The sequence below is a fragment of the Triturus cristatus genome, chromosome 1_2 (genome assembly GCF_964204655.1).
Source record: "Triturus cristatus chromosome 1_2, aTriCri1.1, whole genome shotgun sequence".
Classification (NCBI taxonomy): Eukaryota; Metazoa; Chordata; class Amphibia; order Caudata; family Salamandridae; genus Triturus; species Triturus cristatus.
In genome coordinates this window covers 858,004,647-858,478,945 of record NC_140580.1, presented here as the reverse complement: position 1 = coordinate 858,478,945, position 474,299 = coordinate 858,004,647, and the positions used below count along the sequence as shown (strand labels likewise).

The 474,299-nt window shown below is 45.8% G+C and overlaps 2 protein-coding genes across 2 annotated transcripts; one reads left to right on the top strand and one right to left on the bottom strand.

Moving 5' to 3' along the window:
• Positions 1-4,635: 4,635 nt before the first annotated feature.
• Positions 4,636-46,370, bottom strand: MRTO4 (MRT4 homolog, ribosome maturation factor). The gene is made up of 8 exons (XM_085609068.1): positions 46,213-46,370; positions 39,998-40,056; positions 39,781-39,884; positions 7,433-7,514; positions 6,577-6,644; positions 5,839-5,990; positions 5,463-5,539; positions 4,636-5,106 (listed from the first exon to the last, which is right to left on the bottom strand). Exons 1-8 carry the CDS (start codon positions 46,238-46,240, stop codon positions 4,963-4,965), a joined length of 714 nt encoding a protein of 237 aa, XP_085465194.1. The 5' UTR covers positions 46,241-46,370; the 3' UTR covers positions 4,636-4,962.
• Positions 46,371-106,059: 59,689 nt separating this feature from the next.
• EMC1 (ER membrane protein complex subunit 1) lies at positions 106,060-387,590 on the top strand. The gene is made up of 23 exons (XM_085609063.1): positions 106,060-106,214; positions 122,042-122,166; positions 132,988-133,053; positions 135,950-136,043; positions 138,466-138,594; positions 141,071-141,197; positions 145,737-145,886; positions 186,602-186,769; positions 207,734-207,805; positions 208,191-208,253; positions 209,562-209,684; positions 222,692-222,788; positions 223,409-223,525; positions 241,842-242,041; positions 244,567-244,716; positions 293,312-293,473; positions 323,468-323,587; positions 329,313-329,450; positions 342,698-342,871; positions 350,855-351,065; positions 363,327-363,411; positions 381,185-381,314; positions 386,285-387,590. Exons 1-23 carry the CDS (start codon positions 106,141-106,143, stop codon positions 386,462-386,464), a joined length of 2,955 nt encoding a protein of 984 aa, XP_085465189.1. The 5' UTR covers positions 106,060-106,140; the 3' UTR covers positions 386,465-387,590.
• The last annotated feature ends 86,709 nt before the right edge of the window (positions 387,591-474,299 follow it).

Genomic DNA, 474,299 nt, shown 5'->3' with positions numbered 1-474,299 from the left:
TGCTTGCAAAATCCCTTATAAATAAAAAATAAGAGAACTTTAAAGGGGCTTAGAGCTTGCACATTCCTTTCCATTGGCTGGCTTCCAATTACTCTTATTCCCTTGCTTCTCATTGGCCAGCACCCCCTCCGTTGCTTTCTCTTCCTGTTTTTCTGTCCTTCTGTGAAGCATGAACCAAGTACAGCATCCGGCCTAAGGCCAGTGTCCTTCCACTGGCCGCAGGCTCCTCCAGGTATTTAAAAAATATATATATATTTTGGAAGAGCACTCTCGAAGAGTAAATGTTTATGCCGTGCATTTCTGCCCTTCTACAGCTCGTTTAGTTTTCCCCACCCCACCTCCTCTCACTATCCATTGTTGATGCTCTCTCCCGCCTCCTTGCCCATCCCTTGAAGCTCCCTGCAGCTCCCCTGTGTTTACCACCAAAACTACTGTCTGTTCTTATTGCGCCCCGTGGCTTGTTTTAGTGGACTGCTTTGAACCATTGAGTAAACTTTGATTTAATAAAGCCGGGCCTTCGAATCACTGGGCATGGGTAAATCCCTGGCGGAGGAGACAAATACAAAGTGTTTAATACATTCCCCCTTGCTAGCTTTTTAATTTTGGACAAGTGCATGTTTAGGCTGGGCATTCACGCCTTCACCGCCCCCCTCCTCCTCCCACCTTCCATTGTCTGTTTCCTCCTTGCCCGTCCCGCACTGCTGTGTAACACTGTAAAAAAATAAATGTAAAAAAAGCATTCACGACAATAGGTCTCGTGTAGGCGAAACTTACTGGCTTTGCCAATGCTTTTTAAGATCTGGCGATACATACTGCCCCATTCCTGGGATTTTCCTCTTTCAACGTATCGTAGGCTGCCTCTCACACAATACTGATTAAACTTACTACTCCGTGTTGTAATTGGAGTACTTCAAGTATGTGTCGAGTATCAACTTCATCTTTACAACCAATTCAGTTTTCATTTTCATATGGTGTAATCAGCCTGTTTTACATATACCTAACTTTAAGGTAAATACACCTTATATGATAAAATGTTTGATGGATGGGTTTACAGGACAGTCTGTAATACACGTATGGAGCTGCAGTTACCAGGATCAAGAGGAAAATAATTTTGGATCACCATTAATAAAGAATCTCTTGTAATGAGTCAGCCACAGCACATAGAAGCAACTCAATAACTTTTTCTGCTCAAAACCCACTGGCACCAAGGGTGTGTTTGACCACATCAGGGAGTGTCGACATACTATCACTTTCCATTCTCCTTGGAAGGAGGATATGGCAGGAGTTCATGCACTTTCCTGACCTACAGAATAAATGGGTCGGCACAAGACTCTTCTCTTGGAGGAATGAGAAGCAGATTTCCCCTTTCAAGGTCTTCACTACCAGATACTCTTTCCTGGAGAATTGCTAAAATGCCTTCAGCGAGTAAGGGGTGGCAATCTAAGTTTTAATTTTCCTCCGAGTTAATGGTCTCTGGCATAATATGAAACTGTTGATCAATTATATTTTTCAAGAAAGGAAAACAGGAGTCTTTTTAAACATTTTAATATAATTGATTTAAAGCAACGACGGTTCAGGATTATATTACATAGGGTATATGTGACGGGGTTTTGTTTGGAGGTAGGCTTGTATTTGGAGAATTTAAATTAATTTTAGTCCAAGGCCACTCAACAAGTACAAAACAAGTAGTTCAAGAAGGAGTTTGTGGTTATGCAAAATAGGTTGTCCGGTTTTAATTCTTCGATAGGACAGGAAGCACCTGTGCTTCCAGAGTGGATGAAGGTCTAGGCCAAGAGGATGTTTGGCAGCATGCTGATTTTCCTGATGATGCTAGAATGGCTTTCCCATGGAGATTCATGTTGTTTTGATTTCTGAGAGACTTTGTGAATTTGTCCTGCAAATAGCACTGTTCAGTAGATCTCAACTAGTTTTTGGTTCAGTTGATGGTCCCACCATTGATAAAGTAGCCTTGCTGCATCCTTGAGAGGGGTGCAGTCGCAGAAAAGTTGCAAGGCAACCACTTGCTCTTGCCCTTCCCTTATTTCTAATTAGTACTACCTGGACACCGATACCAGTACATAATCTTAGTTTGGACGGTCAGTGGTTCAGTAAGAATTGGAATTTATTTGTCATAGTTATCAAGAGGCCATGCATCCAAAATATCGCTTACTGGTGTGAAATCTTTCAAAGATAGAAAGTCAGCAGAGGGAAAAGTATTCATTAGATGAAACGTACATGTAGCACTATAGCATTAATTCTGAAGAGTTCACCCATTGCAAGTCCTTGATATAGACTGGAAAATAAGAGGGATCAACCATATACTGGAATATTTCAAAAGGAAACACTATGAGGCTGGATTTATGCCCCAGAAGGCAACCAGGCACAATATTAGGCGAGCGCATGTGGCGATAGCAGCTGCCCGGCGGTTGGGGGAACCAGCGGCGCTTCTATTGGCCGATATGGACAGGGCGTTTGACTCCCTAAGCTGGGTTCATCTCTTTGCTCTGTTGAGACGACAACTTTGGGCCACGCTTTCTCTCCTACCTCATGCTCCTATACACAGACCTGTCGGTGCGGGTGGCTGGGGCAGCATCCTCTACCTTCTCCATCGGACGGGGCAGGGCTGCCCCCAGTCCCCGTATTTGTTTGTGCTAGCCATGGAGCTGCTTGGGTGCGTATAGAGGCGCAGGTTCGGGGGTTTGAATGGGCCCTGGGCCTGTCTGACAGGATCGCATTGTATGTGGACGATGTCCTCTTCTTCCATACGGCCATAGATAGGACGGGGCCACGACTGCTGCAAATTATGCAGATCTTTGGAGAGACCTCAGGACTTTATATGAACCCCTGCAAATCGACAATATGGCTTCTGGGAGAGCAGACTGGTTTGGGCACGTGGATCCCCTCGGTTCAGCGGGCGGTGGGGGGACCAAAATATTTAGGGGTGTTCTTGTCAGATGTCCCCGCGATCTCCTGGGAGCAAAATTTGGCTCCTGTATGGGCACGGACCCGGGAAGACATTAAGTCCTGGTCTCGTATGTCCCTATCACTGTATGGCAGGTCGGCCATCTTCAAAATGGTGGGGCTCCTTTATCAGCTGCAAAACCATCCACATCAGATCTCGCCCCGATGGATCCGGCAAGTGAATGCAACGCTTGGGCAGTTCTTATGGGAGGGGGGGGTAAGGCTCGCGTAGCTCTGCATTCATGTTTTTTGTCAACATACTGAGGGGGGCTGGCGTCCTCTGATATCGTATCGTATTACCAAGCTTCGCATCTATTGGTCCTTAACGAGTGGTGGTACGGTGATAGAGGAGATCCAGCATACGCTGTCGAGCGATGGCTTATGGGGCACTATTCAGTACACACAATTCTATATTCTGCGCCCTTGAGGCGCTCTCTGCCGGCTGTTACGAGGGTGGTATTCCTGATTTGGAGACAGGCACTGCGACGGATGGGTTGGTGGAATACCTTGACTAGGGAGACCCCCCCCCCCCCCACCTGGAACAATGGGCGACTACCTCAATTGGCGACTTTGCAGGGGTTTCGGGGGTGGGACAATATAGGCATCTCAGTACTGGGGGGATGTCATGAGGGGTCTGACACTCAAATCCTTCCAAGATCTTCAGGCCGAGTTTCATATGCCACGGTCCCAGTACTTTCGCTACCTTTAATTTCGGCATGCCCTATCCCCCGCCCTAGCGGGCTTAGAGTCCCTGCCGGAATTGAGTCCACTGGAAGCAAAGGTTTTCATGGGAGACTTGCCAGACCGGAAAATTTCCCGTATATACCAATCCCTGGTTATACATTGCTCCTCTACACTGCAGAAGCTCTGGGGGGACTGGGAGGAGGACGTGGGTTCATTGGAGGAGGAGGACTGGACGGAGGCCCTGGCTGCACCGCGGGGTGCGGCTATAGCTATGCGACTCCGCCTTGTCCAGTTCAAGTACCGTCACAGGGTCTACTATACACGGGTCCGCTTGTGGAGGGCAGGGTTGATTACCTCCCCCGAGTGTCTTCGCTGCGGGCAGGAAGAGGGCACATTCATTCACACGGTATGGCATTGTCTGTCTTTGGATCGTTTTTGGAGGGGGGTGTTTGACTGCTCTCATGCACACCACAATTGGCCTTGCTGCACGTCATGGAGGGGATAGGTGGTAATATTTACAAGAGACACCTCATGCTGTTGGGTTTCACGCTGGCGAAGAGGGACATCGCCAGGGCATGGAAGGCACCTAGGGCCCAGTCCTTGGCCGCATGGAAGAATGGGCTGGACTTTTGTATGGGGTTGGAACAGCCTATCTTCGTTGCCAGGGGATGCCCACGCAAGCACTATAAGATCTGGAGACGCTGGGCGGACTATCGAGGTCTGATGTTAGAACCCCCACCAGTGGAGGAAACTCAATTATTGTGATAGGTTATGGCTAGGATATGGGGGGTGAGGGTGCAGGGGCGGGGGGACTCGGAGTTCCACTCACCTGGTTTTGCAAGTATGGAGAACACGCAGAAGTTGTTTTGCAAGAATCACATGGGGTGTAGGACAAACTTTGAATGCAAAAGTATCTTCAGATGATGCAGCGCCGCCAAAACCCCAGATCACCCCAAGCACATGACCTGAATTCACAAAAAGAGAACATGATTTTATATATAAAATTTATTGCTGAGCAAGGCCAAACTCCTGCAGGAATTCCTTAATTGCACAAAAGTTCTCTCCACCTCTGAAAGTTTATTCTGCAACTCCTGTGGACACTGCCTGGTACGCACAACGCCGGGAATGAGACTGGTTACTGTGGACATGTAGCAGACTGTTCATTCAGCAGCAGCCCTTCCAGAAATGGAAATAGGCTTTTTTGGGTGTCCGAAACAAACATGTTACGCCTCTGCGACAGAACCACCTCAATGCACCAGCAGTCCGATATCAACAGCATTTATGAAAGTTCTGCAGCTCGGATGTTGCTAGAACTATTCAGTCTTCATCCGCCATGTCCTCTTCATCTGTTGCTGCCTTCTCCTTTGAATCTTCCTCTAACTGCTGAAACTCCCCACTTCCAGAGCTCCACATGCACTTGATGGAGACATTGAACTCTGCCATCTCGTAGCCCAAGAGCTTCTGCACAGAGAAATATAAAATGGTTTTAACACGGTCTTAATCTGACGTCTCCAATTGCAAAACTTGCAGTCCCATTGTCACCAGAGACTCAAACTACCCCAATCAGCTGGCCCACATACAATTCCCCACAGTCCCACTGCTCCTACAGCTTTATTGGCCTTAACACCTTTGCCTCATCTCCACAAAATTACAGCCACATGCCACCTTAGTCCAACTCTGGCCTATGTGCAGATCAGCACTGCCCTCACATTATTTCAGCAACCCAAACGATACAGCACTCCGATGTTGAAAACACAACCCTGCAGATAAGCAGCATATTGGGCAGTGTCTAGTGATGGCACCCCCATACAACTTACCAGAATGCGAGCCTGTTCAGGGGTAAGCACGTCGCCTTCTTTGCATACTTCATAATCTGATAGCAGTGTTATTACACCTGGAAGGCAGATAGAGATTTGCAGTTACTGAGGGAAGATCTAGTCTTGGCGGTTGGTCCCACAAACCCTGCCCATCAATGGTCAACAGCCACCACCTCCTCGAACCACCTGCAGCTTGAGGAGGGTTCTTTAGGGTAGTGAGTGGGTCACCAAGTGCACCAAAGTGCATTTACCTTTAGAGGAAAAAACAAATAAAAAAATCCATACCGCATTTGCACACCAACATTCAATCCTCCATTCCCATCCTGTTCACTATCGGCATGCAACCTGATGCCTCATACTGGCTCCTTGAACTCACCCTTCTTCAAAGCAGTGGGCAGACCTAGCTGCCGTAGCTGTGGCTCCATGGAGTGGGAGAACTGCTCCAGCGGACCTTCATCTAGAGTCACATCAAACATGGCTTTGTTCCCGGCCCGAGCAAAGTCAGTCTCTCTGAATTGATTAAACCATCTGAGAATGAAGAGGAACCATACTTAATCATGTACATTGAGGCAGGATTGGAGGGCGGGGAATGGAGAAGAATGCCACTGGCAACAGAAGAAGGGCTTCTATAACAGTAAAAGCCATAAAGAAAGAAAAAATTACAGAAAAGGCCACGGAGTGGGAAAAATGGTGGTCCTCTGAAGAGGAGGCCACAAATGTGCCCAAGCAACATCCCCAATGGGGAGAAGATAAGGCTCAGGCACAAAAAGCCAAAGGAGAAAAAATATTAGCTTTCGATGGAAGACTAAAGTGGCCGGCGCCAGAAACAACTTTTCCAGACAAATACACAGGAGGAACTTCAGCAAGACAAGGTCACGGCTTGAGTGGTGGTAAGAAAGAGGAACTATGGAGTTTGGTGACCTAAATCGGAAACGAGATGGGAAGTGGAGTAAAATTACCTCACTGACAAACAAGGTCATGGGGGGAACTTTTTTTATTGACAGACAAGACAATTTATAGGGGAAGGTGGACCTCTGTAGCAAACAGGGAAAAAGCAGCTAATGGCCAATTGCTGGAGAAGGCGGCTGAAAGTTGTGGGGTGTGCTGTACTTACTCTTTCACTTCTTCCCTTGTGCGATTCGTGAATAAGAGACCCACTTCCCCTCGCAGGCACTTGCTCAGCTTTAGGAAAGAAAAAACACAAAAATGAAGTCAGAATGCAGTCCAAGCATCAAACACAAGTTGACCTCTAATGGATCCCCCAAGGACGCTGGTTTCCAGAACTGCTAAAATTTTAACTCCATGTTGTCTAGCACATGATCTCTGTACCAATGTAATGCTGTGCTGATGGCCCTCAGTAGTCTGAATATGAAATGTGCTTGAATAAACACTACAATGTTTTACTGAGTTTCCTAGGCATAGCCAATGCAAAGACATCTGCCACAGCTCTGGCAGTCCAAGCTGCAGCAACATTTACAAGAGCAAAGACTGAAAAGCTGGCTTATCAGACGGCCGTACTATACCCCCTGTCCTTAAAATGGTTGTGGGATGCCCAATTACGTCTCCTCGGGCTGTTCAAGCACTAGCCTTTTCCCCCAAATCAGCAGAACATTTGCTTTGAAAGCTTGTAGTTTCTTATATGTATTGCTTCATGTGGTGGCTTTGTGAATAAACTACCCTGCCCCTATAGTTGAGGGTTGTGCAGTAACCTTCCCCGCCACCAAACAGCGAGGATGCAGTGACCAGACACCCATGCACAGGTAAGGGAACTCACTGATCTGAACATACAAACACACACTGTCGCTGCAGAGGTTGGATGAGGTGAAACACTTCTGACCACTTTACTCATTCACACTCTGCAGGAGCACTAGCTGGTGATGCTGGTGAACTAACTCAACCTCCTAGGAAAGGGGGCCACTTGCAGTGTGGAAAACAGCGCTATCACTATGTGGTGGGGATGCAGCACTCACTTTGTGCAGGTTGTCTTTGTACTCGTCCGTCGGACCCTTTCCCAGTGCCACCATCATCACTTTGTTCTTCCCAAAGAAAATGCTAAAAAGGAGAAAAACCACCAGTTATGAAGGCCACCTATGATAAACTTGCATTGTGTTTGTATGTGTGCAGGAGGATGCAAGATGGGGTTAGGCATTAACAGCTAGAGCAAATAAAAATCAGTCCTGTTGACAATGCGATACTGTCCCATTTCTCGGTGTTTGCACGCTCACTATGGCATAGGGATATTTAAAGAATGAAACACAATCTGATGTGATCATAGGTGTGCTGGTATTAAACGAGTACCTTTTTATTCAACTACACACGTGTGTGTTCTGCGATTGCTGCCACTTTCTTAGTGATCCATACTTTTCTTAAAGTTAGAGCCAAACGGGTTTGGAGAAACACACACTCAAATATGGATGATGCCAGATCCTTAATGAACCTCAGGGTATGAACTTGGGAAACAGGCCACGTCGAGTTAATCTTTAATTGTAAAGATCCCAGAACTGGAAACTAGAGTTTGTATGCCTACTTTCAAATGTAGTGGAGCGCAATATTCGCTCCCATCCTTACTAAAGGGCATGTGTGCACCACAAGCAGTTTTCTTTCCCCATCCATTGCCACGGATTGTGTTAAAACCATGACAAATCCATGTTCTGTTAGGTAGTAGAACAGATTTATTCGGCAACACCAGTCTGGTCAAAGGAGCAGCTATTCCCACCTTAGTCAGACAGCTCACGTCAGTTGATAATGACAGTTAACAGCAACATTTTAAACAAATTTGGTTGAGAACTCTGCATGGCCCATAAGGACTTCTGCATCTTTGTTTGTGGGGGCAGGAGCTTTAACAATAGCAAACACAACAATATGATGGAAGGAGTGCTGAAACTTTTCAACCACTCACCCCCAGTCAAGAGATCTTGCTTGCTGTGCCCCCTGGATTCACGTTAGCCTGGCTGATGATGGGTGAAACCCCGAAACCGGTCCCAGAATGCTTGTTTCTGGTCCAGGGAGGGCCTGGTAGTTCGGATTGGACTGTTCCCATGAAAAGCAGGCTCAAGACTGATTTGCATATGGCTGGGTCCAAACTGGGGTGGCATAGTGAACAAAATAACAATGGATTAAACCCAGATATCTTGACTGGGGATGACTGGTTGAAAGGTTTCAGCACTCCGTCCATCATCTTGTTGCGTTTGCTTTGAGAATAGCTTCAACTACATCCAGTTAGGGTCTAATCCCGTCTCAAGATGTGGTGTGGCCAAAGTACTCCACAGACCCCACCTCTTTATGGTGAGTCCTGCCAGCTTGAGCCAACATAAGACCTACCGCAAGTGTGCCTGTGGTCCGTTTAGTTTGCTCCAAATATCAGTCCTAGAAGCAGAGCACTTCATGACTCTTGTAGTACATGTTGCATTTTGGGTTGGAATATTTCCGCCCCGAGGCTAGACCAAACAGCATACATGTAGCAGCAAGTACCCACAGATGTGACAAACGAGGTAAGGTGGCGCGATAAAGGGTGCCGCTCAACCTAGTTGTAGGTAGAGGAAAGATCAAGCACACTGAAGCAGGTTGCATCCATAATCAAAGAAAATATGATATGGATGTGGGGAAGCCGATGAATGTCATCATGGTGTTTAAATCAAGAAGGTCAACAGTCTTATGTCCTTCCCTCACAACTTGGTAATGACCCCCAGTGCAAGCCATTTTGAATTTTCAATAAGTATTATGAACCCTAGTTCTATTAACTTATCAATTTCCTTCTTAAATGGTGCCTGCATGGAATGGGGAATGGGACACATCTTGTGAGTTGTAGATTTGGCATTGGACTTTAGTTTATTACAATGTTGGTAACTCTTCAATAAACAATTTATGTAAAAGAAAATCAAACTTTTTTGGCAAACCTCTCTGCACATCGATGGATTAACCAAGAGGCCAAGATCAAGTGTAATTCGGGTCAGGTTTGATTCCCCAACTCTTTTTGGTGTGTCCACCCTAGAAAATTAGAACCCCTTTTTGTGACAAACGTTTCCAATGGTGGATCTACCCTTGAAAATAATATGCATCTTCCCCATTCCCTTTCAAACAAAACAATGGGATCACTACTTCAACCTTCAGGCTTTATGTCTGGCTGTTTTAACACATTTATCTTCAGTGAACATATCCTTAAAAAGTGTTTAGGGGACGGTGGAAGCTACCTACCTAACAGGTTAGTGCCATCACCAGGCAGAGCAAAATTTGTCAAATGCAGTACATGTCCCACCAAGGGTTATGGCAACAGCAGAATTGTATACGATCCGCAAATCAGTAATGCACATAGCACAGGACCCACATCGTACCAGTCTTTCAGGAAGTATATGCTCTTCATGGGGACTAACCAATAGTAGCACTAAGGGAAGATGCGATCCATCCTCAATGCAGGAATGAGTTTACACGAAGATTGAGCTCTTCATTTCTGCGTCTTCAGAAAGTCTGTTATCTTACCAGGACTACTGTCTGATGAGGGCTTCATCATGGTAGCTACCAGAGTCCAATCTGCCAATTGTCCTCTGGGTCCTACTCAACATTGCATTCGCTCTACATTATTCAATATCCTCCTTTGTTCCACCAGAGGCTCAAGTTCATCTGGGTCATTCTGACACTTGTAGCCTTAAAAGACCTTCACTGCTTTAGAAAGTATAGCCATCAGACAAATCATCATGCATCATGGCTGTTTTGTAAAATCGAGCACCACACAGTGGTGGCTCCTCCACTAAGGCGGAGGAGCATCGCCCCACTACTATTAGCATTGCAATTAGCTTAGGGGAGCCGGTTTGTGCTTCCTGTTCCAGCCAGACCAAGCAGACTATGATGGAGGAAAGTTGGCAGCCTTATAAGGTAAGTGCTATTTAGTTTTTAAAAAACCCCTCGCCCACCACCCTCATTCAGTACCAGTCTTGACTGGCACTACATGCAATGCCTGGAGATTCACTTGGCAAAGCACTGTGACCAGTTACTGGTCAGTCCTTTCTAGCTTATTCCATTGCACCCATCTTCCCTGCCAACCCCATATTGGCGGGGAAATGACCCTAAACATTTTGTGAGGGTCTCTGCCATAGCCCAGGGTCATGCCCACTTGGAATTCCACCAGAACCCATTCATAATCACTTTGCGGGACAAACCTGATCCACTCCTGCCATATGAAGTTCAAGGCAGTCAGGTTAGCCAAAAGAGCATTCCTTCTAGTGGCCAGGTTCTGAACAGAGATAAGAACACACAGACTACACCATAGCTTACCTACTCAAAAAAGGAAGGTACACAGACTCCAGCTCTGCTGTTAAGTTGGAGCTGTGAGACTATGGAACATCAGCTAGTTTTAGTTCTTACTGGTTCTTTAAATTGATGTGGTTCACAACCCAAAAAAAAAAAAATGCATTTCATACATTTTCGCCACGTCCACATTCATGGGAACACCAACCAGTCTAATTAGTGGCTGCCCAATCGTACGGAATCCCCATGGAAAGGTTTGATTTGATGGTTAGGTTCAGATATGCCATCTTTTGTGGTTCTAGGAGATCATTCACATTTTCCAAAGAGAGTAAACTTACTGTCCATGGAGCGAGGGAAGATTCTGCACGGTTTACCATCGCCCAACTTAAGCACCTGGTTCCTGATGGCCTTGATTGTCTTGGCCTCAGCAGCACCTATCGCGAGGTTTTTCACCAGATCACAGTACATAAGTAAGTGGTTGTGATTGCTTAGCCTCTGTGGGATCATTACCCAGTTGCCTCTTAGGTAGATAATACAGTGTCTTTCTCCAGACTTCTGTTGGCATCACAATGTACAACTCGATAATTGCAATGCCCACCTTGTGGCCATCGGCACCTGAAGGAAACAAGCATTGAATATGCAATAGGTCTCGCCTTCAAGTTAAAGCCATTTGCTTTGCTAATGGTATTATATAGCAAAGCAAATGGCTTTAACTTAATAAAATGCCTATTGCATTTTTAATGCTTTATTTGGGGTCATTTTGCAGAGTTCCGCTAAACTCCGTCCAGGCCTAGATGAAACCTCAAAAATGTGCTACACACCTCACATTCACCAGTAATCCCCCCACTGACTATCTGGGGAATCCCCAACACTCAAAGTGCACAATATTGCTTGTGAATTCTTTTTGGAACTTTACGCATCCCAGGGCTCACATGCCTGAGATCATCCTAATGCAATCAGTGCCTGGCAGTGTAAAAGGACGTCAGTGCTGATGACCTAACAGGACAAAGCAGGACCTGTAAAATGGGACAAAGAAGGACCTGTAAAAGCGGTGTTCGCTGGAGGTGGAGATAGAGAGGGACAGAGAGAGAGAGGTGCCGTCCTGTGCTCATTGATCTTTTATTATTTAACTATGAGCCAGTATCCATCAGCAGCTTTTTATTGATTTTGGAATACAAACAGGAAAACATCGAATTCAGCCCTTTTTGTTTGTCGTTTTCAGTAATTTTTGTATTTTTTGACCTCTCTGCAGCCATGATCAGCAGGAATATAATCAGGGGAAGTTGGGCAGCCTTTCACCAATCATGTGAAAGGTCTGAAGTGTTTCTATGAGCAAGTGTAAAAAAAGCACGCCCTTTAAAACATGGCGTATAGTGCGGTTGAGTTAAAAATATTATCCTAACTGTCATCATATAGTCACATGAATCTTAGCACTGTCTTAATAAAAGGAATACAATGAAGCCTTACAAACCCGTACCAATGCAAAATACAGGTGCTCGCTTAAAAAGAACACGACTGAAAGCGTGTGAAAGAAAATCAACTTTGAAAAAGTATTTAAAATCGCATTATCAAAATACAGCGTTTGTAGACATCAAATGTATTGTGTTAATTGTGTTTATGTGTGTGAAACCCTGCGTGTGTGCCGACTTCACATTAAAGGTACTGCGCCTTCTCTGAGACAGTGTACATTTCTATTCACAACACCAGTCATTCGCGACTCTGCAAAAATGATCAGTTAAATCACTCGCTTTACCCGCCAAGTGCTTTCTTTACCGGTGTGAAGTGCGGCATTATTTCGGTATTTGCCACCGATTGCATGATATTGTATAGTTGCACAGATTACACGTCAGCTCCCTGCAGCTGTGGAGTTCGCTGGATGTGCGGACACTGGGCAGAACGGAATAAGACGCAGATTCCGACCAAGCTCACACCGCTAAGGAGCATTATTCTACTCAAAAGGATTTGGGGAAGTTTCATACAACCTTCACCGTCCTCTCCACACACGTCTGAGAGTCGCGCGAGTCCCTCTCCTCACATCAGAGCCTCCGGTACAAAAGCACTTCCTATCAGGGGCCGTCAATTAGACCGTTCTATCCAACACCGCCCCGCCACCACCCGGACTTTAAAAGTGGTCTTTAACTGTTGCGTTAGAATCCCCCCACCCCACCCCCCGCTCCAGCTCTCCCACTCACAAATACAACAAGCGCTTGCCATAGCGCTGTTTATATTTGCATCGTGCTTTCACTTTCAGTGAAAGCGCGATGCAAAAATAAACACGTGGCGCCCGGGCTCCTTTTGGGAGGTCCATCAGGATTGGATCTCAGAGGCTTGTTTACATAACACGCCTCTGAAATAAGAAATTGCTTCACGACAGCCGTGAAGCAGGAGACCCAGTCCTAATGGGCCGTCCCAAAAGGACAAAGGGCGGTAATACAGAAGCCTCATTTTCAATAGAAAGCCACCGTTTACCGTAAATGGTGACGCTACCCAATGAAAATAAGGGGCGGGGCTTCAAGCCCCCTTCTGATATGTCTCGCAGACGTGAGCACCGCATGCGCGCTGCAACTCAGGTCTGCGAGACCTAAAAACTGGAAGAAGGCTTATCCATCACCAATAAGATGTTAAAGAACCAGCTGTTGTAGTTTTTCTTTCACTATCAGCACCCTACTAAGAGCTGAGACTTGCCCTTGTATATCAGTGTAGTCATGATCAAGTCCAGAGCCACATTTCCTTCCTACTTGCCATCGGATCTGCAGGGCACATTACTGGGCTGCATGGCCTATGTGCCAATGAAACACAGTGTTCCAAACGAAGATGGTAGTGTTGCGAACTCAACCCAGCTTTGTTCCCAAAAAGTTAAATGATTTCCATCTAGATGGGTACATTTATCTCCCAGACATCTTCGTATTGTCCAAAGCCCTTTACTTTGCTATCCGATACAGGCTTTTCCAAATCAATCATTTGTTTCTTTTTTGGTAATGAAGCTCGATGAGCTGTAGCAAAGGCTTCATGCCAGATGTATTCAATCGTGCATCTCCCACTGCTACACCCAGGCATGGAAAGGACCCTGCATCAACTGTCTCACACACTACTAGAGCAAAGGCAGCTTTCATGGTTCTACACACTGTGCTTGTTAAAACAGGCCTGTTTCGTAGGATACTCTACAAACATCTGCAGGCATTCTGTTCTTTAGGCTTCCTAGAGAAATTCTGCACAATATGAGAACAGGAATCTAAGGAACCTTTTTGGCCTGAAGCTGGTTTCTCTTTTTCCCTTTTTTTAGGTCTCGCCTGCAAGAGATTTTGTAGGAGAGGACTTTCAGAATAGGGCTTTAAGCCCCACCCCTCATTTCCTTTGGCCGGCGTCACCGTTTAAGGTTAACGGTGGCCTGCCATGGAAATGAGGGTTTTCTATTCACGCCCTTTGTCTCCGAGCCGGACTGGCTCTCCTGCTTTGAATCGGTCGTGAAGACATTTCTTATCAGCTTGTTTATTTAACAAGCGGATAAGAAATGTCTTCACAAGAGCCGTGAAGGAGCATGCACCAGGCGTCCTGCAACCACGCTGGCTTCACGCCTGGAGCATGCGTCAGTCAGCTCTCTCATTGGGTCTGTCAGTGTCCAGCTGCCAGAGGGCCCCACACAAGGAAGTGGGTACGTGTCTCAAAGGAGGATGCTCTGAGAAGGCGGGGCAGAGAACGCCATGGAGTGGAGCTGCGGGTCTTTGCTGAGAGACCCACTTTGTGAAACCCAGCTGCTCTGCAGGGAAAGACGGAACCACCTGCTTGTTTTCCCCATGTAATTGCTTGTTTTATAGTTTGTTGTGATTGTTTTACAGATGCGTGTTTGGGTTCCTACCTCCGCGTCCTTCCCTTACCTCAGGACCCCTCAGACAGCCGCCCCCCCCCCCACAAGTTTAACTGAAAGTTCAATGTATCGGATGTGGGACTCCGAGTGCTCGCCCTCATTTAGTACAAGTCATTACATCCCACAGACTCCCTCCTTCTAGATGTTTCCCTCAATTCGCAAACTGTTGTTGGAAAAGAATGCAACAGCAGTTTACTGACGTGTGACCTGTGAAGTACATGGTTATCCCCGATGGACTCGCTCTCCGGAATGTAGCGACGCAACATGTAAACGTCATATTTGTTAGTGGTGTACGTTACTGCATTGCCCCTGGTGCAAAACTCAGACCCTGCACACATACAAAAATAATAATAATTACAGCAGATCCTTTCTTACGCAAATTTCGTGCAATCTGACATATTGCGTTTTTAAATTGTCTATGTCAAAAAATATTTGCAATCACTAAAGTTTGGTACTTGCCAGTCCTCTCACACAGACGGTTGGACTAACGGGTTCTCGAACATACGAAGCTGGGTGGGCCACGGTCATAATTCTCAAATTACGCTGGTCGCTGCTTGTCGAAACGACCTTCCACCCTTTTCTCCCCCCCCCCCCCCGTGTGCTGGTGTGGACTAACGGGTTCTCGAACATACGAAGCTGGGTGGGCCGCGGTCATAATTCTCAAATTACGCTGGTCGCTGCTTGTCGAAACGACCTTCCACCCTTTTCTCCCCCCCCCCCCCCCCCCCCCCCCGTGTGCTGGTGTGCACCCTTTCTCGGGCATGATAATAATTAGGGAATCAGACTATTTAGGGGCGTGTCCTCGAGCCACCTCATGTTACCTCAGGAATAACCCGGGGTTAGAGTGGTGCCACAGTGCAGGTCCGGCTACACTACGGCGCCCGCGTGCTCCCGGTATCCCTGAATGTATACGTGCAGTTGGACCCGGGTACAGCACTGTGGATGTTTGTACATAGTGAGAGTAGGTATCCATGTGTGAGTGTCTGTGTGTGCGTGTAGTTACAGTACATTAATGTGTGCACAGTGCAAGCAGAACGTGAGCACTGTGCGACAATATGTGTGTGTGTGTGTATGTGCACATACCTGTAACTTCACGGCGTTGAGTGTGTGGGCATGAATAAATATTTAAATATGTATAATATAGGATCTTGGAATTTTGGCGATTGTGGGAGCATGCATTATCTAGTTGTCTTTGCAGATGCGCGTGTCGGGGCCGGTGTGTGTGGTTGTTGGTGTGTTTGGGAGTGCATGTGCATGCTTTAAGATTGTGTTTGAAGTGAAGTATGGGAGAAGCATATCTAAGTATCCTTATTTTAACTTTCAGCATTTGCGTGTGTGTGTGTGTGTATGTGTGAGAGAGAGAGAGAGTGAGAGCGAATGAGTTGACAGGTGCAGGAGTTTGTGTGTAGGGATGTTAATTGTGCCCTATAACGACATCATGTGTTTGTGAGTGCCTTTTGGTAGTAGTTTGTGTTTTTTCTGTTCCATATGTATGTATGTATGTATGTATGTATGTATGTGTGTTCTTATATAGCGCTCGACTTACCCTTGGGCATCTCGGCGCTTGCATTGGGAACCCGTCCTGGCTTTTCCCTGTGAGATAACCCATACTGGGCATCCCCAAGGTGAAAGCCAGGCATCCCGCCGCAGGGGGGGCCGTTGTGGAGATTAAGCAAGCTATTGCCCAGAGTTGCAGAGTGTGAACCCATGATTCGAGTAGGCACCGAAGTGAGAATTATGTCTGTGAGTGTAATGGCATTCATTTTTATTTATTTTGCAGTGACTGTGCGTGCTCAATTATGTAATTGTGAGTGCCTGTATTTGAAAGAGGATTGTCTGTGTTGTGCCTTTTTGTATTTTCAAGTGCATTGTTTGTGTGTATTTGGTTGTGCCCATGTGTTTGTGTTAGGCGTATCTGTGTGTCTTATGTGTATGGATATACACTTGCACGTATGTTTTTTTGGGTATGTGAATGGATCATTTTTTCTAAGCGTGTGTGCTTTTGTTTGCAGGTGTGTGTGCTGCTGTCTACCCGAACGTGGGCTTTTGTTTGAATTTGGTTGTGTCGGAGTCTGCATTTACATGTGGTGTGCAATGTATTTCTAGATGATGTGGATTACTGGCCCATGACACATGCATCTTGGTTTGGGCGCAAGCTTGTTGGTGTCTAGAGCAGGCCTGCGTTTGTGTTTGCTATTTGTTCTTGACTGCACGTGGTGATTTTTTGCATGTTTTCGCGCGCCTTTTTTTGAGTGCCAATGTGTGCGTGAGGGAGCTGGCCTGTTTCATGCGCCTCTGTTTGCGTTTATGTGTGAAGTGTTTTGTCTAGGTGTGTGACTGCAGATGCGCACCCGTGCACTGCTGGGAGTCTGTAGACCCTCACCCACTCTGGCCTGCTCCCCCAGGCTGCGCCCCCTCTCCCTGCAACCCCTTTGTGTCACAAGTGCCTCCTCCACAGTGTCACCCTGCCCCGAGAGAGGCTGCAAAGGGTCCTTGGCTTGTCGCGTGCCCGCGCCCGGTGCCCTCTGGTAAAGCTGGGAGGTTAAAGTGCCGTCTCCGGATAAAGAGCTGCACACGTGGGACCTCACATTCTACGTCCGTGTGTGAGAAAGTGGCTCTGTATATTCTGTTCCCAAATAGGTACAGTGTGTACAGAGTCCACAGTCCCCAGAGGTTTGGCAGAGGTTAAAGTTAGATATAACCTTACTCTCTAAAGTGGTAGCTTGGTCGAGCAGTAAGGCAGTATCAGAGGACAGTGTAAAGCATTTGTTGCACACACTCAGTCAGCAAATGGTCTCACACACTCAAGAACGGAACTCTAGGCCAATGGTTTGTATACAAAATATATGGTTGTTTTATTTTAGAACCAACAATAGGTATCAAAATATACTTTCTCAGAATGAGAGGCTTTAGTTAAATACTTTTGCAATATGCAATTGACTTTTGTAGGTAATAGCTACAGGTTGTTGCAATAGGCAACACAATTTCAAACACAATAATACATTGAGCTCAATGTGAATTTTAAGTTAATTGCAATAGATTACTTTCAGGATTACTTTTCTAATTCCAGGACTGGATCCTAGATTCAGTCCAGGGACAGGTCATGGAAACAAGTGAGTAAATTCGTTTTAGTTACTGTTGTGATTTTTAGGCAATATTTTGCTATTTTAAAAGTTGACACTTAGAAGAAATTTCATAGAAAAACAGTCAATGATTCCCTATGGGAGAAAATTCAAGTTACAGGCAAAGTATGTTCTCGTTACTTTTGTAATCCAGGGCTGGGCTCCTAGGCTCAGTGCTGGGACCTCTATCTAAAACAGGTAAGTAATTAAGTTTTCACAGTTTGTATGATTTTTAAAGAATATTTGTAGTTTGCAAAAATTGACAGAAGAAATTTCACAGAAAAACAGTCAATGATTTCCTATGGAAGAAAATTGGGTTATTGGTAAGTACGGTTGCGAGTACTTTTCAGGGTCAGTGCTGGGCTCAAATATCCAGCACTGGGATCTCTCCTAATAGCAGGTGAGTATTTCCATTTTCGTTACTCGGGTGATTTTAGGTGAATATTTTAAGTTTTAGAAACTCCACACTTAGAAGAAATTTCAGAAGAAACCAGTCAATGTTACCCTATGGAAGAAAATTGGGTTATCGGCTTTTGGGTAAGTACTCGACTGGCAGAGTTAAGGTTCTGGGCACAGACTCAGGGGTCTCCCAGGGTCAGGTTGGTACAGTTGTGACACCCTCAGCGGCACTTGGGCGGCCGGGTGCAGAGTGAGTTAGGCCCAATGTTATCCTGTGGGAGGCAGGCGGGCCTTGGTTGGTGACTGCTGAATAGCAGGCCACACGGCTGTGGGAGCTGGGCTCCTGGTCACTTGCTCAGGGAAAATAGGGAAGTAGGTAGGAGTAGAGGGTACACTGCCAGGGCCACTGGGGTGGCTAGGTGCAGGGTGCTTTTGAGCTTTCAGGCGCTCAATGGATTTTAATGGGAAAGCTCCAGGATGAACAAAGGCTGCAAGCTCGGGGACGAAGAGTCTTCAGGTGCCACCACCACTTCGAGAGGTAAGTTGGGTAATTGGAGGATAGGTAGGTACCAAGGAGTCAGGCACAGTGGGCCGCAGGGCGCCAGGTACAGGGGTGCCTTTTGGTGTCGGGAAATCTTACCGTCTGTTGATCGCGGTTGGGGGGGGGTCCCTGGTTCTGGGGCTGCAGGCATCGTCAGGAGCGTCGAGGTGAGTCCTTGGGTGCCGGTTTCGGGGTCACAGTCGCCGGGGGGACGGACGTCCTCAGGGTCTTTGTTCACTCCGGCACAGGCCAGGCTTGGCGGGTGCAGAGTGTGCAGGGTTCGCGGTTCCGGGCTGGTGCCAGGGGTTAATAACTTGTTTTGAGCAGAGCCACTGCTCATGGGAGTTCCAGATGCTCAGTCACAAGGTAGCCAGGTCCTCCGGGGTTTGTGAGGTTGCTGGCCACAAGAGGTGCCGGTATTTAGCAGGAGCAGGTTCGGGGGTCGACAGGCCGGTAGGGCTGGGGCCAAAGCAGTTGGTGTCTTCCTCTTCTCAGCAGCTGCACGGCAGGTCTTCTTTCTTCTTGCTCTTCATTGCTTTTTCGGAATCTGGAATCTAAAGAAGGAAGGTTCAGTGTGCCCCTAAATACTAGATTTAGGGGAGTTACAGGTAGGGCAAGGGCAGGGACCAATGGGTCCCTGCCCTGTGCCCTGAAGTGGGTACACCCCCTATCCTTCCACTCTCCTGTGGGACGGGGGCAGTAGCCTAGTCGTGATTGGGCAGGGCTTCCCATCTTCAAGATATCTGCTTCACCTCGCCTCCCCCACCTGAGGGGTGGGGTTGGCAGGCTGGCACATCCCCTGTCCTTACTTGGGGTTTCCAGCCAGTCTTCCCGCCAGAGTGGGGGTCAGAACCGGTGGAGGCCAGTTTACTGGGTACAGCAAGTGGCCTGGAGAAGCTCACAAAGGCCCTTGAAGCTTCCCTCTGCCCATCCTGGGGGAGGAGACCTAGCACCTCACCCAGGATGTGCATTGTTGCAGGCCCAGGAGAGCGGGGGCTCTCCACTCAGGGGTCCAGCAACATGTCTGCGGTGTGGCAACCTAGGCAGCCTCCCAGACCAGACGTGGATTGTAGGTTAGGTTTCAGGGGGCATCTCTAAGATGCCCTCTGTAGTGCTTTGTACATTAAATCCCACACTGGCATCAGTGCGGGTTTAATGTGCTGGGAAGTTTGATACCAAACTTCTCATTCTTCAGTGTTGCCATTGTGGTGCTGTGGAGTTCGTGTTTGACGAGCTCTCAGCACCATATACTTTTACATGGCAGCACTGCACTTACAGTGAGCAGGAATGGACCTGTGTACTGTAGGGACACAGGGCTCATGCTCCTGTGCCCACACCATTGGCATAGGGCACCCAGCTAGAGGGGTGGCTGATGTATGCCAGGGCAGTGAAGGTTGTGGCCATGGCACACAGGAATGTGTGCCATGTCGGCTCTTGGTTTTGCTTTGTACCCAGACACTCAGCCTGCAAGGGCAGTGTGGTTGTGTTAGGGTACAGGGCCTCTAAGGATGGCACAATAAGTGCTGCAGCCCTTAGAGGCCTTCCCTGGTCACAAGGCCCTGGTGTACCATTTACCAGGGGCGGACATGTGGCCCTCGGCACCTGATTGGCAGGAGTCCAGGGCACACTCAGTCAAAGTACATACAGCAAAAAGTGGGGGCATGCCATGCAAGAAAGCTGGCACTTTCTCACACCGTGACAGCACACCCCCTCTTCTGTCTGGGGTGCTGACGCCGGAGCAGGCTCATCAACAGAGCGGGAACACGGGTGAGAATATGGAAAGAAATAAGGGGGGGGGGGGGGGAGGGAGGTCCAGGGAGAGGAGTGCTCGCTTTAAGGCCAGTGCTCCGTGGAGTGTGAAATTGCAGCCCATGGTGCTCCATATTGTACCAGAAGCTCTTCCAAAAACCTCCAGAACAGAACAAAAAAAAAAAAGGTATTGTCATTTGTAATGTAAATAGCTCAAACTCGCGTAAATGCGAGACCTATTGCATTGCAAATGCTGGTTTCTTCCTGTGATAGGAATCTAGCCTCACACAGTCGGGATGCAGCATGCCATAACCAGGTTTGTGGGCAAGATGGGACTCAATGCTACTTCCAGCCTCCCATCCCATTCTTCCTTCAAACTTTGGAAGGTCAGTTATGGCTGCTGAGGCTCCAGCCAAGTAAGAGTTCGGCTGGGGTGCCTTATTTTATTTATTTGTAAAGCGCCAGAATTGACACCCGAAGGGGTGTATCTGCGCTCGGACGGGCAACGTGTAGAGAACGGTCTACTGAGAAACAAAAGAGAGAGGTCTTAAGCTGTTTCCTAAAATGGAGATAGTCCGTGCACTGTCTTAGTTGTAAAGGAAGCTTATTTCAGTAGCGGGGGCCCAGACTTCCCACCCTATCTGGTCCTTTTAATTCCAGGTACCACAAGAAGGGATTTGGATCCTGAACAGAGAGACCTCCGAGGTGTGTAAGGGATGAATTTATCAGCGAGGTAAGTGGGGCCAGACTTAAACAAGGCCTTATATATAATACAACAGACCTTGAACTGCACTCGCTCCCGTATGGGGAGCCAGTGGAGCTGAAAAAACAAAGGTCGAGAGGCAATCATGGGGGGGGGCATTAAGAATCAGGCGTGCCGCCGTGTTCTGGACAACCTGTAGTCTGTCGAGGGCAGCCTCGTTGTCGGAAACCAACAGACCATTACAATAATCCAAGCGACTTCGAATAAGTGCTTGGGTCAACGTCTTGCGGGTCGAGTCAGGGAGCAGAGGGAGGATGCGGCGCAGCCGACCCAGCACATGAAAACAGGAGCCGGCTGTCTGGGCATCATGCTCCTTCATAGTGAGAGCCTGTTCAAGACGAACGCCTAGATTTTTGACACAGGTTTTTGGAACGGGGTGGGGGGGGGCCCAAATCAGTTGGCCACCAGTCAGGGGTCCACAACAGTTGGGCCTCACCAAAAAGCGTGATCTCCGTCTTTCCCACGTTGCACTGAAGGAAGTTACTCCTCATCCATTGTGAGATGCTTCTCATTCCTGATGAGAAAGTGGCCTGAACTGGAGTGAACTTTGCAAATGGAAAGAGCAACTGGGTATCGTCAGCGTAGGAGATGGGAGTAAACCCACAACTCCTTAACAGATTGGCCAAGGGAGCCACATAGATGTTAAAGTCGGGCTTAAATAGGAGCCCTGTGGTACTCCCTTTGTCAGTTCTGTTGGAGCAGAACGATGAGGACCGAGGTTAACCGCCTGCAAACGAGAAGATAATAAGCTTGTCAACCACTGAAGAGCCAAATCTCGAAGTCCAATCTCCTGAGCAGTATCTTATGGGGAACCGTATCGAACGCGGCGGATAGGGCCAGCAGCACCAGAATTGTGGAGTGACCTCTATCTAGGGTCATCCTGATGTTATCGGTGACCGCTAGTAGGGCTGATTCTGTGCTGTATTTAGGTCGAAAACCTGATTGAGAATTCCGAGACTACCCGTCTGTTCGACATGGTTGGAGAGGTGTGTGTTTATGTGCTTCTCCAATAGCTTGCTCAGGAAAGGGAGGAGAGAAATAGGACGGAGATTAGAAAGCTCAGTCAGCGGGGCCTTGGTGTTCTTACGGATAGGCATCACCTGTGCTGCTTTCCATTCCAAAGGGACCCTCTTTGAGGGAGAGATTGAGAAGATATACAATGGAGGGGGACAGATGACAAGCAAGGGAAGTGGTGATCTTAGCCGGATGTTATCCAGAGGTAACCCTGATTTTACAGTATGAATCAGTGATTCTACCTCTACCTGCTTAACCAGGGGAAAACTTCCCGACAATTGAGTGGCTGTCTGCACAAGCACTTCGGGAGGCATAGTGGTGGTAGAATGCTTCCCTGACTGAACTATTTCATCAAAGATCTCTATTTTTTGTGTGAAGAAAGTTCCAATGTCATTACACATTTTTTGTGTAGGAGCCACTGGGTTCTCACATGCTTTTGAGTTAGTAAAAGACTTTAGAACACGGTATAGCACACTTTAGGGTAATTTTGAGCCTGATCTAATTGTAGTGCTATAAAGGCTTTCCGTGCAGCCCTAATTTTCCCATGGAAGTCGGCTGTATAAAACCAATCTCTATCTTCCTCATCATGGGTGAGACGCCACCGTTTTTCATGCTTCCTACAAATTCGTTTCTGAGCTCGAAGTAGGGGGGGGGAATACCAGGCATGCTTGGGCGTGCTAGGGAAAGATTTCAGTGGAGCTAACTGATCAATAGCACTAGAAACTGCCAGATTGTACTTGGCAAGCGCCTCCTCTATATTATCTGATTCTGATATCCGTGGCTCTGCAAAAGAGGCTATGAAGCCCTCCGAGGTAACTCTCTTCCATTGTCTGCCAAGATGATGGGTGGCTTGGATAGTGTTGGTTGTCTTACTAGGTGCCTGTATGAAAAATTCAATAGACATATGGTCAGACCATGGCAAAGGCTGGGGGGGATTTACAAGAGACATTAGAAGAGTTTGAGAAAGATGCATCTCTTTAGGAGGATGCTGCAATGGCCTGCCCGCCTCGCACCATTGTGCGTTCGAGCTTTTTGGTCAGCAGTTCACCTGTCAGTATTTCATGCCCCACATTGTTTTCCTCCTTCATTCCCTCTCCGATTGTAGAGACTTGGGATTTGTGTTGCTCTTTTCTTTTATTTCCGCCTCCTGCTGTGGTAATCAAGTGATTAGTTGACTTCCTCCTTCTGACTGTTCTGAGCTTTGCCTTCTTCCGAATTCCTAGCTACTTGAAAGTTTTCCATTAGGAGCAACACAGTAGTCTGGTGAGAACTGATGACGTACTACATACTTAAAACTCTAGCTTTATGCTGGTCTTGTTATTGAGTACTTTTATTGTATATCAGAAGTGCTGGAAGTCCATTTGTGTGACCTTTTGAGAACTGATTAGACTTGAATTGGCATATCCACTCCAGGGTGGCCCAACTGTGAACCCGCAGTGTTGTCTTCACTAGTCCCTATTTTTCAACCCCAGTACGGTGATTTAGTCTTGAGACTCAGACCTGGCACATAGAGAACCAAGATGTAGAAGATTGTTGCTCCTAGTCCCTAAACTGTATATCATTATCAAAACTCTTGCTAATCCCCAAGTCAAAACAAAAACGCCAACTCCCTTTATAACTGCACAACAGGGGAGGGTGCATGACCCCATATGACATACCCATATTCATGGTGCGTCATGCAAACTCAGATTTTAACAGCTACAGTTTCCAATCACACGAATAGGTAGTGTTGTACCTGTATGTTGAGAGTACTGGAGTAACCATGAAGGTGATGTTATTCTTTTTCAATTCATCAACTATCCTCAATGGAAATTTTTATCAAATGATTTGATAGAGTCACAGAATTGTTCTAGCTCCACAGCACACTAGCAAGTAGGGATTGAGGACACAGTAAAGCTAGGTTCCTGTATATATTCACTGGACAAGGCCTGGTGAATACTTTACAATGTACACAGCATTTCCCAGCTGTAGGAGGCTGGCTTAGTATATGGTATACACTTATTTAAGTGAAGCACCCTGCACTAATCCAGATAACCCTTATGTTAGACACCTATAGAAAGTCCAGAAGGAGTGTAAAGCGGTTTGTTTTTAACAGTACTAATCATATAGTGTAGGTTAAGTGAAAAAAGCACACAGTGTAGTTATAAAAATATGTATTATAAACACTCACTAACACGTTGCAATATCTCTTACCTGGAGACATAATCGCAATATACACAAAATAGTTCAACAATAGAACAGGTAAGTAACACCAATACACAGTGGTCTCCAGGTGGTGACTAAACCATATACTAATAAAGTGGAGTGCGAACAGAGTCTGGACCCAGAAGACTTCGAAGATTCAGGAACCCAAGGAACCACTCAAGGTAACTATCCAAGAACCCACGGAGGCCGTGTGCAGAGTGGAAACACGTCCGCGTGCTCAAAACAAGTCAACAGGGAAGTTGCAGTTTTCAAGGAGAAGGACCCTTCCCAGAGGACCCTGAAGACACCCCCTGGAAGATGGAAGGTTGGAGAGTCACCCCACCCGGGGATACCCCAGGAACCAGGATACCTACACGAGGGAAGCCAGGTGCATCGGTGCGAAGGGACCACCGTAGAATACAATGGAGGATTTCAGTGAAGATTCCGCTGGCGATGAAGGTGAAAGTGTCCGGTGGAATCCATGGGTGGATCCTCGAAGGGGGGTACCTTCAAACAGGGGGGACAGAGTCTATGCCACTCGCGAGTGACCCGGAGGCACAGAAGACCAAAGACCACCGATGACGGAAGATGCAGGAGAGTTGACGGTGCCCTTGTTGCTGCAGCTGTGAGGATCAGGTGACACTGTGCAAGATCAGGAGCCGTTGACTAGCTGTCCAACGTCAGAAGTTGAGAGCCAGGGGGTCGGTGTCCGGCAGGAGCACCAACAGGCCTTGGCAGCAGCAGCAGACGAGGAAAGCAAAGAAGGTGCAGTGTCTGGACCCGCAAGGTCCTAGGGACTTACTAAGTACAGGTGAGAGAGAGCAGGCCCGAGCAACCAGGGGACACTAAAGAGGACCCACAGGCCGAAGGCACAGGACAGCCAGAGTATCTCTAGCGGCTCACCAAGAATGCAGGCCCATGGTGCAGAGGATGCAGTGAGGACGAAGATCTTGGTAGCAAGAGATGCTGGAGCTTCCTGTAGCCCGAAGATCTCTGAAGGAGTCAACAAGCCTTGGCAACAGCAAGTCTATGCAGTGCACAGGGGTACTACTCCAGTGGTTCCAATGAGGGATACTGACTTCAAACTTGCTGAGAAGACCGTCCGGGACTCGAGGGAGTTGCAGAACCACCAACTGGGTTGCTGAGCCTCTTGGAGTCCGTGGGACGTCAGGAGCAGCAGACCAGTCAGCTTGGTTGTGGTGCCTGCAGATGCAGGGGAGTGACTCCTTTACTCCCAGGGAGATTCCTTCGGATGTCTTAGATGTCCACAGGCCTGGAGAAGAACCTATATGGAGCACAGGCACAGACGACGCAGAAGACTAGCAGGGCGACGAGACCAGGAGCAGCAGGAGTCTCGGTTCCCAAAGCGAAGTCCAAAGTGCCCAGACGGTTGAAGATGAAGTGGTTTCGGATCTGAATCTTGTCCCACAACGAATCTGAAGTGCCACCCACAGGTAAGCCCTTAAGTACCCCAGGGAAAGGGTTGGGACGATTCAGACGATTCTGGGATCGCTAGCAGAGGAGGGGCTGGACAGAGGGGAGGATACCTCCATGTCCTTTGTCCAGTTTCGTGCCAGAGCTGGAGCCAATGGCACCCTGAACTGGTTTCAACTGGAGTATTCAAGGAGGGCACCAAATGTGCCCTTCAAAGCAGTCTGGTGGCACTGGCAAGCGCCCCCAGCCTAATACATTAAGACCTTTCTGGGAAGTGGTTACACCTCCCTGTGACAGGAAACCTATTGTTCTACCTTCCCCATGCTCGAGCCTGGCTCACCAGCAGCAGGAGGGCAGAATTGTGTCTGTGGTTGACAGCAGCAATAGCTTGCTGTTAGACCCTGAAAGGCTGGTGCCGGGAATACAGGGGGACTCCCTAGGGAACCCTCCCTGTACATGGGATCTTACATCCAACACTGCAATCTGTGTCGGTGGATTCCAACAGGTTTGATACCAAACATGACCGGTTTTGGTGCAGCCAATATATAGTTAGACATCTTGTAATTGAATTGATGTCCACTATATGTCTAAAATGTCTGACAGCACTCACAAGGACACTGGACTCCTAGGTTTGTAGGGTGTGTCCTGCTCATGCACGGCACCCTCACACTTATAAGCCAAGCACCCTGCCTTCAAGACTGAAAGGCCTACCTTAGGGGATGACTTATAGGTTTTAAGTGTAGTGACCTCCGATCTAAGGAAATTTAGATCTGTTGTGAGTGGTGCTAGCACCAGCTCACACAGGCTGCAATAGCAGGCCTGTAGTGACAGTTTGAGTGGTCTCTCATGGGTGACAATACATGCTGAAGCCCATGGGAGACCCCTGGTATACCTATGCCCTGGGTACCATAGTACCATATACTGGAGGCATAGAAGGGTACACCAGTAGCAAATTAGGAAGCTACCAAAAGTACTTACTAAGTCCAATTTAGGAAGAGAGCACATTGACTGGGGTCCTGATTAGCAGGATCCCAGTCAGAAAAACAGAATGACACCAGCAAAAAGTGGCGGTAACCACGAAAGCGGATCCTACTTTCCTACACCAGCAACAAGGCTTTCTACAATTCAATCTCCAGTTCCAGATCCCTCCATCTATAAGAGAGATCCCATCCACTGAACCGTTCCCATCGATTGGTTTTGGAGTGCGCAAGAGTAAGTGATGTCACATTTACCAGTTCCTAAAGGTAATATTTATTTAAGTATGTAACTAGTTGCTGCATAAAATAATTTTGTGGAGTCACCTGAATTATTTGTCTTTCAAAGTCTGGAATATATTCTTTGGTTGACTAAACACAGAACCTTCGAAATGGTTAACCTTGGTATTACGATGATCTGTTGGGTCGGAGCGTCTGGCAACTCAGCTTAGCCTTCTTGGTGCCAACAACCCTCCAGAAACGTTGTCATTACAATCAGCATGGGTTTCAGACTCATCAACAGCAGCTAAGGGGTGGCAATCAGATGAGAAGGATTCTCTGCCATTTTAAGTGTAATCTATAAACATGTATTTGTAGCATGTGTTGTCTGCAGATACACATGCTATGCATACTCCTGCTATCTAGTGTTGGGCCTGGATTCTGCAAGTTGCTTTTCCTCAAGGAAGCTTTATGTTTGTGTCCCCTCTCCTCCCCCTCAAGGCATTGTATATGTGCAACTGCTCCTTTGTTTTTATTCCGCTATCGGGCTTGGACGGACTGTATTGGAGCTCTTGAAGATTCGACACCGATGGTAAAGAAAAAGCAACTGGAGATCCAGTGAACTACATCCAACGGATCAGAGATGGTGGGAAACTAGTATCGGTGAGCGACACACCTACGCCAGTCGAAATTGCCCAACTCTGACAGGCCACCATGTACAAAATGATTTCACTACTGAGACTCCTGGACGTCCTTCAAAATACTTACAACAAGATCCCCGACGTCTTTGTTATGGTAGAGGGAGAAGTCAGGAAGCTGCCCTGGAATGGTGGGCACCCTCAGGTGGCATTAAAGACACTGCAGCGAAACCAATACAAATGGGGGCATAACCCTCCCTAATATTCGGGCTTACTACTGGGTGGCATGCCTAATTGTGGTCAACGAGTTGGGTCATTTGCTTGGGGATCACCCGACTTACTGACTAGAGAGGTCTCAATTCCAACCTGGTTCCTACCTACACTACCTCGGTCGGGGAAAGGGGTTAATGAAACTACTACCTGTGACCCAGATAACTATCGAACTTGGAAAGAGTTGGAGAGAATAAGCAAATGGGATACTAGGATTACTCGGGAAATGCCCCTTTGGGTGGGAACACAGTTGAAGGAACTTGAAAGGCTTTGGGCAGTAGGACACCATTAGGATCTCCAAATTGGGTGACCTTATAGAAGACAGAGCATTGATTTCCTTTAGCTCCCTCCAGCGAGATTACCAAGTACATAACACACAGTACTTCAAGTACCTGCAACTTATACATGATTGGAGAGCCGAGAGGCTTGACATCGCAACTACTCCGGACTATGCGTCATTAGAGGGGAGACTCCTTCAGGGTGAGATAGCTGAAATGGCTGTCTTGTGGACGTACAAGAATATTCTAAACAATATCCCAGATACCCTGGTGAAACTGGGACATAAATGGGAAAAGACATAATGGAGATTGACAACACAGACTGGGAGCCAGCCCTAAAGCATCCAAGAGGCCCCAATCAAATCACGATTGCGACTGATCCAATTTAAGGTCCTCCACAGGGTATATTATGCAGATTCGGCAGGGCAGTCATCCCTAATTGTCTGAGATGCGGGCAGATGATAGGTCCTTGCTACACACAATAAACATGACCTAAAATACACGCCTACTGGAACACCATAGTTGGGGAACTCAATAGCATTCTTGGGGGGGTTGGGGATGGGGGAGGGGGGGGGGGGGGGGGGACTACCAAACCCCAAATTCACACTCCTAGGGATACCAAACTCATCTTCGGTAAGTTAGGTCTCATTGTGGCGAAACATTGGGGAGCCTCGGAACGTCCTACCCTTTGGGTGTGTGAAACGGGAATGGACCTCTATATGGCAGCAGAAGAGATCACCTACAGGGCGAGAAGTTGCCCGAAGAAGTTCTACGAGGTATCAGGGCCCATCCAGAAACACATTTACACCAAAGCATAAGTTGGGACCGAAAGCTACCAGAATTTAACTCCACATAAAGCATCAGATCCAAAGAAACACTTGAATCGAACCAGCCCTCGGCTCAGAGGACAAACACCATGACCACACTTAAGGATAGAAGAGTCAAATATCTGGGGTTGCAAAGTCAAATGCAATATCTGAGGACACTCCACCTGCGCCAAAGAAACAAAAGACACAACTTTGCCAACTGAGGAACAGGGCACAGTTTACAATACATGCAGACAAAATGCAAAGAGATTGTCAAAACACAGGCACAAGAGCCGGATCTGCCTCTGCTGTCACCAATGAAGGTGGCACTAGAGCATTTGGCCACAAGCCCAATGATATTTAGCTCACCAGGACCCCCTCAAACACAACCGCCCTCTCTACATGAAGAGGTGGAGATCCCAGACACAGATTCACAAAGGACAAAAGATACCGACCACACCACAGACCCAAGGGATGACCATGACGTGGTTCTCCCTGGACCCAGATATGGAACCACGAGTACCATCAAAAGCATCACCACCGGATGACAGCACCTCATATCACTGTCATTCAGAGAGCTTCAGAGTACCACAACCTCCCAATGCACACCACTGCGAGCAAACGGATTTCTTAGTTGAGACACTTATCGCGTACTGTGCAAAACCTGCCCATGGTAGGATCTATACTGAATGCATCCAAAGACGTCCCAGTCAAATCCAGGGCCTTAAAACCTTGCATTGAGAGGAAGTACAGGCCATCACCAACTGACCCTATATACATCAGGTGACAAAGGGCTGCAGCACAGTGCATTGGAGAAGCACCTTCTCCAGATAAAGAAAGTAAGAGGATAGATGCTGCAGGCAAAAGGGTGGCGACTGGGCATGCCAACCATTAGAAGATTGCCAACTCGGTGGGGCTACTCTCCCTATATAATGGAGCAACCTGGGATGAGATGCAGAAAATTATACATCTCCCAGACGAATGTAAAAAGTGAGGAGAAGACTTGATAAATGAGGGTAGACAAATACCTAATGCCAGAATTAAATGTGCACTAGATTGAGAAGACATCTGCAAGGGGTATTAGTACCTCCATTATGCAACGCAGAAATGTGTGGGCACGCTTTTGGGCTTCAAACCAGAAGTGTAACGCATTCTCAACATCCCCTTCGATGGGGAAGAAATCTTTGGGCCCGCTGTGGATACGCAGCTGGACAAAATAAAAAAGACAGACACTAATACATCCAATTCAGCGGGTGACTTACAAACACATCAAAAGCAGTAGCCATTTCCGCGATACCAAGTTAGAGGAGCCTCAAAATCTTCTACCAATTACAGCACATATTAACGCCTGCAACAACAGTACCACCAGCAAAACCGTGGCTACTATAGAGGCGGATTCAAGCAGAGGTAAAGGCACACCAATAAGGGAGCCTCTACACCTAAATAGCGACTTGCCCACACTTCACTCCGATTACAAAACAATGGGGAAACCCAGTAAACCGTAGGACCTAGGTAAGTAATGATGCACAACACAATTGGTCCCAACAGAAATATTTAGAGTTAAATATTCAGTAGTACCCAATAATTAATGACGCACACTTGAAATACGTGAATTTATTCAATTTAATTTCAAGTGTGTGTTTTATCAATTCTTGGGTACTATTGAATATTTAACTAAAAATATTTCTGTTGGGACCAATTGTGTTTTGTATCACACTTTACACCGATCACAAAACACCAGTCGGGGGAAGTCTGCAACAAATCCAAAAGTTGTGGCCAGACATAACATCAGACCAATGGGTACTACAAATATTCAGGCTGGGATATTGTCTAGAACTAACTCAACAGTCACCAAATATCCAAATATCCTGCAACAAAAGACACGTACTAAATCCACAGCATCTACATCTGCTGAAAGAAGACGTAAAGGCATTATTGCTAAAAGAGGCCATAGAACTTGTCCAAAGGACATCTCAACAACAAGGAAGTGTACTTCCTTTATTTCCTCATACCAAAAAAAGGATGTCTCCCTGCGATCAATCCTAGATATATGTCCCTCTCAATCAATCCAATCTGTCGGAAAACCTCCATTCAGTGACATTGCAAAACGTAATACCACTCCTACGTGAGGGCAATTTCATAACCGCGGAAGATCTGAAAGACGCATACTTCCACATCCCTATCCACCTAGCACGTCGCAAGTGTCTACTGTTTGTGGCAAGTGGATGTCACTATCAATTCAAAGTGCTACTATTCAGGGTTACAACAGCCCTGAGGATGTTCCTAAAATGTCTAGCTATAGTAGCAGCAAAATTACAAAGAGAAAACATACATGTTTGCCCATATCCAGACGACTGGCTAATCTAGAGTCCAACCAAAGCCAAAATATCTCAAAGACACAAAAAGCACAACAAGCCTTTTACACAAACTGGGCTTCACAATCAATGCAACAAAATCCCATCTCCAACTGCTCCAAACACAACCCTGTCTTTGAAGCAATACTCAATTCAGTATCAGGGAAAACATACTCCAATCCACATAGGGTTCTCAATCTCCAGGACCAACCGGACCTTTTCCAGCCACATTGTCGCCTACCAGTCAAAATAGTAATGAACCTTCTAGGGATGATGTCTTTATGCATAGCAATAGTGCCTCATGCAAGACAGCCCCACAAGAGTGCTTAGCATCCCAATGGTCACAAGCAGGCAGCAACGTGGACGATCTAGTGTTGGTTTCAACCAAGGTCCATCTGGGACTATAATGGTGTTGGAACACCTCAAACATACTGAAAGGAAGAGCCTTCAAGGACCCAATCCCGCAAGTGACCATTAGCAACCGATGCATCACTCATGGGTTGGGGTGTTCATATGAAGGACACAGTTTCAGAGACACTGGAGCACGCAACAGACATTACACATCAACATTCTGGAACGCCGAGGAAGTGTGTGCCGGCCTTTAAACCCTGTGTAATAGTATATCCTTTGAAACGGAAGTATGTAATCATGACAAAGTTGTTTAATTTCAATAAACAGAAGTTTTTAAAAAAAAACATTCTGGAACGGTTAGCCATTTACATGGCTCTCAAAGCTTTCCAGACAAACATATTGGGGGAAAATGTCCCTCTATGAACAGACAATATGACAGGAATGTATTACATTCAGAAACAAGGAGGAACCCATTCCATTAAACTGTCACACCTAGCACAAACAATATGGAAATGGCCAATCAGTCACAAAGTCCACCTCCTAGCACAATACATACCAGGTCAGGACAACTCCATTGCTGACCTGATAAGCAGGACACAGCTACAAGTTCAAGAGTGGGAAATACACGCTCAGTTACTGCGACAGTACTTCTAACGGTGGGGAACCCCAACAATGGATCTCTTCGCCACAGTCAAACTCAAAATGCCAAAGCTTCACATCCAGACACCCACACCCTCAATCCAAGGGGAATGCACTATGGATGAACTGCTCAGGGACATTTGCTTACACTTTTCCACCTTACCCACTCATTCCATACATGGTCAGACTGACTTCATTAACCTTAAAACTCATAGCTCCCACATGGGCTTGACAACCATAGTACACAACGCTACTAGAGCTATCCCTAGTACCTCTCGAGAAGCTACCCAATTATCCAAACCTCCTCACTCTCAGCGGGGGAAGGGTGAGATATCCAAACACTCAACAGCTCAATCTTGCAATCTGGCTCCTGGAGTCAGAGTCTGGTTAATTATATCCAACGCCACTTGCATGTCGATTTTAAAAGAGGACAGAAGACCAACCACAAGAGCATGCTATACTGCTAAATGGAAACATTTTGTTCACTATTGTGCATCAGAAAACATTAATCCATCCTCTCCAACAGAACAACAACTAGTTTATCACATTTGCAAAAAGCGCAGTTAGAGTACACCTCCATATGCCTACATTTAGCAGACATTGCAGGGCATCTACAGAACAGGAAGCATTTATCTCTTTCGCATTGCTGTAATCAAAACAAATCATTTCACCTCAATCTCAGACGATACTTTCGGGTGGCCGGCGAGGCAGTGCACAGATGGCCCAGAGCAGAGTGCCTCCTCCTCGACTTGGAGAAGGCGTTTGATTGCCTGGAGTGGGGATATCTGTCCACGGTGCTGTTGCAGTACGGACTGGATGGGGACTTCCTCCGGATGGTTGATCTACTCTACAGGAACCCCACGGTCCGTGTTCGGTTGGGCCCCCATGTCTCGGAGGCGGTGCCGGTGGGCCGGGGCACCAGACAGGGATGTCCCTTGTCCCCGCTGCTGTTCGCCCTGGCGATGGAGCCCCTGGCGGAGGCTCTGCGGACGACCCTGGGCGATGGTATACAACTGGGAGACGCGGTTCACCAGGTGTCGCTTTACGCGGACGATCTGCTGGTGTACGTTAGAGACGTAGGTAGTATGCCGGAGCGCCTGGCCCCACTACTGCGGTCATTTGCCACTATTTCGGGGCTTCGCGTAAACGCGGGTAAATCTTGTCTATATGCTTTCAGCGAGGAGACTGCGGACCCGGGTTACAGCCTGAATGGCACGCCGGTACAGTGGAGGGGCGGTACCTTCCGATACCTGGGGATACACATTTACCGATGCCCAATTGACTTGTTTGATGGCAACTTGGGGAGGGCGGTCACGGCGCTTGGGTCGCAGGTGGCCTTCTGGAATACGCTTCCGCTAACCACCACGGGCAGGGTGGCGCTCGCCAAAATGGTCATGCTCCCCCGTCTACTGTACTACTTTGTCAACCTGCCACTGTACGTTCCGCCCGCCTTCTTTGGCAGGCTCAACCGGATGCTGCGGGATTTTGTCTGGGGCAACGCCAGGCACAGGTTGGCGCTAGCAAAGCTTTTCCTCCCGACGGACAGGGGTGGGCTGGCGGCGCCCTGCTTTGAGCATTACTACCTGGCGGCGCAGCTGCAATGGATTGCCCGCTGGTTGGCCGACAGGGGCAGGAATGACACAGCCACGGGGGCTGCCCCCTACTCACTAGAGCGCGTGACCGGGCTTTTCCACCCCTTGGCAGTGGTGGCGGGGCCGATGCCGCTCCTCCTGGCAGTGGCGCACAGGTGCTTTAAGAGGGCCTTGTACCTCACGCGTGCGGTGGTGCCATACGCGCCGGCGATACCCCTAGAGGGTTCTCCTGGAGGTGGGGGGGTGCTCGCGGCCCCCGTGCTGACGGACTGGTGGGCAGCGGACGTGCACACGCTGGGGGACGTATACAGGGATGGTGAGCTGATCCCGTATGAGACCTTGGTGTCGGAGGACGGGCTCCCACCCAGCGGATTCCTCTTGCACCGCTCACTACTGGCGAGCCTGACCGCCAAATGGGGGAACATGGCCGCAGAGCCTGCCCAACATCTGACCATGCAATATCTGCATGTCATGGGACGGGGCGGGCACTTGGTCCGCTGGTTTGCCGCCTCGTTGCGAGAGCACACGGCGGTTGATCTGGGCCCACTTCGTGGCAAATGGGAGCTGTACCTGGGACGGCCGCTGACGGACACGGAGTGGGAGAGGGTGCTCAGGAGCCCAGTGCGTATCCCCCGCAATCTGCGGTTTCCCCAAATTCAGCTGTTCATAGTCCACAGGGCCTACCTCACACCAGAGCTGATTAACAGGTACTTTCACCGCGTGGATGCGCTCTGGCCTCGGTGCCGCGAGCTGGGGGCGGGGCTGCTACACATGCTGTGGGGCTGCCCTGTGCTGCACGCCTATTGGAGGGCGGTTAGTGGGCAGCTGCAGGGGAGTGTGGGGCGCAGCGTTCCCTTTGACTGGCCCGAACATATCTTACACCAATTCACCAGATCGCCCAAAGACAAGGTAGTGTCCAGATTTCTGGACCTGGGGCTCGTGGTGGCGAAGCGCCTCATTACCAGGAGATGGAAGGCGCCCGACCCGCCGCACGCGAGGGCCTGGAGTTCATCGTTTCAGGCATGGGCCAGAGCGGAGGGGACGGCCATCCGCAGGGAGGACACACTGGGGCTGCGGAGGGAGCCCATGGCGGACCGCTGAGAACAGTTGCTTGCAGAGTTCCGGCGCTCGGTGGGGGAGGGCACCACAGGCAGCAGGGGTGAGGCCAGGCAGGACGGCAATGGCGCAAGCGGCGGCGTAGTGTAGGCAGCCTCGCTGGCGAACCAGTACAGCCCCCATTGTCATAGGTCCACTGGTGAGGCGGTAGGGAGCGATTGGGGATACCTGCGCCCATTAGGGCTTGGAGGGGTGCCCCTGGGGTTGGAGGGGGGGGGGGGGGTCGGGGGCGGACTGGGGGTGGGAGCACACCAAACACGTCAATATACACGCTGCCTTTGTTATGGGTTCTTTCCTTTGTATTGCATGTAACCTTTTTGATTATATCGACGCCTCAGTTGCATAGGCGAGTTTAGTTTTCCTGTACGGCTCCATGGCTGGTGGGTGGTGGGGTTGGCCACTTCTTACGAGATGACATCTGAACTCCTAAGGATGAAGGGACTGGGCCTCAGGAGGGCGGTGGTGGGCGCGCCAGCAGACACCAGGCTGTCCCCCCCCCCCCCCCGACAGTTGGCATGATTTACCAGTATGTATAAATATCCGACTTGATGTCTGTGAAATGTGATGCCGTATGATATGCTCATGTATTATGATCTAAAAACTTAATAAAATAGATTTGATAAAAAAACAAATCATTTCACCTCCTACACCACCTGTACCAACATGGAACTTAAACATTGTGTTAACAAGACTCATGGGACCACCTTTTGAACCACTACATAACTGTCAAATGCAATTTTTAACATGGAAGGTGGCTTTCCTAATAGCAATAACCTCCTAACAAAGGGTCAGCAAAATACATGCGCTCACAATTGAAGAACTATATTTTCAAGTGTTCCCAGATAAAGTGCATTTACATACAAACTCAAAGTTCTATATCGCCTTTTCATTTATTTCAAATTTGGAGTTGCCAGTCTTCTTCCCAAAACCAGAAACTGTAGCAGAACGTGCATTACATGCACTTGATGTTAAACGTGCACTTCAGTACTATTTATAACACACCAATACATTCAGAAAAACACAACTGTTTGCATCTTTTTCAAACCCACGTAAAGGTAAAGCTATCTCAAAATCAGGAGTAGCAAGATGGATCGTTAAATGTATACAAATTTGATATGCCAAAGCTAAAAGAACATTAACAACCATGCTAAAGGCGCATTCAACAATAAAAACAGGAGCAACAATGGCTTTTCTAGGAAATATCCCTCTCATTGACATTTGCAAAGCAGCAACATGGATAAATCCACACTTTTACAAAACACTATTGTGTGGATGTACAACCCAAACAGGCTCAAGTTTGGCAAACAGTGCTTCAAACAAATGCATCATTTCATACCTAAAGCCATCGAGACAGGGGTAATGCTTTACAGACTATGCATAGCATGTGTATCTGCAGCCAACACATGCTACGAATGGAGTATGCTACTTACCCTGTAAGTATCTTTTCGTAGCGTGTAGTGTTGCAGATTTACATGCACCCTCCCGCCTCCCCAGCGGGTATTAGATGGTGACAAATATACACGCAAATCCAGCATGTTCAACAGCAAAGCTAACTGAGCAGACTATATGGCAAGGGGAAAAAAATATTATCTAACAAAGGAGCTGTTGAACAGGCGCAATGCTTCAAGGGGGAGGAAAGACAATAGCGTCATGAAACATCGCAGGAAAGACTACTGAAAATATGCTTTCTATTTTGGAAAATTCACCTTCTATTGTGCTACTGCAAGAAACATGGTCCTTGGAGACCTTCTCTCAAGAAGAATATTTTGTGTTTATTAAAGCAGCAGAGGCCTCTAGAATATGCCATGCAAAAGGAGGTCTTGCAATCCTATTGAGAGAGGAGATAGACTGGGACGCGGAAGAAATTGAGCTCTCACTCCCAAATGTCCAATGCATTAACATCAAGTGCCGGAAAGAAAGAACGGAGCCTTTTTCAAATCTCTCACTTTTTAATATTTACTTCCCACCAGGAACCTAAAAAGATCATCTTTTGACCCAAGCATTCAAGAAAATTGAATTAATCCTAGAAGTAAGGGGATATCCTATGTTGATAATGGCTGGGGACTTCAATGAAAAGATTTCAAACGCATAATTTAATAACAGGGGGAAATCTCCACAAGAAGTAGCATGTTCAATACCAACTCCCGTCTTTCCCGATAAGATAAAAGCAGAGAAAAGGGGGAAAATGCTCCTGTCATCTATTGAAGCAATTAACGGCGTCATAATAAACGGGAGAATTGATGGTGATACTCCGGCGGCATACACCAGACTGGGTCCAACTAAATCCTCAATTATAGATCATTTCATCTGTAGTTTAGACCTATTCTCGACGGTCCTATCATTTTCCACCCAATATACCCACGAAAGCGACCATGCAATACTTTCTGTGGAAATTTATGTCTTTATACAACATACATCTTCGTGGTCTCTTCGATCTTTCGAAGGACGGTCAGTTATAAATCACAAAACTGGAAGGATCCACTGGAATTCCGAAAAAACAAATCTGTAAAATGAACCATAAAATCTACCAAGTTCTGCTAACAACCGTGAATAGAGTAGGCAATCCTATTAACAGATTTGAAACTACTATTCAGTCGGTAGTTGCCTCTCTCCAAGAAAACACAGCAAGGCATGAAAACGTTAAATTACGTCAAAAAGGAAAACAAGCCGATAATTCTCGACAACTAAATAAATTGGCTAGAATTCAATTTCGTTCTGTGTGGTAAGACAAGATGAATGAGGAAACTGAAAAAACTCCACCAACGGAAAAAGGAGAGAGAAAGGCAAGCTATAAAAGATAGTGTCTGGATCGACATCCAATCTGCAGTGCAACTCAGAAATAAATCATTTTGGAACATAATTTCTGCACAAATGGGGATACGGAAATCTGCTCAAGCCACACCAGTATCATCATCTGACTGGACAAAATATATTCTAAGGCTTTATAAACCTAATTATCAGCATCTGATTTTCCCCAGAGTAAAAGAGTATGTCTATTTCGGCAGTGTTTTCACTTGTATTTTACAAGACACAGCCCACCTCCAACATTTAAATAAGAAGGCAGATTCCCACGTTGGGGCCCCTCAGAGATTGTATCACACCATGGGAAATAGACATTTTATGCCAATGCTGGAGGTTTATGGAATGAAAATCCCCCGGATTCTATCATATGCCATGGAATACACACAAATTAAAACATGGCAATCTATTAAAGGAAAGGAGGGAACCATATTCCGAAAACTGGTAAAAGTATTGCAGTCGGTACTAGTCCAAGCTCTCCGGCTCCAGCTATCTCTAATGGGAATTTTTGCTTGAGTAATTTCCAATATCATAAGGTGGGCATACAACCTCTTACATGCAGCGCCAGACACATTAAGGCATCTGTTAAAACTGGAGACTTTAAGAGAGGAGGCGTCTGGGTATATTTTTAATGGGAATACGTTAAAAAGCCTTTGAGGTATCACAATGCACTGTTGCACTTTTACAGGAGTGGTCTCCAGCGCTCTTGAAATTGTTTTTAAAACATCTGGCCCCAAGAATAAGCTATGAAAAGGATAAATATTATTGCATTCAATTGAAGCATTATAAAGTGTTCGCAGAAAAGATAGAATTAAAAACCTATGCTCCCTATTTACGATTCCAACTAGAGCACGGGGTAAGGCGCTGTATTCTGCTTTTTGCAACATTCTTAGCTAGCCGGGACGGTTCAAATAACTCAAAAGGCATATGTGAATTGTGCCAAGGCGGTCCACAAGATTTGCTTCACGTTTTATTAATCAGTCCTAATGCGAGTGTGGTAGAGGCTAGACGTCGATATATAACCCCAATTCAACTAAAGTATAATGCAATCGTGGCTCATGATTTAATTCTGTTGTGTAACTCTCCAGTCAATGAATTTGTATGCATTAACTTAAGTTTTTTCTTAAGGCTGTTTTAAAGAGAAAGCACACAATCTTAACATCTTTATTCTATTGAATGTTGTATAAGTAGACAATAAATATTTACTTCTCCATTCTATAGTGTGTCTTAAAAGTTTTACCATTTTAATAATTTTAAACTCTATAATAATTTTGTATCTGTATTTGTTGATCTCTGTTGAGGTCTGAATCAAATAAACTATTGATTGGGAGGAGAGAACACACGACGCCGATCATAAAACTTCCGAGAGGAAAAACAACTTGCGGAGTCCGGGCCCAACACTAGATGGCAGGAGTATGCACAGCATGTGAATCTGCAGCACTACATGCTACAAATAGATGCTTAGTGGATAAGTAACATAGTCCTCATGGTGGTTGTGGATATGGAGGACACCATGTCCAATTTACAGGAGATCAATAGTTTCATGTAAAATCTCCGAACTAGTCTCTGGGTGGAGTGGGTGTACATCATACTAGTGGACATTCGGCAGCCTCTGGAATAACTTCAGCAATCTACAAGACATGACTACATAGAGACTGGGGCATTTTCCAAATATCCTTGTCATGTATCAATATCCATTTCATGTACCAAATGGTCCAATACAAATTTGTAAAGTCAAATATACAGAAGTGGCACTCCTCATACTCAGAGCTCCAGTTTCTACTCCCAATTAGAGGAGAGTCCAGAAAAGCTCCTCATTCACTTCCCAAACGTTGCAATTAGCACAGGCCTGTGTTCATTCATAAGTCCATCTTCACCAGTCCTTCCGAACTCACCTTACTTAGCCCCGACTCCACTGCCCCTACAAGAGCCTGGACCATTGGCTAATACCTGCTCCATGTTCAACTCACCGGCTGTGCTTCCATGCATTCCTCACGTCCTTTAATTTGTTGTTTCTCATATTCTCAATGGACAAAATGAAGAGGTACTTGTAGGTATCCACACATTTGCGCAGCTGCAAGTAATAAGATTTTTGTTTCGTTTTTAGAAAACACACACCTGAGGTTAAACAAGACAAAGAAATAAAATCAATCTAGCTTTTCAAAAAGATGCAGCTCCGCTCCTCACCTCCTCGATCAAAGTCTGTTTTACTTGCAAGCCCTTCTTTGTTGTTTTAGTTAGGGACACTGAAGGAAAAAAAGAAATGTTTTGGGGTTAATAGAAGTTCTAAATGCAGTCTATGCACATCAGCTGTTTATTCAGTGCAGGAACATAAGTTAACAGGGCAGAAGAGGAAGACATGCTTATTGAAACATCTGAAGTCAGTGGGTAGAAAAGCAATGGGGCTACACAGCCCAAACTGTGGTTTTTGAGGTGATTCGTCACTGGTGTCTTGAAGTTTCCTACTACAGCTATGCAAGCAGCCAAATACACCCTTTCGTACTTTACATCAAGGGTGGTGATGGGAAGCAGTCAAAGTCTTCTCAGAGAGGTAGTGAAAGCAGCAAACAACCCACAATTACGCATTAACCTGCCCAGTGCTTATCTTAATAAAGAGGAAGTACTTTAATAACAGCAAACTGTATACTATTGAATGAGGCTAGAGTATGGAGTTGGGATTACAACTAAAATCCTGAGGTGTTGACATCCATTGTCTTCACACTTTTCAAATATCGCTGCCCCATGTAAAACAAATGAACAATTCCCTCACCCCCAAGAATTATATATTTTCCCACAATTATTCTATAAAAGTGGCAGCTCTGAACATATTTGGGTTGGTTCTCATTTAAATGTCACTTTCTGCCTTTTGCGAGGTGACTGCTCTCACAGCAGGTAACAATGATGCTCGCTAAAAGCAGGAGCATCCAAAACAAGGGCACCATGGTTGAGATATCTGCACCTGACTGACTACTTCCCTGCAGAGGTAAACAGGGACAGACAAAGGGACGGATCCTGCCTGGAAACTCCTCACTTTGAACAACAGAAACTGTAGTTGCAACTCCCACCCCTACAATCTACCAAATGGCAGTGTTCAGAAAGAACTCATCAGTAGCCCCTTGTTAACGAAATCTTCATGGAATGTCTAAAGATAGCCTTGTCTACATCCTCCTCCTTTCAGAAGCGGATCACCACCCTTCAACCACAGAAACAGTTAACACTTCCACTGTGTGAGGAAGCTATATCAACCTCCATTATGTGCCATGCTAAAACAGGGGCCATCACTACTAGTCCCAGTACTCAGACTCTCCACCCATCGAGTCCTACTACCTTCATGTGCTATACACCGACTGCTCAAACCCAAACTAGACATGTACATGGAATGTCAGTGCATGATTCTAAGGTTCACATAACAGTGGAACTTTACACGAGAGGAGGCAGTATATTCTCTTTTTCCTGACACAAAGAAAAGGGTCTGGTCACATCACTTTTACACAAAAACTTCCATCACTGCATTATTTGTCAAGGGCATGAACGGTAGTCATCCATTAAACTATAAGGACATGCTTGTGCACCCATCCAGGTTACAGAAAAGGTTCTGGACCTCACACTATTACCAGAGATAGGCCTAGTCCTCAGGGCACACAGTAGATCAGCCTGATGCCAGGGCCTAATAAAAGTTTAGGATATCAGTTTCACGTGCAGCCAGGCACTCGAGGAAGGGAAACAAGCCCATTTTGTATGCAGAGTACATTCCCATTTCCCATCAAAACAAAGGGGCAGAAGAGATCAGTGCGGAGAGTTGGTTGAACAATGTACAGAACTCAGGTGGTTAACCAGTCTAAGTCCCTACATTCAAGCATGTGGTGCCTGACCTGATTAGGAAAAACATGCTCTAAAGGCATTAAAATCAATAATGTTTGGAAGAAAGTGTGTGTTTTATCTATTTCAACAAAACAGTTAACAGTCTAATGTGTGCGAATGGTAGTCTTTATTAATCAGACTGTATCATCAGCCAAGTAGTCTTTAAAACTTAACTAAAATTGCTGACCAAATATTTAAAGACAAAGGTGAAACTCAAACTGGTAAAAGTTTTTGGAATGATTATGTATCTTGGTATAGATACCCAAATAGGGTTTCTGATGGTTAGCTTCGCAATGTTCATCCTCTGGATAGCTTGGGTTTTAAAAGTTACCAACAGGGCTAAATAATCCCTAGGAGGGGAGCAGCGTTTCTCATTAAAGGGACTACTTAAATTTGTTTTTGGGAACTATTTCATTTCTATAAGATGTCTCAATTAGAATATATGAAGTGGGGTGGTGGGGAGGAGGTGCTGTTTTACATGATATGAGCACTCAGATGTGTCGTGCACAAGGGGCAAAGATGTTGCCAGAGGACTACCATGGTTCAAGAAAAGTGATTGTACACATCTTATGTGTAACTCCTTTATGAAGTGCTACAATTACAGCTGTGTGCATTCCACTATTCATAAATAAGGACTATAAAAGACTTTCCAAGCACTACAACCCTAACCCACACTCATCCAACCAGAGAACAAAGTGCAAGCATTCTATCCTTTGCTCCTCTTAACTCTATTAAACACTTAGGGACCGCAATGGATGTCATGATAAATTCACCTCTCTGGTCATCAAGTTTGTCACCAAATTTCCTACATAGGCCAAACTGCAATGTAATCCTCTTACAAGCAAGTACTTCTCTATATTTGAGCATGCAAACCATCCACACATTCATTTTAATGCCCGGTCCATGCACGGTTGTGGAACATGGTGAGCAAGTGTTAGGTGGAGACTCAGAATTAGTGATAGCTCAATACCTAAAGGCTCGCAAATCCTCCATACTGGTAGCTTATATAACATTATCAATGCATGCCATTAGTTCGAGAGTGCCGGAAATATCAAAAGCTTGAGTGGTTCATTAGGACAAACTTTTTTAAAGTGGTACAAGTGGAAGAAGGACCCACGGAACTGAAGTACCGGGCAGTAGTCCGTGATAGTGCTGTCCAGCCCTAATGTCAAGACAATTTACTGCACCGGGAAAACAGGCCACATGAAAGAATGCCAAGCACAGAATGTTCACCTGTAGAAAAATCAATTACGTTGAAAAAGTACATAGGGAAAAAAGGGGGCAGACTGACAGATAACAGCTACCAGCAAAAACTATGACAAAACACTGAGATGCTACACAGTCCTTCTAGATCACAGAAAAAGATTTGCAACAGATCCATAACAAAGAAATCTGAAGATCGTATTCCTCTGTGTGATGGGTAAAGGACCCGAGAGAACAAGAAAACACTGAGTTGAAGTTGAAGCCCTACTCAACACTGAAGCAGCTGTAAATATCATGATAGACAATCAGTTCAAACCCTGCTCCCTTAGCCAACCTACAGGACGTGCAAACACGGACATGGTAATCAGTTTTTATTCCCCACCTGCTGAAAGATGTCTCCATAGGACAAGTTGCTTTCAGCCAAATAGAAAGAGAAGCAAAGGTCACTTCGCCAATGTGGAATTAACTAAATGAGACTTAGAGATGAAGCATGTTGTTTCGCCTGCATTCTGTTTTTGTGTACTACTTATTACCTCTGCCCCAACATGCCCACCTCACTGTATTGCTTGTATGCTTCAACTGAAAATTCAATGCCCCTGCTTTGGTCAAAGGTTTCGATAAAGTTGGATTTTTATAGAGAAATAGACTTTCCTGAATCTTCTTTGGAAACAAACAACCAACCTTGCGTCCAAATTACCGATCTAACAGACTTCCAAAGTCACATGTGGCAGTGAGGATAAAGCATGTTTTAAATTTGTCATGAATGTGATCACGAGTATCTCTCTTTAGTAGTGCACACCTTGTCCACGCCGCATTCGGGGCTTGGCCTTGTTCTTTGACTATTGGTACATGCTCGGCAACAGCTGCTGAGGTGTTGCACACTGACCGTTTTATTTCTGACTAGATGAGATCATAATTCACAAACAGGAGTACACAATCTACTCACTAGTGAGAATAAGCAGCCACATATTTTTTTACAGTGTGGCAGTGGAACACAGCTGAGATGCCAATTTGTGGAATAACTACTACTTCAGTCTGCAATCAGCTTCAGCTTTCATACGTCAAAGACATTCTCACCAAGTTGTAGATTCCATGATCAATAAGAAACTAAAATTGCACATTGACACCACCATGCATCTGGCTGCTTCCCAACACTTATGTTTCCCTTCCCATATCAGGAACCTGGTACAGCAAGAACTGCAGAACTTGGAGAACATGGTGATTATCGAGAAAAATATGGGGTCTTAACCACCCTAGGTTTCCCTGATCCTCATCAAAAGGCCTCAACACATAGGAGTCTGCGGCCAGTTCAGCAACTTTAATAGAAAAGACTCGCCTTGTAATGGGAGAAGTGTCACTTTTCAAGCAGAGTAACTTTAGTTATGTGTTCTCGATAGCTGGGATAACAGACTAGAGGGGGGGGGGCAAGCCATTGAAAGCTTTAGTCATCCCTGGCACAGCTGAATATAAGCCGAGCTTTCATCTGGCTTTTGCCTGCCACCCATAGGGCTGGGCCAGCTCAGCCGTAAATCTAGGGTTAGGAATTTGGTAGGGAGGAAGGGGTATTTAAAGGTGGGCACAAGGCCCTCTTTCTCCTGGGAATTTTGTCAGGAGAAGACCCGCCGACCCACCAGCTTAGGAACAAGATTGGGGAGGTGGACAAGGGGGGGGGACATTTGTCGCAGAGGCATAGCGGACTTGCAAAAGGTCCTTTGGTATCGGAAGCGAAGGACAGCAACGGATCCGAGACGAATAAAACAGGTTGTGAAGTGGGCACAGACCGCAAGCGGGGCAGTCAGGACCCAGGGGTCACTGGCAAGCTCCCCAAGGCCCTTTGTTCAGGTGAACAGGAAGTAAACAATTAATTACACAACTGAGGGCAGAGCCTGTGGCATGGAGGAAGTTGGGTACCGGTTATCGGGTCACCTTCGCAGAGATGGGTGGGGGAACAGTCAACCAGGTTTGGCCGGCGGGAAGCACATCGGCTTGCCCAGGTAACAAAGAGGGTACACACCGGAAGTGAAGAGGCACCTGGTTGGGGTGGGAAGAAACGCTTACCCGGAAGGAAATGTGTGGACACCGGAAGTGAAAGGTTACCCAGCCGGGTGGGAACGGGCTGGTTACCCGGGAGTGTGTGGACACCGGAAGCGAAAGGGTCATACGGTTGGGTTGGAAGCAGACGCTCACCCAAGGAGTGTGTGGCAACCGGAAGTAAAAGGTTGCCTCGGTCCCTTGCTCACTTTGCCACTGGATTCAAGCAAGCCTGGCTGAAGACGGCTGAAATGCCAGAAACCGGTCCTAGGAAGCTTGTTTCCGGTCCAGGGAAGGCATGGCTTGGCAGTTCGGGCTGGACTGTTCCCATGAGGCACAGGGTCAGACTGATTTGCATATGGCCCTGTCTGAACTGGGGTGGCAGAGTGGGCTAAAGAATGGTGATGGATCAAACCCAGATCTGTTGACTGGGTGTGGGTGTTTGATTGGTTCTGATGCTCCGTCCATCACTACCCCCTTTTGTGCCTGGAAGCAGAAGCTTGCCCGGAGTGAAAGGGAAAGGTTGCGTCCCCAGGGGATAGGTCACCAGGGCAAAGAGAGCTGCACTGAATGTAAGGCACAGTGCAGAGCTTATGGAGTAAGGACACAGGCTCGCCGGACAAAATAATGGTGTGTAAAGGATCGCTTCTAAGTTTGAAATGACTAATAAACTGCGGCCTCGATTATTCCATAAAACACAAATTTGTTGTGGTCTGAATTTATTGGGATTCGGGTGGGGCGACCATGTGGGGGTGCCTCTGCTGTGGAATGCCTTCGAACAAAGCACATGTCTCAGGATCACCTACTGGGGTCAGTTAAACATTTGGATCAAATTGTGTGTAGAAAGTGACTTAATCATAATCCTTTACGCTAGGACTGCCATCACTAAGTCTGAATAATAAAAAATACTACCTACGAAGAACATTTAACCACTGCCCACAACTTGAATTAGAGCGCTGCCCAGATTATTGTGGTGTACACCTGTTCGAGTACACAGTACCTAGCAACGGACAATGGGCTGCGTATTTCATTAGAAGGTCGAATGACTGGTGCTCACAGTTTTTGAGGCTGTGATATCAATGAGGGTTCACTAGTCGCGGGTGGTGGTGGGTTACCTGTATGGTATTCAAGGAATTGCAATGTGGAAACAAGGAATAGGGACTGTGTGAGCTGCTACTGGGTTAACTGTTAGCATGGGTGGGTTGAGTGAGAGGTGCTACGGGGTAGTACGTATTAGGAGCAATTGTGATTGTAAAGCTCTTGCTGCGCCGATTAAGCGTAAGGTTTTTCTCCAGCTCTCTATTCACCTTTTTTGTCCCGCTTTGACTTTGGCATGATGCGACTCTGGAACCAGCAGCAAGGCTAAGAAAACTTAGATCACCTCTTCTAACTGTCAGCAAGTTCTCACAGCTTCAGATCACACTGAACCAACACACGCTGCCTCCGGGGTCAGGACCCCATACGCAAGGGATGCCGGGAAATCATAGTTGCCTCGACGGCGCCTGTAAGCAGACTGCTGAACTCTGCCGAAGGAACTAGAGCGTAATCGCGCTGCACACATAAGACATAGAGACCTTCTGTGGGCGCCATGTTGCTAGTCCTGGTCCTGTGCCACAACAGCTTACCCTATGGTGGAGTTCATTTATACAGGGGGCAAGTCCTAAACAAGCATTTGCAATGCAATAGGTCTCGCATTAGTGACAGTTTGAGCTATTGGCGTTGCAAATGAAAAAATGTATTAGATTATTTCTTTTTTCCCAAAAATATCCCATCAGTAGCATAAGTAATCAAATAAATTCCAGGAAGGAAAGGATGCAGTATCACAGGCTCTTACTAGATGTACCTGTGAAGTTGTAAAATGACCTTTATAGCCACAGAAAGTACTGCACCCTTATTGCAATTATAAAGAGAAAGATTAAAGCTGAGCATACATTTCCATTGTTTTTTATTGGAAGAGAGATTTTTGCTAGCTTGTATTTTAAAATGTGCCATTGTTGTTTTTTTTAGCTTTATTTCACAAGCTAAGCTAAATGAACAACAATGGTGCAGTTTTAAAAAGCAAGCTAACAAAAATCTCACTTCCAACACAAACAAATGGAAACGTATGCTCAGCTGCAATCCTTTTGATGTTCAAAAGTTTTTATTGGTTACTTTCTTGTACAAATGAATACACAACACACTTAAAAATAAATACAATACTACAAAGTGTACTAAATATCAAGAAGAAAAAAATATATAAAAAAGAATACAAAGCATATACTATCAAGTCAAGTCAAAAGCTTTATTCGGTATGTAAAATACAACCATATAAGCAAGACAGGTAATAAATAAAAACTTAAAATACATAGCGGGCCAAAATGTCTTATACAATAAGCACTATACATTTATATATATAAATTCAACCGTTGCCATACCAAACTGGTAGTCCATTAGAATTATTTTGGCAAGTGCAAAAATCAGCAAGGAATAACAAGTATATTGTAACTATGCACAAAATACTATGTGCAAAAAGGCAATATTAAAGTGCGATATGCATCCGTAGGCAACTCAAAATTAAAGAAGCGTAAGAGGGTTACTAACAATACTTCATTAGAATTAATTAACAAAGTGCAAATTCTGCATAAAGTGACGAGTACATTATAACTGTACAAAAAGTGCTGAATGAAGAGGCAATTTTAAAGTGCATTAAGCATCCATGGACAACTCAGAGTTTAAAATGCATAAAAAGGTGCAAGCAGTACATACTAAATGTGCAAATTACGCAAAACAATGGAAGCTAAGCAGAACAAATTATAGACTTCCTTATGTTTATACACTTTAACACATATGATGCAACAAAAAAGCAAATATCAGGGCTTTCCAAAGTCATTAAAAGCTTCATTGCTAATTTTGTGGATCTAACATTGTAGTTTAAAAAGATAGGTTTGAGATAAAACTTCCTAAAATAACAGTAAAATTTGCAGAACAATAAAAAGTGACAGAAACTTTGCTTTGAAATATTATCACAAGGGCACAGTGTATTTGATTTAATTTTCATGTGCGGGAATGAAACTGAGTGATGGACAATCCCGAGCCTTAAACGGGTTAGGACAAATCGATGGGAATTACGTGTCACAGTCGTAAGGTAAGCCTGAAAACCTTTCCTCAAATTCAAATCATTATAAGATGCTACGGTTATTAAATTACTAGACTGTCTCTCTCTAGCCGCATTCTTGTATGCTAGAAACCTCAGTTTTAGATCTTTCTTTGATATCAATGCAGCTGCTTCTGGGTTCCAACGAATGTTACAATCATATAGGAGATTAAACCAGTAGTAAATATTGCTCAACCATGGTATACGTGATAAATTGTCAAGCCTCAAGCAATCTTTAATGATTGATTGTGTGAATATTGTCTTAGTTTTAGACCAGATGGAACGCCAGACCAATAGTGGGCGTAATGCGGCTAAATCCATAATGAAGTCAATACCGACTTCCATGTGAGTTAACAAAGTCGAAGCTGAGGGGGGGGGGCACATAATAACTTTTTCAAAAACTTGTTTTCATCATTCTGTAAACAGTTAACATGATGGTGGCCCCACACGCCCGCCCCATACAGTGCCGATGAGACTCACCTCGCTTTATAAATGGCCAACATTTCTTTTATCCTCCTTTGCCCCAATTTAGCTGCAAATCTAAAAATACTACTGGTATTTCTGTTCATCTTCAATTTCACATTCTCGTCCTCGTGTGTCCATTTCCCATCTCCAGAGAATGTTATCCCCAGATAGCAAAATCTATTGACCGTTTGCATCTTATCTTTATCAATGTAGAAGGTAGATTTTGATTTTACCTTCCTACCGCAACTCATAGCAAATGTCTTAGTTTTATTGGCTACCAGTTTCCTATCTTTAATAAATAACACAAATCTGTCTATAAGGCGTTGTAAACCAATCTGTGTTCGTGATAAAAGTACAGCGTCATCTGCATATAATAAAATTGGGATGGGACTTCCATCAATCATAGGGGCATCTGAAGATAATTTACTTAAAATCGAATCAATTTGGTTAATAAATAATGAAAATAAAAATGGCGCCAAGACACAGCCCTGTCGGATACCTCTAGCAACTTTAAACAAGCATTTACAATGCAACGGTCTCGGCATTGTTAAAGTTAGAGCTATTGGCATTGCTCATGACAATGCCGTTTCTTTAAATGTTTTAAACTCAAAAACATAAACAAAAATAATGTCATGAGCAATGCCAATAGCTCTAATTTTACCAATGCCGAGACCATTGCATTGTAAATGCTTGTTCCTCCAGCTGACGGATCCGGTGAGTTTGCAGAGAGGGGAAAGCCGAGCGGAATCCTGGCTCACACACGCACACAGCCCTCCCTGCCTCCCTCCCGCATCCCTCTCCCCCCACCCCTCCTCTACACCCTCCCCTCCGTCCCCCAACATCAGCAGAGAAGTAAATCCCACACTTGGGAAGCCTGACACCAGCTCTGAGATGCATGCTCAGGTCTTAGCTCCAGAGTGTGGAATAAAATAAATGAACGCACACATAAATATATGCATTTGTAAGTGCAGGTATGCGTGCGTCCATACCCTGCATGTCCGCGCGCGTGGACATGATTATATTGCTGCTGTGTGTGTGTGCGTGCTCACACACGCTGACGTAAAGCTACGTGTCTGTGTCTGTAGGCGTTAGATTGTATACAATAAGTATACATATATGCATTGTACACTACTCTGAAGGTAAGTGGGCAGATATGCAGGCTGGTAGCTAGAGATGACGACAGGAAGGTAGATGAGACTTGGTCAGAAAGGCAGTCAGGCCGGTAGGTGGGTAGATGGGTAGGCAGGGTGGCTGGTAGGGAGGCACATACTGATGGGAAGGTAGGTAGGTGAAGACAAACAGCTAGTGCGGGCGGGCAGGCAGGTGGGTAGATAGAAAGGGGGAGGCTGGCAGGCAGGGCACTAGGTAGGTAGAGGTAGGTGTATACGTAGGCAGATAGTGATGCCTGCAGGATTCTATGGGGAGACAGGCAGGGAGGTCTGCAAGTGGGCAGTCAGGTAGATGGATATGTACACAGAGGCAGGTAGACGGGTAGGGAGGCATGTTGGCAGCTAGGGGATCAGGCAGACTGTAGGTGGCCTACCGGGGGAACTGATGGAAAAAAGAAACAACTAAGCATGTGCAATAAGAACAACAAAATGCATGGCTAAGAATACCCAGTCAGCGTCCACATGAGTTGGTAACCAGTTTTCACACGAATCAGCTCTTCTGAGTAAATAACTTACCTGGAATGAGATATTAATTAAAAACAGAATATTTTCCATCTTTCCACCCAGAACTGGACTTTAGTAGTGCAGCAGGCGGTATATAGTATAGGCATACACTATCATTTTACGAGGCCCAAGTGACATTTCCTGTTTGCTGTGTAATTCTGTGTTACGCTTGTTATGTAACATCCTCGAAATTACTCTATATGCCACATCGCATATTTAGCGAGATTGCACAGGAACAACGTGGACAATCAGAATGCACGCGCCTGCTGTTTGGAGCAGTTGTATTTATTTTGTATTTATTTTTGCGCGCGAAATATCCTTGTCACGTCTAAAACGGATGCGATGTCGCGTTTTATGCTACGCAGGGTTTGTGTTTCAGTAATCACACAGAATATTTTGCCTGAAATTATGCAAAAACAAAGTATGCTAATTTCGCACTTCCACTACATTTTACTTTAGAACAGCGAAATCCTTCAAGGAAGGATGAAAACTTCACCTAGAGGGCTTGTTAGCAACAATAATATGCAAAGCTTAATTTTTAAAGATTTGTAAATATATAAAAGGTTCCTTTGTGAGAGATTTGCAGTGGTGCCTAATGATCCACCGACTTGTGAATGTTTATAGACGCTAAATATTGATAGATCGGCACATATTATACGCGTGCTGCAGGCGCGTCAGTGTTTTCTTGAATGTGTGTAGGAAGCCTTTGTAAATACAGTATATATGCACGCATTTACATATACATTATATAGCTATATGTCAATGCACCTGAATACACAGAAACCTGTATGCATGTCTATATAAAGATTGCCTTGAAGTATACGTGGAGGAGACGACGAGTTCTGTTTTCCCAAGACAGTATTCAGTGCATAATCGATATGGCCACTTCCTGATTTTTGGGCAACCTTCCAGAGTGAGGGGGGGGGGGAGCTGAGGTTATGTGAAAAGGAAGGATAAAAAGAATGAACGAAGCAAATGGCCCGCATGGGAAGCGAAGGTTCGGAGAGAGAGAGGAGAGAGGAGAGAAAGGCCAAGGCAGAGAGAGCACGAAATAGCTAATAGGTAGGTAGGTAGGTAGGTAGGTTTAGGAAACGAGCGACTGGGTATGCAGAGAGAAAAAACAGGCACAGAGGCGAGAGAGATAAATTGTCAACCACAGTGGTGGGAAAGACATTGAGACAGAGGGATGGGGAAGTAAATGTGACTGGAAGGCAGAGGGAGAGTGAATGAGATAAGGAATGAGAAAGAAAAGGAACCAGATGAGCGGAAGAGATATATAGAAGGGAAAGAAAGCTAGCTAAAAGCTTGGAAACAGGGCGAGAGCGGCCTATAGATGCGGCGAGAAAGAGTACACACAGAAAGAGGTGGGTCGAGAAAAGGAGAGGGTTAAATAGGAAAGACGGGGGGAGAGATAGAACGAGGCAGGGCTTGTGTGGCTTGGATCATTTTGTCTTCCCACTTATCTCTGAGCCGGAGAGCCGTCCCTCTCCCGCTCTGTCTCCACGGTTCTGTTTTTTAATCATCCACAGCGAAACAGGAGACAAGAAGGGTCGGAGAAAAGCGACGAAGCTCATTGGTAGCTCAATGAAGTCACCCTCCCTGTAACCGAGGCACTGGACGCCTAAAATCCAAGGTCTGATGCTGCGCATGTGACTCAATACGTCGCATCAGCTGCCACACATTTCCTTCCCCCTTCCTTTCCATTTCGTGCCGCAGCTTTGTTTTACCGCTGTGCTTGCCTGATCCTAACGTGGACGCCCGTTTACATCCTAGAGAGGAAATGCGGACCCTACGTGTGCCGTCACGTGCTGTCTGTATGTTGTTTCTGTGTATTTTTTCTACCCAGCGAATATCATTTATGTCACAAGCTTGGAATACTAATTTAATAACGTCATCGTGTCTTGGCACTGTCCGCCTGCCAACTAGATCTTGCTGAAGCCCAGAGCTGCTTTGTCTTGTAAAAGGCGGACATTCCACGCGCACTTAGCTGTCGAGCTGCTGTTTTCACGATGCAAACTAAATATGTTTACTTTCATTACTATTTTTGTTTTTGTGTATACAGCAGGGGGAGAGGACGCCAGGAACACCGCCGCCTTTCTCCGAGGCAGAGCAAAAATGCCTCGGAGAAACAGCGTCCTTTTCGGATTCGGGGGGGCGTGTTTGTCTTTCCTCTCCTCCAGCCATTGGCTGGAGGAGAGAATGAGACTTTCTTTAAAAAACACGCCCCCCGATCCGAAAAGGACGGGGCATGATTGGAGTGACGGGACCTCTTCTCCAATGGCTGGCCAGCATTTACTAGGCCAGCCAATGGAGAACAGGGAAGAAGAGGGGCGGGTGCAAGCCCCTCTTCTCAAAGACATTAAATCTCCGGACTTCCGGTCTGCCGACCGGATGGTCCCGAGACCTAAAAAGGGTGTACATTCCCCCAAAGGACCATAACGAACTTTACATGATAATCCAGAATAGAGCCGTGCCAAAAAATATACGCACTCCTTTGGGGCACCAAGCTCTAGCAGGATATCCCATAGGATTTTATGATCTACAAGATCAAAGGCACTACTCAAGTCTGCGAAACAGAGGAACAGGTTACCTTCCTTAGCGACAGTGTATTTATGGATAAGGAGGTCAAGATTAACGCACTGCTCCAATGTCCCCAGACCTTTTCTGAAGCCATATTGTGCCTTTGATAAAATCGAATTATCCGTAGCCCAGGTTTCAAGTCTTTTTAAAATTATTCTACTCATAATTTTTATAGAGGAATCCAGTAGGGAAATGGGGCAGTAATTGCTTGCCTCAGATTTGGAGCCTTTTTTTAAAAGGGGAATAATCAAAGACTGGCCCCAAGAAATAGGTAACTGGCCCTCCGCAGTTGCATTAAAAAATCTAGTCAAAATAGGGGCCCACAAATGTAATTCGGATTTGTATAAATCCAACGGGACCCCGTCCGGTCCGGGTGCTTTACCGCCTTTACTGTTACTTAGACCCTCGTAGACCTCATCAAGACTTATAACTAAGGGTAATCTTGGCCATGTATGATCATTGTCCTGTGAAAAATCTAAAACTAACCTATCATGATTAAAAATATTTAAAAAGTGTTGCATCCATGAATTGCAATCTACGTGCGAGGTTATTTCAGGCACACTATCATTTTTCAAAAAGGGGCTATTTATAGTTTCCCAATACAATTTGCTATCGTTTGTGTCTACCGCTAGGTTGAGGTTGTTCCAGGCCTCTTCTTGTAGTGCTCTTTTCCTCTTAAGGAGGGATGTTTTATATTTGGCACGACAGTTTTTAATGCAAGTGGGGTTTCGTGGTTTAGTACTCAAAGCTTGTTTTAAGTCATGCAAGGCATGAGTACAACTTTTGTCGAACCATCCCGTGTTAATTTCTTTTTTCCCCTTGTATGTTTTAGTAAGTAGACTATCTATTGTTTCATTAATTGTACGTAAATTATTAAGTATATTATGCGAATTCACCTCCTCGCCAAGACAATAATCTATCTCCTTGTTACATTTTCTTAACACCTCCTGCAATAATTTATGTGGAACAATCCTTGACCACCTAATCCTCATTCCATTTGGTCTTACGGCTTCAACATGATTAATATGGTTATTAACGTCCATTTGTTTATTACCCCAACAATGCAATGATATGGAGATACTATTATGATCACTTAGTGTTTGCTCATTAACCCATAGATTGGAATAAGCAGTGTTATTAGAAAGTAAAATGTGATCAATGTAAGAATTAGCACCTCTTCCTGTAAAAGTTGGGCAGTTAGTGTTTTCCCTGTTTTTCATACAACTTAACATGTCCAAGTCAAACTTGGCTAACATCTTGTTTAAAGCCATACCATATGTACAGTGTGGAAAGTGTAAATAGTCTACTTCCTCCGTGTTTCCGCACTCCCTTCTTAACCCACACAAATTGCTCATGGCATAAAGACATGGGCTTATGTTGAAGTCGCCCAACCAAAGGATAATCGACTGGCAGCCTGATAGTACCTGAGTCCTCTCAATTTCTTTTTCCAACTGAATCAGAATTTTACCTCTATCAGCAGTAAAAACATTATTATAAAAATTAATCAATACTAAAATCTTTGCCTTTATCAAACTCTAAACGTAAAACCTGAGAGTAAACATCCACTGAAACGCAGCTCTTAATTTTACAGGAGTTGAGTTTGGTGGATAGCAGACGCAAAAGACCTCCCTTAGCCCTTCCAGCAATTGAGCTGACCGCATTCAAACAGTATGAGGAATATCCCTCAACAAAAATAGGCTCCTCACACCAGGTTTCTTGAAGGCATATTATATCGTAGCATATATTGATGAAGTCCTTCCAAAAAGGGGTGTCCAGTTTGCTTTTTAAGCCTGCAATATTCCATGTGACAACACTGTAGCCTGAATTAAAGTCACAGTTAGCTACTGTACAGCCATTTGACACAACCTCAGTAGGTTCTGAGTTTAAAAGAGTATCTGCCGTAGATAGCTTTGCTATGGTCCAGATAGAATTGGATCCCTCAGCTACACGATCGACTTCTGCTGTATTAAGTTCAGATATAAGGGGTACTTGAGCAGCTACTATATTAGGTAGATAACAGGTATCCTGATTACCGTGGGTCATTTCTCCCTTCCGTTCATTAGATTCGACACTTAATATAGGCCTTGTAGGCTAATTGACCTGTACTGGGTTTTTTGACAAAATATGTCAGTCAATGTCCTCCAGGGATTCAAAGATCTTAAATCTGTTATATGTTGGGATACAAAAATTATGACGGGGTCTCAGGGTTTTTACAAAACCGGTGTTACTTGGGTAGCTGGGTTCCAATAAATGCCTATAAAAGTAGCCTAATGGTAATAAGGTAGTATTAAATTCCCAGGCTGATGGTAATGGCGCATTTATAAGCGTGTTTTTGGCCCATAGACAAGTTTTGAAATTTATTATGACGCAGTCACCCTCAAAGTTTTTTCTAAGGGGACCTACCCATCCCACTCTCTGCGCTAATATGATCTGGCTGGCCCCTTCCATGGGGAAGTTACAATTATTAGACAACCAATGAAGGATTTTATTCTTCAGTTGATCGTGGTTCTCTACTTGCCCATTTTTTAATTTAGGGATATTAACCAGCACTGCTACGTACGCGCTACATTCCGGTGGTAGGTTAATACAAGGAGGGGTCTTACTGATGTTTGATGAAATCGTGTGTACTTTCTTATCCTTACGTGTTTGTTCTATTGGTAAGGTTTTTATATTAGGTTGCCCTCCCTGTTTCTCACTTGCTATTGTATTCCCTTCTGCAGGTAACTGCGAACTTATGACTGGGTCGCCCCGAAGCTGACTATTGGGGAGTTTACTTTTGGGCACATTGGTTATACCAGCATTCCCAACAGCAGTATCCTCTGATATAATTAGTCCTTCTGCGCCTATTGTCTTTAAATCTCGCATCCCAATTTTATCAATGGATCCTTTCAATTTGTGGACCTCCCTGGCCAAATTATCCACTTTATCATGCAGTGGCCTAATGAGCTCGACTAATTTATCAAAAATTGCTTCAGTGCTAGGGGTTTCCACCGTATTTTGTTTAGCCCTTGTACGTGTGGTAACCTTGTTCTCTATTAAAGGTAATTTTTTTCCCTTTTTCTTTTGCATGGTACTCTGCCCTATAATTTTTTTCCGCGCCCCTTTTTGGTTTACCAGAGGAGATATTAATGGGGCAGGGCTATCTTCTATGGCAGATAATCTGGGAGTATTCGAAAGTATCGACTGAGTACTAACATTTACATCCTCTCTTTCTGAAGTAATCGAGGCTAAAGGTGTTTCGACGCTGTGGGCGATAGTATCGCTAAGGTTACCTTGGTTAATTGGTAGTAGTGCGCTTGAACTCATAGATAGTCTTTTTTCAGTCCGATCTATTTCTTGAGTAAGAGCACTAACTGCTTTTACTAGGTAGGTGTCGATGGTATTACATGCTGAATCAGCTAAAACTTTGGCTCCCCGCCTAACCATGACCAGAGAAGGTATAGGGGAACTCCTTTAAGAACAGTGTCACGAATAACATGATGCACTAATTATAACTTGCGACTGGAATTATCTCAATACTTTACATGTCCAGTAGACACAAACTACCAGTCCAAGAGGGTTGGCCCGACCCGACCTCCTTCGTCCTCAGACGGCCCACCCTTTGCCCGGGCTTAGCCCGGCGCTGCCCGCACGCGGACCCGCGAGGCGGTGGCTCTCGATGCTTTTGAGCGCCTCCAGGCGCGAAAGTACAGTGGGCGGGTTCAGGTTCCGCTTCCCGTCCGCTGCAGAGGATCCTGGGAAGGGTAGTCCCCCTCCGCACAGCAGCCGCGTTTAGAATGGCGGCAGCGGGAGGGAGACTGACGATGACCTCAAGACAGCACCCAGGGACACGAGCAGGTAGGATTGGATTTCGCCTCCACAACAGGGTCAGGATATCGCCCGCTCTCCCAGTGGCTCTCGATGCTTTTGAGCGCCTCCAGGCGCGAAAGTACAGTGGGCGGGTTCAGGTTCCGCTTCCCGTCCGCTGCAGAGGATCCTGGGAAGGGTAGTCCCCCTCCGCACAGCGGCCGCGTTTAGAATGGCGGCAGCGGGAGGGAGACTGACGATGACCTCAAGACAGCACCCAGGGACACGAGCAGGTAGGATTGGATTTCGCCTCCACAACAGGGTCAGGATATCGCCCGCTCTCCCAGTGGCTCTCGATGCTTTTGAGCGCCCCCAGGCGCGAAAGTACAGTGGGCGGGTTCAGGCTCCGCTTCCCGTCCGCTGCAGAGGATCCTGGGAAGGGTAGTCCCCCTCCGCATAGCGGCCGCGTTTAGAATGGCGGCAGCGGGAGGGAGACTGACGATGACCTCAAGACAGCACCCAGGGACACGAGCAGGTAGGATTGGATTTCGCCTCCACAACAGGGTCAGGATATCGCATATACTATCAACGAGCATCTACTTATGTACTGCAGCGACTTAGTACGGATTATAATCTATTGGCAAAATTAGGTAGAGAACCGGTAAAGGCCAAGCTTGAGCAGACTATGAGCTACTCCTCAGTAAGTTTATATTTCTTGGCGGTTTGTGTGATTCAAAATATATATCAAGACTATCCCACATATGCCTGAGAGGAGATTTCCAAGGAGAGTTTTGGAGGGCAATTGAGTCAGCGCCTCTGAGATGGGAAACCCAGTTTAACCAGCATTTGAACGACGCTTTGTTTGTATCCTTCCAGTTGTTTAGTATTACTTTATCTGCTGCTATCAGGGGAAGGTCCAGAAAGGCTCTATCATTCTCGTTGAGAACTTCCAAATTAAAGGAGGCAAATTCCAATGGGGGAAATCCCTTCTAAGGGAGCATGAGAGGAGTTTTGAGACAAAATCAGATATACTGTCCCAAAAATGTTTAACGCATTTGCAGTAGAATATCAGGTGTGCTACGTCTCCTGTAACCTCCTTACAGTTCCAACACTTGGAATCCTCTCTAATCTTGAGTAGGTGTAGGCAATTTGGTGTCCAATATGCTTTGTGTAAGAGCCAAAATTTAGTCTGTGATAGGGCTGGAGAGATTTTATTTCTAGAGACTGAGTTCCACGTTTTGGACCAGATCTCTTCGGAGATCGGGGAAGAAGATAGTGACTCCCAATAGGACGTGAGCTTTTTGTTGAGGTTTAAATGTTTAGGGCGAAGTGATTTATAGATCCAGGATACTTGGTGGGCCAGTTTATTTATTTTCACTATGTATTGTGGGAGGGAAGGGGAAGAAGACGAAAGGTTAGCTTTCGTGATTGCTGCCTTAATTTTTAGGAAGCTGTAGAATTCCCTATGATCTAGATAAAATTTTGTCTGAAGGTTTTTAAAGGAGATGGGCTCTACTGGCTCTACCAGTTGGTGAGGAAAGGAGATACCCTTATTGATCCATGTATTGTAATGTATGGTGTTCCCCCTATATTGTATTTTATGGTTGTCCCACAGTGATTCTAAGTGTGAATGCCTTATACTGACATCTTCCCTATAAAGGTCATACTAAGTCACTCTGCCACTTGGGGGGTCTCACATGCCAAGCCGATCCAGTGTAACACTCAATAGGGGGTGACACCTAAGAAAATTCGAACAGGTGCTACTGTGTTATATGCTGATCAGTTGTCTCATACTCAGTGCTCATAATCCGTGTTGTTTTTTGGGTGTCACGTATAGTTCTTATCTTTTGCCTACTTCTACTCACCTATTTGCAGGAGCGACAGACGCCAACCAACTTCAACCTTACACAGGCCTCAAGTTTGGATGCAAGATGGTGGATAAAGAACATAGAGGTCTAAATAAAAAATCAAAGGCTGAGCCAGTGATCTCAGACTCCACGATCAAAGCTAAATCGGATATGCACAGCACAATGGACATGAGCTTAAAGAAATTAGCCGAGGTTCATGACCTGGTAAAATCCACTAAACAAAACACAGACTCCATGCAGCTGGAACTCACCGCCATTAGAGCAGATATGCACGCGATTAACTCAAAGCTCACAGATGCTGAGCAGAGAATAAGTGACGTGGAGAATGTAACATCCCAGGCCGGTAAGGAAATAAAATACCTCAGAGACATTATGGGCGAGCTCAAAAGACAAGTAGCCAAATTGGAAGACCGCAACAGAAGGGGCAACATACGCATTTTCGGTATTCCGGGAGGCTCAGCAGATTCATGTGGAGCATTTTTGGAATCCTGGATTACTATGATAACAGGCATTAAATTCCCTCGGGCTTTAGAATTGGACAGGGCTCACAGGACTCCTACGTTCAACTCCTCACACAGAAAAACGACCAATAATATGCAAACCCTTACGCTTTCATCATACTGAGGCTATACTCAATTTTGCAAGGAAGAATCATGAAGTCACCTGGGAAGGCCATCAGATCAACTTCTCACAGGATTACTCCAAGCAGACGGTGGACACAAGGAAGGGGTTTCTTCAACTGAGAGAGAAACTGAGAGACAAAAATATTCAATTCTCCTTTGCTGGCCCGGCAAAATGTAGAATTTTTTAACATGGTAAACCACATTTCTTTACGAACCCTAAAGACCTGTTAAGACATTTGGAGGCTTCCCCGGTGCAGGAAATGGATGTCGCTACTGGTCCTTCATTCATACGGAAAACATGAAATCCAGAGACACAGCACAACTTGGTCTAAAATAGCCCGGTTACACCACGTTGTTAGTCACAAGTGCATGTGACCTGCCCGAGATACATATCTCTGTTATTGGGTTTCTTTGCTGTGTTGATTGACGTTGTTGTCACACGATATATTTAGGTTATTGTTCTTCTTTCATGTATTACAAACCAAATGCTCTTAGGTAATCTATGACTTAGTGGGTCAGGTTCTTTCTGTTCCTAACATCCAGTGTGAACAATGCAATAAGTCAGGGTAGTGGGCTGTTCCACTCTAATACAGGTGCAACACCTCTCTTGAACAGGTGTTGTAGGTGTCTATTTTATAAGTATAAGAATGTTACACTTTGTTTAAGGTGTTCCGACAGTGGCCTGAGTTTGTCACTATGACTTACTCACTTTCTTCTTACAGGTAATTATTAAGAACTTGACAGTTCCTGTTTAAAATCCATCCAGATTAGATGTAACCTAGTTATATCCTCCCGGCTGCTTGTTGACGGATCTGCCGTCGCAGCTCCTAATCTCAAATTTTTCAGGTGGGGAGGGGGGGATGGAGGGGAGGAGGGACAGGGTTAGGGGGGAAAAAGTGGTTGTCTTTTTTGTATATTATGTATTGTATGTGTTTTGTTATTTTTTTTTGCTTTTTTGAAATTGCTGCAATGACAAACATGCTCCATTTTATATACAGACTCATGGCTTGGGCCCAGATGGCCCACAAGGGTAGAAACCGTCACCGTCCTTTTGTTCCTATGATGCTAAGTGTACTCATGGGGGGCTTTCAGAGGGAAATAGTTGCAACCCTTAAAAGTTTACCAACCAGGCTACCAACAATAAGATAGAGGATGGCTCAAAATAAAAAAAATATCAGAGGATATCAATATTGTATTCCTAAATGTGAAGGGGCTTAACCACCCTGACAAACGTCGGAAAGTCTTCGGCTACCTGGCCAAAACAATGGGAGATATTATTCTTCTCCAGGAAACAAAGCTCTCAGAAGAGGATATTAGTTTTATTAAACACAACTGGATCTCCCATATCTCCTGTTCGCCAGCCGACCATAAGAAGAAAGGGGTTATCACTCTCATAGCCAGAAAATCAAACATATCTACTATATCACACACTCATGATGATGAAGGGAGACTGTTAATTACGCATTTGAAGAGAGGGGAGGATGCAATCCACGTTATCAATATTTATGGCCCTAACTCTGATGAGCCAAGCTTCTGGGAAAAGATATCAGATAAGATAAGTAGCCTTCCCCAAGATGAACTCGTCATAGTAGGAGGGGATTTCAATCTACCACTTGACCCCCTAATTGATCGACAATCTAAATGTAGGTATCAAGCAACCCGATCGCATAAGATTCTCCATAATATCTGTTCCAAATTAAATCTCAAGGACACATGGCACCTTCAGCACCCAGACACATGCGATTATACCTTTTACTCAGCCCCACACAACTTCTACACTAGGATTGACTATATTTTAATATCAGGCTCCTTTACCCATCTTATTGACCAAACAGACATTGCCCCCATACTACTGTCAGACCGTTCTTGTATCAGTACAAAACTAGCAGGCACTCATCCCACACTTCCCCCTAAACGATGGCAATTTAATGAGGAGGTACTCTCCGACCCAGCCGATAAAAAGCAGATATAGAGAGCGCTATACATGAATACATCACACACAATGATCTCCCAGACACGGACACGTTCACCTTATGGGATGCTCTAAAAGCAACAATCAGGGGGATTCTCATTGAAATCAAAGCACAAATTAATAAGAAACTCAATTCTGAATTGAATAATATAGAAAAAGAAATTAAACTCTTGGAATGATCTCATGCCAATGTGATAGATAATAGAGACATACTTGACCAACTAGTGAAGAAAAAATATCGTTATAACAAAATAGTAAGCAAAATGGGGGGGTGTGGAATAACAAACTTAAGGCACTGAAACTTTGTGAAGGAAACAGAGCAGGGAAACTACTAGCCTCCTACCCTAAACATAAGTCGAGACATTTCACCATCTCCTCAATAAAAGACTCTTCTAAGCCATCCAAAATAAGCAAATAGAGATCCTGAACGCATTTAAATCTTTCTACGAGGATCTTTATAAAAATGAGCAAACTGTAGACTCGGTGGAATGAGCCAGATATCTTGATTCCCTAAAACTTCCACCCTTATCAAAGGCAGATGGCGACTCTCTGGGCAAAACCATCACAGAAATAGAATTACTTAACTCTATTAGATCCTTGAAAGGTAATAAAGCTCCGGGTCCGGATGGATTCTCGGACTCTTTTTATAAAACATTTGGCGAATCGCTCGAACCAACCCTGTTAAAAGTCTTTAACACCATGGCCCAGGAAGACCGTATTCCCAAATCAATGAAAGAAGCCACTATCATTGTAATTCCCAAAGAAGGGAAAGATCCACTTTTGCCTAAAAACTATAGACCAATTTCACTGATTAATGTGGATTGCAAAATCTACGCCAAAATCCTAGCAGTAAGATTGAATGCGGTACTCACTAAAATAATTAGTAACTCCCAAGTTGGTTTTCTCAAAAACCGAATGTCTAACGACAACACCCGCTTGCTATGCCACATTCTAGAGCAAAAAAAACAAAAACCTGACCCGTCTAGTGCCACTACCCTAGATGCGGAAAAGGCGTATGACAGAGTCTCATGGTCATTCTTGAGACACTGTATGCTTTCTTTCAATCTAGGTAGCTCGTTCATCAACATGGCTATGGCAATGTATTCAGAACCAACTGCACGCATTGCGATAAATGGAACGCTATCTGATACCTTTATACTCAAACAAGGCACCAGACAAGGTTGCCCTCTTTCCCCTTCCCTCTTTCTCCTAGCCCTCGAACCATTACTTCAAGATATTAAACAAAACCATGAAATAAAAGGGGTACGTTTTAAAGAGCTCCGGGTGAAACTGGCCGCTTACGCAGATGACATTCTCATAGTCACGGAGCACCATGTTCTTCCATTGCAGCCCTGATGCAAACCATAGAAGTCTACTCGTCCCACTCCGGATACAAATTGAACAGAGACAAGTCGGAAGTCAAACCCCTCAATATTTATTGCACTAGAGAGATACTAGGTGATTTGGGCCTCGCCTGGTAGCCGGGATTCATTAAATACCTAGGGATGGAATTTGACAGTACTATCCTAGAATCTCTACAACGAAATGAAATCCCCACTCTGGAGAAAATTAAAAAACTTCTAGACACATGGTTCCCAAGGTTTATGATGTGGTGGGGGAGAATCGAAACCATCAAGATGATGATTACGCCACTAGTGAATTACCTAATAACCATGCTCCCTCTTACACTGATCGAAGAGTTCCATCGGAAGCTAGATATCCTCATTTCCAAGTTCCTATGGCAAGGGAAAAAAGCTAGAATTAGCCTAAAAAAACTCAGGTTGGATAAATCTCCAGGGGGGTCAATCTGGCTGACTTTAAAGTCTACCAAATCGCATTCTTAGCAAAACAGGGATATTATTAGTTTGTTCCTCCCGTGGGATATACTCCAGTCTGGCTAGAGATTGAGAAATCGTTGCTCAGCAATTTGGTCCCAGCTGCCCTACTTACCTCCAATCTTACAAGTATCAGCTGCTCAAAATCCATATTTAAAAACATAAATCACGCCCTTCAGCTGCAATCTTTTTTAAATTTATTTTAAATTTTATTTTACAGAGTTTTTATATAGTGCGAACTTGACCTGAACCGGGTATCAGAGCACTTTCCATAGCACATTCATTTTTGTTAGGCATGGGAAGATTACGTGATTTGCCCAGAATCACAGGTTGTTCAGCGTCATTGCCAAGACTCAAACCCAGTTCCCCAGATTTGGGGTCAACCGTCCTAGCCATTAGGCCAACTCTGCTCCCAACTCCTCTCCCATCTTTCATGTTATAGTTTCACTAAGGGGGCAGTATCTTCTGTGGCTAATAGAGGTCCCTTTACAGCTCCACAGGGACACCTAGTAACAGCCTGTGGCACTGTACCCTTTACTTGCTTCATGGATTTGTGTCCGCTATTGATTAAGCTGAAGCGCGGCATGCCACGCTGCTGAAAAAATCTTTTAGTATTGTAAAAAATATTTTTAGGCGAGCCCCATGAAATAAAAGAAAGGTGCAGGCCGCCATTAGTAAAGATTAATGCAAAAACAACAATTGATGGACAGAGTGCAGAACAATGTCATACATTCACCCCAGTACAGAGATCTGGGCCTAAATCCATCGGGTTTTTGCTCACCATGCCATTCCAGTTTTAACCCAGCCATATGCAAATCAGTCTTGACCCTGTGCCTCATGGGAACAGTCCAGCCCGAACTGCCAAGCCAGGTCCTCCCTGAACTGGAAGCAAGCATCCTAGGACCGGTTTCGGGGTTTCACCCCTCTTCAGCCAGGATAGCTTGATTCCAGTGGCATGGAGAGCATGGGACCCACGTCTGGGCATACCCGTCCCACTCGGGGTGACAAATGCAAAAACAACAACTGGGGTGGCATAGTGAGCAAAAGAATGATGGATTTAACCCAGATCTCTTGACTGGGGGTGAATGTTTTGATTGTTTCTGCATTCCGTCCATCAATTGTGTGTCTTTTGCTTTCTCGCCCTAAGTGCGCCGGGTATGCCCTGACGTGGGTCCCGGGCTCACTGCGCCACTGGATTCAACCTATCCTGGCTGAAGAGGGGTGAAACCCTGAAACCGGTCCTAGGATGCTTGTTTCCGGTCCAGGGAGGACCTGGCTTGGCAGTTCGGGCTGGACTGTTCCCATGAGGCACAGGGCCAAGACTGATTTGCATATGGCTGGGTCTAAACTGGGGTGTCATGGTGAGCAAAAGAATGATGGATTTAACCCAGATCTCTTGACTGGGGGTGAATGTTTTGATTGGTTCCATCCATCAATTGTGTGTCTATTATTAAAGATTAAGCATGCACAAAACTGAAGCACCAAATAACTGCAAATGAATCCTATCTGATTAGCTACTGTCTAAAGAGGCATCTGTGTCCCAGTGTGCTGGCGATATGTCCTTGGTGGTATGTGCAGTGCTGAGACCCTGCATGCTTTGTGCTTGCTTGCAGGCAGCGCAGCCGCTAATATTTCAGATTAAGCATGCAGCACGCTGTGCTGGTTAGCCATTGATAAAGAAGAAGGGTGACTTGCCGCGCTTCTAAAGCAAGCTTGTAATATTAAAAAAATGTAGTTAAGTGAGCCGCATGAAATAAAAGAAAGGTGCTTGGCCGCCATTATTAAAGATTAAGCGTGCCACACACCATGCTGATTAGCCATTGATGAAGATGAAACGCGGTGTGTCGCGCTTCGGATAAAAGCATTTAATATTTATAAAGTGTAGTTGTGTGAGCCAAGACCTAAAAATTAAGTGGGGGGACTCACCAAGTTAGACAGAAAGGGTGTGACATCACCAAGCGTGATTTCACAGTAAGTGACATCACCTTGTGTGACAATACAGGAAGTGACATTATGGCACGTGACATCGCATGTGGCATCACAACTCATGACGTCACGGGAAGTGACATCAGATCTTGAGACCTCACATATGTTTAGTAGGTCTATCCTGAGTACATTTTGAGCTCATTACAACATTTAACAAATGAGATTTTAATAGGGTTGTGCCAAAATATTGACGCAACCCCTACACAAAATCTGGCCTCAACTTCTACAGTTATGTTTTTTAAACCCCTGCCACAAAGAAATTGTCAGCAAGGAGAAATGTGGCAGTAAATATAAAATGTTCTAGCTTACGCAATAAGACTTTTCAATTCTATTCTATTAAGTACACAGAGGCGAGAATTATGCTTCACTCTCTTTACTGTAAAATTCACAGCAGCCAATTAGAACAATACAAAAGAAAGAACTACATAACCAATGAACCATAAGTAATCACATGCATCAATCACTGGTAACCTAGTCCTTGGTCGAGAGAGAAGCATAATCAGAGCCTCCGGTCCTGTCATGGAATCTGTCCTGATTAATTGATGACAAAGTCTGTATTTTAAAATATATTATGGGGTTAAGGCACCTGCTGCAGAGATCTTTGCGTGCCAGCTAAATCTCAGGGAATAATAATAATGATAAAATACCTGGATGATAATGTACTTACTGGAGAGATCTGTGTTTTGTCTAGTCCCAGTTTTGAATCATAGTAGCAAAGAGGGTTAATATGTCTGCTGCAAAGCTCATTATGTAACACGCAGATGACAGATTTTATGTAAATGGGCAAGTGGGTTACTACTTTTAAGAAAGAGATCTTTTTGTTAATTGCAGTTCATAAATTGTTATCCTTCTAATATAGTACAGTGAGGTATGAAGGACGTGTCTACACCTTGTAACCCTCACTGTCCCATGTAACACATCCTTTATATTGATGTACACACATATGATTTATTGTCAATGTATAATCTTATGTGTGATGTAAAGCGCTCTGACACCCTGCGTTGGGATGAGTAGTGCTAAAGCGCTCTAAAAGAAAGAAAACAAAATAGTGGTATTCAAATTATTTGTGTAAATACTGTGGCAGATCAACACATCTGCAATTCTTACAGTGTTTTCATATCTCTTATATACAAGGACTGAACAAAGTCAAAAATATTTTTCTTTTAAGTTCCTGTGAACTGATCAGATGAGAGCCTTTGTTTCCCCTCCATTGCATCTAGGTGTGAGGTTATATAGCTCCTAGCCAGGGTACTCCAACAAAAGGAGGACTGATGGCACCTTAACTTTGGCCTTTGTTAGGGCCCAGCTGGAATCCGATAAGCCCTCTCCCTGCCTGCATGTTGCTGCTCAGAACAAAAGCAGACAACATGCAGGCGCTGCTGAAAGTGTCCCGGTGTCAGAAAATTACACTGGGCGAGTTCAGCGTATTTCTGTGGGGCCCAACCGATTGGCAGGGTAGACAGAGTCTACCCTCTGAAAATAGTGGCTAGATGGCGTCTACCTGCGTCTACCCTCCACTCGAGCCCTGAGCTTATAGGAGCTCAGGCTAAGCCAAATGGCATTTAAAGGTATGACGTTTTTGTTAATGCACAGTCAAACTTTTGTTAGTGAAATGAAAATGGCATTTTTATATTCTGTTGTGGAATTTTCAGATGAGTTATTCTAAATAATAAATTCTATGTCAGGACTGGAGGCTTCGGATTATACTTTCTCTTACTATACTGCAAAACACAGCAGCCAAAACAAAACAACCATCTTACAATGAAAAACGTAATTTCCCATGAACGCTTCTTCTGACACCACAATATCATATACCAATCAGACCCCAGAGAGCCCTACAAGACGTTTTGAACCTTTAGTCCTTAATTTTTCTTTGCTGCTCAGCAGCCATGAGATAGTCTTTTCTCTCTCACATTTGATTATTGAATCTATAGTATGTTGTTTAATTAATATATTGTCACCGCGCCCTCGGCTACATTTCCAAGATTATGGGTAGGGCTCCTGGTTTTATGGTATTTATGTTTTTTGCCATTTCCATCTGTATTTATCCTTATTTATTTTTTGTTAATTTTATCTGTATTTATCCATATTTATGTTGGGTTTTGTGGAAATATTAAGCTGAAATTATTATATTTCCACATTTATTTAACTGATAAATATGCACTCATACTTGAATGTCTGCCAGGTTTCAGTGATGTAAACACCCGCAGAAGATAAATCAGTGCACTTATATGAAAATATGCAAATTTTAGTATCAACCTTGTGCATATCTACTCCTGTTAAAGCCTCTTTACTAAAATTCCTTTCTTTTTCAATTGCTTATCTATCAATCCATACTTCTATTGGCCCGGCTGTCATGGCAGACAGTATTTAGAATTACTCAAAAAGCAACCCAATTTCCGTTTTTATTCACATTTAAAAATAAATACAGACAAGAAAATGAATGTTCTCTGTCTGTATTTATCTGTAAAAATCAGTAAAAACGGAAAACAGTAAGCCTTAATTATGGACAAGTGGCCTGTATGCTCTCTTCGCTTGCCTAATTGGTCCAACAGCAGCCGGCTTAGTAGATTTTCTTGGGCCGTGCCCACATTTAGTTTTTTAGGTCGAGCCTAAAGTCAGCACGCATGCGCTGCTCTGCGAGGCATGCTGTATTCCGTCTGTGAATAATGGCCACGCCCACCACCTTTCATACGTACCTTCCTGTGCCTTTCGAGCTGACTTTCTTTGGTGTGGTGCATTGGTGCCATTTGTCCTCCTTATGGTGAGTTTGTTACACCCATGGCAACTGGCCCTGTTACATGGGTCATTTCGCTTCAAGGCATTTCTGTTAGTGTGGGCTCTCTTTTTTAAAGCTTTTCATTTTGGCCGGGACACTAGCACTTGTGTTTAAAGTCACTGCGTGGTTCACACGTGCGACCTTGTTTTTGTGTGCCTTAAAGTGCTGCTGGTCTCTCTCGTCCCAGGTGCTATCTCTGTGTGGGATGGGTGAGGTTTTATACTTTCCCTGTAACCTTAATTGGACAACTTAAAGTGGGTGCAGCCGTGTTGCTGGCTACATGCGTGCATGTGCGATTGATCACAGCAAGCTTAATCGGCTGTCAGTATATTGTCGACACGCACAACAAATGTGCAGGTAACAACAAAAGAAACAAAGGTTTCTTTTTAAATATTAAAGGGCATGTGGATTCCAAATTTTGACTGCTAATAAAAAGTCTGCCAAAGTTTATTATTGGGAAAATTATGACAAGTAGAACACTACTCCGTGATGCGATCTGAAGGACCAAAAGGATGTTGGTTGCCTATACAATAACTCAGCAGGCAAAGGGCCTCGACACTTAACGTTGTGGTGTTACAATTACTATATGGAGGATACCGTTCTGTTCCAGTGTATTTGGGGAGAAAGTACAATTGTGGACACTGGAACATCCTTCTAGCTTTCTGGAGGGAAGAGATATAGGATTTTCTCATGGATAATATTAAGACAGGGTGGCCAAGATTACGGTGGTTGAGTTAAAAGACCACCATACAGCAGTAAACTTCTCAGGCTGAGCATTATCACAAACAAGCATTTGCAATGCAGTAGGACTAGCAATTGCGAGATTTTGAGATATTGGCATTATAAATGACAATGCCTTTGATTGATCTGTTTAAAAAAACCTGCAAAAATAAAAGGCATTGTCATTTACAAAACCAATAGGTGAAAGTTTCTAAAATGTGAGACCTATTGCATTGCAAATCCTTGTCTTTAATGTGACTGGCCCTGTTTTTTTAGGTCTCGCCTATGCACGCGCATGCGCTGCATAGGACACCTTTAGCTGTCGTTCGGCTGTTTTTCAAAGCACATACTCGTTCTTGTGGCGGCATACACCTTGCGGGAGCGTGCAGGGCGTGCCACAAGCACAAGTATGTGCTTCAAAAAACAGCAGACTGCGTGCGCACCACTCCCGGGCTCACCTCTTGCTCTCCCCTCTCTCTCGTAGATTGCTGCTTTCAGTGCATGCTGTCGCAGTGCTCCCAGTGCCTTTCTCTACCTTGAGTGATGTGTTCATGGAATAGGTTCAGCGTTTGCTGTGACACACTTGGCGTAGAATTTTGTGTTTGTCATGCCCAGCCTGCATGCATATTCTTTCAGTGAATCACAATGCCAGACTTCCTCTTCGGCCACCATACTTTGTTTTTTCTCGCTCATAAACATAGCTTTTCTCTTACTGTGTCCTCCATTCTCCCCCCTTTAATTAGCCTGCTTACTGCATGGAACAGTTTTACAGCTTCTAAATGGGAACCAGCCTGCTCGTATCAAGTGCAGTGCATGCTGGAAACACTTTGTTTTGCAGTCTGTGGTTGCATTTTTTAACCATTTGGTCCCAGACCAGTTCCTCTGTTTCCCTTGTTTGAAATTGCTTCCAGTTGGGATGTTAGAAACGAGTTATGGTTGCGCTCCGTACTGTTGCTTTAACTCGCTTTACAGAATCTCAAAAATATCATTTTGCTAGTAAACCACTTTTCTCAGGACGTCAATTTTAGAGAAGCATATCCCAGATTTTGACAACTGTAGGAGTGCGTTGGTCTATTGTTTATGTAATTTCATGTTTTATGACTCTTTATAGGCTGTACTTTGTACACCTATAGTTCAGGGGCATGCCTCGCCGTGTAAGAAATATTGAGATATAGTCACAATCCTGTTAGTTTTGGATAGAGTGGTCTGCTTAACACGGACGTACAAACATGTAATGTTCAAAGGCTCGCACAACACTTGTTAGTCTTAGAAATAACGGCTGGTTTTAGAAAGTGGATTGCATTTTGTCGTGTGTGTGCATATGAATCAGATTGTATCTGGTAATGTGAAGAAACAGCAAACATTGTCAAAGCCAATAGGACTAGCTTATGCAAGAGCTGTTGGCTTTGTCGATTTTTTGCCATGTTGTACAGCAGTGCAGTTGCTTTGCAGTTTGCCTGAACGTTAAAGAAAAAAAAAAGTGCAAAGACATGGCCAACGTTTTTTTAAACATTTTTTTATTACTACTTTCAACAATGCTGCACAGCAGCTGCACTGCTGTACAACATAGCAAAAAACATGGAAAAGCCAAACAGCTCTACCATTCTGCTTTGTCAGTTATTTTTCTTTCTCTTGACAAAGCAAAATGGCAGAGCTATTTCTCTTTACTGCACGGCCGCTGTGCATCATGGTTTAAAGTAAAAAAAAAAAAAGAATTGGCATAGCCAATAGGTCTCGCCTATGGGACCTTAGAAGTGTTTAGCCATGCAACAGTTGTTGTTGCACCAAGCATATTGTGCTGCATAACCAAATACTTATAAGGTCACAAAAGCGAGACCTATTGGCTATGCCAATGCTTATTTTCTTTGTGCAGTGTTGAAGCACTGATCACCCACTAGAGCGAGAGCTGGGAGCCACGAGAGCTGGGATCCAGGGACGTGGCACTGAACAAGGGCACGCGCAGGACTTTTTCTGTTTCCTATACTTGCGCCTCATCACACATGCTTGTCAGCACATAATTGGCACTGAAAGTTTTGTTAATTGCAACACAGAGTCTTAATACCTTCGCTCCCTTACGCCCTTACGGGGGGCTGCTTACAATTACATGAGAGCTCTGCTCTAGGGGTCTGCAGGCTGCTACCTCCAGATTCAATCCTCTGCATATTTCTTGAAGGCAACTTTTTCTTGACTCGTGGTGTAGCCTGCCTGGGGTTGCCTCCTCCACATTTGGGCGATTTAGATTCTTGTAATGCACTTACAGCAATACTTGCAACTGCAAGTCTTCTTCAAGATGAGTATGTTAGTATGTGGTTTTCTATGAGTATGATGAGCCTTCTGAGTATCAGCTGGCGGAGCAACTTGTAAAAGCCATTGATAACTCCATCCAGGAGTCTGTCAATAAAGCAATCGCTGTGGCTCTGCATAAGTTCCAACGGCCTTTAAAGAGCTATGCGCCACATGAAATGCATCATGGAGCATCAGACACCTCTTCTCCTCTATCTATTGCTAATACTTCTCAACCTCCTTGGACTCATAAGGAGACAATGCACCATATGGCCAATGGCGCTCTAATCAATCACGGTTATGGGGCTCTTGACCCTCCCGGTGCGTTTACTGCAAAAGTGATTTCTTAAGCAGACCCAGGTGAGGCTTCCTCCACTTCTTCTAAATCCAACACTTCGCAAGATGAGGCTTCGCCGGCCAGTTGGAACCGCAGGTGCATGATGCATTACGTGGAACCACAGCACCAACCAGATAAGTTGCTGGTCTTCGTCACAGACAAGATAATTCATCCTCGTTCATCCGAATGGTGTCCTTCTTCAGAGGTGGCTGACTATGTGCAATCAAGTTTTTGCAAGAGCTTCAAAAAGGAAGTAAGGGCGAAATTACGCTCATAATGTCCACGACCTTCTTTGACTGGTAAAGTGGCTGAGACACCAGAGATAGACCAGCATCACGGTCTACATGCGTGAATATCTCAAGGATCCTAAAAAGTGTATCAACTGCAGTCCAGTCTAAAGAGTCGAGTTCCATGCTTGATCCGGATGTCCTGATAGAATGGGCCCGATGGGTTATTTGCTTGCCGGGGAATGCCAAGTGTGCAATTTCCTCTGAGAGACGACGATAACTGCTCCTGTGACTAAATCCAAAATTGGCTGAGCTGGCAACTTCTGAAACAGGTCCATTGGCTAATAGGCAACTCTTTGGTGGCAGATTCCTAAAGGACCTAGGCAAATATGTGCCCACTTTTTCCACCTTAGACAACGCTCAAACTTCGCTTAATAGGGTGTTTCACCCCCCCCCCCCCCACCTTTTTAACATTGCCGGGTGCTGCATGAGTCAGCTTCAGGCCAAGAATTTGCCCACACCTCTTTCAGAGGCTACCAACCTAGAGGCAGAAGTTACAATGACGCCTCGAACCAAGGAAGCTTCTACCCTCCAAGCAGAGACAAGGACGTGGATGCTCCCACAGATTCAGCTCCCACGAGACTCATATTATTCCTCCATTAGGGGTGATTCTAGGGGGCAGAGTAAGACACTCCTACCCTATTGGTAGTGCTTATCAAACAACCCTTTGGTTTTGGGTTCGGTGCAGGGGTTCAAAATATAATTCTACGGGACTCCATTCTCCCCTATCTTTTTCCAACAAGAGAAAGCTTTTATCAACCTAGAGATCTCAGAGTTGTTGGGCAAAGAAGCAATCATGCAGATGTTTCCCCATCCCAGGGGGTGTCCATCAGAACAACTTTTCAGGTGCAAAAGATGGGAGGAGTTGCACGCCTGTTCCTCAACCTAAAGAAATTCAACTTTTGGGTGGTTTACCACAACTTTAAGATGGAGGGCATTCGATTGCTAAGATATCTGCTGCAAGAGAATGATTGGTTTGTCAGACTTGATCTGAAAGACTCTTATTTGACAATTCCTATTTTTTCTCCTCACTGACATTTTCTTCAATTTCAGTTTGATCACAAATGGTACGAATTTGCAGTCCTCCCCTTCGGCCTTTCCTCAGCACCTTGATATGTCACCAAGCTAATGAGACCAGGGGTAGAGTCCCTCATGCTAAGAGGTGTTCAGCTGTTTATTTATCTGGACTATCTCATAATTATGGCCCAAGATCACGAAGTGGTGCTCCAACACGTTCAATGGACAATTCAGTTGTTACAGGACTTGGGGGTTCATCATCAAAGTTCCCAAGTCCTGTCTGATCTCATCTCAGCCGATGGATTTCTTGGGGATTCAAATAGATTCTGTTCAAGCTCTACTTCAGCTTCCTACCAAAAAGATTTGATCGATCAAGAAGCAACTGAGACAAACCCTATTGTCTTCGATCGTATCTTTGAGATCACTGGCCAGGATTGTAGGTTTATTAGCGTCCTCTAGTCAGGCGATTTTCCAGGCCCCCTTCACTGTCGTGCCCTTTCAGCAATTGAAGATTCACCATCTTCAGAAAGGGTTGTCATACTTTTAGGTGTCTAGAACTGTAAGTAGAATCGTTTGCGATCAAGACCTTGTCCCCTCGCAGGTCACAATGCTGTATCGACAATTTGTCAGCGGTCCGGTATATCAACAGACTAGGGAACCAGGTTTTCTCCCATGGCGGAGATTGCTAAAGATTTCTGGAATTTTTGGCTCCAGACAAGATTTCAGTCATTGCAATGTACATTTCGGGAAGGAAAAATGTAATAGCGGACTGGAACTTTTGATTCCTCAGGGATTCGAGTGATTGGAAACTACATCCACAGATTTTTCACCAACTCAAACTGATTTGGGGCCCCTGCTTAGTGGAACTTTTTGTGTCACGCCCGAATGCTCAAGTTCCGACATTCTTCAGATGGAGATCAGATCCCCTTGTGGCGAGCTTGGATGCTTTTCTGTAGCCCTGGCAGGGGAATCTCCATTACGCATGCCCTCCTTTCATCACGATTTCCAGAGTGGTATCACAAGTGAGACGGCAGATGGCGGAATTGATTCTCATCTCCTCTCTATGGATGTAAAACTAATCCTTCTTTTCCAGATAACCACAAAACTTGGTTGTGCAATGTTAAAAAACATCAGAGGATTGTACCAGGGAATTGCACCAGTCTTCTGGCAGTCAAGTTCTTAAAGCACTCCAGAACCTTTTTGGTCCTATAAAATTCGCTACCTTGACGAGGTGGGTTAGGTGGTTGCTATCTGAAGCAGGAATTGATATCCCTCTCTTTGGAGCACATTCAGTTGGGGGTGAGAGGCATGGCGTCTAAGACATTTTCCCTTGGTTCACGACTGGCAGATATCATGGCAGTGGCCAATTGGTCTTCTGATTCTACATTTAAAGTGTTTTATCATAAACTGATTGTTGATCTTGCGTTTGTGGTTGTGGGTCTACTTTAAACAAACATAATCCGAAGCTTCCCGTCATGACATAGAATATAGAAATTTCTAGCTATCGTGTCAAGGAATTTTCAATGCTATTAAGGACAAGGACGCAAGAATTATCCCACCCACATAAATGCTATATTTACTTAAGCATAATACTATTCTGCCATATGTTTTTATGTAACGCTGTTATGCAAGTTTATGTTGATTTATATAATATGGCTCACCCTTGGTTTTAGTTGCACAATTTGTTTTGGTTTTTCTTACATGGTGTACTTTATTTACAGGAACTGAAGGAAAGAAGGGTTGAACACTGTGCTTCATCAAGAAGTTACGGTTAAAGTTAGAGATTGCTTGGATCTGGTTTCGTTACAGATGGCGATTGAAGATACTTTGCTGTGTCGCAGATAATGTCTTTGGCTGGGGATGTCCACAGTTCTGTTGGAGTTGTTCTGAAAAGTTCTAAATGGTTCATGTTTGACTCTTGCAAAGAAAGAGGAAGGACTATGGGGTCAACACATTTTATAGAGCTCTCTGGGGCCTCATTGGTATATGATATTGTGATGTCATAAGAAGTGTTCATGGGGAATTAAGTTTTTCATTGTGAGATGTTTGTTTATAATTGGCTGCTGTGTTTTGCAGTAATGTAAGAGAGAGCATAATTCCCACCTCCGTGTCCTTAATAGGACTGAAAGCTCTTTGATGTGATTGCTAAAAAAATGTATATTGATGGAAGCAAGTTAAGGCCTCAAAACCCATAATGCTATAGCTTTATACATAAATATCTAGCTCTGGAATCATTGTCCAAGGTGATGAAGAGCGAGGTGGCAAACAAGGGTCATTGGTACTTTGGCTGGAGCAGCAAGGCAAACGTCAGGGAGAGTTTCCATAAGTTATAGGGAAAACACACAAAAAAACAGACATGTGGGGTAATATGATTATTTAGGAATAATATATTGTTAGGGGGTATCACTGTTTACCTTTATTTCTTGGACTTCAGTGTATATGTGTTAAGTTGTTAAAATGAATGCGTATATAGGACATTATTTGTTCAATAGGCACCTATAAACCCCTAGTAGACATGCCAACAGACCGGATTCGGTCAGGAGACTCCTGATTTTTTTAAACCAAAAATTGCTTTATTTTAGCTGTCCCCTGCCTAAAACTGCCTTTGCTTCAATAGAAGTCAATGACAAATATACATTCCCCACAATTATTGTTTTCAAAATCTTCCACTTTACAGGTTTACAATGTAGGCATGTATGCCCTAGCCCTCTATAGATGGGAGCTTCCATTTCTTTTACATCTTACTTGATTTTTTAACCTGATGACACCTTTCTTAATGTTCGTGTTTTGAACAGTCAGTTCAGTCTGCTAGGAATTTCCCATGTCTTAATATACACATATCTTAAAGAGAACAGGCAGTAGCAACACTTTCAACAGCTAAACATAACAACCAAAGTTGGAGCAACTTGGGGGGCGCTAGGTGGCGCCAAACCAAGATGGCCGCGCATTAGCAAGGCTCTCGCCCGACCGGGCACTCTTCCGATCCTTACAGACATCCTGACCACTCTATCCTGCATGCAGACGCCTTGGCTGGACGTCGGAATACCTGTGGATTGCAGCGGTGCTCGTGGAACGCGGATGCCCTGCCGAACGGCGGAGATATCGACGGCGATTCTTCCCGGGCGGAGCTACTGGCTGTTTCGAGACCGGTGAGGGGGAGGAGTCGCCTGCCAGGAAACTCCGCGGCTTCTGGGGCCCTTGCGCTGCTGCAGGGACGCCCCCCCGGGGGAGAGCGGTACGCCGGTGGACTCGAGGGACCGTTGTGGGGACGCCGGAGCCTGCTGCGCCCCTGTCGTGGGGAGACTTCCTGGTGTTGGAGCGGAGGAGACGACGTGACTAATGGCGGCGCGGGCGGCCCCTTCTCAACGATTCTGGTAGGACATTGCGGGGGCCTGGCGACGATCCCGCCTGTCCGTTGGCGCTGTGGTTCCCTGTGCGGGTGGCTTGGCAGAGTGCGGCCCCCAGAGGGCGGAAGAACTGGCCTAGTCTGTCCCCGGCGGAGTGCATAGCTGCGGGCTGCGGGCCGTGTGGGGGAGGGGAGGAGCTCCCCACGCGGTGCGGCCTGTCCGAGTTCGGCGCGGGACGCGCAGTCGGCCCATACCTACCACGAACGCCTCAGTGGATCGGTGGCACTGGCGGGCGGCGTCCCGTGGATAAACGGTATATCGGGGTCACGACCTCTTCCTTGGCTTGCAGACCGGCCTCCCCCCCCCCCCCCCCTGCCTCTGGTCCTCTCCCTGTCGGCGGGGTGTAGTGGAGGCCGGCGCTGGACGCGGGGCGGTGCGGGGGCTGTGGAGCGGCTGGGACGGAGTGAGAGCCGGCCGGAGGAGGTGAGGAGCCCACTTGCTGAGGGCCTCGACCCGTGGCTCGTGACTGCAGCGCTCGCCCTGGTGTTGGCCCGCTGTGTGCTGCCTGATTCTGCCTGCTTGCAATCATTCAGTTGGAGGGAGTTGCGCTGGGACGCCCCTTGCGCCGCCGTTTGGGGACCGTGCCCGCGGACTGATCGGCTGCTGCCCCGGCTGGGAGGGCTCCTCCGATCGACCGGTCTGCCGGAGGGAGCCGGACTTTGGAGGGGGACGGCCCTGGACATGGGTCGCAAGGATGCCAAACAGTCCACGCTGCCGTTCGAGGCTGCGAAGAAATCCGCGACGGCGTCGGGGAGCGAGCCGCCCGCCGCGTGGGCACCCGACGAAGACTGGAAATCCCTACTAGTGAGTATGAGGCACAGTCTGACATCAATAGACTCCAAAGTGGATAGCATCAATACCAGGTTGGACAGTGTTGTCACTAAGCTGGAGCACCATGATACTCGCATCAAGGAAACAGAGGAAAGGATCTCTACCCTGGAGGACGGGGCCTCTTCTGCTGCCAGGCAAACGACTCAGATGGATCGGCTCCTCAAAATCATTGCGGACAAGAATGAGGATTTAGAGGCGAGGTCCCGTCGCAACAACATCCGCGTTCTGGGACTGGCCGAGTCCACCAATACGGGGAAAATGGAAATTTTCATGGAGAACCTGGTAGTTGAACTGTTTGGGAAAGACTCCTTCTCCTCATCTCTCATTGTGGAACGAGCCCATAGATCCTTAGCTGCCAAGCCTCCACCGGGAGCCCCGCCGCGACCCGTTGTGGCGCGCTTCCTTAACTACAGAGACAGGGACGCGGTGCTGAGGCGAGCGCGTGAGATTGGCACGGTAGTGTATGGTAATGCCACGTTATCCTTTTTTCCTGACTTCACTGCCTCGGTACAGGAAGCTAGACGCAAATTCACCGGGGTGAAAAAGAAACTACCATCCCTGGAGCTGCCCTACGCCATGCTTTACCCAGCGAAGCTAAAAATTTCTTACCAAGGCCGACAGCATTTATTTCAAACTCCACAACAGCCGAAGACTTCCTCAAATCCTATAAAAAAGACATGGCCACAGAGGCAACGGGAGGGAGGCGCTCGAGGGCGCCGTCGCCAATGGCGCAGCAGGACTGATCGTGCTGGGGCGCCACGCCGGCCGCGAGAGGCCACTGCTGCTGAATATTCTCGGACTATCAGACGTACATTCTGGTGAGGCATTTCCGATGAACAGGTCAGGTGTCAGCTGAACTGAACTATTTCATTACTTGTGCCCGGTCACCCGCCTCTGTCCCGCATTGTGATACCAGGAACATACCTGGTTCCCAGCGGGTGAAAGTAGAGAGAGGGAGGGCAGGTTTGGGGCCCCTAGGCATCGTCCCCTAATGGGCGAACCCCTATACTCCCCCTTCCGTAGTGTGGGGAGGGCGTCAGTTGTTTCCCTCATGTTCTTGGGGATGGTTTTGTTCGTGGAGGGAGGGACGGGGAGGGAGCTAGGTACCCGGCTAGTGGGGTTTGCCGGTGTGGGAGGGAACCGACTCCGGCTAGTTGTTGAGATCTTAGATGTCGCATTGCCAGTTACCTGGAGTCGGGGGGAGGGGGCAGTTGTTATGGGAGTTTATCATGTTGGGGAATTTGAGTGCTGCACGACTTCATATGCTATGACTCTCAACCATGGATGTTTGGGTCTGGGTGAATGGGTGACGTAGCTGATTCGCGGCCCTCTATACAATTGCAGCTTATATCCTGGAATGTACGAGGGTTGAACAACCCGAGGAAGAAGAGACAGGTCCTGGGGTATTTGGACAGGCAGGGGGTTTCCATTGCCATGCTTCAGGAGACGCATCTCTTACAGGGTGGGTCCCCCTTATTTGCATCCCGTTGGGCTACCTGTAGGGTGTTTTCATCCTACTCTAACTACGCTAGAGGGGTTACGATTCTGGTGCGACGGGGAGTGGGGTTTATACCTGAGGGGACTGAGGCGGACTCGGGTGGTAGGTACTGTCTGGTCTGGGGGACACTGCACTCACACACAATACTCTTTGCCTGTTACTATGGCCCCAACACGGACGACCCGGCCCCGTTTCTCACACTGTGGGGGAAGATACAAACACTGGGAGTGGCACATGTCGTAATAGGAGGCGATTTTAACACTGCGCTTCGGCCCACAGCGGACAGATCACACCCTCAAGCGTCGCACTACACGCAGACCCAGCGCACATTATTAAACATTGTCGACGAACACCACTTGATAGACGCGTGGCGGTACTCACACCCCTCGCTCGGGCAGGGTACACATTACTCGGCAGTGCACTCCACGTGGGCACGCATAGATTATATATTTCTTTCGGCGGGTCTCTCTTCATGGGTAGGCCGTACACTGCATCTCGCCCGCACACTTTCTGATCACTCCCCGGTCCTCCTTTCGCTGCGCATACCCGTTGCAGTTTCCCCCTTTCTTAGTTGGCGCCTCAACCCGGCGCATCTCCTGGACTCGGTCTTTAGGGCGGAACTGGAGCAAGACATACCGGAGTTTTTTGACCGCAATGGGGATTCCGTGTCCAGTATTGCCACGGTCTGGGAGGCCTTCAAAGTTACTGTGAGAGGCTGGTGCATAGCTAAGGGAGGTGGGGTCCTTAGGTCCTTGCGCGGGGATCTGCACAGACTCGAGTCCGAGATGCGTCGCTTAGAGGGCGAGCTGACGCGGCTCCCGCGGGGGGCTGCGGTGGCCGCACAACTCCGAGAAAAGATGAATGAATACACGGAGGCGGCGGATAGGGAAAGTAGGTTTCTGGGGAAACCGTTCGTGGCGCGGATATACGGAGAGGGAGACAGGCCCGGTAGGGCGTTGGCCTCGGCTGTTCGCCCCCCTAGGTACCGCAATTTCGTGGCCTCCCTGCTCGACGAGCGGGAGATCCCGCAGCGCAATCTCCCGGATCAGCTTCGGGTCCTCACCGACCATTATACCAGACTCTACACCACGCACAGGTCGACGCCGATTAATCTACACGATTATCTCGACGACACGGCCATAGCCTGGCTGGGCCCTACACAGCAGGAATTTCTTCATCACGAAATCGAATTAGATGAAATAAAAGATGCCATAATGTCCATGTCATCGGGCAAGGAGCCGGGCTCGGACGGCATACCGATCGAGTTCTACAAAACTTTCATTCACGCACTGGCCCCGGTGCTGAAACATGTATACTATACTGCGCTGGAGGAGGGTTCTCTGCCGGCTACGATGCGCGAAGCCCTTATCACGTCCTTGTTGAAGCCTGGGAATCCGCCGGACCAATGTGATTCGTACAGGCCTCTATCGCTACTGAACGTGGACATTAAAATATTGGCGAAGGTACTGGCTACCCGCCTTAATCTACTGATGGAACGCCTGGTCCTTCCGGATCAGGCCGGATTTGTCCCTAACCGCGCGACTGCCCATAATCTGCGCACGTTGCAGGCTGTGCTGCAGGATATTAACCCACAGTGCGAGGCTGCTGCAATTTTCCTTGACGCCACTAAGGCGTTTGATTCCCTGGAGTGGGACTACCTTTTAGCGCTGCTGGAGCGAATGGGCATTCCCTTCAGCTTTCTGAATTGGATCAAGTTGTTGTACACCCGGCCCCAGGCCGCGGTCCTGCTCAATGGTGCCCGATCTGCCCCCTTTGCCATCCGCAGAGGTACCAGACAGGGGTGCCCCCTCTCTCCAGTGCTGTTCGCCATCGCGATCGAACCCCTTGCGGCTAAACTCAGGCAGCACCATAATCACCGCTCTCTTATCTATCCAGAGCGTCAACTGCTGGTCGCATTATATGCGGATGACATCACCCTCTACGTGCATAAGCCACAGGAAAACCTGAATCCTTTGTTACGTGAAATCACTAAATTCGGAGCTATATCTGGGATTCAGATCAACTGGGCGAAATCAGCCCTATTCCCCTTGACGGACAGTACTCTACCGTTCCCCCTGGACTACCCATTGCTGTGGGAGTCGGAGGAGGTTAAATACCTGGGCATCAGGGTGACCAGAGACCGGGAGGCCCTAATCCGGGCTAATTACGGGACGGCGCTCGACAAAATTACCGAGAATGTCACTAAATGGATCCATCTTCCGCTGTCTATGGCAGGGCGTATTTCCCTGATTAAGATGGTGGTTCTTCCCAAATTGTTATACCTTTTCACTAACATCCCCTATAGCCCGGGTCCCCACTTCTTCCGAGCTCTTAACTCCCAGATGTCTCGTCTGGTTTGGGGCGGGAAGCAGGCCAGAATAGGGCTGCGCACCCTCATGTTGCCTTACCACCAAGGAGGGTTTGAGGTGCCTAATTTTCAGCGCTACTATGACTGTGCCCAAGGGCACTTTGCTGCCTACTGGCTGCACCCCCCACCCTTTATGGCGCACCTGGCGGTGGAGGATGGGTACATGAGACCTGAGCGACCTTCCGGTTATCTATATTCGGAGGTCCGCTTGGGAGATCGCGACCCCACTACGGTTGACTGCACAGTCCGGGCCTGGAAGCGCATAGCGGCACGAATGGGGGCCACATTCCTATACTCTCCCCGTATGGTCCTAGCACACGATCCTAGACTGAGTGTTGCACGTGAGGAACTCGGTCGCAAAATGCTTACAAAGCTCGCGATCTACACGTGGGGTGACCTATATCATGAGGGGAGTTTCCGCTCGGCGGCGCACTTCTTTGGCGAGATGTCCCCGTCGGTGATGGATACGTTCCTTTATGTCCGACTGCGACAAAACATAAAGGCGGTTACGCCTAATTTCCCGGACGAACCTGAGGTCTTGGCGCCTCTTCATGCTATGTTGCAAACGGACACCCCGAAACATGTGGTCTCCATGTTGTATACCCACGTACAGTCGGCTTCGTCCCCCCCTCCCTCAGGGCGCGGGCGGACTGGGATAGTGACCTGGGGAACCCGATGTCGGACGAACAATGGGAGGAGAGTTGCTCTCATACCACCGCGGTCACGGGTAATGCGCGACTTAGATTAGTCCACTTTAAATATTTGCACCGCCTCTACTATACCCCTGCCAAACTGTGCCGAATCAGGCTGCGAGGGGATGACCGCTGTGTGAGATGCAGGAGGTTGGGCGCTGGCTTTCTCCATCTGGCCTGGACGTGCCCAGCTGTTGCCGCTTATTGGGAGGAGGTCTTCTCGGCCCTGTCCGAGATGGTCGGGGTGCCCACCGCGCCTTGCCCTGAGCTCGCCCTGTTGGGCCGGTCGCACCCGGTGCTCAAGACGCATCGGAAATTCTTTGCACTGGGACTCCTGCTGGCCAAGCGCCATGTGGCGTGTAGATGGGGACGAGGACGGGCGCCTAAATTCAAGGACTGGCTGAGTACTATGTCTACATGGCAGGAAAGGCTTCAGCAGTATGCTGATCTCTTGCCCCCCAAGTCGCGGCCTAAGGACCTCTGGGGACCCCTCGTCGCTTACCTCCTGCGGGCCGATGAGGGGGGAGATTCCGAGGAGGGCGGGACTGGGAACGTTGGGAGAGCCGACTCCTCGGCCGCGCCTTGTGCAGTCTCTACCCCATTGACCGCTACGACGGATTGATTGCCTTGACCCCTTTTTCGTCTTCCTGGTCCCCCCCCCCCCCCCCCCCCAGGATGGGTGTACGGAACGCTCCCCGTTTGCTCGGACCGAGTACATGCTTGCTGGTATGATAGCATTTTTCTGCGCCTGCTGCATGGGTGGGAGGGGGCGGGTTGCCATTTCCCCGGATTTGAGATGCCATCAAGCTTTCCCCGCCGCAGCGCAGGTTGAGTGGTTGTGTCGTGTGTAGCACCGGTTCATGTTCACTACATTGCATCAAGGATATCTCCCCCCAGGTCACTGGCTAGGCCAGTTACGGGCAGAGCAACATAACCCTACAGTTGATTTGTACCCAGCCATGGGTACTCCTCATGCCACGGCTCTGCACTGAACAGTTCCTTACGCCACATACTAAGTATGGTGGACACGCACTGGGGGTGTACAGTTCTCATGGAAGTTAAAAGTTGGTTCTGACAAAATGAAAAACGAAACCTCACAGGGTAATTGGTTGTGTGCTTCTTGCTGTTATCATTGCCACTATGTACCTGCATCAGCAGCCTTAATGTACTACCCAGCGGCCGGTCCACATGGGTTGTAGGCGACATGCTGTGAGCCTGACTTACTCCTGTCTAGCAAGTGTTCTATGCCTATTGCACTGCATGTTGTTGCTGCCGGCCAGGTGACATGGTTGTAGGCAAGAAGCTGTGTATGCTCTGTTCTTGATCAATAAAGGTTTTAAAAAAAAAAAAAAAAAAAAAAAAAAGTTGGAGCAACTTATATCACCTGCTCACTGGTTATCATCTTTCAGAGCTGAAGTGTCACTCAAAGTGTCCTGCTGATGGCAATGAAATTTAACATAAAGGAACATGGAAATGTAACACTTAAATAGGAATGTGCAAAGGAGATAAATATTGCACAAGTAGCCTGCAAGATGGATAAGTATCCCTTAACACAATTTGCTTAAACATTTATTTAAAAAAAAGCAAAATGGGGGCGTGGCCTGAGGCATCAAGATGGCGGTCGCACTCTAAGAGTGCTCCTAGACCCCTCCGTCACCTGCCTTGCATCCTGCGCTCCACTCTTACCTGCCTACCCTGACTCCTGGGGCACAGGGCAGTGTCCAGAGCTGTTTGTTGCCCGTGTCGACCTCCTGGGGCGTCCTGCCGGCTGTCGATTCCCCGGGACCCTTGAGCCACAAAATGGCGGCCTGCATCGCGCCCCGCTGATGGGCCTGGCACTCATTGCTGCTCTCCCCTGGCTGGCTGTGCTCGCTGGCCGTCGGCACTCATTTCGGCATCCAAACTGTGGTCACCCGGCCAGGTTGGCTGCCCCGCACTCCTGCTGCTTCTGGTCACCGGTCCAGGCCTGGCACCCGCGGAGGCGCTTCCGGGTCCCCCACATCCCTGTTGGGGGCGCCCCTGATCTACATTGGCCTTGGAGCGCACTCAGGGGCCGTCGGAGGAGCAGCAGCGGACCGGTAGGGGCCTTCAGTGCGGCGGCTACCATACCGGGAAGCGGAGTGGGAATGTGAGCGGGCTGGTCTGGGGGCCTGTAGCCGCTCTACCTTTGCTGCCTCCTGCTCTTGAAATCGTGACGGGGGGCCCCATCAGCTGCACGGACTGGGCAGCGGGTGCCCCCTGTCTTCCCTTATGCTGCCCTCATCTGGGGTGGTGCCCCACCTTACTGGCCGCCCCTTGTACCCTCACCGCCCTGGAACCGGGCGGTCTCCTTCAACTGGCAGCCTACGCTGATCATTGGGCTGCCTCTTGCCTCTCCTGGGCCCTGTCTCGCCGGTAGCAGCAGGGATAGGCTGCCTTGCCGGGCGGCAGGCCGGGAGGTCGATGCTGGGCCTTTCTGAGGGTGCCCCCCGACCCTCCGAGGTGCCATGGCGACCTGAGACACAATGCTTGGTCTTTTTCGGCGGAGCCCCCGGAAACTTTGCTGATGCCGTATGTCCACCTCTGCCAGATCAGCCCCGGCGAGCCCCTGCCCTCCCATCGACCTAGCCCTTGCTGTTCCGCAGAGGGGGGCGGTGGAGCGGGGCATTGTGCCTGGGTCTGGGGCCCCCTGACCTATCGCTGTAGCCCAAGCCCCGAGGCCTAGGCCTGACGTGCCCAGGCTTGGTTTTCCTCCTGGATGCCGAAAGACTCTCTTTCTGCCTGGTTCGTGGTGGAGAGGACCCACGGATCTCTTGCTCCAAAGCCATCAGCCGGTGCCACTCCTGGCCCTTTCATCCTGAAGATCCTTAACTTCAAAGACCGTGATGTCTTCCTACGTGAAGCACGTTCCCAAGGTGCTTTGAAGTTCCAAAACCACACCATTATGGTATTCCTGGACTATACCAAGGAAGTGCAGGACCAACGTCGATCCTACATCGAGGTCAAGAAGAAGTTGAGATCCTTGGGCCTCCAATACCAATAGCAATTCCCGGCACGCCTACGGGTCATCTTTCAAAATGCTATGCACTTCTTTGACTCCCCCAAGCGGCCTGGACTTGGTTAACAGAGAAGCAGCCCCTCCGGCAACAATACATTTTATCCCCCGTCCGCCAGGCTCCCAACCCTCACAGCCCCGACTGCCGGGGCACCAGCGTCTGCGACACACACACTCCAGCAGGAGAAGCCGGTCTCAAATGGCGTCCCAAAGATCCTCAAGCCTAACAGCTCATTGACCTCGAAGTTCCTCCAGCTCCTCGGCCTCCCCGTCTCAGAATCCAAGCTTCTGATGGCCCGCTGGTGGACCCTCCACCTTCGGCTTGGCGGGATCTCCCAGGAGTGGACACTGACCTCTCTTGTAGCCCGACCCTTTGAAGTGCTGATGAGCGACCGCTGAAGCGGTTGGCACTTTGAGGACGTGCCCCGACTTCCCGAGTTCTGGCAGACTGTTTGCTCTGATTCTTCATCTTCCTGCCGAGACATTGTACATAATCTCATTTGGAGGGGTCCTTCCACGCTTCTCAACCCGAGCGTTTTAGTTTGGTTTTCTGGTTCTAGGGGGGTCGACAGATGCTTCTGTTCTTGAAGTATAGGGTGGGGGGAGGGGCGGGGGGTATGGGCTGTTTGCTCCCAAGGATTATTTTTGTTTCTTGCTGTTTTACCGCACCACCACCCACACGACACTCAGATCCATCACGCAAAACCTCGATATAGGAGTGCTTCTGCTTCAGGAGACACACCTGATGGGTAATCACTGCTCCTTCCTAGCACGATACGGCTACGATAGAGTTTGGCACTCGGGCTTCGCTCGAGGTTCTCATGGCGTGGCCATAATACTGAAACGCCCCCTTCCCTTTGTGCTTTCGCAAGTTATCCATGACCCGCAGGGCACGTTTGTGATCATTTGTGGTACACTGGGGGACACTCCTCTTAACCTTGTTTCCTTGTATTCACCCCCCTCGATGCTTGCCACGACTCTGAAACAATCCACCGCTCTGCTGACCACCCTCCCCCTGGGGTCCACTATTATCGGAGGTGACTTTAACGCGGTTTCCACCCTGCTTCTCGACACGACAGGTCCCCCAATTTTTTCCAGGCTGGCACAAGTGAAACACTTAAAGAATTGGGCAGAATCCCTAGGCCTTTGCGATGCTTGGCGAATCTGGCACCCACACACTAAACAGTTCACGCACACCTCCGCCACACACAGGAGCGCATAGATGCAATCTTCATCCCGTCTACCGACTGCACCACGATCCAAGTCGTCCAAATACTCCCTAGAGGTATCTCCGACCATTCCCCGTTGCCATTTAGTACAGGGGCTCCTCCCCCTACTCACGCCCAATATGGCGGTTGAACGCTTGGTTCCTTCAGGACAAAGACTTGAAGAAGGCGGTGGGATCGGAACTGAAGCAATACTTTTTAACCAATGTGGGATCAGTTCCTTCCCCGGGTACCCTGTGGGAGGCGGGCAAGGCCACTATTCATGGCTTTGCCAAAGGCCACATCCAACGTCAGCGACAGGCCCAACTGCAACAAATCACTTCACTGGAGGCACAAGCGCTACGCCTTGAGCAATCCCCTTCCGTTGATGGCGACGCTGCTCGAGAGCGGCACCTCGCTAGCATTCGAGCCGAAATTAAACAGCTCTCTTTGGATGCAGACAAGCTCCTCTGGAGATGTTCAGTGGCCAGAGTTTATGGCTGGGGTGACAAAAACGGCACAATCTTTCATAGGCTCATCACGTATACCAGAGCGAACCCCATTATCCCAGAAATACTGGATCAAGATGGGTCGACACAACGATCCCCGGTGGCTATGGCCGGCGCATTTGCCGCCTTCTACTGTCAACTCTATGCTGAACGAACCCCAGTATGATCACTCTCTGAGTTGCTGGATGCGGATGGTGCTCACCTCCCTCAGCTAGACTCTGCTGCTCAGGCCGATCTTGAGCACCCGATCTCCCATGATGAGATTAACGAGGCTATTGCTCACACCTCGTCAGGCAAGACCCCTGGTCCAGATGGCCTCCCCCAGGAGTACTATGCGGCATACCGTGAGGCCCTCGTGCTGACCTGTATGCTGAGGCCTTGGAGAAAGGTTCCTTCCCACCCGAGACGGACATGGCCACCATCGTGGTCCTCCCGAAGTCACAACCGCATTGTCCCCACTGTGCTGACTATCGTTCTATCTCCCTCATTAATACGGACATTAAACTGTATGCTGCAATTCTTGCCCAGCGGCTGAAGCCATACCTTACCGCGCTGGTCCATCCGGACCAATGTGGATTCATGCCCCAGAGGGGCACCAGACTGTCTCTGGAGGCTGCATCTGGCCTTGGCTCATCGCCAGGTGCTTACCCCTTATTTGGCGCTCCTTTTGATTGATTTTGAGAAGGTATTCGACTCCGTGGACTGGACATACCTGGTAGACGTGCTAACCGCGATGGGTTTTGGCCCTTACTTCTGTCAGCTGGTCGGGGTTCTGTACACCCGACCTCAAGCACGTGTCTTGGTCAATGGGGTTCTCTCCGACGCCGTCCCCATTCAAAGGGGAATGAGACAGGGATGCTCCCTCTCGCCCCTTCTCTTCACCTCGGGGATGGAGCCTCTAGCGACCTTGATTCAGTCCGAGAGTCTCGTTCGGGGATGGGAAGAGCCCAACTCTGAAGTGGAAAAGATTGAACTTTAGGCAGATGATGTCCTGCTCTTTTTGGCCGAACCTGCCCAGTTGGGTCCTCATTGTCTCCAGATCCTGCGATCCTTCGGGCAAGTCTCCGGCCTCCGAATGAATTCCAGTAAGTCGGTCCTGGTCCCGTTACATCTCTCCAGAAAGTGCTAAGACTGGCAGTCCACTATACTGCTTAGGCGTCAGTCTTTTAAATATCTTAGGATCTGGGTTGCTCTCCTCCCAGAACTGGGATGGTCCCTCAATGTCACCCCGCTCGTGAAGAAAGCTAAGGCGGATCGCTACAGGTGGCAGACACTACCCATGAACCCCTTGGGGAAGGTCGCTTTGTTTAAAATGATGATTCTCCCCAGATTTCTTTACGCCCTCCAAAACACCCCCTTCTGTTTTCCACAGTCGTGGTTTTGTGAGCTGGACACTATGGCTACTAAATTCCTCTGGGGGAGGGGGGCCCGGCTGGTATTAAATACGTGCTGGATTCCATCATTCGACGGGGGAATGGGGGTGACAGATTTATACCTATACTATTTGGCGACTCACCTATTGACTACACATGACTGGTTTAACGGAGGTTGGTCTGACCCGGCCTATAAGCTTGAACTAAGCGAGCTCGGCCTGCCCAAAATCCAGTCCCTAATGTACGGGGAATCCATCCCATCTACTTTGCCTGAAGTCACGCGCTCTGTGCTTTTAGCCTGGCGGGCAGCTCTGTGACATACCCAGTGGACACATAAACTCACCCAACACATGCCTCTATGGCATGGTACATGGCTCAGGGAGGTCAGCGGGCTGCAGGGGTTCCGAATGTGGGATCTTATAGGGATCTCTCAACTTGGTGATGTGTGGGCAAGCGGCCACATGCGCTCTTTTAAGGACCTCCAGTCCAGATACTTCCTACTTCCATCACAATTTTACAAATACCTGCAACTGTGACATGCCCTCCACATACACATATCAGACAATACCAGGATCCCTAAAAACAGTCCCCCCGAGGCACAGACAATGCTAGGCAACTTGGGGAAAGGGGGTATTTCCCGCATCTACCGGATGCTGATCAATAACACCCCGACCTCATTAGATCAACTCAGGGGCCAATGGGAGGAGTGGGTGGGTCTCTTGGATGAGGAAGATTGGCGTGATGCCCTTATGTCACCCAAGACGCTCACCGCATCCGCTAAACTCCGCTTGATCCAATTATACTATTTACATGCTGCCTACTTAACCCCGAGGCGCCTCCATCGAGTCGGTATTTACCCGTCTGCCTCGTGCACGAGGTGCGGCCATGACCCAGCTGACTTTTTCCACATGGTATGGGCCTGCCCCCAACTGGCTCGGTTCTGGGGTGAGATCGAAAGTGAGCTTACTGAGGTCCTGGGGTGGGAGGTTCCTCATGATCCACGACACTCCCTTCTCAGGATTATGGATGGACTAGACGCGTCCAGGAACGAGAAACCATTTTTCAATACAGCTATGGTTGTGGCCAAGCGGGACATAGCCGCCTCCTGGAAGCTTCCCACACCACCATGTTCTGAGAAATGGCAAAGGGGGGTGGATTGGTGGGCCGCACAAGAAAAACCCATGTATGAAGCACGGGGTGTCCTAAGAAATATCGGAGGGTGTGGGGCAAATGGCTGGGTACCGTGGAGTAGCCTGACCTTTATACATAATCCTTGCATTCATTGCTATATGGTGGGGTTTAAAGGCAATGTACTTGCTCTTTCAATCGGCTATGTGTCAATATTGTTACAATCCAATGTCGTACTGCTGCTGCTTGTTCTTTGTAAAAACAATAAAATTGCTTATCAAAAAAAAAAGCAAAATTATTAATTTTATCCACAACTATCAAAAGTCAAGGAACTGCTCAGATTGCTTACACTGAGTCCTGCTCTTCCTCATCATGGTCTTTTAGTCATATGGGCATCTACTGTTGAGGCGGGTACCTTCTTAGCTCCTTAACATGCAATACTAACAGATTAGAGGGAAAGGAAACACACTGGGTGAATTTAATGGCCCTAGGAATTTGTATTGAAGTGGAGGATGTTTGCAGCTGGAGAAAGCTAAAAGAAAGCAGTTTTTAGTTTTAAAATATCAGGAGTCCCCCGCCTAAATATATAACGTGTAGCATATATGCATTAATCATGCATTGCATCAGCCCAAAACCCATCCCTCCTCAACTTACCCCATGGGGAGGGTGTTAGAGGTTCAGGTCCAGCAGAACAGCCTGTGAATATATAACACAAGCTCCTGAAGCGCAGCTATGAGCCTACGCCAAAGTTACTTTGGGGGAGGTAGAGGAACCAGAATTGGGAGAAGAAACTGCAGGAATCAGTGAAAAGAGAGAGAGATTAATTTGTAAAAAATAAAATATAAGTTGAAGTGCCCAAAATTATTCTTAAGAAGCATTTCCCATTTTTGCCACTGGAGCCATCCACTTCCACCTTTAGTGGCTCTCATGGTTGTAATACCTGACCTTAGTTGCAAGTTAAACCACCTTCCTTAAATAGGATTTGGGGGTTCTTCTCAAGAATATTTTGAAAATGTGTCTCTGTTGCATAATTAAGGACAGGCGCAGGTATGGTTCAGGATGCTGCTGACACCCCTGGCTACCATTGCCCGTGCACATGTTGCACTAATGGTAGCGCTGACCCTGGTTCTCTGCCATCATAGGGAGTCTTTTTCTGCTGTTGCAAGTGATGTACTTGTCATCTGTCTAAGGCCATATTGCATAGTTGCTGTCTGTGCACGGGGCTTCAGGAAACGTAACATTATCCGTAAATCAAAATAAACATGAATAAAATGAATGCATTGACATTATTAAAAAAGTGTATTGAATGATCTGTTTTTTATAGTTACTGTGAAAATTGTTATACAATTGAATGAGGCTTATCAGAGGCATTGTTGTGGATGCTGACACTTTTAGTACAGTTCGGTCACCTCTGACATCCTGCTCCTATTATTTGAGCATTTTCTTTGCATTTCTGAAGAGCATTGATTAATGTAAGTAGAGAGATTGGGATGGTAATGGTAACTGTCTCTTTTTGGAACTGTTAGCTTCAACACCGTGTTAAGATTCCATACCAAATGTTGAAAGACGGTGTCAATAAGAAGCAGTCCACTGATATCAGCCTGTAGAAAGATTACATATGGATGTCCACAACCAACTGCAGTAGAAGCAGTAAAGATCTAACCAAGAATAGGCAACTCCACACTGGGCAAGAGTTCTACTCCAACTCATTCACTTCCATTATCTTTCTATCTCATGTACATTCCAACTCATTGGCATCACTAGATGTCAAACTACAACAAGCAAACTCTCATATGTTTTCAGTTCCCGTGCCTTTTCTTTTTTTTTTTATAAATATGATGCTAAATGCGTCCCAGTCCCTGAAACCGAGTGTCAGTGCAGCCCACTGGCAACCTCCAGATAAACTGACTACTGGCGTTTGAGATCCCCCAACGTAGAAGCACCCCTCTCGCGGCGCCTACCCAAAACATTCTCCTCACCCACAATGTTTGACACAGAACAAAAAGCGAAGATGAAGTTCTGTCCAGGAGAGAAGAGGGGTGCAAACTTATTCAGGGGTTGAACTAGAACCCCCTTATAATTCACATCATTTTTTGCCAAAAGTTGCCAGCGTGCTACAAAAGACCTTTCCCTCGAGGAGATAAGCAAATAATCGAATTGTGTACAGGGTGCTGGAAAACTTCCCCCAATTCAAGGACCAGTCTGACTCCTGTACAGGCCAGCAGCCAAGAGTTCCCTTAAACTTGGGATAAACCCCTTCCAGCTGGCCCCCATGGTCAGAACTACAGGGAATGAAGACACAGGTCTACACCCTTGAAGAGATCAATTGAACAACCCACCACTTTAGAGCATCTGAGATCAACATGCTTCTTACAGCTGGAATATCTGGAGTCTTCAAGCACTGTGGAAAGAATAATCCCTTGTCAGGGTTTTGCATATGGGACCTGCTCCAGAGCACCACCCCCCTGACGCTGGAGACTTTCTAATAGGAGCAGTAGAGGTCATGACCACGCTATGAGATGCTCTCTCACAGCCTCCAGCCTCCAAGAAAAAGGCTAAGATGGCAGGTACTTTCTCAGACAAGAAGTAGTGAGGTTGCACATCTCTGTAAAATGTGGAATCATGGCTGGGAAGAGAACAGAGATCAATAGACTATGCCTATTAACTGCTAGCCCGTACTTGCCAAAAACAATTATGATTAGCACTATAGAGATGTACAGTACATAGGCAGTATCACTAGTTTATGGTGCAGCACTATGAATCAAGTATTAATGAACAGATAAGAAGGTGCTTTAGAAAACAGATGGTAAAACTATTTCCCCATTCACTTGCATTGAAGTAAGTGGAGGATTTGTTAAGTGGAAGAAACCTGAAATGATTCTTTTTTATCTTTAAAAATTGGGCGCCTCTACCTAAATTGGGAGTGTTGATATGTCTGCAACAGCATTCACCATAAATCATCCTGGCTAGAGGTGTAGGTCCCATGGATTTGTAGCACCAACCTACAGTAGGCCTGGGGCCATCCATTATGGTTTCCTCACCTATTCTTCGGCCCATCTCAGAGCTATGTAGCCAACAGCTATTGAATTACAGGCAGGAACGTGGTGGTGCCTTCTAGAGTTGGACATATTCATCAATTTTACAGACCCAATAGAGGGTAACCTCTGAACTACACTTTGCATATTTAAATAAACTCTAGAAAGAAATATGGCCTATCGGCTAAAGCTGCCTCCTTGGGACCCTGGAGGTCAAGGTTCGAATCGCTGGCTCGGCGCTTGACACTGCATTAAATGATTCTGGGCAAATCACTTAATCCCATGCGCCTAATGTGAAATGGAGTGCATGAATTGTAATTGTGTAACCCTATTTGATGTACACACTCTTGTAGTTTGTCTCTCATTCCCCAAGAGATGTACAGTGCTCTCTTGGCTTGTGCCATACCAATACATTATCTTCAAGGTCAAACATAAGGATGATTTTTTTTATTTATTCAGCGACTACTTGGTTGATGTCCTTCTCTTAAGTGTGACGTGGCTTAAAGACACTTCAGCATCTGACATACTCCTGACTATTCAGAAGGGTTCCATCCACATTTTCAAAAAAGGAAAGACTGCAAGGTAGCGGTTGGGTTGCTATGATAGTATTGGACAATAGTGTAGCCTTTTCACGCCTCGTTAGTGATGTTCAAGACACTGACCTAGTCCTTGTAGGAGAAGTTATCAATTCCATTTCATCCGTTGCTTACCATTGGCTTTGTGGTTTATTATTCACATTTTCTGGCAATCTATTTGCTGGCTTTATTTATTTTAGGCTCTCTATCCAGTAGCAGCTCCTCCGAAATGGTGGAGAAACGTCCCCCCACTGGCTTAGAGCCAGCAGCTGAAAAATAAAACGATATTTTAAAATTTTTTTATGGCAGTTTGACCAGCCGTCTTAGGCCAGCCAAACTGACATGCGCACTTAGGTTTCTCCAACATGGCTGTATTGCACAGCCGGGTTGGAGAAACAGCACAGACTCCCTGTGCCTGAGCGAGCGTTACTCCAACCTGCTCTGGCCAATCCCCACGCTGCTCTCATGTTTGAGAGATGCAGGGGGATTGGATGTGGAGCCTGTGATGCCAGGAACTGGAAGCAGAGGAGCGTTAGCTGGCTGGCAGCACCAGGTAAGTGTTTTTTTTAACAATATATTATTAAGTTTGCATGGTACATACCGGGCCATGGCCCATAGGATACAGTTTGAAGACATCGTATGGCTGCATAAACATACAATTGAAAAATATTTAACTCCTGCAGAACCTGCAGGTACAGTAACAAACACATTGTGCTGTAAGTCCCAAATCCCACAAATCTATATTTGTCCAAGTGGATAAACATACCGGAAGTTTCAAATGATAATCCAGATTACTCAATGACCAATAACATTAGAAGAGTGTGTCCTCTCAGGGATCTAGAGGTGGAATGGGAGGTAACTCTATGCCCCGATATTCCGCCCATCTTAACCATATTTTCCTAGGCTTTTGGGGGCAGCCCCAAGCTTGAAACACCGGAATCTCAGCATTCATGCAGTTGTCAATGGCCTTTTTCCACCTGCCAATCGTCGGGGGGACGCACCCTTCCATGCCTGTGCAATATCCCGTTTTGTAATGGTTACAGCTAAAAATAGCAAGTGTGGCTTGTACCCGTTCCCACCTTTCCCATCAGTGCTTTGTAACAAGAGTAATCTTGTATCTAGTGAGAGATCCCACGACAGCACCTTGCTCAGACATGCCACAATCCTCCGCCAGATGGCTGCAGTGCTGAGCAGGCCCGGACAGTATGTATAAAAGTCCCTTCCTCCCACACATCTCAGACATAAGGGGGACTGAATGACGCCCATCTTCCAAAGACGGGACCCTGTATAGTATATGCGGTATATATATATTTAAATTGCGTAAGATGATAGCGCGATGACAACGCCGCACTTCGAGGGCTAGCCAAGGCCTCTGTCCAGTCATCATCGGTCATATCTGGTATGTCTTCTAACCAAGCATGTCTGGTCTTGTGTAGGGTTGTGGAAGTGTGCGTCTTCACCGTTTGATTAATCTGACGGATCTTATGGTCGCCTAAGTCGCCCATTAATAAGTGTCCCTCCAAAGGGTGGAATTCTGGCAAATTCTCAATCGTCAGAAGTAGGGGAGTTAAAGCATGTCGCAGCTGGAGATACTTATAAAATTTAGATTTGTGCAGCTGAAACTGTCTGTAGCTGTTGGAACGACTTTAAGGTGGTACCTAGCATTACGTCACCTAACGTGGATATTTCCACTAAGTTCCACCCTCGAAAACCCACTAATGCCGACACTGAGCAGAGATGTGTACCATGCCACAGCGGGGTCACCTGAGTCAGGCGACCATGCCAACCCATCTGTTTAACCGCAGATCTCCAAAGCCGGATCACTGTGCCGCTGGCAGGGGGTAGAAAGTCCAGGTTCCGCATGCTATACAGGAGTTGAAGGAGGGGGTGCTCTCCATTGCCATGTGTTCTAGTGCATATGCTGGATCCGTCGACAAATTATACCATCACTCATTTACAGTTAACAAGTGTGAGGCAGCGTAATAAGCGTACACATCTGCAGCTGCTATGCCACCACAATATGTCGACTGTGTGCACGTACTCAAAGCAACAAGTACAGCACCGCCATTCCAGAGAAAGTTGTTATGGATGGCGTTGATTTGAGTGAACCAAGTTCGCGGTATAGCAGATGGGAAATTTTGTAGTCTATAAAGTATTCTGGGCAGAGAAACCATTTTAAAAATCGCCAAACGGCCATACAATGAGAGCGGGAGGGTAGACCAAATTGCAGTTTTCTCCTTAAGGCTTGAAGTGAGTGGGTTAATATTGTGTACCCAGGAAATCTTTGGGAAGGGTGACATAAAAATACCGAGATACGTAAATCCCGTAGTAGCGCGAGATAGCTGCTCGGCCCATGTTTCGCGACCCTGATTCCCACACACCGGAAACAATATGGACTTGAAGGGGTTAGTATTAAGCCTAGTGGTCTGGTCAAACACTTGAAGAATCTGTAGGATGTGGGGCCCCGAAAACCACAGGTCCGTCAAGAAAAAGAGGACATTGTCTGCGTATAGCGCGATGCGATTGGATCGGGATGGAAACCACTCAAAGCCCCTGAGCACCAGGTCGCCACACACCCATGCTGCCAAGGGTTCCACAGCGAGGGGAGACAGTAATGGTGACAAGGGGCAGCCCTGCCTCGTGCCACGACAGATGGGGAACGTGGCCGAGCGATGCCCTGCGATCCTGACCGAAGCTGTTAACCCTGTATAGAGCAATCGTACGTAGGCCAAGAAGCACGGGCCAAAGTTAAGAACTTCAAGGAGTTGGATGAGATACGACCAGCTGAGGGAGTCAAAAGCCTTGTCAATATCCGCCAGGAAAAGAGCCGCAGGGCGTCCAAGTTCTGGGGCTCTTACCATGGCGTTATGCACCCGTCTGATGTTATGGCGCATAGAGTGGTGTGGCATAAACTTGGACTGATCCGGGTGGATCAGATCTGGCTCACAGGTCCTAAGGAGGTCAGCAAGGACTTTGCCCAATAGTTTGGGCTCGAAGTTGATAAGAGAGATGGGCCGGTATGAGGTAAGTGTTTTTATAACATTTTTTAATGATTAAATCCCCCCACGTGCTTCCCGCCAACCCCTCTCGCCCCACACACCGTTCACCCACCCGCCGATACAATGTCAGCCGCCACTGTGTCCGTCAAGAGTTCGTCCCTCCCGTTGCCTTTATATTGTTCACCTATTGCCCTCCTAAGTATAAGGCACCCATTCAACTTGAATTTTTTGAATTAGTAAGTTCTTCTTTGGTTAATTCCTCAAATCCCATGGTTAATGGGAGTTTGAACTACTGTGACTATATTAAGGGTGAGCTGATATACAAAGATAAATAATACTTTGATTTAATGAATTCCCTCAACCTTATTTAGTTGATTCAAATCCCCATGCATGACAAAGGGCATGCCTTGGAACATGTGTGAGTTGCTATATGAATTGCAATATATATTCAGTTTCCCCCTGCATTTTGTAAGATCATTGTTTAATGAAATGTGCCTTGCCATTGTGTATGGAGAGTTGTCTTGCGACTAGATTGTGTTTGTCCCCATCAGAACTAGAACAAATACAAGGGGGCAGTTCAAGAACCAGCTTTTGAACAGCCAGCTGTGGAATAGTCGAAGTCCTTCCTCCACTGTAGTTTGTAAAATGCCAAGAACGAACCCCCTGCCATCCTACGTAGCCCAGTCATTCCAGCAATGTGCGAACAGAGACAGAGCGGCACAAATTCCCAGCACTGCCTTGGCACCAACTAGTGCAATGCATAGGAATTCTAACAAACGTATTACTGACTTCTACCAGAATCTCCAGAGTAAACCAAGCTGTTGCAGTCATAATGCAAAAAGAAGGAAGGCCCCGAAAAATGAGATCAACGTGATCTATGAGACTAGTAAAGAGGTGAGGAGGGAATCCGAACCCCTGAATGAAGAATGTCCAACACCTACCAGGTAGAGGATCAAGTCAATACTGGGGATCAAGCCAGGACAGATAACAGCGCAAACATAATCATGCCAAATAAGGGGGAGCAAGGAGGTTCCTGCACCACGCTACAATTAGTAGAGTTGCCCCAAAACATGTCGCTCCCTGGTACTTCCTGCCCCACCGTCAACAGTACTCAAGATTCCAGGCACTTTGGGAGTGAAGCAGAGGCAGGAACTTAACTTGCAAGGCACCGGTAGGCCCTGGATAGCTTAAACAGTTATGCTTCCTGTTGAAGGAACGGAATAATCATAGATCACATGTATGTGATCTACGTATCGAGGAATGCCAGAGTCAGAACCCATGCAAGTTCATCCCCAGGATCTCTGAGCCCCATACAACACTCCACCTGTGGGAGCAGTTTACTCGCCAAGAGAAGCTAAAGCAAATGGAGAAACACGCAAAGGTGCTCTGGCCCCTCGGAGAGTAACCCAATGGATCTGCAACTACTGAATGACTATAGACTGCCAGATGTCCCTATCCATATATTAACCAAAAGGACATCTAACCAGGAAGCAAGCATCTTGTCAGTAGAGTTAAGTAGTCCACCAAACCCCAACACATCTTTCAACAAGATGTATGGTACCAGTTCCACAGCACCTCTGCCTCTAGATCCAGGCACCTCATTTCATGAGAAATTAATCATAAAGAGACCCCCCCCCCCCCCCCCCGCTGCCATGGCCATATATTCTCTAGTTCCTTGTTCCCACTGGAACGGGTACTGAGCTCAGTACTCTCATTGCTTGAGAGCATTTGTCTGCGATAATGACCATCGCACTGATCTCTTTATTCTCGTACTGGAAGCTATGGCCATGAATCCAACTATCAAAAACCACAAGAAAATGCCATTTTTTGAGTTGTGAAAATAGTTTAAATAGATTGAAATTAAGCAAAAGGCTGCTAAAGGTTGCTGTAGATTTGTTCTAGGCACTAGTAAAGTTAAAATTGAATAGATTATCAGTATTGGCATTTTCTTGTGGTTTTTGATAGATTAGGCTCAGCCTTACTGATTGGAGCCTGGACCCTGTACACGTTCTTTCATGAATCCAACTAAGCACGAAGCCTCAAGGCAAACAAGTATTAACACATGTACCTGACCCGTTCCCCCCTCCAGACCTGAAGGAGTCATCAAGCCCTCTGCTGGTATCAGAGGAGAAAATATATAATCAGGAGGTCTGAAAGGTAGAGACTGGGTCCAATGATGGGGCAATAGAACGAGGTGTACTCCAGCCCCAGCCCCTGCAGTGGATTAAATCCAAGCTGCAATACTCCATTGGGTGAAGAACTGAATCCCACTCTATCATTAAACCAGCACAATTATTTAAAGCAAGGGGCAAAAACGAAAGCAAAAAAAAAAGTCTGATTGCAGGGAAAGTTCGAGGAAAGGAGGAAGAAATTACAAACAAAAGCCAGAGCAATGAACGACGAGGAGAGTTGCAATTTAAATGAACTTTGTGCAAGATCAGAGTCACAAACCATTTACAAGTCTGTGGCTAGTTACATCATTGGAGCCTAGTTTACGACATGAAGATCACATAGAGCCCTTTATATGGTTATTGATTAGCCTTAGTTACATCTCTTTGGAACTGTTTTTATTATCTTTAGGTTTTAATCGATATATCCTCTGTAACTGAAAAGTGTATTATTAATATGTTCTTTTAGTATCTTATGCCATAAATATGCGAATAAAGAGATATATATATGTATGCATGGAATAAGTTTAACCTTTGTGAATTACCTAAATATTTACAACAGACAGGTTGTGATCAAAAGCACTCAATCAAATTACAGTGTAAGGCTTTCCATGCCTGGGTAGCTTCTGCAGTTGATTCTCACGCTTCTGTAATGGTCAAATGCCATATACGCCATAGGAAACAAGCTCCTCTGCATTCACTTGAGCTCGCTCAGGCCAAGACCTCAGGAGAGTAGAGTCAGCCTGGAGGTAAGCTTATATTTAATAGGGGAAGCTTACCTGTAATAATGGCCAAACATACTATAAAAAGCAAATACATTCGGCAAAGCAAACACAAGGGGATGATGGACGGAGCGCTGAAACTTTTCAGACACTCACCCCCAGTCACAGATCTGGGTTTGATCCATCATCGTTCTTTAGCTCACTTTGCCACCTCAGTTCAGACACAGCTATATGCAAATCAGTCTTGACCCTGTGCCTCATGGGAACAGTCCAGCCCAAACTGCCAAGCCATATCTTCCATGGACTGGAAACAAGCATCCTGGGACAATAAATTTGGCAAGGCAGGTTTAATATGTGGCTTGCATCAGTGTAGCTACTAATAAGCAAAGAGGGAATTTCTCAAGCATTAAAGAACTCTCTGACAATTCCCAGGTCACCTGACCTTGAGAATCAAACCAGCAGTTCTACAATAAACTCAGAGATTATTTAATTGAAAAAGTTTCAAGCATAAATGTGGACATATCAAATTAGTTATTTTTACCATTTAGGGAGGAACCAGGGATGAATCCTTACAAACTCACCACCCAAGGACAACTTTCCAAAGCGGACTGCCTTTCCAAACTGACAAGGGTAAAATCTTCTCTCCACTGGACCCCTGCTCTTCCAAGATTTCTAATTCAACTTTCCAATACTACTGCAGATTATCAGCTAGCAATAATCAATCTCTCATTTGAATAACGTATGTCCTTAGTACTTTCAAAGATGCTATTATTACCGATCTATTTAAAAAACAGGAGCAGATGCAATGGATCCTAAAAACTCTCACCCCATTTCCTTGATTCCTTTTGGGGGGAAAATATTAGAACACCATGTAGCAGATAACCTCTCTAGCCACCTCCAGTGATCTGGATTTGTGGATTATAAACAAGCTGCTTTTGTTCAACTCACAATACTAAATTGCTAAATTGCCTGGTCTGGAGAAAACTAATATTTTTTTTACTATCCTTGATCAATATATTTTCTTAGTGCGTCTAAGCACTTTTTAGAGCCACACTACTATTTACAGGTTGCATCCGCATGGCTAATTATTTTGCTCTGCTCTGAGCATGTGCTCAAGCTGGTACAAGTGAGGTTTTTCATAATGGAGAATGGCATGTGTCTGCCGTGTAGCACATTCCAATTGTACCTAACACCCTGTGGGTGAAGCTCTTTTACAAGGAAAAATATAATAGAACTCATACATTTTGGTGTGAACGTGCAAAGGCCCAAAGATCCCAGCAAATCATATCACAAAAAGAACAATACAGTTTAAAATCACATATGTCAGTACTGTCCCACAGATTTTTATAATACAATTCTCATCCCCTTTGCTCCTGTGACAACTTATAATTAGTACAAATTCTATTACACATCAAGTTAAGTTCTCAAGAGAAATTACATTATGGCCCCAATAAAAGAGGACTTGAGAAAGCATTCACTTTAGTATCATGGCATGAGAATAAAGCTTGAGAGAATGATATTTTGTTTCAAAACATTGTTTCTAATTTGTGCTGAGTTAATGGTGTGAAAAAACAGGATTATGACTGCGTGTGGGAATAAATGATGATAGGGAGCAACAACCATTTTGAAATTGTGGCCCTCATTATTAATGTTAAAATACACAAAGCTCAGTTAATATCTCAAATTTAGTATGTTAATAACTTTGTATTGGCACAATCATGCATTTTCATTAGAACCACTATACCAAATGAATCAGAAATAATATAGAATAAACTAAAAATCTATACTAACCTTCATTTCGCCACTGTTATAACAATTGAATAATTGTAAAATTATTCACATAAATTGTTTTTAATATGCCTAATTTACTAAAATGTGCACCAAAACGCAACTTTATAAGACCCAGTTCAAAATCAGCTTGTGAAGCTACATAGAACTCCCTGCTAAAATCTGCCAGTTTGTGGGACTTCTGAAAATTAGTAATCAAAGAGGGGACAACAGGGCTTTTGTGGAGGTCCAGCATAAATGCCCTAGTAGAAGTCTAGAAAAAAAGATTCATGCTGTTCCTGTGAAGAGAGAGTCAGATACAGGGAATATAAACCAACCTGACCAGATTGGTTCAAAGTTGGGAATCCATTTTGTTGGATTATAATGCTCTCACACACCTGGTAGGGTGTCATGCTTCATCATGGGGCTGCTCCTCGTCGGGTCGGTGGTGCAATACCCGACGGCTCCCTATAGTAGGGACACTTTAACTGAGATCTTTTACCAACAGCCGTAAGGTGATGTGATGTGGGTGAGGGACTTATTGTGTGTAGATGTATATGTATTTGTAGTGAATCTAAAATAGGGTTGGGAGTACCAACGACATTAACTTTAATCAAGAGGCCTCCCACCCTAATTTGTAAACTGACCAGGCATCACAGTACCCGGTAGGTTTCAACACGAGGAGTTCCTCATGTATACAATAAGTCCCTCTCCCCCACATCACCTTACGGCTGTTGGTAAAAGATCTCTGTTAAAGTGCCCCTGCTATAGGGAGCCCATCGGGTATTGCACAGCCGACCCGACGAGGAGCAGCCCGATGATGAAGCATGACACCCTACCAGGTGTGTGAGGGCATTATAATCCAACAAAATGAATTCCCAACTTTGAACCATTCTGGTCAGGTTGGTTTATATTCCCTGTATCTGACACTCACTTCACAGGAACAGCATTAATCCTTTTTACATAACAGGCAGTAAGTAAGCTGTACACAACTCCCTGCCAGGATAGCAGCTACGGTTGTTAAAGTTAATTTCTAGCTGTCTAGGAGATCACTGTCTTAAGAAATCACACATTTTCATTTTGCCTATGCAGTTCCATATCAGTAATAAGAAAAGAAACAAATTATTATGGTGCGAAGCAGCATGGGCAGAAAAGAAAGCAGCCGCAGCATTATGACTTGTATGTTCTTTTGCATCACCATGCATGTGCGCTTATGTGTCTTTATGCAACAGCTATTTTCGTTTACTTTTCAATTTAAGTTGCAAGGTGGCAAACAACCCTCTTGTAGCTATAAATTAAAAGAAAATAAATATATAAAAGAGCTGCAGCCCAGTAGCAGATATCAACTGCTGGGCCCTCTGCTCAAAATAATTTGTTTAAAAAAACAAAGGGAATGCGTTAGGGGGAGTAGGGGGAGCAGTGATGATGTGAGTCAAATGTTAATCCTTGACCCGGGGGTGGTGCTGGAGGAACAGCAGTTTTTTTAATGTAAGCAGTGGGTGAATAATAAAAACAATAATCAATGTCTGGGAAGCAATTGATGACCTGGGAGGAGGACCAACACAAACAATGGAGTCGTTTTGAAGGCGAGTGTATGGGTGAAAAATAAAGAAAAGTTGGGACAGGTGTGGAAATCAATGGACATCCTGAAGAGTGGTGATAGTGAGGAGCATGAACCAGACAAAGGATGATGGGAGGCTGCTTGCATTAAGGCTGACCACTGGAAATCACTAGGTGTAGCACTCCAACCCATGTTCTTTTGCTCACCATACCACCTCAGTTTGGACCCAGCCATATGCAAATCAGTTTTGACCATGCGCCTCAAGGGAGCAGTCTAACCCAAACTGCCAAACCAGATCCTCCCTGAACTGGAACACAAGCAACCCAGGACCAGTTCCGCCCTATTAACCCCTTCAGTGCCACGCCCTTTCCCCCTCCTGTGCCGGGCGTTGCACTAGTGGGTGGGATTCATGACGAGATAGTCTCGTCATGGGCACAGCGCAACCGTGCTCCATGACGAGACTATCTCGTCATGGGCACTGAAGAGGTTAAGGGGCTCATCAGCCAGGTACAGCTTGGTTTCAGTGACACAGTGAGCACAGAACCCACGTCTGGACATACCCATGCAACTTAGGGCAATACATGAAACACACAAAAGGTGATAGAAGGCTGCTTGCATGTGCAACTGCTGGAGCAGAGTTTTCTGTTGAAAATCTATTGGGTTTTTAAGCTCTGGTTTGTCTATTTGTCAATAATTAAAAATATTAATTTGTAATTACTAATTATTTGTTTTGTGTAAAGGTTTTGATTAACCAACACGAATTAACAAGAGAAAACGACACGTGGGAATGCGTTTGTGTTGCTTACTAATAATGTGCATGTTTATTAAATAAATGTTGCTGAGTGCTGTTTATTTTAAAGCACAAAACGCTTTTGAATTGTCGTGTACTAATGCTTTTCTTGTGTTGCAAAGGCTAGATAATTACATACACATAAGGGTATTAGTGGGGTTAACACTGTTTAATCACTATGCTGTGGTAACGTTGTTTTTGTCTCTTTTAATTAAGATGGTACGTTTTGGCCTAGTTGAAAGATGGCTGCCGTTTAAAGCCTGTATTCAAGTAGTCGATTTGTGATGAGAAGGCCTTGCTGAACATGGTCGAGAGTCATCTGACCACAGTCTTCGCCTGGTTTAAAATTTCCGTGAGGACAGCAGCTCTGGGCGAACATCCAAGTAACCTTGGAAGACAAAGGAGCCACAATGAACTTTGTGATTGTAACGCTGGTTCCGAGGAAAAATGAATACGAAAGAAACATTTGTAAACCTAGGGTTTCCTTCTTCCGATTTTTTATTTTTGTGATTTTTCTGAGCGGAGATTTTCCAAATGTAGCGATGCTACATCCTTTCCTTCTCGCTCTGCTCAGCGGTTCAGCGGACGTTTTAAACATTTTATGTTTCTTTATTTTGTAATATTTGTTATAAATATTGTTAGCCTAGAGAGGGTCTAGGCCACTTCTTCCCAAACCTGCGTTGGTGAGGATCGATGCTGTGAGGACGGCGACTCGGGAGACTTCTACTGAGAGACCTGTCCTGACCCATTCTGACATTTAGCTAGAATAGGTAATTATGAGAATAATGATTTACTCTGATTGATTTCCTTTGACTAATTTTAGATAAAGTATCATAATTTTAAATACAGTGTTGGTGGTTATTTCTTGTCAATTATTGAGTACTCTATTTTGATTATTGTTGTATAGATTGTTTAGATCATGACTCAGGACAGTTACAATTAGGTCTTATCGACCTCAGTGTAGATGCAGGGTGTTTAGGAGTTTTTTCTTTCCACAGGTTCAGTGCTGATAGAGTATTTGAGCGTTTGATTGCCGTACGTGCCATGTCTATGCAAAATCGACTTGCCCTTGATATTCTATTAGCTAAGGAGGGTGGAGTTTGGGGAATGCTGAAAGTTCAACATTGTTGCACTTACATTCCAGACGAAAGCAAGGACCTGAAGGTCTATATCAAAAATATTACTGATTTGCATGAAGAATTAGTACCACTGGAAGCTGAGAGTATTTGGACTAAAATAGCTAATACAATAGTTGCTGTTAAGAATTTTATTGCAAAAATAGGTAGTACTATTATAGGTAAAATATTGTTTCCTTTGACTTGTATAATTGTTGCTTTATTGATACTAAGATTGGTGTGTGTGTGTTGTAAAAACAGGGGAGGGAAAAAGAAATTAATCAAAAGAAATAATGAAAAGAGAAATAAAAGGTTGAAAAGAGAACCACATGAAATAGAATTAGAAGAATTGAGGGAGAGTGTTTATTTGGAAACGAAGAGGGATGATGAAAGGGAGTCTGGTGTCTAGTGTTGTGAGAGAGAAAAAGACATTTCCAGTTTCTCCTAAAAATTGGGATTAAATTTTACTAATTTTTTTTTTTTGTGTTGTTTATTTGGTGATAATATCACCAAAGGGGGGATTGCTGGAGCAGAGTTTTCTGTTGAAAATCTATTGGGTTTTTAAGCTCTGGTTTGTCTATTTGTCAATAATTAAAAATATTAATTTGTAATTACTAATTATTTGTTTTGTGTAAATGTTTTGATTAACCAACGCGAATTAACAAGAGAAAATGACACGTGGGAATGCGTTTGTGTTGCTTACTAATAATGTGCATGTTTATTAAATAAATGTTGCTGAGTGCTGTTTATTTTAAAGCACAAAACGCTTTTGAATTGTCGTGTACTAATGCTTTTCTTGTGTTGCAAAGGCTAGATAATTACATACACATAAGGGTATTAGTGGGGTTAACACTGTTTAATCACTATGCTGTGGTAACGTTGTTTTTGTCTCTTTTAATTAAGATGGTACGTTTTGGCCTAGTTGAAAGATGGCTGCCGTTTAAAGCCTGTATTCAAGTAGTCGATTTGTGATGAGAAGGTCTTGCTGAACATGGTCGAGAGTCATCTGACCACAGTCTTCGCCTGGTTTAAAATTTCCGTGAGGACAGCAGCTCTGGGCGAACATCCAAGTAACCTTGGAAGACAAAGGAGCCACAATGAACTTTGTGATTGTAACGCTGGTTCCGAGGAAAAATGAATACGAAAGAAACATTTGTAAACCTAGGGTTTCCTTCTTCCGATTTTTTATTTTTGTGATTTTTCTGAGCGGAGATTTTCCAAATGTAGCGATGCTACATCCTTTCCTTCTCGCTCTGCTCAGCGGTTCAGCTGACGTTTTAAACATTTTATGTTTCTTTATTTTGGAATATTTGTTATAAATATTGTTAGCCTAGAGAGGGTCTAGGCCACTTCTTCCCAAACCTGCGTTGGTGAGGATCGATGCTGTGAGGACGGAGACTCGGGAGACTTCTACTGAGAGACCTGTCCTGACCCATTCTGACATTTAGCTAGAATAGGTAATTATGAGAATAATGATTTACTCTGATTGATTTCCTTTGACTAATTTTAGATAAAGTATCATAATTTTAAATACAGTGTTGGTGGTTATTTCTTGTCAATTATTGAGTACTCTATTTTGATTATTGTTGTATAGATTGTTTAGATCATGACTCAGGACAGTTACAATTAGGTCTTATCGACCTCAGTGTAGATGCAGGGTGTTTAGGAGTTTTTTCTTTCCACAGGTTCAGTGCTGATAGAGTATTTGAGCGTATGTTAGTAAAATGGGCCCAAGTGTATGATGAGTGTATGTGCGTGTAACTGTGAAATTACTCTATCCGTGGAAGTAGGGAGAATTTGTACACCCCGATCTGCACCACAACCACTGGTAATCACTCGGGATAGAGCTCCAACCCATTGTTCATTTGCTCACCAAGCCACAACAGTTTGGACACAGCCATATGTAAATCAGTCTTAACCCTGGTCCTCAAGGGAACAGTCCAGCCTAAACTGTCAAGTCAGGTTCTCCCTGACCCAGAACACAAGCAACGCAAGACCAATTTTTCCCTAGCAACGGGCCATAAAAAGCACACAAGTGGGAGACTCTTTTAGCTGCCATCTCAAGTTGTTACATATTGAGCAAGCATTGGCAAACGTACCAACTTGAAAAGAGAATTTGCTGTGTGAGAAGGAGGAGTGGCTTGAAGGAGGCAGGGCTCTTTGCCAAGAACTACCATTCAGTCTCCATCCACTGCCACCCTCACCTCAACCCTTCTCCCATAAAAAACAAACACAAAAGGCTGTTGATGCTGCTGCCAATCTTCTAGGGTGTTTTCACACTACTGAATGGACATCGGCTGCTTGCAGCCTCAAAAGACGAACTGGAAATCCATTCTTTGCAGTGGTTTACAGCTCGCCTTGCTTGCCACTGTGTGATATTGGCTCCTCACTAGGTGATTGTATGAAGGGAGCCGATAATGTGTGCCAAACTTCGGCACAAGTGAATTGGCTGGTCTGCATTGGCATACATGCCAGCATTTTAGAACAATAAAGTGGGAGATTTTAGAACATAAATACTTTTATTAAAATCAAAAGGTCTTTGCTAAACCCAGACCTAGAAGGATCTTCTAGACTAACCCTAAACATAAATAACAAAATGTAAAAAAAAAAAAAAGCACAGTTAACTATGTTTTAAAAATGCTGTAATTCATACTCAAGACAGGGAAAATAATGTATGGTGGTTAATGTTTTTCGGCAATAACGAGTTAAGAAAAATCATCTATAGAAAAACTTATGTTAAATCTTTCCATGTATTATTTCTATCCTTCTTTGTGAAACACTGAAGCTACAAAATCCCACATCATACTAAAACAACATTTCCTCGGGTTTCAAACATCATCTAATAAGCATTAAGAAATAATTTCCTTTAGGCAGATCCGTAGGGGATGTTGCCAATTCAACATATTCAGAATGGCCCCTGTGGATGCCTCAGCTTCCATTGACAGGATTGTTTGCATTCTAGTTCTTTAGCAGGGTTGCTCTCTGGCGTCATCTGAGTGGCTGTTCTGGAGTGGCCAGCCTCCTTTTCGCACCGTCGCTCTATGGTTGGCTTTCTAGCCACATCTGCCTCTCTATGCTCTTGCCCTCCCTTCTTCGCTCATCTGTGTTCCTGTCATGGCGCTGCTTCTGCTCTTGCTACCGGCTTTGGTCGCTGCTGTCTATGAAGATCAAGTGGGGAAATTTGACTGGTGCGTGAAGGGCTGGGAAAGGAAAGCTGCATACCACCACAAAATTGTCATGCCAAACTGTCCTTTCTGCTACATGAGTTACCGTTCTCAATTGCTCCTTGAACTGCTTACCCAATTGCTCCCTGAGCCGCTGACCTTCTCGATGCTGTCAGAAATGTGAAGTTTCTATTTTTTGCTTATAGACAGCACACTGATCCTCTCTGAATGGCCTTGTTTTTGCTACACCTCCCTTTAGTTTATTCCCTACCCCTCTTCTCGGACCGCAATGACTTGCTCTAGCATTACCCCAGTCCCAAAATGCATCGCAACCCCTGCTCACCAAATTAAACGTGCACCAGTCCATATTTCAGCTAGTGAATGCAAAGCACTTCCATCTCACCACCCCTGCAATAAGATAAGGATCGATTGCTTCCATACCGCAGGATTTCTTCTTAAGCGAAACACCCCCCACCCACCCACGTCCTAAACTTAAATGCGACTGCATGACCCGCATTCCTGTACCACCATCTATCCACTTGCAGTAAATTACCTCCCTCGTGTCCTTGCTGTGGTGGGAACGGTGTATGTTATGTTTTAGGTACGTGTATAGCGCTGTATTGCCAGTAGACTAGTATGGCCTTTCAGCGCTGTCTAAGTTCGGAGACTTTCGTGTCCTGGTCTCGAAAGTTCCGTCGCAGTTCAAAGTCTGTTTTATGAGCTGGATAGTCATTCATGTGGGTGTCGTTTAGTATGCACCTTTTAGATATTTGGTTATATACCTTATGTTCAGGCCACAAGTCCTAAAAAAAGAAGTGGGCGGACTAACCTAGTTAATCAGAATGCAAGTGTCATCATGGCGCGTGACATCACGGCTCGTGACATCACAGGAAGTACCATCATAAGAAGTGACATCAGATCTTAAGCCCTCACGTATATGTTTAACATGTCTATCATGAGTACACTGGAGCATATTTCGAGTATATAGGGAAACCCTACTGATTTAGGCAGAAGATTCACATTTTGTAAGTTATACATAAAACAGTGCTGCCTTTTGAGCTGTATTAGATGTTCGTGTATTGTCCCAATTAATGTCTTCCGTTGGGGTGTTTGGATTGTTTATTATTATGGTTGGTACTGTTGTGAGCTCAAGTATACTCAACTACATAGATTATCTGGGCTATTTTGGATATTTTGCCCATCTTACACTGTATGTGACAGTATGTGCCCTCAAAAGCGAGGGGGTAGAGTATTGTGCTATTCTCACCTTTGCTTTCTACTTAGGTCCACATAACTGTGTTGGACCCCTCACTCTGACAGTACACTCGGAAGGAAGTAGTATATGGTGCCCTTCTTAAACGTTCTGTGGTCTCTGCGGCCTGCACTGCATTCTGCTGTTCTCAAGCATTGAGTCTCTGGTCCTGCGGCAGCAGCCTGTTGTGCCCTTCTCTCAATTGTGTGCTTGTTCTTAGGAATTATCAGTGTGCTGTGCTCTTCGCATCCGTTTTGGTATTCCCCATCCCTAGACAGAAGACGTTAGGTACCTCGCACCTTCCCTGTTGCACTCCTTATGTGAGGGTAGGATATTATGCCCATCTGATGATTTCTGTGCCCGTCCTGAGGTGGCAGCAGCATGTTGTTTCTTACCTTATTCGTTCTCATCCTGAGTAGGAACAGTATGTTTCTCACATTTTGTGTGCCTGTCCTCGGTGGTAAATGCTTGTCCTAACCCTTTCAGTACACGTCTAAAAGGCAGCTCCCTATTGTGTCCCTCACCATTTTGTCTCCTTGATTTTAAAGACGCTGTACATGTCATTTACGTCTTTTCTTTTCGGTGTCTGTGCTGAAGAGACAACATAATGTTATGCCTATAGCCTTTTTTCTGCCCTTAGCGAAGAAGCAGCAGTTGTATAATTCTTCTTGTGCACTTCTTTAGGAGGCACCAGTATTTTATTGACCTCACTTTTTCTGCCCATCCAAAGGAAGATGGGATATGTTGTTTCACCATTACTCTGCTTGTGCTAAGACAGTGATATGTTGTGACTCTTGGCTTCCTTGAGCCCGGATCGAGGAGACACTAGTGCATTTTCAGCCTCACTGCCATTTGCAAGAATCTTGAAATGCATTTCACCAGACAAGCAAGTTCCTAGTTGCTGAACTGTCAAGGCTTGCTTGACATGACTGGGACCGTCCTAGTAAGGTTTACTGTAGAGCTTGTTGAAGATGTACCTCCTGTTCTGAGTAAGAATTCCATGCTTAAGGAGATCCTGACTTTGTCATATGACAGAAGTTATCAAGACTGGTCACAATTGCCATGTCTATATCCTAACGGTACTGATAAGAAATGTATCTTTTGTTTGAGGTCTTTTTTAGGGCTTGTTCAGAAAAGGAGACCATAAACACTGACAATTAACTTTGAGGAAAGGGAGCAAGGCACAAAGCTGGATGTCTTGCAGTAGTGAACAGAATAATGTAACCCAGTCTCAGTTGTTAAGTAGAGCTCCACTAAGCTAGGTCCATATCCCCTAGGAGTTGATCGAGTCCTGTAGCCAAATCCTCCCAAGAGGTTCACTGTTCATTGACCAAATAACTCTATTTGGCGTTTGAGCCTGTCTCCATCAAAAATCCCAGTGATACCAGGGAGCATCCCCTACCAGTGCTTCAATACCAGAGATCCTCAGAATAAGGCTGCCGACTCTTTACTTGTTGAATGGCACCAAAAATGCCTTGACTGATAAACGAAGTACCAGTTTCTTCAGAATTGTTTTTTAACCAAATATGTATTTTGGTTTGATTTGCTGGTTTTAATACCCACACCGTCTCCAGTCCCTACCAAGAAGACCTAAAACTCTCTTTGGAAAAGAGGTGTGATAAATCGCTCTTATTCACAGCGACTTTAGCAACCAATTCTCAACACTCCAACAATGAAGCCTGCAGCAATTCATTTACTGTTCTTCATAGAATTATTTTCACCTCATTTTAGAACATAGTTGCTCCCTTCAGGCAGATTTCTTTTAAGCAAAGAAGAAAAATGTTGATACTAATGCTGACTTGCTTGATTCTGAGGTTGTTAGAACCTGTGCTTACATCTATACTTCCCACTATGTGTAAGGCTGAAGGGGCTTTGTACTTGCTCACTCCTTCTAAACCAGTTTCTTCCTGTTTGTCAATGTTATCTCCCTCTGCGCCACAGAATTCATCACTAAGTACTGAAAAGACATTAATGGTTTAATCATTAGTGGTTAGGTCTAGGCTATGAAAAGGGTGATCGATTTAAAAGGTATTGTTTGAAGTATCAATCTCCTCTGCATCCAACTCATCCCAGAGTACCTATTGCAGCTTTGGGAAACTGAAAAGGTCAAGCGCCTCCACAGCTATCCATGCTGGACGAGGTGGCAAAGTTATTGGAGAGCCAGGCCAAGAAAGAATACCTAAATTCATGCTTTGCACTTCGACAGATTAGCCCAACTGACGTGATAAAAGCTTCCAATTTGTAGAACTGGAAGTATATGTAGACATTTTTCAAGTTCTTTCTCAACATGGTAGCAAATACCAGTGCAATCAATAATTCTGTCTGCATGTAGCAGCACAACTTCATTTACAATTCGTCTTGGTAGATTGATACCAAAGACAATTATGCGTCCGTCCTGCCATGTCAATACTTTGTTTTTGCCATTAAGGGATGAAGTGCATGAGGCATGTAAAATCTTTGAGTGCTGTATTATTTATCTTCCCAAACGCAAATTAATTTTTAAGGCTTTACATCGTTATGCTATAAAACAGTCAAGCCTTTAAAAAGAATCGGAGGTTTTGTTAAAAACCAAAGCGTCTGCTATCACCTTGATAGAAGCTCAGGTCCCTCCATAAAGTTTGATAACCTTATTTGTGGAGATGTAAAGAGTGCCAGTAGCTTTCTGTGAGCATGCATCCGCAGAGGAGAAAGATCAATTTACATTTACGATCAACAGAGTTAATAATTTGACTCGTGGAGTTGATTAATATTATCCAGGGAGCTTTTTCCTGAACCATGGCATCCAAAATTGGAGGTAATATAATAGCATTCATTTTTTACCCTGAGCATGAAGAGAACCTGAAGTTTTATTCCGGGTACTTTGTTGTTCTTAAGAGGTCCTTTATTGCTCCTGGTGCAGACTTTTTACACATTCACTCTGGCTTCAAGATGTTCACTTACTCACCGGTATTAAAGGAGGACACCAGTAGTTGCTGAGATTTATAATTGGAGATCAGCATTAACGGTACAGATGTTTACCCTTCCGCTTGAACTTCTCCACCAAGATTTTCTTCCAATAATAGGGCATATTATTTTCTTCAGGGGATCTGCTACATCTAATTTGCATAAACAAATAGCTGGCCATGGCCTAGTTATTTACTTAGCTATTTAAAGATTACAATTGTTTTCGATATGTTTTTCACTCTGGGTTTTTTTTTTTGTTGATCTGGAAAACGTGTCATTTAATTCCATCTATGAGACTTTAATTTATGTGAGCATTCCCATCTCTTGGGCAGATAGTACCCTCGAACTAACAGTGGGATAATGTTCTCTATTTGATATTCGTTGACCTGAAAACGGCCTTTGATTTTGGTTCCCAGAGATAAATTATGGGATGCTCTCAAACACCTGGGAATCTCTTCATATCTCTTGACATTGATCATGTGATTACATGCGGGAAATTATGCCCAAGTGAGGTACGGGAAATTCAGGGAACTAACCCCTCGTTTTCAGGTTAATAAAGGGGTAAGGCAGGGTGGGTGCTTGCCCCAACCCTCTTGTGCCTCTTCATTAGTGCCCTAGTTAACCATTTAAATGAGGTAGTGGACAACGATGCCCCCAAGTTGGCACACAACAAGGTGCCAGCAATGATGTTTGCTGATGACACCTTGCTTCTTTCAAAGTCACCTATGGGCATCCAAAGGGTTCTCAACAGTTTTGCAACATTCTGTACTGCTAGAGGGCTGGAGATTAACACGCTAAAAACCAAATTCATGGTTTTTAATCCAGCCAAATCCTCCTGTCCCAATCCCTCACTAAATGGTACCTTACTAGAGAGGGTGACAGTCTTTGATTATCTTGGTGTCACACTGTCTGGAAAGTTTGCAGGGGCCCTCAAGTAGCTAAAGCTAGCCTCAAAATTGCCCACACGGTAGGGGGAGTATTAAAAACCTACAGGAGTTCCTCTTGTAAACCGGCCGCCACGGTGGCCGAGATTTACAAAGCGCAAATAAGGAGTGCTGTAATGCATGGGGATGAGCTTTAGGGGCATTGTCCCCCCGGTGGCCTGACCAAAACTGAACATAATTTTATGAGACAGTTGCTGGGTCTCCCATCTAGGACTCCACTCATCCCTGTATGCATGGATCTTGGCATTAGACCCATAGCGGAGGAGTTAGGCCTTCGCCCATTAACATTCTGGCGCAGATTGTGGGTGACCCCGGAACTTGCAGGCTATTGGACAGAACTAAAGATGATTCTGGGCTATCCGGGCTCAGGTAACTTGCCAAGGTTCTCATATATCAGGGATACATGCTACAAGTTAGGATTGCCAAATCTATGGAGTAACCCAGAAGTAGCATCCCAGGCCATTTCATGTCTCTCACTAGTCAGAGCTTATAGATCGCTTAAATTAGTTTACATACAGGGGAATACTTTATTAGGACATTTAACAGTTGACCTTTTAAACATCAAAGATGTGTACCACTTTGAGCACTTTATGGATGTCATTCAACCTTTTTTGGCATGGAAACTTTACTTTCAGTTTAAAAAGGGATTCTTCCTCTCTGTGCCTTTACCAGCAAATGGTCAAAAGCCTCCCCACTGGGGCGTCCTGCATGGAACTGCCCGACGAGACTGACATCCACGTTCTCTTTTTTTTGTCCCGGGTACAAATCTTTTTCTTTGAAATTCAAGGAGAGGGCGCTCTATAAACCAAAAGGATGGAGCACCCAATAACCATAAAGTTTAAGAAAAGTATTCCCTTTGGATACACTCAATATTCAACAATACACACTCATACCATCATAGTATACTCAACATGTCTCACTCACTAATGGTTTAAGCACTTATGAATCACCACTAAATATTATCACAATTATTTTATTATTGATAATTTAAAAAAAAAATCTTTAAAAAATCTCCTTCTAAACAACTTTATACATCCAGGTATTTGATCATATTAAAAACACAATTCTAAGAAAACGGAGATCTATAAACAAGACAATTCACTCTGTCTTCAAAAACTAATCTGGGTGAACATGTAGATCGCCTAAAACACTGATGAAAGTTCCATGTCAAAACATTGTGGTGAACTCATCCAAATTTAGCGTTAATAGCGTCGACGCGTTTCGTTGGAAGATATTCAACAGAACCACCTTCTTCAGGACAATGAATTTATATTTTTCTCCTTATGTTAAATCAGAAACACATATTCTTAACATGTGTTAACCTAAAATGCAGATAAAAACATATATATATTACAGTTTCACAAGTGTCCACACTTCAGGATGCACTCCCCCTTGTTCACATGCAACGTGCAGCAGTGAAATAAAAGGCACAAAGACTGCTGTTAGAATCACTTCAATACCTTTATTGGCCTCAGGTGAGGCCTCAATACCCCAATGTCTCATGGGAACAGAAGTCTTTGCATCAAGCCCTGATTGCTGGTACAATGCCATCCGCTACTCGAACACAATTTTTAATAATTTCGCTATTAGTGGGCCTCCTATGGAAAGCGTACCACACTGCCAAACATCCTCGTCATGCCAAAGGTCCGATATCAGCTTGGATTTCACCATGCCACCGGCCCGCTTCTCCCGCAGTGGTGCATCCCCACGGCTGGACTGCTGTGTTAATATTGCCTTTTATTTCACTGCTGCACGTTGCCTGTGAACAAGGATATGTGAAGTATCTGAAATGCGTAAGGCTTTTTTGATTGAACCTATGGTTTTATCGTCTGCGCTGCTGCCTGGATTAATGGAAGTTGCCAATGGGGAGTGCATCCTGAAGTGTGGACACTTGTGAAACTGTAATATATATATATATTACCTATTGGCGGTCGCCAGTAGGTAGTTATAGTTAGGACCACGTTTCCATAGGAAATCCGCAACATTCTATTTTGAATAACTTTTGCGCCGGTCGACGAATCCTCGCGAATTTTTCAAAATAGGTGGGGCGCTACGCTCCGCTCCTACCCTGAAAGTCTCGGGGGGTTTCTTCAAGCGGGGGCTGAGATAAAAGGGGGGTCCCAAAACGCGTTTTTCCCATGCATTTTTCCATAGGACCTTTAGACACAGCTACAGCCCGAACGGCTGAACAGAATTACTTGAAATTTGGCAGAGAGGTAGTCCTCAGGTCAAGGAAGTGCCTTTTGTAGGTTTGGTGTAAATCTGTTCAGTAGATTCTGAGAAAATAGCCTTTAAATCAATATATATATCTGAGCCAGCTTACGGTGCGCTTACGGTGCGCTTACCGTACGCGTACGGTGACGTGCGCGAGCGCGATTCTGATTGGCTCTTAGATCTTAGTAAACATTCGAATCGGCCGAAACCAGGAAGCGGCGGCCGCCATTTTCTCTCTCGCACTCTGAGTAGGGCAGCATAAATGAAGCCCAAAAATGGTTAAAGGGGCAGTATATTGAAATAATAATCACCCAGCAATGATATACGGGCCCCCAAACAACCCACAAATCGCCGATTACGCTTACCCTACGCGTACGGTAAAAAATAAAAAAAAAAATAAAAAGTATCCACACTCTCCCCACCCCATTTGTGCATGGCTTATGAAATAATTGAAATTAATAAACAAAACATTTCACAACGATGCGCATAATATGTCCCCCATGTGCGCACGGTGCGCGAAGCGCATCGTGCGTACGTGGCCCATCTCGCATAATGTGGGCACGCGGTGCACGCAGCGCACCGCGTGACCACCGTGCGTGCATGGCACTAACTGCGTAAAGTGGGCGCGTGGTGCGCCAAGCGCACCGCGTGCTCACTGTGCGCGCACGGAACGAACTGCGTTAAGTGGGCGCGCACGCCACGAATGGCGCAAAGTAAGTTAGCATTTAAAAAACCGTACAAATTCACTGAAAAAACCATAGGTTTCACACACGTTATAGTTAGGAATTAGCATTTAAAAAACCTTGCAAATTCACTGAAAAAACCATAGGTTTCACACATGTTATAGTTAGCTGTACATGTTACTGATAAAAAAACCAATGAAATTCCCCCGTTATAGTTACTGTAAGCAACTATAACTCACGCGACCGTAATCCTCTGCTGATGACATATGTGTCTTTATGAAAAAAAAATATTTGTAATATATGTATAGCTAAAATTTAATGGAAGAAGACATGGGCAAATAAGTGTCTAAATACAGTATTAGCATCAGCAGAGGATTACGGTCGCGTGAGTTATAGTTGCCTACAGTAACTATAACGGGGGAATTTCATTGGTTTTTTATCAGTAAAATGTACAGCTAACTATAACATGTGTGAAACCTATGGTTTTTTCAGTGAATATATATATATATATATGTCACCTATCGAAATATTGTATTTCATATTTGATTAATTTTTAACCAATACACTATTTTCAATTTTAAACATATCTCTAAACTTAAAAAAAATAAATATTATATTTAAGACCATCAAAATCACATTGGTGTACATATAACTCAATTAATAATTGCTCAAACCATTCATACTTCCCAATTGTCAAAAACCAACACATAACTATATCCACATATATTTCAAGTAGTCAGATGTCCCATGACAAACCACACTGGGTTGTTTCAAAATGTTTTTTTTAAATATAAAAGGACTCACTGGTGCAACCGCACTCTAGTTCAGATGCTTATATTCAATTGTTTTTTCTGCATCTGAAATATTAGAGAACAATTCTAATTTTGCCGTTTTTGTTCTCAATAATTCTTCATAACAAAATGAATACTAGCTATTTTATTTAAAAAGCCGGTCATTATACATAATATGATTAAGGCCACTGCAACGGTGTTGATTAAACTATTTATAAGTACACCTAGAATGGTTTTATATTATGTATTATATGCAATGTTTTTTAAGCCATCTTAAGATAGAACAAACCAATAGTTATTATATTATTCCCACCTTCTTTAAAACAAGTTGCAAAAAATCTGCCGACTCTTCTAATTCAATTTTGCACTAACATCAGGGTCTCAATATGTCCCCTTAATTTTTTGCTCTTTAAAATACTTAGCGAAAAACTGCAAAAGAAATGTATATACTATGTATAAAACACTTGCAGCCAACGTTTGGCCATAAATCCTAACTTGCAGTCACTTATATCAATCATGTTAGACATACCGTGGATCCCAATCAGGTTTTCACGTAGGACCTTAATTATCAATATTCGTAGTTCCTTAATTTTTCTGGCCCGAGTATTCGTGGCTCTAATAAATAAAAAAAGTAAGTAAGTAGCTCATTTCTCTCAAGTATAAAGCTTGAACATAGATTTTTTTGCAAACAATCTAAAGTGCACATAGCTAATCGCATCTTACCTCAATAGTTATATTTTAACCACGTCGGTCAGTTTATCGTGCCCCAAAGTTCCCGCGGATTAACCCGACTTCCTTTTTCCTGTTGCTTTTATATTCCATTGCTTGCGTACCGCCGTTGTTTACGTGCCGCCATTGTTACGTCAGTTGCTCATATAACCGTTTTTTCAACACGGCAAAACTTTATTCTACTCTTCGCGTGCCGCCGCGGTTTACAATTCACTACTACTGCGTCGTACACCACTGTATCCTTGACGCGAAAAAACTTTATTAGCAACTGTTTTATAACCGTGAGGCTTGCAAACATCAGTATTGTATCTAAACATCATCCGTTAGTATACCATATCTTTACCCTTTACAGTGATGTTTATTTCATAATTAATACAACTCACCCTATTTGGCGGTGTGTTCTCTCGAACAAGGATTATAAAGAATTAATTATTCTATTTTGTTTAAAACACATATTATCCACTACTATAAATAAATAGAATTCATATCCCAATTGGTACCACTCTCATTAATCAAAAATGTATAGTCTCTAAAATTAATCTTCAAAGTAAAATATTTGCATACTCAAAGGGGTATTCCTTTTTATTCTACTTATCAGTATATTGTGAACCCATATCTACATATCAGATAACAATTCTATTCCAATCCTCTTTTGTATTCAGACCATTCTAAATTGTGTTAAGTGTGGAAATATACCATTGCTCTCTATTTTTTCTTTTAACTTCCATGTTTCCACCTCTTCTATTTATTGTGACTTTTTCTGCTATGAACCACTGGAACTCTGTGTGTCCATGGTGAAGCTCTTTGTAATGGTCCACAAGAGGAGCATTTAGTTTGCCAGTGTTAAGTGCTGATCGATGTTCCAACAACCTTAGCCTAAGTTCTCTTCCTGTCTCTTCCTGTCTCCCCCACATATGCTAATCCACAGCAGCATCAGATATAGACCACATTACAACTCCTACAGTTATTTAAACTCCTAGGAGTAATAGTGTATCCATTGTGGGTCAATGATAAAATTATTGCATATCGAACAATGGCTGCATTTATTGTTACCTGAAGCCTTGTCTCCATACGAGGTATTTTGTCTCATAGGACCATTCTCCCTATAGGTATGAACTAAATTTCTACGTATGTTGTCATTGCGTTTAAACGCAAAAAGGGGCTTTGGTAACTTAACATCATTGCCCTCATTCAGAATACTCCAATTGGAGTTGATTACATTTTTTAACCTATTACTAATATTCGAGAACTGGGTTACACACACCAATTTGTTACTCAGTCTTTTTTTCCCTTTGTTTCTTATTTGGGTCTGAACTGAACATACTTTCTCGGTTATAAAACCGGGCCCGTTTAGAAGTGTTTTTAAACAATTTCTTCGGGTAACCCCTATCAAGTAATTTCTTACTTAGAATATCAGAGTGTTTATAAAAATCTTCGATATTGGAACAGTTCCTCCGAAGACGGAGGAACTGTCCAAAAGGGATGTTATCTCTTTGAGATTGAGGATGATAACTTTTATAGTGGAGTAATGTATTCCTGTCAGTGGGTTTAGAAAACAACTCCACTGCAAGAGATCCTTCCACATTTTTAATAGTTATATCCAAAAAGTTGACAGCGGTATTGTTGTATTCTGCTGTGAACTTTAGGTTAGGATCACCCAGATTTAGCCATTCTAGGAATTCTTGTAGGACAGATTCCTCACCTTCCCAGATAAAAAAGATATCATCAATAAAGCGACGCCACATCAAGATGTTATCAGAAAATGGCGCCACTTGATTGAAAACATGCTTGTCTTCAAATTCCCCAACATAAAGGCAGGTCAGACTGGGAGCACAAGTTGCTCCCATACTGGTACCTTTGCACTGAATATACAGATCTTCTCTGAATAAAAACATGTTATTTTTAAGCACCATAGTGATACACTACACAATGAATTCTTTACTTGCCCCTCTCAAGTCATTATCTCCAAGAGTATTTTCAGTGACCTTGATGGTATCTTCTTGAGGTATGTTCGTATATAGCGCCTCTATGTCGAGGGTCACCAATATTTGATTATGTTCATTAAAGGTGACACCCTCGATCATGTATCATTGTTTCTTGTTCCCTTTTTGTGGTCTTATCGACCAAAATAAAGTTTGTTGAAATGGAATGGAATGGATAAACAAATAGCTTGTCATGGCCCAGTTATTTACGTAGGTATTTAAAGATTACAATTGTTTTCGATATGTTTTTCACTCTGGGCATTTTTTGTTGTCAATCTGGAACAGTGTCATTTAATTCCATCTATGAGACTTTAATTTATGTGAGCATTTCCATCTCTTGGGCAGATTGTACCCTCGAACAAACAGTGGGATAATTTTCCAACCCTACCATGACTACAGCTTGTGGGTCCTGAGTATTTTGGACCTAATGGTTCTCTGCATTCATGTGGTTCCCCAGACTCCACATTGGAGATAGTGTTCTAAATACCACCTGGATTGAACCTGAACTCAGCCCCTACCTAAACTTGCAATCTAGAGTATTATAGTTTCCAGCCAAGTACTGTAGTCTGGTGGATTTTAGAGTCCAGCCTCGGGAAAGGAACCTTTTTTTCAGTTTCATTACTACTATCCCATTTAGCATAGGTTTCTCTCTGTGAAGGTGGGGCGCTCATGGCTGTAACACTCTTACTGCCAGGAGCAGAGGCTTATGGACTCTGGACCTGGCTTTGTGGATATCTTCTTATCAGCCATCTGAAGCTACTGCAGCAAACATGCTTCACATGGCTTTTGAAAGCTGGGCTACCATTCCCACGTAAGTTTCTGGATGGCCTTGTGCGTTTCCCTCAGTTGTTTTAGCCCATTAAGCATTTTCCCGATGAAGTGCACTGAGACCCGCAATTGAGCTCTGAGGCTAAGAGGGCACCCGAAGTGCACCCCGGAGAGAATAGGGTAACAGAGTAAGAAAAATGATCTTAGCGTGGATTTTTGTAGTTGTAGTCTTTGCTCTCCCCATTCTAAACCTTAACCCATCTGTCCTGTTAATCAGCTCTTGCTGTGCTACAATTATGGATGTCTGCGAATCACATTTAGGAACTGGGTCTGGTGGTTACATTTGTAAGAAATTATTAGATTTGTTATTGTCCTCCCAAGGAGCACTACAAATCATTGACGCAAATTGCGCAAGTGAAAATAATGGAAGACACAGCAATTAAAAAATATTTAGGAATCTTACTACTGATAGTAAAGTAAAAAGCAAATATTTTTAAATAGTCCCCCATAAAACTCTCCAAAGTTACATGTCCAATAAGTATTAGTTACAGTTGGTGGAGAAGACAAGCTTGAGAACATAGACCGAATTTCGAGTTTTTTTTACCTCAAAAACATCCTTTATAGTTACTCCAAGCTAGCAGTCTTAATAGAGAGAAGTGACCATCACGTCCTAATTTTTGCATTTCTTCTCTGCCTGATAGATAGGTTCGTTCCTTATAGCTTAAGCCTTCCTAGCCTTCTGTACATGGTTTTAAGGGAGGTGTGTGTATGTGTGCGAAAACAATCTGCGCAGTTTGTGGTCAGTGAAACATAGTCGAGGCATTTGTTTATGTAAGATGGCACGGTCTTCTATTTGCTGTAATGGCCTGATTAAAGCAGAATGATTTTTATCTTGAATGAAATTGAACTGTGTGACTGCATCTTCGGATAAACAAATTAAGGGCAGTGAAGAGGTGCCGTAGAGCATGGGCTTAACCATCCTCTGACACATAACTTCACCAAAACTATAGAGCTCAACTTGCTTTGATCAAGCACTTCAACACCCCATCAGGAGTAGCAAGTTGCTATATAAATGCAAATCTTATTCCCTCTTCCATCCCTCCACTATCCTTCTGAAGCCAAATAACTGACTAACATATCCATCACTCACATTACTTTCATATTTCACTATACTAATTCACCACTAATCCTTTATGGGTTCCGGAGTAGCGTGCTACTTGCTGAAAAACCACTTCGACGACTTGTCAGGGGTAGTAAGCTCTATATAAATGCAAACACAATACAATACAAGAACCCTCCTGTCGACCTAAAGAGAAAATAATCCTTTTACTTTAAAGAACTCGTTTCCACCAGAGGCCTTGATTGCATGCTTCATCGTAGAGTTCTACCCATTCCATTGCAGAATGTCGTGTGCTACAACCTATGAGATGCATTGGAGCACTTTTTTGGAAAAAGAATGCGGTGGTAAGTGGCGGTAGCGTTACTCTTTTAAAAAAAAAAAAAAAAAAAAATACCTGCTTGTTAGGCCTAAAGTTTTAATCTGGGCACCAACCAGTATGGTTAATAACGGGAAAAGTTAGGAAGTTCCACGGCTAAATTTACCTCTACTTCCTCTTAGGATCAACGTGTTTCTGCTACATATGTTCACCAATTCTTGTGACTTTCATCAGGACTGATTAACTACCGCAATCTACACCTATTCCATAATGCTGATGTAACTGGTGAATTTACCATACATTTGCGAAGCACACCTGAACCACCTACTTGGTGTCTGTAAATGGGTATATACTAAGGCTTTTAATAGATGTAGGCACGTACTAAGGTCTTTTATGCTAGCAGGCCAGGCAGGCACCTCCGTGTACCTATGGAACACTATAATGTGCCTTAACATATGCGCATTTACAGACACCAAGTAGGTTGTTTAGGTGTGATTGATTTGTGTATGGTAAATTCACCAGTTAAGTCCACAGCATGGAATAGGTGTTGATTGTGATAGTATAATCGGTCCTGACGAAAGCCACATGCATGTGGGAACGTAAGTGCTAGAAACTTGTTGACCCTAAGAGGATGTAGGGGTAACTAGAGCCCCAGGACTTCCTAACTTTTCCTGTTTTTAATCATATTGGCTGGCGCCCAGATTAAAACGTTCAGGCTAGCAGGCGAGTATTTTTGAAAAGTATCCATACCCCCCACTCGCTACCATATTCCTTTTCCAACAAAGTGCTAAAGTGCATCTTATATATTGTAACATGCTCTGTTCTGCAGCAGAACAGGAAGGAACTTTATGATGAAGCATGCCACCAAAGGCTACTTACTGCTGGTGGGTAAGAGTTATTAAAAACAAAAGGGTTCTTTTCTCTTTAGGTCGACAGGTTCTTATATTGATCCAATTGAGTTGGGCTCTTTAGTTTGTGTAAGGTAACTGCATATTTGACCACTTTCTTGGCATGATACAGAGGCAGGAGATTTTAGTATGCACAGATCTGGCTACCTAGAGACAATGCAGTGATGTTCTCGTTCTTTTGAAGAATGTACTTTCCTACTGAGTTTAAGTGCATTTCTCTGTGAATTAATTTATATAAGAAGTTAGGAGGAGACTGGTCAATACAATAGGCTAATCTCAAACTTCTCTTACGGGCTCTGGCAGACACACTTGTCAGTGTAGCCTCCGCCCTTATTGCTTGGACAGCTAGGAACTGGCGTACTCCAAAATAGATGCGGCAGTAGGTGACACGTGTGTGTATGTGCGTGTGTGTGTGGCTCATGTGCATAGAAGAACAGGTACGCTTGGAGCTCAACAATTTTTTTCAAAGTGACAGTGCTCTTTTTAGTGATTTGTTCTCTTCAGGACTTCCTGTGGCACAGTCAGTTAGCAACTAGAAAGCGACTAAGGTGTTTAAGTTATTATGTCATGTCCATTTCTCTGTTTTTGTGATAGCCTGATGACAGTCATATTCCGTGTCAACTTCATTCTTTTTGTACCCAGCTCCCAAACAGTAGTATGTTGTGCCTTTCTTACCCTTTCTGCCCCTTCTTGTGTAGCAATAGTATGTTGTACCCTTGTCAACCTCTGTCCTCGAGAAGAAGCAGTTTTCCATGACTTTGTCACTCTTTCTAAGCCAGTCCAGAGTAGGCACTGGTGTGATGCAACCTATTAATCTTTGCCCATCATTGTTAGATAGTGAAATTGTGTACCTTCCTCACAGTTTCTTTTCCCTTCCTTGTAGTCATGAGCAGAAACCTACTTCTCTTACCCTTTCTATTCCCAACTGTAGAAATATCAGTTAACTCTTCTGCTCTGATACGGTTTGTACCATTCTTGGGGAAACTGTTTTGCCATTCTTCTTGCTTTCTCTTTCCTCATGTGGTAGACATTTGTAATGCCGCTATTCTCCTTTCTGTGCATGTCTGTATGAGGCAGCAATATGTTATTACGTTCTTATCCTTACTTTCGCTGTTGGATGATAGCTTTTCAGTCCCTTTCCATGTTCTTGGGAAACTGCTATATTTAATGCCCATCTTACCATTTCTTCCCACACCCTCAGGAGACAGCAGTATGTTGGAAAACTGAAGTTTGCATCTCTGGAGTCGTCCCTTGGTGCTAAGAAGCTAATCGTAGCCACCGAAAAGAATGTGATTGCAGCGTTAAATGCAAGGACTGGTGATCTTTGTGAGTAGCCTTTGCAAAGCCATATTTCTTTTACATTTTTGACCTTAAAACACTATCATTATACTACAGCACATCAGATATGTTTCATTACATATTTCAAGCGGCAGCGCAATCAATTTATTTTTATTATAGCATTAATGGTATTATATGCACTTTAAAAGACAAAAGACATTTGGTTTAATAATGAATCTTCCAGCTTCAGTTAACAATAATAACATTACAAAGGTTCAAATGGTCACCCATTATCTGATGAGCAGTTATTTAGACCACATCACTGAATCTTTAACATTCCATTGTAGACTTGGCAGTCGGGTGTTAACAAAATCAATAGGCATGTGCAGGTGTCAGATTTCTGGTCTGTATTGTTATTGTTGAGTAGATTAGGAAAGACCCAGACCAAAGAACAAGGAGAGCATATTTCCCCCTTTTCTGCCAGAAGCTAAATGTTGTGTCGTACAATCAAATTGATCGATCCCATGGCTGTTTCTGCCATGCAGGTGGTTGATAAACCTTATTGCTGACACATTGTCCATATTCAGTAGCACACAACTGACCACCCAGTCGTTCATCAAGGACCTGATGATAAACAAGTTCACCATGAGTTTCAAGCAATTTACATGAAGATACATGCAATCCATGGAATAGAACTACTTTTCATCAGGAATAAAATCACCAAATATATACAACAAAGGAACCTCCGCTCCAGATTTCGACCCCGCCTCAAAACCCCAGCTTATAAGAAACAAATTCATGGTTAGTACATCTTACTCTGTTCAATCAGCCAAACTATGGAAGTCATTACCCACAAACATAAGATCCACGGATAACTATCTTATCTTCAGAAGACTACTCAAGAGTAGTCTGAATCCTACATGACCACCATATCAAAATACAAATGTTCAGCATAAGCTTGTTAATGTAAACATGCATAGTTTGATCATTTGAATGTATTTAGATATGTGCATATATTTGTACAAATGCTTGTACTGCTTGTAGTTTAAACATATACAGCTATTTTGAGGTCTGCTTAACAAATTACTGTTTAAATATATATATTATTGTATGCTTAACACGTTAGCCCGAAACCGGTCCCAGGATGCTTGTTTCCGGTCCAGGGAAGACATGGCCTGTTCGTTCGGGCTAGACTGTTCCCATGAGGCACAGGGTCAAGACTGATTTGCATATAGCTCTGTCTGAACTGGGGTGGCGAAGTGCGCTAAAGAATGATGATGGATTCAACCCAGATCTGTGACTGGTTGTAAGTGTCTGAAAAGTTTCAGCGCTCTGTCCATCATCTCTTTGTGTTTGCTTTGTTCGCCCTAAGTTGGCAGGGTATGCCCAGATGTGGGTCCCTTGCGCACTTTGCCACTGGATTCAAGCTAGCGTGGCTGATGAGGGCTGTTAGCCCGAAACCGGTCCCAGGATGCTTGTTTCCTGTCCAGGGAAGACATGGCTTGGCAGTTCGGGCTGGACTGTTCCCATGAGGCACAGGATCAAGACTGATTTGCATATAGCTGTGTCTGAACTGGGGTGGCGAAGTGAGCTAAAGAATGATGATGGATTCAACCCAGAGCTGTGACTGGGGGTAAGTGTCTGAAAAGTTTCAGCGCTCCGTCCATCATCTCCTTGTGTTTGCTTTTAACATGTGTATATGCCACTGCATAGTTTACATAGGAGTTACTTGATTGTATGCTTATGAGTCTCTGTTTTTATTTATTTTATCTATCACAATGTGTACATTGGACAATAACATTTATTTATTTATTTATTTATTTATTTGTACTCTTGTATAGCGCTGGAAGTCAACCCCCGAAAGGGTATCTCCGCGCTTACGCTTTACCAAGGAGCAGGGATCTTATACTAAACAGAGAAATGAAGGGGGGAGAAACCTAACAGGCGACAAATAAAAACGTTTTCAGGGACTTCTTGAAGGATTGAAAATTGATAATATTTTTGAGAGCAGGGGGCAGTGAGTTCCAAAGGATGGGGCCTTTGTAGGACAGGGCTCGCCCTCCCTGCCTAGCTTTTTTTATCCTAGGAACCTGGAGTTGTTGCTGACTGCTGGAGCGCAGGGTACGACTGGGTTTGTAGGGTTTGAATATTTCTTTTAAATATTTAGGTCCATTGCCAAACAAACATCTGTGAATAGTGCAGCAGATTTTAAATTCTACACGCTGTCTAATTGGCAACCAGTGGAGTTTTGTCAAGAGGGGGAGTGATGCAGACCTTGGCTGGGCGTTGAGAACTAGTCTCGCAGCAGTGTTCTGGACCACCTGTAGTCTCTGTAGTTGTTCCTCATTTGCCGAGACCAGCAGGCCATTAGAGTAGTCCAGTCTACTTATAACCAAGGCCTGGACGAGAGTCTTCCTATAAGAATCTGATAAAAATGGGAAGACTCGTCGTAGCAGTCCAATGACCTGGAAGCAGGAACCTGCTACTTGATTTGTGTGCTCTTTAAACAGAAGTGATTTGTCTAAGCGCACACCGAGATTTTTGACAATCTGTTTGGGGCTTGGGGTTGGTCCTAAATCCGGGGGCCACCAATCCGCGGACCACAAAAGTGTGGCCTCTCCAAACAGCATTACCTCAGTCTTGCCTACATTACACTGGAGGCGATTAGTGGCCATCCAGTAAGATATTGCCCTCATTCCGTCCGCAAAAGATTTTTGTATTGCGGGCAATAAAGGGGAACAAAAGCTGAGTGTCTTCAGCGTACGACACAGGGGTGAACCCATGAGATCTTACAATATCCGCCAAGGGGGCCACATACACGTTGAAGAGTGTGGGGCTTAGGCATGAGCCCTGTGGCACTCCCTTGGTGAGCTCCCTTGAGATAGAATGGTGGGAGCCCAATCTTACCTCTTGTTGGCGATCCGAAAGAAAGCTTTCCAGCCAAGAAAGAGCCACACCTTCTATTCCCCTCTCCCTCAGACGATCGAGAAGTATCTCATGAGACACAGTGTCGAAGGCAGCGGATAAGTCTAACAGCACTAGAATCATTGAGTTTCCTCCATCCAGTGACATCTTGATGTTATCAGTCACTGAGAGGAGGGCAGATTCTGTGCTGTGATTGGGCCTAAATCCAGATTGAGAGAAGTCTAGGCCCTCCGCTGCCTCGATGTATTTGGACAAGTGAGTGTTTACGTGTCTCTCGGTCATCTTGCTGAGAAGGGGTAGGAGGGAGATGGGTCGAAGGTTGGAAAGGTCGGTCCATGGAATTGCTGCGTTCTTTCGGATTGGGTTCACCACTGCTTTTTTCCATTCTGTGGGCACAGATCCTTCCCTAAGAGAATGGTTGATCAGTATTTGAATATGGGGCCTAAGCAGATTTTGCAGGGAGGCAGTTATTTTAGCTGATAAAAAATCATCTGGGGATCCAGATTTTATATGGCTCATAAGGGAGGTGAGATCTGAGTCATTGACTGCTGGGAATATCGTAAGTGTGGTTTTACTCCGTGTGGGCAGGATGGAGGGGAGAGAGAGTTATTACTATTTTGATTGGAGACCAATAAAATTTTGTCGTAAATCAAATTGATTTTATTTTCAAAGAACAAGGAGATTTCATCGCATAATAGTTCGGAAAAGTCATCAGGGCTTTTGCATGCGGTAGGTTTTACAAACTCCAGAAGAATTTTAAATAATTCCTTGGATCGATTTCCCGCTTCTGCGAGTTGTTGAGAGAGGCTATTCCTCCGAGCAAGTTTGATGTTTTTGTAATATTTAGTCTGGGCCTCATGATGTGCTTTCTTGTTTTCTTCGGTTCTTGTTTTTCTCCACTTCTTTTCCAACCTCCTACATTTTTGTTTTTCTGTTCTAAGCTCCTCAGTATACCATGTTTCCTGTTTGGTGGCAGGGTATTGTTTGTGTAATTTTAGAGGTGCTATTTTGTCAATTGCTTCTTTGAGGGAATTGTTGAATTTGGTTAAAACGGTCTCTATACTATCTGTCTCTGTGGGAATGGGCTGCTTCCATTCCTTTTGCAATTCCTCTACGGTGACTTTATGCCACTGTCGACGCCAGACAGGTGGTAGGGAGTTTTTATTGGAGGGCTTATCCGCTTTAGATATTGAGAATTCCACGATGAAGTGGTCGGACCAAATTATTTGAACCAGGGAAAGACATTGTACTTTGGGGAAATTGGTGAATACCAGGTCGAGAAGGTGACCACCTATATGGGTGGGCTCGTGGTTTTGCAGAGTCAGACCGAGGGAAGATAATTCAGAAACCAGGGAGATTGTTTCAGGGAGTGCGGGATTATCAACGTGGACATTAAAATCGCCAAGAAGGAGGAAATCTTCTTTTGCTTTAAAATATGGGGCCAAGAGTTCCAATAATGCAAGGGAGAAGCCTGTAGAGGGCCCCGGAGGACGATAGACTAAGGCTCCTTTCCAGAATCGGTTTGTGGCATATTGCATTTTAAAAATTATTATCTCAAAGAGGGGGCTGTGCTTCTGTTCTAGTGTTGTGATCTTCAGATGTTCTTTATGCATGATGGCTAAGCCACCACCTATTTTCTCTGGGCGGTCAAAATGGACAAACTTGTAGCCAAGAGGAACCCCCACAGCAATAGCAGGGACCGTATGAGGTTTCAACTAAGTTTCCGTTAGGAAGCAAAGGTCGGGTTGAGTAGTATGTATTAGGTCCTATACCTCTAGTTGATGTCTAGGTAGGGAGCGAACATTTAGGAGAAGGCACTTTGTCCCTTTAGGTGGAGTTTGTTCCCTTTTATCTAACATCTCAGTGCTGGGTTTTGTAGGAGAGGCTTGGTATTTGCAATATATGCAAGAGAAAGGGCCCTCAGGGCATGGCCAGGAATCTCTGGAGCATTCTGTGAGAGGGATTGGTCTGAGGTGTAACAGAGTTTGCGCCGAAAACCTGATGTGAGGGGCCCTTGCAGAAGTGATAGGCGTGGGTGTCGGGCCCATGACCCCTGGTCCCGTCCTGTCGCGGACGGGCGCAGACGGGCAGGACTCTGGCACGACTCCGGCGCAGATCCGGCGCGTCCGCAGTACGCGTCCGCTGCGCGGAGTCATAGCCGTTCTTTTTAAAGCGCTGCTAGAGCGCGTCACCCGCCTGGCCCACACCCAATATGGCCGCCAAAAACCGGGAACCCAGCCCTCGGCGTCGATACTCGGCCGAGGGCGGTCCGGAGGCAGGGGAGGGGGGAAGGAACACAAAGCACTTAGGAGCGCTAAGGAAGTCTCTAAGTCTCTAACGCTTATTAATCAAGCGATGTAAATCACACGAAGTTAAAATACAGGGAGAATGCTAAAATGCACAAAGTAAAAGAAAGAGACCTCCCGGCTTCCGCCTCAGGAGGGGAAAGGTTGCTTCTGTTGGTAATTTGTATTTATAAGTGCCTGTAGGAAAGTGCACCTTTTTGCATGAATGCCCCCCCCTCCCTCCCCCTTTTTGCCTGATGGTGATGCTCTTTGACTGTTTGTGCCCTGGGTTCCTGCTAACCAGGTATCCAGGGCCTATGTTCATTCCCTTAAACTGTTTTTTTGGAAACCCAATTGGCAACTCTTGCCACATGCAAGTCCCTTGTAAAAGTCATCATAGGTACCAAGGGCACTGTGACCAGGGAAGGACTCTGAGGACTAAAGCACATATTGTGCCACCCTTAGAGGCCCTGTACCTTAACACACACACCCTGCCATTGCAGGCTGCGTATTTTTGTTCAGCGAAAAGTGAAAAGTCGACATGTCACACATCCCTGTGTGCCATGCCTACAAACCACTGCCTATATCATAGGTAAGCCACCCCTCTAGCTGGGGGCACTATCCCACTGGTGAGGGTACTTGTGGGTGAGCCCTGTCCCCCTACAGTGTCTAAGTTCATTCTTACACATTGTGAGTTCAGTAAAACCATAAAGACTATATGGTCTGGGAGTTTGTCATTACGAACTCCACAGCACCGTAAGGGCTTTACTGAAATCTGAAGGAAGGTCCTGACCTGCACCTACCTGAAACACCCATAAAATTAGTATTTAGGGGCAACCCCGAACCTTGCCTCCTCAGACCAGCAAGAAGAAGACGGACTAAAGAGCCGTTCTGAAGGAAGAAGAGGAGGACACTAACTGCCTTGGCCCCAGCCCTTACCTACCTGCCTGTCCTGACCTCGACCAGCAGAATCCTGGCGTATCCTGCAGCCACTCTGAGCTCGGAGGACCTGCCCTGCCTTCCCTGCTTGTTTCCCGTGAGCACCGGACTTGCTCATGAACCAGACTCCGGCTCCGGCCGAATCTGCGAGTCTTCACCACTCTGCACTCGACACCCACAGCCCAAGTTTGATTGGCCCCACACCACTAGAAGGTCTCCATGACGATCCTGACCTGGATCTGATGATCCCTGGCCTACCTCAAGCCTCGCGACAATGCCTGCAGGCTCCATCTGGAGGGTCCACCTAACCGCGACCACAGCCAGTAAGGAAAACCCTATGTCAAAAGACACCCCTGCACCGACACCCCATGGTCTTGGGTGGCCCAACCGACAGTGTCCCAGCGTCCCTCTACAACCCAACTTAACCTCTCCAACTGGTGGTTGCCTTCAGAAGATCTTCGTGCCCGAGCCTGCAGTGTTTGTTCTGACCGGAGCTTCCCCATTGAAACCAACAGGGCACCCAACATCGATCCTGCACCCAGCCGCCCTTGTGCCACTGTGGGTGCACCTTGTGTGCTAACTTGGATCCCACTTTGCCCTGAGCTCATTCCTAGGAGCTTTGCTCCCTCAACCTTGTGGCCTGCCCGAGAGCAGCCACCAACCGACAGCTCTCTAGCCCCATTGGCTAACATTGGGCCTCAGCACTCTGCACCAGGCTGCCCGAGTGCCGCTGAGGGAGCTCTTTGAGTGCATTCTTGACCCTGGGGGAACCCTTGTTCTAACCCCAGAAACTCAACCTTCCAGACATTTTACTTACCTGCAAAACGATAACCCCATTTTTCTACATTGACTATTTTCTTCTGGAAAACGTCTACGTTTTGAGGGTGTTTGTATGGAAACATAAAAAACGGTGTTTTGATACAAATTTAACTCCCCTTTTATCTAGGAAATGTCCCAGTGTGATATCTAGGCATATCACACAGAGTAGAAAAAGGTAATCTGAAAAGTAATCTAAAAAGTAATTCAAAAGTAATTTCAACTGTAATTGAATCTTTGCACAAACCTGTAACAAAAGTAATTCTCATCCAGCTTGCTTGTTGATCAATCTGTCTGGAAAAGCACAATTCTATTTACCTGTACCAAGTCCTGCTTGGTTCTACAAATAAAATACAACAAAGGGATATTTTTAATACAGACAATTGGTCTGAGTTCAGTCTTTGAGTGTGTGACTTCATTTCTTGCCTGAGTGTTTACACTAAACGTTTAACACTACACTCTGATAGACATCGTCCTGTTTGTCTCAAGCCCTGACATGACAATTCCGATTCTATTTGACACCATAGTGTAATATGGCAGCCACTGCTGGTATAAAATAAACTGGCATAAATCCACACTCTAGCAAAATGGGGGTGTTAATTCACATGGGAGTAGCAGCGCTTGCCAAATAACGTAGTGTAGCCAAACACATGTAATTATTGTGGTGCAACAGGTGAGGGGAAAACCCCTAAAACCCACCAAGACGGGACCCAAGAGTCCCAAGTAATGTCAATTCCTGTGCACACGCTTTCGTGTAGAGTGAAAGTTCATCAAATGTAGGTAAGTAAGCAAGTATTGTCTCTTGGCTTACTTTTCTCACTTTTCTCTTGTAAAAGCAATACACTCTTAATGATATGAGTCCCGTTTCTGTTATTTCCAGCCCTGAAGAAGTCGAGGGTAAATATCCTAACGACGAAACACGCGTTGGCTGGACTTTGTGGTGTTCTCTTGAATAAGGATTAGGAAAATACGACAAGAGATAATACTTGCTTACATACCTACATTTGATGAACTTTCACTCTACATGAAAGCGTGTGCACAGGAATTGACATTATCAATCCACACTCTATTGCCCCAACGCAACACAGATAAGTTGGCCAATGCCTGGAGAACTAACAACGGTCCAGGAGGGATTTCAATATCTAGGAATCTTCCTGACTCCACTCTGGGAGAAATGTAGAGCCCAAAATTTGGGAAAGGTCTTACGAAATTTTAAGTTGGATGCGGAGAGATGGAAGGACCTCTCACACTCCTTATTTGGAAGGGCTGCCATTTTTAAAATGAGTACACTACCTCAACTGTTGTATGCCTTACAAAATACATACCACCCGCTCCCAAGGGGAGTTTTCACTGAATTGGAAAGTGGGATCAGGTCTTTATTATGGCAAGGAGGTCACCCTAGAATAGCACTTCAAATGCTACAGTGGAACCCTTCTAATGGGGCGGGTTGAACTACCAGATGTGGAAGCCTACTATTGGGCCTCCTACCTCGTCCCCATAAATGAATGTAAACACGGAGCTAGAGACCATCCGACATACTGTCTGGAAAGAGAAACTGTGACACCACACACTTACCTACATTATCTCTATGGGGGACATGGGCGATCATAGTTACTGCCTGTAACCCAAGTCACTCTAGAAGTATAGACGAGAGCCACAAAGATTATGGGATGGGCGGGCCGGGCTACCCTGGCCACACCACTATGGGAAGGAAGTAGACTTAAAGAAGTACATAAACCTAAAGGGTTGAAACCTGGGACCTACTGGGCATCTCTACAATTGGAGCCATAACGAGTAAAGGGGAACTCAAAACATGGACACAGCTTATGATCTAAATAACTCCCAGTTCATTAAATATGCACAGCTTCGCCATGCGTGGCAAGCAGAGCACATTCTTGACGCAAACCTCCCGGAATATGCCCCACTAGAGGGAAGATTACTCCAGGAAGAATTAGTGGCAAAGGCGGACTCTTTCTCATAAAAAACTATCAACAACAATATACTTGACAGACTGGGGGGGGGGTTGAGGGCCAGATGGGAAAAAGATATTGGTTCTCTCGAGGACATTGATTGGGAAGCAGCATTAATGCACCCCATAGAAGTAGCCATTAAAGCGAGACTGTGCCTCATACATTACAAGGTGCTACTTAGAATTTACCATGATAAAGACAAACTGCATAAGATGGGGAGGTTAGACACACCTTACTGCTCTACCTGTATAACTGTTAAAGGCCATTTCTTCCAAACACTGTGGCATACCCCGAAATATAGACCTATTGGGAGACCATAATGGGGACCTTGGGGACAATACTGGAAACGACGTTGCCTGTTGATCCGAAATTCGTCATACTGGGAATCCCGAGTGAGGTAGACAGAACGAGGAAACAACTAATCTTCGCCACACTAGGATTAGTGGTGGCCAAGAGATGCCTGGCTCGAAGGTGGGGGGTGACAGAGAACCCTACAGTCCAGTAATGGATAAATGGAATGGACCTTTACATGGCAGCTGAACATATGACATATCAAAGTAGGGGCTGCCCAAATAAATGCCATAAAATATGGGGCCCTTGGAGACGACATTTTGGGCTTGACCTGTGGGACGATGCACACCAACCTGTGTCACAAAACACACAAAGGGTACCCAATACACACTGCAATGATCGGCCCAAGTGATACTTGGGCCTGGTCCTTCCTGGTTGCGGGGCCCACAGGGGAGTGCAGCGGACAGGGAATGAGCAATGGTAGTGCATACATTTAATACATACCCGGGAGAGGGGAGGGGTTTCTATTGAAAAGTGAGGGGTTTTCATGCGACCAATGATTGTAATATTGTTTATTGAACGTGTTGATTTTGAAAAGTAAAAAAAAAAAATGTATAATAAAAACACACAAAAAACGACCCTCTCAATAAGCCTTACTGCTCGCCCACAGTATCACAAAAAGAGAGTAAGGCTTTGGGGATCCACAGGACTCTGTGCGCACTATACCTTACTTTGGTATAGTATATATAGAGCCAGCTTTCTACAGTGCTCACTATTGAAATATTGGAGAAAAATAAAAAAGAAATATAAATGAATAAACAAAGTCAAAAAAGAAAAGAAAATTACCCCAAAAATTCATTAAAATGTTATGCACAGCAACACTAGAAATTGAGTTTCTATATTTGTTTCCATGAATGTACATATGGGACTTTGTATATCTCTGCATTATTTTCCATAACGTGTACCTTTTCATGTTGGAATGCGTATATGCACATATATATGTGTGTGTGTGTGTGTGTGTATATGTATGTGTGTATATATTTCTTTTTTTTTATTCCTTTGCTGCTGCTGTCTCATGCTGTGTCCTCTTTCAATATTTCCTCTCCTTCCACTCCAACTCATCCCAAACCTCATTGTAATACTATGTTCTCCCAAATAACGCTTTCTAGACTCTTCCCTTCTCAATCCAACTAACAGATTCACATGTCCACCGCTCCAATTAGCAACTTGTATATCCCTATATTAATCCACCCCTAATTCTCTTTGGGTTCTGGTGTAGCGTGCTACTCGCCGAAAAGCGCTTCAATGCATCGTCAGGAGAAGTAAGCTCTATATAAATACTATTGCAATATTATGCAGCAGATGGTGGATTGTGTGGCAAATGCAGCAAATCCATAACTATGCATAAAGCGCTGCAGCCACACAATCTCATAATTCCAGTGGCCCTGCCCATGTGGTGCTGATCACTACTCATGGGAACCGTAGCCTGATAGAACCAGTAGCTGGCTGTGAGAGGCTTGCAGCTTATTTCATGGGTTGGCTTTGAGATAGCAGAGACTGGCTCATTTTTTGCCTTTGTGCCATGGGTTTGTTAGAAATATGACTGAGCTATGTTCTAATTTTTCTACCATGTTTTCTCCTAGTGTGGCGTCATGTAGACAAAGGAACTGCAGAGGGAGCCATTGATGCAATGCTAAGCCATGGACAGGGTGAGTGTTCTTCTCTTGCGGTTGGGGTAAGCAGAGAGCATGGTGGTTTGCAAGAGTGAGGGTGAAGATGGCATTGATGCAGATGAGAGTAAGTGCTGTCAAGGATTTAAGTGGAGTGTGGTATGAGAGGTGAATCTGAATGTTGTAAGTGCTAAGCGTGTAGATGCAAGAGAAAAGGTGAGCATCCCTTGTGTCATGGATTGTGTGTATTTATAATGCGAGTTGGAATAGCTTTGGTGTGTTTATCATGCCAGTGTTCATTACTTGTGTGACATGCAGTGGGTGGGCTGTGAATATGCTGCAGGTGTATGTGCTAGTGGCAGGACAAAGGACTGGGGCAGGTGTCAAAGCACTGTGTTAATGTGTGGAATTTCTGAATGAGAGAGAGCATGGCGAGTGTAGGGGTTAAGGGTGAAGGTAGAGAGTACTTCAGGCATGCAATGAATATGATGTGTTTTATGGTTTTTTAGGTCTCGCCTGAGACAGCGCTTTAGCGCTGCTCTGGCGAGACTTATAGTAAGCGAGTTTTGGAAGTGCAAACAGTGGCTTTTCAGGCCTCCAAGTACAGTGCATGTGCGTCGGCCGGGCGCGCGCACCATTTGGAGGCCTGAAAGCACTCGTTTACTTTCACTTTCGCGGGCCGTACGGCCGCTTTGATGTGATCGCGATCGCTTGTTAAACATTCACTTCCCCGGGCGCTTTGATGTGATCGCGGTCGCTTGTTAAACATTCACTTCCCCTTCTGTGAAGAGCTCCATGGTCCGGCTGTCTCAGCCCTCATTCACGCCTCATTACATTCTGCTGTGTCGCTTGTTTGTTTTGCCTTGGGCGCTTTGGCGGCCCCCTCCCTGGGCTTTTGAAGTCCTCACGCACCAGGTCTCCTCCCTGGCCCGGATGTGGAGCTGCTTTCTGTTTTGTTTGTATTTCTTACTCGGAGCATTTGGCTACACGCCTAATATTACTTTCTATTGTTTTTTACAAACATTTATTCAGACGGGAGTTTCCGTGTACATTGTGAGACAGTATTTTTGCTGACATGTGAGCTGCTTTTATAGCGTTAGTTTTACGTTCCCAATGCTTAATTTGAGATAAAACAGGTGCCGGGACTTCAGTTTCCTAATGCTTAATTTCAGATAAAACAAGTGCTGGCACTGTCTCTTTCTCTGTATCCTTCTGGGTCCTATTTCTTCTTCCTGGTCTGTCTCTCCGGCTCAATCTCTCTGACTCAGTCTCTACGGCTCTAGTGCTGTCTCAGGCTCTGTCTCCCCGGCTCTGTCTCCCCGGCTCTGTCTCCCCGGCTCTGTCTCCCCGGCTCTGTCTCCCCGGCTCTGTCTCCCCGGCTCTGTCTCCCCGGCTCTGTCTCCCCGGCTCTGTCTCCCCGGCTCCATCGGTGAAGTGTGACTTGCTGTTTGGAGAGGCCAAGCCTGGGCTGACTTCAGCTTGGAATTCCGATGTACCATGGTGAGGGGGGGGGGGGTGCAGTTTGAGGGGCACATGCGGGGGGCTGGAAGTCATTCCAATGTAATCTCATTTAAAAAGACATAAGTGAGCATGTGTAGGGCCTGGCTGCGCAGCAGTGGGGCGGGGGTCCCCCCCTCGCCATTCAGACCCTGACAGCCTCACAAGGGTGGGCTATTAATCCGGGGCCGATGTCAGGGGCGTCAATCACCTTCGGGGGCTCAGCACAGGCCAAGCCTGGAACAAATGCCCCCCGCGGGCCCTGGCCGTCCTTACACTCCCCCCCCCCCCTTTATGCGCACTCCCAGGGGGGCATGTACCCCACTCCATGGCAGACCACTCGGGCAGTGAGCAGAGACTGCCTGCCCTGGGAAAGCGTGGGATGAGAACTGCCCCGCTGCCCCCTCCCCAGGCACCGCCGAGGCATTAGCCAGCCACCTGCAAACAACACAACACGATGTTGGGCTCTGTGTGTGGGAGGGGCATGTGAAAGCAGTAGCAGTAGGTAAACACACGGAGGGACCCCCAGGGTGGTGGAAATACCAAGGCTCTGGCCTGCAGGCACTGCCCCTGGCCGTGCCACACTTCAGTGATGTGCTGCCTGTGAGAGCCACGGACAGACACACACACACACAGACAGCAAGGAGACACAAACATTAGCACAAAGAACACACAAACAGATACCAAGACACATTCAACTACTATGGTGGTTTGCAAGAGTGAGGGTGAAGATGGCATTGATGCAGATGAGAGTAAGTGCTGTCAAGGATTTAAGTGGAGTGTGGTATGAGAGGTGAATCTGAATGTTGTAAGTGCTAAGCGTGTAGATGCAAGAGAAAATGTGAGCATCCCTTGTGTCATGGATTGTGTGTATTTATAATACGAGTTGGAATAGCTTTGGTGTGTTTGACATGCCAGTGTTAATTACTTGTGTGACATGCAGTGGGTGGGCTGTGAATATGCTGCAGGTGTATGTGCTAGTGGCAGGACAAAGGACTGGGGCAGGTGTCAGAGCACTGTGTTAATGTGTGGAATTTCTGAATGAGAGAGAGCATGGCGAGTATAGGGGTTAAGGGTGAAGGTAGAGAGTACTTCAGGCATGCAATGAATATGACGTGTTTTATGGTTTTTGGTGCTTGTGACAGCAAATGGAGGTGTTAGGGTTGAGGAGCTTACGGCAGGCCCTGAGCTGTAGTGGGCGTTAGGGCTAGGGTCTGTGATTAGTGGCCGGACTGTCAGGGAGGTGGCTGGTGGAGATGCTTGCCCAGGGATCACGTAGGGGCAGGATAGTATGGAAATGTTAAAGTAGTTTCCAAAGTCGTGTGTATAGTTGTTGGGGGGAGAGAGTGGATGTCTAATGACTTAATTCTGCCCTTCCATGCTTTAGCGACTTTTCTGCTATCATTTGCTTAGTCATCTGCTTTTCACTCCCATTCAGATGCCATCACCGTCTCAGGTGGGGGCCGGATTCTGCGTTCTTGGGAGACTAATATTGGTGGAGTCAACTGGGAGGTGCCTCTGGAGGCGGGCAGGTAAATATCTGTACACTCTTTCTGAAATGCCCCTCACAGAGCGCTTCTGTTTGCATGTACTGCTCATCTGTGTACCTTGCTTTACCTATGCGGTGCGCTGTGTCGGTGCACCAGGCTGCTGTCCCTCTCTGGCTATACCCTGCCACTGATCGCCCGAATCCATCAATAAAAACATAATGGATGGAAATGCATAAGCCTGTGTACCTAAGCATTCTTATGTAATGGCAACGTGTTTCGATCTCCAAGGTGACTGTTTTCATGAGATCTTCATCTCGGTTAAATAAGTCCTTTGTGTTCGGGTGTGCCTAGAAGAAATCACACATCCCTACGTTGAAGGCAGGCATAGATTAAATATTGACTGTACCTTTTTTGGAAAAAGAGGGATGTGCACCTATTGGTTTCCCGTTGTACTGGAATATTACTGAATTAATTTTGGGGGGGGAAAACCCAGACATAGGCATGTGTCAATATCTCGTGAGTTTTTACCCTTCACCTTGCCCCCCATGTGTTTGTTATATTTGTTAAATCTCCTGGGTTAATTTTAAACCAGCTGTGGGAGCTGGAAATTTAAAAAGGCATGTGTAGAGCCAATCAGAACACTGGTCGATCTAGTCACATTCACGAGTGATTAGCACTAATATTTCTTACAGTGCTGTAAATTATATGTCCGGATGCCCCAAAATAGCCAGAGTCGGGCCTATGCAGCATTTGGAAGAATTGTCTCAGACTGCTGGGCCTGATCAGTGTGCAGAAAGTAAATGGTCCATAGAATCTTGATACATCAGGCCTTGGTGTTACGTTCTCCCTGCTGCACACTGAATTGTTCCACACCTTCACTGGGCTGTGGATCATTATGGGGAATTTTTCTTGTATAAACTTGTGGTGAGTAATTAAGAGAAATGGATGTTGCTTCTTTAGTCGGCAGTAGTGCTCCAGTGAAGATCTAATCATCATTGATGGAGTGTGTAAGTTTGTTATATTTTATTTATATATATATATTTCATGCATACTCGTTTTAACAAATGATTTCGTTGCAAAACCTGGATGCAAGGGGTTAATTTGCCTTAGTATGGTAAAATCATATTACAGAGATCATTAAAGTTATTTCCTGAGTAAAATAACTTGCATGCAATCTGTGAGGCAGTAAAATGTTTTTTGACCTATAGTAATACATTTGTGATTGTGTTTTAGTGCAGTTGGTCTAAACAGCGTGTTATTAGGTCACATTTATTTTCACTGCCGTGGCACAGCTATTCTCCATCTCTCTCATTCACATTTTTCTCACTGCTTGGAGAGGATTCTCTTTCTGAAATGATTGACTACCAGTAAGTGTGAGGTTAGCAGTCTGTACTCTTTTGAGATGACATTGCAACTCCACACTGTCCAATTATGACCGTTTTGGAGCTGTTCCTGCTATGAGAAAGCAGGATTCTATTGGCAGGGGTAAGTAAATTAAAATTTGTAACCAAAAGTGAAACTTGAGGTTCCATTTATCAAAAGGAATCATGTAAGAGGTGACAGAGAAGCCTTTTTGAGGTGCCCTAACTGCGAAATCCCATTTGAAGAAGAGGAAATTGAACATCATTTTGGCTATGGGATTCATAGCACTCCTTTGATAAGGAGAGTCTATTGTAAGATCAAGAAAGGTAGCCCAGACAGGCATTTATTTGACCACCTGGAAAATCTAATGCTAACAACTGACAAGTAGTTGGTTCTTTTATAATCTTCTCTCTCCAGTAGCTTTGGGGTATGAAAAGGGACATCGTAGTCGTAACATTTTGCATTTGTGGGTGTTCTTTATCTATATTATGTTATGTATTTGTATAACGCACAGCTCACCTGAGAGGGTATCCTGGCACTGAAACAGGAGCTGTGTGGGGTGAGCTAACTTGGGACTCTGTAAAGAGCCAGGTCTTCAATATGCTACTGTTTGCAGTTCTCCTATATATATATTTTTTTCTGTTCTTCTCCCTTTTCAATTAAGTAAATAGTGTTTCACCCAACTGTAAAAGCACTTGACTCTTGTTTTAAAAAAACAAACAAAAAAAACCAAGTTTTTTTCTGGAGCTCCTAATCATATGTACCTTGTTACCAGGAAAGAAAACCATCCGATGTTGATACTCGTGCATGGTATAGGAGTGACTAAAAGTTTGAGATGGAAAGTGTAATTTGCCCATTTTAGACGATGCCAGAAGATGTTGGCTTGGCACTTGGGATGGATTCTGAGTTTTAACTTGAAAAGCTAAAATAAAGAAACCTTGAACTTAGTCCATATGGAAGTTGGTCTCCTTAGCGCTCTTCTGAACTGTTCTTTGCCCTCTGTTAATGCATTTATGGACCAATAATCTCCTCTCTAGTAGGTGGGTGCAACCCTACTTTGAAGTAGTCTCTAATTTGACCTTTGCTCCTGCTCTGCTTTCAGTTTCCAGATGGCAAGTTTGGTTGCGAGTCAAGATGCAGTTAGGTTCCTGGTGGTTCTAAAGAAGACTGCAGTTTCCCTTCATTACCTTTCCAATGGTCATCAGAAGTGGCTGGAGCACCTACCTGAAAGGTAAGTAAAGGCTTTGGCTTTCTGCATGCGATCTTGCATTGTCGGTGGCCCAGCAAGTTCTGTAGATGTTGTGTGGAAAGGTGTTATAGAGGTTTTTCTTTTGTGTAATTTGTTAAATCGTTAGAACGGTGATACTGTGCTGCTGTTATGTCACTATTTAGGCAGGTGGTCTTGGAATTTGGACATGTTCATTAAAAAGAATGTTGAGTTGTTATATAGTGTGTTGAGATCTTTGGGGGTAGATGGAGGCAACAACTAAGGCGTGATGTTACTGCAATGGATACACCTGCCCTTCAATTGCATTAGCCATTAAGTAGTTACAGTAATTAGTGTATCCTACCTCCATTTTGATAGACTGCATAAAGTCCTTAATAGAGAGACACACTTTGGTTTATTGCTCCTCATCTTTCCTCCCTGTGTCCTGCTTGCCTTTCTTCACACCTGACAAATCGAGCATTATGGAAGAGGGACAGAGCTGTAACTCTGGTCCTTAGAGACTGGTTCCTTGCTGACAAAGCTTTACCCAACTAATGAGTTGTGATGATGTTTCATTATTCCTCAAAGAACAAAACCTAATTTACCTGCTGGAACACTCATCCTATTTTTGTGGTCCTGCTATTGCAGGAAGTAGAGGGACCTCTAAAGAAAGGAGAAGGGCGGTGCAGTAATTTGCATTTCAACCAGATATAAGTGGTTAAGTGCATTTTTAGCATATTCATTGCTTGGGGTTAGTATGTTTAAACTTAGTGACACTGAGCATGATTAACTTTCTCTTACTAAATGTGTATCGGTTTTTGTTAAGATTACAATCTCGACCAATAATCAAAGTTTTAAAGTTGATAACACCGTTAATATTTTATGAGACTACACTGTTAGCCTCATAGCACAATTATTGTCTTGGAAAGCTATGACGATCATGAGTTGTGGTGGTTTCCAATGCAAACGAGAAAAGACTGTATGGTGTTTTAAAAAAAAAAAATGTTTTTAGCCCCATCACATGGTTATATTTATTCAATGAATAATGTAACCATGATAGACATGACCAATGTTCACATAGATCCTTTGACAGGTCTTTGGGCCTTAATCATTCATTTCCATCCTTTTTCAGTATTAAGTGGTTTGTAGATTTTGGAACAAACCCAAAGTTGGAAGTGACAAATATCTACACACACTTGTGTTGTCTGGAAGAGCATGAAGTTGTAGGCAGGCGCTTAGGCACTGGTTTTAACCTCTCAAAACGCAATAAATGGAAAGAACATGTCGGAGAGTGCTTTTGCTTATCGAAGAACAATGCTCATCTTCGTACTTGAGTTGCCAATCCGTATGCAAAAAGCAGAAGAATTCAGCAGATATGATGCTCTTAGCTAAAGCTTGACGAGGAATGGTCTCAGATTTTTTCAGAGCAGGAAGATGTTTCTAGTCCATAAAGAAAGAGGTAATCTGTTCCTATATAGCAGCACAAGAATCATAGACACACTTTTTTCCTGACCTATGAAAAGCATGAATGAATTTCGATCAGCATCTGATTAATAAGTGACTTGCTCGGAAGGGAAGGTATCATATTAAACTTTTGATTCGGGAAGGCTGCAGCCTTGATATAATTGGAGTGGGGGACAAAGCGGAGGATCTGAGATAGTTGTGTCCCTAAGTGTTAGCCAGTGTAGGTTCTTGAGTAGAGGGCATGCACTGGAAAAGGTAGTGGTCCCATCTAGGAGTTTGGTTGCTGCGTTTTGCGAAATGTAAGTGGGGCTCTTTTATTGAGAACCAGGTATAATGCATGCCCGTGTAATAAATAAGATCCAGTCAGAGCTGTGCCTACTGTTTTGTTACAGATGTGAAACAAGGGAAGGTGTTTTTCATCAATCTTTGTCAGTCAAGACATTCAGAGTAGGTAACTGGGATGTCAGCACTGCTTAGAATTGGGCGTTAAAGCTGAAATTACAAACCTAGAGCGATCACAAGTCCTGTTTCGTATCAAATGGGACAGAACAGGAGGGATATTAATTTCGAGTTGTTGAAAAATTATAGATGGAAGATTACCTCTTGTCCTCTGTCCTTTTTGCTCTGGTAATTGAGGCGCTTGCAGTTCAGATCATACATTTTAGTGAGGCAGAACACAGCTTGTTTGATGACCATATCTTATTGGCTTTCTTTGACAGGACTCACCAGTTCTGGTTATATTAATAGTTCTGGAGAAGTATGAATCACTATGCTAGGAGTGTATCCAAAGAGATAGGCCCACAGCTTGCGACCTATAGTTTGAGAATGTGAAACGCATGAAAAGCTGCTGGGTTTCTTTTAAGAAGTGAACCCCAGTGTTCAACATGGCTGCACTTTGGTTGTTTCTGAAGGGTGGATCTCAATGTTCTGTAACTTTTTAAGCATCTTCTGTAAAGAAGGTTTAAACCTCCGATTTAAAAATTGCTTATTTTTGTGTTCCATGAGTATCAACCTGAAATCTTTTCTTCTCCTACAGCGACAGTGTCAATTACCAGATGGTTTACTCTTCTGGTAAGGGCGACATCCATGTCATTGGGGTCTCCCCTGGAAGCCACCTCAGCGTTGTTACCTTCAGCATTGAAGATGGCGAGATCACCAGACAGGTAACGTCCTAGGACAGAACTGAGGTTGAAGAGTCACATGTTATGTTATGTTATGTTGATTTATTATGCGCACAGCTACTCCAGCAAAGGAGCGTCCCGGCGCAGAAACAAGGAGAAACATAACACAGCCAGAGAAAAGAAACCTAAAATAGAGAGCTAAAACAGAAAGGTCTTGATGGCTCTCCGGAAAGACAACAGATCGTCTAACTGACGGACTTCAACTGGGAGGGTGTTCCAAATCAGTGCAGCTTTCACACTGAAGGAGCGACCCCCCATCCGACTAAGTCTAAATCTAGGAACCACAGCAAGGGCCTGGCCCTGAGAACGGAGGCTACGGATGGGGACATAGAAAGAAATGAAGTTGGACAGAATTTCAGGGCCTATACCTCTTAATATTTTAAAAGCCAAGCAAAGGACCTTGAAAAGAATACGCTTCCTGACAGGGAGCCAATGCAAGGAGCGAAGGACATTCGCCACCGGGCAGAATCTAGGTAGGCCAACAATGGCTCGAGCCGCAGCATTTTGGACCCGCTGCAAGCGGGTTAATTCAGCCTGATTAGCCCCAGCCAGAAGAGAACTAGCGTAGTCCAGGCGAGAGATGATAGTAGCCTGGACTACGAGCTGTCTGGTTGGGGCATCAAAATATTTAAGAACAGGTCTAAGTCCTCTTAACAGACCGAAACAACAGGCTGCCGTTTTTTTGGTATGTCCTATAAAGGTAAGGCCAGCGTCCAACCAGACCCCCAGATTTTTCACCTCTGACACTGGGGTCGGAGTAGGGCCCAACTCAGCAGGCCACCACTGATCGCCCCAGAGCTCCACTCCCTTCCCGACAACCATTACCTCCGTTTTTGTGGCATTAAGCTGAAGACAGTTATCTGTCAACCAGCTAGCCACCGCCTTCAGTCCGGACTGAAACCTGGGGGGCATCTTGTTGAACATCTCCGCTAAGAGTAACCGCCAGCTGAGTGTCATCGGCATACGAGACCAAAGTGAGGCCCCACTGCCTCGCAACATCAGCCAGCGGTCTCACGTAAAGATTGAACAACGTGGGACTTAGCGAAGACCCTTGCGGAACCCCCATGGCCAGAGGCTGGAAACTGGACGAAAAGGGAGGAATAGCCACACAGAAGGAACGGTTATCCAGGAAGGAGCGGAACCACTGCAGCGCCAGGCCACTGACACCGATCTCCTCAAGCCGATGCAGGAGGATGCCGTGAGATACAGTATCGAAGGCGGCGCTGAGGTCTAACAATATCAGCGCCGCCGTCTGACCCGCATCCAACCTTGCACGCAGATATTCCACCATTGCGAGGAGAGCGGTCTCCGTGCTGTGCCCAGCACGGAACCCATTCTGTGTAGGATCAAGAGCATTGGTCCGAGCTAGATGTTCTGACAGGGCCAGATTGACATGGGCCTCTGTCAACTTTGCCGGCCAAGGTAGCAGCGAGATGGGGCGAAAGCTTTCAGGCTTAGATGGATCTAAGGAAGGTTTTTTAATGATCGGAGACACTACCGCCTGCTTCCATTTAGTAGGAACCACCCCAGATTCCAGGGACGGGGAAATCTGTTACTTGTTTCCTTTACTCTTCCTTATGACTGACGTACTCGATATGGCTGGGGAAAAGCCTAAGAAATCGAGGTACGGATCTAGACTGCATACATACCTTAATGGGGCCTTTTGGGTTAGAAAGTGGTACAGGTTCTAAACTAATGATGACACCAAAGCAATATGTGTTTTTATGAAAGTGGAAAATTCATTCTGTAACACATCCCTCAGGGTGGTGGGGAGCCGCAGGGCAGATGGGCTACTGCCCCCAAACTGTAGTGCTGGAGGCCATTTTCCACCAGTGTCATGTGGTCTGTCCTAATGTGGCTCTGCAAACCGGGTCTAGTACAACCCCTTCCGCACTTGACTCTAAAGGAAGCTTCTTAGAGACGTAGTGTGGGGAACAAAAGCTCAGTGCTTACCTTTTAGTTAACGCAAAGTACTTTTGTTTTACAGTAAAACTGAATACTACACAGTTCAATAAGAATTGTGATTTCATGGTTGTGAATGTTACAATATTCAGAAAGGAGCTTCAATCAACTTATGATACTGTGTCCCCAATCCAAGTGATTTCTAATAGCTATAGTCCTGTGGGCATAGACATTCATGAGCCACAAAGTACTTTAAGTTACCCTTCTGGGCAGCGACTAAATGTAATGTCTTTCACCCATTGCGTTCACTCGGCTAAGAAGAAGTCTGAAGTCCTTGAGGCCGATTCTTCTGCTTGTTCTCGTCTCTCAATCCGGTTGCAAGCTAAGCCTCACTTTTACCTGCTGGATGGCATTGCAGTTTTTGTGCCGTAGTGGGTGCAGTTTGCTTACCAGCGTGCACATCAGTGCCATTACTTCTGTTGGGGCTGCAGCTGCAACCTCGTGTTAGAACAAGTACCACTGGACGGTGTCGGCATGACAGGCTGCTACCGCAGCACAAATCTTTTGCAGTTGGGCTTTTCTCACTGGGCGCAGACCGGTGCTCAAGTTGCAGTCTGTAGGCCGAGTTGTCTGTAATGGCTTGTCTTTGGAATCTGCAGCTTCTGGGCGAGTCAGGAATTCTGCTTTAGCGATGATATGGCTCCTCTTCACGATGTTGGCAGCGGCTGCACTGGTCTCTTGGGCTCATAGTAGATTTCTGGATGACACAGTGATGCTTGTTTCCACAAAGCATTCGTGCATTTTACAGCAGAAACTGCTCAGAGAGACCACAATATCCCCTCAAGGCACAGGTCACTCCTTTCTTTGCTCCCTGTTGTAGTCCACTTTCTCTGGGTGCTTCTCACCCCCGGAACCTGCTGGGCTTCTCTTGCTGAGCAGTGTCTCCTCCTGCAGGGCTAGTCACACTCCTTCCCTCTTCTAAGCACAGCGGCTGACTTTTAGGCATTAGGCAGACCATCTGCTCTTCCAGCAGAAACTGCATCCTTGAGGTGATATCATCTCATTGCCTATCAGGCAGACACCAGTCCTGGTCACACAGCAACTCTTCGAGTATTCTACCGAACTTTACCTTGCTTGGTCAAGAAGAACTTGGGACTGGAACAAAGTGGGTTGGTTTGTGTATCAATTTTATTCACATTTTTCAAACGGGATGTGGATCTGCTGTCAAAGGCTCCTGAACTGGTTTGAGTTGGTTCTCTTTCATGTGTAATTTTCTGACTGTTCCACAGATACAACATTTGTGGAAGATGATGGCTCTTATAGCATGCAACAACGGGACTGGCTTTGAGCAGGATTATGTCAAATATGGGCACAATGAAGTGTGAGATCTTTGCACTAGGTTATCATCAGCCTTGCTGAAGCAACAGTCCGAGTCAGACACTGCCTAGAAATGTCCTCACCTTGAACTACGGAAACTGCAGTCCTGCTCTTCACTCAAACCATCTTCCCAAATGGCAGTGCTCAGGGTCCTTGCTAAACTGATATGGGTATCCCTGTTTACATCCTTCCCCACTTCCGCTGTTTGAGGACATTTGTCCTCATCCTCCATCTTGTGTCTGGCTAAATCAGGGGCATTCAAAACGGAGCTTCAGGCTCCAGTTCTCAGATTCATATTGCGCACACAGTTCGACTATCATGCAATGTGATACACATTAAGTGCATACACACGCAACAAACACCCATATCAGCGCAAAATTATGGGGTTCCTATAATAGCAGAATTTTAACACAAGCAGGTTAGTGGACGCTGCACTCTCTGATGCAGATGAAAAAAGGTCTGGTCAGACTATAGATTAAAAATAACTGGTATGCTGCCACCACTGCTTTGTGATTCACCCAGGGCATGGTCAGTAATCCTATGTCCACCATGAGTTCATGCTTGGTGCACTCCTGCAGATCTTATAACAGGTTCTGGACCTTGTATTACTAGACCGGCCAGCGCCTCTGCACACACACTAGAATAGCAGGACGCCAGCGCCCAACAAAAAGTCAGGATACCAGTTTCACATGTAGTCAGGCACTCGGGGCAAAAGTACACACCCGTTTGCCATGCAGGGGACATTCGTATCCGAACACATACAAAGTAATCCACTGGTTATCTAAATTTTGAGGCTCTATTTTTTTTAAGGTTATTGTTGGGTGGTAGGCCCCAACCGAAAGTGGCTGCCTGTACTATGTTGGATGAACGTGTGTGTGTGTGTGTGTGGGGGGGGGGGGGGAATGCACATACATAAGGAACACCATTACAATGGGTTGGTGGTTGAGGGGCACGTCAAGGTAGTTGTGGGGAGAGGAGTGTGAAATGCTTTTTGTGAGTCACACTCGGACACACTCAGAGGATTGGTCAACAGTGTACCAGTTGTGTCTGTGGGTTGAGGCCATAGCAGTGTATAAAGACATAATAGCACATGAATGCAGAACTTTAATTGGTGCCGGCTGGCCTTTTTCAAACCTTGGTTTGCCATCCCCCTGAGCACACCTAGCCATAAATTCTTCTTGGAGGAAGCAAGGATTAAAGCGCCCCTCTGCAACCGCAATAATATTGTCATCTTCTGTGCAGGTGAGGGTGGCTGCTCCATGGATGTCTGTTCTTACTGGTACTTGTGGAGTCATCAGTGACGGGCTGCTAATTTGTGCAGACAAGAATACCAAAGCCCTCTACAGCCTGTTGTTGGAGTCAGACCACGAGATGACACAGATCCCACTACAGGTGAGTAGTGTTAATGAATGTATTGGGTTTACTCATTTTTGTCTTTTAGTTGGAAATAATGTCCAGGATCCCGCCAAAGGGTACATAGATGTACAGTTAATAGTAATATTAACAAGATTGTGGGGATCAGGGTGGACGTTTGTAGGAGAGTAGGGTCTGCTATCCTATGGTCACCCCAAATTTTTGCTTTTTGCTTCACTGGTTTTTGACATATTGAGGCTGTGGGCCTGCCAATCAGACCCCCAGCCTGCTGTTCTCTCTACTAAATTTACACTATGCACCCTAGGTGCATAACCAATTGGAAGTGGATCACCCTGTGAGCCCCTGTACCAGTGTACACTAGGTACCCAGGGCATTGGTGTATCTAAGGCCTGCCAGGGGCTGAAGCATGTATTATGCCACCCCAGGCTTGGCCTAACACATTTGACACAACTGGCTGATCACTCAGCTGGGGTAAGTTGGTGTAACCACCTCTTACTTAGGTTTAGTATACCTATACCTAACCTTAAATGGGACACATGTTAACCTATAAGTCACTCCTATGGCAGGCCTTAACAATCCTGAAGGCAGAGTGCTTGGTTCCATGTGAGATGGTGCTCTGGCATGAGCTGAGCCTGTCTGCAGTGGTCGGAACAACTTCCTTCTACTGTTTCCAGATATCGTCATACCATATACTCTTAAGTGCATTATGAACCTCGCGGTTAAATGCTAACTTTGGTTTGGCTTTATCAAAACATGTCGAGTAAGGTGTCATACAAATTGGAATACTAACCCCTCGCCAATTCTGGCGACGGGGTTAGCATTCCACCCTTCTAGAGGGACACGACATGTACAGTACCTGAAACCCGGGTAAAATCAGACATAGCCTCAGCTCCACAAAATGGATGCTGCCACCACAGACACAAGTCTGCCCTCCTGCTGCTGGGAGTCCTTCCAGCTTGGGAGGTGTGGACAAAGGGTTTCCTGCCAGGGGAGGTGCGTGCACCACCCCAGACAGGATTTTGTGTATTGGTCAGGTAGGGCTTGAAAGAAACCAGACATGCCTGAGGCTCACAAGGAGCCTCGGTGCATATGCCAGTTCAATCCGGTCCTGGGGCACACCAGTCCCGGGCCTGGGGCGAGCTGGACAAAGGATTGGGGGTGTAACCACCCCCCTTCCTGGTCCCACCCTTAGGGAGGGACCTAGCAGGTAGTCCGGCCCCTAGAATCCGCTTAAAGGTAGGAGCTGTGTCCTAAGACTTCAGACATCCTGGAATCAACTTAACTACAAGAAGAAGACGGGAACTTCGACGCTCTGCCGCACAGAGGACTGAAGCCAATCTCCCCTGTGGTCAGGGAGTGACCACCTTGCTAACGCAAGCACCATCCAGCGAATCAACGTCTGCTTTGCCGCCGCCTCCCGCCGGAGCCCGAACCCAGAGACTGACCAGACCTGGACCTCCAGACCTCTCACCGCCCGATCCACAGTCCCTGAAAAGAGGAGACCCGTGGAGGCACCGAGACACGTGGAGCCAGCCATCTTGAAAAGACCACGACAAGCTGCAAGCGCAACAACCGAGGCTCCCTCCAAGTTGTGCTTTGGGATCTGAGAAGCCCAACACCCGAGCAGCATCTGCACCAAAGGTGAGCCCTCCAGCATCTCCACGATCTGCGTGGGGCCCTTCTGCATCTTGCCACTCGACGCGCCTAACCGGTTGCTGGCCCGCTGGCTAATGGCCATCTTGGCGACGAACTTCAAGAACTACACCGCTGGTCTGGTTGCTCCAGACTGGCCCTTGCTCCCCTCCAAAGGAGCAGTCCCTCTGACCTTGCTGGTCAGAACCATCAGCTTATTTCATTTTCCACAACAATTGCTTTTGCCAAGGCTTGTTTGCTTCGATCAAGTCACCGACACCGCCGACAGCGAGAGCCTGCGTGGGACAGCTCGTGAACATTCTCCTGGACGTCGTCGACCTTCAGGGACCACTTGGCTGCAGAGACAAGCTACACCTTCCTTCCTGTTTGCACCCGACATCGCCTGGTACCCACCTGGTGCCACGCTGGTCACTGGCTAGTGACTGTGAACACTGTCCCCTCTGCTTACAGGTCTTCTACAACTCCGATCCACTCTGGGATCCACCGCATCTCTTCCGGACCGATCGCCTGCAGCATCTTTGTCCACAGGGTCCATTGAACAGATAGAAGAAACCCGACGCACTTCGAGACCTATGCACCTGCTTCCTGTGGGTGAGGTAAAGCTGGCACTCCGGTGCCCAAGTGTAGAGTATCATCTCTAGTGTCTGTGTTTCGAATCTTAAGTTCATAGTCCATCCGGAAGATCCTTTTTGCAGTAACTTTGTAACTTTTACGCACCCATTGAAAACCTATGGGAGCTCGCGTGTGACTATTTGCTCTGCACACGCCACCCGTGGACCTCCTGGTCACTAACTGAAGTTAGCTCCTTGTAGGCCCAGCGATTCTAGAGGCCCTAGGCCTTTTCCCTTTTCTGTTCGTGGTACTTATACTACTATTTTAGTATATGGTTTGAGCGGCCACCAGGGCCTATCCATATAAAGTGCAACTTCTGTGTATTCTACTGTAATCTTGTTTGACGATTTGTGCTCCTGTGCTCATAAAGAGACTAGGGGTTACTTTGAGAAATAAATACATATATATTTTGAATATACATCTGTGTGGTGTCCTTTCATTGGTATAAAAGGGGGTTGCATTTGGTAAAACAGCTTGCTTAACACGCTTCACGAGTTTAGCCTCAAAGACTGCTTAGCCTACGCTACCACTAGGGCAGCTAGTCCGAAAAGGTTGACTTACAACCACACCATAAGGGTTGCTTGGCATGGTACAAGGTGGTCACTTTAACTAGTGAACATCATATACCAGGCCAACTTCTCACAACGTTGAAACAAGCAAGACTAATTTTGTTACTTCTAAATTGCTGCTTAACAATTACGAGTGAATGGGAGGAACAATCAAGATGCTGTTTGTGCTCCAGGAATAACTTGAGAGGAGCAGTGAAATCTGTGTAGGAGCCCTGCGTTTATATGGGTTGGATTGCATGAGGGTTTTTCGAAATTGGCTGAAGGATAAAGGAGAAGGAATGCGGATAAAATTGAGAGCTATCTGGGCTATGCATTGGTACAAGATCGTAAGGTCGATGAGGATGTTTTTGATTTGTGATTGGAAGGTTGTATTGGTGTTAGACCAAAACAGTTAATGATAACTGGTGAAAGGAATCCTTGGGCTGATTTGAACACTAGTAGGAGAACTTTATAGAGAAACACGTTTCTTAAGCCAATTGTCCTGGTGATGTAGTTATAGGTGGCTAGTGATGTATGTGAATGGGAAAGTTCAGGACTTTTCCTAGAAGCTCAAAGGAATAGCTAGTGTTGCCCAAGAGGAGGCTACTGTAGAAGTCAAAGTTTCTTAGAGCAACATATTTTATTAGGGTCTTAGTGATTTGGGGGCAGATATTGTGGATCTTATTGATACAGTCAGGTTGCTGACAGACATGCATAGCTCTAGCGTAATGAAGGCGCAGAAGTACAGTTTTATCTGCCAAAACTAACTTTGGGAACGCAGGCGGAGGCAAATGGACACGCACATTTAATTTATTGATATTGTTTAGTTTTGTATCCAAAGTGATGCACAGCTTATTTACGTTACACCCTACAAAAATAATTTAAGAATCGGGGAAGAACAAGAAAATAACATGATTTTAATGTTGACTTATGATCTTTATTACTCTTGAAGAAGCATTTAGGATTTGTTAAAACATGCCATAACTCCGGAGTAAGTGACGAGCAAGATTTGAATACAGAAGGCATATGTGGTGGCTTGTGTACAGATGAAGTTTAATGAGGTGAAACAAAGACCGAGATAGTTGTTAAATGCAAGTTAATGAATAAGTAAACAGGGATCTCTATCAGTTAAAATTTGATGTCATAGCAGATGTTAAATTGAAATATACAGAAGACAGGAAATCGCCTAATTCCTGTTAAATGAGGAGAAATGGATACGAAAGGTTGTCCTTTTAAAGATGCGGGCTGCAAAGAAGGCAGACTGGAGTGAAAATTGGCAAGAGTAGGAGAAGCCTGCATAAAGGGATCTGCAGCAATTGAACCAAGAGAATACCAAAGAAGTTTTTTGAGGGAAGAAAATGAAAATACAAAACAGAAACCTGCTACTTGGTACTGAGCCTGGATTTGCTCATGTAAAGGTTCAACATCTGATTAAATTGAAAGCCAAGGTTTCGATGTACGGTAGCGTGAAATTTAAACTGCATGAGCATGGCAAACTTGGATTTTTGAGAGAATACCTGCAAAAAATGTTTTTTTACCATATTTTTCTCATGGAAACCTACTCTCTGCACAAACCTCTGCATTTTTAATGAACTTAACAGCGTTTGAATTTTCAGTTTAGATTCCCTCCATATGGGTTGAGGAAATCCTAGGAAGATGAATTCTAAACAGAAATGCTGTCCGTCAACCTAGAAGCAGAGGCAGCCATTATTTCTTTCCTTGGGGGGGCGGGGGTAATAAAAATAGTGAGAATAAAATGCTATTCATTTACAACATCAGATTTAAATAAAAGGAGAGAGATTAGACTGTACAGTGTCGACAAAAGGCATGACATACATTAAAAAAACTATTATTTGGCAAGTACAAGTATTTTATTTGTTTTAAATAATGAAAAAAAATTATGCTTAGAAAATGAATTGTTCTTGATCACCAAGAGATGTTAAAAAATCTTCAGCTATAGATTCTAATAAACTACTAGTATTCTAGAAAATTGCAAACATTACATTTTTGACTTAGTATTCCACTTAACATTTCAATGAATAAATTCAAATATTTTTCTGTGAGGGTTATTGGTCTATCTGATCACCGAGATGGCTGCAAGGACCTGAGGCTTCAGCTCAGCCGGGCAAATTCATTGCAATAACACGGATAACTTGAACCAAAAATGGAACATGTAATCTAGACCCAACAGGTAACTTATCCCCATCAGGTAACTTATCCCCATCAGGCTGTTATCAGCAGATCAAAGTGATTCTGAAGATCTTGCGGAATCTAAGGAAAGGCTTATCAACTCTCTCCGGGTCATTCTTCAAGGAAACAAAAGAAGCATGTGCAAACAATAAACAAATTGAAATAGACTCTCTTCCACTGAGGACTGCTGGTGATCACATGAGACCAGGTAGATTGAGCAACACCCACGGCAGATACATGGAACTGCTGAGTGTCCATGAGTGACCCAGACACAAACTGATATGTCCATAGCACACATACTCAGCTGCATGACAGGACGTGTAGAACCTCTGTCTGGAGGGGATGCAAATATGGAAGAGTGGCATTAGTGTTGCAGCTTCTGCAGTGAGAGAGCAAAGAGAAAGCGAGGTGGAGGACCACAATACCAGCAGTGACGAGAAGCCGAATGCTCAGTTTGAAGAAACCAGGGAGCTGTACTTGAACAGCGGAGCAGTGGTCCTCCATGTGAGACTGGCCCCTGCAGCAGAGGAGTCGGTGCTCACCATGGTGCAAGAGTAAATCAGCTGAGGTGAACAACGAGTTCATAACTAAAGCACAGTATATCCTGATCAATTTGGGAGCTGAAAAGGCTGATTATGACAATAATATCAATGCAACTCTTGAAATTGGGTCCTCGTCTGCACTATAAAGGTCATACAACATTGATGTACGTACAAGAACCCATTTACCACAATATAGATGTGATCTTTAAGAATGTCAGCTCCATTTTAAGTGAACCGTGCCTTTTTCAGTATCTTAGGATTTCCAAAATGTTATCAAATGTTATAGTGAGGATCTCTGACTTATTGTGGAAAAGTAATAAAAATTGAGTCACTGGAAAATGAAACTATGCATTATGAAATTACTCAAACTTACAGAAAAACAAACCAGCTAGAGCAGTACTTGAACAATACTCCAAGCAAGTCTCAAAAGTTTAAAAAGGAAATAAGATGGAAAGGTGAAACTGATATGGAATGCACAAGGGCTACTTGATATCAATAGCAAAATATCTGTTGCACAATTAAACACCAAACTAAAAAAGTAAAAAATAAATAAAATAAATCTACAAATGACAATAGGAAGTCCACAAAAGGAAAATAGGACAGATTGATGATCCAGACCTACTTTGCCTGCAATACTACAACAGAAGAACACTACTAAAAATTACCTTACACAAAACATCAAGAAGAAAAGACCGACAAATTACCCATAATCATTCATGAACTCAAGTGAAGAACCTACATGCTCTGAGATCCAGGCTGAAGTCCCACCACTACATGCATTCATGGAATACACTTCCACGAAACTGCACATAATTGAAGGAAAACTACAAAACATTGAAAAAAAAGATTCCTGCAAGCGAAGCAAGAGTTCAGAGATTAGAGCGCTTCCTGCACAAAAACTTGAATATCAAGTTCACCAGCTACAGAAAGCCCCTGAAGACCTTGCCTAGATTGGCTCACCCAATAATCAGAATGACAGCCGCAAACTAAGAGCCATAATTATCGATTTCCTTGAATACGGCCAAGCAATTTTCCTATTAAGAGGCTTCCAAGAATAAAACAAAATCACTTGGGTTGGACAACAGATCTGCCTCTCTTTAAGACTTTGCAAAGGTAACAGCAATGTGGAAAAAGTAATTCCTTGATAAACAAACATTTGCAATGCAATAGGTCTCGCAATTGAGAGATTGTGACCTATTGGCATTGTAAATGACAATGCCATTTAGTTGTGTGTTTAAAAAACACCTGCAATAATAAAAGGCATTGTCTTTTACAATACTAATAGGTCAAAATTTCAAAAATGCGAGACCTATTGCATTGCAAGTGCTTGTTTTTTTTTTTGCTCCTTACTGGCCTTCAACACCTCCTACAGGATAGTAAGCACTATGTACATATATTTACAATTAGGAGCACGCACTTCACAGCTCATCACAAAACTTCCAGTGATTTGATAAATGAAAGCCAGTACCTGCTCCTAAAACGGAACTTTGTTTAGAAAAGAATAAACATTCGAGGGGCAACACGGCACAGAAGCAACTTTTGGGGTGCCACGAACTTTTGAAAGGGGGGATATAGGCTCAGACACCACAGATACACAATAAATAAGAGGACTTCTATTTTCAGTGCGGGCAGCTGACTAAAGCCAAATCCTCCAACGGAACACGTGGTTGTGCAGTTATGTAAATCGGGACTGCATTATGTAACGTACAACTATTGGCACGAACAAGGGGAGTACCAACCCTGTGCCATGAACTAAAACAAATTACACAGCAGTGCAAACGTTGTTCTAGGAGGCAAAGAGCCATGTGTATACCAGGGACCCCGGGTTACACCGTTCTAACTCAGCTACTGGTGCGTGCATGCTGCATATGCTGCATATGCTGCATGAGAACACTCGCTATCAAAATGTAAACATTAGAAAATACGGTGTAAAACGGTCATGCTACAAGTAAAGTTACTGCAGCTTTTAAGTACTAGTACGACTCCTGCCTCCCGTATCGCAGCTCGCCAGCTGTCAGCCACAACTGAAGGCAGAGGCGTAGCTACTGATAGCGCAGCAAGTACAGTTGCACCGGGGCTGAGAGATCAGAAGGGCCCTCTACAGTCATATATATCTGTACTGCACTATTTAAACAGGGGGTGCCCGTTTCATTTGCGTGCATAGCATCCTCGCTCTGCCACTGGTTGCAGAGGCGTCCCGCAGGGACCACTTAGTATGCAGGAGTTGCAGGTAAAGGAAACTTGCCGCAGAGCACCCAGATTGATTCCGTGGAGTATCAAGAACTGCGATACTTTTACCGAAGGTAAAGGCCTTTGAAAATACTCTACACATGGAACTACACCCATTAAACATGCCATGCGGTGATGAGGTGGCGTAAGAACGGAAATAAATAATGGCGACACTACGGTCCACTTGTAATTTACTGCGCACAGAAACGGCATCATGACGTGCTATCTAAAACAAAGTAGCACTATTATTGCCCAGTGCACCGGTCCCTTGCATGAATGTTGTTACTTAAATAACTGCTCTAGAAAGACACTGCCGGTGCTACGACAGGTAATCTGTATTCTTAACTAGGAGGCGGTAGGTCCTTTTTTAATGCATGACACAATCAGGCACTCCTCATTTAACCAACAGTACTAAGCATGGTAGGTATTTTTGGGTATACGGCTAATGAGCGAAATGCAACTATAAACCCCAAAATGCAAAGTGATGCTATATGCAACGTCGGCTAAGTTCACAGGCGCCACTTGGCACTAAGCATGTTCTGATGGACTACATGTAATGTAACAACAAAACGGAATCGAAACCAGTGGTGCGCGCGCACCACAGAGGAGCGGGGGCGGGAATCGAAACCAGTGGTGTGCGCGCACCACAGAGGAGCGGGACGAGGGAGCCTGTTGTCTGTGCCGCTGCTGCACGTAACAGACACGACTGGGAAATGGGCGGTTACATTTGGAAAGAAGCTGGGACATTCACACGCCTTTCACCAATGGCGTGCTACCTTTTTTACAAAGACCCAATAGCAGCTGACGAAAACAAAAGCACACACACGAGCGTGTGGCAGCTTTCAGAACCCCCTACATGAGGTCTCTCGCTGAGTGAGCAGGGCTGCGCACTGCAACGCTAGGCGCGACACCGAACAACCACTATTACATATGGAATTATCTACTCATGTAAATGTAGAGTCTCTATGGACGAATTAATTGTTTAAGGACCCAAATGACCTGAATATATTCTGGAAAGCCTCCTGGAGCAAGACCTATAAACTCTTAAAGCACAAGCCTTTCTGATTAAATCTAGAACGCAGACAAATGTAATTGTCACTTAGACCCAGAATTTACATGCAGACTGAGTTGCGAGGCCTGTTGGATCACCCTCACCTATGATGGATACTGTTGAAATAATGTTTACTGTTTTAAACATTTGCAGAGTGTAAAAACTTTGCATTGTCGTTTTTACTCTAGCAAAGCTAGTAGCCCCATTGACTAACATGGTATTATACACTGACACCTCAGCAGTACTAACTTCCAAATGGTTCAACTAAAATTGATACTTCAAGGTATCAAAAGAATAAATCCGACTTGCCGCCCAAGTCTAATTTAATGGAACTCTTTTACAAAGGGCAACCTTAGAAAGTTCCCACTTTGTTGCCTAGTGTTTCCCAGTAGCTGTTTCTGTTGAAAACTAATACAGTATCCCAAGACAGCATGCTCCCTCCCTGCAGATGAGGTGTGAACGACCCTCTGCAAGGAAAACAAAAGACCTGCCGTGGGAGGGAGATGTGGCCTTCCCCAGGCAAGATGGCCGGCACAATTGGAACCACAGATGGCGACCTTCAAAGGGGGAAGTCGCTGCTGTTGAGTAAATGTAAGTCACCCTAGTCGGGGACCCTGCTATTGTTGAAGGAGAATGGCTGACATCTGGGGAGTGTAGGAAATTGGGCTTTTGTTGCAGTGTCTTCCCACATTTTACCATCTTTTTAGCTACTAGATGCTTGTTTTTAACTCTGACAGTGCACTGAGGCCTGCTAACCAGACCCACGTGCCAGTGCTCTTTCTTTTAAAAGAAGGTAATCCAATTGCAACACATTTGGCAGAGGGCTTTAGCACCCCTGTAATTCCCTAGTAAATGGTACCCATGGTACCCAAGGCATTGGTCCTAATAATGGTCCCTAAGGGCTGCAGCATATCTTACGCTACCATAGGGACTCCACACATGACTGACATGGCATGGTGCAAACTAGTCGAGAAAACATGGCATGGCCTACTCCTGTGTGCCATGCCAACGTCTGCATTTGATATAAGTAAGTCACCCCTACAGCAGACCTTTGAGCCAAAAGGTAGGGTGAATTATATTTTATGTGAGGACATACATGCATAAGCAAATATGCTCCTGTGATGTCTTGTTTCTTTACTAGATATTGCAAGTGAACAATAAAGCCATCTTGGGGTATGCACTGGGCAGTGGTCAAAACAAATTACCCTACTACAAAATAGCTTCACTGGTACATATGGAGTTTCTAATCAAACACCTTGTATTAACCCACACTGATTACAGCAATTGATTTATTTATACATGCACCCAGGGGATACCCTTAGAGGTACCCCCTGAACCCTACTAGTCCTCGATTGTGCTGGCTGACTGGTCTTGTTCAGCTTGCAACCACAGACTAGTTTCTGACCACCCTAGAGGCGAGAGCTCCATTCTCAGAGGTCAGGAACAATGCCTGCTCTGGCAGGAGGTGTTTAGACGTCTTCAAGCAGGAAAGCTAGTAAATCAGCATATCAAGGCTAGAGGCTTCAAAGCCTCTTCCGCCTTTGATATGCAAGCCTGGTTTCCCCCAGACCTGAGGATACCACCCCCTGCCATGGGGCCCGTTTGGCACCAGGGCAAACAGGAATAGATAGTCAGGAGGCGTGGTGCACTGCCAGGCTAGACACACCTCTAGGGTGGGAACCTAAAGTGAACATGAAAGAAAGGATTCCACCATCTTGAGTGTGGTGGAATTAGGAACTCTGGGACAGGGTGATGCCCACTCCCACAGTAAGTTGTCATCTAGGTGTAGTGACCCCAGAGCTAAGTAGCCTATTGGCTACTACCCTTCACTCCTCTGAACGCCCCTAAATTGAGTATTTTGGTTGCCCCTTGACACCAGGAAATCTGATTCCACTACTGGAAACTGAGAGAGAAAGAAGAAGCATTGAAGAGAGTGAAAACTGACTTTCGACAAAGATTGTCACAAAACCCTGCCAGGCTGTTTGCACTTCAACCATCTCTGGGACCGACTTCGCAAAGAGCTGGACATCGTCCCCAAATTCCTTGGAGGACTGCCCAGCACCTCAACAACCTAGGAAGATCTCCTTTGGAGCGACTCCCTACATCTACAGGCACCAAAAAGCATCTGCACAGGCACCATGTTGACGGCCATCGGGCCAAGCGAAAGAGCAGCATGACAGGAGAAGTTCTTCATGCTCCAGGAAGTCAGATCCGACTCCTTGCCAAGTTTGGAGACACCACGAGCCACCCAGCACCAATACCCTGGGTACCAGAGCAGTTGCAGCAACCAAGGCTTGTTGGTGATCCAATCAGGACTCCAACAGCTCAAAGTCAGACCTACCGTAGAGGGAGAACAGGATCCTCAAGGCCAGCTATGAGAGAGAGAGAGACTGCTGCCCTGTTTGCCCTCTTCACCAGGTCACCAAGACAGAGTCATCACAACTCGATGCCTCCAAGCACCCCTTCACTCGAGTCCCACAGCTAAATTTTGATGGCGATAATGGTGCCAGTGAGGATCTAAGACCCTCAAATACTGAGCCCACCCTTGGGTTTTGCTTGACTGGTCCTCCAGTCGCCGACTGCAGCCTCCTTCTGCAGCGACTAAGAATCGGAAGAATCTTTAGAAGCTAAAACCAGACCGACAAAGCCCTACTGCACCCAAGCCCCCCCGCCTGCGCTGAGTGGACCGATGGTGTTACTGCGTGCCCAAGACCTGAGCCCCCGTTCGCTTCAGCACAGAGGATAGAGTGGAGGAACTCAATCTGACCCCTTACCTGCAACATAGCTTGAAGCAGCTTAAGGATCTCTGCAAGGCTGGCAGGATTGCAATGGCGCCCAAAGCGCAACTGCAGGAGTGTCTTGCTGAGTTTGATAAGACCCAGGCAAGAGAAGGAAACACTGACCTTATTGAAGAAGACCCTGTCAGTAGTGATGAGACTAGTAATAGTACTCGGGGTGGGGGGGAATAGCCCCCTTTCCAATAGCACAGAGGAAGAGGATACAAGGAGAAACCTCTTGCCTTAAAATGTACCTGGAGGTAGGCCAGGCCATTCCAGGCCCCAAGAGGAACGAGAGGATCCAGATCAGGAGCTGGAGAGACTAGCCAGAAGAGTAGCCCTCTGGCGATAGAGAAAGAAAGGGATGACATGGGTCTAGCACCCAAGAGTGGTAGCTGCAACAATACAAATAGGGAGAGAGAGGTAACCTTTCACCCTAAAATCTCCAAAGGGAACGTCCTCAAATATGTTGAGTGATGATATAATCAAGTGGTTCACAGCCTTTGAGAAGACTTGTAGGATGAGAAGGTTACACATAAACACTAGGGCTCTCTACTCTGGGAGCTATTCTCAGAAAAGTGCAGGGATAGACTCCTGACACTTAATGGGGGTAGATGCTGAGTCCTATGACCTCAGGAAGGATAGCCCGATTGAGAGCTTTGGACTCACCACTAAAGAGTACAGGATTGAGTTCAGGATCACTAAAACAACCTTGAGTCAGACCGTAGTTGATTTTGTTGACTGCTCAGTCGAAATACTAGGTGGCTGGTTAAAAGGTAACAAGGTGCTGGACCACGCAGGGCTCTACAACTGCTAATGTGTCCTTCATAATCAAACTGTACATCCGAAAAGGTACATCGGCATCTAGTAGATACATCATATTTTAGTCCCAATGAGCTGGCTAGGAAAGCTGATGAATGGGTTAGGACTAAGATTCCACACTACAAGATGATGGGTGGAGTGCTGAAACTGAATTCCTAAGTGAGAAGGGTGTGCACAGATGTTGGTCCTGTGCCCGTTTGGCCACTGGTTTTAAGCTAGCCTGGCTGATATGGGGTGATACCCTGAAACCGGTCACAGGATGCATATTTTCCAGTCCAGGGAGGACCTGGCCTAGCAGTTCAGGCTGGACTGTTCTCATGGGGAGCAGGGTCAAGAGTAATTTGCATATGGCTGGGTCTAAACTGGGGTGATATGGTGAGCAAAATAAACATGGATTCAACCCAGATCTGTGACTGGGGGTGAGTGTTTGATAATGTTCAGCAGTTTGTCCATCATCTTTGTGTTGCTTTAGTCTCCCTAAGTGGAAAGGGTATGCCTAGACGTGGGTCCCTTTACGTGCTTTGCCACTGGATTCAAGCTAACCTGGCTGATATGGGGTGAAACACCGAAACCAGTACCAGGATGCTTGTTTTCTGGCCCAGGGTGGATCTAGCCTGGCAGTTAGGGCTGGACTGTTCGCATGGGGAGCATGGTCAATTCTGATTTGCTTATGGCTGGGTCCAAACTGGGGTGGCATGGGGAGCAAAGAAACGTTGGATTCAACCCAGATCTGTGACTTTGGGTGACTGACAATGTTCAGCATTCCATCATTCATTTTTTTTGTGGTGCTAAAGGACTTTAGCACCCCTGTAAGTCCCTTGTAAATGGTACTCCTGGTACATGTGGCATGGGTCCTAAAGAGGGTCCCTAAGGGCTGCAGCACATCTTCTGCCCCCCCCCCCAATTCCACATAGACTGCCGTTGGAGGCTGCGTGACATGGTGCAAACCATTAGTGAAAACATGGGTTAAATAATCCTAAATGCTCTCTTGTGGTGGTGTGGGCAAGCAGTTTAGGCTTGTCAGAGAATAGTGTTAAGCATTTATTGCATAAGCACAGTCCGCAACAACGAGACACACTCAATAAGAAAATCCGACACCAATTCATAAAAATAACAGATTTTTAAATGAATTTAGGCACCAAGATCATTGTAATCTGGTAAATACTTTTCAAGTTATCAGTTTTTAAGTTTCAATAAAATACACCTGTACTGTGGACTTCAAGTTGTAATTTTTCCTATGGAGAATAAACATAGACTGCGTAGGGTCACTTAGCAACGACTTACAGGACTGTTCTCCTGGATTAAAGGTGAGTATGGGGCAAGTTCCAAGCCAGCACCAGCAGGTCGCTGTAGACGCCTGGACTCTCTGCACAGTGTACCTTGTTTTGGTGCACTATATAGAGAGCCAGCTTCCTACCAGGAGGAAAAGAAAACTTGTGTTAAAACCGGGAAGTGTACCTTCCAAGTAGCTACACCTCTGGGTTGGGAGGGAGCTCCACATACCAAGAGAAGTCTCGGGCCATCTTGAGAGTGGGCAGAATAGTGCGTTCTGGGATAGCTAGGTGCCACACTTTGCAGGAATGAATCACCAGGTGGGGTGGTATGCCTGTGTGAACCTGTATCACATTGGCTAGTTAGTCGTCGACACCCCTAACCTTGTAGATGGCATAAAAGTGGCAACTGCGGCATCCAGACTGCTGGACCCAAAGAAGACTGAAGAACTGCACCTGCTGAGTCACTGAACTGCACAAAGTGAGGCTACACCAAGACGGGCTGCACCCTAGCACTTTCAAAGAAGTCAAGGCCTGTTGTCACCTGAATAGTGATCCCAAGGGCTGAAGCAACTCAAGGACCCTGAGTGTTTCCAAGACCTAGTTGGGCAAGTCCCCTGTTAAAATACAGGACCACAAAAGCCTAAAGGAGACTGATTGCGAGTGCCTTGTTGACAGTGGCACATCCTGGAGGATTTAGTCCTGACCTGTGTCTAGTAGCCAGAGTGTACTCCCCCGAAGACCCCTCTGCCCTGACGCTCAATAAACCCCACAGAAATCACTGGTGCTGTAAAACCAGGTGACCTGTGCCAACTGGTCCTGCACTGGACTCCGGCTGGCGCTTAGGGGAATACCAAGTTTTGAGTCTGGACGTGACCACCAACGTTCGTGGACCCAAGGATTAGCCCCCAGAGGACTCATCACCTCACCGCATCATTTGCAGCATCAAGTTTTCCTTGCATCAGGATCATGTCCATTGTCTTCTATGGCAGCCTGAAGGAGGGATAGGAAAACGGACTAGAGACTGTTCAAGACGATGGGTAACTGACCCACTGGTTCTGTTGGGTCATCCATTACAGGGCCTCTATCAGATTTGGAATACCTGCGAAGAGCATTTCCGGCCCTTATGTTTGTGATTAACCCTAAATCGCGATCGCAGTAATTGAAATAATTTATAGCATTTTTGAAATGCAGTGATTTATATTTTCAGTGAAAAATCATTTCAAGTTCCCCTTGATAGATTTTTGTCATTCTGGTGTCTATTTAAAGCTTAAAATCTATTTTTATACGTTGGTGTTGGATTTTTATTGTGCTGTACTTTTTTAACTGTTTTGGTACTCCTACTTGCTTACATTTATTCTTTGTCTAAACCTGACTCCTGTGTGCCACAGTTACCCAGGAATAAGCTTTTTTAAACAAACCTAACTGAATCTGATAAAGGCTCCGGTGTTATTACATGGTGAGGTTTCACTAGCACACAACATAATAATTCACTTTTCAACTCCTAGCCATTTCCTACATAATTGCAACGGACTATGCAGTGCTAAATGTGTAAAAAAAAAAAAAAAAAAAGTTTTGAAAACAAATGCCAGGGCACTAATTGGGAGGCCACTGCAGCTTGCACCACCTATTGTACCTGACAGCGTTGTCAATGTAGGTATTGACACAACTCCTAACCACCCCACTACTACATGAGTGACAATTGAGACTATTCCAAGCCCCCAAAACGAAAGGATTGGCTTGGGCCATTATTTACAATGTATATTGAATTAATAAACGGATGTGATTGTGTTCATCTTTGAATTGGACACACAGTGCCACCGTGTGGCAGACTGTCACAAGACTTGTTGACTATTTACTGCCGGTGCAGAGCATCGGAAACCACCGGCTGAAATTGGGCACTGGGCCATGCTTTTGTGTTTTGTTCAATATAAGATAAACTTTGACAATGCCATTTACCCCCGTCTGCCAAAAAAGAGCTTTTAGTGTCTTAAGTGCATTCAAAATAACATCATTTAGAATGGAGATTTCATTTAGAAATCTGTAGAAGTTTTGTCGTGTGTCAGGATATAGAACGCCACTTCATTGCCCCCATCCAAATTCAGTTCAAAGCTGCGTGCATACTTCACAAAATAAACTAATCGTGATCCACTTTCCCTCTCATAGAAACTAAAAAAAACACTCCCACATGATGCTGAGACCAGCAAATAAATTAAAATTAAATTAAAATACAAGGTTAAGAAATGGGGAGAAGGGAACTTTTCCATTCATGATTCTAAAGTCTAAACTGTGACATTCACTCGATTGTATCCTAAGAGCAGGGCCAAATTCCTGAAATGCAGGATGTAAGTAAAGATGTGGCTATTTTCCCAGTAGTCATTTATGAAGATTTGATGTCTGAATCTATTTTACTTTCGTCTAAAGACTCCAGATGATGAGAGATAATGTGTATTGCAAATAAATATTTTAAAAAATATTATTTTGGAGTGTATGCAAAACCCGCCGACCCACCAAGCATAAACCCATAGTGAAATGCAGTATACCATATTCTGCGACTAGAACTAAAATACCACACCCACACCAGGGAAAAACAATACTTCGACTTCCTCAACAGAGCCAGCAAGACTCCCGTATGAAAGACTGCTACTGGAGTGATACTCGATATATAACAATGAATTATCTAACAAAATAATATTTTCCACATAAAGACCCCAGCTGACCACCTTTCCCTTCACTTTTCACACCCCTACCCTCTTGTTCTGCATTCATGGATTAATAACTCATACAGCCTCAAGCCCACTATCATTCTAATACCACTCTCCCCCTTATTATCCTTTACCTCAATAGCTCTTACGATCATATGCTATTAGTGTATAAAGGGCAATTTGTTACGTACTGCCTCAAAATAAATAAAATTATGACATTGCAGATGTTTTCTTGATCAATGTCTCTTTTGCAAAGTTGCCAATTTTGTATGAAATATTTCCATTTGAGCCGGTCAATCAATATTTTGAAAAATGTAGGTGAGGAATCTCTTTTGATACTCGAGTTATGCTTCACTTCAATATGGTCGGTGCAGGTATTTAAATTGTGTTTGGTAGAATGGGGTACCTCAGGGCTCTGCCTTGTCACCCACTGTTTTCAATATTTATATGCTGCCACTGGCTACCCTGATCAGGAGGCATGGCTTTGAGTTTACATCCTACGCCGATGATTCTTCGCTTATAGTCTCTATGACTAAACATCCTGAGAACACGGCAGTTAGGTTCCATGCCTGCCTGGAGGAGATTATAGCCTGGATGAATCATAGCTTCCTCAAGATAAACACCGATAAAACGGAGGTTATGGAATTCGGCCAGGGACAACCCCGATCGGATGCCTCATGGTGGCCTACGATGGCTGGACAGTGCCCTACTCCTGCGTCTAAGATTAGAAACTTGGGGGTTATCTTTGATTGCAAACTAACTTTCTCAGCCCAAGTAAATAGCCTTACCTCCTCTTGTTTCTTCCTGATCAAAACTCTGAAGAAGATCTTTCCTTTTATTAGGAAGGAACAACAGAAGTTAGTGGTGGTGGCCCTTCTGCTCTCAAAGTTGGATTACTGTAATGGCCTATTTTTGGGAATTGATAAGACACAAATGAATAGGCTTCAATCACTACAGAATGCTGGTGCCCGATTGCTTTTGGACATACCTAGAGGTAAACCCACCTGTGTGGCTATTCGAACCTTACATTGGCTCTCAATGCAGCATCGGGTCGAATTTAAGGCTCTATGTCTTGTCCATAAGGCTCTTTATGGAGGTGGGGCAAGGGTTATGCGTACATTATTTAGACCTTACATCCCAGCCCGACCATTACGATCGGGTAACTTGAATCTTCTCCGCCTGGATAGGATCAGGAGAGTAAGATGGGGTGGCAGAGTGTTCTCACACCGTGCTGCTCTACTATGGAACTCATTGCCGGTAGCCATGCGTCTACAATCTAACAGATCGGCGTTTAGGAGAGCCTTAAACTCTGTTGTTTACCAGAACATAGTTGTAGGTGACAGGTCTATTGGCTCCACTAGGTTCTTACCCTTTTCAGCGCCAAGACGCCATGGCATTCGAGTGCTCTACAAGCGTATATCCTATCCTATCCTAATGTGGCAGCTATTCCAATCTCTCTGGGCTCTGCCAGTGTATCCTGCCATTCTGGATCTTCCATGAGCCCATGTCTGTCTCCCAAGTGCCTCTAATCTTATCAGGGGTATCTGGTGAAATAATTATGGATTTGTGGAGACCGGAAAACGTACTCTTTTCTTCAAAGTCTTCCATCGTATTCTTTTTTTAAAAATTGTTTTTATTGCTTTTTTCAAACAAAACCTAAAACAAAGCATGAATACACAATACACATTGCATAGCAGTCCACTTTGGCCATGTGTAGGGTAAGCATTTGACAAAAAGACTATCTCGGTGGAGTCTAGACATACGTGGGAGTGAACTAGGCGCAAAGAGAAATCCGAGTCCGTTACACAGTTCTCATGGTTAAACATACTTGGAACAAGCATTACATTGGTCAAGACTCTACCACTGGTCCTGTGGACGACCAAGTCCCTCCCTCTTCCTCCACCTCCAGACCATAATATTTAATCCATGGGGCCCATATTTTCCGGAACTTTTTAGGACAGCCCCGGGCCCTATATGTCACCCGTTCCGCAACCATGTTGAAGTCAAGACTTGCCCTCCATTTGTTAATGGTAGGTATTTGTGGTGCCCCCCAGTACTTAGCTATATCCCGTTAGGCTACTACCAACCCCAGATTAGCGAAAACAAGATTGAGCCTTGGGATGTCTACGTCTGTCGAAATTCCCAAAAGGAGAAACCGAGGCTCCAATTCTTTTTGGACTTCCAATATATGATTGAGCTCCCTCACACTCGATCCCCAATAGGCCTGTTTCTCAGTGCATCCCCAAAGGGTATGTACAAACGTTCCAGGCTCAGTGTGACAGCGGAGACACTCCGGGCTTTCGGCTCTTCCTATTGTATGCAATATGGCTCTATCAAAATATGCGCGGTGTGGTATTTTGTACTGGATGAGCCGTAACCTTAATTTAATTGCCACTTCACGTGTATGCATGAGAGCAGCCTCCCAATCTATATCTTCCAACCCACCGGTGACCTTTTCCCATTTTGCACGAAGAGGACTCAATCTATCGGGGATGTTATTAAGTAATGTTTTGTAAGTAAATGAAACCGCTTTAGCCGGGATTTCCTCCTGGAGAAGACGACCTTCCAATGGGGCATATTCCGGTAGTAACGTCCCATCTAACCCTTCCGCCACCCAAGTATGTTGCATGCGAAGATATGCGTATGTCTGAGTGTCATGCAATTGATATCTAGCTTGGAGCGTGTGGAAAGAGGCCAACACACCATGGTCCAGGACGGTGGTTCCCAAACTGTGCGCCGTGGCGCCCTGTTGCGCTGTTACGAGTAGCCAGGGGCGCCGCACATGATGTGGGAAAGATAGCATGTTGCCATGTGCTTAGGAAGCTTGGAATCATGTTGTGAGAATGTGGGCCCGTAAAAAATTATGCATCTTTTGACTCCCTACCTTTCAGCCTGAAGCCTGCAAGTAAAGCTTATTCCAACCGCAGCACAAAACAGGGGGGAGGTGCAAATGCCTCCTGCATAATCCGGGAACATGGTTTGGCCCAAGAGCGCACTGCCGCCATACGTGCCTACGTGCTTTCACATAGTAGCCTCAGGATATGCTGCAATGATTGACGAGCGTTATTGTTGCCCATGTTCTGCCGCGCCTCTGGGGAACCTCTTGACTACAAATAAGTAAGAGGGCCGACACTGCTCGCTCACTGACTCATTTATTTTCACATGTCGAGTTTGAAAGGGACAAAAATGAACGGTTACTGTTTGAAAATGTGCAGTGGTCTGCAGTCTTGCCAAACAGGTCAGCATCCTTAATGAACACGGTGGCTCGCAGAAAAAATGATGCAAACAGGTACATATGTATGACATTTCTGGTGCAGTAGAGCTTCCTGGGGAACAAGAGTCATGTAGGGTAGAAAACACTGACTTGTGACATTTTCATCGAGACGAGGATTGCTGACTGTTGTTCCCGCACTTTGTTTGTGTGAAGAAATGCGCACTGGATTTTATAAGCCAGACATTTTAGTGGGCAAACTCGCTGTGGAAATAGACCGCATTGCAGCCAGGATTAATTGCCCGGACCCAGTGTGATTCTGTCAAGGCCGGATAAGAATCATGTCATAAAACTGAAATAACCTGTTTCCTTTTCAGCCTCAGTGAAAGCAGTTTCTCATTCTTCCCTCCATATATTTCTCCAGGTTAGTGACAATTGGAGACTGTAGTCACCAGCTCCAAAACGAGACTGCTCCTCTGTTCTAATCTTCAGTCAAAGAAAATTATTTTTTAATCCCTCTTAATTGCTTAAGGAAGGCTGAACTTCAAAACTCTATTTTATATCTCAAAGCTCTGTGATATTTGAAGCCGTTTACTCTGATTACCTGCTAGCTGTTCAATAAATGATTCAGAGCGATTGTGCTACTCATGTGAATATATACTTATTGATCTTTCTTGTTAGCCATACAGCATAAAAGAAGAAAATATTGCATTCACATTTATTTAGTTGCAAAAAGTAGTAGTTCTCTTGTGACAGTCTTATAGCTCAACAATATCTTGGTGCAGGTGTGGTGTACAAGAGGCCTCCCAAATTAAATGAGTATCAGTACCTTATCTGGAACTGGTACTACCCTATTTCTTACACTAGCTAGCGCCTCCTTACTACCTCAGATGAGACATCGCATCGCTGATATAAGTTCAGCTCAGACTGCAGCAACCTGGGCATCGGAGAGGCTGCTAAATCACGCCAGACTGCGCCACATGTGTTTTATTTCTGGGACGAGGAGTGCACAGAGGGATGAGAAATACAGGAAACTAAAAGTGACACCAAGACTTTCAGTCTGAGAAAACAAGGACAAGCAGCAGGTGGAAGAAGGACTACATAGCGGTAAAACGAAGTGTGAAAGGATCAAAGGGGAAGAGAAGGAAAGCAGGACATGAAGGCAGAGATAGGGAAGCAAGAGAATGTCTGAAGAGGAAATGCAGCAACAAGAGGTGGTGAAACAATAGAAGATGCTTTTACCAGGCTTTTTCATGATTAAAAGTTTCACAAAGCGTCATTAACTGACCATAAAACGGATACAGCAGAGGTTGCAACAATGCAAGCTTTCTTTAATGCACAGAACAGGCACGCATATAGCTGCTCTTTGGCTCTTTTTTGAGCTTTTAGTAGTGCAATCTTGGTCTTGTAGTTTGTCTTTTTTACAAACCTTCATCGGCTTCATCCCAATAAATTTCAGGGTGAAAACTGGAAGAACTCCCGAGGTCGGGCTTGCATCCCCCACCGGTAAAAAATGGTGGGGAGCCACGGCCAACTGCCAATTAGGTCAAGTGAGCCACAGGTCAAAAACGTTTGGGAACCACTGGTCCAGGACATCACCTATTTTAGAGATCCCTATTAGGTCCCAGTGCCTAAAGCCACTCGGCTTTCCAATCTCTTTTAGCCTGGTCCCCTCCCACAGTGGGGTTTCCCTGGTGCATTTTTGATCATACCTCATTTGTCGCTCTACGCTCTTCCATGCCTCCAATGTCCTCTGGGTTGCCTGGAGCAGTCTACTGCATCCCTTACCTCCATAAAGATAGTGAAGATGGGTACGTTCCCTAAACTGCAGCCTTTCAAGCCTATATGTTGGATGATCCCCAGATGCATGGAGCCATTCATTAATGGCAATAAGATGAGCCGCTCTATAATATGACCTCATGTCTGGTAAAGACAAACCCCCATTATAGGGATTCCGCTGCAGTGTTGAGAGTGCAATACGTGGACGGGCCCCGTCCCAGAGGAGTAAGCGGAGCTCACTATCCATGCCTTTGAATATCAGATCCGGAATCTTAATGTAAGTATTTTGCAATACGTAGAGCAACTGTGGGAAGGGGACCATTTTAAACATGGCAGCCCTTCGCATAAGGGTTAGGGGAAGCTTCCGCCATCTTTTAGCATCCTCTTGAAAGTTTGAGAAGACCTGCCTAATGTTGCGGACCAGGCTGGTGTTCACATCCACAGTAATGTAAAGACCAAGGTAGGTAAAGCCTTTTGTGGCCCAGTGGTAGCAGCTAGGAAAAGTCCGATTGTCTACCATCCCCCCACCAGGTATAGGGTAGATTTGGTCCAGTTGATCTTATTCCCCGCATGGTAGCCAAAGTCTTCAACTATGCGCAGGATTTGAGGAAGAGTCTGTCGGATTCGTCACATACAGCAAATTATCATCCCCATATAACGATATGCGTTCCTCCGCTATCTGTCGGGAATCATCCACAAAGTCAATCAGCCCTGGGGTGGCCCTAACCCCACAAGCCAGGGGTTCCAAAATAAGTGCAAACAGTAGAGGGGAAAGCGGGCAACCCCGCCCAATTGGCCAGGTCTTGGAAAGAGCCCCATTGACCCTAACCCTGCCACAGGCGCATTGTATAACAATGCCACCCATTCTTGGAATCCCGGGCCAAAGCCAAATTTCTTTAGAGTATGTCTCATGAAGGGCGAATGGATGGTGTTGAACGCTTTTTCCACGTCCAGGGAAAGTAGCAGGTGAGCCGCCTCCTCGGTCCCTGACCTCATCCATCCAGTTGGCTACCCGTCGCAGGTTGTAAAGTGTGGCACGTTTCGGCATGATGCCCAGCTGGTCCCCATGTATCGGGGAGGTGATAACTTATACAAGGCGTGTCGCCAAAACAGTGGCCAGGATCTTAGTTTCTATATTTAAAAGCGAAATGGGCCGATATGACCCACACTCATCTGGGGGTTTCCCTTCTTTAGGAATCCCCACCACCGTCGCTAGTCTAAGATCTGCCGGGAGTACTCCTTCCTCTTTAGAGGCCATAAACATCTTAAGTAGGTGCAGAGCCAGCAGGGAACTGTACGCCTTAAAGAATTCTCCCGGAAGGCCATTAGGACCTGGGTTTTTTCCTGCTTTCAGCCGACCAATGGCCTCCGTGACCTCTGCCAGAGTAATGTCCTCATCATTGTCTCTCTCATCGGGGGGCAGACAGGGGAGTTCAACCGTCTCAAGGTACTGAGCTATATGCATCTCTGTGGCTGGCGTCTGGGCTGCATAAATCTTTGAGTAGTATCGAGCAAAAACCTCCACAATGTCTTGAGGCGCGGTATAAATACCGCCCTGTTCTTTGATAGACGAGACCCACCTTGACTCTTGCTCCTTCCTGCCCAACCACGCTAACAATTTACCCGCCCGGTCTCCAGTCTTATACAGTCTATGCTGGACTGCGAGTTGAAGCAAAAACCAAAGGAAATGATGGACGGAGTGTTGAACATTGCAAGCACTCACCCCCAGTCAACTGATCTGGGTTTAATCCATCACCGTTCTTTAGCCCACTCTGCCACCCCAGTTCAGACATGGCCTGCGAGTTGATGCGCCCGAGTCCCTTTGGTAATGAGCACTTGGTATTCCCGTTCAGTAATATCTATTTGACGGAGTGTATGTTCACTCAAGGGAGGGGCACTCCCTTTCTCAAGTTCCATCAGCCTGGTTTCCAGCACCAGTGTCTCCTGAAGTGCCCCTCTTTTTTTGTGGGCTATAATATTTTGGGCTCTATCACGTATCATAGTCTTAAATGCCTCCCAGAGAGTGATCGCTGATTGCACGGAGCCCTCATTTTCTCTAAAGTAGCGGTCAGTATTCACCCCAATTTCTTTAGCAACAGTTTCATCCCTCAGTGCCCAAGCGTTCAGCCTCTATGTCGTGCCCTGACTTCTCCGTCCCCCCCCCACCCGCAGGTATAGCGGTGAATGATCTGAGATTCCCCTGGCTAAGTAGTCCGTCTCCTCAACCTGGTCAATCTCACCAGCTGGGGCAAAAAGATAATCCAATCTAGAAAACACCCTGTGGGCCCCAGAAAAGTAGGAGTACGCACGTGTAGATGGATGATGGCGCCTCTAAAGGTCAGTGAGCCCGAGGTCCGCCTGAAACCTAGCCAATGCGGTGGCCTCCTGTTGCCCCGGTCTAGTTAGTGTATGATCCAAGGCGGGGTCGCTCACATCCTTGAAGTCACCCCCTATGGGATGTGTGGTGGGGCCAGACTGTAACAGGAGGTCGGACAGTTTATCCAGCGTACGTCGCTGGAGGCGTGGGGGCACATAAAGACTGGCAATGAGCCAACATTTGTGATTCCAAGAACCCTGGACCACTACGTATTGGCTCTCTTGGTCCTCCCAATGTCGATTAACCCGGAAGGGAGGTGACCCTCTGGTAAGTCCTGCATGCCCCAAAGTGATACTTTCCCCCCCACCCAAGAAAGAGCAGTGTTGTCCCGTGAGATGAGTTTCCTGCAAGAGTATGATGTCCGGTTTAAGCCTTTTACTATATCTCGAAACTAACCCCCTTTTAACCTTATTTCCTAGTCCATTGACGTTCCAAGTCAGCACTAAGTACCCATCGATATCCATTGTGTGAGATAAGCTAGAGCCTCCTGCTTCCATCCAGACCCCCAACACCGCCCGTGCGATGCCAGTTCACATCAATGTCAGTATTCATGCAAAATCTCAAAACAGAACTAACCTTCCCCCACCCTAAACACGTAGTTCAGAACAATTAGCAGTGTCCATTGTATCCCCCTCCCCACACTCTGCAGGTACCCCCACCACCCCCAATCTCGTCAACATGACAATGCAGGTGAACCACCCAGAGGTCTGTAACCCTCCCCCCCCCCCCTTCCCCACCCACTCAACTATAGAACACTACAAAAACAACACTCTACTGCATACTTTCCTGTATCGTGGCCAAAGTCCCAAAAGTTTGCTAAGCCTCAGGAGTCGTACAGTGTCCTTAGGTGGGTGTCTGGCCCCATTTCTTCATTCCTCTTCGCCCTTACTCTGTGTTTGTGTCGATCAGGAGTCCAGCCCCGGGGGATCTGGGTCTGACGCCTCCAGCCGTTGAATATGTTGCAAAAGAGGGTGTTTGCTATCCACGTCCATGGAGTCCCATCGCTTCGACTGGTCAGTCTTCATTGTCCATCGATTTCTGAGACGTACGAGACACACAGTCCAGAGCCGTATCATCGTCTGTGTCCGACACAGTTGTCTTCCGCTCCCTCAACTTCGGGGACCTTGCTGGCGTAGCCCCAACAGGGGTCTGGCGTTTTAGCACTCTTCGCCGCCGTCTTTCCTTAGGACGTTCCCAAATAGAGCTTGTTTGCTTGTCCACAGGCAGGGCCGCCGCGGCTGGTGATCCACGGCGCAGCCGGGGCCGCTCTTCAACCCAGGACCATGCCTCCTCCGGCGTCTGGAAGAACTGTGTAGTCCCTTGAAAGATTACTTTAAGTTAGGCTTGGAACAGCAGCATGTATTGGATGCCAAGGGCGCTAAGTTTCACTTTTACCGGATCAAAGGTGCGTCGCAGTTTCTGAACATCTCGTGAGTAGTCCGGGAACACCATCACTCTAGTGTTTTCATATTTGATCTCACCCTTCTTCCGTAGCTCCCTGAGTATAAGAACCCGGTCTTGAAAATTCAAGAACCGGGCTATCAGCTGTCTGGGGGGAGCCCCCGGCTGCGGCCGTGTTCCCGGCATTCTGTGCGCTCTTTCTATGACCAAGCATGATGAAAATTGCGTCTCTGGGAGGGCATCCGTGAGAAATGTCAGTAGGAAGTGGCCCGGGTCAGAGCGCTCTGCATTTTCTGGAAAACCTATAAAGCGCAGGTTATTCCTTCGGGCCTTAATTTTGGCATCATCCACACGCCATGCCACCTCCTTTACAGTTTCCATGAGTCCCGTTACATCCTTACTTGTGGTACGCGCGGAGTCCTCCAGTTCCGATATGCGCTGCTCCACCTCAGTGACTCGTTTGGAAACCTTTTGCAGATCTTAGCGCAGAAAGGAAACTTCTGTCTGGACCTCCGCAATTTTACCTTCCAGACTTTCACGAGACGCATGGATCGCCTGTAGTATTGCGTCGGTGTCCGGGCGGGGGGGGGGTCATGCCACCCTCCGCCCCAGCGGGGGTAGACAGCACCTTGGCGAATCGGTCTAGCTTTCCTTGCTTGGAAGCCTTGGGGTCTTTATCTTTCGCCATCGTAGCAGCACGTTCGACCAGGCACTCTCCACCGCTACCTGGCCCCCAGACTACGACTATCCCCATGGCCAGGTCACCAAAATGCTCGATAGTGTACACTTAACGTTCGTGGCAAACTAGCCAGCATAGAAACCGTGCGTATATCACTCCTCCAAGGGCACCTCCCCTACTATGCCGGTTAGCTATCGTGTACGAACCCCACAAGTCTGGACAGAGGATGCGTACACAAATTTCAGCCCCTCCAATTCCTCACAGGGTAGGTCTTTGGTCACTACCCCACCGCCATGTTGTTTCTAGAGGGTTCCAGTTGGTCTCCGTCTCTGCTCCTGTCTGGCCCCCAAGTCTCCCTCTAGACAGCCACCTTCCTTCCAGCGCAGGAGACTGTTATGTGCACCAAAGCATTAGGCCACTGACTGGGTGCGTAGTTGCCTCCAACACTGTTGTGTCCAACACCTCATGGCCATAAAACAGAGCACACCAGCCCTCTAGTGTCCCCGTAGTAAAAGTAGCTTGTGAATGGCTTGTACTGGTGGAGGGCCAGGAGCGGGAGCACCCCCATACAGTGCTGTGGCAGAGAAGAGCAAGGATGGGGGGGCGGGGGCAGAGCAGTGTGTGGAGGAGTGTGGCTCAATGGTTAGAGCGGCAGACCCTGAAGCAGAATTCTGGCCAGGGACCAGGGTTCGATTCCCGCCTCGGCGGGGCTCGGGCTCAATTTCCTCGGACCTGTCTATTCTCGCCTCGGTGCCTATTCTAATCACGGGCCCCACGCTGCAACTCTGGGCAATAGCTTGCTTAGCCTCCACACCGGCCCCAACAGCGCTAAGGATGCCTGGCTTCACCCTGGGGGTGCCCAGGAGCGGACACTTCACAGGGAAAGCCAGGAGGGGTTCCACAGCGGTATGAGTGTTCGAGGCATGTGGGCTGCTGAATTCATATCTGTGCATAGATCGCCGCCTAGTGTTGGGTCCGGATGATTGCACATTGTTGTCCTGGAAGAGTCTTCGAAGTATCACGAGATAGGTGGCTCATCCCCTGGACTACAGTGCGCATGGGCATCCTCTCCATCCTTAGATTGTTTTTTTCCGCCATTGGGTTCGGATGTGACTATCTTAGCTCAATTTAGGAATACTCAGTTTTAGGCCAAAAGGCCTTTAGTTTTCGTCGGTACAGTTACCGTTCGGTGTTGACTACTAGCTTTAGTGCTCCGCACCCTCTTCCAACTTTCAGACCGGATTGGTCCGAACTTCGAAGCTCGATCGACGATGGAATCGAGGACTCCATTCAAGAGGTGTCCGTTATGCCACGCGAAGTACCCTCATATCCACGTCCACCCAGTCTGTAATAAATGTCTCGCGCCGGATCACGACGAATCGAAATGCATGGCCTGTGCACGGTTTCGATCTAAGAAGACTCTGCGGAATCGACGGGCAGCGAGGCTGGAGGCGCAGCAAGCAGCGCCTGCTCCCACCAACATCTTCAGCACCGAGGACGAGGACGCAGAGAGCGTGGAAGTAGTCGTCTCTGGCCCCGCTTCAGAACATGATTCCCGATCGGACGACAACGATGAAGTGATCTTTCGACGTGAAGAAACAGTCGATGAGGTAGGAGACTTCGACGAGGCCTACGGGGCCGAAGAAGACAGCTCTCCTGAGGAGCTAGGCCAATCCGTCGAAACGGAGGCCGAAACTGTACGTCGTCATCAGGCTCCGGTCGAGGGATCGCCTTCGGGCCTTACCCAAGACCAAATACATGGTTCTTCGGCCCCACCTTCCGGTCCGGCCTCGAACACTCTGCAAGAGCCACTATTACCGAAGACGACCGGGTTATTAAACCCAAAACCATCCATCGCTCCAGTCCCTTCAAAAACGAAAGTGAAACTGGTGGTGGTCGGATCGAAGGCGTCGAAACTATCCACTGCTCCGACGCCGAAAAAAGTCGTCGGCTCCGAACGCGTACAAAGGGACTTCGGCGCGGAGCTCACCGCAGCGGATGCGGTTGACACCCAGAAAAAGCACGCCCTCAGGCACCGAGACCTTCGGCGCCGACATCGAAGGCCGTAACCTCCGCAGTCAAAATGGCCGCCCCGGCTACGTCAACGCCTAGCGCACCGGTGCCGACTAAGTCCTCGACTACGTCGACTGTCGATACATCCCTTCAGACCAGTGACCCCCTTCCGACAAAAAAGTCGGGGCTGGCCTCGACGTCTACTACTAAGGTGCCCATCAAACCACCATCTGCGTTCACTGTGCAGCAGGTCTCCGCATCTTTGCAACGCATCCGTGACCGGGCAACCCTCCACGCTATCTCGGGTCCCGACACAACCAAACCCTGTAAAGTGCACTCGGAGCCCACCAACATTACGTTTGGGCTGCCACCGGCATCGGCACCGAAACTATTTCAAATTCGGACATGTGTCCTCCACACACAGTCCACCACCTCTGGCCTTACAGAACAAGACTCTTCGGGGCCACAATTTATCGACGCCGACACTGGCAGGTTAATGCTCCACAAGCGCAAAATAACGCCAGTTAGGGAAGAGGAGCCCTACAAAATTCCTCTTAAACGAAAACTGCCAGCTGAGCAGGAACCAGTGCTCCAAGAACACTTCCAACCCTTCCATCCAGATCCGCAGTCCTTTTCTCCTACCCCTTCCGAATCGGACGCAATACAGGACTATGGCGGGGAGGATACCATCTACCCTGGGGACGTAGATCCTGATGAGCACCTACAAGACCCGGATCAGGCATGGGATTACCCCACAGACAAAAGTGTCGCGCCACATACTCAAGATGCGCAACTCTATAACGTAAAAACGTCTCCTACAGAGGACACAGCTGCATTTAATGCCCTCATCGAACGGGCTACTGCTCATCATGGGGTGGAACTCCATTCTGATGCCATTGAGGAAGACTTCCTGCTTGACACTTTCGCATCTTCAGAAAGAACTGTCAAAACTCTGCCCATGTTAAAAGGGGTTCTCAAACCTGCCAAAGACATTTTCAAGGACACCACAAGAGCCCGGATGTTAAATCCCAGGATTGAAAAAAAATACAAGCCTGCACCCGGTGACCCTAAACACATTAGGGGTCAATTGCCATTAGACTCCATGGTGGTTGCCAATGCTCGCAAGAGAGCCCACTCACAGACAACTGGTGATGCTCCTCCCCCAGACAGTCAAAAGTACTCGAAACATCGGGCAAACGCATTGCAGCGCAAGCAGCGAACATCCTGCGCATTGCCAATACACAGGCACTCCTGGCACGTTATGACAGGTCACATTACGACACGCTGGAGTCACTGCTCCAACATCTACCAGATGAGTATAAAGAGTCAGCGGAGCTACTCATTAGAGAAGGACAACTCCTCACTAATGCATCCATAAAATGCGCCCTTGACGCAGCTGACACAGCGGCTAGGGCAATAAACACAAGCGTCATGCTACGGCGCCATGCCTGGTTACGCATCTCAGGCTTCAAACCCGAGATCCAAAACAATATTCTGAACTTACCAGTTAACACAGAATTCTTATTTGGCCCAGACGTTGACACTACCCTAGAAAAAATAAAGAAAGACACTGACACTGCGAAATCAATGGGGGCTCTGCCAACGCAGCAATTTCGTAGTGGCTCCTTTCGTCGCACCGGAAATAGGGGAACAACAAGGGGTCAGGGGTCACAACAGCAGTATGCTAAAAGTGGCGCACAAAGCACCTATGACAAAAACAACATGGGTGGATGTCGTGGATCCAGCACCAAGGGCAGGGGACGTGGCTATGGCAACACCAGGTCCTCTCCAAAGAACAAACAGTGACGCCCTCTCCTTACCCCCCGACCACATAACACCTGTCGGGGGACGACTCCAGCTGTTCCTGTCCGCGTGGAAGAACATCACCACAGACAGGTGGGTCAGGGACATCATCCAGCACGGGTACTGTCTAGAACTAACTTCCACTCCACCCAACATACCACCAAAGCACCGTCCTATGTCAGCCGAACACTTAGATTTACTCCAGCAGGAAGTGCTTGCTATGCTCGCAAAAGGGGTAATAGAAGTAGTGCCCATCAACCAGCAGGGCACAGGGGTGTACTCTCTGTACTTCTTAATCCCCAAAAAGGACGGCTCGCTCAGACCTATTCTAGACCTGCGACCCCTAAACCTATATATTCTGTGAGAGCATTTCCATATGCTCACCCTCCAGCAGGTTCTCCCACTACTCAGTCAGGGGGATTTCCTAGCCACGCTAGACCTGAAGGATGCATACTTTCACATACCCATACACCCTTCACACAGGAAATACCTCAGATTCACTATTCAAGGGAATCACTATCAGTTCAAAGTTCTCCCCTTCGGAGTAACAACAGCACCCAGGGTCTTTACCAAGTGCCTGGCAACAGTGGCCGCGCATCTGCGATGACAAAACATTCACGTCTTCCCTTATCTGGACGACTGGCTAGTTCAGGCCAAGTCAGCACAACAATGTGCCACCCACATGTCCCACACCATTCACCTTCTTCACGATCTGGGATTCTCACTAAATTACCCAAAATCAAGTCTCCAACCTGCGCACGTACAACAGTACTTAGGCGCAACGATCAACACTCTGGCTGCCACAGCTCAGCCAACTTTAGTGAGAATCAATAGCATGCAACTGCTGATCTCCAAATTCCAACCTCAACACTCCCTTCCTGCGCGAGTGTTCATGCAGTTGATGGGCATGATGGCCTCCTGCATTTTCATAGTCCCACACGCGAGACTACATATGCTCCCGCTTCAGGAGTGCTTAGCACGTCAATGGAATCAGGCTCACGGGCAACTAAAAGACCTAGTGTTGGTGAGCGGTCGGGCATACAACTCTCTGCATTGGTGGAGTCCACAAAACCTTTGCAAGGGCCGACCGTTCCAAGAGCCTGTTCCACAAATCATACTAACAGCGGACGCGTCTCTCCAGGGATGGGGAGCTCATGTACTCAATTACACAGTGCAGGGACTATGGACAACACAACAAAAGAAGATGCACATCAACCTTCTGGAACTGATGGCAATCTTCCTAGCCATGAAGGCATTCAAGGTACACCTGTGCAACAAAGTCGTGTTGATCCGGACGGACAACATGACTGCCATGTACTACATACAGAAGCAGGGCGGAACACACTCTCCACAGTTGTCTCATCTGGCTCAGAGCATGTGGAAGTGGGCCATTCAGAGGAACATATTCCTCATGGCAGAACACCTCCCAGGCAAGGACAACCAGATGGCGGATCTGCTCAGCAGACACAGCCACCAAATGCACGAGTGGGAGCTACACCCATCAGTTCTCCAACCGTACTTCCAGCAGTGGGGTCATCCAGAGATAGACCTATTCGCCACAAAAGAAAACGCAAAATGCCAAAGCTTTGCCGCCAGGTTCACACACCCAAAGTCGCAGGGCAATGCGATATGGATGAACTGGTCCGGCAGATTTGCGTACGCTTTTCCACCAGCACCATTAATACCGCTGGTGGCGCGCAAACTAAGGCAACACTCACTGACCCTTATCCTGGTTGCTCCAACGTGGGCACGCCAGCCATGGTACACCACCTTTCTGGAACCTTCCGTGGTGCCTCATCAACGACTGCGGATAAAACCAGCATTTTTAACGCAGAACCATGGCGAAATTCAGCACCCAGATCCCCAGCAACTGAACCTGGCGATCTGGCTCCTGAGGTCTTAGAATTTGGCTACCTAAACTTACCACCTGACTGTATGACTATCATCAAAGAAGCCAGGAGACCCACTACTAGAACCTGCTATGCGGCCAAATGGAAAAGGTTTGTCATTTACTGCAACAACAATGACATTAACCCACTGGACGCATCTATTCAAAACATCATATGCTACCTCTTACACCTATACCGCTGTAATCTGGCATACAACTCAATACGCATCCATTTGACCGCGATAGCAGCCTACCTCCAAAACAGGCAGCACCTCTCCTTATTCAAGGTACCTGCCATCAAAGCTTTCTTGGAGGGACTCAAACGAGTAATTCCCCCACGACACCCACCAGCACCAGTGTGGAACCTCAACTTGGTCCTCACCAGACTGATGGGTCCGCCCTTTGAACCTCTCCATTCATGTGAGATTCAATTCCTCACCTGGAAAGTGGCTTTCCTGGTGGCCATCACTTCCTTAAGGAGAGTCGGTGAACTCCAGGCACTAACCATTCAGGAGTCATTCATTCAGGTCCACGCAAACAGGGTTGTCCTACGCACCAACCCCAAGTTCATGCCCAAAGTCATATCACAGTTCCACATTAATCAAACTATCGAACTGCCCGTTTTCTTCCAAAATCCGCAAAATGTCGCGGAAAGAATGCTCCATACACTAGACGTAAAGCGGGCTCTCATGTACTATATTGACAGGACAAAGGATTTTAGAAAAACTAAACAACTCTTCGTTGCCTTATCTCCACAACACAAAGGCAACGCCATTTCCAAAGCAGGAATAGTCAGATGGATCGTTAAATGCATTCAGATTTGCTATCACAAAGCTAAACGCACATTAACGGTTCCCCCACGAACCCACTCAACACGAAAGTTAGGGGCATCCATGGCTTTCCTAGGAAACATCCCTTTACACGAAATTTGTAGAGCAGCCACATGGTCCACTATACATACATTTACCAAACACTACTGCGTAGATGTACACTCAAGACAGCAGGCAGCTGTAGGACAGGCTGTTCTCAAAACTCTTTTCCAGACTGCTGCAGCTGGCACAGGTAGCCGCCGCTAGGGGAGGTACTGCTATATATTCTATGCACAGATATGAACTCAGCAGCCCACATGCCTCGAACTGATTATGCTACTTACCAGTATGCATCTGTTCTTGGCATGTAGGGCTGCTGACATTCATATCGCCCACCCTCCTCCCCGGCGCCTGTCGCGGCTGCAGCACTCAGTATTTTCTGTATAGCATGGTCATCACTTACTATATCTACTCCCATCACTGCCACAATGGCGAAAAACAATCTAAGGATGGAGAGGATGCCCATGCGCACTGTAGTCCAGGGGAGGAGCCACCTATCTCGTGATACTTCGAAGACTCTTCCAGGACAACAATGTGCAATCATCCGGACCCAACACTAGGCGGCGATCTATGCACAGATATGAATGTCAGCAGCCCTACATGCCAAGAACAGATGCATACTGGTAAGTAGCATAATCAATCAGCGCCAGGAAACCGCAAAGGCGACACCGCAAGGTGTCCGTCTGGTGACAGTGCGCTCCATAAGTACCTTGACATTTACATTTACACCACCAGGGTGCACCTCCAGCCCAGCCCAGCTACGCAGTGCAGGCGCCGTTGGTCATCAGCTAGAGGGGAGTCCAGATGCCCAAGGCCTCACCTGCTTCACACCATCAAGTCCAGCCCTACCGGACCACACTCCGGCTTGGGAGAGGGAGCCCTCCGATGAGCCACCTACCCCGCTGCAGCCCGCAGGCTCCGCCGGTAACTGCTCGTGCTGCATATATCACCTCCCTGCCAGCCGAAGCGGACCGCCCGGCACCACCGCCTCCCCGCTGTCAGGGTCCGTTCCGCCGCAGAAATACAGGAACTCCCTCAGGCAGCCACTGATCACGGAGCTCTTTGTTTCTGTGGCAGATCGGGGCGAGTCTCTGCTCAGACCAGCGGCGCCTCAGTCTTTTTCGGTCTCGGTGCACATCAGCCCCTCCAGGAGAGCACACCCACTCTGGTGCTCCGCTGCATTTATTACGCCCCGGCTTCCATTTTGGGAGAGATTGTGCGCCGAGCAGCACGCCGACAAAGTCTCGATTACAGGCCTCAGGCAAATACCAGCCGCACACCGGGCACTCCAGCGCATGCCCGCGCTGTCCGATCCCCGATGGTGCGTTTTTAGGGCGAAGAGGAACAGGATAAGTGCAGGATTTCGTCTGGGGCCAGCGGAGCTTGCGTTGAACGCAGCTACCCGGCCATGATGTTGGCCAGGCCCCGCCTTCCATCTTATTCTTGATCTCTAGTGGGTAGAAGTCGGGTATCTAGTCTTATGTGCTATATGTTTGGAAGCATTTTATTTCTTAATTGTAGAAATGTATAAAATTGTGTATTTAACCTGGCCAAATTCTTCCTAGAGCGCCACGAAAGATTTAAGCATGTGAACATTTAGACCTCCACCAGAGTGACAGTGCTTAATCTTCCCCATCCCTCAAAGTCCGGTAGTGTAGGTGCCTGGGAGGGCAGTGTGCCCTCCCATAGTGGGGTTTATTTGGTTACTTGGCCTTGCCAGTGTATCTGTTTCAAAGTGTCAAACCACGTTTTCATCTCAGTTCTTGTCACTCCGGGATGTCCTATGAAGGGGTTTTGCTGAATATATAATTGAGTGGGGATTTGTTCCCCCATTGCCCACAGCTCTGTTCTGTAGTCTTATTTTCTTTATATCAAAAAGCTGTTAATCAATCACTTGTAGCTGTGCTGCTCTATAGTTAGACAGATCATCGGCCATTGCTAAGCCCCCTTCAAAAGTAGATTTTTAGCAACAGGGTTTTGTTTGCCATAAAAGTAGTACAGAGCAAATGTAAGATTAATAAAGAAAGGGTGTGAGAGAGAGTAGTTTTGTAGCGTATATAACATATGGGGGAGTATCGACTTTTTAATAAGTGCAGTCTTGACAAGAGAGAGGTGAAGTATATTACAATGATCTAGATCTCAACATAAATTGTAGAGCAAGAGTGTTTTTTTATTTGTAAGGGCAACTGAGGGTGCAGGAGTTGTGTGCATGTCAAACGTCTAATGTGTGGCCCATTGTTCTGTAGCTTCAGGGTCATTTTGAGGGAAGACACAGGATTTGTCCCTGTTTACCCGGAGTCTGGAGTAAATTCAGAATTTATTTAGAAGTTGTTTTACTTTGGGGCCTGTTATACCCGGACATAAAAGGAAGAGTAGAAGGTTAGCTGCATATGAGACCTTTTCTTCAATAGCTGCAGTCCAGCGGAAATGCTCAGTTGCACCACAAAGAGGAGGATTGCCAGCAGAGACTCCATGGTCAGAGCAAAAAAATATGGGATACTCTTCGACATGTGTCCCTGTTTATTTGGATGGGAATCAAAAGGGTACTATTGCTTTACACTCTAGTGGTGACATTGGTAAATAGTAGTGTGATAGACTCAGTAAAATGTGCCCTAAAGTTCATGCCGTGTAGCAGGGAAAAGAGGTAGTGCCAATGTAGTTTATCAAATATCTTTTCAATATCCACCAGGCACTGTGCTAAGGGCTTTCCAACCGTATGGATCAATGCAGTGGCGCTGTTCACTGTCAAAATATTTTGCCTGGTGGATCAGTGTGGCATAAAACTAGTCTGATCACATTTGACTATCCTGTGAATTACTGTCAGGAGGCGGGTAACTAGGATTTTAAGTTTGGTTTTAATAAGAGAAATTGGTCTTTATCCGGTGCGTTCAAAAGTTGGGCAGCTGGGTTTGAGTAATATAGTAATAATGGCTTTGCACAGGTCCCAAGGGTACAAACCCTTTTCTTTGAAGGACAGGAAGAACTGGTGCAGTGGCTATGTGAGCAGAGATGCATATGCATTTAAGAATCCTTCTCGAAATCTGTTGGGACCATGGGTTGTATGTGATTTCAGCTGGCTAATTGCCTCTATCGTTTCAAGTGTGAACTCACAATCTAGTGCAACACGATCTACGTCGGTGAGGTTCTACTTTGGTAAAGTATCCATGAATTGTGTTAATGTATCAAGCAGTTCAATGTTTTAGGGCCTGCAGAGTTCTTGGTAAAACGGAGTGAATATCCAAGCTATGTCATTTAGGTAATTGACAAACGTGTCATTATGAAATTTGAATCCCTTCAATGTGCCTATCGCTCTCGTCTTTGCAACAGGGCCAGTTCAGCATCTTCCCTGCTTTAGTGCCATGCTCATATACCACGCTCTGTGATGCCTGTTGTGACGGTCTAGCCACACTAAAGCCATTGTTCATAATGTTTTTTTGGGAGTTTAGGATCATGTAGAACTTTGTCGGAGGTCTCATGTTGAAGTTTTATGAAATCCTCTCCTTCTTTTTCGATTGTCAGTATTTTGACGCTTAAGATGAGAGGATACACATATCCTTGCCCTGCACCACAGGCTTGAGGGCCTCTTAGTGTAGTTGGGGATGTCAGTGTGTCCATGTTGAGAACGAAGTAGCATATGATTTATTCCCTGAGGGGATCTTTAACCTTCGTATTGCCAAGCCTCAATAGGTTAAGACACCTCATACCAGCTGTCTGGGTGTTTTCTTTCCTGTAGTAACTTCTATGGACAAGCAGACTAATTGGGAGAAAGTGGCAGATAGTTGCCTGACGTATATCAGTAGCTGGGAATTGCAGCCAAGGGAGTAGCCAGGAAAATAGAATGCCACCAATTTTTGAGCCACATCAAACTAAATATTAGGATAATCGAGTGAGCGATCCAGACACTATTAAGGAGCCCGCATGAATTATTCCTCCTCAGGAAATTGCTTTAAAAGTTTGTATTTTACAGTGCGATTTTAAAAGGAATTTACCAGTAATTACTTATTTACCAGTACTGACATTATTTGTTTTTATTCCTTCTTTTTTCTCAATTTTTCTTTACTATTTTCTATTGCTTTCTTTTCTCCTTTTCCAGTCTCCTCTCATTCTTTTTTTGATCTTCCCTTCCATTCTTTTTTCATTTTATGCATCCTCCTTATTGGCTTTCTGTCCTACTTTATATTCCGATTGAATGTTTTTGCTGCTTTCCATCTTTACTAGGAATTTATTCATCCAGTATTTCAGTTTCTCCTGTCTTGCAATGACCTTTGAGTCACAAACGAAAGTTAAGGAGGGCCGTAAACCATTCAACCTGTCCCAAGCACACCCTTGTTAGGCTAGTATGGCAGGTGCTTTACTACGTAATCTATTTAGATGTTATTTGGATTTAGTTAAGCCGTCCATTGTCTTGCCCTGAGTTATATACATCTTACCAGAATAAATCTCTGTTTAGGCAATCAAAAACTGTTTAATCGAAGAAGGAAATACTTGAACTCTCCCTCTGACCTCAATGTTCTTGTTAATAATTGTTTTAATTCCAACACAGCGGTAAACGTACATTGCCCAGCTCTAAAGGTAGCTTATTTCGGGGGAGATGGGGCCATGGATGTTTGCTGTTTGCAGGAAGAGGTGTGGCGCCGCGGCCAGGGCGACTGATGCCGGAATCTGGGGATCACGGTTCGATCCCTGGCGGCAGATTAGCCCAGCACCATGTGACTCTGGGCAATAGCTTGCTTAATCTTGCCAACGGCCCCCAGCGCCTAGAGACCCTTACGGGTGATTGTTCGCGCTTTACAAATGTGGATTATTATTGCTGTAAACCTCAACAGTATAAATCTGGTGTAGATATGTTGGTGATTACATCTTAAAGTGTGATCAGTCTATAAGAAGAGGAATTCCTTTTGAGTACCCATCTTGAGAATTAGCAGTTGTTGCTTGTTTAATAATTTAGCTATTTTCTTTTGCTGGATAAGTACTGCTTTGAATGAGACGAACAACCAGCATGAGGTTCCAAGAAACATCAGAAGTCCGTCTGGGCCTAAGATGAGGTTACCCATACAGTTAGACACCACACAGACACCAGAGACATTCCATAAGAAGATAACCGAGGGTCTCGATAAAAATTTAAGGAGACTGAAAACACAATAAAAAATTGATTGATTCTGTAACGGGTACTTGAAAATTAGATACAGAGGGAAGAAAGCAAAGTAAACATCTGTGGCAAAGAAGCTGAGGAATCTGAAAGAACCAAAAGAGAGGGCTTAGCAGGAATAAGTTGCAGGGAGTTCAAAAGTCAGCAAAAATATACTAGGGTCCAGCAAAAGGTGAAAAATACAGGGTGGCCAATCTGAAAAGGTGGATTTCCTACAGACCTGACATGGTTTGTTTTTGCCTGTGGAAAGGAAAGCATGTTTTTACCTAGTTTCTATATGACATTTAAATCTGTTACTTTCCTTAATGGAACTTAGGCTCAGAATATAGTCAGTCTATTGGATTGGAACATCATCCTTGTTGCTGAAAGACTCCACTCATCTGAGAATAGTATGTTGCTATGACTAACAAGCTGAACGTATATTAAACCCCTCATCTGGTGGACAGGCACTCTGAAGAGGGCTCACTGCTACTTGGAGCATACAGCAGATCACCTAAATGTGTTTTTACCACAGAATTTTTGGGGAGGGTGTGAGAAAGTGCCCTCTTTTGTCGTGTAGCTCCTATTGTACTCCTGCAGGACCTGCGCGTTTGGATAACATAAACTGTGGGATTGGTGGCAGACTAACTTTGAGCACCCCCACCGCGTATGTTAGCCGGTTTTTGCATTAGTTAGCTCACAGTGCCACTAGATCATGATAACCCTGATCCCTCAAGATCGTGGGAACAATGTACTACTTTTCGCTTAGTCGCTCATGCTCATTTTAGTTTATCTCAGAGGTACACCGAATAAACAGTCTGGGCGTTTCAATAAGGATTTATTGAACAGTTGTTGTTCTCGTGTAAAATATATGAGCTGCAACAACCATTAGACAGTAGCAGAGATATATGATTAGCAGTATTATGAATATAAAAGGATATTACAGTTCTACCATTCTGCAAGAAGCATGAATAAATACGTGAATATAAAATGCATGATAAAAGTGCACGTACTCATACGATGCCTACCTAGATGTACCTTAGTGTACCTAGCATGTGAGTAAATGTGTAGCCAAGAATCCCTCTAGGTTTTAGTTGAACCCCATTACCTAAAGTGTGAGAATGAGGAGGAGCCCTTCTTGATCTCGAATTGGACACCCTGCAAGGGATGTGTAGACTGCTGTCAGCTGGAGCATCTGCATGCAGGAGCCTCAGCATCTCTGGTCCGTGTGTCGGCCTGGAAGTCTCGGTTCCCTGTGCCTTATCTTGGCAAGATGTGGCGTATTTATACCCAAAAGTATCTAGGGCTTCTTTGTCCCTTGTATGTTTTGTATGGGTCATTGTCAGACTGAGGAAGACGTAAGGGATAAACCTTGCACATAAATATTATGCAGGTGATGTAGTTTCTGCTTCGTTTCCAAGAACCCTCATGATTGCTCATACATAATGTATGTTCCCATCGGAGATGTTATAGGAGGCCTTTGTTTAGGGAAAAACCCTCCTTCTGCACCCAGAACTGAAACTAGATAAGGTTCAATCCTCAGAGCTCGTTATTGTGTAGTGTAGGGAACTAATGTAGGGGAAAGATCATGCCTACATAAGGGCATCTAGAATCCTGCCTATATTAGGGCTTCTATATAAAACATAACACTTTCTGCATGGTTGCCCCCACTTTTTGCTGAATTGCTGATGTGCTTTGACTGAGTCTGCCCAGAGATCCTGCTATTCAGGTACCCAGAGCCTATTTTCTTTCCCTAAAACTGCATTGACGCCTAAACCCAATTGTCATCACCCTGGTAAATGATACCACAATTACCCAGGACACTGTGACCAGAGAAGACCTCTAAGGGCTGCGGCACGTATTGTGCCACCCTTAGAGATCCTGTACCATTACACGCCCCCCCCCCCACTGTGACCAGGAGCTGGTAAGAATATCTGACTCCAAAAGGCACCCCTACACCCGACTCCCCACGGCCTTGGGTAGCCAAACCGACGGTGCCTAACCAACCCCCAACTTACCTCTCGAAGTGGTGGTTGCACCCAAAAGACCTTCGTCCCCGAGCCTGCAGTGCTTTTGCAAACCGGAGACTCCCCATTGAAAGCTAGAGGGCTTCCGACGCCAAAACAGCACACTGCATTCGGCCGCCCCAGTGCCGCTGAGGGTGCAACTTTTGTGCTGGCCTAAACCCCCATTTGCCCTGAGCTTCAGTCTGGGACCCAGTGGCCTGCTCGTCAGCAGCCACCAACCGGAGGCCCCCTAGCCCCCATTGGATAACATTGGGCCTCAGCACTCTGCACCCGGCTGCCCAAGTGCCGCTGAGGGTGTAACAAGAGTGCATCCCTGACCCTGGGGGACCCCTGAGTCTACCCCCAGAACCTCAACTCCCACTACCAAATACTTACTTCAAAACCGATAACACTATTTTCCTCCATAGGATAACATTGACTGTTTTTTGGTGAAAAGTTTCATAAGTGTGAAGTTTGAAAACCTAAAGAAATTCTTTAAAATGTTACTGTTTAACAAAAACGGTTTTACTTACCTGTTTACAGGAAATGTCCCATAGTAGTATCCAGGTCTACTATTCTCTATAAGAAAAGTCATCTCAAAAGTAACTTACCTGTTATTTTTCTGAAAAGCCCATTCACTTACTGTATTTACAAAGTATTGCATTTCTCTGAAACCATACTGTAAGTCAAAACAAAGTGCATATACTATTACAAATCCAAACTGTATTACAACTGTATATTTACTGCAAAGTATGTATCACTTTGTTGTACCAGGCTTGCTTGGTTCTAGAAAATTAAACCACTAAAATAATATTTTTATACATAAACAATTGGTAAAGTTCAGTCTTTGAGTGTGTGAATTCATTTGCTGACTGAGTGTGTACAACAAATGCTTAACACTGTCCTCTGATACTGTCTTACTGTCTTACTGCTCGACCACACTACCACAAATAGAGAGTGAGGTGCTATCTAACTTTACCTATGCCTACCTTTGGGGTCCCACTGGACTCTACACACTATACCTCACTTTGGTATAGTCTATACCGATCCTGCTTCCTACAGAGGGTCAACAGAATTGTGTGTACTTTTATTCTTTCTAACACTGCTTCTTGCATGGGAAAAGATGAAGAGGGTCAGAGTTTTCTATTGCTTAGTTTTAGTTTGTCTTCTTGTCCTCAGACCCTGGACCTTGATATCATGGAGGAAGTCCGCCCGCTCATTACCACCACCCAACCCCATGCTGCCATGGCTTCCAGGTCGCAGTTTATCCTGCGTCTATCTTCGAACCACTTTGCCCTGCTACATTTTCAAGATGGACTCTTCAGCATCCACAGGGACTTTCCACAGGTATTGTCCAGCGAAATGATTGCTAAAAGCAGTATACCTTGAACAAAGTTTGGTATCTTGATTGCTATCTCTAATGAAATCATTATTGATTACTGTGCTTGCCATTGGTCTTTTTGAAATTTGCCAAGTGGGAAAGGGTCTTGTGAAAGAGAAAGGTGGTTAGGTGTCTTGCACTTTATTGCAGCATTTTAAGGGCCATGCAGTTTCAGAGACTGGGTCCATCCGACAAGGCAGTTTCTTGACTCCGATCTTGCTTTTGTTAAAGGGCTACAGGAAGATGTTATGTTAATTAAACCTCTAAAGACCTCTCTGCAACAGTAAGCTTCTTGTAGTAATACTTCATAGTAGCAGTACACTTCTTTTGTCAGTTATCTCAAGGGAGACCACCACTGCTGCACTAAACATCCTTCTTTAAGCTGCTTCCAGGAGACCTCACAGCTTTTGTGAATTCCTGTGGGCTGCTTCTAGTAGAGCCCAACTCAGGGGGGTCAAGGTTCTCATATTGTCTACTTTAAGAAGGTGTCACTGCCACTCTTACTGTGAGTGAGTTCCCCTTACGTTTCTGGCCAGAAGACGTTCTTGATATACTAAGCTTGCACCAAGAGACTTCACTAATACAGCAAACTCCCTCCCAGAGAGGACTTTGAAAGACCTCTTTGCTAAAGTGAACTTTTTCATTGGGCCTGATTAAGAGATGACTGGATTTATGTGCGGTTATACCATGCAGCCGGAAGTGATGTTTCTGGCCGATATCCTAGGACATAAATTCCGCTATTATGAATATTTGCCTGTGCAATGAAGAATTGCATAGAAACCGGGATTTACCTGGTCAAAATACACGTGGGGTATACATTCCTGGGAGAAATCCATTTCCATTTTTACCCTGCTCTAAACAGGTGGTATATGGAAACGGTGGGCTGATGTTGGTTGTGGAAACGGTGGGCTGATGTTGGTTGTGGAGGGCATCAGAGGGTAGCAAATGCTCTGAGCTAGGAGAGGAGAGCATTTCCTGCTATGGAAGAGAGCAGCTGGTGATATAAACTGGGCTTCACCATCAGATCTTGTAAAATCTGGTCCAGTGTTCCTGCACCCACAACAATCCAAGTGTAGGAATACTAGGCCTTTTAAAATTCTGCCCAAATTATGATCCCACCCTTTGTGTTTGCTTCCAGAGGAACTTGTTGATGATTGGAGAATTATATTTTTACATGTCAGAAAACGGCTTAGAATTGTCCCAAGTTTAGTAAAGAAGTAACAATACTTACACAATTGTTTTCAATAGGGTCCCAGTGTAGCCTTAACAACTTACAGGCTGTTCTAGGGTAACTGTAAATTGAGCTGACGTACCAGACTGATCCTGTTCGAAACATAGTAGTCGTCACTACTCTGTGACACTTAATTAGAGAAGTATGAGAAGTAGGGTTTGATTTTGTGTGGCATTTTTTATTTACAACATTGTGTCAGGAACAGTTAGCTGGTAAATAAACCAACCTCTTAAGTTGTTTGCATTGTGCCCCATTGTGAGCAGTCACATCTGCTGAATAGGAGACAACTGTTGTGATTTAAGTTGATAGATTTTGACAGCAATGACTCATCTGCTGTAGCATTCTGATGTCCCAGCATAGGGGACACCGTGAATTTGTCTCTAATTTATATTAAAGGAGTGAGCCTAGGTTTTAGGTAGATCTGCTAAAACCCAAAAAGAAAACTTCAGCTCTTGATTTGAGCACTTAACTGCTTGCGGAGTTAAGTGAAAGCCTATAATATGCAAGCTTTCCAGATTGCTGCTTGGGTTAAATCTCCCTTGCCTTGGGACGAAAATCTCTAGAATATTTAAGTAATACATTTGAGTGATTCTCCCGACGATTCCAGCTGACTAAAGTTAGGATTACAGTTAAAAACATAAGCAACCCTCTTGAGCGTCTAGAGTTTCAATAGTGGCAGCGATATAACAGAGCATTTAAATGCATAAAATGACAATTTTCCCACCTAATGCTGATGACACTCAGCTAGTTATTACACTAGCCAATGAGGATGATAGGTCCGCTGCAAATTGTAGCTCTTGTGTCTCAAATCTAGCGACATGGATGCAGGCTTGCTGCCTGAAGTTCAATGCAGATAATACAGAGGTGGGGGTGGTGGGAAAACAGCCCTTAATCTGGTCCTCAGCGTGGTGCCCTGCTGATCTGGGCCCCACCCCAATTCCTAAACTTAAAGTGAAAAATTTAGGCATCCTTTATGAATCTGTCATCTTTTGAAAGTCAGATCAGGGCTACTGTGTGCACCTGTTTCGGGGTACTGAGACTTAAGGACGTTTTTGAGGCTAATACCGGACTCCGCACATAAAACAGTGACACAGGCCTTGCTGGTGTCCCGGCTTGATTACTGCAATGTGCTCTACCTGGGGATTTCTAAAGGGGGCCCAGTTATCTCTTCCCCTTGATCAGTGCTCACACTCCCTCTAGAGCACTTAGTTCTGGGGAAGCAGCTCTGGCAGTGATTCCCAGAGTGCTTCTAGCATGACTGGGAGGTTTCTCCTTTGGTCTCCGTGCAGCCAAGCTATGGAACGCAATGCAACTTAATCTAAGACTTGAACAGTCTGAGGCAAGGTTCCGGAACAATCTGAAGACCTGGCTCTTTAGACCGAGCTAGAAGGAACTCGGAGTCTACCTGTTTCAGACTTTTCTGACCTTGATGATGCTTAGCGCGGGGACACACCCTTGGAGTAACCAGGCGCTCTATAAATCCCAAATTCCTTCAATTCATTTTGCAGAATAATTAGAGATTTTGAAGTGTTCTGTTGAGCTAGAACTTGATTTGGTAGTCCCAAAGCCCTCATGGACTTGCTTTACCTTTTGGATGGGTGTCCCAATTTTCTCTCAAGCTTTGAGGCTGTGACTCCTAGTGCTGAATGAGCAGCAGAAATGGAGGTATCCATATCCGCCTCCTGCATCACACATCTTAAACACGGGGCAGTTGTTGGAGAAGCGACACCTGAAAAAGGCTTTCTAATTAAAATCAAAAACTGATTGGACCTATGGGATGCAGTCCCTCAGTCATGCTCTCATATGCTTTCACGCATTCCAGCACACACAAGTTTGGGCAGTCTCTAAGTGGTGATAGGAAATAACCCTAGTATTGGTTTTGTCCTCCTAGTAACTGTAAATGTTACTTCAATTTGCTAGACATTTCTTTCCTGGAAAGGAAGCCGATATTATTCCAAGATAGGAGCAGGTTTAGCACTCTGTTTATGTTCAATAGTAAGGCTATTGCACACCAACAGGTGTTCCACAAATTGTACACCAACAGGTGTTCCACAAATTGTACATCATCAATGGGAATGTGACCTGCCGAAATTGCAGAGTGAAAGGTATTTACTGACCTGCGAGCCTTCCTTCTCTGCCATTTCTAATTAAAAAAAGTAAAATAAAAATCAGAACATGGTTAGTGGTGGACCCTGTGCAGTGGACCAGGTGAGGCATGCAGGCTTGTACCTCTTGACTGCTGTGTGCCCATGCAAACTGGCAGCCTGACTAGAAAATGCTAGTCGTCCAATGATCCTGGTAATCCTCTAGGTCATGAGGTGGAGAGTTCCCGCTTCAAACAGCCTGCAGTTATCTGTAATGCCATTCTTCCGCTACATTGTCCTTCCCTTGCATTTACTCCGCTGTTACCACTACCTTGTTTTCCAGTCCGTAATGCCAGAAATCTTTGCACATCTTGGTTAGCATCTCCTATTTTGTATCTCTGAAGTGGTTTACATAAAGGCCTGCTGAAATGTTGTCCGTCTTCAAGAGGACAAAACAATTGAGTCTCTATGGTCCAGCACTTTATTGCAAAAGAGCCTGCCAGACGTTTGAGGCTGTTGATAAGTGTAGGAAAGTGCCCCTTTTTGACATTGTCACCCTCAATTTGTGCCTGGTATTTGATGTAATTTTGACTGGAGATGCATTGTTTTTTTTTGCCAACCAAGTCCCCAGTGTTAGATCTCTTTCCCAAAAACTGGGCAATTGTACCCCAGTTGTCAATACCTTTAGCACACCCTGTAAGTACCTAGTAAGTGGTATCCCTGGTACCTAGACCACAGAAGCTAAAGAAGGTCCTTAAGGGTCGCAGCACAAATTGTGACACCCTAGGGGACCCCACACCAAACACATACAGACTGCCACTGCAGGCTGCATGTCTTGGTGCAGACAAAAATGAAAACACGACATGGCACACTTCCCTGTGTGCCATGCCCAAAGACACTGCATACAGTATAAGTTGGTCACCCCTACAGCAGGCCTTATAGCCTTAAGGCAGGGTGCACTACACTACATGTGAGGACATATCTGCATTAGCAGGTATGCTCCAGTGCTGGTCTACTCTGTTGCTGCCAGTACAAGTGAATAGGGAAGCCTTTTTGAGTACATGTGCTGGACACTAGCGAAAACGAGTGCCACGGCTACATGATGGCTTCACTGAAAATGGGGAGGTTTGGTATCAAACATCTCATATTAATTATCACAAGCTGATGCCAGTATTGGATTATTTGATACATGCACAAAGAAGGCACCTTATAGGAGGCCCTGAAAACCTACCAGCTACTGGTGTGCTGACTGACTTTTTTTTCATCAGCCTGCCACCATAGACATGTTTCTGACTCCAAGGGTGAGGGCCTTTGCTCTCAGCAGGCCAGAAACAAAGCCTGCCCGGGAAGAGGGTGTTTAACCCCCTCCCACAGCATGGCCTGCAGATTAGCATTCAAAGGCAGGGGTGCTTCAAAGAGCCCACTGTCTTAGGTATGCAAATCTGGCTTCTCTCACAGGAGAGGAAGCAGACCCCTTTGCCCAGAGCCCTTTGGCACCTGGACAGGCAGGAAAATTAGCTGGTCAGATAGGTGTGTCCACCCTCAGGCTAGTACCACTCCTAAGGTGGGCTACCTCAAGTGGAGGCGACTTTTCAGAGTTTGCCATCTTGGTGATGGCAAACTTCTATCTTCTATCCCCTTCTGTGGCGGGGATATGCCTACTTCCCACAGAAAGTGGTCATGTAGGGGGCATAGTGAACCCAGGGGTAGGTAACCCATTGGCTATTCCCAACACTCCCCTGACACCCCTAAATTCAGTATTTAGGGTAGCCCCGCACCTGAAAATCAGATCCTGACGACCTAAAAGAAGAAGAAAACTGACGTGAAGAGTCGCAAAGAGGAGGAAAAGAAGACCCAGCAACTGACTTGGCACTAACCCTGCCGGCCTGCGTGCTGATTTCCACAATTGCACCCAAAACCGACTTCTACAGCAGCTGCTGTGTCTCCAAAGCCTGGGACACCTGGCAGCACTCTACCCACGAACCAAGAACTCCTGTGGAACAGCGGAACTGCTTCCCTGGTTCCTGCAGATACCAAAGTCTGAGCTGTGAGGCTCCAAGCCCGTGAAAACCAGACGCCGGAAAGCACCACTGCACCGAGCTGCCCAGCCCAAGCTGAAGTGGGCAAACTGTGTCAACGTGATGCCCAGACCCAAAGCCTACCTTGGGTTTTCCTAGTGTAGACTTGTCGACGACACCTGCAACCTCTGCACCGCAACGGCTCCTGGTGACAAAGACTTGATGCCTAGGGACACCTTTGCACCCATCACCCCTGGACTGTGTAGAAGAGGACCAAACGTGTCCCTACGTCCCCGAGATTTATGAGGTCTGAGCCCCAATGTTGGTTCAGCCCGAAGGGCCTCCCAGTCAAATCTTGCAGCCTCTTTTCACGAAGACTGATCCCCATAGACTAACATTGGCCACCCAACGCTGTATTTCACCACTGCACCTGGCTGATTTAGTGCTGCTGGAGGTGACCTGCTGGGGTGCTGCCTTGGACCTTGCCCAATACTCACCTTAAGTCCAGGAGATTGGCCTCGTAAGTTGCTGTACTGTACCTGTATGCCGTACTTGTTTTTCCACCCATAGGATAAAATTGCAGCTTTTGAAAAATGTGTCAACTTTTTAAACATAGAGGTATTTCTCCTGCAAAATTTACTTGGTTGATCGTATTGATTCTGGTGCCTAAACCTATATAAAGATACATGTTATTTTTTATAAACTGGTGTGCATCTCCATATTGAGTTGTTTCCATCATTTATTGTCTACTGTGTGTATTTGCAGATGCCTAACACTCCTTTCTTTTAAACCTAAGGCTTCTCAACCATACTACCCCCTAGAAGAGCACATTGACATTGCTAGAGCAAGCCCCTGCCCACTCATAAAGAAATACCTGGACTCTTTGCACATTATACCTCTTTTTGGTATTCTACATAAAGAACCAGCTTCCTACAATAAGAAGATTAAGTTCTGTCTTGGACCACTGTTCACCCATAGAGGAATCTCCACATCTGGCACCCTAGCCCATCTTGCTGGCATCCAATTTAATAACCAGGTCTGGGTTTGAGCCGAAAAATTGCCAGTCCATCCCAAGTCCTTATGATGGAGATACTAGCAAATCACTTGCCTGACCTCCTCTGCTAGAGGAACATGCTCAGAATAAGTTAGATGTTTTTTCAGGGGCATTGCCTATAGACATTGGAGGGCTCTTGTGTGGAGGCTGTGGGAAGATGGCCACGTACGATGACACAATTAAATCCTGGGCTTTGTCAATGTTCTCCTGAGGGGTCCGAAGTTTCAAAATCGCCGGCCCTCAATTTGACAAATCCCAGAAACTTAGTGTGACTGGACTGCAATTCAGATTTGCATTAGTTTACAATGAAACCCTCAATGTCACTGCAAGCGGAAGGTGTTGCTGTAGATGAGTGGTTGACAGTTTATCATCATGAATAGATCATCAATGTAGATGATCTATCATTTGTGTTCCTCTTGCTCTGAGGAACTCCACTACAGGCTTGAGGATGACCTTTGAGTACCATGGTGTGTAGGAGAGGCCAAAGGGACGGGTTTTGAATTTGTATGCCACTCTCCTCCATGTGAACTGCAGGGACCTGCTATGTGGAGGGAGCTCCTGTATAGCAATTGTTTAAGTCCAGACACACCAGCTAATCTCCCTTGTGCAGGTTTTCTTTTAAGAGGTAAATGCCCTCCATCTTGAAGTGGCAGAACACCAGTCACTTGTTGAACTCCTTAAAATAGATCACCGGTCTGTGTCACTTGTCTTCTTTCTCTTCCAGGAACAGATTGCTCATGAATCCTCTGGAAAGGAACTGGCCCCTTGAAATTACACTTTTCCTTTCCATTGCTGATAAATCCTGGTGCACCAGTAGTTTTAGTGGTTGAAAAACACCACAGGAACCTTCCACCACCATTGCTTTGGCAAGCCATAGAACTCTGTGTGGAACCCTTCGATTGTCTGAAGGATCCATGTTTCTTTGTGAACTCTTGCCACCTGTGAGCAAATTCAGCCAACCTCTTTTACACTTACAGGAAGAATGGAGAAGACTTACTGAAGTATCCAGAAGATGAAGATCTGGATCCGCTAAAGGAACCTACCTGTAGTGCCCTCTAGGATTCGCTTTTGGCAGGAAAAATCTGCCAAAGTGCTAGTGGTCTTGCCATTGTCCCCTTCTTGATGTCCTTCCCCTCAGGGAGGGTAGGAATTGGAAATGGCCCGATGAGTGCCCTCTTCCTTAAAATCCTAGGTCCAAAATTGTTCTTTATTGATCCTTGGGCATTGTTTAAAGAAGGAAAGGTGAATATAACTTGCCAAATTCCTTAAGGAATCACTCTCCAAAGAGGACTCTCTAGGCCACTGAACGTGCTTCCAAGATGGCTAGGTCACCGAATTTTCAGGTCCAACTTAATACGTAAAGACCTGCGCCTCTAGGTGGGGTTAGCATTACCTAAGGAAGTGACTGCTCTCCCGGCCCTCAAGACAATATTTCAGGAGACGCCAACGTGCCTGAATCTTTGAGTTCCTCCAATATGTCCAAAATGTTCGCCAGGGAGCCCTTGCTGACCAAAGGCTTATACTGGCAGGAGCACTAGGATTTTTCAATGCTCTTTTAAGGGTCCTTGGCAAAGTTTGCTAAGAAGGTTATTCTTCCATTGATCTCCGGTTTCAATGCCAGGTTAGTCTCCCTTTATTTGGCCTGAGCCTTGGCCGGGGTTGGACTCCGAGGCCTTTGGGGTTCATCGGCTCCTGGTTGGAAAGCCAAAGTGCCCCCTCCCTCCAAACTGAGGGGTTTCTGGCAGCAGGAAGCCAGTGCCTCCCACAAGTGCGTCACTCACTTCCTTTTTTTTTTTGCTAAGCCATCCGCTGCCTCACACATCCACTGATACCAGGGACCCTGTTCTCCATGCCCTCATTGGGGAAGAAATCCCTCTTCAACTCTTTGATTGGTGATCAAGGAGATATATGTAATTTTACTGATAAAGTAGTGGCACCAGTGTAGGACTGGTAAGGACACAACTCCCTAATGATTAGACTGCTTCCTCGGATTACCTGTACAATGTCCTGACCACTAACAAACAAACTTCCAGAGGATGCGTCACACAACAGGTTGGCAGTGAATGAAAAGCATTTGTTTTTAATATCTCTGGGCATGGCCAACTTTGGCCAGAAAGAATGCTCAGAGTGAAGGACACTTAAAATGGGGGCACTAGGATGAAGATGCAGGGCTGTGGTGTTTCGAAGTCGGGCACCACTTCATGCTCGGAGAACCTCACCTGCACCTCAAGACCACCTCAAAATCGGTCGTCTAGATACACTCCCACTCTGGTCCCCCAACCGACTTAAAAAAACAAAAAAAAAACAGGGCACAGTAAGGTACCTTGGTATGCAAATTACACACATTGCTCTAGAAAGAAACAAAAAGAGGAAAAATTGGATTTAATTGCTGAGGGAGCAGCAAGCAAAGAGGAAGTACAAAATGTTGGTATGGGGTTTTCTGATTACTGTTGTCATTTGATTGTTTTCATTTTTAAACTACTGCATTTCCCAAGTCCTCATGGTAAGTGTAGTTTAATAGTACAGTTTTTCTTCTATTGCTGGTTTATAAAAGCGAAGGAAGAATTCATAATCCTTGCCTCTGATTCTGACATAGAATTCAGTGAACAGCTGCATACATGCATCTAGATGAATCTATCTGCATATGAATGCAGTGCATTTTACCTTTAGAATTCCAAACTGGATAGTTCTGGTCTTCCACATTTGGTTCCCTTTGCTTAGATCCAAATTTGACCTAAAAATCTTGATTCTTTTAGCGACTTCTTACCACCAATTGCTCACATTTGAATCCAGAAACCTTTTATCAGTACCCCAGTATGCTGGCAGGTGGCACTGTGTTGCATCACACTAACACTGTTATGACGTACAGAGGTCATATAGGCACTACTCTTCCGCACTGATGCCGGTCCTTTCTTTCCGCACCACCAGACCCAGAGCTACCTCTCTTCTCTTTGAGACCCTCTTTTACCTCACAAATTGACAAAGTACAAGAGAAATGTCACCTCCAAAGTGACCTTATTTAACCTCTGTGTAAGGACTGTTGCAAGTAAATTTCTGTGACCGATCCTTATCAGGTTTTCTTTTGGTATTTAGGATGGATTCACACCTCTAAGGCCTGCAGTGACTGCGCATCATTGAACCTGAAGCCTAAGCACTGAAGGCTTCTTGACCCAGACCTGTCCAAGTACAAGAGTTGGTCTCGACCCTGTTCATGGTCCAGAACTCACAGTAGTTGATCCTAAGGCCAATCATTGTCTCGCTTCAAATCTTTAAGATGAGGAAAAAACCTGAAAAAATACAATAGTGACTCTTACTTTCCCATCACTCTCGTACTCCTGAGAAGGTGCAAGAGTGCCACCATGCCTCATGATCTTGCTCTCTTGTCTGTCAACATTGGAGCCAATCTTGCAACTTGTTCCGGCACAACCTGAGTTTCTGGAGTAGTCTGTGACACTGAGGCAGATCCAAGAGTCCAGAGAGGCCATGCTTCATCTCTTCAAATCCCTTCAGACTCCCTCTGATGTGCCTGTGGGCAACAAGGAGCAGAGAGGCCCTCCATCTGGGATTCTGCTGGAGGGTGTGCCTTCAGCTCCTGTTGAACCTACCACTGGGCTTCTCTTGGCTTCTGTACTGAATACGGCTCTACGATCCACGCTGGTTCCTGGAGCATCGAGGCAGATGCCTGTGTTCTCTGACTCCAAGTTGGCAGCAGTCTGACCTCGACCGAGGTCCCGCTCGTTTTCCATCAAACAGCAACCTGACCCGCTCATCGTACCACCTCCACATGGTAGATCTCATATTTTGGATTCCTTGTTCGGAGCTAAAGTCCAATAATGACTGATTAAGATGGGAAATTGGCAGCGTCTACCACAAACAAAAGTGGTATCATGTCCTCCAGGAGGCCAGTGACCTCTCCTGATTCTGGCATTCCCTCATCCTCATCCCCAGGCCCTGTGACTGAAAGAAAGGCCTTTCTTTCTTTGCGGTGGTCTTGCAAAGGGCTGCTGAAGTTCTGAACTCAAGTTTCCCACCTTAGAGGTCAAAACCAATGTCCTGACCGAATTGCTTTAGCTGGGGCAAACCACTACTGAGACCCTCTACCTTCTAGTGGATCACTGATGCCTTCCTAGGGGCCCTGAGCTAAACCTTTCATTGGCCCTCCAGTTAACCGCCAAATTGCGAGGTGTCACTGACCTGCCCCTGGCGACTTCATCTTTTTCTCTCGGCACCCCTCTCCTGAGAGCTTGATGGTGCAGGCTCCCACCAGTTGGACAAACCTAAATGCTTTCCTAACTACTCCCCCTCCCCCCCCCCCCCCCCCAACCCCCCGCCACCCTCCCCGATAGGGGGTCAGAGACGGAAGGCTTTTGGGAAAAGGGTATTTTCTTTCACTTGTTTGGCACTCCCGTCTGTCAATGCCAGTCAGCTCGTGGGTTGCTATTCTCACGCACTCTGGTATTCGATTGCTCAAGTCCTCACAGGTGTCCTGGAAGACCTTTGACATGTCCTTACCCAAGCCTTATAGGACGGCCATCATTCTGTTAAGTTCATAATTAGTTGTGGCCTAGATACCACAGATTCCATATGGCGAGCCATTGCTACTAGTGTCGCCATTCGTCACCAAGACTGGTTGCGTTATACCGGTTATTTCAAGAGATGTCCATTTGTCCCTTATGGGCATACCCTTTGATGGGACTTCAGGCCTTGAAAAATCATAAAAATGTTACTAGACCTGCAGGTCTAGTGACTTAAATAATCTACTCGACCTATTTGTAATACTCTTGACCCATAAATTGGTTTCAAATGATGTGATTATGGGCAAATAATTTAATTTATTGAGCCGCCACTTTCTTAATTATCACATAATAGGGCACCTTCAAATGTGCGAGTTCAGCATGTCTGCTTTACAAAAAAAATCTTTTGATTTAACAGTCTAAACTTTTTTTCCATAGATAATTCAAATCTAGCCACATATAGGATACACTTGCCTCTTAGTTTATTAACAGTATTTTCATCAGAGCGGGGGCAGGAATGATTCTCAAATCGTGTTTCAAAACTATCTCTTTAAATAAATACATAACTAAAGCATGAAGTGGTAGCACACTGTTATTTGTAATCAGCAGATTTTACATTGAAATGGCCACAAACTTTCCCAATGACATGCGGCTTTACTGAAAAACTATATAGTGTATAAACAATAATGTTTGGAAATAGAGTTTCTGCAAATATGTCATTTGCACATCACCAAGTAAAGTGTTTTGGTTTGTTGTGCACCTATTAAACTCTTTGTTTGCATCAAACTTCTCAATTACAAAAAGATTTGCTTTTGTAATTCCTGATATATTTTGAAATGATTGTAATCTAAATTTACAGGCTATTTATTAAAATGTTATATTAGAGAAAAATAATTGACATCTTCAGGCGGCTCACCTGACAAAAACGTCTCACTCTAGTAAGAGAATAAAATAAACCTACATTTCCAAGCATCAATTAGTTAATAGACAAACTGACATTTGACCTCTTTCCTTGAACAGACCGCAAATGTGTCGAAATAAAAATAAGATTTAATGGCATCTTTATTGCTTACTCAAACAATGGAAATCCTAGGGTCTGTACAATTACCGGAAGTGCCAGTAAGCAAAAGTGCAAAAAACAGAAAGAAACAAAACAACACCACCTCCAAGTTATAACCTAAACCGGTGCGGTAGTGGTCAACCTATTAGGTAAAGATTGGCAAACAGAGTGCGTCTAAGGGCAGATCCCTTTAAGGACGTAATCCCTCACTCACCAATGGTGACATGCTTCATCATAGGGACTCTCCTCCCAAAGGAAAATCCTAGTTCCTTTGGGGGCTACAACCCCCTCACTGAGAGGGAGGAGCTCAGGGATGTTTTGTTTATGGTTTTGGAGGATCGACTAAGTCCACATATGGTGAGCCAAGATGTATGAGTGAGGATGCAGCGCAAACAAAGAAGAATTGGTGAATGTGTGAAAAACAAGTGAGGATTAAAACTGACTAGGAGGCATCGGAACTGTACTTTAATCAAGAGATGCCTACTGTCAGGATTAAAAAAGCAGTAAGTGCACCTGCGGTATGGATTTAAACCGCTATGGTGTAGGTTTAGATGGTCAACCTGTTTCAGACCTAGAAGACCCAAACTGGATCAGGCTTTCGTCAGGACCTAACAAACAAGCTGCTGCAAAAAGTGAAGTGAAAAAGAAACTGAAATGATGTGTGGCCAGAGCACTGTCATTGGCCTCTACCTACAACTGCTGATACCTGTAATGAAAAGGAGATAGCATATATCAGGTATATACAGAAATGTATCAGCAATGTGAATACGCACTGAAAATCTGCATAACCAATAATAAGAATGATAAAAAAAAAGAAGTCAACACCTTACCCGCCAAGGCTGGGTACAGGACCTCACCTCTACCTGGCAACCGCTCTGGAAGGCAGCACCGCTCTACAAAAAATTTATTTGAAATTTGTAGAGTGCAAATGTAGGTAGGTAAACACTCAAAAGAAACCAGAAAAGCCTGATCGTTTAGTGGTAAAAGTAACCACATACATCGATCATATATGCTGAACTTTGTGTATAGAGCTGTAAAACAAGGAAAGGTTCACACACAGAAATACCAGTATCCAATAACCGTTACAATGGGTTTGGTGCGACAGATCAAACAGCATGGGACTGCTTCTCAAGCAGCCATTTTCCCAATTATATGAGAAAAGAGCAGGAACCCCATAGCAACTATACTCATAGTAATTGAGAGATACACAATGCAATATCTATCTTAGAATATGGACTAACACCAACTATAGTGTTATATCCTGTTTGCAAGAAATGGAACCACTTCACTAGTGCCTAGTAATTGGACATAGTATAGCTCCCAATGGCCCCCAACCCAACACAATATTACTAAGGACCTAGAGCCACCTGATCCTATTGTGAATGCTACGAATGGACAGAGGGGGTCCATCAAACTCACCTATCCGTCGGTACTACTAGACCCAGAGAGCCTGCTGCCGGAGGTGAGAGCTCACTGCAGACCACGCTCTTAAATACCCCTCTCGATGAATCATTAATCTGCGTCCGGTGGGGCTCGGAGTACTAGATCGCGCATGCTCAAATGTCCTTAACGTTAATGCGCATGCGCGAAAGTAAAGATACTGCAATCGGCGCATGCGCCGTATTGGCAAACCCTAGAGTGCTACCACGGCGGTACTGCGCATGTGCACATGCGAAATCTGCGTTACGCGCTAGTGCAGCAGGACATTGTCTACAAAATGTCTCCACGATGACAAGGGACCCAAACCCTTTAAAACCCTTCAAAGAGGCCGCACGTGGGACTGTGAAGGATATTCAGAAGGTGGTAAAATAACCAAATCGTGGTATCATAAGTCAAAGCGCTCCAAAGCGCTAGCTCGATGATGTGGATATAACTACATACAGTAACAATTAGCAGCTAAAGCATAGGCTCCATCCAAACAGACACATAATTCACTGATCACAAGTTCTGTACATATATTCATAGATACTGTGCCTTACAAACGGCGCGTACTCATATAAGCCCAACAAAAATGATGTAAAAAAAGTGTTAGCAGGAATGGCTCTGTGATGTAAACCTTATCTCATAACCCAAAGGCCCCACATGGTGATACATAGCCCTCAACAGGGCTAAGGTACAAAGACAGGTTAATCCATGCAAATACTGTATGCAGAGAAAGGCTACCATGGTAGGTAACGTGTGTTAAAGTTAACACTGAGGGCAAGGTGAATAACCCTCCATAGGGAATCCCAATTACTACTGGGTGGCATCTGGACATGGAACAGTACAGAGTTCAAAGTTCTCATAAGGAGGCCCAGGGAATATCATCATTAAGGCCAGACTGGTGGGTGTCTAGTTTGTAAACCCAACGCTGTTCCTTCTTGAACAGAAAAGAAGAGATATCTGTCATATGTGTGGTAATAAATGGATGTTCTAGCACAGACCATTTGAGGTCTTTAGGAGTGTGGCATGCCGTCACAAAATGTTAAGTCAGTCTGTTAGAGATTTTCTTACAACGGACAGTACTCTTGTGTTCCAAAATGCGTGTCTTAACTCTCCGTGTCGTCATCCCAACATACCAGAGTGAACAGGGGCAAGTAATAAGATAGATTAAGTTACTGCTGTTGCAGTTTATGTGATCAGTCAGAATCCACGGTCTCGATGTGCCAATGTCAATCTCAGTGGTATGTGCAGTCTGTGCACATGCAGCACAGCTACCGCAAGGGAAATGACCACGTACAGCTGGTAGACCCCACAGTGTATCTTGATGGTGCATAGCGGTCTCACGTGGGCGAGTGTGTATGAGTCTATCTCTGATATTGGTACTACGTTTAAAAGCAAAGAGGGGGCGTGGTAGAGGTGTAGTACCGATGTTTAGTATCTTCCAGTTTGTCAAAATGCATTTCTTGATCTGATTAGAGAAACTGCAAAAGGTGTTGACACAAGTTAGCCTGTTCATTGCCTCCTTGGGGCTGTTAGGTTCAAGCAATGCTGCCCTGTTGTTATTTCCCGCACGTTTTAGAGATTGTTTAACCAATTTTCTGGGATAATGTCTGGTGACAAGCTGATTAGACAATACTTTGGCGTGTTCATGGTATTTGTCCATCGTTGAACAGTTTCTCCTGATGCGTAAAAATTGCCCAAAGGGCAAATTTTGACGCAAAGCTTTAGGATGGAAACTGTCAAATAACAAAAGTGAGTTTTTTGCCATGGGTTTCTTATAAAGTTCGGTGCTCAGGCCTCCATCAGCTGGAAAGATCAGGACATCGAGGAAAGGCAAACCTACTTTACTAGACTCACAAGTGAACCTCAGATAGGTGGAGAAGTGTGGCTCAATGATTAGAGCGGCAGACCCTGATGCAGAAGTCTAGCCCGGGACCAGGGTTCAATTCCCCGCCTCGGCGGGTCTTGGGCTCAAAAATTCCACGGACCTGATAATTCTCGCCTCGGTGCCATTCTAATCATGGAGTCCCACTCTGCAACTCTAGGCAATAGCTTGCTTAATCTCCACAACGGCCCCCACAACGCTAAGGATGCCTGGCCTTCACCTTGGGGGTGCCCAGGAGTGGACGCCTCACAGGGAAAAGCCAGGATGGGTTCCACAGCGGTATTCGTACAAGCGCCGAGAGACCTCCGGGTAGTCGTGCGCTATACAAGTATCCATACATTACGGGTGTTCAACCAACCCTGGAAATCGTTGATGGAAGACATTGACCCTGTCCACATGACAAAGACGTCGTCAATATAACGTCTCCAACAACGTATGTGGTGTCTGTACGGATTAAGAGTGCCCAGAATGTGTTCTTGTTCAAAACTATGAACATAGAGGTTCGCTAGACTTGGGTCGAACACACTGCCCATAGAAGTACCGGACACTTGTAAGAACAACTGTTCCTCAAACCTGAAGAAATTCTCTTTCATGGCAATCCGGGCACAATTTATGATGAAGGATACTGGAGTGATAGTCAGGACGCCTCTCCAAGAGCAGGTCCTCAATCTTAGATAGGGTCTCGTCCTGGGGAATACAAGTATACAGCGATTCCACGTCAAAGGAGACGAGGAAGTCGCTATCAGCATCAAATTCAACCGTTTCGATCAGATTCAAAACATCTTTAGTGTCTTTAAGATGGGTCGGCATATCTAAGACAAAAGGATGTAAAAAGTGATCCACAAAAGTGGACAGAGGTTCAAGCAGAGACCCCAAACCGGAAATGATGGGACGTCCCGAAGGGGGTCTCTGGACCTTGTGCACCTTGGGAAGTGCATAAAAATAGGGGATGACAGGATGACTTTTAGTGAGAAACCCAGCTTCTTGCCCCGTAATCCAGCCATTAGATAAACCGTCCTCCACCATGGTTTTGATTTCTAATTCCAATCTTTTGGTGGGATCTTCCCGTAGGGGTTTGTAAAATTTGGTATTGCCCAACTGTCTAAGACATTCAGAGCGATATGCAGAAGCGTCCATTATTACAATAGCTCCGCCCTTGTCGGCCGGCTTAATTGTAATTGTATCATCCATGGCCAAGGACTGCATGGCGCATCGTTCTCTCTTGTTCAGATTCTGGTATTGTTTGACATTCTTGGTACAGAATTTAGAGACTTGGCTTGTCACAGCCTTCTCAAAGGTAAGGACCTGGGGTGGAACCTGGTTGGAGAGGGGATTGAACGTGGATTTGTTCCTCAAACCTGTGTTGGTTTCAATATCATCAATATGTTCCGATGGTTTATCCCTGAAAAAGAAATCAAGCCGGATCTTACGGAAAAACTGCGCCAGTTCCTGTCTAATCAGAAATGTGTCACCATGAAAGGTAGGGACAAATCCCAAGCCTTTGTTGAGGAGGGCATGTTCATCATCATTGAGAATACGGCTGCTGAAATTGATCACTATGTCGTTTCGTAACTCGGGCCTGCTTGTGCTTCCGCCATGCTCCTGTCGGAGTGTGCGGGTGGATTGTCTTCCCAGTGTACATGAGATCACTGGTTCCGACGTTTTCCTCTTGACCTGTTCCGGCTAAAGCCTAAAAAAGGCTGATTGGAATATATCTGATCTGAGGTTGTGGTTGGAATGGAAACATGGGGCCTTGGGGAGGTACAGGAGGAAAGCCATAGGGTCCCGGAGTCCACCAATTGGGTTGTAATGGAAAAGGTGGTGGACCTCCTCGCTGATTCCTCCATTGTCCTCTATTAGTACGACTGGGGCCTTTTCTTGGTAATGGACCCTGGTGTGGAGCATCTGAGTCACTAGACCACTCATCACTTCCTGAAGAGGAATAATTGGAGCCATACCTCCTACCTTGTCGGTTAAACTGGGGAGGTACGTATTCATTGCTAGTATAGGGATATACTTTTTCCATTGAAAACCGCGCTAAATCTTTCCTGAATTTGTTGATTTTGGTTAATAAGACCGAATCCTTGAACTCTTTGTTGTTTTTATTGTTCTCTTCATTTTGTTTCTTAAACTGTGCACCTGTCAAGGTCACCTTGATTTGTGATTCTAGGGTCTGTATCTCAACCAAGATAGTGTCAGCTACTCGTTTGGCTGTGTTAATAATAAGGATCAGCCAATCGCGCGTACAGCGCCAAGCGATTAATGACCAATCTTGAAGGAATAACTTGTCATCAAGGAAAAGGCGAGGAGCATTGGTGACTATCAGACCTCTGGGTGCACAGTTACCTTTATTGCTTAGTCACTTTTTGAATGAACAGAACACCTGTTCCTTTCCAGCCTAAGTTTGCTTGCCAGATGTGACTAGTAGGTGCTAAAAATAAACTCAATCTGATCAAATTTTGTTCGCAATTGCGAGTGGGCAAGTAGATTTTTCGACGCCTGGACTTGTCTCTTTTGGGACGAGGCAGATTTTGCTCTGGCGCAGTTCAGTGAGAGCAGGGCCAAAGCATGCTCCCTGGGATGATCTGCTACACTTCTCTAGCTGCATCAACCATAGTGTTCCTTTTGCGGTTTTGACAGAGGTACCTTATACTGACAGCCACTCCTGCCTCAACAAGGTGCCCAGCAGTTTTGCGGCCTCTCTACCTCACCAAGAATTGACTGTGGGTATCTATGCATCACTTCTGGGTTGGGACGGCCACCTGGGAGAGGTGGAGAACAGAGGCCTGTGGTCTCCAGAAGAGTCCCGGCTCCATATCTGCTTTCCGGAGCTAAGGGCCATCCACTTGCATTGAAAACCTTTCTTCTAACCATCATGGGGAGGCTGGTACAGGTGTGTACAGACAACACCACCGCCATGTGGAATTACAACAAACCGGGTATAGTCACAGGCTCTGTGCCGGGAGGCTCCTGTACCTATGGAAATGGCTGGACCATCAAGGAATTTTCCTAGTGGTGAACCACCTAGCAGGATCTTTCAATTCCAGGGTGGGCGTGCTCAGCTGTCGGTGCCTAGCAGATCACGAGTGGCTGTTACAGCAGGAGGTGGCTCACAGTCTCTTCCGCGAATGAGTAGAACCTTGGCTCGATCTGTTTGCCACCACCAAAAATACATAATGTCAGCAGTTCTATGTGTCTTAGTTTCCAAGGGCGCCTCTTGCTAGGAGACCTTGGGTAAAACTTGAGACTCCTGCATTTTTCCCAGTAGGTACTTCTTCTGTAACAAGTTCCCAAGAAGATCAGGACTGGTCGGGCCCAACTCATGTTAGTGGCCCCTGATTTGGCATGGAGAGTAAGGTATACACAACTCCTGAGCATTGGTCCTCCGATCAGGCTGCCCCTCCGGGAGGATCTGCTATTGCATCAGTGTGGCAGGGTTTGCAATCTTCCATGTTCATGCTTGGAGATTGAGCAACAGCAGCTAGACACCTTCGACCTTCCCCCGAAGGTGGTTCGTGTTAAGTTGGCAGCCAGGCATCCCTTGACAAAGACAGTATAGGCCAGTCATCGGGACACATTATTGGCTTGGTGAGGGACATAGCAGATCAACGCCCTCCAAGCAAACTTATCTGACATGTTATTATGGGCACAGTAAGTGAGTACCTTTTTTGCTCCTTTTGTCTTTTCACAGTTGCTGAACCAAACTTATTATTTAAATCACCTTATGTGATAAGTTTTTTGAAAGGTGTGCAGCATCTGTTTCCTCCCTCTCCCTTTGTCATGCCACAGTAGATCCTTAACTGGGTCTCGCATATCAGATATTCACTCAATTTGTGCCGCTTCAAAGCCGTCCTTTGCAGATTCTCACCCTCAAGAGAGTGTTCCTTGTTGCCATAACATTGGTGTGGCGAGTGAGCAAGAATCGCGCTCTGTGTCAACATCCCCATACACCACCTTCTTCCCAGTCAAACTGGTTCTGTGAACTCGTACATTCTTCGTGCTTAATATTGTGACACTGTTCCAAGTTGGTCAACCTATCAACTTACTGCCATTCTTTGCTGTGCCTCCTCTTTCTAAGTAGTAGGAAAAGCTTCACTGCTCGGACCCTTGATGAGCACTGAGCTTTTACATCGAACCTACCAAAGAACCAGAGTGGGTCATCCACTTTTTGTGGAGGTTCACTGGAGGGAAATAAGGCAAGGTTGTGCGGAAATGGAGCAACCCTCCCCTAGATTGTGCTCTGTATTTTGACCTGCTACACAGTGGCCAAAAATCAACTTCTGGAAGGACTGTGAGCTCATTTCACAAGGGTCAAAGCTGCTACCTATACGTAGACACCACAGTTCCTCTCCTAGACAACTGCCAGGCAACTATGTGGGTGTCACTCCATACGTTCACAAAACACTACTGTCTGGACAACCAGGTTTGCAGAGAAGGGCATTTTGCCCACTTGGTCCTAGGGGACTTGGTAGTTTGAGTCTATTCACAGACCCGCCTCTATTCAAAAGGTGCGGAATCTGTAATTGGGAGTCTCTACCAGAAGAAAAAGTTAGTTACCTTCTGTAGAGAGACTAAGCAGATTTCTCACCGAGCCTCCTGTTCTCCCCGTTCTGTGAATTGGACTCTAAACATTAATAAGTTACCAAGTCTAGGAATTGGCCACAACCAAATTGCTTTTGGGGCTCTGCGTGTGGAGGCATGGATAGCCTTGGAAGCAACAGACGTCAGTGCACTGGAGTGGCACCTAACTAGGCTCCCTACATTTCTGAAGCGTAACTATGTCAGTGGAGAGCCATATGGCGACACCTATTGGCACGCAGACGTACTGCAGTAAAGTTTCCAGCTCCAGTCTGATTCCTAGGGAATATTCAAAATGTGAGGAATCTGCGATTAGATAGTCTGTACCAGAAAGAGCTTTACCGTAGGTAACATTACTTGTTCTTTCATCCTAATCAACCCTTGCAATAGTTGTTGTGCAATTATATCCTTGCTAGGATGAGAGCAGTGGGCCAGCACCATAAATTCTTTCTCACAATGCTCTGTCAAAATATTGCATCTAGAGCTCCTCTCTTTATTTGGAAAGATAAAATCTACACCTAACACGACTATGGCAACAACATACACCCAAAAATTGTGTAACCAGAAAGAGGAACTTGAAGACCACAATTCCTCTGTCAGTTATTGGGGTGCATGTGCATCCACTGCACCTTAGACATGTGGGATTGGTTTTTATGTCACTAAATATATCCTTAAAATATTTGCCACATTTGTCTCCAAGGTGCTTGACTCCATAACTCCTTTGAAATATTGTTTAAAATGTTAGTAACCACTTGCCCAAAGAAAAAAGCACTTTGTTTTTTTTCATTTTGGCGTTTTGGCAATAGATCAAATGACAGAATATTATCCAAGAGTTTTCTGCTCTGCTGTCTCACTAGAACACCGTATTTGTCAATGGGCTAAAAGAGGTGTGTGCTGTGCAGCATTTGGAGTAGGCCTGTTGTTGTTCACAAGATTTGTCAATGGAGTGGGTAATTGGTTAGCTCTTCAAAGCTCTTCTTTTACAGTGCTAAGAAAGCTTGTTGATGAGTCGCTGAATAATCTATTTAACTCTGCATTTGTCCTACCCTAACTAACTATTGCATATATTACCCTCACATTTTAGGTATCTTTAGTGAGTTTCGCTACAACAGCAGACAAGACAGTAGCTGCTGTTCTCCAGTTGAAGAGTGATGAGGTAAGTATTGGATATTTGAGCTCGGACATGCTGATAGTTTAGGGCTGGAACTGTACTTTGCTAGGAAGTAACACCTTGAGGTGCTTCTTTAGATTCCAGAGCAGGTTATGCTGGAATGGAGAAAGGTAGCTAAAGGGTGTCAACATTAGGGAACCTAGGGGAAGGCAAGCCATCTCGGGGGTTTCCAATCCTATCCAGCAGGGGCTCAGTGGTTGAGTTTAGTGCTTTGGTCAGATTGTGGTAGTTCTAGCAGGAAGATTAGAATTGCATGTTCACTCTTCTCCATATCGATCTATTTTGATGCTTCCGTTATGCTCTTATAGACACCCCTCCCTATTGCTCCTTTGTTAGTCAAGCACAGCTTAACCTGACTTCTGTTCTACAGGGGCAGAAAATGGACTCTTTTAATGAACAATTGCAAGATGGTGAGGGTCACACACGTGCCCAGGTAAGAGTTCCAATTTCCAGGAGATTCTCTCTAGCACTGGTTAATGTTGACCAAATCCAGGTAATTGTCTAAAATATTGACATTGTAGGCTCACTTCAGCAGACTGACATCACCTCAAGTCAGCAGTTTATCGGGATAAAAGAAATATCCATTAATTTGGAACATGTGCATATACGATATTCATTGTTTAACAAAATGTTTAAATTCATCAAAATATTTTACAAAATAAAATCTCATATTTATTCAATAGATTGAAAACCAGTCATGTCTTTGAAACAACGCATTAATTTAGTAAATCTGAAAACATTTTGAACACATCTTAAAAATGCAACAAGCTTCATATTGCTATGGTTCACTTTACCAGTTGAGTTCTTGTCTTCCTAGCAAAATTGGCAAAGGACACACCAAGCATCCCTTTGTATGTAGTGTGAAGCCACTGTTGCTAAAGAATGAAACGTTGCTGTTGAGGGTCATCAAGTAAAAGAAATGGTTAAGATTTTACTATCATTAAATTGATGCCACGGTTTAAACACAATATGATGCCAATGAACAGCCCTCTGGCTCCCATAACTTCATCTGTCATCCTCAGACTACTCAGTTATCACTTACCTTGACAAGCTATTTGGGGTTATCATACCGACCTGAAAAAAATGATCCAACTCCGAAGACAGTCGTATGAAATTGGTTCCCGGATGCTCCCATTATAATTGGATATAAAAATGTAGACCGGCAATTTTACAACCTGTCGAATGAAAAAAATTAACGAGTCTGAATAATGATCTTAAATCAATTGAATAATATATTTTTTAAACAATCTCTAATATATGCTAATCCGGATGAAGTGACAAATTTATGCATACCACGAAACATGTTGGCTAGTTGCTTGTTTATTTAACTCAATCCCGATGTTTTTATTAATGGATATAATAAAAAAACGTTATTTGACTGTTACATTTGAAGCCTTCAATCAGTCTATGTATGTTTCAGAGACAGTAGAGCTTGAATGGGGGACTCTCTATCCCAGGGGCAATTGCACAGTTTCTTGTCTGACTTTCACTTCCCAGTTGGCTCATTTTAAGAATCGAATGTTTGGGACTCTGCACACATGCATATTTTCTGTGACCACATGGTTGTTAAAGATCTGTCTATCCCCCCACCCATACAACATTGGTTGTGCATGATTCTGTACAACCCTGGGTGACTGCCGAGGAGTCGGTTTATTTCCTACCTCCCTTAATTGCTTAATTGATCATGCTGATGCCAGTGGACTTGGGATTTAGGTATTCATTTTACCCCTTCTTTCTCTAGGAATCCTTGCACTGTTCCAACCAGACCTATTACATCAACCTGTACTTGGCTGAGACCGGACGACGTCTGTTAGATACAAGGGTTGCCTTCAATTTGGAGCAAGGATGTGCCAGACCTGAAAAGGTGAGTGGTTGGGTGATCAGTGCTTAGCTAAAGAATGTGCAGATGGAGTTGTGACAGACACACTGTATATTACTTTTTGTTTTGACTAAGCATTTGGTTATTTGTACAAGTTCCATGATAAAAGTTTGCACTCCCCTGCTTTTAGATAGGATCGAACAGACAAAAGATAATGGTGATGTAGTAGTGGGACTCGTTGGTAATAAACTGCAAAACATTGTTTTATTTTACTTTTCTACTTGTATTTCATAATCACTTTACTCCATTCTCACTGGTATCTGGACTAGCAGGAATTAGTGTGCTAAGTTTTACCCAGCAGAAAAATAGTATGAGGAAAAGACTAAGACCATGCAAGTCTCACCCATGTCCTGCTTTCAATCACATGCAGGGACTGCCAGATACCTAGTCCCTTCCTATGCGGTCACCTGGAGGTGTTGCATTGGCTTTTTTCTTTTCTGCTAAGTAGTTCTTCTATAGACAAATCCCTGATGTGTATGTTTGGCGATTTTTTTTCCTTCTGTATAGTGAGTGTTTCATTCCTGTTTGTTTCAAGATGTTTGCTTTGAGGCTTCCTTGATACCTTACTGGGAACTGCTGGGTGCCTTCCAACCTTATTCTTAGGGCCTTTTCTATCAGTCTTTTTGCTAGACCTATCCTTTGGACCGGACATCTGACTTTGCTTGAAGCACTCTTAGGGCCTTCTTTCAGGCCTTACCTGAGATGCCCTTTGGACCTCATACTGAGCTCTGCCCGAGGCAACCTTTGGAACCATGTGCCTGGAATTTGTGCAATACACCCCTTAAGCTAGACAATGGTTGGTCGGTAGGAAAGTGCCCCTTTTTTTACATGGTCACCTCCTGCTTTTAGCCTGGTATCTGATGCAATTTTTACAAAGGTGCACTGGGTTCCTGCTAATCAGGTCCCCAGAACCAGATCTCTCTCCTTAATCTGCACAATTGTTCCCCCAATTGGCCATACCCTTAGCACTCCTGTAAGTCCCTAGTAAATGGTACCTCAAGTGCCCAGGGCATGGGTACCACAGAGGGTCCCTAAGGGCTGTAGAATTTATTGTGCCACCCTAAGGGACCCCTCACCGAACTCTTGCAGACTGCCATTGCAGGCTGTGTGTATTGGTGCAGATAAAAGTGAAAACATGACATGGCACACATCCCTGTGTGCCATGTCTTCAGACACTGCTTGCAGTAAGCCACCCTACAGCAGGCCTTGCAGCCTTAAGGCAGGATGCACTATACTACATGTGTGGGCATATCTGCATTAGCAAATATGCCCCTGTGATGTCTAAGTCAATTAGATTTCACAAGTGCTCAGGGTAGCCATTTTACGTCCATGTGCTGGCCACTGGTGAAAACAAGTTTAGCAGCTACGTGATGGCTTCACTGAAATCTATCGTGATGGTTATCAAACTCATTGTACTAATAAACGCACTCTGATACCAGCCTCTAGTGTGCTGTTTGACTGGTGTCAACCAGCCTGCCACCACAGACAGGTTTCTGCCCCCCCCCCCCCCCCTGCCCTCGCAGGCGAAAGCCTGTGCTCTCTGAGGGCAGAAACCATGCCTGCTCTGGCCAGAAGTGTTGTCGCCTCCTCCAAGTAGGACGGCTAAGTAATCGGCATATCAAGGCAGGAGGCTTCCAAGGCCTCTGTCGCCTTTTATATATGACCACGGCCTCCCCAGACATTGGAAATGCCAACCTCCTGCCCTGGACCCATTGGCACCAGGTCAGACAGGAAATTAGATATGCAGGGAGGTGTGGTGCACTACCAGGCCAGTGTCAACTCTAATGTGAGCTGCCTGATCTGTGCCCCCCCCCCCCCCCCCCCCCCTTAGGAATATGCCATCATCTTGTTGATGGTAGAATTAGGAACTCTGTGACAGGTAATTCCTACTTAAGTAGCCCATTGGATACGACCTAAGAAGGACATGAAAGAACCGCGAAGAGCAAGAACTGAGAAGCAGCAACTGGCTTGGTGCCAACCCTGATGGTATACCTGCTGTCTCTTACAATTGCGCCAAAGACCACTCATCCTGAAACTGCTCTGCCTTCAAGGAGCAACCTGTATCTCTGGTGGAGTAGCGAAGCTACTTCCCTGCGGGCACCCAAGAAGAACTGTGAGGACTCCGGACCGCGAAAATCCGACACCAGCAAGCATCACTGCACCCGTGCCCCCCAGCCCGAGCCTAAGTCGGCCAACGATGTCCTGAGACCCAACAGAGTCAAACCCCAACTTGGGTTTATCCAGTCGCCGCCCGCAGCCTCTCTGTGAAGGCCTCCTCAACAGGAAGTGTCTCCTGCAGCACAGACCTGATGCCCAAAGACACCACTGCACCTGAGCCCTACATTCCGAGGAGAAGTGGACCGACGGTGTCACCATGTTCCCAAGCATCTCAAGGACTGAGCCCCCCTGTGGGTTCAACCGTACTGGCCATCCTAGGATGCTTGTTTCCGGTCTAGGGAGGATCTGGCTTGGCAGTTCGGGCTGGACTGTTCCCATGAGGCACAGGGTCAAGACTGATTTGCATATGGCCAGGTATAAACTGGGGTGGCATGGTGAGCAAAAGAATGATGGATTTAACCCAGATCTCTTGACTGGGGGTGAATGTTTTGATTTGTTCTGCATTCCGTCCATCAATTGTGTCTCTTTTGCTTTCTCGCCCTAAGTGCGCCAGGTATGCCCAGACGTGGGTCCTGGGCTCACTGTGCCACTGGAATCAAGCTATCCTGGCTAAAGAGGGGTGAAACCCCGAAACCGGTCCTAGGATGCTTGTTTCCGGTCCAAGGAGGACCTGGCTTGGCAGTTCGGGCTGGAGTGTTCCCATGAGGCACATGGTCAAGACTGATTTGTACATGGCCAGGTCTAAACTGGGGTGGCATGGTGAGCAAAAGAATGATGGATTTAACCCAGATCTCTTGACTGGGGGTAAATGTTTTGATTTGTTCTGCATTCCGTCCATCAATTGTGTCTTTTACCCCCAGTGCCAGCTTGCATCCACTTCTCCCAGGACCGCCCCCATTGAAACCATAGGGCAGTGTAAGCTGAAAAGCACCTCTGGACCCAGACACCCCAGAGCCTACTGAGATGACCTTTTTGGTGTTGCCTTGGACCTTGCCTCATACTTACCGTAACTCCTGAAGATTGGTACTGTAAGTCGCTGCTAAGTACCCGTATGCAGTATGTGTTTTTCAAATAGGATAACATTAATGCAGTAGAGTCCATACAAGTATGTTTTTCTGTTTTCTTCAAAACTCCTATGTTCGAGGCATACGAGCTGTAGATCATATGCTGTGCGATCGATCAACAATACCATCGAGAGTTGTGGATTGCGCGTCTAAGGGGGCCCGAAGGACGGTGTTGAATCTGAGTGCAACAATTCACATCCAAACCCGATGGTGAAAAAAAAAAAACCAGTCTAACAATGGAGTCGATTCCATGCGCACTATCACTGAAAGGAGGAGTCACCTACCACGTGACTGGAAAAGACTTCTTCGAAGAAAAACAAAGTGCAAACATCCGGACCCAAATCTAGATGGCGATCTATGCAGAGCAAAAGACTCTACAGCTCTGTATGCCAAGAACAGATGCATACTGGGTAAGTAGCATTTTCCTTTAAAAATGTCTTACTCAATACCGAAGTTCTTGGTGTCAAAAATGATGTAAAAATGTGTTTTTTTTCTATATTGGTGTGGATCTCCTTATTGAGTGTGTGTATGCGTATCATTTATTGACTGTGTGTATGCAACAAATGTTTAACACTCCTCCTTGATAAGCCTAAGGTTGCTCGACCACACTACCACTAAAAGAGCACCTTAGGAAGCCTCTGTCCTCTCATTAGTTACCTGGACTCTCTACACAATATACCTTTTTTTGTATAATCTATAAAGAGCCAACTTCCTACATATTCCTACTTCCCTTTCAGTCCTCCCTCTTCTCGTGAGGGAAGAATCAGTTTGGTTTATACTCTAACTTCCCTGATATGTTCTGTGTGGTTTGCCACTAAGATTTGTGCGGTTTGCGATAGTGAAAGGATACCAAGCCACTGCTCCAGTGCTCTTTTAGTCCACCGTGGCTCTCCTTTCCAGCACATATCTGAAATGGCTTGACCTCGGAGCCCTGTCAATTTCGATAGCCAACCTTGGAGGGGAAGCTGCTGGTGTCCTGTCCTGCTCACCTGGAGCCCTGCTGTTGCCTCGCCTCGCTCCGAGTATCCCTGCTGCTGCCGCCAAAACACGCCGCGGCTCTGGTGCGGGGAGACTACAGCTCCCAGGCGCCCTAGCGCCCCCTGACGTCATCCAAGCGCCCGGAGGCGCTCAAAAGACCGCCGCTCCCTCCGCGCCGCGGGACGCGCGCGGGCGGGCGCCGGGAGAAGCCCGGGACAAGGGCGGGACCGTCTGTGGCCGTCCGGGGCAGACCGTGGCAGGGCTGGGCCACGACCCCTGTGACTTCACCCTTGAGCACTAGACACGTGAGTTTGCTGTCAATCCTTCACTCTGAGGAACCGGATTGCTGTGGTTTGGCGTGACTCATAGTTCTGATATTTTGACAAGAACCTTGATTGGGTGCAGTATATACCTCTCTGCTTTTGGGGCTGATATTTTTGGTACAATTGTGTTCTGACTAAGTCGAGCAACAAATTGGATTTAGGTGTAGTTGCGGCTGGCCCTATGGATAACTACTTGGTGAAAGTAGTCAATAAAATCAATAATGATCGCAGACTTTCCCTTGGGAAGGGGTGCCCCTCTGTTCTGCCTGATACCACTTGCATACCTGTGGTTGTTAACCCTTTTGACGATATAACCAGTGTATGTGTTAGTCCAGTTGCAACGGTAGAAGGCCAGGTTCCTTCTGAGAACTTGGTGGATTGTTTCGATCCTCAGGATTTGGCCACCGATACATCTGAGGAGGTCCTTCCTAGCCCAAGACCAGTAAGAGCTTGTAGGAAACAATTAAATAAAAGGGGGGGAGGCCCACTAAAAAAAGAGCAGAAGCTTTACACAAAGTTCAAAATAGTACCGCTTCTGGGTCTGGTCTACAGGAAACAAGTAGATTGGGTGGTAACATTTTAGATCCAGTTCAATTTGCATCACTAATTGCTACTCTTGAGGCTAAATTTGAGACTCTGTTAGCCGAGCACACGCAATCCTTACTGCTTCAATTAAAAAATACCAACAAGGAAGTACAGAGGCTTGGTGATTTGGTAGCGAAACTTCTGCCAGGTAGTGGGGAATGTAAGTCACCAGATATTGGCTGTGTTGGGGTCACTAATGATAACGTAAATAAATCTTCGCTACTACCTTCCCAGGCACCCGCACCTCTAGATCCTGCCTGTTCTGACTCTCCACCTCCTACTATTCCAGTTAAGCTACCCTCTGCGGGACAAGATGGTACCTTTATTCCTAGATATGGAACTTCCTCTGGTTTTACTAATCTCCCCCCCGAGTGTGCTCCTTATGTGGTCGTCTTGACAAATGTGCCTGTTTTAGGAAACTTGCACGCCCAATCTAGAGAGGAAACACATGAGTCGCTAAAAAATAAAACTGTAGCTTGGCTCAATAGAAGATGTGGCTTCCCAGTACATCTTGCTGATCAAATTATTTCCACTAGAAGGACAAAGTGGGTTGGTCCGTCCCAGAAAGGCTGCAGTGGGGACTGTGTTATAGTTGACTTTAGATCTCCACAACATGTTAATACAGTCCTGATACGTGCAGCTTCCTTGACGACCGAAAATACTAGTGTGTGTGCGCGCCCGTTGGGTTATTTTTATAAATGTTATGGGAGTTTCCCGAACAGAGCGGTATTAAAACCCGTTTTACCTAGGGTTCCTCAGGGGCTTTTAGAACCCCAGTGGGACAATATGGCAACTTTTTGTAGGGAAGACCACAACATTACCACCCGCAATAGATTTGAGGTACTCTCAGGCCTAGACGCCTGCGATTGACAGGAGGATTCTGTAATTCAGGGGAGCGCTAGTGTGGTAACCCTTGTTCCCAGAGAAAATGCTGAACCCATAAAGCACCATGGAACCCCACAATCAAATTCTGTTATTATTGCATCTGATTCCGGTGAAGCCATAAAATTTATGAGTTGGAATATTGCGGGTCTACGGTCAAAGAAGAGTGACCGTGGTTGGTTAGATATTTTGCAACAATATGACATCATTGCCCTACAAGAGACTTGGGATAAGGACTGTGACTTCTGGATGGATGGTTATACCTCTTATTTTGTACCGGCCCGGAGTTCTAATGCGGGAAGAGACAGGGGAGGCCTTATGTTCCTGGTTACTGTAAATATTTTGGGCTGTGTCAAGAAGATTGTAAGTACCTCCTATAATTGCCTTATTCTGGAAGTTAGTTTGGCAAATGATGTTAAGTTCCTGTTAATTAACTGTTATAATTCCCAGCAAGAAGAGTCCCCTAATGAGCATATCCTTTGGTTGACTGAATTTTTAAAAACCTATAAGGACAATCGTACCACTTTTTGCCATTATATTTTGATGGGTGATTTTAATGTTCATTTATGCAATGTTAATTGCCACTACAGAGATAAGGATGGCCCTGAATTTTCAAACCCCCAACATTTTGAACATAGTTCTAAAGGGGTTGCCATGGAGTCCCTTTTGTCAAATACCGATCTCTATGAGGTAGGATTTCGGGATAAGCATTCTCGTGTCCCTACCTATGTTGCAAGGGATAGGGAAACCATAATCGATTATATATTTTTATCAGCAGGGCTTTTAAATTATGTGCTCTTTTATAACTCCCTGCGCTCCTGTTTTAGCGATCACAACCCGGTGATATTGATCTTGGCCAACGTTATTCCAATTATAGATAAACGTAATTTGACACCTGTGGTGGTTTCTGTGAATGCTAAAGATCAAGGGAGGAGATTACAATAGTCCAAGGTTATTCCTGAAGATTTCTTTAATTCAATTATTTCAAAGGTTGGTTCCGAATTAAATACATGTACCGACCCATCCTCTCATAACAAAGACATAATAATGGCCTTTGAAACCATTTGTTCTCAAGTAGCTACGGAACTTACCACCAAAGGAGGCCCTGTTAAACCCAAAACCGTCCAAGGCTGGTTCAATCATAGCTGTACTTCAGCTTTTAACCAACTTAAAAAAGCCCTTAATGAAAAACCGAGGAACAAAGGATTGGTCACACAGTTAAGGAAAGCATATTCTCAAGTAATACTGACACGGAAGAGGGAAATAAAACAAGAAGCTTGGGTAGCCCTAATGGATAACGCTATCCTGAAAAATAGTTCCAAATTCTGGGAAATTATTAATTCCCCTTTTTTATCTGGCTCCCAGAACACGGCGTTGGAATTGAATATCCCCGAGGAAGACTGGCTTGCCCACTTCGAAAATATTTATGGGAGTAATCTCGAGCAGGAAGCATTTAAGATCTAAATTTCTAGTTCGCCCCTCCCTCCTATTATTTTTACCATTGAAGAGGTGGAGAAAGCAATTGAGGGTTCGGCCGGTCGCAAGGCACCAGGCCCTGATGGGGTGCCTACGGATATGTACAAGGCTAATCCCAAGTACTGGGCCAAAATTTTGTTAAATGTTTTTAATTCTGCATCTTTAGTAGCCCCACCGAAATCATGGTCCCAGTCTATCATAATCCCTGTGTTTAAGAAGGGTCAAAGGGGAGATCCTAGATGCTATCGACCTATATCCCTGTTAGATTCCTCGTTTAAAATTTTGGGAAAAGTTATCCTGGCCAGGATAAATAACTGGGCAACTGACAAAGGGGTTATCCCTAACGCCCAGTATGGGTTTAGATCGGGGAGGGGTACAGAGGACCAATGCCTGAATTTATATTTAATTATCGCAAAGTATACCAAAGCCTCTGAGGGCTCGATTTTTGCAGGTTTTATGGACCTGTCTACGGCTTTCGACCTGGTCAACAGGTCTAAGCTTTGGTCAATACTTCTAGAGTTAGGCTTGGATAAGCCCCTCGTGTACTTTATGGCAGAATTACACAAAGACCTGAAGGCCTCTATTAGGATGACTAAGGAGGGGAAATGCACTGCTAGCTTTAAATCTGGTAGAGGGGTACGCCAGGGGTGTATTCTTGCCCCTTTGCTATTTACTTTGTATATAAATTCCCTAGAAGATAGTTTGCTAGCTGCCTCCCTTGATATCCCTAGGATTGATGGTATTCCCGTACCTGTGCTTCTTTATGCGGATGATACCGTTCTTTTGGCACGGACTCCACTTGGTCTCCAAAGACTATTGAATTCTTTTGGTAATTTTATGTCATCTTTGGACCTGGTGGTTAATAACGGCAAATCCCATATAATGGCATTGGGGAAGGGAAAAAACCAACTTAAAACGTTTTATTGCAATGGAGTGGCTATCTCTAGAGTAAAAGTTTTCACCTACTTGGGCATCGTTTTTGACGATAAAGGCAATTGGTTACCCCAAGTAACTACAAAGGTGAAAGCTGTGCGTAGTTCTTCGGCCGCAATTTTGAGCTTCGCAAAAAGGTTGGGAGGGAAACCCTGTGAGGCTATTTTGAAAATTTACCAAGCTAAAACTATATCAGTAGCTAGGTATGGGGCCGCTATTTGGGGGTATATAAACCCCGAATCCATCCAAATAGAAGAGAATAAATTCTTTCGTGCCCTCCTTGGCCTCCCCCAATCCACTGCGACCTATTCAGTACATCTAGAATTGGGGACGGGATATATCTCTGACACTTTAAAGTTAGCCCCACTTTTGCTATGGATAAGAACCTGGTTGAACCCGGATCTTACAATGAATCACAATATTTTGAAAGAATGTTCTAAATTGGACAACTGGAAGAATATTCAGTGGCTGTCTTACATTAAATTGATTGCAAAGACGGTAGGACGACCTGAACTCTTTTCCAACCCCGAAAGTTTAAGGAAAGCAGATTTAAGGTGGGTTAAGACGTACTTTATTAAGCACTGCGAGGATGAGCGAGAATCTTAAGAGCTCGGTAAAACTTCAGTAAGGGCTCACCTCTTGCTTAATTTATCCATGGTCATGCACCCATATTTATCTATGGTTACGAATAATTATCATAGGTGGCTTTTGACAAAGTTTCGTTTTAACCAAATACATCAGGTTTTAAGTGTTCCGCAGGGTTGGTTTAGATCTGAAGATGGGGTTCCTTGCAGATGTGACAACTTCTCTGCCCAAGACATTATGCATTTCTTATTTTTCTGTCCATTGTACCTAGAGGCCAGGAAAAGGTTTATCCGGCCTATTTTGAGAAAGGAGGCTTTTGCCCAGGTAAAACCAGCATTATTATTTTTGCAATTAATGGAATCACCAACAACTATGTTTTGTGTGGCTAGCTTTTTAGTTGCCTGTATTAGATCAAGGAAATCAAGATTGACCGCTTTGGAAGAGATCAATTAGTTTTTATACTGGGAATCACCGGGGAAACTTATTTATTTTTTAATATGTATATGATGGATTGTTTTTCCTTTTTATCTGTGTAAAATGTATTGTACACTTTTATGATTTTAATTAATCGAATAAAGTGGTTTTTTTTTTTTTGGTTTTTTTTAATTTTTTTTTTTTTATTTTTAAAGATTTTTATTGAACAGAAAAAAGGATACAAGCATGGGCCTACAACCACCAGGGCCGGCCGCTAGAATCAAAAAGGATCACACAGCGTTAAAGTCATCAACCGACCCATGGTCCCCAGCCCATTACAGAAGCTCCGGATACTCCTAAGGGAATCAGGATACACACGTTTACCATAAATAACAACTAAAAACAAAAGGCGAGGCGTAGTGACATGAAGTGGGCGTCAGACTACAGCAGGGGGACCCTACATCCGACCACCAGATGGCGGTCAAGGGAAAGGAGGACTAAGAGGTCAGGGGGGGTCACGGGAGAGCCAGGTCTACACTCGGATATTCCAAATACGCAAGGAACCATCAAGGGTCAGGGGGACAAGGCAACCTCGGAAGTGTCCACCAGGGGGGGAGCACAGATATTTCCCCGATACTGATTCCATTGCCCCCAGATTCTACCCCATGCCCCCGGTTTACCACGAGCCACAAACACAGTCTTCTCCCTGAACATGCACCAGTCCATGTTCTCCTTCCATACAGACACGGTGGGCGGCCGCTGGGAACCCCAAAGCTGCGCTATATCTCTCTTGGCAATCATGTTCCCCAGGGCCGCCCACCGAGTCTGGGCCGTGTTATAATCATTGGGCTCCCACACATTCAGAACACAGCGACGCACCTCCGGCAACAGAGCGACCCCGGAATAAAGTGGTTTTGATTGATTGATTGATTGATTGGATGGCACTGTTTGTCTTCTGGGGCTAGTGATTAGCACAGGGGAGAATAATGCCGGAGTATCCTTCAGCCTCATGCTGTCCTGTCTAGTATTTTGTCATCATGGCTCTGTTCGGGCATCTACCTCATGCCTTTTGGCATAGACGGATACTGGTGGTTCTCTCCAGACAAATGATTCTGCCTGCTGTGCTGACCACTTCCGAATTGCAACTTTCCCAACCAAAAAGTTAGCTTCTTGCCTGATCTTGTACTTGCAGTTCTCCAGCACGGAATCTTTCATGGGTTCACCTGCTTGAATTTGTTTCTGCAGTCATGCTGGGAATCATTGGTAATCAATGTTTAGCAAAAGTGTACTTGTACTCCCAACGTTGAGAGAGCCAATTTTGTTTTGTTGTGGATAAAACCTATTTGGGTCTATCTATCTTATTTTGTGACCCAGAGTCCAGCTAATGAGGTGGAAATAAACAAAGCTGTCCCTCCTGCCCTCTCGGGCTCACGGCTGGTAAGATTTTCAGAGCTTGTCAAGAAGAAGTAAAAAACTCATGATGAGAAAGAGGACAGGTTGCATGTCAATCTTCTAAAGATATCAGAGCTGTAGTTAAGGTATATAAACATTTCTTCTCTAGCATTAGAACTTTCATAGAATAACATGTTTGAATTACAAGTTCAAATGCAGTAAAAAATGTGATGCATACAATTGGAAAGCAGGAATGAGTTTCATGTTGGAGACATAATTCACACAGCCCTCTCTGTGTCTCACTGTAACTTGGATCTTGACTAGGTGTCAAGGCAGTAGTCTTTGAAGGTTTTCTGGAGAGGCCCATGTTGTTGTTTTTGCTAATGTCTGTGAGGAACACTGTCGCAAATAATGCTGCCATATCTCCCATGTATCTGATTGAGCCCATAATGTGGGTCAAGGTGAAACAGCTTTGATGTGGCAGAAATGGGATCTAGATGTAATCCAGCGAGCAATGCCTTTTTTTAATTTTATTTTTTTGAGAAATTTATTTTTCTTGAAATTTCAAGAGATAAAGCACTGGTCTGACTTATTTCGGAATCAAACTTTATACCATGCATGATATCTCACAAGTGTTGAGCCCTATGTGCAAAACAGAATTGTGGACACCATTGGCAGGTGAAGTTTGTCTTTGAGGTGAAAGTATGAATGTACTTTAGAAATAAGTTGTAATTTGGTGGAGAGGAAAGTTTACCAAAGTAACCAAAGCTGGTAAAAAGTAGAAACGTTTTTCTCTCTTCCCTTTCACTTTCCCTCACCTTTGTGAAAGTCGAAGCTCACAGAGTATGGTGGTCGTATTTTTTACTTCTCAAAACACTGTTTGACCCATAATGGTCTTATAACCTAACCCCTTCTGGCTTCCGTAAGGAAACGGACCATTAGTTGTGAGGCCTGCACAAGTAATGGGTCCACCTCGGCACTCCACTGGCAACCAACCACCCCCCCTTGTAGCGCCCGACTCCGAGTAACGTAGCAGAGCAGTCCAAGGCCTACTTAAAGGCGGTGGTGTGAGCTAGTAATCACCATTTGCTGGCTCACAATAATAGCACTCCATAAATAATTGTCCTGTCTCTGCTTTTTCTTTTGAAAAAGAATAAGTACATTTATTACATACACAATACTCAGTACTATGCAGTAATTTACAAATATACATAAAGCTGGTGGAAATACCTCTGATGACGTTGCATAATCAACTCTTTTAATGTTAGTAAAATATTTGCACTTTGATCAATTGTCACGGTTTAAAATGATTTCAATAAAATATTTACAAAATTAACTTCACCTTGACCCTTTTTTTTCTATATACTTTTAACCATTAGAAATAAAACCGCCCCTAGAGGTCATCACATTATGATCACACAGTATGTAACCACAGATTTCATCCCTAGAGGGTGTTTTACAGCACAGTAATTCTTTTAGAACCTTTAGGCCACATTAAACTTGACTATAAACTTTGCCCCTTATGGGCGCATCACTTCCAGCTTCAGAGCACATGCTCCACCCTGGGGAGTGCTAGAAACTGTAAATAAGATTCTGGATTGGTCCTTCTTTGTGGGACCTTTTTAAATTGGGGTGGGCACTGTCATTAAATCTTTTGAAGAGGCTGTGCCACTCCTGCAGCTTCCCCACAGTCTTTTGGTATGGTTAATGGTGGCCCAGCCATCATGAGGCCACCACGAGGGGAGAAAATGTGCCACAAAAAAAAGAGCCACGTAGGGTATTATGGGGCGCTCCTCTCAGCTCGTAAATGTCTGGTGAACGATTCTCCTGCTGCTCCGGGTACAGTCGCGGTATGGGTTCTGCTTTATTTCCCTCTCTGTGCGGTATGGCCCGTTCCTTTATATTTGGGGGTGCCTGATTCCACTTGGGCACTCTCTTGCCTCCTCTTGTTGGAGGCAGCTCCCTGTGAAAACAGCACTCCTTTCTGTTGGAGCGGCTCCTCGGGGCTGGCCTGCCACTACTGGGGTTAGAGTGGCAGCACCTCTTCTGCTGGAACAGTGCACTGTTACTTCTATTACAGAACAGTAACTGCAAGGGATTCCTTAGTCCTTTCCAGTTCTTCCACAGTGACAAAATGTGCCCAGAAAGATCTCGGGTAGTAATGACTTCTGCCCTCCTTCACAATGCCAGTGTTATTGCCAGGTAGAAAATGACCTTCTAATGTCCTGCTTTCTGTTGGCAGCTTTATATCCAGGCATATTTGAAGAAGGATGATTCTGTGGGATATCGAAGCCTGGTGCAGACAGAGGATCACTTGCTGCTTTTTCTCCAGCAGCCAGGTACAGTCGAAAGCAGGGTTCTTCTTTGTCTTTTTTGTGTGTAATATTTGGCTGGCCACTCCCACATGGTGTCTTGTCTGTCGCTCACCCAGGTGATCTCCAGACTGTAAACTTAAGTAAATGTAAAAGTACTCATAGGAAGCACCGAAATCTGCTGAAAGCCATTTACTTCCTATGAAATGTTTCTGCCCTGTAACTCTGTGACATGTGTAGCTCCCATACCATTTAGTGTAATTCTTATCAGTCTTAACACCATAACCATGTACCTCTATTTCATGTCACCCTTCCACTGTGTAGCTTCATCTCAGTTGCCTGCCGCCAATCTATCACTTTCTTGTCAAGTACTCTACCTCGCAAACTACCTCCATGCTATGTGGCATCCTGACCGTGCATTTCAATCCGGTTTACATTTTGGACAATGCACCTATGTCCAACCTCCGATAATGTCCTATCAGTATACCTCCATCCCACATAGTCCCAGATCATGTGCATTCATCCTCTAACAAGGCCAGATACACCCATTCCACTTCATGTATTCCAGTGTACCTCCTGGTGCTCTTCGCTGGTAGCATTAACTGTCCCCTTCAATCCTGCGTGTAAAATTCTATCTTTATTTTCAGGAAAACCCTTGTGGAGTCGGGAGGAGTCTTTGGCTGAGGTAGTAACTATGGAGATGGTGGATCTTCCCCTGACTGGTGCTCAAGCAGAGCTGGAGGGAGAGTTTGGCAAGAAAGCAGGTGGGGCATGTCTAGGGGTCATCGTGGATAGCATTGAGCCTTTTTTTTTTTTGTTCGTTTTTTGGTGCTGGAGGTTAAATGTTACCCACAACCTACTTCTTTAAATATTTTAGAAGTGTAGCAGTTCAAGCTCTAGTCAAAGACCAGTCGGGGATAACTAGGCATATTCACAATATCATGTTATCTCATTAAACTGTGCAGTCCTGCTTTTTTCTTTAGTTATGTTCATTTACTAATTCAATAATATTTCAACCTTGATCTCTGTCCCCAGTTTTAGTATCAGACCGATATGGTGTGAGATGTACTTGCACTTCATAACCCTCTATAAATACCTGCTATGAGTATGCCTGCCTTGTAGCTTTAAAATGTTTAAATGAATTCCTAGTAGATTGACACCAGCTTATTTTATTTTACTCCTCATTCAGTACAAGAATCTGCATGTATAAAGGGATCTATGTTCCAAATTTCCAGAGGCATGTTTTTTTCTGTGTGATCCCAAAGCGGCTGAGATAATATTTCGATGTGAAAATGGCTTCAAGGATCATTTCTGTTTAGGGGGACAAGTCAGGTCGTTTTTTGATCTTTGCTTTTGTGTGTCAGATATTTTTATTGGATAGGCTCTAGCAAGCATATCTGTTCCGTGTTGGTTAAACTTTTATAAGTGTATGGCCAAAAAAACGCATACTTATATGCATGTTGTTTTCCTTTGTGCCATGATTATATAAATTGTGTAACACGGAATATCCAAAGCTAACTCTCTTGGAAAAGAAACGGACACTAGAAGACCACAGAAAAGCTGAACGGGACGCCTAGATTAGACAAAAGTAAATTCTAAATCAAATAACAGCTGAATGTAGTAACTAGAGGTTGTTATATGATGAACTGCCATTGGTAAGGAAGATCAAATAGTGCTTCTAAAACTTGAATTGATGTATATGGAGAGTTTGGTACAAAACGAATTAAGATAGTATGATCATATTTAGATGTGACAATATGATTGCTGACTGAGCTATGAGAAAGGGAATGATATTTTCAGACACAGCTAAAAAAAAATCGTATTTGCAGTCTCCATCATAACTTTTTCAAGAGTTTCTAATTGCATTAATTTGTATAGTCCTTCACCCCCGAAACTATGAAACACTCTAACTTTAATCTGTTTCCAGGTTCTCTTTCATAATGTCTTGTTTGAATCCTGCAACAGCTAAATATTAACCAAATCTATTTTCAAGAAATCTTGTCTAAAGCGAACGGCGTAGATGGTTGCCTTGCTATTGTGCCTAATATTTGTTTCTGCTGGGGGGAGGGGGCATCCCTTCTTCTCCCAGTATGCACTCTGTAGTAGTCCCAGATCCACTGAGAGAATCTTTGTTGTCACCAGATTTACAAAAATGATTAACAGACCCACAAAATTCCAGACTATTTGCTCTGCTGTGTCCTCCTAGCAAGATCTCATCAAGGTGTTAGTTTTGCAACTTTAGCAATGGGTGGAGGATGTAAAAAAGTGCCATCTTTTTGCATGGTTCCCCCAGTTTTTACCAAAGTTTTGATGTACTTTGACTGAGTCTGCCCTGGGTTCCTGCCAATCAGTTATCCAGGGCCTATGTTCTTTCCCTAAAACTGCATTAAGACAAAACCCCAATTGGCACTCTTTGGCCACATGTCAGTCCCTTGTAAATGATACCACGGTACTGCTACCAAGGGCACTGTGACCAGGGAAGGCTGCAGCATGATATATATATTTTCGCTCCTGAGTTGCACCAGCCCAACGCACACATGAACGGTGCTCGTCACGGCGGGGGTGCTCCCGCCATCAAAATCAGCTCCACACTGTCGGTCGGTAATCGTACCGAGTCACAGAAGACAGCACTCACGGGGGAGAGTTCCAAAGAGTATTTATTTCAGGAACTCTGGGCGCACAACAGACGCGTTTCGGCAAGTCGCCTTTTTCGATGTTAAGCACGAAACGCCAATATCACCATTGCCTTAAATTCATGGTTCGCGCTCAAAAATGGCAATCAACACAGTGAAAGGACTAATCTGGCAAGACCCCACAATCAGGGTACTAAAATGTCGCCATCTTTGAACATTCAAAGTAGTGTCATATCACCTTAAATCAGCGTATTTTAACGTATGTTATCATGTATATTCATTAATACAATTCATAGAATGACACAGTTCATAATTGCGCCCTGGATGGGCATAATTTCATGCGTAAACATACAGCGCGAGCAAAATATCTCTCCCAATTAATGGTGCAATGGACAGCGGCTTCTAGACTTCTTATTAAACGCAAAAATGCAATAAATACAGTATTCCAGATAATTCAATTGAGGAAATCATACTTCAAATACAGAAACAGACAACGATAAATATTAGAGATATGTTCATATTTCATTCATTAATCACCTAAATGGACTGCTAGTTCTTCACTGCTATTTAGACCATATGGATTCTTACTCTGCAGATCAATTATGTAACGTGATTCAAGACGTCTAAGTCTTTGGATCCTATCACCCCCTCTAGGATTAATGGGTACATGATCTAAACAGAAGTATGTCACCAGGTCTCGATCCCGTTTATGACATTGATTAAAATGTCGCGCAACCGGGTAGGACTCATCCATATTAGTGATAGCCCGCATATGCTCAAGGATCCGAATCTTGGCAGGGTGTATGGTACTGACGATGTATCGAAGGCCACAAGGACATGTCGAGCAGTATACAGTGTATGGTGTGGTGCATGTGAGAAATTTAGTAATTTTCCTCGGTGTCGTGAGGCCTGGGACATTATAAGACAGGACCCTTTTGCTCTTCTTACAGGCCTTAAACTTTCCACAAGGATAAAAACCATTAAGTGCCCCAAAAGGTGATTTCAAGTCCACAGTAGGCTGGTAACTGTGTACCAGGGTATCTCTGAGGGATCTAGCCTTCTTGAATGTAATCAGAGGGTTTGAAGGTAGGTCACTGCCTATGATGGTATCAGATAGGAGGGTCGGCCAATTCTTTTTCAAGATACGTTTGAGATGACCTGCATCTTTCGAGAATGTGGTGATCATTCTGAATTTACCTGTGTAGTCCTCATCCCTGGGCTTACTTTGATCACTTAAGAGGTCACTTCTACTCATGCATTTGACTTTATTAAGAGCTCTAGTCAGTACCTCCTCACTATAGCCCCTTTGTCTAAAGCGACCAATGCTTTCTTTAGCTGAAAGTTCAAAATCAAGATCCCTGGTGTTATTCCTCCTTAAACGTAACAGTTCTCCAAAAGGGATACTGTCAATCAGTTTTTTAGGATGGCTGCTTGAGGAGTGTAAAATAGCATTCCCAGCAGTTGGTTTGCGATACAATTTCGTGTGCAATCTACCCTCTGCTATGAATACATTGAGGTCTAAATAGTGAACTGATTCTGTGCTAACTTCACCTGTAAATTTTAAGTTCACATTGTTGGCGTTTAAAACTTGTATGAACTCGGATGCCAATTCAGGGGAGCCCTTAAAGATAATAAAAAGGTCATCAATATAGCGATGCCACACCACTACTCTGTCCGTCCAAATTTTGTTGATTTCGGCCCAGGCCACCTGCTCGTCCCACCAGCCTACGAAAAGATTCGCATAGCTGGGGGCGAAGCAGGTGCCCATCGCCGTCCCAGAGACCTGTCTATATAGCTGTCTTTGATAGATGAAAATGTTATGGGTCAAGCAGAAATCAATGAACTCCACAATCATGGCATTATGATCCATGAAGCACAATGGGCGATTGGCTAAGAAATATTTCACTGCTTTAAGCCCATCATTATGTGCTATACATGTATAAAGACTGGCAATATCCAACACCATTAAACAGAAACCTTCTTCCCACTTAACTTTTTCAATATGCACAAGAAAATCTTTAGTATCCCTAAGATACGATTTTAATTGCACAACCTGTTGGAATAAAAAGTGATCAATGTAAATGGACAGATGTTCAGTTAGACTACCCATGGATGCCACTATAGGTCTTCCAGGAGGGTTTATGTCCTTGTGGACTTTTGGTAGATAGTAAAAGGTCGGAATCGTTGGATTCAAACATATCAGGAACAAATGTTCATCCACGTCCAGTAAGTTCTTCCTGTACCAAGTCGATATCATGAGATGGTAATCCGTGATGCCCTGATTGTAGAGTTGCACACTGGTTTTTTCATAATAGGAGGTGTCTGTGAGTTGTCGGCACACCTCCAGATGATATTGCTCTTGGGTCAATAGAACAATGTTTCCTCCTTTATCCGAAGGTTTACAGACAAGTGTATCGTCCTTGCACAGTTTGTCTAGTGCCAATTGTTGTTTTCTGGAGAAGTTGTTGTTGCCCCTACGATACTTTGCTTCACTCCGGAGACGAATTAGGTCCTTCATGACCAAATCCGAGAATGTGTCCACCGCATCTGTGGGCATTTGTGGGAGAAAGACAGACGTTGGTTTAAATGGGCTATTTCCACCTTTCTGTGGTACGTCAAGATCAGCCAATAGTTGGGTTTGGCTGATAGTCGTCTCACCGGCCTCCACATTAATTTCCAATAAACTATCCATAGTTCGTATTACTCCAAGGTCAGTTCCTGTTAAATTTTCTACAGGTTTTTCTTGTTCACCAGCGCCAATGGATTGGCTCTTTTTCGTGGTTGGTTTCAACTTGAAATACTTGTGAAATTTTAACTTACGAACGAACTTGAATAGATCAATCCGTGTTTGTGCAAATTCCATTTTCCGTTGGGGACAAAATGAAAGTCCTAGTTTCAAAACCGATATCTCAGTTTCTGTGAGGATTTTGGGTGTCAGGTTGATTGTAAGATTGTTTGCATCTACCTCCGCTTGTTGAAACCCTTCTTGCTGCGAGTTACTGGTGGCGAATGGTCGTTTCTTACAGCCCCCGGCCCCCCCGCCTCCTCTTCCTCTTCCTCTTGCTGAGGATTCCGGGGGTTTGCCTTTGCCCCCCTGTTGCTGTTGTTTCCGAATTAGTTTGAACTCTTCGTGAAAAGGGGTGACCTCAGCACCGTGGCCTCTCTCTGTATCTTCGCCCGATGTCTCACCCCCTGTGATATCTGATTCGGTAGTATCACAGCAGTCCGCTAATACCTGTATCGGTTTTTTCTTTAGTTCTTTTCTTGGATTATCATATTTTTGAGCAAAAGTTAGTATTCGTCCAAGATTATAATCGCGCTCATCGCGCTCAAATTTCTCCTCCTTGCGTTTCTTAATTTTTTGTTCATAAGTTTTCAGTCGTTTCTTCATTGATTCTCTTTTTTCCTCCAGTTTTGTCTGATCTGGTTCTTTGAGTAATTCATCCTCCAGTTCCTTAATCATTAGCAATGCTTTATCTCGATCACTCCATGCGAATCTTACGAGTATGACCAGCATCCCTTTGCAAGATAGGGCCGTGTGTTCTGCCCACTCATCCAACAAACGGGGATCGGGATTTTCGAATGCGGGGACAGTATAAATTCGTAGGCCACGTGGCACTCGATTAACCTCAATGTAACTCTGTAATGAGGTGGCCTCCCACCACTTCCTGATCTCCCGCTCATACAGTCTCTCCAGAGCGGTGAACTTGGTGGTTAGATTCGTTGATACTGTTCCCTCATTGCTCTCACGTGCATTATTGCTGTTGCGTTTACGAAACATATTTTGTGCCGCTTCCCGGCGCTCAGTTTCACAGAACATGTTGTATAGAATTAGTATTGTAAGCACAGTCACAATAATTATTATTCGCCCCTATTCCCCCTAGTTCTTGCGATAATGGAGTATCCACAGATGAATCCGTTGTGCCACCGGCACCTTACCCGGAAGTTTGATTCTTCGACTGGTCCGTATGCCACCACGAACCCGACAGCAACCTCCCGGTTTCACGGATGCGTATAAATCCGGCAATCAAGAATTCCGTGTTCCTCACTCCATATCCCGGTGCGCCAGGAAAAAGTTCAATTTTCGCTCCTGAGTTGCACCAGCCCAACGCACACATGAACGGTGCTCGTCACGGCGGGGGTGCTCCCGCCATCAAAATCAGCTCCACACTGTCGGTCGGTAATCGTACCGAGTCACAGAAGACAGCACTCACGGGGGAGAGTTCCAAAGAGTATTTATTTCAGGAACTCTGGGCGTACAACAGACTCGTTTCGGCAAGTCGCCTTTTTCGATGTTAAGCACGAAACGCCAATATCACCATTGCCTTAAATTCATGGTTCGCGCTCAAAAATGGCAATCGACACAGTGAAAGGACTAATCTGGCAAGACCCCACAATCAGGGTACTAAAATTTCGCCATCTTTGAACATTCAAAGTAGTGTCATATCACCTTAAATCAGCGTATTTTAACGTATGTTATCATGTATATTCAATAATACAATTCATAGAATGACACAGGGCGCAATTATGAACTGTGTCATTCTATGAATTGTATTAATGAATATACATGATAACATACGTTAAAATACGCTGATTTAAGGTGATATGACACTACTTTGAATGTTTAAAGATGGCGAAATTTTAGTACCCTGATTGTGGGGTCTTGCCAGATTAGTCCTTTCACTGTGTCGATTGCCATTTTTGAGCGCGAACCATGAATTTAAGGCAATGGTGATATTGGCGTTTCGTGCTTAACATCGAAAAAGGCGACTTGCCGAAACGCGTCTGTTGTGCGCCCAGAGTTCCTGTAATAAATACTCTTTGGAACTCTCCCCCGTGAGTGCTGTCTTCTGTGACTCGGTACGATTACCTACCGACAGTGTGGAGCTGATATATATATATATATATATTTCCACAAGGAAGTAGCCATTAGAGAGTGAGGAATAACTTCCAGCGGCACACCAAAGGACGAGTCCAATAAAGAATTATTGTCTCAAAAACCAAACAGTACGACGCGTTTCGGCGAAGCCTTTGTCAAGTGGATGACCTGTGCCCAATTACCCTTAGAAATAGGGGTTATGGTTTGTAGGCAGTGAGAAAATACTATCGGCATATCGGCACTTTTTGAAAAACAAAATAATCGAAAACATAATGCACAAAGTTTCCTCATAATTAAGAAAAAACAATTGTATAAAAATACAGATGTATAATGTATACAGTCTCCTACAATTACATCCAATAAATCGGTTATTATGAAACGAATTTTCAATATTAATAAAGTTTTGGCCGTTTTGTATTGCATATAAAAAATCACCTAATGACATTTCATTGTTGCAAATTGGCTAAACCATATGACTACCCATAGAGAAGTACATTGTGAGTGCAACGACGTGTTCTCTAATCGTGCCGAACCTATTTAGATCCATATATGATGGTCACTTTTATGAATACAGAAGTACAATCAAATCATAAACCCATGATTAGCCTGTGAATGGCGGGTAATGTACCCAGCTATTCCATGGTGCCAATGTATATACTATATCATATTCAGAGTAATGTACTAGTGATAAGGCACCCAGCAATCGTGTCCTGTAATACGGACCATCAAGGACCATACTAGTAAACCCACTGTCAATTCGAGCATAGGGGTGTTTTTGTTTGTGGATACAAATGTGTAAATAAACAGTGAATCTATGATGTGTAAATAACAAGCAAAATAATAATGAAAATTAATGAAGGGGAAAGAGAAGATTGTGACTCGGGGTTAAGCTGGATATTATTTAGTCATAACATACATGCTACCTACACTGCTTCTAGTGTGGTAAACAGGGGTTCTGGGTTGAATTCTAATAATCTATCATTTATGCCACAGAATCCCTAACCCCACAATTGGACACAATGACTGGACAGCCCCTACTTTAAAATGTGATAAAGTGAACTAAAACAGCAACAGCTGAAAAGTATTATGGAAGATGCGGAAGGTGGAGGTCTTTCAAGGTATCAGATATGGCCTATATGCGTTGCCAATTCCTCCCGATAATTCATGCCATTCGGGATTTTCGTGTTTAAATCTATGAAATACTTAGATTCTGTGATTCGTAACAATTTTTCCCGATCTCCCCCTCTGGGGTGTGGTAGAATTCTATCAATGCCATAGAATTTGAGTAAATCTGCATTGCCCTGATGTTTCTCTTGGAAGTGTCTTGCGACCGGGTAATTCAGATCAGCATTGGAGACAGCCCTCATGTGTTGTAGCACCCGTGTTTTTAGTTGTAGTTTCGTACTATATATATATATCCCCAAACTTCGTCCAAGATTTCTTAAGGAAAGAACGAACGTAGACCTAATTTGCGTGTGATGAATAATTTATTCGTCCTCGCCTGCCATTACGCGTTTCGGCTGTCCAAGCGGCCTTGATCACATGACAATGCTCAGTTTGTTTCTCGGTTATTTAAAGTGCCAGTGCTTACAAAAAACAGAAGATGTGATCATGGACATAGAAAACAGATCAATCTTTACATTCAATATTTGCGAAATGCATATTTGAATTAGAACATTTGTTTTAGAATAGAATTAATAACGGTGAAATACCTTAATTCTCAGTGACGTATCATAATATCACTGTGGCACCTGTAATTGTAAGATGTCACAACAAATGTTCAGAACAAGAGAATACAAGCATAATGCTCGAATGAACAAACAACTTCCTAATATCGAGTCCATGAGAACATCAATAAGTGTGTAAACAAATATTTTATACATAAATAGTGCCAGCTACCTTAAGTGCAAATGAAAGTGAAGATGATGTATATTTTTTGACATCATAGTGCAAATGTGTATTACGTCACTGAGGATTTAAATGAATTTCCAAATAACCTTTTTTCATTTTGGGGGTTTGTTTCTTTTCTGTTTTTTCTGTGGTGTCCAGAAGGAGTATACATATGTGGATTTAGATGATCCGATTTGTTACAAGTATACAATGCTTCCTAAAACGCACAAGTGAAATCATCCCATTCACCCAGCGTCATATTATCACCCCTTCAATTCTGATATCATTGACCAATGGTGACCACATGCTACAGTACGTGCTATTAAAGTGCTTAAATGCTTTAAGGTGCAAATGTACCCGAAGGTCAATTGTGGACAATTTAGTGCAAATAATGGAAGGACCTATGCAAAAATGCTACAAGTGCTTTTAGAGCGGATACTACGATAGGAATCTAAAAATTTGAAGAGATTATATGTTTTATCAAATTGAAAAAATATATACATAATATTTAAACAGCCGCATAATATAAATATCATTAAACTCCATTCCATCAGACCAATAATAGACACACAATTAAAAAAAACATATGTCTAAAATCAATCCATAAAAAACAGTGTATATAAATATTCATAACATCCGTAAAAGATAATAAGAATTAGCTAGCTGTTTAAAAAGGCATAGAAAACCATGATATCTAAGTTCATTGATTTACTAACAATTGATTGTGACTGATGGTGATATAGTTCTAGAGAAGACAATTTTATGATAATAATAAGAATGTATGAAGATCTTCCGTTGTGTTAAGACCGCCTGGATATTTTGAGTCGAACTCCAATATATAATTAGTTTCTAGGCGTCTTAGCTTCATTTCCCTATCGCCTCCTCTTTTAGTGGCCGGAATGGCCTCCGTCACATAGTATTTGAGATGGCTGGGATTGCTGTCATGTGTTGCTTGAAAATGTCTAGCAACTGGGTAGTTTTGATCTTTATTGGGTATTGCCCGTATGTGTTGTAATATTCGCTTGTGGGCAGCCAATATAAATATATATATATATATATATATATATATATATATATATATATATATATATATATATATATATATATATATATATATATATAATAATCTACTGGCAGTCGCCAGTAGATAGTTATAGTTAGGACCGAGTTTCCATAGGAAATCTGAAAATTCTATTTTGAATAACTTTGGCGCCGGTTGACGAATCCTCGCGAAATTTTCAAAACTAATGGGGCACTCCGCTCAGCTCCTACCCTGAAAGTCTCGGGGTGATTCGTCAAGCGGGGGCGGAGAAAAAAGGGGGGTCCCAAAACGCGTTTTCCCCCATGCATTTTCCCATAGGACCTTTAGTCGAAGGTACAGCATGTGCCTTTTGCATATATGGTGTCAATCTGTTCAGTAGTTCCTGAGAAAATATATAAAAAAATATAATAAAACATACATAACTTAGCATTTAAAAAACCTTACAAATTTACTTAAAAAACCATAGGTTTCACACACGTTATAGTTAGGAATTAGCATTTAAAAAACCTTACAAATTTACTTAAAAAACCATAGGTTTCACACACGTTATAGTTAGCTGGACATTTCACTCGTAAAAAAACATTGAAATTCCCCCGTTATAGTTAGTTCAGATAACTATAACTCGCGCGACCGCCACTCTATCACAAGGATGATGTCATCACTGATGTCATCACTGATGTCATGAGTGATGCCACTGACCATGTCATGAGTGATGTAATATGTGACGTCATGAGCAGTGGATTGCGGGCGCGCAAGTTATAGTTATCTGAACTAACTATAACTGGGGAATTTCAATGGTTTTTTACAAGTGAAATGTCCAGCTAACTATAACGTGTGAAACCTATGGTTTTTTAAGTAAATATATATACCCATACCACCCCCCTCCTATTGCAGGCTGCGGTAACTATACCCGAATCGGGTTCACTGATATTAGTGATCTCCCTATGTATATGTTTGTACCGCAAGTTGGTGACCTGTTTTCTCGCTATTCTCTTATACCTTTTCCTGATGGGTAATGGCTCTGTCCGCTGATTTCTTCATGAGGGTTTCGCTAACTGCAGCCTTGGCTATTGCTACCTCAATTTGACCTCTTCTACCCCGTCCCCTAGCTGTACAGTCACTACAGTTTTTTTTCTGCTTGTGCAAGTATTCGGTGGACAACTTGCATCTTAAATTTTTCATCTTTCCCTTTGTTTAAAGAAAATGTAATGGTTTTCCCCCGGATACCAGCTTTAAGGGAGTCCCAAACGCTGACTGGGGAAGCTGTTCCTACGTTTACCTTCAAGAACCCTGGTATCCACGCCCTTATATGCTTCCTATAATTTTCATCAAGGAGTAACTATTTTGAAAGTCCAAGTTGAGGTTTTCTGCCTCACTCCCATTCCCGCCAGTTCCAACACAAGCGGATTGTGGTCGGATACAAATCTGGGATGTCTATTTGACACTTTTACTGAATCGAAGATGATACAAAAAAGTAATTCAGTCTTGCGTGTTTAAAACGGGGGGGGAGGGGGTAGAGAAAAAAGTAAAACCATCCTCGAATGTCCTCACCCTTGCCCAAACATCTATCAAACCATGTGTACTACATAAATGTGATAACGCTTGAAATACTAGGTAAATTAACAGTAAAATCTCCACAAAGAATGATGGGTAGTGGCCAGTGTGCTAACTCGTTTGTCAACCAATTAATGACCCCAGGATCGTCCACTATAGACCTATACACGGAACAAAGCGGGAAAGTGTCAGTCCCCGCTAAACTACACTTAGTGATCACCCATCTCCCCATATTGTGTCGGGCTAAAATAGCAACACCGCGTGTACTTGATCCTTGGGTGGTCCCCCCCTACCAGTCTATAGCCCAAGTATTTTAACAGGCCCACCTTTTGCTCTTCTGTGTGGGTTTCTTGGAAGCAGACAATGTCCGCTTGCAGTGTTTGCAGCCCTAGATGCACCCTCTGTCTTTTTTGGCATCATTCAGCCCACATATATTAACAGTGGCTATTCGAAGCTTCCCAACACCTGTCATTCGTACCACCATATTATGTTATACCTTCCTTGAGCCATAAACCACATGTAACATACTTACTTGTGCAAAGCTGCAAAAGTTCCCTGTCTCCCAAAACAAACACCAAATGCAACCAAATTATGTGGTCCCCTCCCCCTTCACCCCCCCCCCCCCAAATAATTGAGCAGTTATGCATGCCCTGAACGATGTATCCCCACTCCACTACTCCCGCCACCCATCTCTCCATACAGTAGAAAGAATAACGTCCTTTTCCCCATCAGCCCATCGCCAATGCCTCGTTCAGGTACTACATTTAAGGGTTAATCCTTGATAATTATTTAGCTTTGCTGTTCCCCCAACCCAGTTCCGTCAGATATTCCTGAGCTTGTGTCTCCGAAGTGATGCTTCGAGTATGTCCTCTAAAAAATAACCTTCTACCTGGCAGGATTTAGAAAAAAGACTTCTGCCCCTGCTTTTTGAAAGGGGTTGATTACCTGCAGAAGGCGCCATGTTCAGTCCACCATAGTGTGTGCAAAGTCCGGTTTAGCGAAGAATGATATCCCTTCAAAAAAAATGTTTGTATTCGGGTGTTCCTTGTCCTAGATGTGCTGTATCAATTAGAAATTGCCAAAGTAAACAAGCATTGCCCTGGGCCTTCCGATTTCACTCTGTGGATGTCTTCTCACCATTAGTGGGAAACTATGAGCCCGTTGGACCTCTACGTCCCGGTTCCATTTATTTTGGTCCACGAAAGCTCCTTTCAGCAAGTTAACCACATATTCTCTAGGATTACCGCCCTCCACCCCGTCTGGAATCTCCAGTAGACGTAGGTTATTTCGCTGCTGGTGGTTTTCCTAGTCCTCAGATTTGAGTATAACATCTGCCAAAGCCACGTCCTGGGATGAAATCTGTGCTTTCAAAGTTACCTCTTCTGCTTCTTGGGACTCTGTACCACCTTCTACTATGGTTAACCGATCCACAAATTTTCCACAGACGTTGTTAAATTTTCACATCCCTGCCTGTAACTTCTTAGAGGCAACCCTTGCCCATCGGCTTTCACTTCGGTTTTGCTCCTGCATTTGTTTAAGGGATAAGAAAATAGTGGTGACTGATGGTTCTTGTCTCCCTCTTACTATTCCTGTATCGGCGTTGTCCTTATCGCTTAGTCCAGTGTCTTGGAATGATAAATGGGCATTGGAGTAGTCCCAATTTAGCTATTGCTTACTATTCCCTATTGAACCCTGCTTTTTACCCCCCTTATGTTTCTTCCTTGGTGTCTTCTTTCTTTGTGTCTTTTGCGGATCGTCCAAAGAGGCGCTGCTATCTGAATACGGAGTAACTTCACTATTGGAAGATGAGCTCTCTTGTTTAGAAGAGTCAGATCCATCTGTCAATGAGAAAAACTTTGGTCTCCACTATGGTGAATCAATTCTATGCGGCTGTCCCACGAGACCCGCAGCCTCCAGCTGAAGCCAATCGTGGGTCCGCTGTTCAATGACCGAGAGCGGGATGGCGTGAGTGGGCAATGAATCTAGGCGATCGCCGTCTTTGCAACCTCACCTCTCTATCTAGGTCGAAGCCGTGATGAAACTAAGAGAAGGATGCCTACTGACTTTGCCCCAGCCCTACCGGCCTGTCCGCACCTCGAACCTGCTCCAGCGAAATCCGGAATGTCCTGCAGCCTCAAGAGCCTGAAGGATTGGCCCTGCCTTCCAAACCCAAGACTTTTTGTCTCCCATGAGCACTGGATTTGCTCACCTACAGACTCTGGCTCTGACCAAAACCGCAAGTCTGCACCCAACGCCCACAGCCCTAGTTAGAGTGGCCCAACATCACGAGGTCGTCTCACCGGCGACCCTGACCTGAGATCTGGTGATCTGACCTGCCTCGAATCTCCAAATAACGCCTGCAGTCTCATTCTGGAGGCTCCCCTCCTTCCCCGACCGGAGCTGGTAAGAAAACCCGACGCCTAAAGAAACCCCTGCACCTGACATCCCACGGCCTTGGGTGGCCCAGCATCCCCAGACATCCCAACTTATCTCTCCAACCAGTGGTCCCCTCCAGAAGATCTTCTTGCCTGAGCCTGCAGTCTTTGTTGCAACTGGAGAATCCCCATTGAAATCAACAGGGCACCCGTTGCCAAAACACCCTGCACAGCTGCAGGTGTACTTTGGGTGCTAACTCTGATCCACTTTGCCTGAACCTAACACCAGGAGCTTTGCTCCCACAACCTTGTGACCTGCTCATGAGCAACCACCAACCGGAGGCCCCCAATCCCCCATTGGATAACATTGGGCCTCAGCTCTCTGCACCCGGCAGCTCTAGTGCTGCTGAGGGTGCTTTAAGAGTGCATCCTCGACCCTGGGAGAACTCTGGTTCTAACCCCAGAATACCAACTCCCACAAACTTGTACTTACCTGCAAACTGATAACTTCATTTCCTCCCATAGGATTGCATTGAATGTTTTCCTTAAATTCTTTTAAGTGTGGAGTTGGTTTATTTGAAACACTGAAAAACTGCAAATGTACAAAAACTGATTTACTTATCTTTTCTCTAGGAAATGTCCCAGTGTGATTTCTAGGCATATCACACTGAGTAGAGAAAGTAATCTATAAAGTAACGTACAAAGTAATCTATAAAGTAACGTACAAAGTAATCTGTAAAGTAACTGAAAACTAATTTCAAAATATTCGCTTACCTGTAATTCAACCAACTGCATTTGAACCTGCATTCAACTGTAAAACCGTGGATAAGATTTTGCAAAGTATTATTTCACTTACCTGCACCAGGCTTGGCTTGGTTCTAGAAATAAAATAACTAAATAATATTTGTCTGAGTTCAATCTTAGAATGTGTGACATAATTTGCTGCCTAAGTGTGTACAACAAATGCTTAGCACTACACTCTGATAAAGCCTTACTGCTCGCCCACACTACCACAAATAGAGTAAGGTGCTACCCACTTTTACCTCTGCCTTCCTTTGGGGTTCCACTGGACTCTGTGCACTCTATACCTTACTTTGGTATAGTATATACAGAGCCAGCTTCCACCAGAGGAAAATTAAATTCTTCCATTTGCTCAAACTGCATTTTGCAAAAATCATTCTACATTGGCAAATTGCATTAAACCTAGTAATTTTGCCAATATTGCTTTAGTAAAAACAGTCAGCTCCACCTTCTACTGAGGATTTATTTTTCTAGTTGCTTACAATAGATAGGCTTTTCCCTTTGAGCATGCTCAAGGAGTTAGTCTTGCACACTGAGTTACAGGGAGTCATTAACCTCTTTATTGCTGTACAGGGTCAATGATCTGTTAAGTCAACGGGCAAAGTAAATAGAGCTCTCTCAAACAATTACAGAAAGGTTTTGGGCAAGGTTTATTGTTAGTACTGTTCTAATGTTAAATCGTTTTGCTATCTGACCTTCTCCTAGAGCTGGGCATGATAAATAATTTCCCCACTAAAATAGGGACAAGGCATGTATTCCCTTTATTGTACTCTGATGACACTCTCATGTTAAGTAATTCCACATTTTGATTCAAGTATTTCCTAAGTCGTTATATTGTGTGGCAAATTCCCTAAAATTTAATAATAGTAAGACAAAATAGTTCTGTTTGGATAGTACTAGAAATCATGTGTGAATATTTTCTTTTCAGGTTTTTCTATCCTGACATGTTGATATTTTAGAATGTGTTACATGTTATATGCAGATCTACAAATCACACGCATATTATCACAATCAACATCTCGGTGATTAAAAAGGTTAGAGGGTAAAATACCCAAAGCATTCTTCAGCACACATCCCGAATTTTAGTCTAAAATCCTTAACAGTAATATACTAAGCTGTCATGCAGCTCCATGTATTTGACAATCTACTTCCTGAATCATGTAATTCCTCTTGCCTGCCTGTAAGCCAGCAATTTCCTTTTTTTTTCAAAATCTTAAGGATGGTTAGAAGGAAGAGGAAGTGTATTTCCCTTCTTTTGGTCAGCAGGATTAAGATCTCAGTAGAAGAAGAATTGCATTATACAATGAAGGCCAAGTATAAGAAAACAGCAAATACTGTATTTTAAGATATGCTGCTTATGAATTATTTTATAATTATATTACAAGTGGTAAACCAATGTAAATTGATTTTCTGAATTATAGTTGGAATGTTATGTTGCTTATAAAAGAGTACATTAGAAAAGTGCACCTCTCTCTAGCCAACAGGGATATATTTGGAGATGCCCGATCATTAGGGTCTTTGAAACAAAACAACCACCTCAGTTTAGGCCCTAAAAGCACATCGAGCAAGAGAAACTGCTGGCAAAAGTAGACTAGTCAATGAACTTGAAAAGAAGGGGCCTGGGGCTTTACCACAGCAGCTCTTTCTAAAGAGCTGTGTTGTAGATGGCTTTCTAATGGGCATGCAGTGCACCGAGCAATAGCTTTTACTGAGTCCTGAGTGGTAAATATTCTGGAGTCATTTTCATGCCTTCATATAGAAGAGATTACCAGATGACCGCAGTAAGCTGCAAGGATAATCCTAGAACTCGGTGTGCACCAGAGTGTTCTGGTGAAGGCAGAAGCGACAAGAAGGGTTGAGCCCCAAAGCTGCTATTTTGACCTTGGGGCAGGGTTAGTGGTTGAGTGGATCTAGGGCTGACTTGAGGGAGATGTATCTGACATGATCAGCCCCTCCCCATTACCGTAAGCATTCTCACTGCCCCGACAGGTCGTGAAGCAGGCTCCTTAAGGCACACCTTTAAGTTGTGTGATTGAGTTCATTGATCATTTAATGGCCCACTTGAGAGGTGCAAGTGTGAGCTTCCTTACTCTAATTGGTGTGTTTAAAGATGCCTACAATAAGGGAAACCTGGAGCAATCGCAAAGAGAACAGAGTTTCATCTTTCCACATTGGTTTTGTTCATGGACTGTGACCTGGGGATTCCTTTTGTACAGTGCGTGCCATAAAAGCTTTAACATATTTATTTTATTTCCTTATTTGTGAACATGTTGTATTCGTTCCCTGACTGAATGTCTTTGCTTATATTTTTGCTGCCATGGATCAGCTATACAAGGTAATTCACAAGGTGTTGTGCTACGTTTTAGTCTCATATGTACTTCCTTGCCCATGGCACACTTACTAAGTGCAGTCCTTTGTCTCATTTTGTTATTTTTTTCTGCTGATTCCAATAGCTCTGCAAACATTTTTGGTGATCTGTATCTCTAGCCACTTTCATGGTCCCTTGGAATATAAAACTCCTGCTAGTATGTCCTCCATCTCCTCGTGATTTCCCCTTCCTATAATGGAATTTGAAACCCTTTTTACCAATCCCTGAGTGTTCTTGCCTCAATGGGTTTCTCCAACCTTTTAGTGGGTCTCTGCTGCCCCTCCTATGATCCATAACTCTACCATGCTTTGGTCTATTTCTTTTAAGACTTAGTCCCTTACACCTCCATCAGGTCTCTGTAGTCCACATGCCAATCTTTGACTTGCTCAGACATTGTGGTTTTCTCGTTAACCCTATGCTGTTAACTGGGCTCATATCGTGATTTTAATTCATTTGAAAGGTTTTATATAGCGCTGGCTAGACCCGGATATATCAGAGCGCTTTACAAGCACAGGAGCAGTCATAAAAACAAAACAATATTTCATAGCAAAGAGAACGAACAGTCAGGAGAGAGCACATCTCTCTATTAGTCAGGAGAGACCGAGTTCTGGATGATTCAAGAGTTGTAGTACATATAGATATTAAAATGGAGGTAACGATTCAAAGCAGACAAAGAATATCAACAGGGAGAGTAAAAATGAAGAGGTGGAGGGCAAGGGTACAGAGGGGTGGGGGTGGGAAGGGAGAATGTCCTCAGCTGACAGAAAGTAAGTTAGTGCTGCTAGGATAGAAAAGGGGCAGGGGAGAGCAAGGTCTGGGTATGCAAGCGGGAAGAGTAAAAGGGGGAGCAAAAGTTCGAGCAGGTTAGCAGAAAGGCAACCAATACAGGGGAGACAGTTCACCAGGTCAGAAGAGAAATTATAGACTCCAGTACTTGTTGAGTAGGTGACATTTTAGGTCTTTTTTTAAAGCTGAGGTAGGAGGGGTTGCAGCGCAGGTCCCTCGGGAGGGCATTTCAGATGCTCAGAGTATTTCCAGAGAAGGAGCGAGTTTAGGTGGATTTCTAGGTGGGGGACGAGGAGGAGTGCCGTGGAGCTTCTCATCAGTCTGGAGCCGCCCGCTATTTTGAGTTTGTTTGTTATGTAAGACGGAGATTGTGTTAATCTTATTCTGACTTGTGAACCAGCATCATTAATCATGTGGACCTTGAAGAATCCACACCTGTAGTGGGTAAAAGGGTCTGCATGTTTAGTTTTGTTGAATGGAGAAAAAAAGTCCTGCAAGTCACCTACCTGGTTTAGGGCAATTGGGCACCATGACACTGTTAGTCCCTGACTCGCCACGCATCCCTGGATTTCCCAGCTGATTGTCCCTATAATCTCCATTCCACATTTTCAGCTCATGTGGATTTATGGTGTCGATTTTATACTTCTTCGTTATTGGGTCTTTCTTAATTTCTCTCCCAGCCCCTAACTCACTTGTTTGCTACTTTAATTGGTGGCTCGCAGCTGTGATGATTTGTGTCCTGTTTCACGCAGATGGCCTACTGGGGATGTTCCTGAAACGCCTCTCTTCGCAGCTGATTCTACTGCAATCTTGGACGGCTCACCTTTGGAAGATGTTCTATGATGCCCGCAAGCCTCGGAGCCAGATAAAGAATGAGATAAACATCGACACATTGGCAAGGGATGAGTTCAATCTGCAGAAGATGATGGTTATGGTCACGGCTTCGGGAAAGGTGGGCACAATTTGGAAGATGATTTGGGGATTATGACTGGTATTTTAGCGCTAATAGGTGCACTCCTCAAGGAGAGTTATGAGAAGGACAATGAGCTACACTATGGGGATTTTAGCACTAATAGATGCACTCCTCAAGGAGGTGTTATGAGGAGGACAATGAGCTGCACCGAGGGGATTTTAGCACTAATAGGTGCACTCCTCAAGGAGAGTTATGAGAAGGACAATGAGCTACACTATGGGGATTTTAGCACTAATAGATGCACTCCTCAAGGAGGTGTTATGAGGAGGACAATGAGCTGCACCGTGGGGATTTTAGCACTAATAGGTGCACTCCTCAAGGAGTGTTATGAGAAGGACAATGAGTTGCACCGTGGGGTTGAACTAGGGAACCTGCTGCTGTGGATAAGATCTTGTGGCTGTGAAAGATACTAGGGCTGTTACCTAGAAATCTGCAGCTGTGTGAAGGCCATGGTGGCTGCTAAGGAACACATAGTGCTCTGTGTAGGACACTTCAGTACTATGAGGGGAAACACTGGGTCTTTGAAGGGCATGCTTGCTAACAACATTAGCAAGAGAATACGTGTTTTAGAAGCATTCAGTAACCTGGCCAAGATGTGCTATAAGGAGGGTGTGGGACTGTTGGGGGGGGAAATTGAGAATTATGAAGGAGCTGGGATAGATTCTGTGCAAAGTGGTTGTGGCAAGAAATGTTTAATGCATTTGTGGTTTGATTCATCATCTTAAATTAGACGTGTGCCTGGACTTGGAGCCAGAGGTAATTGTTTTAAATTTGGCAGTACTTATCATACATTTTTCTGCAGTGTATTGAAATCTTTGTTGAAATAGAGTATATATTAGAGTATATTTAAATGAGAGGTTTAGGTCAGAGGTATTGCAGCGCTCTATTCTTCCACTGATTAAAGCATTATTAGCACTGTTTAATACATCATGAACTTGTCACCACGTGTCCGGTTCAGCATGATAGGCACAAAATGCAATGTGCCGGGAGACTTTGGCAGATGTCGGATCTAAAACTTGGGCAAACTGATGTTATTAGTGCGCCCTTTAAATGAAATTGATTTGAAACCAAAGCTTAATTGAATATAATGTATTTCTTGTTTATACTAGGATGAAATTCCACAAATGCCAACTATTAGACTACTAGTCTTTCCCCTAAAATTGATGAGTGTTCTTGAGGATCCTCTTCGGTTTACTTTGTTTTGAAGAAATAGGCCGTCTTGCTAAATTGACATTTGTTTTCTGGACAATTCACTTAAGAAGTGATGGATGGTAATAGTGAAGGTGGAAGTTGTTTCCTATTGTATGTGGTATGAAAGAGCATAAAGCGGAACTTTGCTTTTTGATGTTTGGTCCGTTTATTAACAGTCACAGCTTAGACACGTTTTTTTTTTTTTTAAATTACGTCTGTAGTTTAAAAAACGTTCAACTGGAACTTTAAGATTATTCACATTTTTGGTTAATTTGAAATAGAGAAATGTTTTGTCCATATGAGATTACACTAGAATTTTGATCTAGACATTGTTTAGGAATATGAATGACACAAGCACTAACAATATTTCTAAGTATAGATGGCTTTTTACCCAGTGAGAGAAAGTAGTGATGTAGATCTGCATTTACATAACTTGGTATCCTAGAAAAGTAGTAAGAACGTGAACATGTTTAGTTGTTAGCTGATAAAAATTGTAACCAACAATAGTGAGTTTAAGATCGGAAAATACACTATTTAATACTTCTTAGAAATCCAGGAGTGGTGGAACGATAGTTGCCTAGCTCTACAAAAATTGTAGGAAGCTTGATTGCTCAGTTTAGTAGTGCTGCTCATCCAGAAAAATGCTCAAAGTACAATAGACCGAAGTGAACACAGATTTGGGAAAAGGGATAACTTCTCCTCTTCGCATAAGGATGAAAATGAGGGTGTGAATCAGTTTTAAAAAGGTACAGTGGAGAAAACCAGTGAAGTTAAGTGGAACTCTAGACAGAGGCCTCATGAAGGCAGTCTACCCCATACTACCAGGCAAGGCTCCCTCCAGAAGGAAACGCAAGCAACCCCAAACTGGTTTCTGTCCATTTGGGGATTGTCAGTAGAGTGCAGCTTGAGTTCTGTGGCAGTGAGCACAGGTCCTGTGTCTGGATATATCAGTTTCACCTAGGATGTCAACTATAACAAACTCTAGACTCAAGCTATACCTCACGGATTAGGACTAAGTAGGCCAAAGCCTGTGTTCTTTTCCGGAGAGGGCCTTGCCTGGCAGTTCGGGTTGGACTGTTCCTATGAGAAACAAGGTAAGTACTGATCTGCATAAGGTGTCTAAAGTGGCATGATGGGTAAAAAACAAAGGAGTGGTATGCGGAACAAGCAATTGCCATTGGCTGAGAATATGTCAAGCATTCTGTTCATCACTTGTTTTGTTAGGCAGGGGCAGTGTGGGTTTTTAGGCGCGATGAGGTAAACATTGCATTGTTTTGCCGCATATTTAAACTATTTTCTTATCTTGTGTTTAGCTTTTTGGCATCGAGAGCAGCTTAGGAACCATTGTGTGGAAGCAGTACCTGCCTAATGTTCGTCCAGGATCTTCTTTCAAACTAGTGGTTCAGAGAACTACAGCCCATTTCCCTCACCCTCCACAGTGTACTCTGCTGATAAAGGATAAGGTGAGTTCTTATCTATGATCCCTTTAGAGTTAAGTGAGATGGTAACTAACGATTGTAATATCCTCTGCCCCTCAGGTCCTTCACCTGCAAAAGATAGACAAATTAGTTTCCCAACAAGCTACACCCTTCTGTGAAGGTTGATTGTCCCACCAGTGCCCTGTTAGTGAACGATAATAAGACACTATCAGCTCCCACCTTTGAGTGATGAGATGAGTGAACAGCCATATTACAGTTTTCCTACCAATAAAATGTTAAATTATTTGCTCTTTTACCCAACTTTTTGATTACTACCTAAGAAAGTATTTGTAAAGCAAGTTTGTTACTCACACCCTTTGCACTTTGTTTGCAAGATGATCAAATTGGTAAGTCAGAGTTCACCTTCTGATAAAGAATTGAATCCGTATTTTTCTCTCCCATGTCTGCTTGTCTTTTGCAGCACAGAATTTATTTATTCATAATATAATATATGGTTTTGCTACATAAGCAGTACATAGGAAACTAAAGATGTATGTTTCCAAGTTTCGGATAAACTGATGAGTTAAAAAAAAAAAGAAAACAATAACTGTGGGTTGAGGAGAGGGTTATAGTCAGAACCTAGGAGTCAAAGTATTGAAGGATGAGTTGGATTTTCAGACATTTCTAGAAAAAAAGTAGATTGGTTGTATTCTTAGTTATTAGTACAAGAATGGGGGAATATAAATGTGTCCTCATTCACTTAATACAAAATAGAGAGCAATAGGAAAATTGTGTTACTGGCCATAACATCTCTAACGATGAATTAAAGATACTTCAGTCTTACCATTCTTTTTACTTTATATTCCCTTCCCTTGACACACCATCATTCTGTCTGTCACTGCCATATCGTATTTTCCAGCTTCTGTAAAGCTATTGTACACCCACTCCCAGTGTCACTGTTTCTTTCTTTCAACACCTTAACTCCAGCAACTCTGCAGTATACCTTTACATAATCCTGACACTGTTGGTTAGATCATCCTCCCCTGCGGTCCTCCTTACCTTTCCCTTTTCCCCCTCACCTTTCCCTTTCCTTCCTCACAGCGTTCACCCCCATGAACTTAGTTTGCATCCACCATAGAGTGCCAAATGTTTCATACATAGTTTCTTTTTATTTGATAAACAAATTTTTATTCTGTTTACAGAAGGAATGCACTAGCCAGTCAGCACCGTATTCCAATAATCGAGAATCACATACACAAGTTCTCGTTACCCAATGTACAGACATTAATAAAACACTTGGGGGTTCAGGGCATTTCCAGGAGGCCGTAATGTCTCTTTTAGCTACCACCATAGCTGTAGTGAAGAACAGTTTTTCGTTGCGTGACCCGTCCAGCCCATCAGGGATGCCCAGGATCGTGTGCTTAGGGTCGTGGGGAACCCCCCACCCTAGAACCTCAGAGTTCTTCTTCGATGCCCTTCCAAAATCCCGCCAGGTGGGGGCAGTCCCAAACCATGTGAAGGAAGTCAGCGGGGTCATGGCCACACCTGGTACAGGCTGAGGACGGACTAAACCCAGCGCGATGAAGGCGTACCGGGGTGAGATATGCAGCATGTAGGTAATAGAGCTGCACCAAGCGCAACCTAGCGGAGGGGGTGACCGTTCTGGGGGCCATAAGGGCGTCACGCCAGTCTTCTTCCAAGGGGCCCACCCAGTCCTCCCATTGTGCCCGCAGTCGGTCCAGGGAAGTCGGGGTGTTGTTAATCAGTGCACTGTAAATGTGGTAAATGCCCAAACACAATCTAGGCTTCAGGCGGGCTGTGAGCTGGCAACCGCGTACCTGTTGTGAGGTGTGAGCGTAGGGTATGCCGTAGCTGGAGGTAGCGAAAGAATTGCGAGTGTTGCAGCAAGTATCTGGATTGGAGATCTTCGAAGGAGCGCATGTGATCCCACTCCCAAACGTCTCCCAGCTGTGTGATACCTATGAGGTCCCAAGCTTCAAAGCCCCGATGCCCGGTCACTTCTTTGAGCCAGGTCCCGTGCCACAGGGGTGTACAGTGGGTCAGTGTGTGTGTCCATTTGATGTGCTGCCCGCCAGGCCAGTAACACAGAGGTCGTCCTCTCCGGAAGACTGGAAGGAATCTGGGTCCCATATAGAAAGGATCAGACCACCCCCCGTTGAACCAGTCATGTCATGGGGAGTGTGTGTCAGCGAGGTGGTCTTACCGCTATTTGTCTCCAGAACCACGGTGTGTCACTAGCGCTTGTGGGACGCGCTTTTCTTCAGTCCTTGGGGTTCCCTGCCGCCGCCGTATTTTCCAGGCAAACGGCCGCTGTGTGCAGGGGAACCACAGCTCCCGGCGGCCCCTGCGGGACGAGCCCGCCTACGTCATCCAGAAGCGCGCCTGAAGCGCATAAACGTGAACGAGAGCCCTCGGCAGAGTGGGAGTGTGTGTCAGCGAGGTGGTCTTACCGCTATTTGTCTCCAGAACCACGGTGTGTCACTAGCGCTTGTGGGACGCGCTTTTCTTCAGTCCTTGGGGTTCCCTGCCGCCGCCGTATTTTCCAGGCAAACGGCCGCTGTGTGCAGGGGAACCACAGCTCCCGGCGGCCCCTGCGGGACGAGCCCGCCTACGTCATCCAGAAGCGCGCCTGAAGCGCATAAACGTGAACGAGAGCCCTCGGCAGAGTGGGAGTGTGTGTCAGCGAGGTGGTCTTACCGCTATTTGTCTCCAGAACCACGGTGTGTCACTAGCGCTTGTGGGACGCGCTTTTCTTCAGTCCTTGGGGTTCCCTGCCGCCGCCGTATTTTCCAGGCAAACGGCCGCTGTGTGCAGGGGAACCACAGCTCCCGGCGGCCCCTGCGGGACGAGCCCGCCTACGTCATCCAGAAGCGCGCCTGAAGCGCATAAACGTGAACGAGAGCCCCCGCGACGCGGGACGCGCGCGGGTGGGCGCCGGACGAAGCCCGGACAAAGGGCGGACAGTCTTAGACAGTCCGAGACCGGCTGAGACTGGACTGGACACGCTACTCAGCCCTTAGTGTCTTCGTTTTGCATGGTGTGCAGTAAGGCTATTCATACTTGTTTCTACTTCTTGGATATACCGTCATCCATTATAAACACTGTTGTTATTTGGTTATTTTTACTAGTTCAAGAAGAATGCCTAAAAAGAATTTAGCGGCGGGAGGTAACTCTATAGAAAACTATATGATACAAGTAGTCTCTAAGATTAATAACGAGAGGCGCGAATCCTTAGGTCTTAGCCTGTCTCCTAACTTATCTCCCCTAAGCCCTTCATCTGATTCACCCTGGATTGATAATCCTTCTCAGGTCGAGGGAAGTGCTGTTTCAGACTTTGATATCTTAGAACATGGCATTTCAAACCTGTGTACTCGTACAACACTGGGTCAGGACATAGCTCGGGCTAATGACTCGGAATGCCAGGTAGTTGACACTGATCAAGACCAAGATCAAATTGTGCAGGAGAGTGAGCAGCCAAATAATGAAGCTGATCCCCCAGTTCTAGATCATGCGCCACGTGCTATCAGAAAATGTAGAAAAACTCAATTATACCGTGGTGGAGTTCTTTTAGGGAAGAAGAGGGTTGCGTCACCCGTGAGAAGCAGGGACAAAAGCAGGGGGAAAGCAGAAGAACCCGAGAAGTATAATGTGGATGAGGAGTTATTATCTAGATTAGCTGATTTAATTGACACCAAACTTAAAATCTTAATTAAACCAGTAGTGACCAAATTGGACAAGCTAACTGCAGATATAAAGAAACTAGGTGCAGATCAAAAAAAGTTAGTAGAAGCTGTGTCTAATATATCAGACACAGTTATCAGCCTAGCTCTACCCGTAAAAGAGGCTCTTTTTCCTTCATCTGAGGGTGGCACTACCTCAAATTCTGTACACGCAAATTTACAGGAACAGTCCTCATCCACAGCGACACATCATTTACGGCCAGGAGATACATTACCCCCAATTCCGCCTGTAATACCTGCACCTACCACAGAAGAAGTTACGGTACAGTTCTTGGAAGATGCGGCTCCATTAGTACTGGTATTGGCTAACGTCCCCTCATTAGTCCCAGACCAATCAGAATCCCCCCCGGCAGTAACAAGTAAGGTCCTGCACTGGCTATCAGGCAATATGCAGCTGGCCCCGTGGGGGAAACAACAGCTAGCTGGTGACATTAAGTCAGCCAGAAGGGTCCCATGGATAGGTCAAAACCCTAAAAAATTCAAGGGTGACTGCATTATTATAAATTTTGCCAATTCTGCAGTTTTACCAAACATCCTGCCAAATATTTTGCCGCCGCAGCGCAGAAGAGGTACCATCATTCCTCTCACCCTAGAATTTTTCGGCAAAAAACAGCGGAGCATGTCCTATCCTAAGCCTACCCATAATTTCACCAGGCCTATATGGCCAGCGACATCTAATGGCTGGGGTTTTGAGGCACCAACTAATAACTGGGGGTATAGTCAGGATAGAAGGGCACGTCCAATACGATCACCCCCTCCAGATCAATATTACTCTACTCATTTTAATAATCATTTTAACATCCCCATCTCCAATAGGTATGGTATCTTCTCAGACGAGGGGGGACTGGATGGGGTGGAATGACTACCTGACACATCTTCTAACCTCCTCCCCACCGACCGATTGCCAGAAGTTACAGACTTTGGAGATATTTTTCAAGGGTTAGAACCGCAAGGCAGTAAGGATGGGGGTCTGGTTGGCTGGAATCAAATAGATATACCAGGTTTACCCACTGATATAAACCCAGCCTGTCCTCAAGCTTGTTCTCCGGCTAATCCTGGGTCAGATGGGGTACGCTGCTGTACAGGCTCATCACCTATCACTCAAATTGCATGTGGAAATGTGGCTATATTACAATATGAATCAATTAAATATAAGGAGGGGCTATTATCCTGGAATATAGCTGGACTGCAGGATAAATTGTCTAATACAGATTGGTTATCCTTTGTTAAAAATTACCCCGTCATATGCCTTCAAGAAACCTGGGCAGTGGGGAAAAATATACACATTGACGGTTATGAGAGTTTTATAACCCCGGCAGTTCCCTCACCTAGTGGTAGAGCTAAAGGGGGTTTGGCAATCTTTGTTAACTTATCACTAATATGCCTTAAAACTGTACACCATTCTGGCAATAATAATATTCAGGTTGTCGAATTTAAGAGGGGCAGTACAAGTTTTGCTCTGATCAACTTTTATAACGCAGTGAGTCAGTCTGGCGATAGCAACATGGAGTCATTGCGTGAATTCCTAAGGGCCAAAGATGATTCCCTTCCCCGCCTTAAGATAATAGCGGGTGATTTCAACACTCATTTATGTGGGAATCCTAGCCTGAGTCCTGTTGGTCATTTGGGCTGTAACAATCTGGAAGGAATACACTTTGATCACTCGCGAAGGGGTTCATGTTTAAATGACTTAATGAATGAATATAACCTTTTCACTGCTATGTCAATAGTTGAGGAACAAACTGTATTTTCAACCCCTACTTTTAAAGGTCACGCAACAGGGTCATATATAGACCATATCCTATTATCGGCCGAACTTGTTAATTTTGTTGGGGATTTTTCGATTATTTCAAGCATTTTCAGTGATCACAATCCTTTATGTATCACTATGGGTGTGAACTTACTCGAAAAACATAACCCTCGAGAGGACTGTGGTATCTCTAAATGCATTAATGGTAAGCGACGCTTAAAGTGGTCAATGGTGGACTGTAAGCAATTTTATTCTTCCATCAACAATGTATGCCATCATGATCTGATAACATGTACATCTACTGCCTCAGCACCATTACAAATTCTGACGTCTTTTAATGAGATTGCTAAAAAGGTGGAGTCACTTTTAACGTTACCTGCTAAGAGGTTAGCTAACTCATCCAATAACCCAAAATGGTTTGACAGCAACTGTTCGAAGGCCAGTCGCGAGCTCAAGAAAGCATTAAAATCAAACCAGAGAGATCCTTCAACCATCAGGGTGTTGCGGGCTGAGTATAAAAAGTCTCTTGCCATTCGTAAACGTGCTGTCAAGAAAAGCGTTTGGGAGTCCTTGTTAGACCCAGAGATACTAAAAAATAGCTCTAAGTTCTGGGAGATCATTAACAAACCCTTATTTGATCATCCTAGTATTTCAAGTATAGGCACCAATATCCCAGAAGATGTTTGGATTAATCACTTCAGTTCTATTTTTAAAGGTAACGGTTCCCAGGTACAACGCAGTCCTAAAGAAATTAGTGAAAAATCTCTGTTCTTCACAATTGATGAGGTATTAAAGGGCATAGAAGGCCTATCAAACAACAAGGCCCCAGGTCCCGACGGTCTCCCTCCTGATCTTTTTAAATCTTGTATAACACTCTGGGCACCAGTCCTTACAGCTGTACTTAATGCTGCTGTGCTTTGTGGATGCCCAAAATCATGGGGGGTATCCACTATTGTGCCTATTTTTAAAAAAGGAGACCGCAGTAGCCCTGCCTGCTATCGACCAATATCTCTAATAAACTCTGTGGTCAAAGTCGTGGGAGGTGTAATATTGAACAGATTGGTCACATGGTCAGAAGAAAATAATATAATATCTTCAATCCAGTATGGATTCAGGCCTGGTCATTCTACGATTTCACAATGTTTAAACTTATACCTCATCATCGCGAAGTATACTAAGGCTCGAAGAGGAACGATCCATATGGCGTTCATGGATCTTTCCTCGGCTTTCGATTGTGTGAGCCGGGGGAAGCTTTGGGACGCCATGCTAAAAATGGGTGTGGACCCAAACTTAGTTGATTTGTTAGATGATATGCATTCGGACACCAATGCAAATGTCAGATTCACCCAAGACCTCAATGTGACCAAAGACTTTGGGGTGCATCGTGGTGTCCGACAAGGCTGCATCCTGGCCCCATTCCTTTTTAATTTATATATAAATGACCTGGAAGAGCATCTTTTAAGTACTAATACGGATTATCCGTACATAGGCCGTAGGGGGCTGCCAGTCCTTTTATATGCGGATGACGCAGTTTTACTCTCAAGAACAGCAAACGGACTACAAATCTTACTAGACTCCTTCCATTCTTTCATGACCTCAAGAGAGTTAAGCATTAATAACTCTAAATCATACATAATGAAGGTTGGACAGGGAAATAAAAAAGCAAATTGCCTAAATGTAAATGGTGTACGTATTCCTACTACACATACATTTTCCTATCTCGGGGTCCTCTTTGACAGTCAATTAAATTGGGGACCCGTGTATGAAAAAAAGAAGGGAGAAGTCACTAGGGTAAACGCGGCAATAATGGACTTTTCTAAGAAAGTGGGCAATAGTCCAGTTGCCGCCTTGCTCCAACTTTACCAAGCAAAAAGTGTCTCCACAGCGTGCTATGGAAGTGAAATTTGGGGTTATGTTCCTCCGGTTCCCTTACAGACTGTTGAAAATAACTTCTTGAAATTAGTACTAAGGGTTCCCAGGGGCACGGCCAACTTCTCCGTGCACGAGGAACTGGGGGTTTCTTTCGTAAGTGACAAGATTGCTGTTAATCCCTTGTTATGCTGGATGAATTGTTGGTTAAATGACAACATTCCACTAACCCAGCTTATTTTAAGAGAGTCACTCACATGGGACAACAGGATGAAGGTTCCCTGGTTAAAGTATCTTTTTAAGTGCTTTGCTGATCTAGGCCGCCTTGAACTCTTTTTATCCCCTGAATCGATCACTAAACAGGATGTTATAACGGTCAAGAAAGCTTTTATTGATCTTAGAATTCAAGATAGGGAATCACGTGAGCTAAAAAAAGAAAGTGTTCGTAATCATGTTTTAGTAAAAAGCACCTTGCTCATGGAACCCTATTTATCCTGGCAATTGTCCAGTTATGACCGTTTTTTACTGATCAGGTTCAGGTTTAATCTGTTTCATTTTCTGCTGGCTGTACCTAGGGGATCTCATCGTGGACAAGTGTTGCCGGCTTGCGGCTGCGACGATATGTCTCCGCAAGACCTGGCACACTTTCTTTTCTTTTGTCCCTTTTATACTGTACCGAGGAATCTATTTTTAAAACCCTGTCTGAAAAAACTAAATTTTATACAATATCGTCCTGCACTGCACTTTCTTCAGCTATTAAGTTGTGAATATACCATGTATCTATGTAGTTTTTTAAAATTGGCAGTAAAATTTAGAAATAGTATGGAAGGATAAAAATAATATATGAATTGCTATTACCTCTTTTTTATAATGGACTCCACAAAATACTCTGAACGCTTGTTGTATAATTGTCTTCACCTGCCTATTTTATAACTGTATTTTATTCTTATGTATTAATGTGATCTTTTTAAATGTAATGTAAATGCTTTTATGGTTGTCAATTCGTACAACCGAATAAAGTTTATTGACTTGACTTGACTTGACTAGTACAAGAATGGGGGAATATAAATGTGTCCTCATTCACTTAATACAAAATAGAGAGCAATAGGAAAATTGTGTTACTGGCCATAACATCTCTAACGATGAATTAAAGATACTTCAGTCTTACCATTCTTTTTACTTTATATTCCCTTCCCTTGACACACCATCATTCTGTCTGTCACTGCCATATCGTATTTTCCAGCTTCTGTAAAGCTATTGTACACCCACTCCCAGTGTCACTGTTTCTTTCTTTCAACACCTTAACTCCAGCAACTCTGCAGTATACCTTTACATAATCCTGACACTGTTGGTTAGATCATCCTCCCCTGCGGTCCTCCTTACCTTTCCCTTTTCCCCCTCACCTTTCCCTTTCCTTCCTCACAGCGTTCACCCCCATGAACTTAGTTTGCATCCACCATAGAGTGCCAAATGTTTCATACATAGTTTCTTTTTATTTGATAAACAAATTTTTATTCTGTTTACAGAAGGAATGCACTAGCCAGTCAGCACCGTATTCCAATAATCGAGAATCACATACACAAGTTCTCGTTACCCAATGTACAGACATTAATAAAACACTTGGGGGTTCAGGGCATTTCCAGGAGGCCGTAATGTCTCTTTTAGCTACCACCATAGCTGTAGTGAAGAACAGTTTTTCGTTGCGTGACCCGTCCAGCCCATCAGGGATGCCCAGGATCGTGTGCTTAGGGTCGTGGGGAACCCCCCACCCTAGAACCTCAGAGTTCTTCTTCGATGCCCTTCCAAAATCCCGCCAGGTGGGGGCAGTCCCAAACCATGTGAAGGAAGTCAGCGGGGTCATGGCCACACCTGGTACAGGCTGAGGACGGACTAAACCCAGCGCGATGAAGGCGTACCGGGGTGAGATATGCAGCATGTAGGTAATAGAGCTGCACCAAGCGCAACCTAGCGGAGGGGGTGACCGTTCTGGGGGCCATAAGGGCGTCACGCCAGTCTTCTTCCAAGGGGCCCACCCAGTCCTCCCATTGTGCCCGCAGTCGGTCCAGGGAAGTCGGGGTGTTGTTAATCAGTGCACTGTAAATGTGGTAAATGCCCAAACACAATCTAGGCTTCAGGCGGGCTGTGAGCTGGCAACCGCGTACCTGTTGTGAGGTGTGAGCGTAGGGTATGCCGTAGCTGGAGGTAGCGAAAGAATTGCGAGTGTTGCAGCAAGTATCTGGATTGGAGATCTTCGAAGGAGCGCATGTGATCCCACTCCCAAACGTCTCCCAGCTGTGTGATACCTATGAGGTCCCAAGCTTCAAAGCCCCGATGCCCGGTCACTTCTTTGAGCCAGGTCCCGTGCCACAGGGGTGTACAGTGGGTCAGTGTGTGTGTCCATTTGATGTGCTGCCCGCCAGGCCAGTAACACAGAGGTCGTCCTCTCCGGAAGACTGGAAGGAATCTGGGTCCCATATAGAAAGGATCAGACCACCCCCCGTTGAACCAGTCATGTATGGAGAGAAGTTGCGTGGCTAAATAGTATAGATAAAGGTGAGTCATCCCCAAACCCCTGTCGAACGAGGGGATCCTGCAAGTATTGAGCGCCAGTCTGGACCTACCTTTCCCCCACAATAACTTGCTGGCTAAACCGTCGTGAACCAGGCCCTGGGAAAGCACATGGGGGTGTTCTGAAGCATGTAAAGGAAGCGGCGAAGCACCATCATCTTAAAAAGGGCCACTCTCCCCATGGGGTTGAGGGGCAGCTACTGCCACCGCTGGAGGTGTGCCTTGGCTCGCTTCACCAGTGGAGTGACATTGAGGGCCCAGCTGAGCTCGGGCAGCAAGGTCACCCAGATCCCCAGGTACTTGAATGATTGACGACATAGAGCTATCTTGGATTGCCAGTCAAAGCAGTCCCGGGAGAGGTGAAGGGGAACCAGGGCCGATTTGTTGGGATTCAAACGGAGGCCCGAGGCCTGTTCGAAGGATTGCAAGATGCGGAAACAATGGGGGCCAAACCGGGCGGGATCTGCCAAATAGATGGACGTCGTCCGCGTAGAGGGCGATTTTATCCGGTTCAGCGCTGGGCCATTCCCATCCCCGCATCCGATCGCAAGACCGCATCATTCATAGTTTCTTATAAGTTTGGCAATATAAACAATGATGTATATGTCTGGGTTGGGGAACAGAGCCTACAGTGTTTAGATGGGACAATCCCAACACTTGTGCTGCACCACATGCTGTTTTCTCAAATGTTGATTTGTGGGTAAATGTTTAATGGTTGTGAAAAAATGGTGTTCTGTTGCAGAAACAACCCCACCCACCCCACAAAAACACACTTTTTGCCTGGCTTTTGATGCATCTTTGACTGCAGAGTACTGGGTCCCTACTGTGCAGGTTTTTCGGGTTTTATTCCATAATGTTTATCGAAATATATGAATCTGTTCCCAACATTGGCTATGTTTACACAGGCGCTCCACCTTTCCTGCCCTTTATTGCAGGGATTGAAATACAGACGTCCCATTACTTGCAAAAGTATAAACAATTTGGCCGTATGTCCTATTTTGTAGCTAATTTCTAGTGTTTCGTATTTGGACAGGCTTACTGGTGTCCTCTCACCATTGTGATTCAACCGGATTATTGGCATTACAGTATTATCACATTGTATTTTCAAGAATGTATGCCATCATGTTTTCCTCTGTATACTGTTACCCGTTTCTTGCTGTGCCATTTTATTGTATAGTTAGATAAACTTCAATTAACAGATTGAAGGAAAAAAATGACGCCCTATGCATGGACCCACAAGATGCCTGTGGGCTTGATACTTCTGTTCCTTTAACATTTTTGGTTCTTCCTGTCTTAAACCATTCAGGATGGTTAGGCTGCGGCCAAATTGGTAATTCATTCCTTCCTGGTTACCACAGATTGTTTGAAACAAACAGTTGGCACAAGTGTGGTGCTCCATCACCATGCATGATTGAGGTCTTTGGGCCGGTCTTGAATCTTTACCCTTAAACAGACGGTTACGCTGCCGAACTGAGCCACCAGACTGTACTCTGAAATCCTTCTCTTGTCTGTTCTCGCTAAATACCTGGTTCCGCTGTATATCCAGCCATCCCAGACAAGGGTCTTGCTGGGGCCCCACCCCAGTCCTTCGGAAACCATATACTCTTGAACTCTTCTTTTTTTATTATATAAAAACTGGCCAAAAGTTAATTCAGTACATGTTTTTAATGTCTTCTCATCGTTCCCAAGCATGTTTTTTCACTTACCTGTGAGCACTTGATCTATAAACTTAGCAAATTGAAATATTATTGTGCAATGAATAAATTAATTGCTTAGCAATGTTTCGATGTGTCCTGCCACATACTTGCCTTTGATACACTGTATTTAAAAAATACTGCAGTCAAGATACACTGGTCTTAAATGAAATAGTCCATCAAGGGGAGACTGGTACAGGTTTTCTTAAACAACACTACTGTCATATGGTACTGCAACAAGCAGGGTGGAGTGGGGTCCTGGATCCTGTGTCAGAGGCTTTGTCTCTGCAGGTGGCTGGCACGTTAGGCCATCTCCTGGAATGTGAACCACCATGTAGGATCTTTAAACGCCAGGGTGGACGCACTGAGTCACCAGCATCTGGTGAATCAAGAATGGGGAGTGCACTTTGAGACTACACAGGGCATCTTCTAACAGTGGGTAGAACCCTGGCTAGTTCTATTTGCCACAGTCGAAAACGTGCAATGTCAAACGTTTTGTGTGCTGAAGTTTCAAAAAGGCTCTGTCTGGGAGACTCCTTCCTTCTTTCCACCTTTGCTTCTCCTTCCCTGAGATTTGACGATCTGGAATTGCCTGGCCAAAGTCCATCTAGGAGCTCTGGATTTGACTTGGATTTGGCTTGAAGATATTGTCGTTTGGAATTTCTGGCTTTGAGCATCTGTCCCTTTATCAGCCTACCGCTTCAAGACTCTTCTGTCGGAGCAGCACTGTGGTATTGTGCACCCGTCTTGCACAATCTACACCTCCATGCTAGAGACTGACCTACTTACCGAAGCTGTCTGTTGTCCTCAATGTACGATGTTAGTGTACAAATTCCATTTATGCTGGGCACTGGGGCAGATTTGTAGCTTTTTGTGGAGCCAGCAGCATAGAGCAGTTGCAGGCCAAATTGTTGGATGGTTTATTATTTGTTTTGTCTTTGGCCCTGCAAGAACTTGCTGTTGGCTAAATTAAATGTTATTCTTCAGCCATTTCGGCTTTTTTGCGCTTTCTGAATGAGCCATCTTTGTTTAAATCACCTTTTGTGGTGACTTTCACCAAAGGTTTAACCCACATTTTAATTCCAATCCATTTGTGATGCCACAGTGCAATCTCAGTTTGGTCTGCCTTTCCTCATGTGTACTCCCTTCGAGTTGATGCACATCTGCTCGCTAGTTCTCCTAATTCTAAATACGGTCTTCCTTGTCGCGATTACAACAGCTCATCGCTTGGATGAGCTCCAACCTCTCTCAGTGCAGCCACCTAACTGTAACTCTTTCTCCAGATAAACTGAAGTTGAGGCCCAGGCCAGCCTTTTTGCCAAAATGTGTGACTCCTTTTCATTTTGAGCAGTTCATCGCTTTCCCAACATTCTTTGCTCCACCTCACCCCTTATGAAATAAGTGAGAGAGACGCTATTTGCTAGATCCACTAGAGAGCCTTGACTTTTTACATCAATTGCACCCAGGACCATCTGTGGATAATCTGCTTTCTGTGGGGTTCTTTGGGCCAAAGAAAGGAAAGTTGTTGCAGAAAGGACTTTGTCAAGGTGAATAGTCCTCTGCATAAAGACCTGCTACGCATTGGCAGAGAAGCATCCTCCAGAAGTACTCGGGGCTCATTCCACCAGAGCCAATGCTGCGATCACTACATTGGCACGTGGAGTGGCTGTGCATGATATCTCTGTCAATGTCGTAGGCCTCAGTCTGACTGGAATCATTTCTGTGGAGTTGTTCTCTACGGGCTATGCCTCCAGTAACCTCAACTGCAGCAACAGTGTGATGGACAGAATGCTTGAATTAGTCTCAGTCACTGGCAATTGTTTGAGAACGCATCCAAGTCCATTGGTATTTTGCACACTCAGACACCTCAGTTTGGACCCAGCCGTGTACAAATCAGTCTCGACCCTGCTCCTTTGGGAACAGTCAAGCCCGAACTACCATGGCGTTACCGTGTCCTTAGATATCTAGAAATGGCAAATTGAATATGCAAGTGGTTGAAGTCATATAAAAAAAGAGAAAAATAAATGATTACAGGGATCATAAAAGCATAGCTGGCATATGGTTCTATCCACTAATTTGGGGAATAATGGGGCATTCAAAAAGGAGGAGGAACCAAGAGCTTTTTAGTGAGGTCCTGCACCGTGCTCCGAGGAGTATAGAACAAAACCAAGGGGTGCAGTTCCTCTGGGAGGGAGGGGGGGGAGAGCGATTAGTCTCTATATAATGCCCTCACACACCTAGCAAGGTGTCATGCTTCATCATAGGGCTGTGCTCCTCGTCGGGCCGGCGCTGCAATGCCCGACGGGCTCCCGCGAAGGGGCTCTTTATCGGAGATCTTTTTAAGAGACAGCCGTATGGGTGCGTGGGGGTCAGTGCAACAAGTGTAGTGAGTGGTGGTGTAGTGAGTTAAAATAGGTATGGTATTACCAGGCAATGTGTCAATTTATTCTGATGGTATACCAGCCTAAGTAAAAAATATATATAAGTGATCCCAAAGGGATTATGATGATCCCTAGGGAACTCAAACGGTCAACATGTTTCTTGCTCTATGCCCAAAAGGGTCGGTGGCAATTCATCAGGACCATTGTGAGAAAGTGCTCAAAGAAAAATGTGGAAACTCTACTACATAATTCGTGATGCAGAAATTGTCAATACATCACCATGCAATCCAATGGGGTCCCTAAAGGAAGTGGACCCGTTGTTGCAGTACCTGGAAAAGAAAGGGGAAAAGGGGGGGGAAAGGACAACACAGATACATGAAACATGATTCACAAAAGTTCAGGGCTCCTGAAGGGAACCGTGCGTATGTTGTGGCCGCCAATGGAAGTGCTCACACAGTGACCCAACCAGAGTCATATCTAATATATACAAGTGTTTATAAGATAAGTGAAAGGTGCAGATGCCTGGCGATATTGAGAAGTGGAACAAATTGTGAAGTGCTGGCACAGGGAGTTGCCAGGTGTTGGGCATGCTTTGCGAAACTGCAAACGTGTGCCTTCGTGCACACAGAAACAAAGTTGTGCCGCGAGTATCTGGTGCGTTACACATGCTCCGAAGTAGAAGAGTAAGGCGTGGTATTATATTCAGGTGGACCGCCTTAAAGAAGTGAACACTCGCACTAATGTTGGGAGGTTTTCGAGGTGACTATAGGTGTGCCTTACGTCACTAGATGCGTGCGATTGAGTGCACACTGTGCAGAAAATACGTCGCAAATTATATGCTGGGTGCTACACATGCTCCGCCGCGAGGGGGTCAAGCGTAGTAATATGTTTCTAGGGGAATACCCTTCAAAGTAATACTCGCGCTAATGTGGGGGGACAATAATCACGGCAAAAAACTATTTCGAAAGAAGACTGCCGCGCCCGGCTCGTGCGTCTGTCAATCTTAACGAGAGTGGTGCAGAATGGACTCACCCCTATTTGGGAAATAACTTTCCGTACGGGTTCGCCTGGCGGCCAGGGAGCGCCTGTCCTAAAAAAATTATATACAAGGATAGTATGTCGTACCTGGCGATTCAAAGTTAGCTATAAAAGAACCCAGGGATGGAGGCATACTTACAAAGTGTCGGCGCGTTCGCTGCCGGATACCTACTGCGGCTCAGGCTTCCGTAACGCACTGCTGTGCGTGTGTGGTTAATAACGGAAGTGAGCAGACGTAGCCACAGTGAACGACTAGTCCGCGATTAACGGCCGCCATGATGGGAGTGAAAGATAACTTTATTGTTCATCGTGGGCGGAAATGGACCGCTGGCCCAGTTTGGAATTCGAGCGTGATAGGGAAAAAGTATATGAGAGAAATGGGTGATTATTATATGTTATAAAGTAACAAGTGGTTTAGTATCCCCTGGGCAGACATCGAGATAGATTCTGTCGCTACAATGATGGCAAAAATTGTGATTATTAAAGGGGTTTATATGTATTCTCTGCCTATGAGGCTGACCGGTCAAAAAAGAGGAATGTATGTTGGAACAGACTTACGGACCGCCTGGCCCATCGGGCATGGTTTCGGTAATCCCCAAAAATCGCTGTTGCTTGTCGCAATTATTTGCAAAACCCAGGTCACCGCCCTGAGTGGATATGCCCAATATAGAACTCTTAACACCAGATGTTCATGTGTTGTTGAGAGTGGCCCACGGTATATCATCGTTGAGGCCGTTGGTATGGCTCGAGATTCTAAAAATCCACTGTTGTTCTTTGCGGTAGAGGGCTTCCTTACTGATTGTTGGAAAGGCTTGAAGGACTGTCCATGAAAGGTCATTGGCAGTATGATTGGCTTCCCAGAAATGTGTGCACATTTTCGTGCTGATCTTTTTGCATCTAATGTTGCTTCGATGTTCAGAGATCCTGATCTTTATTGGACGTGTCGTCATGCCAATGTACATTAGCTCACAAGGGCACTGGATTAGATAAATGCAGTTGCGAGTGTTACAATTGGTGTGGGTTCTTTGTTGCCAATTCAGAGTTTCCGAGAAGGTTACAGATTTACTCGTTTTTGTTAGGTTACAAGCAGTGCATTGTCCGCATGGATAGTGGCCTGTCACAGGCGGAAGTCCCCACAGTCTTTGCTCAGCTCGAGGCGCTGGTTTGGGTCTGGTGCTGATGAGCATAGTTTTCAAATTGTTAGTTCCTTTGAAAGCAAAACGTGGTTTTGGAGCTTGCCAGCCTCCTACCGATAGAAGTTTCCAATGCCTTTTGATTATTTTTTGGAAGGTGTTAGATTCTGGAGTGAAGGTGCTAACACAAGTGATTAAGTCATTTTTCATTCTTTCTGTGGATGCCAACAAGGCATCCCTGTTGGTATTGCGCGCCCTTTTGTAGGCCGTTTGTGTTAAACTTGCCGGATATTCTCTGCGGGCTAGGTGGTCAGTAAGTTCGTGTGCCTGCAATTTGAAATCCTCCAGTGCACTACAATTACGACGTAATCTGAGGTATTGCCCGTATGGCAGGTTGTTTCGTAAAGCCTTGGGGTGAAAACTACTAAAGAGTAGTGGACTATGGCTGTCAGTTGGCTTTTTATAAGTTTTTGTGGTCAACCCCGTAGTGCTTTTTTGAATAAGCAAATCCAGGAACGGCAGTTCAAGTACGGAGGAGTTGGCTGTGAAACGCAAGTAAGGGTTAAGGGAATTGACCCATGTTACAAAAGAAGGGATGGAGTTTAGATCCCCTTTCCAAAAAATGAGTATATCGTCAATATACCTCCGCCAAAGGGTGATGTTACCCTGGTAGATGTTGGTCTCACAAAGGATGTGGTTGGCCTCAAAATGAGCCATGTAGAGGCATGCCAGGCTGGGAGCAAAGGTGCTCCCCATCGAAGTGCCCTGGACTTGATGGTACATCCGATCTTCAAATTGGAAATAGTTTTTGGTTAGGGCAATCCCTGCACACTCCATAATAAAGGAGACTGGGGTGGGTGAGTTCCATGTTTGTGCTCGTAGTACTTCTTCCACAACATCCAAGGTGGCCCTCTGCGGGATGTTGGTGTAGAGGGCCTCTACATCCAAAGTGACCAAAACATCCACTCTACTGCCCGTTTCGTTAGTTTGTTTAATGATATTGAGGACGTCCCTGGTATCTAGGAGAAAAGTTGGCGTTTTCTGTACCAGAGGGCGTAAAAAGTGGTCGCAGAACCGCGAGAGGGGTTCCAGTACCGAGTTGATGCCTGACACAATTGGCCTCCCAGGTGGGGGCAGGACACCTTTGTGGATTTTGGGTAATGTGTAAAAATAAGGTATCCTAGGATCCTTATTTGTCAGGAATTCCGACTCATTTTTTGAAATCCAGCCCTGTGCTAAGGCATTGGTCACTAATGTTCTGATAGTAATGACCAGTTTGTTGGTTGGATCTTCTTTAATTTGTTGGTAGTACCTTGTGTCACTTAGTTGTCTTAGGCATTCTGTTCTGTAATCAGGGGTGGACATAATCACTATGGCTCCCCCCTTGTCAGCCTCTTTGATGGTTATAGTGGTATCTTGGCTCAGATCAGTTATCGCCACATTTTCAAGGCGTGAGATGTTGTGGAAGGATTTTTTCTCAGTCATGTTGTTAATGTCATTGAGGACTGCTTTTTCAAAGGCCAAGATTTCCGGAGGGACCATTGCGGATGAAGGTGTGAAGGAGGATGGTTTTCGTAGGCCTGAGTCAGAAGAGGGAGGAGAGTTTTGGCCTGTGAAGAAATTCCTCAAGCGGATTTTCCGAAAGAGGTCATGTACCTCACAATGCGTTCTAAATTCGTTGTGTCGTGGTGTGGGCACAAAGCCCAGCCCCTTAGCGAGGATCTTGGTCTCTTGTTGATTTAGCTGTCGATCTGATAGATTTACTATCAGTTTTTCTTCCCTCTGTGGCTCCTGAGTTCCATCGGGCCTTGGTCTGTTTGGTCTGTTTGGTCTTTCCAGTGGACCTGTTTTTGTTGATTGTACCCGCCTCTTCTTCTTCCTCTGCCCCTGCCCCAGCCTCTGCCTAAAAAAGGTTGTGGTAGGTAGGGGTTGAATGGAACAGGTCCCTGTTGGAAACCAGGTGGTTGCCACATGTGCGGGCCTGGAAAAGGTGGCATGGGGTAGGTGTATTGTGGATTCGGTGGTCCGTGTTGCTGGTAAGGTTGTTGGCCTCTCCAACTCTCAGAGCTAGAATTAGAGAATACATATAAACCCCTTTAATAATCACAATTTTTGCCATCATTGTAGCGACAGAATCTATCTCGATGTCTGCCCAGGGGATACTAAACCACTTGTTACTTTATAACATATAATAATCACCCATTTCTCTCATATACTTTTTCCCTATCACGCTCGAATTCCAAACTGGGCCAGCGGTCCATTTCCGCCCACGATGAACAATAAAGTTATCTTTCACTCCCATCATGGCGGCCGTTAATCGCGGACTAGTCGTTCACTGTGGCTACGTCTGCTCACTTCCGTTATTAACCACACACGCACAGCAGTGCGTTACGGAAGCCTGAGCCGCAGTAGGTATCCGGCAGCGAACGCGCCGACACTTTGTAAGTATGCCTCCATCCCTGGGTTCTTTTATAGCTAACTTTGAATCGCCAGGTACGACATACTATCCTTGTATATAATTTTTTTAGGACAGGCGCTCCCTGGCCGCCAGGCGAACCCGTACGGAAAGTTATTTCCCAAATAGGGGTGAGTCCATTCTGCACCACTCTCGTTAAGATTGACAGACGCACGAGCCGGGCGCGGCAGTCTTCTTTCGAAATAGTTTTTTGCCGTGATTATTGTCCCCCCACATTAGCGCGAGTATTACTTTGAAGGGTATTCCCCTAGAAACATATTACTACGCTTGACCCCCTCGCGGCGGAGCATGTGTAGCACCCAGCATATAATTTGCGACGTATTTTCTGCACAGTGTGCACTCAATCGCACGCATCTAGTGACGTAAGGCACACCTATAGTCACCTCGAAAACCTCCCAACATTAGTGCGAGTGTTCACTTCTTTAAGGCGGTCCACCTGAATAAAATACCACGCCTTACTCTTCTACTTCGGAGCATGTGTAACGCACCAGATACTCGCGGCACAACTTTGTTTCTGTGTGCACGAAGGCACACGTTTGCAGTTTCGCAAAGCATGCCCAACACCTGGCAACTCCCTGTGCCAGCACTTCACAATTTGTTCCACTTCTCAATATCGCCAGGCATCTGCACCTTTCACTTATCTTATAAACACTTGTATATATTAGTTCTCTTCCAGGGGATCCTCATCAATAGTCATAAGCACTGAATATTCCCGCCCATGTGCGGGGACCCCGGAAATAATAAAATTATATATGCAAAAAACATACATATATACAGCTCTGTATATGTATAAACATATATCATTTTTTCCAAGCAAATGCAGCTCCCATAAAAGGCTAGGCAATGTAAATATACACATCCAATAACACACATATATCTATATATATGTATAAAGGTATAACAATACACCCAAATCTCTTTTTTTTTTTTTTTTTTTTTTTTTTAATGAGATAAACACTCATGAGAAAGCAAAAAATAAAGAGAACAAACTGTGGAAAAACACAGATGTATAACACATTGCCAGCCTGCAGGCTGCATTGCAATACAATACCATAGAGACTAAAAAGCCCTGTACAGGTAAAAACTGGCACCGTGCCTTTAAGGCAGCCCTGACTTCCATATCCCATCATGCCTCAGGGGTGACAGTTAGGTCAGTTGTTCTTTCCGGCTCCTTCAGTCAGGACCCTGGAATTCAGCTCTCTTCTTTTTTGACTCTTTAGTCAAAAATTATAACAACTTTAAGATTTTTTTTGGACTTCTTCTTACTATTTCTGTGAGGAAGTCAGTATCCTGTGTTTTTCTGACTGATTTTTCAACCATTTTGTCAGAAAAATGCCTTCTTTATTTGTTCCATGCCCATCTTGTGGAAAAAAGAAGGCTGCGTCAGACACACATGAGGTGTGTATCATCTGTCTGCCGGACTCTCACTCTCCAGCAACATGTCGTCATTGTGAAGACCTTTCCAAAAGGACTTTAAAGGAGAGGGAGAGGATTAGGCTGTATGGCCTAGCAGAACGGTCGACGTCGAAGCAGTTGGTCCCTGTTTGCTCTCCATCGACGTCGGGCTCGGCGTCGAAGACTCCAGCGGCGGGATCGTCGCTGAGAGGTGAGGAGTCAAGGGGAAGTCATGCTGCAAAGAGAAAATCGACGTCGACTTTATATTCAGCGTCGAAGAGGATGCGTTCGACGTCGACGGCGTCTAAAAGCTCGGCGTCGAGGACTCGGCGCCATAGTTCAACGTCGAAGAAGCATCTGTCGACGTCGAGAGAAGATCGATCGACGTCTGCACAGAGATATCGTTCGTCGTCGAAAGAAAGACATCGTTCGACGTCGAGGTCGGCGAGACATCATTCGACGTCGCGAGAAGAACGTAGACGATCTCCACAGTCGACGTCGAGACCAAGATCGCCGTCAAGATCAAGATCGCCGTCGAGGAAACATCGTTCGACGGCGAGGAGGCTTTCGACGTCGTCGGAGCTTTCGACGTCGAGACAGAAGTCTCCGTCAGGAGTGACGTCGAGGCAGACGCCTCCGTCAGGGCCGACGTCGAGGCAGGAGCCTCCGTCGGAGTCGACGTCGAGGCAGGAGCCTCCGTCGGAGTCGACGTCGAGGCAGAGGCCTCCGTCGGAGTCGACGTCGAGGCAGAGGCCTCCGTCGGAGTCGACGTTGAGGCAGGTGCCTCCGTCCTCACAGGTCTCCAAAGCTTTGGTGAGGTACATGAAGCCTCCGTCGAAGGTAATCTCGACGTCGAGACAGGAAGCTCGGAGCCTCGAAGATTCGAGTCAAGGATCTCCGGTGATAGGCTTATCACCGTCGAGGCAGCCCTCTGTTGAGGGTACGCAGGAGGTTTCACATATTCGCCTCACAATTCGACCAGTCTCAAGGCGAAAATCTCCTCATAGACTGATATATACAGCTCCGGAGTCACCGCGTATCATTTCTATCTCGCCTTCAGGATCAGAGGGCTCAGGTTCAAGGTCAGCATCACCAGAGCTTGTACATCAATCTCCAGTTCCTGCAAGAGAAAGTTCGCAGGAGGAGGACAATGCTGTGCCTCAAAGTCCCGTAAGGGAGATGCCTCAGGACCCTGCTATGACAGACACAATAAAGGCATCGCTAACAAGAATAAGGGGCGTGGTATTCCCAGCGACACCGATCAGACCAAGATCTCGAGAAAGAGAATCCCGAAATCACTCTCAAGCACCAAGAAGGCGATCCAGGTCTGCCTCCCTCAGAAGAGAGTCGACCAGATCAGAGAGAAGGCGCCGTAGGACCCCTTCTACCTCCCCTTCTTCCAGATCATCCAAAAGGGATTATTCACCGACACTCTCGGAGACGCCACCCTCTCGGGTATCTCCGGTAGATGACATTTCTACATTTCAAGAAGTGTTGTGTAGAGGAGCTACAAAATTAAGTATCCCTATGCCGGTTCAGGAGACCACCACATCCATAATTTTTGAAACTCTTCATGAGCGCACAGTGACACGCCCGTTGTTGCCATTAGTCCCCGGTTTGCTACAACCGGTAATGGATATCTTTCTCACGCCAGCAACCACCAAAACGGCGCCGGCGAGAATTCTAAAAAAGTACCGTCCAGCTCCGGAGGATCCGCTATTCCTTAAAACAGATCCTCCACCGGACTCTGTCATCACCGCCGCTGCCAGAAAGACGCATGCAGTAGCTGGCTCTTCAACGGTGCCACCAGATAAGGACAGTAAAACGCAAGACTCCTGGGGGAGGAAAGTTTGCGGCTCAGCATCCTCAAGCTTGAAGGTGGCAAGTGCCTCGGCTCTTCTGGGGCGCTATGATAGGTCACTATGGGACTCTCTTCAGAGGTTCGTTGAAAAAGTTCCATCAGAGGACAGACGGGACTTTGAAGAGATTTTGCATGAGGGGAGTCTAGTCTCTAACCAGATCATAAGTGCAGCGGCGGATGGGGCAACACTGGCAGCGCATGAATATGCACATGGAGTCACAGCCAGAAGATCATCCTGGCTTAGATTGACGGCCCTGAAACCGGAAGCGCAGGCAAGAATTTTAAATCTGCCTTTCTCCGGTAGTTCTCTTTTTGGGTCCCATGCAGACGAGGAAATGGCCCGTATGAAAGCAGAGCTGGAGACCATGAAAGCAGTCGGGCTTGAAAAGAGGAAAGAGTTTCGACGCCGCAAGGGAAATGACAGGCGCAATTACCAACAGAGGGTTCAAACCCCTCATTGGCAAAAGAACCAGGACCAGCAAGGTCAAAAGAAACAGCAATACCAGTCCCGCAAGCCATCTAGGGGACGAGGTAACAACAGGCAGTCTAATGCTGGAAACAAAGCACCGGGGAAGCAATGAGAAACCGCTTCCTCCGATGCTGTCCACCGCTCCGGTGGGAGGAAGTGTTGCGCATCATCTTCCAGAGTGGCAGACAATCACAAAGGACAAGTGGGTACTCGATATACTGCGTCATGGGTACTCGCTTCGTTTCAAAAGTCACCCCCCATCGATTCCTCCTGTCAAGTCATCCCAGCATCTAAAGCAGCTCAGAGAGGAGGTAGCGACGCTACTACTCAAATCTGCAATAGAGAAAGTGCCCATAAACCAGAGAGGAAAGGGAGTTTACTCCAGATATTTTCTCATCCAAAAGAGGAGTGTGAAGGCGGAGTTCAGACCCATTTTAGACCTACGGATACTGAACAAGCACATAAGAAAGGAAAAATTTCGCATGCTGGCGCTCCACCAAATATATCCTCTTCTCCGGATGGGCGATTGGATGTGTTCACTGGACCTTCAGGATGCATATTTCCATATTCCCATCCTAAGGAATCATCGAAAATTTCTCAGGTTTGTGGTAGGCAACGCTCACTATCAGTTCAAAGTCCTCCCATTTGGCCTGAAGTCAGCTCCTCGAGTATTCACAAAATGCGTGGCAGTAGTAGCGGCTGCTCTGAGGCGCGCAGGAGTCTTCGTCTATCCCTACCTAGACGACTGGCTAATAAAGGGCTCATCGCCACAGAATGTGCGGACACAGCTGTCGCTATGCCTGAACTTATGTCGCAGGTTGGGTCTCAGAGTGAATGTCAAAAAGTCCAATTTTTCACCAACGCAGAGAATACACTACCTGGGTGCAACTATAGACTCCGTAGTAGGAAAAGTGTTTCCTTCGGAGGAAAGACAGTCATCCATTATGCTAAAAGGCAGACAGATTATGACCAGCAATCTGTCGTCGGCAAGGCAAATCTCATCTCTGCTAGGGGCCATGGCATCCTGCATCTTCCTAGTGCCCAATGCCAGGCTAAGGATGCGTCCTCTCCAGCAAGATCTCGAGGACAAATGGGATCAAAGGAACTCTCTGTGGGAAGAAAAGGTTTGCCTCTCCTCTGCAGCCAAACAGTCAATCAAGTGGTGGCTGAAGCCAAGGAATCTGCAAGTGGGGATTCTTTTCCATCAAGAGCCCCCAACTCAGACCTTAATCACCGACGCATCCCTTCAGGGATGGGGTGCGCATTTTGGGACTCTGCAAACTCAAGGACGGTGGTCCAGCAGCGAACAGTTGTACCACATCAACATGCTGGAGCTCAGGGCGGTCCACCTAGCCCTCAAAGCGTTCCTACCTGCGATAACGACGAGTACCATTCTAGTACAGACGGACAATACCACCACAATGTACTACCTGAACAAGCAGGGGGGTACTCGATCCAGAACGCTCTCGCTGGAAGCTCAGTCCCTGTGGCACTGGATCCTAGCAAGGAACATCTCATTGAAAGCGGTGCACCTACCAGGAGAACTCAACGTGCAAGCAGACTTGCTCAGTCGGCATTTTCAAGAGCCAGAGGACTGGGTAATCAACGACGAAGTGTTAGAAGACATCTTCGGGGAATGGGGGCGCCCGCAAGTGGACCTCTTCGCGGACGAGCAAAACACAAAATGCCGAGGCTTCGCCTCAAGATACCATCGACCAGGATCCCTAGGGAATGCCCTTTTGATCAATTGGTCAATGACATTTGTGTACGCTTTTCCGCCTCTCCCACTAATTCCCAAGGTGGTGACCAAGCTACAGAATTCATCTGCCAAGATGATACTCATAGCACCGGACTGGCCGAGGCAGTGGTGGTACACGGATCTCCTACACATGTCGATCCGCCCCCACAAGCGGCTGCCGTGCAGGCCGGACTTGTTATCCAAGATGCAGGGGAAGATTTACCATCCCAGCCTTCCCTCGCTGAGCTTAACAGCATGGCTCCTGAAGTCCTCCAGTATGGCCATCTGAACCTCCCTCAAGAGTGTATGTCCATACTGAAGGAAGCCAGGAGGCCTTCGACAAGACACTCCTACTTCTGTAAGTGGAAAAGATTTTATATATGGTGTGCTCAGCATCATTATGATCCCACTAAATGCCAGGAGGATGTAATTTTGCCCTATCTTCTACATTTAGCAAGGGCAGGGTTGAAATTTTCTTCCATAAAGGTTCACCTAGCAGCCATAACAGCATACAGGCGTTCGCCTTCACAGCAGTCATTTTTTAAAGTGCAGGTAGTGAAGGATTTCTTGCAAGGACTCAAGAAAGTCTATCCCCCTGTTAGACCTCCCTCTCCTTCCTGGGAGCTAAACTTGGTTCTGTCGAAGCTCATGGGTTCACCTTTTGAGCCTATTCATAAGGCTACCCTACAGCACCTCACATGGAAGACAGCATTTTTAATAGCCATCACTTCAGCACGGAGGGTCAGTGAGATACAGGCCCTCTGTTCTAAAGAACCCTACACTGTTTTTCATCTAAATAGGGTGGTGATGAGAACTCACCCTTCGTTCCTACCCAAGGTGGTATCGGAGTTTCATGTAAACCAAGCCATCTCCTTACCAACCTTTTTTCCCAACCCCTCCTCTCCGGCAGAGAGGGCGTTGCATTCTCTGGATGTCAGAAGGGTCCTAAAATTCTACCTAGATAGGACTAAGAATATCAGGAAATCTGACCAATTGTTTGTGAACTATGGGATTGTCCGTATGGGCTTTGCTGCATCCAAACGTTCCATTGCTAGGTGGATTGTTTCTAGTATTACTTTGGCCTACCAACTGGCTCAGAAACCATTGGGGGCGCGCCCTAAAGCGCATTCGACAAGAGGAAAAGCGGCTACCGCGGCTTTTCTCAATAATGTCCCACTCTCCGAGATCTGCAAGGCAGCCACTTGGAGATCTGTCCACACTTTTACCAGGCATTATTGTCTGGATTCGGACACCAGGGCAGACACTCAAGTAGGACAAGCCTCCTTGAGGAATCTGTTCCAAACATAATCATTTTCATGATTCTTTTTCTCCATGGGTGATACAACCTTAGTTTCATTTGCCTGCTGGTGGAAGGGGAGCTTGCTACTCTATTCAGTGCTTATGACTATTGATGAGGATCCCCTGGAAGAGAAGGGTAAGTTACTTACCTGTAATTCTAGTTCTCTTCCAGGGGTATCCTCATCAAAGTCATAAGCAACCCACCCACCTCCCCAGGCAAATGAGAAGAGGTGTATTATTCATTATGGAAAAGGTATATCTTTGTGTTTAGGACTACGGTCCCGCAAAGAACAACTGACCTAACTGTCACCCCTGAGGCATGATGGGATATGGAAGTCAGGGCTGCCTTAAAGGCACGGTGCCAGTTTTTACCTGTACAGGGCTTTTTAGTCTCTATGGTATTGTATTGCAATGCAGCCTGCAGGCTGGCAATGTGTTATACATCTGTGTTTTTCCACAGTTTGTTCTCTTTATTTTTTGCTTTCTCATGAGTGTTTACCTCATTAAAAAAAAAAAAAAAAAAAAAAAAAAAGAGATTTGGGTGTATTGTTATACCTTTATACATATATATAGATATATGTGTGTTATTGGATGTGTATATTTACATTGCCTAGCCTTTTATGGGAGCTGCATTTGCTTGGAAAAAATGATATATGTTTATACATATACAGAGCTGTATATATGTATGTTTTTTGCATATATAATTTTATTATTTCCGGGGTCCCCGCACATGGGCGGGAATATTCAGTGCTTATGACTTTGATGAGGATACCCCTGGAAGAGAACTAGAATTACAGGTAAGTAACTTACCCATATGACTCTGGTTGGGTCACTGTGTGAGCACTTCCATTGGCGGCCACAACATACGCACGGTTCCCTTCAGGAGCCCTGAACTTTTGTGAATCATGTTTCATGTATCTGTGTTGTCCTTTCCCCCCCCTTTTCCCCTTTCTTTTCCAGGTACTGCAACAACGGGTCCACTTCCTTTAGGGACCCCATTGGATTGCATGGTGATGTATTGACAATTTCTGCATCACGAATTATGTAGTAGAGTTTCCACATTTTTCTTTGAGCACTTTCTCACAATGGTCCTGATGAATTGCCACCGACCCTTTTGGGCATAGAGCAAGAAACATGTTGACCGTTTGAGTTCCCTAGGGATCATCATAATCCCTTTGGGATCACTTATATATATTTTTTACTTAGGCTGGTATACCATCAGAATAAATTGACACATTGCCTGGTAATACCATACCTATTTTAACTCACTACACCACCACTCACTACACTTGTTGCACTGACCCCCACGCACCCATACGGCTGTCTCTTAAAAAGATCTCCGATAAAGAGCCCCTTCGCGGGAGCCCGTCGGGCATTGCAGCGCCGGCCCGACGAGGAGCACAGCCCTATGATGAAGCATGACACCTTGCTAGGTGTGTGAGGGCATTATATAGAGACTAATCGCTCTCCCCCCCTCCCTCCCAGAGGAACTGCACCCCTTGGTTTTGTGAATAATGGGGCATACCTAGCATTCTATGACGACGTGCAAAATAGTGTTTAACTCTGAAATACAGGCTGCAAGCTTACAATATAGTGTTAATTTTATATCCTCTCTTGATTAAAAAAAAAAAAAAGACCTATTTGGCATATGGCTTCATTAGATGTGGATGCACTAATGCAGATCTGATGAATACGTTCTACTTCTGCTGCAGTTGACAAAGACTTTATAATCAATTCTTGGAGAGACCTTTGTGCCTACATACATAATGAAATTGCTGCAAGTCATAGGATCTAAATACCACCAGACAACTCCTCAACTTCTATTAACAAAATAGCCAAAGAAATTGCAAGGATGGCCAGATCCTATTGTGGGGCTGCATAAGATACACCCAAACAAATGATGTGTATTACTTAATATAATAATCAGGGGCACAGAAAGACATTTAATTAATGGGTTCAAAAGTAAGCTTTATTTATATCCTGATGGCAATATCGAGAAGTTACTTTTCCTTGAGCCCCTAAAAGGGTGTTCATTAGCGTTGATGGCATGCAAGGCCTTTAAAGCAAATTTTTCTTGAAATAATTTTGTAACCTCAAATTCATCTTCCACGAAACAAAGAATTTTCCACCAGGTACAGATCTGCAGCCCAGTGTGCCAGTCTCATAGGCACAACTGGAAAAAAATAAAACTTTCTGTTCCAGAAGCTTCCATCCCCTTTATGATTTAACAAGCATGTAAAAAAGCGGCACGTTAACTTCCTCATTCAGGCTCAGTGTATTCTATCACTTAAGACTAAGGGGTATTGAAGATAGTTTTGAATGTATACCTGTAAACCTTTCTTGAATGTCCTTGCTCATCTCTCCCTCCTTTACATCATTTCCTAGATTATCTTCAGTATTATCTGAAACTTCTGTTAAAACAAATTATGGAGTTGGCTCCAGATTATGGGAAGTGCCCAATTTTTAATTTTAGATGCTTAATTTTCCACAGAAAACTGGGACTTTGGGCCTATTCTAGATCAGTAATATCCGAATCAGTGGACATTTTTCGCATAGTTACTCAGTATCCGATTCCGATAAAGGGAGCGGGGGTTCAGGAGGGTTACTGCTGCCATCTGTAAACCCTTCATGTTCTTATTAACAAAGTGCCCTCAACCATTAATTTGAGGTTAGGTGTCCGTACTTTCAATATTGATATCTGTTCACTCAATTCTGCTCCACGGATGATATGGTTCTTTATTTTCCTGTATTCTTACCCCAATGACTGGCTGTGTAGAACTTAGTCTTCAAAAGACTGGGGGTGAGTGTCTGAAAAGTTTCAGCACTCCGTCCATCATCTCATTGTGTTTGGATTGGTCCCCGTAAGTTGGCAGGGTATGCCCAGACGTGGGTCCCTAGCTCAATTTACCACTGGATTCAAGCTAGCCTGGCTGATGAGTGGTGTTACCCCAAAACCATTCCCAGGAGGCTTGTTTCTGGTCCAGGAAAGACCTGGCTTGGCTGGACTGTTCCCATGAGGCACAGGGTCAAGACTAATTTGCATATAGCCGGGTCTGAACTGGGGTGGCAAAGTGAGCTAAAGAACAATGATGGATTCAACCCAGATCTGTGACTGGGGGTGAGTGTCAGAAAAGTTTCAATGCTCAATCCATCGTCTCCTTGTGTTTGCTGTGTTTGCCCTATGTTGGCAGGGTGTGTGCAGACGTGGGCTCCTTGCTCAATTTGCCACTGGATTCAATCTAGCCTGGCTGATGAGTGGTGTTCCCCTGAAATCGGTCCCAGGATGCTTGTTACCGGTCCAGGACAGACCTGGCTTGGCAATTTGGGCTGCACTGTTCCCATGAGGCACAGGCTCAAGACTGATTTGCATATGGCGGGGTCTAAACTGGGGTGGCAAAGAGCTAAAGAACGATGATGGATTGAACCCAGATCTGTGACTGGGGGTGAGTGTCTAAAAGGTTTCAGCGCACCATCCATCATCTCCTTGTGTTTAATGGAGATGCAGCAATGCACAATATAACCCCCTCTTTAAAAAAAAAAAAAAACCTAACTAAATCATAAAATAAAGTCGTCTGGTGTGCCTTATTAGTACAACACACTGTACAATATGTAAGCATGTCCATAATAACTTTGTGATAAAGGTAATAAAAATTAAAAGAAGCATATTAGTGTCTCCATACCTTTGCAATCTATGCATTAATGGTTTACAAACTAATGGCAGTACAACAAGCATTTAAAGTAACAAATATGTAATTCATGCAATATCTTTTTGAGTGAACATCCATTTTCGAGGTGAATTTGCAGTCTTCTCTTTTAGACTATGCATAGTGCTCATAAATGAGCAATTGCCTACTTCATTTATTTAGAAAGTCACATGTGCCGGGGCGGTGGTAGAGGGGGGACATTTGTGTTTCTTATCTTCTAATAGAATTCAAGTCTTAACCAGGAAACTACACTTCCAGTTTTTCACCTGAGGTCTACTATTTCCTCAGATGAGAGAACTTCTCACAACTAGGATGTTTCTTGGTCCTTCAATAGAAAGGGCATGCTTGTCATTGCAAATGGTGGCCCTTCCCCATTGTCAAAGTAACACAATCTACTACTGCTCGTTAAATAGTTTAGAGGTGCTGAAAGCATTAAAACAAAAGGATATCGTCCTTTGTGACTTTTACCTCTTGGAGATGTTCTGGGCAGCTACATGGGCTACCCCAATTCCTTTTGCTAAGCAAGATCTTCCTGCAAAGAGTTCATGTTTGGGTGGCAAATTCTCTGCAACCTGCCTTCTTGCATTTTATTGGTGTCAGAAAGGCAAATTGATATTTCTGATGTTAAACCGTTCTCACAATGTGCTACTAAAATACATAGTGCCCGTACATCACAGCTCTTTTTTCTTTTTACAAAATATCTTTCTAGTGAAACACTTTTGCCCTACGAATACTGTTTGTTCATCCTGGAGACTTCCTCTATTTAGACATCCCAGGTTCTAAATGTGCCAGCCAGGTGGAGGCTCCAACTCAGACAAATTGTCAAACACACTGACCAGATCTCCCAAACAATTGCATAAAAGCATTTTTTCTTTCAGGCTCAAAGGTTTTAGCATCCATACCTACTGGTTGTTTTCGAAGGATATTAACCAGTGTTTCCAGTTGTTAACTGTTTTCCCTGGACTCTGTACTGGACTTTGACTGTACAATATGCTGAAAAAAAAATGTTTTTAGTTGTCTTAAACAGATTAGCCAATGTACAAATCAAACTTCCAATGGGATTCAAAAACAGTTAGCATTATTAAATCAGTTATGAATGTCTCCTCTGTTTTTATTTTCAGTGAATTAATTTAAATGTATGCCAATAAATTGGTGATGCCACTGCCCTGAAATAAATTGCTGAATAACACACACTTACTTTGCCTTTCAAATTAAGCTGTGTATTAAAGCGAAGTACCAAATGTGACAGCCACACTTAGCCTACAACACTATCCAGCTCCTCCTGCTGAGACACTTGGTCCGCAATGTACTCTTGGTTGTGACAAGAATAGTCCTGTGCGTCACAACAGTCCGACACTTTCATGCTCAGGACGTCACTGAAACGCACGTTGTATTACTCTCTGTAAGGAAGTATTATGGCTGTTGACGCTCTTCTCACACACATGCTGCTAATCTTGACATTCATCAGGACTTGAAATGGGGCTAACTCGCATCGCCGACCTGAATTAAAATTGTTCAAGCAGAGCAGACACTCTTTTTCAGATGTCAAGATCTATCCTGAGGCTTGCAGAGCTAATAGTTTGGTGAAGGTTCTGATGGGACTATAAGATTAGTGCAAAAAACTCTGATGAGCTCCTTATGGCAAATAAAAGGTGTTCTCCCCCAAATTGTGGTAAGTGCGAATAATGAAGCAGGACGACATGTAGAGAAAGTATTGAGTCTTCTGTTCTCCAAAACTTGTAAGAACTCACAGACCAACCCAAAGTCCAAGCACAGACTGGCAGGAATCAGTTTAGACCTCCGAGTTCAAGCAAAGCATGAGCTAAAACAAAGGAAATATTTCAGAGTAAACTACAGGGCATGTCAAGGCCAAAAAACAAGTAAAAGAAACATTAATTCTGATGGATACATCTGCCAGTGGATTCCTCACCTTGTGAATATCCCCTGCGCCAGCAACATTCGGAAACTTTTGTAGCAGTCCACGCCGATGGGGTCGAAGATGACGTCACAGAGACACGGCTCCGCTCGCGACTCCACTGACGTCACCGGCTCCATAAGAAGACCTCCTCGGCGTGATGACGTCAGTTCCCTTTTTTCCGCGCCGACGACGCCAACGGATTTCGGGAATCGTTACTGGTAGCTTTACCTGTTACTTTGTGTTTATTCCGAAGTTTCTCTGTCTTTCTTCGAGAATGTCGGCAAGGAAGTCTGGTTTCAAGCCTTGCCATGAATGTGGCAAACACATGTCCATCACTGACCCGCATGACGACTGCGTTTGGTGTTTGTCATCGGACCACGATGTTGAAGGATGTTCGTGTTGCAGGAAGATGAGCTCAAAGGCTCTTAAGGAAAGAGAGGCAAAGCTCTTTATCGCCCGGATGAAGAGAAAGGAGAAAAGAGGTAGAAGAAGATCCAGGTCGAGGTCGAGGTCGGCTTCCAAGTCGACGTCGGGACATGCTTCAAAGAGCAAGAAGCATAAGAAGAAAAGGAGGCATTCGTCTCATCACAAGGCCTCGACGTCGAAGTCTAAATCACCTGCTCGGCGTCGAAGGGAGTCAGTGTCTCCTTCTCCTGTTCCGGCTTCGCCTCCTGTTCCATCTTCTCCTGTGTTTTCTCCGGCTCCGGCTGATTCGCCGGCACCGATGGCTTCTCCAGGTCCTGCAGGTCCTTCGGCTCCGTCTCCGACTCCGGCCCAGGATGAGGATGATCAGGCTCCGGGTGAGTCTGTGACGCCGCAAGTTCCACCGTCGGCGCCGGCAGGCCCGAGTCCGGTGTTACCTGACCAGTATCCAGCTTTCCCTAATCCAGGTCAGGACCCCTCGCAGTATCTCAATGCGATGTATGGGGTGTTCTCACGGGCCATGTATTCCTCTGGTGCACCTATGGGTCCGATGGGTCCGATGGCTTTTAATCTGGGAGTGCCGCAGGTTTATCCTCAAGCACCGTTTATGCCTTTCTTCCCAGCGACGCCGTCTTGGCAGATGCCGGCGCCGAAAACATCGACGCCGCTTCCCTCTTCACCGGCGCCGACTCGACCTCGTTCGACGCCGGCTGCTCCAGCTGATCCGCGTTCGACGCCTCTGCCGGCGCCGTCGGATTCGATCACGGCGCCGCCGACGCCGCAGGTGCGGATCCGTTCCAGGAGAGAGGCGCAGAGAGTGCTGGAGGAGAGGAGCTATCTTATGGATGAGGCTGAAGAGGGAGAATTGGTCGAATCCGATGAGGTGTTTGACGAATTGAAGGAGGCAAGTGGGTTGGATTTGTCTCCGGAGTGGGAGATCACTCCTCCTTCAGATGAACCTTCTAAAGACGCGGCTCCTTATCATGCTGTGATAAGAAAGGCTGCAGAGTTGTTGGACCTTCAATTGCCATCTGTTGAGTTCAAGTCTAATATCTTGACTGAGGTGTTGCACTCTCCAACTGCGGTGTCAGAGCCGCTGTTGCCTTTTAATGAAGCAATATTGGAGCCTGTGTTGGATGTGTGGCGCAAGCCTTTTTCGGCTCCTGCGGTGTCCAAGGTGGTTGCAAGGAGATATAGGGTGGCTCCGGGGGATCCTGAGTTTTTGTCATCACACCCTTCACCTGAAAGTCTGGTCGTTCAGGCTGCTTGTTCTGGACGTTCAAAAGGTGCGTTTCCTCAGGTCCCAGGGGACAGAGAGGCCAAGAAGGTGGACCAATCGGCCAAGAAAGTCTTTTCTTCAGCCAGTATGGCATTAAAGTCTTCTAATGCGACTTGTTTATTGGGGCGCTATATCCATGCGCTTATGGATTCAGCTAAAAAGTTGGCACCGAAGCTGTCGGAGGTGGATAGGGCAGGCTTCAGTGAAGTACTGTCGGATGCCCAGGCGGCTGCTCGCCAGGTTATACAGAGTGGCTTGGATACAGCAGACTCAGTTGCCAGGGTCATGGGGTCTTCAGTTGCCACCAGGAGGGGAGCATGGCTTAAGTCCTCCGAATTTTCTTCGGATGTCCAGTCGACCTTGTTGGACTTACCTTTTGATGGGTCTGGTCTGTTTGGGAAGAAGGCTGATGCTGCTCTCGAGCGCTTCAAAGAAAGTAAGGCTACGGCTAGGTCGTTGGGCCTTCAATCCCAGCCGAGAGGTACTTTCAAAAGGTACAGAGGATTTGGAAGGGCGAGTTTTCGTTCTTATAGACCAGCCCAGCAGCAGCAGCAGCAGCAGCAAAGCTCCAAGGGATATAGAGGAAGGCTTAGGGGTCGCTCACGTGGCCGTCAACTCTCCTCCTCCTCTTCCTCTTCCTCAGCCCCTCCCACCACCGCAAAACAGCCCTAGATTCGACATTCCGGATCATGCTGGTCCTGTGGGGGGCCGGCTTACCCATTTTCTACAAGATTGGGAATCGGTTACTACAGACCTTTGGGTTCTGGATCTTGTAGAAAATGGGTACGCCCTTCCCTTTCGGGAATTCCCTCCTGTTTACCCTCCTTGCCAAGGTGCTTGCTCGGAGGACCACCGTCTTCTCCTGCAGGAAGAAGTCCTGAAGTTGTTTCAGAAAGGGGCGATAGAGGTGGTTCCGGAGCAGGAGAGGGGTCAGGGATGCTACTCCCGGTATTTTCTGATCCCGAAGAAGGACGGCAGATTGCGTCCGATTCTAGACCTCAGAATCCTGAACTTTTACCTGAAACAGGAGAAGTTCAAGATGCTCACCCTTGCGCAGGTTCTTCAGGCGCTGAATCAGGAGGACTGGATGGTGTCGCTCGACTTGCAGGATGCGTATTTTCACATCCCCATCCTGAAGTCGCACAGGAAGTATCTCCGTTTCACGGTAGGGTCGCAACATTATCAGTTTGCGGTCCTTCCGTTTGGTCTTACTTCGGCACCTCGAGTCTTCACAAAGGTGATGGCAGTGGTGGCAGCCCATCTCAGAAGATCGGGAATTTCGGTTTTCCCTTATTTGGACGACTGGCTGATCAAGGCGGAGTCGTCGGAGAAGGTGCTGTGTCATCTGCAGGATACAACTCGGCTGTTGTACAGATTGGGTTTTTCGATCAACGTGCCCAAATCTCACCTGGTGCCCTCTCAGCGCAACCTGTTCATAGGTGCGGTACTGGACACTACTGTGTGTCGAGCATTCCCTCCTCCTCAAAGGATTCTCGACATACAGGAAATGATTCCTTTGTTTTTCAGCGGAGCGGTTGTTCCAGTTCTGAAGGTCCTTCGCCTGCTCGGTCTGTTCGCTTCCTGCATACTGTTGGTCAACCATGCACGCTGGCACATGAGGGCGCTCCAGTGGTGCCTCCGCAAGCAGTGGTATCGGCACAAGGGAGATCTCAGGGAGTCTGTGAGGATCTCCAGAGAAGCTGCAGCGGAGATGTCTTGGTGGAGCGTGGAGGGCAATCTGTCCCAAGGGAAGCCCTTCCATCTACCTCCATCGGTGGCCACGGTGATAACGGATGCATCCACCTTAGGGTGGGGTGCTCATCTGGGGGATCTGGAGATCAAGGGTCTTTGGTCTCCAGAGGAAAGGTTGCTTCACATCAACCTTTTGGAGTTACGGGCGATACGCTTGGCGCTCAAGGCCTTCCTCCCTTCCCTTCGCGGTCAGTCTGTTCAGGTTCTGACGGACAACACTACCGCGATGTGGTATATAAACAAGCAGGGAGGAGTGGGGTCTCTTTGTCTGTGCAGAGAGGCCCTGCGTCTATGGTCCTGGGCTCAGGACCATCGGATTTGTCTGATGGCAAATCATCTGGCCGGGGTGCTGAACGTTCGTGCGGACAGTCTCAGTCGGCAGTTCTCTGCCGACCACGAGTGGAGGCTCCATCCGGAGGTAGTTCGTCACGTCTTTCGGACGTGGGGAACTCCTCGGGTGGATCTGTTTGCCACTTTCGAGAACGCGCACTGCCTGTCATTCTGCAGTCTCCAGTATCCGGTGCAGGGGGCGTTGGGAGACGCGTTTCAGTTGAGTTGGGGCTCACGACTCCTTTACGCGTTTCCTCCCATACCCTTGATTCCTCGGGTTCTGAGGAAGGTTCGCCAAGACCGGGCCCAAGTTATATTGATCGCCCCGGATTGGCCAAGAAGGGTGTGGTACACAGATCTTCTCCACCTCTCCTCGTGCCCTCCGCTCCGTCTCCCTCTGAGGGCAGACCTCCTCTCGCAGTCGGAGGGGCAGGTTCTACACCCCCACCTCCGGAGCTTACACCTTCATGCCTGGAGATTGAACGGGGCAACCTGAATTCTTTCTCTCTCCCGCCAGATGTGGTGGATGTTATTTTATCGGCCAGGCGACACTCCACCAAATCCATATACTCCTATAGGTGGTCTAAGTTCGTTCTCTGGTGTGGAGAGAGGTCGATTGATCCCTTGAAGGCTCGTTTGTCTAACATTCTGCAGTTTGCTCTTTCTCTTGCCCAGCAAGGCTTTGCTGTGGCCACTGTTAAGGGATATTTATCAGCTTTGTCGGCTTTCCTATGCCTGCCGGATCAGCCGTCCTTATTTAAATCACCTATTGTGCTTAGGTTTCTCAAGGGCCTTACGAATAAATTTCCTCCTACTCCCTTTATTGTCCCTCAGTGGGACTTAAACCTTGTACTGACTTATCTTATGGGTTCTCCTTTCGAGCCCTTACATAAGTGTCCCTTGAGACTGTTGTCTTTTAAGACGGTTTTCCTCGTTGCAATCACCTCGGCAAGGAGAGTAAGTGAGCTTCAAGCTCTTAGTTCAAAACCCCCATTCTTGACTGTGCATGCTGAAAGAATGGTTCTCCGGACCAGGGCTGCGTTTTTGCCTAAGGTGGTAACTCCCTTCCATCTGGGGCAGTCCATTACCCTTCCTACCTTTTATCCTCCCCCTCACCCTTCTAAGGAGGAGGAGAGACTTCACCGTTTGGACCCTAAGAGGGCGGTGAGCTTTTACCTGGACAGGACTAAGGACTACAGGATTGATGACCAGCTCTTTGTGGGCTTTGCTGGCTGCAGAAAGGGTCGTGCGGTGCACAAGCGCACCCTTTCAAGATGGATTGTGCTATGCATCAAGATCTGCTACTCCCTAGCTGGTAAGGAGCCTCCGGAGGGTTTAGGAGCTCATTCCACTAGAGCAAAGTCTTCTACCTCTGCTTTGTCTAGGGGTGTTCCTGTGGAGGACATTTGTAGGGCGGCAACTTGGGCCTCCCTTCACACCTTTGCAAAACATTATTGTTTGGACTCTGAGGTGAGGAGGGACGGACATTTTGCCCGTTCCGTCCTTCAGGATTTTCTGGTATAGGGGGATGGACACCCTCCTCCGGGAGCGGGGACTGCTGTGGAATCTATTCACAAGGTGAGGAATCCACTGGCAGATGTATCCATCAGAAGAACAAGTTACTTACCTTCGGTAACGCTTTTTCTGGTGGATACAGTATCTGCCTGTGGATTCCTCACTGACCCACCCGCCTCCCCGTTGTCCATCCTTCTATTCCAGTGACTCTATGACGGTAATTCTATTGATGATTTCAAATGTATTTATGACTGTCAAGGACATTGGGTTATTTCTAGTGCTTTGATGTTTCTTTTCCACACTGTGTGTGTTGATATGCATATTGTGTACTGTGTATGCTGTTTATGTACATATTGCTGTCAGTCCGTCCGTGTGCCTCGGAGGCACGGAAAAAAGGGGCGGAACTGACGTCATCACGCCGAGGAGGTCTTCTTATGGAGCCGGTGACGTCAGTGGAGTCGCGAGCGGAGCCGTGTCTCTGTGACGTCATCTTCGACCCCATCGGCGTGGACTGCTACAAAAGTTTCCGAATGTTGCTGGCGCAGGGGATATTCACAAGGTGAGGAATCCACAGGCAGATACTGTATCCACCAGAAAAAGCGTTACCGAAGGTAAGTAACTTGTTCGTTCGAGGCATATGAGCTGCAGAATACATACTTGTGCATAGGTCGCCATCTGGTGTTGGGCTCGGATGATTGCAGATGGTTGTTTTCTTGGAAGAAGTCTTTGTAGTCACGAGATAGGTGACTTCTCCCTTGGAAGATAGTGCGCATGGGCATCGACTCCATCTTCAGATTGTTTTTTTTTTTTTCCGCCATCGGGTTCGGATGTGACTTCGGCGCTCCGGTTCGGTACAGTGTTTCCAAACCTTTTCGACGCACAAGCCATCACCACTCAACGGTATTGTTTTCCTTCGCATGCCCTTCGACGCGCTAACTCTCAAATCCGCGATTCAGTTTGTCGATGCAGGCCGCTGGGCCCATCGGCGCCATGGCTAAGGAAAGGACTCCATTTAAAAAATGCCCCCAGTGTAGAGCTAAATTTCCACACAGTGACGGCCACAAGGTCTGCAACCTTTGCCGATGCCTGCGCCTCTTTTCGATCAAAAAAGACTATCGGTGATCGCCAGGCTCGACGAAACGTTATGGCTCAACAGGCTGCACCGGTGCCAGACAACATTTTCGATGACGGCCCGACGTTCCAGAGGCAGAGGATTCGGAGGAGCTCGACATCGTCTCTGAAGTTGATGACTCCGATAACCACATCACTCCAAGTCAACAAGTGAGTACAAATGCCCCTACCCCACCTGAAAAAAAGGTGGCTCCGGTCAAAATTTCACCTAAAGGCCTTCGTCGAGACAGAAAGAAAACTTCAGAAGCCCCGCCTCCAGGCCCGGCTTCAAAAACGAAGGAAAAGCCTTCCGGCAGCTCGGGACTGAGCAAGCTGCATATCCGTACCCAAAAAACACAGTCTGTACCGAAATCAGGAATACATCCTACTCCCGTTGCGTCCAAAAAAGCCTCTGCATCGAGCTCTTCGGCACCGAAAGACCACAAGGCCTCGGATCCGAACAAACCCCGAAAAACCTTCGGATCCGAAAAAGATTTCAGACTCGACATCGAAGCCAAAGGAGCACAAAATCCCTCCTATGGCTCCAGAGCGCAAATCCAAACCACATTCGGAACCGAAAACATCGGCACCAAAAGGAGACAACAACCAGGAAGAACTGTTTCAACCAGATCCTATCGATCCGAAACAAAAGACATTGCATGTGGATCTAAAACAGGTCATATTGTTAGTCTCCCAACAAAGAAGAGGAAATTGGATACCTCTCACTCTCCTGAGGGGCCTGTGAAGAAAAGAGACTTTGCAATTTCACCCCTAAGACCCTCTTCTCCTGTTCTTCCTACTAAGCCTTTGTCTCCTACAAAGTCTCCCATACACTCTCCTAGACTCTCTCCATGCTCACCCTTACCACCACAGGGTGTCGATGACCTAGGGGGACGGGGGTGGACACCATAATGACCCATTAGATGACCCTGATGATGACACTGCTATACCACAGGATACATGGGCAGATTGCAATGATACTGCAGATCCTCCAGACCTTCCTGATCCAGATGCATACCCAACAAGGCCATCTTCCCCCAGATGACAACATAGGGTTTAATCAGCTTATTAATAGGGCTGCGCAATATCATGGCGTACAACTACATTCAGACCCCATGAAAGAAGACTTCCTGTTAGATACTTTTGCCCAGTCACAAAAGACAATACATGCATTGCCCATGCTCAAAGGTGTCATTAAACAAGCACCAGACGTCTTTTAAGACCCTGTCAGGACCAGGATTGTCAATCCTCGCATTGATAAATATAAACCTGCCCCCAACGATCCCACCTACATTAAAGGACAACTCCTTTTAGATTCTCTGATAGTGTCCAATGCAAAAAAAGTACTTATTCACAAACCTCTGGTGATGCTCCACCTCCGGACAAAGAGTTTAAACTGCTATACGCATCGGGCAAACGAGTTGCCTCCCAAGCAGCTAATCACTGGAGGATAGCTAATGCACAAGCACTACTTGCCAGATATGACAGGGCTCACTACGATGAGCTTGCGGACCTAATTCAACATTTGCCTGACCAATACAAGGCCAAAGCCAATGATCTGGTCCAGGAGGGCAAGTTAATTACAAATGCATCCATCGAATGTGCCCTCGATGCAGCAAACACAGCATCTAGATCTGTTAACACCAGTGTCTTACTACGTAGACATGCATGGTTGCACTTTTCCGGTTTTAAACAAGAAGTGCAAACAACTATCTTAAATCAGCCGTTTGATCAAGAACACCTGTTTGGCCCAGCTGTAGACACAGCTTTAGAAAAAATTCAAAACGATAGGCACTGCAAAATCTATGGGAGCATTACAGTCTCAAACACTAGGTTCCTTTTCTCGCTACTTTTATAGGGGCGCCTCCAAAAACATCAGTACAGACACTACTTCCTCCTCCTACAAAAGCCCCACACAAACATCCCCCAACAAGGGATATTTTAGAGGTGGGTACAGGGGAAATAATAACAAAAGGAGAGGCTGAGGTAACAACAATCAAACCTCCCCCACTACCAAACAAGGACTTCCCTCCGCTCCCTCCAGACCATTCCACTCTGGTCGGAGGAAGACCCTCACAGTTCTTACCTGTCTGGAACTCCAGCACTACAGACAGGTGGGTAAAACAAATTATCCAGTATGGTTACTGCCTGGAACTTACCGCAACTCCCCCCAACATACCGCCCAAACAATGTCCAATGTCCATGGAACATCTTCCACTCCTCAAACAGGAAGTTCTCTCACTGCTTCAAAAACATGCAATAGAACCAGTTCCCCTCCAGCATCAAGGGACAGGAGTTTACTCACTTTACTTTCTCATCCCCAAAAAGGATGGTACTCTCAGACCAATACTGGACCTCAGACACCTCAATACCTACATACAGTCAGATCACTTTCACATGATCACTCTTCAACAGGTCCTTCCGCTGCTTCAATAAGGCGACATCCTTGCCTCTCTAGATCTCAAGGACGACTACTTCCATATTCCTGTACACCCTGCTCACAGGAAATATCCAAGGTTCACTGTGGACGGACAACACTATCAGTTCAAGGGCCTCCCATTTGGAGTGACCACAGCACCCAGAGTCTTCACAAAGTGTCTCGCGGTAGTAGCCGCACACTTGCGGAAACAACAAATTCATGTGTTTCCATACCTAGATGACTGGCTGATAAAAGCCAAGTCATACAGCCAGTGTGTTCACCACTCTCTCCAAATAATTCAGCTGCTCCACGACTTGGGGTTCGTAATAAACCTCACCAAATCACATCTCCAACCCTCCTACATCCATCAGTATCTAGGGGACACAAACACTTCCAAAGCTTTCATATCCCAATACAGCCAGGATAGCCAGTATGCAAACCCTCATCACACAATTTCAACCCCAACACTCACTACTGGCTCGAATGTTCATGCAGCTCATAGAAATGATGTCCTCTTGCATTTTCATAGTACCTCATGCAAGTCTTCAGATGCGCCCTTTACAGGAATGATTAGCATGTCAGTGGAACCATGCTCAAGATCAACTTTCAGATCTGGTGCTGGTAGACAGCCGCACACATCGCTCTCTGCAGTGGTGGAACCCACAAAACCTTTCCAAAGGGCAGCCATTCCTAGACCCAGTTCCACAGATAGTGCTAACAGTGGACGCATCGCTCACCGGCTGGAGAGCTCATCTCTTACACCATACCATTCAGGGCAGGTGGACACCCCCAACAAAAAGTGCTCCACATCAATCACCTAGAATTACTAGCAATATTTCTAGCATTGAAATCTTCCAGACACATCTCATCAACAAAACTGTCCTTGTCCGCACGGACAATATGACAGCAAAGTATTATATACAGAAACAAGGAGCAACACATTCTTTGCATCTTTCTCAACTATTGCAAAGCATATGGAGATGGGCAATCCCACAAAACATATATCTTCTAGCAGAACGTCTTCCAAGAATACACAATCAGATTGCAGATCTGCTAAGTCGTCAAACACAACAGATACACGAATGGGAACTTCATCCTCAAGTTCTTCATCCATTTTTTCAGAAGTGGGGCCACCCAGATATAGATCTGTTTGCCACACACGCAAACGCGAAATGCCCAACCTTCGCTGCCAGGTTACCACACCCATTGTCCAAGGGAAATGCGTTATGGATGAACTGGTCAGGCAGATTTGCGTACACTTTTCCGCCACTCCCGCTCATTCCATTAGTAGTGCGCAAGCTCAAACTGTCTCTCAAGATGATCCTAGTTGCTCCAACATGGGCCCGGCGACCATGGTTCACAACACTCCTGGAACTCTCAGTAGTTCCACACCAAAAACTACAGCTCTCCCCAAAGCTGCTTACACAGAACCATGGAGAGATAAGACAGCCAGATCCAGCTCAACTGAACCTGGCAATCTGGCTCCTGAAATGCTAGAATTCGGTTACCTAAACCTCCCACCAGATTGTATGAACATTATTAAAGAAGCAAGACGCCCTACTACTAGAGCTTGTAATGCAGCCAATGGAAAAGATTTGTCATTTACTGCAATAACAACAAAATTGCCCCGCTAGATGCTTCAATTCAAAACATTATTTGCTATTTTCTGCATCTACAAAGATGTCATTTAGCATGCACATCCATAAGATTACATCATGCTGCCCTTGCCGCTTACCTGCCAAACAGACAACATTTGTCATTGTTTAGGGTACCTGCTATCAAAAGCGTTCATGGAAGGCCTTAAATGGATAATTCCTCCCACAATCCCACCCTCTCCAGTGTGGAATTTAAACATTGTCCTTACAAGGCTCATGGGTCCTCCATTTGAACCTCTACACCAGAGCTTTCCAAACTGTGTCGCGACACGGTACTGTGTCGCCTGCTAATGGTGGGTGTGTCGTGGGATGATGCGACGTTCGTACGCCAGACATATGGGGAGAGGAGGAGACTTCTAGACGAGCGTGTGAGCGCCGTGTGCGCACAGCACATGCGCAATTTCAGGACGAGGAGGAAACGGCAGGCCCGGAGAATAATCTTCTACATTCTTGACCTTTTCACAAGTAGGGTGATCAAATAAGGTCGTGAATGGGAACTCCTGTCAAGATGCAGACAGTTGGAGCTGGTAAATTCTAGGGTAGCTGAAGGACTGATGTGTTTCAGTTCGAGCACTAACCACCTGACCTTGGAACCTCCCAGAATTCCTCTTTCTGTTTTGCATAATTTATGCAGCACTCTAGGTTTCTGAGTAGCCGGGTTTTAACATGTGAATATGTTTAGAGCCGTTGGCTATTTTACTTTGTCTCTATCAGCGTTGTAAAGGCAGGGTCCGTGCAGGTGACATTTACGGTCTGTCCTCAGTGGCTCTGTTGGGCTCTGAGCAGAAAGGGTGAAACGAGAATCAGTTGGTGATTGAGCTTTTAGCAATCTCTGGCGCCCACGACATCATCCAGATGGTGACAGAAAAACTTCAATTATTTTTCGATTAAGTCGGAAAAATAATGGGATTTTTGGAACACCGTTTATGGAAGTTTTGTACACTTTGTTCAGAAGTTGAAAGTCGACACAATTTAGATGGCATCAAAAGTCGCGCTTGTCAAGTCTTTCCGTTCACACTGTGTAGAAATCCCACTCGCGTGGGCCACACCAAATGAATCACCGACATGAAGTAGACTACAGAGTTGGGGTGGGTGACACTGTCAGTCACTCGCGGCATCACTGTGCGCTGCAAAGATCCTAATGTTTTCACATCATTTTGCCGATCACGTTTTGGCTGCCTTCGGTGCGGTCCAGCAGGGCTGGCTGTCCGTTTCATCCCTCTCTGCAGACAATATTACTGTTAGCGCCATTGAGTTGGACAAGAAAGCACTGCAATACCCTGCATAAATTTAACTTTTCAGCTCACTTAGAAACAATTATTCCTAATTTCCGCAATGTCAGTATGTAGATTGTAGCTGATAAAGACATGGCTATGTTTACTTGTTTTATATGCTGGAGTTCTTAAAGAAGTGACGTAACATATCGTACATTAAACTGCTTAAAACACGCTTCTCGTTGTGCAAATGGTTGTAATTTGGAATATTTATATGTTTCACTTCTCTTCATTCCTTTATTTTGCTTGTCACTCATACTCGATCAAATGTCTATCATAATCGCACTGAACTTATGAAAATGTCACACGTGGCAATCTGAAACCTTTGCAGCTATGAACACATTTCCTACCACTTTCAGGCGCTAAGGCACTATGCAGCATATGTATAAAGATTAGAACATGTACACATGAATGCAGCTTGTAATACTGCTTGAAAAAGGCTCCACTCGGGCATTATCTACCAGTCCCCTCCACCCAGCCCCCAACTGCATTAATTTGTTCTCTTCATCTTCAAATTAGATTTTTAAAGTTTCTTTAGTGCAGACCGAGCCCAGAAGTGTGTCAGACTGCTAAACATGAGATGCAGGTATTAGTTTATACAGAGAGAGCTGTGCTGTGTTTTTCCCAGCTGTTATTTGAGGTGTTCCTCAAAGTTTAGTGACAGAAGAAATTACGACTCATCACATATTTCTATAGATTTGTCTTTAAAATTGAACATTGTTATATTAAAAAAATAGGTACATTGAAGTTACCTTTGCAGTGCTGCGGCGGGGGGAGGTGGGGGACGGTCTGCCCCAGGCAGCACTCTTTTTGGGCAGCCACCCAAATGAAGCTCACAAAACTGTGGTTTACGCCTTGCGCCTACGCTTGCCTTTTAGACATAGGTTGTGCCATAGAAGTCGATGTTCATGCTTTATTTTTTCATATATTTTATTTTTACTTGTGAAGTTTGCCATTGTCGTATATAAAAGGAGGCAGAAGTTGATGCACAATTTGAATTTCTGATACAGATATGTGGTACCTCTGGCTATTTTATTGTTTGGTAATCAATTTTCAAGGCCAGGTGGGTTGAGTTTTGCCACTTCAGTTCTGCATGATGTCTGCTACATTCGCTGTCTCTCTTGATCTTAATGTGAAATGAAACCCAAACCAAGATGTTATTTTTAAGAGGTCTTTCTTCAAATTCATAGTGGTCTGGCCCCAGCTGTATCCCTTCTTCCAATGCAGACATTCAGAAAATGCCACTATTATAACTCGTTTTCCGTTTCAGACATTTACTGTTAGGATTTGGGAAGTTGATGCACAAATCTTTGTGATCTTTTTGACCCAGACTCGTCACTTGCTCTGTATTTTTTTTGGGTGGAGTTTTATATAGCGCAAACTAGACCTGAAGGTATCCGAGCGCTTTGTTCCACTGCACGTAACTGGTGCTCATGTAGTCAGCTATGCTTAATACAAGTTTCCAGACGTTTCTTTGAATTGAGGCTGCAAGAGACCTCTTTGCTTCCTTATATTTAGGAACAAGAGGGATGTAATGTGCCTGGATTACATTACATGCCCAAAGAGAAAATTACATCACAAAATAAGACTTTTTATTGGAAAGAAGCGCTATGACTTATGAAGAATGTGGTATTCAACTGTACATAATGCTGTTTAGGCGTGTTCAGTTACTCTGTCACTCACTGGACATTGTTACAGGTTTCCCACAAGAGACTGGTCCATGGTTAATCAGGAAAATTCATGGCACTTTATCTTGCTTCACTGAGAAATCTCACTACTAGGAACTTGGGGTGAAGTCAGGTTTTCAGCACATTCTTAGTGTCTTTCTGTGACTGAAAACATCAGTCAGAATTACAGCAAGTTGACTTACCCTTCCATACTTCCAAAACATTGGTAACTATATTGCCTGTATTTTACAGCACTTAGAAACGGCCACATGCAAAATGAAGTGCTATATTTAAGGCCTAAATTCTCTTTTTCTTTCCAGTCTGCCCTATTTTTCATTTTTTAATTCTTCTATTTTTGCACAACATTGCCTTCAAGGTCATGAACATTTTCCACACCACCTACATTTGCTGTTGGTGGGTTCTTCAGTAGCTTGCAATGCATAATAAAGGCAGAAAGATGGAATGAAAATGTTTGCATTTGCTATTGTTGGCAAAGAGGAGAGTCGCATTTACCTGGATGGTCCAGGGTGGGCCTAGTCTCGATGTTTGGGAGAGGGATGTGTGTGAGTAGGTAGGTAGGCAGTGGCGTAAGAAGTACACGGAGGAAGTACGCCTCTGTAAAATGTAGACATGATGATAAAGTGGAAGATGATCTGCAGGTTTGGAGGGTGCTGTCTTTGTTAGAGCAGATTCACAATTGCTTTATTAACCTTCCTGCTTTCTAAAATTGGCTTGAAACTGCACCATTTGCCCACTACTTTTTCAAAATTTTCTCGGGGGGAGAACCCCCATTAGGTGGTTCAAGCTTGCGCGCTACGCGCGCGCATTGCAGTGTCAATAAAGCAGGAATGTATAAAAAATGTGTCACCAACATGAAAAGTTTGGAAAGCTGTGCTCTACACAAATGCGAACTGCAGTTCATTGCATGGAAAGTAGCTTTCCTAGTCGCTATCACCTCTCTCAGGAGAGTAAGTGAGATCCAGGCTTTAACCCTACAAGAACCATTCTTACAAATACATCATAACAAGGTGGTTCTTAGAACAAATCAAAAATTCCTTCCGAAAGTAATCTCTGCTTTCCATCTTAATCTATGGAATCACCTGTGTTTTTCCCAAAACCAGATTCTGTAGCAGAGAGAGCTCTTCACACATGTGATGTCAAAAGAGCTGTACTTTATTACATTGACATAACTAAACCTTTTAGAAAGACAAACCAACTATTTGTAGCTTTCTCTCCACCTCATAAATGAAACCCCATCTCCAAAGCTGGAATTGCCAGGTGGATAGTCAAGTGCATTCAAATATGCTACCAGAAAACAAAACGCATATTAACAATTCCCCCTAGAGCGCATGTAAACTAGGGGCTTCCATGGCATTCTTAGGGAACATTCCCTTAGATGACATATGTAAGGAAGCAACATGGTCTACACCACACACCTTCACCAAACACTATTGTGTAGGTTTGCAGGCAAAACAACAGGCTTCTGTAGGCCAGGCTGTTCTTAAAACACTTTTCCAGACCACTGCAACAGATATAGGTGACCACCGCTAGGGGATAGCACTGCTATACAGTCTATGCAAAGTATGTATTCTGCAGCTCATCTGCCTCGAATGGAAAATACTACTTACCAATATGCATCTGTTCTTGGCATGTAGAGCTGCAGAATAACATACGCCCACCCGCCTCCCCGGAACTTCTATCTATTCCAGTGTTATCTTACTTAGATACATTACACGTGGACATCTTTTCAGTTTCTTACAAACTCCATCATTTCCCATCATGGCGAAAAACAATCTGAAGATGGAGTCGATGCCCATGCGCACTATTGTCCAAGGGAGGAGTCACCTATCTGATTTCTTCCAAGACAGCAACAAACTGCAATCGTCCAAGCCCAACACCAGATGGCGATCTATGCACAAGTATGTCATTCTGCAGCTCTACATGCCAAAAACAGATGCATACTGGTAAGTAGCATTTTCCTTTATAAACACTATAATCCCACTCCAGTCTGGAATCCATCCACTTTCATTGGCATATTGGAATGGGTAGTAACTTAGCTATAGATGGTAGAAACCCTGTGTGGCAGACATTCCTTTCACAGCTGATGATTAATTTGCCATACCATGTTGAATGGCAGCTTTTTCTAGTCCAATACTGATACCACTTTGGCACGGTCCTGAGAATCATTGCATGGGTGTGAAGAGATAATTAAAGGTTAATGACTTCGTATGCGCTCATACTCAAAGACAGAAGTAGTTTTGGTGGTAGAGTATCCATTAACATGATTCTGCAGTTTCTTGACTGAATGCCTTTGCATTTGTCCATGAAATGAGCCGATGCAGAGTTGTTTCTTAAGATGGAACGTGTAATACAAGAAAATAAATAACTTAAACACTGAGTAATTTCAGTACTGCTAACCTTCATCCCACAGTTTCTGTACAAAGACCAGTCTTTCATCCATTCTACTTAAACATGTGCTATCAAAATCCTCATACATGGAGGGTAAATTAAGCTTATTCAATGATGAGCCAGTGTGGATAGGTTGGGGGGAGACTCATGTTGGATTGCAAGCACAGATTTGGGGAGAGGAGGGTGTTGGCCCCTCCTTGCCAGGTACAAACATGTTGCATGTAAATAAAGGGAGGTGAACTTACACACGGAGTACTGCAGTTTCTCCTGCACATTGTTATTCTACCTCTGCACCTCCATAAACCTGGCTAAAAAGCTAAAGTGAAAACACGGTCATAAAGGATATATGTGCATTGAAGTTCTGATCCATCTTCTGGAAAGTTAGCACCATTTCTCATAGCAAACGCTTGTTTTCTGTGCCCCTCATCTCAGCTGCTTAATACATTTTACTGGCTTTTCACTTCTGATCTCCACATGTATTCCTCTCTCATAGGGGAATCATTTAAACTTAAAATAACCTCTAAGGTTGCAGGTCCTCAATGTTATCCCTGAACTCTAGTTATAATTGTGAGATTTTTATATGCCCCCCCCCCCCTCAAAGTTAGTGGATGAGGGGTCCATTTCCAGGAATTGCTTAAGAAATGTTCTCCACATACCGAGAGTCTTTAACTTGTGGGTGGGGTATCTTTAAAAGAATGTCTATTTGTGACAGCTCCGGTCCAATGATAGAATGGCTGCTGCATTTTGAAGGGTCTACTCTGATTGGGTCCCCGTCGATACATTTTCTGGTGGCACAGGTCTACAGAATGGGTGTTCAAGATGAAGGGGCTGGTGGTTTCGCAGTACGGAATTCAGCAAACCTCAGTTTTCCAAATAGGCAATCATACATAGAGGTGGGCAGATGAGATATCTGACCTATTTTAGTGATTAAGATCGTACTACCAAAGCACTTCCCACAATAATCAAAAAGAAGAGTTTCAATGTTTCATATTCACATGATTATTCAATCTAAAATTGAAGACACAAGTCAGATGGCTGTAGACCGTAGCGTGTATTAAAACCAGAAAAAACAGCCGACACGTGTTTCATCATGCAGTGACTTCTTCAAGGCTAGATTCACGGTTGAGTGCTCATAGGTTATGGGAGAAAAATTTGGAATCAAACCGCATTGTTGAGAAGTCATAAAGATGTAGTAAAATCTTTGTTCTAAGTATTCAAAATATTGAAAATGTGTCCACTTTACTCTTCCTTCTATTTTGGGTAGGTGGCCTCCCGTTCTGTTGCTGGCCACCAAAATATATAGTGAAAGATAGGCTGCATCATCTGTTATGTGGATCAATGCCGGTTAGTCCACGCATAAAGTCATGATGAGTCTCCTGCATCTGATTAGTGTGTACTATTGTCTAAGTGATCTCGGCATCCCGGAAGTAAAGGGCCCTTTACGTCTGGGACGCTGAGATGACTCGGACGATAGTACACGCTAATTAGATGCAGTAGACTTTACACTATTGGTTAAATGCCAACTTAGCTTGCCAGCCTGTTAGTGATTGTTTTAGCCTTCTTTCTCTGCTGTATTTGAAGTTCCAGCTTCTTTCTATACCTTCTCTCTCATCTCTTCTCCCAAGCTTGCTATTTTAATGTTGGTGTTTCCTTTTGTTTCCCTAACTAGCTTTTTGTCTCTTCACTTTTCATCATCCTTATTTAGTCTCTAAATCACCTGATGGCAACATTCATCTTGTCATTCTTCCTTTAGGAAACTGGAAAGAGCTCCCTCTACGTTTTTAACCCAATCTTTGGCAAATGGAGCCACGTCGCACCCCCAGTCCTGCAACGTCCGATCCTCCAGTCTCTGCTGCTGCCTATTATGGATAATGATTATGCCAAAGTACTCTTACTAGTGGACGACAAACTTCAGGTAATGTATATAAAAATTCCCAAGAGGTGAGGGTAATGGGGCATACAGTGCTCTTAATGTAGTCTTCGGGGGATAGGTGGTGAGCATCAGATAACATGCTATGCAGAAAGCCCTGGGGATATCTACTCCGTGCTACAACACATACAGTGCAATGAGGGCTGGAGGCATCTTATCCGCTCCAGCCAATGTACTGTTCAGAGTAATAAGGAACATCTGATCAGCTTCATGTCACCTACAACACAAAGAAGGTTGTCTCCTATATATTCACCCTCAGCTGATGTTCTGTGCAAAATGTTGTCCACTCATGATGTAACCAACTCCAAAGTGCTATGCATGCTACTGTGTCTTTCCATGTACATCGGGAACATAGAGTGGTACCCTGATCAAGTTTCCCCATCTACTTCTGACTCATGAAGCTAAATTCACAGAACTCAAATTTGCATTGATTTGTTTAAGAACAAAACTGGCTAAAAAGAGCGCTTTTGATGTACTTGTCATTTTAGGTGCACCCCTGATTTCGAAAAGGTAAAAGTTACCAATCTAAAATATTTGTATTTCACTTATACATAGGGGAAGGAAATGCAGTTACAGAAATGTCTTGAATTGCTTTTGACAAGTGATAAAGAATAAGGGTGAATTTATAACCAAGTTTGTATTAAAAAATGTAAGGGTGCTGATATTATCAATACCATCCCCATCCCAGCATTAATATATATATTTTTTAATGTATCCACTTTTTGAAAACCATGGAAGTGATTAAAGTCTTTAAAATATAATAATTGTAATGCCTGGATTACTTTCTGGTAACCTTCATTACTCTGGTTCTTCCTTCCTGATGCCAGTACTTAAATGAATAACTGTGAGTCTTTTACCCTATGGAACACCCCTTTTCATGCTGGTTTCCATTTTTATTAAGACCAAGGGCACATTCTCCTAAAGATCTTCTCCCACCGATTATCCCTCCCTGATGCTACTAAGCCCTTCTATCAAAAGGCTAATGAAATAATTGGGTACGGTAAGGTCAGAAGTATTAGGATGGAGGAGGAAGAATTGGAGTTACAAAAATTACCGGTAAGTAATGCAGGCAATACCTCCTCATCTCCTTCCTCATCCCATTCCTTACTTAAATGGGGAATACCCAAGCTGTAAGCGTTGATCAGGAGTAGATAGAAAAAACAGCAAGTCCAGTCTGATAAAAATATGAAATCGCACCTAAATAGCTAATTTGTATTGCTTCTGCATATGTGTGATAGCCAAATTCAAACGCTTTCAAGAGGAAAACTTGTCCTTGTGAGCAGACAATTCTTAACAGTAATTTCTGACCCAAAAGACAACTTTGAACCCAGAGCTATAATTAGCATATGATGTAAAAAGAATTTGGAAGGGAAAGCCCAGGTGGCAGACCTGCAGATGACTATAATGGATGACCCTCCCCATTCTGTCTAGGAAGAGGTCATCCTTCAAATGAAATCATCTTTAACTGTACCTGGGGAAGTCCTTGCCAAAGGCTTGATAAGCCAAAGAAGTAACAGATTCCATTTCCCTAAAGTCGGATTACATGGGTTTTCAGCTCTCTTAGCAGGGCAGACATTTATAAACATGCTCCCAGATTTCCTCAAGTCAGCTGTTCTTGAAGGTAAATCCATATAGCCCTCACAACATCCAAAAGGTGGATTAAGGGACCTGAATCAAAGGCAGAGACTGCCTCTAAGGAAGAAAGAATTCTGTGAAAGGCTACATTTAATTTAGGAAATAATATAGGACCCAAAGACTGAACAATGCAATCTTCAGAAAACTTTAGAGTGGGGTGGATGGAATGCAAGGGCACCAATCTCTTCTAGCTGTAGTTATGGCTACTAGAAAAACACACTGAGTAAAACATTTGTCAGAAACCCTCTTCAAAGATTCAAAAAAAGTTTTTTGTAGAAATGCTAAGACAAGTGGTCAGTCCCAAGAGGGGTACGGTTTTATTTTTTATCTTTGAACTTAAAAGCTAAAATCCCCTAAAAAGTATTGACAGTAGAGGCTCAAATGAAGAAAGGTCATCCAAGGGGATCAAAATGCTCTTGTAGAAGACCGCTGTAGCCTGAGGGTAGACAGAAATACATTGTCAAAACTATCTTGCAGGAACTGAAGGATGTATTCTGAGGAGTTCTGAGCTGGAGACAAACTTCTAGAGCTACACCAATTGTCAAAAGAATCCCAATGGTGAGAATACACTTTGTTTGTGGAGCATTTCTAGGTGCCTCAAGGAATTGTAAACCGAGGTAGAAAGACCTTTATTCAAGAAAGTGTACCTCTCAGTCTCTACACAGTGCCAGGGCAGTCATAGAAAAATGATGGCGATTCAGAGATGACTGGGTATAGAATCTATTCCTGACCCACAATCAGCTGCCAAAGAATGTTAAACTAGAGTCTTGACTAGAAAGGCAACATTATGACAATTTCTACTGACTACTGCCAAAGTATTGCCATAACCCTCAGAATCAAGGACATTTTAGGGAAGACTTAAAGAAGGGCCTTCGGCCATAGTCAACACAGCCACAACTATCATGGCTTGATCTGGGAACTGCGAGGAGAACTACAAGCGTTGGAAATTCTGATGAGTTAAAAAAAAGGTCTAATAGAGGTACACCCCACCCCTGTCAGATCATCTGAAAAATTAAGGGGCTGAGATTGAAGTTCTGTGAGCAGGGGAAAACTGCTCAGTTGTTTTGTCTGACAGGTTGCAACCTGCCTGATATGGACAAGATTTAAGAAAAGATTGTGCATGCCCAAGAACATATCTGATGAGTCAACCGATTGAAGGGTCTGAATCCCGTGCCTAACTGATGATTTAAGTGAGATATTGTTACCGTATTGTCTGTGTGAATCAGTAAAGCCTTCCTCCTGAGATGGCTTGAGAAGAACTGTATTGCCTACCAGATTGTCCTTAGCTCCTTTCAGTTAGAGGACATGCCCTCCTCCAGTTTCCTCAAAAACCCTGCTCTCTCTGGGAAGCTAAAATAGACCCCTATCCCAGGCTGCTGGCATTGAGGGTCAGGATCGCTAGTTTCTGATAGGATAACATTTTTCTGTGGTCTAAGGTTGTGGGCATCGTCCATGAAGCTAGGTTTTCTCGAGTTGACTGAGTCACCGGATCAAGATCTTCCTATCTCTCTGGGAGGGACAGCAAGTCACTCAGAGAGCGGTGCACCAGCTGTCCCAGGTGGAAGACGAGCCCACGGTACAATGAAAAGTGGTGCAGCCTGCAAAGAGAATTAAAACATAGATAGACTAAGGGAGACAGCTGGTCCTCTAGGCCAAAACAAAATGGAGCATTCTTACTAAAATTACTACATTGCCTTGTACTCAAAGCCATTCTCCTGCTGGGGCTTCTGAATTTGCTAGAAGAACCTTGAGGTGTTCTCTGAGCTTTATTTTCCTGAATTGTGGTAGAAACACCATCACCAAGCTTGTATCAAAAACATCATCTATGTATTCTAGGTTCTAGGATGGAATCATTTGTGACTTTGAACAGTTGATTAGGGACCCAAATGTTTGGAGAGTCTGAACAACCAAAATGGTGTCCCTTCTAGTCGGTTCCTGGGAAGGAGAATGAATAAGATGGTCACCAAGGTTAGGGTAGACCCAGTAGAGGAGCTATAACTTTGTTGATGACCCCCGGGAATGTTTTTAGTCCAAAGGGTAGAATTCTGAACTGCCAGTGTTGATTTCTAGTTGCAAACCTTAGAAACCTCTGATGAAAGAGGGCAGTTGGTGTGTGGAGATAGGCATCTTGGTTAAGAAGTCTCCTTCCAAAGTGAGATGAATTACCTGCAGAAGAGTATTCAGCTTGAAATGAACCATGGGTATGAGCTTATTGAAGGATTTTAGGTCGATAATCATTCTGAATTCCATGATGACTTTCTTCAGGAACAGGAAGAATGACTTCCTTTTTTTATTAAAGAGAACACTCTCCTGAGGAGCTCTCTTCATTTTGTGGATCGGCCATGGGATCTTAATAAAGTGCGGCTCCAGAAAACTTGAGGAAATGTCCATATCCTGGAACTGGGAAATGATCTGTAGGACTCACTACTCCGAAATACATGCTTTTCATTCTTCCTGAAAGAAGCGCAGACGACTCCTAAATGGACCTAACAGAGTCCCGGAATAGTGAGGAGTTCTTCTTGGGATTACGGTCTCCCCCAGAAGACTGATGGGAGGAAGGGTTTGACTGGAACCCATAGGTTGGAAATTAGATCTGGTATGATGTAAACTTCTTTTTCTTATATCATTTCCTTTTACATCCTTCGCTTGTGATGAAAAGGTTGTGTGTGCTTTTAGCTCTTAAAAAGGATTTTATTAGAGCTTTTGCCAACTATTTACTAAAAACGCCCATTGCCAGAAAAAGGCTTTTGCAAAAGATCTTTCTTTTGAGCTGCAACGAACCCCTTGAATGTAGATGATTCCTTGCAGCAACAACACCTACTGATCAAAAATAACATCTGATAGAAACGTAGACCGAATTTCCATACAACACAATAAATGAGAGCAACCCTACCCCTCCTGGATGTTGGATGACAAAATGTCCTTAAGCAGCCACTGGCAGGCATAACAGCATAGATCTTAGATTTGATATCCAGGCTAAGACCAGCATGAGCTATCTATCGGGCACTCGCCACCTTCTTGTCACTAGGGTCTGCCACCACAAAATCCTCAGTCAGGAAAGAAGGTTTATCCACAAGATTTGCCTAAAGGAGATCAACATTCAGTGTCTGCAGATGCTTGGTCTTCTCCTTTGTCTATACAGTCTGCCCATAAATCTTGGCACTGATACTCTATCTGGAAATTACCATTCAGGTTTCAGCAGACCCTGAATGGCAGGAATAAATAGGTACCTTGGGGATGGAAGGCCTCTGGAACTGCCAGAACCACTCCGCACTCCTACCCACCTGTTCATCTTGCAGAGGAAGCTGTGAATTGGATGAGAGCTCAGAGATTACTTGCTTGCGGTCCTCTTTCAAAATAAAGTTCCCCATTGGAGTGGAAGGGTCATCCTGGAACCTGAATCAATCCTCATCATAGTCGGGAGGTGCCCAAGAAGAGCATGAGGAAGGTGAGTAGGCATCAAAATATGATACTAAGGAAGAATCCGGAGGCTGACTAGGAGAGCCTCTGTTGCACTGCTGATTATAGACCGGATAATGATCTGACCATCTCCTGAGGGTCCTTCTCAGAAACTGGAGGTGACTGGGATTGTAATCCAGGATTCCTTTTCCAGGAAGGTATCTCTCCGAGGAAGAGGGAGAAGTATGATGCTTTGTCTGAGTGTTTCGTCATCTTGCTGCACAGAAGGATACTCTGAGAATTAATGAAAACGGGGGAAATATTAAACCCCAAGTCCTTAAATGTAGGCAATCCAAATAGATGCCAGCGAACAAAGAAGAAAACCTGCTCACAGCACTTCTATATATCCCTCCTTTATTTTTTTTATCTTCATGTAGAAAAGGCCTTAACACCCTAGTTTTCCAAAATAGAGTCCTTGAAACTCGAGTAATAAAGGCTAACCGGCAATTGCCATACACTCCCGCTCTTTTATCTCTTTTTTTATATTTTATTTATTAAATACCCCTTACTCCCACTTCCCCTGTAATTGCTCAGAAGGAGACATCAGACAGCCGCAAGCAGGAGGATCCGAACCTGCGTACACGGAAGCCACCAAAATACCAGGTGGAAAAGACCCTGTGCTTAATAACCGGGCCGTAGCACCTCTGCAATAAAGCAATTGCTCTATGTAGAAGCTCTCTTTGAGGCAGGCCGTCACTCCAAATTTCTGCAAACTGCGTTCACCAGCAGGAACACAATGCAGTTTTCTTGAAAAGTGGAACGAATTGTGAAGGGTCCCTGCACCCTCTGATAACTGACGAGGAAACCTGGAAGGCGCCCAGGCAGTCTTCTAGAAGCCCTAAAGGATGAGAAAGTGCCCAAAAACGAAACGTGAAGGGTTATTGGGAAGGAGAGGATTTATAGGAGGAGCGTCCCTTGCCCTAAAAAATGTAGGAACCCACTTGGGTAATTGGCGCAAATGTGTCAATTTAAGTAAACAATGGGACGAGGACAGAGATAAGAAGGTAATAAATAATTTTTGGGGGGATTTTTTTTTGTAAAAAGTTTAGAGAAGGGAGTTCAGCAAAATAGATGGGGTACCACAGATAATGCATTTTAAGTGATTTTTTCTGGATTCTGTGAAGCAGGTACATTGGTTAGACCATTTCATTTTTACTGAACACATACAACCCTCTTACCGTGTTCAGTGAAATAAAACATCCTTTTAAATGTAAACGTTTTAAGTCAATTATTCTTGCACACACATTTAGTTGTTCAAATATCTCAAGATGCATAATGCATTTTATATACTATTCCAGAGAGTGACTCAATGTGCATCAAGTTAACACAAGATATAGGTTTATTGTTGTGTTAGCAGCTGATTAAACTGACTAGTTAAAAACTAGCCTATCAACTTACCTTGAAGCCAGTACAAAGTGTGTGTGTGTTTGTGTGTATATATAATATAAAATAAAATCAACATTGAGATGTGTTTTGTGGGAGGTAAGGGTGGAGGACGCGATAGCAAAAGATCCAAATTATGTGCTGCTGGGGAGTGCAGTTGATATGGTGGGGACGTAATCTGCGGTCCTGTAGTGAGGAACGGAGCGTGTGAGGGGGGCATTTTATCTCCAGCTTAAGTGCTGAGGAGAGTGTGTTATTGAACTTGTGATCAGCTCCAAGTATTGTAGTGAACAGAACGTTCTAGAGCAAATATGATCCTGGTAATTTACTTTCTATACAATGTTTTGAGTGATAACATAATCTCCAGATATTATAGTGTGCAGGGATCTGCAGCTTGCATTATCAGCTTTAGCTAGTCTACTGTACTGGGAGTACTGGTGGAGATCCAGCAGGTATAACATACTAAGTGCTGGGTGACATAACTGTTTATAGTAATGCACTGCTATTTTATGTTGAGGGAGAGATCCGCCAATGCTCTTTCTAGACTGCTGAGTGTGCTAGCCAGTTCCATGTCCTGTACTATACATATACAAGGGGTGATGAGATCAGCTCCAGAAAATGTACAGAGTCCTGTCGAAGATTTGTGAACATCTCCAGGGTGTGCTGGCGGTACTATGAGTAGCTCCAGGTTTCCTATTTGACCAGATAATGCTGGGTGACTTTATGGTTCTGTGCTCTGGTGAATTACTAAATTCGAAACCAAGCGGCATGAAAAGCGCAACAACGCGCCCCAACCCACTGGTAACAGAAATGTAGCAATGCAGACCCTACATATACGGGACTACTGTCTCTCCACTCCTCCCGCCCTCAGTGCCTGACCCCATGATGGCTGCAATCTACTAATCCCAATGAGTAGTGGCCCGAACACCGCAACCCTACCCGGACCTGCCGATCGCACAGTTTGCTGTGACGTGGTCCAGAACCTACAGGTCTGAGCCTCTTCAACCCTACTTGTCTTCCCGGACGTTTTGCAAATTCAGATGGCAGCGACCCACTAATGTAAGCTTCTCCTGTCTGCTACCCATCCGAAACCCGTTTCTGTTTGGGTTTCAGCCTCTTCAACCCCACTTGTCCTTCCCGGACGGTTTGCACATGCGGATGGCAGCGACCCACTAATGTAAGCACCCCATGTCTGCCATACATCCGAATTCCGTGTCTGTTTGAGAGATGACCAATTTCCCCCTCAGCCCACAACAGCGTGGGGACTTCTAGGACTGTGACTGCTAGAGAACTTAACCCTGGACATTGCCAAACTTCGATCTGTTATCCATAACAGTAAAAGCCTCAACTACGAAAGTCTCCTAGAACAGAAGGGCCCTTGTTATAGTGGGCATACTTATTATTTATGTTGAGGCAAGAAACCGTGCCCCCCCGTACCTGACACTCTCCCTGCCTCAGGGACTGAACCCTTGTTGGCCGCCCAGGATTATCTTCCGGTATTGGGCGCAGGTAAGCTCCCGCCTTAGCGCCCCGGTGAGCCTTCTTCCAACCCCTATAAAAGTGGCCTGACATCCACTACTTTGTCCCTCCCACCGGGATCCTGCCCCCCCTTCCAACCCAGACATAATGCCTCCCATCTCACCTACCTACCCCAACACCCCCACTCCTAACTACCTAAGACCGCATGTGAGAAAGTGCCATCTTTCTTGCATGGTATGCCCCCACTTTTTGCTAAATTGCTGAATGTACTTCGACTGAGTGTACCCTGGGATCCTGCCAATCAGGTGCCCAGGGCCTATGTTCCTTCCTTAAACCACACAAACTCCAAATTGGCAAACCCTAGCCACATGTCAGCCCCTAGTAAATGGCACCCTAGGTACCCAGGGCCTTGTGGCCAGGGAAGGCCTCTAAGGGCTGCAGCACTCATTGTGCCACCCTCAGAGGCCCTGTACCCTTACACACACACTGCCCTTGCAGGCTGAGTGTCTGGGTGCAGGACAAAACAAAGAGTCGACATGGCACACATCACTGTGTACCATGGCCATCACCTACACTGCCAAGGCATTTGTCAGCCACCCCTCTAGCTGGGTGCATTTACGCCTATGGTGTGGGCACAGGAGCAGGAGCCCTGTGCCCCTACAGTACCCGGGTCCATTCCTGGGCACTGTAAGTGCAGTGCTGTCATTTAAGAGTGCATGGTGCTGAGAGCTTGTCATACACGAGCTTCACAGCACCATATTGGCAACACTGAAGCCTGGGAAGTTTGGTATCAAACTTCTCAGCACATTAAACCCACACTGATGCCAGTGTAGGATTTAATGTACTAAGCACCCCAGAGGGCATCTTAGAGATGCCCCCTTACAGCTAACTTACAATCCACGTCTGCTCTGAGGCTGCCCAGGCTGCCACACAGCAGACACGTTGCTGGACCCCTGGGTGGGAGAGCCCCTGCTCTCCCGGGCCTGCAACAATGCACATCCTGGGTGAGGTGAGAAATCTCCTCCCCAGGATGAGCAAAGGGAAGCTTCAAAGGCAGGCCGCCATTTGGAGTTTCCCCAGGCCACTGCAACCCCCCACTCTGGCGGGAAGCTTGGCCGGAAACCCCATACAAGGACAGGGGATGTGCCAGCCTGCCCACCCCACCCCTCAGGTGGGGGAGGCGAGGTGAAGCACATCTCCGGGCTCTCGCCATCTTGAAGATGGGAGGCCCTACCCTATCAGGATTAGGCTACTGCCCCCCTCCCACAGGAGAGAGGCAGGATAGGGGGTGTACCCACCCCAGGACAGGGACCCATTGGTCCCTGGCCTTCACCTACCTGTAACGCCCCTAAATCTAGTATTTAGGGGCCCCCTGAACCTTCCTTCCTTAGATTCCAGATAGAAAACTACAAGAAGAGCAAGAAGAACAAGGACCTGCCCTGCAGCTGCTAAAAAGAGAAGAAGACACCAACTGCTTTGGCCCCAGCCCTACCGGCCTGTCGACTCTCGAACCTGCACCAGCGCGGCATCTCTCGTGGCCAGCAACCTCACCAACCCCGGAGGACCTGGCTACCTTTTAGCTCTAAGCCCCTGGGACTCCCACGAGTAGAGGCTCTACTCAAGAAACCCATTTGCTATCCCTGGCACCAGCTCGGGACCGCGGACCCAACACACTCTGCACCAGCCAAGCCTGGCCAGTGCCGGAGTGGACAAAGACCCTGAGGACGACCCCACGGCGACTGTGACCCAGAGTCCGGCACCCAAGGACCCCCCTCGACATCCCGGAAGAAGCCTGCAGCCTCAGAACCAAGTGCCACCCCAGCCGCGATCAACCAGAGGGTAAGATTCCCGACGTCAAAGGGCACCCCTGCACCCGGCGCCCTGCGGCCCCCTGTGCCCAATCCCGGGGTACCCACCTAACCTACAACTACCCAACTTACCTCTCGAAGTGGTGGTGGCACCTGAAACATCCTCGTCCCCGAGCCTGCAGCCTTTTTCCAAACCGGAACATTCCCATTGATTTCCATTGAGCGCCCGAAGGCTCAAAAGCACCCTGCACCCAGCCGCCCGAGTGGCCCTGGCAGTGCCCTCTCTACACTAACCTACTTCCCCACTTGCCCTGAGTAAGTGACCAGGAGCCCAGCTCCCACAGCCGCGTGGCTTGCCAGACAGCAGCCACCAACCAAGGCCCCCCTATCCCTCATAGGATAACATTGGGCCTAACTCTCTCTGCACCCGGCCGTTCTGAAACCGCTGAGGGTGAACCAACTGTACCTACCTGACACTGGGGGACCCCTGAGTCCATGCCCGGAATTTCAACTCTGCCAGTCGAGTACTTACCCTTAAACCGCTAACTTCATTTTCCTCATAGGGTAACATTGACTGGCTTTTTCTTCAAAAATCTTCTAAGTGTGAACTTTTCAAAACTGCAAAAATTCACCAAAAATCAGCCAAGTGACAAAAACGAATTTACTCACCTGCTCCCAGGTGAGCTCCCAGTGCTGGATCTTGGTGCCCAGCCCTGACCCTGAAAAGTGTTCACAACTATACTTACCTCTAACTCATTTTTAGGTCTCGGCTGCGAAAGGCTGCGCTTGCGCAGTCTCGCTCCGAGATTTAATGAGTTGGAGTGACTTTGAGAAGAGGGGCTTGCACCCGCCCCTCTTCTCTCCTGTTCTCCATTGGCTGGCCTCTTAAATGCTGGCCAGCCACTGGAGAAGAGGTCCAGTCACTCCGTTGAAGCCCCGTCCTTTTCGGATCGGGGGGCGTGTTTTTGGCGAGAAGTCTCAGGGAGGAGACAACAGCAAAACACGCCCCCAAATCCGAAAAGGACGTGGCGTTTCTCCGAGGCATTTTCTGCTGTGCCTCGGAGAAAGGCGGTCGTGTCTTCCGGTGCCCTCGGCTTGTTTTGTTGTTGCTGTTGGATTAGTTAATGGGGTCACTTTTACTTCGGTGCCTGCGCCCGTTTTCTGTTCCAGTTCGCGGCCCTCATGATAACATTTAAAGTTTTGTCAAGTACGACATATAATTACTATAGTATCAGTTCGAAGCGAAGAAATCTTTGTTTTCGCAATTTAGATTCAGGCAGTGACTTACTTCAACAATTTGCATAGGTATTCTAGGCACTCCTTAACACTTGTCTTCCTTCGAAAACATTAGACTGGCATAAACTCTACCTGAGCCCTTAGCATTATTGCCCTACCAGCCCTCCCTCTACACATGCAAACTCCTAGGAGGTCCTCCGTAGGTTGGCAGCGCTATTAGTATAATAAAACATAATAAATATATTACGGGACTCGTGTCCCTAGATGCCCACATCACCTCTCTGCGTTGGGACAAGTGAAGAGCGGAGGATACGGGCCGCGCTCGAGCCCCGACATGAGGCCATGGCCCACTAGGGCCTCGCAGTTGCGTAACGTCGACACCCAGGTAGTTCTCTCCTGGCCACCCGTAGTGACGCGCAGTTCCCCTCCGCTGTCCCTTGAGCCAGCCCAGGAGCAACAGACCTGGCCTGTCAGCTGTATGGCGTCAGGCCCTACGTTACTCCACCATCAGGACGCACGAAAGAGGCCCGTCCGTCAAGGCCATAGCAAACCAGGGGTAGAAGAGAAATACGGCTTTATTGTACCTTGGTGAAGCGTGGTAGCCACCTTGAAATAATTTATATTCATCTGTATGTTAAAGGTATGGGGTCAGGAATTTCACTAATTAAAAGGGGTCATTACTACTGTCCAGATCATTTCACTATTTAGTTTATGACGTTAGTTTCATTTTTAATTTCTACACTTTGAATATGGACCCCATCTTCACAGTTTTACAAACTCGTGCATTATAAATATCTATGACACTAATAGTATGTCCGACACCTTGTTTTACATTTGAATTTCCTTCGAATGGCGGTTACGAAGCCTGCTCAATAACATCATTCTCAAATGGCCGCCGCTTCTGTTTTGTATTGAAGAACTTGTGTAATGTAGTCCTCCTATGGTTTCCGCAGCAGTCAAAACATTCCGCCCCCTCCCTGCAGTCCATGTAGATAAACAGGGACCGGGGAACTATGGACGGAACATCTGGACTATCACATCCGGATCGGGAAGAATTTTTCTTCCGGGTATTAAGCCTGTCTCGCTCATGGGAGTCATATTTTCTAACCAATTGCAGTTTTTGTGTTACGCATGTCCTCTTAGTAACGCCTTTTCGTTTGGCAATCCGTATTAGCAATCCGCAGTGCCTTGCTAATTGGTTGGAGTCCTATACATGGTGAAGGGGAAGCTTTTGGAGGAGAACGCAAAACTGCCAAAAGAAGGCAATCCGGCTCTTAGCTTCGGTGTCAGGAGGTGGGAGGTAAGGCTTTTGTCCTGGAACCTCCTTTTTGATACGGTAAATATTCGTGTGACTGTGAAACCGGGCGACAGGTGTAATAAATGGAGTTAATGGGGAAATGAAAACTGAAACGGGGAAAGGATGTTTACAAGCTGGGTTAGCTAGCTCTGAAGTGAAGCATTAACTAAATCTCTGAAGGTAGAATACATGGAACTATTGAAGTTAATCGGTTGCCTTTTGAGAGCGCCAAAGGTTTATACATTTAATAACGCAGAGAGCACATGACAAATTGGCAGTAGCATCGGAAGCTTAAGTCGCTCTGAGAACAGTTATTCAAAGAGAATCATGGCTGCCAAGTCAGTGTTCAGTATGCTTCTATGTGACATGTCACACTTGCAATGCTCCTCTCTGATATTTCTCTTTAAGTGACTCTTTTTTTGTGAGTGGAACAATTTGTTGCGTATATGAGACGCTACCTTTTATATTGTTTTATAAAGAGACATAAAAAGTTATAACGCACCTGTTGCTTTTGTCATTCTCTAATTTGTTTCGATTTTAGACCTATTGGCTATGCCAATGCTTGTTTTAATTCGTGCACAAAAGAAGTCTTAAATTTATGTGGCAAACAATGCATTTAACACATTTTACCCCAAAAGGTTTTTCCATAACTGTATACAAATTTTGGTAGTGCTTCATTAAGCTCAATTGCTGTTCTAACAGTTTGAGACAAAGGGGGCCCTTGTGCATCATCCCAAGAGGTTGCCACCCCTCTAGTGGACATTTACTGTATTCCTTCAGGTAAGGGTACATTAGACAGAGAATATGCCAGTACAATAGTTGTCGTAATACAGCAACTCAAAGTAAGGTTAGAACGTTTTAGATCCTACTTAACACCACCAAAATGTACAGCTTGATTGATTTCCCATACCCCTCACAGCACTGAAGGTAAATAGCATCTGTTCCTCCTCCTTAGAAAAAGGAGGTGGAAAAACACAGGCAATAAGATTTCTTGCTCCCTATGCATCTTCAAATCTACCTTGAGAAGACAAGCTCGATTATGTCTAAACAAAACCCCAGGTTCGAGGATTTTCAGAAATGGTGGTTTACACATTAAGGCTCTAAATTCGTCAATCCATGTAGCCAAAGCAATGGCCTCTAAAATGCACCTTTAATGATAAACATTTTAGATCATTGGCTATTAATGGCTTAAAAAGGATACCCTGCAAGGCTGTCACGACTTGCGGCAGATTCCACAGTGGAGCTGTAGGTCTAGGCCTCGAAGAAGCTACATTTTCCAGTAGTCTGACCACTAAATCAAATCCTTGCTAGAAGTACCCCATGGCTCTCTAAACTCTCTAATGGCTGCCCACTGAGCTCTTAAAATAGTCAAAGCAAACTGTTTTTGGAACCCTCTTAGCAGGAACTGTAGGGTGAAGGGAATTTCACATTCTACTGGAGATGGGGATCTAGAAAAACACCATCCTGAAAGGGGAAAAGTAACTAGAGGAACAGAATTGTTACTGCGTTCCTAGATGCGAGAAGTTTATGAGCGGAAGACAGCGTGATGAACCAATTAAAAAAAAAAACGCGAAGCTTTCTTCGAACTAGTATTCTTATAAACCTTGCTGCTAGGAACTTACTTTATATGACGCTGCTACTGAGAAAATTCAAACTAAGGTGGCTTGGAAGAGTCCATCAGATGTTCTTTCATACTGTGCTATTCTTACCGTACCTTGCCCGCTGGCGGTGCTGTGGGGGGATCATATGGGGTGGGGGGCGGGTATTTAGCAAAGTTCGTTTGTGACGCCTTGCGAGGGGGCGGGGCCGGGAGCTTCCATCAAGGGTCGGCCACCAGTTGCCTCACAACAGTAGGCTGAGTAACACAGCCTCCTAGCCCCTTCTGTTGCAGCGAAACAGTGGATGAATATTCATTTTCGCAATCATTAGGGTACCCTCCGTCATTGTTGAGAGAACTGAGGTAATTACATCAGTCATTGCGCGCATATTCCTTGTCATGATTGTATTTCTGGGGGGAGAGGCATGCCTGCCAATTTATAAACTAACCTCACCGTGTGAGGAGGGGCGGTGCCTTGGAGGAGGCGGTTCCTGGTGCCAAGAGCTTTCTAAGAGGCAGGCTGCCCCTCACCAAGCCCCCACTCCCACGCAAAAAAAGCATTTACAATGCAACGGTCTCGGCATTGTTAAAGTTAGAGCTATTGGAATTGCTCATGACATTATTTTTGTGTATGTTTTTAAAACATGTAAAGAAACGGCATTGTTATTTACAATGTCAATAGCTTAATCTGTGTGTGGGTGCAAATGCAATAGGTCTCGCATTGGAGAATGATTAAGCTATTGACATTGTAAATAACAATGCCGTTTCTTTAAATGTTTTAAAAACGAAAACATAAACAAAAATAATATCATGAGCAATGCCAACAGCTCTAACTTTACCAATGCCGAGACCATTGCATTGTAAATGCTTGTTCTCCCATAGGAAACCATTGTCTGCTTTTCTGTGAAATTTCTTCTAAGTGTCTATTTTTGCAAATTTGAAATCTTCTTTTAAAATCGTACCATTTCTGCAAACGAAATTACTTACCTGCTTTTGATAAGGACCCCAGTCCTGGGTCTAGGCACCCAGTCCTGGATTACTAAAGTAACGATAAAGTACTCTACCTGCAATGTGAATTTCTTGCCATAGAGATCCATTGAATGTTTTCTTTGAAATATTTTCTAAGTGCTAACTTTTGAAATAGCTAAATATTATTTAAAAATCATTACAGTTATTAAGTCGACTTTCATCACTTGATTCTGAATACTGACCCAAGGCTGGTTCTAGGAGCCAGACCTGGAATTCCAAAAGTAATCTGAAAAGTAATTTATTACAAATAACCTGAATTTACCATTGAGCTCAATGCATTGTTATGTTTAGGAAATAGGATTGTTTATTGCAACCAACTGTGACTGTTTACACAAATTTATTGCTTAAGACAAAAGTATTTATATTCAACCTCTCATTCTGAGAAAGTATATTTTTACCCCCTTTGTGGTTCTAAAAATAAAACAAGCATATATTTTATATATATAAACCATTGGCCTGGAGTTCAGTTATTGAGTGTGTGAAACCATTTGCTGACTGAGTGTGTACAATAAATGCTTTACACTGTCCTCTGGTACTGCCTTACTGCTCGACCAAGCTACCACTTTTGAGAGTAAGGTCATACCTAACTTTGACCTCTATCAGCCTCTGGGGGACTGTGGACTCTGTACACCCTGTACCTATTAGGGAACAGTATATACAGAGCCACTTTCTCACACCGCACGGCCCAAACTCCTCTATCAGTTACCCCCTATCCTCTCACCCAAAGAGAAAAAAAACTTCAACCACAAATTGATTAGACAGCTCCTGGAATCACTCATCTCATCTTCCACACAAAGACCTGATGAGTGGAACTCCCTCCTCTGCTCTCAGCTCCACATTGACAAAACCACTAACACTCCCCATAGCTGCAAACTAACGATCTCATTGCCTAACCGCACGCCGCGGAGTGGGAACACCTCTGTGAACATCTACTCCAATGGCACTGTCCTGATCCAAGCCAACAACGACAACCTAGAGGCATTTGACTCCCTCTTCCCCTCTCTGCGGACAACTCCCTCTCACGCTCATCTCCCCCTCCCAACCCATCTTTTCTCCCCAGACAGCCGGACCCTCCAGCAATGCCCACCTGTGAGAAAGTGCCATCTTTCTTGCATGGTATGCCCCCACTTTTTGCTGAATTGCTGAATGTACTTTGACAGAGTGTGCCCTGGACTCCTGCCGATCAGGTGCCCAGGGCCTATGTTCCTTCCCTAAAACACAAAACCCAAATTGGCAAACCCTGGCCACATGTCAGCCCCTGGTAAATGGTACCCTAGGTACCCAGGGCCTTGTGACCAGGGAAGAACTCTAAGGGCTGCAGCACTCATTGTGCCACCCTTAGAGGCCCTGTACCCTTACACACACACACTGCCCTTGCAGGCTGAGTGTCTGGGTACAAGACAAAACAAAGAGTCAACGTGGCACACATCCCTGTGTACCATGCCCACCACCTACACTGCCATGGCATACATCAGCCACCCCTCTAGCTGTGTGCCCTATGCCAATGGTGTGGGCACAGGAGCAGGAGCCCTGTGCCCCTACAGTACCCAGGTCCATTCCTGGGCACTGTAAGTGCAGTGCTGCCATTTAAGAGTATATGGTGCTGGAAGCTCGTCAAACATGAACTCCACAGCACCATAATGGCAACACTGAAGACTAAGAAGTTTGGTATCAAACTTCTCAGCACATTAAACCCACACTGATGCCAGTGTGGGATTTAATGTACCAAGCACCCCAGAGGGCATCTTAGAGATGCCCCCTAAAACCTAACCTACAATCCACGTCTGTTCTGAGGCTGCCTAGGCTGCCATACAGCAGACATGTTGCTGGACCCCTGGGTAGGAGAGCCCCTGCTCTCCTGGGTCTGCAACAATGCACATCCTGGGCGAGGTGCTAAATCTCCTCCCCCAGGATGGGCAGGGGGAAGCTTCAAAGGCATGCAGCCTCTGTGAGCTTGCCCAGGCCACTGCAACCCCCCACTCTGGCGGGAAGCTTGGGCGGAGACCCCAAATAAGGACAGGGGATGTGCCAGCCTGCCAACCCCACTCCTCAGGTGGGGAAGGCGAGGTGAAGCACATCTACGGGCTCTCGCCATCTTGAAGATGGGAAGCCCTGCCCAATCAGGACTAGGCTACCGCCCCCCTCCCACAAGAGAGAGGCAGGATAGGGGGGTGTACCCACCCCAGGACAGGGACCCATTGGTCCCTGCCCTTCACCTACCTGTAACGCCCCTAAATCTAGTATTTAGGGGCACCCTGAAATTTCCTTCCCCAGATTCCAAAATCCGAAGAAGAGCTAGAAGAAAGAAGACCTGCCCTGCAGCTGCTAAGAAGAGGAAGACACCAACTGCTTTGGCCCCAGCCCTACCGGCCTGTCGACCCTCGAACCTGCTCCTGCTCCAACCCGGCATCTCTTGTAACCAGCAACCACACAAACCCCGGAGGACCTGGTTACCTTTTAACTCTAAGCCCCCTGGGACTCCCATGAGTAGAGGCTCTACTCAAAAACTACTTCTAATCCCTGGCAGCAGCCCGGAACCGCGAACCCAGCACACTCTGCACCCGCCAAGCGTGGCCTGTGCCGGAGTGAACAAAGACCACGAGGACGACTCCACGGCGACTGTGACCCCGAGTCCGGCACCCAAGGACCTCCCTCGACACTCCTGAAGAAGCCTGCAGCCTCAGAACCAGGTGCCCCCCTAACCGCGATCAACAGAGGGTAAGATTTCCCGACAACAAAAGGCAGCCCGGCGGCCCCCTGTGCCCAATCCCGGGGTACCTACCTATCTTCCAACTACCCAACTTACCTCTCGAAGTGGTGGTGGCACCTGAAGAATCTTCGTCCCCGAGCTTGCAGTCTTTTTCTAAACCTAAGATTTCCCATTGAAATCAATTGAGCGCCCGAAGGCTCAAAAGCACCCTGCACCCAGCCGCCCGAGTGGCCCTGGCAGTGCAGCCTCTACACCTATCTACTTCCCCACTTGCCCTGAGTAAGTGACCAGGAGCCCAGCACCCACTGCCACATGGCCTGCTAATCAGCAGCCACCAACCAAGGCCCCCCTACCTTTCATAGGATAATATTGGGCCTAACTCTCTCTGCACCCGGCCGCCCTTGTGCCGCTGAGGGTGAACCAACTGTACCTACCTGACCCTGGGAAACCCCTGAGTCTATGCTCAGAACCTTAACTCTGCCAGTTGAGTACTTACCTTTAAACCGATAACTCAATTTTCTCCATAGGGTAACATTGACTGGCTTTTCCTGAAATTTCTTGTGTGGACTTTTCAAAACTTAAAATATTCACCAAAAATCCGCCAAGTAACGAAAACGAAAATACTCACCTGCTCTTAGGTGAGCTCCCAGTGCTGGATCTTGGTGCCCAGCACTGACTCTGAAAAATACTTACAACTGTACTTAACCAGTAACTCAATTTTCTCCCGTAGGAAATCATTGACTGTTTTTCTGTGAAATTTCTTCGAAGTGTCAATTTCTGCAAACTTTAAATATTCTTTCAAAATCGTATAATATCTGAAAACGTAATTACTTACCTGTTTTGGATAAAGGTCCCAGTACTGAGTCTAGGCACCCAGTACTGGATTACAAAAGTAACAAGAACATACTATACCTGCAACTTGAATTTTCTGCCATTGGGAATCATTAACTGTTTTCTATGAAATATTTTCTAAGTGTCAACTTTTAAAATAGCAAACTATTGCCTAAAAAATCATCACAGTAATTAAGTCGACTTTTATCACTAGATTCCAAGTATTGAGCCAGGACTGAATCTAGGATCCAGTCCTGGAATTCCAAAAGTAATCCTAAAAGTAATCTGTGGCAAATAACTTGAAACTTCCATTGAACTCAATGCATTAAAAATTGTGTTGCCTATTGCAACCACTTGTAACTTTCTACAAAAGTCAATTGCATATTGCAAAAGTATTTATACAAAGCATCTCATTCTGAGAAAGTATATTTTAACACCTATTGTTGGTTCTAAAATAAAACAAGCATATATTTTTTATATATAAACCATTGGCCTAGAGTTCAATTATGGAGTGTGTGAGACCATTTGCTGGCTGAGTGTGTGCAACAAATGCTTTACTCTGTCCTCTGATACTGCCTTACTGCTCGACCAAGCTACCACTTTAGAGAGTAAGGTTATATCTAACTTTAGCCTCTGCCAAACCTCTGGGGACTGTGGACACCTTGTACCTATTTGGGAACAGTATTTCTGTAGTAGGGGATCTCTGTGTATAGTCATAATCTATGAATAGTCCCGCCCATGTGCGTGGACCCCGGAGCAATCAAAATATCTCTTAAGCTGTCCTGCATTTGCAAACCTGCAAAGACACTTAAGAGACAGACAAAAATAATACAACCTAATAACACGGCTGCACTGGCCAGCACTTCCTCTGAAGTGAACACAAAAGCCAAAATAAAGTTTAAATGTCATTTTTATTCACTTCTGACATGTTCCTTTATTGTATCACACTCCCTTCACCAAAATCCCTTTAAACAATAGAGAGGAAGGGGTGGACAGACAAGCCCTATAGGCTGTCATTATGTGTCTGCTAAAGGGATACCGTGCCTTTAAGAAACTCTCCAGAGACCCCCGGTATCCCAGGATGCACAGCCCAAGCAAGTTACTTTCTGTTCTTTTTTCCGGCTCCTGCTTGCAGGACCCTGGAGCTTGAGCTCTACCCTTTTGGGTGGATAGTTGGATAAAATTTGATATTTTTGGATAAATACTTTACTCACTCGACGTCTAGTGCCTTCCTCTACTGCATCCTGCAATTTGGGGCAGTTTGGCCATTTTTAACATGGCTTTATTTGATAAGTGCCCTGAATGTGGGAGGAAGAAGGCCAAGACGGACCCACATGATGTCTGCATCCTCTGCTTGTCATCCTCACATGTCCCTGCTGCGTGTGCCATCTGCAAGACCTTCTCCAGGAGGACCCTGAGGGACAGGGAGAAGATTCGCCTCCAGGGACAAGAGGAGCGGAGGACAGGTGGGACTTCGGGGCACGAAGGATCTCCCCCCCCCCCCCCCCCCCCCTTCCTCTGCCCATGCTTCAGCCACTGGAGGGACCTCCGGGCAGAAAAAGGGGCAGAAACGGCGCCTACCGGCTGGTTGGTCGCGTTCAACGTCGAAGGCGACGACGTCGACGGCGAGGGATAAAGCTACGGTATGTTCGCCGTCGATCCAGGGCTCTGGATCTCGGCATTCTCGGCGTTCGACGTCGAGAGAGGGGCCGGCGGGACCCGGGACCGGGTCGCCGTCGAAGATTCCGCAGTCGACGTCGACACACCATCCACGTCGTACCGAGCCCCCTGGCCAGCCATCGACTCTTGGCTCGACGCTGACGACATCGACGCCGAGACATCGGCGATCGCCGTCGAGGCACAGATCGCCGTCGAGGCGAAGGAGATCGACGTCGAGGCGAAGGCGAAGACGGTCGACGTCCTGGAGACACCGGTCGACGTCGAGAGGCCGTTCGTCGAGGGGGGGGGGACGGCGATCGGCGAAGAGACACCGTACGAGGTCGACGTTCAGTTCGACGTCGAGGACAACTGGTAACACGTCTTCGGTGATCACGATCTCCAGTCGTGGATCTAGGAGAAGACGGCGCTCCCCCTCGTGCGTTTCGACACGGGACAGGCCCGCCAAGAGGAGAAGGGTGGACGAGAGTTCGGACAGTGCTGGTCCGGGTTCTCCTGCACGGAGTGATGGAGCTCCGCAGCCTCTCTCTAAGCCGCTGCCTCAGCGTCCTCCTACACCACCACCGCCGCCTCCTCCACTGCCTCCTCCTCCGCCGCCGCCTCCTCCTCCTCCTCCTCCTAAGAGACCTACGCCGCCGATGCCACAGCTCCCGCCGTCTCCTCGGCGACCGGCGACTCCTAAGGCTCCACGAAGACCGAGGTCTCGCTCTCGACGGAGGTCACGGAGTAGGCGCAGATCGTCCACTCGCACCAGACACGGACGGCGGAGATATAGATCTCGTTCCAGAGGCACGAGAACGGACTCTTATGGCACTGGACGTTTCTCTCCCTCGCAGTCGGAGACACCGCCTACCCGAATCTCGCCGGTGGATGATGTTGCCACGTTCCAGGAGTTGTTAATGAGAGGGGCAGCGAAATTGGGGATCTCGGTAGCAGTCCCTGTTCCCACTACCTCGGTGATCTTTGAGACATTGCACAAGGCTCATCTGTCACGCCCCCTCCTTCCTTTGGTCCCGGGGTTGGAGGAGCCAGCCATGGAGGTCTTCTTGACGCCAGCCGTGGTGAAGTCGGCTCCCTCAAGGTTGCAGAAAAAGTATAGGGCCCCTGATTCTGACCCGGCGTTCCTCAGGGTGGACCCTCCCCCGGACTCTGTCATTGTGGTTGCGGCTCGTAAACAGCACTCCACGGCTCCTCCGGATAAGGAGAGTCGCAAGATGGACTCTTTGGGGAGGAGAGTGTGCTCTACGTCGGCCACCACGATGAAGGCTGCTAGCGCCTCCGCTCTGTTGGGTCGATATGACCGGTCACTCTGGGACTCCTTGCAACAGTTTGCTGCCTCCCTGCCTAGGGATAAAAGGGAGGACTTCCAGGAGGTTCTGAACGAGGGCATGATGGTCTCCAACCAGATCATCAGTGCTGCGGGGGATGTGTCGTTGCTGGCAGCCCATGGGTACTGTCACGGGGTACACATGAGGAGGCATTCCTGGCTGAGGCTCACCTCTCTGAAGCCTGAGGCGCAGCAGAAGATTGCCAATTTGCCATTCTCCGGCACGACGCTGTTCGGGTCTCATGCGGATGACGAGATGGCCCGCATGAAGGCCGAAGCGGAAACCCTGAAAGCCGTGGGGTTGGAAAGACCCAAGGAGCAGAAGAGGTCGTTCCGCTCCTATGGCAGGCGCTATTCGAAACAACGAGGTCAAGGGCGTCAGTCTGGTCACCAGCAACAGCAACAACAGTTCCCCAGGCAGTCCTTTCAAAAGCGCCAGAGGGGCAGAGGACAGCATCAATCCTCGTCGGGGAACAAAGGCCCGGCCGGGTCGAAGCCCTGAAGGATCACTTCCCCCTCATCCGTTACCCGCTCCGGTGGGGGGAAGTATTCAACACTACCTGGCAGAGTGGAGGACAATAACTCAGGACAAGTGGGTGCTGAATATTGTTTGCAATGGATACAGTCTTCGTTTCACCAGCCCGCCTCCACAGATTCCACCAGTGCGCTCTCCCTTCATGGTACGGGAGCTCCAGGGGGAGGTGGACGTCCTGTTAAGGAAGAAGGCGATAGAAGCTGTTCCTTTGAGGCAAAGAGGAACAGTCCTTTACTCCCGGTTCTTTCTCGTCAGAAAAAAGGACAAAAACGAGTTCAGGCCTATTCTAGATCTGCGTCAAGCAAACAAGTGGGTCCGCAGAGAAAAGTTCCGTATGTTGTCCCTGCATCAGATTTACCCTCAGTTGCATCGAGGAGATTGGCTGTGCGCCATAGGTCTGCAGGACGCTTACTTTCATGTGCCGATCGCACCAAAGCATCGCAAGTTCCTGAGGTTTCTGGTAGGCAACAACCATTACCAGTATACAGTACTCCCGTTTGGTCTGAAGTCTGCCCCACGGACGTTCTCCAAGTGCATGGCAGTGGTGGCAGCACACTTGCGGAGGACCAAAGTGTTTGTGTATCCATACCTGGACGATTGGCTGATCAAAGCTTCCACGTACCAGGAAGCCCAGTGTCACTTCAACAGGACAGCTGCCTTGCTTCATCATCTGGGGCTGCACATCAACATGTCAGTCAGTGCCGGTTCCTGTGCAGTGTCTCCAGTACTTGGGGGCCTCAGTCAATACCTTGAACGCAAGCGTGTGTCCTTCGGAGGAGAGACGCTTATCGATCTGTGGGAAGGCCCTGCACCTCCTCTCAGCCCACTCCTACAGTGAGGACGGTGTCCTCCTTACTGGGGTCGCTGGCTTCCTGCATCTTTCTCACCCCCAATGCACGTCTGCATATGAGGCCTCTGCAGGTATGTCTGGAGGATCAATGGGACCAGAGGCGGGGGCGTTGGGAGGACAAGATTCATCTGTCCCAACACGCTCTCCAATCTCTGAAATGGTGGTGCTCCTCAGGGAATGTTTGCAAGGGGACTCCTTTCCACAAGGATATTCCGGTCCAGACCATAGTGACCGATGCGTCTCTCCAGGGCTGGGGAGCGCATTCGGGCCCTCTTCAGATTCAGGGGATATGGTCGCAGACGGAGATGACTTACCACATCAACTTTTTGGAACTCAGAGCAGTACACTTGGCCCTGAAGGCGTTCCATCCCTCCTTCACGACGAACTCCCTGCTTTTTCAGACGGACAATACTACTACCATGTACTACCTCAACAAGCAGGGGGGCTCCCGGTCACGCACGCTGTCTCGGGAGGCACAGACGATCTGGAATTGGCTGGTGGCCAGGAACCTGACGATCACGGCACCCATCTGCCGGGAGTGCAGAATGCCCAAGCCGATGCACTCAGCAGGCTTGTTCGAGAAAATCACGAGTGGGTGCTAAATGACGACGTGCTCAGGGACGTCTTCGCGGAGTGGGGCACTCCGGATATCGATCTGTTCGCTACGGCAGAAAACAGCAAATGCCGCGACTTCGCGTCCAGGTACTACCAACCAGGGACACTGGGGAATGCCCTATGGATCAGCTGGTCCAACAGCTTTCTCTACGCCTTTCCACCCATTCCCCTGATTCCGGCGGTGCTGATCAAGCTGTCGCAATCCAGAGCCAGGATGATCCTGATTGCTCCGGAGTGGCCGAGGCAATGGTGGTTCACCGACCACCTTCACCGGTCTGTTCTGCCACACCGGCGCCTGCCGTGTCGGCCGGACCTTCTCACGAAGTTCGGAGGGCAGATGGTCCACCCCAATCTCTCATCCTTGAGTTTGGCAGCATGGCTCCTGAGCTAGTACAGTATGGACACTTGAACCTACCTCAGGACTGTATGGAGATCTTGAAAGAGGCGAAGAGACCGTCTACGAGGACTTCTTACGCCTATAAGTGGAAGAGATTCTGCTTATGGTGCAAGGCAAAGGACATTGACCCTACATCCTGTAAAGATGATGTTATTTTGCCTTATCTGCTGCAGTTAGCTCAATCTGGGCTTAATTTTCAGTCTATTAAAGTTCATCTCGCAGCTTTGACTGCGTACAGAAAGGGCCCTTCCCAAACCTCATTTTTTCAAATCCCTGTGATTAAAGATTTTTTGGAGGGTTTGCGTAAGGTGTTTCCCCCTGTTAGACGACCTTCTCCACCATGGGAATTGAACGTGGTGTTGTCCAGATTGATGAGGGAGCCTTTTGAGCCTATTCATAAGGCTTCTTTGCAGCATTTGTCCTGGAAGGCTGCCTTCCTGGTGGCCATTACATCGGCCAGGAGGGTAAGTGAGATTCAGGCTCTGTGTTGTCAAGAGCCGTATACTGTATTCCATGCGTCTAAAGTAGTGATGCGTACTCATCCTAAATTTTTGCCTAAGCTGATATCTGATTTCCATGTAAATCAAATGATAACTTTTCCTACATTTTTTCAGCATCCCTCCTCTCCGACGGAGAGGTCTCTGCATTCACTAGATGTGCGTAGGGTGTTGAAATTCTATCTAGATAAGACAAAAGACATCCGCAGGTCGGATCAACTGTTTGTAAATTATGGTTCAGTAAGAACTGGTCTGGCTACCTCGAAACAGTCCATCTCTAGATGGATTGTGTCCTGTATTCAGCTTTGTTATCAGAAAGCTAATAAGACGTTAGGGGGTAAGCCTACAGCGCATTCGACTAGGGGCAAAGCAGCTACTACAGCTTTGCTTAGGAATGTTCCAATTGCTGACATTTGTAAGGCTGCCACCTGGAAGTCGGTCCATACGTTTACAAAGCATTACTGCCTGGACTCTGATGCTAGGGCAGATGCGCAGGTTGGACAGGCTTCGCTGAGGAATTTGTTTGCACAGTGATTTGTTGGTGTTTGGTTCTTACTCCACCGCTGTTTGTTGGTTGGGATGGGCTTGCCATTCTATTCATAGATTATGACTATACACAGAGATCCCCTACTACAGAAGGAGTAGTTTCTTACCTGTAACTCCAGTTCTGTAGTAGGGGTATCTCTGTTATAGTCATAAGCGACCCTCCCTCCTCCCCGGTGGAGTAATTCTGACAGTATCAGGCCTGTTGTTATACACCTTCAAAAAGAACTGAAAGTAACTTGCTTGGGCTGTGCATCCTGGGATACCGGGGGTCTCTGGAGAGTTTCTTAAAGGCACGGTATCCCTTTAGCAGACACATAATGACAGCCTATAGGGCTTGTCTGTCCACCCCTTCCTCTCTATTGTTTAAAGGGATTTTGGTGAAGGGAGTGTGATACAATAAAGGAACATGTCAGATGTGAATAAAAATGACATTTAAACTTTATTTTGGCTTTTGTGTTCACTTCAGAGGAAGTGCTGGCCAGTGCAGCCGTGTTATTAGGCTGTATTATTTTTGTCTGTCTCTTAAGTGTCTTTGCAGGTTTGCAAATGCAGGACAGCTTAAGAGATATTTTGATTGCTCCGGGGTCCACTCACATGGGCGGGACTATTCATAGATTATGACTATAACAGAGATACCCCTACTACAGAACTGGAGTTACAGGTAAGAAACTACTCCATACAGAGCCACGTTCTCACACCACCTCCCTCTCCTATGACCGCTATCAACAACAGTTTTCCGCCTCATTACCCTTTCCTCTCTTATGTCACAACGAACAAGGCTCCCCTCCCCCGACCGTCTCCTCTCCCACCCCCCCCCCCCTCGACCACTACCTCCATCAATGACCAACGAACGTCCTCAACACACAATCTATGACTCAGAACCGCCTCACCACTCACCATTCCCACACGCAAAAGAAGGCTGAAGCCACCTCTCGACCCGCCCCACCCTGCGCCCTCGACCCAGCCCAGAGCCTACACGGACAACACTACAACAAGAAGTCTTCATAGCTACGGCAGACCCCCCCACCCCCCCACCCCCCCCCTCTCATGATGACCCCGCCCTGAACACCCCCTCTGAAGAGAAAGGGCAGCGTCTCACCCTGCTGGAGAGCCAGCTAGCAACCATTATCCAGGGCCTGACCGAAATCCTATCCAACCTCGCCACGCTCCGTAAGTATGACCAAAATCCCGGTCGTTCTCCCTCCCCCTCCAACGCCACACACCAAAGGCCTTCCAAGGCTCTCCACCCCAATTGGATCTCTACCCCCCCTCTCGAATCAGATACTGAGACCTAAAAGAACTAGAGACGCCATGTCCTCAAGTGAAGCAGCTGATCTCACCTCCTCGTACGACACTATACCTACTGACAAATCCAAAAATCAGGTGATCACTGGATTCAGAAGAGACCACTCCCCTCTGAAATCTCCAAGACCCCCGACCTCTTGCACTGTCATCCCAATGCCCCCCTAAAGAAGAAACTCAAAAAAGAGGCAAGCTCCACCAATTGCATGCTCATAAACTGCAGATCAGCCACCAAACATGCCACTGAGCTAGCGGAGTCCATTCTCTCCCATGACATAGACATAGCCTTTATCACAGAGACCTGGCTAAATGACTGCTTGTCACCAATCGTAGATACCCTCGTGCCCCCAGGCTTTGCAATTCTCAATAAAGATCGAAAAGACCAAAGAGGCGGGGTATAGCAATCATCCACAACAACATTTCCGTAAAGGAAATCGACACCTTTAACTATAACACATTTGAATGCTTAACCGCTAACATTTAACACCAGACAAAACACTACACTGCCATCTCCTATAACACCCTCCAGGCAACACCCCCGCATTCACCGAGCACCTATCCGCCTTGATTGCCCATTGCTCGCTCCGTGATGCCAACAACCTTATTCTGGGCGACCTCAACCTACACCGGAATGAAGAAAACAACTCTGTAATCCAAAAAGAAAGAGCTGCTTCACAGCAACAACCTCACCCAACACTGCAGATGAAACCCATAACAAAGAAGCAACCCTAGATGCCATTATCGCCCAACGTGACACCGTTGCGATTGACCACATCCTTCCCGTTGACTGGTCCGACCACCACTTAATCCTATTCCACATCACTCTACCGATCCTATGTCTACCTCCCACTCAAGACCCCCCAAAATGGTTGAGAAATCTAACACAGATCAACATGGCCGACCTGGAGGAAAGGGTAAATTCGCTTCTTCCTATCGCCACAGACAATCTCTCCACCACAGAACTCGCCTCTCACTATAACATCCTAGACCAAGTAGTCCCCCTGAAACTAAAAAAAAAACAGGAACATTCCATGCAGATCCTGGTTCAACACTGACATCAACGCTGAAAGAAGACAACTAAGAGCCACAGAAAGACTTTGGAGGAGCAATCTCTCCACAAGCCTCCATGAGCAACTCAAAGCAGCCCGAAGGAAATACAAAAAGCACATCAGTAACGAAAAATCCACTTTTTTCTCCAACGCCTTGGACAACGCAAAATACAGGACCGAAGAACTCTTTAACATCATCAGACAGCAAACCTCCAAGTCCCCTGCTACCTCAGTTCTGGCCTCCAAAGACCTGTGCAACAACTTCGCCAACTTCTTCAACGACCAAATCACCAAAATTGAGCTCTCTCTAGACATTAACCTCAATACCTCCCTCAAAAACCCGAACTCAGAGACCGAATACTGCTCTCGCAGGCTCCCCTCGAAAGCCTGGAAATCCTTCAACTATATCCCCGAAGTCGAGATTATCAAACTGATCTCCACCTCCAAAACCGCATCTCACGTCCTACAGCCTATTCCCTCCCAATTGACCAAAAAGCTGGGACCCTCCCTAGCCCCGTATTGGTGCAAGATCATAAACAGCTCCTTGAGAACTGGCGTCATACCAGACTGCCTCAAAGTCGGCCAAGTAACACCACTATTGAAAAAACAATGCCTTGACACCAACGATCTGAACAACTTCAGACCCGTCTCCAATCTCCCTCTCCTTTCCAAAACCCTCAAAAAATGCGTTCTCCTACAACTGACACAACACCTGGACAACATCACCTTTCTAGACCCACACCAATGAGGCTTCAGAAAAGGCTGTAGCACAGAGACCGCGATCCTTAACGTCAGACAATATCCACAAATCACTAGATAATGACAAATGCTGCCTACTTATTCTCTTGGACCTTTCGGCAGCATTTGACACGGTTGACCACAACCTACTCATTAAGGCTCTTCAAGAAAGGGTTGGTGCAGACAATGTGGTCCTACAATGGTTCTCCTCCTTCCTACACAATCGCTCCCAAAGTATAAAAATCATAACCTTTACGTCTGACCTTCGCTCCGTCAGCAGAGGTGTTCCCCAAGGCTCAGTGCTCTCATCCTAACTGTTCAACATATACATGGAACCTCTCACTACCCTACTCAAAAAAGCCAACATCCCCTTCCACCTCTACGCTGATGACACCCAGATCTACCTTGAAACCTCCTCCATTAATGACATTCAGAGACTCAACATCACGCTAAAAGAAGTGCAACACTGGCCATCAACTAACCATCTAAAACTCAACCAAGACAAAACCGAAATCCTCCTTATCTCTAACAAAGAAGAAAACCCCCAATTCACAAAATGGCTAATGGCAATTGACGCCCTCAACAGCAATCTCACTCTGGTTAACTCTGTTAAATCATTAAGAGTCACCCTAGACCCTAAACTCAACATAGCCAATCACATACAGAGCTCCGCTAAGAGTGCCTTCCTCAATCTGAAGCTACTTAACAAAATAAAACCATACATCCCACCCAAAGACCTCAAACTAGCCACTCAATCTCTGGTGATATCCAGACTCGACTACGGGAATGCAGTCCGTACTGGTACAACCAAATCTGTCCTAGTCCCCCTCAAAACAACCCTCAAGGCAGCAGTCAGAATGGTCACCGGAGTCGAGAAATATGATCACATCTCACCCGCACTCAGAGAACTAAAATGGCTCCCCATCGAAATGCGTGCCAGCTTCAGAACTGCTTGACTCACGCACAAAGCCCTGCACACAGGGAAACCCGACTACCTAGCCTCAAAACTCAAGAGAGCTGGTCAGACAAGGAACCTCAGGAGCTCTAACACTCTTCTTTTCATCCCCATGAAAAGACGCAAACAAAAAACGGCTGCACGATCCTTCGCTGGAAACGCGCCTAAAATCTGGAACTCCATCCCAATCGACATCAGGACTACCTCTTCCTTTGTCAAATTCAAGAAACTCCTAAAAGACCTCTTTCTCAATCGTGCCTTCCCGAACCGGTAACAGCTGTAGATATGCACAAGCCTGCACTCTGTAGCATCTTGACACTGTGATACTTCCCCGCTCCCCTCGTCCTCATTCCCTCCTCCTTGAAAGAGGTTCAACTCAAGACCTCGTGCACCCATCGAGGTTTCTCAAGTGGACCTCAGAAACAATACTATATACCATGACCTATTGTGTTCCCATCGAGGATTCTCAGGACTTCGATACCTCAATGTTACACAGCACGCTAGGACCTCCGAAACTATATTATATACCATGACCTATTGTATTATCCTGCGAAAAAAATAATAATAATAATTGTAAAGCGCTTCAATACCCTCGGGTCTGGCCAGCGCTATATAAAACTTCTCAATAAATAACTAAAAATGGTTACTACAAAGTAATTGCTCTCTGTTTAAATGTTTTAGGTGCTTTGCTTCCTGGTTGTGGACTGAATGAATCCATAAGTTTGGTTTAAATCAATGTGCATAGAAAGCCAACGTTATCTGCTTATGCTGAACACACCATTTAGTCCGCTTTTGTAATTGAACATTCTGGAGCTCTAATGTGGGACTTTTAAGAGCTACAGAAGTTCACAAAAGTGATTTGTGGACTTCTACTGCCATTCCATTGTTCTGGATCCCCATAAGTACCCCGTCTTTTGCTGTGGTATTGATGGGGTGGTGTGTTTTGATTGCATTCAAATTTAGGGTGAACAGTGTCTTTGATTAGTCCATATTAATTTTATTGGTCGCTATTCTACCCGCTGCACAGGTGACTGCATTCCCATCCACCAAGAATGTACTGCACCAATTACAGGAGATCGCTCCAATCACCTTTCTGTACCTGGTGGACCCAGAGCAAGGAAAATTGACAGGCATCAGGCTGAAGCAGGTATGAAACTGTGCCATCTGTTGATGAAGCAGAGGTCTGAAACACGGATGTGGAATTTAATTCCTGGGTGCAACTGCGGTAAACAGTCTAAAACACTATTGATACATGCTTTGCTGCTCGGAGTTGCCAGTAGTAAACACTGATATTCTTCAGGTAGACTCTTTGATGTTCTTAGGGTGGACTCTTTCAGGCACATTTGATCAGTGCATTAGACTGCCAATGAGGGGAGCTCTGGGGTACTAATGGTGGCAGAGGACACTTTTAGCCACAGGTGACGAAGATGTCACGGCACTGATGTGTATCCTCTGAGATACTGATGAAGGATGATCAGGTGCACTGTTGGAGGATGCTCTAAGGTGGTAGTTAATGAACATCTACTCCAGCACACTGATTAAGATCCCTTTAAACCAATAGGTGATGCTCAAGAGAACTGCTGAGGGAGGCAGTCGCGTGGTAGAGATGGGGAGCTCTTGGTATCAATGGTGGATGCAGGGATTGGAAGACATGCTAATCATGGATGCTTTCTTAACCAGGGTACTGATGGGCAAGGGTTCCTGTGGGGGGGTGTTTTGGGGAGCACAGGTGGGTGGTGCTCTGGGTTCACTATAAATGTCTTGTGTATTGGCGAGTACGCATACTGTCCTGAAGAGATCATTAAACTTTGGTTTATAGAGGTCTCTTTACTTCCATGGTGTAGGAAGCTTGCTCTATATATAATATATCAAAAAGAGGTATATTATGTAAAGAGTCCAGGTATCCCTTATGAGTGGACTGTGCTTGCTTTAACACTCCCAAGGTGTTCTTTTTGTGGTTTTGTGGTCGTGCAGTCTTAGGCTCATCAAAGAGGAGTGTTAGACATGTTGTCAATAAATGATGCACACACTCGAAAAGAAGATCTACAGCAATTTAGAAAGATAACACTTATTTTATATATATATATATTTTTAACACCATGAACTTGATAAATGGGTAAGCAGTTTGTTTTGAGACATCACTGTTTTGGAAGTATACATAAATACGCCTACATTGGGTGAGGTATCAGCTTTTCAGTATACAGAAGAACACTCTCACTTGTATCTTTTATAGCTGTAATGAGTTCCTATGGGAAAGAAATATATAATGCATACGGATACTTGGCAGCAACTGATGGGACTGTGCTTCAGGACTTAAGGTAAGTATGGGGTAAGGTCAGCACCAACAGGTTCCCTCGGGCGGCTCTATGACGTCCGGGTGCAGAGGTGCTCTTCTGCATCGGGTGCCCCGTTACAGTCAATGGGGAACGGTCAGTTACATAGAGGCTGCAATCAGGAACTGGGGGGCCCTTCGGGGGGGGGGGGGGGGGGGGGAGAGGGAGAATCAGTCCTTGAAATGGTCGGGCATGTAGGAATAACGCTGGTCCACTGGAACTGGGGCTTGTGGTCTCAGCTGCCATGGCACTTTCTCTGGCGGGGTCACGCTGCAGGAGGCACTCACGGTTTGAAGGTGATCGGTTCGGCCAAAGGCAGGCTTGGCTCTGGAGAGCCACAGGACCGCCTGGGCAACCTTGTTCCACTTCTCCTCAGACTGTAGGGCTTGGGTGCAGTGGTGCTTCCAGGCATCTAGTGACGGTGATAAGGAAGCTCTAGCGGTTCCTGCTTTTCTGCAGAAAGAGGCTGCAAGCAAGGACTGGGGGACCAGTCCGGCTAAACCCAAGTGCTTGCTCAGCTCTTGAGGGTCTCTGTGCTTCAATGGCAAACCTGACTGGGAGGCTCAAATGCAGTGCTGTTTGGTCCGGCAAAGTCGCAATGGCAGAGGCTCTTGTGTTGGTCTTTGGTGCCTGCAAACGTGCAGGGCAGCAGCTTCTCTGCTCCAAGGGAGATGTTGCTGGCCAAGGGAAGTCATGGGTCACTCGTCCACAGCTTTGGGAAGTGACACCACATTCTGTACGAGTTAGCTCCGTGCAGTCGTCTGGGACAGCTGGCAGGGTTGGCACCAAGTCAGTCGCTGTTTTTCAGTTCTCGCATTGTGGGCTCTTCTTTGTCCTCCTTTAGGCAGTCAAATCTGTTTTCCTAATATCCGGGGGCCACTAAATACTAAATTAAGGGGCGTTAATGGGAGTGACGAGTAGTAGCCAATGGGCTACTCACCCCTGAGGTCACTACACCCCTTAATGGGCCACTTCCTGCGTGGAGTGGGCATCACTCTGTCCCAGAGTTTCTAATTCCACTAAAAACCAAGAGAGTGGAATTCTAGTTTTCTTGTTCACATCAGGTAGCCCACCGGAGGGGGGTGTTGGCTTGATAGTGAACATGCATCCTAATTAGCTCATTTTCATGCCTGTCCAGGTGCCAAAGGGGCCCTGGGTAGGGGGTGGCATTTCCCCTGTTTAGTGGAAGCCAGTGCCTCATGTCACAGGTGATAGAGGCCTTTGAGGCTCCCTGCCTTGATATGCTGATTACTTAGCCATCCTACTGGAGGAGATGTAAACACCTGTCTGTATGTGGTGGCAGACTGGTCTACACCAGTCAGCCAGTACACTAGAGGTTGGTATGTTTTCAGGCGGTACCTCTAAGGCACCCTTTGTGTGCATGTATTAATAATTCCATCACTGGAATCAGTGTGGGTTTATTATACGAGTTGTTTGATACCATAGGTTTCAGTGAAGCCATCATGTAGCTTGGGAACTCGTAATGACCAGTGCTCAGTACATGTACTTAAGTTGGCTTCCCTGTTCACTTGTAGTATCTCGCAATAGAACAAGAGAGCACAGGGGCATATCTGCACATATATCCACATATGTAGCATAGTGCATTCTGCCTTAGGGCTGTAAGGCCTGCTGTAGGGGTGACTTACCTATACTGCATGCAGTGTCTGCAGGCATGGCACACAGGGATGCATGCCATGTCATGTTTTTACTTTTGCCTGCAAAACCAAAGGGGATGATGGACGGAGTGTTGAACATTGCAAACACTCACCCCCAGTCAACTGATCTGGGGTTAATCTATCATCATTCTTTAGCTCACTCCGTCACCCCAGTTCAGACATGGCCATATGCAAATCAGTCTGACCCTGTGCCTCATGGGACCAATCCAGTCCGAACTGCCAAGCCATGTCTTCCCTGGACGGGAAACAAGCATCCTGGGACCGGTTTCTGGTTAATCAGCCGTCATCAGCCAGGCTAGCTTGAATCCAGTGGCAAAGTGAGCAAGAGACCACGTCTGGACAAACCCTGCCAACTTAGGGCGAAAAAAGCAAAACCAAAGGGGAAGATGGACGGAGTGTTGAACATTGCAAGCACTCACCCCCAATCAACTGATCTGGGTTTAATCCATCATCATTCTTTAGCTCACTCCGAGTGGGACGGGTATGCCCAGACGTGGGTCCCGTGCTCTCCATGCCACTGGAATCAAGCTATCGTGGCTGAAGAAGGATGAAACCCCGAAACCGGTCCTAGGATGCTTGTTTCCAGTCCAGGGAGGACCTGGCTTGGCAGTTCGGGCTGGACTGTTCCCAAGAGGCACAGGGTCAAGACTGATTTGCATATGGCTGGGTTCAAACTGGAATGGCATGGTGAGCAAAAGAACTATGGATTTAGGCCCAGATCTCTGTACTGGGGTGAATTTATGACATTGTTCTGCATTCTGTTCATCAACTGTTTTTTTTGCAATTTATTTTTGCCTGCACCAAGACACACAGCTTGCAATGACAGTCTGCACGAGTTTGGTGAGGGGTCTGTTAGGGTGGCACAATACATGCTGCAGCCCTCAGCAACCCTCTTTGGCACCCATGCTATAGGAACCAGGGTACCATTTGCTAGGGACTTAAAGGGGTGCTAAAGGCTTTGCCAAGTGTGGAACAATTGCACAGTTAGCTTGTTTTTGGGAAAGGACTCCGACACTGATTAGCAGGAACCCACTGCACTTCAGTAAAAGTTTTGTCAAATACCAGGCAAACATGGGGGTGACCATGTCAAAAAGGAGCACATATGGACACAAGCAGGTCTTTTCATAGTCAAGTTTTTAATTCATTTAGTTGTCAACAAGGGACATGTATGCCTATTATTGGCAGTAATTTAGCAGGTGCTACATTGAAAAAGAGGCCTTCCACCATCTGTTGCATCCCGAAACATGGTCACCACCAACTTGCTTTTCCTGCACTAATCCATTTATCTCTACTGTTTGGGTTAGAAACATAAATCCTGGTTCTTTCTGAGTGTGAACAGTTTAATTGATCTTTTAAGCAGGAATAGTTCTTTCTATATTATCTTTAACAATAAATGGTGCATCTATTCTATTTAGTCCTCCTAAACATGCCTACAGTCATCTTTCAGTGATCATTTTTGTGAATTACATGGAAATGCACATTTTAGTAAAATTCAGACACTTTCATTCCATCATAATTCAGAAATATTGTAAAATTATCTATTTGTAGAGCTGAATTGCCCCAGTCTGTAAGAGCTTTAAGGTTGTCCGCTCTCCCCACTTGATGGAGAAAATTAAATTTCAGGTGGTTGACTATTAATTGTAGTTGACCAAAAAGGAAAAATGAGGTACCATTGACCCAGTCCTTTGAGACCTGGGCAGTAATTCCCTGACTTCCTGTCTCTGAAACTATTTTTTAAAAATGTGGGTAAATACAGTTTTCTCCATATAAGGCCAGAACGACCATAGGCATTTCTAAGTTATCTAGCAACTGAGCAACATAAATCTGTCCTGGTTTATTGGGGCCAGATGTTCAAACTCCTCTAGGAGAGCGATTGACAAACAGCAATATTTTTCTTTCTTCCATGCTGCTATTTCTTAAGCACTGTTCTATATGTATAAAAGTTCAATCTATTATTTAGTGAATCCTAGTGGGTCACAGATCGACTTAACAAATTAATATTAATTAGGTAGGTTGCAATTTGCGACCCATTAGGAATAACAGCCATGACAGGGACGGTGGCCTGCTGATGTCAGCCTACCACCATTTATGTAATTGCTTTTTAAATAAAGCAATAATTGTTTTTGAAATGCGACTCTTTCCCTTAAAGGAATACAGGATGCGTTTAAAACGAAAAATGTACCTTTCATTTTTTTACATTCTCAAAGGAAAAGAAGTCCCTTGGGTACCCCTTCCCGTTGCGAATGGGTTACCACCACTTTTCAACTGGTGGTAAAGTATTAATGTTTTGCAACCCGAATTCGGTCTCAAAACATTAATACTCACTACTGGGAATCGGCAAGTGGAAGGGACAGTCTAAACATGCCCTATTCAAATACCGAATAGCTCATGCAATTTGTAAACTGGTATCAAGTCACCAAATAGCATTTAGCCTTCTGTACATTTAAATATGCTTTTTTCCAGTCTCAAACGGACAGATTCTGTGAATCTGGCCATTTGCAACCTCAAAAAATCTTTGTACATCTGACCCTAGCTACTTTGGCCTAAATAGTTAATCTGTTTTGCTTACATCATCCTGCTGGCTTCTTCCCACCTGCAATGAAAACTGAATTTCTCATGTATAAGGTCATAGAAACTTTTCTCTGATCTCAAATAGCATACTGTATAGTTTTAGTTGTGCTCTCAAGGTTCTCACCAGTGCTTACATTCAGTAATTGAGTTTAATTATACTAAAAGGCGTATATTATTTCGTACTGATGGAATTTAAGAATTATGGGATAATATTGGCAGTGAAATGTGAACAACCATTTGATTATGTATCGGTGCTTTCCAGGAAATATCCATCTGATTCCTTTGATTTCAGGACTTGACGACAGAGGAGAGTTGGGAGATTGTAATCCCCACAGATATTCAGCGTATCACAACTGTGAAAGGAAAGCGGTCCAATGAGCATGTACATTCCCAGGGACGTGTAATGGGTGATCGCAGCGTCCTCTATAAGGTGCGTTTGATTTTGGAAGGCAGTATGCTATGTAACGCAGAGAACTGCAGTTAGCACTAAGTTATGTGCAAATTGGGATTTTTGTTTCTTTGTGCACTGTGATTGGTAGACTCGGTCTACGGACGTTAGTGGAATTTACTTTTCTTGTATTGTTAAAAACCGTGAGGAACGTTTATTGCTGTGTGTATTCGATTATAAGGGTGGAGGCTTTAGTGCTGTCCCTAGTTGTGTGGATGTAGAGAGGGTAAGTATAATTTTATTTGGTGGAAGGTGGGAGCTGATTATTAACATCTGTTTGAATTTGGGGTTGTATTCATTGGTGCGGTTTTAGATAATTCCATGAATTGAATGATTTTGGGATGCACATATAGGGCTATTACTGCTGCATGTGGTTTCATAGGGGCCCCATTTATTGCCTATATGTTCGATGAATTCGGATTGTTTTAAGCCATTAAATAATATATATTTCTGATAACATTGTGTTCTCAAGAGAATAACGTTCTCTATCAGTGTTTACAATCTGGCAGTTACTGCATTGGTTGCTTACATGAGTGTGGTCATGTTGCAGAGGGGAATGGGGGGTGGGGTGATTCTTTAGACTGAAGGGGCTGTAGTGTACAAGATGCCAGCAGAGACCAGAGAGTCTGCCTAAGAACCTTTGGTTATCCTCTACGATAATGCTAACAATATTGTGACCCCAATGCTGTAGAAGACTCAGCGCTACAGACCTGAGCCAAACCCAAAGTTCATTCATGCTTTCATGCCTCTCTATTGATTCATGCTGGCAAATACAGGCACAGAATGCAACACTATTCCACTGTCGTTCTCATACATTTTTGCATGCTCATGAAGCTGGCCACACTGTGTACTTCATGAATGCTCTCAGCCGCGTCTTGAGTTCTGATGCTGATGGACTATTGCAAGCTGATTTCTAACATGAAAAAGGCCAATGAGGACTTTTGTTCCCTGAAGATAGGCTATGAAGACAACAATATGCAGCCTAGAGTGAGTGATGCTGTGCTGGTTGTTTGACAGCATGGTAGGTCATTTGTCACATAGTTGACCCTCTCTTATCTGTCTGCTATACAGCAGTGCCTGATTGTCCTTCTTCACTACATCCTGTCTATAGTTGCTGCCTCCAGACTCGGCTGCAAACAAGAGGCCCATGATGAGGCGAGCAAAGTGGGTTCCGGAGCAACCGTATCTTTGACTTTAACAGTTGAATGGGCTACAGTATATGCCATACCTGTATTACAAGATAAACTTGGTGCTGTGAATCAAGGGTTCCTCTTGGAAATCTGCCAACACTCCCACTCCACCTGTTGTGTGTCTTCTTGTTTGGACTCCATACTGTCAAAGCACTTCCTAAACCACTGTAGGACTCTGCCTACAGTGGGACCTCCATAAGCTATACACTAAGGAGTGACCCTGTGTCCTCAGAACTTGTTTGAAAAGACCGTATATAAAGGGAGAGAGAGAGAGAGAGAGAGCAATAATCTGATATACCATGTAAAGAGTCCAGGGGTTCCCTTCTAGGTGTACCGAGTTGCTCTAGCCATCCCAAGGTGCTTTATTAGGTGTAGTGTGGTCGAGCAGTCTTCAGGCTTTACCGAGAGAAGTACAAGACGTCTGCAAATACACACAATGATCAATAAATTATGCACACTACTCAAGAAGGAGATCCACCCCAATTTATAAAAATAGCAAGTACCTTTATATATGTTTAGGCATCAGAGAAAAATAGTTCAGGTAAGTAAGGTTTTAAAATATGAATTAGTTTTAGTTCAAAGAGTGGACACAGCGCAATTTGTGAGTTCTGCAATGTTATCCTATGGACAGAAGAACAAGTTTTGCAGAGGTATATAGTACAGCGACTTACCGGACCAACCTCCTGGGGTTGAGGTGTTGGGAGCAGGGCCCAAAGCAGCTTCAACAGTACACCACCAGCGGCCAGGTGCAGGGTACAGAACTGTGTTCCGAGCTCAGTGTTGTATTGAGATCGGTCTGTGTGAAAAGTGGCTACAGGTTCTGGCTAGGAGGTCAGTCGGGCTGAAACACTGGTAGAGCTGAGGCCTCATGATGCTTGGGGATGTAGGGACACCATTGATCCTCTTCTCCATGGCCCGGGAGCGACGGGTGCAGAGGTATCCTTAGATGTTGGGTTATTCCTTACCGGAGCAGTCACGGTAGAGTGGGCCTGTGTGCAGAGGCTGCAGGCAACGTCTGAGGGTCCGCAAGGGGTGAAACGACGATGGACTTGGGCTCTGGAGGCCGGGGACCTTGACACCGTTGGTCCAGTTCGAGACTGACTTGGAGCAACCGGTGCAGTGGTGGCTTCAGGTGTCAGGGTTTGGCGGTTCCAGGGGCCTCATAGCCCTTTCTTTTGGAGTTTCTGTGAGATGCAAAGAACAGTTCCACTGTCCCACGGTAGGTCTTGGTTCTTTATTGAGGGCAGGCAGTACTCCAAAGTTTCTGGTGTCAACATCTGCATGACAAGTCCACTTTGGCGCAGATTTCGACGAGGGATGCTTTTGTTGCTCTTCAGTGTCATTTCTTCTTAGATCATAAGGATCTGTTTCTCTGATGCCAGGGACTCCCCTTAATACTGAATTTAAGTGTGTTAGGGGAGTGTAGGGCAGCAGCCTTGTATATCCCCTCTATATGACCACTTTCGGTGGGAAGTGGACATAATCCAGTCCCGGATTGCCTAAGTATGCCATCACAAAGATGGCTACTTCTGGAAAAAAAAAAGGTAGCCACCTCAGTGTAGCCCATCTTAGTGATGGTACTTACCTGGAGGTGGTACGCCTACTTGACTAGTTAATTTTCCCGCCTGTCCAGGTGCCAAGGTGGTCCTGGACAAAGGGGGGGTGGCTTTCTCTCCTGTGAAGGGAGCCAGACGTGCATTCCAAAGTCAGTAGCTCTTTGAAGAGGGCCGGCCTGGGGAGGCTAATCCGCAGGTCATTCTGTGGGAGGGGGTGTTACACCCTCTTACCGGACAGGCTTTTCTTCTGGATCTCCTGAGAGGTGAAGCTCTCACTCTTGGAGATCAGAACTGTGTCTCGGGTGGCAGAAACTGGCAGTAATCGTTCAGAGAGCACACCAGAGGCTGGTAGGTTTTCAAGGGGCACCTCTAAGGTGCCCTCTGGGTGCATGCATAGGGAAATCTATCACTGGACTCAGATCGGGTTTATCAATACGAGATGTTTGATACCAAATTTCCCTATTTTCAGTAAAGCCCTCATGTAGCTTGGAAACTAGTTTTCGCCAGTGTCCAGCACATGCTTTTAAATGGCCATTCTGGTCACTTGTACTGGCAGTAATAGGACTGCCAGCACAGGGGCATATCTGCTCATGCAGGTATGCCCTCACATGTAAAATTTAGCACCCTGCCTTAGGGCTGTTAGGCCTGCTGTAGGGGTGACCTACACATATTATATGCAGTGCTAGGGGATATGGCACACAGGGATATGTGGCATGTCCTGTTTTCACCTTTGTCTGCACCAAGACACGCAGTCTGCAAAGGCAGCCTTCCATGTGCTTGGTGTGGGGTGCCTTAGGGGAGCACAATTTGTGCTGTTGTCCTTGGGGACCCTCTTTACTACCTCAGGCCCTAGGTACCAGGGGTACGATTTACTAGGGATTTAGAGGGTGCTAAAGGTTCTCCCAATCGGGGGAACAATTGTACATTTTTAGGGAAAAAACACTGGTACTGGGGACCTGGTTAGCAGGAACTTAGTACACTAGAGTCAAAGTTGTATCTACATCTGCTAACCCTACATTAGCCAGGGCAACCCCCATCTTTTCCAAAGAGGTTACCCTCAACTTTAGTAACCCCACCATGACCAACAGGGTCAGGGAGACTTAGCCTACTGTTAGACATGGGGTCAGACCACCATGCCAAGAACAGTGCTGCCATAAAGGCTAACACTGAGCACAGGCCCGTTCCTTTAACTCTTGACTGACAGGTGAAGGTGCTAACTCACAGGCTTCTTTGGGTTCAAGTTGCCTGTCTGCTGCTTTACGGTGGGGGTTACTACATCCTGTAGCAAACACCCTCCTTCCACTCACTCTTTTGTTACCTGAGGAGCCACAATCACAGGCTTCACAGTTGCTTGACTAGTCAGGACTTCTTGTGGGTCAGGTGGGGCTGCATCAGTGCCAACTTTGTGGAGTTCTCCCCTACTGGTGTAGAATCTCCGTGGCTCACTGGAACTTTGGCTAAAAGTTGCCTACCTATCCTACACTTTCTCTTTTTCCTCTTCTTTTGGGGCTTACGTGCATTCGTTTCAGGTTCAGCCTCATCCCAGTTTCAGGTTCAGCCCCATCCCAAGAATTCTTGGGTGAGGACTGGCACTGGACCAGTACCTATTTTTGGCTCAGACCAAATCTGGGTGGTCATTTTCAAGGAGACAGTCAAGGGGAGGTCTGTACTGACTACTAATCTTCTCCAGCTAAGGGACCCAGCTATTTCTATGGGTACTAAAGCCACAGGCCTAACAGTAACCTCCCCTGGGATAGCCCTTACTCTCCTAATCTCACCTTGGATATAGTGGCAACCTATGGAGGTACACTAGTGGATTTGTTATGACCGGAAGAGTCCTAGGCTAGGTGACCTGTCTGTTCACAGTTAAGGCACCAAGCCTTCTCGGGGTTCCCAGTTCTTAGCCAGGTACCCACTTTTGTTTAGTGAGGTGTGTGGTGGCCTTCAGAGGACTCCTTTTCTTTAGAGTGCTCCACCTTTTTCTTCAGGGGAGGGGGTTCTAGCAACCCCTATCTTTTGGTCACCCCCTCTAGGACTAGTTATGGACACTCTTGTTTTTACTCAATGATTAGCCGTCTTCCCCAACTCTTGGGGAGAGACTGGCCTCAGGTCCACCAGGTATTGATGCACATTTCAGAAGTACATTTACTTAACAGATGTTCTTTCATAAGCCAATAATAAAGCCCATCATAATCTTGCACCGGACTTCCTTTAACCAACCACCTAGTATTTTCTCTGAAAAATCTACAAATTCAACCAAGGACTGACTCTGGGTTTTCTGAGTCTCCCTGAACCTGATCCTGTATTCCTCAGTGGTGAGTCCAAAGCCCTAAATCGGGGTATTCTTCATGAGGCCACAGGACTCCGCGTTTGTCTTATTCAGTGTCAGTAGCCTATCCCTACACTTTCCTGAAAACAGCTTTCTGTCCCTGTTTGAGACTATAATGTCGCCTCTGCATTCAGGGTGTGTGCCCCACTGTTCCACCTCTCTCTACCTGCGCTCCCTGTTTTTGGTCCTTAATAGATTCCCTACCGGTCCGGTTGCTTTGGCACTGCTTGTTGCGGAGAAGGAATTTGACTCCCTTGAATGGCCTTTTTTGCTCGCAACATTGTGGAAACTGGGTGTTCCACATAGATTCACTTCCCTTATCATGCTTCTTTACTCTCACCCTGTGTCTGGCATTCGGGCCAATGGTTCAATTACCGCACCATTTCCTGTTTACAAGGGAGATGCGGCGGGGCTGTCCTCTATTGCTATTGTTACTTTCATTATATGCTAACAGCTTACTGTTTGTGCGACACCCTGTGGAAAATATGGGCCCCCTCATCTGCAAGATCATAAGATTTGGCCAGTTCTCTGGGCTCCAAATAAACTGGGGGAAGTCAGAACTATTCCTGCTCACTACTGCTACAACTCCCACATTGTGCAATACCCCCTTCGTTGGTGCGAGGACACCGTTAAATATCTTGACATCCATGTACACTGCGACAAGGAACAGGTCCTGCGTCTTAACTACGGTCTGCCAATTGAACATCTAACGTTGCAGATTGAGGGTTGGATTAGTCTTCCCGTGCCCATGGCAGGCCGCATCACCATTGTCAAAATAGTGGTCCTCCCTCGTTTTTTAAAACTTATTTTTGAATATCCCTATCCCTCTTACTAATGTGTATTTTTTGCAATAATGAAGGGCTTGTTGTTGAGGTTGATCTGGGCTGGTCGCGAGTGGGGTGGGGTGGGAAAAGCTAGTGCTTTCCTATGATCGTAGTGGGTTTGGAGTCCCCATTTTCAGCTCTACAACCTAGTGGCCCAGCGTCACTATCCGTACCACTGGTACCACAGAGGTGCACGCATCCCCTACGACCGATAGGAGCGCAACCAGCCGGGAGAGATCCCGCTGCATGTGCTTCTCCCACACTGGCTTCCTTTGGCCTCTGTGGACAACAAGACTCTCTCCACCACCTGCTGCACATTGAAAAACCTTTTCAGACTCCTAGGGGAGGAACTCTTGTACTCTACTGCCTTGCCTCTTGCATATAATCGATGACTGCCCCCTACACTGGAAGCCATTGTCAAAAGCACACTAACGCGACATGCACTGTGTACACTTAGATCTGGTCCCGGACGGACATGTCCTCTTGCATGATGATAGCATGCACTTTGCTGAGGCTACCCCTATGAACCATTTTGTTTGGCGGCGCTTACATAGCAGACTGCACACTCAGCTCTCCACTTATCCCCCGGCCCCTGCTGAGTTCACTCCTCTCACCAAATTGATAACACACGCAGATGGTGGACAATTAGTTTCTCTTCCAGGGGATCCTCATCAATAGTCATAAGCACTGAATATTCCCGCCCATGTGCGGCCGGGGTCCCCGCACATGGGCGGGAATATTCAGTGCTTATGACTTTGATGAGGATACCCCTGGAAGAGAACTAGAATTACAGGTAAGTAACTTACCCTTCTCTTCCAGGGGATCCTCATCAATAGTCATAAGCACTGAATATTCCCGCCCATGTGCGGGGACCCCGGCCGCACATGGGCGGGAATATTCAGTGCTTATGACTTTGATGAGGATACCCCTGGAAGAGAACTAGAATTACAGGTAAGTAACTTACCCTTCTGCACTCTATAGTGTCAGCTTGACCCTGCTCCTTGTTGGAGATGGCCGTCCCAGAGACATGAGGGAGCGCAAGTTATACCGCCCTCTGCCAGATGAAATCTAGTATTTCTGCTGTCTACAAACCAAATTGATTTCTCTCAACCACAGACATAAATTGATTCCCTTTAATTTCTTCATAAGTACATGCACCACACCTCGTTTTTTGGCTTAATTGGATCCCTCCAGGTCCTCATACTGTTCTAGGTGTCGTGCTATTGTTGCTGACTTTGCCCACATGACCAGGATGTGTACTCACATAGGTGAGTTTTGGATTGCTGTCTTTGCCCAGCTCTCCCTAATGGTGGGGTTTTCAGTGTAGCCCGCCCACTTCTTGCATTATTGGGCTATGTGCATGATATTCCTAAGGCGGCCAATAGGTTTACCACGATGGCTCTTCTGCTGGCCAAACACGAGATAGCTCTACATTGGGGGCAGTTGGTGCACCCTGGCAGTGGATGGATGGCTTCAGAGGTTCACCTTTTGCAACATTACTAGTGAAGCATATGCTTCCTTGAAGCCCCTCTCCTCTCGCACACATGGCATTTGGCAATCACTCCACAATTACTTACAGCGCTGCGAACACCAGGGAACTGACTAATACAAACACATAGCTGGCGCAGTCCGCCGCCCTGACATGAGTGCACAGACCCTTGTTGATGCTTGTGGAGAGCTCTTGTGGTATGGGATGCTCAAATGTGCAGTATATGTTGCAATGATGTAATTATTGGGCAGGTCTTCCTGCTATTGTCAATTTTATTTAAGTACATACGTATGTCATATATGTAATAAAAATGATAGGTTTTTTTTTTTGTTTTCTTAAAGTTCATTGGTGTGCTGCTTACCTGTCCATTCTCTTCTACCAGTCTGCCCTCTTCTTTTTTTTCCTCTTTGTTTTCGTTCTTCTAGTGGATGCTGTTCTCCCTTTTACTTGGGCAACGAGTAGTTTCCCAGCTTTGCTACCTGCTATGTAAAATTGTTTGGTACATAGCATGGCATGTTCTGCTTTATCATATTCTAGGACTTGGATTTGTTAACCTCCATGCCAGAACTTTTGACCATATTGTCTTCAAAATCTTTATGTTGGGCCTACTGACCTTCTCATTTTTGCCTTCCTAGCAGACACTGCTGCTATAAAGTATCCCCACATAACTAATTTCAGTGCCCCCAAAAGTGTTGCCCCAGGCATTTCTAGCATATCATTATTTTGTAAGTATTCCTTGATGTTTTGAGTCTTGTCTAATGATGGGGTCTTGTAATAGGGAGATCATGAAATTGTTGTCTCCGAAAGGAGTTAGCAGCCAGGTCATTATACTGTGAGTTTGTGTCCATGAGTATCTAATTTTTAGGTGTTTTGGTTGACGTATTGCATTAGTATTGAATGGTCAACAGCTAGCAAACATTGGGTGATGGCATACTAAGAATCTAAATCCGATAGCTTCGCAAGTTTTAGGAGTGTGAATAATTGCAGCAGTTGAGGTTGGAGGAGTAGATAATCTCCTGCAGATGGCCTTGGAAGAAGTGGGGGAGGTTGAGGGAAAGAAGCAGAGCAGAAAGGGGCAGTGATAATATATGGGATGTTTTAGAGAGTGCAAGGAGGAAATCCACTGAAGGACAGTGCTTTCTCTTCCTGTAGAATCTGGTCTCAAAAGGTATGTAGGATGCTGGACAGTATGAAAGGCAGCAGAAAGGTCCAAAGCCAAAGTGCAGCTACTCCACTTGAATTCACTGTGGTAATAATGTGGTCACATGTTGCTGTTAATGCAGATTTTGTGTTCCAACTTAGACAAAATCTTATTTGCATGTGAGAAGATTGTTTCCTACAGCGAAGGTAGTTAATTGTCAGTAGGCAAGAGTTTCTTTCTGTAGATTCCTCACCATAGAACACCCCCCGGGTGCCAGACTGGATCTAAAAACCTTTCTTCAGCAACTCTCTAGTATGCCGCTAGGTGGCACTCTGCGACTCCATGATGGCTCTGTACCTCCAGGAAGTGATGGATCAGAGCTGCATAAAAGTGCCACCACTGCGGACATCAGTTCCTTTATTTCGGTGCCTTTCGGTGTGGATCCAGCACTCCGCTCCAAATTTAATTGGCCTTCCTACAACTTGTATACCAATTCAAGAGTGTTGGGGAATGATGTCCCCTCTCAAAACTGATTTTAATCCATGCTTTGACTGTAGAAAAACAGATGTCAGTCAGGGAACTACGCAAGGTGTGTAGGAGTTTGGGTTGCCGCTCTTTGTCGTGTGTTAAATGTGCCCTTGTGCAATGGTATCCAGGAACCAGAATCTAAGCAGTACATTGCTCAAACTAAGACATTGCAGCTTTTCCGTATGTTGCGCTTCTGCTCCAAGTCTCGATCCTGCTCTCAAAGCCATTCGCACAAGTGGCGAAAGTACTCCAGGAATTCTGAATCGAAGTCTAAGCCCAAACTCAAAATAAACAAGCATTGACATAGCCAATAGGTCTCGCCTTTGGGACCTTATAAGTGTTTAGACATGCAACAGTTGCATAACTAAATACTTATAAGGTCCCAAAAGCGAGACCTATTGGCTATGCAAAGCGGCCATGCGGCCGTGAAAGTAATCGCGGTAAAGCGCGGCGCACATGCACTGTAGCTCTAGACTGGCCTGGTAGCACTTTTTGGAGCCCTCTCAATAAGTCTTGCTAGACCAGCGCATGCGCTGGGTCAGGCGAGACCTAAAAACGAGAGCGCACTCTACCCCATCCAGCCAACACGTATAAAGAGTAGGTGCCACGTGTCATAATGAGTCAGTCTTCCTCTTGGGCTTTGGTCGCAGCGGTGAGTCACTAACTGATACTGATGTGCCCCGAGTTTTCTAGGTCATCTGCAACACCACAGGAGATTGAAGCCTTCAAGGAGGTCATGCTGCAGTTTTTTGGTGCTATTCCAACTTCCTCTGGTGTGCTTTCAGGCACAAGGAACAGAAGTGAAGTTGGGTTCTCGCCAGGAGGGTCCTTGCCAGTGGATCCTACCTCAGCACTGTCTGATCCCGGGGCTCTGTTTCAGGCTTGTACTGACTTGGGTATAGATTTACATTCCGGCTCCAAGACCTAAGCCGGGTCCTTCAATGTCCACTCCGGTAACAATGACACCGGAAGTACACCAAATAAACTTTGGCTCCATCTCAACGGATATCAAGGTACGAAAGGGCAACTGGTCATTATTCATCCTGATTGTGATCTGGTGCCGCTACCAGAAAATACATGCCAGCAGGAACTTCATTATAATTTTTGCTCTGATTCTGAACAAGTGACAACTCAGGATGGGGATGATGAAGAAGGTAGGGATAGGAATGGTTATCTCTCTTACAACTTAGATGATAACGTTTACATGGGTTTAGAAGGGTAAATGGACTTAATACCTCCCAAGAGATGGTGTTTGATTCCCCACATGGGCCATCAATGAAAGAACGTTTCTCATTTGAAGTTGTGGTCCGGTGGGAAGCTGAAGTCCTAAATTTAACAGCTGCCTTCACTTGAAGCTGAAAGAAATTCCTTATGGAAATTCTGCAGCCTGGTCCATCTACTTCTAAGTTATTTCTCCTCTTTAACAAGGCCTGCCCACCGGTGAATTGGCAGATAGCCAGGCATCACAAACCAACACCAGTCAACTCTGATTTTTTTACTCGATCTGAAGCTCTCCTGCCATCCACCAAAGGGAGGCTGTTGCAAGTTCTCATGGATAACTGCACTGCCATGTGATATTGCAACAAGCTGCGTGCAGCGTGGTCTTTGCTCCCGCACCAGGTGGCTCTGCTCTTATGGAATTGGTTTGAGTGTAGGGGCATTTCCCCGATTGTGAACCACCTGCAGGATCACTGAATGTCAGCGAGGGCAATTGGAGCAGGCAGTGTCTGGTGAATCACTTATGGTTCAGGGCATCTTCCAACTAGCTAGATCTTTTTGCCTCCATCTAACTCTCAATGTGGGAAGTTTTGCATGTTGGAGTTTCTGCTAGAGCACTTGTTAGGAGATGCGTTCCAGCTGGAAAAGAACACTGGAGTCCTTTACACCTTCCAACCCCTGCCCCTCCTGCCTTGAGATCTGAAGAGGATTGAGAATGATCGGGCCCAAGTCATCCTACTGTCTCCAGATTAGGCAAATAATGTGGTACCCAGGCATGAGCATCTGTCCTCCGATCAGGCTACCACTTTGGGAGGATCTTCTCTCACAGTAACAAGGCTGAACCTGAATCTGTGCAATCTACACCTACATGTATGTAGATTTAGCAGCACGAATTGACTGACTTTGAACTGACGCTTAAGGTAGTGGACATCATCCTTGCCACCAGACATGCTTACTTAAAATCGATTTATGCCAAGTACTGGTATAAATCTGTGTCCTGGTGTGGTATTTGTAAGTCCGCAAATGTTCTTTTGTTTGTTTTATCTTTAGCCCAGCAAGGCCTTTCAGTGGCCACTATTAAATGATATGTTGTTTTGGCATTTCTATGTTTATTGAACCAACTATCCTTGTTTAAATCACTTGTTGTGATGAGATTTAGTAAAGATTTGATACAAATGTTTCCTCCCAAGCTATACAGTTGGCCCTTAACTTGGTCTTGACATTTCTAATGTCGACTAACTTGAATCCGATGCATAGTTGCCTGTTGTTTCTCCTGTCTTTATCTATCTTTCTCACGATTGTCACCTCATTGCGTGAGGGAGCACCGAGCAATTTGAATGCAACAAACATACACCACCTTTTTCCCCAGCCAAGTTTGATGTAGAGAATGTGGGCAGCATTCTCGCAAAAAGTTGTGACTCTCGTCTATGTTAGGCTATCCATCACTCTGCCAGTGTTCTTTGCTCCCCCTCACTCGCTGAAAGAGGAGGAGAGGCTCCATTGGCTGGTCCCCCATAAAGGGATTTATGTTTTTACATTGGTTGTACCAAAGAACACCCGAGGATGATTAGCTTTTTGTGGAGTTATCCTGAGTGACGAAAGGAACGACTGTGCAGAAGAGGACTCTGTAGAGATGGATAGTCCTCTGCATCAAGATCCAATGCGCACAGGCCAAAAAGCTGCCGCAGGAAGGTCTGGGAGCCCATTCTGCCAAGGTTACCACTACTTCGGCTGGTGGAGTGCCTATCCTTCACATCCGCCATGCCGTGACATGGGTGTCATTGCATATGTTCACGAAGCACTACTGGCTTGACAGCCAGGTCCAGCGGAAGGTCATTTTTATATCCGTAACACAGGACTTTTTTCATTCTACAGACCGTTGACTTCGGGAGGTAAAGCTTTGTATCTAGTCTAAGAGGAGGAATCTGCGGTTAGAAGTACCCGTCAGAAGAACAAGTTTCTGGTGAATACTCTTATCTAACCACAGATTCCTCACTGCCCTCACACCACCCTGTTCTGTCTAGTGTCTCTTTTTAACATCTAAAAAAAAGTCTGAAGTTGTATTCTTCACACTGGAATCAGCATTCGGTAGCACCCTTTTTTTGAGGGCACAAAAAGGGATAATTTAGAAAATGACTCCTGCTTGCAGGGGTGTCGCTTACATGCAGCTCCACTCCATCACTTCTGGGATGCTACAAAGCTGCACGATGCCACTGTGCGGCACGCAGGATCATTGCTGGAGAATTTCTTTGCAGATCCAATCTGGTGCCTGGAAATAATCCTGTGGTGAGGAATCTGCAGCTCGATAGTGTATCTACTAGTAAGAGTATTACTGTAGGTAAGTAACTTGATCTTAGTTTCATTCTATGAAGGCCGAAAACTTAAGGCAGCTCATTCTCAATTTGCTTGGGGGGCATGTAGTATTGCAAACTGGGAAATAGAATCGATGTGGTGTAGGCAGTTTTGAAATCTTTAATTGTTCAGACTGACACCACTTTATAGTAGGTAGTCAATAGTTGCACAGAAAGGGATGAGTTCGTCAAGAAAGCCTGTAGACTCCGAAGTAGATGTTTTTTTTTTAATCTCCGGGCTGAAAACTTGTCCAATTAGCCCCCTGCAGTCTTTTTTGACCATACGATCCACTAACATGAATAAAGTACTTGTGTCAACTAGAAAGTACTTGTAACTATTTTCTCACTTTTTGTTTCCCTACTAGATTAACAGACAAATTTGCGTAGATAAGTCTTGTTTCAGATGGGGACTCATTTGAACAAGTAAAGTCAAAATGTCTCCAGATAAAGTAGTGTTGGGAAATTAAAATCTTTATCTTTTTTTATTTTTTATTAAACTCTTGTGTGGTTGTATGGATGTGTTTAACTTTGCATTTATCATTAGTGAACGAATTAAACCCCAATATCAATCCATGGTTTTTATTGCTTCATCTCTCCTCTCAGTACCTGAACCCCAACCTACTGGCAGTGGTGACTGAAAGCACAGACCTACACCATGAACGCTCTTTCATTGGGATCTATCTTATTGACAGTGTTACTGGGCGCATTATTCACTCCTCTGTTCAGCGGAAGGCCAAGGGTCCCGTGCACATCATACACGCTGAGAACTGGGTGCTGGTAAGTGAGCATGACAGTAGACCTTACCTGGTATCGCTTTTCTTTGAGTGTACTCCAAGATGTTCTCTGCATGCTGTGTGCCACCTGTCTTCCCCGTCCCTCACTGATTCAGTCTAGTATCTACCATGTGAGTCATGACTGTGTCAAACAAGCTTCTCCTCCTAGTCTATCAAACTTCCTCCTTCCCACCCCAAATAAACATACCCATTTCCTTACTTTCATCTCTTGTATGTATTTCTTTGTAATTGTTTGCTTGCTGGGTCTGTCTGCCATCTCGGTCTTCACTTGATACATCTAGTATGTGACTCTCCTTGACCCAAACAATGAAATTGCTTAACATGCTTTGTCCAGTTGAAGACATCTGTATCTTTTCACTAGGAATGTCTGTATTTTTCCTTGTCCTAAGTATGCTTTAACTTGCTGGGGCTTGTATTTCATCATAGATATTCCTTCACTTGAATTTTCTTTAGTCTTAAAATGATGGCATTTGCATTGTCGAGCATCTGCACATACTATTTCTTGTCTTCCACTTTCTTAAAACCGATCTCTTACTGTCACATATTTTCTTACAGTGTGGAAAACAAATGCAGCATACCATTTCTAACAGATAACCCTTCATACATCCTAGAGTAAATATCAAAAGGCTTCATAGTGGACCCAAAAGACTTCTCAACAGTCCTCCCTACCCAGCTCAAGGTCAAGCAGTGGTGGCTCGAAACAAAATGTAGTAGTGTCACTGCTGAAAGCCAAATAGCAATTCTATAAATGAGCCTCTGACATTGGTTCCTTTTTTCGCTTGGCAAACTTGCTGGGATTCAGAATTTCCTTAGCCTCTTTCTCACTGGTTTAATTTTTGTTAAAAGTACTGAGTTTAGTGAGGAACCATGTTGCTAAGAAAACCTTGGGGTTAAGCCCTTTGGGGCCCTTGAGAAACATGTCTGAGGCAGATCCTCCTGTCCAACCTCTACCCAGGGGGTTGTTTTATAACCATAGAAAATGTCTGAGTTGTTTGGACTTGGACAAGGGCCATGTTTACAGTATGCCAAAATAGCAGTTACTGCTAGGCAGCTGTGGCCATCATTTGCCGAGGCCCCAGAGCCCACACAAACGTGGCCTACTCTCCCAAGCCGGAGGCTGTCAAAATGTATCGGGCACTACTGGCGGCTCAACAAGTAGGAACCTGGCAACAGGCCTGTGAAGAATTAATAATCGCCTTAGGAATTACACTGTGAGTCGGTTCAGACTGATGCAATATAATTATGTTCATCTCGCCTGTCTATCGCCAAAGAGGTTGCACGCAATATACCCTAATAGCCCTTTCATGTGCACTAGGTGTGGTTGTACCGATGCTGACTTTTTTCACGTTGTGTGGTGCTACTCTGTTATCACAAGGTACTGGACTGAGGTGTTCCGCATTTATATCCATCACGGGATAGGATATCACCAGTAATATCAAGCAATGTCTGTTGGGGTCTGATTCCAGAAAATGCCAAGAAGAAATTGGGTATAAGGTTCGCAGTGCTAGGTCTTGTAGTGGTCAACTGATGGCACCGTATTGCAATAGAATGGCTGAATACCAGACCTCTACAATTTGGGCCTGGAAAAATGACTTGCTGGAGCGGGCTGGAAGAGGCTCTCATGCGACAGACTGGACGATAAGGTGGCAGATCTACTTTCCGGCGGGATGATGGCACATGCATTGGCTGCTCTCTTGGAGGAGGCCACAACAGATTAAATGTATATTGCATTAGATCATGAAAGATGGTTCCTGGAACCAAGATGCTATTAAAAACTGCGATTTTGTTCCATAGATTCAGTGATAACCCTATTGATCAGGGTATGTAATAAAAAATCTCGGATTAGGTTTTTGGTGACTGATGCCTAGATGGAAGCCTGTGTGTGGAGTGGGCCGGGGGGTTACTTTAGAATGATCTGTTCTTGCTGTAGAAAGTTTGTTATGGGTATAAGAACCTTATGACTGTTGCATCACTTGAGTATTTTGTTGACAGTTTTTGGCCTGTATAGGACTGTAAATGTAAACAGCCGAATGTAGACTGTGCGGTCTTATAATGAAAAAAGAGCACCAATGTTGTCATGAAAAGCTATGTATACAGTCATGCTTGCTGAAATGCTAATAAAAAAACTTCCCCTACATTTTTTTTTTACTGGAATGTCTGGACCATGAAGCAAAGACCAGCGTTCTCCTTTGCCCTAAGACTCCCTAAGGCAGGCTAAGCTACGTTTCATGTACAGCAATCAAGACGGGGGCACCAAGTTACTTTATCATTCGCCACAGTCAAAACGTCACTCTCTAATCTAAGAAAAGTGGTCCTGCCAGCAGTACAAAAACATGAGAAGAAAGGATAACCATCTTTTCTGCACCACAAATCTGACTCCGACAAACAAGCTAGACTTCACTCCTCTTCAGAGCCTATGAGGTTATGTTTGTAACTTTATTTTGGTATGTCTAGCTGTAGATTCACATTCTATGCATAATCCTGCCATCAAGTGTGGGGCTTGGACATGTGCAACTTGTTTTTGTTCAAAGTTGTTTCGAGTCATGAGGTATAGTGACACCACCTATTTTTGGTAATACACAAGGGCATCGGCTCCAATATTAGATTGGTTTTTCTCCACTGTGTTTTTTTTTCTCCACTGTCTGGTTCGGATGTGTCTCTGTGAGCTCCTGTTCCACGCTGGCGGGGGTTTCGCACAAGGCACTCTGATCCGTTCATCGTTGGTTGAATCCACAATGCTGCCTCCTTGTCTGTCTCCACCGCTGCGTATTCCTTTGACTCCGTTCTGTAGTCAGCGGCTTCTATTGTACGGGACTCAGCCCCTCGGAACACCATCACTACGACCAAGAAGGTCTATGTGATGGAAAGAACTCTTTTCCTTTACCATGAGAATTCTTGGGCGGCGTGCCTTTTGTTTCAAAACAAGAAAACACTTCGAAATTGACAGGCGTGACACATTGCTTCGGCTTCCATGGCACATCATCGGTAGGAGGAGGATACACCCAAACTCTTTGAAGAGCAAGATGATGATCTACATCTGCCAGATGTTTCCTCCTGCGTCAAGATGGAGGAGTAGTCTCTGGAAAGCATGGACTAAAAGGCTGACGCAGAGGGCCCCCCCCCTGTAGCCGAAGGCTGCGGCTGTGAATTCCACTCTCCCACATACACTCACTCCCAAGTGGCGCCAGCATTGAGCTCCTGTCCTTTATAAGAGGCGTCCGATTCACCACTTCGTCATGCCCATGGTAGGCATTAAACATCCAAGACGGACCTGACTACCTCCTCGCATGTGTCTCCGAAGTCTTACTCTAAGCCTCGTGGTCGACTGCCACCTCAACGCTGGTCTGGAAGACTCCTTCTCGACCTCTATTGGAGCCATGACACTCGGAGCCCCAATCCACCAAACTGAAGCACTCTGCATCAGAGTGTCTCGACTCAAAGTTTTCGGAGCCAAGATCCACCCACCAGAAGCATCCCTCGGCTTTCTCCAGCCTGCCGTCCATACCTGCATTCTCCCTTGCCTCTGAGGATCTCAACCAGCCAATTCTCCAATGGCTCAAAGAACACCTCGATGCCAAGCAACACCATATTCAGCCTCATATCAGCCAGATCCAAGCCAAGCCACTCCAGGCATCCAAAGACTCTGTTCCTCACAAGAGGAAATTGACTTTCGTAAAGGCCCTCAACCCTCCTGTAGAGCAAACAGCAAAGAAGCCTTGGCGTCCTAACAAAGGCACCTCTATACTGCCTCCTCTTCATTACCGTCCTCTTCCTACTCCAACTCCCCCTATCCTTACCTCTTCTATGTTACCTGTGGACCTTCAACATTCCCCACAGGGTTCCTCACATTCTGGGGGATGGGACAACCTAGGATAGTCTGATGACCTGCCTTATAATCCCAATTTCCCAGAGGAGGCTGGGGTGATCAACGTGAAGCCCCCAACTGACGCTGACCCTGACTTATACCCCAGCACAGACTTTACCATCGGAGGATAGCACCTCATACCACGAGGTCTTGGGCAGGGGTGGCCACATTCCTCAAATTGGAAATCCATTTCCACCCAGAGGTAGAAGATTTCCACATGGAAACCCTCAACTTCACACAGCGGTTCATCCAGTACTTCTTGAAGCTCAAAGGCATGCTTAAGCTCGCTTGGGAAAACTTTAAGGAGCTCGTGTAAGCACATGTTGTCATGCCTTGGGTAGATAAAAAATACAAGTCCTCTCCCTCCGACACGCCCTACATCAGAGGCAGCTACCCCCTCCCCGATGCCTTAGTTGCGCAAACGGCCAGAAAGTACACCAAATTACAGGTAACGGGAGATGCACCTCTCCAGACCGGTAGAGTAAGTAGGTTGACGCTAGTGGCAAACGTGTTGAGGCACAGTCTGCCACCCATTGGGGATTGCCAATTCCATAGGCCTTCTCTCCCAGGACGACTGGGCCCATTGTAATCAGATGGAGGACTTCATCCAAAATCTCCCAGACAAATCTAGAAAATGGGGGCAGAAGTTAGAGACAGGAAAAAAAATATTTCAACACTAACATCTGCTGCACTTTAGATTCCGTGGACACAGTTGCTCAGAGCATAGACGCTAGCATTTTTCACGGGCTCCATGCTTGGCTGCACGTTTCTGGCTTTAAGCCGGAGGTACAACAGCACCTCGTTAATGTACCCTTTGATATGGAGCATCTCTTCAGCCCCCAAGTCAGTGAGATGGTAGTGAATTGTTACTAGGACATCAATACTGCTAAACTCGAGGGCACCATTCAAACTCCAGCTGATTCTTACGGGGCTAATACAGAGGGGACTTTAAGAGGAATAATCGCAGCAGTAGAAGGGCACAGCCCCAAAGGGGCCACCCCTCCAAAATAGTGACGCTCCTGTTTCAGGACCCCGAATGCAGAAGGCTCTCGACCAAGGGGTCCAGACACATGTCTGGTGCTGGCAGCTGGCGAGCAGCCACTCGGCCAGGACACTAGAGTTAGGTTGTTTTTAAGGGGGCATCTCTGAGATGCCCCGAGTGCATTTTTCTTTAAATCCCACACTGTCATCAGTGTGGGTTTAATATGCTGAGAAGTTCGATACCAAACTTCCCAGTTTTCTGTAAGGCCATTATGGTGCTGCGGAGTTTGTAATGACAAACTCCCAGACCATATACTCTTTATGGCATTACTGCTCTTACAATGTCTAAGAATTGGCTTAGACACTGTAGGGGTACAGGGCTCATGCACCCATACCCTCCCCACCGGTGTAGTGCACCCAGCTAGATGGGTGACTTACCTATGCCAGGGAAGTGGATTGTAGGCGACTCTTCACTTTGTTCTATACCAAAATACGCAGCCTGCACCAAAATATGCAGCCTGTAGTGGCAGTGTTTTTGTGTAAAGGTACAGGCCTCTTATGGTGGCACAATAAGTGCTGCAGCCATTAGAGGCCTTCCCTGGTCACAGTGCCCTTGGTACCTGTGATACCTTTTACAAGGGACTTGCATGTAGCCAGAGACTTGCCAGTCTGGTTTTGCAACAGTGCAATTTAGGGAAAGAACATAGGCCCTGGGTACCTGATTGGCAGGAACCCAGGGCACACTCAGTCAAAGTACATCAATATTAGGCAAAAAGTGGGGGCAACCATGCACAAAGGGGCACTTTCCTACAACAAAGACTTGGAAGACCTGCTCAGGAGGATGCATCAACAAGTCCACGAATGGGAACTCCACCCCCAGACCCTACTTACATTGTTGGGGGGGGGGGGGGGGTCCCACAGATAGACCTGTTCACCAAGCCGAAAACACAAAATGCCCAAGCTTTGTATCCAGGCTCCCATGATCCATGGGCAATGCACTGTGAATGAACTGGTCAGGGATATTTGCTTACGTTTTTCTGCCTTTCCCACTCTATTTCGAGGTTTAGAAGCTGAGGCAGCCATACCTCACTCTCATCCTAGTAGCTCCAACCTGGAAACGCAAGCCCCGATTCACCATGCTGTTCGTGCTTTCCCTAGTCCCTCACAAGAAGCTCCCCAACTGGCCGAACTTTCTCTCTCTAAACCAAGGTGCTGTCAGGCTTTCCAATTGCCAATAGCTCAATCTTACTATTTGGCCTGCGTTGCTGCCAGGTGGAAATTGTTTGTACACGGTTTCCCTAGGCATATTGACCTACTCACAGCCTCTGTGCAGGGCATTGTCTGTTAACTTTTTCACCTTCAGAAGCCGGGCTTTGTCTATACTTCTATCAGATTCCAGTTAGCTGCTGTGGATGCTTACCTACAAAATAGAAAACACGCCTCACTTTTCAGAATCCCAGTCATTAAGGCTTTCATGGAAGGCCTCAAATGGGTCATTCCACAATGGGCGCCTCCCGCTGCTGTGTAGAACCTCAACATTGTACTTACTAGACTAATGGGCCCCTTTTGAGCCCCTTTAGTCTTGCCCATTTTTGTTCCTTTCCTGGAAAGTGGCTTTCCTTATAGCGTCCCTCAGGCATGTCAGTGAAATACATGCTCTTACTTTGGGAGAAAATGTCTTCCAGGTGCATCAGGATAGGGTAGTCCTAAGAACCAACTCTAAATTCCTGCCTAAGCTAGTCTCTAGCTTTCATCTTAACCAATGAATAGAACTCCCAGTGTTCTTTCCACATCCAGAATCTGTAGCGGAACGCGCTTTGCATTCTTTGGATACTTGGATGTACTACATTGACCGAACAAACCCTTCCATTAGACACAACAGCTTTGTGTCTTTCTCTGAACAACACAAGGAGCATGCTCTTTGTAAAGCAGGTGTTACACGATGGCTCATTAGATACAGATCTGTTATGCTAGAGCCAAAAGACCCCTGCCTGTCCCTCCCAGACCCCACTCAATTTGTAAGAAATAGGCCTCAGTGGCTTTTTAGGTAACGTTCCCTAAGCTGATATCTGCAATGCAGCTATGGTTTACCCCTCACAGATTTACCAAATAATAGTGTCTGGATGTCTTGGCCCGCCAGCAAGCAAATATTGACCAGGCTGACCTGCATACAGTTTTCCAATCTTCTACAACATCCTCGGGCTAAGCCACTGCATTTGGGAGGGTTGCATTGTAGTCTATGTACAGCATGTGTATCTACAGCTACACATGGTAGGAACTGAAAATGTTACCCTGAAAGCATCTGTTGGTGGCATGCAGTGCTGTAGATTCACATGCGCACAAGCCCCTCCCCGGTCGCCTGGGCATGCTGCAGATGGTGTTATCTTTTACCTTTACTTTGCATGGTCATCTCTTCCGTATCAGTATGCTCCATCTACATCCTCACCCTTCACACACAGAAAACAATCTAATGAAGCCAATGCCTATGCGCATTACCAGCAATAGGAGGAGTCAGTATACCTTGTGACTCAAAAAAAAAAACCTCCAACAAAACCAAGTTGCACACGTCTGAACCCAACACTAGATGGCATGAGTATGCACAGCATGTGAATCTACAGCAGTACATGGCACAAACAGATGCTTCCAGGGCAAGTAACATTTTCCTTTTAGTTTCTTGGGTTTGCTTTGTCTGTTTTGCCCTTGCCTTGCTACATTACTTCCAGAAGAGACGTTTCCAACTTGCAATCAGAGCTGCTTGGGCATCACATGGTGCCGGGTAGGAACTCTGGTGAAAAATCTTCCAGATCCTGATTGGTATATCTTACTTCTAAAAGGAAAAACCTACTGAAATATCAAATACTTATCCAAAACTACATTTTCAGGAAAAGTACTTTGTTCTTTGTTGGGCCATTACTATACTGTTCCTCTTTGTGCACCCAAACTCCTCTTGCAAGTCCCATTAGCTGTTAATGAGCACAGATTACACTTGTCCTATTGCCTCTGATACATGTGAGGATCCTTGGATGTACCTGCTGTGGGTGGATGGTTGTACAGTGTCAGGTATGCAGCAGTGTTTCCCGATCTTCATGGTTCACCGACTCCCTCTCCTGTTTTCCCTAGTACCAGTTCTGGAACACAAAGTCCCGGCGAAACGAGCTGACGGTGCTAGAGCTCTTTGAGGGGATGGAGCAGTACAATACAACAGCCTTCAGTTCCCTGGACCACCCGCACATGCCTCATGTTCTGCAGCAGTCTTATATCTTCCCATCAGCCATCAGTGCCATGGAGGCCACGATAACGGAGCGAGGCATAACGAGCCGGCATGTTCTCTGTGAGTAAATGAATGTTTGGGTACACATCTCTTATACGTTTGTGTGTGTGCAGTCTAAAATTTCAAATGTAATCTTAAAGTACAGGATATAGAAGGCCCACATTTGCATTGTTCCTGTTACACTGGCTACTTGACTATGAAGTCTGGCATTTAGTACATTAGTTCTTCTCTGTCCTGCTCTTCTAGCCTCATCTCTACTCTGGCTAAATTACATAAAGCAGTTTCTTATAGTTTGTAATGAAATGTTTTCCACTATGCCATGCTTAAGTGGGTGGCTTTATGGGAAAGCTGCAGTAGAACCATTCACATGCTCATATAGAGTCCCTGACCTCTATTCCAGATATTACTCCTTCATAGTTTGTTTGAGGAAACTGCAATTAGGAGTTACTAGGCCTGCTATTTCTGAGGCTCTTGTGCAAAGTTCAAGATCTGCTATTCTCGATTTGGGGTTGGCTGAGGCGGGGGGGGGGGGGATTAATCAGCTGAGTATTTATGTTCTTATTACTGTTGAAATAATACCACAGGCTTTAGCATGTGGTATTCCTGTGACTTTATTTTGGTGGTGGTGAAGTTGATGGGTTAGGATCTTCAGTTTTGCTGACTCAGTGACTTAAATAACTGCTCTTTCTGAATGGGAGTGATGGTGAAGGTCATACATTTCTTAATCTTTAGAGTGATGATCACTTGGCCCTCCATCACAGGGTGTCCCACATTTGACATTAGCAGCCAGTTAGTGTACGTAAATCACAGTATTTCATTTTTTTAGTAGGAAGACTTGTGCATTTAGAAGCTTCAGCACCCTCCTAATTGACTAGCGGTTGTCAATATCTGTGATGAGGTGGCGATGACGACCTAATTCTTGGAAATGAATCCTAGCAACATGAAAGTCTTCCTGGTTAACATTGACTTGTGCATGACAGTAGCGATGGGCATCTGCTCGTTGTAAGAAATCTCAAACTGATCCTCCATGCTAAACGAACCGTGGATGCAAAGAACCCAGTAGCTTATTTTACCTTTTAAGTTTTGCAAAGCCCATTATACCGTTAGGACTCTTTAACTGTGGATGATGAAGCCAATCAAATTTGTGCAATCATTTTTGGTCCTATCCGTTCATTGACTGCAGATTTTCAGAAGGGCACAGTCCGAATTTTGATGGAACTGTGCAAATTCAATTACATATCGTCTTCCCTGACATCTCAGCAGTGTCTGTACACTAACAAAATCCATCTTAAATTTGTGTCTCTGGCACACACAAAGCTATTTATCCTGGACATGCTTAGCACCGGAACTGTGGTGCCTAACTGGAGACACGTTAGTATTGTCTGCACCTTGTCTGTTAGGCTCAAAACGTACACACCTTAAAAGAAAAAGAAATATCAAAACATTGGAACAATCTCACTGTTATGTTGTGAAATTAACTCTATGTTCTCAAACAATCAAAAGTTTCAAAGATTAGACAGTTTGCCATGTAGGCTAGTTTTGCTGTCTTAATTGTCTTTTATCCTTCTATAGTGCCATGAAACTTAGATTTGTTCTTTTTGTATGCGTAAATAATGTAAACGTAAATCATAAGGGATTATTGTGTTTATATATACCATACAAATCACTTAAAAGGAGGCAAAATTGTTTATTGTAAAATGCCACACATCTCTCTAAGAAAAGTACCTAGAATTTAAGAAAGCAATTCAAGAACAAAAATAGTTAAGAATGTCACGTAGGGTTCAATTCACTTTGAGCTGGTCACAACCATCAATAAAGCAGTAAAACCCAATAACATAAGCACAAAACTTAAGAATTTAAGTTCACAGTCTCATTACTCTTCACATCTAAAGTTGCAGTCTGTAAAGCTTAAGACGACGGGGGCTTCAGAAGGGAGGAAGAAAAGAAGTAAATATAAATGAGAACAAAGCTAATAATAGCTCCCTTTTTATAATAAACTCATTGACTCATGTTGTCCAGTATAAAGGACATTGCATTCCAGCTGGATTCAAATTTTAGTATCTCCGTCACGTCAACTTTTACATGAGGTTTCTTTTTATGTTCAAGGAAGGCTGTAGCTGCCTTTGGTTGTTGGAAAGTGTCTTTTCTTAACAAGGCCTCTTAAGTTGGACAAGGAGGCATAACGCTACATCACAGTTAATAACAAACAACTCCTTTATTTGTAGTTCCTTTATCATTTTTTGGGTTCTATGAGTCATGTCAGAGAACAACAGTTTCCTGCTTTCTCTTGCGAATACTTCTCTCTGTGCTGTACTGCCCCATCTCAAGAAAAATGTTACCCTCGCCAGGGGTTCTCTTTCTATGCCCTCTCAAGGGCAACCTGGTTTGATAAAATATCTCTATTGAGTTTTGCCACCTAAACACCAGTACTGCATGACTTCTTACATCACATTGTTCCAGTGCGCATCAAATGGAACGAGTTAATTGAATCGATATATAGTTGGTAAACAGGTACATCGGATATTCATGAATACTCTCAAGTGCACCATACTAGGAGTGTTGAATATGGTTGGTCTACTGTGGTAAGCGTTGTTCATTTCGAATTAATCTTCCCTCTTTTGGCTAGCATTGCGGGTGTAGGAAACTGGGGGTTTTCTTGCAGTACAGAAGTGTGAAGGCACACCTGCATGAGCAGATATGCATCTGTGTTGGTGTTTAGATGGGGGGTCTAGAGATTTTGATCCTGGTGTCACTGCACCTGCTGTACCATTCAAATCATGACCCTGTTGTCTGCAAGGTAACTGCACTTGTGGTTGCCTGTTCAGTGGTAAAATATAGCATAACTCCTGTATACCAACATTATTTTTAACGTGCAATGTTTATTACAACATTTAAAATTTGATCATAATGACCAAATAGATTAAGTTGAAAAAAACATTCCGATAGTGTCTACAAAGTACAAAGAAAGGTACTGAGGCATGAATAGGAAATGCCGCAAACGTTCTAAAGCTAAAACATCTGCTTTACACCCCTAAGTAATAAAATGCGAGCATTCCAGCATACTGTTAGAAGCTGTCTGCATATCCGTGGGAAGAGATATCTGAAAGAAACATGTTAATAATAGATTCCTTACCTTAGAATTATCCCCAGGCGTCCGACAGGATCCGGAAAGATTTTTTATCAGCAGTACCTCTGTGCGTCGGAAGGTGGCATCGGTCAGCTCTGCGTTAGTCTTCGACATCGTGGTCGCTGGGATGACGTCGGGGCAGCTACTTAGACGCCACCCTCATGCGCTTATGTCAGTTCTTTTTTTTTTTTTTTTTTCGCGCCAGCCAGTGCAGATCCGGGAAGAGCGGTACCTCAGACGTTTTTTGACTACGTTTTTCTCGGCTTTTGTCGACGTCTTGTTTCGAGTCTCCGACTCTGAACAGGTGCACGAGGAATGCCCGGTTTTAAGGCCTGCGGTTTCTGTACTCGATTGATGTCGTTGACGGACCTGCACCACGTGTGCCTTTTTTGCCTGGAGCGCGACCACGACCCCAAGTCATGCTCCGACTGTCAGTTGTTGACACCAAAGGCTTTGCGGGAGCGGTCCCGAAAGCTGCTTGAACGACGACCGTAGGCTCCACATTATTTGAGGTCCAGGTCGAGAGGGAGGTCGAGGGACCGGTCGCGGAGCCACCGTCATTCCGGCTCGAAGTCATCGAAGTCTTCACACTCTGGGTCGGGTAAGTCGACGCTTAAGAAGAAGTCGAAGAAGCATCGTCGCTCTTCGCCTTATCCTCGTCGGTCTGCCGATCTAATGAGGCCTGCGGGTGGTGCCAGTCCCGCGGCTCCGTGTGTGGAGCCCAAAGTGTTGACTCCGAGCTTCCGTCCCTTTCAGGGACACTACCGCGCTCGACACCTGTCGGGACCCCCCTGGCCAGCGCTGACCCCAGCCTCCTTCCCGACATGGACACGGAGCCGGACCAGCGGCGGTTGGGGTTTTCATGCCCCTGTTCACTCCTGGGTCCCCTTTCCAACATCAGTGGCACCCAGAGGATGAGGAGGAGGACTGGGGGGGGGGGGGGGGATCAGGTGACCCTTTAACTGACCAGCTTGATACTGAGGAGGACTGGAGAGAGGAGCTAGGGGATGCCAGTGGTCTTGACACTTCACCCGACCTTGGCTTGTTGTCTCCTCCTACCGTGGCTACGGAGGAGGGAGCGTCTTACGCTGTGGTGCTGCGTTTAGCGGCCGAGGCTCTCAACCTCGGTGGCGGTCAGGACTAACTTCCTGACTTAGTTGCTTCAACCAGCGGCGAGCTCTTCGGAGCCCCTACTTCCGTTTAATGAGGCCCTCACTGAAGTCCTTTTGAGCACGTGGTCCAGGCTCAACATGGGGGCACCCGTGGACAGGATGATCGCCCGATGCCACTGCCCACCTCCGGGCGACCCTACTTTCCTCTCCCAACACCCCACCCACGAGAGCTTGGTGGTCAAAACCTCCTCCTCCAAAAGCTCCTTCCCTACCGCTCCACCGGAAAAGGAATCCAAAAAGCTGGACCATCTTGGCAAGAACTTTTTTCTTCTGCAAGCTTAGGACTGCGATCCGTACTGCATGTCTCTTGAGCCGTTATTCGCACTCAGTGTGGGATATGGTGGCACAAGTGCTGCCTCAGTGTCCGGAGGCGGCCCGGGCAGTGCTCTCCCAGGCTTTCGCCGCCGGGAGAGATGCAGCTAAGTTTACGATCCGTTGTGGGTTGTACACCGCCGACTCTCTGGGCAGAACCATTTCAAAGTCGGTAGCGCATCATCGCTACGCCTGGATGAGGTCCACTGGCTTTTCGGGGGATGTCCAGAACACCTTGATGGACATGCCCTTTGATGGCCGTCGCCTTTTTGGCGACAAAGCAGACAACGCCGTAGAGCTACGGCTACAGCCAAGTCCTTGGGCCTCTCCTCCCGTCGGGCGCAGTCTGCTTTTCGGCCCTTTCGACTACGGTAGGGGTACCCGCTACGTCCCACCCAGGGCCACAGGCTGCAGCAAGTTACCCAACCTTCCCGGGAACGTGGAAACCACCGGCGAGGTTCCGAAGGCCAGCGGGCGGGCCAGCCCACCAACCCCCCCTCTGCAGCAGCCTCCAAACCCTCCATGTCCGACCTTTCAGGCCCATCAAACGCCAGTGGGCGGCAGGATTAACCATCACCTCCCCCACTGGCGCACCATCACTTCAGACAGGTGGGTTTTGCAAATAGTCCGAAGGGGCTACTCCCTCCCCTTCAAGACTACCCCTCCAGCCATGCCACCGCGATACCACTGCATGACGGAGGATCATCTGGCCCTTATCCAGCAGGAAGTTACAGCTCTCTCTAGGCCAAGGGAGCCATCGAGCGCGTTGCTGTCCCAGAAGTAAGTTGTGGTTGTTACTCCCACTACTTACTGGTTCCCAAGGACAAGGGTCTGCATCCTATCTTGGACCTCACGGACTTCAATCACTTCCTCCGGAAGGAGAAGTTCAGGATGTTGACGCTTGCTCAGGTCTTGTCTGCCCTCGACCCGCAAGACTGGGTGGTAGCGTTGGACTTGCAGGATGCTTATTTTCACATCCCCGTTCTGCCGGCCCACCAGCGTTACCTGCGGTTCACGGTAGGCCACGAGCACTTTCAGTTCACCGTGCTCCCCTTTGGCCTTACCAGCGCTCCTCGGGTGTTCACGAAAGTGATGGCGGTGGTCGCAGCTCATTTGCGCAGATCGGGATTTTAGTCTTCCCCCTATCTCGACGACTGGCTGTCTTCTCTCTACTCCAGACTACGGCCGACCTCCTGCATATGCTGGGGTTCTCCATTAATGTGCCGAAGTTGCACCTGATTCCCTCTCAGAAGCTCCTCTTCATCGGAGCGATTCTGGACATGATGCAGTTTCGGGTCTATCCTACCAAACAGTGGGTCCGGGATATTCGGGCTATGATTCCGATCTTTCAGCCTCTGTTCCGGGTTTCGGTCAGGATGACCCTGAGGCTGTTGGGCCTCATGGCCTCCTGCATCCTGCTGATCGACACTGCCAGGTGGCATATGCGGATCTGCAGTGGGACCTGAATTTCCAGTGGGTCTGGGATGGGGCGGCCATATGGGAGAGGCGGAGATCAGAGGCCTCTGGTCTCTGGCGGAGTCCGGGCTTCACATCAATCTTCTGGAGCTCCGGGCGATTCGTCTTGCACTGAAGGCATTCCATCCCTCTGTCTGGTGAAGAGTAGTGCAGGTGTTCACGGACAACACCACCGCCATATGGTATTGCAGCAAACAGGGCAGAGTGGGGTCGTGGACCCTATGTTAGGAGGCCCTCTGCCTCTGGACATGGCTGGAACATCAAGGAATTTCCTTGGTGGTTCAACACCTGGCAGGTTCTCTGAACGCCAGGGCGGACGATCTCAGCGGCAGGTTCATGGTGGATCACGAATGGCGTCTTCACTTGGAGGTGGTGCAAGTTCTCTTTCAAAAGTGGGGAGAGCCTTGGTTAGATCTGTTTGCCACCGAAGAGAACGAGCAATGTCAGCAATTCTGCGTGTTGGAATTTCCAAGGCGGCACTCGCTCGGCGACACTTTTCATCACGAGTGGAGTTGTGGTCTGGTGTACGCCTTTCCGCCTATACCACTTCTGCCAAGAGTGCTGAAGATCAGACGCGACCGGGCCCAAGTTATTCTTGTGGCTCCGGATTGGGCACAAAGAGTCTGGTATCCCGAGCTGCTCAACATGGCCATCGATCCTCCGATCAGACTGCCTCTTCGGGAGGCTCTTCTGTCGCAGCAGCAGGGGACGGTCCTTCACCCAAACCTGTCCAGTCTCCACCTCCTTGCGTGGAGATTGAGCGGCGGCAGTTGACATCTTTCGACCTGCCTCCTGAAGTTTGTGACATAATCTTGGCAGCCAGGCGTCCCTCCACAAAGACAGTATACGCCTGCAGGTGGAACAAATTTGTGGCATGGTGCACAGCAAAGGCTGTGGATCCCCTATCTGCCCCTCTATCTGAAGTACTCTTGTTCCTTCTCTCTTTAGCCCAGAAGGGCTCTGCTCTGGGAACTATCTGCCATCTCCGCCTCCCTTCGGCTGCCAGATCAGCCTTCTCTTTTCAAGTCCCCGCTAGTTACCCGTTTCTTGAAATACTTAACACATCTTTTTTCCTCCAATTCCATTTGTTATGCCTCAGTGGGACTTGAATATTTTGCTAACTTATTTAATGTGCGCTCCCTTTGAGACGCTTCATAACTGTCCTTTACATCTCTTAACTCTTGACACTGCTTTCCTGGTAGCCATCACTTCCGCTAGACGGGTGAGTGAGCTCCAGGCTCTTTCTTCCAAACCTCCTTTCTTGTCTGTTCATCCGGACAAGGTGGTTCTCAGGACCCATCCATCCTTTCCTCCTAAGGTGGTCACTACCTTCCACATCGGGCAGACCATTACTTTGCCCACCTTCTTTCCGCCTCCACATCCTTCAAAGGAAGAAGAGAGGCTAAATCCGTCTGGACCCAAAAGCGTGTGCTCTCGTCCTATCTGGATCGCACAAAACAGTTCCGGGTGGATGATCAACTTTTTGTTGGATACGTAGGTGCAAAGAAAGGTCGGACCGTACACAAACGCACCATTTCCCGATGGGCCGTGTTGTGTATTAAGGCTTGTAACTCTCTGGATAAAAAGGAGCCTCCAGTCAAGCTACGCACTCACTCCTACCGGGCGACGGCAGCCACTACTGCCTTGGGAAGAGGAGTGCCTCTGAATGACATCTGTCAGGCGGCTACGTGGGCATCGCTGCACACGTTCACCAAACACTACTGCCTGGACAGCCAAGTCCAGAGAGACTGCTACTTTGGCCATTCTGTTCTCCAGGACTTTCTGGTGTGATGGTGGTTCGCAGACCCACCACTGGGGTTGGTATTGCTGGGGTATCTATTCTAAGGTAAGGAATCTATAACTAACGTATTTCTTTCAGATGCATATATTCGGTAACGATAAACGGTAAGAAACATTAGTTAGTTATAGATTCCTTATCGCCCCACCTATCCGCCCCGTTCTGCGAACTGATTTGTAGGGTTAAGAACATGCTTTCAGGGCCCTAGTTTTGTGAACCAATGGTCAGTGTCTTGCATGGCTCTGCGTTTCTGGTGCGGAAAGTCGTGTACAGAACTGACGTCAGCGAGTGAGGGCGGCATCCAAGTAGCTGCGGCGACGTCATCCTGGCGACACCGACAACAAACGCGGAGCCAACCGACTGCACCTTCCGACATAGAGATACTGCTGACGAAAAATCTTTCCGGATCCAGTCTGACGCCTGGGAGCAATTCTAAGGTAAGGAATCAATAACTAACTAATGTTTATTACTGATATATTGTTACCGAAGGTAAGTAACTTGTGCGATACCTTGACAGTTGATGGGGCTTAAACAGTGTGAACAGCTTTAGTAGACTTATCGTAAATGCGTGCAGCCAGGGGAAGTTAACCAAAAAACAAAGGTTCCACACAAATGCGAAAGAACACTGTAATTCGGCTACGTAACTAATAAGAGTCCCCTTTTAAGATATATTAAATGCAAGAGATTTCACAAGCACAGTGCAAGTGCTGTACAGGCGAAACCTAAAAAGAAGGGCTTCACATGCCCTGACAGCAAAAACACAAAATTGCTGTATTTTACTGAAGAAGGGTCAGTGGTCTCATTGGCGCTAAGGGCCAACTTCCATTTTGGACGACCAAAGATATTGCTCCAAGAGATCAAATTAATTGTTACATTAAACCAAACTCATTGCTGAGATTGGACTACAGGCAACTTTTAATTAGGCCTGGGTGGTAAATTCCGTTCCGCTCGCGGAATTTGGGCAGTACCGCGGAGAACGCGGAATTGCCAAAAATTGTGCGGCGTCGTGGAATTTTTCCCTTGTTCGCACTTTCAAAATGCGTGTTCTCGCGCGCAAGAGCAACTTACCGGTATCCCTGCGTTCGCCGACGAGTTTTCCTATCCGTTTGCATTTGACACGTGATTTTGGTAGCCAGCCGCGCAATCCCGCGAGCGTGTGCGATCGCGAACACGTCATTCGGAGGCGCTCGCTTTCGCAAACTAGAAACCCGCATCCCAAGCGGGCGGGACAAGTCAAAGAAGATGGCCGTGCCAATTGGCGACCGTATTGGCAGGTTCGCGAGATTTCACCCCAAGCACGCAAACAGCATTTGCGAACAGGGAAAAACGCTTCGCGAAAGGGCGGAACAAGCAATTCCGCGGAACTTTCCGTGCTAGCGGAGAATTTTTACCATTTCGCGGAGCTGTGTGTAGCACGACCACACAGATTCCGCCCACCCTTACTTTTAATAGAAAGGTGACTTTAGAAAGTTACCACTGTATTGCCCAATCCTTCGGTAGCCTTTCCTCACTATCTGCAGCAGTTGTCACTCTAGACAACATGCTACCCAAACACCTCCCATCCCCTCTCCCCCAAACCACCCATGCTAGGAAGTGTAAAGCACTCCTAGGAACAGGGAACAAAGAGAATTGCTGAAGAGATGTGCTGTGACCTACAGCATGATGGCTTCTGGGCAGTAGCCACAGATGGCCGATTTCCAAGAGGCTGCTACCTCAGTGAAGCAAAGGACAATCACACCTTCACCTCCTACTCCTTTGTGTAAGCAGACACGCAGGCATCTCCTCCAGAGGGGCAAAACCAGCTTCCACAGAGGAGTGGCTTATTATGCTGGGCACACACCAGGACTCTGTCCAGGGCTCCTCACAGGGAGAGAAGGAAGGCTTGTGCTGTCTTGGATTAAATAGGGAGGGGTATTCAGGGATTGTTTGGTGGCCAAACCCCCAGAAAGTGATCTAAAATGAGAAGGGTATCCTTGTGGGAACTATTGCCTCCTTGGCTAGAGAGTGTCCTTCTCCCGCAAACGAGAAAGCATTAAAGTGGCACCCTAGACCCACAGTCCTCAGATCATTACTGTACTGGAAGAAGACAGAAGGAGGACTTCCCTGCTGCTCCTTGGACCCTGAAAAGCGGCTGCACCAAAGACTGGACTGCACCGGCTGCACCAAGAGACCCGCAAAGAGGACTATGCCTGCTCTGCCCACTTGTGGATAAGCGCTCCACCTGTGCTAGCACGGAAGACGTGACTCAAATGGCTAGGTGGCTAGCCTCCTGTTAAGCATAAGGCCACCAAAATCTAGAGAAACCTGCACCAGTCGAGAGCCCAGCTGCCATGGACACCTGACCACAGCTGAACGACGAAGTGTCTGCTTGCCGACCAAGTCTGAACCTTCCAAAGAAGTTGCTAACCTTTAAGCACCCGCTGAACTTGCTGAAAGGGGAGACTAGTTTACTAGTGGCAACTGGACCTGCTCTGGATTCTCCCTGCTGCAACCTGGGTATTGAGCCCCGAGGCCGAAGAGGTCTCTTTAGTTGGTCCCAGGGTAGCCTCTAGAAATCTCATAATATCTCTTCAGTATATCTTCAGCTTCAGTATCTCAGCATCCTCCATCCCCAGCATCAGGACCACTTCTTAGCTAGATGGCGTTAAAGGAGGAGAAAAGTACAGCGAGAACCCTAAAACTGCTGACTGCGACAGGTAAACTGTACGCCTGGACCAGAGTGGTCATTATGAGGATTCGAATAGGTGTTTAATCTATTGCATGTAAAAGATTAAAGTTAAAGTATTTTACTTACCCTTGAAAAATCATATATGTAGCATATATATATATATATATATATATATATATCTGTCTCTCTGTCTCTCTGTCTCTCTGTCTCTCTGTCTCTCTGTCTCTCTGTCTCTCTGTCTCTCTGTCTCTCTTTCTCTCTTTCTCTCTCTCTCTCTCTCTTTCTCTCTTTCTCTCTTTCTCTCTCTCTCTCTCTCTCTCTCTTTCTCTCTCTCTCTCTCTATATATATATATATGGTTTTGTATCTATTTAAGCTAAAAATACACTCTATTTTTTATAAATTGTTGTTGGATTTTTGTACTTACCTTTTGTTTTGGTACTTCTAAATGCTTCACACTTGTTCCTTTTGTTAAACCGGACTGTTTTGTGCCACAGTTACCCAGAACGGAGTCCAGTGCTTTCTTAAAAGAAACCTAGCTGGACCTGATGAAGATTGTGACATTATTATATGTTGAGGACTCACAACCACACCACAAAATAATCCCCTTGCCTGGCAGACCTTCCAAAATGTGTTGAAGTATGCTGATTCTCTAAGACGCCTATCTTCTATTGGATAAACTTTGACTAAATTCGGACTCCGTACACCCTAGTCTTATCCTTGCATCAAGCAATCTGAGGTTTTACTTTGAACCAGATAACGAGAGAAAAATATTTGTGTCATAACTCCATTGTAGATTGATCCTAGGCGTCAGTGTATCTATGCCGTATTAGTTAACCTTCCTAAGGATTTAATATGAACATCACATTTGAGTCTCTCTCTCTTGCTCTGTTCAAATTGTGGATTTTGCTGCTCTGATTTTTCTGTTTAATAAATAGATGGCAGTTCCGACCTTCCACTACCTCCCTTCTTACTTGGAAGTAGAAATGCACCTCCTCCTTTTGTTGCAGAAAATGTTGACTTAATCCCCGACTGTTAAATCAGGGTGTCTATATTACAAAGGCATGCATTCGTTCTCTGCAAACTAATATGATGATTCTTTTTTAATTAACATTACCCTATTCCCAGAGACGTCCGATCATCGGGCACAATGAAGGAAGCACTCCAGGTGTCAAACAAATCATGAGTGTGATATCTAATCCATGTTCATCCAATTATACATGTCCTGGTCTTTGGAATTCTACATTTGGATCGCTCTAGGTTTTACTTAACTACCATATTGCTATACTAACCATACCTGCTCTCTGAAGCAGGGGAGAATGCATACTTACCCTGAGAGATTAAGAATGTATCTCTGCCACCACTACCAACCATTTCTTTGTGCAGTATGGTGTTTGTTACTTTATCTAATTATTCTCCTCCCTCTTTCTGTGTGTTACAGGGGAAAATTGCGCTATTTAGCATAATATTTTGGAAAAATAATTTCTGCCTCTGTAAATATTTTACCATCTCCATACCCCATCTGCAATGTGCATGTGTTTTGTGTTGGCCAGCTGTTATAATTGACTCTCTTTGAGGCAGTAGGTTTACAATTTGCTATTTCTTAGTTTGTATAATTAGTCGATGTAAAAATGTGTTCATATTCAGGAGATGCCCTTTTTAAAGTTTATGGTATTTGGACCATTTTGTTCCACATTCACGAATATACCATAATTAACCTTCAGCATCTATGCTTCAGCCTCCTCCTCTGATGCTTTTTTTTCTTTATAGTTGGGCTTCCTTCAGGAGCAATCCTTTCTCTGCCCAAAGCTCTGCTTGATCCTAGACGCCCTGAAATTCCTACTGAATACACAAGGTAATGGCGAATGTGCTTGTCTTTATGTGAATGGGAAGAAAGACAGACTAGTTTCTGTTTATGGATTTCTTTGAGCCTGTTTGTTTTTTTTATTTCTTTGTATCATTGTTCAAGGTTTGGTGCTTTCTACTATCAAAGCGAGGCTGAAAGGCAGAACTGGTGATTTAAGAAATTATAGATTCTCCTTGAGAGCATCTTAATTGACCTTCAGAAGCTCTGAATACTCATGTCCACATGCTGGGTCTCAAAGCACTTTTTCAAAAACAATACATTTCACATTTGCATTTCTATAGATGAGCCATATTCTTATTTGAAATATATAGCCAAATTCCCTTGATTGGATATCTTTTCATTGAGTCGTCGTTACTGTTCTCTTATCCTGTTGATGGGCTATTACTCTTCCTTGATTATCAAAGGGCTGTTACCATGCTGTGATTCCATGGACAATCCATTAATGTGTCCTAATTTGGCCAATGGGTCATTACTGTGCCCTGTCCCGGAGAAAGGGACATTATTGTCTTTAATATGTATATGGGCCTTTACTCTTCCCTAATCCTATGGATGAGCTGTTAGTATGTCGTGTGGAGTCTCTTATGGTTTATTTGTCCAGCAAGTAGTTCATTCCTGTTGGCATAATTCTATATTGGGCCAGTAGGTTTGCCCTGATCCTCCTGTTGAGTATTTACTGTATTGCAATCCTGTGGCTGGATGAACCATTCCTGTACCCTGACCTTGTAAAAGAGAGATTTCATGGTCATGTGTGTTCTGCCATACTGCTGGTGATACCTTACTGAGCCACTGTTATGGTCGTGCAAAATTGAGCCCCTGTAATGCTTGTGAGACATTTTTTGCCAAGGTTCTGCCGGAGGGGTATTATTGAGCTCTCCTCTTTTTGCCAATCTGTCAAAATATATTTTAGGCAACGCCTATGAAAAAATAGAGCATATGGTGTTCAATATATACATTAAATGTGGTCAACTTAAAACAGTTTATGCTTTTATAAATGGCATGTGCATAGTTCTGTGCATGAGCAGAATCCCCGTAACAGCAGTACTTATGCTTTTAATATGTGAGTGTAAGCGGAACACACTAAGTGATATAATTGAAGGGGGGTCAGAGCTTCCTCGCGACGAAGATGGCTGCTTAAGCGAGAAGCTCCACACAACCACCAAACGATATTGCTATTATCCGGTATCTGAATAGTGCATGCGGCTTCGCTGGGGCTGACCTCGGCTCCGGGGGAGCCCTAGAGCTGATAGATCTACCTCCGACCCCTGCGACTGCCCGTACGGTGGAGCGAGAGAATGCGACCGGCTCATAGCGGAGGCGGGCCGAGATCCCCGGCTGCCGTGAAGACCCCAGGCAGCCTGACACGTTGCATCACTGAAACGGATGTTGCCCTGAGGACGACCGTAAAGGTCCGAATTGCTGTAGCGGAGCTCCGGCACTGGACGGCGACCTCATCTGCATGCAGTGAGGAGGCAGAGGCTCCCCTGGGCTGGAGAGGCGGCCGTATACCCAAAACGTGAGTTGGAGACGCCGTAGAGCGGCGGCATGTCTGCCGAAGTCTCCGGGAGAGCGCAGTGACCCTCCACAACGCGACGGCAGAGTTGAACGGTGGGGCGGCTGTAATCTCCCTTAGGCGCTATCGGGGAGCTGTGTGCGAGGCTCCACTGAAGGCTTCAGCTAGACCCTTGCTACATTGAGAAACGAGCTGAGCTACGAGTTGGATCCACCATTTTGGAGACAGGGGCGGCGTTTTCCCCTGACTGCATAATTTGGCCAGAGAGGTGAGCGCAGTTTGTTGCTGGCTGGTGGTGCCTCACCTCTCTAGAGCAAGGGTCGCTTTGTGCTGCCCCCAGACTCCGAGCGAAGACAGAGGAGGTGTGTGCTCTTGGGGGTGTCTGGAACGTGCCCGTGGGCCTCAGGACGCTCCTCGCTTGGGGGATTGTAGTTGGCCCACCTCAGAGAGGCTGAAGGAAGTGACTAACTGCCCTGCGAACTGGGCAGGCTCTGCAGACTGCAGGACGCTGTCTTTGAACAGGTCCATACCCCCTGCTAAAGAATCCTGTGTATGCCTGCCTAGCAGCACCTCATACAAGTAGGAGTGTGGCGGGGCTGGTAGCGGTGACGCTTAACCGAACCTTGTGCCTTGGGGGGTGGGGGGGCGGGACCTCTTTGATTATTGTTGTGATTTATGCGATTACTGTTTTCTATGATGGTTCAAGGGGCATGTTCGCTTGTTTTTCGCTTAGGCTCAGTTGGGGTAGGTCAGGTGTGGGTGGGTGGGGGGCGGGGCAGGAAGCGGATTTGATGGGCAGGACACTTTTTATAGACACTACTTTCTACACATGATGATTGTACAAGTTATATGTTTCAGTGGCAGGCACGAATAGTCCGGTAGGGCGTGATCACAGGACTGCAGGTAATGCTCCCCATAGCGCTACTGTGCAGGGTAAACTGCGGGCTCTCACATGGAATGTGAGAGGTCTTAATGACCATAGGAAGTTGCGTAAGGTTTTGGCCTATTTGATGAGACATGACATAGATGTTGCGTTACTGCAGGAGACGCATCTTCCTCTTACTAGCCCCATGCCCCGCAGCAGGAGACTGCAGGGCACTATCCATGCAGCCGGGTTTACCACGCATGCTCGAGGGGTGCTAAAATGGGTCCGCCCAAGAGCTTCTCTCTCACTTGACCCCTTGTTCATGGATGTTGACGGACGGTATGTGATCTCCAAGTGCTGTGGCCAGGGGCTGGACATATTTATAATAAATGTTTATGGACCCAACTTTGATAACCCCAATTTCTATACTGCACTGACTGACGACGTATATAAATGTGGGGCAGCGCAGCAGCTCTGGGGGGGTGATTTAAACCTGGTCCTTCACCCCGACTGGGACAGATCGGGAGGGCCGACCAGACATGTCACGGCGGCGGCTAGAATGGTCACAGACATCATGACGCAATTAGACTTACATGATGTATGGAGGTGGAGGTTACCAGATGATGGGGGGTATACGCATTATTCGGCATATCACGACCTACATACACGCATAGACTACTGGTTGACCACTGGGCAACTATAAGAGTATACGCGGACCTGTGAAGTACTACCCCGCACACTTTCGAATCACTCCCCGATCCTCCTAGTTTTAGAGCTCCCACAGAGACTTATTCTCCCCCTACACTTGGAGGTTTTCCCTGTACACTCTGCTGGACGCGGCATTTAAGGAACAACTGGCAGATGCGATCGAAACGTACTTTGATAAGAATGTGGGCTCAGTGGAGAGCTTTCAGGTGGTCTGGGAAGCCTTTAAAGTTTACATCAGTGGGGTTACTATGTCGAAGCATGCAGGGGTTCTTAGTGTGCTGCGTAAGAGGCTTGCAGATTTGGAAGCTGTATTAGCCACTCGGGAGACGCGACTACAAACTAGCGCTGATGACGAAGTCCTGAGGGAATTCAAAACCCAGCTAGCAGAATACCACGACACCGCAGATGGCAGAAATTAAGCACCTTGGTGTGAGAAAGTGCCATCTTTCTTGCATGGTATGCCCCCACTTTTTTCTGAATTGCTGAATGTACTTTGACTGAGTGTGCCCTGGACTCCTGCCAATCATGTGCCCAGGGCCTATGTTCCTTCCCTAAAATACAAAACACAAATGGGCAAACACTGGCCACATGTCAGCCCCTGGTAAATGGTACCCTAGGTACTCAAGGCCTTGTGACCAGGGAAGGCTTCTAAAGGCTGCAGCACTCATTGTGCCACCCTTAGAGGCCCTGTACCCTTACACACACTGCCCTTGCAGGCTGAGTGTCTGAGTACAAGACAAAACAAAGAGTCGACATGGCACACATACCTGTGTGCCATGGCCACAGCCTACACTGCCATGGCATACATCAGCCACCCCTCTAGCTGGGTGCCCTATGCCAATGGTGTGGGCACAGGAGCAGGAGCCCTGTGCCCCTACAGTACCCAGGTCCATTCCTGGGCACTGTAAGTGCAGTGTTGCCATTTAAGAGTATATGGTGCTGGGAGCTCGTCAAACACGAACTCCACAGCACCATAATGGCAACACTGAAGACTGAGAAGTTTGGTATCAAACTTCTCAGCACATTAAACCCACACTGATGCCAGTGTGGGATTTAATGTACCAAGCACCCCAGAGGGCATCTTAGAGATGCCCCCTGAAACCTAACCTACAATCCACGTCTTTTCTGAGGCTGCCTAGGCTGCCACACAGCAGACATGTTGCTGGACCCCTGGGTAGGAGAGCCCCTGTCTTCTGGGTCTGCAACAATGCACATCCTGGGCGAGGTGCTAAATCTCCTCCTCCAGGATGGGCAGGGGGAAGCTTCAAAGGCATGCCGCCTCTGTGAGCTTCCCCTGGCCACTGCAACCCCCCACTCTGGCGGGAAGCATGGCCGGAAACCCCAAATAAGGACAGGGGATGTGCCAGCCTGCCAACCCCACCCCTCAGGTGGGGGAGGCGAGGTGAAGCACATCTCCGGGCTCTCGCCGTCTTGAAGATGGGAAGCCCTGCCCAATCAGGACTAGGCTACTGCCCCCCTCCCACAGAAGAGAGGCAAGATAGGGGGTGTACCCACTCCAGGACAGGGACCCATTGGTCCCTGCCCTTCACCTACCTGTAACGCCCCTAAATCTAGTATTTAGGGGCACCCTGAACCTTCCTTCCCCAGATTCCAGATTCCAAAATCCGAAGAAGAGCTAGAAGAAAGAAGACCTGCCCTGCAGCTGCTAAGAAGAGGAAGACACCAACTGCTTTGGCCCCAACCCTACCGGCCTGTCGACCCTCGAACCTGCTCCTGCTCCAACCCGGCATCTCTTGTGGCCAGCAACCTCACAAACCCCGGAGGACCTGGCTACCTTTTGACTCTAAGCCCCCTGGGACTACTTCTAATCCCTGGCAGCAGCCCGGAACCGCGAACCCAGCACACTCTGCACTCGCCAAGCCTGGCCTGTGCCAGAGTAAACAGAGACCACGCGGACGACCCCACGGCGACTGTGACCCCGAGTCCGGCACCCAAGGACCTCCCTCGACACTCCTAAAAAGGCCTGCAGCCTCAGAACCAGGTGCCCCCCCCACACAACCGCGATCAACAGAGGGTAAGATTTCCCGACACCAAAACGCACCCCGTCACCCGGCGCCCCCCTGTGCCCAATCCCGGGGTACCTACCTATCCTCCAACTACCCAATTTACCTCTCGAAGTAGTGGTGGCACCTGAAGAATCTTCGTCCCCGAGCTTGCAGCCTTTTCTAAACCGGAGATTTCCCATTGAAATCAATTGAGCGCCCGAAGGCTCAAAAGCACCCTGCACCCTGCCGCCCGAGTGGCCCTGGCAGTGCAACCTCTACACCTATCTACTTCCCCACTTGCCCTTGACCCTAAGCCCAGCTCCCACAGCCGCGTGGCCTGCTATTCAGCAGCCACCAACCAAGGCCCCCCTACCTCTCATAGGATAACATTGGGCCTAACTCTCTCTGCACCCGGCCGCCCTTGTGCCGCTGAGGGTGAACCAACTGTACCTACCTGACCCTGGGAGACCCTGAGTCTATGCCCAGAACCTTAACTCTGCCAGTCGAGTACTTACCTTTAAAACCGATAACTCAATTTTCTCCATAGGGTAACATTGACTGGCCTTTCCTGAAACTTCTTCTGTGAACTTTTCAAAACTTAAAATATTCACCAAAAAGCAGCCGAGTAACGACAACGAAAATACTCACCTGTTCTTAGGTGAGATCCCAGTGCTGGATCTTGGTGCCCAGCACGGACTCTAAAAAATACTTACAACTGTACTTAACCAGTAACCCAATTTTCTTCCATAGGAAATCATTGACTGTTTTTCTGCGAAATTTCTTCTAAGTGTCAATTTCTGCAATCTTTAAATATCTTTAAAAATCGTATAATATCTGAAAACGTAATTACTTACATGTTTTGGATAAAGGTCCCAGTACTGAGTCTACGCACCCAGTACTGGATTACAAAAGTAACGAGAACATACTATACCTGTAACTTGAATTTTCTGCCATAGGGAATCATTGACTGTTTTCTATGAAATATTTTCTAAGTGTCAACTTTTTAAAATAGCAAAATATTGTCTAAAAATCATCACAGTAATTAAGTCGACTTTTATCACTTGATTCCAAGTACTGACCCAGGACTGAATCTAGGATCCAGTCCTGGAATTCCAAAAGTAATCCTAAAAGTAATCTGTGGCAAATAACTTGAAACTTCCATTGAACTCAATGCATTATTGTGTTTAGAATTGTGTTGCCTTTTGCAACCACTTGTAACTTTCTACAAAAGTCAATTGCATATTGCAAAAGTAATTATATAAAGCATCTCATTCTGAGAAAGTATATTTTAATGCCTATTGTTGGTTCTAAAATAAAACAAGCATATATGTTTTATATATATCTATAAACCATTTGCCTAGAGTTCAGTTATTGAGTGTGTGAGACCATTTGCTGGCTGAGTGTGTGCAACAAATGCTTTACACTGTCCTCTGATACTGCCTTACTGCTCGACCAAGCTACCACTTTAGAGAGTAAGGTTATATCTAACTTTAGCCTCTGCCAAACCTCTGGGGACTGTGGACTCTGTACACCCTGTACCTATTTGGGAACAGTATATACAGAGCCACTTTCTCACACTTGGCAAATACGCCACGGCGCGCGTATACGGGAAAGGCAAGCGCCCGGGTGCAGTGCTAGCCCAGGTATTAAAGAAAAGGCGCAGACAAATACTCATCTTGGAACTCAAATCTGCTGAGGGAGAGACACTTTCTGATGAACTAGCAATTTCGGAGCGATTTAGACAATTCTACTCACAGCTTTACTCTACCCGCAGTGCAGGTACGGAGGAGGACATCCTAGACTACTTGACTTATATTAAGCTGCCATGGTTAACTAACATGCATCGGGAATTCTTGATGCGTCCCTTGGAGAAAGATGAAATACTTTTAGCGCTTGCGAGTATGAAACCAAATAGTGCCCCGGGCGTAGACGGGCTGACGGTTGCTTTTTACAAAGCATATTCGGACCTGCTCCGGCCGCACTTATCCACATTATTTGATGATTTGTGTGTCCGGTACTATGCCACCTTCGATGAGAGAGTCGATAATTGTTGCCATACTGAAACCGGGTAAACCCCCTGAGGAGTGCTCATCCTGTCGCCCACTCTCATTGCTTAATGTGGACACTAAAATCTTTCTGAAGATCTTGGCGAATAGGCTGGTCCCGTTGGTCCCCACGCCAGTTGCTCCAGAACAGGCGGGGTTTGTCCCCGGTCGCAACCTCACTTTTATAACTTAAGCACGGTATTTGGTGCACTCCAGCACACTAAACCGGACACCCCAGCAGTGGCGGTGTTTCTCGACATGGAGAAAGCCTTCAACTCAGTTGAATGGCCCTTCATGCGACAGGTGTTATCGAGAATGGGACTAGGGGAGGTATTCTTTCAGTTGCTGGGGGTGCTCTACTGGGAACCCACAGCCCGGATAAAAATTGGCAATCTGGTGACGGACCCGATGCGTATCACTAGGGGCACACGACGGGGCTGCCCGCTTTCTCCGATTCTCTATGCTCTGGTGGCAGAGCCTTTGGCATGTGCGCTCCGGGAGTATCGCCGATCTAAAGGTATGCGCATACCGGGTTACGAACTCATAGTCTCGACTTACGCGGACGACATGCTCCTGAATATAGGAGATCCCGAACAAAACCTCTCCTCTGTGCTACGGGAGGTGGTGCATTTCGGAGGGGTGTCTGGAATGCGGGTTAACTGGACAAAGTCTATTATATTTCCCCTCACTCCAACCACAACCCAGTTCGTACCTGAGTACCCGTTGCAATGGACGACGGACTCTGTGAGATACCTTGGTATCCAGATTCACTCGAACTCTGACGTTGTCTTTAGGGAAAACTATGGCGTTCTAGTGAGCAAACTGGAAGATGAGGTTGAGAGATGGGTCCGGTTACCACTCTCCCTCCTAGGCAGGGTCTCCGTAATGAAAATGGTAGTACTTCCTCACTTCCTGTTTCTTTTTAATAATATCCCATTGGTTCTTCCAACTGCATTTTTTAAGAGACTCACAACATTGATGATCAAATTGGCATGGGCCGGCAAACAACAGAGGGTCAGATGGCAAATACTCACGTTGCCTTATCACATGGGAGGACTGGGGACACCCGACCTAGAATTGTATTACAGAGCGGCACAGAGTGCGCATGCTTTCCACTGGATACACGGCCACCAGGACGTCCCGTACTTGTACATTGCAAGGGCAGTGACTTCGACTCGCCCATTGCCGATGATGCTTTTTTCCCCCCTGATCGTAGGACGAGTATTCTTGACTCTGTCAATACGACAGTGCACGCATGGCACTACCTCTTAAAGTTACAGGCCGGAGTAATCCTGTACTCTCTGCTAGCTCCGCTGGACTGGTGCCTTTGGTTGCCCCCATGTAGAGATGGGGGAGTTGTCTGTGCGCTTAACTCACTGAAGATTGGTCCATTGGTGATCTGTTTGCGGAAGCGCTGCGAAAAGCTGGGATGATCTGGACATTGGGGACGCAATACCCACCCTACTTACAAAATACTAATTTCTTAGAACCAGGCATGCGATGCTTCAGATACTAGGGGAAGACTTGGCGGAACCACCAGAGCTGCCCGCCCTTTCTTATGTTATAAAAGCCGGTGAACCGACGAGAATAGTTTCTAAACTCTACAAGCTAACCATGTCTTATAGAGAGAACTATTTTACCAAGGTCTGCCTGGCATGGCTAAAACATCTAGGGCCTCATGTAGGTAGCATACCAGTTACCACTTCTAAAATACCGAACGATACCGAATCGGTATTTTAGAAGTGGTAACTGGTATGTAGGTAATGAGTCGGTATTTTTTACCGAATCGTTACTAGTCGGTAATTACCGAATCGGTATTTACCGATTCGGTAATGAGGCATACCTTCCCATTGATGGGAAGGTATGCCTCATTACCGAATCGGTAAATACCGATTCGGTAATGGGGGGAACACATACAAGGGTGGCAGGGTGTCACATTGACACCCTGTTGCACCCCTGATTCGGCCATGTGTGCACATGTGGCACACATACATGCCCTAAGGGCATGTATGTATGCCACATTGCACACTGCTACGCGCGTAAAAATGCATTTACACATACATTCATTATTTACCACCAACTATAAGTTGGTGGTAAATACCGACTCTTAAACACACACACACACTCCCCCTACATCTCGATTTTGCTTTCGGAATTTACGGAATCGGTAAAATTACCGATTCGGAAAAGTTACCGATTCGGTAACATTACCAATTCGGTATTTTTACCGAATCGGTAATTTTACCGATTCGGTAAATTCCGAAAGCAAAATTTGTACCCCTACATACCAATGGCCAAAATACCGGTCGGTAACGGTATAATTACCGAAAATCGGCCGTTACCGACCGGTATTTGGCTACCTACATGAGGCCCTTAGAGAGGGAAATAGATGACGCAATGTGGACGTATTGCTGCACCAGCACAAAACGGATCTCCCTTATTGGTAGACACAGGCTGATCCACTTCAAGTATCTCAATAGGGACTACTACACCCCGTAAAGGTTATGCAGATACGGTTTACGGGAAGAGTCGAAGTGTGAGCGCTGTAACGAGCAGGTGGCTGATTTTATGCCTATGGCGTGGTTTTGCCTGTGGATTGCGAGGTTTTGGAAACAAGTCTTTGCCGAAGTGGCAGCCATAACTGGGCAGGCAATTGTGCCGAAACCGGCCCTTGCTCTCCTGGGTTACTCTAATTTCATACCTAAAGAGGTGCGCAAATTAGTCGACATGGGCCTGATATTGGCAAAGCGCAGAGTTGTGATATGCTGGTTGAAAGGACCGCTCTCTACTACAGCTCAGTGGGCAAATGATATGCTGTACTGCAGCACCCAAACTGAGAACTACAGTGAACTCCTCCCTCCCCGCAATAGACCTAAGAATTTCTGGTCCCTATACCATACATATAGAACTACCAAAGACAGTGGTGCTGTCTCCACAGGCGATTAATGTCCAGAAAAGGGAGCCCCCGACTCAGACGATTAGCACTGTATCCGTTTACTCAGAAGGGGGCAAAAGATATAAGGTGTGCTGTGAGGGGGCGCTGGACTGTGTGCTACTCCATAATTCATAGGGGTCTTCTGTTGTTAGATCAGCGACGCATGTTACATCCAAGGCCAAATGGGAGATGGGGAGCGATGCAGACAAGTCCTGGAATTATTCTTGTCTACCTTAATGTTTACATTTATGATGTACGAATACTGCATAACACTGTAATTGCTATATCATGTAAATTGGGAAAGTGTCCTCTGTTTACTGTTCTGCTAAAGAGCTGAAGGCTTATAATAAAATAAACAAATACATTTTTAAGTGATCTAATTGAAAGGGTCTTGGTAGAATACAATTCCCAGCATGCATCATAAGTATTTACAAACTGTGCAGCCCACTTTGGGTTAAAGAACCAATCAAAAGCGTGCAAAGTAAATTGAATAAAAGAGCAAATGCGACTTCACTTTCAAGCAGCAGCCTATGATTAAGGGGCAGAAGGCTCTGAAACACATCAGGCAAGGCACCAATATTCACCTTGATGTTGGGACGATTGATATCCTTGAAAGCAGGATGGTTGATCTGCAGCTGGTGCGTCCTGGAAGCTTTAGGGCAATTGGTGATAAACACATATATAGATAAAGATAGAAACGCATGAAAAGATATAAAGATATATACATAGAATACCACAGATTATTATGACCACTGGAGACTTGAATGTGCACACGCACATTCACACACCACAATGCCAATAATCAGAGAAAATACATCACCAGCTGCAATAACTTCATCTTAGCCCACACCAGACTGAGGGATTCACTGCCAGGGTCAAGAGACTCAGCAAGCCAGGAACTGCCGCGCTGAATAAGACACGTCCGTTCTTCAGGTCCAGAATCGCGCTTTCCAAGTCAACAGACCGCAGTTTTAAAATCTCAATGCACCACACGTTTCCAAGAAAACCTAATCTGCACCAAGGAAACTTATTGGAGTTGGCCGATCTCCCACAAGCATTCCAAAGGCAAAGGAGTTCTCACATATTCTTCTGCGCTCCCATATGCTCCAGCCCCTTATCTTAGTAAAGCTTGAGAAAGTAGAAAACCTCTCCAAAGTACAGAAAACAATCTTGAATATGAATAACCTAAAATAACATGAGTTATCTGGGGCATGTTTGTGTGTGCAAAGCTCATGCTAGACACAATGGCAGGAGGGCATGTCAAAGCCAATAGTAGAAACTTCATAGAACTTCCCATTGTACAACATAATGCAAATTTGAGCACCACTGCATATAACACTACACTCTGAGACAGATAAGTACATGCCTCACCTTTCTCACTCATGCTTTCAAACGCACATCCCCAATGTTCTGTTCCTGGCAAGGCTGTAAAAAGCAATCACTCCCACTCTGAAGCTACAAGGAGACACGAAATAAAACCTCAAGGCAAAGTGCACATACAGGAAACATGATGTCGTACATCAGGCTAGAGTAAAGTAAAACACCTAAAGTCATTTAAAACAATGGTAGCCAAAGGTCATCACTTGGTCCCAATGTATGGGAGTGCCTCTGGCACTACAGTAGGGAATGTCCCCGTACGTTTGACAACATTTGGGGTAGCTGAACACACTATAGGGGGTCTTGAAGGGTCAGGGGAGATGTGGGAGGGAAGGTCCTGGGTTGCTCCAAATGGGACCGATCCGAGGGAATATGCTGTACGGTACTTGTGGTGCATAAGTCCTGCCTGAAGCAGACCACTATGGAAAAAAATGAAATGTTAATGCCTCACGCGAGTGGCTTATTGCATTTGCTTTTCATTCGTACTGAAAAGCTGTGAACTGAACAACTGCTAAGTAAAAAGATTATAAGAACATTATATATATATATATATATATATATATATATATATATATATATATATATATATATCTGAACGCTGATATACGGAAGTCTGGAGCTTCTCACGTGGCGGTCCTGGACGGGCTCCGTTTCCCTTGTATTCCACACGCACACCTTCGTAGTACCGAAAGAAAATCCAGGACTCTCAGGATTTGTTTAGAAAAGGATTTATTGGGCTGTGTCACGCCTCACCAACGCGTTTCGCTAGATAGCTTTTTCACGGTATGGCGGCAGTCTCATTTTCCTTGTTTACATACTGCCTCAAAGGGCTGACATAAAAGTAGGACTGAATTGATACACTGATCTTATGTTGTATGTACAGGCGCCATCTTGGCATGTTGTTAACTAAAGCGGAATTAATGCGCATTTATAGAGAAACAACAGCATAACGAGGGTCATAGATGAAATATTATGACCTTGTTACAAAACCAAAATAATAGCACAACATTTTATATTCACAATGTAATATGCTCACAGTTATTTGAAAATTGAGTTCATTATCAGTCACTGTTTGTCAATAAAGCATTGTTGACATGTTTGAATTTCATGCCCAAGTGGGCTTTAGTTACACTAGATCACAATGCCACTAAAAATTTTTTTTGTTGAACACAATTTGAAATAAAGCTATTTCTAACTTTAAATTCAATAACGTAATTAAGTTGTGTACGATTAAACAACCTATTCAGTAAGTGGTACTCTAATTATCTTAACACAATTGCACTTAAAAAACGATATCCTTCATATAATCAACAAATAGTGCTGTGGACTTGTGGCATATGTGATTATGTTCTTTCAATGTTGTTACTGTCCTATTGGCTAAAGTCTCGCCCAAGTGGGCCGAAGTGACATTGAGCTCATTATCTGTGCAAATTTATATCAATTGCCGTCGAAATCTCTTAGACCATTCATTTTAACAATTTTAACATTGTCCTACATTATAGGAAAATAGAGGCATTCACCGCATTAAAATTCATTTTAACTGTACAGGCTAAGATCCCTTATCCTGAAATAGTGCTAAATATATAAAAAAAAAACCATACAAAAATATACGTGTTAATAGCAAGATAACATCTAAAAAAGCAGAAAATAGAACAGCACATGATTCTTACAACTATTATTTTATCATAGGTGTACAGCCATTTCTTCACTCGAATTAAGTCCCTCGGGCATCATAGTATCGAAATCGATTATGTATCTTGATTCAAGACGTCTTAAAAGGCGCTGTCTGTCACCTTCTCTGTCTTGCCGTACAATTGCATCTATAACGACATAGGATAAAAGTTTTTCATTTTGCCCATGTACCTCAAAGAAATGACGGGCTACAGGGTACTGCACGTCATGTTTTTTAATCGCGCGTAGATGTTCTAGGACTCTCTTCTTGGCTGGATGTATTGAACTACCGATATACAATTTACCACATGGGCAGATTAAACAGTACACACAATAATCGGTTTTGCAACCGAAATTCCCTCTGATTTCAAAATCTCTCTTGTTGCCTGATACTCTGAATTTTTTGCAATCTACACTTTGGGCACACGCCTTACATCGTTTACAAGTAACAAAACCACTTGTTCTCGATTGTAGACCAGTATTAGTGGCAGTGATCATATTATTACACAATTCATCTTTCAAGGAATGACATCTGCGAAAAGTTATCTGTGGTGAATCATTTAAATATTCACTAAGAATCAAATCACTTTTTAAAATATGTCAACTTCTCTCAAAAAGTTTCCTAATATGAAAAGCATTTTTTGAAAAAGTGGTAATGAATCTGACAGAATCTTTAGATTCAAGTAATACAGGTTTGGAGTGTAAAAGATTAGATCTTATTAATAAGTCTGCCTTGGTGATTGCTTGTTTAATTATCTTATCAGAGTAACCACGTTGTTTGAATCTTATGCTCATTACAATTTTCTCTTGTTCATATTCTTCAGTAGTGCTACAATTGCGCTTAGCTCTGATTAGTTCCCCATAGGGGATACTTCGAATCAGGCTAGATGGATGAGCGCTTTGAGCATTAAGTAAGCTGTTCCCGGCTGTTTGCTTTCTGTGCAACTTTGTAATCAATGAGTTGTTGAAAACCAAAATCTCCACATCCAAAAATACAATCATAGACTCACTAATTTGGGAGGTGAATTGTAAGTTCTTGTCATTATTGTTAAGAGAGTCAATAAAGGTTAAAACTGACTCTTCATCACCTTTCCAAATTAAAAATATGTCGTCTATGAACCTGGCCCATATGACGATCTTATCTTCCTGATCTTCCCAATTTTGGGACAGTATGTAAACAAGGAAAATGAGACTGCCGCCATACCGTGAAAAAGCTATCTAGCGAAACGCGTTGGTGAGGCGTGACACAGCCCAATAAATCCTTTTCTAAACAAATCCTGAGAGTCCTGGATTTTCTTTCGGTACTACGAAGGTGTGCGTGTGGAATATATATATATATATATATATATATATATATATATATATATATATATATATATATATATATATATATAATCTAGATAGTTATAGTCAGGACCGAGTTCCCATAGGAAATTTGAAAATTCTATTTTGAATAACTTTGGCGCCGGTTGACGAATCCTCGCGAATTTTTCAAAACTAATGGGGCACTCCGCTCAGCTCCTACCCTGAAAGTCTCGGGGTGATTCGTCAAGCGGGGGCTGAGAAAAAAGGGGTTCTCAAAACGCGCTTTCCCCATGCATTTTCCCATAGGACCTTTAGTCGAAGGTACAGCCCGAACGGCTGAACAGAATTACTTGAAATTTGGCAGAGGTAGTCCTCAGGTCAGGCATGTGCCTTTTGCATATATGGTGTCAATCTGTTCAGTAGTTTCTGAGAAAATTGCAGTTAAAAGTACATAAATATCTATAGGCGCGCACCGTGCGCGCACCGTGCCGTGCACGAGCGTAATTCTGATTGGTGGTTAGATGTCAGTCAACATTCGAATCGGTCGAAATAAGGAAGTGTCGGACGCCATTTTGTGTGTGGCAGTGAAAAACAAAGGTGGAGAACGTGAAAAGGGGGCAGGGTAGAGAGTTCCTGAAGGACCCCGAAGGGTGAAAAAAACATTTAATTTTTTTTTTCAAAAAATCGCGGGGTGCGCGCACGGAGAAAAACCCTTAAAAAAAAAAAACATTTGAAACGAGCTATTCCATATTACAGGATACAGTCAATCTATAACTATATAGATAGGTAGTTTATTGTAAAATAAATATATAAAAAATATAATAATACATACATAAATTAGCATTTAAAAAACATTACAAATTTCCTTAAAAAACCATAGGTTTCACACACGTTATAGTTAGAAATTAGCATTTAAAAAACCTTGCAAATTCACTTAAAAAACCATAGGTTTCACACACGTTATAGTTAGGAATTAGCATTTTAAAAACCTTGCAAATTCACTGAAAAAAACATAGGTTTCACACATGTTATAGTTAGCTGGACATTTCACTCGTAAAAAACCATTGAAATTCCCCCGTTATAGTTAGTTCTGCTAAATATAACTCGCGTGACCGCAATCCACTGCTGATGATGTCACATATTACATCACTGTATTCACTAAGATAATGTTAATAAGTCAGTTATACAATTAATTTTACAAAAAAAAACATCCATTTAGACACTTACTTACCCATTTATTCTTCCATTAACCTTTAGATATACATATATAAAAAATATTTATTTTTCAGAAAGACACAGATTCACTGGATGATGTCATCAGTGATGTAATTTGAGATGTCATGAGTGATGTAATATTTCAATGGTTTTTTACGAGTGAAATGTCCAGCTAACTATAACATGTGTGAAACCTATGGTTTTTTCAGTGAATATATATATATATATATATATATATATATATATATATATATATATCTCCACAAGCTGGCCCACTTGGTTGACGCTGGCGCTCTTGAACTGGGGGCGGTGCGTTTTCGTCCGGCAGAGCCACGCCGGTAAAAATGAACAGAGGTTCGCCTTACGGCAAGAAAGGAACGCACTCGCTCAATTACAGGAATTGAAGCGGATTTATTATCAGATGTTAACTGCCAGTTAACATCTGATAATAAATCGGCTTCAATTCCTGCAATCGAGTGAGTGCGTTCCTTTCTTCCCGTAAGGCGAACCCCTGTTCATTTTTACCGGCGTGGCTCTGCCGGACGAAAACGCACCTTGGGTATGATATATAGAATACTTTAAACCAGGTTTTTCTATCTGTTGTAAGGGTGGTTTTTAACAGTCTGCGCGGCAGGGTTCAAGCGGCTGCTGTCAAGCTACACGGAGTAGGCATGAAGCCTTGGTTTCACTGCCAATGTTAGTGAATGGCATAGTAGATGCTGCATTACACAAGTGGCATTTACCTTTTCATAGCAAACACAAGGATATGATGAACGGAGCGCTGAAACTTTTCAGACACTCACCCCCGAGTCACAGATCTGGGTTGAATCCATCATTGTTCTTTAGCTCACTTTGCTTTGTTCACCCTATGTTGGCAGGGTATGCCCGGACATGGGTCCTTTGCTCACTTTGCCACTGGATTCAAGCTAGCCTGGCTGATAAGAGGTATTACCCCAAAACCAGTCCCAGGATGCTTGTTTCCGGTCGAGTGAAGACCTGGCTTGTCAGTTCGGGCTGGGCTGTTCCAATGAGGCACACGGTCAAGACTGATTTGCAAATAGCTGTATCTGAACTGGGGTGGCAAAGTGAGCTAAAGAGGGATGATGGATTCAACCCAGATCTGTGACTGGAGGTGAGTGTCTGAAAAGTTTCAGCACTCCGTCCATCATCTCCTTGTGTTTGATTTACCTTTTCATGCTGAGGTTTACTTCTGAACCCTTTACTATGACCTTATAGGAAAGTTAAATCTGGCAATCGTTTTTCAAGCCAATTGATACATGTTTTAGGGGTCAGAGCACATATTTTGTGCACTGGATAGCAGTGTCCTAGTGATGGAGTTCAAGGGTTACCAGCAGGTTAATCCTCAAAAATGGAAAACTGGGTTGACCTGCCCCAAAAGGGATCACTTTGCAAAAGTTATTAATAAAGGATTCTCTCCCTTTCCTATGAAATAGCCGTCACCCCATTAAAATAGGTTCCATATTGAAGTCCCATATTAAAATAAGAAGGTATTACCATTGTTCTTGTATTTCAATTTTTTTTTTAGTTTCAACTAAAAAGAAAAGTAAAAAAATAAATTGGGCTATTTTTTAACCTTAATGCTGTTGGTGAGCCCTTCTTTAGGTATGGTTCTGTTAGACCATTGTTGGCCAATTGTTGTCAATTAAAAATTTCAATCATGTGGCTGGTTGACCATTATCGAGTTTTGTTCCTGTCGGTGGGCCATAGTAGGGATACCTACATGCAGACAATTATTTGAGCATTGATCCTACAACTGGACCATTTCGGTGGCATAATCCTGCAAATTACCCATTACTGAGCAACAGTCCTGTCAGCTGGCATTGAGCTGTAACTAGTAATTACAGTAATGAGGTACATTTTCATGGTCTCAAATCCTGAGCTGCAGAGTTTAAAGAGGTCATTCTGGATTGCATCCTTTTTGACGTGAAGCAACATAGGTGAACTGAATTTCGTGTCTTTCCACCAATGAATGGAGAATTGTGATTATTGTACTGTGTGAAATGGCTGTGTGCTAATAGTGTTGCACCTGAATTAAGCATCTCAGTGTAGGACATCACTACTTTTCATAGTTACCTTCTAATTTATGTTTATTTTCTTTTATAGGGAAGAGAATCTGATACCTTACTCTCCAGACCTGCAGATCCATGCTGAGCGCTTCATCAACTACAACCAAACTGTGTCCAACATGCTGGGGATTTACACAGCTCCCTCTGGTCTTGAATCCACCTGTCTGGTGAGTACTAAGCTTGAACTGATTGGGAGCTCCGTTCATCGGCTTCTTTCAATCCGAAATCTTTCAGTGGATTTTTTGGGGAGAAAAATCTAGATTCAGCGAGATCTGAATGGCACTCTGGGTGGTGAAACCTGAGCAGTACTTTACCGCCTGGACTCAAAACAAATTGTTTGAATGAGGGGATATAAATACCACCATGGTTGGGAAAGGGCCTGGTGTAACTGAGATAATAGTGTTGAGACATTTTCAGCACATCCAAAACGATGTTATGCTGTTTGGCCTGATGAGCCTGTTGAACCTACCCACATATTGGCTTTTGATATACCTATTCCTCCTCCTGATTCCTCTTTTCACCTTTAATGTGATTTCCCCCTGCCCCCCCATGCCACCCATGTCTGTTGTCAGACCCTTTCCATGTCTAGCATCTGCGCCAATCCCATGTTTTATATCATCCCCTCCCTTATATCCATCCCCTCCCTTGTTGGAATGGAGCACGCTCTGTTATCAATGAGGGAGAGGTGTAATGAAACGGCCAGAGCGGATGACTCCGGAGCGCGGGGCTCACGGTTCAGTCGCTGGTGCCAGCTCAGCATAATGTGACTCTGGGTAATAGCTCACTTAATCTCCCGGACGACCCCCAGTCCCTTAAAAATTCAACCTACAGGAGGTGCCTTCACTTCCTCCGAGTCTGATTCAACAGTTCACTGAACATCCACTTCAGTACCAAAGGACAAGGGTCACGATGGATCGGTTATGGCCACACCGGCACCGAAACAAAAACATTCTTCGGCTCCAAAATGCTACACGTTCGGACCGAAAACTCCACCAGAACCAACCTTTGATGGTATGCAGGAACGGTTCGGTCCGAAACAGAAAACACTGCAAATTCAAACTGGAACCAAAGATCCAATTCTTCGAAAGCCTCATTCTTCTAAAAGACAATTAACTTTTGAAGAGGCCATAGACATTCCTTTACAAACTCCTAGGAAGAAGAAAAAAAGGACATTGCTATTAGCCCTTTGCATATTCCCTTACCTACGTCACCAAATACACCTACACCACCGCCACCAGCCACTCCACCACCTGATTCACCACAACATTCTGAGGGTGGCTATATATCTCTTCATTCACCCATAATAGATGAGAAGAATATCATACCAGAGGGCATACATCCTGGGGATGCTTGGGATGTATATGACATAGAGCCACAAGGGGATATATAGCCAGAGCTGCAATTTTTCATAATGTGCCTTTACATAAAGACCCCATGGAAGATTACTTTATTTATGAAACATTCTGCACTGCTCAAGGGGGGTCACAATATTTGCCAATCCTTAAAGAAATGTTGTGTCATGTAGATGACATTTTTAAAGACCCTGTCAAGACACAAATTATTACACTGAGTGGATAAAAAGTACAAGGCTGCACCATCTGATCTTACATACATCAGGGGACAGTTAACACCAGGTTTCCTAAAAGTGGCCAATGCACTCAAAAGAGCAAACTCCCAGACAATTGGGGATGCATTCTCCTCCCCATCCCCCCCCCCCCCCCCCCAAGAAAAAGAATCAGAGCTCATTGATGCCTTTGGGGAAAAAAAAGCTGCACCATCTGCAAATCATTGGCGTATTTGGCAACAGCCACGCCTTTTTAGCTAGATACGACAGGGCACATTGGGACGAGATGGAGTAGCCCCTCAAACATGTCTCTGAACGATGTAAAAAAAAGGGGTTTTGAAATTGTTAATGAGGGAAAACTCCTCACTAACAATTCAATTAAGTGTGCACTAGACCCAGCAGACACTGCAGCCTGAGGTATAAACACCAGTGTCCTTTTAAGTAGACCTGCTCTGCTGTGTGTCTCCGGTTTCAAACCTGAAGTGCAACAAACAATTCTCAATCTCCCATTTGACAAAGAGCACCTGTTCGGTCCTCGGGTGGACACAGCGCTTGAGAAAAATGTCTTGCTGTAAGGCTTTTAACGCTCCTAATGACGCAGACCATTCTGTGCCAGGTGACCTAAAGTTAATCCCAGCTCTTTATGTATGTCCTACCGCCAAGAAGACGGGATAAAGAATTGGAAACTTAGGCAGCCTTTTGGAATGTTGGAGCATAGCCTCGGTGCAGACAGATAGGTGTATACATCTGCTCTTCCTGGTTTAAAAAAATGACTTTATTCCCTTTCATCAGCTTGGGGAATTGAGGAGACCTCAGAATAGAAGTAGAAGAGTCACTATGTCGAGTGTAGGAAGTTGCCCCTTTTTGCATGGTTACTCCCTAACTTTTTGCCAGATACATGGTGCCAACCAGACTGAGTGTGCCCTGGGTCCCTGCCGATCATGTTCGCAGAGCCTGTGTTCTTTCCCAAAACGGTACCACAATTGGCACACGTGTAACTCCCTTGTAAAAGGTACTTCTGGTACCAAGGGCCTTGTGACCAGGGAGGGCCTCCGAGGGCTGCAGCATGTATTATGCCACCCTCAGAGACCCCTCTACTGAACACCCATGCACTGACCTTGCAGGCTGCGTGTTTTGGTGCAGACTAAACTCGAGTCGACCTGGCAACCATCCCCGGGTGCCATGCCCCCCAACACTGCCTGTGGCATGGGTAAGTCACCCCTCTAGCAAGCCTTCCAACCCTAAGGGCAGGGTGCACCATACCACTGGTGAGGGCATAGCTACATGAGCAATATGCTCCTACAGGGTCTGTGCCATGCACAAGCATTGTACATGCAATGAAGCATTTGAGTATAGGCGCTGGGAGTTTGTCATTACGAACTCCACAGCCCCAGGATTACTCCACTGAAAACTGGGAAGTTTGGTGCCAAACTTCTCAGCACATTCAACCCTCACTGATGCCAGTGTGAGATTTAATGTAAAATGCACTCAGAGGGCATCTTAGAGATGACGCATTGAAAAAAGATTAACCCTGGTGTGGTTCCTGACTGGCTACCAGCCATCTGCCAACACCAGACAGGTTTCTGGAACCCTGGGTAGAGAGCCTCCGCTCTCCAAGTCCTGAAACAAAGCTCATCCTGGGCAGAGGTGTAATGCATCCTTCCCTAGGATAGGCAGGGTCCATGAAGGGGAAGCTTCAAACGCCTACCACCTTTGTTAGCTACCCCCAGCCTTTTGCTGCTATCCGCAATTGGCCCCCACTTTGGGTGGGAGAATCGACTGGAAAACCTACTCAGGAAAGGAGGTGTGCCCGCCTTTGCCAACTTCACCCCTCAGGTTGGGAAGGTGAAGTGAAGCACACATCTCAGTCCCCTCCATCTTGAAGGTGAAGGGAAGAGGTCTATGCCCCTTCCCACTGGAGGGTGGCATAATGGGGGGTGTAGACACCCCAGGGAAGGAACCCATTGGTCCCGACTTGCACATCCCTGTAACACCCCTAAATCTAGTATTTAGGGACACCATTGAACCATGCCTCTTGAGATCCAACAAGAAGTACCTAAGGGCCGTGCTGCAGTGAAGAGGAAGACGACAACTACTTTGGCCCCGCCCTACCAGCCTGTGTCCCGCATCGGAACTCCTGCAAGCTGAACCCGGCGTGTCCTGCAGCCAACAGCCTCCAGAAACCCTGGGGACCTGCCCTGCCTATAAAAACAGTCTGATGTCCCATGGACACCATATTTGTCCAGCAACAAGCACCAGCCCAGACACTGGATCAGGACGGAACTGTATGTCTGCAGCCACTCTGCACCTGTCGCCTACGGCCTGAGTACTAGTGGCCCAACACTACAGAGAAGTCCCCCCGGCGATTCTGACCTGGGATCCAGCGTTGGATGACTTCTTCAGTTCTTCACCTCGACGCCTACGGCCTTAACTTGAAGGGTCCCCCGACCGCATCTGGTGGGTAAAACGCAACACGAAAAGACACCCCTGCACCTGCAGCCCTCTGGCCTTGGGGTGCCCGGCCAATGGTGTCTCTGTGTCCGGCAGCCCTCCAACCTCACCTTCTGGTCACTGGGCCTCTTCTCCAAGCCTCCTGTTCCGAGCATGCAGCATTTTTCCGTGACCGACATCCTCCATTGAGTTGCATTGGGATCCCACTGCCACTTAGTGCACTGCAGCCTGCCGTCCGAATGCCACTGGAGGTGCGCTTTTGGTGCCTACTTGTGGCCCACTTGTGCCTACCTTTGATCCCTGGGCCCTGACCCAGCAACCTGCGACTGGTGCTCTTCAGAGTACCCCCTGTCTCCTTAGCACTACATTGGCCCCAATTTCTCCTTTGACCTCCGCACGCGGCTGCCACTGTGTCGCTGATGGTGCACTCTATTTACTTACCTGACACCTGCCCTGTGTAAGTGCTACCAGCCCGATACTGAACTTCAAAACGGAGTACTTACCTGTAAGTCACTAACCTTGTTTTCCTCCATAGGAATACATTGAACTGTAACGTTACATTGCATTGCATATCTTTGTCCTTGCAAAGTCTAAAAAACTATTTTATTGAGTTACAGAAAGCTTTCTTTAAACTGTATTTACTGCATTTACAAAACCATATCACATTCTTGAAAAGTATTGCCAGTTTTACCAACTAAAAAAAAACTTACCTGCAGTAAGTGATTCTTGGTTCTAGTAATAAAACAACAAAGTATCTACTTTTTATTCTAACAATTGGTCTGAATTCAGTCTTTAAGTGTTTGACATAATTTTTTGCCTGAGTGTGTACAATAAATGCTTAACACTACCGTCTGATAAGCCTAACTGCACAGCCGAGCTACTATTAAATTAAGTAAGGTTCTATCTACTTATACCTCTGCCATACCTTTAGGGACTCCCTGGACTCTGTGCACACTATCCATCTTTTGGCATAGTATATACAGAGCCAGCTACCTGCAGCGAGTAATTGCTACTTTATTATTTTCAGGTACCCCTAAATGCTGACCTCTTATGTGATTATGTTTTTGTGTGTTGATGTAACATGTTGTAGTGTGTTAGTGATGTTTCTTTTTTCTTTCTCAGGTGGTGGCATATGGCTTGGATATTTACCAGACCCGGGTTTACCCATCCAAGCAGTTTGATGTCTTGAAGGATGACTACGACTACATCCTCATCAGTAGCGTCCTCTTTGGACTTATCTTCGCTACAATGATCACAAAACGATTGGCTCAGGTCAAGTTGCTGAATCGAGCTTGGAGGTAGAAACGTGCAAAGGTGCAGGAGAGGGCAGAGGAATGTTGCCATAGGAAATATTTCTAAAATGTGATGCAGCATTCCTCGCTAATAGGAGGAGACCAGAACAGAAAAAACAGCTTATGTTGTCGACCTCCCCTCACCTCTGCCAAGCATCTCTTCCTGTTAACAGCCTGGGGAAAGAATTTCAGTGCCATGAAGAATGTACTCAAGGGACTGAGTTTCACAAGCATGCTTGAAGGCATGGGAGATTCTGTGGTCAAGATTGTCCCCTTCCTGCTTTGTCCAACTTGAAAACTACAAGTCTTACACTGTGTGGAGGAGGATGTGATTACATCAGGTCTCTACCTTATAATGTCATCAAAAACCATGTAAAATGGCTGATGCTCTGCAGTGACCATGTACGGTATATCCGTAGGCCCCAAGGGGAGCCAGACAACGACGATTCAAAGCTGGTTTTTTTTGCTGCTCTTGGATATTGTAAGCAACTACTAAGGACCTAAATGGCAGCCATATTCCAAAACATTGATGACAGTTACTATATTATCGAGGGGCTGGTCTTATTATTTATTTGAAAGTTCTTTAACTTTCAGCTTTTATTTTTTACATCTACTTCTGCAAACTATTGGCCCGCAAATTGTTTCTACAGGGACATGGCAGTGGAAGGGTGTTTAAATTGGTGGGGGTGTACTAAAGAGTGCATTTGAAGAAAGACGTTAAGGTAATGTGTTTATTTTCCTGGGGCATGCCTCATCGGAGGGAAAGATATGAAGAACTGCCATAAGATGTGAGCATGCCAGGTGTGTCTTTTCTATTTAGGCTAACACTATTAAATAGAGATTGGTTGAGACCTCATCTCAACGATAAGCAAGATTATCATCTTTACATATTCATTGCCTATGCACTCTCCACTTATTGGTGGATGTTAACCTCTTAATTCGACCACATCTGAAATTATCATCTTTATAAACACCTTTCTTTGAAATAGACTTTTATACTACACACCATGTTCATGTGGTTTGGTTGAAGATATTGCTGTAAATAACTCATGAACTAATTTTTTTGCTATCTGTGATCTTGAAGATTCAGATCAAGAACAAGTGGGAATAAATTAAAAGCTTAATTCTGATTTAAACTGCCTGTGTGAACTAAGTTTTTAGCTTTGGTGTGTTCGTCCTTCCTTCCCAATACCACATTACGAATTATATTGGGTGGTGTGGGAAGATAGGAATAGCGATTGTACTGGGAAATAGGTCTTCGGTGTGTGTAACTTATTCTATAGTTACACAAAACAGCCTTGATTTGTTGATGTGCCTTGATTTGTTGATGTGCCTTCAATGGCTTTCGAATCAGAACTTTGACTTAAGTTTAAATTCACTCCTTAAAACTTAGTCTGGAGTGGTGAATAAAGGGCACCAATGTCTCTTAAAGTGGAATCCCTACAAGTGGTTTACCAGTGCTGACCTTCACTGAAAGAATACAGCAAATACATGTGTACAATCAGGTGATCTTATGATTTTGTTCAAGGTACTCCCTTATTTCTAATAGCTGACAACTCTTGTAAATGTGAGATCTATTCAAAGAAGCTGCCTCCATTGTCCTGGGCTGCTTAGAAAGTTAAAGCGCGCATGACACGCTGAATGTTGCAGGTAAGCATGTCATGCCTGCAGTAGGAGAAACCCATTATAAAGAAAATAGTCCTTACAGACTATAAAAGACGTACTGTGTAACAACTGAAGTAAAAGGGCCAGTCTTCATGGTAGGTTACAAATGAAGACAAGGCAGCACTAAGGGATTAACAAGCCTATTAACAAATCAGTAGCCAGTATTTACAAAGGACAATGACTCAAGCCAATGACAAATATGGGCGGAGAGGGCGGGGCTTCAATTCCATACTCAAATACATCTTGCCTCAGAGCAGCGCATGCGCTGCTTAGGCTCGACCTAGAATCTTTGTATGCCTTGGAAAGAAAGAGGCTTGGAGGAATCGGGGTGAGCTTAGCTTTAAGGAGTGGGCCTACAGTTAGTCTGTGTCTAAGAAAACAAGGTATGCCTAATTCCTGCCATTGTTATTGTCTGGCTGTGTTTCAAAAACGTTGCCTCTCGGCTGTTAAGGAGTCTGTCGGCTCTGTTGTGTCGATGCCAAACGGTGACTTGGTGTGGGCAGGATATTAACCACACAGTGTAGTGAGGGTGCTGAAATGTCAGACATGGGTTTCTGTGATACAAAGGCATTTACCTTGGGTGTCTCGTCTGCTAAAATGAAAGGGGAATCTGAATGAACAAGGTATATATTTTTATCAGAGTAACAAAGTGCATGTTTTCTGATAACATAATTATAGCCATGATGCTGCAGGAGGCACCCAGCCTCCAGTTGCTTCCAAAGCTAGATCTCTTTCAGGAGATGTCAGGTTTTCAAATAATTTGAAGTCAAAAGTGGGGAAATTAAATCGGAAGGGCAAATGATTAATACGCCATTCAAATTTTGCTCTTAAAGTAGACTTCACGCCTATAGGTTACTTCCTTACTGTAGATCATATGTAGCGCCAACCACCCACAGCTGATTAATTGAATGATTGAAATAAGGAAAGGGCCATTTTTGTAATGGGGACAGGGGGATCATCGGGCTCATCGAAATGTTTTGTGGTTAGTTAGCACATCGTTCATAAAAATAAATGTCCTACCAAGACTACGTTAGTCATTCGAATCCCTCTTGGGGAAAAGTCTCCTCTGGTACATGGTTGACATTATAGACCATTTGAGCACGAAAATTGTACGGGATCAGGAAACCAGTGTCTGTGTCCAAAAACAACCTTATGATACTGAAATGCAAACCTAGTCTTGGGATATCTCATTTTTTTAATGAAGATGATGCTGCCCAGTTGTGCATAATTTGCATTCTGGAACAAGCAATAGTGGGGCGCCCGCTCTAGGATTTAATTTGTTCTAACAAGCTAGACCCAATAATGTCTACATGAGTATGGTTGAGACTGATGGAAGTGCGGCACAGACTGCTAACCGATTAACCCCAGATTTTTCTCCCCATGGCATCTACAGATTAATGCACATGAACTCAGAATTTACACCATTTACTCTACCAAAAGTTTACAAAAGGTCCAAAGTAGAGTTTAGGTTGGCTACTTGTGGTTTAATGAATTTACTAAGACCTTTGAAAGTGTAAATACGACTTTAATGTGGCTGAAGTGGAATTACTCCAGTCAGGACCCAAGATATCTACCATCTTGAGAGACTTCTGCTGATTGCCCCACTGCTTTGTCAACGTGGCTTACACCCTGGAGTCTTAAGACAGTGGACATCCACAGCTGTGCTATGGAAGCTTTATGGAGACATTGCTCAAGAGGGCATTTCCTGTGTTGATGCAGCCCCTAGTGGGGAGCATGCTCAAATTGGGGCGCTGCAGATAAGAAGAACATGCACCATCTAATGCACCTCTCAAATGTGCCCTCTGACATGACTACTAACTCCATTTTGGAGCACTGACTGAGAGCCTTTCAGCAAAATGGAAAACAAGAGGCAGAAGCAGGAGGGCTCTTTTCACCATGAATATCCAAACACAAGAAAGGGCAGAGAGGAGGGAAAGGAAACTCTCCAGACACCACTGAGCTGACCAAGGTGAAATCGGCTTATTGCAATTAGTAAACACCTAACATGCAGAATTGGCGTGGCAGCGCGATTAGTAGGAAAGCTGAAAGGCCTGGCGAGCAGACTGATGCAAGTTGAGCACAAGTCTGTATTTGTTCCCATCACTTTGAAATAGCTTGTACAGTGGTATACAATATACCCAGGTCCTGTAAATTTAAATTCTACCAGTAGGCCTGCAGGATTGATTGTCCCACCCACGTAAGTAGCCCTTTAAACATATCCCAGGCCTGCCACAGCAGCCTGGGTTTGGATTTAAACTGTCATTTTTACCTGCCAAAATAAACCTTTTGCCAGATTCAAACCTTCCTTTTTAGGTCTCGCCTGGCGAACGCAGCGCGAAGCGCTGTCGCCAGCGAGATCTATTGTTGCTGACTTGCCTCGGAAGTGGGACAGGAGATGGGCACGCGCAGGCTCTTGGCGGATTTGAGTTGGTGTACGCGCTTACAGCCACGCGGCGTGCACATCTCCTGTCCCCCCTTCCCTCGCAAGTCAGCATGCAGTTTCACTTTCGTGAACATTCACTCGTTAAAAACGCAGCATTTGGGCATCCGCAGGGCTTTTGGCGCTTGCATGTAACGTGTACAGCTGGTGCTTGGTGCCGTGTTAATTAGGCTCGAGGCAGTAGTTTCTTTGTGAACGCGCTCATAAAGACTCGGGCCCCTCTCAATTCCTGAACTATGGCTATGGCGCAGCGGTAAAAATACAAGAACCACACCAGAGAGGTACGATGGACCTGCGCCACCTGTACCTTGGTACCCACATGCTGCGGTAATTACCTAGCCCTCGAACTCCAGTGCTCGCGCCCCTTGCGCCATTTCAATGTGTACATATTAACAGGTTCGAGCCTTATGCGCGCTCCGTCATACTACATGCCGCGCTACATCCGCTAATAGCGAACGGGAGGGTTGGTGCTCAGGGCGCCCTATACTGCCTTCTTCATTCAAGCGTAAACAAGCGGGCCCATTCCTTTTTAGCGCTGGGAGCTAGGCGATTTGCCCAGAATCACCGGATGTTTGAGGGTCGGTGCCGAGACTCTAACTGGATTCCCCAGCTTCAAAGTCCCACGCTCTAGCCATTATGTTGTGTTGCTCTACACAACGCGTGTAGTGTGCCTTGCACCCCTAGGCCGTCGCGCTATCACCCCCCCTAGGGACAGGATAAAGGATCTGTGATCCCGGCTGTCAGGAAACCCGGTCTGGCTGAAGGGGGAAGCGAGGAGAGAACTCGCGGGCAGTCTTGACCGAGTGTAATCCAAAGCGGGCCAGCCACCCCCATCGCTGGCTACCCTGGGGCAGTCCCCGGGCAGCTAAACATATCGGCATGAGCCCCCGGTCCTAGTGCCTGGTAGGCAAACCACTAATGCAAGCGCAATTCAAAGCAACAACGAATATTTCGCAGTCGCTGGGCCGGCATGTACTCCCGGGAAGACCCGCTGGTCATCTTGTACTCCGACTCGGCCTGCTCTCACCTGCTGAACTCCTGCAGCGCCTGCTTCGCCGAGTTCTACGCCCCCTGCGCCAACAAACACACATGCACCAGCCGCCCTCAGCCAGTGCATGCGTATCCCTCAACGCGCGCATGGCGTGCTTTCGCTTTCCCTCCCTCCGGCGTTTCAGCCCACGCTCAGGTTCTCCCGCCCGTTGAGGCCCCCTCTCTTCCTCCCTCGCAGCTCTCTCCCCTCCTCTCCCTGCCTCCTCTTCGACCCGCTTTTGTCTTACTCCCTGCCCTTTGAGTCACCTTCCTCCCCCCTTTGACTACCTAGTGCCTCTTCCCAGCGCAGCCACGCACTGCTCGGTGACCCTCGGCAGAGAGCAGCCCTCGCACGGCCACGAGGATGGAGAACACACTGCTGCTCAAGATGCTCCTGCTGGCGATCCTTACCGGCCAGCTGAGGCTGCGCAGGAAGGTGGGTGCCCCCGGCAGACACCCTCCCCACCCCCTCCTGGCATGTGAGAGTGATCGGCGGGAAACCCCCTGCTGGCATGTGTGAGTGTGAACGAGCCTGGCACACCCCTGCTGGCATGTGTGAGTGAGTGTGAACGAGCCTGGCACCCCCCTGCTGGCATGTGAGTGAGTGTGGACAAGCCTGACACCCCCTGCTGGCATGTGCACGTGATCGGCCTGACACCCCGTGCTGGCATGTGTGCGTGAGTGTGAAGGAGCCTGACCCCACCCTGCTGGCGATCCTTACCGGCCAGCTGCGGCTGCGCAGGAAGGTGGGTGCCCCCGGCCTGACAGCCTCTCCTCCCCCTGCTGGCATGTGTTTTGTGATGGTATTGTGTATCTTTATTTTCAGCGTGGTCCGCTTTCACTGCGGTCCGCCTTGGTCACGCTTGTCTTTTCATATTATCAGAGCTGGTTGTAAATAGCATTAACTGTTCTCTTGACTCTTCGTAAATGAGGTGCCATGGCGGCGGTACCTGCCCATTGATCGCCCGCCTTGCACCCTGGCATGGCAATTCGCAGCATGACCGGACTGAGAAATCATAAGGGGGTGTCCCGCCCAAACAGCCCATCTGAAGCTACGTACCTGCATTTACATTTAGTAAAAACATAATTTTCGGTCGATTTTACCATTGCCAGCACCTCTAAATGGGCCAAGTCCATAATGTAATCTTTTTGGCCGCCTTTGTGTGTGAATTCCCTTCTAGCTGAGTGTGCGGGTTTGTGTATTTCTTTAAAAGTGCATGGGCATGGATGTCTGTGCCACTCTATCTAAGTCAATCTGGGTGTGCGTGCGTAAGGCTTTTATGATTAAGATCTAAGAATCCGCCTCGGGCACCACACAACCCCTTCGTTAACGCCTTTCACAGCGCAGCAGTAAATGGAACAAAAATTTCTTGGAAACCTACACGCGTCCCCGGGCGATTCAGGCTGGGTCAGTACTGCCAGCATTCAGCTTTTTGTTTCGTTTCTTTAATTGAATTTAAATATATTAATCAGCAGTTGAATTAAAAAGACATCATGTGCATTTGAAGGCCGCAATCACTGGAGGAACGCCTGGCCCACCTTTCAACGCAACCACGGCACAAGTTTTCACGTTTTACAAATTATTTATGATTAATTATTTTGTTATTATGCAACAATACTGTATCCTGCCGTCGAGATGGAGAGAGTAACTGAAACATTTTGCGAATGTTCGACCTGGCACCCCGTCACCCTGAGGTTAAGCAATTGTTTGGCATTGGAGTCTGGAGCTTGTTGCTTTCTATTGAGAGTGATTTTTGTGTTCATCGTTATTTTTGTGTAGCTGTCTGTTGGCAATAGGCCTCGCATTACTAAAAATTAGAGCTATTGGTGTTGCATTATTATTTGCAACGCCAAAAGCTCAAACTTTTACTAATGCGAGACCTATTGCATTGCAAATGCTTGTTAATACATATGTCACCCCTATGGTAAGCCCTGGACACCCCAGTGGGCAGGGTGCAATGTATTTAACATGTAGGACATGGGTGTAGCTGGAAGCTGGGGTTTGCGCATTCCTGACAGACAGCCACACGCAATGGGAGCTTGGTTGTAACTAAATGGGCCATCACTGGCAGGATTGGAGGTAGGAGCTGGGGCAAGCTTCACTTGCAACTCAACCTGTGTTCTGCCCTCACACAAAGGGCCTTACAACCTCACATTGTTACTACAGCCAGCTTGGAGCCAAGGCAGTGGAGGTAGAGAATTCCATGCACTTCAAAAACACAGTCTAGAAGCTTCTCCCACTTTCTAGAATCAGGGTATAAGAGGAAGGACCTCAGACATCAACTCTTCAGTACACCTCTGGACCTGTGGATCATCTGCTAAGAAGGACTGCTGTGCTGCTGAAATGACTTTCACACTGCCGGATGGCTACTCTGAAGGAGCTGCTAACCTGCTGTTCTGACTTGCTGTCCTCTTGCCTGGGGAAGAACTGGACCTGCAACTTCAACTTGAACCCAGGACCCCGGAGTGACTCAAAAGGCTAGTCTGCTGACCTGATCGGAGCCTCGGGGACATAAAAGGCTCCCCATGGGCTCCTGGACCTGTCTTCATAGAGGTCCTGACCCCCCCAAGAGGTGCCTCCCTTGATGTGGCTCTTGAGCTCTTAAATTCAAGCTTTTGGGATCTTCGCGACTATGAACTGGCCCGTTTGTACCAGAACTGCGCTACTCCAAACCAGGTAGTGAACAATACAAAACCCCCCCAAAAGCTTGGGGACAATACAGAGTTGGTTACATTTCGATCTGAAAGAAACACGTTGGTTAGATTCCTCACCTTAGAATATCCCCAGGCGTCAGACTGGATCCGGAAGATTTTTGTAGCAATACCCCTTGCGCGTCGCTAGGCGTCGTCTGCGGCTCCGCATCCGATGTTGCCGCCCTCGCGCGCTGACGTCAGTTCTTTTTTTCCACGCCAGTAAGCGCCGATCCGGGAGAGCTAGCCCTTTAGTCATTTTTTGATTAACTTTTTTGACTCTTTTGGTCACTTTCTCGACTCTGGTGCCGGTAGGATGCCTGGTTTCAAGGCCTGCGACGACTGTCACCGACTGATGTCGGTGACCGATCATCACCGCCGGTGCCTGTACTGTTTGGGCCTCGACCACGACGCGGAGTCGTGCTCCGATTGTATGGTCCTGACCTCAAAAGCTCGGCGGGAGCGGTCCCGTAAGCTTCTCGAGCTTCGCCACTCTCGATCCCGGTCTCGGAGGAGGTCCAAGGATCGGTCGCGGAGCCGCACTCGACATCGTCGCTCGTCTGGCTCGAAGTCTTCGGGTAAGTCGAAGCACTCCAAGAAGTCCAAGAGGCGACACCGCTCTTCGGACTCCCCTCGCCGGTCGCGCGACTCGGCCAGAGGTCAGGGTGGTTCCAACCCCGCGGCTCCGCCGGAGCCGCAGGCGCCGCGCACGTCCCCATACCCGCCGGTCCCTGGAACTGACGCGACGCCGGCGGAGGTCAGTGCCTTCCTCTCGGCCATGAGGAGCCTGGCCCCGCCGTCGACGCCCGCCGGCGCGCCTTCGGGCCCCGCGGACACGACTGGGCGACCTTGCGCGCCGGCGGCTCCAGCCCCGTCGTCGTTGGAGGTCCCCGAGGGGCCCAGACCTGGGCCCCCGTCGACGCCGGTCGACCTCGTCACGCCTCCTCCGCCAGCGTCGACACCGGTACCACCTCCGACGCCGACTCCGGTCGACGTCGATCCCCGGTTCAGCCCCTGTCCGGGCCCGACGCCGCATCCGACGCCGCTAGAGACACAATTTCTCTATCGACCGGCTCCGATCATTCCTCCTGTATACCAGGAATCGGATGACGGGGGCGACTGGGAGGGGTCTGAGGACCCTATGGCCCTTCAGGGCCAACTTTCACAGGACTGGGCAGATGAACTGGGGGAGGCTAGTGGTTTGGATACCTCACCGGACACTGGATTCATCTCTCCTCCGACTGTGGCTTCGGAGGAGGGTGCAGCTTTTTCTGTGGTGCTGCGCAAGGCGGCCCTTGGGCTTGAGCTGCCTGCCGTGGCTGTGAGGACTAACATCCTCGCTGAGGTGCTTCAGTCTGCCGCATGCTCCACTGAACCTCTGCTGCAATTCAATGAGGCCCTCACTGACGTTCTGCAGGCCACCTGGTCCAAACCCTCCAAAGTCCCTCCTGTGGATAGGAACGTTGCCAGGCGCCACCGCCCTGCTCCAGGCGACCCCAGTTTTCTGTCCCAACACCTCACCCCGAGAGTCTGGTAATCCAGGCCTCTACCTCCCAATCCTCCTTCCCGTCCGCTCCTCCGGACCTATCTAACTAACTAACTAGTGTTTCTTACAGATACATTGTTACCGAAGGTAAGTAACTTGTTCTTTATGTCACACATCATAACTTGGAGCCTGTAAGAATCCCACCATATGAAATCAAAAAAGGAAAGATAGAGAAAAAGTACACAAATTGCCCCAAACTGTCCCAACTGTTCTCTCCCGCAGGAAGATGCAATAAAACAGATGCATAGGAAACCAGTATTCCACAGTAACCATGGTTCAACCATGCCTTGAGTGTATCTCATAGTGCCAGCAAAAGGGAGGTGCATAAAGCCACGGTGTACAGCATGGTCAAGTCAACAGTTAATGTAGTGAGTGTTAAGAGGTTGAGAGCTCTCACTCACGGTGGGTAGGCCCTTATTGGGTGGCCTTCTGGGAGGAACTGGTGTAATGGTTCCCAATATGATTCACAGCTTGCATTGTTTTTGCTGATGTTCCAGGACTCACTCACACTTTTTAACCTGCACATAGATGCATGAGTCCGTCTCCTAAAAATTTTTTTAATCATTCCTCAAACTCAAAACCTGGCTTTTCTAAAACTTGCCCATGCGCTGTGTTCTGCTTTCCTTAAGCCACAGGACACCCTTTGGGATAATTTCACACTATATACGGCTGCATTATGCTTGGGCTGTACGGTGTTCAGTGTTTTGTTTTTGTGGATTTCAGTGGTGTTTTCCAAACCTTCTGAAATCAATGCTTATCTGCGTTTATTTAGCTGCCTAACCCTCACAACAGATAAACTGTTTTTCCAGTGTCTCCAAAACATTTAGTTTTTAGCAGTTATTTTTATAAAGAACATATATTTAATTTAAAGGAGAAGTAATGCAGTATCTATAGTGTCTATAGTGTGTCCAGTGGACTTATATTAGACTGTTTTAAGCATAGAAAGTCTGTATATTGCACTCCAATCCAAAACAGCTTTATTCAACAAAAGTCATAAAAGCAATACAAGACAAGTACAGGACTTACACAATCATTAACAACATTAACAATGCATAAAAGGCCAGAATAAAACCATGTACAAGGTTACTAAAAAAAAAAAAGGCCTTCATAAAAATGTATACAAAAGTTAAAATACATACAAAGCTATACAATTTCGAAGTAGATCGTGAAGGGAAACATCTGGCACAACTGGCACCTTACTGGCGGATACTCTGGTTTCTTATAATCCATGCCCACCCCAGGAATTTAGCCACAGCCACAACAATGACCGGGTCAGTACTAGTACGGAGAATTCTTCCTGCTTCACCACTTTGTCTAGTGCCCAATAATTTGCAAATAGGTCTCAACCAAACACGCCTCGGAACCAAATAGGCAGGGCATGCAAAAAACATATGGGCAATTGTTTCTTCGTGGGACTTACAAACAGAGCATAGGTTGTTACTATTAATGTCCCACCGAGCAGTGAATGATCTTAGAGGCAGCGATCCCACCCGCATCTGGAAATATAATTTCCTGACTAGTACTTTCGTAACAAGATCCCAGAAGAATTCTAATCTTGGAGCGGGTTTTATGTTCAAAAAACCATCAGATAGAGAAAGGGAGTTACTATCTGACAATACCTTAGCGTTAACCAGCTCCCAATATTTCTCCTTCAACAATGGTTTTTGATGGGAAAGAGACACCCGAGGGATTCTCCCAAAGATCACTCATTCCCAGAGCCACAAGAGATCTTCTAAGTTCTTTGAACCATCAAATATTACGGGAACCAACCAAGGACATTACATCAAGAAAGCCCTCTGCATACTGGGCTAATGCCGGGGTTGTCCACAATCTACGCCAATAGAGGATGGGACGTAATCTAGCTGTATCTGCAATGGGATTCTTTCCCAGGTCATGTCTTAGGGGAACTATAGGCGTGCTTTGTGGGAGAGAAGTGATACTACGCAGAAACTTGTTTTCCGAGATGGTTAAGGAAGACAAGTTCTCGTATCCCCACAGTTCGGCACCATAGAGTGCTGCACTTACTGCTTTGGCACTAAAAACCTGGAGCACAGGTCTAATCGGTTTCATTAAAGATTTTTTGAATTCGACAAATATTGCTCCTGCAAGCTGCCTATGTTTTAAGGTAGCCAATTCCTTCTGATGTTTCCACTTAAGATTGTTTTGTATGTTGACCCCTAAATAGTTAAAAGCCTGTACTTGCTCTAAGGATTGGTTGAACAATAAAAATTTATTTTTAAACAATCTGTGTGGACTGAAAGCCATGAGCTTGTTTTTTTTTTACATTCACTTCGAGGCCACGTTCCACACAGACATTCTCAAAGATGTCTAATGTTCGCTGGAGACCGCAAGGTGTCTTAGCAATTAAAAGCGTATCATCCGCAAACATTAAAATTGGGATTTTTGTGTCTGCAAGAGTAGGGGCGTCAGTGTTCGCTTTTAAAAGGTGTTCAGCTATATCATTAATGTATAGTGAAAATAAAGTTGGGGACATTGCACAGCCTTGTCTAACCCCCCTTTGCACCGGGAAGTCCTCTGTCATCATACCCTGACCTCCCCACCTAATTCTAGCAGAGTTGTCATCGTGGAGCCTCTGTATTAAGGACAACAGTCCACGGTGAAGACCCAGATCTTTCAACGTCATCCAAAGTTTGGGACGAGGGACTAGATCAAAGGCAGCCCTTAAGTCCACAAACACAGCATACAGATTCCCCTTGCCCAGAATCACAATTTTCCAATAGAGGAGAACAAAGAGGAATACCTGATCAACAGTACTTATATGCTGTCGGAATCCCGCCTGGAATGGGGACAAGATGTTATTTGTTGCTATCCAAGAGTGAACACGATTTAAAATCAGCCTACCTATAATCTTCTGGATAGCATCAATCAGGCTAATAGGCTTATAGTTCTCTGGAAGCGACCAATCCCCCTTTTTGTAGACCGGGATTATCTCAGCTGCTTTCCATGAACTAGGAATTGGTGCACCCTGCGCCAACGCATTAGCAATCAATTGGATGTATCTCCCCCATTTAACCTTATCATATAGGAAGACATCCGCTGGAACCCCATCCGGGCCAGGGGCCTTTCAAGACGCCACACCAGCGAGCGCCAATTCCACTTCAACTCTAGTAAAATTATCTTCCAAAGTAAACATCGGGGACCACCCAACACTTCCAGTTACTTCGGAGAGGGAGGCGTACTGGGGTTTAAAATACTCAACCCACCTCCCCTGGGAGACATTGTTTTGGGGACACTCTGGCTGCCCACCAGATCCCCACTTAACTATACTCCAAAATAGTTTACTGTTGTTCTGGACACTTGCTTCAAGGAGACCCTGCCACTTCTGTTCATCGACATTGGCGTTTCGCCCTGGAGATACTACTTTTGTAGTTTTTTCTACAGAGTCGCACCGTGCCTACATCGCCTTCCTTCAAGGCTTTCCCAAGCAATAGCCTTGACTGCCTGCATTCCCCATTATACCAACTGGCTTGGCGATGAACAGCTCTTGGATCGGGTTTCAGTTTTTTTACAAAATGAGATTTCAGACTGACAAAAAAGCTATTGTGGGCTATTGTTACTTCCCTCATATCTCCATTGGAAGAAAGAATTTGTTATATTGCATGTATAGAACCGTCAACCTCTGCTAGAATACTTAGCAGGGCAGTAGGGTTCTCCATTAAGCGGGACCACCTCAGCCGTCGCATATCATTAGATGGCACAACATCTAAAGTACACGTCTCCCTTGCCACTAGGGTGCCACAATCTGTCTTCCACCACCTATGGGTTAAACAAAGGGGGTTATGGTCACTCTCTGGAAGGGCTAATATCTTCATATCGACAAGAGAGTGCCATAATTTCACATCGGCAAGGATGTAATCGATTCGACTCTTACTTTGACCATTGTTAAATGTATGGGCACCCTCACGGTCACTGGGCATCCTACCATTCAGGGCCCTCAAGCCCTTCTCCATGCACAGAGAGTTAATCTGTATTACTACTTCTGGCCACCTTTTTATGGGAAGCAACTCTAGAGGGGGGATGCCCCAATGTGACTCTTCATTGTCATGGGTATCCCACTCTGGTTCTACAAGCGGTTCAAATGTTACATTCAAATCACCTGCGACAATAATAAAGGTATCGGCTGAGTAAAGGTCAAACAGGCTCATTAGTTCGTCTAAAACTGGAGATTTTGCACCTCTAGAGCCCCTTACGTACACATTATATATGTCAATTGTGCCTACGGATCCAAGCTCTAACCTTAACAATTGGATATCTCTATTCCCAGTAGGGCGAGACTTGCTTTTTAAACATAGTTCTTGTCTTCTCCAAATGGTTAAACCCCCAGATGGTCGCCCATGGGTCCCTTTTATGGCCGGAATATGGACATTTAAATAGCCCACGCAAAAACGTGGTTCTAAAAGCCAAGTCTCCTGGAATAGGCATATATCATTTTTATTAATAAATGCAACCCAGTCCATAATGGACAGTTTAGCATTTAATCCAGCAATATTCCACGAGAATAAAGAACCTCCGACCAAGGGAGGACAATTGATCCCAGGGATAGTAACTTGGAATTCAGGGGTTGGGCTATTATTGGATGAGACAGACCCCAAACTCGTCTCTGGGACAGTGGTAAAAAGATAGTTATTAAAATCTTTATCCACTTGATGGACAGGGGTAGTACAGGGGCCAATGCAAGGGCCACCCATCATAGGCATGTGATGCTCATTATCCATCAACCCCTCTCTAGGGTCCCAGGAACCTGTGCCCCCCACACTACCTAGTCAGTCAATACTTTCCAAGGATGATCCATCCTCCTTTCTATCCCTCAGTTGTTCACACTTTGACCCCCCCTAGATCATACGGAATATATTTTCTTAATTGGATAGAAGAGCCCTCAGGGGAGCTAGACCTGAACCCCTAGGCAAAAAGATTTTCTGCGAGGGCATTACTTTTTAGGGTTAGTTCAATGCAATCAACAGGTACCCTAGGTGAGGTAAGTCTGGTAGCTCTAATAATATCCTCTCTAATTACTGAGCGGCAACCCCTGACATACCTTTACCAATGAATTGCCTTATTTGTCAACGAGTCTGGATTCTCGTGGCCACGATTATATGGCAGTTTTGGGACGTTAGTCATATATATTTTGTTGGAGCATTTAGTGGTAATACCCATGGAATGATCCTCGCGAGCTCCCCAACCCTCCAAAGCTCCTTGAACATGAGTAGCAGGGTCCCGTCCCACACCCACCCGCCTCTTGCATTTCGATGTGTCCTGCACAGTACCCACAGGGATACCTATTGGGCAGCCCAAGATACGACTTTTACCCACCTTTACCACATCACTATATGTTATCGCAGCATTACCTTGGGCACTAGATTTGGGGAGCCCCAAGAGATTAACCTGGCTGCCTAATGGATTTACTGGGGCAAAAGAAGAAATCACCTTAGGGTTACAAAAGGGAGGATGAGGATCAGCTGGACACTTCCCTACTTTAATAGACAAAGTCTCTATCACTGCCTTCAGTGAGCCAATTTCCTCCCCCAACGAGTGGACCACTTTTATTAGTTCTTGTTAAGAGTTATCATAAATCTTGGCAGTACTAGCTATTGGAGAAGGCATCAAGGGACCAGCCATTCCCACACTGTTCTCTCCCAGCTGATTCATCAAGGGGGAGAACCTATTAGAACACAAAACAGCGGGTACAGTATCCCCTATTACATTTTCAGTGATCGGTAATAGGTCATCCCCTCTGACCAGGACATCACCCGCACCCGCTCTACCGGCCCCCCTACAAGCTCTTCTTTTAGGTTTAGTGAGGAACATGGCCGGGACAGTGGGGGATGAAATAGAATTAACACACCCCAGATCAGCTGGGGACACATCAGCTACCTCTCCATCTACCACCACTAACTGTTCAGACCCCAGAATAGCCTCACACTCCCCAACCAATAAACCGATACGTTCCAAAGCCCCTCCGGATCGGGCTGCTTAGCTACTCGTCGAGTTTTCTTACTTTTACGCAATTTAGACAGAGTGCTACTTTCCCCTCCTCCCCCTTGACTTTCAACAAACTTTTTTTTACCCATCAGGTTGGAGGTTGCAGCAATACCCTAGCGGGACAATAAAGAAATCCAAGCAGTAGGGAAGATTGTCACGCAACGCAATCACACTACCTTCTTAGTACACCCTACTCCCCATCAAAGTCAATAGACCGACCAAGGGGGGTGCCTCAGCCCAGCCCCCGACGGCCACAGACGGCCCGCCCTTTGTCCGGGCTTCGTCCGGCGCGACCGCACACGTACCGCGTTGCGGAACGCCCTGCTGATTAAATAGCACTGGGGGTGGTGACAGAAGCTGGAAACAGGTGAAGCAGCCCCTCAGTCCTCTGGGGCATGTAGTCCTGCAACACACGGCTCTCCCAACAACGACGCATTTCCTGCGAAGCGGGAAGCGCTAGGTGGATAAGTAGGCGCTGGGGGTGGTGACAGAAGCTGGAAACAGGTGAGGCAGCCTCTCAGTCCTCTGGGGCATGTAGTCCTGCAACACCCGGCTCTCCCAACAACGACGCGTTTCCCGCGAAGCGGGAAGCGCTAGGTGGATAAATAGGCGCTGGGGGTGGTGACAGAAGCTGGAAACAGGTGAGGCAGCCCCTCAGTCCTCTGGGGCATGTAGTCCTGCAACACCCGGCTCTCCCAACAACGACGCGTATATTGCACTCTTACTCACTCACATCTCATTACCCTCTCTCGCATCTCATTATCTCACTCACTCTGTCAGGACTCTGTTTAGTTTGCAGGAGTATTAACAGATTTACAAAGTAAGAGTGCTATATTCGAATGTTTTAGTAGATGAATTCCTGAACTAGGTTCAGGTTAATTCACCTAATCCTTACCGAATATTGTGACTATATAGGGGTGGTCAACGCTGCCAACAGCATAGTACCTTCTGAAAGCTTTACAATTTTGATTTACAATAGATTAATATGTAGCCCTACATTCTAAGGGTCCTGAAACTTGATGCCTTAAGCATGCTCACTACTGCTAGTCTGCACTCTTTGTCTGACTACATGGTGGTGCTACTGCTGTGTGGACATTCACAACTTTCAAGTCTCTACAGCAAATGTCACACTTTAATCCAGCCCTGACCTTATAACAGACCTCAAATTGTATCTGGGGACCTGAAATTTTGCTGTTAACTTAGTTGCCATGGACTCAAAACTACAGAAGTAAGAGCATTTGGGTAATAAGCCAGGATTATCTGAAGGTTATCATACATAACAATGGGACATCTTGCAGTTATCAATTTTGCTGATATGTGGGAAGTCTTGGGCCATATTTTCACTAATATCCCAAGTGCATGATGACGGCACTCTTTTCTCAGGCACCTGCCACTGCATCTTGCAAATAACATTTAAATTGTGGGGTGTTTGGCAGTTGACCTGCTCTCAATATTGACTTGTTAGAAAATGGGGGGGGTTAATGTATCAAAACACTTTACCTATTATGTTTCTGTGGCTAAATGTGATGGTACATATTAGCCAATATTTTTAGGAACCAGTCATTATACCAGTTAGTAAAAGAATGAAAAACTGGCAAAAGATCAAATAGTATTTTAATATTCTCAGATTCTCTACAGTCCATAAAATTATAGATCCAAAACCTGCTTTTGCCCAGCACTTTTAGTACAAGACTTTGCAACAAAATTCAAGCAGAATAATCTAAGACCAGTCTTTCTTGCTGCTGCCTTGTATAACAAAGTAATATTGAGTTGACCATATTCGAAAGAAAAATCATTTATTCTCGCTCAAGTTCCTTTCCTTGAAGGTCATTTTAGTTTGTATTTGTCCATGTGTTTATCAGTGTTTATATGTTTACACTGATGAGATCTGCTTCCCTTTCTGTGGTGTTTCATCCATTATTATAGCTTTAAACCTAAAACAGGATAGCCTATATTACACTTCTATGGTGATAATGCGCTATACTTTAAAATATCTCCAAAAGCCATTGCTTAAGTAGCCTCAAAACTAAGTGAAATTCAAGTGTAGATGACATACCATCATTGCAAACTCAACCCTTTCAAAACAGTTCATGCTCATAGCCTCCCCTTGCAACTCTGCACCAATTCAAAGATTGTAAACTGCACTGAATCACTTGGCCCTCTATCAGACAGACACCTAAACCTACAGATGCAGGCAATCAAGCGAAGGGAGCAAAACATCAATTGAAACTAATAGAAGGAATTAAGCACCTGATCCCAAATGATCTCAAACTTGCAGCTCGGGTGCTAGTTTTTTCAAGTCTCGACTACGGCAATTGCATTCTCTGCAGTTTTCCCAAATTCACATAGCACCTCTTACACGAACTCTTCATGCAGTAGCCAGGCTCATCACATGGTCACATCCACATCACCCTTTTTTGATCTCAGTTAACTGGCAACCAGTTATAGCCAGATGCCAGTTCAAGCTTTCCTTCATGACATACCAAGCTATTCACAAAGAAGCACATAGCTATCTAAACCAAAAACTGATCACCTCAGGCAGACAATGCTTTCTGGTAAGCGTGAACACCATGATGCTGGAAATTCTGGTCTTCAAGAAAGAAAATACACAAAAACAATCTTCTCTGGAAGTGTGCCCGCATTTGGAACCCACCAATCTAAATTTCTACTGTTTAAGGTTAAACTCTGGTGCTTACGGTTTCTTTGATTCTTGCTCCAGGAATAGGTCTCCATTGCCTACCCTTCCAGTCTTATAACTATAGTAAACCCATAATTTGAATGTGCTTGCATTCTGTTATAATTGTGCAACATGTTATTCCCTTGTTGCTCTGACACCTTGTAACTCTAGTTCTTGCTTTAAAAAATAATTAATACATAAACTGCATCTGGTAACGTCCTGTGTCCTTGGTACCCTGATCTTCTCCATCTTGCTAGGGCCAACCCATGGAAGCTTCCTCTTCAAGAGGACCTTTTTAATGAGAGCAATGGGATAGGTCTTCAGTCCCGGTTTCGCAACAAAATTCACAAGCGTTAATCCTGAGTTAAGTATTGCTACGTATTGCTAACCCTTGGTTATTCTCGAAGGTCTTCTCTCAGAGAGATGCCAATCTGCTAGAATAGTGTATTCTTGTAGATGATCTATCTACTCTAGGTATTGTCACAATACATCTGTTGATCAGTCACAATCTTATCTAGTTCACATTTTGAAATGTATTATTATTATTATTAAGGCATAAGTTTATAAGACCATATGTTCTTCTGAAATGTGCATATGACAATAGATTGCTTCCCAGTTAACAGATCCTTAGTACCTGCACTTCTAACCACACCACAGGCTCTCAAGCCCCATCCGGTCTCACGCCAGTCTGGTTGATTTTAGGCACAACACCGGCAGTTAAGCCCCTCTGAAAATCCTGGGTTATTAATGATCAAGCCTTTTTGGGCTCTGGTTTATTGGCAGCTATTAAATCACTAGAAAGCTTTTGTGTAGAAAACAATCGGGAGGGAAGTTGGAATTTGATGTGGGATGCGGCAAAAGTGGTAACTAGCTTCTACTATTATGTGTCTTCCGAAACAAAAAAAGCTTGAATTGGAAAATTGACTGAAACAACGTAACACAACACAAAATAGCCTTCCTCCTAAGGACATCTTCCTCAGTGTTCCCCATTTTCATGGTGCTTAACCTGAGTGTTCACCATTGAGCTCAATAAGGCATTCATCTTCTCCACCTTTGAGGCCTAGGGCAAACCAGACGACTTTGTGAACAACTTACATTCTTAAGAGGTTTGCCTTTCGGATGGGCACGGATCTCCTTTAATTCTGGGTTGGTTTCTAAATTGACTGATCAAGTACCCAAATGCAACCAGCCCCTTGGCCGTAACTGTTTCAGCAGGTCCTTTAGGAGGCGAACAGCTCCGAGTTGATGCTAATCCTGTTTAACCTCACCAGAAATGTTTTTCAAACCTGCTTTGAGAACAGACACTTGTCTCCATTCGACAACGAGGGGGGTGGGGGCGTGGGGTCATCACTTTCTTATTCCTCGCAAGTCAAGGTGCTTCAGGTGCAGTATCAGAGGCGTGTGATCATTAGAAAGAGTGGCAGGTTGGCTACACTGATCACATTCTTGCAAGCACAATGCTCTTAATGTTGCTTCATGAGCTTGTGTGCACCTTGGCAGAGAGATTAGAGGAAATATATGTTTGAGGCATATGAGCTCTGCATGTCGCGACGTCGAGCCCAATGGTCGCGGAGTGTCATCTCGGAGCGGAAAGCCTGGCACGCGTCGCATTCTTGTTCATGTGAGTCAGTGCGCGGGTATTTCGCGTGACACAGAGGGCAGAATTTGAAGGGAGTTTGTTCCATCAAATGCAGGTCGAACCGACCCAGGTAGGCCTGTTGGCCTTCCATGAACTTTCCGTTCGAAAGATTATTTTAACTAATTACAATGCGCGATAGAAAGGGCGACGCAATCAAAAACAATACCGTCGAGGGTGAGTATCTTGCGCGCCGAGGGGAACGTGTCAAACCGGAGTGCAACGATAAACGTCTGAACCCGATGGCGTAAAAAAACAATCTAACAATGGAGTCAATGCCCATGCGCACAATCACCGAAAGGAGGAGTCACCTACCTCGTGACTGGAAAGACTTTGAAAGAAAACAAAGCGCAAAACATCCGGGCCCAACACTAGATGGCGATCAATTAAAAAGAAGGCTCTGGTCCAACCCGCACCCTCGGGCCCCGGTCAACACCGAGATCACGCCTCTGTCGCCCTGCCCTCTGGCTCGGCACCAAAAAGCCTTCCGATTCCAAAAAGACTCCCTCCAAACCAAGTTCGGAGCCTAGACCTTCGGGGTCGACGCACAAGTCCGGCACTGACCCCCACCATTCGGCCCCAAAAAAATCGTCGGATCCGAAGGCATCAGCTGTTTCGACTTCAGCACCGAAAGTTTCGGCACTGAAGCAGACCGTGCTGAAAACATCTGCAAAGCCCGGTTTTGAGGCCTCAACCGAAAAACCGGATCCGAAAAAAGATTTTGTATATCCATCCACAGACTGGCCATATCGCCACTAAAGTGACTAAAAAGAAGGGCTGGTGCAGAAGAAGACTATCGCATCCCTTTAAAGAAGAGATCTGTTGGAACTAACCCTTCCCCTCCGCCTCTTCCTCCACCTATTCTTCCTTCATCACCATCTTCCGCTCAGCTTCAACCAATTTCGCATGAACATTCACCACCACAAACACCTGACCAGGATGATGATGATCAGGATAGGGATGATGATGATGATCAGCCATTACAAGACCCATGGGACGATTATAACACCAATTCGCCCACGGGCAATGATCCCGACCTGTACCCAACCAAACCCTCTCCAGCAGATGATAGTGTAGGCTACATTGAGTTACTAGTTAGAGCTGCCAACTACCATGGGGTGCAGCTACAAAAGGAGACCTTAGAAGAGGATTTCCTCTTTGAAACCCTCCGTACCACACAGAATTCATCACCTACATTACCCATGCTTAAAGAGATGGTCAGGCATGTAGATGACATTTTTAATGATGCAGTCAGAACTCATATTCTTACCCCTAGAGTGGACAAAAAGTACAAGCCAGCACCATAGGACCCAGTATATATATGGGGACAATTGCCATTAGACTCCCTGGTTGTGTCCAGTGCTAGAAAAAGCCAACTTCCAGGCAACAGGAGAGGCTCTACCTCCTGATAAGGAATCAAAACTCACTGACGCTTCTGGGAAAATGGTAGCTTCTCAAGCAGCCAATTTCTGGCGCGTCTCCAACACTCAGGCACTGTTCGCGCGATACGGCCGCACGCTGTGGGACGAGATGGAACAGCGAATACAATATTTACCCCCGGAACACAAATCAAAAGCACAAGATCTGGTTCATGAAGGGCAATTTATTGCTAACAAGATAAGATGCTCTCTAGATGCTGCAGACCCCACTGCTAGAGCTATAAACACTAGTGCCCTTCTAAGAAGGCATGCCTGGCTCCGTATATCTTTAAACCCGAGGTTCAAACCTCCATTTTGAATACCCCATTCGATAAGGAACATCTATTTGGCCCAGTGGTAGATTCTTCACTTGAGAAAATGAAGAGACACTTAGGTAGCCAAATGTATGGGAGCCCTTCAGTCCACACAGGGTCGTGCTTCCTTTTGACGCTCCTTTTAACAATTCTAAATACACCTCATCCGAGGCTACCTCCACATATAAGGGCAATAACCAACCCTCTTCATCTAGGGATTATTTCAGGGGGGGTTACAGGGGTAACAATGGTAAGGGCAGGGGCCGGGGTTCAGACACACGCACCTCCACCGCCAACACAAAACAGTGATTAGTCTCCACTTCCCCCCGACCACTCAACACCTGTCGGGGGAAGACTGTCAGATTTTCTACCAGTCTGGCAATCAATAACAGACAATTTGGTACTCCAAATTATCCGTTCTGGTTACTGCCTGGAATTTATCAACACTCCTCCAAATATTCAACCAAAGCCCCACAAACTATCACCAGACCATCTACACCTCCTCAAACAAGAGGTTCAGTCTCTACTTTTAAAAGGAACGATAGATCCTGTGCCGCCCCAACATCACGGGTCGAGCGTATACTCTTTTTTTTTTATTTCCTAATTCCCCAAAATATGGTGCTCTCAGGCCAATTTTAGATCTCAGAGAACTCGACCGGTACATCAGTCAGACCATTTCCACGTGACACTTCAACGGGTACTTCCTCTACTACACAAAGGCGATTTTCTATCTACTCTGGATCTAATAAACGCCTACTTTCATATACCAGTTCACCCTGCTTATCGTAAATTCCTCCGGTTTGTGGTAGCGGGTCAACACTATCAGTTCAGAGTACTCCCATTCGGGATCACCACCGCCCCCAGAGTCTTCAAAAAGTGTCTGGTGGTAGTAGCTGCTCACCTAAGAAGACAAAGCATTCACGTCTTCCCGTACTTGGACGACTGGCTTATCAAAGCCAACACGTACCAACAATGTCTGCAGCACACTTTCACCACAATTCGGTTACTGCATCAACTAGGGTTCACAATCAATGTGCCAAAGTCACATCTACAACCAACCAATACAAAGGTCTACCTAGGAGCCACGATAGATGCTCAAAAAACTCTTGCTTTTCCCAACTCAGCCAGAATTAAAAAATTTCAGGCTTTAGCTCTCCGCTTCTAATCCAACAATTGGATTCCAGCTAGAACTTCCATGCAGCTACTGGGAATGATGGCATCCTGCATCATGATCGTTCCCCATGCCACACTGCACATGCGTCCACTTCAAGAATGCTTAGCCAGTCAGTGGAACCAGTCACAAGGTCTATTGAACGATCTGAGTGTTGATAAGCGGCCGTACTCATCGCTCTCTGCAGTGGTGGAACACACAAAATTTATCAAAAGGATGGCGTTTATAGACCCGGTTCCACAGATAGTACTGACAGCGGACGCGTCCCTCACTGGCTGGGGTGCTCATTTACAACAGCACACAGTGCAAGGTTTGTGGAGCCAACAACAGAAGTTGCTCCACATCAATCACATAGAGCTGCTTGCAATATTCCTAGCACTCAAGGCGTTTCAAACTCCCCTAGAGGGCAAAGCTGTCCTAATTCATAGAGACAACCATGTATTACATACAAAAACAGGGAGGGGGACACACTCTCCAACTGCCCCATTTAGCCCAAGACATCTGGAGGTGGGCCATTCACCACAAACTATATCTCCTAGCGGGACACCTCCCAGGAGTCAACAACCAGATTGCAGATCTCCTCAGCAGACAGACAGCAAATACACGAATGGGAAATCCACCCTCAGGTCTTCCTTCCATACTTTCAACATTGGGGAGTCCCTCACATAGACCTGTTCCCCCACTTACCAAAACGCAAAATGCCAAAACTTCGCATCCAGGTATCCACACCCGTTTTCCAAAGGCAATGCACTAAGGATGAACTGGTCAAGGATATTTGCTTACACTTTTCCGCCTCTCCCACTCATTCCATCAATGGTTCAGAAACTCAAACAAGCGTCCCTGACACTAATCCTAGTTGCTCCCACTGGGCACGTCAACCTTGGGTCACAACCCTATTGGAACTCTCGGTAGTTCCTCACCAGAATCTACGTCTTACACCCAATCTTCTCACGCAGAGCCATGGAGACATAAGACATCCAGACCCCAGTCAACTCAATCTAGCGATCTGGCTCCTGAAGTCTTAGAGTTTGGCTATCTTAATCTACCGCCAGACTGCATGAATATTATCAAAGAGGCTAGGCGTCCTACCACAAGATACTGGTATGCAGCAAAGTGGAAGTGATTTGGAATATACTGTAATAACAACCACATCAACCCGATTGATGCTTCTGTACAAAACATATGTTATTTTTCTGATGGATACTTCTGCCTGTGGATTCCTCACCATTTAAATACCCCCTGCGCCAGCATTCCACGGGAAAATTATTTCCTAGCTCTCCCACATCGACGAGTACGTCACAATGGAACGGCTCCGCTCGCGGCACTGAATGACATCATCAGAGCCACAAAAGGACCTTGTCAGCGTGCTGACGTCAGTTCCATTTTTTCCGCGCCGTCAACGCTTAACGATTTTTTTCAGGGCTCTCCATTTTCATCGTGGGAAAACTTTGTATCTCGTAGTTTGTTCAGAATGGCTACTTCTAGGAAGACCGGATTCAAACCCTGCAGTGTGTGTGGCGGGCACTTGTCTATCACAGATCCACATGATGACTGCCTGTGGTGTTTATCCTCGGACCACGACGTCGAGGAATGCAGGAGCTGCAGGAAAATTAATCCGAAGGCTATCAAAGAACGTGAAGCCAAGTTGTTTATGGCGAAAGCCAAGAAGGAAAAGAGAGGTAGGAAGAGGGCGAAGTCTTAGTCTTCTCACACTTCAAGGTCGAAGAAGCACAAAAAATCCAAGAGAAGATATACCTCTCGTCATCGTTCTTCGAAGGCCAGGGTCTCGAGATCGAGGTCGCCGACTTCGGCTGAGCGACCTCGGAGAAGGGCCTTAATCTCTCCAACTCCTTCTCCTCAAGCGACACCAGTACCATCTCCGGCTGCGGCGTCACCGGTTTCAGAGGCTTTTTCGCTTCATTTAGAATCACCGGCTCCTGCGACGTCACCGGCGCTGGGTGGGTCCTCTCCAGGCCGTGTGGCTTCACCTGTGCGGGCGCCGTCCCCTGCTCCGCAGGCTCTAGTGCGACCTCAGGTGACTCCCCTACAGGAAGGTACGGATCCATATCCTCCTTTTCCTGCTCCTGGGGCTGACACTTCGCATTTTCTCAATGCGATGTTTGGTTTATTTACAAGAGCCTCAACTCCATCCGGCGCGCCTTCAGGCCCAGTGGGTCCTTTGGCTTTCAACCTGGGTGGGTGTGCCTCAGTTCTATCCCCAGGTACCTTTCATGCCTTTTATGCCGTCGACTCCGGCTTGGCATTTCCCGGCACCGAGATCGTTCACTCCGGCTCCCTGGACTCCTTCAGCTGCTGAGTCGGCTCCACCTCGAATTCGATCGACGTCAAGGTTCGATGTCGAGGCTCCTCCATCAACGCCGCTGGTGTCTTCTCTGGCGCCGCGTGTGGCTCCACCGACGCCGTTGCCTAAGCAACGCTCCAGAAGAGAGGCTCCGAGATTGCTTGAGGAGGAGGAGTATTTGCAAGATCAGGAGGAAAGAGAAATTGTGGACTCTGTGGATGAGTTTGAAGGCCTTCAGGAAGCTAGTGGCCTAGATACTTCCCCTGAGTATGACTGCAAGTGGATGTGTTGTGCAGGACGTTGCACCTTACCCTGTAGTCATAAAGAAGGCGGCTGATTTATTGAGTCTTCAACTTCCCTCTGCGGAGATAAAGTCCAATATACTGACGGAAGTTTTAAATACTTCTTCGTCAACTTCTGAGCCTCTACTTCCTTTCACAGATGCCTTAACAGATCCAATTCTGGAGGTGTGGCAGAAGCCTTTGTCTGCTCCAGCTGTTTCTCGTTCTGTCTCGAGAAGGTACAAGCCTTCCCCTGGTGATCCGGCTTTATTGTCATCGCATCCGACACCGGAGAGTCTAGTTGTCCAAGCTTCTTGCTCAAAACAGTGTTCTAGTGCTTTTCCTACCATTTTGGGTGATAGAGACTTGAAGAAGATGGAGCAAGCTGCGAAGGTGTTTTCTTCTGCTAGTATGGCTCTAAAGTCAACTAATGCAACTTGCCTTCTTGGACGATATATTCATGCATTGATGGACTCTGTTGTTCAATTGGCTCCTAAGTTGCCTGAGGAAGATCGTGCCAACTTCTTGGAAGTCCTTTCGGATTCGCAGGCCGCAGCACGTCAAGTAATTCAGTCAGGCATGGACACTGCTGACTCTGTGGCTCGTGATATGGGGTTCTTCTGTGGCTATAAGGAGACAGGCATGGCTCAAGTCTTCTGGTTTTTCGGCTGATGGTCAGGCGACTTTGTTCGATTTGCCCTTTGATGGGTCAAGGCTCTTTGGTTCAAAGGCAGATTCAGCCTTGGAACTTTTCAAGGACAGTAGAGCTACCTCAAGATATTTAGGTCTCCAGGTGCAGTCTAGAGGTTATGGGTACAAAAGATATCGGGGCTTTGGGGGATCTGCTTCCTTTCGTGGCCGCCAACAATTTCAGCAGAGCCAACAACAGCAGAATCCCTTGGTCAAATCATACAGAGGGAAGAATAAGAGAGGCATAAGGGGTGCAAATCGACAACAGACCTCCTCCTCTTTCTCTACCTCCCCTCCCGCCACCGTTGGTACATCAGGAAAGCAGTTCTAGATTCCCCATCTTAGAACATGTTGGTCCAGTTGGAGGTCGGGTGTCCCACTTTCTACAAGACTGGAGACTGATCACATCAGATCGTTGGGTCTTGAATCTTGTAGAGAATGGGTGCGCCCTTCCATTTTTGGAGTTTCCTCCTCCTTACCCTCCTCGCCAGGGTGGTTGTTCAGAAGACCACTTGCTGCTTTTGCAGCAGGAGGTTCTTACATTACTTCAAAAAGGTGCGATAGGGGTGGTTCCGGAGCAGGAAAGGGGTCAGAGTTGCTACTCCCGATATTTCCTAATTCCCAAAAAGGACGGTCGCTTGAGCCAATCTTGGACCTCAGGATTTTGAAAATTTACCTCAGGCAGGAAAAGTTCAAAATGTTGACCTTTGCTCAGGTTCTCCTTGCGCTGCATCAGGAAGACTGGATGGTGTCCATCAATCTGTAGGATGCATATTTTCATCTTCCCATCCTGAAGTCGCATCGGAAGTATCTCCGATTCACGGTGGGATTCCAACATTACCAGTTTGCGGTTCTTCCGTTCGGTCTCACTTCCGCGCCTCGAGTCTTTACAACGGTGATGGCGGTGGTAGTGGCTCATCTCCGAAGGTCAGGGGTTCCTGTTTTCCCCTACCTGGACGACTGGCTGTTGAAAGCGGAGTCTCCAGAGTTGATTTCGCGCCACTTGCAAGTGACAGCTCATATGTTGTTCAAATTGGGTTTTTCGATAAATGTACCCAAATCTCACCTGGTGCCTCCTCAGCGCAGCCTGTTCATAGGGACAATACTGGACACTTCTGTTTGTCGAGCTTTCCCGCCTCCGCAGAGGATTCTCGACATTCAGGAAATGACTCCTTTATTTCACGATGGAGCGGTTGTTCCAGTCCTGAAGGTTCTTCGCCTGCTCGGTCTGTTCGCTTCCTGCATTCTATTGGTCAACCATGCACACTGGCACACGAGGGCACTCCAGTGGTGCCTCCGCAGGCAGTGGTATCAGCACAACGGAGATCTCGTGCAGAACATCAGAATCTCCAGAGAAGCTGCAGCGGAGCGGTCTTGGTGGGGTGTGCAGGGCAACCTGTCTCAAGGAAAGCCCTTTCAGCCTCCTCCGCCGGTGGCCACAGTGATCACGGATGCCTCCACTCTAGGGTGGGGAGCTCATCTGGGGGATCTGGAGATCAAAGGCCTTTGGTCTCCAGAGGAAAGGTTGCTTCACATCAACCTTCTGGAATTGCGGGCGATACGTTTGGCACTGAAGGCTTTTCTCCCTTCCTTCGCGGTCAGTCGGTTCAGGTCCTAACGGACAACACTACCGCGATGTGGTACATCAACAAACAGGGAGGTGTAGGGTTGTATCGCCTATGTCGAGAGGCTCTGCGGCTCTGGTCCTGGGCTCAGGGCCAGTGGATTTGTGTTTTTGCAAATCATCTGGCCGGTGTGCTGAATGTTTGTGCGGACAGTCTCAGTCGGCGTTACTCGGCCGATCACGAGTGGTGGCTTCATCCGGAGGTGGTCCATCGCATCTTTCAGATGTAGGGATCTCCTCGGTTGGACCTGTTTGTCACTCATGAGAACGCGCACTGCCCGTTATTCTGCAGTCTCCAGTTTCTGATGCAGGGAGCTTTGGGGGATGCGTTTCAGATAGATTGGAGCTCTATGCGTTTCCTCCCATACCCTTGATTCTTCGGGTTCTGAGGAAGATTCGCCAAGACCGGGCCCAAGTTATATTGATCGCCCCGGATTGGCCAAGAAGTGTGTGGTACACAGACCTACTTCACCTCTCGTCGCAACCTCCGCTCCGTCTCCCTCTCAGGGCAGACCTCCTCTCGCAGTCGCAGGGGCAGGTTCTACACCCCCACCTCCAGAGCTTGCACCTTCATGCCTGGAGATTGAATGGGGCAACCTGAGTTCTTTCTCTCTCCCGCCAGAGATAGTGGACGTTATTTTATCATCCAGGCGACACTCCACTAAGTTTGTTTACTCTTCCAGATGGTCCAGATTTGTTAAGTGGTGCGGAGAGAGAGAGACATTGAACCTTTGAAGGCCTGCTTGTCTAATATTTTGGAGTTTTCTCTTTCTTTAGCACAGCAAGGTTGTGCTGTAGCCACTGTTAAGGGCTATTTATCGGCTTTGTCTGCCTGTTTAGGTTTGCCGGGCCAGCCGTCTTTATTTAAGTACCCCATTGTCATGAGGTTCATTAAGGGCCTTACAAATAAGTTTCCTCCCACAACTTTCATTATGCCTCAGTGCCTCAGTGAGATTTGAATCTTGTACTCACTTTTTAATGGGTTCTCCGTTTGAGCCTCTTCACTCTTGCCCGTTGAGGCTTCTTTCTTTTAAAACGGTTTTCTTGATTGCCATTACGTCGGCTAGGAGGGTAAGTGAGCTTCATGCTCTTAGTTCGAAACCTCCTTTCCTGACCATTCATGCGGATAAGTTGGTTCTAAGGACCAGGGCTGCTTTCATTCCCAAGGTGGTTACCCCTTTTCATATGGGACAGTCCATCACTTTGGTTGGACCCTAAGAGGGCTGTCAGCTTTTATTTGGATTGGACTAGAGATCTGAGGCTGGACAATCAGCTCTTTGTGGGCTACGTTGAGAAAATGAAAGGCAAGGCAGTGCACAAGAGGACGCTTTCCAGGTGGATTATCTTGTGCATCAAGATTTGCTATGCCCTGGCCAAGAGGGAACCGCCTGAAGGTATCAGAGCTCATTCCACCAGAGCTAAGTCTACTTCTTCTGCTTTGGGTAGAGGTGTTCCTGTTCTTGATATCTGTAAGGCAGCAACTTGGGCCTCCCTCCACACCTTTGCAAAGCATTACTGCTTGGACTCTGAGGTTAGAAGGGATGGCCATTTTGCTCGCTCTGTTTTGCAGGATTTTCTGATGGATACATCTGCCAGTGGATTCCTCACCTTGTGAATATCCCCTGCGCCAGCATTCCACTGATTTTTTTTTTCCAGCTCTCCACGCCAACGTGGACGTCATAATTCCACGGCTCCGCTCGCGACTCCGTATGACGTCACCGGAGCCATAAGAGAGCCACGTCGGCGTGATAACGTCAGTTCCCTTTTTTCCGCACCGTCGACGCGTAACGGTTTTCCAGCACTCTCCTTGATTGTAGAGTTAATTTGTAGTCTCCTTGTGAGTTACTGTTGTACTCATGTCTTTGTCGAGGAAGTCAGGTTTCAAGCCGTGTAGGGAATGTGGGTGTCACATGTCCATCACTGACCCCCATAAAGACTGCTTTTGGTGTCTTTCGTCGGATCACGACGTGGAAGACTGTTCCTGCTGCAGGAAAATGAATCCTAAAGCACTAAAAGAAAGAGAAGCGTAGCTGTTCATGGCTAAGGCGAAGAAGGAGGGCAGAGGTCGAAAAAGAGAAGTTGAAGCCGAAGTCGTCGACTTCGCACTCGTCGAAGTCGAGAAGACACAAGAAGAAGAGGATGCATGACTCTCGGCACCGATCGATGAAGAGTAGGGCTTCGAGGTCGCATTCGCCTCGACGTCGAAGTAAGGACTTGGTCTCTCCTTCCCCTTCTCCTCGTGTTTCTCCAGAGAAGTCTCCTTCGCCGAAGTTAACTCCGGCGCAGTCTCCAGCGCCGGTGGATTCTCCAGCTTCCGATGCCGAGCCTGATCAGGTTGCTGATCTTTCTCCTATGCCTCAAGGTGAACCTGTGGTTCCAGTAAAGGATCCGTCCGCTCCGGCTCCAGCTACTCCTCGGCCGGATTCAAGTTCGAATCCATACCCGCATTTCCCGACTCCGGGTGCGGATCCGACGCATTTTTTAATGCTATGTATGGTGTTTTCCAGAGAGCAGCCTTCCCATCCGGTGCACCTTCAGGTCCCGTGGGTCCAATGGTGTTCAGTTTGGGCGTGCCACAACACTACGCTCAGGCACCTTTTATGCCCTTCTTGCTGATGGCGCCGTCATGGCTGTTCCTGGCGCTGTCTGGAGAGCCTTCCTCCCGACCTCGTCTGGATCACGTGCCTTGGTCGGAGCCTCCCTCGACGCCGGCACCGACTCCAGCTGCGCCGCGTGTGACGCTGCTGACTCCTCTGGCGCAACCGACTCCGCGTTTGGCGCCGCCGACGCCGTGTCCTCGGATCTGCTCTCGAAGAGAGACTCAGAGGCGTATAGAGGAAGAAAAATATCGAGCAGATTAAGTGGAGGAAGGTGAAGTGGGTGACTCCACTAATGAATTTGAAGGTATTCAAGAGGCAGGTGGATTGGACACCACTCCTGAGTGGGAGCTTTCTTCTTCCAGATCTTCTCCTCCTCAAGAGTGGCTACTTACCATTTGGTAATTAAGAAGGCTGCGGAGCTGTTGAACTTACAGTTGCCTTCTGCGGAATATAAGCCAAACTTATTGACTGAAGTCCTTCATTCTCCTTCTATTGTCGAGCCTCTGTTGCCTTTTTATGAGGCTATCTTAGAGCCTATTATGGACGTTTGGCGCAAGCCACTTTCTTCACCTGCTGTTTCCAGGACTGTGGCGAGAAGATATAGAGTAGCTCTGGGGGATCCGAGCGTCCTTTCCTCGCACCCTTCTCCAGAGAGTCTTGTAGTGCAGGCATCCTGCTCAAAATAATCTTCGGGTGCTTTTCCACAAGCGCCAGCTGACAGGGACTCAAAGAAGATTGAGCAGTCAGCTAAAAAGGTCTTAAGTCAACAAATGCCACTTGCTTGTTGGGCCGCTACGTTCATGCTTTGATGGACTCTGTGAAGCAGTTAGCTCCCAAATTGCCTGATGAGGAGAAGGATTCTTATATGGAGGTTGTTTCAGACACTCAAGCTGCAGCTAGGCAAGTTATTCAGTCGGGCCTAGATATGGCTGATTCTGTTGCCAGAATTATGGCATCTTTTATAGCCACAAGAAGGCAGGCTTGGCTCCGCTCTTCCGGTTTTTCTGCGGATGTTCAGGCCACTCTGGTAGATTTACCCTTTGATGGGGAAAAGCTTTTTGGAGAGAAAGCGGATTCCACCCTGCAAAGATCCAAAGATAGCAGAGCTACTGCGAAGTCTTTAGGTTTGCAGACCCAGTCAAAAGGGTTTGGCTTCAGAAAGTATAGGGGATTTGGAAGGTCCTCCTTTCGTTCCATCCGTCAACCTCAGCAGCACCAACAAAATCCTCTCTATAGATCCTATGGAGGAAGACAAAGGGGTCGGTGTGGTTCTGGCCGCAATCCCTTCTCCTCCTCAGCCTCCTCTGCTCCCAATGATGCTTCAGGGAAGCAGCCCTAGATCCCCCATCCTGGATCATGTGAGGCCTGTTGGGGGTTGGGTGTCCCACTTTCTGCGAGGTTGGAAATCGATCACGACAGACCTTTGGGTTTTAAACCTTGTGGAGAATGGTTACGCCCTTTCCTTTCGGGAATTTCCTCCCCCTTACCCTCCTTGCCAAGGTTTTTGCTCAGAGGACCATCTGCTTCTTCTGCAGAAGGAGGTTCTTGCATTGCTACAAAAAGGTGCGATAGAGGTGGTTCCAGAGCAAGAGAGGGGTCAGGGATGCTACTCCCGGTATTTCCTGATTCCCAAAAAGGATGGCAGATTGCGTCCAATCCTGGACCTCAGAATCTTGAACTTTTACCTAAAGCAGGAGAAATTCAAGATGCTGACCCTTACGCAGGTTCTTCAGGCATTGCAGCAAGAAGACTGGATGGTGTCGATTGACTTGCAGGATGGGTATTTCCACATCCCAATCCTGAAGTCGCACAGGAAGTATCTCCGTTTTACGGTTGGGTCGCAACACTACCAGTTTGCGGTTCTTCCGTTTGGTCTTACTACTGCACTTCGAGTCTTCACCAAGGTGATAGCGGTGGTGGCTGCCCATCTCAGGAGGTCAGGGATTCCGGTTTTCCCCTACCCGGACGACTGGCTACTGAAAGCAGAGTCGCCAGAGATGGTGCATCATCATCTGCAGGTAACATCTCATCTGTTATTCAACTTGGGTTTTTCAATCAACGTGCCCAAGTCTCACCTGGTACCCTCTCAGCGCAACCTGTTCATATGAGCGGTACTGGACACTACTGTGTGTCGAGCATTTCCTCCTCCGATCGCACCCTCTGCTCAGTCTCCCTCTCAGGGCAGACCTCCTCTTGCAGTCGCAGGGGCAGGTTATACACCCCCACCTCCAGAGCCTTCACCTTCATGCCCGGAGATTAAACGGGGCAACCTGAGTTCCTTCTCTCTCCCGCCTGATGTGGTGGATGTTATTTTATCGGCCAGGCGACACTCCACCAAGTCCATTTACTCCTACAGATGGTCTAGATTCGTTAAATGGTGTGGAGAGAGATCCATTGACCCTTTAAAGGCCCACTTGTCAAATGTGCTTCAATTTGCTCTTTCCGTGGCTCAGCAAGGTTGTGCTGTGGCCACGGTTAAGGGCTATTTATCAGCCTTATCGGCTTTTCTGTGCCTTCCTGATCAGCCGTCATTATTAAAATCTCCAAATGTATTAAGATTTATCAAAGGTCTTACTAACAGGTTTCCACCTACTCCCTTTGTAATGCCACAGTGGGACCTTAATCTTGTTTTAACTTTTTTGATGGGTTCCCCTTTTGAGCCCCTTCAGTCAGTCAGTCATATACTTTTATTCAATAAAATTAATATCACAAAAAGAGACAATTACAGAAAATTACATCAAATAACAGGTTAAAAGTGGAAACAGATATAGCACCAAAAATGCAGTTAATTGACATTATATAAGGCAAAAAACAGGGACCTAAGACACATTCCCCACAAATTCATACAGGGGTATACACTAAAAATTCCATACAATTAAAATCATTAATAAATATTAGACTAAAAATCAGATTAAAAGTCATAACCATCTAATAAAATCGAAAAAAAAAAAAAAACAGCGTCATACCAGATCAGAGTACAACATGTCCTGGGCCAGCTTTTTTTTTCTCATCTTGTTATTAATACGAATAGCAGCAACTAAGAAATTAGCGACATGGAAAATTGTCTGGACATTACTCAGTAATTGTAAATGTACAAGTGCTGGTCTAACCTGAGCAAACCCTAGTTCCTTAAACAACGGTACTAAATACCTTTTCCTAATGTCTGAGTAAAATCTGCAAAACATAACAAAATGTAAAGTATCTTGTGACGATAAATTATCACACTTGCAGGGCTCAGCTTTATCCGGAACACCCCATTTTGGGAAATCTCCCAAAGAAAAATGAATTAAGTTAAATCGAAATCTGATTAACAGAAAACGATGGAAGGGGCGTGTTACCAGCTTCAGGTAGGGTTCCAGACCAGGTAAACTCACTAACCCAAAGTGTAGTCTAACTAAAGGTTTTTTCAACTCTAATTCTTCTCTTTCTGCAAGTTGAAAGTTTACCATGGCAGTTTTTATCAAATCCAGGTCTGCTTTCTTAATTGTATCTGGAGCCAAAAAAATCTCCGGCCGGCCGAGTTTTTTAAGAGTTAATTCAATATATGCTAGCCACGGGATTTTACTGGCCATATCTAGAGCCAGACAATCTTTTAAAATCATGTGGTTCAAAGATAACTCATCATTGAGCCAGGTCTTGAGCCAACATATTATCGGGGCCATTTTCACTTTGTCTAAAACATAATCCAGCCCCGTCTCCTCGTGTATCGAAAAAGTAGGGGTTGACTGTGGCACGGATAATAAGGTTCTTAGAAATGCATTTTCCACCGCTTGGATCTGCTGGTTTTCAGTAACATACCCCCAGATCTCAGGACCATAAGTGGCTATTGCAAGGCATTTTGCCTTGTAAACCTTTAAGATAGCGTCCATGGGTCTGGCTCCTAGGCGTTTTGAAAAACCCATAAGGGCTGAAGTGGATCTTGCGAATACATTTCTTTTAAGTTTCATTTGTGGGCCCCAGGACCCCTTCTCATCAAATAAGAGACCTAAATATGTAAAAACAGGGACCCTGCTAACCTCATCTTTGCCACAAAAAAATGTGATTGTATTTTTCTTTTTTCTTTGTTCCCATACTATCATTACGTGGGATTTCTTGGCATTTATTTTTAGATCAAGTGAATCCATAAATGTATCAAACTTCATTAATAATTTATTTAGCCCAATTCCTGTGCGCGCCAGTAGAACCGCGTCATCGGCATAAAGGAGAACTGGAATGGTAGTGTCTCCTACTCTCGGGACATCTAATGAGGCTCCCTTCAGGGCTGGTTCTAAAGCATTAATATATAATGTAAAAAGCAGGGGGGCCAAAATGCACCCCTGCCTAACTCCTCTTTCTGATTTAAAGTACCTTGTGCATCTTCCATCTTGGGTGACTCGTATAGAGGCGATCAAACCACAGTGGAGGTCGGCGAGAAATTTAACTAAAACACGGTCGATCCCCATATCAATTAAAATTTGCCACAGCTTAGTCCTGTTGACTAGATCAAAGGCTGTTGATAGGTCCATGAATCCCAGGTAGAGGGAACCCTTTTTAGCAACAGTATACTTACTAATAAGACATTGATTTAATGTGCTCCTTTTTGCTCTAAATCCATATTGCGCATTAGAAAGGATCCCCCTTCCCTCAAAATGATCTGTCAATCTAGCTAGTATTACTCTGCCTAGGATCTTCACAGCAGAGTCCATCAAGGAGATGGGCCTATAACAGGCTGGATCATCTCTTTGGCCTTTTTTAAATACCGGGATGATAATGGATTTTGACCAAGATACGGGCACTATATTTGAGCCTGAGGCATTAAAAATGGTAGTCAGTATTTTTGCCCAGAATCTAGGATAACTTTTATAGAGGTCCGCCGGGACCCCATCTGGGCCTGGCGCCTTATTAATCATGGTCTCCGTTATTGCTTTAAATACTTCACTCTCCTGGAAGACCACTACTGACGGTAATTCCAAGATAGAGATATATTCTTGTGGACTCTCAGCCCCCTGACTGCCATATATTTTCTCAAAATGGGCAGTCCATTGCTCATCTTGGATATTACAATCAAGACATGAATTATCCTCACTGGAGAAGTAAGGATCATTAATAGTTTGCCAAAATTTACCACTATCCCTCAGGACCTCCGGGGACAAAAGTTTGTCCCATGCCTCATCTTTGATCTGATTTTTTCTTATCTGAATGGCTTGTTTGTAGGATTTCCTTAACCCCCTAATTTGTTCCCTATTTCTGGGGCTCTGCTTTAATGCTTTTAGGAGGGCAGAATGTGCCCTAGTACATTCTTTATTAAACCATCTTTTCCCTCTAATAGTTGATTCGGGGTGTATTTGCCTCGTCAACTTACTACTGATTTGCTTACAGATAGTTTCAAAAGCTTCTATAATCAGTGTGTTTGACGCGTCAGGGTCCAAACAGATATTAACTTCCTTCTCTGTATTGGACAAAACTTCCCCTACAAAAGTTTCTGGGATCACTTTCGACCATTTCAATCTCCTTCCTTGGTCCATTGATGTCACCTCTCGACTGATGACCTTATGCTCAGACACTGTGAGTGTTAGTTGTGCCCCCTGGGCCAATTCTAAAATTACAGGGTTATGATCACTAAAAGCAGAAAACCCCACCTTATAAGAAATGACACTACTTAGGACTGCAGCGGTCATAAAAATGTAGTCTATAATTGTACCAATGGCCGAACCCTTAAAGGTAGCTTTCCTCGGGCCTCCCTTAATACAACCCGATTAATAGAGATTTGTGGTGGCCAGAAGTTTCTCGAGGGTCTCCCCTTGCTCTGTATGTTCAAAGTGTACTGGAGCAGAGTATGGGGGACCATCTAGGTTGTCAAAGATACAATTTTGTCCGCAAGGGTGAATGTTAAAGTCTCCCATAACAATAACCTCAACCCACGGATTATGTGCTTGATAGGCAATTAAAAAGTCCTCTAGGCGGGATAAAAATGTATTGGTACAGTCACTATTGGGAGAATTATAAAAGTTAACCAGTAATAATTTCCCGAAATGTGGACGAGATAACTCCACAGCCAGACAGTTGTGGCAACTCGCTTCAATCTATTTTAATGAACCATTCACATTTAGGGAAAAAAACATTAACAACCCTCCCTGTGCTCTGCCGTAGTGTGCCTGTTTGGCAGGAATAAAAAAATGTGTATACCCATCTATATAAAAATTATGATCTGTGTCCCATGTTTCCTGAAATGCCAAAATGTCGTAAGACTTTATCTCTTCCAACCAAATCTTGTCCTTACATTTGCTTCTCAACCCCGCAATATTCCAACTCAGAATTTTACAGGTAGAAGTCTGGGAAACAATATTGACCACTGAATTGTCTATAGCAATAGCACTGTGTACTGTGGCCACCTCTGCCACACTAGGGACTGTTAGCTTCCCCCCTGACCAAAATTACCCCCTTGAAGTCAGTCGCAATCTTCCAGACCAGAGAGCGCTTCAAACCTATTGTACAACTCTAAGTTTTCCCCAAACCTCCGCTCCTTTTGTCCTCCATAATACTGGATACTACCCCTTTCAGGAGGCACTACTGCATAACAATAGGATAGGGGGAGGGGATGAATAGTTGAGACTAGATCGTTTTGGAACCAGTCACAGATATATTCCACCGTCCTCCGGTCCCTAAAATTGACAATTATGCAATCCCCCCCTACTGTCTTTGGTTTATTCATCACCCAGCCCACTCTTCTGGCGTGGAGAATTTCAGCAGAAACATGTAATGGAAGGGTGCGATTCTTATTGAGCCAGTGGATACACTTGTTCTTCAGCTCCTGGTATGATTCCCACTTGCCCTGACCTAATGAGGGCACCCCTGCCAGGACCACTACATAGGGTACTGACTCCGGGGGAAGCTGAATGGTGGGTAACAGAGCTTCGCTATAGTCCCTAGTCTTTATGTGTGGAGCCGCTTTGTGTTTAACGGCCATACCAGACTCTCTTTGTGGCAGCAAACCCTCTTCACCTGAGTGCGCTACCATTAATGGATTATTAGAAACAGATTCCAATAGATTTACCAGGGGTGCTACCAAGTTACCACTTGGAGCTGTCTTACGGGGGGCAGAGGGTGGTAATTCAACACCCTGAGTTATATTAGACCCCACTCCCCCACTCCCAGCGTGATTGTTACCTGACTCTATAACTTGTTTCCCTTCCCTGCCTCGAGTAGAAACCAGCAATAGTTCGAGACATATTAGTCTAGAGTCAATTGAGTCCAACCGTTCACTAAAAGGTGCCCAGGACTTCTTAATCAAGTGTTCCATTTTAATCCAAAAAGATGGGCCCGTTTCATTTGAAATGCTCTGATCATCAAAGGGGGCATTGGATATGTCTTCACTGGCATGGCGAGTACTTCCGGGTTGGATTACAGGCTTGTTAGCGGGGTGAGCTTTACTAGTTTTTTTGTTCTTTCCAGGGGACTGAACTTTATTATTAATACGGCTCCGTTTTGATGGGAGACCCTGATCACCTTTAGGGGGCACCGCCCTGGAACCAGTAGTAGACCGGGTTTTAATTTTATCATGGCGTGTGCCTCCTGTCACAGCAGGGGTAAGTATATCTATGGACTTTGCCGGTCCATTGGCAGTACCAGGAGGCTCACTGGTCATAGGTCTTACTGATTCAGGGCGCCCTGGTGATCCCTGCTCCCCCCCCTCCTCAGCGGGTGACAATAAAACCAAAGAATCTTGAATCTTATTCCGGGGTAAATCCGGAGAACGAGCTTCGGCTAACCTGCCCATGGAGGATCTTTTCTCAAAAGCAATATCAAGGGATAGTCTCTTTTCTGTGAGTTCGATATCCTTGGCAAGAGCAGAGGACACTCTAACTAAAAAATTATCCAGGGTGCCCATTAATGCTCCTGTAGGCTTTCTCATATCTTTTACAGGGCAAATTGGTGGTGACGCAGACCTAGTATATGTATGTAGTGCCCAACCTAGCGTCGAGAGATAGTGCACAAAAAAGAAGTTATTAAATCCACAGACTGACCTTTATCTTGAATGGAGCGTGAAAGAGACCGGGCCCATCCCGGTCTTGTCCGGTCTAGAACGGGCTAAAACGGGCCCGGGCTTGGCCCGGCGCGTCCCGCGCGCGTCCCGCGGAGCGGGCCTCAGCGTATCTTGTAAGCGCCTCCTGGCGCTGGCGCTGCGTCTGAATAACGCGCCGCCGCTTGGGCAGCCGGGAATTGGAGTCCCGGGGCGGCGACGCGAAGAACTGCACTCGGTGGCGCTTGCTGGCGCTTACAGGTTGCTTGTACCCCTTGACTCTTGGCGGTAGCGGCGTGGTCCGAGATTCAGGTAGGTTCTGTTCCCCCCCGCTCCGCCGGCCTCAGCGTATCTTATAGGCGCCTGCTGGCGCTGCGTCTGAATAACGCGTCGCCGCTGGGGCAGCCGGGAATTGGAGTCCCGGGGCGGTGACGCGAAGAACTGCACTCGGTGGCGCTTGCTGGTGCTTACAGGTTGCTGGTACCCCTTGACTCTTGGCGGTGGCGGCGTGGTCCGAGATTCAGGTAGGTTCTGTTCCCCCCCCCCCGCTCCGCCGGCCTCAGCGTATCTTATAGGCGCCTCCTGGCGCTGGCTCTGCGTCTGAATAACACGCCGCCGCTGGGGCAGCCGGGAATTGGACTCCCGGGGCGGCGACGCGAAGAACTGCACTCGGCGCTTGCTGGCGCTTACAGGTTGCTGGTACCCCTTGACTCTTGGCGGTGGCAGCGTGGTCCGAGATTCAGGTAGGTTCTGTTCCCCTTCATAGCTGTCCTTTGAGGCTGTTGTCCTTTAAAACGGTCGTTCTTGTAGTCATAACCTCGGCAAGGAGGGTGAGTGAGCTTCAAGCTCTTAGTTCAAAACCCCTGTTTTTATCCTTAAATGCTGAAAGGATGGTTCTCAGGACCAGGGCTGCTTTCCTACCTAAGGTAGTTACTCCTTTTCATCTGGGGCAGTCCATTACTCTCCCTGTGTTTTATCCTCCCCCTTCCAAGGAGGAGGAGGAGAGACTTCACCGCTTGGACCCTAAAAGAGCAGTGAGCTTTTATTTGGACAGAACAAAGGATTTTCGTTTGGAAGATCAGCTGATCTTCCAAACTTCGTGGGCTATATTGGACACTCAAAAGGCAAAGCTGTGCACAAGCGCACTCTGTCCAGGTGGATTATCCTAACCATCAAGATCTGCTACGCCCTTGCTGGTAAGGTTCCTCCTGAGGGTATTAGGGCTCATTCATCTAGAGCTAAGTCTTCTACCTCTGCTTTGACCAGGGGTGTTCCGGTTGCAGACATTTGTAAGGCCGCAACTTGGGCCTCCCTCCATACTTTTGCAAAGCATTATTGCTTAGATTCTGAGATGAGGAAGGAGGGCCATTTTGCTCGCTCTGTCTTGCAGGACTTGTTGGTATAGGAAGGTGGACACCCTCCTCCAGGAGTGGGACTGCTGTGGGAATCTATTCACAAGGTGAGGAATCCACTGGCAGATGTATCCATCAGAAGAACATGTTACTTACCTTCGGTAATGCTTTTTCTGGTGGATACAGTATCTGCCTGTGGATTCCTCACTGACCCACCCGCCTCCCCGTAGTCCACCTTTGTATACCTTAAAGGATATCTTATTTGACATAGTGTTTTACATTGTATCTTCTTTCTATCTGGTACATTTATAGGAAATGCTTATGTTCTTTAGCTTTCCTTTCGATTATGTACTATGTATATTTGTTTGAATGTTGTGTACTGTGTATACTTTGAATCTGTTGTCGGTCCACCTGTCGCCTTGGAGGCACGGAAAAAATGGGTGGAACTGACGTCATCACGCCGACGTCTCTCTTATGGCTCCGGTGACGTCATACGGAGTCGCGAGCGGAGCCGTGGAATTATGATGTCGGCGTGGAGAGCTGGGGAAAAAAAACTATAATTCCGTGGAATGCTGGCGCAGGGGCTATTCACAATGTGAGGAATCCACAGGCAGATACTGTATCCACCAGAAAAAGCGTTACCGAAGGTAAGTACCTGGTACATTTATAGGAAATGCTTATGTTCTTTAGCTTTCCTTTTGATTATGTACTATGTATATTTGTTTGAATGTTGTGTACTGTGTATACTTTGAATCTGTTGTCGGTCCACCTGTCGCCTTGGAGGCACGGAAAAAATGGGTGGAACTGACGTCATCAAGCCGACGTGTCTCTCTTATGGCTCCGGTGACGTCATACGGAGTCGCGAGCGGAGCCGTGGAATTATGACGTCCACGTCGGCGTGGAGAGCTGGGGAAAAAAAACTATAATTCCGTGGAATGCTGGTGCAGGGGATATTCACAATGTGAGGAATCCACAGGCAGATACTGTATCCACCAGAAAAAGCGTTACCGAAGGTAAGTAACTTGTTCTTTTGGTCTAGTCAGGTGGACACCCTCCTTCGGGAGAGGTACGACTTTGGGGAATCTATTCAAAAGGTGAGGAATCCACAGGCAGAAGGATCCATCAGAAGAACAAGTTGCTTACCTTCGGTAACGCTCTTTCTGGTGGATACAATATCTGCCTGTAGATTCCTCACGCTCCCACCCGCCTCCCCGTTGTCCACCTGTTTCTGCCCAAAAATTATTTTATTTAATATTTCTTAATCATGTTTGTAATTAGATAATGAGAATTGCTTATTCTATTGCTATATCTCTATACCTTTATTGATTATGCATTTGTGAATTTATGTACATGTATATATTTGGTATGCTATGTTTGAATTTAAAAATGTGTCGGTCTGCCCGTTTGCCTCAGTGCACGGAAAAAATGGGTGGAACTGACGTCAGCACACCGACGAGGTCCTTTTGTCGCTCCAATGACGTCATTCGGTGCCGCGAGCGGAGCCGTTCCATTGTGACGTCCTCGTCGACGTGGGAGAGCTAGGAAAAATGTTCCTGTGGAATGCTGACGCAGGGGGTATTCAAAAGGTGAGGAATCCACTGGCAGATATTGTATCCACCAGAAAAAGCGTTACCAAAGGTAAGTAACTTGTTCTACAACACTCCAATTTAGCGTACATGTCCATAAGTTTACATCTGGCAGCAATAGCTGCATACCTTCAGAATAGACAATATTGATCTCTTTTTAGAGTAGCTATTATCAAAGCCTTTATGGAGGGACTCAAGAGTCATTCCCCCAAGACGTCCACTTGCTCCAGTGTGGAATCTCAGCATTGTTTCTCACAAGACTAATGGGTCTGCCCTTTGAGCCATTGCACAAATGTGAACTGCAGTTTCTCACAAGGAAAGTCGCTTTTCTCGTTGCTATCACATCACTCAGAAGAGTGGGTGAGATTTAGACATTAACTGTAGAAGAACCCTTTTTACAAATTCACCAAAATAAAGTGGTTCTTCGGACTAATCCTAAATTCCTACCTAAAGTAATTTCTGCTTTTCATATCAATCAGTTGAGTTACCATTGTTCTTCCCTCAACTAGATTCAGTGGCAGAACGTGCCTGACACACATTGGATGTGAAGAGAGCATTGTTTTATTACATAGAAAGGACAAAACCTTTCTGTAACACAAATCAACTTTTTGTCGCTTTTGCTCCACCACACAGAAGCAATCCCATATCAAAATCGGGTATTGATAGTCAAGTGCATTCAAATCAACTATGCAGAAGCAAAACGAACGTTAACAGTTCCCCCTAGAGCACACACTGCACACAAACTGGGGGCTTCTATGGCATTCGTAGGGAATATACCCATAGATGACACATGCAAAGCTGCAACATGGTCTACACCTCACACATTCACAAAACACTATTGTGTAGATGTGTTAGCAAAACAACAAGCTAGAGTGGGACAGGTAGTTTTACATACACTATTTCAGATTACTGCAACAGATACAGGTTAGCCACCGCTTTGGGAGATAACTGCTCTATAGTCTATGCACAGCATACGATCTACAGCTCGTATTCCTTGAACGGAAAATACTCATTACCCAGTATTCATCTGTTCTTGGCATATAGAGCTGTAGAGTCATATGCGCCTACCCCCCTCCCTGGGTACCTATACCTGTTGCAGTAATATCTTATTTAGATACATGCATTCATGGACATCTCCTTTTACTGCTTTCACTAACTCCGTTATCACCCTCTGGGGGAAAACAATCTAACAATGGAGTCAACACTGATGCACACTATCACTGAAAGGAGGAGTCACCTACCTCGTAACTGGAAAGACATCTTCGAAGAAAACCAAAGTGCAAGCATCCGGACCCAACACTAGATGGCGATCTATGCACAGCATATGACTCTACAGCTCTATATGCTAAGAACAGATGCATACTGGGTAAGCAGCATTTTCCTTCCTTTTGGGTGATGTAATTCTTGTCTTTAATTCTTCTGTTGCTGTGGTAACTGTTAACAAGAATAGAAGAGAGATAGACCCCATGACAACCCCGGTTATAGAATGGATAGGTGGCTGCTTCCGGACGGGAGCTATTCAAAAGCACTCTATTCTAATCCTGCAAGATCAAAATTAACAGGCCCCACCAAACACGTGGTTCAGATATGGCACACAGTTAATAAGAGCATTGGAGGGGCAGGGAAAATCCACGAAAGCCACCCTTCTGTGGGATGTGGAGATACTTGGCACTCTGAGACAATCCAGGGGCTTTGATTGCTGGGACTTGATTGGAATCTCCTGGGTGGGTTACCTATGGAAAAAAGGTGCTGTGATCCCTTTCGCACAGTTACATAAAGAATTTGAGATGGCTGAGAATGAAACATTCCGACTCCTGTAGATCAAACACACACTACAGGCGGTTATACCAAAGGCACAGTCGCTCCCTGAGTCCTCCCCACTCGAGGACAGAATTCTTGAAGAATATATTCCCAACAAAGCGATCTCTATGACGTACCGAACGTTAATCAACAATATGCCTGACCCCCCTCCTACAACTCCGTAAACATTGGGAGAAAGATATTGTGGAGTTGGAGGAAGGCAAGAGGCCTTGGCATCCCCAAGAGAAATCGTGATCTCATCAAGATTAAGACTGGTACAACTCAAGGTGTTGCACAGAACATATCTATCAAGTACCGCTCTCGTGAAAATGGGCTACAGAGATGACCCCGGATGTGGGAGAGGGTGTGGCCAAGAGGGAACATTTATTCATATCATCTGGGAATGTATCTACATTAAATGTTATTAGGCAGAGATGACCCGGTGTATGGCGGAGGTGCTGGGCAAGAAGATAAATCCCAAGATAAAATAATGTCTTCTGAATGTATGGGAACCTACTGACTTAAAGGGTAGAGAGAAAGCCTGGGTGGCGCTGGGGATGATAGTGGCAAAGCGGAACACTGCCAGATTTCTGGAAAGCACACGCAGCACCAACATTAATTGCATGGAAGAGAGACATGGACTGGTGCATGGTAATGGAAAGCACCATATATGAGTAACGAGGTTGTCCTAAGAAATGGTCACAAATCTGGGGGAAATGGAACGAACACAGAGGGAATATTTGTGATCCCCCTCAAGTGACACATCACCCTGCTATGGACATAGAGTGAGAACGACATAGAGTAAAGGGATAGTCTCAACATTTGTTAGGTGCTAGAGATAGGAATGTTAAAACATGATTCAGTGTAAACACATTTCTCTGAGTGATGCTCGCAACTACAATTGTAATGCATAAATGTCATCAATAAAAAGAATTATAAAAAAAGAATGGAAGAGAGTTAGCATGTCTAAGCAGAGTGCATTTACCTCCATGGTGATTCCATTACACCTACAGTGTAGGTTATATCCTAGCTCCAACACCATCCTGCAGAACCCATTGCAACTGGGCAAATTGATTGCACTGATGGGCATCTTATTCAAAGAGAACTTTCCAAGTATACATACCAGAATTAGTACTAAAATAAAGATGTTGGCGAGGCAGAATAGGCCCTGCTTTCCACATGGCTGCCACCACCAGCAGTCCAGCTTAAATGATTGCAGATGCTGTATGGGATCTGGTGAAGCATGTCTCTTAAAAGGTCCTGTCTCCAGCCTCAATCACCAGCTATGATTGTGTTCCACTGAGAACGTGTCCCTGTACATAGTTAGATAATGTGTGCAGGATTCAGTATGCGAGGGTTATTGTGAACCCCTCGAAATGTAGATTGGAAGAAAGGGAAGTTGTAAAGAATGGAGCACTTTCCAGGCTTGGTTGAAGATGCACTAAGTGAGTGTGGGTTGCACTTCATCAGGTCCAGGTTACATGCTTACCCTAAGTCAGAGGTCGACAAAGCCACCTTTGAGACTCCAGGGACGAGATGATAGTGCCATGCATGGCAAGGAACTAATCAATGTGGCTGGGTACAGGTCGTCTTTAGGGTTTGTTAAATCAATTGTGTCCATTAAGCCATCGGGCTCAATTCCATGGGGGGAGTGGAGACGCCCTGTTTAGGTGTGCCAACCAATCATTGGCCAGGACGTTTTCAGGCTTAGATCAGGAGAGCCTGGGGATACCACACTGACGCAAGTCTGATAACAATCCGCCTACTGGGTTGTTTGCAACTCTGTAAGGGAATACTATAGTAGGAGCAGAGGGTATGCAGTTCTTGAGACTAGGCTGTAAAATTAAACCAGAGCTAGCCAAGGACCGGGGGATATAATATGCAATGAGCTATAGTTGTGGCTGTGGTATGTTCTACCCTAGGCAGTGATAAGTAGTATCGGATTAATTAATTTCTTTCATAGGGGCAATGAGGGGGATTGCCCCTATGGGTATCAGCGATGATGAATAGCATGTCGAGCGAAGTTGTTTTAGGCGTTGTACTGTGGCTAGGTGAGCAAATTAACCAGGATAGAAGCTTCTGTTGCAGTAATTCATCAAGCCTGGATACCGCTTGGCTGGAGGTGTCCGCATGTAATCCAACCAAGCGCTTGAGAGAGAGAGTTCTTACTCTTGACATATTGAATGGAAACCAATCTCTTTGATGGAGTTAACGTTTGGGAAGGATGGCTAGATTAGAGAGGAAAATCACTCATGAAGTTCTCTGCCTGATCTTGCTGGGTTCCCTGCTTTCCTCCTCATTCTTACATTGTTGGCAACTGGTTTTAAACAATGCTGTTTTTTTCATGACCGATCCAGTCATTTATCCACATGATTTGGAGTACCTGGTTCTGAGAACCAATTAATAAATTCCTTTTCACAGTCTAACTGGTTGGTGTTGATTCTACCAGAAGAACTCCGAGGTTCTTTACTCTGAACCACCCTCAGGTCTAAGACTACTTTAATTTGTCCATATACCAAGTTATCCTTCTGGCCTAAAGTCATCTGATCGGAAACTGATGTGCCCTCTCTAATAATACAGTGATCTTGGAGTAATGCTGTTCCTCTGTTGACTAAAGCCCTATACAGTATTCTGAAGTGGCTTCACAACTGCCCAGCCCCACGCTTTTCAACATCTACATCGCTCCCCTCGCCGCCATTGTCAGACCGCACGGACTCAGCATAGTATCCTACGCCAACGACACCCAGCTCATCCTCTCCCCCACCATGAACCCCATCACCACCAGACTCAACTTCCAGGAAGGTATGAAGGACGTTGCATCCTGGATGTTATGTTATCAGTATTTGTAGAGGGCATGGATGCCCCCGCATCGGGGCGTCCCAGCGCTAAGCCTGAATAGAGAAGGGCAGAGAGGGAGTAGACTAGAGATTGGAAAAAAGCCATGTGTTGATCAGCTTCCTGAATGCCCAGTGGTTCTGCATTCTGCGGGCAGCAGGAGGGATGGTATTCCTCCTGGGTGGGGGCTAGTGCCCTGAATGAGCGCCACCCCTCCGGCTCTGGACCTGCACACCCGCGAGACATAGGCCAGGTGTAGGTCCGATGAGCGCAGGGCCTGAGCCGGAATGTACACCGAGTAAAGATCGGTTAGAATTTGCGGACCCAGGCCATGCAGGATCTTATGTGTGGTACATAAAGAATTGAAGTGAACTCTCTGTTCTATAGGTAACCAATGGAGCCATCTGAGGCGATCAGCGGCATGACAGTATTTAGGTAGTGCAAAGAGTGGAAAGCCTTCTCGTCATGGCTTTGTTAGTACCCAGTAGTAGTCCATTGCAATGGTCCAAATGGTGGATTGAACAATTGTCTGTTGCGTGGGTGCATCAAATAGCCCCAGGATGGGTTTTAATCCCCGTAGGAGACCAAAACAGGTACCTGCCAGAGCCTTAGCTTGCGGTTCGATTAGAAACAGCTGCCTGAAGTTCAACTCAGAGAAGACAGAGGTCCTTGTTCTCTGACCCTTTCCCTCTGCATGGGACAACTCCTGGTGGCCCACCGCCCTCGGCAGCCCCCCCCACCCCCGGCAGCCCCCACGACCCACTCCCGAAACCTTGGCATCATACTCGACTCCTCCCTCTCCATGACCCGGCAGGTCAACTCCATCACCGCCACCTGCATCAAAACCCTCTGCATCCTCCAAAAGACCTTCAAATGGATCCCCACGAATCAAGGAAGACCGTCACCCACGCACTCATAACCAGCAGACTGGACTACGGAAATGCCCTCTATACCAGTATCAACAAGTCTCTGCTCCGCAAACTCCAGATTATACAGAACACCGCAGCCAGACTAGTCCTCGGCATCCCCCGACACAAACACATCACCCAGCACCTGTGCAACCTCCACTGGCTTCCCATTGAGAAAAGTATAACCTTCAAGATACTCACCCACGCCTACAAATGCCTCCACAACACCGGACCCCAATACCTCAACAACAGAATCTCCTTCCACGTACCCAAGAGGAACCTCCGATCCGCCGACCTCGCCGAAACCCCACGCATCTGCAGAGCAAGAACGGGTGGAAGAACCTTCTCCTACATCACGACCAAAACCTGGAACAAGCTGCTGATCTACATCAGGCATGCCCCCACCTGCACATCTTCAGGAAGATCCTCAAGACCTAGCTCTTCAACTGACCGGAGGTGCTCCCCCTCCCCTCCCCCCTCTCCCCCCAGCGCATTGAGACCCTCACGGGTGAGTAGTGCACTTAAAACTCCCTGATTGAATGATTGATTGACAACCTAATTTCCTTAAGGGCACTAGTACTTTTTCCGCCTATGCAACACATTTTTCAGGAAAAAACGCTTGCCAAGAAGATTTTCTTCGCCCATTGGCAGGGGTGATAACAATAGAGGCTATACCCCTGTCCTGAATTAGGGAAAACATACAGCAAATCTGCTGCCTAGGCTTGCTCTGAGGCTCTTTGAAACTGCTGCCTGTAGTATGAATTGTGAGGTGGAAATACATTGCCAAGAACAGCTTCTACTTTAAGACACAGGAGGTGTTTGACTTTCCACTTGATGGGAAAGAGCGATCTACGTAGTCTGCCTGTCAACAACAGGCCACTTAGTGGTTATTACAGTCCAGTTCTTCAGTACTCTTTAGCCTGCCTTCAAATCCCTTCTCAGGTACTTACGCCCTTCAAAGATAAATTCCCTTCCTTGCAGGGGTTTCATATCTTGACAAACAACATGATCTCCCTAGACAGCTCTAACAATGCCAAAGGAAGAAAGAACAAATCGAAATAAAGCTTCTGCGCCTTTTGCGCCAATCGGAGGGAGCAAAATAATCTCTTATCCAGATCTCTTATCCAGGGGTCGTGGACCTTTTGTCACTTCTTGAGAGCTATATTTCCCTCCATCAGGACCCTTGATAGTTAATCACTTATGGCCAATGACTTAACTGCAACTTCAACTAATAAACACTGATATCAGTGGCTAGATAGTCAACTAAGCTGTTGTTCCTAAATCAATGAACAACAGGAAAGGAAGCTGAGTTATGAACAGGTACTGCATTGTGATGTAGTGTTCTTTAAAGAGGGGAGTCTTTAGCTATTTCATAAATTGGAGCAGCGATGGGGTGTTCCTGATGAATATGGGGATAGTGTTCAGATCCTGGGTGCATAGATGAAAAGAGCCTGCTGTCTTGTTTTTTCTTTTTATTACGCTGTCTGCAGTGTGATGGCGCCCTGGTTGTGGGTGTGCAGAGAAGCACCAGAGATGGTGAACTTGTCTGCAAGATAAGCAGGGGTGTTGGTCGTGATAGCTTTGTAAATGATGCAGCTGGTTCTGAAGATGGTGCGGACCGGCAAGGGAAGCCAATTGAGTTCCATTAGGATGTGGCTGCTCTAGTGACACCATGCCCCAGTAAGTGGATAGATATTGTGTACAGGATGCACAACGAGGGGTCACTATGAGACTACTGAACTGTATGCCCTTGACCCTATTCAGTTATGGACTCGGATTCTGTCCCACTCTCCCTCTTCCCACTTTTACAGTCTCATGGATGCTTAGAAACCTGTTGGCTTTAGAGGCCATCCGTGTCATTTACCTATGATGGAAGAAATGTCAAGTCTACTCCTGTTTTTTGGGGGGGTTTTTGTGCAGTGGACAAATAGGGAGTATATTTACTGTTTGGGCCTGTGATGAATATTCAATCTTTTCTGCAAACCTGTTCAAATCACTCCCTGGATCATTCCTCTGCTATGCATTCTCAGGCCATCTCTGAGAGTGAATAATACATCTCTTGTTCCCGCGCAGAGAATCGTTTTTATTGGAGTTGGTGAACTCCTTGTGGGTTATTACCATCATTCAATCTTGGCCAACTCTTGCACCATAGAGATCTCTAGGGCTTAAGGTTTCCTCTGACCACATTGGCATTTGGCTCATAGGAAGTTGTGGAGAATGCAGATGTACCTCAACGTTCAGTGGAATCACACACTGATCAAGAGATAAGATGCTGGTGTTGCAGGAAGTCTTGGATGATCTGCTCTGTGGTCAAGGAATCTAGTCCCATGGCACTCATCTTCCGAGGCTCATGCCCTGGTCACCTGTAGAGCTGAATAACTCTTAGAGTGGCTGTGGAAGCCAAGATGGCTGCTCCTCAATTGCTGAGCGGCTCTTAATCCTACATTTATTGCCACTAGAATCGGGCCGTCCGATGCAGCTAGGATGCTAGCAGAACTGCAAGGCTGACCTTCTCTCTTTTAGGCAAAGGATTTCAAAGACTGAATTTCTCCTTTGCTGTCCGCACCGCCTTTCATGTTGAATGGGAGAAAACCTCCACAATGGCCCTCGACTCCCCTCATTGAACTAGAAACGGGAAGAACCGGAGTCTCCCCAACCCATCACGGGCCAAGAGGTCCTGTGTGCCCTGGGACCCTCTCAATCCCTGTCGGAGGCTGAGCTGCTGTAGCTGAAGCAGAGTGGCTTGCAACTGGCGGGCTGTTGCTGTGTGTGCGGCGTTGGCTCCTGCTACCTCGTATGCCAAGCCTATGACCCGCCTGGAAGCCCCGCTGATTAGAAAGAAATCGAAGAAGTCAGTCACCAGAGACTGCAGGGAGTGTGAGTGTACCAACATATGCATGCCTTTGATTGGGACTGCGGGTAGCGGACTGACCTCCCCCCCTAAAGGCTTGGCCTGACCTGCATGGTGAGGAACAGTGCTGCGGGTTCTCCTGCTTAGCCTTGGATGAAACGTCATGGTGATATCTGGACTTCTGTAGAATGCTCTCCTCGCTTTTACTACCACTTGGACTCAACTGCTAAATTGGCATAGGTGAATAATGTCCTGCGAGGTGGTGCGCTACATGCTAGCAGACTACAGAGGAGGTGAGGCCTAGCTGCACCTGGGAGATTGTGCAGGATGACAGTGACACCCAAGCCGCACAATGGGGCCCACCTGAAGGAGGATAGCTTGAGGCCGTCATTATTCTCATATCTTTTCTCCAGACTGGTGAATTGGCTACCAGGGGGACCCCTAACTAACACTTGCTCCCACTGGACAATGCCTATTGGGCCAAAGGAACTAAATTCTCTATTGTTCCACAGAACGCATCGTTAAATGACTCCCCTCTCCGCATACCAGTCATCCTCAACGCTCTCCCTCACTGAGTCTGGGACTAAGATTACCACCACCATCAGCTGCTGCCTACTGCAATCCTTAACAATGATACTGCCTCCTATACAGCTGGATCTTGGTGTCCACACATTATACGTGCTCCCTCACAATTCAAGGTCTGTGACTTGTGACTGCTCCCCCTCGCTGGCTGCTCATGCTGTGGCGGGCACCCCTCTTGCTACCCTCCTCATTTCAGGGGCCACAAAACTACCACAAGCGGTCCAATTAACCTACCGAATGACACACGTGTTACTAGCAGGACTTCAGCGCTTCCCCTCCCTCCAGCGCCAGGGAAAGCTCAGTTCCCAGGCCTCGGCTGGCTAAACACCTCTTTTCACTCCTATGCTGGTCCTGGGGATTACGCCCAAATCGCCTCTTCTACTCCGCACCCCAGATAAACTTGACTCTATTCTCGCAGCAATAAAAACTTCATTCTCTACTCTTGAGAACAAAAATCAATGTGGCCTTCGAGATGAAACATCTGTGTGACGATCATCGCAAGCTCTCTGACTGGGTCACCCATGCATTGTATACTCTTCAAGAAATGCCGCAGCAAAATGCTAAAGTACGAAACCTCCTGCTTACCTTGACAGACCATGTGTGCAACCAGGAGGGAAGGCCCACTATATGGACGTAACTTCCATATAGTGGGCCCGGAGGAGGGGGCAGAGGGCCTGGACCTGGTAGCATACCAATTTGCTGAGTGGGTTTGGGAGTCACCTACCCCAGTGAACCTTGAAAACTCCTAGGGACTCCACCCCCCCTCCCCAACGAAGCTCGCGCCAGAAAGCGCAGTTGCAGCCTGGTGCACAATGGATCGGGGAGAACAAGAAAGACTCCCAAAAGACCTGTATTATTTCTTTATAGGCTTACTAGAGCTCTATGGGCTGACCATCACTAAACCTATTTTCATGTGAGTCACAGACATAGACATTCTGGTATTTATCTTTGCATATTTTTTTTTTTTCTTTCAATTAGAGTTTCTTTCTCATTTGAGTAATCAAATAGGAAAGAAACTCTAATTGAAAAAAATTCTGTCCTAAAAATGGACAGTGTCTGGTTGAGGGTCGAAGTAGCTGCATATGGAGGCGATGTTGTTACAGAACAATTCCGAAAGCTGTTGAAAGGTCTTGTGAGGGGGTGATGTTGCTGGAGGTGGCAGGAGATGCGGTGAGATTTCTTTTTTGCTGTTAGTGCCGGCATCAATATGACCTGCAGAAACTGTGCGTTTGGTGTTCTGTATCTGCTGCTGGTGGCATCTTAGAGCTGATTTGAAGATGTCTTTATCTGTGGTGTCTTCAGTTGCGTTTCGTAAACCTGAGTTCCTCTGTGTACCAACTAGTCTGCGGTCTGCCTCTAGCCGTTGGGTTGCGCTTGAGGGGAGCAAGGGTGTTGGCGCATGCGGTGATCTAGCTGTGAATGTTCTTGATGGATTTCAGCTAGTTGCTGGTGTGCTCGGGGCGATGTGCAGAGTGCAGAAGCCCCCTCCTCTTCTGTAATGCTTTTCCAGCTGCGGCAGGTTGTTCTGGTGGTGGTAAATCTGTGCTGGTGCAGGATGGGTATGCTGAAACTGAGCAGGATGTGGTCTGTCCAGGTCATGATTGCTGGCTTGTTGATTGTGATGGTACTGATTGAGGAGAAGATCAGGTCCAATAGGTGTCTGGATATGTAGGTGGGTTCGTTAATGTGCTGGGTGAGGCCAAAATTTTCGAGGTTTTATAAAAAGGCTGTAAAGATTGAGTTGGTGCGGCCTTCTAGGTGAAAGTTAAGACCTCCTAGGAGGATGAAGATGCTGGCATTGATGATAAGGGATACAATGAAGTCTGCGGTGTCCCTGCGAAATTGTTGTGAGGTCTTGTTCGTCTCTATATGAAGGTTCCACCCAGGGAGAAGTTGCCTGTGATATGTATCTTCAACATGAGATGATCCATGTAGCTGTTGGGGGCGTCCATGTGGGTGGTGCAGCTGATAGTATCTTTGATGATGGCAACTCCATCTCCGGGCTTGTTCTGACAATATTGTCCGGCAATCTCATAGCTGGCGGAGATGGCTGTAGCGATGTCCGGGGAAGAGATTGGTTTTAGCCATGTTTCCGTAAGGAAGAGCAGGTCCGGAAAGTGGTCGTACAGTAGATCCCATATCTCCATTGAGTGTTTGTTGAGTAGCTGGTATTGAGGAGCATGTATTAGAGTGTGACGTGTCGTATGGGTGGTGTTTGGTCTGTGTGAGCGAGTCGCTGATTTGTGTGAATGAGCGAGTGGGGTGCTGTTGGTTCAGGAGTGATGGTTATAGGGTGTGGGAGAGTGCATGGGAATTTTCAGGAGGCACATGTGAAAGTTTCCTCCTTGTTGTATGATGCAGTGTGGCAACAGTGCGGCTAGTGGCCGCCGGGTTTAAGAGCATGAAGATGGAGAAGTGTAGCATAGTAGTGGTGCATAGATGCATAGCCAGGTTTCTGTGGACAGGTGCAGACGTGCTTGGCTTTGGTGTGCCAGTGGCGCACCTGCACTGCCATTATGTAGGTCCTTGGTGGGGGGAGGAGTGCAGGGTGTCACAGGTGGGGAACCAGTGCTGTCATTTCTTGTGCAAATTGATGAGGGGAAATTAAGTCCTCTTGCTTGGCTTCTTATTTCAAAGGTAGTTTTGGTGGGAAATTAGAGATGTTATTTCCTGAGCAGATGGATAATGGGGAATTAAGTTCTCTTGCTTGGCTTCTTTGTGTAAAGACGGTTTTTGGGGGAAACCAGAGTTGTCAGTACCTATGCAGATGGATGATGGGAAAGACCATCCCAAAAGCGAGCCCGAGATGGGTGCAGTGTCACTCTAGATCGGCGGCTCGTTGAGGACCCGTTGGTGAGCCAAGAGGAAGAAACTGCATCTATCTTCCGTGACTAGCAGAAGGCCCTTGGCACAGCACTGGCTGGCTCTTCTATTGTGATTGGTTCCATCTCTTCCCAGCTGCTGATATTTGGGATAGATGCTCCTCCTATTGTTACACCCGAGATGGCCTATGAACTGCTCTAACGCTGTGCAGCTGCCCTGAGTGCGATATGAGATGACTATCACGTTAACCCAACATGATATCTCGTGCCCCTACCATTTATGTACAATCATTGTAATCTGCCCTGACAGTGAACTATGCCATTTGTAGCAGGGTTAGCAAATCCATACTATTGCTACAATAGCCTACATTGATAACTAGGCCTCCAGTGATTTGTTCCCTCTTCTTTATACTCTTTTTTTTTTTTTCCAAAATATGGGCACAACATGCTAGTTAAGTATACTTATACACCTGTACACAATACAGGGCCTCACTCTGCAACTTCATATGAACACTTCCCTAGCAATGCTTACCAGTTTGGACGAGGAGCAGTTTGCGCCATGCCCCTTCTATTTCAAAACCCTATGGTTAGCAGAAAGTGGGCTCAACTGCTTCCCCCTCTACCCTTGCAAGTGAGCATGGCATAGAGTTTGCTCTGGAAATAAACTTCTTGTTCTTGGGCATCCCCCTCTCCCACTATGCCTCCAGATGGTGACTAACAGAAGTCCCAGGACACAACCATCTTAAAATATAACATCATAATTACTTTAAACATTAGAAGCATTCGTACCGAAAGCTACTCTATTCTCACCAACTGCACAGTAGCGCACATATTGACGTTCACCAAGAAAGACACTTCACTTATTTGGAATCCTCATGGCTCCAGAAGCATTGGAGGGGTCAACTTTTTTCACTAGCTTTTCGGTATTTGCACATGGCAGACTGATCTGGTTTAGGGTTGGAGTCCCCATCCAACCCGAGTGTAGATTTGGACCAGGCAAGGAGATATATTATTAATACAGAGATAACTAGATGGCAATCTCCTCATAACAAGCTGTTTCTATGCACCTAATGTAGATCAATACCCCTTCCTGACCACACTCACACCACCTGGCCCCTTGGGCACTTATCCCATGGATCCTGGAGGAGATTTTAATTGTACCCTTGACAGGTCCTTCGCCGACTACCACAGGCCTCGATAATGTGCAACACCTAACGCAATAGCTACAGTATTGGGACTTAGTCAATATATGGCGTTATCGCAATCCAAGCTAGGGCATACTACTTCTACTATCTCTACCATGGTCTTCACGTAGGGCTAGATAGAATTCTGTGGTCAGCATCTCTGTGCCCCCTCTTTACCCGTGCTACATACATGGGTTGGACTATTTCAGATCATAATCCCCCTCATGGTGGGGTGGACTGGGAACGCATATATGCCCGATCCCAACATGTATGCAACCTGCCTTTCTAGAAGCCACCTTCCACAACACACTACGAGAACAAACCCATGAAGTCACAAACCAAGACACTGAATCTTCCAATGTGGTTGAATGGGTGGCCTTCAAAGTCACGCTTAGGAATCACTGTATTGGAGCAGTAGTTGGCGCCTGACCCAGAATCTCAACTGAATGAGGCTGAAACCTCATTACTTCAACTAGCGACTCACCAAGCCACCTGCCCTGCTGACACCCACCTACTCGCAGAACCCACGCTAAGCATGCATCAAGCGACTTCGTTTTGTCAATTACAACACATATGCAACAAAACCTCATAAGGAGTCGGACACGCCAGGATCCTTAGTAGCTTGACTCATCCGTCAAGACCACTCTCTGTGCCCCATAATCTCCATCAGCACATCCCCTGACACTTCTCTCTTTGCCCAACAAGACATTCACAGCACCTTCACATGCTATTATCAACCTCTCTACGATCCCTCCAGGCACGCTGCCCCACAAGCACACTTCAAAGGTAGCTAAACAACATTCCCTACCCGCATATTACCTGGAACAGTTATAAGACGTAGACGCACCATTCGCTCAGCCGAGATAAAGGAAGCAATCTGCTCTTTAGCTACAGGCAAGACCTCAGGCCCAGAAGGCCTCCCCATAGAGTTCTACCATGCTTACACTGATCTCTTGGTCCCTAAACTAGAAAAAGAATATAAATTGGTGGCCGCACATTGTACTTTACCAATCCTTAACATGGATTATAAAATCCGAAATAGGATTCTGGCAGTTTGACATTTTTTTCTCCCCTTCCTCCAACTGGTCCATCTCTACCAGAATGGATTTGTTCGTGGAAGGACTGCATCCCTAAACAGGCACGGGATTTTCCGTTTAATAGCACCAAAGGCATTCCAAGAGCTGTGTGCTCAGTGTTAGACCCAGAGAAGGCCTTTCCTCTCTAGACCAGCAATACCTCTCTGAACTAATCAGAGGACTGGGATTCGGGTGTTGTATACTCTGCCTTATCAAGGTGCTCTAAACGAATCCCTCAGTATGAGTCTGGGCTGGACATCATATATTTGAGCCCCTTAGCATCTATTGCAGCACCAGAAAGGTATGCCCCTCTCTTCTCTTCTTTTTTCCAGTGGCGGTTCCTCTGCTAAGGTGGTGGAGAGTCGCCCCATTGCTCACGGAGCAGAGTAAACGAGAAAAAAAATTATAATTACTGAAGTTATCATTTTATTAGTCATATGGTCAGGCGAGGGCAGGGCTGGGCTTGGCTCCCCTGATGTCTGGGAGGAGGAGTGGTGTGTACTCTGTAAAGTGTGCATCAATGTTTGACCGGCCCTCTCGGGCCAGTCAAACATTCATGCACACTTCGCATGTTCTCCACGCAGGCTGCATTACAGCCTGCATGGAGAACATGCCCAGGCCCCCATTCCCTGGCTGAGTGCCGAACCACTGCGCTCAGACAAATCACAATGCTGCATTGCAGAGTTGTGATTGGCTGAGGGGAGCCTGGGTGCTTCCCGGAAGAGACTCACTCGACGTGGGATAGGGGCAAGATCAGGTAAGTGATTTTTTTTTAAATCCCTCCCCCAACCCCGTTCTGAACTTCCCACTATACCTAAATGCAAAATTCTTCCACTCCTTGGACGCCCTTCTCTGCGAGTTAATATAGGGTAACAGTTGACGCAGAGTGGCCCTGGCCAAACTTAGACGTCCTTCCCCGGCAGGAGGCTTCGGAGCACCAAACTAAGAACAGTATTATCTTGCCTCACAGCGCCAATGGTTATGCCGCTAGGCCTCTGCATCCTGTTGGCAACACTTCCGCAGCAGCAGTGTCATTGACAATAACAAAAGTAATCCAACTATTTAGCCCTGTCGGATGAATCAAGTCTCCTTCAACCCTGCTCTTGCGAGTCCCTTGCTTATGTCTTTGCAGAAGCCTGCACTTAATCATCAAAGTAATCTCATTTGAGCCAAACACCGACCCCGGTTCTATGATACAACCATGCATGCCTAAACAACGCATGCCTAAATAATGCGGTCTGAACTACGACTGCGTCTTTACCATGTATGCCTTTACGTTTATTTGAGGAACAAGAACTACTTGCCCCTGAGGAACTCAGCACATAACACAATATATCCCAAAGCCAGGTCCTAAAGTACAACGTACTTCTTCACACACTTCACACTTGTTGGCATGCCGAATCGAAGAAACCCCCCCCCCCCCACACAAAACATTTCAGTGTATACACAAAAGGGAAAAGGCTGGCATCTAACTAGATAGCTATGCAAATAATTTGTAGACCACACACACTAGCTCCTGTAGACTTTCTTTGTGAAAGGTAGTGGACGTAGGCAGGGGGTCCATTAAAGCTTGGTGGGTCGAGAAAGGTTGTCATCCTAAAAATTAGGTAGTGGTTCTAAAAGGTTTGGGAATCACTGAGTTAGAGGCCTCTGAAAATTTCCCATGTCCTTGGCATGAGAACTCGTTTTTTCAGTTTTAAATGAGAACTTTATTGAAAACAGGTGTCAATATACAATGTAGATGATTGATCATCAAACAACATGTCATAAATAAATTCCAGCATAAATATATGAATGATAATGAAGGGTAACAGGCAATATAATGAAAAAATAAGAAAGAAAATGGTACAGATTTACATAATACTTAGAGGGAGACCTGAAGGATTTATGGAGGTTTAAGTACCTCTTGTTGGGAAGGATTTAGTAAGAATTGTTGCTTGGCACAAGTATCAAAGAATGTGGTAATAAGTAACCATAACTGAAGTCTTTTAGTAACCATAGGAGTGGGTAAGTTGGAGAGCGTATCTAATCTATGATCATAACATATATCATACCACCAGGCCTTATATGACATTTTTGTGAAATCTTTCCAATGCCTTGTTATTTGTTGAAAGGCAACTGCTAGTAATAAGTCAATTATTTTGAAATTAGTCTCAATATTATCCCAAACCGGTGAAAGGCTACCTAAACAGATATTCATTACGGAAAACGGGGCATTTGTGGCAAAAATTGAATTAATTTGAGACCAGACCCATTTCCAAAAATTATATAATAGTGAACATGAAAACAACATATGAAATAGGTCGGCGTTAGGGGATGTACAAGACCAGCAGGTGTCTGATACGCCAGGGAATCGTTTGTGTAGGGTCTGTGGAGTTAACAAAAGCCTATTAGATATATAGAATAGTGTTTGTATCAGACTAGCTGCTCTTGAGGATTTGCGTATCTTAGTCCAAATCTTAGTCCACAATGTTAAGGGCCACACAATATTAAAGTCTCTCTCCCATGCCGCTTCGGTGCTTGATTTTTGTCACATATTGTCAGGGGATTGGAAAAAAGCGTATAGGGTGGATGCTTTGGGCTGAGTGCGCAAAAGAGCGGATAGGTCTTCATGCAGGTGAGTGGTATGATCTTTAGAGGCTTTGTTCAATAACTGCTTGTAGATGTCGAGAACAAGTTTACGAAGTATGTAATATTTAGAGACAAGGGAGTTGGGTAAGGATTATAACTATTTAAGCGAGGAAAAAGAGAGAAATTCTTTATCTAAGAATAATTGGTGAACCCATATTAAGCCGCGATGTCTCCATGCTCTCCAATGAATGGGCTTGTTACGTATCAATAGGGTGGTATTGTGCCAGATGGTTGAGTTTAAGAAAGAGTCAGGAGTGTCATGAGATAAGGGGTATACCGGGCTTAATAATTTGGAAGTGAACTTAAACAGAGGAGTAGATAACGTTTGGGGTTTACGGGAGAAGGAAAGTTATTCTTGAAATGAAAAAGGAGAGAGAAACGAAAGTTCAACAGAAGTCCATAAAGGACAATCATCCACAGAATCAAGCAACCAATAGGAGGCTTGTCGCAATAGAAAAGCTTTATGATAAGCAGAGAAATTGGGAAAATTGACTCCTCCTTCGGCTTTGGGGCGAATTAGCTTAGAGATAGACATTCGTGATTTCTTGGTATTCCATAAAAACAAAGACAATATTGAGTTGACAGATTTAAATGCTTTAGTGGAAATGGGGACAGGAATGTTGGAAATGGTATATAAAACTATGGGAGATAGCATCATCTTGATAGTATCTAGGCGTCCCCACCAAGATAAATAAAGGGAATGCCATTTAGTTGTAAGCTCTGAATTTTTTTAAATACAATTGCTCATGCATAAAGTTACCGTGCCCTTAATTGTTGGTGTAAAATTTAAACCCAAATATTTGATGTAAGATGGCTTCCAGGTAAGGTTAGTTGAAGCAAAATCAGCCTTAAAAGTAAATTTAGTCAAGGGTAAGATTTCACATTTATCGTTATTTAGTTTGTATCCAGAAATTAGTGAAAAGGACTGGACTTCCTTTAAGAAGGCAGGGATCGATTCGTTGGGGTTTGAAATGAAGAGCAGAATGTCGTCAGCATACGCTGCAAGTTTAGCATTGGTAGTGGGAGTCTGAAAACCTTTTATTTGTGCGTTTTTACGAACTTTTGAGAGAAAGGGTTCAAGGGCCAAATTGAAAAGAAAGGGAGATAGGGGACATCCCTGACGTACCCCTCTACCAAGGTCAAAGAATGGTGATATTAGAGCATTAGCGCACACAGCAGCGCGAGGGTTAGAGTATAACAGTGATATTAGGGAAATGAAGTTTGGACCAAAACCAAACCATTGGAGGGTATAAAATAAGTATTGCCATTCCACTCTATCAAATGCTTTTTCAGCATCTAGGGCTATAGCCGCGAGAGAATGGTTAAAATGTGAGGCTTTAGATAGGATGTTAAAAAAGAGTCTTGTGTTATCTTGTATGACTCGTCCCTTCACAAAACCGGATTGTTCCTTGCCTATGACCTTTGGAAGGTAAGGGTCTAAGCGTAGAGCTAGTGCTTTGGAGAAAATCTTATAGTCTATATTAACCAGCGAGATGGGCCTAAAGTTCTTGCAATACTTTGGGTCCTTTCCCTTTTTAGGTATTAAACAAATATGAGCATCGGAGAAAGAGCCACCAGATTTTTTTAAACAGTAAAAGGAATCAATTAGAAGATGGAGTTTAGGCATTAATAAATTGGAAAAATGGAGAAAGAATTCCACGGTGAAGCCGTCTGGTCCGGGAGCCTTATCTTTTTTGAGGTGCTTGAGTGCATCGAAGAGTTCTTGTTGTGTTACCTCAGTTTCCAGAAATGATAGATCAGCAGAGAGCCATTGTGGTTTTTGTATAGTTGAGAAAAAGTGTGATAGCACAGGGTCTGTAGGATGTGTTTCGGAGGAATACAGTTTTTTGTAGAATGAAGCAAATTCATTTAAAATTTCCACATCTTTGAATTTGAAAGCAGAACTATCATCGTAAATAGAATCAATATTCAATTTGTTGTGCTTAGTTTTTAAATAGTTAGCCAAAAGTTTTCCTGCTTTATTTCTACCTCCATAAAATTTAGCGCTAGATTTCAATAAATATAACAAGGCATTATCCGTTGATTCTTTGTCAAACTGTAACTTTGCTTGTATAAGGGCATTAAGAACATCTTTTGAATTAGATGTATAAAAAGAAGGCTCCAGTCTCTTAATGTCTTGAAGTAATGAACGTGTACGGTTGCGAGCAATATTACGTTTCTCTGCCACATAAGTCATAATAAAATCTCTTGCAGCGGCTTTAAAAGCATCCCAAATAGTTGAAAATGGTAGAGATTCAGTTTGGTTTATGAGGAAATAATCAACAAAAAAAGCATTAAATGAGGAAGAAAACTCTGGATCAAGAAGAAGAGAATTGTTAAATCGCCATCTTCTAGGAGCATTAATTTTGGGTAAAAAGTCTAAATCCATTAAAATAGGAGCGTGGTCAGATAACAAAATAGGTCCTATTTCTGCGCACATAAGCGCTTGCGAAATGTTATGCGATACAAAAAAATAGTCAAGTCTTGATTGAGAATGATGCATCGGGGAATAGAAGGTGTATTCTCGTGCGGTCGGATTGCATAATCGCCAAGCATCGAGAAGTTTGTGCTGTGTAATCGTCTGGATAAAAGATTTGTGTGCCTTATTGGGGATAAATTGAACTTTAGAGTTTCGATCTGTGAAAGGATCGAAAACGTGCTTGCAATCTCCTGCCAGAATGAAATTATCGTCCATGTGTAGAGTTATCTTCTTAGCTACTGAGAGCCAAAAAGAAGAGTCCCCGGCAGTAGGGGCGTAAACATTAAAAAAAAGTGACTGGAACATCCTTCAACATCAACTTAACATTAAGCCAGAGGCCATCTGCATCAGATTCTTGTGAAATGATATTAAAGGGAAGAGACTTATGACGCAGTATCATAACTCCACTGCGTTTGCCATCACCACTTGAATAAAATATTTCTCCCACCCAACCTTTTTTTAATTTTAAGGACTCATTTTCTATGAGATGAGTCTCTTGCAAGAATACTATATCTGCATTTAACTTGGCCAAATGGGATCAAATCCTTTGTCTTTTAATGGGGGAGTTTAGCCCTTTCACATTCCACGATACTAGTTTTAACGGCATAACGGATTAGAGAGAACAAAAATTGATAGGAACAACCAATAAAAGTGTAAAATAACTAGACAAATGGGAGAAATACCTAGGGTAAAAAAAAACATTATCAATAATGACATGACTAAAAAGAAGAAAGAAGAAAGTATCAAAAAAAGGGAGAGAAGGCATTTGATAAGAAAACTCAATAAAATAAGAGGAAACATATTGAAGTCTGTGAAATGAAAAAAGGAGACAAGAAAGTAAGTAGAGAGAGGCATAAATGGTTAACAATAGATGCTGGAGGATGACAGAATCAATAGGAAATTCAAACAAAAAGTAGAAAATAAAAGGATGAAAAATATCACAAAGAAAAGAGACAACGACGACACCCAGAGAGAGAGAAGAAAGAATAGTTAGAAAAAAGAGGAGAAAGAAAAATAGAGGTAGAGTAGAAATGTAGGAGAATGACATACCTACATAGGGAGATAACAAGTAGACAGGGAGGAGGGGTGGAACCACATGGAATAGACGACACATCCAAGGTCAGCTGAGCGAGGGGACCGGGAAGACATCACGAAACAAGGATAGGGAACCTGTGGAAGCGGAGAGAATGATAAAAAATTAGGATAAAGAAAAACTAGAACGGACAACAACAACAGTATTAGTAATCTAGAGGAACAATAAACAGTTGTACAAAATCAGAAACTGCGGATAATGCATGATAAGAGCTGTACAAACTTAAAAAACTCAGTTTTTAAACTATTAGAGATAATAGTGAGGATAACAAAAATTCAAACAACAAATTAGAAAAAAAAAAAAGAGAAAGCAGCGTCGAGCTTCAAACATTAACTGATGAGGAAGGGCCAGAAGATTCCATGGCAGATGGATTGCACGAGTTTATGAAACTTTGCAGGCGCAACGGGTCTTCATATGTAGTTGTTCTGTTGTTATAAGTAACCTTGAATAAACAAGGGTGAAATAGACCATATCTGGCTCCTAATGAGCGAAGCTCAGCTCTCATATTTAGAAAGGCTTTACGGCAGTTGGTAGTAGCCTTGGCATAATCCTGAGCAAAAAACAAGGAGGAGCCCGACCAAATAATCTTTGGAGAAGATCTAACCGACGCCAATACCTTCAACAAATCTGTATATTCTAAGAAATACAAGATGACTCCTCTTGGGCTTTGTGAAGGTGAGGCGTGAGAAGGTACACGACCTAGCCGGTGCGCTCGTTGAATGTTTAGTACTGTACCCTCCGACATGTGGAGGAGTTTTGGAAGAAAGGATTCAAAGAAAGTAAGGGAGTCCGATTCCTCAAGTCCTTCTTCCAGTCCGTAAATGCGTAGATTTTTCCTCCTATTGCGTTTTTCCAAGTCATCAACCTGTTTTTGGAGCACAGAAACTTGAGAATGAAGATAGGAGACCTTAACACAAGTTTCTTGAAAAGAAGTAACACTTTGCTCAACTGAAGATACCCTTGTTTCGAGTTGAGACCAATTGTCTGTCAGGACTTCTAATTTAGTATTAGTCTCTTCCATAAAGGGACGGAGAGCTCTAATTTCCTCCAGTAATAACTCCATGGACACTGGTGACGTTGATTTAGGAGGCGAAGGAGGATCTTTTTTCAGTCTCTTGGTGTTAGATTTCCCCAAAGCACCCTGAGAGGGCTCCATTATTGCATCTAAGTTTTAAGAAGATGGTGTTAAAGGATCTTCTAATTTGGAGAATTCGGAAAAAAAAATTGAGTTTTTCACAAAAATGCGTTTTGGTTGAGAAGATGGATGGTATGGCGCCTTTGTTCTGCCCATAAATCTCACACCGCGCCCTCTTCCTTGACTCGAATTAGGTGAGAGTATGACGTCGAGCAATGAGGATCACACACAAGAGGAGATGTTTTGATGAAGAGACACAATGTAACTGTATAAAAGTAGACCTGGAAAGTGAAAACACAAAAGTCTCTTTTATTAAGGAAAGTTATTCATAAAACATGCGTACCTCCATTAGAATCTTGATGGAGGAGGAAAAAAAAGTGCACGATGATAATCTAATGATGAGTCCAAAATGGCCGCTATGAAACTTCCTCACCAATGCTTAGGCAAAAATCAAACATTGAAATACAGCAAATGAGCAATAAATTCCAGCTTGGAAGAACTGAAAATCGCAGGTAAAAAATTTCAAATCCGTGATGAGTGGAGAATGTAGTAGGCAAATGTTATGCCACGCAGTATCATTGTGCAGTGAACTGAGGAAAAATGCGAGGGTGCATCATGCTCCTAAAATGGCTGCCAATAATATTATTACAATGGGAAAACTAAGGATGGGTTTATTCAGTGAAACCTAGTGCTGCAGTTGCTGCAACAAAGAGAGGCATTTGACAGTTCAAAGTTATTGAGCGTGTGGTGGGTCAGCGCAAGCATGAAGGGCTTGGTTGCAGGTTCTTTGTAGAGAAATGCGGAATGCAAAATGGCGGCCGTAATTAAAACGGGATCGCGTAACACTCACTGCGGCATTAAAGCTTTTAGTTTTCCTCAAAAAAGCTTATTGAGCCCTGCAGAGCATTCCCGACAGCTTCCGACGTCCGCTCATACCTCTGACACAGGAGAAGATTGTTCGCAAAATGACATCTTCACGGTGAGTCGCAGGGCCTCACTCGTTCGCCGCCATATCCCTCGGGCGCCAAGCCACGCCCCCTCCAGATAACTCTTTTTTTAATCCCAAGCCAAGGTTGACAGCTATCCACCTTGAAACTACCCTTGTACATTACTGCATACACCATGAAACATCATGCCCTCCTATGACACCTTTCCAGCTAGCAACATTCCTCTGTGATTTTTACCCTAGCTAAAGCGCCCTCTAGTGCTAAGGATTCTACATACGCCCTGATTAGTCCACCATTGCACTATATGTCTCTCACTGTTCATTGCATCTAATCAGTCTTGCTGAAGGATGCGGTAGCCTAACTCCGCTACTATTCCGATATCACACATATCCAAAACCTATTCTCAGTGCTCGCTTCGTCAGACACCCCTTCTCTTTTACGCCTTTAAAGCTGTTAAATTGTTCTTTCATCTTCAGTTTTACCAATCTGTTTCCTTTTAACCCTGTTTCTACCTCTCTACTACACAACTCGTCCAATCTCAGGCAATGCATCAGACGTCCTCACACTCTTGTGCACTGAGAAACAGGACCGGTTCTAGAGGGTGGTGCAGGCCCACACAATAAAGAGCTATGGCTCACCCAAAGCCAATCAGAACTTCAAAGCCCGCTTTTTTCATTTTTTAGATTTCGCATGCAAAGCGCTTGCGAAATCTCTTGTATTTAATATATCTTAAAAGGGGGCTTTTATCAGTTCCCACAGCCGAATTACTGTATTCATTCGCTTTTGTGTGGATTTTTTTTTTTGTTAACTTCCCCTGGCTGCACGCATTTACAATACTTCTACTAAAGCTATTCACACTGTTTTAGCCACATTCACTGTCAAGATAAGATTTCTTCCACGGAAAAAGCAGACAGTTTCTAACAGTATGGTGGAAGGCTTTGCTTTTTATTAATTAGTTGTGTAAAGCAGATACTTTCGCCTTAGAACATTTGAGGCCTTTCTTATTCATGCCTCAGTATCTTTCTCTGCACTTTGTAGGCATTATCGGATTGATTTTTTTCAACTTAATCTCGTTGGTCATTATGATAAAATTCTAAATGTTGTAATAAACATAGCATGTTAAAAATACATTTAATATACAAGAGCTATGCTATATTTTACTACTAAACAGGCAGCCCCAAGTGCCGTTACCTTGCAAACAACAGGGTCATGATTTGAATGGTACAGCAGGTGCAGTAGCACCTGGCCCAAAAGTTGTCAGCACTCCTCTAAACACATAATCTTTCTATATTTGAGTACTAAACAGGCAGTCGCAATTGCAGTTACCTTGCAGTTAAAAGGGGCTTGATTTGAATGGTGCATCAGTTGCAGTGGCACCCGGGCCAAAAGCTCTAGGGACCCCACTAAAACCGGATTATTGCTAAAATGTTTAAATTAAACAGACAGTCACCATTGCAGTTACCTTGCAGAACACAGGGTCATGATTTAAATGGTGCAGCAGGTGTAGTGGCTCTGGGGCCTAAAGCTCTAGGGACCTCACCAAACCCAGATGATTGCTAAATTTTAATACTAAACAAGACAGTCACAAGTACATTTATCTAGCAGGCAATAGAATCATGAATTGAATGGTGCAGCACGTGCAGTAGCACCAGGACCAGAAGCTCTAGCCACCCCACTAAACACCCAATATTGCTATATTTTACTACTGAACAGGCAGTCGCAAGTACAGTTACCTTGTTGACTACAGTCATGATTTGAATGGTGCAGCAGGTGCAGTGGCACTTGGCCTAAAAGTTATCAGATTCTTTCAAACACCTAATATTGCTATATTTTACTACTATACAGGCAGACATAATTGCAGTTATCTTGCAGTTAGGAGCAGCAGGTGCAGTGGCACCAGGGCCAAAATCTCTAGGCACCCCACTAAATGCAGAATATTGCTAAAATTTACTACTAAACAGGCAGTCACAGGTGCAGTTATGTAGCAGGCACTAGGGCCATGATTTCAATGGTGCTGCAGGAGCAGTGGCACTGGTCCAAAAGTTGTCAGAACTCCTCTAAACACCAGAAAATGCTATATTTAACTACTAAATAAGCAGTCACAAGTGTGGTTACCTTGCAGGCACTAGGGTCATAATTTCAATAGTTTCACTGTAGTTGAGTTTATTGTTCAGTTAAGTAAAACCTTTACAATTATGCATTAAAATTTCTCTAACATTTTTTTTGTGACTTAAAATGGATCGTTGTTAAAATACAATAAAATTCAATAATGTGTGAAGAAAAGAAGAGAAAAAAAATAAAATATGATTAACTTAGAAAAAAAGGGTTTGAAGAGAGTAAAACCTAGTGCAAATCTTTAAAGTGCATTGTATACATATTTGGCGTAAATGAAGTCCCCATTTGAAGCAGCTGCGCAGTCCTTAAAGTGTATGGTGTACCAGTCTTAACGCTACTGAAGCTCTCATTTAGGAGAGCGGCGCAGATGCCGTAGTCCGTTCCGTTATAATGCAGTCTGCGAGCTGGGTTGCCTGCTTTTTTATAATTGATTCTGCAGCAGAAAAGTATTTTACCTGGTAACAACTTAGTTGGATGTCCTTGTCAGAAAAGGATGCTAGCACTGCTTGTCTGCAGGTTCGGATGGATTTCTTATTGAAAAAAGGTCTTAACAGGGTTCGTCGTTACGGTTTTAGGGCCTCACATATAGTTAGTAGCACTGTTCCATTTAAACTGCGCGCTTGCGCGCCCACGCACCTCTGTGCCCCCGAGCGCGCAGTGCGATGTGTGTGGCGTGCACACACATTCCCGAGAGTGTTCACCTGCACTGCATCTCCTGGTTGCAGAGGAAGAGGCAACTTGTGGGCTCAAGGACGGAGCACTTCATTTCTTTTCTAGAGTGTGGCTGCGGCTTTTGTTTAAGTATTCATGTTAATTGCAGTGCCCGTTACAAGCGATTAACATGAATACTTTAAACAAAAGCACACAATCACCTCGCAGCCATGCTGTAGTAACAAAAGAAAACGGCACCGAACACGTTGTGTGTTTTTAGGATCACCTGAAAACACACGCCGTGTTTGTAGGTTTGCCACATTTCTTTTCTTAACTCCCCATGTTCTGCACTTCAGGTTAAATAATGATTGAAACGACTTTAGGTGAACATTTAATTTTGATGAGAAACAATATGACCTTATTGGCTCAGGTTTTTAATTTGTGTCACGGGTCCATGGGATTGCATCTTTGCTTGGATTTTGGACTCCTACCATATGATTGATGTAATTTGAACTTTCGTTTTAAAAATGTATTTTTCGTTCATAATAAAGAAATAGTGGATTTTAATTTTTGGGAAATCAGCTGCTGCAATTAAGTTTTTTATTCAGATATGCGTGGTGAAAGGCAGAGGCGCAACCAGAGCCAAATCTCAGGGGTTTAGGGGGCTGATAAAAATTTCAGGGGGGGTGAATTCTTCCAGCATTGGCAGAGTGGAGCTGCAGGGAAGGGGTGACAAAACAACAAAGCCTCGTTAACAAGTGAATTAAAGACCTGTGAAGTACTCGGGTGCTGCTGTGTGCACCAGGGAAGCTGTCTCAGGCCTGGCTGACACACAGGACGGAGGGGGGTGGGGGGCGGCTGTAGTGCTTTAAGCACTATGGCTGTTGCGCGCCTGGTGAAAGGGGAGAGTCAAGTAAAAATCTTCATGCTTGGAAGGAGTAGTTTCTGGTTTCTATTTTTTGGGGTACTAGAAACAAAAAGTGTCTGTTCCTACACAACTATGGAAGGGGTTGTTTAGCGCTTTTTGACCTCATCATAAATTAATGAAAAGATGTATAGCTTTCTGTAATAGGAAATGTAATTTCTAACTAAAATAGAAAGTTCCTTAAGTTATACTGGCTACTGTTAGTCACGCCGCTCAAGCATACTAAAAATCTGTTTTACAGAGGAATGATGTGTCATAACATTAAGCATACAGAATACTCTCAGAAACAGATGACATACATTTTGGCAAATCTTGCTGTGCTCCTTAAGTGCCTTGTCTCTAGGAACCTGCCTTAGGGCGATCTTCAACAGCTGTAGGGACCTGGAGCAACTGGTGTCAAAACATTTTGGTCCCTGGGAGCTACTGTTTGTTACAGCACTGAGACCTTGTGTGAAATATCCTCGTATGCCGATAAAATAGCACACATGGGGACATGGGTCCAAGCGTGGAAATCGCTTGCCTGCAACAGTGTGTAAACTGCTTGGACGACACCTGAGACCATCTAAGCCTCCTGCATGGATCTCTGAGGAGAGCGCACCCTGAGCCTCTGACGAGGTTGTAGCACCACCATTTAACCCACCGATTGCTAAGGACAAGGGGTTTTGGTCACTGAATTGACTATGCACTAAACTAAAGTTGTTAACAAACAAAAACAAAGAAGCTGACACAAACCCAAAATCTATAATGGAGGCACACCCCCTTCCTCTAAACGTTGATAAATACTGGGATTGATGGATTTAACTTATTTCTCCATAGAAAAAAAAACAAAATTGGAAGTACTTTAAAGTGTGTTTAGCTCAGAGCCCTCTCTTGTAGGAACCATGTGCAGCTACTCCGGCAACATACATTTGGGCTTGCTGCTCCGTGGATCTAGAGGACAGTCGCATCGGTGACAGTCACTGTTCCCTTTAAGGTGCGCACCTCTCTGCCCCCGAACACGCACGTGCTCCTTCCTGTACAAAAACAATCCTGTCTATGTTGGTGCTAGGCAGCAATTTATGCGCCAACGCAAAGGAAAAGGACAGGAATGCACAGTATTTCATAAATACTGTGCATTCTTGCCCTTTCATATTGACATAGGGCAGCGCAGCAAGAAGACTTGCGGCACTGCCCTACGCCAATTCCTCATAAATGAGGCCCTTTGTTTTTAGCTACACCTTTGACTACAACCCCATGCTCACTGACTTTTGGTTTGCTAAACACTGTTTAATATTATTTCCCCACCGTAAAAATTATTTGCTGTGGGAATTGGGGGCGGTTATGGTTGTCGATAGTTATCTATGATGAGGAGCACCAGGTTCTAGATATTTTCGTCAGAAGGGGGTCCTTCCGCTAAAAACATTTGACAAGGGGGGTCTCGGCATCAAAAAGTTTGAAGACCTCTGGTCTAATGCCTGATGTGGCCCTACCCTAACCCAGCTCTGAAACTGCGAAAAATACAATTATAATAACTAAGTTATTATCATTTTATTTTTCCTGATCAAAGAGAGCATTTGTTAAAGTTTTCATGTTAATCGCAGTGCCTGTCATGTGTTGCAATTAACATGAAACTTTTAACAAATGCACACAATAACCCCGCAACCCAGCTCTATTCAGAAAAGAAATGCAGCAACATAGCTGACAAGGTTTCAAATTGCTATATAGGACAGTTTCAAACCTGCCTTTACACCGTTCACGTGGATCTGTATGTGTGGAAATGCACCGTCTATTCATTTTTTTAAGCAAAAGTTTAGAGTGATATTTGGAGCTGAACCCACACGCTGTTTGGTTACTGGCGCACACAGCTTTGGTTGCAGCGCACACAGACCTTACACTGCCGCACACAGAGGCAAAAAATTTGAGGGAACATTGGTTAGTAGGTGCACTATATCCTCCTCACCCTCTCCACAGAGTCGGCAAATTGCTGGCTTCGGGGGACGTAGCCAAGGTGGCATATGATATGCAGATGGTAGTATACCCAGGCGGTGTTTCAGAAATTTCTCTTTGGTTACTCTAGAGAAGCTCGTCAGAAGGTAGGCTTGTGGTGATGCCTTGCTGTAGGTCTGCAGGGTAAGTCAACTGTGAGCGTGTTCACTCAGGGTGGGTTTGTCCTGTATAAGTGATTCCTTTTTTATCACATCGTTTACAATTTTTTTAAAGCTGGCAACGGTTGCTGGAACCCCCCAAAGTTCCTGCAACCCCAACTGGTTGAGTGAGTCATACAGGTAACGTCGGGCTGGGTGTGCCCCCTTGGTGTTCAGTTCTTTCCACAGATGCATATTTAGTTTGTCAGGTGGACCCCTTTTGATTTTGAACCAGCTTTTAATAAATGCCCCTTTGCAGGCGATCCCTTGCCTTTGAATCCCAAGCTCCAGCCTTAGTTGTGCGGGAGATGTGCATCCTGGTAGCCCAAAAATCATTCGAATTGCTCTTGTTATTGTACGATCCAGTGTTTCAGCATCGTTCCCTCTCATGGATTCGCTTCCGTAACTGATCAATGGTATGAGCTTTGCCTGGATCACTCTGATCAAGGGAAGTAAATTTGGGCCAGAGATGTTATTCTTAAGATTTCTTAGTGCCACCGCAATCGTTAGTCCCCTTTTTTTATGGCCTCCAGTTAAGCTGTGTACTTTCCTTTAACATCGATGATGATTCCCAGGTACCTATAATTTTGTACAGCTTCCAGCTTACATGAAGCCAGATGCCAGCGAGGTTGTATCTTTTTCTTGCGCCACTTCACACAGAGAGTTTTAGTTTTTTCTCTGTTAATGTTAAGTTTGTTCTCCTCCGAGTACCGAGATGTAGTATCAAGCAGTCGCTGTAGGCCCACTGGTGTCTGGCTTTTGAGGACAAAGTCGTCTGCGTAGAAAAGGTTAGACAGCTGGAGGCCGCCTATTTTGGGAGCATGCGAGTTGTTGTCATTGAGAGAGTTTGAAAGCTCTGCCATAAAAAGATTAAATAGTAGCGGAGTGAGCACGCAGCCTTGTTTTAGTCCGTTGGAGGTTGGGATCTTTTTTGTCAGATGGTCTCCTGTGCCCAATTTTACTTGCACCCAGGTGTTGCTGTGCAAGAGCACTAGTTGGTTTAATAGTAGTGGTGGATGGTTCAAAATATTTAGTTTTTGCCACAATAGATTCCTATTTATGTGGTTGAATGCTGAGCTGTAGTCAATGAAACAATGATACAAGGGCTGTTTGGTGAAAAGTGTGGCGTCTATCATTAATGAGAGGGCCATGATATTGGTGGTAGTCCCCATGTTCTTACAGAAGCCTGTTTGGTTTATCGAGATTACAGAGATTCCCTTCGCCCACGATGTTAGTTCTTGTAAGAGCAATCTGGCGTAATATTTGGCTTCATTGTCAATTAGAGCTACCAACCGGTAGTTTTTTGGATTGTCCCTGTTGCCTTTTTTGTGGATGGGGGAGATGATTGAACCCTTCCATGAAGATGGTATCGTCGATGAGCGTAAGATTGTTTCGAAGGTCGGTTTCAAAACAGATGCCCAGTAATTTGGGTCTTGTTTAAATAGTATGGGCGGGATCCCATTTGGTCCCGGGGCTCCTTCGCACCTTCCCTTTGAAAATCTTTTGCAGATTTGTTCCCTCGTAATAAGAGGCTGTTCTGAAGTTGGATTAGAGGGTATTTGAAGTGTTTGGACACCACCTTCGAACAGGTAATTTTCCTTGTGTGGTTTGGTTGCACAATCTGAAGTGAGTTTGCAGGTGGGCTGTCCAAGCCTCTTCTGTTACGTGAGAATTTATGCCTTGATGTAACGGGCTGGCAAGAGTATTAACCTTTTGCCAGAATTGGGCACTGTTGTTGTTTTTAATATCATGCAAAAGTTTGGCCCAAAGCGCTTCCTCAGCTTCTTTTTTGAGGTTCCAAATTAATTTCCCCCGCTTTGCTTTCAGTGCCCTCAGATCTTGTAAGGTTGTAATTTCAATAGTGCAGCAGGTGTAGTGACACCGGGCCCAAAGCTCTAGGAATCCCTCTAAACACCAAATATTGCAATGTTTTTACTACTAAACAGGCAGACATGCGTGCAGTTACTTTACAGACAATAGGGTCATGATTTGAATGGTGCAGCAGGTGCAGTGGCACCAGGGCCAAAAGTTGTCATAACTCCTATAAACACCAAATATTGCTATATTTTACTACTAAACTAACAGTAACAAATGCATTTATCTTGCAGGCACTAAGGGCATGATTTGAATGGTGTTGCAGTTGCACTGGACCCAAAAAATGTTAGAACTCCTCGAAACACATACTATTGCTATTACATTCATTAATTCTATTATTGCCCTCTTTCATTTCATTACCCGCACTATAACACTAGTAACAGCACAATATATTGCCTAGTCATAACACTTTAACCGACTTTCTGTAACTTGTATTGCACACCTACTCAGCAAACTACAACTTACAACAAAAAACTGCTTACTATTAATCATAGGCGAAACCTAATGCATTTACCAATGCTTGTTTAATAATGTTTCACAGGGCACGAATGAACAGGTCTCTTGAACAGTTTTACGATAACAAAATAGACTACAGCTCCCAATCCAGGGTACTTAGGAGACAAAATCAGCAATATGACAGAAATGCTCTGCAAGTAATTTTGCCTTTCCTAAAATTTCCTGCTGTGAGGCCATTCCTAACTTGCAGCATTAGCAGTGATAGACCCCACTATAAAGCAGCATTCTATGTCTAACCTGCAGGATGCCCGTTTCATTATCTGCAAGGCCATCTCAGGATTTAATCATTCTGAGGCAGATCAAATTGGTGTCACTTGGTCAACCAATAGGAACACTTCTTGCTTGCAGTGCTACAAATTAGCAAATTATTCAGCAACACTTTCTACATTAAACAAGCATTAGCAAAGTCAATTGATCTCACCTATGCCATGTTGTACAGCGGCGTGGCCATACTGCATGGCTAAAAGATAGACAAAAGCTATATGAGCAGCATGGCTAAAAATTATAGCGTCATTGCATTTTCATCTAACTTTAGCCATGCAGCACAGTCACACTGCTATACAACAGGGCTAAAAGGCATTATCTTTTTTTTTTTTTTAAAGATTTTTTTTATTGTCAACACAAAAGTAAAGTATAAAGCCAATTTGTACAATCTGAATCATAATCACAAACGTTATCATAATAATCAAATCTTTTACATTGCGTTAAAGAAAAAGAAACAAAAAGACAGAGAGCAATCAACTATATTGTTGCATGAATTTTCCTTGTACCAGATAGCAGAGTAAATAAGCAACCCATTTATATATACATTTTGAGTATTATAATTTGCCTTTTTTAAAACAATGACCCCCAGATCAAATTAAATTTGCGCATGGGTTGAGCACCTTTCGATCTAGCTAATGCTTCCTCCATATCATGTATTTGCCTGACTAATACCCACCAATCCATTACAGTGGGAGCTTTTGGCGATCTCTAGACCTGTGCTTTTGTCAATCTTGCGCAGACAAGCAAAATAGTTAAAAGATCTTCATTATCAGATCTCAGATGCCTTCCCCCATCAATATTTCCATGACCGTTAGTGGTGTTTTAATCCCCAATTTTAGAAGCAAAATATGTTCCACCTTTTGCCAAAATAGCGAGAGTTCTGGGCATGTGACAAACGTATGTTGTATGTCTGACGCATATAGTTCGCACCTGGGGCATTTTGTCCTTCATTTACCTGATTGTTAAGTGACCATTTTGCTATTCGATCCGGCGTAAAATATAGTAAACAGATTGTACGAAACTGTTCCATTCGCAGATTGGAGGAATGAACTACCCCAACAATTTTACAAAGTGCATGTGATATATCTTTAGCTGAAACTGGTGTGCCCATAATTCTAGTCCAACAAGCAGCTATTGTGGGGCTATCCTCCGATCTGTGACCACATAAGCTTTTATATGCTCTACTAATCAGAGATTTATCATTAGAGTCATGTAGACAGTCCCATATATCTGAGTGAAATAAGTTCATCAATTTAAGATACTTAACAAAATAATCGCGAATCTGTACATATTTAAACTGCATATTGTCTGTCAACTTGTACACATTCTGCATTTTCCCGAAATCCATAAAGCCACCATGATCATATAGGTCCCCTAGACATGTTACCCCATAGTTGATCAAGTGTTTCCACGCCGGGTCATGAAAAATGCTTGGCAACCCTGGATTGCCCCAGAGAGGACGTTTGCCATTCATCAGTGTCAAGCCATACTTGAGAGAGATAGCACATCATATAGTTATGCAATCTCGGACAGTCTTAAATTGAACTCTTTTGTAATAATTCGGGTCATTAGTTCTGAACAAAAACAAATTGCTCTCTACTGCCAACATAAATTTAGGATAATAAGTATTCTTCTCAGTATGAATAAAGCTACGGAGGCGACCAAAAAAAGCAGACCAAAAATAAGTTCTAAAATCCGGGAAGTCTAGGCCTCCATGGCAAAAGGGAAGTTTTAACAGTTCCAGGGCTTTTCTCGCTTTTTTATAGCCCCAGATGAAACTGCCAGAGATCCCATCTAGCGGTACAAAAGGGGGTGGTGATGGACGGAGCATCAGAACCAATCAAACACTCACACCCAGTCAACAGATCCGGGTTTGATCCATCACCGTTCTTTAGCCCACTCTGCCACCCAGTTCAGACATGGCCATATGCAAATCAGTCTGACCCTGTGCCTCATGGGAACAGTCCAGCCCGAGCTGCCAAGCCATGCCTTCCCTGGACCGGAAACAAGCTTCCTAGGACCGGTTTCTGGCATTTCAGCCGTCTTCAGCCAGGCTTGCTTGAATCCAGTGGCAAAGTGAGCAATGGACTCGCGTCTGAGCATACCCTGCCAACTTATGGCGAACAAAGCGGTACAAAAGGGGGTGGTGATGGACGGAGCATCAGAACCAATCAAATACTCACACCCAGTCAACAGATCCGGGTTTGATCCATCACCGTTCTTTAGCCCACTCTGCCACCCAGTTCAGACATGGCCATATGCAAATCAGTCTGACCCTGTGCCTCATGGGAACAGTCCAGCCCGAACTGCCAAGCCATGCCTTCCCTGGACAGGGAAACAAGCTTCCTAGGACCGGTTTCTGGCATTTCAGCCGTCTTCAGCCAGGCTTGCTTGAATCCAGTGGCAAAGTGAGCAAGGGACTCACGTCTGAGCATACCCTGCCAACTTATGGCGAACAAAGCGGTACAAAAGGGGGTGGTGATGGACGGAGCATCAGAACCAATCAAACACTCACACCCAGTCAACAGATCCGGGTTTGATCCATCACCGTTCTTTAGCCCACTCTGCCACCCAGTTCAGACATGGCCATATGCAAATCAGTCTGACCCTGTGCCTCATGGGAACAGTCCAGCCCGAACTGCCACGCCATGCCTTCCCTGGACCGGAAACAAGCTTCCTAGGACCGGTTTCGGGCTGGACTGTTCCCCTGAGGCACAGGGTCAGACTGATTTGCATATGGCCATGTCTGAACTGGGGTGGCAGAGTGGGCTAAAGAACGGTGATGGATCAAAACCAGATCTGTTGACTGGGTGAGAGTGTTTGATTGGTTCTGATGCTCCGTCCATCACCACCCCCTTTTGTACCGCTTTGTTCGCCATAAGTTGGCAGGGTATGCTCAGACGTGAGTCCCTTGCTCACTTTGCCACTGGATTCAAGCAAGCCTGGCTGAAGACGGCTGAAATGCCAGAAATCGGTCCTAGGAAGCTTGTTTCTGGTCCAGGGAAGACATGGCTTGGCAGTTCGGGCTGGACTGTTCCCCTGAGGCACAGGGTCAGACTGATTTGCATATGGCCATGTCTGAACTGGGGTGGCAGAGTGGGCTAAAGAACGGTGATGGATCAAAACCAGATCTGTTGACTGGGTGAGAGTGTTTGATTGGTTCTGATGCTCCGTCCATCACCACCCCCTTTTGTACCGCTTTGTTCGCCATAAGTTGGCAGGGTATGCTCAGACGTGAGTCCCTTGCTCACTTTGCCACTGGATTCAAGCAAGCCTGGCTGAAGACGGCTGAAATGCCAGAAACCGGTCCTAGGAAGCTTGTTTCTGGTCCAGGGAAGACATGGCTTGGCAGTTCGGGCTGGACTGTTCCCCTGAGGCACAGGGTCAGACTGATTTGCATATGGCCATGTCTGAACTGGGGTGGCAGAGTGGGCTAAAGAACGGTGATGGATCAAAACCAGATCTGTTGACTGGGTGAGAGTTTTTGATTGGTTCTGATGCTCCGTCCATCACCACCCCCTTTTGTACCGCTTTGTTCGCCATAAGTTTACAGGGTATGCTCAGACGTGAGTCCCTTGCTCACTTTGCCACTGGATTCAAGCAAGCCTGGCTGAAGACGGCTGAAATGCCAGAAACCGGTCCTAGGAAGCTTGTTTCTGGTCCAGGGAAGACATGGCTTGGCAGTTCGGGCTGGACTGTTCCCCTGAGGCACAGGGTCAGACTGATTTGCATATGGCCATGTCTGAACTGGGGTGGCAGAGTGGGCTAAAGAACGGTGATGGATCAAAACCAGATCTGTTGACTGGGTGAGAGTGTTTGATTGGTTCTGATGCTCCGTCCATCACCACCCCCTTTTGTACCGCTTTGTTCGCCATAAGTTGGCAGGGTATGCTCAGACGTGAGTCCCTTGCTCACTTTGCCACTGGATTCAAGCAAGCCTGGCTGAAGACGGCTGAAATGCCAGAAACCGGTCCTAGGAAGCTTGTTTCTGGTCCAGGGAAGACATGGCTTGGCAGTTCGGGCTGGACTGTTCCCCTGAGGCACAGGGTCAGACTGATTTGCATATGGCCATGTCTGAACTGGGGTGACAGAGTGGGCTAAAGAACGGTGATGGATCAAAACCAGATCTGTTGACTGGGTGAGAGTGTTTGATTGGTTCTGATGCTCCGTCCATCACCACCCCCTTTTGTACCGCTTTGTTCGCCATAAGTTGGCAGGGTATGCTCAGACGTGAGTCCCTTGCTCACTTTGCCACTGGATTCAAGCAAGCCTGGCTGAAGACGGCTGAAATGCCAGAAACCGGTCCTAGGAAGCTTGTTTCTGGTCCAGGGAAGACATGGCTTGGCAGTTCGGGCTGGACTGTTCCCCTGAGGCACAGGGTCAGACTGATTTGCATATGGCCATGTCTGAACTGGGGTGGCAGAGTGGGCTAAAGAACGGTGATGGATCAAAAACAGATCTGTTGACTGGGTGAGAGTGTTTGATTGGTTCTGATGCTCCGTCCATCACCACCCCCTTTTGTACCGCTTTGTTCGCCATAAGTTGGCAGGGTATGCTCAGGCGTGAGTCCCTTGCTCACTTTGCCACTGGATTCAAGCAAGCCTGGCTGAAGACGGCTGAAATGCCAGAAACCGGTCCTAGGAAGCTTGTTTCTGGTCCAGGGAAGACATGGCTTGGCAGTTCGGGCTGGACTGTTCCCCTGAGGCACAGGGTCAGACTGATTTGCATATGGCCATGTCTGAACTGGGGTGGCAGAGTGGGCTAAAGAACGGTGATGGATCAAAACCAGATCTGTTGACTGGGTGAGAGTGTTTGATTGGTTCTGATGCTCCGTCCATCACCACCCCCTTTTGTACCGCTTTGTTCGCCATAAGTTGGCAGGGTATGCTCAGACGTGAGTCCCTTGCTCACTTTGCCACTGGATTCAAGCAAGCCTGGCTGAAGACGGCTGAAATGCCAGAAACCGGTCCTAGGAAGCTTGTTTCTGGTCCAGGGAAGACATGGCTTGGCAGTTCGGGCTGGACTGTTCCCCTGAGGCACAGGGTCAGACTGATTTGCATATGGCCATGTCTGAACTGGGGTGACAGAGTGGGCTAAAGAACGGTGATGGATGAAAACCAGATCTGTTGACTGGGTGAGAGTGTTTGATTGGTTCTGATGCTCCGTCCATCACCACCCCCTTTTGTACCGCTTTGTTCGCCATAAGTTGGCAGGGTATGCTCAGACGTGAGTCCCTTGCTCACTTTGCCACTGGATTCAAGCAAGCCTGGCTGAAGACGGCTGAAATGCCAGAAACCGGTCCTAGGAAGCTTGTTTCTGGTCCAGGGAAGACATGGCTTGGCAGTTCGGGCTGGACTGTTCCCCTGAGGCACAGGGTCAGACTGATTTGCATATGGCCATGTCTGAACTGGGGTGGCAGAGTGGGCTAAAGAACGGTGATGGATCAAAACCAGATCTGTTGATTGGGTGAGAGTGTTTGATTGGTTCTGATGCTCCGTCCATCACCACCCCCTTTTGTACCGCTTTGTTCGCCATAAGTTGGAAGGGTATGCTCAGACGTGAGTCCCTTGCTCACTTTGCCACTGGATTCAAGCAAGCCTGGCTGAAGACGGCTGAAATGCCAGAAACCGGTCCTAGGAAGCTTGTTTCTGGTCCAGGGAAGACATGGCTTGGCAGTTCGGGCTGGACTGTTCCCCTGAGGCACAGGGTCAGACTGATTTGCATATGGCCATGTCTGAACTGGGGTGGCAGAGTGGGCTAAAGAACGGTGATGGATCAAAAACAGATCTGTTGACTGGGTGAGAGTGTTTGATTGGTTCTGATGCTCCGTCCATCACCACCCCCTTTTGTACCGCTTTGTTCGCCATAAGTTGGCAGGGTATGCTCAGGCGTGAGTCCCTTGCTCACTTTGCCACTGGATTCAAGCAAGCCTGGCTGAAGACGGCTGAAATGCCAGAAACCGGTCGTAGGAAGCTTGTTTCTGGTCCAGGGAAGACATGGCTTGGCAGTTCGGGCTGGACTGTTCCCCTGAGGCACAGGGTCAGACTGATTTGCATATGGCCATGTCTGAACTGGGGTGGCAGAGTGGGCTAAAGAACGGTGATGGATCAAAACCAGATCTGTTGACTGGGTGAGAGTGTTTGATTGGTTCTGATGCTCCGTCCATCACCACCCCCTTTTGTACCGCTTTGTTCGCCATAAATTGGCAGGGTATGCTCAGACGTGAGTCCCTTGCTCACTTTGCCACTGGATTCAAGCAAGCCTGGCTGAAGACGGCTGAAATGCCAGAAACCGGTCCTAGGAAGCTTGTTTCTGGTCCAGGGAAGACATGGCTTGGCAGTTCGGGCTGGACTGTTCCCCTGAGGCACAGGGTCAGACTGATTTGCATATGGCCATGTCTGAACTGGGGTGGCAGAGTGGGCTAAAGAACGGTGATGGATCAAAACCAGATCTGTTGACTGGGTGAGAGTGTTTGATTGGTTCTGATGCTCCGTCCATCACCACCCCCTTTTGTAGAGATCCCATCTAATCGCTTAAAAAAAGACATGGTCAATCGCAACGGGATAGATCTAAACAGATACAAAGATTTTGGCAGGATCTTCATTTTTACAATGTTTATACGCCCAATAATACCAATAGTTAGCTTGTGCCAGCTCTTAAGTAATTTAGCCGTCTCTTTCAACAGGGTCTCGTAATTTATGGTTTAAATCTGTTTTATTGATTTAAAAAAAAAAATAAGAAAAAACAACAGGACCTCATGCTCCTGAAAGACAGCACAGTACAGACACTGAATGCCGGCTATAGTAGCATTACTAAGTAAGATGCGAGGAGCGGTCAACAACAAGGGCCCTTAACAGCCAACGCAAAACCCCCAAATCAGAACTCCCCATTAACCCCACCCCACCCTCCCACCCTTGTCCACAGTCTATGATTAAAAACAGGGAAAAGAAATAGAAAAAAGAGGACGGTCCCCGAGACACGCATTCAGCGTGGCCTTCGAGGCTTACGTTTCGCAGGGAGTTCAGTATCCGCAAGGCGGAGAAGCCTGAGTTACCGGAGGCACGTCAACTCCCGGAACTCCGTTGTAAACAGAGACAGGAAGGGCCGCCAGAGCTCCGGGAATTCCTCCCCCTTGCCCGCTAGAGTGAGGGACATTTTCTCCATGCCCAAGATACTCCACAGCCGCTGTAGCCAGCCCGAATGCGGAGGAGCCTGCGGGGAGCACCAATGTGCTACTATATTCTGAGTGGCTTCCCCTAGGACAATGGCAATGAGGCGGCCTCTCCGGGATTTCAGGGGGTATGTTAGCGGGTTGGGTAGGAAAAGGAGGACATAGGCTGGAAAGCGAGGAAGCTGCGTATCTAAATGGCCATCTACTTCATCCAAAATTGATGCCCAGTAGGGCTGGATGCGATCACAACTCCACAAAATATGCTCCAAAGTGCCCACCTCCCAGCAGCCCCTCCAGCACCTATCACTAACGCGAGAGTCAAAGCGGTGGATTCGTTCCAGCATATGATACCAGTAAGTGGCGACCTTGGTCAGCGTCTCTGTTAGGCCTGTATGGTACGCCGAGTGTCGAGCTCTATAGTATATGCTGCCCCATTCTTTGTGAGAGAGAGAGTCCTCCCCAGCTCCCGCTCCCATCTCGCCCGTCCGGTGTTGTAAGTGTGGGTAGTGGCTGCAAGCAGATGTTTGTATAGGTCAGAGATAAGTTTTTTATCGGAAGACCGAGTAAGCAGCCACTTCTCATATGGGGTTAAAAAGCGCTGAGCCCCGGCTTTAATTTGTGGCTGAAGTACCCAGTGTCGGAGTTGCAAATATTGTAGCCGATCAGACTCCGGAACACCATGGTGTGTCTTGACTTGTGGGAACGATAGTATGCCCTCTAGATCAAACAAGTGCCCTAAGGACCGTCAAGAGGTGAGACGCCAGTTTGTAAATGCCCTAGGATCCAACCCAGGGGTGAAGTCCGGATTGTCAAACAACGGGGTCATGGGGGAGGGAAATGTGGTTAGCCCGTGTGAGGCAGCAGTGCGATCCCAGGCCTCTAAAATAGTGCCAGTGATGTAAGAGGCATAGAGGTTGGCCGGCCTATGCCGCTTCGGGAGAAAGGGGATACTCTGAAGAGGTTTCGCTGCAATCGCCTGGTCCTGAAATAGCAAATGCTTTTCAGATTCTAACCGGCTCCACTCAACCACATAGCGGAGCTGTGCCGCCTGGAAGTAGAGCTGCAAGGACGGTATGCCCACCCATCCCTGTTCCGGGGGAAGAATCGCAATCTCCTGCTTAAACCGAGGTTTGCGCCCCTGCCATTTAAAATGTGCCAGGTCGGACTGGGTCTGTTGAATCCAACCTGCGGGAGGGCGCAGCGGAAGAGTTTGGAAAATATAAAGAATTTGGGGGAGTATGGTCATCTTGACAGCCGCGATTCTGCCAAGCCAAGAGAGGGGGTAGTGCTTCCACCTGCCGAGTTCCCTGCGGATCTGAGCTCGAAGCCTATCGTAATTGGCCGTGATGGAAGCTGGGATCGTTGGGCCCAACTGCACCCCCAGGTATGGTATCGTAGTGTCGGACCACTGGAGCGGGTGCTCTTCCTGTATTCGGGCTAATGTGGGCGTGGACAGTGAGATGTTTAAGGCGGTTGATTTGTCCACATTAATCTTAAAGCCCGAGGCTAGGGCGAAGTTATGAAGCTCAATGAAGAGGGCCCGCAGCGATTGGACAGGGTCAGTGAGGGAAAGAAGAATGTCGTCCGCATACAAGCTGATCTTATGTATATCTCCCCCATATTTGATCCCTGATATAAGAGGGTGTTGTCGGACTCTCCGCGCCAGAGGCTCCATGTAGAGCGCAAATAAGATAGGCGAGAGGGGACACCCCTTTCGGGTGCCCCTCTCGATGAGGAAACGGGAAAACGTCTGTCCATTTACCCTGACCATTGCCCTGGGCCTGTGATAGCAATTCAATATCCGGGTGCGCAGCTTGTCCCCAAAGCCAAACCGGTACGTGACTTGCTCTAAGTAGGGCCAGTGAACCCTGTCGAAGGCTTTTTCAGCGTCAATCGCCAGTAGCATATACTCCCCCTGCGTGCGTGATGCTTTTTCATGGAGGACCCTCTTCGTGTTGTCACTGGTTTGCCGCTGCGAGATAAAGCCTGCTTGGTCTGGCTCCACCAGTTGAGTCATATAGGGGACAAGACGTGTCGCCAAGATGCTAGTGTATAATTTAATATCAATGTTTAATAAGGAAATCGGTCTATACACGCCGCAAGTTGTAACGTTCTTACCGGGCTTTGGTATAACAATGACCGAGGCCTCCAACATCTCTTCTGGAATCGTCCCTTCCTGTGCAAATGTGTTAAAAAGGTCACGCAGCAAAGGGGCTACCTGGTAGCAAAAGGCTTTATAAAAGGCCGCGGAGTAACCGTCCGGGCCAGGCGATCTGCCGAGGCGGAGACGGGAAATAGCTGCGACCACCTCCTCCAGGCCAATATCTCTGTCAAGATGAGCGACCTGTTCCGCAGTCAGAGCAGGCACCTGGGCGGCTTCCAAATAGTTAAGGCAATGCGACCTATCAAGGGAGTCCCCCGAATACAGCTTAGTGTAAAACTCGCGGAAGGTCTCTGCCATAGCGCTATCATCTGAGGTGAGCTCACCTCTCGGCTGACGGATGGCCTGCACACCTTGCCTCTGCTTCACCGAGTTTGTGCGCCAGAAGCCGGCCACCCCTGGCCCCCCCAGTATAGTAAGAATGACGAAGGTGAAGGGCTGCATATTCGTCCCTGTCCTGGTCCAGCGCCGCCAGCTGTTTCCGCTCCGTACAGAGCTGGCGCCAAGCCCGAGCAGCAACCGTGCGTTGGTGCATCTGTCCCAGCTCCGCCACCCTTTTTGTGAGTTCGGCCCGTTTCCGACCTCGCTCCCTGTTATCTGCAGTGGAAATCGCTATAAATTCTCCGCGGTGGACCGCTTTGAGGGCCGTCCATTGAGTCGCGAGCGAAGTGTCCGTGTTAGCGTTAGTGACCAGGTAGTTTGCAATGGCTACTTTAATCTGATCCACCGTGGAGGCGCGATGGAGCAAGGAATCCCGAAGACGCCAATGCCGCAGTGGCCGAGTGGTCCGACAATGCCGCGGGGAGAATCTCCACCTCCGTAGCCAGTGTCTGCAGTGGGGAGGAGCACAAAAAATAATCGAGCCTGGCATAAGTCTTACGAGCCCCTGAATAAAAAGTATATCTGCGGCTCGAGGGGTGGAAACATCGCCACAGATCCACCAATCCCAAGTCACGAATATGCGTCAAACCGGACCGAGAGAGGGCCCCCACCTGACTAGTGCGTTGGCACGAGCGATCGACAACATTGTCGAACACTAGGTTTAGGTCCCCCCCCCGAGCAATAGGCGCCGTTCCGAGTTAGCCGTTGCTTCAGTGAGTGCATGATGGAGGAATTTGTTCTGCCCTTCGTTGGGAGCGTATACCGAGCCAATCACGAGGGACACCCCAGCCACCGTGAAATGGTATGTAAGCAAGCGACACCTGATCTCAGCACCCTTCTGAAGGAGTTTACCCTGAAAGGAGCGAGAAATGAGAATTGCCACCCCGGCCGATTTAGTGGAGCTAGAGGAGAAAAGCTGCGTTGGGAAGGCACGGGACTTAAGTCTATGGTGATCCTTGGCAAGCAGGTGAGTCTCCTGTAGGAGGCAAATGTTGGCAGCCGAGTGCTCCAGATAGCTCAGAACCGCCCTACGCTGGGTCTCGTAATTTAAAGGGATTATTCTTTTGATCTGTGCCGCCATCTTGATTGCCAAATATGTGGCAGTCGAACACACCCCCTGTATCGGGAGCACAGATTTATAATAATTCAGTAGGATCTGAGTTTTATTGATATTCAGTTTGTACCCAGATATCAAACCAAACTCTTGCGCTTCATCTGTAATCACTTGTATAGCCCCCCCCCCGGGTCCGTTGAGAACACCGCTATATCATCAGCGTATGCTATGACTTTGAGGGAATTGTCCCCAAGCATATAGGGACAAATTAGCTGCTGATTTTGAAGGGTCGAGACAAAAGACTCTATATAAAGAGCAAATAAAAGTGGCGATTGTGGGCATCTTTGCCGGGTGCCCCGAAGAATCAGAAAAGCAATTGATTGTAAACCCACGTACATTATATTGGCACTAGGTTTGTCATATAAAGCTTTTATCCACGTAAGATATTGCCCTTTGATGCCAAAGGCGATGAGTGTGGCCCACAAAAAGTCCCACCCCACTCGGTCGAATGCTTTCTCAGCATCTAACAATATCATACCGAGTGGGGTCGACTGTGTTTTTGCTGCATCAAAAGCAGAGACAGCCATGTTCACATGTGCAGTTGTGTCTCTCCCTTGGATAAAGCCATGCTGGTAAGGCGACACCAAGCTAGGTAGCACGGGAGATAGTCGGTTCGCAATGATCTTTGCTAAAATGTTTGCGTCGGCGTTGTTGACCGAGATCGGCCGATACGACCCGCACTCCTCTGCCGGTTTACTTTTTTTTTTTTTTTAAATGATTTGCGTTGTTTTCCATGAGTCAGGAGCCCTGCCCTCTTCACCAATAAATCTTATAACCTGACTGAGTGGTATCAATAGTTCCTACATAAACTGCTTTACCCCATGGAAGGGTGGTAATGGCTAATTTTATTTCTTCCATTGTAATATCTCTAGCTAAAAAATTAGATGTTTCATTCTCCATACTTAACAAGGAATTCTCTTTTATGTAATTAAATATTTCGTCTTGCTTAGGCTGATGTTCCGGAGTATATAGCTCTTGATAGAAAGCCACAAATTGTTCCAATATCTGATTTGGGCGTTTGTATAATTTATTGTCAGTCCCCTTAATCTTCTTTATAATTGTCTTGGCCCTGTCATCTGCTACTCTAAATGCTAAGATCTTACCTATCTTCTCCCCAGACTCATACTGCGCCAGACGATACTTATTTAGTTTCGCGATACTCCTCTCCCTGAATGTTTTTTTAGTGCTGATCTAAGATCCACTAGGTTGTACCCCAACTCATCTACATTTTGAAGACCTCTAGTGACTGCCTCAATGTGCTCATTTTCTATCTGCCGTATAGCTGATATAGTAGCTTCCATTTTCGTTTTCTGCTCTTCATTTTGTCTCAAAATAAATTACTGGGCAAATCCTCTAGTTATTGCTTTAAATGTATCCCATACTACTATGGGAGAGGCTGAACCCTATGTTTGTTTAAAAAACACTCCTTAAGATGTGGCCTAGTCTGAGTCACAAATTCTTCATCTGTCAGCAGATATCTGGGAAAGGAGAAAGATCAGGCACTTTTATATTCAGGGGAGATCTTAAATGTAAGAAGAACAGGATTATGGTCTGACGTGACCCTCGGGCATATTTCCATGCTACTTGACCATAAGATGTTATCTGATGCCCAAGCCATATCAATTCTTGAATAAAGCTTATGAGGGGCAGAGTAGTACGTATAACTTGATATATTGGGATAAAGAGTCCTCCAAACATCCTTAATTACCTGCAAGCGCCCCAGCTCCCATATGGCTGCCCGTGTCTTCCACATCCTTTGATAAGCCCCCCTCCGTGTAGTATCTACTCCATAATCCATTATACAATTAAAATCCCCCATCACCAACCGCTCCCCCTCCCAATTTAATAATTCCAGAGTCACTGACTCGTTTATAGTAGGATCGTCTGTATTAGGGCCATATAGCGAGCAAAAACCATATTTTTTACCAGTTATTTTCACTTGAGCGATAGCCCATGTACCCCTATTATCGGACGATGTCCTACAAACTTCCACTCCAAATCGTTTGCTGCTTAAGATAGCTACACCCCGAATAGACACAGTTTGCGCCAAACCAACTATCACCTCAAAATCTAAATGTCTCAAAAGCCTCTATCTGTGTAAGAAATATGTGTTTCTGACAACATAACAGTCTGAGGGTTATACATTTTTAGTTCTTCCGCTACTAGCTGCATCTTAATCTTGCTGTTGAGACCAGCCACATTCCAAGCTAAGCACTTTATCATTGCCATCCCAATATTACTTCTTCCCTGCCTTTTCTGTTATCTACCTCCATTAGCTTTTGATTACCTTGCTGCTTTCTTTCCCTCTTAGATGTGTATTTACTTTTTTCTTTTATCCCATCAATTGTGTTGACTTTTTCTACTTTTTCACACCCCCCTCCACCACCTTCAACCCCGAACCCCCTATCCCCCCAACCGTATTCTAAAGGAGGAATCATCCCCTTCTTACTGCTGCCGGTGATGTGGCAGCAAAACTGGAAACCTGCATCCACAATGGCCACCAAGTAATCTCAATCCCCTAAATTCAATTAGCCAGAGAGGATAGCTCACTAAGAAGTTTTCATCAATCAGAACAACAGAAAAAAATAAGAAAAAAGAGAAGCAATTTAGCACAAAAAAGATGATTAAGATAAAGAGCCACGTGCGAGAGAAAGAGAGAAGCTGGCCCATCCTCTTTAACCAATTTGAAGGCTTAACATTAGTCCCTACTTGGTCTTAAACAGTCCCCTATTTCTGCCATTTTAATAATACTTCCTTAGCCTCAAGTTCAGACGTAAAAGAGAGCGTTTGACCGTTCCTGATGATCTTCAGGCGGGCTGGTTCCTGTAAAAACGCTTGTGCCCCTGTAGCTTTTAGGGGATCAATTAACTGTCTCAAACGCCAACGTCTGTCCATGGTTGCCTTGCAGAAGTCAGAGTGAAAAAAGATCGAGTAAGACCCAGCGGCTATCGGTGTTCGGGGGCTCGCTTTTAAAGAGACTGCTTGTCTCAACAAATAGTCCCCAAAATATATCAAAAACGGCATTCAAGGAGGAGGAGCCTAGCGCGCAACCAAGATGGCCGCGTAGGTGCGAGGCTCCCGAGGACCTCCGTGACCTCCTACATAAATCCTGAAAATATCCTGTCCTAGATGAGGGGACTGTGTTGGTGAGCCCGAGCTGAGGTGTCACCCGTTTTCCGCTTCCAAATTGGACCTCGGACACCGGCGGGAGCACCGATTGAGGTTTGCGGCCTTCTCCACGCCGGCCCCCCGGATTGGAGTTGCGGGGCGACCCGGAGACAAAGTGATCAACAGCGGCGGGCAGGGCTGGGCGACTCGCGTACCCCGCACTTTCACTTTCGCTTTTGCACCCTCCTTGCTGCGTAGGCGAGGTTGGGTTGCGGGGCGTTGTGCGGTGGTGTGGCCTCGTTGGGGTGCCCTGCTAGCCCGCCGGCTGTGATCCGTCCTCCGGACCTGTGGTTGCCCCCCCCGGAGCCCGTGAACTGGTTTGTCGGCCTTTTCCGAGGTGATTGGCACGACTTGGGGACTGCAACCATGTCCACAAAACAGGATGGCGACCGGGCAAAGGTGAAATCGACCCGCCGTGGCGCAGCCCAACAGTCCAACAACATGGACCGCTACACCCTCCAGAAGGGATCTCCCGAGGTGCCGCGTAGGTCCCCTGAGGGCCCGACTGATGCTCCTGCTCTGCCCGCGGATCTGACCCTGCGAGATGTCATGGGCGCTATCGCCGAGATGAAGGCCTCGGTGGACCAGCGCTTTGACACACTGGCGCAGAAGATTGACTCGGTCCACGTGGATGTTGGCCTGGTGAGGGCCGATTTATCCAAGACCAATGACCGGGTCGATTCTTTGGCCCACACCACCTCGGGCCTCACAGCGGACGTGGCGGCCCTCCAAAAGGAGGTACGCCGGCTTGGCCAGGCGAGCGCCCTGATGGATCGTCGACTGGAGGATTCCGAGGGTCGGGCCCGGAGGAACAATGTCCGCGTTGTAGGGGTGCCGGAGGGACGTGAGGAGGCGGCGGCGGACCTGTTTGTGGAGGACCTGATTCTCACCCATCTCCAGCCCCGGGGGCTGAGTAAATTCTTTGCGGTGGAACGTGCCCACAGGGTTCCTGGAGGAAGACCTAAGGCCGGAGCCCCTCCGAGGCCTCTCATTGCCCGGATTTTCAACTTTCGGGACAGATACGCTATCCTGCAGACTTCTAGGCAACAAGGACCGGTCAGACTTGACAATATGGACGTAAACTTCTATCCTGATTTCACCCCAGCGGTCCAGAAGCAGAGACTGAGCTTTATCGGAGTCAAACGTCGTCTACGGGACCTGAACCTCAAGTATGCGATGCTTTTTCCAGCTAAGTTGCGGGTGGAGGTGGATGGCCGCACGCACTTTTTTGATCGTCCCGAAGCGGCCGGGGACTGGTTGGACTCCTTGCCCGGGGATCGGGGCCGGGGGGGTGGGGGGGGGGCGCGGTTGGAGGGGAGGGCTCGCCGGATCAGGACTGAGGGACTAATAGCAGGCCTCGCTCTGGACAACATTATCGTCACTTTTGACTGTTCGTCAAGTTCCCCTCCTGTGGAGGTGGTACGGGGTCTCTTGGGGGCTCTCCCTCCTCCTCTGGGGGACTAGTTAGTTTAATCATTCATGGGGCGACAGGCACACTGCACTTTGGGGGGGCTGTTTGGGCTCATGCAGGGGTGCAGGGAGGGGGGAGTTCTGTTGGGATGGGTGGGTTGGGGTGGGGTGTTGTTCGTTTTTACCGCAAGGCAAACCCTTTATTGTATTGGTGTTTTTAAGGTGCTCTCGGGGGGACGAATGATGGCTTCTGTAGGTGATGGGGGGTAGGGACCTGACTTTATTGTCCTGGAACGTTAATGGACTGGGGGATAGGATCAAGCGAGGTGTGGTCCTGCAGTATTTGAAACGACTTTCGCCAGATGTGGTCTTTCTGCAGGAGACACACCTTATTGGTAATTCCTTTTGTGCCATGAATCGGCGTGGCTATCGCTTGGTGGCCCACTCGGGCTTCACGTCGGGCTCACGGGGGGTGGGCATCATGGTGAAGAACTCGCTCCCGTTGGAAATAGACGAGGTGCGCCATGATGAGAGGGGACGCTACACTGTCTTAGTGGGGAGAATGGAGGGCAAAGTAGTTGTCTTTGTATCAGTATACGTCCCACCG

What these genes read in the sequence shown, in the direction of transcription:
- EMC1 (XM_085609063.1), top strand. Translation starts at nt 106,141, where the DNA reads ATGGCGCTGCTTCTGCTCTTGCTACCGGCTTTGGTCGCTGCTGTCTAT. An exon ending in GTGCCTCTGGAGGCGGGCAG is followed by an intron (nt 136,044 to 138,465) that starts GTAAATATCTGT and finishes CTCTGCTTTCAG; the next exon opens with TTTCCAGATGGCAAGTTTGG. An exon ending in TGGTCACGGCTTCGGGAAAG is followed by an intron (nt 242,042 to 244,566) that starts GTGGGCACAATT and finishes TCTTGTGTTTAG; the next exon opens with CTTTTTGGCATCGAGAGCAG.
- MRTO4 (XM_085609068.1), bottom strand. Translation starts at nt 46,240, where the DNA reads ATGCCAAAGTCAAAGCGGGACAAAAAAG. An exon ending in ACAAAGACAACCTGCACAAA is followed by an intron (nt 6,645 to 7,432) that starts GTGAGTGCTGCA and finishes TCTTTCCTAAAG; the next exon opens with CTGAGCAAGTGCCTGCGAGG. An exon ending in GCCCACTGCTTTGAAGAAGG is followed by an intron (nt 5,540 to 5,838) that starts GTGAGTTCAAGG and finishes TCTGCCTTCCAG; the next exon opens with GTGTAATAACACTGCTATCA.